Below are 502,959 nucleotides of genomic sequence, written 5' to 3' on the forward strand. Positions count from 1 at the left end.
AGCTATTCACGCTAACTGAAGTTGTCAATATTATTTGAAAAAATAATTATCTACATGATCATAGTTCTAGCAGCACTTTTATTACTGCCCTCTATGCACAATAATATAACTACTATAATACTGCCTCCAATGTACAAGAATATAACTACTATAATACTGCCTCCTATGTGCAAGATGTGGGGACTCGCTCTGGTAGACAGGGTTAGCGGACGAGGTATAGAGGCAACAACAAGTTCTTTGGATCAAATAGTTCAGTGTATTATTCACACTTTAGGGAAGTGACAAAACAAGCAGTCATATTCAAACAAAGTCACCTTGCGGTAGCCATAGTTAGTGTCCATTGGCTCAATCCGATGGGGTCAGTCAGCACTTACATGGCCAGGCTCCTGACACCGCTAGCAGACTATCAGAGCCAGGTCCACCGTAGGTACATCCCGGGCGGGTTTTATTGGCTCAAATCTCCGGGCCTGGGGTGGAGATTTCCAGGGTTTGCCAACCCCCCCCCCGAGAGAACCCTCGTTTAGATTCCTGGTAGCTTCATAGCGTTCCACCAGGTCCACCATCTCAAGGGCATTGCCAGGAGACACCTGACCGATCCAGTGCTGGAGAGGGTATGGCAAAGCCCTCCAGAACATATTGGCTAATAGTCTATCCAGCATAGCCGGGGGACTTAGCACATCAGGGTGTAGCCACTTTTGCAAGAGGTGGAGTAAGTCATAATACTGGGTCCTCGCAAGCTCTGCCAGCTTAAACACCCACTGATGTACTCGCTGGGCCCGGACCAACACATTCACCCCCAGTCTTGCCAAAATCTCACTTTTTGATAGTCGGCCGCTTGATTGTCCGGCAAATCGAAATACACCCGCTGGTAATTGGATGCCAGGAATGGAGTGACAGCCTCAGCCTTTTCCCAGATGGCCACTTTCTTGTACATCGCCAGGTAGGTTTTGATGTCTGCGGGCGTCATCTTAGGAATCGCAGCACGGACTGCTTTCCGGGCATCGTGGATGCTCGGGGTTGCTCCTGCTGTCTGCAAAGCCATCACGTGTTACAACAGCAACCGGTTAGTCTCCTGCTGCTGTTTATTAGCCTCGCGTTGCTGCAGGTTTGTCTCTCGCTGCTGCAGATTAGCCTCCATGAGCCTTCACAACAGCCTCCATTTTGTCATGGGGCACTGGTTGTAATACAGCTGGTTTAATGTACGACATACAACCGTGCCTGAAAAATGCAGGAACCAAAAATATCGGCGTTCACGCCAGCCTCACTGCTCTTGCCCACATCCTCCACCAATTGTGGGGACTCGCTCTGGTAGACAGGATTAGCGGACACAGTATAGAGACAACAACAAGTTCTTTGGATCAAACAGTTCAGTGTTTTATTCACACTTTAGGCAAGTTACAAAACAAGCAGTCATATTCAAACAGTCACCTTGCGGTGTTGGTGGTAATTCACACCATGCGGCAATTCTGCCTCAAAGAGTCCTTGGTGATAGCAGCACCAACCTGTTTTCACGCCAAACAGGTAGCAAGCCTTCATCCAGACACGGGGCTCCCAGATCCCAACACAGAGACATGGCTTCTGAGCACAGCTGCCTATTTAAGGACAGCCAGGTGCTGCCAAAACCCGGACCGGCATTTCAAATCCGGCCCGGTATTTGACCTCACCTGGCTGTAAATCAGCCCAGTACCACATGCTGGGAGGAAAATACCTGTTTTCCAAGACTAAACCTCTCACGGTGTCATAAAGAATATAACTACTATAATACTGCCTCCTATGTACAGGAATATAACTACTATAATACTGTTCCTACGTACAAGAATATATCTACTATAGTATTACTCCTATATACAAGAATATAACTACTATAATACTGCCTCCTATATACGATAATATAACTGCTATAATACTGCCTCCTATGTACAAGAATATAACTACTATAATACTGCCTCCTATGTACAAGAATATAACTACTATAATACTGCTCCTATGTACAAGAATATAACTACTATAATACTGCCTCCTATATACGATAATATAACTGCTATAATACTGCTCCTATGTACAAGAATGTGCATTTGAACACATAGGATACATTTTATATGTGAAGGAAAAGAGAAGTGTAATTATTCCTCCTTGCGGTACATACAGGACCTGTACAGGTAGATGCAGGGTAAATTTGCATTTGAATCTCAGTATGTATTTTCTTTCTGCATATGGATTACTGTAACTTCTAATTCTCTATGACAATTTCTTCTGATTTAGATTCTAATTGACTGTAAGTTCTGATTTCTTTTTCCTTTGGGAACCTTCTCTAGACGCTGTGTCAGCAGAACGATGGAGTGAAGATAACAACATTGTAGTTCACTTTATTCAAGACAATTAATGAAGACAAACGTTACCTGTGAGGCACAAATACATCTTTATTGAATAGCACAAAATACACATAGTAACAAGTAAAGCATCAATATACGCTGCTACCTACAAGACCATGAAGATAAAGTCAGTTTATTATTATGCACTAAGCCAGCAATTCTCAAACTTTCGGTGGCCTCCCATTGGAGATTTAATTTACATTTAATTGTATGAAATAATATGTTTATTAAAAGGGGTATTCCCATTAAACATTTATGGGATTTCCACGAGATGTGCCATACATACCTTATAATTGCAGGTTCTCTGGGAGAACATCAGGTCCCATGTCTTCAGGCAAGCAGTGCTTGCTCTTTTTGTATCTCCTATAGACTTTTCCTTGGATTCCATGAGGACAGACTAGACATTTATGACATATCCTGTGGATATGCCATAAAGGATCAGGTTGGGAGCATCCCTTTAAGAACTAGTGGTATGTCTGAGGTCAGGGAAAGCTACAGGTGTATGTGGCTCGAGTCCCATTTGACTCTCCACCCTTGGCTTGACAAGTGTAGAGCACATTTATGCAGATTGCCAGAGTGTTGCTGCCTCTGCCCTGAGGTAAGAGCCCTTTATGTCAATACCGCAACTAAAATCTTCATCAGGAGACAACATGGCTGCCTCTGCTATGACTAGGTGCAGTAAATGTAAGCATAAAATTACTAAAAAGTCATCATCATATTATGAGGTGCTAATATCAGTCACACCGATGTATGTAAACATTCTCAGAACTGGCGATACATGTGATAAAGGAGGGATAAATGGGGGAAGTCATCCCTTCAGTACCCCAGATGTAGAACAGTACAGTCAACCTCCCCCCACGTCAATGGGTCATGTGAATCATGGGGAACAAGTCACCACTGCAGCGGCACATGTGATTCCCGTCAAACAGGATGCTGACGAGTGAAACCAAAGTGTGGGAGCAACAGTGGAGGTCCGACGGGCAGCGAGGGGAAGGTAAGTAGGCTGGTGGTGGTGTGGGGTGTTGGCCAAATGGACAACTCCTTGATGTTGCTTGAAAACTGACTTTTCTGAGATTTTTACTGATGACTTATCAAGTCATCAGTATCTGATCGGTGAGGGTCTTACACCTGAGACCCCCGCCAATCAGCTGTTCAAGAAGGCAGCAGCGCTGGGAGTAGTGGCCTTCTCTCAGCTGTCCCTAGGCCGAGAGATGATACGTTCAATGGTCACGTGGCCCAGGAGCAGCTCAGCTCCTGGGCTGGGGCTGAGCAAGATACCAAGCACAGCCGCTATACAATGTACGGCACTGTGCTTGGTGATCAAGGAGAAGGCAGCGGCGCTCCTGTAAACTTCTCAAAACAGCTGATTGGCGGGGGTCCCGGATGTCGGCCCCAGAGGATAGGTCATCAACAGTAAAATCCTGGAAAACCCTTTCAACTGCATACTAAATTGAGAAAAGATAGACCTCATGGGTGGGGTCCCTTTAAAACTGCCATGGGACCACTTTATGTAAAGTACTAAGTGAAGATCTTATAAACCATCCGGCTCACTGAAAACACATTGACCGCTGATGTGCCGATGCTATAATCTAGTCTAACAGAGGGGTGAGCAATCTTTGGCTTCTCTGGAAATGAGACTCCTTTTTTTGGTATTTTGACAGAATTTACAAGTGCAAAAAAGTTTCTTACTCTTGGGTTATACAGGTGCCAGGTCTCCAGTTTGAGAATTGCTGGAATAAAGAAACAGACAAATTTAATATAAAATAGGCCCGATGTGCTGCCACCCATAGTAACCAGGCAGTCTGGTTCTCAAGGGCTAATCAGCACTGGTACTATTCTAATAAGTCTGTATTTTCTGTATATCAAAAACAAGTGCATTTTACGAAAAACTGTGAGAGGCTGCGTTCTCCCAATTCGACTGCAAATGCAAAGATACAATCTTTTAAGTGCATCAGTTCATGAACTATTCTGACCCTAATGTTGGGGTAGAACACTGATTAATAAAAGAATATAAGTATTTTGGGAGCACCAATAAGCACCCCCATCACCATCCCTGTGTTTTTTTTTTATGTTCGATAGACTTAAAAAATAAAAAACTTAAATACTTAAAATAAAAAAAAGGTTTTGATAACTGATCATGGTGCAACTAGAAAATAATGTGCGTAGCCTGGTCACAATTAGTTAAAAAGTTCTAGCAGTTCTGTGTCAGGTAGTTTAAAAAAAGTTATGCAGTTTCTATAAATTAACAACAACTCTTGATACAAAATCATCTCAGGTTTAGAAATGAGAGATCCTGCCGAATCGCCAACCCCCCTCCCCTCAAAAAATAAAATAAACTGAATACAATGGGCAAGCAGTTTCCTTGAGTTTTCACTTTGGATTCTGAACCAATTCATACCTAGGCAAATTGGCCAGATCATTCGACCCACTTCTAGTTGGGTTTAGGGGTATATATATATATATATATCCTGAAGCTATACTTACAATATCACAGTGATGAAGTACTGCAATAACCTATGTTTTTGTAAATATTCAGAAACCAATGTTCTCCCATCTCTGCCCTACTAATATGGCATTATATATGACCTTGGCCAGAAAAGTTAACTATTGCATGCTACAAATATTATTATTGCATATCTTTCGCCTTGAGTTCTTAACAATGTACATTGCTGTAAACCAACATTAAAATGGACAGGCCCACTTTAGAGCACCTGTACTATGTCCTATCTAAGTCGAAACAGTGGGTGCAATTATAGTTAATTCAATTGCCCCCCGATGTGCACAAGATAATTTTCCCACTAACTCGGTAGATATAGGACTCTTCCTGTTTCTTAGGAGTCAGGGCTGCATGGAAATGTCTCATATGAGCTCACAGAAGAGGAGAGAGGGTGCAAATGTGGCAAAGTATTTTCCACTAACAGTACCTATGATTCAATCTTTTCTGCATCTACCTGCTAAAGTTTAAATTGACAACATGGCCACCATATTCAGTGGTACAGTTGTGGGAAGAGTGCAAGACTCTTCTATAATAGGAGCCGTGCAGGAGAGGTTGGGATATCATAGAGGTCCCTCTACAAATTTACCACCTAATGCGCCAGCCGTGTCTTCTCCATCACTTAAAACTTTGGCTGACGGGTTCAGAAAAGATGAAATGATAGTCACCCTTTTAATAGGCACTGTGGTAGGCTGTCTGGGCAAAGTTGCACTGTAGATCAGCAAATATAGGAAATTAGCACTAAATTAACAGGGCTTGTCTTAGTGAGTGGGTTGATCTAATGAAACAATAAACTTGCAGTTGTAGCCCTTTTTTCAGTGCATTGATCACCCCAGAGGACAATTAACAAACCAAAGAGGTTCTCAGCCTAAGTTTATTTTCTCAAAAACAGAATTGTGCATATCAGTTCTGCCTTGAGATAGAGACCTGTGACATGACAAGTTACAACACCTGTGAAAAGACCACGGTTGCTAGCTTAGGTATCTGAAGCAACCAAACTGTCAGGCATGACTTACTTGTTAAGATCAAAGCTAAATTTGCTAGAAGTAGAGAAGGAGAAAATAACCCAAATCCCTTCAATTCCTGTAAGAGATTCCCATAATCTCCAAAGTGATCCTTCTTTGGAATCAAATTCCAGAATTTTTCAACCAGCCTCAAAGGGATTCGGACAAATTAACAAATGGCAGTGGTCTCTTCACTCTGACCATTGGTGGCAGGGTTGGACTGGCCCACCACAGTACCAGATGATCCTCCAGTGGGCTCACGCTCTGATATCACAGTGGGCCCCAAAAACCCAGGAGAAGAAAAATATTTGGAGCTAATCACATGCCACTAGGGTCTAAATGTATTAGACTGTACTGATGATATAGGTGTTGGGCCCAGAAAATAATTTCCTCTGGTGGGCCTAAGGAACCACTGTCCGATGAGGACTGGTGGGGTCTTGCCTCATAAAAACCACAAGTGCAAATATCTCACATGCACCAATGACATCTGGGGATGGGAATCCCCTTTAGAGTATGTAGGTCTTCAATAAACACTAAAGATGGTAATGAGCATCCACTTGCTATGACTTCAAAAAAATATGCAAGCTGGACTTACGACCTAGCAATTTATAATAAATAATAGAAAAAATTAAAAAAATATTCCACCCAGTGTCTTCTGTAGGGTCAACATGAAGCTGGCCCCAATGTTTAGTCCATTCTCCCTTCCCAATGGGCAATGAGAACATGTGAACCTGCTTTTCCTCTCCGCACCTACTGGGATGGGGGAGAGTGATGGAATGGACCAGCACCAGTAATGGGAACCATTTATTCTTGAATTTCTTCGATAAAATCTAAATATGGCTTTTTTTTATGTTTCTGTCAAAGTTGACAGCCTCACTTAACAGTCTCTAGCCACAACCTCCTAAACTGGCCATACCCCATAATCTTCTGTATAAGAGCTTAACTCATCTGCAGCCAAAGACCTAGCTCAAAAGTGGGACGTGGACAAAGCTTTAAAGCTGTCTGCTGCATTTCAAGAGCCAAGTTTAGTAATTCAATGTAATGAATGAAGAAAGAGCCTATACTTCCCAGCTTACACCGAAGAGATCCTGAAGATTTTGTAGGCTGTCCTTACATCCTATCATATTGGTACTGGAACAGCTCACTTAAGAAAGCCAAGCAATAGACATAATGCACATGGAGGTGTCAAGCAATCAGCATGGAACATGTACAAGACAGGAAACTGGAAGCTGCTTTGGTACAGTATGTGATCAGAAACTCTACACAATGCTAATTACCCCTTTTATTTATGACTCGAAAAAATAAGATCACCGTGGTAGATTTGCAGATGAATATAGAACTGACAAACTCTGCAACACACATTAAGGGATATTTCATATTAATTGCAACAAGTTGAAATTATATTCGGCCTCTAGTGGCCACTGCAGGAGAGATGCTGTATTACATGGTGTCCATTCAAATTAATTAGGTGACCATGGATGGCTTTGACGAGCTGAGGTCACCACAAGTAAAGGCACCTTTTCCAGTGGCTTCTCTACTCTGGCTAAGAAAGCAGGTTAGAGGGGGTTCAGAGTGGATTACTGCCTCCATAATTTCCATTTGGGATATGAATATTTAAAGGTGTAGTACGGTTTCAAAACCACAATTTTTAAAGTCTTTTTAGAAATTCTGAGTCAACAGAGAGGAAGAAACCTCCTTCGGGACCATCAACCCTTTCATTAAAATGGGCCAAATGCAATTTCTTATTTCTCCTGTAGTGGCACTGCATTAAAATGGCGTTGACATTGAACCTAGAGGCTCCGGTCTCTCTGCAACTGCTGAGCTCTCTCTACTTTGATTGATAGGACCAAGCAGTGAAAACATAATCACACCTGGACCTGTTAATCAAAGTGCAGAGAGTGCGGCAGTTGCAGAGAGAGTAGAATACAAGTGATGGCTAGGAATCCAATCTTAGTGGGACAACCAATGATCATCTTTATTATGAGGAGCATTTTTAACAAAACAGACTGTCCAAATTCTATTATCCCTTTAAAAAGTGATTTTTTTTGTCCTTAATTTATATTCCTAATTCTACTATGAAAGAAGTTTAATAGAGATTATGATAATATAATAATAATATTTAGACAGTGTTAGCTTAAACTACACAGTCTCAACATGTCTAGACGGTCTATAGACTAGTCAATATAAAGGTGGCACACTTTTAGACTTAGTCTTAATTTCTATGACCTATTAGTTGGCCTAGTTTAAAGGGCAGCAGATTTGTACCTATGAAATCGGCTGACCTGTTATATGTGCACTTGGCAGCTGAAGGCATCTGTGTTGGTCCCATGTTCCTATGTGCCCGCATTGCTGAGAAAAATGATGTTTTAATATGTGCAAATGAGCCTCTAGGTGCACTGGGGGTGTTGCTGTTACACCTAGAGGCTCTGGACTTTCTGCAACTGCCGGACCCTCTGCACCAAAATTCATGTGCATTTTGATAGTAAATCCCCCACAGAATATCTAAAATGCATAGTATCATTTATTTATTTTTTTATTCCAATTTTCATATAAAGGGAAAAAAACATTTGAACACTGCCCTCTGTCTAGAAAATGTAGCTGCTTCCTTCCCAACTAGTGTGTTATTGGCTGCATATAACTCAGTTTCTAGTTCAGATGGTGCTGGGATTTCCCGCTGTGTGTCAGACAGGCAGAGCTGCTTCAACTAGTGTTTGTAAATAAAGACATGTAAAAGTATGGAGACATACTGGTCAAATAAAAGAAACCTGAGGGCTAACAGTAGTTCCCATGCAGGGGATTTTTTTATTTTTTTAATATTCATGACTTTGGGTGCAGGGGGTTATTTTTTATGTTTCTAACATCTTTAAATATCTGTAAAAATGAAACACCAGAAGAAAATAGGAGAGTGAAAATACCATAAGAACGTTAAATACCAGGAAAAAATGGGCTGCAAACGGAGAAAATGTAATTTTTTGGTTAGCTTGGCCATAGCTACAAGACTGAAAAAACCCAACCCAACTCCTGCATTCCCATTCATATTCTCTATATATATACGTTTTATTCTAAAAAAAACATGAATACATTATTTCTATAATGTAGTAGTGAAGTACAAATGTCAGTGTTTTCTCATCCTTGCTTTGATGCTCAACAAAATATTGCTAATTGTAAGAAGAGGCCGCAATGCCCAATGACATTAAAGTCCTTCTATAGAAATGTATACTAAATGATCCAGTATGAACTTGCTTCAAACATTTATTGCAAATGATATTTTTGCTTTCTCTATGAAAAGTCTTGCAAACTGATAAATAGCGAAATTCAGCCTCGTAGAGCAAAAATCTGGAAGGTTTATAGATATATGAACATGTGTGGTCTGAAATTAAATAAAAAAATAAAAGAACATAAAAAATTATGCCATGTAGATATTACATTTTAATCTTCATATAAATCACAAGGTAGCAAATGGCGTGCAAGGCTCGAAGCAAATAAGTGGGTGGAACATTGTCTTGGGAGATCCTCAGCAGTGACCAGTCAGCGTGAGGTTGATGATCAACCACCAAAAGTTATCCATAAGGCAAATATTCTCATTCCATGATCTTCTTTCTTCAATGATTGACGTGTTCTCCTGCAGAAGAGGAAAGCATGAACTTAATATGGTGGAGAAAGAAGACAGTTTGAGCAAACAGCAACCGAAAGACCCAGCACAGCCGAAAACATTTTTAGTTTTAGTAAAGTTTTTCTAGTTTTAGGTGTGAAAGCTCATTAGTGGAAGCCCACGTGAAACTCTAAGAGGTCCTTGGACTCAGTATATGGTTGACCCATTTGGTTGAGTGTCGTAACTGTAATTTAGAAACATTGTTGTCAAAAGCTCACTGTCCTCTTCAACAACAGGAACATTCCCGTGCAAGTAGAAAAAATATAAGACCTGCCCATATGTGTACATATTGACAATTTACAAGGTACAGATTCTATATACACACCAGGACTACAAGATGTAGGTACCTTCACCTGCACCATGTCAAATATGGTCTACTTGATTACATGTACCAAATGTCCTACTAGGGCCATCCATGTTGGTAAAACCAGTCAAAAGCTAATAGAACACACAATAAAAGAAGAAAGGAAAGATATGCCTGTACCGAGACACTTTTGCAGCCATGACCACAACAAATCTAAGAAGGAAAGGATAGTCTAGGAGTACAAGGTCATTATGATACCCTCAGATCAGGAAATAATGTGTCACATGGGTTTATGTCCTCCTATATCTCCTAAGGAATGCACCTATCAGACCTCCCAGGTTCTTCTAATTCATGGACTGAACATATTTAAGGGAGCACAATACAGCACAATAAAACTTTCATGCTCCTTATCTGTAACTGCTGGAACAATATACTGCTACAACTGTTTGTTTAGTCCTCTGCTCATTCTGATATGCTTAACATCACTTGACACATCAACCTAACTATTCCTATGTACTGTTGTGTATAAATGTGAATCTTCAAATATTGTATTATAATATGCCTGAGGAAGAGACCTGAGTAGTCTTGAAAGCTTGAAAGCTTTTCAGTTAGCCATTAAACGGTATCAACCAATAAAGTATCTAATTTTATATCTTCATTTTAGTAGCTAACACGGTACAAAGATATTTTTTACTTGAACTGTAATTGTGTACTTCCCATTGACTTCATAGGTCTGTAGGTTCTCAGTCATCCAAGTGATGGTATATCAGTAGTAATAAGTCAGAGCAACTGGACTTGCTGTCTGCCACTTACAATGTTGCTCTAACACCTCTCCCGGGACAGTTTAATCACACCTAATAACTTCAGTCATTTAACAATTAACATCTTATCTCCATGACTGAAGCACAAGTCACTAGTATTTAATGCCTGGGATTTCTCATACAAGCCATTCTAATTGAGAAAACCAGTTGGATAACCAGCGAAACACCTTCAAGAACACAAAATACAAGCCCTGTTGCTCTGGTTTATTACTACTGATATCCCACTGACTTCTAAAGAGTCATAGCTATGAAAATTCAACCAGCAATCCCTATAAAACTCAATGTGGTTCAACTTCGGGACATTAAGATGTATGGAAATACCGGGATCATAACCAAAAGGGTCCTTCCACTTACCACTTAGAGCTGGATCTAACTCCTTCATGGGAGTTTTGGGGAAATGTTTTCCTGATTTCACAGGGCAGGATCAGTTCCCAGCCTGTCCTTGGCACTTTAGAAATGGTTCATGCCTAGAGACATACTCCAATTGTGTGCATGGACAATTAAGGCACCGTTAGTAAGTATTTTTTTGCATTGGCAGCTCTGTCTGACTGATACAAAAAAACTAATTCTAAAAATCCTAAGTGTGCAATCAAATAGAGAACAACAATAGCTGGACAGAAGAGGGTCTGAAGGTAGTGGATGCTTGGAATACGCATTGAGTAGTTGACCTATTGTGATATACCCTACTGGGGCTCTAAAGCTAACTATAGTAAATTGGGTTGTACTGCTGATAGCACTGGACAGTCATAATACTAATATTTTTTGGGGGGGGGTTAAATTTTTTTAATTCTATAAATATTTTCTGTTTAAAAAATATAAAACTATTACCCCAGTTCAGAAGGAGCTATATTTAAAAAAAGCTCGTTACATATCTAAAGCTCAAGAGAAAATGCTATAAAATGATTCAGCAATATTTTTTATTTTATAAAAAGAAGACAGATGGACCCTTAAATAAAGTTGTTTCTAGAGAAGGTCTGGTTTGTACCAGGAGACACCATTTCCCCCGTAAGTATAAGGTGCAACTGTTCACTCAGCCAAATATATTTCTGGACGTCAGAGGGACACACGAGGATAGAAGATACATTCGTTTTTGTAAGTGTGACTTTACTCTGGCCTTACTCCCAGTCCCTGAGCTCAGTTTGGCGACTGAATTGAACAGATGTTGAACAGAAGTCAATTTGGAAGGGATTCCCATACCTAGAATATTAAAGCATCAGCAGATCCACCTCCTCAGCCATAGTCTTGAGAAGTCTAAGATTCCTGACTTTATATCGGAGGTGTAGCTAGACTTTCATAAAGGTTCATTTTGCTCATCTAGCTTTGTATCTAAATATTCTGTATTCCAGTGCATTTAGCTTAGCAAATCTCCCCTGTAGTATATTCCAAAATAAATACAAACCGGATTCCAAAAAAGTTGGGACACTATACAAATCGTGAATAGAAACTGAATGCAATGATGTGGAGGTGCCAACTTCTAATATTTTATTCAGAATAGAACATAAATCACGGAACAAAAGTTTAAACTGGGAAAATGTAAAATTTTAAGGGAAAAATATGTTGAATCAGAATTTCATGGTGTCAACAAATGCCAAAAAGTTGGGACAAGGCCATTTTCACCACTGTGTGGCATCTCCCCTTCTTCTTACAACACTCAACAGACGTCTGGGGACCGAGGAGACCAGTTTCTCAAGTTTAGAAATAGGAATGCTCTCCCATTCTTGTCTAATACAGGCCTCTAACTGTTCAATCGTCTTGGGCCTTCTTTGTTGCACCTTCCTCTTTATGATGAGATGACGTCTGGATGGGAGCATATGTTGTTCTAGAACCTGAATATATTTTTCTGCATTGATGGTGCTTTTCCAGACATGCAAGCTGCCCATGCCACACGCACTCATGCAACCCCATACCATCAGAGATGCAGGCTTCTGAACTGAGCGTTGATAACAACTTTGGTTGTCCTTGTCCTCTTTGGTCCGGATGACATGGCGTCCCAGATTTCCAAAAATAACTTCGAATCAGGACTCGTCTGACCACAGAACAGTCTTCCATTTTGCCACACTCCATTTTAAATGATCCCTGGCCCAGTGAAAACGCCTGAGCTTGTGGATCTTGCTTAGAAATGGCTTCTTCTTTGCACTGTAGAGTTTCAGTTGGCAACGGCGGATGGCACGGTGGATTGTGTTCACTGACAATGGTTTCTGGAAGTATTCCTGAGCCCATTCTGTGATTTCCTTTACAGTAGCATTCCTGTTTGTGGTGCAGTGTCGTTTAAGGGCCCGGAGATCACGGGCATCCAGTATGGTTTTACGGCCTTGACCCTTACACACAGAGATTGTTCCAGATTCCCTGAATCTTCGGATGATGTTATGCACAGTTGATGATGATAGATGCAAAGTCTTTGCAATTTTTCACTGGGTAACACCTTTCTGATATTGCTCCACTATCTTTCTGCGCAACATTGTGGGAATTGGTGATCCTCTACCCATCTTGGCTTCTGAGAGACACTGCCACTCTGAGAAGCTCTTTTTATACCCAATCATGTTGCCATTTGACCTAATTAGTGTTAATTGGTCTTCCATCTCTTCGTTATGCTCAAATTTACTTTTTCCAGCCTCTTATTGCTACTTGTCCCAACTTTTTGGGGATTTGTTGACACCGTGAAAATTTGAATCAACGTATTTTTCCTTTAAAATGATACATTTACTCGGATTAAACGTTTGATCTGTCATCTACGTTCTATTACAAATAAAATATTGACATTTGCCATCTCCACATCATTGCATTCAGTTTTTATTCACAATTTGTTTAGTGTCCCAACTTTTTGGGAATCCGGTTTGTACCTGGAACAGACTATATAAATATATAATACACTGAGCCATCACATTAAAACCACCTGTCTAATATTGTGTAGGTCTCCCGTATGCCCCAAAAACAGCTCTGACCATCTGAGTTATGGACACCACAAGACCTCTGAATTTGTGATGTGGTATCTGGCACCACTACATTAGCAGCAGGTACTTTGTAATGAGCTTCTGGTACAGGGACGTTAGCCCACGATACGCGGGGGGAGGAAGGGGTTAAAATTCATTGCAGCTCAGTTCAACCTGTCGTACTTGAAAGTGGATTGTGAGCTACACAAGGTCGGGAACCATTGTCGTAGAAGATTTTATTGAAGGCTCCTTTGATGGCTTCACTGCATGAGTATATATATACTTTAAGGAGATCATGTCCTCATACAACTGAAGACCATCACACGCCAGACCATTAAGTGCAGACTTTCCATTGTAGTCTGAAGAACCAAGCTCTGCAATTTTTTGAGTTTTGTAAAACTTCACATTTCAGGTGATAAATGGATTTTCAGCACTTTTCGAAATAAAATTCCTGTAGAGCTGAACACAAGTTATTTAAATAAGATGGGAAACCATGGAAGACTTTTTTGAGGAGATTGTCAATCAAGCCTTCACTAGGTTCATCATTTTCTATAGATACATAAGACTCTTCCAAGGACAAACCCCATTGATGTCTAGGTAAATAATGCTATCTGCTTATTCTTACATTGTAACCTAATTTTACAGATCCCATAGGGAGGTATTGTTTAACCCAACCGTAAAATGGTCTATCTAGACTATTCCTGTTCAGCTTCAAAAGCTTCTTTCACTTGCTCCAACGTCTCACTAACTCCTTGGCTAGGTTTGTCACGATAAAGATGTGTCCACTCCTAACATTTGCTCGAATTCGGTTCTGGACAATTTCACACACCAAAAATTTGTTACAAAATTGTGACATGTTTGTAAAACTACTGGCAGGCTGCAATCCACACAGGATAGACATCTCGTGACAGAGTATCACAATTTTTTTAAATTTTATAAACAGCTGGCTATCCCGAGCCACGCATCTCAAGATACGTTGAACCAATAGGAAAGATATGAAAGGACACATCTGTAGATTACAATCGAAGACAGGCACTGGAAACTCATGGGACACAGTGGTCTTTCGATCACCTAGGACTATACCAGTACTATGAAGACATGTCATACCTGCTCTGTTTATACCATAATTAATTTCCTTCATTCCTCAGGAATAAGTGGGAGTTGGATGCTGGTTCTCTTATGGACATGAAGTTATTGGAGTTCATGGAACACCTGCCTGAATTGTCTCTGCCAGAGGCTCACAGGGTGTCGCAACTACATCATAGGGTATATAGAAGTCCCGTCTTTCTGCAAAAAATGTTCTTGCAGCCAGATCATAGCTGCCCTCATTGTGGACAAGACGGCGCACACTTACTACACATGATGTGTGATTGTTTAGAGCTTGGACAGTTTTGGAGAGGAGTTTTAGATGTTATTGTTCAGGTGTATGGCATTCAGATTCCCAGAACTCTGAAACAGTGTATTCTTGGCTTTTGGGTATGGCTAAAAGTGATGTTACTAGTGGGATACAGCGTATGCTGTACCAGGTTAGGAAGCTGAGCCAACTTCCAACCAACCCCCCCCCCCACCCACACACACCACCACCACCACTGCAATTTCTGAATATATCAATAGAATGAATACCATTATTATATTAGAATGGGGATCTATCACAAAAGAAATGCTTTGGGAAAATATGAAAGGTTGTGGAACCCCTGGTTGGAGGCCGCAGGTCTTCCATCTACATATCTACCGTAGTTATATCGCGTGTGAGAACTCTAGGTGCATACAGACAACCAAGAAGCCATATATTTATTTCCGCTCACTCATGGATGTCAGCTATGGGATTCTTTCTGTTACTGCTGCCGTCCAAGCTGTAAGAAATATTAGATCTTTATATCTTTATGTTGTTGTAGGACCATACAGTATATGTGATAATGTGAAATCCAAATGTCTATGGGATTGGGAGTGGGGTTTTGTAATATTTTCCATTCAAAAAGTTAATAAAAATGATCAGTGTTTTTTTTTAAACACACGTAATTGTTTGAAAGCCTTGGTACACTTAGACCCAGGAGCTTCAAGGTTGGCATCTATCCTTGGCACCTGAAGGAGCAGAATGAACTTTAGCTCAATGGTGGATAGATGGATTCTTCTTAAGACAAGAGCAGATCATCTAGTTTTTAGTAGGCACGATGTTACCCTATTAGATACTCAACCAAGGTCCATGATGTTGTCCACCAATGCCATACGTGTGTGGGACACATATGCGCCACTGCCACCTCCTTTTCCTCTTTGTAAATACCCTACCCTCTCTTTGACCCCTGTGGTTCGTACTAGACCAGAATAGCTATAGTTTTGTTCACCAGTGTGGCATCATTGCGTATTGCTTAATGTATGGTGTTTTGCCTGCGGGTGTCATCCTTTTTGGGGCAGCCATGATCAGAGAAGTAGGGTCTTCTGATAGGAACGGCTAATGGTCATACTCTCAAGCTGAGGGAGCTCCTTGGTGACCTTGTAAATTAGGAGCTATTTTATTTCAAACATAACCACATGGAAAATGTGTTTGCACCTTCTCTCCTCTTCTGATGTGAACTCACATATTATATATGATTGGCATATAGCTACAGTCGCTTGAGCCTAGAGATAATATAAAGAAGTAAAATGAAAAGCCCGAATGCCTCCACAGGACAAAACAGATATTTTGGGGATTCATGATTCCAAAAAAGCATCATGCTATAGAAAAAGAAAAAAAGATGAAAAAAGAAAACAAGGACTCGTGCTGTGCAGGTGAATGACCTGTGGGAGCAGACCTTGCCTGCCAGGATTTCTACACATTGCAAGCATCAGACACAGAGTAACTGATTAGATCATCTTCTACCTGCCACCGACTAGGCTCGGGAGACTAATTAGAGGAAGTACTGCCTGCACAGGCACCCCATTGACACCTAATTTGCTCAGCCAAAGCCCTTGGGGAGAATGTATTATCTGTGCAGCTGCGCTTTCTGCCTTGCTGAATTTAGACATAAGCAAACCAGCTCTACTAAGAACAATAAGGACCGCTCCAGCACAATGACATCCTGAGAAATGCACACAAATACATATAGAGAAATCCGGGGGCTTCCTTGCTCTTGTTCACAACATTTTCTCATGGAAAATAGTGAATAAAAAATATTTTAGATGATATTGATTTATTTGTAATTTTTTTTATATTATTATTTAATAGTTTTGTATTATTTTATTATTAATATAACATTTTATATTTTTGACTTTTTTAACATATTTTTCTTTTACAAATTTAAGCTACTAATGTACCTACACATGTTTAATGTTTTAAACATAGAATTTTTTCATGAAATCAAGGGGGGGGGGGGGGGGGAGGATAGGCCATCAATATACTGTATGATTGTGGGGTTCCAAACCACAGAACCCAGAGTGATCAGCAGAAGGGTAATGCAGCTCAACCCATTCAAGAGAACAGTACCAGCCTGGAGGATGGGGCCACAGTGCCCAGGGTTCCCATGGGTCATACGTTGAAAGGCCATTAATTGAAATAGCTGGAAAAACTCATTTTAAATCAAGAATCATGGAATAATAATGGGGCAAACAATTAACAAGTTCCATTGTCTTAAGGCTCATACACACGACTGTATGTATTTTGCGGTCCGCAAAAAATGCGGATGATGTCCGTGTGCATTCTGTATTTTGCAGAACAGAACAGCTGGCCCCTAATAGAACAGTCCTATCCTTGTCTGTAATGCAAACAATAATAGGACATGTTCTATGGTTTTGCGGAACGGACATATGGAAACCGAATGCACACGGAGTAACTTTCGTTTTTTGCCGGACCCATTGAAATGAATGGTTCAGCATACGGTCCGCCAAAAAAACAGAAAGGACACAGAAAGAAAATACGTTTGTGTGCATGAGCCCTTATATATAGGGGTGTGGAGGCTATCCAACCTTTCAAAAATTTTAAAGCAGCAGCAAATGATATAAAATAACACAAACAACACCACTCACCTCTCCAATCTTCTACCGATCCAGCACCTGCGCTATGGCAGTCGCTGGCAGACGCCAGTAGTATGGAATGAGGTCACTGATTGGCAGTCGCCATGTGTAAACAAACACTAGGGGACGGCCTTAGTGTGCTCGCTGGATCGGCAGGCGAGTGTAGAGCTGAGTTTGTGGTCTTTTGTTATTTTACAATACTTGCTGCTGTGATTTTTTTTTTTTCAACGGTTAGACAACCCTTTTCATGTACATAGAGGTTAATGAGCTCCCCCATAAGAGAGGTTTAAAGGGCCCCCCTCACCGCTAAGCACACACCTGACTGTACGGCACTAAATACACAATGTTATACAATGCAACTCTAAAGAATCTTTTAATTAAACGCATTCCTCTGGACTTCAGCTTCAGTCCTTCTCCATAGTTATTACTTATAATGAACTCAACTTCATCCATAACACAAAGACTAAAAGCCGTGTGATACAATGGGAGACATTGTAGGGGGATACTTTGATGCCCTATATACGGTATATAACCTCATATCACACAGCAAAAACATCAAACAACAAACTGTTATTCTGTATCTATCCAATGCCACCCCTTTGTTACAACATGAGGCTATTATCGGCCTCATAATGTTGGAGAACTGCTGGGGCTTATCTAGGTGCCTTTCTTGCAGACCTAGCAGGACCACTTCCTAAAACCCCTTTCCCTATTATGGGATTAGGCAGGTGGTGTGTCATCCGTCGCCTCCCCCCTTCCTTCCGTCTCTTTGTCCCTCTTCTTCTCCTTGTTCTTCTTCATATTGTGTTTTATAGTGATATCATTTAGGACAATGCTGTCATTCCGTTTGGTAGACCCCATCAGGTAGACCGACATGAATGACGACGCGTTCTCCTGTCGTATCTCCTTATCGTCCTCACCGATTTTACATTAAAATACAAAATAATAAAATAAAAATATATCAAGTGTAAAAAAAGAACACAAAAACCATTGCTGAGTCTAGACAGTCCATTAGAACGGCGCCAGACAATCCTAACAGAAACTTATTTGAAGATCTAGTACTCCTATGTTCTTAACACCAGGCCCACGTGGTATATTTGGAGGCAGAGTGCCTCATGTTCTGGATCTCCAACAGTACTCTGTCAGAGCCGAGGCATCATCTCATGCGTAAAATGAGGTCTCCCATGGATCCTGCCATCGGAGATGCCTCATAGACCAACTAGGTGAACTGCTGATGCTCCCAAGTTGTTGTATTATCAGAACTGTATTAGTTATTTGTATGTCTAATCTATTCCGGAATCACCAGACCCAACAGTTCACAGTCACTGCTCCACCAGGTACTGACTATTCTGGAATTAAGGCCCGAGTCTTGGGATGGAACCATGGCCAATTAGTGAGTTATACTCTCTGCAAGATGTAAATGGCAAGTGCCCACATACCCTTTAATGCTCAGAGGCCTACATCACTCTAATGCATGGTACAGAGTAGGGGAGCATACCATTATTTTTGTTGGTAAATTCAGGATTTTTAAGCCCCTGCCCAGAAATGGCCCAAATCTACTGTGAATGCCCACAAAGTAACCCCCACCCATTTCCAGCCTGGAACAAATCAAATTTGCTGAGATTGTCTTTGAAAATTAGGGAAAGTTCCTGCAAATTGAGGACTTTTGGCATCTATTGGGGAGCAACTCATTAGCAGCAAGGTCCTTCACATTATACATGGTTACGACCACCCTGTAATCCAGTATTGGTGGACATGCTTGGACACTATAGGAAAAAGCACTGTCCTACGCCTACCCCCATCGACCTGACCACAAGACAGGACGACGCTTTTTCCTATACTATGCAAGCACGACCACTACTGATGGATTGCACGGTGATTGTAACCCTGGAATTGAGCCGTGAATAGTGTGATGGAAAAATGAATCCAGCCAGCAATGGAGGCAATATGGACAATCACAATACATTAGTAAGTGCCTTGTATTCACTTTCTCTACATGATAAATTCCATTTGCTGAAGTGAGACAACCCCTTTAAATTGCTGCATAAGATCGACTGCAGTTGTGAAATACAATGGCAGAACTAAATGTCCTACAGCCAATGGATTTAAATCAATGCTGTAAAATAAATGCCATAAATATAAAGGGAATCTTTACCCGGCTTCTTCCAGAACTTTAAAAGCTCAGTATCATTTATCCATATTTAAACACCTTGGAGATTTGCAGTGTGCTGCCATTTTTGTTTCATAGTCCTTCTCTTCTCTCTAGAGAACGGTGTAATTTATTTTCTAAACTCTTTTTTTACTTTGACACTCCGGCAGAACCTCTCTCCTACCCCTACATTGTCTAAGGAGATTTGCTGTGCAAAGAACAAAGTCTCCCAAGCCTTTTGCAATTACCATTTGAATCAGCTTTCACAGCACAAAGAATGGAGAGATTTCCAATATGAATCTCTGGGAGAGGAGGAAGCGCCTTCCATTGGGCAGTGTGAGAAGCAGTTTGATATTTTAATATCAATGTTATTTTCTAAATAGGAAAACACAACTAATATTTGTATTTATTTATGTTTTACTTTTTTTCAGTTACAATTAAAATTTTAAATTTTATATTTCTAGACAAACCTAACACTATATTAATAAACCATGATATACTAGTTCATATGTGCAAACATATGCTTAAGTGCAAATACGCCAAATGAATACATAGGACGTATATTTCTCGTCTCTGAGGCTACTTTCACACTTGCGTTTGTGAGATCCGACAGACGATCTCAATACCAGAATTAAATGTATCCGTTTTGTTTTTGCACATCAGGACGCATCAGTTCCATTAGGATGCGGTTGTGTGTAATCAAAACGGGAAAAAAAAACCCGGATCCATCACTAAATACATTAAAAGTCAATAGGATCCGGTATTTTTAAGCTCCTAAAAACGGATTGTCACCATTGACTTACATTGTTTTCAGTGACGGATCCGTTTTTATGACCGGACTCAAGACTGCAACATTTTTTTGTTTCCAGTCACAAAACGGAATGCTGATGGAACGGAAGACGTCTTTCTATTCAGAATGCATGAGGACAAAGCAAGTGTGAAAGCAGCTTAAAACCTCATGCAGGTGGCAGAACCATGTGGACAGAGCCTGTATGGAGGCATACCGATTGCCTATGACTCCATGCTATGTAGCAATAGACATGTGCCGCCATATGGTGCTCTATGAGGTCCAGTATTATGAATACAGTCTCCTCTAGAATACCTCTGTAATAGGATGTCAGATAACAAATGCTTCTTTTCTGATTTGTACAGAATCGGACAGAAAAAGCTTGTGGCGCCCCCATATGAAATCGGATGGATGTGGAGGTACAGTGTGGTCCCCTAGACTACTATAGGTGCTTTATTACAGGTCTGTAAATCTTGGAGGCTGTACGGAGCCACAATACATTAGTGTAACACAGGAATACAGTAATGGCTTTGGCCTTAAGTTTAAAGGGATGTGTCACCAGAAAATAATCTATTGCCTAAATCAAGTTTTTAAGTTGAACTTTTTTTAAAGATCTTGTTATTTTTAATTTGTCATGTTGTTATTTATATTGTAAAAAAAAAAAACTCCTAAAATTCTTCAGTTTTCACTCTGAACCTCATATTAGGCTGACACTTTCTGTTCTGTAGAGATCATTTCTCAACAGTCATTTTATTATCATCACAGGCAGGATTACAATGCCATATAAAAAAACACCTCTATATAAATAACATGGGATTCACCATTCACAATAGGTGAAGGACACAGCTCACCTGCTCCCCCTCCCTGCTCAGTGATCTCTGCAAAGGTCGCAGAACATGCCTACAACATTCTCCCACAGAAGTCAATGAGCCATCTTCAGGTTCCTCTGTTTTATAGTGGCGGCTGCGAGTCACCGCTGCTCCTCTCCCCTCTCCTGGGGGCCTGGACCAGCCTTCTTCCCAGTAGGTCTGACCGCCGGGTCTGTTCTGGCTTTCCACAAAAGTATGGCGTTCTTGCTGGCAAGGCCTCGCCACTGTTGCATGTTGGGGTGCATGCCCTCCCTTTGGCTCTTAACGCCAAGCGCACATGCACCCTGATCGTCACCGACCAATGGCTGGCAACCCTAGGGTAGTAAGGAGTTAGGTTCTTTAGTTTGCTAAGTTCCTGCTAGTTGTGCTGTGGCCTGTTCTTTACCCGTGTACTGAGCGACACCTGTTTACTGTACTTTGACCCTCCGCTGCCTGACCTCCGTATTGATCCTACGCTGCCTGCCCTCGTACCAATTTCCATACTACAAGTACTCCACCAGTCCTAACCTCAGCCTGTCCCTGACTATGATTCTGCCTGACCTCTCTGTGCCGTGCATCGGTGTCTTTGATCTCCAAGGGCCAATGGTCAACCACACAAAGACTACTCCAGGAGGCAGCAGCCTGGTGGTTCCCCTGCAGCAAAGTCCAGATCAAGAAGTTAAAGGCTGAAAAACAGGAGATTGCCAGGATTGCTAACATTAGGGTTAACCCTAAGCCAAACACAGTGGTTCCACCCCCCCGACGTAACACTATCAGGAAGATGTTTCACTATCTGATTTTATTTATTAAAAAAATACAGATGATAAATTCCCTTCAAGTGATATTAATACAGCAAGCCAATCCAGTAAGCATTGCAGGCCCTTTGTTTTGTTGATCAGAGGGGCCTCAGAGGTCAAATCCCCACCATTTATGCACTGATGGCCTATCTTGGAAAACCCTTTTATAATGATAAAAAAAAGCTTTTCCTTTCTGGACACCAGGGCCTGAATTTTGCAATATTTTAATCTAATCGTCCTGCAGCAGATCTGTTACAGTACGTGCCGAAATACCAAAGAACACTCAATCATAGCAGTGACTACATTCATATCACTTTACTTCTGGCTGGGATCCTGGGGCTCTGGAGAAGTGGAATTTTAAAGCTCATCCATCTCTTCTCATCCAGTGTGGATATTGCGTATGATGGAAGAGATTTAATAAAAACATGTAACGCTGAGTCACCAAGAAAATTCACTTTTACTCGGGGCGTCCCCTGGGACACGTCCTCCGTCCACATTACCCTCACCTCAGCTGATCCCCTTTTCTGGAGACCTGATTTGCATTTGTGGTCTCTGAGCAGCAATTACCTGCAACCCAATCATATTGTGTTACGCTCCATCCTCTGCATACTGTAGAAGACTTTATGCATGTATATGGGGAAGGGTAGGGGGGGGGGGGTAGAAAAGTTAGCTGTCAACTTTGGAGGGTGTAAAATGCATTTTAAGATGGGCCCATAAAAAGTGGTGTCATGCAATGGGTAAGTTCATAATGTGATGGCATATCACTAGGACATGTGCCGGACCAATCCTGAGAATGAAGGGGCCTCAGCGCTGGTTCAGCACTGCGTTCCGTTCACTGTTTTACCCTGCACTACAGCACTCTCGGGCCACCTGGATTTTCAGCAAACTGTATAGACGTGTACTACAACTTCCCAGTCGGGCAGGTGGCTGGAGTGCTGAATCGATGCTGTGGCCCTTGTATTCTCAGAAGACCTCCTAGTGGTTGGACCCCCACTTATCACGCATTGATACCATCCTAAAGCCTAAAGATAAGCCATCACTTTATGAGATGGCCATGTCCCTTTAAAGTAAGCCCACCATGAGAAAATTTAAAGTGCCCTTTTGTATACCACCCTTTAAAACCAGCCATAATGCCTGGTAGGGTTGACCTTGCCGATTCAAAACATACTTTTCTGTTGCTGTGATTTTGAGAAATAAGTATTTTTTAAAATATGCAAATTAAGGCACCAAGGGTGGGCCCTGGCCATTCGATAAATCTTAATGTGATTAACAGGTCCATATGTCCAGGTGGAAAGTGAGTGCCCAGGGGTGGAGGAGCTAAGGTGCACCATGTGGCTAAGTTACAGCACTCGGTGCATTTAAAGGGGTTGTACACATTGGTGGCATATCGCTAGGATATGTCAATAATGTCAGATATTTGCGGGTCCAATGTTTAGAACGGAACCCCCAAAGCAGTAGAGTGCATAGAGAAGTAAGGGCCCAATAGCCATTTTTCCACTGCCTCATTTGCTAAAAGTTGTTCCTTTAGAGAGTAGAGTCCTGACCAAGTTTTCACCTCCAGTACAAGAAAAGATAATCCCAACTAAGACTTGGCCCCCTCTTGCCCCGGGCCCCATAGCAGTCGCCTGGTCTGCCACTATGGTAGTTACGCCCCTGCCCCAAAGCGAAGGAGAGCACACACAACATTGGCTCCAAAAGTGAACAGGGTTATTTCCGAAACTCCCATAGAGGTGAGGAAAGAGGTGGCCACGCTTGTGTGGTGTGCACTCTATTTACTTTTATAGGAGTTTCGAAAAGAGCCGAGCAAGAGCACTACACTTTTTCCAGAACTCCCATTAAAGTGAATAGAAAGCATCATCACGCAAGCGTGGGCACCTCTTCCTACACCTCTATGGGAATTCTGGAAATAGCCCCATTTGCTTTGGGAGCCTCGTTAGAGAAGTGCATGTTCTAGAGGTGGGACCTGCACATATCTGACATTAATGATACAGCGGATATAAAAAGTCTACACACCCCTGTTAAAATGTCAGGTTTCTGTGATGTAAAAAAATGAGACAAAGATAAATCATTTCAGAACTTTTTCCACCTTTAATGTGACCTATAAACTGTACAACTCAATTGAAAAACAAACTTAAATCTTTTAGGTGGAGGGAAGAAAAGGTTGCATAAGTGTGCACACCCTCTTATAACTGGGGGTGTAGCTGTGTTCAGAATTAAGCAATCACATTCACAATCCTGTTAAACAGGAGTCGGCATACACCGGCCATCATTCAAAGTGCCTCTGATTAACCCCAAATAAAGTTTAGCTGCTCTAGTTGGTCTTTCCTGAAATTTTCTTAGTCGCATCCCACAGCAAAAGCCATGGTCCACAGAGAGCTTCCAAAGCATCAGAGGGATCTCATTGTTAAAATGTATCACTCAGGAGAAGGGTACAAAAGAATTTCCAAGGCTTTAGATCTACCATGGAACACAGTGAAGACAAGAAGAAAACTGGTCTGGGAGGCGACCAAGAGGCCTACAGCAACATTAAAGGAGCTGCAGGAATATCTGGCAAGTACTGTCTGTGTGGTACATGTGACAACAATCTCCCATATTCTTCATATGTCTGGGCTATGGGGTAGAGTGGCAAGACGAAAGCCTTTTCTTACCAAGAAAAACATCCAAGCCAGGCTACATTCTGCAAAAACACATCTGAAGTCTCCCAAAAGCATGTGGGAAAAGGTGTTATGGTCTGATGAAACCAAGGTTGAACTTTTTGGCCATAATTCCAAAAGATATGTTTGGCGCAAAAACAACACTGAACATCACCAAAAGAACCCCATACCCACAGTGAAGCATGGTGGTGGCAGCATCATGCTTTGGGGCTATTTTTCTTCAGCTGGAACTGAGGCCTTAGTTAAGCTAGAGGGAATTATGGACAGTTCCAAATACCAGTCAATATTGTCACAAAACCTTCAGGCTTCTGCTAGAAAGCTGAACATGAAGAGGAACTTCTTCTTTCAGCATGACAACAACCCAAAGCATACATCCAAATCAACAAAGGAATGGCTTCACCAGAAGAAGATTAAAGTTTTGGAATGGCCCAGCCAGAGCCCAGACCTGAATCCGATTGAAAATCTGTGGGGTGATCTGAAGAGGGCTGTGCACAGGAGATGCCCTCACAATCTGACAGATTTGGAGTGTTTTTGCAAAGAAGAGTGGGAAAATCTTGCCAAGTCAAAATGTGCCATGCTGATAGACTCCTACCCAAAAAGACTGAGTGCTCTAATAAAATCAAAAGGTGCTTCAACAAAGTATTAGTTTAAGGGTGTGCACACTTATGCAACCATATTATTTTATTTTTATATTTTTTTCCCTCTACCTAAAAGATTTCAGTTTGTTTTTCAATTGAGTAGTACAGTTTATAGGTCACATTAAAGGTGGAAAAAGTTCTGAAATGATTTATCTTTGTCAAATTTTTTTTACATCACAGAAACCTGACATTTTAACAGGGGTGTGTAGACTTTTTATATCCACTGTATATCCACGCGATAGGCCACCAATTTGTGGGATGGTACAACCTCTTTAAGGGATCGTGGAAGAAACAGTATATTTTTTATTTGCAGGGTCAGCCCTACCAAGCATTATGATCTGGTTTAATAGGTTGGATCCGCTGACAGATGCCCTTTAAAATGTTACACAGTGTTTATAACTTTCCTACAATGCTCAGATATGATTGTTTGAATTTACAGGCATTTATCGTAACAAATTTCAAGTTCCACCGTTTCAATTGCGGTGCTAGTCAAAATGCCCCTAGGGACAGCACCGGTGCCGGCAGGAAGTGACAGGTAGAATCCTCTGACTTCCTGTTCCTGTGCTATTCTTAATTGATCTGTGATAGATGGCTTCTGACAAGGGATGTTGCATCCTGGGACATCAGGGCAGTGCTGGTAATCTGGTAATCCAGGTCTGCTCTGTGAAATATAGTGTATGGGAGACATAAAGAAAAAAAAATCACATGTTAAAAGAAGCTACTATGGCTCCTTGTCGCCACACTACTAGAATATGAGAACCTGGCCTTATATTTAATGAGTTACAAGATGTCTTTCCATATGAGTCAGTGTAATATGTAGTGAATGGTCTCTTGAGTTAATCCTATTTATCTTAAATTTTGCATAAATTCCACAGTCAGCTCTTCCCCAACATGAGAAGGTCCAATAATACTAATCTTAAGGAAAATATTCGTTACTAGTGAGGTTTGCAGCTGTAACACATGGAAGCAAAGCCGTATCTGACGTGAGACAGTCAATGGATCCCTCCAATAAAACTAGGTGCGCACAAGCCTGATTTACTTTTCCCATCCCACAAAACCACAGCAAACTCCAGTGGCCGTTTACTTTCCTATAGTAAAAAGTGTGAGTTTTATTATACAGCCTCTAATCCGTGCCTCCAGCCCGAGAGTGTCGCCCCAATAACTTCTAATGCCCCTGGGTCTCTTTTTCCTAAGGGGTTTATCCTACGACCAATGTAAAAATAAAAAATGAACATCATATAATACATAACAATCTCTAAGAAAGCTAGAGCCAGCCCTGTGCCTCACATGGATCCAGAGATGTCCTTGTTCATTACTCTGCTAGATCTTCTTGCAGCTCAGGTTTTTTTTTTTTTTGCTGCAGTTTTCTCCCTATCACAGCTCAGGGGGCACATCCTTTCTGCTGCAGTTTTCTCCCTATTACAGCTCAGGGGGTGGATCCTTTCTGCTGCAGCTCTCTCCCTATTTCCAAATTTATTCACGGCTAATCTTGTTAAAAAACGGCTATTTCCTGGCTGCTGAGAGCCTTTATAGTGGTGTAGAACACTGTGCCGTGAAATAATACTGTGAGTCAGTATGACATGCAGATGACAGGCGTCGCTCTTAGAATCACTGCACACTTCACTTATTTGGGCAGTCACGGGGCCAAAACTGAACAAATATCTCAAGTATGAACTCAGCCTTACAGGTCGATGTTAGCGCCAAGAAGAAGCGCACTCCTTTTACACCCTCATCAGCTGATTCCACATAGATGTCTACAGAACCTGTTCTATTAAAAGCTTATACAAGTAGAGCCCCCTGACAAAGTGGAGAGCAGTGGCGTACATACAGGGGTCGCAGTTGCGACCGGGCCCGGCACTGTGGCCCCTGCAGTCAGTGTTCCCTTACGTCTAAGTGGCGCGGGTGGGCGGCCGCGCAGCCATATCGCGCCGCTCAAGCTGCTTGTAAAATGTCCGTCATGCGCCTCCTGCCCCGTCTGTCTGCTCCTTCCACTTTATGAATGAAGCAGGCAGGCAGGGCATGACGGGGGGAGAGATGTCACGCTGCGCACAGGCAGCACAGCAGCAGAAGGGCGGGCAGCGGCGCTCTAGTTTGGCTGCCCACTGCTGGCCATGTGAGGAGTGGTGGAGTGGTAAAGCGGCCGCCGCTCAGGAGACTTGTGGAGCAAAATGTCCTGCAGCAGAATTAACTTCCAGAAGGTAGGAGCTGCCCCTGGTATGTGCACAGCGCCGGGCACTGCACCGGCCCCGCCGCAAGTGTCCCTGCCTCCTCCCTTCCCCCCACTAATACATTACTTTACTAGAAGGCACTTATGGGGGATATCTGTGGAGGGCTATATATGTGTCATCCACAGATATCCCCCATAAGTGCCCTCCACAGATATCCCCCATAAGTGCTCTCCACAGATATCCCCCATAAGTGCCCTCCACAGATATCCCCCATAAGTGCTCTCCACAGATATCCCCCATAAGTGCCCTCCACAGATATCCCCCATAAGTGCCCTCCACAGATATCCCCCATAAGTGCCCTCCACAGATATCCCCCATAAGTGCTCTCCACAGATATCCCCCATAAGTGCTCTCCACAGATATCCCCCATAAGTGCGTCATCCACAGATATCCCCCATAAGTGCGTCATCCACAGATATTCCCCATAAGTGCGTCATCCACAGATATCCCCCATAAGTGCGTCATCCACAGATATCCCCCATAAGTGCGTCATCCACAGATATCCCCCATAAGTGCGTCATCCACAGATATCCCCCATAAGTGCGTCATCCACAGATATCCCCCATAAGTGCGTCATCCACAGATATCCCCCATAAGTGCGTCATCCACAGATCCCCCCATAACAGTGCGTCATCCACAGATCGCAGTACAGAAGGATTGCCATCCAAAATCGGCCTGTCCCGCACAAAGCGGTACTGTTGGGAGGCATGTTGGGTGAATGGTAGGGGAGGTAGTGAGGGGGGGTGGAGGCAGGTTGTGTGGGGGGGGGGGGGGGCGGAGGGGGGCCCCATAGATCAGTTTTGCACCGGGGCCCCATGGAATGTGTGTTCGCCACTGGTGGAGAGGGTGTCAGCAGTAAGTTTATGTTGACGTCACTGATTATTTAGCCCTTCCTCTGTTCTGTCAGAACATTAACCCACAAAAACGGATCCTGTCTGTTGAGCATCCGCCTTTACTCGGTCAGCATTTTGTCAGTAATCTGCTGGTTCAGGTCCTGCTCCAGGTCTAGCTGCTGATGCTGGTGAGTACTTTCTTCACTAGATGGGTGAAGAAAGTTGCTCATCAGCGACTCTAGACTCAAGTTGCTGCTAATGGAGCTGGAACTGCTCCTACCCCCCCCCCCTGCCACAGCAGCCATGGCAGAGGAACGTAAGTGCAGAGGCCCCCCCCCCCGATCAGACCTGTTAGAGGATGGACAATGCCGCAGATAGGCAGCGGCTAACTGACTACATAAGATGTCTCTATAGTAGTTCAGTTTGTCCTCCATCTCAGCGAGTGTTAAAAAGGCCCCTATTTTGAACCGGTAGTGAGGGTCGCAAGCAAGTGGTCATGCATCAGGCCATTTGTGCAAGTGACTCGGAGGGACTCCCTGCCTCCATCTCCACTGCATACTGTCACAGTGTGTCTGGGTCCTCTGCCTCCTCTTCCTCATTACTCTTTAGCTCCTCTGGCTTCTCCTGCTCCTCCTCTCCTGTCACCTGTGTAGAAAAATCACCCATTTCGCTACACATTGCTTGTGCTCCAATGTCCTCCTTCTCCTCCAGATCAGCCCCCAAAGGGCTCATGTGGCCGTGAGATCTAGGCGCCACATCTCCAGTCCCCTGACCAGCCAGATTTATCAGCATCTGTTGCAGGACATGAAGCAGTTCATCCTGTAGTCCTGGCGACTGACAAATAACGTGGCCTCCTCAAAGGGCCTGAGCAAACCGCAGGTGTCACTGGCTGACATTGAAGTTACACAGGGGAGTACTCCTGTCCGCTTGGATCATCAAGAAATCGTTTATGGCCTTTCTCTATTCATATAATCGGTCCAACATATGGAGGGTGGAATTCCAACGGATGGAAACATCGCATATCAGCCTATGTTGGGGAATGCAGTTCTGCCGCTGCAGCTCAAAGAGGGTGTGCTTTGCGTTGTACGAGTGGCCGAAGTGCATGCAAAGTTTCATGGTCATTTGTAGGATGTCTTGCAGATGGGTGGAAGACTTCAGGAACCGCTTGAGAACCAGATTGAACACATGTGCCATGCAGGGCGGATGGCTCAGCACTCCTTCTTCCCGTTGTCGGTCACCATGGTTTCGATTTTGAGTTGTCGCGGATAAAGCCAGGATTTGATTTCTTGATGAAGTACACGGAGCTGTTTCTCCTCAGTGTGACTCAGTTCACCCAGGCAAACGAGGTGTAGAACAGCGTGACACCGCCGTGCCCTGCACATGTGGTATGCTGGAGGAGCACTGTGAATTTTCCCTGCAGTGGAGGCTAAGGACATGGTGGAGGATGAGGAGGAGGTAGAGGCGGACATTGTCGCAGGACCAACGGTATGAGAACGTAGAGGCGTAAGCGGCATCACCTGGCCAAGTTGCTGGTGTGGCTGGGCAGGAACCACATTTACCCAGTGGGCCGTAAAGGACATATATTGTGCTTGACCATAGTTACAGCTACCGACCAATTTTCCCAAAAAAGGCTGTATCACAAACAAATTTCATCACTGAATGGGTAATCTACGTAATTCGGTTCATACAGAAGAAAGTGTACAATCAGCCAATTTTCACGTATTCTTTTTCCTATTAATATACCCCAAAAAAATAAATATAACAATCACAATTCACCGAAGAACGGCTAATAGGACGTACGTATCTATCCTATTAATAGACCCTGTAAATAGCTGTAGTACAATGGAACTTCACCGCTGAACGGCAACAATTATTTTTTCTTACTAATGCACACCAAAAAGGGCTGTAATTTTTTCACTTCAACACACAATGGCTAATAAGCCCTTTTTCTTTTCCCCCACTAATACACACCAAAAAGGGCTTTAGAACATATCCACAGAACGGCAAATATATTTTTTTGCCACTAATACACGCCAAAAAGGGCTTTAGAACATATAACTGCACCGCTGAACTGCAAATATATTTTTCCTTTGCCACTAATACACAACAAAAAGGGCTTTAGAAACATATAACTGCACCGCTGAATGGCAAATAGGCCTTATTTTTTTCCACTTATACACTTCACAAAAGGCGTTAGAACATATAACTGCACCGCTAAACAGCAAATATATATTTCTTTTGCCACTAATACACGACAAAAAGGGCTTTAAAACATATAACTGCACTGCTGAACGGCAAATATATTATTATTTTTTCCACTTATACACTCTGCTTCCTTCTGGGATTGAACTTGATGGACGTTTGTCTTTTTTCAACCGTATTAACTCTGTAACATATAACTGCACCGCTGAACGGCACTAATACACGCTGTGCCACTAATACACGCCAACAAGGGCTGTAATTTTCGCACTTCACCGCAAAATGGCTAATAAGCCCTTTTTTCCCACTAATACAAGCCAAAAAATGCCGCACAAGGGCAAATAAGACGTGGAAATATTTCCTTGTAATACACCCTGTTAATGGCTGTATCAAACAGCACTTGCACCCCAAAAACAAGAACGGTTTTCTGGCATTACATAGCTGTATAATGGCAATTTGGATCCCCAGTCAGTGCAGCAAGGTGTAATAGGATTGTTCCTATTACCCAGGTTGTAACCTCCCGTACTGAACCCTGTTCTACATAAATGCTGTGGAATGATTCCTTCCTATCCTTTCTCTACACCTTGAATAATCTTTCCCTGAACTTGTAAATTGTTTTCTTAGCACAATGAAGTCTCTCCTACCACTGTCCCTAGCGCCTGTCATGTCTCTCCCTGCACTAAGTACACTGGAAAATGGCAGAATCCAAGAGGGGTGAGGCTATTTATAGGGCTGTGACATCACAGGGCTGGCTGCTGATTGGCTGCATGCATGGCAGTATGGGTGATTCCGTGTTCCCAGAGTTCCTTGCTCCATGTCCTCATACGTGCATACGTCCCATTTTAGGAAAAAATTTGATTCGTTACCATGAAGCGGGAGGAAATTCGGATTCGGTGCGAATCAAATTTTTCCTGAAATTCGGATTGAATTCCACTTCAACTTCGATTCACTCATCTCTAGATAGAAGCAGTAGTACATCCAACATCAAGGCACAGTTTGGAGCAGATTACAGTGCAGTTCCTTCCCAATAACAGTTTTTGGATAGCAGCAATGATAGGGGTTGTGGTACTTCTTATTTCTGTCTTTCGAAAGTCCCTCTAAAGAACCTTAGGCATGCAGTTGAGGTTCTGGGTATATGTTCTGTAATTCCCGTGTTGAGGGAAATAGATTTATGCTATGGCTGGCCAAGCTGTCTCAAAGTGTGGAAGGGTGTGTTAGCAATGCTCCCCCTCACAGCAGCAAAGTCTCTTTCTCTCTGCCATAAACAAGCATAGTACCTTGCTGACTCCAATGCATGGCCTAGCAGATTCTAGAACTTCTAATTCTCCTTTCTCTTTCTCTCTCTGCCACTTTTGTAGTAGAGTAGCTTGCTTGCTTAGCTGTAGATGTCTCAGAGATAATGGTTCTCTGAAACTCGGGCCAACTCTGAGCAGTAAGCACATGTAGATCCTCTCTCTTCCTCAGCTAAGCTCAGACTCTCAACTAACTGACTAACCAGGGGCGGACCAAGGTCCAGCTACTAGCAATCTAAAGGGGATGAGTCAAGGTGTTAACCCCGACATCCATACAATGTTGTTAGGTTTACATTTACAGTAAATTAGAACATTTCACTTAGCAATACATTACAACAATTACTCTTTTGCAGTGACCCTATTTTGGGGTGCTGGTTTGAAAAATAGAATATTTTGGGTGGAATAACCCCTTTAAGAAAATCATGTTATTTACCATACTTTTCGCTTTATATGATGCACTAGTTTTCTCCCAAATAGGAGGGGGAATGGCAGTACATCTTATAAAAAAATAATGCTAATGAGCGCTGACATTTTGGAAGTGGTCATTAGTATGCAGGAGGCACGGGGAGCGTTGACTGTAGCACTGCTAGAGCTGGAATTACTCACCACTCCCTGGTCTTCTCCCGGTATCCCGTTATACTGTGTCCTGACTGCATATATTGTTAGGACGTATGATCTGATGCTGTGTGACGTCAGGCCACAGCGCAGCATGGCACCAGCAGAAGACCAGGGACCATTATTTTAATGTCTGATCTGAGATCTGATAAAGATTGGGGGTCTGACCTGAGGTCTCATTAGGGGGTCGGATCTGAAGTCTGATAAAGATTGAGGTTCTGGTCTGATCTGAAGTCTGATAAAGATTGAGGGTCTGATTGGTAGGTCTGATCTCAGTTGTGATAAAGACTTGGGGTCTGATGAAGATTGGGGGTCTGATTTGGGGGCTTGATGAAGACTGGGGGTCTAATCTAAGGTCTGATGTAAAATATATATTTTTTTATTTTCCTCCTCTAAATTATAGGTGGGTCTTATGAAGCAAAAATATGTTATATTGCCAAGTAATTAATTTAAGTGAAAATAAAATAATTATTATGACCACCTAGTCGATCAATGAGCCATTATGGCTTGCATGGCTCCCTATCTCTCTGTGCATGTTGCAAATCAGGCAGGGCAGGCGCCATACCTGCAAACACCCTAGATAAAAGTTACCCAATTCCTTCTTAGAACATATATAAAAAGTTGCCAACCCCTTATATAATTGCCACTGAAATCAATGAGAGCATTCTACATATCTATGCACCTCCTGCTGGCAACAACGTTTGTAAGATAAGTCCCTGCAGGAGTCCAGGAGACCTCCTCTATCTTCAGTACAGTCAGTCAGTACAGTGCCTCTTAGAGGCACTAGGCCTATTAATCAATCTTAACCGTGTAGCAGACAGGTCAAGGACAACTAAACACGTACAGCAGGCATGCTCAACCTGCGTGCCTCCAGCTGTTATAAAACTACAACTCCCACAATGCCCTGGTGTAGGCTGATAGATGTAGGCTGTTCGGGCATGCTGGGAGTTGTAGTTTTGCAACAGCTGGAGGGTGGCAGGTTGAGCATGCCTGACGTACAGTATCTCTATGTAGTTCAGTAATGTAGTGCATGACCCCACAAGCCTAACCACTCGACATGGTGACACTCCTACTCAGCTGACGTCAAGCTCACAACAAACATCTTGGGGAGGATCAGCTCTGCTGCATGGAATAATAATTGTGTCAGATGGCAGTGACAGACCGAAAGTAGGTCAAAGGATTTTCTGCCATCAGGTGACAAGAAGTTATTGACTTGCACACGATCCCATGCACATATTTTCACCCAGTGTGTTGCTGACTTCGGTTACTTGCAATATTATTCCTATCAGAGCCTCACTGGTGATGTGTCCAATGGGAGGAAATTCTTGCCTGCTTCATCTCGGTGTCATGCATGGAACGCATGAATTAATTTATATTTTACCACGGAAAAACTTTTTGCTAGCGACAGATTCTTATAAAAAATTTCTTCCCCCGGCCAGAGAAGGCCAAGGCAGAGGATTCTGAATACTCCCCCACCCTCAGCCCCTTTCATTCGGTATGATCTCAGAGTGTTTGCGGCCTCCAGTGTGTAAGACGGGCCACCCCGGCGCTGCATGAGAGGTTGAACCAACATGGATATAGTGTTGGCAGGAGGTGTCTGACACAAGACCTTTCTGGACATTGTGCCCTCCAACAAGTTGGCGGTGATGGGTGTCTCTGAGTCGTGCCTGTTGATCATGTGCCAACGGGTCTCTATGACAGATTCGAAGTGCTAAGAAAACGTGAAGCCTTACTAACTAGAATCCCACAATGTCTATCTTCCCTATCCTCCTCCTTCTCCTCTCGCTTTCTAAAACTTAACATTTATAAAACAGAATTTATCATCTTTTCTCCATCTTGCTAAACCCCCCACCAACAGTCCTATACAGGTCCTTCTCAAAAAATTAGCATATTGTGATAAAGTTCATTATTTTCTGTAATGTACTGATAAACATTAGACTTTCATATATTTTAGATTCATTACACACAACTGAAGTAGTTCAAGCCTTTTCTTGTTTTAATATTGATGATTTTGGCACACAGCTCATGAAAACCCCAAATTCTTATCTCAAAAAATTAGCATATCATGAAAAGGTTCTCTAAACGAGCTATTAACCTAATCAACTAATTAACTCTAAACACCTGCAAAAGATTCCTGAGGCTTTTAAAAACTCCCAGCCTGGTTCATTACTCAAAACCGCAATCATGGGTAAGACTGCCGACCTGACTGCTGTCCAGAAGGCCATCATTGACACCCTCAAGCAAGAGGGTAAGACACAGAAAGAAATTTCTGAACGAATAGGCTGTTCCCAGAGTGCTGTATCAAGGCACCTCAGTGGGAAGTCTGTGGGAAGGAAAAAGTGTGGCAGAAAACGCTGCACAACGAGAAGAGGTGACCGGACCCTGAGGAAGATTGTGGAGAAGGACCGATTCCAGACCTTGGGGGACCTGCGGAAGCAGTGGACTGAGTCTGGAGTAGAAACATCCAGAGCCACCGTGTACAGGCGTGTCCAGGAAATGGGCTACAGGTGCCGCATTCCCCAGGTCAAGCCACTTTTGAACCAGAAACAGCGGCAGAAGCGCCTGACCTGGGCTACAGAGAAGCAGCACTGGACTGTTGCATGTCATTCGGAAATCAAGGTGCCAGAGTCTGGAGGAAGACTGGGGAGAGGGAAATGCCAAAATGGCTGAAGTCCAGTGTCAAGTACCCACAGTCAGTGATGGTCTGGGGTGCCATGTCAGCTGCTGGTGTTGGTCCACTGTGTTTTATCAAGGGCAGGGTCAATGCAGCTAGCTATGTTTCGTGACTCGGCGAAACATGTCGGGGGGCAGCGTGAGGCTCTAATTTTAAACAGAAATCACTGGAGCCCTAGTATATAAATGAACCCTAGATACAGTGCCGATATTAAAGACAGGCAAACGCGCAGCCTGCTATGGCAACAGTGTGTCTAGACACTAAGTGATGAACAAAGGCCAGTGATACTGGAAATTTTAAAACACATTTGTTATGTCGATATACTACAAAAAAAATTTTTTTAATTTTTTTTATTTAAGAAATATTAAAAGTTAAGTCTTAGACAATTGGTAGGTGCAGGGAAAAATAGGTGTAAAAAAGTCCTAAAGGACATTAGGAAGTAGATAGTTGTTAGTTCAACACACCTTATTCCAGCACTTAAAGGGAAAACGTAGAAGTTGATGTTCAATTGGCCTGCCAACTCTCCTGACCTGAACCCCATAGAGAATCTGTGGGATATTGGGAAGAGAAAGTTGAGAGACGCAAGACCCAACATTCTGGATGAGCTTAAGGCCGCTTTCGAAGCATCCTGGGCCTCCATAACACCTCAGCAGTGCCACAGGCTGATTACCTCCATGCCACGCCGCATTGAAGCAGTCATTTCTGCAAAAGGATTCCCGACCAAGTATTGAGTGCATAACTGAACATAATTATTTGAAGGTTGACTTTTTTTGTATTAAAAACACTTTTCTTTTATTGGTCGGATGAAATATGCTAATTTTTTTAGATAGGAAATTTGGGTTTTCATGAGCTGTATGCCAAAATCATCAATATTAAAACAATAAAAGGCTTGAACTACTTCAGTTGGTGTGTAATGAATCTAAAATATATGAAAGTCTAATGTTTATCAGTACATTACAGAAAATAATGAACTTTATCACAATATGCTAATGTTTTGAGAAGGACCTGTATATAACAATTAATGGCTGCATACTCTCCCCGGTCAACCAAGTCCGGTGTCTTGGAGTAACCTTGGATTCAGCCCTGTCCCTTAAACCGCCCACCAAGCCCTTTCCACCACCTGCCGCTTCCAACTAAAAAAAATCTCTAGTATCTGCACATTCCTGAACCAGGAGTCTGCAAAAACGCTTGTACATGACCTCATCATCTCCCACCTAAACTACCGTAACATCCTCCTCTGTGGCCTTCCATCTAGCACTCTGGCTCCCCTCCAATTCATCCTCAACTCTGCTGCCCGGCTAATCCACCTCTCCCCCCATTACTTCTCTGCCTCTCCCCTCTTCCAGTCCCTTCACTGGCTCCCCATTGCCCAGAAAATTCAGTTTAAAAAACTAACAACTGCATACAAGGCCGTCCACAACCTGTCCCCTCCCTACATCTCTGAGCTACTTTCCCAATACATCCCCACACGTAATCACCAATCCACACAAGACCTCCTTCTCTCCTCTCCTCTCCTCACCTCTTCCCATAACTGCCTCCAAGATTTCTCCCATGCATCCCCCATACTCTGGAACTGTCTACTCCAACATATCAAACCTCAATTACAGTGGAATCCTTCAAAGTAAACCTGAAAAACCACATTTTCAAACCATACAACCAGTGACCTTGCTGCTGCTGCTTTACCACCATGACCAGCTTTACCCTCTTCTAAAGTGTCCTTCCTCCATAGTTCGTAGATTGTAAGCCCTCATGAGCAGGGCCCTCTCTCCTTCTGTACCGGTCTGTAACTCGTCTTGTTCATGCTTAGTGCAATTGTCTGTATTATGTACAGTACAGACCAAAAGTTTGGACACACCTTCTCATTCAAAGAGTTTTCTTTATTTTCATGACTATGAAAATTGTAGATTCACACTGAAGGCATCAAAACTATGAATTAACACATGTGGAATTATATACATAACAAAAAGGTGTGAAACAACTGAAAATATGTCATATTCTAGGTTCTTCAAAGTAGCCACCTTTTGCTTTGATTACTGCTTTGCACACTCTTGGCATTCTCTTGATGAGCTTCAAGAGGTAGTCACCTGAAATGGTCTTCCAACAATCTTGAAGGAGTTCCCAGAGATGCTTAGCACTTGTTGGCCTTTTTGCCTTCACTCTGCTTGATTGGGTTCAGGTCCGGTGACTGTGGAGGCCAGGTCATCTGGCGCAGCACCCCATCACTCTCTTTCATGGTCAAATAGCCCTTACACAGCCTGGAGGTGTGTTTGGGGTCATTGTCCTGTTGAAAAATAAATGATGGTCCAACTAAACGCAATCCGAATGGAATAGCATGCCGCTGCAAGATGCTGTGGTAGCCATGCTGGTTCAGTATGCCTTCAATTTTGAATAAATCCCCAACAGTGTCACCAGCAAAGCACCCCCACACCATCACACCTCCTCCTCCATGCTTCACGGTGGGAACCAGGCATGTAGAGTCCATCCGTTAAGCTTTTCTGCGTCGCACAAAGACACGGTGGTTGGAACCAAAGATCTCAAATTTGGACTCATCAGACCAAAGCACAGATTTCCACTGGTCTAATGTCCATTCCTAGTGTTCTTTAGCCCTAACAAGTCTCTTCTGCTTGTTGCCTGTCCTTAGCAGTGGTTTCCTAGCAGATATTCTACCATGAAGGCCTGATTCACACAGTCTCCTCTTAACAGTTGTTCTAGAGATGTGTCTGCTGCTAGAACTCTGTGTGGCATTGACCTGGTCTCTAATCTGAGCTGCTGTTAACCTGCGATTTCTGAGGCTGGTGACTCGGATGAACTTATCCTCCGCAGCAGAGGTGACTCTTGGTCTTCCTTTCCTGGGGCGGTCCGCATGTGAGCCAGTTTCTTTGTAGTGCTTGATGGTTTTTGTGACTGCACTTGGGGACACTTTCAAAGTTTTCCCAATTTTTCGGACTGACTAACCTTCATTTCTTAAAGTAATGATGGCCACTCGTTTTTCTTTACTTAGCTGCTTTTTTCTTGCCATAATACAAATTCTAACAGTCTATTCAATAGGGCTATCAGCTGTGTATCCACCTGACTTCTCCACAACGCAACTGATGGTCCCAACCCCATTTATAAGGCAAGAAATCCCACTTATTAAACCTGACAGGGCACACCTGTGAAGTGAAAACCATTTCAGGTGACTACCTCTTGAAGCTCATCAAGAGAATGCCAAGAGTGTGCAAAGCAGTAATCAAACTTGTGAAACAACATATTTTCAGTTGTTTCACACTTTTTTGTTAGGTATATAATTCCACATGTGTTAATTCATAGTTTTGATGCCTTCAGTGTGAATCTACAAATTTCATAGTCATGAAAATAAAGAAAACTCTTTGAATGAGAAGGTGTGTCCAAACTTTTGGTCTGTACTGTATGTGCACCCCTTATCATATGTACAGCGCCATGTAATGAATGGCGCTTTAATAATAAACAATAAATAATAATTCATTTTATTGCCCCACGTATCAGGACATTTCTCCCGACTCCAGCTCTGACTCCATCTCCACAGCCCTTCTATACACAGTACCCATGACATCCCACATGCATATTAACCCCTTAAGGACACGGCCATATTTCACCTTAAGGACCAGGCCATTTTTTGCAAATCTGACCAGTGTCACTTTATGTGTGAATAACTTTAAAATGCTTTTACTTATCCAGGCCATTCTGAGATTTTTTTCATCACATATTGTACTTCATGACACTGGTAAAATGGAGTTAAAAAAATACCAAATTTACCAAAAATTTTGAAACATTTGCAAATTTCTAAGTTTCAATTTCTCTACTTCTATCATACATAGTAATACCTCCAAAAATAGTTATTACTTTACATTCCCCATATGTCTACTTCATGTTTGGATAATTTTGGGAATGCCATTTTATTTTTTGGGGATATTACAAGGCTTAGAAGTTTAGAAGCAAATCTTGAAATTTTTCAGAAATTTTCAAAAACCCACTTTTTAAGGACCAGTTCAGGTCTGAAGTCAATTTGTGAGGCTTACATAATAGAAACCACCCAAAAATGACCCCATTCTAGAAACTACACCCCTTAAGGTATTCAAAACTGATTTTACAAACTTTGTTGACCCTTTAGGTGTTCCACAAGAATTCATGGAAAATAGAGATAACATATAAAAATGTCACTTTTTTGGCAGATTTTCCATTTGAATCCATTTTTTCCAGTTACAAAGCAAGGGTTTACAGCCAAACAAAACTCAATATTTATGGCCCTGATCCTGTAGTTTACAGAAACACCCCATATGTGGTCGTAAACTGCTGTACGGGCACACGGCAGGGCGCAGAAGGAAAGGAATGCTTTATGGTTTTTGGATGGCAGATTTTGCTGGACTGGTTTTTTGACACCATGTCCTATTTGAAGCCCCCATGATGCACCCCCTAGAGTAGAACCTCCAAAAAGTGACCCCATTTTAGAAACTAAACCCCTGAAGGTATTCAAAACTGATGGTCCAATTCCCGACACCCCCACTGATGAGCCTCCCCAGGGCATTCAGGCACAGTACCATTCATTGTATAGTGGCTGTTCTTGGTATTGCAGCCCAGGTCCATTCACTTGAATGGGATAAAGCTGCACCTAGGCCATGTGACCAATAAACATGACGTCACTGGCCTAGGAAGAGGCAGCAGAGCTCCATGGTCTCTTCAAACAGCTGATCGGTGGGGTTTCCAGGAATTGGACCTCCATCGATTAGATATTGATGATCTATCCTGAGACTAGGACACCAAAATACTCTAAATTACTGCTGGAAATACTCTAAGGCCCCTTGCAGACGAGCGTGTCCAGATTAGGTCCGGATGCGTCCCGGTGCATTGCGGGAAGCCCGCGCGAGTAGGTACGCAATTGCAGTCAGTTTTGACTGCGATTGTGTTCCGTTGTTCAGTTTTTATCGCGCGGGTGCAATGCGTTTTGCACGCGCGTGATAAAAAACTGAATGTGGTACCCAGACTTGAACTTCTTCACTGAGGTTCAGGTTTGGGTTCGGTGTTGTGTAGATGTAATTATTTTTTTTATATTAGTACAAGGTCAATTGAGGGTTAAAAAAAATTAAAAAATTAACTCACCTCCTCCAATTGATCACGTAGCTGCCGGTCTCCTATTCTTTCTTCAGGACCTGTCAAAGGACCTGTGGTGACGTCACTGAGCTCATCACATGGTCCAATCACATGGTCCATCATCACGGTCATGGACCATGTGATTGGACCATGTGATGTGACGTCACCACAGGTCCTTTAGCCGGCACCTCATGATTAAAGAAGTAAGAAAAGACCGGCTGCTACGCGATCAAGAGGAGGAGGTGAGTTAAATTTTTTACCCTTAATTTACCTTCTACTAAGCATTCTGTATTAAATAATGCTACTATTTTCCCTTATAACAATGTTATAAGGGAAAATAATACAGTGAATAGACTAGTCATCTTAGCAACCATGCGTGAAAATCGCACCGGATCCGCACTTGCTTGCAGATGCTTGCGATTTTCACGCAGCCTCCCATTCACTTCTATGGGCCTGCATTGCGTGGAAAACGCACAATATAGAGCATGCTGTGATCCTCATGCAACGCACAAGTGATGTGTGAAAATCACCGCTCATGTGCACAGCCCCATAGAAATGAATGGTTCAGGATTCAGTGCTGGTGCAATGCATTCACCTCACACATTGCACCCGCGCGGAAAACTGGCCCGTGTGAAAGAGGCCTTAGAGATTTAAAGGGGGTTCTGCTATGACTAGTCTCCATTTTGAGCAGGGTCCCTGGATTATAATGTGATCATAAGATGTCCTCCTGCTGGGACCCCCAGCGATAAACTGTAATTTATAGTGGAACAAGTGTTCAGTTTCCCTACAGCATCACCGCAGGACAAATAAAGTATTACACAATGCTTATTCACATCAATAGCTTGTCTGTGTAATACAGGACAGGACAGGTCCTCCAGAGCGAAAGACGCTCTTTATAAACAGTCTTCTCTGGCCAAGAGATGAGGATCCTGAACAGAGAACCTCCCTATTAACTCAGAATGTCCTAATAATAATAATATGATATAATATACTGTATGACAATGGGTTTTAAATCTGTACAACCCCATTTAAACCGTGAAGAAAAGCAACAAGATCCCTTTAAAAGTCCGGTACATGGGACCTAGATTTAGTTCCCCTTCTGGGTATATATAATGACTGGTTATTGTTTGTTTGCAAAGCTTATAAACTGCTGCTTGTCACAATGAGCTAAAAGGATTTCAATATATTCCTCCTTCTAATCCACACGAATCCTCAAAGCATGGGCCAAGCATTCTGGACAGGCCCGAGCATGCTGCATGTGTGATGTACATGTGTGCGGGGCAGCAGCGTGAACCCGCTGAGCACACATTCCTCGCCATGGTATAATTTAACTGCATGCTACCAGAAACATGAGAACTTTCCAGTAATAATGTATTTATAGGGCGTGCTGGGGAAAGTCCATTATTTCCTAAGCATTAAAGTCATAGTACTCGGTAGAGAAGAGAAAGACGTGGAGTCCTCCTAGTAGATGAGGGTTTCTTCAGGAATTATGTTTTAAGCCTTTATCCCTGACATATAACTTGCATTTATTGATACATAGGCCTCTAGTCTAAGCCTGTGGACCAAGGCAAGACTGGGGTCCTTGGGTCTATCCGGCGGTATAATTTGGAGGGCCCATTGTTATCTATACAGAACAAGTCTACTTACTCTAATACCAAGAGACCCTAGTGGCAAGTGATTGGTTCCAAATAAGTCAGCTACAAATGTGGCTGCCTTCTGCTAGACCCAGATCCTCTGGTACTCTGGTGGGCCTGTCCAACCATGGCCAAGATCATAACGTCTGTCAATTGTACTACCACTGAAATTCCTAATGTGCGGGACGTAATGACATTGTCCAACCCTTTACACGAGATGGTTTATTCTCAACATAGGCCATCACTATTTGATTGGAGCTGCTTACTATAGTGCTGCTCCCATTGAAGTTAAAAGGGGTGTCCCACAAAAAATATTCCATAGTTTTTCAAAAAGCCCCGTATCCGAATACTTTTGTAATTGCACTTAGGATAGCCACTGAATTATTAGCTCCAACAACTGCCAAGGATATCATCTGAGCAGGGGCAAAGGGCACAGCTATAAAAGGCTGGTACATGGAGGTCCCTCTGCCACATAACAAGATACCATGGTAGATGGTGAGACCTGGGACTGAAAAGGTTTAAAGCAGTTGTCCCATCTGGACATCCATGACATATCCACAGCACATGCCATAAATATCCAACAAGGTCAAGTCCCACCCGTGGGACCTACACCTATCTCGAGAAACGGGCTGCATGTGCTGTCCTCTCCATTCACTTCTATGGGAATTCTGAAAATAGTCAAGAGAGTGTGCCTGGCTATTGTCGGAACAGCCGCATAGGTATGGCCACCTCTTCATTCACAGTGAGTGGTGTCCTGTTTTCAAGATAGGCGGGACCCAGTTATGGGACATTTATGGCATATCCCTTAAATAGGTCATAAACGTCCAGATGGGACAACCCCAAGTGATGCAGTAGCAGTCCCATCTCAGTTCATGGATGGAGTGGCTGAACAGAATTGGCATTGTAGAAACAAACCATGGTGCCCCCACAAAATGCTATACCTTGTTATTGGCCAATTTTATGCTTTCTCGACAGCTACATGTTCGGCCCTTTATAGTCATGGTTGACCAAGTGGCCTTTCCTCGCATCGCAGGCACTTGGTTCTCAAGTTCACCAGGGAGCACAGCAGTCAGACCTGATGGCACATCCTAGCAATGTTTTTGAGACACCTCCTGTAAGTCAGGCATTACACAAACCCAATTAGACGAGAGGCGACTGTACTGCATGATTACCTTCTCACGTGACCCGCAATGACCCTTCAGCAGTTACTCGCCACAGATCTCCGGTTTCTATTGGTTTCTGCACTTTTCTTTAGTAAGTAAGTGCCCCCCCCCCCCATACATAAGAAATATAAGTCTGACATTTCTCATTTTCTCTGTGCAGATAGATCCCGTATTACAGGAACGTTCCCATCCAGTCGTCCTTAATCTGTTGTTATTTTCCCATAGCTAACGAGCGCGCGTTTGTCACGAAGTGCGGGGCTAGTGCCAGATCGAGAGCGGATAGACGAGCCATGTCATCCTTATAAATAGACGTGTCAGTCGGCCACCTACCACACGTAATTACGGAGACCAAGATGTCGCGGAAAGGAAAGAAGTGACAACTCCCAGATGGAAAATCCCGGAGTAGCTTGTGCAGGTTCCCTCATTAAGGGCCACAAAATACAACTTACAAAGCCGGCAGCTTGTGGCAGAGTCGGCGAAAGGAAACCAGATGTAGATTTCCAAGAAATCCATCGTGCGCGGGTTATAGCTCGAGAAATAATGATTGCTTCAGACAAACAAGTGAATGTACCAAGGTAGGGGGGAGAGGGCGAGCTGGCGCTTAAAATATTAGCTGCTCCGATGCCGCCTTGTTAAGAAAGTAACGTTCGTGTGGGTTTTGTCGCTGGTAGGAAGGAACATATTAATGCGAAATATCCAATGCGTTTAACCGTTCAGGTGCCTTGCTGCATTCAAAATCAGAGTTTCAGTAGGTTTAGATATAGGACAGCTGTACGGCGGGGGCTCTATGCCATGATATCTGTGTTTTTCCATATGATTGTGGGTAAATCTGCTCATAAAGGAGATAAAGGCACCGGCGTATGTAATGAAAGCTGTTCCGGAGCAGTTGCAGTGGATATCAGAAGGCATAATGTACAGCCTTACTATAAATTATAAAAACAGTATCTGTTACTTCACATATTTTAGCTTTAGTCTTGCTTATTTACAGTACGGGAGACATTTTGCCTTATAATACAACACTTCAGCTGCTGCAGAACCTATAAAAAAAAAAAAGAAAGGTAGAGTTTCAGGTCAACGGCAGGCTGGAAGACAAGAAGTTTAAGAGAGGTGTAAGGTGGACTTATTCGATAGGCAGAGTAGGCCACCACCTGACCAAGAGTGGGTGCAAGGGCATTATAAAACTCCTGTCATGGGTGGGCAGCAAGATTCTTTTTTTTTTAAACCAATAAGTCCAAAAATAGTATGTGGTAGGACTACCGAAGAGTGCCATGATGAAGACTGGAATAAAGCACACTGGTTGACGTGTTTCAGGCCACTACATGGCTCTATAGTGGTCTATCATGGTAAAAGGCAATATATATATATATATATATATATACATACATACAGGTCCTAGTTAAATTCCCACACTTATCAGCGCTTCAATGTAACTTCAGGGCAAATATACTGTTTAAAAAAACACCAGAGTATATATGTAAATCTGTTAATACACATGAGAAATAGCAAACAGCAACACTGTCAATAACAATGTCAAATCTGAACGAAAATTCAAACCATATGGTTGAGTGGTGTTAAAAATAAATATCCCATAAGATTTCCTATTCAAAAAGGACCTCTTCTAATCCCCATCACCAACTGGCCGGTTAACTCTTTCAATCCCCCAGAACTGAAATACAAGTAGATTTCCTGAATTAATTTCAAAGAAGTGTTTTGAGACATTGGAGCATTTTATATTTTTTTGCATCTTTTTTCTTGGCATCTCTAATATGTTCCTTAAAGACATTGTCTCATCTCAGACAATGGGGTCATATCTCTAGGATATGCTCCCATTGTCTGATAGGTGCGGGTATATTGAGAACGGAGCCCCGAAAGTGGTGGTGGGGGGCGCACTGGTTTGGCTATTTCCATCGGGCCCATAGAACTGAATGGGAGCGGAGGCCGGTCATGCACGGTGCGCTCCCATTCACTTCTATGGGGAGAGTGTTTGGGGGTGGCCAGACTGGAGTCCTCCAGCTACCAGTTTGCGGGGCTCCGTACTCAATATAGGTGTGCGGGACATGCACCTATAAATCAATGAGGGCATATCCTAGCGATATTCCCCCATTGTCTGAGATGAGACAACCCCTTTAACTTTCTATGTAAGGCTAAATGCACACAATCAGGGTTGCGTGCGGATTTGCATGCGGAAAATCCGCAACGTAGGTCATGTACATTGTATTCTATGAGAATTCGAAATTCTCGATTTTTTTCCACACGGATTTTGACCTGCGGTGCGGATTTTAAAATTAATTTTATTTTTCCTGACTGGATTTCTCCGCACATGAATCCTGAACGTGTGCATGTACCCTTAGGCTTTATGCACACGACTGTATCTATTTTCCGGTCCGTAAACCGCATATCTGCAAAACACAGATACCAGACGTGTGCATCCTGCATGGATGTGGACAGCACACGGTGACCGTGAGGCTGTTTGCTATACTCATGTGTACTTATGTATTTACATACAGTTTATGCTGTTTTGGTGTTTTTAAAGAATATATTTGCTGTGCAGTTACACTGAAGCGCTGATGAGTGTGGGAATGAACCGATGACCCTTGTGCAAGCGCGTACTGTATATTTATTGCCTTTTACCATGATAAAACACTAGTAAGTAGTGGTCCTTAGTAGTAGTTGTGCGTAAGGACATTGTACGGTAGTGGTCTGAAAAACGCATCAACCAGTGAGAGGTGTTCCAGTCTTCATCATGGCGCTCTTCTCTAGCCCTACCACATACTATTATTGGTTTTAATGTTTGTTAAATAAATTGTGGATTTTATTAAGTTGTAGAATGAGTGCTGAATCTTTGCTGCCAGCGATAAGGCCTGTTTCACACGAGCAATACGGATTGTGTCAGGGTCTGTCCAGGAAAAAACGTATCTGCGATCGCGTTTAGCATGTGTGTTTTTTCCATCCGGATTGCATGCGTTTTAAAAAAAATAAATACATCTTCTAGCAGCCATCAGTGAAAAACACATTTCATCCGGATATCTTCCGTTTTTCACGTAGGTCCCATTCATATCTGTGGGGCCAGGACTGCAGGAAAGATTCACAATATAGAACATGCTGTGATTTTTCCTGAACGCACAGATGAGTGAAAAATGGCGCTCATGTGCATAGACCCATTGAACTGAATGGTCAGGATTCAGTGCGGGTGCTATGCGTTCACTACACGCATCGCATCTGGGCAGAGAAAGAGGCTATACTATACACTGGGTGCTCTCTTCAACCATGAGAGACAGAAGAGCTTCTCTGTTTTCTCCTCTGTTATAGGGTCAAATTCCAAAAGTTGGGATGTGTATGCTACAAAAAAAATAAACAAAAATAAATTAATATATATATATATACCCTCATATTTACTGACTGTGATATGTGACCCTTTCATGAAGTCAAGGACCAGACTTGAGGTACCAACAAGTGAGATTGGTCACCACTGGAATAAGTACTAAACAGGTAATAAAAACACAATGGTTATAAATCTGGACTTTATTCGAAGACAAAATGAACGAAGACATCTCAAATGATGCTGTATTTTTCGCCCTATAAGACGCACCTAGGTTTTAGAGGAGGACAATAAGAAGAAAATATTTTTCATTAGACCAGCAATAACACCCCCAAATGTTATTAAGACCCACAATCAGAACTCAGATCAGACTTCAGCTCAGACCCCAATGTGAATGACTCCCAATCATACCTCAGATAAGAGCCCAATATAAATAAGACCCCCCCCATTCAGATCTCAGATGAGACTCCTCAGATCACAAAATAAAAAATCCACTTACCTCTCCTGCTTTGGACGCCACCGATCCTCACCACCAGCGATTTGTCTTCTTCCTGCCGTCTGGTCTGCGCGAGGTCACAGAGCGCTGACATCCTCACTCTGTGCGCAGCCACAGCATAGCCAACAGCAGAGGACCAGGAAGCGGTGAGTACAGGGCCCAGGGAGCGCTGCATTCACCGCTTCCCGGTACTAATGAGCGCTTCCATATTGGAAGTACTCATTAGTATTCACCCCATAAGACACAGTGAAATTTCCCCCCGTCTTATGAGGCGAAAAATACGGTAAGTGTAAAATTATGTATATACAGACCATTGATCCTATTACAGATGTAAGATTTGTCTTCAGAAAACTTAAGATATTTTAAGGGGTTTTCCAAGACCCCTGGTGATCAGCTGTTTGAGAAGACACTGTCGCTTACAGCAGCTCTGCGGCCTTCTCTCCTATCACCAAGCACAGCACCGTCCTATGCATAGCGGCTGTGCCTTGTATCGCAGCTCAGCCCCAATAACTTCACTAGGAAATAGCTGGAGAAGGCCGTGGCGCTACTGCAAGCACCGGTGCCTTCTCAAACAGTTGATCGGCGGTGGTTTCGGGTGTCGGACCCCCACTGATCAGATACTGGTGACCTATCCAGAGGATAGGTCAGCAGTAGAAAAATCTCAGAAAACTCATTTAATGAATAGGCAATATACGACCATGTTTTTCTACAATACGATTAATATAAAATTAAGAAACAATGAAAGTGGGAAAAAAGTTAAACTTTGAAAACGGTCTTGATTAAAAATGTCCCCCAGTTTTGTGTATACAGCTCCAATACAGACCTATGTGACCAGTTGTTGCAAACCATTAAAAAAAAATCTTCTTGTGGGGTTATGGAGAAGAGCAAAGCTATATCACCTGTCAATCGAAGCCAGCTTACACATATGGGGAGGTGGTGATCAATACTTCCTCCTCTTCAGTGACAAGGCATTGTCTACACACAGCTAATTGGCTGATTGAAACTGAGCTCAACTCCTGATTGGTGCTTGGTAGCCTGCTGTGACTTCCTGCTGAGTTAGAGGAAGAGAGAGCAGCTTCATTCAATTCCTAAGCTCTGGGCTGTTTCTTCTGGTTGTAGAGACCACACATTGTTAAATACTAGGGATATAAAAAGTAGAACCTGATGTAGACATCACATGGAGGGGTATTTTCCCTAGGCGAGCATTTTTCTTGTGTGTGCCTAACCCCTTAAAAGACTATATAAGGATATCAGTCTTCACATTTTTGATATGCCCCACAGCACGCTCATCTTCTGCTAAAGCACAGGATTATATTGTGAAGAACAGGCTGGCGGAGGAAAGTTTCCCCGTTGTTCCTCTTTTATCACTATTTTTATTTCTGATAAGGAGTTTAGAATGTGGGTTCCTGTGGATTTCTGTGATTGTGCAAGAAACGAGCAATTTTGTCTTCCCTAATTCAGCCACATTGTATCTCAGAGGAAAGTCTTGTGCCACTGTCTAGCATAACGTGCAGGCAAAAACATTTATCTAGATGAAAGACCACAAGCAGTTAACCTACTCAGTGGAGGCAATGCAACCAGGCAACGGGGTAATGACCTCTACCCAAATGTGGAAGGCATCAATTTGATTCTATGACAGCCAGACAAAAGACTATGACAGCTCCACAGGAAAACTTTATCAATGATAACTCAAGTCTACAGTATGTGAACAGAATGAATTAGCATAAAGTACAATGAAGAGTGGCATATTGATCTCCAGCAGGAATTTATACAGCTTTATGTCTGTCTGCAGGTGCATGCTAAATATTTCCCTTTCCAAGTCGGCTTCCCGCACAATAAGACAACAGTGTTCTTGTGTACAAGCCTAAAAAATGGGGGTCTAATCATATAAATCTCAAAATCATACTGCATGGGAGCAAATTCAGCCTGAAGCATTAGGAAACATCTCAATGTAGTTGAGATGTTCCTATGCACACATAGATATCTACATGCACAAATGCAACACGTGTCTACGGGGCATGGTCTTTTTACCGGTAAAGCCAACTTCTGCCATGACCCAGGAGCAATTGCAAGTGGATGGGGTGATAGGGCAGTGTAGCGCTGCTGCCCTACATTTGCAGGCTGGATGGTACAATTACACAGAAGTGGTGGTTCTCTGGAAAGACCTGACTGGTGGATTGGCTCCCTTCGGAGGATGTGGTTCCTTCTGCTGTGCTCAGGCAATCCTCCTTACTTCATGTATCAATATCCTTCAGTTAGGGCAACTCCCTTCATTGTTACTTGGGGCATTTGATGTATATTAACTCATGGTGGGCCAACTAGCAGATTTTTTGGTCCTCCAATGGGCCAGGTTTACTGTGACTTCACCACTAATAATCAGATGTTACACGGGACTGATCCCTACTTATGGAAACCTGCATACGGTCCTGATTGAGACTGTTGAGGGCTTCTTATATCGTGATCGGTGTCAGATTTTATAGGCTTAATCCTATAGAATCAATTAACGGTTCAGATCATGACGCTGGTTTCTAGCAGCTTAAACAAAATCTAAACTGTTGATGATCTAAAACTATAGCACAGGTCTTCCCAAAATATCACAAAATTCCTCAGGGTTTTACTGAGAATCCATTAGTGGATAATAGACTCTAGTTATTTAATAGTAGTTGAATGGTGTCCAACTTAAATAGTCACTGTACTTTCAGACAACATTGCAGAAATCAATAATAGAGATGGATGTAAGAAGCTGCCATATATCTTATCTGAGCAAAATACCGCTTTCCAAGAGTTATCAGCTGCCCCCTCCACTTTTCTTAACTAACTTTCTCTCTAAACTTTGTGAAGAAAATTCATCTTATTAAAACCATGACAGACTCACCTACCTCCTACAAGTCCTTCTAATTGCTATACCTAGGTCATACTTTCGGTCCTTGAACACCCACATCCATCAGTTCATTTGGCAGGGAAGGAAGCCTAGAATATCCTTTTTGACCCTAACTAAACCCAAACATCTTGGCGGAATAGGTCTTCCTGACCCTGAATTGTACATGAAAGCTATACATTTTAGAGTGGTTGAATGGCTCAGATGCTCCCATCACAAACTGGAAAATATATATCTCCCTTTCACTTTCAGGGCACTTTTGCTGGCGGACCGACCATTCCCCACCCTCTTTTCTATCCCGAATCCTATATTACGTACTACTATAAAGGTGTGGGAGTGGTTCTCTTCCAGCCATCGAGCCCTGACCCTCATCGAGCCCTTACCCTCCCTTCAACTCTACTCCAGGTTAGAGACATAATCTTTCTTGCCCCAAGGGAACTGAGGGACTCCTGTCCACCGGGAATCAAATCATCTCCCATGCTGATAACTGATCTGCTAGATAAAAATGGTTGCATCCTCTCAGAATCTTCGCTTAAGAAGAGTCTTAATATCTCTCACACTTTATTTTTCAATTTCCTCAGGAAAGAAATTGCCCTCCGAGCTAAATCATTGAATACTCAGAAACCCCCGGAGAGGTTTGAAAATCTGTCGACCACCTCCAGATACCCTTCCAAACTGATCTCCACTTTATATAAAAAAAAGTAGCCTCCCCCCTACGGATGTCAAACCAGCTGTAATAGACTTATACGAGAGAGACTTGGGGAGACCATTTTCCCAGACGGAGATTACCAAACTCTCTAACACTCCCCACAAACTCTCACGTTGTGTCCGGGTGCAAGAAAATGGGTACAAGGTACTATCTAGATGGCACAGAACTCCGGACAAGATTTCCCTTTTTTATCCCAATATTAAAGATCAGTGCTGGAGATGTGGAACTAGTAGAGGCTCGTTCTTCCATATATGGTGGGAATGTGCCTTGATACTCACTTGGTGGAAAACCATTTTCCGACTAAGCAATACTGTTTGCAGATCCAACTTCCCTTGCACTCCTGAAATTGCTCTCCTATCCTTTGGCATCCGTGGAGAGGACGCTCACAAAGTTTCTCTCTTCTGCTTCCTGATTTCGGCAGCCTGCCTTCTGATCCCTACATTCTGACGCTCCCCTGAGACACCCAGTGTTGACCAATGGACTCATAAGGTTGACCAGTTTTATCGCTTGGAGGAACTCTCTCATTGGGAACTTAAAACCAGAAACACCTTCCTCTACAACTGGTCCTTATGGAAAGCTTATAGGCACTTTGCATAATACAATATACACATAATATCTACCCTTGTGTTCCCGAGTTTGACACTCTAGTTCTTTGTATTGCTGAAAATATTCTCTGTGCAATGTGTTCACAAAATACCCGTTCTCATTCAAACTACTGCTGTTACATATGTAATCTGTCCTTTTCTGTGATGTAGTATGTTTACATTTAATTTTGTATGGCTATATTAATACAATAAATTTAAAAAATACAAAAAAAACAAGACAGACTGCCTTCTCACCGGAAGATAAGTTTACATTATCCCATAGAAGTCTATGGAGAAGGGAGAGGGAGAAGGAAGTGCACTGTGAGAAGCAGAGAGATAAACAACACAGGAATGATTCAGCTGATTTAACATCTAATAGTAAGTCTTCTATCTCACCCCAACTGCTTTATTCACATCTGTACTGCTCAGTACGGTATGTCGCTGTATGCTGCTTCTGGGTGATTCTAGCTGACTATAAATAAGCAAGAGTTTGGGGGGCAGAATTTGTTGCCTCTGTGCGTAGACTGTGGACAGATAGCTGCTAGTCTCCCCTCACCAGCTCAGAGACAACTGCAAGTCATATTAAGGTCAGTTATAGTGCTATCACTGATATATGCACATATGCTATCAGAAACAATAGATATGCTTAAAATATACCTAAAATTCAGGTCAGAGGTCCTCAGTTGAGGCCATAGGGTGAATGGCTTTTAGACTGATACCACCCTCAGATGGGAAACGATCAGAAAACATTCTTTACTCTGTCAGTAAATCCTATCAAATCCAGCAAGTTCCTTGGACCCACCAGAGGAGATGATTTGGAGGGACTATCCACTATCTATACAGAACATGCACATATCTGTAATGTCCCAGAATGGCATTACCACTTCTGCACCCCGCTACTGTCTCCTATGGGCTAATACAATGTCATCTTGTGCATTTATTTCCGGTCCAAACAATGTGCATTTCCTATTTTGTAACTGTTATGTTCAAGTGTAATTTACCTGGTTCACCAGAAGGTGGCAGAACGCATGGCAGTGCTACATTTGCAGAGAATAGAACCCTTCTTTCTATTCTCTCACTCAAAGGAGGGGAGGGTCTTAGTTAGTTAGAAGTTAGTCTAGCTTACCCCCTGCTTGGGGAAGGAAGTAAGGGCTGGGCACGTCGCCGTTTGATGTGCCAACGCCAAGCCCTGTCTAAGGCTACTTTCACACTGGCGTTTTGGCTTTCCGTTTGTGAGATCCATCATGGGCTCTCACAAGTGGTCCAGAACGGAACAGTTTTGCCCTAATGCATTCTGAATGGAAAAGGATCCGCTCAGAATGCATCAGTTTGCCTCCGTTCCGTCTCCATTCCGCTCTGGAGTAGCAGAGCCAAATGGATCTGTCCTGGCACACAATGTAAGTCAATGGGGATGGATCCGTTTTCTCTGACACAATAGAAAACGTCATGGCTATAGAAGACATAATACAACCGGATCCGTTCATGACAGATGCATGCGGTTGTATTATTGTAACGGAAGCGTTTTTGCAGATCCATAACGGATCCGAAAAAAATGCTAGTGTGAAAGTAGCCAAAGCTAGCTCTTCTGGATATGGAGGCCACAGCTTGAAGCCTCTGAAGCCAGAAGGAGAACGTTTTCCCTGGATTAATCTAGAGTCAGACTACAGAGAGAAGTTGCAACATACAGCTAAAGCAAAGTTATTCAAACAGCCTGTCAGCACAGCAGACCAGAGATCAACTGATGCAGCAGAGTTGAGTTTGTTTGCCTGCTAGAGTTAATGCTAAAGCCTGCTGGAAACCAAGACAAAGCCTGAAACTGTTGGAGAAACATTTATTCAAGTAAAGCTGTTATTGAACTTCATCACAAGGTGTGGATTAAATTTATTTCTTGAAATCCCTCAATTATTCACTGTATTTGCTCTGCTTCGGATGTCAATGCCAGCGTATCCAGGTAGGACCCCCACTGATTAAAACTTTTGCTGTGTCTCTATGACATATCAAAAGTTTTACCAAAACTCAGTAACCTTTCAAATCACACGGTAATCTTTGTTGATTCACACAAGACACATAAATAATAAGGTCTAATAGTTTATATGTGAACCATCCCATGAGGAACAGACGCTAGCGGTGAGTGCTCCAAAGTCACCTTCAAATGGGGTTGTCTTCTGCTGGACCTTTGGGGCCCATTACGGTCTCAGAGCCTGAGCCTATCAGAGGACCACCCTCTGGTGCTTTGGTGGGCCAGTCCGACACCTGGTTGCATCTGATATGAACAATTTAAAGCTGGTAGGTGAGGCTTTAGCCTGCGCTGCTCTGTTCTTCATAGCAAATCTACTAGAATAAGCCACATACATAAAAAAAACGCTCTGTCATCATAATTGCAGTTTATTAGGCAGATTTTGATTTTTGAGACGTCTCCTTATATCCAGCGCCTAGGAGACGAACATTCCATTGTATTATTACTATTAGCGTTGAGCAAATCAATACGAATTTCAGGAAAAATTCGATTTGTTGCAAAGTCAAATTTCCTTGTGCTTCGCGGTAGCGAACCGATTTTCCCTGAATGGCGGTAAAAAACAAACTAAAAAAAATCATACTTACCTCATCCCTTTGGTGGTGACAGGTTGCACGCCGCTATCTTGATTGAAGATCTCGCACAAATATCCCGTGCACTGTGATATCAGACGACATCACGGGCCGCGCAAGATTTCGCGGCGGCCAGCCCATCACGAGCAAATTAATAAGGCAAGTATGATTTTTTATTTGTATTTTTTTACACTGTGTTATTACTGTCAGATGCAGCGATCATCTATGAACGCGGCATCTGAGGGGTACAATGACGGGGAGCGGCAGCGGTTCCCTGTTATTGTACCCACTACTTACAAAGAAATCCGCTTTGTGGCTAATAATTCGTCACAAAGCTATTTTTTGGGTAAAATTCGGAGAAACGGTCAAATCGAATTTTTGAATACTCTGCTCATCTCTAAACACTATACTGAAGTAATAGGTTAACACAAGGTATAAAACATGCAACACGACATATAGTATAGTACCTCGGAGCTCCAATGTCATAGAAATATAGTCTTAGATTATACATATTATATCATTTTTCTCAGTATAATGTATTTGATGTTTCTGCTGCAATTACTACTAAAAAAAATCAATATTAGGTCTATAACTGACGGGTATATGACATTTTCCGTTTCTTTGTGTGACTGCCCACCCACATTGGAGGCAGCTGGCAGCAAAGATGAACTGAACAGCTGTTCTCCGGAACAAAAGGATCCCCAACGAGGAAGAAAACTAATACAGGGGAATAATCTCAGGGCTTGTTAGACTGGCATTCATTATGTCTCTTTATGTACTGTATACATGTGTGTGCCCAAGAGAGAAAGAGTGAGAGACTGCGCTGCAATACCATGCACAGCCTGTGGACTGGGGTGGCGCTGTTTTAGAAAAAAGTTAGGATTTCTTTTTCTAATTCTGCACAAGCCTTTTAATTACAAAAATGATAATCCAGGCGTTGGAGTGAGATGAACACTTTCTTAGTGCACCGGTGACGGAATGGTCCCTGGAATAGACTCACTGTTGTCAACCCTAGCTGCCTTGTCGCAAAAAGTGGCAAGGGATCAAGAGACAGGTCATAAATATGAGGCGTGTTGAGTCTATATTGAGATCTGCACATGGGTGGAAGGGATGGGGAAAACTCGCAACATGTGGTAGAAGTATGTTGAATGAACACACTGACAAACCCTGCAAATTTGGGTTGTCCAAAAAATGTGTGACCACACGTAATTTGGGGGCATTTCGGGGGTCTACTTTTCCATAGTTTACCAACTGTAATGTTATTTAGTATGTAATGTTATTTAGTATGCTTTCTCTCATTCACAGCACATGCATGCTCAGCCAAGCCGAGTATGCGTGTGTATGTGAACATTGGGAGAGACAGCTGTAGGCTGAAGACTTGCATAGCAGGTGCCCATCCGGATTTAGTTTGCATCTTGCCAGACGCAAATCATTTCTCACACACTAAGGGCTCATTCAGACGGCCGTATGTGTTTTGCGGAACACACACGGCCAGTCCTTCTATAGAAATGCCTATTCTTGTCCACAACTGCGGACAAGAATAAGGGCCGCAGAACCGAAGCAGGGTGTGAAGCCCGCATCTTCCGCGCCCCATTGAATTGAATGGGTCCACATCAGTTCCACAAAATCAGGGAACGGATGCGGACCCAGAAATACGGCCGTCTGAATAAGCCCGAAGGAGGAACATTTATTGAGACTGCCGCTTTACACGCCGGTCTTAAAGAGGCACACGCCTCTTAATAATTTTCACGCATCTATGCAGGTTCATGGGCCAAAACTGAAATTCACACCAGCAAGGGAGCGGCTTAGATTTTTACTATAATGTGCGCCAGTTTCCTGGTGTCGATAATAATTAAAGAGCTGGGCTGACTATAGCTGCCCATGCACCACCCATTCCCCTCCTGGTACCACCTGCTTTTTGGAAAGTGGCGAGCATCACGCTACACCCCCAAGAGTTGCAAACTGTTTGCAAAACTATGCAGTTTGTTACAATGTATCAGGGCTGGTAAAGATGTATCAGCATGGCGTCCAGTCTATCTCTCACTGAGGATTGTCTAGACAGGATACTACTGCACTGAGAGGGAGGACTGCACAGGTTGCAGCCTCTAGAAATACCCAAAAACATTTTTATTCACTGACAGCAAACGGTAATCTTAAAAATAGCAAGGAATTGAAACGCAAAATGTATTAGAAATAACAGATTTCACAAGTGCCATACATTGATATAAGCCTCCAAGTGCCCTGGATGAAAACCATTTCCATAGCTTCCCAAGATGGGCTCTACTGTGCAGAGAACTACAATGCAACCCTCATTCACTTTTACAGAGTTGCGATTTATTTCCTTGCACAGGAACCCTCGATGTCCAAGTAATCAGCAATAGCCTCACCATCCCAGTGATAGCCCATAATAAGATGGAAATACCCCTTCATATGCAGCTTTGGATGTGACTAGAGAAGAGGACATAATGCAACTCAATGGATATACCTGCACAGCAATATTCTCCAGTCTCTACGTAACATTGTACATTAGAACAAAGGAGATTTACGAGAAGAGGCTCCATCCTGAAGAATCCAGTCCTTGGATCTGCCTTTTGTCATACTCTTACAATTCAAGCCAGCCATTCATGCAGAAACCAACAATACGGGATTAGAGGGGCACATCTGTGAAAGGGATGCAAGGCCTGCGCTTATTTTCCCCACTGTTTTGACTACAAAGCTGGAAGAACGAGGCCTTTTTTTTTTTTTATTCTAAAATTTCTTATGGAAAATAATAATCTCATTGGTGTAGAAGCAAAAAAAAAAAAAAAGGAGCAAATTCTTTCAAAAAGTAAATAAAAAAAATATGTTTTTTAAACAATCCTTGTAAAAATCGTCATAGCACTCAATCCCCAAATCGTTACACACTTGTAAGCCCCGCCCTAAAACCTCCAGAGACGCACCTTTAATAGACATAAAATTTGCCCCTTTTGAGGTCCAGTTCACAGGACAGCTCCGCGAAGAACACGACTGCTGGCAAATACGTCACGTGTGATCACATTCTCACTGCCTGAAAGTGCAGAGGGTGCGGCAGTTGCAGAGAGAGCAGAGCCTCTAAGTGTAATGGTAACGCCCCCGTTGCTCCTAGAAGCTCATTTGCATATATTAAAACATCTCAGCAATGCGGGCACATAGGAACACGGGACCAACACAGACGCCTTCAGCTGCCAAGTGCACATGTAACAGGTCAGCCGGTGTCATAGGGAAAAAACTGCTGACAGATGCCCTTTAAAACAGCAGTGGATTTCCATCTCAAGGCACAAATGGAGAGATTGATGAGTTTAGAGCTGGAGATGAAGTTGGTGAAAGTGGAGACTAAATTACAGAGCATTAAAAATGAGACGTTGTGCTGATCTGTGACATTTTGACAGCAATGATCCATGTGCTTTCCGCATCCGTATGTACGAGACAGAACACGTCCTATTCTTGTCTGCAAAATGCGGACCACGGACCTATTGAACTCAATGGGTCGGCAAAAAAAATAAAAACGCAAGCAACTTGGATGTCACACAGACGTCATCTGTATTTTGCAAACCATAAAACACATACTGCGGGTGCATGAGCCTTATGGAGTAAATACTACTGCGAGCATGTGATACATTTGGCGCAATCTAGTTTACATGTAATTTTGTTGCATGTTACATAACTTTTTTGGTTGATTGATAAATCTACCCCAAAGTGTTCTGCGGTGAGATCAAATGCTCCTTTGGCCGACAGATATTCCTCCTCTATACACAGGCATGTGCTTTCAGAGGGTAGAAGAGAATAAGCCACTGCCTGACTTCTACGGCGGCGCCATATACTGCACAGAGACAAAGAAGTGGACACGCTGAAATCCAACATATCCTAATTTTCTTTCCAATATATAACATTGGAGTTTGGTGACCTCCAAACCCACTAGATAGTCAGATAGCCCCACAACATGGGCAAATCTGGCCAGCATACATCCAAATGTATAAGGGCACCTTTAATCTTTTTATTTCAGTAGGTATCATACAGCATAAGGGCACGGGTGCAGGAGTGCACAGGAACTACTACACCAACTCTCACGTCTTGTGACCAATGGAAAATCCCGTTCTTCGTTAATACATACCAAATTACATCATACGATAGTTGGGACACCTATTGGTAGAATGGGGTCCCATGGCTGAGCTTCTTGTGGATTTGCCGTTAAACGCTTGTGATTGGATTATCCCTTTAAGGGATAAAGGGGCACAGAGAGGGCATAACTACTGTGAAGGGGCATACAATGTGGGCATAACTACTGTGAAGGGGCATACGATGTGGGCATAACTACTTTGAGGGAGCACAATGAGGGCATAACTACTGTGAGGGGGCACAATGTGGGCATAACTACTGTAAAGAGGGTATATATGGGCATAACTACTGTGAAGGGGTGCAGTGAGTGCATAACTCCTCTGCGGGGGCGCAATGTGGGCATAGCTACTGTGAGTGGGAAAAATGAAGGCATAACAACTGTGAAAAGGTTGCGGGGGGATGCCAGAGAATGGACCCGCCCCGGGTGCCAAACACCTCAAGCATGCCACTGCATCTGCAGCAGGGCGACCAGAGTGCGGCGCTTGAAGGAAAAGCTGAGAAAACAGGTGAGTATCCATGTATTTGTTATTTTAGGCCATTTACAGGGGTTGCCCAAGGTTTTATATAATGCGGACAACGTTGTGCCACAAAGGACGCTTATCCCCTGCCCATAAGAAAGGTGATAAATCTCTGATTGCTGGGACCCCCATAATGACTAGAATGGGGATCTTGAGCCCCCCAGTTCCTCTTCGCTGCAGGATTCTAATAAGGTACAGTTTGAATGGAGTGGAGGTCCATCATCTGCCCTGCTGCTCCGTCCAAAACCTATGTGACTGCTTGAGACAGAGGAGTACAGAGCTCGTGAGCCCATTAAATGGAGCGGCAGGGCACACGATTGGCCGCTGTTCCAATCAAACTGCTCCTTGTAAAGTGAGGAAGAATGGGAGCTCTGTAGATAAACGTCCACATACAGTGACATCCTTGTCCTGGAGGCTGCAGCTCAGCCCTATTCGTTTGAAGGTGGTGACATGGTCATGTCGGTTGGACCCTCACACACTGATGAATTATACTTCGCGTGCCCATACACCCTCAATAGCTGTCGGCCAAATTGTTGTTTTGCCAACAACTATCTCTCACAATTCCCTCAGACATATTGCTTGGCATCATTTGACAGGGGAGAGTCAGGAGCTCTCCATACAGATTAGTTTGGTGCGGATCCGTCATGGATCTGCACAGACGGATCCATTCAAATAATACAACCGTCTGCATCAGTTCAGAACGGATCCATTTGTATTATCTTTAACATAGCCAAGGCGGATCAGTCTTGAACACCACTGAAAGTCAATGGAGGACGGATCCGTTTTCTATTGTGGCAGATTGTGGCAGAGTTAAACGGATACGTCCCCATTGACTTACATTGGGGGTCATGACGGATCCGTATCCGCATCCCATGACGGAAGGAAAATTGCAGCTTGCCGCGGTTTGCTCTCTGGTATGAGAACGAAACCAAACGGATGAGAATGCATTTTGGAGCATTCCTTTCTGTTCAGTTACGTTTGGGGACAAAACGGAAGCATTTTTACCGGTATTGAGATGCAATGACGGATCTCAATACCGGAAAATAGAAACGCTAGTGTGAAAGTAGCCTAACATGTCCTTGCACGGTGGCACTTCAGTAGCCGAGGCCGTTTTTCATATATCCTTGCTCCTAATTGCTTTAAAGGTGACAATCTAATCTTTAAAACTAGACTAAGATTGCAGCTCGTTACAGCACTTAGAAATGGTTCCCAGTGAGAGCTTCACATACCTGCAGCTCTGACTCCTGATCCGGTATCTAAAGGCTGTAGCTCCCGCTGTAGGCCTCCTAGCTCTGCAATAGATTGTGAGCTTTAAAACAAGTCCAGGCCTACATGGTCATGGTCATGTGTGCCACTGCAGCTAGTGACCGGCCTCAGTGGTGACCTAATTCTAAGCGGCACAGGTCACGTCACCGCCGAGGCCAATCAATGCCTGCTTCTCTGCCATGCAGCAAGTTGACAGACGGTGACTGGAAGTCCAGCGACGACAGCCCAGGAGCCATGTAGCCAGAACCCAGTAGCGGAGAACAGGTGACTATAGGCTTCTCCATAGGTCCTGATATCTTGGCTTGGAGTTAAGATTATTTTTAAAAAGGAAAACCCCTTAAAGAATAGATCAATTAAAAATTCCAAAGCAAATAATGACGGAAACAAAACCACAATCTATTACAGCAGCTACAAAAATGATTTTGTAGATCAATGGCTCTGGTCGCGAGTAATAACAATTACATCAAAAACAGATCATTAAAAGCTGGAGCAGAGGGCCCCATGACACGACTGTCAACCGGAATTAATGTTGAAACACAAACAAGAGTTAATTAAAAAGATTTGTGTCTCATCGAGTTCCTTAAGAAAAAGCAAAATGCTGTAATGTGTAAAACGTACGAATGGCTTGGGCCAGTCAGCATATTGCACACAACAGAGAACGTCTCGATCCGGCCCTTACCTGCTGTGCAGAAACAATTGTCTTCTCACTCAGGGTGCTGAAAACCTTTAAGCTGCTTGCTCTGTAACCTTAGCTGCTTGGCCTAACACAATTCTTGATTTTTTTTTTTTCCTTGTTCTTCTGCGCAACTTGGGCTCACCAAATAATAACCGTGTTTCTTATTAACCAACTACTGAGCGTGAAATCATTACACTGCCATGCAACACTCTGAGAGTCAATCAACCAGGCCACAAACATCCAAAATAATATTCAAGGCCCAGTAGACCTTTCTAGGCCGTGGAAAAAAAAAATGCTAAAGGCATCAAATAAAATAAAGAAAAAACTGAGGAATAAATTCTAAATTAGAATAAAAAAAAGGTAAAATAAAAAATACTAAAATACAGAATATTTCACTTAAAAATCATAATCTAATGCAATCATACAACCAAGTACGTAACAAAATAAATTTTTTAAATAATAGAAAAATGTTAAAAAATAATTATTTTATGTAGGATGTGTGTCATGTTAATACTCTGAATGGATGTGAATTTTGATAAAGAGCAGATGATGGGTAGCACACACTGCAGTGGGAAAACTTTTGTTCTGCCCCATCAGGCATTAATGCATGTCTAATCAGGCCACATTGAGTTACATTTTGCATTGTCCATATTCTTTACACAACCAAACATGTGAACAGGACATTCATCTGTTCAAAAGATCTTCACAATACCTCAGTCACATTATTTACTTGGATTTAAAAAAGAAACGTATAAATAAAGTTCTAGTAATTGTGTTTACTCTGCAAAAAATTGGGGGAAAACTTTGATTTAAAGAAGTGGAAAATACTTTTAGGTTAAAAAGGGGCTTAATGGATTTAAATTATATATCCCTATGTACATCAATGTAACTAGGAAATTTGCCCATTTGAATACAAATATAACTATGATAATACTATCCCCTATGTACAAGAACATAACTACTATAATACTGCTCCTATATACAAGAATATAACTACTATAATACTGCTCCTATATACAAGAATATAACTACTATAATACTGCCCCCTATGTACAAGAACATAACTACTATAATACTGCTCCTATATACAAGAATATAACTACTATAATACTGCTAATATGTACAAAAATATAATTTCTATAATACTGCTACCTATGTACAAGAAAATAACTACTATAATACTGTCTCCTATGTACAAGAATATAACTACTATAATACTGTCTCCTATGTACAAAAATATAACTACTATAATACCACTCCTATGTACAAAAATATAACCACTATAATACTGCCTCTTATGTACAAAAATATAACTACTATAATACCACTCCTATGTACAAAAATATAACTTCTATATAACTGCCTCCTATGTACAAGAATATAACTACTATAATACTGCTCCTATGTACAAGAATATAACTACTATAATACTGCTCCTATGTACAAGAATATAACTACTATAATACTGCTCCTGTGTACAAGAATATAACTACTATAATACTGCTCCTTTAAACAAGATTATACCTACTACAATACTGCTCCTATGTAAAAGAATATAACTACTATAATACTGCTTCTGTGTACAAGAAAATAACTACTATAATACTGCCTTCTATGTAAAATAATATAACTACTATAATACTGCCCCTATGTAAAAGAATATAACTACTATAATACTGCCTCCTATGTACAAGAATATAACAACTATAATACTGCTCCTATGTACAAGAATATATCTGCTATAATACTGCCTCCTATGTACAAGAATATAACTACTATAATACTGCTCCTATGTACAAGGATATAACTGCTATAATACTGCTCCTATGTACAAGAATATAACTACTATAATACCGCTCCTATATACAAGAATATAACTACTATAATACTGCTCCTATGTACAAGAATATAACTACTATAATACAGCTCCTATGTACAGGAATATAACTACTATAATACTGCTCCTATGTACAAGAATATAACTACTATAATAACGCTCCTATGTACAAGAATATAACTACTATAATACTGCCTAATATGTACAAGAATATAACTACTATAATACTGCTCCTATATACAAGAATATAACTACTATAATACTGCTCCTATGTGCAAGAATATAACTATTATAATACTGCTCCTATGTACAAGAATATAACTACTATAATACTGCTCCTGTGTACAAGAATATAACTACTATAATACCGCTCCTATGTACAAGAATATAACTACTATAATACTGCTCCTATATACAATCATATAACTACTATAATACTGCTCCTATGTGCAAGAATATAACTATTATAATACTGCTTCTATGTACAAGAATATAACTACTATAATACTGCTCCTATGTACAAGAATATAACTATTATAATACTGCTCCTATGTACAAGAATATAACTACTATAATAGTGTTCCTATGTACAAGGGCTAAATCAATGCTGTACTAGAATGTAATATAGTCTTTATTAGGTTTAAGCCTCCTCGTTTTGAGCTGATAATCATGTTTAATGGTAGAACCGTATGAAAACTGCCTTATTAGCTAGAACTAAATGGTCACCGATACACAGAATAGTTTCGAACGATTCACATTAGCAGTGAAATTACATGAAAATAAAAATAACACAGAATGTTGGTAATTACGGTATATCTCACGAACAACAATACACCCCTAAACTTTTCAATGACTTTGATTACTCAACCATGGCTCAAGTGAATAATTTGTCTTTCACTGAAAAAAAACAAGCACATTCATTCTCACGACAATGCAGAGACAGTTTTAATTAAACCTTATCAAAAGATGAATACTAGGGGAAAAAGACCCAGCTTTCCTTCCCCATTCCTCCAAACGGTTTTCATCTGTGTGCTCTATAGCGGGCATGTCTATGCGGTAATTAACTACTGTCGAAGGAATGTTAGACTTGAGTTAATGTTGGTTAAGATTTAATTACTTTAATTATCTAGAGAGACAATTCTTAAAGTGCTCATTTTCTTCCCGGCTTTTCAGATACCTCAGGTTGCAAGTAGTGAAAAGGTCCATCTAAGTGGACCTCCACTCAAGCGATGAATGAATAAGGCTACTTTCACACTAGCGTTAATGTTTTCCGGTATTGAGATCCGTCATAGGGGCTCGATAGTGGAAAAAATGCTTCCGTCTTGTCCCCATTCATTGTCAATGGGGACAAAATGTAACTGAACAGAACGGAGCGCTCCAAAATCCATTATGTTCCCTTCTCATACCAGAGAGCAAACCACAGCATGCTGTGGTTTACTTTCCGTCCTCGAATGCGGAGCAAAACGGATCCGGCATGACCCACAATGCAAGTCAATGGGGACAGATCCGTTCAACTCTGACACAATAGAAAACGGATCTGTCCCCCACTGATTTTCAACAGAGTACATGACGGATCCGTCTGGGCTATGTTAAAGATAATACAACCCGATCCATTCATAATGGATGCTGATTGTTATACTATCAGTAACGGAAACGTTTTTGCTGAACCCTGCCGGATCCAGCAAAAACACTAGTGTGAAAGTAGCCTAAGCCGCAGTGAAGAGCAAACTCCCAATATCCTGCTTGTATCACAATGACATACCTGATGAAGTCACAAGATACAGTACTTAAAGGGGTAGATTCGTTTAGAAAAAAATCTTTTTGTAAATACTCTATTAGGAAATTATTAATAAATAGATGGGAGTTCCCTATTTTGGACCTTCATCTACCAGCTAGAGTGGATGCAAAAAATGTTTCTTTCTGGAAGACTAATTGATTAGTAGAATTGTGTAATACTCCGTTTCCCCTGCGGAGGTGCTACAGGAAAACTGAATACTTGATTTGAGGTTCTCTACAGATTATAACGGATGGCTGTGAGTCCCAACCTAATAGGGTACCCTGTGATCATCTTACCATCAGAGGAACTTTCTAACAATAATAGATGGTTTAGAGTGAAGAACGCCTTTAATTTGCCTTCTCATAGTGGTTATTAGAAATGAGCAAATCAATGCGTCCAGCCCTTTCATACTGCTTTCCATGGTGACACCAAATTGTTTACCTCTGCTAGCTGTCACCCTGTTCTCGCTGTGTCTGGCGCCATGGGCATCCCTACTGCATTCCAACTAGGGGCTGAATTACCCCCCTCCCCCATTTACAGAGACTGTCCCGCAAGGGTACATTTAATGTCAATATTCAGTTGACCCCAGCTTCTTAAGTGCCCTTCCCCCAGTTACCTGTACCTGAACAATAGATCAACTGTATTCCTGGCTTCTAATCTGGGTTGTCCTGTCTGCTGCCCATCCTGACCCTTTGCCTGGTTACCAGTGTGCCTGAACTCCACCTGTCCTGAGTGTTGCTCGCTCAACTAGTTTTCCTGCCCATCCATTTATAGTATGCCCCAGTTTCTATTGCTTGGTGTCACGTCAGTTGCTGACGAAGATTACTCCTGTGGGTATCATCTGGGGGTTCCCTGCAGAAAAGTCCATATCCTCCTAGAGGTGTTAATGTCTGAATACCAGGAAATACAAAGTTTTTAATTTGTACCTATAATATTAATAGAAATTGATAAATAAGAATCTATAAATATTACAAATTGAATTCTAATATTATTCATTAAATATACAGTTAGGTCCATATATATTTGGACAGAGACAAAATTTTTCTAATTTGTGTTCTGTACATTACCACAATGGATTTTGAACAAAACAATTCAGATGCAGTTGAAGTTCAGACTTTCAGCTTTAATTCAGTGGGTTGAACAAAATGATTGCATAAAAATGTGAGGAACTAAAGTGTTTTTTAAACTCAATCCCTTCATTTCAGGGGCTCAAAAGTAACTAGACAAATTAAATATTTGTAAATAAAATGTTAATTTCTAATACTTGGTTGAAAACCCTCTGTTGGCAATGACTGCCTGAGGTCTTGAACTCATGGACATCACCAGACGCTGTGTTTCCGCCGTTTTAATGCTCGGCCCGGCCTTTACTGCAGCAGTTTTTAGTTGCTGTTTGTTTGTGGCCTTTCTGTCTGAGGTTTAGTCTTTACCAAGTGAAATGCTCTATTGGGTTCATATCCGGAGACTGACTCGGCCATTCAGGAATATTCCACTTCTTTGCTTTAATAAACCCCTGGGTTGTTTTGACTTTATGTTTTGGGTCATTGTCCATCTGTATTATGAAACATCGACCAATCAGTTTGGCTGCATTTGGCTGGATTTGAGCATACGGTATGTCTCTAAAAACCCCTGAATTCATCCGGCTGCTTCTGTCCTGTGTCACATCATCAATAAACACTAGGGACCCGGGGCCACTGCAGCCATGCATGCCCAAGCATCACACTGCCTCCGCCGTGTTCTACAGATGATGTGGTATGCTTTGGATCATGAGCTGTACCATGCATTCGCCATACTTTTTTCTTTCCATCATTCTGGTAGAGGCTGATCTTGGTTTCATCTGTCCAAAAAATGTTCTTCCATAAGTGTGCTTTTTTAAGATGTTTTTAGCAAAGTCCAATCTTTACTTCTCAGCAAAATTTTCAAAATGCAAGCACCACATCTCAAACCAACTCCAGGCCTTTTATGTGCTTAATTGAGAATTAAATAATGAAGATATTGCCCACACCTGCCCATGAAACAGCCTTTGAGTCAATTGTCCAATTACTTTTGGTCCTGTTAAAAACAGGGTGCCACATGTAAAGGAGATGAAACTGAAACTCAAATGAAAGCTAAAAGTCTGGACTTTATGTCCATTATATAACTATAACTTGAATATGTTTTCGTAAACAGGTAATAAAAACAAAATTTGTGTCAGTGTTCAAATATATATATAGACCTAACTGTATTAACATAGTTAATAAAAATACAGTGCTATAATTTGTACCGTTAATATTAATATAAATCAATACAAAATAAAATATAAATTTAATGAATTGAATTCCAATATTCATTAATATAAATAATTCTGTATTTTTTATAAAAATACAATGTTATAAATCATTGTTAAAACTTTAATATTAGTCAATAATATATAAATACTATAAACTAAATTCTAATTACCCTTAATTAAATATACCGTAATATTAATAAAATATTTAATAAACACACTATGTTTTAATTTGTACTTTTAATATTAATGTAAATTAATACATAATAACAAATATTCTGAACATAATTATATCTTAAAGGGTCCATTCAGAAGTCCGTAGTGTTTTGCGGTCCGCAAAATTGCGGTGCCGCATAACACTGACACCGCACATCGCCCGGACTATATAGAGGATTAATATTCTTGTCCGCAGCTGCGGACAAGAATAGGACATGCTCTATTTTTTGGCGGAACAGCGGACCGGAAGTAAGGTTGCGGACCGCACACTGTGTGTTGTCCACATCTTTTCCGGCCCCATTGAAAATAAATGGGTCTACACCCGTTCCGCACATGTGAATGGACCCTAATTAATAATTAAGTGGATTTGTGGTTAAATACATTTAATAATATACTACAAATATTTTGATCTTTTTTAAATGTAATAATAATATAAAATTAAGAAATATGAACAACTTTTTTGTTCTATTGAAAATAAGACATCACGTTCAGTGACTGTAAATCATCAGTAAAAATGGCGCCAAAAGTACAAAGCTGCAGAAAGTTGCCAGAGAAGAAATAAATAAATTCTTTGTAAAGCTGCTGCTACTCCCCCCCTCCACTCAGCTCGATAAAGGCCAGCCAACTTTTATATCTCACCCCCATTGAGAGTCGCCATTATTCGCAAAGACATTAAAGCAATTTATTTAGTAAAGAAATGTGTTTTAGTTCAAAGGAAAGCTGTTCCAGATTCATTACAAGTTTACCGGAGTGGTCAGCTATTGTTATGAAAATGGCTCATAGCGCAAGTATACGTCTTGGAGTGAAAGGCGAGACCAAACAGCCACTGAGAACGCCTTGTGTGCGTGAAAAGATTCTTTCAGGGCCCAATGTTTGATGTTGATGTCGCCCATAAAAAAAAAAATATAATATCAAATATTTATGACATATGGGTCATCATAAGTTACAGAAATTATGTCAATACCACATACTGGGCCAATGAAGTGTTCTACCAGGGCAGAGCTAGTATTAGTAGACACGACAGAAAGTATGTAGAGTAGGCTGCCATACACTTTAAAGGGGGTGTCCATAAAAAAGAAAGAAAAAAAAAAAAAAGGTAAATGGCACAGAAACTGTTAAAATAATAAAATAAGCTATGCTCAGCAGTTCAGACCTCATCCGCACCTGTGCTGCCACTTCAATCCTGCAGCCTTAAAGTCATATTCTTGGCTTCAGCAGTGACATGCATTCTATGGCCACATCACTGCTGCAGCCCTAAAAACAAAACCAGGTCGGAAGGATCAGAGCAGCAGAGCTGGAACATAGGGGGTTTGAACTAGTTAATACCTTCACCTCTTCTTATGTTTTTTTAACTGGAACAATTCCTTAAAGCCCAACACATTACACTGATATTGGCTGAACCCACCGAGTTTGGAGGGAGCAGCCAAACATCTAATGTATATATGGATGTACTGATTTTCTCTTAAACTATAACTGTCATATATATATATATTTTTTTTGTATTGGATTGTGGTGATTAATATCTCCTTGGTGGCCCTATTTCAACTTTTCACTGTGTATTCAATTACCCCTTAATTCCACAGTTTTGTTCCCTCTACTGCCTACTTTTATCTGTGCTTAAAATCAGGTTGCTATGCAGGGTCCGTCTATTTGTTGAAGGGCGGAGGCAGAAGCCCGCAGTGTGCAAGGTCAGTTTACTGACAGCCAGGGACTGTAAGTAAATGATTAAAGCCAGGTCCTCCCCAGCAGCTGATTACAGTGCCTGGGCTGTGTGCACTTCTCCCTGTCCCTGCGCTTGGCAGACGCTCCCTCACTCAGCAGAGCTGGAGAATGCAGAGTTGAAGCAGCGCAGACCAGGGAAGGGAGATCTGCCATCTGCTCAGTGTATAAATGAAAGCAACATGTGGTAAGAGGACCCCTTTGTGCTGCAGGAGATTAACCCTTTAGGGGGGGAGGGCTCTGGTTACTGACACTTTTGGGGGGCTATTGTTACTGGCTAGTGAGGGCAGGCGGGATTAGCCTCAGGGTGAGGGCAGTGGCGGCCATCTTAACTGAATAGTGAGATTGCAGTTTTATGCAGACTGGTTGCTAAGGGCTGAATCTTATTAAATATGGGGTAAGTCTGTCTAATAGTAACTGATTCTGGAATATCATGTTATTAGTAACTACATATATGAAAATTAGTGTGACAGTTATCCTTTAACAGAAGACAATGGAAGAAAGAAGAATTGGGCAGTTGGATTCAACAACAACACATTTTTTTTCTCAGGGGAGAGATGCCACCAGGACACTACAGTTTACTCCTTGTCCCCCAGTCAGAAAACATTCACATTTAGAGAGATCTGATCTTCTGAATCAGTAAAGAATTTATAATATGAACATCATGTTCAGAAGCATTAAGGTCACCATCCGCCCATAGGCAGTGAAGCCAAGAACTGCTACCAGTCTCCCAAAACCACTCTGGAAAGTAAGAAGCTAAGGCTACCACTAGGTTCTTCACCAGAGCCCACTGTGAGGGCCAAAGGACTTTGCTGCTAAGGATACAGGTCCAGTAGGTATCCGGAAACTTCTGAGGGCACACTAGTTGTAGACCTACCAAAATAACCAGGGAGGTACAGAGAGGTCGGCAAGCCAAGTCAGAACCAGGAGAGACAGACATGGTCAATGCAGTGAACAAGGGATTAATCCACAGACGAGTGATGGTCATGTTCCCAAGAGATTCAATGTAAGCAGAGACAGTAATCACAGGGTTAATCAAGAGAGAAGGCAAAGTCAGTTCACCGGGAGTATTAATACAAGCAGGAACAGAAGACACAAGGGTTAATCCTGAGTCAAGCCAAGGTCAGTTTACCAAGAGAGTCCATATACAGAGAGTAAGCTATCTCATAGTATAGAGTCAGAATACAAACAAAATAGCTGACAAGTCAATCAGGAATCCCCCACCTAACTCTGGCATTGGGCACAGAGTCAGAAGCCTGATTGGCCCAGCTTGCGGTCACACAGAACCTGTCTGGTTGGCAAAGCCACCCTCCCAGCACAGCAATGCATAGTTGTTTGGCTGCATAAATTCCTGACAAGAAGAGGTGGGAATGGTGGAGACTTTTCTAAAAAGTCCTGAAAAATACATAGACATCTTAGAATCGAGATGCAAAACTATCAGGAATGACGGCAGATATCTCCGAACTTTAAGGTGAACACCTTCTTCTTTTAGGTCCAATGGCTTGTACTGATTTCTTAATAAACTGTATCCTTATGAAGGTCAGTACTCCATTTTTTCTTGACATAGAGCTCCAAATCTACTGCATAGAAACAGGGGAAGATTTATACAATTTGGTGAAATTGCACCATAGCGAACACCTGTGTGAAGTTGGCACCCCATGTTCTTAAATTTTAAAAATAAATACACCATTCGTTTGTGCTGCGTTTGTGCTGGTTTGTGCCGCAAAAATGAACGTTTGTGCCGGTTCGGTTCCTGAGATATTGCGCGTTAGATTTTTATGAAGCCCCGCCCATTTTCCACCCCATGTTCTTAAATTTCAAAAAAAAATACACCATTCGTTTGTGCTGCGTTTGTGCTGGTTTGTGCTGCAAAAATGAACGTTTGCGCCGCTTTGGTTTCCGAGATATTGCGCACTTGATTTGCTGAAACCCCGCCCACTTTCCACCCCATGTTTTTAAATTTCAAAAAGAAATACACCATTCGTTTGTGCTGCGTTTGTGCTGGTTTGTGCCACAAAAATGAACGTTTGTGCCGGTTCGGTTCCTGAGATATTGCGCGTTAGATTTTTATGAAGCCCCGCCCATTTTCCACCCCATGTTCTTAAATTTCAAAAAAAAATACACCATTCGTTTGTGCTGCGTTTGTGCTGGTTTGTGCTGCAAAAATGAACGTTTGCGCCGCTTTGGTTTCCGAGATATTGCGCTCGATTTGCTGAAACCCCGCCCACTTTCCACCCCATGTTCTTAAATTTCAAAAAGAAATACACCATTCTTTTGTGCTGCATTTGTGCTGCGTTTGTGCTGCAAAAATTAACGTTTGCGCCGCTTTCGTTTCCGAGATATTGCGCGCTTGATTTGCTGAAACCCCGCCCACTTTCCACCCCATGTTTTTAAATTTCAAAAAGAAATACACCATTCGTTTGTGCTGCGTTTGTGCTGGTTTGTGCCGCAAAAATGAACGTTTGTGCCGGTTCGGTTCCTGAGATATTGCGCGTTAGATTTTTATGAAGCCCCGCCCATTTTCCACCCCATGTTCTTAAATTTCAAAAAGAAATACACCGTTCGTTTGTGCTGCGTTTGTGCTGGTTTGTGCTGCAAAAATTAACGTTTGCGCCGCTTTGGTTTCCGAGATATTGCGCTTGATTTGCTGAAACCCCGCCCACTTTCCACCCCATGTTCTTAAATTTCAAAAAGAAATACACCGTTCGTTTGTGCTGCGTTTGTGCTGGTTTGTGCAGCAAAAATTAGCGTTTGCGCCGCTTTGGTTTCCGAGATATTGCGCTCGATTTGCTGAAACCCCGCCCACTTTCCACCCCATGTTTTAAAATTTCTAAAAGAAATACACCATTCTTTTGTGCTGCATTTGTGCTGGTTTGTGCTGCAAAAATGAACGTTTGCGCCGCTTTGGTTTCCGAGATATTGCGTGCTTGATTTGATAAAACCCCTCCCACTTTCCACCCCATGTTTTTAACCCTGACTCTAGACCCCCCAGGTGTGCTGCAGCTTGCCCCCCTCCCGCCCCCTTTCACAACTTTTTTTGGGGCACAAGCATATTATATATTTTTTTCTGCATACGCTGACTGTGGCCGGGACTCTTAGCGTCACTGTTAGCGCATCGCACGCCCCACCGCTGATCAACTTCGGATGGTTGATCAGCGAGCTTGAATTTAAAAAAAAATCAAATTTTTGGGCCTTTTTTATTTTTTTGTCTGTAAGGTTTAGGGTAAGTTCCCGAACACCCGTCCCCACACACACCAAATAAAGTTTATCACACACACACACTCCCCTATGGCCTGCCGGATGTTCTAGGCGGCATATGCCCAGCTTGCCTCCGAGTCCGAGAGCCCCAGTGAGGACGATGATAACCCCACTTTCCTTTTGTCATCCGCGTCCTCCTCATCATCTAGCAATGATGATGAGACCCCAAGGCGGCGGAGACGCCGCCAGGTGGAGCAAGGAGACCGCCATGCTAGGGACCCTGTGGCCCACACTAGTACGAGAAGGTCTGGGGCTCGTACTAGTTTTCCGGCCCACCAGTTAAGACCACCGGAGCCCCCTACCGGTGAACTTGTCTGGTATACCCCAGAGCGTTTTGAGCCCGTGATTCCTGATTTTGTAGGCCAACCAGGAATCCAGATTTCCACAGTGGGCTTCACTGAATGCGACTACTTTAGTCTTTTTTTCAGTGACCCCTTTGTGAATCTGATGTTGGAGCAGACGAACCTGCACGCCCCACAGTTCATTGCTCAACATCCGGGCTCCTTTTTGGCTAGGCCTGGTGGCTGGACTCCGGTCTGTGCAGCCAAGATGAGGACGTTTTGGGGCCTCGTGCTGCATATGGGCCTATTCAAGAAACCTAGTGTCAGGCATTACTGGAGTGGGGACATCCTCTACCAGACCCCACTTTACAATTATGCAGATAATGCAGCATGTCCCCCCCAAGGTGATCCTGCCTATGACCGCCTGTACCAAATCAGGTCGGTCATCGATCACTTTGGGGCCAAATTTGTGCAGGTTTATGTACCTGGAAGGGAAGTCGCGGTTGATGAGTCTCTCATTGCTTTCAAGGGGAGACTCATTATCCGCCAGTATGTTCCCTCTAAGCGGGCGAGGTATGGCGTGAAGCTGTACAAACTTTGTGAGAGTACCTCAGGGTGCACTTACAAGTTTCGTGTGTACGAGGGGCGAGATTCCCGTATTTAACCCCCAGAAGGTTCCCCCAATCTGGGTGTTAGCGGGAAACTTGTGTGGGACCTTATGCACCCACTGCTAGATAAGGGTTACCACCTTTGTGTGGATAACTTTTATACTAGTATCCCCTTGTTCCAGTCTCTCGCCGCCAGATCCACGTTCGCTGAAAAATCAACGCGGCCTCCCTGCCCACCCCCTCCAGGTACCTATCCCTAGGGGTGCGACCCGTGCACTTACCAGTGGAAACCTGTTGCTGGTCAGGTATAAGGACAAGAGGAATGTCCTTGTACTGTCCACAATTCACGGTAACGGCATCACCCCTGTCCCTGTGCGAGGTACCGCAGCAACGGTCCTCAAGCCTGATTGCATCGTCGACTACAATCGATATATGGGAGGAGTTGATCTCCCTGATCAAGTCCTCAAGCCATATAACGCCATGCGCAAAACCCGGGCATGGTATAAAAAAGTTGCGGTCTACTTGGTACAGGTTGCCTTGTACAACTCTTTTGTGCTGTCCCGGAGCGCTGGCAACACAGGGACATTCCTTCAGTTCTATGAGGCAGTCCTCAAGGACCTGATCTTTTCTGACCGGGAAAGAGCAGGCCAGAGTACCTCGGGAACTGGAGGCGCCCAGATCGTCCCTGGCCAACACTTTCCAGGTGTGGTCCCCCATACTGGAAAGAAGGGCGGACCCAAAAAAGGTGCAGAGTGTGTCACAAGAGGGGGATACGGAAGGACACCACTACTCAATGTGACACGTGACCCGATCATCCGGGCCTCTGCGTTATTGGTTGCTTCAAGGAGTACCACACTTCCATGGAGTACTAAATTTATGTTCCCCTTCCCCATTTTAGCCACTGACAATCGGATATAAAACTATGGGGATACTAGTATAAAAGTTATCCACGTACAGGTGGTAACCCTTATCTAGCAGTGGGTGCATAAGGTCCCACACAAGTTTCCCGCTAACACCCAGATTGGGGGAACCTTCTGGGGGTTAAATACGGGAATCTCGCCCCTCGTACACACGAAACTTGTAAGTGCACCCTGAGGTACTCTCACAAAGTTTGTACAGCTTCATGCCATACCTCGCCCGCTTAGAGGGAACATACTGGCGGATAATGAGTCTCCCCTTGAAAGCAATGAGAGACTCATCAACCGCGACTTCCCTTCCAGGTACATAAACCTGCACAAATTTGGCCCCAAAGTGATCGATGACCGACCTGATTTGGTACAGACGGTCATAGGCAGGATCACCTTGGGGGGGACATGCTGCATTATCTGCATAATTGTAAAGTGGGGTCTGGTAGAGGACGTCCCCACTCCAGTAATGCCTGACACTAGGTTTCTTGACTAGGCCCATATGCAGCACGAGGCCCCAAAACGTCCTCATCTTGGCTACACAGACCGGAGTTCAGCCACCGGGCCTAGCCAAAAAGGAGCCCGGATGTTGAGCAATGAACTGTGGGGCGTGCAGGTTCGTCTGCTCCAACATCAGATTCACAAAGGGGTCACTGAAAAAAAGACTAAAGTAGTCGCATTCAGTGAAGCCCACTGTGGAAATCTGGATTCCTGGTTGGCCTACAAAATCAGGAATCACGGGCTCAAAACGCTCTGGGGTATACCAGACAAGTTCACCGGTAGGGGGCTCCGGTGGTCTTAACTGGTGGGCCGGAAAACTAGTACGAGCCCCAGACCTTCTCGTACTAGTGTGGGCCACAGGGTCCCTAGCATGGCGGTCTCCTTGCTCCACCTGGCGGCGTCTCCGCCGCCTTGGGGTCTCATCATCAAAAGGAAAGATGCGGATGACAAAAGGAAAGTGGGGTTATCCTCGTCCTCACTGGGGCTCTCGGACTCGGAGGCAAGCTGGGCATATGCCGCCTAGAACATCCGGCAGGCCATAGGGGAGTGTGTGTGTGTGATAAACTTTATTTGGTGTGTGTGGGGACGGGTGTTCGGGAACTTACCCTAAACCTTACAGACAAAAAAATAAAAAAGGCCCAAAAATTTGATTTTTTTTTTAATTCAAACTCGCTGATCAACCATCCGAAGTTGATCAGCGGTGGGGCGTGCGATGCGCTAACAGTGACGCTAAGAGTCCCGGCCACAGTCAGCGTACGCAGAAAAAAAAATATAATATGCTTGTGCCCCAAAAAAAGTTGTGAAAGGGGGCGGGAGGGGGGCAAGCTGCAGCACACCTGGGGGGTCTAGAGTCAGGGTTAAAAACATGGGGTGGAAAGTGGGAGGGGTTTTATCAAATCAAGCACGCAATATCTCGGAAACCAAAGCGGTGCAAACGTTCATTTTTGCAGCACAAACCAGCACAAACGCAGCACAAACGAATGGTGTATTTATTTTAGAAATTTTAAAACATGGGGTGGAAAGTGGGCGGGGTTTCAGCAAATCAAGCGCGCAATATCTCGGAAACGAAAGCGGTGCAAACGTTAATTTTTGCAGCACAAACCAGCACAAATGCAGCACAAACGAACGGTGTATTTATTTTTGAAATTTAAAAATATGGGGTGGAAAGTGGGCGGGGCTTCAGCAAATCGAGCGCAATATCTCGGAAACCAAAGCGGCGCAAACGTTAATTTTTGCAGCACAAACCAGCACAAACGCAGCACAAACGAATGGTGTATTTCTTTTTGAAATTTAAAAACATGGGGTGGAAAGTGGGCGGGGTTTCAGCAAATCAAGCGCGCAATATCTCGGAAATCAAAGCGGCGCAAACGTTCATTTTTGCAGCACAAACCAGCACAAACGCAGCACAAACGAATGGTGTATTTCTTTTTGAAATTTAAGAACATGGGGTGGAAAGTGGGCGGGGTTTCAGCAAAACAAGTGCGCAATATCTCGGAAACCAAAGTGGCGCAAACGTTCATTTTTGCAGCACAAACCAGCACAAACGCAGCACAAACGAATGGTGTATTTATTTTTGAAATTTAAGAACATGGGGTGGAAAATGGGCGGGGTTTCAGAAAATCAAGCGCGCAATATCTCGGAAACGAAAGCGGCGCAAACGTTCATTTTTGCAGCACAAACGCAGCACAAACGAATGGTGTATTTTTTTTAGAAATTTAAGAACATGGGGTGGAAAATGGGCGGGGCTTCATAAAAATCTAACGCGCAATATCTCAGGAACCGAACCGGCACAAACGTTCATTTTTGCGGCACAAACCAGCATAAACGCAGCACAAACGAATGGTGTATTTATTTTTAAAATTTAAGAACATGGGGTGCCAACTTCACACAGGTATAGCGAACTTGTAGAGCAGAAGATGAAAGTTAAGACCAAATGTATCAAATGTCGTACAGAGCATAATAAACAAGATCTAGTGCAGATTTGCAACATTTCGACTCTAGTTTGTGGGAGAAGAGCAGGAATTACTGAATATGGCCAGCTCTGCAAAAGCCTGCAACTTTCTAAGAAGCCTGCGACTGACAAAAAGTCACAACTTCTCTTACTGCGTGCTACCATTCACGAGTTTACGCTTGACTGCGGTAGGCGGACATCGTGTATATTTGCGCCTTTTCTCAGTTAACACATTCCCAAATGTGAAGGTCCTACTGCCACTTTATTATTAACCACAACCACTTTTTTCTGCTGATTTTTATTTTGTAATGAATCCAAAGGAAGGATCCCCCTTCTCCGAGCTGCCATAGATATGCCACAAAACTGGCATAATCAAAGATAAATGTGTTGCCCAATGGTCCTGCCCACTTCACACCCTTGCTACACCCTCTTCTTGGAAACGACACTTGCAACAAAATTTAGTTGCGTTAGCATTTTAAAAAATTGCAAATACAACGTTTTTTTTTTTTCCAGAAAACTGTGGCAGGGAGATAATAAATCTCCTCCGTAGTTTTTTAAAGGGAACATGTCACATGGAACATGCAGGCAGTATGTTATAGAGCCGGGGGAGCCGAGCAGAGTGATGTACAGTTTTGTGGGAGAAGATTCAGTATAACACAATGTATTCATTTAAATTCCATTCGGGGCTTAGGAGTCCAGTGGGTGGACCTGCTCAGCGGGTGATAGCCTTAACCATATAAGTAGTATCATACCTACAATGGAGGCAGAGCAAGTGACTAATCTAGGGTCCACAGGTATGGGGGTCCTGACGCTAAACTCCTCCTGTTCCCGACACAGATTCACTGCATTTTTTGACAGTCACCACTATGGGGAGCTCAGTGCAAATAAATTTTGTACAGCTTCCATCGCATTCAATTGTAACTGTATAAATTCCTATGCACAGAATCCCCCCTAGTGGAGGCTGCAGGCAGACAATTTTATAATATACTATGTAAGGGAAAGCAGCAGACAGGTCTGTAAGGGGAGATTTATAAGTGCATGTATGCCAGTCACCTGTGGAAAATACATTTATGACGCACCTGTTCCATATTTTATGACATAGAAGGCTGGTGGGTGAGGCAAGGGGGATTTTTTTATTATAATTTAATTCTTTCCACTAAAAATAAAAATTAAATAATAATAATTTGTCAGACCCTATGAGATCGGTGTACGCCTCGGTGTATAAGTGTAAACACAATCATGTCGATCACTGTGAAGGACCACCCACTGGACTCCAAAGCAGAGAAAGAGCAGGGATTTACATGAATACATTTTACTTTCCTATACAGCTATACACCAATTTTCTCAGTAAACCCAGCCGTATCACACAGTGCCGACGCATTTTCAACATGACAGGTTCCCTTTAAAAATATCAGTATACGCAAAGCACAAATTAAATGTAATGTAGATAAGTCAGCAGTAACGGGCTGCGGATAGATAAAAAATGTTTTTTCTTTTTTTTCTTTTTTTTTTTTTTTACAAGATTGAAACGCACATTTTTCTACAATTAATTTCCTATGTAAATGTGGGCCGTCCTTGGCTTGTCAGGAGCAGCTGAGAACCAGCTAGCTATCACTTTAATGTCTATTGCCATCAAGTCGACCATCCCACCCGAATGACAGGAAAGCCAGCCCCCCAATTCACTCCTCTTCACGGCAGTGACACTTGAATCTCAGGGCTTTCCTCTCCCCTTAAAAGAACTCATTTAGTCATCATTACCCATTCTCTGCATATCCCCATAGGTATGGTAATCGTACTAAAAGCCAACAACTGAAGCATTCATTCGGGGGTTTCTTTTCCCCGCTCCCTCTCCCTTTTTTGCGGTGATGCTTTTTTTTTCTCTTCTGCTTGCCTCCTCCCTGGTAACGTTACGAGCTAAAGAATGGAATGGAAACCAAGATCAAGCGTTCCAACAAAAGAACAAATATGTCAAATGTTCAAAAGAACGCCGGCTAAATGGTTGTGTGTCCACGAGACGAGCGAAGTCAATCAAAATAAAATGTCCAACAGGCAAATTACGTGCGTGCTGCCAAATATATGGCAGAAAGGTGCATTGCCTTCTCTGCTGCAATCTGTCCTCCAAACCTTGCTGAGTGTGGACAGTATTTGCCCCTTAAATAAAACCACCTAGAACTATAATGAATCTTGAAGCTTTTGGACCCCAATGCGAAATCTGTAACTGCCCCCCATCATACTTATTTTATAGTACTGGTGTCTTCCATGGATGGAAGGGTCCATGGTCTGGTTGTAACCGCAAGTGCTGAACCCAAAAAGGAGAACATCCTAGGCCACACTTTTCTCCACTAAACCTTGCCCCCTCACGCGTTAATGGTGCTGGCAAGAGAAAAGAGGGTCAGAGTCACTACCACTCACTTGCTGCTTTTGTTTCCGGACTCCTGGATAAAACTGAGATGGCAGAAAGGACTCTTCAGGGTCCTGAAAGGTGGAAAAGGACCAACCACCCTCATGACTCATCCCGGCTGCTGAGCCCTTCCCTTACAGTAAGTGAGCTGCGCGCAAGATGCTTCTCTCGCGCTCAGTCAGTCACTAGAGTGACATTCCGGCCTTGTGCCAAAAAAAGTTACAATTTTTCCCCAAAATATTTCATTAACATAAGTATTCACTAGACGTGTAGGCCAGTTTTCTGGTGTTCAACAGTCCCCAAAATTTTGTGTAAATAGGATTTTGAACAAAATGTTTGACTTTTTGAACCTTAATGCCGCTCTTACTACGTTCTTTAAAAGTTGGTGAGGGGGGCGGGACCACTGTGGCCCAACACATTTATTATAATTTGCACCAAAATTATAATGTGAAATCTAAACTAACTCCTTGCTGCCTTAGGCTTTGGTTTCTGGCTCAAAGACATACATGCGCCACTTCACACATTGGTCGCATCTTATGCAGGGGTGCACCTAGCCTTTCTGCTGCCTGAGGAGAAAACTGAAATGGCGCCACCCTCCAATGCCAATTTCTTAAGCTAACCCCTTTGCCACAATGAAAGCACTCATTGCCCATGGCCCTTCCGCTGCCCCCCTCTTGCCCCTACCTGGTGCTGCCTGAGGCAATCACCTCACCTGGCCTCATTGGTGGTGCACCCCTGATCTTATGCCAGAGGGCTTTGTAAGATTAGTTTGTGAAGCGCCAGTCTTTAGTAAATGACCCCCATTGTGTTTGGGTATGAAATGGGGAAGGAGTTGGTCTGCGTGGTAGAAATTTTGCTTGTAGTTATGCCACTGATTATGGGCACGGGAAAAACAGGGTGACAACCCTTGAAAGCTATAATAGCATATTGCTAGGATATGCCATCAACTTTGGATAGGTGTGGGTCCCACTTCTTGGACCCACTCCTCTCTCCAAAACATGGCCCCCGAAGTAAATGGAGAGCAGCCGCACATGCTCTCCATTTATCACAACAGGAATTCCAAAATTAGCCGAGCAAGTGCGGGCCATCCTTCATTCACCGCTATGCGAATTCTGAAAATAGCCAAGTGCTGGTTTGGCTATTTCCCGTATTCCCATAGTGGTGAAAGGAGGGGTGGCCGCTCTTGCACAGTTCGTTCTTCATTACCACTGAGACTTGTGAAAATAGCTAAGCGCACACATTCGGCTATTTTTGGAACTCCCATTATGATGAATGGAGAGCACACCCTCAATGTATGGCTGCTCTCCTTCACTTTGGGAGTCCTATTCTAGAGATAGGAGAGGGTCCCTCACCTACCTGACGTTGATGGCATATCCTAGAAATATGCCATTAATGTATAAGATAAGACAACCCCTTTAACACGACATTCATCATTTTTATTTCTACCCCCTATCTTCACCTCATGTGACCCATTTCTTTTCTTTTTGTATCTTTAATACAAACATTTGATCATCCCGTAGCCAGTAAAAAAAAATATAAAAAAAAAAGTATATCTGAAAATTCCAGCTCTAGACTTCAGGCATCAACAGCCACCCCTTGAATTTGTGCATGGGAAAAAGTGAAAAATAAAAAAATCCCAGATGATTTTAGCAAAGTTTAATCTGCTGTATTCCAGCCTTTGGGCGATCGTGCTCTCTTAACTAACTCGAAAATTCTTCTGTAATGCGCAGCTCTGGTGGTTAATGTAAGTTTTCATTTCTAAAATGTTCTCTATGACCTGAGCCCCTAAGCATTTTTAGAAATTCTCAGGAACATTTAAAATGTTTCAAGTAAATGGTAAGTCAGGAATCTGGAACACAATACGTTTTCTGTACATATATACTGGGATAGGTACATGTATTATTAATTATAAAAAATTATTTAATACAATGTTAGAACACATCTCACTTGTGAACGCCAAACTGCTCATCTATAAACAATTATAATATGTAGAAGATAATGTCAACGCGTTTCGGCTATCCTTATCTAACTCCTGGCCACCAGCAGACAAGAACAGAGACTATATACAATAAACAGTATGTAGAAGGTGACCATTGTCCATCCTCAGGAAGATCTAAATGGGGTGACCCTCTGTGCGCTCACACTCCACTGCCATGACTGGGGGGGGGAGGCAGGAGCAGCACCAGCTTCATAAGCAGCAAACTGTCTGTAGCCTCTGATTTTCTTCAGCTGCCTTCTGAAGAAACCACCCAGCAGCAGCAGGACATGCAACAGAACCTCAACCAGCAGCTGGTGGCATACTTGGACTGCACCCTGTCACCCAGGGCCGGCTCTATCATAAAGCAGCCCAAGCGTCTGCTTGAGGGCGCAGAGGACCGGGGGCGGCAAACAATTAACTTGCTAACTTACACTTGCCCCGCAGCCACACAGCCCGGCCCTCAATGTCTCAGAGCGAGTGGCACGCAGCCACGAGACCCTGGTGTATTTAAATCTCATTTAACATGTCTTTCAGTAAAGTTTCTACTGGGATTCAAACTCACAACCTTTTACATCAGAGGCAAGGCACTTACCCACACAGCTATGAGAGCTGTATAGCCAGTTGCTTAAAAAAATAATATATAAGACTTCTACTGCAGGTAACTTTGATACCTAGTGTACATCCATACAAATGACAGCTGCCCCAACACACCCAGCCCTGCTACATCCATACACAGTGTACTGGGGCAGCTGTCATGTGTATGGATGTACACTAGGTATCAAAGTTATCTACAGTAGAAGTCTTATATATTTTTTATTAAGTAACTGGCTATAAAGCTCTCATAGCTGTGTGGGTAAGTGTCTTGCCTCTGATACAGAAGGTCATGAGTGCGAATCCCAGCATAAACTTTTCTGAAAGACAGGATAAATAAGAACACGAGCACCAAATCTTCAACACTAGAGGCTGGTGGGAACACAGGCCGGAAGAGGCCTGCATTGCATCGCTGACATGGAGGCAAGTATAATATTTTTTTTTTTAAATACCGGACAGGTTTTTTACTGCAAAGGGGGAGGGGGGCTATTGGCGCCATGATACTGGCACATGGAGGGGGGAGGAGAGAGGCACTTGATCCTGGCACATTAGGGGCAGGGGGAGACAATGGCAGTATGATATTAGCACATGGGGGGGGCAAGAAATGGACATGAATCATAAGGGGCAGAAATGTGAAATGATGGGGGGCGGGGCAAAATGTAGATTCGCTTGTGTTGACAAAAATCCTTGCACCGGCCCTGCTGTCACCCAAGATTCAATATCACCTGGACTATCAGGCATGGAAACTTGAAGTGTGGCTGTAACTGGCCGAGATTGCCATGGGCATGCTTTCCTGCCTGGCCAGTAGTGTGGCATCAGAGCGGCGGGGGGTATAGTTTCCCCTAAGAGAACTCGCTTTTCCTCCCAAAATGTTGAGAAGCTAACCTTTATAAAAATGAATCAGGCGTGGATCAGCCAGGATTTCCAGACACCGGTGCCTGATGCAACAGAATTGATCATTCTGCCACTAATGATCATACTGTAGTGTGCTGCCACACTGGAATATTCTGCAGAATGGGCCGTTACTGCTGGCCATGTGCTGCCACCATGCTGATGCTGCCACCCACCTGCTGCCTCTACTGCCATTCCTACAAAGGGGCTTCTTGACCTTATGATAATGATATGTACAGGTTACTTGCCACTGGTCCTTGCTAAAACACTGCTGTTGTTCGGTCCTGCTACTACTTTGACCTGCCGCCATATTGTGCTGTGCATCTGCTGCTGCTCCCCCTCCCCATTATGTCATGGGACCACTATTGTCACTGCTACTGCCACTGCTGCAGCCACCCTCCCCACTATGTTATGGGGCCACTACTGTAACTGCTACTGCATCACTGCTGCAGCTTCCACCATCCCCACTCCGTCATGGGGCCACTATTGTCACTGTTAAAGCCACTGCTACTGCTGACACCTTCCCCAGTATGTCATGGGGCCACTACTGTCACTGCTACTGCCACTGCTGCCACCCTCCCCACTCATGGGGCCACTATTTAAATATTGGTGAACTGCACAGTTATGTACACAGTGATAAATTATAGCAGAGTCTGTAGTTCAGCTCTCCCAGCAGTTTAACTTCCAAGCCTTCACACTGAGATTGGGCCACCAAGTGGGATAAATATGATTAGGCAGATTGGTCAGGGTATACCTCATTTATTGCAATTTGTGACAAATTAATTCAGAACAAATCTATTTATTTTCAAACTTCAGCAAAGGTGCCGAATACATTTTTCAAAACTTTGCGCATCTCTATACCACTAGCAGAGAAGAACAGAAACCATATACAATAACAATATGTAGACATGTTTCGACCATCCTTATCTAATTCGTGGCCACCAGCAGACAAGAACAGAGACTCTACACAATAACAATATAAAGAAAGTCACATCAACATGTTTTGACCATCCTTAATTAACTCAGACACCAGAAAACAAGAACAGAGACTATATATAATAATAATAATATTTAAAAAGTGACGTCAACCATCCTTGATAATTGGGAGAGGGTCTAGAGGAGGTGATCACTCCATGGTTGAGGTGATTTAGAGCACAGACTTGGCAGTAACCCTGTATATGTTTTTGATGTGTTGTCTGTCATGTGTGTTTTGTACAGTTGCAAGAAAAAGTATGTGAACCCTTTGGAATGATATGGATTTCTGCACAAATTGGTCATAAAATGTGATCTGATCTTCATCTAAGTCACAACAATAGACAATCACAGTCTGCTTAATCTAATAACACATGAAGAATTAAATGTTACCATGTTTTTATTGAACACACCATGTGAACATTCACAGTGCAGGTGGGAAAAGTATGTGAACCCCTAGACTAATGACATCTCCAAGAGCTAATTGGAGTGAGGTGTCAGCCAACTGGAGTCCAATCAATGAGATGAGATTGGAGGTGTGAATGATGCCTCCCACAAAAGAGCTCTCAGAAGACCTACGATTGAGAATTGTTGACTTGCATAAAGCTGGAAAGGGTTATAAAAGTATCTCCTAAAGCCTTGCTGTTCATCAGTCCACGGTAAGACAAATTGTCAATAAATGGAGAAAGTTCAGCACTGCTGCTACTCTCCCTAGGAGTGGCCGTCCTGTAAAGATGACTGCAAGAGCACAGCGCAGACTGCTCAATGAGGTGAAGAAGAATCCTAGAGTGTCAGCTAAAGACTTACAATGAGTGTATAATGAGTGTATATAATATGTTCAGTAACTCTGTAAATGCAATACCTTACTTATTCTTTACTGATCCCGAGTTACATTCTGTATTATACTCCAGAGCTGCACTCACTATTCTGCTGGTGGAGTCACTGTGTACATACATTACATTACTTAGCCTGAGTTACATTCTGTATTATACTCCAGAGCTGCACTCACTATTCTGCTGGTGGAGTCACTGTGTACATACATTACATTACTTATCCCGAGTTACATTCTGTATTATACTCCAGAGCTGCACTCACTATTCAACTTGTGTGAAAATGTGGTGTCGTTTTAGGTCAAATTTAAACAGAAATATAAAAAATTATGAAGGGCTTACAAACTTTCAAGCACCACTGTATATAAAATGAAGACCAAGGGATGTCCTGCTGGCTGATATAAAATGCTCAGTAGTGGTAGTCATGTGTAATATACCCCCCTCCCTCCATGATGAGTGGAGTTGTCAGTAGACGATGGAATACTCCTGGCTCATCCTCAGTATCATCATTACTACACTATTGAATATTTCAGCTCCATACAAGGTGACCTAGGAGGAAAGCAAACCTTAGAAGTAGAAGGATATGATAAAAGAGAATAATATTGTGTTCACAGGGGAGAAGGTTTATCTGTGGCCTTAGAGGAATGATGTTTTTTTATCATTAGAGATCTAGATTTAATGATTTTCTTCTTCTTTTTTTTTTTTATAACTGGTTATAAAATGTGATTAATGCAAATTCGCTGACTACCCGTATATCAACCTTCTAACAGTCGAATAATATTTTCCGAAAGACGGAATAATTAAATAAATCATACACTCAGCATCATTTAGTAACTCAGATTAATGTATCACCTAATTTATTTTCTTTACTAATTAAGAAGTTTCCTATATTCTTTTTTTTTACCTTTTTATTTTCTGGTTGCAATTTTTTTTATTCTATTTTCTATTCATGGTTATATGGGCAGCCATCTTGCCTGAGCTGCTGTTAGCATTTAGCCGCCTCTTCCTAGACCAGTGGCATCACATTAATACGTCACATGGCCTAGGTTCAGCTGCAGTTGTTGAAAAAACTACAGCTCCCAGCATGCCCTAATAGCTTGAGGCTGTCCAGGCATGCTGGGAGTTGTAGTTTTACAACAGCTAGAGGGCCGCAGGTTGGACATCCCTGTGCTAAGAGGAAAGCGTGACCAAGTCCCGGAGTATTCTGCTCACCAGCTATGGAGTAAACATAGGGTGTTGAAAAGAGATTATGGAGTCAGGGCACCTTCTAAAAAAAACAAGGACCCGATTGCTCATTGTTTTCTACGACCACCTTCTGTATTAGTGAAACACTCCCTGATAGAGAGTATGGCAAGAGACATTAATTGACACCTATAGACATCTATGGCCGTTGCACCTTATATTGCCTGGATCCTGAGCCTTAGCAGTAGGGAAAGAGAACATCACAAACGGATTATTAATTAATGAGGCCATGTGATGAAGGGGTTCTCTGAGACCAAGAACCGATTATCAGGGGGCCAGCAGGTCGTAAAAGTTTAAAAAAAGAAAAGTAAAAAAATACTCACCTGTCAGGAGTGCTTTAGGTCCTGTGCCAAGCTTCATCTCCACCATTTCCAGTCCACGCCAGACCAGAAGTGTAATGTGCCATGTACACGCACGTCATTACTGCTGGCCAATCATTGACCTCAGTGGTGACCGTTGCAGGAACCGCGTGTAACCAGAGTCACTGCTGAGGCCACTGATTGACCCAGCGGGGATCGGTAGTGGTGTAGATGGGAGTTTATAATTATAAGTTTTACTTTTGCACCCTGCAAGGCTCCCTGACCATGGGTTTCCTGTCCTGGAGAACCCCTTTAGCAAGAAAGCATTATCCATGGAATAGTGGCTTAAGGTGCCCATACCTATTAGATTAGTGTTGACTGGACCAGTCAATTTCGGTAGGATGTGTATAGAGCCAAATTCATTGATTTTGGCAGGACGTGTATTAAATGTTTGCTCTATGTTCATTTCAACATGAAATCTGAATCTTTGTTCTCCGGGGAAATACGTTTTAGCCATAAGTGTCTGACACAGTTCTATTCACCTCTACTCATTGAAAATACAGGCACAATTCGAGCACACGTGTGTAGGGGGAGTTCGGTAGGAATAGCTACGGCTGTAGGAGCATTTGGCCAATAGCTACTGACAGTGGCGTACATAGAGAAGTAAGGGCCCCATAGCAAGGATCAAACTGCCCCCCCTCCACCCCCCCACAGAACAGAAGGGTTTCCGCCTAAACCCCTTTCAATGACCCTTGGGCCATTTTTTCACTGCCTGATTTGCTAAAAAATTTCCTTTAGAGGGTAGAGTCTTGACCAAGTTTTCACCCCCAGTAGAAGAGGGGATGATCCCAATTGGCCCCCCTATTGCCCTGGGCCCCATAGCAGTCGCATGGTCTGCCGCTATGGTAGTTACGCCCCTGGCTACTGACAGTGTATAACCATGAGTTACCATCTTCTTTGGGGGGGATATAGTGCCACCTGTTCCTGAATAGTAGCTAAAGCGAATACAAGGTGGCAACCGTGTCGGACTAGGGTTCCTTGGGCTCACCAGGGGAAATTATTCTTGGGGCTCAACCCTTGTATCATCAATAAGGTTTTGCATCAAAGAGATGCACCCTAGAGGCAAGTGGATGGCTCAACATTCAGCTCCAAATGTTTTTTTTAATTCACCTGGACCTTTGGGGCCCACTGTGGTATCAGATCCTGGGTCTACTGGATGATCCTCTAGTTCTCGGGTGGGCTAGTCCAACTCTGGTGGCAACCACATAGACCTGATATAAGAGACGTCCCCCTGGGCTGTAGCATCACTTGCAGGCAGCTGATGGGGCATATGCCCCAAGTGCTAGATGTCAAGCCGCTTTGCACAGGCTAGGGCAACTAAATTAATCTTTGCCACAGGTTTAGGAAAGCCTAGCTATGCTTCTACCCTGGCAAGGGTTAGTTTCAAAAGCTAACAAAGTAGTGAAACGTTGCTGGAAAATGCATCAAATTCCTTGTTATATCTGAATTCTCCATCTCGATCGCTGCTTCTCAGCCACAAGATAAGCGGCAACTGAAAACTTCCAACCAATTATAAATTGTTACGCGGTGACTTCTTGCCAAAGAGGTGACCCGGCCTTCATCTCCTCTCAGTAGGGAGGCTGCCTGGATTCTTGGCTAAAAAAGAGCAACATTTCCAAACCAGATGCAAGAGCCAAGAACGCGGCTGCTTGATTTAAGAGCTGACAGGTTCTAGCCTGGTACAAAAAGATAAGAATGTCAAAACACAAGTCATGGCGCCTTTCAATTAAACATTAGTGAAGCACAGCAACAAAAATAATGAAGGATGTTGGCTCTTCCTGCTCACTGGTCCTTGTTATTTAAGTTCTTTGCATGCACATCGGATCATATATTCATGACAGGGTAGTGCGCTTATTGCACTTTATTTCACTGCAATTTTGTAGAGAACTATGTTGCTATAGGGGTTGCAGAGGTTAGGGCTGCAGGGCCTCGAAGTCTGAGGGGGGCCAAATGCCCCTCTGCCATAAGAGAAGAAAGTAGTACCATATATATGAAGTCTTGACCTCACTGCATATACAGTGAGGAACAGAAGTATTTGAACACCCTGCGATTTTGCAAGTTCTCCCACTTAGAAATCATGGAGGGGTCTGAAATTCACATTGTAGGTGCGTTCCCACTCTGAGAGACAGAATAAAAAAAAAAAAAAGGAAATCACATTGTATAATTTTTAAAGAATTGATTTGTCTTGCCCTGCTGAACATAAGTATTTGAACACCTGAGAAAATCTGTGTTAATATTTGGTACAGAAGCCTTTGTTTGCAATTACAGAGGTCAAACGTTTCCTGTAGTTCTTGACCAGGTTTGCACTGCAGCAGGGATTTTGGCCGACTCCTCCACACTGATCTCCTCTAGATCTGTCAGGTTTCGGGGCTGACGCTGAGCAACACAGAGTTTCAGCTCCTTCCAAAGATGTTCTATTGGATTTAGGTCTGGAGACTGGCTAGGCCACTCCAGGACCTTGATATGCTTCTTACGGAGCCACTCCTTGGTTATCTTGGCTGTGTGCTTCGGGTCCTTGTCATGTTGGAAGACCCAGCCACGACCCATCTTCAATGCTCTGCTGAGAGAAGGAGGTTGTTGCTTAAAATCTCACAATAAATGGCCCCATTCATCCTCTCCTTAATACAGTGCAGTCGTCCTGTCCCCTTTTCCCTGCAGAAAAGCACCCCCAAAGCATGATGTTACCTAACCATGCTTCACAGTAGGGATGGTGTTCTTGGGATGTAACTCATCCTTTTTCCTCCAAACACGATGAGTGAAGTTTAGACCAAAAAGTTCGACTTTGGTCTCATCTGACCACATTACTTTCTCCCATGCCTCCTCTGGATCATCCAGATGGCCATTGGCAAACTTCAGACGGGCTTGGACATGTGATGACTTGAGCAGGGGAACCTTCCGTGCAATGCATGATTTGAAACCATGACGGCGTAGTGTTCTACCGACAGTGACCTTTGAAACTGTGGTCCCAGCTCTCTTCATGTCATTGACTAGCTCTTCCCTTGTAGTTCTAGGCTGATTCCTCACCTTTCTTATCATCAGTGATACCCAGCGAGGTGAGATATTGCATGGAGCCCCAGTCCGAGGGAGACTGACAGTCGTCTTTTGCCTCTTCCATTTTCTAACAAATGCTCCAACATTTGATCTATTTTCACCAAGCTGCTTGGCAATTGCCCTGTAGCCCTTTCCAGCCTTGTGGAGGTCCACAATTTTGTCTCTGGTGTCTTTTGACAGTTCTTTGGTCTTTTCCATGGTAGTAGTTTGCGTCTGACTGACTGTGGGGTGGACAGGGGTCTTTAAAGAGCTCAGACAGGTGCTACTAAGTTAGATTAATGAGTGGAGTAGAGGTGGACTTTTTAAAGGCACAGTAACAGGTCTTTGAGAGCCAGAATTCTTGCTGTTTCTCAGGTGTTCAAATACTTCTGTTCAGCAGTGCAAGACAAATAAATTCTTTAAATTCTGTCTCTCAGAGTGGGAATGCACCTCCAAAGTGAATTTCAGACCCCTCCATGATTTCTAGAAAAGCTTGCAAAATTGCAGGGTGTTTAAATACTTCTGTTCCTCACTGTATTCTATACCATGTGAAGTCACTACATATATTCTATATTGGGGCTCTAGGTATAGATTTGACAATGTCTGATTTTGGAAAGTGGGCAACCCTTCAAGTAAATGCACAACCATAGTTACAATCAGTCCGAGCTATTTTTTGCAACATGCTTGCTGCTATGGCTTATGGAGAGGAGACCAACCCTCTATGACCTCTAATGGGCATATTAGGCAGTGGTCCAAGGACCAGGTGGTTGTAACCTGTGCCGATCATCCATTATCACTAGGGGAAGTTACCCATGTAAATGCTTCCTCTGCAGGAAATGTAGCAGTATGCTACTTTCACACTAGCGTTCGATCGGATCCGTTCTGAACGGATCCGATCATAATAATGCAGACGGAGGCTCCGTTCAGTACGGATCCGTCTGCATTATTTTAGCATATAACAGCTAAGTTTGAAAATAGCCTCGTACGGATCCGTCCAGACTTTCAATGTAAAGTCAATGGGGGACGGATCCGCCTGAAGATTGAGCCATGTTGTGGCATCTTCAAACGGATCCGTCCCCATTGACTTACATTGTAAGTCTGGACGGATCCGCACGCCTCCGCACGCCTCCGCACGGCCAGGCGGACACCCGAACGCTGCAAGCAGCGTTCAGCTGTCCGCCTGTCCGTGCGGAGGCGAGCGGAGGCTGAACGCCGCCAGACTGATGCAGTCTGAGCGGATCCGCTCCATTCAGACTGCATCAGGGCTGGACGGCTGCGTTCGGGTCCGCTCGTGAGCCCCTTCAAACGGAGCTCACGAGCGGACAGCCGAACGCTAGTGTGAAAGTAGCCTTACACAGTGCCCATTGAAGTCAAGTAGTGACTATACAATACATGGTAGCATGGAGTCCTCCAGCCTCTTTCTGCGCTGGCTAACACAGCGGATTGATAGATATTGCAGTTACGCGCTTATTACGGTGCCGGCTGGTTTTCTTTCCACACCCTCTTAAAACATCCATCTGGTGGTGAGAAGAAACAGCTTCTAGAGCGCTGATTGACATTGGCCGCCTGGCGCCCGAGTACAAGAAAATCCGGCTGATGGGACTGAGCTACTGAGCATGTGTGACTAGCGGCACTAGAATTAAAAGAACACCAGGGGGTGCCATAACAAGTATGTAACAAAGTATTAACACACAAAGATTGTTACATTTTGCAAGATCAAGGAAGCAAATAAATATTTATGTATGGGACAACCCCTTTAAAAATACATACACAAAGTACATGCAGGTTTATTGGTGCCATCTTCCGTCGACTCTAGGGAAACATAATGAATCAAAAATGTCAAAATGTTATTGTGTGGTACACAATTATATTATGCGCCACTAAATAGAGTTTTGCATTGAGTGATATATTGTAGAATAGTATGTTTTGTGATAACATGGCACTAAATGTATTTACCCATATTTCATGCACAGTTAAAGTGGTTGTCTGAGATTTGATATTGATGGCCTGTCATCGGGATAGGTCATCAATATCTGATCAGTGGGGGACCGACTCCTGGCACCACTGTCGATCAGCTGTTCGAAGAAGACATGGTGCTCCGGTGAGGGCTGCAGCCTCTTTAAAGGCCAGTGACTTCACATTCATCATTCACATGGCCTATGTGCAGATCAGTCCCATTCAAGTGAGCTGCAATACCAAGCACAGCCACTACACCATGTACGGCACTGTGCTTACTAAGCTTCACATTTTTTTGTTTGTTTACACAAAATAAATATTTTATTAGAAAATGCACAAATTTGCAGATGGTTTCCTATAGCGATAGAGGGTTAGGTTATGAGAATAAGCTCTTTTCCTTATCAAATAAGTGACTGGCTGATTAGCCACGCATAGAGCAGGCTTAGGTGTAAAGTTTGGGATCTAGATTCTCTCCAGTAACAAGCCTTGTTCGCTGCTATACCGGTCGCTACTACAAGCCATGGTCCAGTAAACCCATGGCAATAAAAACCTCCGGTCCACCCTAATATCATGTTTCTAGTCGCCAAGCTCTGGAAAGTAGCCATACTGTTATGGCTTAATGCACACGGTTGTTTGGGTCCGCATCCGAGCCTCCGTTTTGGCGGCTCAGGTGCGGACCCATTCACTTCAATGGGGATGCAAATGATACGGACAGCACTCTGTGTGCTGTCCACATCCGTTGCTGCGTTCCGTGGCTCTGCAAAAACAATAGAACATGTCCTATTCTTGTCCATTTTGCGGACAAGAATAGGCATTTCTACAATGGGCCGCCAGTTCCGTTCCCCAAATTGCGGAAGGCACACGGGCGGCTTCCGTTTTTTGTGGATCCGCGGTTTGTGGACCGCAAAAAACGGAACGGTCGTGTGCATGAGGCCTTACTGTACCAGTCCTATTACATTTTTCATTACATTAAAAGGATTGTCGTGAGGATAGGTCATCAGCATCCTGACACCGTGCATCCCCTTTAATATGGGGGAGTCCCCTATGAAGGATCCTCATCTCTTGGCCAGAGCGTACAGTGGTTACGAAGACCTCCTCTTGCTCTGGAGGACCTGCCCTTCCTTGTATTACAAAGACAACCCATTGATTTGAATGGACACTGTGTTATACTTAACTTCTCCAGTGGTGGCGCTGAAGGGAATTAAACACCTACTTCCAGGTTTCCTTACAGATGATGGCTGGCGGTCCTAGCAGGAGGACACTTTAGTGCCACGCGAGTCTTCTAACAAGTAGGAATTGTCCAAAGCAGAGAACCCACTAATGACACATTATTATATTTATGGGACTAAAATACAGGGAGTGCAGAATTATTAGGCAAATGAGTATTTTGACCACATCATCCTCTTTATGCATGTTGTCTTACTCCAAGCTGTATAGGCTCGAAAGCCTACTACCAATTAGGCATATTAGGTGATGTGCATCTCTGTAATGAGAAGGGGTGTGGTCTAATGACATCAACACCCTATATCAGGTGTGCATAATTATTAGGCAACTTCCTTTCCTTTGGCAAAATGGGTCAAAAGAAGGACTTGACAGGCTCAGAAAAGTCAAAAATAGTGAGATATCTTGCAGAGGGATGCAGCACTCTTAAAATTGCAAAGCTTCTGAAGCGTGATCATCGAACAATCAAGCGTTTCATTCAAAATAGTCAACAGGGTCGCAAGAAGCGTGTGGAAAAACCAAGGTGCTAAATAACTGCCCATGAACTGAGAAAAGTCAAGCGTGCAGCTGCCAAGATGCCACTTGCCACCAGTTTGGCCATATTTCAGAGCTGCAACATCACTGGAGTGCCCAAAAGCACAAGGTGTGCAATACTCAGAGACATGGCCAAGGTAAGAAAGGCTGAAAGACGACCACCACTGAACAAGACACACAAGCTGAAACGTCAAGACTGGGCCAAGAAATATCTCAAGACTGATTTTTCTAAGGTTTTATGGACTGATGAAATGAGAGTGAGTCTTGATGGGCCAGATGGATGGGCCCGTGGCTGGATTGGTAAAGGGCAGAGAGCTCCAGTCTGACTCAGACGCCAGCAAGGTGGAGGTGGAGTACTGGTTTGGGCTGGTATCATCAAAGATGAGCTTGTGGGGCCTTTTCGGGTTGAGGATGGAGTCAAGCTCAACTCCCAGTCCTACTGCCAGTTTCTGGAAGACACCTTCTTCAAGCAGTGGTACAGGAAGAAGTCTGCAAGGTAAGAAAAACATGATTTTCATGCATGACAATGCTCCATCACACGCGTCCAAGTTCTCCACAGCGTGGCTGGCAAGAAAGGGTATAAAAGAAGAAAATCTAAATGACATGGCCTCCTTGTTCACCTGATCTGAACCCCATTGAGAACCTGTGGTCCATCATCAAATGTGAGATTTACAAGGAGGGAAAACAGTACACCTCTCTGAACAGTGTCTGGGAGGCTGTGGTTGCTGCTGCACGCAATGTTGATGGTGAACAGATCAAAACACTGACAGAATCCATGGATGGCAGGCTTTTGAGTGTCATTGCAAAGAAAGGTGGCTATATTGGTCACTGATTTGTTTTGGTTTTGTTTTTGAATGTCAGAAATGTATATTTGTGAATGTTGAGATGTTATATTGGTTTCACTGGTAAAAATAAATAATTGAAATGGGTATATATTTGTTTTTTGTTAAGTTGCCTAATAATTATGCACAGTAATAGTCACCTGCACACACAGATATCCCCCTAAATTAGCTAAAACTAAAAACAAACTAAAAACTACTTCCAAAAATATTCAGCTTTGATATTAATGAGTTTTTTGGGTTCATTGAGAACATGGTTGTTGTTCAATAATAAAATTAATCCTCAAAAATACAACTTGCCTAATAATTCTGCACTCCCTGTAAAGTGATCTGAATTGTTTTATTTTAGTCTTAGAAATTGAAGTGATCCGGATCAAATAAAGTTGTGTTCACAAGGGGTTCGCTAAATTTGGAGTATTGGATGATGCAAAAAAGTGAACACGTGGTTGAACCACTGAGTCGCCGTGCTGAGTAATTGCAAAATGGAGAATGGACATGTCTTTAAAGGGTTTATCTAAGACTAAAGCCTCATTCACACGTCAGTGTTTTGGTCAGTGATTTCCATCAGTGATTGGGAGCCAAAGCTAGGTGCAGATGTTTCTCCTACAGATAGAGAAAGGTCTGCACCTAGCTTTGGCTCACAATCACTGATGGAAATCACTGACCAAAACACTGACGTGCGACCGAAACATAATACAGACCTCCCAAAGTGGCCGAGACGTGGTGGTGATCATACTTCCCTGGTCTCCACTGCTGGGTTCGGTCTCTGTGGTTCCCGGGCCGGCTCTTCCTCTACCTGCAGCATGGAAATCAACATCTGTCGAGGGGAGGACACGTGACCTCTGCAGCCAACCGCAGTGACCTGCTCCCTTTGCGTTATGTCAACTGATCACACAAGGGGAACGCGTCAGCGCTATGACCAGTGATTTGCTGCAAAGGTCACATGGCCCCACCTTCGACAGATGTTGATTTCAGCGCCGCAGGAAGAGCAACAGAGACCGAACCCAGCAGCAGGGACCGGGGAAGTAAGATAACCGCGGAGGTCGACCACTCTGGGGAGGTCTGTATGAGTCTTGGATAACCCCCTTCATAACATTCCTGATTGCTATGTAAGCCAACTTATAATACTGCCCTGGTTGTAATAACACATCCTTTGCCAGCACTGTCAGCCGGCGATGCTACATTCACTGCATCTCGTTGGACGTCTATTCAATTGTCCCGCATCCCTCCAGCACGGCCGCCTTCCCGGATAATACATTTGCATCAATGTCAACGCTAATTAGCACAACATGCGCCGATCATCGCTGCGGTTAAGACAAGAGGGGTCTGGCTTTTGCTGAATGTTAGCCCAACCTGGAGATTATGCTAAATTGCTTCATTCACAGTCCAGGCTCCTCCGCCCGTCAGGAGGACAGCGTTTGTTCCCTCCAGTGATAAACAAATTATACATGAAATCAATTCCACTTCACAATCATTTTCCCTATTGGGTATTATCTTTCCTCCCTTGCTCCCTGTAGTTAAGTTTGCATCCTGCAAGTTGCTAATGAGCTGGGGGCTTTCTGTTCCAGGTGGCACCCCCTGCCTGGAAGTCATGACATTTCCCATTTCGAATGCTGCTGGCATTTTTCGACAGCTCCTGCTAACTAGCCTTTTTGACCCGCACTAAGAACAACTCATCTGATCGAATCTTCTAACCTGCCAATCATCCCGGCAAATGATCTTCACAGTCACTCCCAAGGCAGAATAGAAAAGGAAAAAGCCAGTGAGAGAGGGAATATGAAGTAGGATAGCGAGCTTAGCTGCTTCTGCCTCTATCTAATGAGAATACTTTAGTCTCCGAGGCAGCTGATGCATTGAAAGGCTGGTGGGAAAATTAGGACAGGACTGAATGCCTGGCTCAGTAATTACAGATCTCTTCCCAAACACAGATTACCCTGCCACTAACACCTTAGAGATGTTTTATTTCTAATTTTATTTTTTGCATTTTTAATTCTTTTAATTTTCTTTTCATTTTTCCCTTTATTTATTTAGTGTTTTACTATAAACAAAAAAAAATTACAAAAATGCAATAAATGAATATCTTTTTTTTCTCTCCTGCCTTTTTGCATTTTTAATTCTTTTAATTTTCTTTTCATTTTTCCCTTTATTTATTTATTTATTTAGTGTTTTACTATAAACAGAAAAAAATTACAAAAACGCAATAAATAAATATATTTTTTTTCTCTCCTGCCTTTTTGCATTTTTAATTCTTTTAATTTTCTTTTTATTTTTCCCTTTATTTATCTTGTGTTTTACTATAAACAGAAAAAAATTACAAAAACGCAATAAATAAATAAATATCTTTTTTTTCTCTCCTGCCTTGAACACAGATTCCATTTATAATACAGTCTTGATCCTTTTGGGTAAATTCCCAAAGGAGACTCAGACGGTTTGATAATTAATTTTAACCATCTTATGCCGCAGATTTTTTTTAACAAAGATAATGATGTGTATTACAAAATGGTAGACAAAAATAAAAAAGGTCACCCCGGAAAAAACATCTGTCTTCCGTCATCCAGGGTGGGTTTAAAAAAAAAAAAAAAAAAAAAGGCCCTATTTTTGTGTTCATGGAATAGAGGAAGGAATCTGAGCTGTAAATAGGTTACAGGAGAACATTTTCTATCCCACACTCCTTGAAGGGGAACGGTTCTTTTTTAACGCCATGACAACAGAATATAGATGAACATCAAGGTCCTTGTCGAGAATTTCTAGTATATAAAAAGTAATAAATTCTGTAACATAAGGGAATATACAAATAACATACTTTATGCCTACCTTATTGGCCACTATCATATATTAGTACCTCAAATAGTTTAATAGAAATTAAATGACAACAAAAAGGGCTCCTGTCATTTTTTGTTACATTTTTTAAAAAAAATTCTAATGCTACAATTTACCACAGTTTAAAAAAGGAGAGGCCCCTGGATATAACCTGTTGCAATATACATTAGGCTTTGTTCACACTAGGGTTGTAGCTTCCATGACAGACTTTATTGACTCATAATGGGTCCGACAGGTTTACATATTTTTTTTTTTTATGTATAGAATAGAGTGGCATGTTCTAATCTGATTAAAAAAAATAACAGAAGTCTGAACAGACCCTTAAAGGTGTTGTTCACCCCTTTTATATTGGTGGCCTATCTTTAGGGTAGGCCATCAATATCTGATCGGTGAGGGTCTGACACCACTTACCCCTGCAGTTCCCCATAAGTTCTGCAGGCGATGGAAGTAGGCGTCAGAACGTCACAGCTTCGTCCATTGTATAGTGGACTCTGATCCCATGGAAGTCTGTGGGAGCGGTGACGTTGTCCATTACACAGTGGATATAGCGATGTAATTACAGAACCTACTTCTGGCAGTGGAGCTTCCGCAGAACAGCTGATTGGAGGGGTGCAGGGTGTCAGATATTGATGGCCTATCCCAATGATGGGTCAAAAATATAAAAGTGCCAGAAAACCCTTTAAAATGTTTGTTTTGTAAGGGATCGCCTCTTATTTGGGGGTCATTCTCACAGATACGCCTTTAGGACACCAGGTTTCAGGTCCAAACAGTGTATTTATTGTTCAACACCAGCAACAATAAATGACAAAATAATAAACACTCGCCCGTCCAGGCTCTAACTAAACATAAAGTTTCCTGACTCACCTAGGTCCCAGTTCACACCCTGTGAACTCGTGCGGCTTTGTCAGCCAATGTCCCACAGCCTCCTGGCTGTACAGAGCACAGTACGCCCACTGTCTCCAGTTCAGTATTTCTTGTGGGGGATTGGGGCTCAGTAGTCTGCCAGACTATGGCCCTGCGACCCTCCCAGGCGTCCATTCCAGGCTATCGCCCAGCTTTGTGGTCCCTCAGCCTTGCCCAGCTGAGACCACACAGACAGAGCCTCCAGGCCTCTGTCCACAGGTACCACACTCCCCCCTTTCTGACACTCTGGGAGGTGCTTTGTGCTAGGCTGATTACCTCCAGCTTCTCTCACCTGTGGTGGAACAGGGGTGTGGACCGAACTATCCACCCCTTCCTTGCCTCTAACCTGAGTGAGACCTGTCACTGTCTAACAGCTTCTATAGATGCGATAGGTCCATCAAGAATCTCTATATCATCCAGATGCACAACTTGCAGATTTAGTGAAAAATCTGTAATAGAGACCTCCACCTACACCATGTCATTTATAATACTAGAGCCTTTTTATTTGGCAGAGAGAACTTTGGATCCCCTCAGGCCCAAAGCAAGTGGGCAACTACTATCTGCCCACCTGCTCTATAACTAATCTGTTGGAATCCTCCTGTAACCTACAGATGTAAGAAGAAGCTGCCTGGGGACCTGTGGTCACATGACCAGGCTGTGCAGGTCCTCAAGTCATAGCAGCTAAGATGTAGAGGAGAGTAGATCTGTTCCTGTTCAGGCACGTGTGCACAGAGCAGTTCATGGGGGACACACATGCATGCAGTCTCTGTGAAAGAGCTACGGCCTGATACAAGACCTACTTTGCAGAGAGAGAAATACGTAGCTTGTGACAGAAGATGGACAGCCGAACTGATATCGGAGGCGCCAGAGGAGATTGCAATGAGCATCAGTAACGGAGGAAGATCTCCAAGCTGCCATGCAGGAACCAGACCCAAGAGAAAGGTAACCCAGAGTACAGCTACTAATATAGAGGGAAATATAGACATAAGCTATTACAGAATTTTCCATAGAATCCTTTGTCACAGAGATAGACTCTGCCGGGCTATAATCTGGTGCTGGTCTTGTGGCAAGTAACATAAAGACTGCCTAGACAGACATTTAAAAGTTACCTATATGCAAGCCATTACTGTTACACTGTAAAGAAAGAGTTAATGGCAATCACTAAGTCAATATGTTGCCCATCCACCTATACCTTACAGTCCCCTTCACTAGTACAGGTACATATTGTGTACTCATTGTGATCAGAATATATACTCAGTATATTACCACAAGGTAAACGTTTCCATTTGGCACACATGCACCAAATCCCCTGCATGGACAAGAAAGAAATGATAAAATTCCGGCTGCCAGCAGCCGCCACTAGGGGGCGCTCACTAGATTTATACATTGAACTCAATGATAAAACAGTATGCAGAAAGCTCCTAAGCTCCCCCTAGTGGTAACTACAGGGAAACAGAACTATATCATTTTACTCTTTGTCTATGTATGGTATTTCAAGCGTTATAGCAGACCACCCCCTGCACAAAAATAATAAAAAATAAAAAATCTGCATAGTTATAGATCAACATTTTTCAGATGATTTTTGTTTTCAGTAACAAAAAGAAAAACATCTATCAACCACATGGATGGACCCTCGTATTTCCTATGGACAGAAAGCAATAATGTAAAGCCACCGCAGCCATCTCTATAGTCATTGCCATTTTTTTGCATTGTCCGCTGTGAATTCAAATGTCATCCCAGGCTATCAGCCACTTCAACTCAAACACGCTTTTATGTTAAGACACTTCACCGAATGTTGGAAGAGCATAAAGGCGGTCTACTGGGACTTGGCTGCTGTCCTGGTATTAATAATGTAGCACAGTACGCATAGAACATGTTATAAAGCACCTTTCTAAAAAGAAAAAAAAAAATGAAATAAAAAATATAAAATACACAGACCAAACAAACATCAAAACAAACAAGAGCATCAACGTTAATAAATGGCCACAATGGGAAAAAGGTCAGCCGCAGTCGGCACAGGAGACATCAGAAGAGTCAGAGCTTTTCAAACTAAACTCTACAAAAATAAAGTTAAACTCTACAGAAAAAGTTTAACACTTTACTTCTTGAAAGGGGTTTTCCCAGGTTCTTATAAATTACAAAAAAAAATAAAAAAAAAACATTGATCGGCACCGCTAACAAGCAATATATCGAAGTATAAGATGTCAAAGCTGTGCACACCCAAAAAATAGCTGAACATATAGGGGCTCATTTAAGAACTATGGTACACCTGTTTCTGATCTAAAAAAAAAGTCGCAGATGGTGTTTTTGCAATTTGTTGTGACTTATAGCCGTTTTGCGACATTTTGGTCTTTACGTCAATTCTGCAAGAGTTCCATTTTCGAAACGAAAACTCCAAACCGCATTTGCGGATCCGCAATACACGGGCACCGTTCCGTGGCCATTCCGCATCACAGATGCGGACCCATTCATTTCAATAGGTCCGCAAATCCGGACATGCGGAACGGTGCAGAACGGAAGAACGGAACAAAACACTACGGAGAGCTTTCTGGGGTTCCGTTCCGTGTATCCACACCGCAAAAAGATAGAACTTGCTCTATCTTTTTGCGGAACAGAAGGATCGCGGACTCATTCATGTGAATGGGTCTGCGATCCCCATGCGCCTGCCCCACGGACGGTGCCCTAGCATTGCGGACCACAATTTGCGGTCCACAGCACGGGCAGGGGCTTCACATGTTCGTGTGAACGAGCCCTTAGGCTACATGCACACAACAATTGTTTTTTGCGTCCGCAAATTGTGCGTCCCCCCAAAAAAACGGATGCGGCATCCGTTTGTTTTGGGAGGAACCGTTTTTTTCCACAGATCCCTTGTAACAAATGCCGTTCCTTGTCCGCAAATGTGAAAAAAGTAGGACATGCACAATTTTTTTTGCATGAGGGAAACACGGACAACGGATGCGGAACACAAACGGAAGAACTATCAGCATTTTTTTGCTGACCCATTGAAATGAATGGGTCCCCATCCTACCTGCAAAAAAAACGGAACGGAGGCCGAGAAAAACAACGGTCGTGTGCATGAGGCCTTAGACTGTGATTATGGCACATTTGACTTTTCAAAATGTCACAAAAATGTTGCATCTCACACCTGGTAAACCCCTAGTCTACGGTTGCCCTAAAGGTGCAAACCACATTGCGCTCACGCCACGTATATTATTAAGGTGCATCAGTTCATAAATTTGGTGCACGCACACAAAGCAAAGTCAGACTCAAAATTGACATAAAAAAAACCTTAAACAATAAAAAAAAACTTAATCTTGATTAAATAGACCAAAAATGGGTAAAAAAAAAACAAACTTAGGCCTCTTTCACACTACAGTTTTTTGCGTTCCGTATACGGTCCGTTTTTTGCGTTCCGTATATGGTCCGTATACGGAACCATTCATTTCAATGGTTCCGCAAAAAAACTGAATGTGTTCCGTATGCATTCCGTTTCCGTATTTCCGTTTTTCCGTTCCGTTGAAAAGATAGAACATGTCCAATATTTGGCCGAGAATCACAGTCCGTGGCTCCATTCAAGTCAATGGGGCCGCAAAAAAACGGAACACATACGGAAATGCATCCGTATGTCTTCCGTATCCGTTCCGTTTTTTGCGGAACCATCAATTGAAAATGTTATGCCCAGCCCAATTTTTAATATGAAATTACTGTATACTGTATTTGCCATACGGAAAAACGGAACGGAACAACGGAACGGAAACGGAACCACAACGGAAGCAAAAAACGGAACAACGGATCCGTGAAAAACGGAACGCAAAACACTGAATGCAACATACTGTAGTGTGAAAGAGGCCTTAAGGGTACTTTTACACTAGCGTTATTCTTTTCCGGTATTGAAATCCGGAAAGCAATCCGTTCAGTATGCATCAGGATGTCTTCCGTTCCGTCCCTTGTATGGTATATAACCAGACAAAATAACGCAGCATGCTGCGGTATTTTTTCCGGACAAAATCTCGGAACAATATTGCACTTGCCGGATCCAGCATTAATTTCCATAGAGATGTATTAATGCTGGATCAGGTACTAAGTGTTCCGGAAATTATTGCATCGCCAGTTCCGGTTCTCCGCTCTGCACATGCGCAGGGACATAGGAGGAGCTATTTTCACATTTGATCTTTAAATACCAGATCCATTATTCCGGATGATACCGGATAAGACGGATCCGGTCCTTCCTTTGTACACGGCTTGCCAGATCCGGCAGGCAGTTCCGTTGCTGGAAAGGCCTCCCGGAATCAAAAAACGCTAGTGTGAAAGTACCTTAAAACACAAGCAAGAAACACCTCGGGGGCTTTTGTAAGTCAATACAGATCCCTCCACTGATAGCATACAATAATGCAAAAGGCAAAGTCAGCCAAAGAGTATATGGAGCACACATAAAATGAACAGATAAAACCAACTAATGGGTAATAAAACACGCCACATTGAAATATACAAAAAGACACAAAGAGCTTCTATTTCCTAAGAAACTATAAATACATAGATACTGTATGCTAAAGAAAAAGTGAATCAATCAGTAAAAGTCTAAGGTTAGACAGGTGCTAATAGTAGTAGTAAAGCATGTGAAGTAATACCAAATGTGGCTTCGTCAGGGGTAACATGTTGAACTTACCTATGTATAAGACTAATATACAAGTCCTAATATTCGTAAATATAGGTCATCAATATCAGATCAGTGGAGGTCCAACAGCCGGCACCCACACCAATCTGCTGTTTTCGGCACCGGTTGTTGTAGAAACTATACTGTGCATGGAGCACAGCTCTCTTCTCTGTGTAGTGGTCGTGTCAAGTGAATAGTAAGTCTGCACCAGACACTACACAGTGTATGGAGCCTTCTACTTCCAATCCGTACACATTATAGTCTCCAGAACCCTGGCTGCCCAAAACAGCTGATCGTGTGGGTGCCGGATTCCCACCGAACTGATACTAAGGACCTATTATTAAAATCGGTCATCAGTATGTGTAACTCAGAGAACCCATTTAATTATAGTATAATCAATTGCACGTGAATCAATATGGAGTTAGCCATGTTGAAGTTGAGCGTTAGAGAAATGTACACCGTGTATGTCCAAGTAGGTTCACAAAACCAAAAGCCCAAGTAGTTATTATCAGACATTCCCCTGTCACCAAATCTTGGAATTTTCTGATATCTTACGCTCCCGAGCACTTACGGTTCTACCTGTTTCTGCCCCTTCCTCAAACAGAGCCATTGCTTCCATACAGTATGCATTTCCTGCCCTATCACAGAGCCCCTACCATCCTTTAGCACCACAAAACTTATGCTACCTTGTACCTGCCGATTTATACAGACCTCATGCCTCATGCCATGTTTTTCCATCGCAATACCCATGCTACCTTGTACTTAACCATCCTTACAGTGCTCCTATCATCCTCTTCCACCACAAAACCCATGCTACCTTGTACCTGACCATCCATACAGAGCCCCTACCATCCTCTTCCACCACAAGAAAAACAATACTACCTTGTATCTGACCATCCCTACAGAGCCCCTACCATCCTCTTCCACCACAAAACCCATGCTGCCATGTATCCGACCATCCCTACAGCGCCTCTACCATCCTCTTCCTCCACAAAACCCCTGCTAGCATGTATCTGACCATCCCTACATAGCTCCTGCCATCCTCCTCCGCCACAATACCTATACTACCTTGTACCTGACCTTCCCTCCAGAGCCCTTGACATCATCTACCACCACATAACCCATGCTACCTTGTACCTGACCATCCTTACAGAGCTCCTGCCATCTTCTTCCACCACAAACCCAATGCTATCTTGTACCTGACCATCCTTACAGAGCTCCTGCCATCTTCTTCCACTACAAACCCAATGCTACTGTCACGGCCTATGGTATGTTGTGTGACACTTTCCTTCACTTGGTTGTCCGTGGCAGCGTGTGGTGTTGATTGCATGTGATGGCAGTGTCTCAGCCCTATGGCTGATCCCCAGGACATGATTGCCACACATGCCGTTGCCCGCGGCAACAGGTGAAGTGTGTTTGTTCATGATTGAAAGATATAAGCGTGTGGCGGATAAGAGACGTGTGCCTGGCCCGGACGTGAATGTTGGTGATCTGGTGTGGTTGTCTACTAAGAATATCAAATTGAATGTTCCCTCCTGGAAGTTGGGTCCTAAGTTTATTGGGCCTTACAAAATCTTGTCCGTCATCAATCCTGTTGCCTACCGTCTTGATCTTCCTCAGACTTGGAAGATCCATAATGTTTTTCGTAAGTCGGTTGAGGGTTTTGTGGCAGCCTGCGAGACCTGCGCTCATGCCAAAGTCCCTCATTCACGGCCATCAGATCCTCTCCTTCCGTTACCCATTCCTTCCCGTCCTTGGACACATGTGTCCATGGACTTCATTACGGACCTGCCTCGTTCCTCTGGGATTTTAGCAAAATGGTGCATTTCATTCCTTCCTGGAGTGTGTGCATGCTGATCCTACTACTGAGTCTTCTACAGATAAGTTTTGTTCGTTCATTTGTGTTTTCCTGTTTGCTGGATCCCAGGTGACCCTGACTCCTTCCGTATCTAGTGTAGGGAGCCGGTGGTCGTGTCCCCTCACTATTATAGGGTGTTCAGGTGTTATACAGTCGAGGTACGAGGATATGCGATCATCTACCATTGGGATTTTTGCATAGGCTGAGCAGTTAGGGAGAGAGCCAGGTCTGATGCAGGGCTCTCCCTTTTGTTCCTTAGTTTTGGATCCAGTCAGTCGGATCTTCATTTTGTGTCTTCTAGTTTTCTGTACACCTTCCATGACAGCTACCTTTTACTTGACCATCCCTACAGAGCTCCTGCAAACTTGTATCCTCCTAACTGACTCATCATGCTCCCCGGGGCCCTGGCTCTTTGGCAGTATGGAGCCCAGAACCGATGATAGCTTGTCTGAGATTAACCATACCCAAACTAAATCCAGGGGTTACAAAAGTTATGCAATGGTATTGTGCAGAGCTGCTTTCAGCCATAACATTTGGCTGCTGTCAACTTGTGGCCATAGATATATTTCATGTCCAAGAGGACCTATAGGAAATGATGTTGCCCACCTTTCAAAACACTCACTGAAAATTCACCACGGAGGCCGAGAAAAACAACGGTCGTGTGCATGAGGCCTTAGACTGTGATTATGGCACATTTGACTTTTCAAAATGTCACAAAAATGTTGCATCTCACACCTGGTAAACCCCTGGTCTACGGTTGCCCTAAAGGTGCAAACCACATTGCGCTCACGCCACGTATATTATTAAGGTGCATCAGTTCATAAATTTGGTGCACGCACACAAAGCAAAGTCAGACTCAAAATTGACATAAAAAAAACCTTAAACAATAAAAAAAACTTAATCTTGATTAAATAGACCAAAAATGGGTATAAAAAAAAAACAAACTTAAGGGTACTTTTACACTAGCGTTATTCTTTTCCGGTATTGAAATCCGGAAAGCAATCCGTTCAGTATGCATCAGGATGTCTTCCGTTCCGTCCCTTGTATGGTATATAACCAGACAAAATAACGCAGCATGCTGCGGTATTTTTTCTGGACAAAATCTCGGAACAATATTGCACTTGCCGGATCCAGCATTAATTTCCATAGAGATGTATTAATGCTGGATCAGGTACTAAGTGTTCCGGAAATTATTGCATCGCCAGTTCCGGTTCTCCGCTCTGCACATGCGCAGGGACATAGGAGGAGCTATTTTCACATTTGATCTTTAAATACCAGATCCATTATTCCGGATGATACCGGATAAGACGGATCCGGTCTTTCCTTTGTACACGGCTTGCCGGATCCAGCAGGCAGTTCCGTTGCTGGAAAGGCCTCCCGGAATCAAAAAACGCTAGTGTGAAAGTACCTTAAAACACAAGCAAGAAACACCTCGGGGGCTTTTGTAAGTCAATACAGATCCCTCCACTGATAGCATACAATAATGCAAAAGGCAAAGTCAGCCAAAGAGTATATGGAGCACACATAAAATGAACAGATAAAACCAACTAATGGGTAATAAAACACGTCACATTGAAATATACAAAAAGACACAAAGAGCTTATATTTCCTAAGAAACTATAAATACATAGATACTGTATGCTAAAGAAAAAGTGAATCAATCAGTAAAAGTCTAAGGTTAGACAGGTACTAATAGTAGTAGTAAAGCATGTGAAGTAATACCAAATGTGGCTTCGTCAGGGGTAACATGTTGAACTTACCTATGTATAAGACTAATATACAAGTCCTAATATTCGTAAATATAGGTCATCAATATCAGATCAGTGGAGGTCCAACACCCGGCACCCACACCAATCTGCTGTTTTCGGCACCGGTTGTTGTAGAAACTATACTGTGCATGGAGCACAGCTCTCTTCTCTGTGTAGTGGTCGTGTCAAGTGAATAGTAAGTCTTCTGCTTCCAATCCGTACACATTATAATCTCCAGAACCCTGGCTGCCCAAAACAGCTGATCGTGTGGGTGCCGGATTCCCACCGAACTGATACTAAGGACCTATTATTAAAATCGGTCATCAGTATGTGTAACTCAGAGAACCCATTTAATTATAGTATAATCAATTGCACGTGAATCAATATGGAGTTAGCCATGTTGAAGTTGAGCGTTAGAGAAATGTACACCGTGTATGTCCAAGTAGGTTCACAAAACCAAAAGCCCAAGTAGTTATTATCAGACATCCCCCTGTCACCAAATCTTGGAATTTTCTGATATCTTACGCTCCCGAGCACTTACGGTACTACCTGTTTCTGCCCCTTCCTCAAACAGAGCCATTGCTTCCATACAGTATGCATTTCCTGCCCTATCACAGAGCCCCTACCATCCTTTAGCACCACAAAACTTATGCTACCTTGTACCTGCCGATTTATACAGACCTCATGCCTCATGCCATGTTTTTCCATCGCAATACCCATGCTACCTTGTACTTAACCATCCTTACAGTGCTCCTATCATCCTCTTCCACCACAAAACCCATGCTACCTTGTACCTGACCATCCATACAGAGCCCCTACCATCCTCTTCCACCACAAGAAAAACAATACTACCTTGTATCTGACCATCCCTACAGAGCCCCTACCATCCTCTTCCACCACAAAACCCATGCTGCCATGTATCCGACCATCCCTACAGCACCTTTACCATCCTCTTCCTCCACAAAACCCCTGCTAGCATGTATCTGACCATCCCTACATAGCTCCTGCTATCCTCCTCCGCCACAATACCTATACTACCTTGTACCTGACCTTCCCTCCAGAGCCCTTGACATCATCTACCACCACATAACCCATGCTACCTTGTACCTGACCATCCTTACAGAGCTCCTGCCATCTTCTTCCACTACAAACCCAATGCTATCTTGTACCTGACCATCCTTACAGAGCTCCTGCCATCTTCTTCCACTACAAACCCAATGCTACTGTCACGGCCTATGGTATGTTGTGTGACACTTTCCTTCACTTGGTTGTCCGTGGCAGCGTGTGGTGTTGATTGCATGTGATGGCAGTGTCTCAGCCCTATGGCTGATCCCCAGGACATGATTGCCACACATGCCGTTGCCCGCGGCAACAGGTGAAGTGTGTTTGTTCATGATTGAAAGATATAAGCGTGTGGCGGATAAGAGACGTGTGCCTGGCCCGGACCTGAATGTTGGTGATCTGGTGTGGTTGTCTACTAAGAATATCAAATTGAATGTTCCCTCCTGGAAGTTGGGTCCTAAGTTTATTGGGCCTTACAAAATCTTGTCCGTCATCAATCCTGTTGCCTACCGTCTTGATCTTCCTCAGACTTGGAATATCCATAATGTTTTTCGTAAGTCGGTTGAGGGTTTTGTGGCAGCCTGCGAGACCTGCGCTCGTGCCAAAGTCCCTCATTCACGGCCATCAGATCCTCTCCTCCCGTTACCCATTCCTTCCCGTCCTTGGACACATGTGTCCATGGACTTCATTACGGACCTGCCTCGTTCCTCTGGGATTTTAGCAAAATGGTGCATTTCATTCCTTCCTGGAGTGTGTGCATGCTGATCCTACTACTGAGTCTTCTACAGATAAGTTTTGTTCGTTCATTTGTGTTTTCCTGTTTGCTGGATCCCAGGTGACTCTGACTCCTTCCGTATCTAGTGTAGGGAGCCGGTGGTCGTGTCCCCTCACTATTATAGGGTGTTCAGGTGTTATACAGTCGAGGTACGAGGATATGCGATCATCTACCATTGGGATTTTTGCATAGGCTGAGCAGTTAGGGAGAGAGCCAGGTCTGTTGCAGGGCTCTCCCTTTTGTTCCTTAGTTTTGGATCCAGTCAGTCGGATCTTCATTTTGTGTCTTCTAGTTTTCTGTACACCTTCCATGACAGCTACCTTTTACTTGACCATCCCTACAGAGCTCCTGCAAACTTGTATCCTCCTAACTGACTCATCATGCTCCCCGGGGCCCTGGCTCTTTGGCAGTATGGAGCCCAGAACCGATGATAGCTTGTCTGAGATTAACCATACCCAAACTAAATCCAGGGGTTACAAAAGTTATGCAATGGTATTGTGCAGAGCTGCTTTCAGCCATAACATTTGGCTGCTGTCAACTTGTGGCCATAGATATATTTCATGTCCAAGAGGACCTATAGGAAATGATGTTGCCCACCTTTCAAAACACTCACTGAAAATTCACCACTTAAAGGGATCTTCTGACATGTCATATAGAAACCAAGAACTTAGCCACCCATCAAAGTCCAAACAGACAAGCAGATCTACACACTGTCTGAACATCTTTGCCACCACTTGCGTAAGAGAGGGAAGAGAATGAAACAGGTATTCTCTCATTGGTGTTCTGTAAAGCCCTGTGTCATGCTCCACCTCCACACCTGCCACTAATCATAGCACAATGCAACAGTGTTGATATAATGTTTCCTTTAAAAGATGAGATACAAAGTATCAAATCCATTGGCCAAAAAAATTCGGATTTCCCTCCACTAAATGTGGATAAAACTTCCAGTATTTGGCAACAATTCACACTGAAATTTGCAAATGGTGTTGTTTGCAGTTGTAATTTGCTTCATTTTTAACTTAACACTAATTGAAATCAATTTTATGCAAATGTGATACTTAATATTTCAGTCACATTCGTGTATTTAAATTTCGCCCCGTTGGTGGAAAATGCCAAAAGCAAATATTTAAATTATTTTTTATCAGAATCATTTTGCCCCGAGGAGGTGAAATTTGTCTCGCCTATCAGCAAGTCATCTAAAAAAAAAAAGTGTTCATCCCCTTTGTACAAATGAGAGGCATTCATGCTTCATATTAGAAATTGATTTATAACATTTTGGGGCTAGTACAGGAGGAAAACACATTGGAAACGTAGATCTGATATCATGTCGGCTGAACCAAGTTGGAAATAATGAGAACTATTGTTTTTTTTTTTCCACATTAAAGGGGTTATCCCATGATTAATGCAAAAAATGATAATCAGACATCATATAGCACAGTACATAATCTCTTTTTAACAAAGCTAGAACCAGCCCTGTACCTCACATGGAACCAAAGATCTCCCCATTCATTCCTTCGACTGCTTTGTTAAATTTATTTCAATCTGGCAGCTTAGGGATGTGTCCTTTTTGCTGCAGCTCTCTCCCTATCACAGCTCAAGGGGCATTTCCTTTTTGCTGCAGCTCTCTTCCTATCACAGCTCAGGGTAGCGTGTTCTTTCTACTGCAACTCTCTCCTGGTAACTGTTAGAGCTTCTAAAAGAAGACTGGTGGCAGTCGAAGAATGAAACTGAGCATGTGCGACCACCTCAGTGAGATGGACAGAGAAATAAAGAAAACAACTAAACAGCAGATGGCGCTATACAGATACATTTTATTGAAAAACTCAGTGGCTATAATTAATTTTTAATTACATGCAATTATAAAAGTATTCAGATCCAGGTGCTGGTTTGAAAAATGTTGAATATTTTTCATGGGACAACCTCTTTACATATTAATGCTTTTTTATTTTCTTTAGGGTGGATACGGAAAGAGGTTTATTTTCTGTTGTTTCTGTCGCAAATGCACAATAAAATGTGCCTGCAATGCTGCAGATTTGTTGCAGACTTCACCGTTGACACTGTAAATTGTGAAATCGACTGTAAAAATCCATGACAATTTTTCAACTTAGAAAATTTGGAAATCTGTGTTGTTTAATTATGTTGGGGCTCTGAAAACCACAGAATTTCACCACTTCCAAAATAAGCAGGAAACATTTAGGACCTCAATTTATCAGGAGAATGGGGTTCCATATTATTATTTTTTGTGTCAAGCTAAATGATGATCCAGAAAATGAGGAGGAGAAGTAGACTGGGGGTCATGCACATGGCTGTACGAAGCTCTGCACAACCTGGTAATACTTCACTCAGTCTGTGGCCCCTTACTTTTCCTCTGTAGGCCTCAGATTTTATATACTCACATAACATAGATTTTCTTTTGGATTCTGTATAAATCCGATGTCCCTATAGATGAATGGAGGTATTCTGCCCTACTTCCGTCTTTCCATATACAGTACGGACCAAAAGTTTGGACACACCTTCTCATTCAAAGAGATTTCTTTATTTTCATGACTATGAAAATTGTAGATTCACACTGAAGGCATCAAAACTATGAATTAACACATGTGGAATTATATACATAACAAACAAGTGTGAAACAACTGAAAATATGTCATATTCTAGGTTCTTCAAAGTAGCCACCTTTTGCTTTGATTACTGCTTTGCACACTCTTGGCATTCTCTTGAGGAGCTTCAAGAGGTAGTCACCTGAAATGGTCTTCCAACAGTCTTGAAGGAGTTCCCAGAGATGCTTAGCACTTGTTGGCCGTTTTGCCTTCACTCTGCAGTCCAGCTCACCCCAAACCATCTCGATTGGGTTCAGGTCCGGTGACTGTGGAGGCCAGGTCATCTGGCGCAGCACCCCATCACTCTCCTTCATGGTCAAATAGCCCTTACTTTCAAAGTTTTCCCAATTTTTCGGCTGACTGACTGACCTTCATTTCTTAAAGTAATGATGGCCACTCGTTTTTCTTTACTTAGAATTTGCATTATGGCAAGAAAAAAGCAGCTAACAGTCTATTCAGTAGGACTATCAGCTGTGTATCCACCTGACTTCTCCACAACGCAACTGATGGTCCCAACCCCATTTATAAGGCAAGAAATCCCACTTATTACCTGTGAAGTGAAAACCATTTCAGGTGACTACCTCTTGAAGCTCATCAAGAGAATGCCAAGAGTGTGCAAAGCAGTAATCAAAGCAAAAGGTGGCTACTTTGAAGAACCTAGAATATGACATATTTTCAGTTGTTTCACACTTTTTTTTTATGTATATAATTCCACATGTGTTAATTCATAGTTTTGATGCCTTCAGTGTGAATCTACAATTTTCATAGTCATGAAAATAAAGAAAACTCTTTGAATGAGAAGGTGTGTCCAAACTTTTGGTCTGTACTGTACATAGCACCCAAAAGAGCCTGCACGGCAGAACACTAGTGGGCCATAAGGCCACTGCCGTATAGCCACTACGAGCCTTTAAAGTCTATAGAAGTAATCAAAATAACAGAACCACAGCCAAAAATGTCAATGATAGGAATACTACTTTAATTCCAAAAACATTTTTTATATAAGTGCCCAAATATATGGGGCTCTATTGCTCAACCAGGGCTCCAAAAACCATCTGAAAAGTAGGTACAGTACCCAGTTACATTATTATAGCTTGTAGGGCAAGCTCAGCTGAATGTAATGATACAGCTCAAGTAATTCTAATCCGTATGTAAATGGTTAGTTAAGTGCACAGAGGGTGGGCCCAAGTCACTCCGTGCACCCTTGCTCCTCCTGGTTCTTCTGCCAGTCCAATCCTCTCCAGGGTCAGGCAAGATGACTATGGGGGAACTTGTCCCTGTCAACCATGATGGAGAGGGATTGACGGGTGCTTGGACCCGTCTTCTGTGCACTTAAATGCTCATTTGCATATTGATTAATTGCAATTGTTCTCCAGAATGAAGCAACGAATCTCTAAGTGAAAGGTGTCATCACATTCAGATGAGCTAGCCCTACAAGACACGTGTCTGGTATGGCAGTGAATTTCCTGCTGACAGATTTTTTTTTCATTTCCCACCCATACACCATGTCTCACACCGAGTAACATGACCATAATAAACCGTATACAATTCATAAGCAAGAAAACCCTGTATGTTTCCACAGCACCCACCTAAATCCTGCCACGTGACATGACATCATCAGTGCTTGCTGTTTGAGAGGCTTTTACTGAAACTATGGTTTTTTCCGAACATCCGCATGCTGTCTCCAGCTTCTGGCTGTAACTTCACATTCGGCACAGTAAAAATGGAAGACACTGCAAGAAAGAGAAAAAGTACTGTCATTTTACAGCAGCTGGTAAAATAGGATTATGAAACGTGCAACCATGATGGGTGGAGGAGGTGCGAAACACGTGAAAATTAAACTTTTTGTAAATAGGAAAAAAAAACTGTCTCGGACAGGCCTGCAGAAGAACAGGTAAATTCCCCAGTGGGCCCCTGAGCAAGGTGAGCCCCTATTCCCACATCCTCTGCACAAGTGGCACACGGCACAGTAGAGTGACTACAATATATACATATAAGCAGCATACAGCAGCCCAACCAGCCTATGTCCATATGAAAAAAACTGGATAGATTATTTAGCTACCCAGTTTATTATTATAGATTCATCGGATGGCAGAGAAGGCTTCTCGGTAGAGGCAGACACATATCCTCTTTCCCCAGGAACCTGCTTTCTCGAAGTCACATCTTGAGGGTCTTGCTGCTGCCACTATGTGAGCAGTGCTATTTGCTTGTAGCTTCTGGGTCCCCAGAATTAATATTATTGGTGGGTCTTAGGCAATCTAGTCTGACACTGGAAAAAAAACAAAACTATTGTCATTTAGGACCACCATGAATTAATTAGAGGATGGATGCAGCGAGCATCCCTTTTTCTGGAAGACCAGCCCATCATTTGATTTCTATGGGCACTGTGTAATACCTAATTTCCTGTGTGTGCGCTGCAAGGAAATTAGACACTTGCTTCCAGGTTCTCCTGCACATCATAGATAACTGATGAGGATTTTAACACTGGGACACTATGTGATCAACTTATTTTTGATGGACCCATGCAGCTCAACTCCGCTAAAGTGAAAAGTGCCCAGGCCACATTACTACACAAAACCTGTGGACAAAAGGACAAGATCACAGAGCCAGATTTATATTAGGACTGGGTCTTTGCTAATGTGGTGGGGTTTAAAATTTTGGGACCTCTACAGCAGACAGAGCAGTAGGCCATCAGAGGTTTCTGGGAGCAGATTTTGCCAAGCTGAGCATGCATGTGTACACAGTAGGTGGTAGGGTTGGGTCGGGTCGGCTCATTTTTAGTGTAATGGCAGTCATGCTGGTTCTACCTTGACTTTCTCTTGTACACCTAAATAGATAGCCACATGATATGCCATAAATGTCCAATATAATTGGAACGGTCTCACGACACTGTGAATGTAAAAGTGACTTTTTATGCATAGCTCTCTCCATTCACTTCTGGGGGAGCTCCGAAAATAGCCGAGTAAGTGCATATGTAGATAAGCCAGAAATTTCAAGATTAAATTATGGATATTTTTTAGGTCGAATTTATTTATTTTTTTAACAGCCTACACCAGAGAGAATTGAGCCTTGTATTGTCTGTGCACAATTGCTAAATAAAGACGGAGAACTTGACACTTCAAAAAAGTGAGTGCTGGAGTCTGAATCTTTCCATTATTTCTCTAATGGTGTAATGCCAGTGGTTTGTGGCCACTGGCATCTTTCATCTCACAGAGATCATAGCCGCTGGTGTACTCACCTCACTTGCTAAGCTGAAGTCCATGTCCCTTGTGGCCACCCCGACCTCCTTCCTCCTGCACTCCCATAGGGCGCATATGCATGCTCTCCTTGGGTCTTAAAGGACCAGTCTGTGGCCTGGACTAATCTGTTCCTTGTCTATGACCGTGATCCCTGGTGTTTCCATGACACCTTCCGCTCTGGGAGAGTACCTGACCAATAAAGTTCCTAGCTTGTCTAGTTCCTGTGAAGGTTATTCCACTACTGGGTTTACTGACCTCCTGTGTCCTTCACAAATTCTGCCTGTCTTGACCCAGGTTTGCCCTCTCACAATATTTCTGCCTGTCCCCTTATTACCAAGCACTGGTGTCTCTTGGTCTTCCTGGGCCAACAGTTACTGAATAAAAACTATTACTAGAAGTAACGGCCTAGTGGCCTCCTACAAAGAAGTCTAGATCCCCATACCAGGGTATATCAAGGTGAAGACCAAGGGACCACTTAGACATCGCCCTCAGGAGTATCTCCAAACCAAATCCGTTCAGTGTTGCAGTGGGTCCACATCCGCTTTGTTACAAATATGTGGAATCTACTTGGAATTAAAGAAGGGTTCTCATGAATAATATTCCTTCCCACCGAATGCTTTAGGACTTGACTTTTCTTGATGTCAATGGTTCCTAGTGGGATGACCAGATGCACTCCCATTACTAGAACTTCAGCCCACCAACAACTTGCTCTTCTGTGTTGTGACAAGCAGGACAATGTATTCACAGACCCAGGATGGAAACGCTGCTGATGCTACATCCTTCCAAGCCTGGCATATCTTTGTTTCCAGAAGATATTCAAAGCCAAGCTCTCTGCCGACGTCACCGGACTCTCTCTTGCAACTGGATTTGTGTTTCATAATGATTATCTTCCCGACGCAGAAACCATATTTCTCTAACTTAAAAATTTCACTGGAGGCATTTAACGAAGAAAAAAAAAAACCTTGCTTTAAAATAGAACGATTTTTCATCTTTATTCCACTCCCCCCCCCCCCTTCAAAAGGTTTCACTGCCCCGATGTTTAACGTTATGCAAAGACGTGTTTCTGCCAGTGAATATCTCCTTATGGTTATGCTTCTGTAAATTACCTGCTGTGAGCTGATAAAAGGATTAATGCTGCCAAAATTCTTAATCTGTGAAATTACAAATTAAATTCTCATATTAAAAATACCACCCTGAGGTATTTTTTGTGGTTTTAATTCCCCTCTGGTGTTCTGCATACATTGTGCTTGTTAATGACTACGACAAGTCTTCTCTGCTGGCAGGCTGCTGCGGAGCGATAGTGTGTTGGCATTTACTTTGCTGATAGAGCCTGGATTTAACCACTGGCTGATAAACTAAGTGGCGACTGGGTAATAACTCGATATTAAGTGAAAAGACCTACTACAGAATGCAGAATTTAGAGCCTATCAAAACCCTAGCTGCGCTCTTAATCATTCATTCAGATCGGATTGAGATGTCATAAATGGGGAATGATCATAGACGAGAAGGTCGTGGGAGAAAAAAAAAAAATAAAGAATTAATTTTGCATGCAATTTCTTAGCCGGTTCCAATGACAGCTCTGATTTAGAAGTCACAGTAATTCTGGGTGCAAATGACCCCACAAATATCCATGTGCAGTAGGGGAGGTTGAAGGAATGGGGTGACCAAATCTCATGTACAAAAAAGTTATGCTTCTGGCCTATGCACTCAAGAAGTAATCTACCGTCACGCATCGATGGCTCTACCTCCTACAGCAAAAAATTTCGACATTAGGGTTTGGCTATTAGCACAATGTGGCAACTATTTGAAAATTGGCAAAAATTTGCTTAATAGGCGACTTCTAACGGGAAATCAGCAATAGAAGGTACTGCATAGGATGCCATACAACCCTTAAGGGGATGTGCAAGAATGGGGGAGGTTTTAGCAACCCCCTTCTCCCCCCCACCCCTAACTTGGCAAGACGTGTCAAGAGAAGATTACTTACCTATTTCTTAGCGCTGGATCCTGGCTTCTACCCCTCCAGGCCTGTGATGCTCCGCTTGGGCTCCCTCTCTGTAAACATCCAGTTTGACATCACTGCAACCAATCACTGGCCACAGCGGAGACTGGATGTTTAGAGCGAGGAAGTCCAGTGGAGCATCGCAGTCCTGGAGTAGAAGGAGCAGGGAGCCAGTCCCAGGAAGCAGGTAATTAATCTTCCCTTTACAGGTCCTGCCAACCCCCCTTCCCCCCAAATTTTTGCACAACCCCTTAAATTTTTTTCCCCCATCAATTACTCTAGCTCTCATTCTTTCTTGTTTCTTGCTTTTTAATTTTTTTTTTTACCTCATTTGCAGTTTTCTCTTATCCCCCATGCTTGAATCCTACTTCCTGATTTGTCATGTGACTGCTGTCCCATCAGGCAGAGAGATGTGTCCTGACATCAGCAGACCATAAACTACACCTCTTGTTCTTACCAATGCAATGACACTTACTACGTCCTAAATTTCGAAGCTCCCGTGCAGGACATAATCTACAGCAGCTGAAAATCGAAACTGATTTGCCACAGTGTGCAATGGTAGGCGAATAATATAATTAGGCAGTTTTGATAAATGGTGGTATTTGGACAAAGTGAAAAAACAGCAATATCTGTTGGGCGGGATACGTTTATATTAGTGGTACAATCACTTTAAGCTGGCCATGGGTAGCAACATATGAATAAAACACTGCTATGGAACCATCTAGGCCAGTGGTGGCGAACCTATGCCACGGGTGCCAAAGGCGGCACTCAGAGCCCTCTCTGTGGGCACCCGCACCCTGGAAAAAGTCTATGGTGTACCAATATGCCTTAGACTTTTCCTGCCATTCATCAGCGCAGGGCAGACTATTGGGTTGTATAGCCCAGTGGTTAAGATGCTTGCCTCTAATGCAGAAGGTTGTGAGTTCAAATCCCGTCATAAACTATGAACAGCACGGGCAGCGCTTTGAATGTAGGCAGGCTATTATAGATAAATGATAAAGCACATGGAAGATATGCTATACTGTACTGTAGTATTCAGGTTAAATTGCCGTGTTGGCATTTTGCGATAAATAAGTGGGTTGCAGTTTGGGCAGTCGGTCTCTAATAGGTTTGCCATCACTGATCTAGGTGGTCTTCTAGTTCCACTATGTCTGCTCTAAACTAAATTCCACCAAATCACAGTAAAAACATCATACCAATAGCTATATATGATGAAGACAATGGAGATCCTTAGGAATTGGACAACTATGACCAGACGTGACCTCATGCGACTGAAAGAGGCAGACAGGAGAACATCGTTTGGTAGAGAAGGAGGCATCAAAGAGAAATATGGCTGCAATTACTGTATGTAACATGGCTTGTGTCTGACCTTTGGCTTTTGCCATGATGTCTGGTCATCTATCTGTAAGCTGTAGTGTAATTAGGTTATGCAGCAACACAATTATCTAATATCCAAAAGCAACTTTCCCCATGAATGGTAGAGGAGAAACCAAAGTTGACCTTACACATAAAACAACTGACCAGGTGACAGTTTTTCTTCCAGCTCCCCAATAAACATGGAGATTTTTTTTAAAAAGAAGTGAAGCTTCTGCCAGAGACTTCAACATCTTTTGTCAGGGGAGAGTAGCCCCGATACTATTAGATCATTGGCGATTCTGGCAAAATTAGAGATTATGGCCCAGTTATGCCTATTATTTATGAGCACCTTATTTAAACGCTATGTGAATGGGTAGCTTAAAAAACTATCCCTAGCTTAATACCACACAACTTGTCTTAGAGTCACATTTTACATTGTACAAACAATGCAGTACTTTTTTTTTAAGAAGGATCCCCTGAAGATAAGCTTGGTATCTCCAAGCTGCAAAGGAATCTGGAAGCTAGTGCTCAATTCCCCTACAGCACCTCCGCAGTAGAAATGGAGTATTACAGGTGTGTGTATTGTATGGACACCCCAGATGGCATTTTTTGAGCTGCTCTCAGCTCCAGCTAATTGGTCCTCAACTAGAGATTTTAGGAATTGGCTTTCTAAAGAAGATAACTCTTTAACCCGTTGAAAGTGTTTTACCCTTTCATACCATGTTTTCTGGGAAGAAGGTATGCAAATGAGCTTTTAGCAAGCTCTGGTAAAGGCGCTCTCTGTAAGGAGAGATAGTATACCCCAAATACCATGGGGTTTTTTTTAACAAAGGAAAAAAAATGATGATAAAGGCTCAGTTCACACCAGCATTATGGAACTATAATTTAAAACAGATAAATGCAGGGTAAGCAGCACTAGAGATCCCAATCTGGGAAAAACAGATTAATAACAAGGGTAATGGTAATGGTGCTCGCGGGTAAAGATCCTGGCCTGGGGTCCCGTCATGTAACAAATATAGAGAAATCCGCAGCACTCACCACTCAAATGAAAAAAAAATCTGGTTACTTTATTAAAACCGGCCGCATAATAACAGCGACGTTTCGACCACCTCTGGTCTTTCTCAAGCAGAGGAAAGACGAGAGGTGGTCGAAACGTTGCTGCTATTATGCTGCCGGTTTTAATAAGGTAACCAGATTTTTTTCATTCGACTGGTGAGTGCTGCGGATTTCTATATATTTATAATTTAAAAGAGGAGACTTGATGCTGTGCTGGATACACTGTATGACAAATTCTAGCTGTGAACAATGGCCCTCCTTGACGTATACTGGGGTACATTAAGGCTCTGTTTTTAATAGCTGCATTCTGCTACATGCTTGCCATTCGAGGTGACTTAAAACAGTACTGTAAGCCACTTAGAGAGAGTTCACATGACCGTTAGTTTTCCGTTCTTCTGATCTGTCAGAAGAACATAAAAATATAGAAAAAAAGTATCCTGTAAAAAAAAGTATACTATGCATCAGTTGTGCACATTTGGCATCCGTTTGAGATCTATTTTTTTTTATGGAAAAAAAGTCCTGCATGCAGTACTTTTTTTTCCATATAAAAAAATGGATATCAGATGGAAATGGCCCAAACGGATGCCAAATGTGCACAACTGATGCATAGGATACTTTTTTTTACAGGATACCTTTTTTTCTATATTTTTATGTTCTTCTAACAGATCAGAAGAACGGAAAAATAACAGTGATGTGAACTCTCTCTAACTCATATGACATTAGAAGGGAATGCACCCCATTGTCTTCATATACTGTTTCAGTACAGTCTCTTCAATTAATTCACAGCGATCCTATCGAGAACATGGCAGCTGATGGAAGAGAAAATAACACTGGGAATGGCAGTAGAAACTAGCACATGAGCAGTGTCGTGCGTAGTGTTCTATGGAGGCTGCTGATGGACAGTCTGGTCATGTGTCCTTCCATCCGTGGCCATGTTCTGGATAGGACAGCCATACAGTCAGTGAGGAGATTGCACTGAAACAAAGGCGTACTGAGGAAATTGGGCAGATTCCCTTATAACTTTAATTGAATAAGTGTTTTATAGTACCGTTTACATCACAGTTCACTGGGGAAAATGTTATCTTTAGGTCTGATTGTAATGTACATCAGGTACTGAGTGTTTTATTAGCCTTTGAATTCCTATGACACTTACATTGAGATTCCCATAGGAATTCATAGAGAAACTGTTGTACAGTCCACACTCAAGACGCGGAGAGTGCGGGTGTTGCAGTAAAACAAAAGAATGGAACAGAGGCTAGTAAATCAGGAATAAAGTACTCCAAAACCATTGACCCTTCTATTTATCTGTTGTACATTAAAGTTGGACCAAAAGAAAACAAATATTCCTGGACTGTTTCTTTAAAACCTGACAGAGGCTGCTCAGTGATAGTGACCAGAGCCTAATGCAAGACATGGTCTTTTTTTGTCAACTGTGGCTTCATGGTGACATTTTTTTACCTTCCCAGAGCAGCCCAAACATTGCCAATTTTTGCCCCATATACCTTTTTTCACATCAGCACTTTCCTTCCTCTGTTCTCAGCATCCCTGCATCCTGGCAGGATGTTTACAAGCAGAATCTCAGCATCCCTGCATCCTGGCAGGATGTTCACAAGCAGGATCTCAGCATCCCTGCATCCTGGCAGGATGTTCACAAGCAGAATCTCAGCATCCCTGCATCCTGGCAGTATTTTTACAAGCAGAATCTCAGCATCCCTGCATCCTGGCAAGATGTTTACAAGCAGAATCTCAGCATCCCTGCATCCTGGCAGGATGTTCACAAGCAGAATCTCAGCATCCCTGCATCCTGGCAGGATGTTTACAAGCAGAACTTCCTATTTTCATCAGCTTTCTGCTTCATTTTCAACCTAAACCCAGCATACTATGCTCTGTAATGTTTCACAGGGCTTCCTCCACCTAGATAACATGGAGAGGGTATGACTACTGCATAGCAAACAATGTGGCTTGCGGAGCAAGTTAGAAAACCCACCAGGAAGCTGATGAAAACAGAAAGTTCTGCCTGTAAAAATTCTGCCAGAATGCTGAGAACAAGGGAAGGAAACTGCAGACATGGAAAACAGATATACAGGGCAAAAATATGCAAAATTTTTGGGGTACTATAGGCAGAAAAAAAATTATTTTAAAACTGGAAAACTCCTTTAAACAAAAGGACATAACATTATGGAAAACATGCAATCCATTTACCCTGTAAAATGTCATACATTTTCTCATCATTAATTTTTCATCATTCTGCGTTTTATTTGACTGGTTTAAGCAAGTCAGACCCACCAAGAAGCATTCTTCTCATATCACATCCAGGGAGTTGCTACAAACCCCTGTTTTTTTCTGTTTTGTTATATCCTGTTGCTAGGCATCTGTTTATTATAGAGATATGTTCCGAGAAGGGAGAAGATGTTGAAAATTCTAAAGAGCTAAAAAGGAACATTTGAAATATCTTTACATTTTCTGGATGTCACACTGTGTTAAATCAAGAGGGATATGATTCTTCATTGAAAATTCAAAGAATGTGAAATGCTTGATACTTCTTTCTATATTTGTGTTTTTCGTTGCTTCGGGGATGATGTACAAGACTTTCCATTTACTTCTGAATAATCACAGTTCTCGCTTTTTCTAAATTGTTTTTTTCGATGACATATTCATCATGCTAGAAATGGAAAAAGTTTTTTCCACGCATTATGAAGAACTTGGGTTTTCAAACAAGTCAAATCACTTGTCTCCTAGACAAAATGGTGGTAGTCACTGCACAGAATGAATTCCTTATCTGTGAAAATGTAGGCCAGTAAATCAGAAACCCTCTACACTAGGGGTGGTTATTGGACCTTTTCTGGTCCACGGGCCACATTGTCAGATTGTGCCACAATATTGCATAAAGGGGTATTCCAGTTTGAGACATTTATGGCATGTCCACATTATTGGAGGGTTCAACTTTTGGAACTACCTTTTTGCCCTAATTGTCCCTCCAGACCAGATGGCTACTTGAGTCTATCTCCATTGCAATCATACAGTTCTTCTGCTTCAACTATACAAGTGCTAGCCACACTGTTTCCCCCATAGCAGTGTCCTTCAGAATCATCAGGGCACAGAAAAGTATGATGATTGTACAGAACAGCTTTGTGAGCAGGAACCCCAACTCTAGACCAACCAACCTAAGACAGCAGAATACTGAAAGGATCAAGATATATAGAGGAGCATCTTGATGAAGTTGTCTTGGTTCCAGCAACCACAGGAGAAAATGTACCCAATTTTAGTTGGATGTATTGTGAATATTGTATTGGAAACAAGAGGGGGCTCAGAGTCCATGGACCCACTAAGGTCTTTTTCTGGTATGTGTTAATATCCTGGTGCTGTCCCTTATGTGGTATAAGAGCCAAGAATCTCTGGGTTTCCAACTTACAATCTGACAAGGCTCAAAGTTGTAACATAACCTGTGGCAAACATTCAGTTCACTGCCCTAACCCTATACCCAAAGCAGAGTGGCTAGTTAGCTCCCTCATTGGCACAGGACACCCACGGTATATACCCTACAAGAATCAAGCTATATATCTAATCAATCCAGTAGGGAGCACATGTAGGCCAACGCTTCCATGTTTCTAAAATTCCTGAGACAGGCACTAAGGGAACAAATCCTAAAGGCTGTGGACAGCATTGGGTATTTTTTTTTTTTACCGACATGCATGCATTTTTGGCTCAAAAGTAGGTTTTAAATTGGGTTTCTTTAAAAATCTTGCACCGTTTGACTTCTTCAGCTTCTATGTATGATAGTACATAGCAGCCTGCAGAATGCCATTTACTGTGAAGTTCATCAGTGACTGCGTGACTGCTCAGTCTTAAGCAACTTTCTCTACCATCCTAAACAATCTTCTAAGATAATTTATGGACACATCAAAGTTGAGCTTAAATTTGGTCATAAATCACCTTAGAAGATTGTTGAGTAGAGAGGACAGAGAGAGACCAGAGACTAAGCCGCCAGACGAGATCTCTAATAGATTTTAAGGCATTCTGCACCTTCTATGTACTGTGATACATGGAGGCTGCAGAAGCCAAATGGTGCAGTTTTTATTTATGAAACCCTATTGCAAAAATGCCTTTGAGCCAAAAATACATGCATTTAAATAAAACAAATGCACCCTAAGGTGTCCATAGCTCTTGCTGGATCATTACACCATTCAACTGTTATTTGATAGGGAAACAATAAGACAGGACCTAGGACCATACAGCAATGTTTGTCATAAAACCCTAACATCATAGAATTGTAGATACCTTTTCCTGAAGAGATTGGCCTCCTACTGATGAATAGAATTTACCGTCACCCTATGCTATGAAGGAGTTAGTATGACCCCCATAGTTTGCAATGCAATGCAAGGCTATACACAGTGCTCGTCCAACCTGATACTATGGCGCACAATAATGTAACCCATGGCCAATTCCAACAAGCCACATATTGTTTTTTTTTTTACATATGCAAGACTAGGTTTATCACATTTTCTGTCTCATTCTGTCCCCTGCAATACTCGGGTAGCCCAATGTCAACATCCATTTTGATGCCTCTGGAGCCAATGAGTGGCCACAGCGTCACGTGATCAATTGAAATGAAACAAGAGGGCAGGTCATTGGCTGCAGCATCATCAAACTGGTTGTTGACAGTAGGGGGCCCGAAAGCTGCAGCGGTAGCAGGGAAGTGAAGGATCCAGGACCCAGGTGCAAGGAGCAGATAAGTATGCTTCCATCCACGGGTCTGGCCACAAGGTCAAGTCTGCCAAAAGACCCCCAAGAAGATGAATACCCCCTTTAAGAAAGCCAAAACAACAGTACTCACTATCGCTCAACTCAAGGAGCCGTGGGGGAAGATCGCTGAAGTAGTCATGGTTCAAAGCAGCCTGGGCAGATAATCGGTTTTTGGGGAAACACTGGAGCAATTTGGAGGCGAGATCTTCAGCATGATTCATATAACTCAACCTAGAAGAGAACATTAAAAGAAAATTATCTAAAAACAATGACATTTAAAAAAAGGAACAAATATAAAAACATTAATGATTTAGGAGACTTAAAAAAACAAAAAAAAGTAATTTCATTGAGTATTGATTTCATTGCACTCAATTATTAAAATGAGTGTGACCTTAACTACTGCAGACAGACAGCTATATTCTATTAAATAACTGTAAAACAGAGCCTCCGTCTACTCTTAAGTAGCCACGTCTCCAAATTAAGAAAAAATAATCACATTTTTGTTTCTTTTTGCTAATGTCGGGTCAGCATTTGGTCAAGCAGAACTGAAAGTACAGACTAATGAGAGACTATAGACTACATAGCCCTGGCCCGGTATGGCCCTGCGCAGTGAACTTCTGAACTCTTCGAGCCCTGCTCCTCAGCAAGGCTTCATCTAATCATTAGTAAAGGAGCTCCTTAAGTAAACAGAGATTAGTCTTGTCTCTGCCCATGCGATTAGTCAATGGGGATTAACCAGGTAAATACAGCCCAGTGTATACATCTCGAATTCTATCATGTACCCCGGGATCCGATGTCAGCGTACAGGCGGCGTCTTGTGTACCTTGTCCATACTCCAACCCCAGAAATAAGTATCTGTATGGCAATTCTTCCAATAGTCACTAGTGTTTTTAAGGCCGGTATAAATTTCATTAAGAAAAAGGTATCGAATTCTATGATCTTATTATTCATGTGCTGAAAGGAATCATTAAAAGCCACGTAACCAATCCAGGAATACTGGGCAACATAATGTGCCTCTAACAGATCATAATCCAGGGCTAATGGATCAAATTCATGAAAGCTAGCTCCCATCGCTCACGCAGGCACTTAATGGAGCAATCTTTGGATTTAAAATTTTTTAAAGCGTTATGTAAAAATTTAGCGTTATGTAAAATGTGAGAGTGAAACTGGATCGCACATCCTCCATACTATGCTTTTATCTAATTATTGTTCGTCGTATGGTCGCCATCTATCCTATGGAGATGCGCAGATTCGTTCGCATTCGCATCTGCGCAGAGACTTTTGCACGATGGTCTGGTCGTCCCGACCTGTAGCTGATTTGTGCCCGGCCTGGTATTACTGCAGGATACCAGTGTCATGGTGCCGGCTGAGGAGGGAGGGATGGGGACCGTCGAGCAGGGGTTTCTTCATCCACGAGGATAAGCGCGGCAACGGAAAGGGCGCGAATATGTGTGTGAACGTGCGAACATAAGTTTGCGCGATCATTCACATCTTCGCCAGCCAATCACGTCATACCATAACCTGTCTCCTCATTGGTCATGATTGTAAGACCGCCTTCCAGCCAATCACTTCATATCATAACCTGTCTCCTCATTGGTCATGATTGTAAGACCGCCTCCCATCTTCTGGTATAAATAAACCACGCCTAGCTGCTGGGAGGCAGGCACATTATTGGAACCTACTTGAGAACGTCTCTGTGATGTTATTTTGGAGGAATTGCGCACACATCGACGCACACTACACCAGGGATTTCCCGATTGTACTTCTGGCGGTCTTTTTCGGTTGTGAGAAGGAGACAAAGGAGCACACGGCGACATCACTAATAATTGCTTCTCAGTGCAATTTATCGTATACCTACCCTTATGTTGCGTACTGTACATGAGGCATTAGTATACAATTTGATCAAAAAGTATAGGCCCACTCACCACGAGAAGGTTGCCTCCTTGAGTGGGAACCTACTCTAAATTTGGCGCTGCACTGCGAGGCGACCAACAGGCAGCAGGACCCAGCAGCCAAACAGTGCCCCCGCTGTCTGGCAAAGCCACCCTGGCACTGGGCCCCACCAACCCACCAGCACAGCACCAAAGCAACAACGGCCGCCGCACAGCACCATGTGAACAGTTGTCAAAGCTCACCTTATCATACCGTCTGCATAAGGCCTCATGCACACGACCGAAAGCCGCCCGTGTGCTTTCCACAATTTGCAGAACAGGCGGCCTATTGTAGAAATGCCTATTCTTGTCCGCAAAACGGACAAGAATAGGACATGTTAAATTTATTTTTGCTGGGCTACGGAACGGAACTCTCAGTTGGAGTTTCTAACAGTATGTGATAAGGTGAGCTTTACAACTGTTCACATGGTGCGGTGCCATTGTTGCTCTGGTGCTGTGCTGGTGGGGCCCAGTGCCAGGGTGGCTTTGCCAGACAGCGGGGGCGCCAAATTAACTGAAGTTCACAAAGAGGACTTCGATCTGAATTTCAGGAAAAATTTAATTTGCCTCGTTGTTCATGGTAACAAATCGATTTTCCCTGAAATGGTGTAAAAATAAAAAATAAAAATCTTACCTCGCCGTGGCCATCTTGCTTGAAGACGTCATCATGCACCGCACATGATTTCATGCTGGATCTTCAAGCAAGATGGCCGCGGCGGCCTCTTCAAGCTCAAATCGATGAGATAAGTATGATTTTTTATTTTTTTCATTTTTGTCGATCAACCCCTGTAAGGCCTTAATTTTCATCTCAGATGCCGCAATCAGTGATGAACGCAGCATCTAAGGGGTTCAATGACGGGGGCGGCGCAATCACTGTTCCCTGTCATTGCACTCGCTATTTACAAAGAAATGCGCTTTGTGGCGAAATAATTGGTCACAAAGCTAATTCTTTTGTAAAATCCTGCGAAGCAGCCAATTTGAGTTTTTGAGAACTTTACTCATCTCTAGTTCAGATATAACAGCCAAGTACCAAACTGCTCCTAGAAATTAATTTAAAAAAATTGGAAACTAAGGAATGACAATATAGCTATTAAATATAAAAAAACATATAACAATAATACTAATGAGAAACAGGTTAATATTTGGATATACTCTCATTGACAAAAAAATAACCCATGCAGATAGAAATATCACATTGCTTAAAAACTCGGCATGCATTTATGTCTCAGGCAGATGTGTAAATGATTACAGGGGTGGTCTGATCAGACACTGGGTCTTGCCACAAGAAGGTGTAAAAGTGCTTCCTCTGCTGCCCTATAAAAAGGCTCCCAGAGACTACTTTTGGGTTGTGTACCTCTTGGTGAGAGATCGATGACTGCTAGACATGCGCCTACGATGTACTCCAAGACAGTTTGCCCAGTTGACAGACATTGAGAGGGGGAGCATCAATGGACTGAGAGAAGCAGAATGGTTGTTTCAACAAAGTGCCCACCCACCATAGGCTGATAGAAAGTGTTGGGAGCAGAAGACTTGCACACATTGTGATCAGGCTCCGGATGGTCCAGACAGGTCACCAGTAGAAAGGATTATTTGATCCTCCAACAAGGAGGAGCAGCTACCACAGTTTCGTTGTCCACCGTCCAGACATAGGTGACTTCTTTATTACACACCTCTGTCTCTGCTCGGACTATTTCCAGGTGCCTAGAGGAAATAAACTTGGTGTCACAGTGCCCATTACGTGGCCTGCCATTGACAGTCAGCCACCATTGCTTCATTTGCAGTGGTGCCGTAAATCCGAAACCTGGACTGCTACAGACTGGAACTGTATTGTCTTTAAGGATGAATCCAGGTTCTATTTGGGATCCCATAAAAGTCATGTTCGAGTACAGAGGAGTGTGATGATCTGGGAGCCATCGCATACGACAGTCGGTCACCCCTAGTAGTGACACGAGGCACACTAACAGCTCAGCGATATGTGCAGGACGTCCTGACACCACATGTTCCTCTCATGGCAGGGCTGACAACTGGCATCTTTCAGCAGGATAATGCTCGTCCGCACACAGCGAGGGTTTCCTAGTAATGTCTCCTCCGGATTACACTTTCTTGGCCGCCTGATTACTAGTGATGAGCGGCATAGGCAATATTCTAATTTGCAATATTTCGCACATTTGTGGCCGAATATTCACCATAAATTTGCAAATTCGAGAATTCACGCTCTCCAGTCATTGTTTACTTGATTGCGAAAATCGGCAATGTAATATATTCGCGATAAAAATTTGCGATTAGAATATTTGCGATCAACACTATTAGCGAATACGAATATATAGCACTATATTCTAAATTGCAAACTCTTGAAGTGGCGATATTCGCGATTAAAATTCGCGTTTCGAATATTCGTGCTCAACACTACTGATTACCAGATTTATCGCCAATCCATCATTTATGGGACCAGCTGCGATGCTAGCTTCACCAGCTTACGAGTGTGCAGGATCTGCAGGCCCAGCCTTAAAATCTGTGGGCAAATGTGCTACAGGATACCAGGAACCTGTATGCCTCCATGCCCAGCCTTATCCCATCTTGTATCCAGGCTAGAGGCCGTATCCCATCTTGTATCCAGGCTAGAGGCCGTATCCCATCTTGTATCCAGGCTAGAGGCCGTATCTCATCTTGTATCTAGGCTAGAGACCGTATCTCATCTTGCATCTAGGCTAGAGACCGTATCTCATCTTGTATCCAGGCTAGAGGCCGTATCCCATCTTGTATCCAGGCTAGAGGCCGTATCCCATCTTGTATCCTGGCTAGAGGTCGTTTCTCATCTTGTATCCAGGCTAGAGGCCGTATCCCATCTTGTATCCTGGCTAGAGGTCGTTTCTCATCTTGTATCCAGGCTAGAGGCCGTATCTCATCTTGTATCCAGGCTAGAGGCCGTATCTCATCTTGCATCTAGGCTAGAGACCGTATTTCATCTTGCATCTAGGCTAGAGACCGTATCTCATCTTGTATCCAGGCTAGAGGCCGTATCTCATCTTGTATCCAGGCTAGAGGCCGTATCTCATCTGGTATCCAGGCTAGAGGCCGTATCTCATCTTGTATCCAGGCTAGAGGCCGTATCTCATCTTATATTCAGGCTAGAGGCCGTATCTCATTTTGTATCCAGGCTAGAGGCCATATCTCATCTTGTATCCAGGCTAGAAGCCGTATCTCATCTTGTGTCCAGGCTAGAGGCCGTATCCCATCTTGTATCCAGGCTAGAGGCCGTATCTCATCTTATATCCAGGCTAGAGGCCGTATCCCATCTTGTATCCAGGCTAGAGGCTGCATCTCATCTTGTATCCAGGCTAGAGGCCGTATCTCATCTTGCATCTAGGCTAGAGACCGTATCTTATTTTGTGTCCAGGCTAGAGGCCGTATCTCATCTTGTATCCAGGCTAGAAGCCGTATCTCATCTTGTGTCCAGGCTAGAGGCCGTATCCCATCTTGTATCCAGGCTAGAGGCCGTATCTCATCTTGTATCCAGGCTAGAGGCCGTATCTCATCTGGCATCTAGGCTAGAGACTGTATCTCATCTTGCATCTAGGCTAGAGACCGTATCTCATCTTGTATCCAGGCTAGAGGCCGTATCCCATCTTGTATCCAGGCTAGAGGCCGTATCCCATCTTGTATCCTGGCTAGAGGTCGTTTGTCATCTTGTATCCAGGCTAGAGGCCGTATCCCATCTTGTATCCAGGCTAGAGCCCGTATCCCATCTTGTATCCAGGCTAGAGGCCGTATCTCATCTTGTATCCAGGCTAGAGGCCGTATCTCATCTTGTATCCAGGCTAGAGGCCGTATCTCATCTTGCATCTAGGCTAGAGACCGTATTTCATCTTGCATCTAGGCTAGAGACCGTATCTCATCTTGTATCCAGGCTAGAGGCCGTATCTCATCTTGTATCCAGGCTAGAGGCCGTATCTCATCTGGTATCCAGGCTAGAGGCCGTATCTCATCTTGTATCCAGGCTAGAGGCCGTATCTCATCTTATATTCAGGCTAGAGGCCGTATCTCATTTTGTGTCCAGGCTAGAGGCCATATCTCATCTTGTATCCAGGCTAGAAGCCGTATCTCATCTTGTGTCCAGGCTAGAGGCCGTATCCCATCTTGTATCCAGGCTAGAGGCCGTATCTCATCTTATATCCAGGCTAGAGGCCGTATCCCATCTTGTATCCAGGCTAGAGGCCGTATCTCATCTTGTATCCAGGCTAGAGGCCGTATCTCATCTTGCATCTAGGCTAGAGACCGTATCTTATTTTGTGTCCAGGCTAGAGGCCGTATCTCATCTTGTATCCAGGCTAGAAGCCGTATCTCATCTTGTGTCCAGGCTAGAGGCCGTATCCCATCTTGTATCCAGGCTAGAGGCCGTATCTCATCTTGTATCCAGGCTAGAGGCCGTATCTCATCTGGCACCTAGGCTAGAGACTGTATCTCATCTTGCATCTAGGCTAGAGACCGTATCTTATTTTGTGTCCAGGCTAGAGGCCGTATCTCATCTTGTATCCAGGCTAGAAGCCGTATCTCATCTTGTATCCAGGCTAGAGGCCGTATCCCATCTTGTATCCAGGCTAGAGGTGGCCCAACAGGCTCCTAGAGCCTCCTTGCTCTAATATTGTAATCACTTCCATATACCATCATCACACTTACACATAGAAAGCTTCATTCCAACATCTCCTTCGTGGTGCATTATTTATTTTTGCCAATAAGTGTATTATCATGCTATCAGCACAAATTATACTGAAAATGTTTTAATTTGCACAAAAAAATTCTAGCCGGTCAGAGAAGTTTAATTGATGTATAGGTACAAGGGCTTCTTTATGGCCCTGACTATTTTTTTTTTTAGTTACGGTAAAACTTACCCATGTTTGCCAAGGCCAATATTTGCCAGTTCTGGGGAAAGCTAGTGTGACATTACAAGAGACACATGCTGTCTAGATTCGTTCTCTATCTATTTGCTTAATCAGCAACCATTTTTCGTAATTAGAGGTTTAATGTCCCCTTTAATTTACTTAATCAATTATCTTTTTGTGGTTTTTGTACAGCCGGCCTTTCAGCTAATTACACCACATAAATTAACCAAGTAAATACATAAACAAATGTAAAAGAAAATGGATATAAATATTTTTTGGTTTTTATATATTTTTAATAATTTAAATATTTAAAAAATTTATTCTATGAATTCTACAGATTCCATATCCCATAGAAGGCTCTGTTCACATCTTCTGTCACATGTATTGTTAGAAGTAATGCCTGAAGTATACATCCAATGGAAGGCTCTAATGTACGCATAGTCCTGTTGATGTTACATAACGAAAACCAGACGGATCCGTTATGCTTGCCCATAGACTTCTATGATGACGGATCAAAACGGAATGCCTCTTAAAGGCTTCCGGTTTGCATTCCGTCTATGAATTCCGTTTGATTACTTTATAAATGGAATACCCAAACGTAAGTGCAAACCCGGCCTAATTAAGCCTTCCTGGTGTATCCTTGTGTATACAGCCAATGTAGTGAACACACTAGAATTATACTTTGAACAATTTATCTATATTCTGCACCCTAAAATTTTAAGGTGGTTGTCCCATGAAAACATTTTTTACCTATACATAGTAAAGATGTGAAATGTATAATCATTAGGGGCAGTGGTCACACATGTGCTCTACCACCCTATGGGACTGAAAGAGCCACTAGGCACCGTTCCATTCACACTCCTCTAGAATGGGGGCTCAGGACCCCCTGTTCTAGTGACAACACCTATATAGATTACTCTATCGTTTACAAAAGGTTATGGTCACAGCTCACCTCCTCCCCCTCCCTTCACAATAACCTCTGTACAGGTCTCACAACAATCCAGTGGAAGTCAATAAATCATTTTCCATCGGTTCTATGGTCCATGTGGCTGCTGTAAAGCATACGTATGCAAACAAATAACAGGGCCTGCAATGTAAACCACAAGTGCCACATCTACAAACAGTAAAGCCACAAAAACGCATTAGACCAGAATATAAATAAAAACATTACTTTATTGAATAAATTCATAAAATGTACTTAAAGGAGTTTTCTGAGATATTTTATTTTATCCTGAGGATGTCATCAGTATCTGATCAGTGGGGTCCTATACTTAGGACACCTGCAAATCAGCTGAGAAGGCAGCACCACGGCCTTCTTGCACCTTTGACTAGGTTATGTGACATTTCGTTCATCGGTTACATGGCCTAGGCCAGTGATAGGCAAACTGCGGGTCTCCAGCTGTTGCAGAACTACAACTCCCAGCATGCAAAGCCTGCCTACAGCTTTCAGCCTACAGCAGGGCATTGTGGGAGTTGTAGTTTTGCAACAGCTGGAGAGGCTCAGTTTGCCTATCACTGGCCTAGGCGCACCCCAGCCCCATTGAAATGAATGAGGCCGAGTGTAATACCAAGTACAACCACTAACCAATGTACGGCGCTATGCTTGGCGAGCATGAAGAGGGCTGTGGAGCTAATGTGAGCACCGGTGATTTCTCAAAAAGCTGATGGGTGATGGTCCTGGGTGTCGGACCTCCATCAATCAGATACTGATGATCTATTTGGAGGATAGCTCATCAGTTAAAAAATGTTGGAAAACAACTTTAAAAAACATGACAGAGGGACATACCTACATAAATGCAATGATAAAAAGGTAACTATTGCAGATATGGTATCATACCAGCAATTCCCATTATGAATAAGGAAATAAAGTGCTTGAATTAATATTGGGACTAGCCAAACTGAATACCACCATGCTATTAGAGTAGCAATTACAAAATATACCAACCAAAGTGGAGCAATAGCCACTACAAGATTCATTTTGCACACAAGCTCCTTCCCCTCCCTGCACAATGACTTCTGTACAGGTCACAGAGCATGCTCAGAACACTCCCATAAAAGTCAGTGAGTCATCTTCTGTCTATTGGGTCTATCGTCCATGTGGTTGCTGTAAAGCATCTCTCTAACTTAACAGTAGCTCAGGCAAGATGGCCGCTCTATATTTATGTACAGAAAATAGCATTTAAAAAAAAATAATTGAAAAATTGAAAAAAAATAAAAAGAATGATTTGATATTAATTAGTAAAATAAAATCTAGGTGATAGATCCCTTTAAATTCAGTACGAGTGCTGCGTGAGCTTGGCCTACACTTCATCAAAAATTCTTAATAATCACATAATTCTGAGTTTGTACCAAGTGGAAAAAAAAAAAATCTGTAGGAACTTGGATAGAAATTCCAGATCCAGAAAATCAAATAAGTATTCAGTCCATCACGCTGAGCTGATTTAAAAGATGTCAAAGACAGGCAAGGCAAGACGGTAATACACCCTATATACTATACATTTTAATAATGCATAATCCGAGCACAAGCTCTTTAAGGTTTACGTCCTCGATAAACCTATCTGAAAGCTGAAAATATGCGATAGAGTGCAATATACTTTTTCTAACAAACCTATCAGATTTCTTCATGTAATGCTTTTCAAAGGCTTAAACTAAACTGAGTGTAGAGAAAATTACCTTTTACAGTATGACTCCTAAGTGAAAAAATAAATCTGTTTTTTATTTTTTTTATTTTTCTGAGGCGAGCTGCATGGTGAATTTATATCATCTCCGCTGTATCTTGGCAAATGATGAAAGAGAAGTAGAGGCACAAGTGCAGTTAACATTCCACGGCATTCTTCCTGCTCATATTTATTTCCTTACTTGCTGGAGCAAAACCAACATAAAAAGGAACAAGTAAAATAAAGACCAGTAGGAGAAAAAATATATAAAAAAAAACAGCCAACCAGGTTATGCCTTATATTTTTTGGGGGGGACAATGTTTGATGGTGCTTCTATAGTTAAAATGGCAACTAAAAATAAAATGAAAACTGAGAAAAAAAAATTACCTCGGACTGATGGACCGAAAAAATGTAGGAGGATTCAGGAATGTTCTGCTTTTGGCAGACATCTGTTTAATCAGTAGATTTGTAGATCATTTGTTAGCCGTACAGAAATAATACGCTATCCAGAGGTCTACACCGGAGGAATAAATTGAGGGTTAGTACTCCCAAGAAGATTCTTGAGCTATGAGCTACACAAAAAATATCATGTAGAAAAACCACAAAGCAATTGGGCAGCATGGAAACCTGAATTCTTACTAAACCTCCAATCTAAAATACACCTCAATATCCCAAGATTTCAATGATGTGGTAGCTGAAGAATTTGTCTGAAATTTCCAGTTATGATGGGTTAAATTAATCGACCGATTTGATTAGGAAATCTGTGAGGAACCAAGCTCATAAACCCCATCAAGGGAATTTCTCAACATCATCTCCACTAGGGACTTGGTGGGAAATCAATTATGACCACAGTTAAAATTGGTGCTCACGTTGGGCATCACTTTGCTCCTACTTTGTGGTATTAGCTGGTCCACAGTTATGAATTTCATGCATTTACGGGAATTTTTTGATTAGTGGTAGAACAAGTTGTCGAGGGTATTTCTTAACATCATCTCCAGTAGGGACTCATGGGAAATCAATTATGGCCACAGTTAAAATTGGTGCTCCCTTTTGGCATTACTTTGCTTCCACTTTGTGGTATAAGCTGGTCCACAGTAATGAATTTCCTAGCCATGAAATACATTTATGGAAATTTTTTGATCAGTGGTAGAACTCAATGCTGCAAGCAATGGCCTTTGTCTGGGCAAGCCTTGAATACTATGGAATAAATATACAGTACGTTGGGTGTGAGTTGTCAGGATCAGCCATAATATTCTGACCTGTGAGCGTTCATCCACTGGGACACCACCAATAACAAAAATGAATGGGACACATCCCAGCACTGTGGAGTGAATGGCATTGTGTTGTAGTTCTCTGCAGAGTGATTGGTCAGTGCTTCCCTTCATTTTTGAGGACTTTATCTTGAGGACCAATGGGATTCCTTGCAGTTGGATTTTAGCTATATGCTTTTGCTTCCGATAGTCGGAAAGTCTATTTAATTGACCCATGGTGCTATAACAAAACCTCACTGTTCTGACCTGGAAAGCTTCTAACTCCTCCCAAATTACTGGCATCTTCTATTTCACTGTATTTCATCAGAAATGGGAGGGGTGAACGGTCTTGATCTCCAAGGCAATGATTACCTTTCTCCTTCGTACTGTTCCTTACTTCTGATTTAAAAAAAAGGCAACAAAGTGGATCTTATAAACAGCTTTAGCTTTCAGCCCTCAAAGGAAGGCAAGGTAGAGAAGTTGGAGACAATAGGAGTGGTGGTGGTGGCAGTGAAGGTGGTTGTAATCTCACAAGGCTAATCCCTCTCTCCAGTGCTCCCTTGGCCGTGCGTGCAGCAGAGAATGGAGAATACTTTTGAAGGCCTCCTGCCTGGTAGAGGCTGGGGTGCCCTTGATGTCAGGTGAATAGACAGAAGGGTGTAAGGCAAGGGAGCAAGACTGATTGAGGCAATGACCAGGTCCGTTTGTTTATGATAAATAGAGTCTCTCTTTTCTGAGTATATCATAGGGGTTGCAGCACAAATACATGGCACATTTCTCAGGTATTGCACACAGTAGGCTTTCCTAGCAATTTTTCCAAACTGACCAAAGGTGTGCGATCACTATTAATTTACTTTTTCCAGTGCCCAGCTGTAGTCCCAGATCAGAAGGCCAGTCCACCTCAGAAGTGTAGTGGGCACCAGAAGCAAATAACCCTTTTCACATGCAGTAAAGTCTATTGCCAAATACATGCATTTACCTTATTGTCTCAGCCCAGCACAACATTTTTAATGGTCCTCAGCCTTCTATAAATATCACTGTAAGTTCCTTCCTTCACAGCATAATCATCAACAAAATTGCTTTCTGGCAGTTCTCCACTTCCAGGAATGGTGTTTTTCAGAATAAGAATTTCCTTCTTTTGCTTTAGCTTGCGTGGCTTTCACAGCAGCAGCACACATGTGTACACTCTTAGTTTGACTTCTAGGAACTCTCTGCTACTATAGTCAGGTGGAGTGCCAGCCTATATCCTGGCAACTACACTAAGAACTGCCAGTTAACTATTTCTTACCCATACATAGCCTTTTGGCATACGCTTTTAAAGTGCGAACCATAGCATTATGACGTTAATCCTATAGCAGTGAACCAGTGGGTCACTGCACACAAGGTCGTATTATAGTTCTATATTGTACAGAACCATATTATGGCCACCAGAAGTACATGGTTCCCTACTGTTCCTCTATATGCCTCTGATTTCATATTTACAAATAACTCGTTTGGCATAAAAATATACTATTGCATATAACACTGGATTTAGTATGCACAGAGTGCATGGAGGACTAGTAGCTGAATGGCATCGGTGAACTGCTATGTAGGATCTGTGCCCGTGTAAATGGTCCCTTACTGAACAAGTTAAATTTTCCCAAAGCGATTTGAAACTTTTTGTGGCCAACATTGAGCTGTAGTTTCTTAAGATTTTTTGATGAGTATCCATACATTTTTGTAAGGATCCTTTTACGAGCACAGGTTTTTGCCCATGTAAGGAGCGACGATCAACAGCATAGCAACCTGTTTAAGGGTTTTCACCTGAGCAGATGATTGCCCAAATGGCTACATGAAAAATTAGGTCAATAGTTCACATTATTTTATACTTTACATAGGCAATTTTCTGAAGAAAGTAATAATTTTTATGCTGGTTTAAAAGATCCACTCAACAGACAGAAGAACATTTGCTTGTTTGGTGGCTGATCAGCAGGCCTTTTACACCACAAGTGATCAGCAACAAATGTTCTTTTTGGTAGCTGATCGGTCTATGTAAAAGGCCCTTGAAGTATCCATCTGGTTCAAGAAAAAAAAATCACATTAAGGCCTGGTTCACACTTCAGTTATTTGATCAGTTATTTCCATCAGTTATTGCGAGCCAAAACCCGGTGGTGGTAAAAACATGGAACAGGTGCAAATCTTTCCTTTATACCTTATCTCTCAGTAGGCTTCACTCCTGGATTTGCCTCACAATAACTGATAAAACTGATCAATGGACCTGATATAACTGATGTGTGAACTGGGCTCTTACATGGAGTCCTTCTTTTCAGCTGCAGATCCACCAATTTCTTGGCTTCTCTACTGCCATGCAAGATGGACACACCACTTCTCTGACTACCTGATGCACATTGTTCATCGGTAGTCAAAGACACTTCCTTCTGGTCCAGCCATGCCCATGGACTGACCAACACTACTCATGTGAGCAGTGGTGGCCAATCCGAGGGCAGCAGGAAGGGTCTTGGACTACCATATATGTCAGGCAGTCTGACAAGCAGTGCGGCTATCTTCGATGGCAGGAGAGAAGAAGCCCAGGAACTGGCGGATCTGCAGCTGGAAAGACGAATTAGAGGGCACTAGGTAAGTGTGCAATGTCCGCACTGCAATTGTTAATGTGATTGTATTTTATGCACTGTATGTCTCATAGACTGCATATGGATGGGCAGGTAGGTTCCTGTGAAGCGGGTGGTCTACGCCAGGCACGTTTTGCTACCAACCTCCCACTGCTGCCACCCTGCTGACTCCCGGCCACGCTAGCGACTTGCTGGCCCTGCCGCTGCCTCACTGGCAAGCTTCCACCCTCTTCTCCCGATGATGATGAAACCCCTAATTCACCCGGCTCCCAAGTGTGATCAGCTACATCATCATCATAGAGTACTGTCTGCATATCACTGATGCCCTCCTCAACGGTCTCTGGGTCAGGAGCCTCAACGCTCGCAACACCAGCTCCCACGCCACTCTACTCATTACTACTTGCCCGCCTAGCGGAGGAAGCGGCGGATGTCTCCCCCACATCCTGGCTGGCCAGTAGCTGCTGAATGTCCTCTAGTAGTTTGCACCGCTGAATAGCAAATATATTTTTCTTTTTTCCACTTATACACTCCACAAAAGGCTTTAGAACATATAACTGCAACGCGGAACGGCAAATAGGCCCTTATTTATTTCCCACTTATACACACAAAAGGCTTTAGAACATACAGTATAACTGCACTGCTGAACGACAAATATGTATTTATTTTTTCCACTTATACCCTCCACAAAAGGCTATAGAACATATAACTGCACCACTGAACGGCAAATATATATTTATTTTTTCCACTTATACACTCCACAAATGGTTTTAGAATACTGCTATAGGGGTTGCAAAGGTTAGGGCTGCAGGGCCTCGAAGCCTGAGGGGGGCCAAATGCCCCTCTGCCATAAGAGAAGAAAGTAGTTCCATATATATGAAGTCTTGACCTCACTGCATATACAGTGAGGAACAGAAGTATTTGAACACCCTGTGATTTTGCAAGTTCTCCCACTTAGAAATCATGAAGGGGTCTGAAATTCACATTGTAGGTGCATTCCCACTCTGTGATTTCCTGATAAATTTTTTTAATTCTGTCTCTCATTGTATGATTTTTAAAGAATGTATTTGTCTTGCATTGCTGAACATAAGTATTTAAACACCTGAGAAAATCAGTGTTAATATTTGGTACAGAAGTCTTTGTTTGCAATTACAGAGGTCAAACGTTTCCTGTAGTTCTTGACCAGGTTTGCACACAATGGAACAGGGATTTTGGCCGACTCCTCCACACAGATCTCCTCTAGATCTGTCAGGTTTCGGGGCTGTCGCTGAGCAACACAGAGTTTCAGCTCCTTCCAAAGATGATCTATTGGATTTAGGTCTGGAGACTGGCTAGGCCACTCCAGGACCTTGATATTCTTCTTACGGAGCCACTCCTTGGTTATCCTGGCTGTCTGCTTTGGGTCGTTGTCATGTTGGAAGACCCAGCCACGACCCATCTTCACGGCTCTGACTGAGGGATGGAGGTTGTTGCTCAAAATCTCACAATAAATGGCCCCATTCATCCTCTCCTACAGTGCAGTCGTCCTGTCCCCTTTGCAGAAAAGCACCCCCAAAGCATGATGTTACCACCCCCATGCTTCACAGTAGGGATGGTGTTCTTGGGATGCAACTCATCCTTCTTTTTCCTCCAAACACAACGAGTGAAGTTAAGACCAAAAAGTTCTACTTTGGTCTCATCTGACCACATGACTTTCTCCCATGCCTCCTCTGGATCATCCAGATGGTCATTGACAAACTTCAGACTGGTCTGGACATGTGATGACTTGAACAGGGGAACTTTCCGTGCAATGCATGATTTAAAACCATGATGGCGTAGTGTTCTACGGACAGTGACCTTTGAAACAGTGGTCCCAGCTCTCTTCATGTCATTGACCAGCTCCTCCCTTGTAGTTCTGGGCTGATACCTCACCTTTCTTTATCATCAGTCATAGCCCACGAGGTGAGATTTTCCATGGAGCCCCAGTCCGAGGGAGACTGACGGTCGTCTTTAGCCTCTTCAATTTTCTAACAATTGCTCCAACAGTTGATCTATTTTCACCAAGCTGCTTGGCAATTGCCCTGTAGCCCTTTCCAGCCTTGTGGAGGTCCACAATTTTGTCTCTGGTGTCTTTTGACAGCATTGTGGTCTTGCCCACGGTAGTAGTTGGCGTCTGACTGACTGTGGGGTGGACAGGTGTCTTTAAAGAGCTCAGACAGGTGCTACTAAGTTAGATTAATGAGTGGAGTAAAGGTGGACTTTTTAAAGGCACAGTAACAGGTCTTTGAGAGACAGAATTCTTTCTGTTTCTCAGGTGTTCAAATACTTATGTTCAGCAATGCAAGACAAATTCTTTAAAAATCATACAATGTGATTTCCTGATTTATTTATTTTTATTCTGTCTCTCAGAGTGGGAATGCACCTACAATATGAATTTCAGACCCCTCCATGATTTCTAAGTGGGAGAACTTGCAAAATCATAGGGTGTTCAAATACTTCTGTTCCTCACTGTATGTAACGCCTTACTCTGCTGTGACCTGTGCCTGGCACTTCTCTGTCTGACATACTGTTCGATCAAATAAATAAATAAATGAAAAGGAAATTAAAACACCCCAAAAAAGTCTGTAATTTTCTCACTTCACTCCACAATGGCTAATAAGCCCTTTCCACTAATAAATGCCAAAAAGGGCTGTCATTTTTTCACTTCACCACAGAACGGCAAATACTTTATTTGTGCCACTAGTACATACAACAAAGGGTTTTAGAACATATAACTGCACCGCTGAATGGCAAATATATTTTTATTTTGCCACTAATACACGACAAAAAGGGCTGTAGAACATATAACTGCACCGCTGAACGGCAAATAAAAAAAAATTGTGCCACTAATACACGCCAAAAAGGGCCGTCATTTTCGCACTTCAGCACACAGCAGCTAATAAGCCCTTTTCTCACACTAATACAAGCCAAAAAATGCCTTAGAACATATAACTGCACCGCACAAGGGCAAATAAGACGTAGAAATATTTCCATGTAATAAACCCTGTTAATAGCTATATCACACAGCACTTGCATCCCAATAACAAGAACGGTTTGCTGACATTACAGAGCTGTATAATGGCAATTTGGGTCCCTAGTCAGTGCAGCAAGGTGTAATAGGATTGTTCCTATTACCCAGGTTGTAACCTCCCCTACTGAACCCTGTTCTACATAAATGCTGTGGAACGATTCCTCCCTATCCTTTCCCTACACCTTAAATAATCTTTCCCTGCACTTGTAAATCCTTTTTTTAGCACAATGAAGTCTTTCCTAGCACTGTCCCTAGCGCCTGCTGACGTCTCTCCCTGCACTAAGTACACTGGAAAATGGCAGAATCCAAGATGGCTGAGGCTATTTATAGGGCTGTGACGTCACAGGGCTGGCTGCTGATTGGCTGGATGCATGGCATTATGGGTGATCCCGCCTTCCCAGAGTCACTTGCTCCATGTCCTCACACATGCAGCAGCCATTTTTCTTTCCAGAAATTCGGATCGAATTCCACTTCGTCAACGTCGATTCGCTCATCTCTAATTATTTGAAAGAGATTTAACCCTCTGCCTCCTATACATAGTCTTGGGAAACTGCACATGGTGACGACCGTGAAGACTGCGCTTGACATATTCAGTGCCTGTGTGAACTATCTGCAAGACTGCCTCCTTACTGTACCACACCTGCATCACCAACACACTGCGGAAGGGGTGGTGCCAGCCCATGCTTCGCATCAGTAACCAGGGGTCCACTGCTCTCTCCATATACAGGCTGAGACATACAAGGCATAAAATACAATCACTGTTCCTTCCCCCAGTTAATATGAATGATTTTTTTTTTCTTGCACTGGGTGGGTCGCTTTCATGTATAATGAAAAACACGGGAGCCATTTAAAAATATATCAACTCCTTCTGCTACGAAGCAATATTGAATAACCGCGCTCGTATTTTACCTGTGAGAATCAAAAAGCAAACACAAAAAGTTGAGCTCGGGAATTTAGCACAAAAACACATCTTTGTTGTTGCTGTTTACATCTGGTGGAGCAGATGAAGAGCGGGAGATAAAAGACTCCCGGAACAGAAGGAACCTCTAACTTAGAAATATATTTTTTTGTTGTTTTTTTTTTTTTTTTCTTTAAACAACAAACACTTTCTGCCCGAGATTTTTCAAAAGCGCATTTTGTAAACATTTCCTATTTTTCCTGCTAGTTTCACAGTTTCCTCTAATCCAAACACTGACAAGGGAGCTAAAAGCAGAGCTCCCTGTAAACACTCAGGATTTTCTTGCATTCCATACTATAATGAATAGAGAATGTACAGACTGTGATAATAAGGCCTCATGCACAGCACTTTAGGTATTTTGCGGCCTGCAAAACTTGGAGGATGTCTGCGTGACGTCCGTGTTGCACTGCCCATTGACTTCACTGGATACACATTTCGCAGAGAAGTATAGGGCGCGTTCTATCTTTCTGCGGAACAGACATACGGATGCAGAAAGCACGCAGATGATCCGTGCGCTTTCCGCATTTGTATGTCCGTTCTGCAAAAAACTGAACCTGTCTTATTGCTGGCTGCAAAAGGCAGACCATGGGGCCCACAGAAGTCAATGGGTCTGCAAAAAACAAAAAAACGGGTGCAACACAGAGGTCACCCGTTTGCAGACAGCAAAATACATATGGTCATGTGCATGAGGCCTAACTCTGTACCAAGAGTAATGTACGGTAGGGAGAAATTGGTCTCCATGAATTAGGAATCGGTGATTTCCTAGTTGGATCTGTACTTTCTTTATTTCCTCATTGCTTATATAGTGCAAGCATATTCCGCAGCGCTGTACAGAAAACGCCCCTGTCCACAGCGGAGCTCTAATGAGCTTAATCCAATTTCCCTATATTAGGCTACTTTCACACTTGCGTTTAACTTTTCCGGTGTTGAGATCCGGCAGAGGTTCTCGATACCAGAGAAAAACCCTTCTGTTTTGTCTCCATTCATTGTCAATGGGGACAAAACTGAACGTTAAAGGGGTTCTGCACTTTGTTTTAACTGATGATCTATCCTCTGGATAGATCATCAGCATCTGATCGGCAGGGGTCCGACACCCGGGATCCCCGCCGATCACCTGTTTGAGAAGGCAGCGGCGCTCCAGCAGCACTGCGGCCTTCTCACTGTTTACCGCAGGCCCAGTGACGTCACGACTAGTATCACTGGCCTGGACGGGGCTAAGCTCCGTTCCCTTGAATAGAGCTTAGCCGCGCCCAGGCCAGTTGATACAAGTCGTTACCTCACTCGGCCATCGGTAAACAGTGAGAAGGCCACGGCGCTGCTGGAGCGCCGCTGCCTTCTCAAACAGGTGATCGGCGGGGATCCCGTGTGCCGAACCCCTGCCGATCAGATGCTGATGATCTATCCAGAGGATAGATCATCAGTTTAATCAAAGTGCAGAACCCCTTTAAGGGAACGGAGTTTCGGGCCCTAAAGCAGCCGCTTCCCTTATAGCTACGTCCCTGGTCTGGCGGATCCTCTACTTCACCACCAGATCCCTATTGATTGCAATGGGGTCCGGCGGTGAACCGGCCGATTTCCAGCATAAAACCATTGCATGCAACCTTTGCTGGGCCAAAACAGCCTGCCGGATCTACTAACGGAGATGTGAACGAGGCCTTATTCGGACTTGAACCTTGGACTGGAGATTGTATAGAAAAACATGGTTGCCATCATCCAGAAACAGCTCCACTCCTGTCTACAGGTCGTTTGTTGTGTGGCAGCTCAGCTCCATTCACTTCACTGCAATACCAGACACCACCTGTGAACAAATGCGGCGCTGTTTTTGGAAAAAAGCAGCATTTCTTTTCCCCTAATCCTGTACAACCCCTTTTATATTTGAGACCCTATCAGTTCCAGACTTCAACGGTATCTGAACGCTCTTCTGCAGTCAATATTTGGCCTCAAATCTTGTCTCCCACTTTGAAGCGTTTCTTTTTTGAACCTCGTGTTCCCAAACTGCCGTACTATGGGATCGATTTCCAAGTCTGGAAAATATTTGTGAAGCTCGGCTAAGTAAAAAAAAAAAAAAAAAATACATATTAGACGTTTTTGGAGGAAATTTCCCCGAATCGTTATTTATATATATTTTTTTCTATTTAGTCGCATGTTTTTGCTAGTTTATGAATATTATATGCGAAATCTGGACGCTAGTAATTAATGTTAGCGACATGTGAAATTCCTCGCCTTTCTTCTACCTCTACATTGACATAAACATAAAACAAACACAGCTGGTATCTTTTGTACGGGCGCGCGCGCGTCTGTTTGGTCGCTGAAGGATTTAGCTGGACAAACATCACAAAGAAGATAGCTGATTGCATTGAATTGCTAATCAAATATTCCGCAGCGCAAGGGCAGCCTAAGATCAATTATTGTGAGATTTGAATAATTTAATGGGGGAGCCTGTATTTGTCTATATGCTGCCTGTGAATTCAATCATTAGGGATTAGATTGAGTGGGGGGGGGGGGGGCTGATGCACTCTGCTCGCCCCTATTGACTTACTTACTTAAATATAGAGCGTTAAAAGTGCGAGACGGCGCCTGAAGGGGTTAAAGAAATCCGACGAACATCCAAAATCTCAGCTCTGCTGTTTACATATTGCTAATAAAGCCAATCTGGCGCTGGGATTATCTTTGGCAACGACTGAGCAAATATTTCATAGCAAATAAAATAAATTAAATAAAAAATGACTTGAATTTCCAACTTATTATTCCGACCGTAACTAAACCTTTTTTTTTTTTTTTTCGCAACTTGCAAAAATGGTACATTTCTCTCCATTTTTAAACATCTCAGTGCAGTGTTCTAGCACTTGTTATTTTTAATACCAAATGTATGCCTTAGGGCTCCGAAATGAATTTTTTAAAAGGTCAATTCGCCTTGTAACCACTTGTCGACATGCCCGCGAGCAACGGCTGGTGCACCAAAAAAATACCAAAAAACGGTTGATGCTCATTTTCACATCAACCGCTATCAATAATGACCCTTTATGTGAAATGTTTGAATACTGGAGATTTTAGGCTACCTGGACATGTTGCAGATTACGAACGTTTTTATTCCATGCGGATTCTCGTGCGTAAAAACTGCAGCGTAATATAGTACCAGTTATGAGAATGAGACTTCTCAGATCTTCTCTACCCTTTGCTTTTTTTCTGTGCAGAAATTGACCTGTTGTGCGAATTTTTAAATCTGCTGCGTGTCGATTTTTTTTGTAATGGAAGGGCGACAAAATTGCATCAAATCCGCAACAAAAAAAATGCAAGTAACACGTGTGGTTTTTGGTGCGGAAATGCACAGAAATCCTCATGGTAAACTGCGCGTATTTTCTGGATTGAAACCCGTAACTAGTATTGAGCCAATTGCAGTCCACGAAGTCGACTTCGATCCAGATTTCAGGGAAAATCTGATTAGCCACGAAGCTGAATTTCCTCGTGCTTCGTGGTAGCGAGTCAATTTTCCCTGAATAGTCGTAAAAAATTCAAAGAAATCATACTTATTTCCTCCGTTTGAGCGCGAAGAGCCAGACGCCATCTTGATTGAAGATCTTGCACGAATTCCCATGCACAGTGACGTATGACGTCACCACGCCGGCCAACGTTATGACATCATCATCGGCTGTGAGAAATTTTTAGCTAGATCTTCAATCAAGATGGCGGTGGCCGTCTCTTCTCGATCAAATGGTGGGGGTAAGTATGTTTTTTGGGGGTTTTTTTTACACCGTATTATTACTGTATTTGGCGAAGTAGCTCTACCCATAACCCCTGTGAAGGTAGCCTAAGCCAGACCTCTGACTATATCCATAACCTCGCCTTTCTAATAGGGACTCTGTCACCAAGAAATTCACAGATAAACCAGGCACAATGGGGGTCATTTACAAAGACTGGCCTTTTACGCCAGTCTTTGTTTGTTCCCCTCCGCTGCCAGAGGATTCGCCTAATTTATAGGCCTGCGTCTCATCATAAATTAGGTGCCCCTCCGGCAGTCCATGCACCTGGAGTAAAGACTGCTGAAGCCCGTGACTGGAGTAATTTTCACTCTGTTTTCAAGCGGAAATCTTAGTAAATTTGCCAGGACCGATATCCCGGCCCCTGCCAAGCTCCTGCCACTCCCAAGTGGTGAGGACGTTGTAAAATATAAAAATATTGCCACATAGGCATTAGAAAAGTCACAAAAAGGGATCTTGCGACTATTTTAACAGCACAAACTGGCATAAAAATGTATGTAAAGCTAGCTCAGCTGAATGTAATACCTTTAACTTAGCGATTATTTTTTTTGCTTCATTCTGCAGAAGTACTTTTAATCCATATACAAATGAGCAATTAAATGCACAAAGGGCGGGCTCAAGACTCCGCCGTGCACCCTTGCTCCTCCTGCTTCCTCTGCAGCTCCTCCCCTTTCTTCTTGATTGACAGGGCCAGGTTCCTGCATAGTCATCTCGCCTGGCCCTGTCAATTACGAAGGAGAGAGATGGGCTGGCAGAGGAAGCAGGAGGTGCAAGGGTGCACAGAGTTGATTAGGCCCGCCCTTGGTGCACTTAACTGCTCATTTGCATATTGTATTTAAAGTATTTTATCATTGGAATGAAGCAACAGAAAGGTATTATGACATTCAGCTGAGTAAGGGGTTCATGCACAGGACCATATGTATTTTACGGATCCATTGTAACAATGCCTGTCCTTGTCCGCAAAGCGGATAAGAATAGGACATGTTCTATTTTTTTTGTGGAACGGACATGCAGACATACGGATACAGAATGCACATTGGGTCATTTCGGGGGGTTTTCTAGCCCCATTGAAGTAAATGGTTCTGCATATGGACCTGTAAAAAAACGGATTGGAAATGGGAAAAAAAAGTACGTTCGTGTACATGAGCCCTTAGTCCAACCTGGGGTAACAGTAAATTTCCGGCTGACAGATTCCATTTAAAATAAGGCAATCAGGGTTTTTGCCTTCCCCTGGATGGTTGAAGGTCCCTTGTATTTTTTAAGGTTATGTCGAACACGCCCTCACCCCATGTGGGATTCCCCATTATGGCAGCCCCGGCGCTCTTTTGCTATAGCAACCAATTCCGCTGACAGTGGGGCTGGTTGACCTATCAGAGACTAGGGACAACAAACCAATCAGGCTCAGCGTCGGACTGGCTAGCTACTGGCCACAGTTGCCTGTGATTATTATTCCTGCCTCACTAGCTAGTTTGTGTTTGTTACTCTGGATCACTGACCTTTTGCCTGGTTCCCCGATTTTGCCTCTGATGTGACCTCCTGGTATCGGACTCTGCTTGTTATTTGACCTTTCTTGATACTAGACACTGTTCGGTATTTAAAGGGTTTCTCCGGGCTTTTAATATTGATGACCTATCTTCGGGATAGGTCATCAATATCAGATTGGTGGGGGTCCAACACCCGGCACTCCCGCCGATCATCTATATGAAGGGATGGCAAGCGCAGTGCGCATGTGCAGTCTCCTGTCTCTCTTCCTGTTAGCTGCTGCTTTGCCATAGACATAGCAGCAAAAAGAGAGATGGGAGACAGCACGTGCCACCATCCCTTCATATAGCTGATCGGCGGGAGTGCCGGGTGTCGGACCCCCGCTGATCTGAGGATAGGTCATCAATATAAAAAACCTGGAGAACCCCTTTATTTCTGCTAGTTTGTGACCTTGCCTTCTGGCTTTCTCTCTGATGTTATCTTCTGGTTTCACTCTGCTGTGTCTTTGAATTAGCATTTCTGATCGGGTCCTGGCTTTGACCTCTTTTACTCCTTTAGGTTTAGGCCCCTGCACTTAGTCAAGACAGAGACCATTGCCAAGTTGCGCGCCGCCATTTAGGGCAGATTGTGCAAGTACTACCTACTTGCACAATCTGCCCTAAATGGCGGCGCGCAACTTGGCAATGGTTTCTGTCTTGACTAAGTGCAGGGGCCTAAACCTAAAGGAGTAAAAGAGGTCAAAGCCAGGACCCGATCAGAATCCAAATGCTAATTCAAAGACACAGCAGAGTGAAACCAGTGGTGCGACTAAAGTACAGGTCTGCACTGTTCCCCACTTTTCATGACTACCAACAATGTACATATGCAACAAACAGACCCTCGTGGTAAGTGACTGGTTCCAAAGTCATCTCCAAATGGGGTTGTCTTCTCTGGCCCATTATTGTGTAAAAGTAGGGGAATACTCAGTTGGGCCAATCCAACCACACACATAAAACTAAGTAGAAGCTTCAGATAATACATCTATATACAAGTCCATGACCAAGTAGCGCAGCTCAAACCCTCCCTAGATCACCGACCTAAATCCCAACACACATTCTAGACCCATCTGTACATTGGATTTACAGTTGGATGGTTTTCCCCAGACATCACAGAAATTTCTTAGTCGCCTAATTATTTTCCATCTGAATATATTTCATTGGTCCTAGTGGTGAACATGGGGTGGCATCACAATACAGGACCAGTACCGCTCCCCACGTTTACATAATGGACCCCCCTCCCTTCTTTTATACAAACAGACTATGTCGGCAATGTTCCTCATTTGCACTTGCTCCATATAAGTTTTTAAGATGTTTGTCTCTAAATTGATAAAGTAGAAGCAAGCCGTTAATACACAGTCCCAAGACACCTGACTGATTAAAGCAGTTCCCTATGTAAAAGCAAAAAGCATCTTAATTATCTGAAGAAAACTCGCCGATCGTGCAGCTCGAGCTAATGAAGTGATACATTATGAAGCTTTGTTATGCAATATTCATGATGGATATGCCAAGTTTATACCAAACGCAACACAGAACATCTCCCCGAATTCAGAAATATTTTATTACTACCAACACCTTAGGGTGCTGGGGGATCTCCAGTGCACTGCCCCTAGCGCTAGAAGAGTTATTTCAACTCAAAGTCAAGAACATTAAAGAGGAACGCCAATCAAAATACTGTACCTTCAAAGAGGTTTTCTGAGACTTTTTATCTAATGAACTATCCTTCGTTGGGGGTCTGACACCCTGCCGGTACCCCCGCCGATCAGCTGTTTCAGAAGACACCAGCACCTTCTGTAAGCACTGCAGCCTTCTGTCACCTTACCAAGCACAGCACCGTACATTGTATGGCGGCTGTACTTGGTATCACACTCAGTCCTATTCACTTCTATAGGGCTGAGCCGCACCTACGCTATGTGACCGATGAATGTGACATCACATGGCCTAGGAAAAGCTGAGAAAAGGTTGCGGTGCCATACCTTCTCAAACAGCTGATCGGCAGGGGGTCTCCGGGGGTCGGACTAGCACCAGATACTGATGACCTATCCAGAGGATAAGTCATCAGCATTGAAGTTTCGGAAAAAAACCCTTTAAGGTAAGCCAGTCAGCTTTATAAAAGGGATGTTCATCCCGCTTCTCCTCCCAGATTTATCATTCATTTGTACCAACCAGTCATCCATATGTTGAGTGCTTAAAATCTCATACAGTCAGATATCACTAACCTGATCAATCACTGTTTTTGGTAGAAATAATATTTCTACATGGCAAATAATTTACTAGCAGATGTAGTAGAGTAATAGAAACCCAACAGTCATGACATGCATGCTGCTGATTCTCTGTAATTTAATCACTTATTGAAAGGGGCATGTTCAAAATAATAGCAGTGTGGAGTCCAATGAGTGAGGTCTTTGAAAAATTTATTTATTAACCTTATTTAAGGAAGGAAGGCAGAAAATGTTGTAAATGCTGGTTACTGTGCATTTCTTTCTGAAATTCCGAGGAACATGGGTCGGTCCAGACATTGTTCAGAAGAACAGTGTACCTTGATTGAAAAGTTGATTGGAGAAGGGAAAACATGCAGAAAATGATAGGCTGCTCAGCTAAAAATGATCGCAAATGCTTTAAAATGGCAACCAAAACCTGAAGGGCATGGAAGAAAGCGAAAAACTACCATTCGCATGGATGAAAGAATAGCCCAAATGGCAAGGATTCAGCCAACAATCAGCTCCAGGAAGATCAGAGAAGGTCCAAAGTTACCTGTGAGTCCTGTTACAATTAGAAGACGCCTATGTGAAGCCAAGCTATCTGCAAGAAGCCCCCGCAAAGTCCCACTGTTGGAAAAAAGACATGTGCTGAAGAGGTTACAATTTGCCAAAAAGCACATTGACCGGCCTAAAGAGACATTTTGTGGACTGATGAAAGTAAGATTGTTCTTTTTGGGTCTAGTGGCCGGAGACAGTTTGTCAGAGACCCTCAAACACTGAATTCAAGCCACAGTACATACTGAAGACAGTGAATCATGGTGGAGCAAGCATCATGATATGGGGAAGTGTATCATACTACGGTGTTGGGCCTATTTATCGCAGACCAGGGATCTTGGATCAGTTTGAATACATCAGAATACTCAAAGTGGTCATGCTGCCTTATGCTGAAGAGGAAATGCCCTTGAACTGGGTGTTCCAACAAGACAACGACCCCAAACACACCAGTAAACGTGCAACATCTTGGTTCCAGACCAACAAGATTGACGTTATGGAGCGGCCCGCCCAATCCCCGGATCTTAATCCAATAGAAAACTTGTGGGGTGACATCAAAAATAACATCAAATAAATAGAGAAGAACTGTGAAATGTCGTCCAATCCTCCTGGGCTGGAATACCTGTTCACAGGGGCCAGAAGGTGGTGACTCCGAGCAGCACAGACGTCCAGCAGTTCTCAGAAACAGCGGTTAACTAAATATTAGTGAAGTGATTCAAAGGAAAGCAAAATCTTCAAACATTCTTCAGATTATATAGTGAATGTTTGAGTTTGTAAAGAAGAGGGTTTTTTTAACAGTCTAATATTCACGTCTCTTCAGTTTTTTAGAGGAACAACACAAATTTTATATATTTTTCTTCATGTTTTGATTTGGAATAGAATGTGTCGTGTTCCCAATGCATTTGTGTGTATGGAAATAAAAACTATTAGATGGATTTTGAGCTTTATTCACTTTTTAAACACACTGCTGTTATTTTGAATACAACTGTATCTATGGCCAGCTATAGGCCCACCAAGTTGTTGGACCCTGAGCAGTTAAGTAACTAGAGCAAAGAGTAGAGGGTCCCATAGCAAAGATCACACTTGGGCCCCCAAAATAGTGCCAGGTTTGCCACCCATCACCCGTTCTCCTCAGCCTTTCCATGACCAACCATTTTCCAGGACTCTCAGGCCACTTCCATACCCCTTCACTTGCTAACAATGCCATTCCCCCGTAGAAGGGAGTCCTGCATAGATTTTTGCCACCCAGTAGCAAAGGAGGTGGAACCAATCAAGGCTGGGCCCCTTCTCTCAAAGGATCCCATAGCAGCCACAGGGTATGAGTCTATGGTATGGACACATTTGGTTTTGAGCTACTGCAACAGAAAACCAGCAGGATTTGGAGGACTTAGGATCAGTCATTAATATCAGATCCAAGGAGGGAACAACTATTGGGTATTTGAAAATGTATTTTATACCCCCCTCCCCACACCCAATGACAATTTCTTAACCTAACCCCTTTGCCACAATGAAAGCACTCATTGCCCATGGCCCTTCCGCTGCCCCCCATCTTGCCCCTACCTGGTGCTGCCTAGGGTGATCGCCTCACTTGGCCTCATTGGTGGTGCACCCCTGAGAATAGGACATCATCGCTTCCAGTCCAGCGGGAACCGAAAACAGGAAAACCGGGGGCAGGAGCTCCAGCACAAGAACGGCGGGGTTTTCACAAGGTGAGTGACTCTTTTTCTTTAAACACTCTTCTGCCTCACTACTGTTTGGCCAGACAACCCCTTTAAAGTGCACCTGTCACCTCTCCTGACACGGAGAGTAACTACTTCCCCATGTAATACCAATTCTGGGGCACCTATTTTCATGACTCTATGTTGTACCATTCCTCTATTAATCCTGCTAGGAGTTAAACTCTGGAGCATCTATTCCTATGTCTCTATGTTGTGCCATTCCTCTATTATTCCTACTAGAGGTTATGAATGAACTAATAGCAGTTTGCATTGCAATAATGGTCCACCTAGGTGTCCCTGCACACTCTGACGCTATCCAATCAGTGCTGTCAGTGTCAGAGCGTGCAGGCACACACTCCCTCGACTGGTAACACCCAGCTGGACCTTTATTGCAAACTGCTAGTAATTCATTTATAACTTCTAGCAGGAATAATAGACTAGAATACGTATAGTTTAATAGCTATTACAATGGGGATGCAAGTAGTTTCGAAAACACACAGGTTAGGAGAGGAGACCGGTCCTCTTTGAATAATCTAGTCGGCAGTGACTTATGGGGTGCGCAGAAGTAGCAGCTGCACCAGGTCCTAAATAAAACTCAAAGGCCACTGTGCCATGTAAGATGACACCAGTATTAAAAATGGCATGTGTGCAGCGAGCCCCTGAGGAGCCGGTGCAGAGGATAGGAGTGGTAGTGGCTTTGATGAGGGGTTGTGTCACAGTGTACTCTCTCAGGCCATCTCTCCCTGTGGATCAGTGCAGCATAAAGGTGGTTTGAAGAAGAGTCTCTCTTTACTTAGTGCAAAATATAACTAGTGGCACATCCAGCGGCATTAAGTACAAAGTGCAGATTCTGACACCAGATGAGGAGGTATGGTGGCTCGTTATGTTAAAATTAAATAGCACTTGCAGACACTTATGGATAAAGGTGTCCACTGTGTGATTCAGGCTTTAATGTACGTCTGGCCTGGTAGTGGTTTAGGTGATGGGTGTCTGGAGCTGTGGTCCCTCGCCTGCAGCAGGGTCTGTAAACCCATAATTTCACTGATCACTCTGCTGTCTTGACACACTGATGCTTTCTTGAAGCAGTGTTCTGGATTCGCAGATCTCTCTGGAGTGTTGGTCTCACAGGAGAATCAGATTGGGTTCCTAGGAGTAGGAACTCTGACATGTGCTTCCTCTCTCTAGCGTAACTGGAAGGAGAGGAAGAGAACTCCTACCAAGAGGAGAGGAACAGGGTGGTCAACCCTGTACCTGCCAACCATACCTTCCCTAGCTGAAATAAACAACCAAAACATGAAATACATAACATTACAAATTACAATACATAATAAACATTTGCAGGCTACTATTAGGTCTGGGGTACTGCACATGTTAAAGGCCCAGGACCTTCGAGTTATTCCTCAGCATCCAGAGCACTTAACCACTGAACCTTTCCTTGTCCCATAGGACGGAGAACGACGCATGGAGGGCAATAAATGGTTATTGTCTTCTAACAACCAGGATGGAGGCAGCGGAGTTGTGCCGCAAACGTCTAATTACGTCCTCGAGAGCGCACTTTAAACAGAGACGTCGGCAGAATTAGATCTTTCGCCTCACACTGACAATGACACGCATCATTTGTAGCCGGGCCGCGTGGTCCGATGCAAAATCTGTGATAACCAGCTGGAGGAGGCTTTGAAACCTAGTGGAACCCATCTATCGCTGTACACACAGCCGGATCCACCGCGCAGTTGTCAATTGCCGGTAATGAGCACAAAACCCGTTAAGGAGGACGCGGCAGGCGAAAGGATTCTGCGATTCTGGATGTGTTACATCTGTATTTTGCTCTTGTTTGAAGAACATGAGAAACCGATTCCTGTTGCCTAAACTCAAAGTCATTATGATGCGACTGCCATGCTGCGGCTTCCATCCCGGCGCTCGCTTCAGCAGTCAGCCGCGTCAATTACCGGTCATTTTCCATTCTGTTACCGGCAGTGACTAATCTTACTACGGGGGCTACAAGGAGAAGCATTGTTTTTGACATCGTTGAATGGCATAATTAAGACAACAAGTGAGAGGTGCCCAGGGAGAGACTCTCTTATAAATGGCTCCTGACAACATTGCGGGGGCCGATCATCCTGCGCCAGTGTGATATCTGTCAGACAATAATTCTGTCATCTCAACTTCATAAACTAACATTTGTGCTGCTGCAAAGAAAAAAACAGCACAGGAGGATTGGATGGCTGGGCAGGGACGCACGGCGGTGCACCGGGACCACGGATGACTTCTAATTAGTCTCTTGTACAGTACAACAATCCATAGTCCTGACATGAAATAACAATTCAGGAGCATCTTAGAACATTGTAATGTGCTGTCCCTCAGTTATCCCTCCTGGAAATTTATCATTACACTAAAAACTGGCTGTTATCAGTCTACTCCCCTTTTCCATGGGGGGTCTGTATACAGTAAGCCAATGTGGCACATCCTTATATATGATTTTAATATGCAGCGTATTTGGAGGTACAGTTTTAATTAGATTTGGTGTGAAATATTTAAGATGCTCCAGAAATATGAGCATCATGGGAAACACTGATAGAAAGGCAGTCACTGTTAGGATGGACCGTGGCAGTCGCTGTTAGGATGGACCGTGGCAGTCACTGTTAGGATGGACCGTGGCAGTCACTGCTAGGGTGGACCGTGGCAGTCGTTGTTAGGATAGACCGTGGCAGTCGCTGTTGGGATGGACCTTGGCTGTCGCGGTCGGGATGGACCGTGGCTGTCGTTGTCTGGATGGACCGTGGCAGTCGCTGTCAGGATGGACCGTGGCAGTCGCTGTCAGGATCGACCGTGGCAGTCGCTGTCAGGATCGACCGTGGCAGTCGCTGTCAGGATCGACCGTGGCAGTCGCTGTCAGGATCGACCGTGGCAGTCGCTCTTAGGAACGACCGTGGCAGTCGCTCTTAGGAACGACCGTGGCAGTCGCTCTTAGGACCGACCGTGGCAGTCGCTCTTAGGACCGACCGTGGCAGTCGCTCTTAGGACAGACCGTGGCAGTCGCTCTTAGGACAGACAGTGGCAGTCGCTCTTAGGACAGACCGTGGCAGTCCCTCTTAGGACAGACTGTGGCAGTCACTCTTAGGACAGACTGTGGCAGTCACTCTTAGGACAGACTGTGGCAGTCACTCTTAGGACAGACTGTAGCAGTCACTCTTAGGACAGACTGTGGCAGTCACTCTTAGGACAGACTGTGGCAGTCACTCTTAGGACAGACTGTAGCAGTCACTCTTAGGACAGACTGTGGCAGTCACTCTTAGGACAGACTGTGGCAGTCACTCTTACGATTGACTGTTATAAGGTAACAAGCCATCAAATCTGACAATCACGCTTACACCCTGCATGTCTTTTAGATGGTGCTATTTTCTGCTGTCCAACTACTCGTACACGTGAACAGGCACTAAGGACAAATGAGGCCCAGTTTTATTTAGAAACCATCATTGATATTTGACAATCTGTGACCATAATAGACACGATGAGAAGAATGAACAGTGCAGCACATAAAGATGAGGGCAATGGGTTAAACAAGGGCTTACGTTTGCCCCACTTCATTCTGAGCAGATTCTAGAACGACACTTACTTGTTCCAAGCCTGTCGCAGATTCTTAGGGCCGTACTGTGTAAATCGGTCTGTAAAACACAAAGAGATGATTGAGGTTATCCTAAAGCTCAGGCTCAGCATCATCTCAACAGCTGCAAAATATATAATAAATATCTATATATTCACATTTTTAAAATACTTTCTTAAGATTTTGATCATCATAAATCATTCCACATAAAATCATACTCATCCCTTTGTGGATCCTGAATATACAGTAGTTAGAAGTTTTTCTGCCCGATTCTGAGTAGCTGACCGGTCACCAATGGTGGGTCATTCGATACCGTCAGGACCCAAGTGATCTAGCAATAGTGGGCACAGTGTGTCTTATGTCATGTGGATTGCTTAAAAAGTGGTTCAAGTTAACTGGTCTTGTCAGTCCGGTAACCTGAAGACATGTATCTAATGGAGCTTCAGACTAAACGACCAGCCTGCTCTTATAGCGGGCGCTCCAGACTATACATCCAGACTGCTGTTATAGGGGGCGCTCCAGACTACACATCCAGCCTGCTGTTATAGGGGGCGCTCCAGACTACACATCCAGCCTGCTGTTATAGGGGGCGCTCCAGACTACACATCCAGCCTGCTGTTATAGGGGGCGCTCCAGACTTCACAGCCAGACTGCTGTTATAGGGGGTGGTCCAGACTACACATCCAGACTGCTGTTATAGGGGGTGGTCCAGACTACACATCCAGCCTGCTGTTATAGGGGGCGCTCCAGACTAGACAGCCAGACTGCTGTCATAGGGGGTGGTCCAGACTACACAGCCAGCCTGCTGTTATAGGGGGCGCTCCAGACTACACATCCAGCCTGCTGTTATAGGGGGCGCTCCACGATGCTTCACAGCCAGACTGCTGTTATAGGGGGTGGTCCAGACTACACATCCAGACTGCTGTTATAGGGGGTGCTCCAGACTACACTTCCAGACTGCTGTTATAGGGGGCGGTCCAAACTACACATCTAGACTGCTGTTATAGGGGGCGGTCCAGACTACACATCCAGACTGCTGTTATAGGGGGCGCTCCAAACTATACAACCAGACTGCTGTTATAGTGGGCGCTCCAGACTACACATCCAGACTGCTGTTATAGGGGGTGCTCCAGACTACACAGCCAGACTGCTGTTATAGGGGACGGTCCAGACTACACATCCAGACTGCTGTTATAAAGAAAGCTCCAGACTACACATCCAGACTGCTGTTATAGGGGGCGCTCCAGACTACACATCCAGCCTGCTGTTATAGGGGGCGCTCCAGACTACACATCCAGCCTGCTGTTATAGGGGGCGCTCCAGACTTCACAGCCAGACTGCTGTTATAGGGGGTGGTCCAGACTACACATCCAGACTGCTGTTATAGGGGGTGGTCCAGACTACACATCCAGCCTGCTGTTATAGGGGGCGCTCCAGACTAGACAGCCAGACTGCTGTCATAGGGGGTGGTCCAGACTACACAGCCAGCCTGCTGTTATAGGGGGCGCTCCAGACTACACATCCAGCCTGCTGTTATAGGGGGCGCTCCACGATGCTTCACAGCCAGACTGCTGTTATAGGGGGTGGTCCAGACTACACATCCAGACTGCTGTTATAGGGGGTGCTCCAGACTACACTTCCAGACTGCTGTTATAGGGGGCGGTCCAAACTACACATCTAGACTGCTGTTATAGGGGGCGGTCCAGACTACACATCCAGACTGCTGTTATAGGGGGCGCTCCAAACTATACAACCAGACTGCTGTTATAGTGGGCGCTCCAGACTACACATCCAGACTGCTGTTATAGGGGGTGCTCCAGACTACACAGCCAGACTGCTGTTATAGGGGACGGTCCAGACTACACATCCAGACTGCTGTTATAAAGAAAGCTCCAGACTACACATCCAGACTGCTGTTATAGGGGGTGCTCCAGACTACACATCCAGATTGCTGTTATAGGGGACGGTCCAGACTACACATCCAGACTGCTGTTATAGGGGGCGCTCCAGACTTCACAGCCAGACTGCTGTTATAGGGGGTGGTCCAGACTACACATCCAGACTGCTGTTATAGGGGGTGGTCCAGACTACACATCCAGCCTGCTGTTATAGGGGGCGCTCCAGACTAGACAGCCAGACTGCTGTCATAGGGGGTGGTCTAGACTACACAGCCAGCCTGCTGTTATAGGGGGCGCTCCAGACTACACATCCAGCCTGCTGTTATAGGGGGCGCTCCACGCTTCACAGCCAGACTGCTGTTATAGGGGGTGGTCCAGACTACACATCCAGACTGCTGTTATAGGGGGCGCTCCAGACTACACATCCAGACTGCTGTTATAGGGGACGGTCCAGACTACACATCCAGCCTGCTGTTATAGGGGGCGCTCCAGACTACACATCCAGACTGCTGTTATAGGGGGCGCTCCAGACTACACATCCAGACTGCTGTTATAGGGGGCGCTCCAGACTACACATCCAGTCTGCTTTTATAAGGGCGCTCTAAACTACACAACCAGACAGCTGGGGGCTCTCCGGACTATACAGTTGTAAAGCCAATGAAATATTCCGAATGTATATTTTTTAGGTATACCAAATAAGTTAGACCTGAATTTTAAGGTTACATTATTCAATAAATATATCGGTAATTGCAAAGTACAGCAGAGAATCTGTCCACACCACATGACTGACTCCCGAATGAACTTTCGTTGGGTAAACTTTGCAGCTTTTCCATTAGCTGCTTTTGCAATGTCAGGACATCAGTTCAAAATGGCCCAATTAATTTAAACCTCCAGGTGCAGAACAAGTCAAACAGCAGGAGATGAAGACGCGGCAGAAAACACAGACATTAACAATAATAACAGCCACGTCCTTCCCTTCATTCATTATCGGACAAGGTTTGCAAACATTCAATTAAAAGGAAAGTGTCTGTTCCTGTGTGTTCTACAAGGACATGTCCATTTCACCGTCCAAATAAAAATGCTGGCAGCGCTTTATTTTCATGAAGTTTTTGAGTGTTTTTTCATCCTATTTTGGATGTTAAAGGGAATGTGTCACCTATATTTTTATGCCAATTAATAATTAAAAAAATATATATATTAATTATATTTTCTGTACATGATGATTTGATTTTCTATGCATAGCCACAATACACTGGATGGGACTCATTGATGTTTTTGCAATAGTTTTCTAAGCGTGCTTTGTGACCTGAGCAGATATTATTCTTCAGGGAGGGGGAGTAGATAAATTGTGACCATCACCTATTGTAAAAGTTATATCCTGTATTATCTATGTAAGTGATACTTGACATTGTAATCCTGTCTGTGATGATAATAAGATGCTTACAATAAAAATGACCTCTACAGAACAGGAAGTCTCGATATATAGGTTTAGTGGTCAGTTGTTTTTTTTCTAAATACAGATGGAAGAAAAAATGTAATAAAAAAAAAGTTTCTTATGAAACACACGTTTCGAGAGTTGAAACTTTCTCATTTGTCCATGTAATTTGGAAAGGAAAAAAGAGTCATAATAAAATACCTAACAGTTCTGAAGCCCCTAAGACATTTCATCCTTTAGGGTGGGTTTACATCTGCGTTCTCAATTCCGTTATGGTTTTCCATCAGTAACGGAATCCATAAGACGGACGTCAAAACGGTAGCCTTTAAGAGGCATTCCGTTTTGATCCGTCTTCATAGAAGTCTATGGGAATAATAACGGCAGGACTTTTTTCTCCGTCTTGCATAACGGAAACGGGACGGATCCGTTATGATTCCCATAGACTTATTTAAAAACGGAATGCCCTTTAAAGGCTTCTATTTGCATTCCGTAATAATACAAGGCTATGGGCAGCAGAACGGATCCGTCCTTCCGTCTTATGGATTTCCTTATTTTCCATTATAACCATGTTATAACGCAAAGCCATAACGGAATCCAGAACGCAGATGCGAACCCACCCTTATGGCTTTTTCAGGAGTAAGACACTGATGGCCTATCTTTAGGATAGATCCTCAAAATCTGATTGGTGGCGGTCCAACCCCCAACACCCTACCGATCAGATGTTTGAATAGGCCACGGCAAACCGGTCAGCACCACTACTTCTTCCTCGGCCAGTGACGTCACGTTCATTGGTCACATGGCCTAGGCGCAGCTCAGGCCCAATTTAAGTGAATGGACCTGGGCTGCAATACCAAGCACAATCTCTATCTAATGGATGGCGCTGTGCTTGGTAATCTGTCAGGAGATCGCAGCGCTTACTGTAACACTGCAGCCTCTTCAAACAGCTGATCGGTGGAGGTGCTGGGAGTTGGACTGGTCATCAATATTCTATTCCCAGAAAACCCCTTTAATATTGCATCGCCATACACTTTGATACATGACCAAAGCAACAACCAACAACTCCCCAGGAAATATCTAGACTACTAGGCATCCCTGAAAATGGCCGTACTTACTGATTCAAGGGCATATAACAACAGTTGTAAATTCGATCCCTTTTTTAGTGGTGTGCTGCGTAGAGACACTTGACGTGGGCTACAAACTAGCATATTTTGGTCAAAAATATCAACTATTATAATTTCTGTAGAAGGCAACCTGACCTTGTAATATTAGAGGAAAACAGAGTCTGGCAGTGGCGTACCTCCCATGGAAGCAGACCACAGGGCTGCTATGGGGCCTAGGGGGAGGAATGGCCTGGGATTAAACTTCTTGAGTCCCCGACATGAAAATCATATAGCCGCCACTAGGGGAAGCTCAGCGTAAAGAAATTATTACAGCTTCCATTGTAGACAATGGTAACTATATAAATTTCTATGCACTGAGCTCCCCCTAGTGGTGGCAACAGGCAGCATGTTTTGTAATACAGTATTTAAAGGGAAGCAGTGATTTAGAGCTGTAAGGGGAGTTTTACCAGTTGTAAAAAAAATTAAAGGGGTTTTCCAATTTTTTTTTTACCAATGACCTATCCTCTGGTTAGGTCATCAGTATCTAATTGGTGGGGGTCCAACATCCAGGACCCCCACCGATCAGCTGTTTAGGAGGCAGCGGCGCTCACAGTAGCGTTGTGGCCTTCTCCAGCTTTTCCTAGGCCAGTGACGTCACGTTCATCGATCACATGGCCTAGGCACAGCTCAGCCCTAGTGAAGTGAATGAGGCTGAACTGCAATATCAAGCACGGCCACTATACAATGTACGGCGCTGTGCTTGGTAAGCGGAGAGAAGGCTGCAGCACTACTGTGAGCACCGCTGCCTTCTCAAATAGCCGAACAGTGGGGGTCACGGGTGTCAAACCCACACCGATCAGATACTAATGACCTATGTGAAACACTTGGAAAACCCCTTTAAGATATATAGTGGTCAGAATGAGCGCCATATTTACGAAACACCTGTTCCATTTTTTCCGACACAGAAGTTGAATAAACTGGGTGAGGCCGAGAGCAACATTTTTATATTACATTTTTTTAAGTTATTTTTGTTTGATTTCATTTAAATATATAAATTCTCCCGAAATTTGTGGTGTCGCAGATAGCATTCCACGTTGTCTGGGAGTGTTTGATGCATGTGTACTGCATAACTGGGTGGGGCAGGGGGCTCATAGTAAGTTCTTCTATGAGATCTGTGCACTCCCCTTTGTTTGGTGCACTTATGGAAGGGGAAGGGTTAGATAAACTCCACCCATTTTTGGCTCGGTACAGCCCAAATTTTCTGGGACTGTTGACAATTATGCAGACCCTTACCCCATTACTTTCCATTTCCCACTTCTTACTCCCTAAATGACCCTAATGTTGTTCATTTTTTTTAACTTTATAAAGCTAAGGTTAAATATATAAATATATAAAACACACAGTTGCGGCGCTGCCTTGTAGGGTCACGGACAGTCCACAGACATCTTAATACATCATGCCTTGTGTGCATTTGGAAAGCGCTAGCGTAATGTACCCCCCTTCAGCCGGATGCGGCACATCATACCCCTGTTGTGTTTTTATTACTGCATTAACATAATTACAGACAGATAGTCACATTGCTTATAATTGATGCTCTGCTCAGCACGACATCTACAAAAATGTCAGAGCTCGTTCTCTGCAGGCAGCTGCCTGAGGCTAGCCAACTCTGAACACCAAAACGTAATCTGGTCCCGGGATGAACAACAAGCCCGGCAACAAGTTCATCTTTGTGCTCTGCTGACCTAGTGATGGCATTTAAAGACAAAAACAGCATACATCGCGCCTGAGCAAAACATCTGGCAACAAGAATAATTGCAGGCACGTCAATGTTTCCGAACGTTCTCTGGTGGGTTATCCCACAAAAAGAATTTATCATCTATCCACAGGACAGGTGATAAATATTGGATCGCAGGAGATCCGATCACTGGGATCCCTGCAATCCCAAAAAGAAGCGGCCCCCAAGTGCCCTCTCTCTAGTGGTAGTTCACTTCGGTCACTGCTCTAATCACTTCTATGGGACTGGTGCAACCAGCGCTCCATCTGTCCTAAAGAAATGAATGAAGTGGTGGACCGGCATGCGCACTACTACTCCACTCAGAGTGGGGACTCAGGGACCCCTCAATCTTGGGAATGATGGGGGTCCCAGCTGTCGAGCCGCTCGTAATATGCTATTTATATTAAATCCTGGATTGACTTACTTTTAAATTCTGACCTCACCCCACCAGACCTGTAAGTGGAGGCGTACCTACCTGTTCCTTGCCACTCCTGCTCCTTGGTCATTGGCTATTTTCACTGCATGTAAACTTCTGAAACGGACAGGGTCACATGCACCACTGCAGCCAATGACTGGTCCCGGCAGTGGTACGTCCACAAGCGGCATGTCACTGCTGGGTCATGTACCACTTGGAGACACGTCACTGCTGAGGCCAGTGGTGGATGTGACCTCGTCCTAGCTATAAATTTAAAGGGGTTATCTGCGATTTTATTACCGATGACCTAACCTGTGGATAGGCCTCTGATCAGTGGAGGTCCGACATTCAGGACCCCCGCCCAATCAGTTGTTTGAGAAGGCACCGGGGCTCGCAGTAGCGCAGCAGTCTTCTCTCAGCTTTTGCTAGGCCAGTGACGACCACCATCGGTCACATGGCCTAGGCGCAGCTCAGTCCCACAGAAATGAATGGGGTTCAGCTGCGATACCAAGTACGGTCGATATACAATGTACTGCGCTGTGCTTGGTGAGCAGAGAGAAGGCCACGGTGCTCAGAGGAGCAATGATGCCTTCTCAAACAGCTGATCGGTGGCGGTCCTGGGCGTCTGACCCTCACCAATTAGATATTGATGACCTATTCTAAGGATAGGTCATCAGTAGTAAAATCTCGGTGCAGTGAAGACAGCCAATGACCCACAAGGATACAGCCGAGCGGTGGGGACCAGGTAAGTATGCTTCCCTCCACAGATCCAGCGGGGTAGGGTGTAATTTAAGTCAAATCCTGGAAGAACCCTTTAAGGTGCCCATACACCTTCATTAGCTGTTAGCGATCTCTCTGGACTCTACATACACATACATTCTCAGCCGAATGCATTAGCATGTTCAATGAAGGGAGAAGTGAAAGCAGATGCCAGACATCTCTAGTGGCTTATCTCCGGGGAGAAGAAAGGATCGGGCACTGAAATTCAAAGCACCCGACATCATCTGTCAGTGGAGAGTCAGAAGCACCCTATACACATTAGACTGTTGGCCGGTCCATAAAACAGCAGGTTCGGTTGACAATAGTCTAATTATGGGGGCTTTTAGGAGTCCAGTGGGAGGTCCTAGTCAGTGATTGACATCTACCTTTGTATGCACACTCGCCAAATGAGGCCGCCCACTGGACTCCTAAACCGAAAAATGTTTTAGATGAAGTTTTACTGACTCTTGTCCCGCAAACTGTATGTCAACCTGCTCAGCTCCTCCTGCTCTATAACACGCGGCCTGCAGATTCCCGATAAGACAGGCCGGATAATATGGATGCACTCTAATAGTGGCAACATTGAAGGCGACCTGTCACCTCTCCTGACATATATGTTTTAGCATTCCCTGTGTAATAACAATTCTGGAGCATCTTTACAAGCAGGGGCGTAGCTATAGGGGGTGCAGAGGTAGCAGTCGCTACCGGGCCCAGGAGCCTGAGGGGGCCCAAATACCCTTGTGCTGCATAAGAAGACACACAAAGCACTGAGGGAAGGGGGGCCCAAGTCTAACTCTTGCACCAGGGCCCATGAGCCTTTAGCTACGCCCCTGTTTACAAGTAAATCTACGTTGTACCGATCCTCAGTCATTGCTACTAGAGGTTTATGAATGAATTAACTGGATGTCAACACTGAGTAGATAGTCTCAAACTGTGCAGGGACACACCCCTAACTGGTAACACCCAGTTAGCAATTCATTCATAAACTTCTAGCAGCAATAACTGAGGACGGCACAACCTGAAATATACTGTACATGTCAGGAGAGGTGACAGACAGGTGCTCTTTAAATGCCTTTATCAGGTAGGTGTCAGGTAGGATGTCCCTAACCACCAGAAGGCTGGGTGTAGAGGGTTTAAAAAAAGACCGGTGTCAGGTTACTTTTTTGTTTTGTTTGTTTTTATAGCCCTGCACCCTGCATGGCCGTACGAAATGGGGTTCCTGGTCTTGGAAAACCCCTTTAAGCTCAAAGCTATGTCACCAGTTGGTCTACTGAAACTAAAGGTCCTGCCCCAAAACACCTCCCGACTCATTCTGCTCTTTCCCCAGCCATTGGTACAGAGCAAGAAGAAAAGTGGGGCTGCTGAATTAGGAAGCTGTTCACACAGTCACCTCACTTCTGGCTGTTTTTGACAGTTCCAGCATTTTCCACGGAGCATAGTTTCCAACTGTCCTGAATTTGCAGGGACTGTCCCGGAAGATTTGGGCTATCCTTGGCTGAAAATGGGCAGCGCTAACAATAACCCCGCCCATAAGTGGGTGTTTGGAGTTGGGGACGTTCCCATGGGTGGGGTTTAGCTGCCCCAAGGACTTGTGGGGGTCCCTATCCTCAGTACTGGGGGGAGTCAAGTATCTTTTCCAAATTTTTAAGTTGAATTAAATATATATTTTAACATTCACACTTTTCCTTGATTTCTGCGTTAACCACACCAGTGGTTGTCGCTCAGCTCCTGTCAGATACATAACTCTCCATCCACTTCCAGTATTGTAGGTTCTCCTATTACTATGGCTCTGGCAAATTTATTAGAACTATCAAAAGGAAGAACTGTCTATCTATATGCCACAGCAACCAATCACAGCGTAGCTTTCATTTTACCAGAGCAGTTTAAGAAATTAAAGCTGGGCTGTGATTGGTTGCTAGGGGCAACAAAGAAAGCTTTTCTTTCTGGCAGTTTGAGGCCTAGAAGTGTTCCTAATCAGTGATGGCCAGTTCGCAGTGTTCGCCAGCGAACACATGCGGGCTGCCATCTTGACTCGGTGATGTACAGGTAAGTCCTTACCTGTGCCTGTGCAGCGAGTCGGTCTGAAACAAATGCGGTCACCGGGAGCAGGCAGTTCCGAGAACAGCCGCCGGGGGCCTTTATCAGGTTGTTTTCGGAACTGCCTGCTCTCGGTCACCGCATTTGATTTCAGACCGGCTCGCGGCACAGGTAAGGGCTTACCTCTGCATCGCCGGACTTGTGAGTCAAGATGGCAGCCCGCATGTGTTTGCTGACGAACCCTGCGAACTGGCCATCACTGTCCCTAATCAAATTTTGAGCGAAATAAGTTCCGCCCTGACAGGAGAGTGTCTTATACTATGCTGTAACGCGTGGAACGGTGAGTAGACCTATGAAAAAGAGGAAATTTTGTGAATTTACAACCAATACTCTGAAATAAAACTGCCATCAGTAAGTAACGCTGCACCCACTGCTGTGATCTATGGGGACTCCTGGAGTGGTCCATTCACACGTCCGTAATTTGGGTCCGCATTCGTTCCGCAATTTGTGGACCCATTCACTTTCAATGGGGCTGGAACGGATGTGAATCCGCATTTTCGGGATCCGCATCCTCATTTTCGGGATACATTTTTGGAGGATCCGCAATCCCGTTCCTGAAAAAAATAGAACATATCCTATTCTCGTCCGCAATTGCGGACCAGAAAAGGCATTTTCTATTATAGTGTCTGTGATGTGCAGTCCGCAAATTGCAGATCTCACATTTCAGGTGTCTGTGTTTAGTTGATCCGCAAAATAATTACGGACGTGTGAATGGACCCTAAAGGAAAATGTGTCACCAAAATTTGTATCTGCCAGTTAAAACCAGATAGTAACACATCTCCCTTTTTCCTAATCTCTTTTTATTTTCTGATTGCAGATTTTTTTAATTCTATTTCCTTATGATTATGGGGGCGGCCATCTTGCCTGAGCTGTACTTAACAGCATTTAGAAAGCATTAAGAAAATTGCTTTACGGCATCCACATGGGCCATAGACACAATGGACAGGAGGGGACCTGATTGACTTTTATGGGAGTGTTTTCTGTGGCCTGTGCGGGGGGGGGGGGGGGGGGGGGGGTCAATGTACAAGGAAGGAATAGATAAGATTTGACCATTACCTATTGTGAATGGTGGATCCTGTCTTATCTACACACTGAGGTGATATCATTACAGGCAGGATTAGAATAACAGATAAGCAGATAACATCAGTAAAGTGATCTGTACAGAGCAAGAAGTGGTGCCAATTATTAGACTAGTGGTCAGACCGAGAACTGCAGGAATTTATGGTTTTTGTTTCATCATAGAAATTGAGTTGGAAAATTAAAAATAACATCAAAAATATGTTAAACATAAAAACATGATTTAAATAATAGGTAATATTCTGATGACACATTCCCTTCAAGACAAATCTAACTGTGCTACAGGGGCTCTTCCAATCAGGAAATGTGTACTCTTCGTGACACCCACGGTCAATTTGGCAGAGAATCAAGGATACATAAATTGGAGAGCACGCAATTATCTGGTGTTCTATAGAATAGTCAGATACATATTTATAAAAATATAGATAAGGTATATTTTTATTACGAAGAAAATGTAAAAAATATATAAAAATATATTAAAAAAAGATCCAAAGGATAAATTAAAAACCTTCAAAAAGAAAATAAATCCCCATATATCATAATGAGCTGTACATTAGCCTTAAACCGTGGTGATTCGCAGCCTCGCAGTTAGTAACTGTGTAAATCTACGTACATTCAATAGTCGGCAAACAGATAAAGAGAAGCAACACTTATGATGGCAAAGAATAAATAGCTTCTTGATCCTCCTCCAGCTTCAATATAGTGACAATAATATGGTCACAAAAAATGTATAGGTATTAGGCTACTTTCACACTGGCGTTTCTGGGTCCGCTTGTGAGATCCGTTTCAGGGCTCTCACGAGCGGTCCAAAACGGATCAGTTCAGCACCAATGCATTCTGAATAGATAAGGATCCGTTCAGAATGCATCAGTTTGGCTGCGTTTGGTCTCTGTTGCGCTTTTGAGGCGGACACTAAAACGCAGCTTGCAGCGTTTTGATGTCCGCCTGACAATGCGGAGCCAAACGGATCGGTCCTGACTTACAATGTAAGTCAATGGGGACTTATCCGTTTTCACTGACACAATATGGTGCAATTGAAAACAAATCCGTCCCCCATTGACTTTCAATGTAAGGCCTCACGCACACGGCCGTTGTTTGGGTCCGCATCCGAGCTGCCGTTTTGGCGGCTCGGATGCGGACCCATTCGTTTCAATGGAGCCGCAAAAGATGCGGACAGCACTCCGTGTGCTGTCCGCATCCGTGGCTCCATTCCGCGGCCCAGCAAAAAAAAATATAACATGTCCTATTCTTGTCTGCGATTTGCAAACAAGAATAGGCATTTACTGTATATTGCCGGATCCCGTTCCGTTCTGCAAATTGCGGAAGGCAATACGAGGCGCCTTCCGTTTTTTGCAGATCCCCATCTTATCCGCAAAAAAAACTGAATGGAGGCCGAGAAAAACAACTGTCGTGTGCATGAGGCCTTAACTGTGAGGCTGCGAATCACCACTGTTTAAGGCCTTATGCACACGACCGTTGTTTTATTCCGTGTCCGTTGTGCCATTTTTCGTGATTTTCTGCGGAGCCATTGACTTTCAATGGGTCCGTTGAAAACTCGGCTAATGCACCGTTTGCCATCCGCGTCCGTGGTTCCAGTCTGTCAAAAAAATATAACCTGTCCTATTATTTTTGCAGAAAACGGTTCGCGGACCCATTCAAGTCAATGGGACCGCTAAAAAACGCGGAGGCACACAAGATTGTCATCCGCGCGTCCGGGTCCGTTTTTTTTTCTATCATTTGCATGGCAAACATGACTTAGACTTTTTTTTACTTTCCTTTATGTCTGGTGATCCTCCAAAAATAAAGGAAGACACACGGAAACAAAATATAAACGACCCATCGTCCCACCATTGGCATGATGGCTCATCTAACTCCTGCTTCTGGACCCGTGACTAGGGAAGATCGTCAATCGGATCTGATGGATTCTGTGTGAGGATTAGACTAAGGCCTCCTGCACACGAACGTTTTTTTACACGGTCCGCAAAAACGGGGTCCGTGGGTCCGTGATCCGTGACCGTTTTTTCGTCCGTGGGTCTTCCTTGATTTTTGGAGGATCCACGGACATGAAAAAAAAGTCGTTTTGGTGTCCGCCTGGCCGTGCGGAGCCAAACGGATCCGTCCTGAATTACAATGCAAGTCAATGGGGACGGATCCGTTTGATGTTGACACAATATGGTGCCATTTCAAACGGATCCGTCTCCATTGACTTTCAATGTAAAGTCTGGAGTTCTTTTATACCATCGGATTGGAGTTTTCTCCAATCCGATGGTATATTTTAACTTGAAGTGTCCCCATCACCATGGGAACGCCTCTATGTTAGAATATACTGTCGGATATGAGCTACTTCGTGAACCTCAGATCCGACAGTATATTCTAATACAGAGGCGTTCCCATGGTGATGGGGACGCTTCAGGTTAGAATACACTGCAAACTTGGTACAAGACTGCCCCCTGCTGCCTGGCACCACCCGATCTCTTACAGGGGGATATGATAGCACAATTAACCTCTTCAGGTGTGGCACCTCAAGGGGTTAATTGTACTATCATATTCTCCTGTAAGAGATCAGGGCTGCCAGGCAGCAGGGGGCAGACCCCCCCCTCCCCAGTTTGAATATCGTTGGTGGCACAGTGTGTGCCCATCGCCCCCCCCCCTTCCTCCCTCTATAGTTAAAAATCGTTGGTGGCACAGTGTGTGCCCATCGCCCCCCCCCCTTCCTCCCTCTATAGTTAAAAATCGTTGGTGGCACAGTGTGTGCCCATCGCCCCCCCCTTCCTCCCTCTATAGTTAAAAATCGTTGGTGGCACAGTGTGTGCCCATCGCCCTCCCCCCTTCCTCCCTCTATAGTTAAAAATCGTTGGTGGCACAGTGTGTGCCCATCGCCCCCCCCTTCCTCCCTCTATAGTTAAAAATCGTTGGTGGCACAGTGTGTGCCCATCGCCCCCCCCCCCCTTCCTCCCTCTATAGTTAAAAATCGTTGGTGGCACAGTCTTGTACCAAGTTTGCAGTGTATTCTAACTAGAAGCGTCCCCATCACCATGGGAACGCTTCTGTGTTAGAATATACTGTCGGAAATGAGTTTTCACGAAGTGAAAACTTAGATCAGAAAAAGCTTTTATGCAGACGGATCTTTGGATCCGTCTGTATGAAAGCAACCTACGGCCACGGATCACGGACACGGATGCCAATCTTGTGTGCATCCGTGTTCTTTCACGGACCCATTGACTTGAATGGGTCCGTGAACCGTTGTCCGTCAAAAAAATAGGACAGGTCATATTTTTTTGACGGACAGGATACACGGATCACGGCCTCGGCTGCAAAACGGTGCATTTTCCGATTTTTCCACGGACCCATTGAAAGTCAATGGGTCCGCGAAAAAAAACGGAAAACGGCACAACGGCCACACACAACGGTCGTGTGCAGGAGGCCTAAATGAGATCTCTCCCAAACATCATTATCTGCCTAATAAATAGGCTATCTTTTTTTTTTTTTACAGCCTTGTGTCAAGGACAGGTTCAAAAAGAAGAGAATTTCGGCTGAAATCACAAGTGAGCTTATTAGCGGAGCGCGGAAGGAGCTGCTGCTCTGCTGTGAGAATTGGAAAAAGAAGTGCTTGCATTTTAAGTAACACTAAATAAGAGATTTTCTTTCTTTCATCAGCCTCAGGAGCTGCTGTTCCCGTGCAGTGGATTTCAACGGCTCCTCCCGGCCGCGGAAGGTGGGCGGCGAGAGACACCTAATGTACAGCCGGGTATTGCAGAGTCGGGTCACTGTGCTGTCGTTTTATGCCTCTGCTCAACAAAAACAGTAAAGCTCTGTACCCCCGTAGCCCAAAAATGTAACCGCGCCACTAAGGGCTTGTTAAAAAAGAGCCGTGCCCTCTCCTGAGACATGTCTGTCTTAGTACCTACTTGGACCACCCATATAATAACAATTCTGCAGCATCCATTCCTATGTCTCTATGGGGTGTAATAACTCTATTATTCCCACTAGAAGTCTATGAATTAATTGCCAGCAATCTGCAACAAAGATCGCTTTTCTGTCTGTTAACAGTTGGGGGGGGGGGGGGGGGGTGATCCCTCACAGTCACAGCTCCATTCACACGTCCGCAATTTCCTTTGCGCATTTTGCGGAACGGAATTGCGGACCCATTCATTCCTATGGGGCAGGACGATGTGCTGTCCGGACACGGAATTGCGGATCCGCACTTCCATTCCGCAAAAAAATAGAACATGTCCTATTTGCGGATAAGAACAGGCATATTCTATTAGTGCCGGCAATGTGCGGTCCGCAAAATGCGGAACGCACATTGCCGCTTTCTGTGTTTTGCGAATACGCAGCTCCGTTGCGGACGTGTGAATGGAGCCTTAAGGCCTTTTTCAGACTACCGTTTTTTTTCCGTTTTGCGAGCCGTTTTTTGCGTTCCGTATACGGTCCGTATACGGAACCATTCATTTCAATGGTTCCGCAAAAAAAAAAACAATATGTACTCCGTATGCATTCCGTTTCCGTATTTCCGTTTTTCCGTTCCGTTAAAAGATAGAACATGTCCTATTATTGCCCGCAAATCACGTTCCGTGGCTTCATTCAAGTCAATGGGTCCGCAAAAAAAAAACAGAACACATACGGAAATGCATCCGTATGTCTTCCGTATCCGTTCCGTTTTTGCGTAACCATCTATGCCCAGCCCAATTTTTTCTATGTAATTACTGTATACTGTATATGCCATACGGAAAAATGGAACGGACAAACGGAACGGAAACTCAACGGAAACAAAAAAAACGAACGGATCCGTGAAAAACGGACCGCAAAACACTGAAATAGCCATACGGTCGTGTCGAAGAGGCCTAACAATGGCAGCACAGATTGGATAGTATCAGAGTGCGCAGGTACAATGCCTTATAGGACTAGCTCAGCTGAATGTAATGATACCTTTCACTTAGAGAAAAAAATTACCAATATGCAAATGAGTAGTTAAGTGCATCAAGGGCGGGCCCAAGCCACTCTGTGCACCCCTGTTCCTTTTCCCTCTCCTTCCTGATTCCCAAGGTGAGGTTCCTACATAGTCATCTTGCCTGGCCCTGTTAATCAAGAAGGATTGGGAGGAGCTGGCAAAGGAAGCAGGAGGAGCAAGGGTGCACAGAGTGGCTTAGACCCTCCCTCAGTGCACTTAACTGCTCATTTGCATATGAGGAAATATCTAGGGCTGTGATGGCTAACCTCCGGCACTTCAGCTGTGGTAAAACTACGGCTCCCAAGATGCACACTTGCTTGGCTGTTCTCAGAACTCCATGCTGGGAGTCGTAGTTTCACCACAGCTGGAGTGCCGGAGGTTAGTCATCACTGGGGTATTCGTTTTGATATTTCGCTGTGGGAAATTTACTATTAAACTGATTTCAGCCGTTGACACTGTATTTCAGTGTGTGTTGCGATGTGTGGTCTGCCCAGATGCCAGTTGACATTTTTGTTGGCACTGCCTATGAGACACAGAACAAAGAGGTCTGTCTTCCCAATGGTGGTTGAGCGGCTTCGTCCACGTCTGCCGTCACGTGAGGTTCGCTCTCATCATAAGGAGCTGCTGACATTCACTGGAGATTCCCAGACGCTATTAAAAAGGATTGTGGAGTCAGATGGAGATTTTCTGGAGGCTCCTACTCGGCATCCAACTAATTTCATTTAGTAATCAGTGAAAGTGTCTGTACAAGTCAGGAGGACGACGGGGCTGGGGAGATGGCTTCTTCATTCATTGACTCATATGAGTCACGTAGTGTTAAAGGGGCTTCCCATATAGAGGAGGGCACATTATGCATTTACCCTATAATACATTATTTATTATCCGGGGGGAGGGGCTACAGATTATATACAATATGTTCAAGTGATATTATTATAACGAAGTGGATGTGAATCCGCTGGGCAGGCTGGTTTGGGGCTAGTATTAAGGGCGTTGCCTAATTGGCCACTGTGATCTTCACCATTGAACCCCTGAACAGGGATCTAAACTCATCTGTAGAGGAACCAACAGACTGTTACCTCTTGGAGCAATCTCTGTTGAAGTGATAGCTGACCCACAGGAGTTGAGAGACACCAGTGCAGAGCACTGAGGTGGGCAGCTCAGGGTCAGAACAGAGATCAGTTAGCGAAAGGTCAATTCCAGAAGCCAGGCAGAAGTCGGTACATGGAACAGGCAAACAACCTAACAGCACACTTTTGCTGGAAACCAATGTTCAGTACTAGAACCTATTGCTTAGGCACCCTCCCATAGGTGAAGGTGCTGGGAAGAGTAGTGTGCATGTTGGCCCTTTAAGAGATGGAGAAAGCACGCAAGCGCACCCTATGGTCAGTGAGAAGCAGGCATTAGTCTGCATGAGAGGTTAGTATTGCTCCGTCAGCTGGGACTCCTGTGTAGTTATAGAGCAATACCAGCCGGAACATTACCAGAGCCTTGGAGCGGGTACGAAAGGCTACGGCTATGCCTACCAGCAGGAGAAGAGCAGTCATGGGCATGGACCATCACCACAACATCTGCATAGAGATCAGTGGTTGGACACTGTAATATTGTAGCACTGGGTCCTGGGTTGCCTTAAAGGGGTTGTCCTGGATTCCCTGGCTTTTTACTTAGCCCTTACAAAAAACATACTCACCTGGTCCCTGTGACTTCGGTCCTGCACCCTGGCTGCATTCGGCAATCTTCCAATCCCAGGCTTATTCACCTTTGGCCGGGCTGAAGATTGGGTCACGTGCATTTTCGAAGTGTCCCCAAGTGACGTGTGACCCAGCAGTGACACATCATCACAGAGGCCAGGCATTGGCTACAGAAGCGCACATAACCCCATCTAAACAAGCTAGGAACCAGGAGATCGCTAAATGCAGCCACTGTGCAAAACTGGAGCAACAGGCACCAAGTGAGTATGATTGTTGTGTTAGGTCAAAAGTACTAGGGGAGCTAAGTAAAAACCCAGGGGATCCTGGACAACCCCTTAAAAAGGTTATTATGGTTATCCCTTAGCCCTAGGATAGGAGAAAACTATTATTTTGGTGGGGGGTGACCGCTGGAACTCCCACTGATCACAAGAACGGGGGGCTGGACCCAGAAATGAATGAAGCGGCTAGCTGAGCATGAGCCGTGCCACTCCATTCACTCTCTACAGCAGAGTACAGCGCTCAGCTATTTCCAGCAGTTCCATAGAGATGAGGGCAGCAGACTGGGCCAATGACGAGGCAGGGGGTGTGTCTCTGACTACTTCAGACTCCCTGTACCCAAGCTGTAGTCACAGATCACAACTCTACCCTAATGCAACTGAGCTCAAAAGCAACAAAGGCAAAAGAGCAGAGGGAAATAAATAGCAGGTGGACATCATGTATCCTGTAGGGTCAAATATATCATTTTTGAGGAAAGTGAAGTTAACTGGATCTACTCTTCCCCACCAAATGGTCCAATGACAACCATATAATAATCCTAATGTGACCTTAAAGGGGTTGCCCACTATAGCCTCAGGATAGATCATCAATATCTGATCGGCAGTGGTCCATCACCCTGCACCTCACTGCTCAGCCTTTCCCAAGAAGCTCCACCGCGCCATCCATTGTGTAGTGGATGCAGGTGGAGAGCCAACGATCAGATACTGATGGCCTAGCTTGAGGATAGTAAAATCCTGGCCATGCCCTTTAATTACCAGCAGACACTAGAGTTGGGGCACAACTCCCAAAAAACACCATTTGTCACTGAGATAAGCATCAATGGATACCTCACAGATCTGCATCACGTGGTGCCCGGATTAATGTGCCCCTGGCATTGCCCACCAAGGGCTTCAATAGTGGTGACTGTTACACATACGCTATTGACTCTGCAGTTAGCACTGATGACTTTGCTCTGCAAATGAATACATTCTCTATCAGAGGAGATACTTTTGGCTCTGACAAACTAAATCTGGATTTCTGGGAGGGCTTGTCCATCGTGTATCTGTGCCCCCCCAAATCAGTAAACACTGAAGAAGAAGGTTCCCTGCCAAAGGCTCTCCTCACTGCTGTATTTCTTTACAAATTCAACTTCTTCCATAATTCAGAAGGCCAGGTACAAACCACGGCTTGTCCTCCTGGTGGAGGGTCTTTACAGACCTACCCGTATTTAAGACGTCTTGTGGCAAAAAAATAAAAAAAATTGTGAATTCAGCTTATTCCTTAGGGTTTTTTTTTCTAACCATTCCTTTGGCTTCCTTTTGGCAAGAAGATCTAGAATGCAATTTCCTCCTTCGCTACATTTTCTCATATAGCCCTAGGGAGCTGCGTGTACGTACAATGGCCGGCTTTGACTAACGTCCTAGCCGCAAAACCATCTACTGCCCACCATGCTCTTAGGGTTTGCCTATTCCTTAAATACTTCTCAGCCGCTGACGGCTGGAGGTTCAGCGCTGCGTTTGCTCGTTGAGGACTGCAATTACATAGAAGTGTGAAATTGCTCCAAACAATCGTAAAGTAGGACAGCTTAGCAGCCGCCGAGCCCGTCTGGTTGCTTGTTTGTTTGCTCCTCTAACCACAAAAACATTCACAATGGAAGTAGTTGTAGATCTTCAGCTCATGACAGCCCCGTGGGCTACTAGACGTTAAAGGGGTTCTCCAGCCTACAGATATTATTGACCTATCTTCAGCATATGTCTGAGTATCAGATCAGTGGGGGTCCGACACCCAGGGATCACCCAACACCCAACAGTCGCCAATGATCATCTGTTTTGTAGCTGGAGGCAGACAGTGGCCATGCCGAGGTACTGCAACTCAGCTTCCGTTCAAGGGAGTTTCAGAAGGTCAGCAAGAAGCCAGAGCCTTCTGCTTCCACTTTGTCCACTGTCAGGTACCGGCCCGGCGGTCCAATAGCTAATCACTTGGGGGGGGGCAGGTGTTGGACTCAACCGATCTGATATTGATGACATATCCAAAGGGCAGCAAGAAGTGTCTTAGATTACCAAATGCCCATCGGGTAGTCTGAGAAACGGTGCGACCATCTTGGAATGAGGATAGGCAAATCTGCAGCTAGAAAAATTAAAACAAGGATACCAGGTAAGTGTTCTGTCCGCTCCCCAGGTAACATGATTTTTTTCCCTGAACCGGAGGCGCGCTTTAACTTTCTCAGATAGTTATGGGTTTATAACCAATATCCTTGTGAGTCGAGGTTTAGTTAGGGCATGGCATTCCCCTCCCCATCTTTTTCAATGGGAAATCCGCACCATGGAAAATAAAAGATATATGCCCCTTCTTCACGTGGCTCTGCGTTGACATGCAGGGTAGCACCACCGAATGGGTCTAATCCACAGCATCACAAACTACAAATCCACGGCTGACATTTAAGGGGTCAGCTTCAGATTTCTCCATTGGATTTCTCAGAAAATATGTGTTGGATTTTTCTAACATGCACTTTAACATGTGCATATACCCTTGTAGGATAAATGGGTTGTCCAAGATTAAAAGAAGAATCTTTTGCTTTTTTTGCTTTAGTTGTTTTTTTTTTTTTTTACTTTTTTAAGAAACAGCTCCACTCTTGTTCATAGGCTTTGTCTAGTATTGCAGCTCATCCTCATTTAAGCAGATAATGGATCTCCTGCTTCCTTTTATATGATCAGAGAGAGTAACATGATAAAATGTAAGCTGTCTGAAGTCACCACAAGGGGGAGCTCACTGTGTACTGATTTATACAGTTACTCAGAATCTCTTCTAATAGACATTTGACCAAGAAATTAATGGACCCCTTTGTGGTATTTATTTTCAACGTAAATGCATATATTTTTCGGCTATTTTTTTTTTCTGCAATCTGATCTGCACCACTTTGACTTCTGCATATTTTATGTATCAAAATACATACATTGCAGGCTACACCATAATAACAAAGAACTTTACCAGTTCAAGAAAGTTTTTAATATACTTAAAGGGGTTATCCAAGATCCATAATGTCCCCCCCCCCCCCCCCGCCCCATATGCCTGGGCGCCTCACACAAATAGTACTTACCTCGCTCCTCGACACCTGCATCGCTTCTCATACCGGCATCCGGCGTGTGTGTGTGTGTATGTGTGTGTGTATGTGTGTGTGTATGTGTGTGTGTGGGGGGGGGGCAAGCAGCCAATAAAAGGCTGCAACGGGAACGAGCCTCCCTAGCATCGTTTTCATCCGGGAAGCGACACGATTGCTGGGGAGCGAGGCAAGTACAACCTCTGTTTGTGGCCCAGGCATATGGGGGGGGCATTATGTATCTTGGATAACCCCTTTAATATCCTGAAGTTGTGCGGTCAGCCTGACGCTCCTCTTCTGAAAAACCAGCTTCCATTGGCATCATGTCCTTTACCAGGTGGCCTGGGCTATGGACAGGACTTCACTTCTGCTGTAGACCATGCCAGAACTATACCTATCCCTGGCGCATGCACACATGAGGTAGATTCAGGAGTTTGCGCATGCGCCAGGGAAAGGACTAGTTCTGGCCTCCTCATCCACAGAGGAAGTGACACCCTGTCCATAGCCCAGGCCAAAAACTTGGTAAAGGTAGTGATGTCAGAAGAAGCAGGATTTACAGAAGAAGAGACCGGGCTATCAGGAGGCCAACCCACACAACTCTGGAACAGTAAGTATATTACTAACTTTCTCCTACAGGTAAGTTATGTGTAATTACGCTGGATTTGTGGGGCTTGCTGGGTGCCGGAAAACCCCTTTAACTGGGACATATCAAACAGGTGAGGGTCACAGCTCAGCTTCTCCTCCCCCTCCCTGCACAATATGGCACAGGTCATTGTCTTGTGCTCGGAGAATGCAGGGCAATTTTTTTTTTTGCCAAATTCTGTAGAGACTCTCTACAGAATTTAGCAAAAAAAAATTGCCCTGCATTCTCCGAGCACAGGACAATGACCTGTGCCATATTGTGCAGGGAGGGGGAGGAGAAGCTGAGCTGTGACCCTCACCTGTTGTCTATTGGCTTTATGATAGAGGTGTTACCTGTTCTTGTCATCTGGCCAGTGTTGATAGTGAGATGATTGCTGCCCTGAAAACCTACTGAAGTGACATCAGTGCAAGCAGGATTTTCAGACGAGGAGGGCGAAGTGGTTGGGTTTCCGAGAAGCCGATCAACCCAAGTTCGGAACGGTAAGTATAATACAATCTTTCTCCTACAATTTATGTGTAGTTGGCTTTCTGGAACCCACAGCTTCCCATGAAGCCCCTTTATATGTGCTTTCTGTAGTTGTAGACACACAATGCATTCCGGGACTGACGATTCTGTACTTTATATACATATATTCCTTCAAGGCACAGCCGATCCAGCACCTACATTTTAGGGATGGGGCGCTCTTTAAACAGCTGCCATATTGTGCAGTTCGGACGGCTTATACCCTTCCTATTGGAATGGAAAAGGCAGAGGATTTGAACATATTCATTACCGAGAATCTGAAAAATGTCTTCCTCCCAGTGTGAAGTCATTAGATCTGAAATATGAAGTGTCACGGATGTCACAGAGGACGGCCATTGACTCTGCTGTCTGAGATGTCTCTAAACTTCTGACAGCATTACCAAACACACATTTGGCACATGCAAAAGGATTTAAATACGCTGAGATATCTTCGAAGCAAAAGATTAGTTCTCATAAATGGGACATTGAGATTCACGGACATTGAAGGTTAGAGAAGGGTGACGGCTCCTTCACAGGACAAGTGCACTGAAGTCTTAAAGGGGTTTTCCGGTTTTATGTAAATAAACCTTAATCACTGCACGGAAGAAAATTTCTATAACTTTCTCATACCTTGCTAGAATTTTTACCATTTTCAAGATCTCTGCAAAATAAAATAAAAGCCTGGGAGTCAGGAGGGCACCCGTCTAGCAGCCGTTCAAAACCCGTGCACTAGGATATGGATGGCAGACTCCAGTTTAATGGGGTCCGCGATCTGATACCTTTTAATGGCTTACAAAAATAAAAATAATGATGCTTTCAAGACAGCTTAGGTCAGGTTTACATCAGCATTTTGTTTTCTGTTCTTCTGATCCATCTGAGATCCGTTATTTTGGACGCAGGAGTGCACTTAGCCTTTCTGCTGTCTGAGGCGAAAACTGAAACGACGCCCCAACCCCCCATTGCCAGTTTCTAAACCTAATCCCTTCCCTCCAGCCCTACTGTTAAAGACATACTTGAATAACATTACATACAGCGCTACAAATCATATGCAGCGGACCGGACCTCAGGGGCAACACGTGAGGCTACGGTGGGCCGATGGGGGTAGTAGTAGTCTGAACTCACGGTTAGCAGAGCCTCCCTGGGCCGGCCTGCAGTGGAGAGGAAGACAGCACTAAATCCTCCGGGGCACTCTCTATTGCAGGGAACACCAGCCAGATGGTGGTTGAGGTGATGGGTATTTAAGATGCTTTGGTGGCTGGGCCCCTGTGTTTGTGACACCAGCACCGTAAGGTGCAAATGTTGAGGGTTGTAGAAAGGATGAGGAGTCTGTTGTAATAAACAGTTGAACATTTACTTAAATCAAATGTCTCAAGACCGTTGGTACAGTTCATTAGTACAGTGCACTTGCATGGCATAAAGGAGGATTCAGAAATTAGTTTAGCTGTAATCTTTACAACAGGTCTGGCAATTGTCAGTTGAGGAGTTTTCCTAATGTTGTTACTTTACAGGCAAGAAAAAAGTTTTCTTCTTACATAGTTCTACTTTAAGTCCAATCTCTAGCACTCAGGTACTGAATATAATGGTTTCCTTACTTTATATTGAGCAATCCAATAAGGGCGTTCTCCCTCGTGGCAGGCAAACTCTCTGCTACATTATTTTATGCAGGATTCTCTCCTGTAATATTCAGGTTCACTATGTCCCGGAAGGCATTTAGTGAAAAAGGGTAATTATGGCCTTTAATCATCCAGTTGTGTCCAGGTACCTTTAAGTTCCCCCGGGTCACTGGTGCTTGTGGAGTCTCTTGGCTAGACTCAGCTCTTATCTTCACTAGACTTGCTTTATATTTATACATAGACTCACTTGTCTGTGCTGGGCTGCTGTGACTACTTGGTCTGTCCTCTCCAGGCTTGACCAAGGAAAGAAAAGGCAGCTACATCTTGGACTGAGCCTGCTCTGCTCCTCCATACACTGCCTTCCTTCTCCTCCTCCAACTTGAACTTGAACTAACTTTATTAGCAAACCAACCCCAAGCTATATATAATATGTAGCGCCAGCACCACATAGGGGCGAATAGATGTAACGACAATGCCAGCATGAATTTAGGAATTACAATACATTAAATACATATACAGAAATTTAAGGGGACCACTTATACACACATAAGTGGGACACTGCACATACAGGGTAATACAGCGCCACATACTGTGCCCACTGTGCTTCCCAATACTATACTGCAGAAACAGATAATTCACCTTCTGCTGCCCCTCTTTGCCCCGACCTGGTGTTGCCTCACCTCGCCTCATTGGTGGTGCACCCCTGTTTGGACAGTAGACAAAGTCCTGCCCAAAGTACTTTTTCTTCCATCTAAAAAAACGGATCTCAGACAGAAATTGCTAAAATGGATACTTCTGATGAAGGGATCAGTAACCTTCAGCACGGAAAAACTACAATTCCCAGAATGCAAACATACTTGGCTGTTCTAACTATCATAGAAGTGCATGGAGCATTCTGGGATTTGTAGTTTCAAAACAGCGGATGGGCTGAAGGTTGCTGATCCCTGTTCTGATGGATTAGAAGAACGGAAAATGAAACTGTGATGTGAACCTAGTCTTACTGGTAGGTCTCTTCATCAGGGCTTATTTTTTGTGGGAGTGGGACAAATTGTAGTTTTAATGGCTCCATTTAATTTACCATGTCTTGTATTTGAAAACGAGAAAAAAAAAATCTTTGTGGGGTGAAACTGAACCCCCCCCAATTCTGAAGTTTTATTTCAGTTTTGTTATTACAGTGTTGAATATGCGCTAAAAATGACATGATTACGGTGATACCGAATTTCTATTGTTTTTTTTTTGTTTTACTACTGTAAAAAAAATAAAAGACTACAGAGCTTGTTTTCTGCAGGGTGAACTGTAGTTTTCCGTGGTACCAATTTTGGGGTACGGACGACCGCTTGATCACTGTTATGCAATATTTTGAGTGGGACAAGGTGACCAAAAACTGGCAAATTGCGTGTTTTTATATTTATATTTTTACCATTACAGCATACACTGCGCTAGAAAAATATTAATATTTCATTAGTTCAGGCATTTTCAGGTGATACCTGTTATGTTTATTTTTACTATTATTCATTTGTTTTTATATATAAAATTAGGAAAGAGGGATGATTTGAACTTTTTATATTTTTAGTAGTTTTTTTTTTAAACAATGCCCTATGGCCTTTTAGAACATGCAATCTTCGGATTGTTCTTCCCATAGACCACAATAGAATACTATTGTTGTCTATGTCATACTGATACACTGCCTGCTGAGCTGTGCCTCGTGCACGGCTTTACAGGCAGTTAACTATGACAGCCCTGAAAACCGATCAGAAGGGAGAGGGGGCCCCGTCCCTCTGCCTAACCTCACAAATATCACGATTGCTATTGACCGTGGCATCTGAGGGGTTAAATGTCCAGGTTCGGAGTCATTGATGATCCCAGTCATTGCAGCCGGGTCCCTGCTATTTTATAACGTCAGCACCTGCCATGTATGAAGCGGCTCAGCGCAGCAGCCCACTCCATACAACTCCTTACGAAACATGTAAGTGATCATGTGTTAAGGGGTTAAAGAGTACCTCTAACCTGTCCTGACATATCTGTTTTTGTAACTACACCTTGTAATAACAATTTTTGAGCATCTATTCTCATGACTCTATTATTCTTGCTAAAACTTATGAATAACTAGTGCAACAGGCGCCTCCACCTAGGGCCCTGTATGTAATGCGACCCAGGCGTAGGAATGCTGAGTTGTATAGTGTGGCCTAAAATGTCCCTAATATGTGTCATGGTGCTCCTACCTGGATACAGCTGGACCCCAGGCTTTGGCTCTGAAGCAATAAATAGGGGGAATAATTGAGGGATTTGAAGGAAATAATTTGAGTCCAGACTTTGTATGAAGTTGAATGGCAGCTTTACTTTGTATAAATGTTCATCAGAAACAATCTTCAGGCTTTATCTTGATCCCAACAGGCTTTAGCATTAAAACTGGCAGGAAAACTTGTCTCTACTACATCTGTTTCTCTCTGGCTCTGCTGTACTGACAGGCTGGCTATATGACTTTGCTTCTTCTGTATGCTGCACTACTTTCTGTAGTCTGGTCTGTCTCTAGATTAGGCCAGGGAACTATCCTCCTGGCTCCTGAGGCTTTAAGCTTTGGCCTCCATGACTAGCAGAGCTGAGGGTGCTCTGGCTGGCTTGGCTTGGGCACGTCCAGCAGAGACGTGCGCTGCACACCTTCCCTTTTAGGAGGGGGTAAGCTAGACTAACTCTCACTGGTCACCACCCCTCCGCCAGGAAGTGAGACTAGCCCACTTCTCCACAGAGGGGGTTAGAAAGGAATGGAATGTAAAGCTAACAAGAACTTTATACCCTCTTGGTTCGACACTCTTGTGGCCTCGTCCAAACCGGCGAGAAAGACTATCTCGCTAATTTACAATAAGCTTCATTAGTAGGTGGGAGCAGGATTTGGGTATATCCTTGTCGGATGAGACTGTCTCTTCATTACTGAGGAATTCTCACGGGTTCTCCAGATGCATTAGAATCCAGGAGAATTCCTTTAAACTGCTGACGAGATGGTACCGTTCTCCGGAGGTGTTGCATAGGTTGGACCCTCTCACTTCCCCAGCCTGCTGGAGATGTCACGAAGAGGTCGGTACACTCTCACACATATGGTGGTCGTGCAGGGGGGTCTCCCAGTTCTGGACTGCGCTTAGTAAGATATTGCAACAAATTTGTCCCTCGGCCCCTCCTCTCTCTCCGACTTTGGTATTACTCAATGCGCCTTCAAAAGACTTCCCCATGCACAAATACTCTCTATTAGCACACATGTTGTCGGCTGCCAAACTTTTGATCCCTCTACATTGGCTCTCGACACAAGTGCCTTCAATTGAAGAATGGACCCAAAAGGTTCATGAGATCTGCAGGTTCGAGGAATTAACCAGTTGGGAGACCCTCTCGCACGACAAATTTATTGGCCTCTGGGGACCGTGGCTAAAATGGCTGGAGACGGAGATGCAGAACACGTGTCGTCCCCTATGTGATTCGGCAACTACATCTCCTCTTCATTAGCTAACCCCTTTGAGTTGCACACTCCTCTAATGAATACTATACTTATCTAGTCATATTAGTGGTTATGTCTCAACCGACAAAGTTTCTGATATTTTGTTGTACTCGCTTGCTCTCCTCCTGTCTCTTTTTGACTCATGCTGGTCATACCCTCACATGAACCTGTTTTTTTTTCTTGTATGCCATACAAGCCTAACAAGTCATGTTCTGCCTAACAAGCCTATCTTATCATATAATTTGTATCTTTACGCTGCTGTACCTACATTTCACATCATTGTATCGTATATGTCTTCCTCGATTGTTGGGCTGTCGCCCGCATATTGTTCTTGTCTTTTTTATCATGCTTATTGTGATAAATAAAGATTTGTTAAAAAAAAAAAAAAAAAAGGAATGGAAGGTTCCATTGTATCTAAATATAGCTCTGCCGTGTTTGCTGCCACCTGCTGGTGAACCAGGCACATTACATGAACATAACAGTTGCAAACAGATTGGGAATGCACAGTGTGGAGCACCTGGAATAAATACGCAAAATGACATTATATTAGCCCATTAGAGATAGTAGCGGGCTGCAGTAGTGGTACACTAGTAGTTTGCAATAAAGGTCCAGCTGGGTTTTACCAGTTGGGGGTGTGTCCCTGCACAATATCCAAGTAGTGCTGCCAGTGTTGGCCTGTGCAGCAAAAAAAAACACCTCGCCCCTGACTGGTAACACCCATCTGGACCTTCATTGCAAACTGCTAGTAATTCATTCATAACTTCTAGCAGGAATAATAAAGGAATGGCACAACAAAGAGCCATAAGAATAGATTATTACATGGGGAATGCAAGTATTTACTAACACAGACATGTCAGGAGAGGGGAGAGGTCCTCTTTAATCTTTAAAGGAGTATCCAAACCTAAAACATTGGATAGGAGATAAATGTATGGTTACAACCCCTTTAAATGTACCACTATGCATTATTTCTCTTGATCCAGTTGACTTTCTATTTAAGACGTTTTGTAGGTCTTACTAGAAATCCCATTGGTGGTGCACCAGGATCACTGGTATAGACTTGAATGAAGGGGGGGGGGGGGGGTATGGCGAATAGGCCGTGGATCAAGGTAAGCGCAACTCTCCAGGAGCCTCTATTAAAATGACACAATACTTTTTGGCCACACAAAGGAGGCTCCAGGCACCAGCCATTATTGAAGCACAATAAAGAACAGGATGAGGCTTTACATAAAATAATGTTATCTGAATGATTGCATTACATTGGAATGTATATTCTCCTTTGATTACCTGATTATAATGGTATTCTGCTCGACACTGCAACAAATCCAACTGTAATGTACTTTCTTTAACCGTTTGAAATGAAAAACTCAATAAAAAAAATAACTATTGAAACAGAAAATAATAATAATAATAATAAAACCCTATGTGCATGGAGGCTGAAACATGACATTTCTCAAATCCTGAGAATAATGTTGTGTTAAAAACTCCCAGATGAGGGCGAATTCTGGAAGAAATAAGAGCTCGTGAATCAGCCTATTCTGTGCAGGGAAGTAAAGTGCACCACGGGGACCCCGCTGCCCGCTGCCACCCCCTCTAACCACTTACAGTTAATGGTAACCGAGCGTGAAACCTTAAGTGAACGCACAATTAACGCCCTGGAAGTACAGGAGTCGCTTCCGAGAATAAGAAAATAAAAGTTGAATCTTAAGAAAAGACTCGAAAACGGGGCGGGAAACTGGAGCACGACATATATTAACCCCTTCCCTGCACATACTGTACAGTGGAAAGGGTTAATATATTAGTCTATGGAGCTGTGTTATATAACTGACCCCCGCCAGCCGATTATGATGCTGGCTATAACCGCGGCCTTTGAGCAGTGAGACAGAAGAAGGGGCCTTCCTCTGTCCCCCAATTACCCCACTACCTTGTCATAGCGGCCCACAAGCCTGCCATCTTAGGTTCCCATGACATCCTGCGTATATAAGGATGACGATTAAAGGACCATAAATTGCAATACAGTACTGAAATGTGTACTTATCACAGGTTTAAGTCCCCAAAGGGGACTAAAACAAAAGTTTAAAAAAGTTTTAAAAAGTTATGAAAGTATAAAAATAAAAAATAAATCACAAAGTAAAAAAAAAAATCAATTTATCATTTAAAGGCCATAGCTGTTATTTTGTTCTCCAGCATATTTCCATTTTTGCAATTTTCGTTTTTCACTCCCTGCCATGACTTTTTTATTTTTCCATTCACCTAGCAGTAGAAGCGCTTTTTGTTTTGCAGGATAAGTTGTTGTTTGTAATGGCACCATTTACTATTGCATACAATGTAGTGGGAAGCTGGAAAAAAATTCCAAATGGGGTGAAATTGGATTTAAAAAAAAAACACAGTTTCATGGGTTTTATTTTTATGGTGTTTCCGATGTGATAAAGATGACCTGTTACCTTCATTATCCAGGTGAGTACGATTGCGGTGATATCACATTTGTATAGAATTTTTTTCTTCTTTTTATCATCATATTCTGACCCCCAGAACTTGTTTTATAATTATGTTCTGTGAGTGGTTATTTTTTGCAGGACAATCTGTAGTTTTTATTGATACCATACGATTTTTAGATCACTTTTTATTCCATTTTTTGGGAGGTGAAGTGAGAAAAAATGGCGAATTAGCAATTTTTATTTCCCGTTATGTCGTTCGTCGTGTGGGATAAATATTATTATATTTTACTCGCGGCAATACCCATGCTGGTTATTTTTTTTTTTATCCTTTATGTATTCATTTTTTTATTCTAGGGAATTTTTTTTATTTTTTTTATTTTTTGAAAACTTTAAAAACATTTTTAACTTTTTTTTAAGTCACCCTAGGTGACTGTAACATGCAATCATTAGATTGCATCTTGTATTCTACAATTTTATAGAATACTGAATTCAGTATATTCCAATACAGTGCTGCCACCTACAGGCCTGCATTGGAATATACTAGGAATCGGCCTGAAAGCCTAGTACAGGCTTAGGGCTCGTTCGTGTGAAGCCCAAGCACGTGCTGTGGACCACAAATTGCGGTCCGCAATGCATGGGCACCGATAATGGCCCAGCAGCATGGGGATCGTGGGCCTATTCACTTGAATCGGTCCGCGATTCTTCCGTTTCGCAAAAAGATAGAGCATGTTCTATCTTTTTGCGGTGCAAAGGCACAGAACGGAACCCCAGGAAGCACTCCGTAGTGTTCCGTTCCGTGCTTCCGTTCCGCATCTCCTGATTTGCGGACCCATTGAAGTGAATGGGTCCGCCTCCGTGGATGCGGGATGCACACGGAACGGTGCCCGTGTATTGCGGATCCGCAAATGCGGTCCGGAAAATACGGCAACGGGCAGCACGCGTTCGTGTGAACGAGCCCTTAGACCAATTACTACGGGCGACCTTCCCCAATATCAGCCAGGAAAAGCAGCCCAGGACGGGAAGTGAGAGGCTCCCAGTTTGAGTGCTCCCAGATGTCATGGTCACATTTGACCGTGGCATCTGAGGGGTTAAATGTCTACGATCAGCATTACCTCTGATTGCAGACATTACCCTCGGGCCTCTACTATGTAACACAGCAGAAACCCAGCCATCTTTAAAGACCAAACTTCTGCCATACATATACAGCGGAGGTCCGGAAAGGGTCAAAGGTTGTGCCATAAAAAAAAAAATTACATTTTTCAAATTAGCACCTGGATCTGAAAACTTTTGTAATTACGTGTAATTAAAAATTTAGTATAGCCTCCGAGTTATTCAATAAAATGTATCTGTACAGCGCCACCTGCTGTTTGTTCTTTTCCTTATTTCTTGTCCACCTCACTGAAGTGGTCACACATGCTCAGTTTACTGTCACCAGTCATATCTACCGTTAGACGTTGGGGCAGTTACAGGGAAAAAGCTACAGCAGAAAGGGCACAACCCTGAGAAAGGACACAACCCCGGACCTGCCAGCCTGAAATAAATCTAGCAGAGCAATGAGTGGAGATCTCTGGACCCATGTGAGGTACAGGGCTGGTTCTAGCTTTGTTAGAAAGAGATTGTCATGTACTATATGATGTCTGAATTTAATTTTTTACACCAGTCACAGGAAAACCCCTTTAAGATAAATAGTTCCATCATTCTCAGCTGATTAATGTCATACTCTTTATAGGAATCTGATACTGAACTAAAAATAATCCTGCTTCCCTTTCCAGATTGTAATCTAACATTATTAAATCTGCCTGCAGCCAACACTAGGGGGAGCCTGTTGGATGCTTCTGCATACAGCTTGCCTTAAAGGGATTTTCAAGGACTTTGATAATGATGACCTGTCCATAGGTTAGGTCATCAATATCTTATCGGTAGGGGTTTGACATCCTACAACCACCCCGACCAGCTGCTGGCAGGAGCTGTGGCCACTCCAATTAACTAAGTGACCGCCATCAGTCAGATATTAATGCGCTATCCTGAGGATAGGTTAGAAGATTCCTCCTACCTGCTCCACGCCGCTCCGGTCCACCTTGCTGCTTCGCGCCGCTCCGGTCCACCTTGCTGCTCCGCGCCGCTCAGGTCCACCTTGCTGCTCCGCACCGCTCCGGTCCACCTTGCTGCTCCCCGCCGCTCCGGTCCTCCTTGCTGCTCAACGCCGCTCCGTTCCACCTTGCTGCTACACTCCGCTCCGGTCCACCGTGCTGCTACACACCGCTCCGGTCCTCCTTGCTGCTACACGCCGCTCCAGTCCACAGTGCTGCTACACGCCGCTCCGGTCCACCTTGCTGCTCCGCGCCACTCCGGTCCACCGTGCTGCTCCGCGCCGCTCCGGTCCACCTTGCTGCTCCACACATTTTACTGCATTGCCTAGAAGTGGCCACTTCGCTCAGCAAGTCAATAGTTTTGCCGACAGTGATGATTGCCTCCCCGTACAATGCTTCCAGCTTTCTTTGCCCTGGGCATCCAGCTCTTGTTGAGCCTCCGAAGGCCTCCAGCAAAACCTGGTTCTCAAATCCCTTTATGGTTATAAGTACATCCCACTCTAAACACAGATGTAGCAGAGCTGAAATTGTTACTTATTTGTTTCATTTATGCCCAATAACTCACTGGATGGATGGTCCCATTTCCTATGTTAAAGGGGTTATCCCATGATTGACGTAAAAAAAAAAGAAGAAAAGCTAGAACCAGCCCTGTACCTCACATGGATCCAGAGATCTCCACATTCATTGCCCTAATTGCTGTGCTAGATTTTCTTCAGGCAGCTCTCTCCCTATGACACCTCAGGGGTGTTTCCCCTCTAGGCCAGTTCAGGGGACGTGTCCTCTCTGCTGCTGTTTCCCCTCTAGCCCAGTTCACTGGGTGTGTCCTCTCTGCTGCTGTTTCCCCTCCAGTCCAGTTCATGGGGTGTATCCTCTCTGCTGCTGTTTCCCCTCTAGCCCAGTTCACGGGCGTGTCCTCTATGCTGCTGTTTCCCCTCTAGTCCAGCTCAGGGGGCGTGTCCTCTATGCTGCTGTTTCCCCTCCAGCCCAGTTCACGGGCGTGCCCTCTCTGCTGATGTTTCCCCTGTAGCCCAGTTTGCGGGGCGTGTCCTCTCTGCTGCTGTTTCCACGCTAGCCTAGTTCACGGGGCGTGTCCTCTCTGCGGCTGTTTCCCCTCTAGCCCAGTTCACAGGGCGTGTCCTCTGTGCTGCTGTTCTGTCCCTGTAACTGTCAGAACTTGTAACAAAAAATATGGCTGGTTGAACTGAGAATGTGGAACCATGAACATCCATCTCAGTAGGGGGACTTACATTATTATACAGATCAAACAGGGGGAGAAGGGGGGTCATTATAAGTAAGTAATGAGAATATCTCATAACTTGAGTATTTTTGTAACAGAAAGTAAATTAGAACAGTAATTCACTGTTCATGCTGAATTACAGTACCATAGAGTAAAGTGTAAGGCCTCATGCACACGACCGTTGTGTGCATCCGTGGCCGTTGTGCCGTTTTCCGTTTTTTTTTTGCGGACCCATTAACTTTCAATGGGTCCGTGGAAAAATCGGAAACTGCACCGTTTGGCAGCCGCATCCGTGATCCGTTTTTCCTGGCCGTGAAAAAAATATGACCTGTCCACGGCCAACGGTTCACGGACCCATTCAAGTCAATGGGTCCGTGAAAATCACGGATGCACACAAGATTGTCATCCGTGTCCGTGATCCGTGTCCGTTTTTTCCTAACATTTCAATGGCAAACTTGACTTAGATTTTTTTTCATTTTTCATGTCCGTGGATCCTCCAAAAAACAAGGAAGACCCACGGACGAAAAAACGGTCACGGATCACGGACCTACGGACCCCATTTTTGCGGACCTTAAAAAAAAACGGTCGTGTGCATGAGGCCTAATGGTGACACAACTCCTTAAGGGTCCATTCACACGTCCGTAATTTGGGTCCGCCATTTGCGGACCCATTCACTTTCAATGGGGCTGGAACGGATGCAAATCTGCATTTCCAGGATCCGCATCCGCATTTTCAGGATTCGCTTTTTCGGGATCCGCAATTCCGTTCCTGAAAAAAATAGAACATGTCGTATTCTTGGCCACAATTGCGGACCAGAAAAGGCATTTTCTATTATAGTGTCTGTGGTGTGGGATCCGCAATTTGCGAATCCGCGAAACACTTACGGACGTGTGAATGGACCCTAAGAGTGACTAGGAAGTGGAGGCTGGTGACAAACTTGGGAAGAATTGGAACAAGAGCAGTGAGGAATTAGTAAAGAAGGGGCATGCTTTTTTAAAGATTTTCAAGGTATTCTGATCTCTTAAAATAAAAAAAATGTTACCCACTAGACAGACCTACAAAGTATATATATATATAAATCTATTAGGAAACTGAGTAGTTGTACATACTGTACATTAACTTTATACTTTTAATTTATCTTTTGCTGATCCTGCATTATACTCCAGAGCTGCACTCACTATTCTGCTGGTGCAGTCACTGTGTACATACATTACATTACTTATCCTGTACTGATCCTGAGTTACATCCTGTATTATACTCCAGAGCTGAACTCACTATTCTGCTGGTGCAGTCACTGTGTACATACATTACTTATCCTGTACTGATCCTGAGTTACATCCTGTATTATACTCCACAGCTGCACTCACTATTCTGCTGGTGCAGTCACTGTGTACATACATTACATTACTTATCCTGTACTGATCCTGAGTTACATCCTGTATTATACTCCAGAGCTGAACTCACTATTCTGCTGGTGCAGTCACTGTGTACATACATTACATTACTTATCCTGTACTGATCCTGAGTTATATCCTGTATTATACTCCAGAGCTGCACTCACTATTCTGCTGGTGCAGTCACTGTGCACATACATTACATTACTTATCCTGTACTGATCCTGAGTTACATCCTGTATTATACTCCAGAGCTGCACTCACTATTCTGCTGGTGCAGTCACTGTGTACATACATTACTTATCCTGTACTGATCCTGAGTTACATCCTGTATTATACTCCAGAGCTGCGCTCTCGTGGCTGGCTTGTTATCTTTATAGCATGGCTATTTTCATTCTTTCCTTTTGACACCAGGCACAGTTCAGCAATCTGATGATGGGAGAACTACCTGTCCTTTCTGAGCGCTTTATAGGGGTGTGCGTGTGAGAGACAACAAACTCATTGACTGTTTCATCGAGCAAGCGGCAGACGTGTGAATGCAGCTCTGGAATATAATACCTGCTTAAGGGTCCATTCACACGTCCGTAGTTCATTTGCGGACCCGCAATACGCCCGGCCGGCACCCCCATAGAACTGCCTATTCTTGTCCGGACAAGAATAGGACATGCTCTATTTTTTTCCGGAGCTGCGGACCGGAAGATCGCGGGCGCGCTTCGGAAATGCCGATGCGGAGAGCACATAGCGTGCTCTCCGCATCTCTTCCGGCCCTATAGAGAATGAATAGGTCCGCACCCGTTCCGGATAATTGCGGAAAGGATGCGGACCCATTCTACGGACGTCTGAATGGAGCCTAACTCAATACAAAATATAAACGTTGTCATGGTAAGAGCTCTGCTCCGGTGACACCATATGGTACTTCTGTAGGGCACCATGATCTAAGATTCACATGGCATCCAATGCCTCCTGTCCCAGTCTATACCTCCAGAGGTCCCAGAATGATCCCATAGATTTCTATAGGTTCTGTAGTATGGGTCCATACAGCTTGGGCTATCAGGCACAGGAACACCTGGGATATTCACGAACTGCGGAGGAATTTATCACACCAGGCCCTCTAGAATTCTGGTTCCAAAAAATGGCATAATAGGAGCTTTGCAATTCTTTGCAATCACTTGCTCACAAAATTTTACTTTTTGCATTTTTACAGCAAAAATGGGCATGGTCAGCTACAGTATGTTAATGAGCGTCAATCACTGACACTTCTTAAAAAGTTGCAAACTGGTTCCAGTAGCAAAGTGGGGTGGGAAAACTGGAATAGCGTTTTGAGACAAAAAAGTGTCCCGTTTAAAGATGCAGCAGATTTAACAAACAATGAGCAATAATTGCTAAATCTGATGCAAAGTCCTCCAATGAAGTCTCAAGGAAAACTGACTTCAAACCTTACCCCTTAGGATAAATTCCCCCCATTGTTTCCTACTCCCACACTTGTTATCTTACTGCCTAATGATGCATTTTACTCTCTTGATCTGTATAATTTACAGTACAAGATATTAGCACTTTCATTACTAGAAGCTCAAAACTACAGCTCTGCTGCCACCTAGTGGTAGAATCGGAGCACTGCCACACCGCGTCTGCGTTTTTATACAGAGAACCCACATTTCCATGTAGCAATACGGGCTCTGCGTATAAAAACGTACACACAGCTAAATGTTCTCATAAGCAAATCAAGAAATTATTTCAATGGGTCCGCAAAGAAAACTGAAGTTACCCCGTGTGCATTCCGTTTCCGTATGTCCGTCCCGCAAAAAAATACGCATTAAGGTCAAGGATAGGACTATACTATAAGGGGCCAGCTGTTCCGTTCTGCAAAATACAGAATGCACACGGATGTCATCCATATTTTTTGCGGATCTGTTTTTTACGGACTGCATGAGCATGAGCCCTAAATTTGTCAGGGCTGAGGCCCCGGCCCCATTCCCTGTCACGCCCCTGCCACCCTCTCACAGTGTACAAACACCTGCGCAGCAAAATATTGTTGCACAGGGTCTTGCGTCTTTTTTTTTTGTGCCTTTTTTTGGCCTTCAATATCTTTCAAGGGGTTCTCCGAGGTTTTGATATTGATGGCCTATGCTCAGGAAAGGTCATCAATATCTGATCCAGCGTCGGACTGGGGTGCTGGAGGGCCCACCTGAAAAAAATGTATTTTGGGGGCCCACTGTAAAGCTAAATGCAAACACTACCTTAAGTGAATGGACTTGGGCTGCAATACCAAGCACAGCCACTATCCAATGTACGGCGCTGTACTTGGTGAGCTTCGAGGAGGCCGCAGCGCTGATTGTCGGGTGTCGAACCCCCGTGGATCAGATACTATTAACCTATCCTGAGGATGTCACCATGCTGTGACTTTAGCCAACAAACGCAGCTACAAATCGCTAGCATTGAAAATGATGATGTTGCGACAACACTGAATATTTTATTCTGTAAAATAGTAAAATAAATAAATAACATAATAACAAATAACAAGATGTTGCTACAATGTTACCAGTGTCACTGTCCTGAATCTAGTGGGGATACTGTATGGGGGGGACTTTTATCATTTACGGTGGTCTTGGTGTCAGTTTTAGGTCTCTCTGATATGCGAGGTTGTGGCGAGGTTTATGAAATGGCGCACAGTAATAATATATTTGGCACAAGTGCAATGCAGTATACGCCTATGTCTGTAAAAGGACACCAGGGCGTTGCCTAGGGTGGAGATGCAACTTTTTGACAACTTTTTCAAAAAGTAAATGCGCCTTCAAACTGTTTCACTTCTAAATATGTTGGCTTCGAATATGGCGTAAGTGGGTAAATGCTGCAGAGTTTTGTGCAAAATAAATAAATAAAAAAAGACGTGCGACAAATCATGCGACAAACATTCGCCCAAAACCCACCTAGAATGATGAATGTCCCCTCATCATGTGTGTGAATAGGTTTGTTTGTGTGGCTTTGCTGACCCCTAGTGGAACCACACAGCATTACAGACCTGGTGAAAATGCACAAATGTATAATTTTTGAAGAAAAATGGCCGTGCGTCCGATATTTATCTATCCCTATGGCTCTATTCATCCATGTATGTATCTTCCTACTACTGCACAAAAATGCTCAAAAAACACTTCCAAATCAGTGTGGATTGGTCACTGATTTTGGAGGTGGATTTTCAAAATCCGTTGTGTGAGCGTACCCTCGGTCTACACGTTGCAGATTACATGCAGTTTTATGCGCCATTTTTACACTCATTTTTCTTCTCTGTTGGAATGTAGCCATAGTGAAAAATGTCCGTCACGCGGCCACTTTTAGAGCTAAACTGAGTTCAATGGGGCTATTTATCTGGCCATTTTTATAGCAGGTGTAAAAAAAATACGATATTTCATTTTCACGGCGTTCCCTATGTGTTAGACGGACTCGTGCCCTTAAGTCACTGGTTCAGTGAGATTACATCAATAGCACAGATTTATATACCGTATTTATAGCTTTATAAGACATACTTTTTTTCTGCCAAAAGTGGGGGTAAGGCCCCTTTCACACGGGCGAGTTTTCCGTGCGGGTGCGATGCGTGCGGTGAACGCATTGCACCCGCACTGAATCCTGACCCATTCATTTCTATGAGACTGTGCACACGAGCGGTGATTTTCACGCATCACTTGTGCGTTGCGTGAAAATCGCAGCATGCTCCTCTTTGTGCGTTTTTCACGTAACGCAGGCCCTATAGAAATGAATGGGGTTGCGTGAAAATCGCATGCATCCGCAAGCAAGTGCGGATGCGGTGCGATTTTCACGCATGGGTTCTAGGTGACAGTCTATTCACTGTATTATTTTCCCTTCTAACATGGTTATAAGGGAAAATAATAGCATTCTGAATACAGAATGCTTTGTATAATAGTGCTGGAGGGGTTAAAAATAATAAAAAAGTTAACTCACCTTCTCCTCTTGTTAGCGCAGATGCCGGTCTGTTCTTTATCTGTGGGCTAAAGGACCTTTGATGACGTCAGATCACATGCTCCATCACCATGGTGATGGACCATGTGATTGGAGCATGTGATCTGACGTCACCTCAGGTCATTCAGTCCACAGCTAAAGAACAGACCGGCATCTGCGCGAACAAGAGGAGAAGGTGAGTTAACTTTTTTATTATTTTTAACCCCTCCAGCACTATTATACAAAGCATTCTGTAGTCAGAATGCTATTATTTTCCCTTATAACCATGTTATAAGGGAAAATAATACAATCTTCAGAACATCAATCCCAAGCCCGAACTTCTGTGAAGAAGTTCGGGTCTGGGTACCAAACATGCGCGATTTTTCTCACGCAAGTGCAAAACGCATGACAATGTTTTGCACTCGCACGGAAAAATCGCGCATTTTCCCGCAACGCACCCGCCTCTTATCCGGGCAAAAAACATGACGCCCGTGTGAAAGAGGCCTAAAATAGCGAATACTAGTGAGCACTTTCACTACACATTCACTCAGTAGTGTGCAGGAGGTGCAGGGAGCGGTGGCTGTAGCGCTGCTGGCACCTGCTGGCACCTGCCAGCAGGTGCCAGGAGTGCAGGACAATAGTCCAGCGGGCAGCCCGATGCGCAAAGTATCATAGTAACCTATGATGCTGTGCGCTCCCGTTCGCACGATGAATGCAGCTCCGGGACATATGGCCCGCTCACAGACCGTATGTCTCGGAGGGCATACGGTCGTGTGCATGAGCCGTAACACTGGGGGTTCTGATCTGAGGTCTGATTAACACTGGGGGTTCTGATCTGAGGTCTGATTAACACTGGGGGGTTCTGATGTGAGGTCTGAGACACACTGGGGGTTCTGATCTGAGGTCTGATTAACACTGGGGGGTTCTGATGTGAGGTCTGAGACACACTGGGGGGTCTGATCTGAGGTCTTATGAAAAACCTTTTTTTATTTACTTGTGATTTAATACTTAAAAAAATAACTTCACCATATTCTGACCCTCATAACTTACGTCTATTAAACTGTGGGGGCTCTTTTTTTTTGCGGGACGATCTGTAGTTTTTATTGATACCGTTTCGGAGTATGTATGCTTTTTTGATCACTTTTTATAAAAAAATTTCACAGGTGAAGAGAACGAAAAAACTAATGGAGAATTGGCCAGTTAGATTGTTTCCATTACACCATTTACTGCCGATGAGTGGAGGTCCTGGGGGTCTGACCCCAGAGATCACACAGGGCAGACCATCATAGTATATTACTCTGTTTCCAACCTACCTGGTTTAAAGTGTGGTAAGGAATGGACCCCCGGCCATGTCTCTTCATTAGGTGTTCCCAGAATCTACAATGAACAAGAGGAAAGTCAATCATTGCCCCCGAAATTTACAGACCTGACAGAAAGACCAAGAGAAGACAACATGGCAGAGGAGACAATCACCCAGGGGCAAAAACAAAACCACAGCGAGCCCAGCACATTACATAAAGTCACAGGTGTTCTCAGCACCTACTGCTGACATCAAACAGGGTCGGCAGCTGATACAGGGATCAGAATTTTTATATATTTTTTACTTTTAAAAACTTATTTTTTGCTTTTTTTTTTTTTAAACCTGGGACCATCTGATGTTTTCTCCCATAGACTGCAGTGAATTACCATTGCAGTCTATGGGAGATTCGCTATGTTCATATGGAGTCCTGCCACAGTAACCAAACGGCTCCTTCAATCTCGGTATGTGGGAGCCGATTTTACTCGGGGGAATGTTTCCTTACATAGTGGGCAGTAAGATGAATGGCCGCCCTTGTAATGAAAGGACAGCTCAAGTGCTCCAGAACGGGACCACTCATGCAGAGCAGCTCTCCATTCTGGCTCGTAGAGGTGGATCCTGGGCTGAGAGCCCCCACTCTACGGTGTCCAAAGACCCTCATAGGGCATATTTAAAGTACACCAAACAGAACAGGTCACGCTCATCCCCTTCAGGTATAACTCAATCTGAAGTGCTCTTCAATGTTTCCAGATAGTAGAAAAGTGAAAACTTTACATAAAATCTATTGCTTTTTTGGATAAGGTAAAATATATGATCTCCGTCTCTGGTTTTTAGACTCTAGAGACCTAATTAACTGGTTGAATAGTTGTGGCACTAGGACCAGTGTCTTACAGATGTGTTCTCCCTTACCCTTGTCTCAACATATCTGGAGATGTGTGTCACGAGATGGCCAACTTTTTTACAAAAAAAAACAAAAACATGATTCCGATACTCTATCATGGGATGTCTATGTTATATGGATCCAGGTGAGCCACCAAGTGGTTGTGATGAGAATTGCAGCCTGTCCAGAATTTTATTGTATTGAATTGTTTTCATGAGAAATTGAAGTCCTTAAAAGGATTGTGCAAGAATGGGGTGGTTTTTGGCAAACCCCACCACTGTACCTGTAAAGGGACACTTACGTACTAGCTTTCTGGTGATGACTCCCCGATCCTTCTTCTCCTCCACACCCGGGGTGCTCCCTCATTGAAAACATCCAGGTTGACATCACCGCAGCCAATTACTGGCCGCTGCAGAGACCGGATGCGTCATGTGACCATTAGTCATGACGTAAGGGAAGCCAGTCAGCGCCGTGGCCAGTGACTGCCTGCAGCTATGTCAAACCAGATGTTTACAGTGATGGAGCCGACTGGAGCATCACAGGCTGGGAGAAGAAGAAGCGGGGAGCCAGCGCTCGGAGCAGGTAAGTTTCCCTTTACAGGTCTGGCCAAGCGGGAGAATTTGCCCCCCAAAAAAATAAAAAAACATTTCCTTTTACATTTCCTTCAGTTACAAGTTATAACCTATTATACCTACAGAAGACATTTTTGACACTTGACCAGTAAGATCCTGTCCCATACAACCATGCAGTGTGCAATACCCTTGAGTTACCACAAGAGGACAGCAAAGGACAAATAATAACTGATACAGAAAAAAAACCACAAAACTATTCAAAATACTATTAAATCTTAATAAATGTATTAGATCAATGCTTACAAAAAAATTTTTTTTTTTGCCCTAGTATAATCATTTCCATGTAAAATCCAGCCCCAATTTCTCTAAAGGGCTTCTTGCTAAATGCTCTATTACAGGGATGGCCAACCTGTGGCTCTCCAGCTGTTGTAAAACTACAACTCCCACCATGCCCTGCTGTAGGCTGGTAGCTGTGGGCATGCTGGGAGTTGTAGTCTTGCAACAGCTGGAGAGCCTCAGGTTGGCCATCCCTGCTCTATTAGGTCCTCTGCAGGTCAGCACCATCCATTGGAATCAATTGACGTGCATCGATCCACAGCATTTATCGCGGAGACGCTCAGTAGCAGACCGACCCGAGCCCCCCCCCCCCGGTGGTTTCGTCCAGGGTTCTGACAGTCCAGATAACCGCGCGCTGTCTCCTACCAATGCTTTTTTTTGTACTTTAGATCACATATTAAATAAAATCAGAAGTTCATCTGCATACAGGGAGAGGGCAGAGGGGGGTTACTCCACTGGCCAGCAGGGAAGTAGTTAATGAACTATCAGAACGTATTATTTAGTGCGGCCTCTATTAAGGACAAGCGGCTGCCGGTGGCAGGACTCCAGACCCCACAGAGAACTGGGAGGATAACCAATTCCCAAATTCCTTTGTTCTGTATGGGAATCTTTCAGCTCAAGGAATTCTCTATCACAGCGACTCGGTCGTCACCGCGTGCCATCATAATAGAGTCACCAGCACTGTACAATAAGGCGGTGGTATCATGGGAGGCATTCTGCAGTTTTCTGATGTAGCAGAGCTGCAATTACTACGGGGCACTATTGTTTCAGTGTCACAAGAACTTGAGTTTAAAAGATTCTCTAAACGTAGCAGGAACTGTATGAAATGACAAACTCGTTTCTACTAAAAGTATATAGTGGAAAAACCGGCACTCTACATCTATCAATAATGCTAGGGAGGCAGTATGTGGAATAGTAAAATATGTATTTATTTTTGTAAGGGTACGTTTTTTAGAAATGGGAAATAAAGAGGTAAAGGTTCTAAAAATGTCGAGGTCCAAAGGATGAGGTTCTCATAAATAAAAATAGCAATAAGAATGATGTTTTGCCATATGCAGCGTTTGCAGATGCACAATACCAGAGATATGTCAAAAAATATACCAAAAAATAACAGGAGTAACAAAAAATAGCAGATATATGCAGAGTGGAGGTGTGGCACTGCAGTAATTATCTAATAGCGGTTTTCACCTTCCGTGGGTACAGTGAATGGTTGTGTCCATTTATTTGTAGTCCATAAAAATTGTCTATCTGTACCTACGGTCTTGGTCACATAGGGGGTATATAATATATGGATAGAGCGGTGAGAAAAATAGAGAGGATAAAAATATATAAAAAAATGAAAAATGTAAAAATATAAAAATATGTAGTAGGTCAGTCGGGTGCTGTACTTAGTGTGGCGTCCCACACATTAAGGGAACTGCACCCTGACTGTTTACCTTTCTTTGCGAGGTGTCCTGGTTGTTGGAGCAGCCTTGCTGCGCTCTGCGGTGTTTGTTTTTCCCGGTCTTCTCGGCGTGCCACGTGGATATGACGTCACTTCTTCAGTGTCTCACGTGTCTTAGCCGGACTTGGTTTTAAGTTTTTTCGTTGGTGGTCTTTTCAATCCGGAGGATTCAGATGGGATTCGTTGCTCGGAAGCGCTTCCAAGGTGAGGTTATTGGCAGGTTTTCAGAGGGAGGTCACCAGACGCGTTTCGAAGGACTACGCTGCCTTCTTCATCAGTGGATGAAGAAGGCAGCGTAGTCCTTCGAAACGCGTCTGGTGACCTCCCTCTGAAAACCTGCCAATAACCTCACCTTGGAAGCGCTTCCGAGCAACGAATCCCATCTGAATCCTCCGGATTGAAAAGACCACCAACGAAAAAACTTAAAACCAAGTCCGGCTAAGACACGTGAGACACCGAAGAAGTGACGTCATATCCACGTGGCACGCCGAGAAGACCGGGAAAAACAAACACCGCAGAGCGCAGCAAGGCTGCTCCAACAACCAGGACACCTCGCAAAGAAAGGTAAACAGTCAGGGTGCAGTTCCCTTAATGTGTGGGACGCCACACTAAGTACAGCACCCGACTGACCTACTACATATTTTTATATTTTTTACATTTTTCATTTTTTATATATTTTTATCCTCTCTATTTTTCTCACCGCTCTATCCATATATTATATACCTCCTATGTGACCAAGACCGTAGGTACAGATAGACAATTTTTATGGACTACAAATAAATGGACACAACCATTCACTGTACCCACGGAAGGTGAAAACCGCTATTAGATAATTACTGCAGTGCCACACCTCCACTCTGCATATATCTGCTATTTTTTGTTACTCCTGTTATTTTTTGGTATATTTTTTGACATATCTCTGGTATTGTGCATCTGCAAACGCTGCATATGGCAAAACATCATTCTTATTGCTATTTTTATTTATGAGAACCTCATCCTTTGGACCTCGACATTTTTAGAACCTTTACCTCTTTATTTCCCATTTCTAAAAAACGTACCCTTACAAAAATAAATACATATTTTACTATTCCACATACTGCCTCCCTAGCATTATTGATAGATGTAGAGTGCCGGTTTTTCCACTATATACTTTTATTGTTATAAACCGCCTCCTGATTGGGTGAATCAGTCCAGAACCAGAGCACCTACACATTGTACTGACCAGGTGAGCCACCAATAACCTACCTTCTCTCGTTTCTACTAAACCTGCAACTGAGTACTCAACTCTACTACACTTGAACTAAGAACTACGCTCTGCTACATCTACAACTGAGCTCACCTATTGAGCGTTCAGCTATATTACATATGCATCTGAGAATTCAGTCGTACTACATCTGTAACTGACAACTCTGCACTGCTACGTCTGCAATTGAGACCTCTGCTACACCTGCACATATGATCTCAGCAATGCTACATCCACAACTGAGAGCTCAGCTCTGCTACACCTGAAACTGAGAGCTCAGCCCTGCTACATCTGCACCTCGAAGCTCTGCTAGTGAGAAAGCAGCTCTGCTACCTATAAACTAGGAAATAAGCTCTGCTACATCTGCAGCGGAGAGCTCAGCTCTGCTACATCTGCGACTTGAAGCTCTGCTACTGAGAAAGCAGCTCTACTACCTATCAACTGAGAACTAAGCTCTGCTACATCTGCAACTTGAAGCTCTGCTACTGAGAAAGCAGCTCTGCTACCTATCAACTGGGAACTAAGCTCTGCTACATCTGCAGCGGAGAGCTCAGCTCTGCTACATCTGCGACTTGAAGCTCTGCTACTGAGAAAGCAGCTCTGCTACCTATCAACTGGGAACTAAGCTCTGCTACATCTGCACCGGAGAGCTCAGCCCTGCTACATCTGCGACTTGAAGCTCTGCTACTGAGAAAGCAGCTCTGCTACCTATCAACTGAGAACTAAGCTCTGCTACATCTGCACTGGAGAGCTCAGCCTGCTACATCTGCAACTTGAAGCTCTAGTACTGAGAAAGCAGCTCTGCTATCTATCAACTGAGAACTAAGCTCTGCTACATCTACACTGGAGAGCTCAGCTCTGCTACATCTGCGACTTGAATCTCTGCTACTGAGAAAGCAGCTCTGCTACCTATCAACTGAGAACTAAGCTCTGCTACATCTGCACCAGAGAGCTCAGCTCTGCTACATCTGCAACTTGAAGCTCTGCTACTGAGAAAGCAGCTCTGCTACCTATAAACTTAGAACTAAGCTCTGCTACATCTGCACTGGAGAGCTCAGCTCTGCTACATCTGTGACTTGAGGCTCTGCTACTGAGAAAGCAGCTCTGATACCTATCAACTGAGAACTAAGCTCTGCTACATCTGCACCGGAGAGCTCAGCTCTGCTACATCTGCAACTTGAAGCTCTGCTACTAAGAAAGCAGCTCTGCTACCTATCAACTGAGAACTAAGCTCTGCTACATCTGCACCGGAGAGCTCAGCTCTGCTACATCTGTGACTTGAGGCTCTGCTACTGAGAAAGCAGCTCTGATACCTATCAACTGAGAACTAAGCTCTGCTACATCTGCACCGGAGAGCTCAGCTCTGCTACATCTGCAACTTGAAGCTCTGCTACTAAGAAAGCAGCTCTGCTACCTATCAACTGAGAACTAAGCTCTGCTACATCTGCACCGGAGAGCTCAGCTCTGCTACATCTGCGACTTGAAGCTCTGCTACTGAGAAAGCAGCTCTGCTACCTATCAACTGAGAACTAAGCTCTGCTACATCTGCACCGGAGAGCTCAGCTCTGCTACATCTGCGACTTGAAGCTCTGCTACTAAGAAAGCAGCTCTGCTACCTATCAACTGAGAACTAAGCTCTGCTACATCTGCAACTTGAAGCTCTGCTACTGAGAAAGCAGCTCTGCTACCTATTAACTGAGAACTCAGCACTGCTACTGAGAAAGAAGCTTTGACACATATGAACCTGGGAACTCAGCTCTGCTACATCTGTAATTGAGAGATGTGCTACATCTAAAACGAAGAACTCAATAACGTAGGCATATGGAATATGCATGGAGTTTGTATGTTCTCCCCGTGTTTGCATGGGTTTCCTCAGGGTTCTCCGGTTTCTTCCCACACTCCATAGACATCCTGATAGGGGCCTTAGATCGTGAGCCCCATTGGGGACAGTGTGATGCTAATGCTGCATCAGAAAACTCAGCTCTACTACATCTGCAACTAAGAACTCGGCTCTGCTGCAACTTAATGCACTCACAACTGGGAACATCTGAAAATCAGATTTTCAATTTTTAAATGAGAATTCAGCTATTCTACAGTTAAGAGATCAGCTCTGCTATCCCTACAATTACACAGCTTTACTACTGATTGCCAGCGATCTCACTGCAAACCCCAGCAGAGGTGATGTTAAAGGAATAGTCCGTGCAGAACTGGTGTGTTAAGGCTCGTTCACACAACCGTGAAGTTTTTTGCGGTCCGCAATTTGCAAAATGGAACAGGAGGTCCATTATAGAAATGCCTATACTAGTCCGCAAAACAGACAAGAATAGGACAGGAATAATTTTTGCGGGACCACGGAACAGAGCAAAGGATGCGGACAGCACACAGAGTGCTGTGCGCATCTTTAGCGGACCCATTGACATGAATGGTTCCGTATACGGACCTTTAGCGGAACGCAGAAAACGGCCCGTATACGGAACGCAAAATACGTTCGTGTGAACGAGCCCTTATTTGAAGGTCGGCTCCGGAGGGGGCGGAGAATGACATAGGATTTAAAGAACATTAACCCCCTCAACAAGTGTTCTGTTTGTAAATAACCTGACACGTTTAGCAATTTTGCACATTCTAAAGAAATGTTTGCACCGCTGTTCTTTGTGACACACGGCACCGTTTTCTTTTTTATAAAATAATTTATTTTTTATTTTTCGTTAGAGGTAATTTTTTTCTTTCATTTTTAGTCCTTTGTTCTTTAAATTAGCAATTTCACACACCATAAAGTATTAGAACGGTTTCAGTATTTCGTTTCAGTCATCTTGACGACTTGCGTTTGTGCAAGAGATGTGGACCTTCGTGGTCGTGGTCGTGGCTTTAAACCTCTGACCCTAGAACTGCAGCGCTGCCTCCCATTCAAAACAACGAGAGGCAGACACCATGCGGTTGTGGAAAACTCTGGGGCCCTTAAAGTATCTTCTGACATTACTGGGATGCGTCGGCGAGGTCCTCTGTGACAATTTCCAGAATTTAAGGAGCCTGGTATTCCCGTCTCCTCTCCTGACAAGTCTGTTTTAGTATCTACTTCCATTCCGGAGTCTCTATATTGTCCGGTTACTCTGTTATTCCTGCTAGAAGTTATGAATTAATTGCCAGCTGTTTGCAATGATGGTCCAGCTGGGTGTTACCGGTTGGGGGTGTGACCCTGCACGGTCTGACCTAACTGGATAATGGTAGAGTGTACAGAGACACGCCCCCAACTGGTAACACCCATCTGGACCTCCATTGCAAGTTGCTAGAAATTTGTTCAATCTGTAACTGGGTCCCCAACTACCATGTGAAATATATATATAACATTGGTGAGAGGCATTTGGGTGCAGCTGCTACCTCTGTACCCCCTATAGCTGCACCCCTGCCTTTCTATAGCACAGCCTGAGCTATTCCACCATGAGTAGACCAGATCATCATGCTCATAGTCGGCGACTAATCACCTGAAGCTGCTAGTAGAGGCCGAGTCTTCATTTTAACCTGCTAGAACCAAAAAATAACAGAATGCCAATCTCACTGCCATGCCCCAACCCAGATATTAATAGATATGACAGTGCGGAGGAGAGAAAAGGTCACAGCGGCTGTGTGTCACCTCGTCCTGAGCGAAACATTAATCAAAGGAAAAGGAGAATTGGCTGCCGACCTGCAGACCACTGGCTCTGTGCGAACGCCAGGACGGCCGCTAACCCTGAAGAAGTGATACCCCAAAGAAAAGGCTTCCGGATATCACGGCCGCGAGACGACTCTCCTCCTGCTGGTCATACACAATACATGAGAGGAGAATAATTCATGTAGAGGGCAGACAGAAGGTTAAAGCAGAACTCCGCTCATTACATTACCTTGGCGATACCCTTGGAAGATGACAGTGACAGTATGGTGAGGAAACTGCAGAACGGACACGGATCTAAGGATGCGCCAGTCCCAACTATTGGATTTATATCTTCCCTCCTGTCTGGAGCAATACCCAACCTTGAAGGGCATCTGTCAGCAGTTTTGTACCTATGACACTGGCTGACCTGATACATGTGCACTTGGCAGCTGAAGGCGCCTGTGTTGGTCCCATGTTCTTATGTGCCCGCACTGCTGAGAAAAAAATTATGCCTCTGGGAGCAAAGGGGGCGTTACCATTACACCTAAAGGCTCTGCTCTCTCTGCTCTAGGGCATCTTAGCTCCAATGATTTGATATTATTAGGTCATTGATATCTAAGTTCTGGAAAAGCCGTTTTATGTTCAACATTTTTGCAGAATAACTTCCTAATGTATCTTTATATTGGTTGCCAGCTTTGTCTTTCTGATGCATAGATCTGAATCCCCTTGTGTAGACATAGATTTAAAAGATAAAATTCTGGCTACCCACGTCCAGCACTAGGGGGAGCTCAGGAGCTTGCTGCATACTGTTTATACATTGAGCTCAATATCAATTGAGACAGTAGGAAGTAAGCTCCACAGCCCTCTAGTGGTGGCTGCAGGTCGCATGCTCATAGTTTTTTTAAGTCTAGGCAGAAAATTTGAAGTTGAGTTTCAGAAAGATGTTTTGACAGCTATAAATATATATTTAGAAAGGAATCAGCACTGAAATTTGAGACAAAATCAACTAAATGGGGTGGTGGTGCCCAGGGAAAAGTGACTGTAAAGAGAGTCTGTTGTGCTGGAGGACCTGGCAAGTCTGTGAATTACACGCACTGCTCATTGATCCCAAAAGGAACCATGTAATTCTTAATTTCACCTGTGGTGGTGCTATGGGTAAAATGAACACTTGTTCTAGGTTCCCTCATGGCAAGTGACCTGATCACTGATGGTTGCAGTAGCGGGACACTCTATGATTAATTTACTGTATGGTAGGGATAACTGTCCAGTGCAGGAAACCCCTTCAGGGTCATTCAGTAAGATCCTGGTCACACAATCTCTAAAATGACTTCCCTGAGGTCCTGAGTTGTCTTCATTTGGATGCTACATAAAACCATCATGATCCATGGACACCTCTATGAAGACATGATCTGCTGCTGGATCTTACATCCACTTACTGTTAGCACCAATGGACCGTCCACATATTGCGAGGACAGTAGGTGGTCAGCCAGTGGTTTGAGAACAATGGTACGTGTTATCCGTCTTCATACAATAAGAACGACAACTCCTAGACCTTTCAGAATATTTTACCAGGGGTCTTGTGGAGTAAGAGCACCAACACTTGGTGTCATGGACAATTTGATCCATGTAGGTCTTTTGCCGGGAATTACACTGATAGTACGGCATCCAGGGAATATTTTTTGACACCGTGATGTCACCTTCACGGCCTGCTATTGGCGGCACCCCCCTCCGTCGCTGTATGTTTTGATCCGCGTGATGATGGGATGCAGTGGTAGCCGTGCAAGGATCCAGAGTGACATGGATGCTGGGGAGCAGGTTAAGTATGATTGGTGAGAGGGGCACAGGCATTGTGGGGGGCATTTTTAGAATTGGATAACCCCTTTAGGCTTGATTTGCATACAACTGGAAAACCCCTAAATATATAAATATATATATCAGGGGTGTTGCTAGGTTAAAACATTCGGGGCCTGGGCCCCTGATGTTTTGTCCCAGGCCCTGAATGTCCTGCTTGCCAGCTAGATACAACTGTAAGTCTTCAGGACAGCAATACAATTGAATCTAATGCACTGGAACATCTCAAGAACCTGTAATGACATCACAGGTCATGTGACCAGTAAAACAGGCAGTGGTTGAGAAGGACCTGCAATGATGTCACCATCATGTGACCAGTGCAGGAGAGGAAGGCAGTGAAGAGGAGAAGAAGCTGTGGTGAGGTCTGTGTTAGGGCTGAAGGGAGGGATGTTATTTACATGGAACTGTGTGTTGGAGGTGGCTGGGGAGGGGGTGATGTTATTTACATAGGACTGTATGATGGAGGGGGCTGGGGGAAGGAGTGATGTTATTTACATGGGACTTTATGTTGATGGTGGCTGTAGGAGGGAGTGATGTTATTTACACGGGACTTTATGTTGATGGTGGCTGTAGGAGGGAGTGATGTTATTTACATGGGACTGTATGTTAGAGGGGGCTGGGGGAAGAAGTGATGTTATTTACATGGAACTGTGTGTTGAGGTGACTGGGGAGGGGGTGATATTATTTACATAGGACTGTATGATGGAGGGGGCTGGGGAGGGAGTGATGTTATTTACATGGGACTGTATGTTGATGGCGGCTGTGGGAGGGGGTGATGTTATTTACATGAGACTGTATGTTAAAGGTGGCTGGTGGGGGAATGATATTTACATGGGACTGAATGTCGAGGGGGTAATGTTTACATGGGATTGCATGTTGGAGGCAGCTGGGGAGGGGTGATATTATTTACTTGGGACCGTATGTTGAAGGCGGCTGGGGAGGAGGTGATGTTATTTACATGGGACTTTATTTTGGAGGGGGCTGTAGATAGAGAGGGCTGTTATTTACATGGGACTGTATATTGGAGGGGGCAGGAGAGATGGTGTGATGTTATTTACATGGGACTCTATGGCGGAGGGAGGAATATAACTGCAGGGGGCATTATAACAGTACAGGACAGTATAAATACTGGGGGCACTGTAGGGGTATTATAAATCCAGGGGACATTATAGGCATTCTAATTACTACTGGGGGCTCTATAGAAGGGACTTATAGATCCGCCATATTTCTACTAAGCGCACTATGGGGGCCTTATTACTACTGAGGGGTCTGTAGAGAGCTTTATTACCATTGGAGGAACAATAGGGGGCCTTATTTCTACTGGGGGCTCTGTGAGGCTATTATTAATACTGCAGGGTTCTTCAACTAATGCAGGAACTCTTGGGGAGCGTTATAACGGTTGGGGGCACTGTAGGGGGCAGTATTACTAATCAGGGCATTCTAGAAGGGAATTACTATTGGTGGGACTATGAGGAGCACTATTACAATGGGGGGCACTAATACTTCTTCAGGATAGTATTTGGGAGTATTGGGGAGCACAGCGAGCAGCAGGATAACACTGTGGGGACTGATAGAAATGTGATGAAGCCAAGATGTCCGTGTGTCACACTCTGCAGAGACGAGGCGGCTGAGAAAAGCTGTACGGACCGAATGGAGAAGATGATGACAGAGAAGATCTACATCGGAGGAGACGTCACCTGGAGGCCCTGGATGTGACAGGTATGTGCTGCTGTATAGCGAGCACAGCACAATGCAGTGTGTGGGGGAAGGGGGGATGGGAGTTAGAGAACTGGGTCATATTCATTGGGGCTTGGGCTCCGGATCTTTTGAGACCCTAGCAACGCCTCTGATATATATATATATTATTTTTTTCCATGTAAAAATGTAATTTTTCCCATAGACTGCAGCTCCAGAATGTTATCTGCTAAGGAAACACTGTGCTAAGGGTTAAGAGCTGCCGATACAGCAGATGTGCTCTCGCGGATGGTGGAAGTATATCTTCCCATAGATGACTAAATGGCTCATGCCACCAAATGCTGAAAGTGTCATGAAGCCCCCAGACCACACATCTACGCAGACCAGGTTTACATAAGCAGTCTCTGCAGGCAGCGCGTCATAGAGCAGGAGGAGCTGAGCAGAACTTGGGAAATGATTCAGCAAAACTTGCAATGTATTCACTGAAATCTCTGCTTCCTATACTTAGGAGTCCAGTGGGTGGTCCTACTAGGTGACTGACAGCTACCTTTGTGCGCAGTTATACAGGGAAGGCTGTCCATCACTGATAGAGCCGCCCACTGGACTCCTAAGCAAAATAAATGCAGGGATTTAGATCAATAAATAACAATTTATACAGATTTTTCCCCCCCATAAAACTATATATCAATCTGCTCAGCATCTCTAGCGCTACAACCTACAGCCCGCGGATCAGATTGCATGTACAAGGCGAGGCTCACATCCCAATCTGGTAAATGGTAGTCTGTTCTGGCAGAGGAGCAGATTTACTGTATCCGCCATAGCAGGGTACAGCGGGCACCGGTGGTTTCCCCTTCCCCACAATGGGACCTGGCAGGTTTCCAGCATAAATGCTGGCCGAATTCCGTTATAAGCGACTTTCACACTTGCGTTGGTAATTCCAGCAGAGGATCTCAATGCAAAGGCATTAAACTGATCCATTTTGATTTTGATTTTGCACATCAGGATGCTGTTGTGTGAAATCAAAACGGAAAAAAACGGATCCGTCACTAAATACTTTGAAAGTTAATGGGTGAAAGATCCGTTTTTGTAAGCTCCTAGAAAAACAGATCCGTTACAACTGACTTATGGCTCATGCACACAAAAGCATTTTGTGGACCGTATGTGGAACCATTCATTTCAGTCGGTCCGCAAAAAAAAAAATGGAAATTACTCCGTGTGCATTCCATATGTCAGTTCCTCAAATAAAATGTCCTATTATTGTCCTCATTACAGACAAGGATTGGACTGTTCTGTTAGGGGCCGGTGGTTCCGTTCTGCAAAATACGGAATGCACATGGACGTCATCCGTATTTTATGAGGATCTGTTTTTTGCTGACCGCAAAATATATACGGTCGTGCGCATGAGGCCTTAGTGTGAGTTCACATCACCATTTAGCTTTTCGTTCTTCTGATCCATCAGTAGAGAGAGAAGAAAAAAAAACTGGATCCTGTAAAAAACAAACAAAAAAAAACGGATCCTGTTGCATCAGTTGTCATCCATCTAAAAAAAAACGGATCTCAGAAGGAAATGGCTCAAACGGTTGACAACTGATGCAACAGGATCAGTTTTTTTACAGGATCCTGTCTTTTTTCTCTCTCTCTCTTCTTCTGACGGATCAGAAGAACGGAAAGTTAAATGGTGATGTGAACTCAGCCTTTTGTTTTCAGTGATGGATCCCTTGTTTTCGTTTTTTATGACCGGACACAAAACCGCAGCTTGTAGCGGTTTAGTGTCCGGGCGCAAAACATAATGCTGCCGGAACGGAGGAAGACATCCTAATGCATCCTGATCTCCCGGATCTCTTTCCATTCAGAATGCATGAGGACTAAACAGAAACGTTTTTTTCCTGATATTGAGATCTTCTGCCAGATCTTAATACCGGAAAACAAAACAACGCAAGTGTGAAAGTAGTCTAAGGCTACTTTCACACTAGCGTTTTTCTGGATCCGGCAGGGTTCAGCAAAAACGCTTCCGTTACTGATAATACAACCGTCTGCATCCGTCATGAACGGATGCGGTTGTATTATCTATAACATAGTCATGAACGCCATTGAAAGTCAATGGGGGACTGATCCGTTTTCTATTGTGGCAGATTGACGGAAAGCAAACTACAACATGTTGCGGTAAAGTGTAGAGAGTACGGTCGGCACTGCTGTAGGTGTGGAATTTAATTTGGTGCTGCACTGGTCAAATGTGAGTAACGGTGGTGCTCAGCATGTGGTATTTGCAAAAAGAAAGACTAATAGAATGCGGCTCTCACCAGGAATACTCTTTGTATACAGCTTTATTCACATAAAAAGATCAGCGTCATGCGGGTAAAGCACAGCTAGAGGGCAACAGCCGTTTCGCGCTTGTTGCGCTTTTTCAAGCCAACAAGCACAAAACGACTGTTGCCCTCTAGCTGTGCTTTACCCGCATGGCGCTGATCTTTTTATGTGAATAAAGCTGCAAAGAGTATTCCTGGTGAGTGCCGCATTCTATTAGTCTTTCTTTTTGCAAATACAACATGTTGCGGTTTGCTCTCCGGTATGGGAACGCAACTAAACGGAATGTATTTTGGAGCACTCCGTTCTGTTCAGTTAAGTTTTGTCCCCATTGACAATGAATGGGGATAAAACGGAAGCGTTTTTCTCCAGTATTGAGCCCCCATGACGGATCTCAATACCGGAAAACTAAAACGCTAGTGTGGAAGTAGCCTTAGTAAATGGCAATCCGGCGGTGCCCAGCTATGCCGGATATGATAATTCTCTGGCAGAACAGACTACCTAACGGTGATGTGAACCTACCCTGATATGATGGGTTCCCCTTAATGTGAGGGGGGGGGCAGACAATCGATGTATGGTTATAAGAAGGCGTCTCAATGGGGTTCATGTTCTTGCTGCCTAAGACAACTAGACAAAAGCTGCCGACCTACAACAGAGCGCCAGAGCCGAAACAGTTACACAGAGGCACGCATGACATTATCTACAAAAATCTTGACAACCCGACTCCCTTCATCTCGCGTTTCCATCCAAAATTCTGCATTAGTAAAGACAATTCAGACGCCACCGCGCATCTCCGCGTCCATCAGATTGGAGACAAATAGGAGAGGTCAACGGCTCACGGAGGTTCATCACCTGGAAATAAAAGAGCTGCCTGAATATAATAATATGGAGCAATTGTGACTCCATCACAGTATATTTCCCTTGCAATAATAAACTCAAATCCTCCCAATACTTCTCGTCGCTCATCTCTCGGCCCTTTATCCCGGCCTCGGGCTTATCAGTCTTTATTGGGAGAAAATGACACAGAATTGGATAGATGGATGCGTCTCATCGCCGAATGCATCTGAAAGGAGGAGATACATTAAAGATTGGGTCAAGACGGCCTCGTCCACCGAGAAAGACCCATTCAGCTGCCAAATGTTGTATATTATCTACAAATTGCACCTTTCTTCTCAACGATTGCCGGGCGGATGGCTATTATTTCCCCCAGTTTTCAGATGTGAATGTATTTGATTCAGTTCAGGATTTTCAAAAGGTGCATAATATCCTCTGCTCAGTACTCGCTGGACGTATACTTGCCAATGTTTTTGCTGTTAAATATATTTTTTTTTTTTTGAAATTGCACCAATAAAAATACAAAAATATATAGTAACATCTTGGAGTAAAATGATGTCATCGGTGGGAGGTGATTTCAATATAAGTGGTGGTCGCACGTAGCTGGTTGGAAAGTGGCTATAAGTGGCAGCACCGCTCCATTGCTAAAGTCCAGGATTGAAAAACACGCCGATCAGCACAATTTAACCATTTAATTGACACGTTCAGTACTGATCATGGTATTAATAAAAGAAGAAGCCCTCCTTAGTCATATGGCCCCTAGGGCTGGCCAGTATTACATTCCTGTGTCACGAACGTTCCCGCGACAGGTGGCAGGAGATCGGTGAGACTGGCAACACGTGGTTTGATTAGACAGGTTTTCCCTGTGGATCTATAGGTGTCTGTGTTGTTTCTGGTAATGTCCACACCCCTTCCCTCAGGTGTTGCTGATGTGGTCATTTAACCTTCCTTATTTATAGTTGCTTCTCCCACAATGCTGTGCGGTTTATAGCTTCAGTTTAAGTTGTGGATTGCTGGTGTGTGGATCTCGGCGGAGTTCCTGGTGCTTCCATAGCTCCTTTGAAGTTAAGTCTTTCCTTTCCCTTTTGTATTTTGTTTGGGTTCTGTGTGTTGCATTTCCCTATTGTTTTTATTAGGCCTAAAGAAGACTCATGTTCGGCCTTTCATTTGTAGGAAGAGTTAGTCTTGTCCCTGCCATTAGTACCAGGGATCTATAGGGCTAGATAGTACTCTAGGTATTCCTGTGTATGAACACACTTACCTCTGGGGTCTGTTCATACTGGTAGTTAGTCAGGATTTTGGTTAGGGTTTCACTAGGAGGTATCCATCTTCCTTCCCTAGTTCTCAGGCCCGATTCCCTGTTCCCCCCCTTACTTCTTATGCTCTGTGTGGTGTATTCCCACCCACACCGAAGTGTGACATCCTGTTAGGGAATGGTCCTTTGTAAACGCTCAGCTAATTTGGCCAAAAGATGAGGATACTGAGCAGAGAAACCCCCTCTATTAACTCAGAACTTCCTTTTCTTAAAGGAAATGTATCAGCAATTATTTTTTCTGCCAGTTAAAACCAGATAGATAGTCTTTTTTTCCTAATCTGTTGCAGATTTTTTTAATTCAATTTCTAAACATGATTATGGGGCGGCCATCTTGCCTGAGCTGTTCTTAGCAGCATTTAGAGATATGCTTTACAGCACTCACATCGGCCATAGACACAATGGACAGGAGAGGACTTCATTGACTTCTATGGGAGACTTTTCTAGGCATGCTCTGTGACCTGTGCAGAGATCAGGAGGGAGTAGATAACCTTGACAATCACCTTTGTGAATGGTCGATCCTTATCTAAACATAGGTGATATCTGTCATTGTAATGCCTGAAATGATCAGGAGATGACTGCAGTAAAGTGATCTGTAGAGAACAGGAAGTGGCACCTATTATTCGGCTTAGTGGCCAGTGCAAAAACTGCAGGATTTTATGTTTTTTGTTTAAATATAGATAATGACCTGGGAAATTAGAAATAAAATCAAAACAATTATCAAAAAATATGTCTACACTAAAAACATGATTTAAAGGGCATCTGTTAGCAATCTTGTACCTATGACACTGGCTGACCTGTTACACGTGAGCTTGGCAGCTGAAGGCATCTGTGTTGGTCCCATGTTCCTATGTGCCCGCATTGCTGAGAAAAATTATGTTTTAATATATGCAAATGAGCCTCTAGGAGCAATGGGGGCGTTGCTGTTACACCTAGAGGCTCTGCTCTGTCTGCTACTGCCGAGCCCCCTCTGCACTTTGACTGGGGCTGACAGGGCCAGAGATAATGATGTTTTCACTGCCTGGTCCTGTAAATCAAAGTGCAGAGGGGTCGATAGTTGCAGAGAGAGCAGAGCCTCTAGGTGTAATGGTAACGCCCCCGTTGCTCCAGAGGCTCATTTGCATATATAAAAAATATTTTTTCTCATTAATGCAGACACATATGAACATGGGACCAACGCAGATGCCTTCAGCTGCCAAGTGCACATGTAACAGATCAGCCAGTGTCATAGGGACAAAACTGCTGACAGATGCCCTGTAAACAATATTTAATTTTCTGATGACACATCCTATTATCCTAGATTTTCTGACCAATCATTGGTCACATGGCCAATTACACATACATATCTTTTGTTATACACACCAACTATTGGTCTGATTGGACAGATATTGGTCAGATAATCTGTTCTACCTGTACACCACCAGACATCAGATAATAGCCGCCTGATCAATCTGCTATTATACAGTCCTGGGTGTCAGAAATTCAAAAACCTCTCTACGTATTAGTTGTGCTCTGAGTTCCATTCATTTTCCGGAGATGGACGCGGCCATTGTCGGACGCGCAGCTTGTTGCTCAGTCAGCAGCTGAAGTTTATATTTGCTAATCCTTTGTGTCTAGACCAACGCTGCGGCTCCATGAACTCACTTTCACGTAGGTCTGGGAAAATATACATTTGATTTTGTTCTTGTGAAAAGATACGGAATATCCCATAGGTACGTTCCTCCACGCAGGCGGACATTTGTAATCAACTGTATTGGGAGGGGCTGAAGTTATTACTTTATAATATAAACTTTCTACCTGAAAACTATTCCAGGTGACTTCAAGACTGGGAAATGTGTGGGAGAGAAACCTTCTATCTTGCCTTGGTCTCCTTCTCAGCTTACAAACCATGTTCCCCGGGTACTCGGCTTCTCCTTCTGCTCTCTATTAGATGCTGCAAAACCTACAGAGAGAGGGACGCAGGGAATAGAGATGACCTCTGATGACAATGTCTTGTAGAGCTAACTCAACTGAAAATAATGATACGTTTCACTTAGCGATCCGTTGCTTTATTCTGGAGGAAAACTAATTTTAATCCATATGCAAATGAGTAGTTAAGTGCACAGAGGGCGGGGCTATGCTCCTCCTGCTTCCTCTGCCAGCACCTCCCTCTCCTTGATTGAAGTTTCTGCATAGTTATCTTGCCTGACCCAGTCAATAAAGAGGGAGAGGGAGGGGCTGATAGAAAAAGCAGGAGGAGCTATAGTGCACAGAGTAGCTTTGGGCCCACCCTCAGTGCACTTAACTGCTCATTTGCATATGGATTAAAATAAAGCACCTTTTCTCCAGAATGAAGCAACGGATCGCTAAGTGAGGGGTATCATTACATTGAGATGAGCTAGCCCTACGAGGTACGGTGCCCGGGTTACTGGTGACAGACGCCCTTTAATCACGAAGGCCCAAGCATGGCCGTACTTAGATATTAGCAGATATCAGCAATATAGTCTAGACCAGGGATCAGCAACCTCCGGCACTCCAGCTTTTGTGAAACTACAACTCCCAGCATGATCCTTTCACTACTGTGGGGGTTCAGAGAACAGCCAATGATGGGAGATGTAGTTTCACAACACCTGGAGTGCCGTAGGTTGCTGATCCCTGGACTAGACAAAGGATTTTCGTTCTAATAGATAAAAGGGGGCACGTACTGCGGGGCTCACATTGGCATGAAGAGAGTCCCCACTCTTTGTATTGTAAGTGGTCCTTGTGAATATGGTGTTTTAGAGGTCAAACCTCGGATATTCCTCAAGTTTGGTCATTTTTGCAAAAATTTCTCTCCTATGGGTGAATCCAGGACCCCACCCCCTGCTTGTGACACACATGTATCGTACATTACAAATACCGCCTGTAAACGGCACTTCTGTACGGCTCCCGCGTGACTCTTGTACGACTATCGCTCCTTGGACAGAACCCAAGTTGTCATCTAGCATCCGCCTCATCTTACACTTTTGGGAGCTAATTTTCAGAAATTTTTGATGATGCATATGAAATAATAATAATAATAAAAAAAAAGAATTTTAATTAGACTGTACATGAAGGAAGACTCGCAAGCTAACAACCCGGAAGAAGTGCTTCACAAGCCACACGAGTGAGGTGCTGCGAGGAGATGAGAGGATTGAGATTTCATTAACGTTTTTAGAAAGTAAGCACTAATACTCAATTGAGTTAAACCATCTGGAGAGTCAGCGCTTCCCCGCAGTATCCACAGATCAGCCACATAGCCGCACTGCCCAAAAGTCCTTTCTTCTTCTCCAGGAACGGAAAGGAACCCTCAGAGTGAGAAATTGTATTTCCTGTAGTTAGAAATTGATTTGTTACAAATTACTTTGTTACGAATCGCATTCCTTTGTAAGAAGCGAGTGCAATGACGGGGTACGGCGATTGCGCTGCCTCGTGTCATTGAACCTCTGAGATGTCACATTCAACACTGATCGAGGCATCTGATGGTAAAATGGAAGCCTTTCAGGGGTTGATCAGGAAAAAAAATAAAAATCACCTTAGCTATTTGCTCGTGTAGAGGCCGTAAAATCTAACGTGGTAATGTCACATGTCACCCCGCACAGGATTTCCTGCAGTTTCTTCAATCAAGATGGCCGCGACGGCCTCTCCGTGAGCAAATGGCATTTCAGCAAAAATAGTTTTGTTACCACAAAGCACAAAGAAATTCGGCTTCCCAGTGAATCTAATTCTTCCCGAAATTCGGATCTAAGTCAATTCATTTGGATTTGATTCACTCAACACCACCTGTAATGTCTGATGACTTCGAGGCTTTGTGCTTCCAGTATTTACGGTGACAGTAGGGTTCCTACATTGTAGCAACATGTGGCCATTTTCATAAAATGTTGTTTTCCAACAAAGGAAAAGGGTACAGTCACCCAGGTGACAGATAAGTGTATTAAAGGGAGTTTTCCAGGGCCTAGATATTGATTGTCTATCCCCAGGATACTCAGGAAGTCATGGATATCAGATTGATAGGGGTCAGACACAGATAAGCTGTTTTAGGCAGCAGTGGAGACTACAGTATATACTAGATGGAACTGGATGCAGAAGGCTTCATATACAGTGTGGTGGCCATGACCTAGTACTGCAGCTCAGCTCCTATTCAAATGAACAGGAACTGAGCTGCACTACGCCGGCGCTGGAAGCCACAAAGTAGACAGAGCCTTCTGCTTCCAGCTCCATTATTTACTTTCCAAAGCTGGTGGCTGCCCCCATCGGCTGATTGATGAACCCCCCACCGATCCGATATTGATGGTCTGTGCTTAGAATAGACCATCAATGTCTACACCCCTTTAAAAATGGCAGCTGGCAAAGATATATGATGTGACCACACCAAAAAAGGTGGGATTAGTGAGGGGCAATGAGGTCAGACCTCAACTGATTCTCAAAAGCGACAGCTAAAAATAAGTGATACAACCTGCGGATGGGGAACCAATATGAGCCAGACTGATGGAGGACCTGAGCCAGAGCTGCTGGAGGACCTGAACGAGAGCTGCTGGAGGACCTGAACGAGAGCTGCTGGAGGACCAGAGCCAGAGCTGCTGGAGGACCTGAGCCAGAGCTGCTGGAGGACCTGAGCCAGAGCTGCTGGAGGACCTGAGCCAGAGCTGCTGGAGGACCTGAGCCAGAGCTGCTGGAGGACCTGAGCCAGAGCTGCTGGAGGACCTGAGCCAGAGCTGCTGGAGGACCTGAGCCAGAGCTGCTGGAGGACCTGAGCCAGAGCTGCTGGAGGACCTGAGCCAGAGATGCTGGAGGACCTGAGCCAGAGATGCTGGAGGACCTGAACATGGTTTGCCATTCATTTGAATGGCTGGCGTGCAATATTAGATTTTATCCTTCAGCCACAATTGATATCAGCTGATCGTAGCGGTTTCAGAAGTTTGACCCATGGCAAGTGGCTAACCACTGGGCCATCCTCAGTTGTCTACATACAGTAAGACACCCTCTTTAATAGTTCTATGAAGTTTCATTTTGACCCCCTGCTTTGACCCCCATCTCAGATGATTCATTGTTGAATCTATGATTTAAGTCAACATTTATCCTTTGCGCGAAAAAATCCATGACCCAGGAGACATATGGTCACGATTACCCATGTAGCTATCGTGCAGCAGATGTTAAGGCCCCTTTGTACAGTACATTCGAGCACGGTTAATGAATAGTCGGAATAGTAAGTGCGTCAGGAGCCGAAGGCAAACAATGCACTACACGGTATAATAGTACAAAGACATCATTAAACTGAAATAAGGGCGCAAATCGTGTCACATGATTGGTTCCCGTCCAATAAAGTGGCAAGGTCTGTGACTCGGAAACTGACTTTGTGATCATGGTCCAACTCCTGTAAAGTGTTTTTGCCATCTACAAGTATCAATAAAGCAAACATAATATGCTGAGCTCTAACCGGACTGATCCCATCGGACAAGTAATATTTAAAGAGAAAGTCCAGTCCTCCAACCAGTTCCTATGCCTACAATATCCACGGGGGGCAGTATTACAATTGTGAGCGCTGCTAAACAGAAGATATTTTACTTGCTTTGTTAGGACAACTACTAAATAGCCTTAAAAACAAAGTGATTTGTATTTAGGGATTTTTTTCACATCTCTTCCTTATTCAGCAAAGCAACCTGGGGTATGATGGGAAAGATATTCAAAAATGAAAAAAAAATAATTAGCAAAGACTTTTTTGTTATTGGCCCCCTTAACAATGCCAAATACTGTATAGGATGCAGTGGAGGGGATCCTAAGAGAGGACTGGTCCAAATTCCAAAATAGTCATGTTTCCCCAGATTACTGCCCCACCCAAAAAGTTTTTAAACGGATCCTTGCCCATTCAAATCAATCCCAGATTTTCCCCTTTGCACCTTAACTCCACCACCCTCTACTCCCGATGTCATCAGGTGACCACTGGAAATCCTGCGCAGGCGCACATCTTGTCTCTGTCTGCGCCTGAGCCGTTTACGTCCTGCTGTGGGCAGTGGCTGAATGCACATGCACAGGAAGGATGCGCAGTTCAGTCTGCTCAGAAGTGTAGATCGATTGGCAGGAAGACCCGGGGGCGGATGGACATAGAGTAGAGAAACTGCACTAGAAAGCTGCCTCTTAACACTATGTCGTCCATACATAACCATTATGGATGCAATGCACAAGTGAAATGAGCACATTTGACGTAAGAGAGCTTAGGCAATAAATCACATTTAACTCTTTAGCAGTGACTCCCTGGGTCACTGCACAGCCCCTTGGGCTTTTTTATACAAATTTGCATGGGTAAAAATCCGGGGAAACAGCACATAAAGGTATGTTTGGGATTGGGAGTATGAGAACTACAGTGTGCTGAGAACTGTTTAAAGCGCGCCACGTTGGTGGCGGACTACCTTTTATGGATACGGTAATGGTTTAAAGGGATAATTCCGTCTGGTTAGAAGTGTCCTTTTATAATAATCAAATTAAAGGAATCCCAAGTGATCACCTGTAATCTGTGGGGACACCTGGCAGTAAGTGTTCAGCGCCACCACAGGAGAAATGAAGTATTACACAGTGTCCATTCACATTGACAAGTTGTCTGTATAATGAAGGATGGGTCCTCCTGAGACGGAAACACTGCCCTGAGGATCCTGCATTGGGGAACCCCTTAAATTAAATTTCCCAATGGGGTGGATGAAAATGTTTTTTTTTTATTTTTATTTTTTTTCAGCTGCTCCTTGGATAGTGTAAATGCAGCTTAAAGGGGTATTCTCATCTCAGATCCAGGGGCTGGTTTGTAAACTGTAGAATATTTTTGGTCGGACAACCCCTTTAACTTCCATCAGGAAGTGTGTCCTTCTACCTGTCAGCCCCTCCAGACCAAGCAGTGATTAAACAGTCACGCCCGCCTTCCCGCAGCCGCCGCGTGCTTAGTCAGTATGAAGCCGCCTGCTGGATGTTCCTCTCTCGTGGCTGTTGTTGGATAGTAAATGGTGCGTAAGACATAAAGAGCCAACACAACCCAATCCTCCGAGGTCAGGACGCCGAGCAAGTGAAGGATGAGAAGCGGCAGGAGAGTCAGCAGAAAATAAATCATTTCAGCATGAAGGTGTCGCAAACAACCACGCCGCCAAACGCCGGGGACAACTCCCATTAGATATTACCGGGTGGCCGCAGCATTGCACCCCAAATACAGGCTTATCATTTATTGTAGGTTTTCCAAAACTAAAAATAATAGAAATTAATATTTTTTCATTCACTGGAAAAGACTGAGCTGCGCCTAGGCCACGTGCCCAGTGAACAAGACGTCACTGGCCTAGGAAGAGGCCGCAGCGCTGAAGCACCATGTCGTCCAACCGATTGGACCACCACCGATCAGATATTAATGACCTCTTCTAAAGATAGACCACCAAAACCTTGGACAACCCCTTTAAGACAATAAAATACCTGTGAAAAAAAGTAAATGGTGTTGAAGGGTAGACATCTTAAAGGTTATTATTTGAGGTGTCCTCCATGGAATGGCCAAAGAATAGCCGAGTGAATAAAATACGTTATCAATATCTTTCATTTCCTAAAGGAGGATAGTGAGCGATAAACAAGTACTTCCTCACAGAAAGGAAGATTCTCCTGTTCAGATCGATCATTGCACGTTTTTGTCCATAGGGGGCAGTAGTATAGACGATGCCAGGTATTATGTAATTTATCCAGATTAAAAAAAAAAAGAATAAAATATAAAAAACAAACAAGAAGGTCAACCATGACATCTGGAGGATAGAAGGTTTCACCATCATAGAAGAGGGTTCTTCACTGTAAGCAGGGGCGTCGCTAGGTCAAAACATTCGGGGCTTGAGCCCCTGATGTTTTGTCTAGGGCCCCGAATGTTACGGCTTGTAGTTATACAACTGCCTGGCCGACCCTAAGAACGGCGATACAGTTGAATTACTGTGGCCGCTTGCTTGTAGAACGGTCGCCAAGAAACTGCCTGTGCCGGTGACTTCAACATCCCCGTCTGAATCCAGAAGCCTGCAACTTGGCCCTCCGGCGGTGGGAAGTCAGGTGAGTATTTTTTTATATCTTGTCCACAGGGGGACAAGATATAACCATGTTCAGGTCCTCCAGCAGCTCTGGCTCTGGTCCTCCAGCAGCTCTGGCTCTGGTCCTCCAGCAGCTCTGGCTCTGGTCCTCCAGCAGCTCTGGCTCTGGTCCTCCAGCAGCTCTGGCTCAGGTCCTCCATCAGTCTGGCTCATATTGGTTCCCCATCCGCAGGTTGTATCACTTATTTTTAGCTGTCGCTTTGTTGAGGTCTGACCTCATTGCCCCTCGCTAATCCCACCTTTTTTTGGTGTGGTCACATCATATATCTTTGCCAGCTAAATGTTGGCATTATACCTGCTGGAGCCACTGGGAGATTGGTTATAACTACAGGGGCCTTTGCAAGTACTGGGGACATTTTACATGGGGGCACTATGTGGGGGCTATTATAACTGTTGGGAGGCACTATAAGTATTGCTGGAACTACAGAGGGCATTATACCTTCTGGGGCACTATAGGAGGGTATTAAAACTATAGGGGGAACCACAGGAGGGACCTATTACTACTAGAGCACTATAAGAGGGCATTATACCTTCTGGTGCACTACAGGAGGGCATTATACCTATACGGGGCACCACAGAAAAGCCTTATTACTACTGGGGCACTACAGGAGGCTATTATACCTATTTGGGACACCACAAGAGGGACTTACTACTACTAGGGCACTACAGGGGGCATTATACATTCTGGGGCACTACAGGAGAGCATTATACCTATACGGGGCACCACAGGAGGGTATTATACCTATTGGCGGCACTACAGGAGGGTATTATACCTATTGGGGGCACCACAGGAGGGCCTTCTTACTGCTAGGGCAGTACAGGAGGGTATTATACCTATTGGCGGCACCACAGGAGGGCATTAAACTACTGGGGCACTACAGGGGAGCACTATAACTACTTGGGCACTATAGGGGGCATTAGACAGTAACCACTGGGGTCTTATAGGGGACATTATATGTTCTGCCCAGCAGACATGCAATCTCATGTACGGGCAGCCTTTTTACCATGTGCTTCAGTGCTCATGTAATGTCATAGTACATGCTACGCTATGCTTAATACTTATACATGTTATTTGTATTCTTGTAGTTTTACCGCACACTTGTACAATCTCTCACTCACGCGCATCGCGCAGAGATGCCCTCCTGTGGTGCCCCCAACATTATAACTAGTGGGGACGCTATAATGGTGGATAAGTACTATAGGGGGGCCTTATTCATATTATAGAGAGCCTTATTACTGCTGGGTGCACTATGGTGGCCATTATTATTGGGCACAATATGGAAGGCACTATCACAGGGGCACTCTTGGGGAGTAGTATCATTATTGGGGGCATTGTAGGGGTTAGTATTACTAAGAAGGGCACTCTGGGAGGGAATTATTGCTATAAGTAGGACTTTTATATTACTATAGGTGAACTAATCTGTATAACAGTGTAATCTATGTGGTATAGTATTTAGGGGCATTGGGGAGAACAGTATTCTGGGCAGCACCAGGATAATACTGTTGGGGTAGCAGGGTGGAGAGGATGATGATATTAGAAAAGAATCTCACTAGAGTATAGAGGGGGAAGTACACCGCCACCAATAGCATCCTAAAGTAGAATATGGAGCAGTCAACACATATAAACCGTCCCTCACTATCAATACAGGTATCTCTAGCAGCAAAGGGAAGAGTTCTATGTACCAGGTTACTAACTCCTCACGCATGTGTGGAATAGGTCAAGTGGAACTCATGCGCCATCCATGCCTTATGAATCAGATGGGTTTTATCGGGATTCGGGAGTAAGATGTGTTTCAGAAAGACAGAGGATTGCTGGTTGGTGTGTTTGCAAAACGTTAAAGACAGCATGTCATTTAGAATTCTGGCCTAGTCCCTGCACATTCCAAGCAATAATTTTAAGGGTACCCATCATAGGGGAGTGTTAGGACCCGAGGTACTTGAGAAACCTTGGCGCGGTGCTTGGGTTCAGAAATGTCCTCCACAGTAGGACATGTTGGCTAATCTTTCAATTTTAACATCAGTTTGAGGGTTTAGTAAGACCGCAGAGTGCACCTGTCTTTCCTATTATTATATTGTTATATTGGTTATCACATCCACGTAATGCTATCTTGTGTAGGATGTTTATTGTAGTACTTGTGGTCCGCTGCGGGCATCCTCCACTGACGCATTTTTGCTGGGGATCGTCATTAGCAACGGGCCACAAGTGCAGGATTTGCTCCCCTGTGTATATATGCACGACTGCATGTGGGTTTGAGCACTTCTGTTTTCCATCCAAAGGCTACATTTAGGTGCACCTGCGAGGCCTGGGCCATATCAGCCAGTCTTGAGTGGGACTCGCAGACTGCTCCCTCCTCCCATTGCTAGTATGGTTACATGCTGGAGGTAACTGGTGAGTTGTCTGTGAGTCGGACCTCACGCTCCTGTAATTCACCCACTGGTCCCTGGTATTGCCCATACGGCTCAGGTAGGTGAGTGTTAGGACCCGAGCTACTTGAGAAACCTTGGCGTGGTGCTCTGGCTCAGACATGTCCTACACAGTAGGACATGTTGGCTAATCTCTCAATTTTAACATCAGTTTGAGGGTTTAGGAAGACCGCAGAGTGCACCTGTCTTTGCTATTAATATATTACCCATCATCAAACCATCTCCAGAGGGAGCCATCGCACAGCACAATGAAACATATACATAATGTCTCGGCTACCCCCCAAACCCACCCACCCCAGCAAAACAAATCCCACTAACAAAACAGATATTTCTCCCTGCAGTGGAGAAGCTGGAGTAAAAGAAATTCCTGATCGCCCAATGTAGATACAGACTAACAGAACTAGGGATGAGCGAATCGACATAAAACTTTGTTTCGATACTGTACGGGCGAGCGCTCCATACAGTATTAGAATGTATTGGCTCAGATGAGCCGAAGTTATTACTTTGCAAAGTCTCGCAAAACTTTGCATAATAACTTCAGAAATCGATTTATACTGTAAAAAAACAATTCCCGAACTTGGGTTCGGTTCCAAGGTACCACTTGGAACCAAACCAGAGTTCGGGAAATGTTTTTTTAGTCGATTTGCTCATCCCTAAACAGAGCTAGCATCGAATCTGCCTCAGTAGTGCTGCTTCGGCGCTGGGACCTGGCACATCTCAATATGGTAACCTGCCACAGTACAGAACAACAAAAAACAGCTGAAACTAAAGGCTGAAAGGGAGGTAATAAAGAAACCCCCCCTGCCCAGTGCAACATTTATCCAACAGAGAGTCTTGTTAGGAACTCGTATGTAACCAGCTAACCCACAAAGTATTGGATGCAGGTCAAATACCACGTAGAGTCCACAGTGTCCTCAAGTGTTGCCACGCAGATCTTTATCATGAGCGTCTAGCCACTGGCACGCTGCTGCTGGATTATCAAACCTATGCATCGTATCTCCTGCCACCACACACAATCTGGCGGGGTAGATCATTGAATAGGGTAGCTGTAGAGCTCTCAGTCGTTTTTTGACATTCAGGAAGTGAGCTCCGCAGAAAAATCAGGAAACAAGGATACACGATTGCCATTGATCGTAAGATCTGCACAGTCTCGTGCGCCTCTCAAAATCGCATCCCGATCTATAAAATGCTAAATTTTGATCAGTGCCCCTGGTGGTGGATGGCGACATGGTACACGGTGAGCCCGCTCAATAGCGAATAGGGGAGACAGTCTCTCTGTTCCAATTTTATCAGCAAGCCATTTCTCCATAAACGTAACAGCTTTAGCTCCCTCAGCGTGTTCAGGCACACCAATTATTCGGACATTATTACGTCTCAGTCTGTTCTCAAGATCATCAGATTTAGATATAAGCAGTGAGACATTGTGTATTACACGCTGAAGGTCTCTGTTTACAGGCGGTACCTGATCCTCCATTGTACTTAGTCGGCCCTCCATCTCACCAATCCGCTCCTTCGCCTGCCTCATGTCTTGTCTGATAAGTAAAATGCCCTCCTTGAGACCCCCCCCAAATGCGTATTCAACGAGGTAAGCGCCCTATTGCATTGCGCCACCGCTGCAAAAACATCCTTGAGGGTGGGTCTATCTCAGGAGCAGCCCCCATGTCCAATACTGTACTGACCTCCGTCTCTGTGAGTGGTATAGGGCAGGGGCCGGCATTCCCAGTGGCGACTAAAAGCTCGGGTGCCTTGTCTACCTCCAGATCTGGGGTGTTTGCGGAGAGTGTCGAGGAGCGGGCAAACTTTTCTAGCCGCGCAGCCACTTCTCGCAGATTGCACAACGCCATGTTGTTTGGACTTTTGGCGCGTTAGGTTGTCGCTGGAAGGTGTTGAGTCGCAGTTCTACACAGGCTAGTGGTAAGTTGTCCAGCAAAACAGCAGGTAAATGGAGAATATACAGGAGACTTAGCTAGGAACTTAACCACCATGCTTCTGCTTACATGCCCCCCAGGTCAAACCCTTGACTGGGACTGAGCTGTGCCTAGGCCATGTGACTGATGAACATGAAAGTGGCTGCGGTGCTTCCTGGAGCAGTCGGACCCCAACCAATCACATATTGAGGACTTATCCTGAGGATGGGCCATCAATGTGAAAATCTCAGAACACCCCTTTAAACCATATGTGCTTTGTGATGTACTGCTGGCAGCTCATACAAAATGAATGGCTCAGCAGGGGGCGCCAATGGACACGGGAGTAAAGAGAATATGAAATGTGTGCTCTATCCTCAGGCAAGATGAGAGAGACATCAAATATAAGGCAAAATGTGTTTTTCCTAATGACGGAGACGACCTTCTAATATGATGGTGGTTGTGATAGTTCCAAAAATTCCTTCTGAAATAACTTAATTAAAATCATATGAATTCTCTGTCTTCTCAACGTACTAGAATACACAGACATGAGACTGTAAAGACTGCACATCACATTAATATGACGGTGACGAGGAGGAAGACATCTCCCGGATCCCGCACGCAATGCAGCTACATGAAAAAATTCATCATTTTAGAAAAATGTCCATCGTGTATATTATGAATAGTAAGTAACATGAGCGCATGACAGGATAAAAAATAAAAAAAACTCACCAGAAATATTCGCTCCAGTTGGTCCTGTATGTCTTTCATTCCTGGAAAGGCAGCGACGCCCTGGATCATTTCTATGAATATACATCCTACACCCCTGCCATTGAAAAAATAAAATAAAATAAATAAATTATGTAGGGAATTGCCAATTACAGGTAATACATACCGGTAGTTACTTACATATTAACTGCTTTGAAGAGTGACTGTCAGCACTTAAACTAGGCATACTAGTTGACAGGGTTGATCCTGCCTATTAAAATGATACCCATCTTGTAAAAATCGGTTGTGGCGTTCCCAAGAAAAAAGACTTTTATTATTTATGCAAATAAGGACTGAGGGGAGGGGCCTGACCAAAGCTTTCCAGTGATGACCACACCCCTCGGTGCACTGAAGTCCACATTTACATAAAGAACAAAAGTTGTTTTTCTCAGAAATGCCGCAACGGATTTTCACAAGACAGGTATCATTTTAATCAGCAGGATCAACCTTTTTAGGCATAAGGCTACTTTCACACTAGCGTTTTTTGCTGGATCAGCAAAAACGCTTCTGTTACTGATAATACAACCATTTGCATCCATTATGAACGGATCTGGTGCTATTATCTTTAACATAGCAGTGGCGGATCCGTCATGAACTCCATTGAAAGTCAATGGAGGACGGATCCGTTTTCTATTGAGTCAGATTGTGGCAGAGAAAACGGATCCGTCCCCATTGACTTGACTTGCTCCGCATCCCAGGATGGAAAGCAAACTACAACATGTTGCGGTTTGCTCTCCGGTCTGGGAACGCAACTAAACGGAACGGAATGCATTTTGGAGAATCCCATTCTGTTCAGTCCAGTTTTGTCCCCATTGACAATGAATGGGGACAAAGCTGAAGAGTTTTTTTTTCCAGTATTGAGCCCCTATGATGGATCTAAATACCGGAAAACTAAAACGCTAGTGTGAAAGTAGCCTTAATAGGGTTAATCCTGATAAAAGGTGCTCTTTAAGAAATAACCAATAAAATACAATAAGGCAGTGGTATATGAAATATGGCTAAAAGTAAAACAACACCTTGCCTCTTGGTTCAGCACAGACAGGGGGGATACATAGGTAGGTAGGCAACTGTCTGTGTACTATTAGCAGACTGGCTAATGTACTGCATACAGATCTGATTTATACCAGTACATAAAAAAAAGAATGCTAGCAATAAAAAAGAAATTAAAGTATAAGTCCCAAGACATAAAATAATATACACATTTCTGATTTGGTATTGTCACGACTGTAAAAACCTGTCCATTAAATTTATAGTATCATTTATATCGATTTAGTTATATTATTAGTTGTAAAAAAAGAATAAAAACTGCAGCTGAATTGCCTTTTTCTGCATTTATGCAAAATAAAAATATATATACCGGAAAACTAAAAGTTATTATATAACAACCAAAACAAAGCACCTACATAAAATAAACTTGTCCAATAAAAAAAACACTATAATGTAATGCGGTATAATAAAAAAAAATCATTAGTGTCCTCAAGGCCAAAATTTGCTTGGTCCTCAATGCGTTAAACCATCCTTCAACGGTGCCTTAAGAGGTCAATCACTCTACCTCCCCCTTATCCTGGCTCCACCATAACCGATCAAAGCAATTATTTTTCGATGCCTCCATGGCTCATTAGAAACCCCAATTGCCCTTACATATGCACCAACATTTGAATCCAAAATCGTGGAACCCAGCCCATTTCTGCAGGAGCACCCCCATAACATTGGCAACACCCATTTTGATGCAAGTTGCTCTTTTAAGAGACTGTTTCACATACTTACCAACACTACAGTCCAGAACAAGTAGGCTCACCCCTTGAACACCCTAAACCATATGGTACCTCCCACTGGGACGTGCTTACATAATCCCCACCCATTTTGGCCCACGAGAGCCTGAATTTGCAGGGACAGAACCTACAAATTCAGGACTGTTGGAAAATGTAACCCAGATTTACTAAACCCAAAGACAGTGTAACATCAGACAGGCTGTTGCAATGGTGGCCTATGCCTGCCATCGTCCCGCTCCTCTGGGTGGGCACCATCTCACTCACCCCTCTTCTACTGTCCCAACAGCCTAGACATGCTTACCCTCCACTGCCCACCCAGCAGAGGGTCCGGTCGCCGGCGTTCCACATGGCTTCTGCAGGTTGCAGCATGCGCTCCCCTGTGAAGGCCTCCCGGTCTGTCTCTAGGACATGTGCACTTCCTGGCTTTTAAAGGTCCAGTGTGCATGCCCTAATTTTCTTGGTCATATAAGGATATTTAAAGGCACCTTGCCCTATGGGAGGGTGCCTGAGCTTCAGGTCTTCTATTTTACTTGTGACTAGTGAAGGTTTGCTTTTCCGTTTGTCTGGCTGTGTACCGCCTCTGCCTGTTTATCGACTCTGACCCCCCCCATTGCTTGTCCTGACCTTGACCTGTTTCCTAACTCTAAGTATGGCCTGACCTCTCAGTGCTTTACATCAGAAACTCTCAGCTGGCAATCACATTATCCAAAGAGGTCGGGGGCTAATGGTTCCCCTGCAGCAAAGCCCAGATCCCTGTATAGTAAGGGGTGAATACTAGGGGACTGCCAGTATAATGCCCGCAGGTCTAGCCCAAAGTCAAACTGGTTGATTGGCGCAGTGATTTCACACCTACTGCCCTAAAATGGTCTAGACCTGCACCAGATTTATCACAGGGGCATAGGCAACGACATACACATATTTCTGACACTATACCAACTATTGATTGGCTTACTTTAAGTCAGATTTTATGCCAGAATTGTGGAGCATATTTTGGCGCAAAATGGCAAATTTTAGAGACTAGCCCTTTGCAATGAAGTCCTTCCCTTTTTCTTCTAAACCGCGACCCCGTGAGGAGCATGTGGGAAGAAAGTATAGAAACCTTAGATGCACCGAACCGCACCAATGTGCCACAAATTTGCACCACATTTTTTTTGGGGCACAGAAATATTAGTAAATCTGGGCAATGTGTTTCATGGGATCAGCCTGAAGCTGTTGGTAGCTAGGTCCTTATATGATCACACTGAAATGTTTTGGTTTTGTTTGTTTGTTTTTTGCAAGATTTTTTCCCAAAACTTGGAACTAAACATTTATTTCTCTCCAAATATTTTGATAGATGTTAGGCTAAAACATAAGGTTTACTAATCAATTCCTATGACTAAAGTAAATTGGAAAAGTAGGTGATTATATCTAATGTTCCATCTGTCCGGGCTGATTACTGGGGAAGCTGCATTGATTAAACTGCCAGTCATAATTTAGCCTCCTCAGAGGTCTATTACCAGCAAGAGCCACAATAAATCTTCGTCAAGTGCTTATATAATCAAGAGCGAAAACAAGTTCAGTAAAAAAAATGAAGTTCTAGAACTTTCATTACCAGATGGAATTGTAATTTACCACAGAGACTTTCTGCAGTCACATCCTCCAAACCTAACGGTAGAAAAATGTTGTCACAGACACTATAAATACCGCAATACCAGGCCAGGATTAAAGGGGACACCGCAGCTAAAGTCCGTCTTCTAAAAATCAGATGTCCAGTTGGATGCGGTGTAATCATTTACATGTTTCTAGTCCTATTCCTGGAGCAGGGGAAGACCCGGAGAGGATAGCCATACTGCGTCTTTTATATATCGCATTAATGTAATGTGTGAATCTACTTTAAAAAGTTGAATGTAGATAGATAGATAGATAATTATAGGGTGGATGGATGGATGGATTGATATATAAGTAGATAGATAGATCAATAAATATCCAAAGACTATTGATGAGGCAGCACTCCAAAATCAGTGAAGGCCGTTAGACCCGTTTAATACCCAGCATTCCAAGAGGGATTGCATCCTTTTCCACCATTGACTGTGCTGCTGCTATTCTTTGTATTGATCATGTATCAATAGATAGATAGATAATAGATAGATATATAGATGGACAGATAGATATGAGATAGACATATGAGGATAGATAGATAGATAGATAGATAGATAGATAGATAGATAGATAGATAGATATGAGATAGATAGATAATAGATAGATAGATAGATAGATATGAGATAGATAATTATGAGATAGATAGATAGATAGATAGATAGATATGAGATAGATAGATAATAGATAGATAGATAGATAGATATGAGATAGATAGATATGAGATAGATAGATAGATAGATAGATAGACAGACATATGAGGATAGATAGATAGATAATTATTAGATGGATAGATAGATAGATAGATATGAGATAGACATATGAGGATAGATAGATAGATAGATAGATAGATAGATAGATAGATAGATAGATAGATATGAGATAGATAGATAATAGATAGATAGATAGATAGATATGAGATAGATAGATAATAGATAGATAGATAGATATGAGATAGATAGATATGAGATAGATAGATAATAGATAGATAGATAGATAGATAGATAGATATGAGATAGATAATTATGAGATAGATAGATAGATAGATAGACAGACATATGAGGATAGATAGATAGATAGATATGAGATAGATAGATAAAAATAAATACACCGCAGCATTTCCAATAGGTGAAAATAGTGGGATCCTTTATTCACCCATGCAATGTTTCGATCCACTTGCTGGGACCATTTGCTTGAAAATGGTCCCAGCAAGTGGATCGAAACGTTGCATGGGTGAATAAAGGATCCCACTATTTTCACCTATTGGAAATGCTGCGGTGTATTTATTTTTATTAATTTTCCCTTTGGTAAGTGCCATACCGCTGGCACCCATTGTTACAAGTTTTTTTTACAAGGTGTGCTGCCCTGAACTTCGAATAGATAGATAGATAGATAGATAGATAGATATGAGATAGATAGATAGATAGATATGAGATAGATAGATATGAGATAGATAGATAGATAGATAGATATGAGATAGATAGATAGATAGATATGAGATAGATAGATAGATAGATAGATAGATAGATATGAGATAGATAGATAGATAGATAGATAGAGCACCCCGCAACAAGTCACCCAAACCCAGCCTGCCCAATCCACCAACCAATATAGCCTGACAAAGGGCGGAATCCAGAGGACGATACACAAGTTCAAAGAGGAGTATATTAGCGTCTGGAAAAACGACATAAGAACATCCCAGAACAGTATACCAGAGCCTGCAGAGGGAGTACAAACTGGCCCCATATCTGGAGAAACTCCCCAATCCAAAAGACCGACAGATCCTGAGCCGATACAGGCTGAGCGCCCACAGCCTGCTCATTGAATCCGGGCGTCACCGACAGAGGTACAAGCCCAGGGAGAGCAGACTGTGCCAGCAGTGCGACCAGGAGGCCGTGGAGGACGAGGCTCATTTCCTGCTGCAGTGCCCCAAATACTCAGCAGTGAGAGAGACTCACTTCAGGAGACTGTCTGATCTCTGCCCAGACTTCACCTCCATGGAGGAGGAAGAGAGACTCTCCATACTGCTGGGGGAAGAGGAGAACACAACGGCCATAGCAGCACAATATATTACTGCCTGCCATGGACTGAGAGGAGCCTGATATACTATGGACTCCTATACCCCCACCCTGGACCTGTCCCCACCCCCAACCCTACCCAATTATTTACCACTTGCTTTGGCAATGCTAAAATGTATTTAGTCCTGCCAATAAAGCTGATTTGATTTGATTTGATAGATAGATAGATATGAGATAGATAGATAGATAGATAGATAGATAGATATGAGATAGATAGATAGATAGATAGATAGATAGATATGAGATAGATAGATATGAGATAGATAGATATATAGATAGATAGATAGATATGAGATTGATAGATAGATAGATAGTTAGATAGATATGAGATAGATAGATAGGAGATAGATAATAGATAGATAATAGATAGATAATAGATAGATAGATAGATATTAGATAGATAGATATTAGATAGATAATAGATAGATAGATATTAGATAGATAGATAGATAGATAGATAGATAGATATGAGATAGATAGATAGATAGATAGATAGATGATAGATAGATAGATAGATAGATAGATAGATATGAGATAGATAGATAGATATTAGATAGATAGATAGATAGATAGATATGAGATAGATAGATAGATAGATAGATAGATAGATAGATGATAGATAGATAGATAGATAGATAGATATGAGATAGATAGATAGATGATAGATATGAGATAGAGAGATAGATGATAGATATGAGATAGATAGATAGATATGAGATAGATAGATAGATAGATAGATATGAGATAGATAGATAGATATGAGATAGATAGATAGATATGAGATAGATAGATAGATAGATAGGAGATAAATAGATAGATAGATAGATATGAGATAGATAGATAGGAGATAAATAGATAGATATGAGATAGATAGATAGATAGATAGATAGATATGAGATAGAGAGATAGATGATAGATATGAGATAGATAGATAGATAGATAGATAGATAGATAGAATGCACCCGCGCACAGTTTCTTCTCCTCTGCTCTCAGGAGATGACTTCAGGTAATGTCTCCGATTCTCCATCAGATCAGATATGGAGCGTCTTAGTGAAAACAAAGCAGATAATGGAACGCACAGAGATGGAGGTGACTGTCTGCACTGGGCAAGGAGAGGAGCTGGAAAACATTATTTCTGAAATGTAAATCATCACTTCTAGCGGATGGACACAATCTTACATGTTAGATGGGATCAGAAATGGACCCTCCATGTCATAAAGGAGAAAAAGAAAAAAATACAAAAATGAGAAAAAAGGTGAAAATGAGTGTTTAGTATGCCTCAGCAAATTTCCTGATATTTTATTCTGCCAAAGTCACTCTCCCTGAATACACCGGACAGTCCTCTAATACCAGCTGTAGTATATAGATAATAATTCACTGATCTAACAGTACTTTATTCATACAAGCCATAACACAGTGCATAGGCACAGCAATAATATCAGGCCTAAAATATGTCATAATGCCCAGATAGAGTACTAAAAGGTCAAACACTTATCTACACCACATTCTTATCAGTAAGATAAGAACTGAGCTATAAGGAGTGTTTATAAGGTCAGAGATAAGGAGCCGTCAGCTGAGCTGCCTGACAGAACAGACTAGATAAACTCAAGGATGCACAGAGAAAGGTGTTCAAAAATTTTAATAAAGACCAATTGGAAAAAAAAAAATATCTCAAAATTAGCACAATGCAATAATAATAATAAAAAATATCTCCCCAAAGGTGTACATAGCCTTTAACTATATACAGCATATAGTGTACAGTGTGAATATCTTGTCAAAGAGGAGTCAAAATGACACTCCATGAAAAGTAGGTCACTTCTCTGTAAGCTATAGTTGTATAGTTACCTCTGAGACTTTTTTGGGGGCGAGTTCACTTTAAGAAGTTGTACTTTCTTATAATCTCAGTCTCCTGATGTTCGGTAAATATTTATACAGCAAATTTATCCTGATAAAAGTATTGGAATTCAGCCTCGAATTCCCAATAAAGCGTTGCTCTCATTTAGCAGGCGGCGTCTCCCGTACACAGAATCGCGCTTCGTCTTCTCTCTCTGAAAGTGACATTAATTAAAACCTGACTTGCATTCTTCATATGTTTTGTTCTACCCGCACTGATAAACATCCTAATAATTTAAGTCCATCTCTTGGGAAGACAAATATAATTACCAGAGATGTCGGCCATTGATCGGCAAAATTACACTGCCGAAAAATATGAAATATAAAAAAATTACAACTCTCAAATCAGGTTATGTTAGTGTTCAGACCTTATGCTGGGATGGTTAACCCTTCCTTCTGGGCATGCTATTATGAGTATGAATACATTTCAGGGTACATTTTTATTGTATCTGGGCAGTAAAATTTTTTAGATAATGGACCAGAATGCTTAAGAAACATCTTAACGATTTACCACTGCTCCTGGAGCTTCCCAGTTCCCCCGCTGGTCTCTGTACATCCTTGCCCCCTTCCAAATAGAAACGTGACCACTCAGTGACCCAATACCACCAGAGACTAGCAGGAAGTACAGAAACTGGCAGTGGACCTGGCAAGCTCTGGAATGGGAACAGCGGGGGATCTGAGAGGTGAGGGAGAGGTTAGGAATGCTGTGGTGTCAAGCAGTTGCTGAAAGGGGCCAGATTTTCATCATTGTTATGGAGCACCCAATCTTCTATGGACCACAGCTCTGAATCAGAATGGGTCCCTGATCTGGGCTTATTTCTTGATCTATCACCCAAAAAATGACCCTCATTGCACTATGCTGGATATTCTCTTCTTGTAAACAATACCCACATACAAAATTTCACATATGAAACAGTATGGAGGACTGCTACCAATATCTCCCTCAATGCATTTTGAAATCTGGCATCACTACTTTGGATAGAGGTTGGAGCTGGATCCACAGCATTGAGGTGACCCACCTCCATGGAATGCTTCCAATATGCATTTTTTATGGTCTTGGCTTCTGTCCCAAGTTCAGTTTGGGCAAAAATACCTCCGTAGTTGTCCATAGCCATGGAGCTCTTTGCCAAAATGAAGAATAATGGGGTTGGCCTGCTGGTTTCTTTTGAGCTATACTTGTGAAACACAAAGACAAGAGCTCGTGCTCATCTTCAGATATGCCAAAAGCTTCTGTCTATGGGGTCCTCACTAATCACTAAAATGGGGTCCCGACCATTTTTCATGGTCTTGGCTTGGGTCCCAGTTTGGGGCAAGTTTTCTGTTTGGGCAAAAATATCTCCATAGCATTACATCAAGTCATGGAGCTCTTGGCCAGCAAGCAGGGTTATTGGGCTAGCCTGTTGGTTTCTTAGGAGCTATATTTGCTAGAAAACAAAGCAATTATGCTCATCTGAGAGTAAGTGATGAGGGTCTGATTGGTGGGGGCCCGACTGCTGGGTTCTCCACCAATCATTAGAACTCTAGGTGACTGCCAGAGATAGCTTAGCACCATAATCAGGTACTCTTCGGCAGACCTACAGAGTGGCAATGTGCATGATTAACTCCTTCTCCATACAAATGGGGGGCCTGGGACCCCCTTCTCTTGACTGGTGGAGATACTAGGGTTGGACCCCCACCGATCAGACACCTGTCATCTATTCTGCATATGAGTGATAAGTTGTTATGCTGGGACAACTGCTTTAACAAAAAGATCCTGAGATGTATTAAAAGGCCATTACCAGTTATATATTTTTTGAATTGATGATTGAAACTTAAACGGCTAGTCAAAATTTCTCTTTCCCAAGCAAAGACCTGAACAGGAAAATACTAATTTATACGGTGTATTCCCTTTCCAAAGTGGAGTCGTGAACAGGAGACTACCATTTGATATGATGTATTCCCTTTCCCAAGTAGAGTCATGAGCATGAAAATACCAGTGTATACGGTGTATTCCCTTTCCCAAGTGGAGTCATGAGCAGGAGAATACCAGTTTATACAGTGTATTCTCTTTCTCAAGCGATTCATGAGCAGGAAAAATACCAGTTTGTATGGTGTATTGCCTTTCCAAAGTGGAGTCATGAGCAGGAGAATGCCAGTTTATATGGTGTATTCCCTTTCCCAAGTGGACGCATGAGCAGGAGAATACATTTGATACAATGTATTCCCTTTCCCAAGTGGACGCATGAGCAGAGCAGGAAAATACCAGTTTGTATGGTGTCTTACCCCTTTCCAAAGTGGTCATGAGCAGAGCAGGAAAATACCAGTTTATACAGTGTATTCCCTTTCCCAAGGGGAGTCATGAGCAGGAGAATACTTTTTGATATGGTGGATTCTCTTTCCCAAGTGGAGGCATGAGCAGGAGAATACATTTGATACAATGTATTCCCTTTCCCAAGTGGACGCATGAGCAGGAGAATACATTTGATACAATGTATTCCCTTTCCCAAGTGGACGCATGAGCAGGAGAATACATTTGATACAATGTATTCCCTTTCTCAAGTGGAGTCATGAGCATTAAAATACCAGTTTATACGGTGTATTCCCTTTCTCAAGTGGAGTCATGAGCAGAGCAGGAAAATACCAGTTTGTATGGTGTCTTACCCCTTTCCAAAGTGGTCATGAGCAGAGCAGGAAAATACCAGTTTATACGGTGTATTCCCTTTCCCAAGGGGAGTCATGAGCAGGAGAATACTTTTTGATATGGTGGATTCTCTTTCCCAAGTGGAGGCATGAGCAGGAGAATACCATTTGATACAGTGTATTAAGGTGAAAGTCGCTGAGATATAAGCAGACATTTTCTTCTCTAGATCTGAAATCGTGCTCAAATAAATTGGTTTGACACATAACACTTGTAGCCCAGTGGACAATCTTAAAAGGTCAAGCTTGGACTACTTTGCAATTAATGGGTTTGTTCTGTCATTCAGCCCTACAGCACATAAGATCCTCTACTAGAGTTTAGATGTATATCCAACTCTGCTGGGGCCCTGGAAACCTATGGATTACAAGAGTGCTGAGAAGGCGTCGCTATGGAAACAGAACATCTTTACCCTGGAGATCTTTGTTTAAAAACAAAACATGAAACATAAGTTTCTCATGGGAGCGGCTGTCAATCAAAAACTCTCCAGTTGTGATTTCCTCAGCAGCTGAAAAGGCTAAATGTTATAGAGCCTGGATCACATCTGACATCTTCTCACTCAGATTTCAAGGACAATTCGGTCATCAGACATTCAGAAATTTGCTATCCAATTTACAAATGTTCCTATTTTCTTTTAAACAAAAATTGGGAATTTCTAATGCAGATTTTGAACCATTTCACTAAAGTATGAGCCAACTGTGTTTTCCTCACTAAATTATTCAATGAAAAAAATGAAATTAAAAAAGTAATATTTTTACACTGGACCACTCTATCATAGAAGCAGAAAAAGTGAATTCAAGCGATGCAGCCATACGACAGACACCGGTGGCACCCAACAGACTCCACTGACTTATATGTATTCGTCCTTTTACTAAAAAACTTTTTTTCCATTGCTAGGACAGTTTAACACCCAATGTTGAGACCTTTTAGCAGTACTTTCTGTGTGGTCCATATGAGCCATGATATCATCTAGCCCAGTATGACATAGAATAATAAGCTCATCAGCTCATCTTTCAATAGGATATTTTTGCTTGCAATGTACTATTATGTTGCAGGGCAGAACGGGTTAATAGATAGACCATTATTTAATTGACAAGCCATTATTATTATTAGGGTTTTCAAATTTTCAGCAGTTTTTCCTCTATACCTTTCAGTTTCACAGCATCTGCTGGCTGTTCCTTCTTCTCACTGAATCCATCAGGGAGCTGTACTGATGGCTCGATCTGTAGCTCCATCTTCATTTTCTTAACAGCGCATTTAAGCCATATTCTTATTGAACTGATTACATTTTAGCTTAAAGGAGTGTTTATGAGCTATCGGGAAACTAGAGATAAGGGCTACAGATGGAGCCATCACAGCAGCTCTCTGACAGATTCACTGAGAAGGAGAAGGAACAGTTTACACATGCAGTGAGAATGAAAGCTGTAGAGGACAAGCTGTTGAAGAATTTTAATAAAGACCAACTGGGAAAAAAAATTTTTAGCCCAAAATAGGTACAATTTAATAGTTTCCAAGTGGAGTCATGAGCAGGAAAATGCCAGTTTATACAGTGTATTTATATTCCCAAGTGGAGTAATGAGGAGGAAAATACTAGTTTGTACTGTGTATTCCCTTTGCCAAATGGAGGCAGGAGAATACCAGTTTATACAGTGTATTCTCTTTCCCAAGTGTTTATCAGCCATCAGGGAACTAGAGATAGGGGCAACATATGGAGCCATCACAGCAGAAGGAACATCCCGAAGATGCAGTGAAAATGAACTGTTGAAAAACTTTTATAAAATATTTTTAGCCCAAAATAAGTACAATTCAATAGTTAAAAAATCCGCTCACCGCCGCTTTTCTTTAAGCATTTATAGTGAAAGTTCTGTTCTAGAGATGACTGGGGTAAGTTTTTAGATGTCACATCTTGACTTTTTTTCCAGAGCATTTGAAACTATGCTGCATAAAAGGTTAGTATACAAACTGAGATGCTTGGACTGAGGGAAAATGTAAAATTGTAAGTAACTAGTTATTAATGTAACAGCTCGAGATTGAGACACTTTACTAGTAGGCAGGAGGCAGTGCAGGAGAAGTCAAAGTTACCTGTTGTGTACAACAAGGGTTAGAAACACAGAAGGGGGGGGGGGGGGGGTCAGCACGGTTACTAGTGGGTTACCACACTGGTCAGTATTGGGGGGTTCAACATTACTAGTGGGGTACAACATGGGTAAGTACTGGAGGGGGTCACCATTACTTGTAGGATACCATAGGGATCAGTACAGGAGGTGTCATCATCACAAATGCGGTACCATAAGAGCCTGTATTGTAGGGGTCACTGACTGTTACTAGTGGGGTACCACAGGTGTCAGTATTGCAGGGGTCACAATTACTTGTGGGGTACCACAGGTGTCAGTATTGAAGGGGTTCAGTATTGGAGGGGTCACCATCACTATCACTAGTTGGGTTCCACAGGGGTCAGTAATGGAGGTGTCATAATCAGTAGTAGGGTACCACAGGGGTCAGTACTGGAGGGGTCACTGTCACTAGTAGTGTACCACAGGGGTCAGTATTGGGCCCTAATCTTCAATATATTTATAAATGATCTTGTAGAAGGCTTGCATAGTAAAATATAAATTTTTGCAGATGAAGCTAAACTGTGTAAAGTAATTAACATGAAAGAGGACAGAATACTGTATATATACTACAGAGGACAGAATACTGTATATATACTACAGAGGACAGAATACTGTATATATACACACTACAGTGGACAGAATACTGTATATATACTACAGAGGACAGAATACTGTATATATACACACTACAGAGGACAGTATACTGTATATATACTACAGAGGACAGTGTACTGCATATATGTACTACAGAGGACAGCATACTGTATATATACTACAGAGGACAGTGTACTGTATATATACTACAGAGGACAGAATACTGTATATATACACACTACAGAGGACAGTATACTGTATATATACTACAGAGGACAGTGTACTGCATATATGTACTACAGAGGACAGTATACTGTATATATACTACAGATGACAGTATACTGTATATATACTACAGAGGACAGTGTACTGCATATATGTACTACGGAGGACAGCATACTGTATATATACTACAGAGGACAGTGTACTGTATATATACTACAGAGTACAGTATACTGCATATATGCACTATAGAGGACACTATAATGTATGTATATACTACAGAGGACAGTATACTGTATATATACAGATGAAAGTATACTGTATATATACTACAGACAGTATACTGTATATATACTACAGAGGACAGTATACTGCATATATGTACACTATAGAGGACAGTATAATGTATATATATTTATATATATATATTACAAAGGACAGTATACTGTAAATATATATACTACAGCGGACAGTACACTGTGTATATATATACTACAGAGGACAATATACTGTATATATAGACTACAGAGGACAGTACACTGTGTATATATATATACTACAGAGGACAGTATACTGTATATATAGACTACAGAGGACAGTACACTGTGTATATACTACAGAGGACAGTATGCTGTATATATACTACAGAGGACAGTATAATATATATATATATATTGGATATACTACAGAGGACAGTATACTGTGTATTTATACTACAGAGGACAGTATACTGTGTGTGTGTATATATATATATATATATATATATATATATATATATATACACACACACATATACACATACATACTACAGATGACAGTATACAGCTTCAGATGGATCTGGATAGATTGGAGGCTAAGGCAGAGAAGTGGCAGATGAGGTTTAACACTGGCAGATGTACGGTTATGCACGTGGGAAGGAATAATGCAAGTCACCAGTACATACTAAACGGTAAAACACTGGGTAACACTGACATGGAAAACGACTTAGGAATTTTAGTTGACAGGTAAATGGTTGAGGGGTGACCTAACAAGTATGTACACAATATTTTTGGATGATTATTTTAGGTGGAAATGTTCCTTAACAATAAAGGTTTAGGGTCATTTTTATTTTCATTTTCTTCTGCTTTTAGCCTATGCATATACGAGCAATATATTCATATCACCATAGGATAACATAAGTGATGTCGCATGGCCAGGCAGCTAGTAATTTAGGATGTAGTCACCCACAATTCTTAGGAACAGCCGCCGCCATGAACAAAGGCCCGATGTGGGACTGCAATTGAGTCATTAGTTTTTAGTTACATCCCTAACGTTCTACACTAGCAAATGAAGTGTAAAAATAGTCTGCGGATAGCAGCACCTGCTTCTCCGAGCACTCCAGAATGACAATATTTGTGCAGCCATTTAAGTGCAGCTGGTCCCCTCAATTGTAGGGCCGTTTCCTTCCTCGGCTCCGGCAGAAGCCTCGCTAAACCTCATTCATTACAACATCAGGCCATTGACTCTCATCATCTGTTTTTACTGGGTGATACTTGGGGAAACATAAGAGGCTTGTTTGATCTGGCAATCAGTTCAAGATCCTTTCCAAGCAGAAAAAAACCTTCTCCGGAACAGATGGACCATGGCGTACAGTATAATACATTCTGTTCTATCCCATCAGCAAGTAGGTAAAAGAATAAAAGACAATACTAATAGTGTCATTTGTCACTTGTTTTCACCTCACGAGGAGCCAACATGTATTTGTGAGGCTTCACTACCGGAGCCACTAAAGGTCTGGGGTGTAACATTCATCATACAGACATTGGTAATAGCTGTCTTCATTTTTCTAAGTGAAAAAAATGGGGGCCTATTAAGAAATGGGATGTGATTGGAATTCCTGACAGAAGTAGCAAGGGGGCCAAAAGCAGATTCCTGCTATGGTAATGACAACATAGGGTACTTTTTATTGTTACTTACTTATGTGAGTAAAAATGGGCAATTACCGGTAGCACAGAATAAAAAATTGTCATAAAATTAAAAAAAATTATATACATAATATCAAAAAGAATACAAAAATAAACAAATGTTATGTTCCCACATACTATATTATAAAATGGGGGTAACAAAAAATCCACAAAAGAAATTTCAGATTTTTTTTTTCTTCTTAAATAGTACCCGATACTTCAACAGTAAGGGGAGAAGTGTAAGGGGGCTAAAGATGTTCCATTGTTAATGGCCACAAAGTAACCTGAGAGCGCAAGGGATAATAGTTCAATCGGCCAGACGGCAGACACAGGAGCCCCATGGATCATGAGAACAGGGGTCCCATGTCAAGCATTTGAACTGAGCGTTGGTTGGGCATGTGCCTTACTGAAAGTCTCTGGGACTGACGGACATAGCTGAACACTGTGTCACGGCTGAGGATGGGGGAAACCCTCAGCCGTGTGATGCCAGATGATGTAGTGGCTACTCGGCCATGAGAACAGGATAGGGAGCAGGTCACCTCCTACAGCGTCCCTACCCTGACCCTAACTCCTAACCTGCATGAGCCGACCTTGATGGTAGGAGGACCCATGCGCAGGAACCTCGGAGCCCTGACTTACCCTCCGCAGGTCCCTGAGCTAGGAGCTGGGTAAGACGACCTACTCCTCCTAGGCACGGAGGAGCAGGAGTCTCAATGGCCAAGCTGTTGGGAAAAGGGGGACATAAACAGCCTTACGGGAATGGCAGGCGAACACCAAGTTCCACCAACCTGCCACAGCCTTGCTGACTGGATCCCTGAGCAGACAGGAATCCAGAACCGTAAGCTGCACCAAATAACATAGGAAGGTCCCAACAGAACAACATACAACATCACACACATAAAGACATCAACAACACGACAATACTTTTTGACCACAGGGGGTGGCTCTCACTGGCAGGTCATATGCACAGGAGGCTGCTCCAGCCAAGCATGACTGAAGCAACCTACTGAGCCATGCCAAACACTCAGGCTATATAGGCCAAGAAGCCACACCCCACAGTCGGACACACCCAGTGACATCACACACACACTGGGAAGGGAGTTAACCCTTCCAGCACCACAGAAGGGAAAACTCACATAAAGGGGAAGTGTCCAACAGTAGCAACACACTGTGGTTGTTGCCGCTGGCAACGACATGGGTGGCAACCGTGTCCTGGGAGATAGCCCGGAGGCCGGGACACTGCCACCACATGTACAGACAGCCAGACGTTGCCACGGGCAACCACAGTGCAGGAAGAGTGTCAGTGCACACCACACATACTACACAGAGTGCACACAGACATACAACACAGTGCACACAATACACACACACCTAACATAAAGGAAGTCAGGTGCGACCGCATGCCAGGGCAGCAAGCTGCCTAGCGACGCTCAGGCTGCTCTGCTGCACACACACTTACACAACTAGTTGCCCGCGGCAACCACAAGTGAGGCCACAACCAGCGACCCACACCTGTGGTTGAAACCCAAAATAAACCGCAGGCAACCGCATGCGGTAAAGGAGTCACGGTCATAGCCATGGCCGTGACACACTGTCCTCAGTTATCTCCGACAGCCCCCATAGAGATACAGCAGTGCTTGAAAGTTTGTGAACCCTTCAGTATTGTTTATATTTCTGCAAAAATAAGACCTAAAACTACATCAGGTTTTCACACAAGTCTTAAAAATAAATAAAGATAACCAAATCGAACCAATGGGTCAAAAATATTAGATTTGGTCATTTATCTATCGAGGATAATGATCCAATATCATGAGTGGCAAAAAGTATGTGAACCTTTAGGATTAGCAGATAACTTGAAGGTGAAATTAGAGTCAGATGTATTCAGTCAATGGGACCTGTTTTATTTAAACTGGGATCTATGAAAGTCTACACATGTGTATGATGGCATGAACAAAGGAGCTTTTTGCGGACCTTAGAAGAAGAGTTGCTGATGCTCATCCGGCTGGAAAAGGTTAAAAAACATCTCTAAAGAGTTTGGACTCTACCAATCAACCGTCAGATTGTGTACAAATGGAGGAAGTTCAAGAGCATTTTTACCCTCCCAGAAGTGGTCAACCAACAAAGATCATGCCAAGACCAAGGCGTGTAATAGTCCATGAAGTGAGTCCATGAGGTCTCACTTCAGCAAATATCACTTATTATGTAGAGAAAGTTAATACAAGGTATTTACTAATATATTGTGATCATCCATATTGCTTCTTTTGCTGGCTGGATTCAATTCATTTTTCTATTGCATTATACACCGCTCATTTCCATGGTTACAACCACCCTGCAATCCATCAGCGGTGGCCGTGTTTGCATATTATGGGAAAATGCACCACCAGAGAGGCCGGCGCTTTATCCTATAGTCTGCAAGCACGGCCACTGAGGTTGACCTCATATATAGAGGATTCTGGAGGCTATTCTATATTGCACAGTATAAAAGTTTTTTTTTTAAATGATGACCTATCAGAATCTGATCGGTGGGGATCCGACACCCAGGACCACCAGGATCATCTATTTGAGAAGGTATTGGCGCTCCTGTGAACTCATAGCTTACCCTAGGCCAATGACATTCCAGGAAGGTTAGTACAGCCCCTTGGACACATACAACACTAATTTACATATCTATAAAATCCTTTTTTAATTAAATTAAAACCACACAGCCCTATAGGACAGATATATTGCGGACATGCTAGCGGCGATCTAGCCGTGCATGTCCGCAGCTCTATAGCCCAAAACTTTGTGACAGAATCCCTTTAAGCTGCCTATGAAAAATCACCGGGACTTAAAGCAATACTTACCACATGTCGAGACAGGTGGAATATTCTGTGGAGCCAAAAAGGACATCAGGGGGTCTATACCAAAGTGTTACTACTTCATTAGAGTATGTGTGGCTTGGGACTGACTTGGCTCGTGCAAGACCTAAAAGACATAAAACATAATTTATGTAGAAGATACTACAGAGCACAAAGTGGCACCACAAGATGAAAAAATCGAAACGTGTGAAACAAAACAATTATCACAAGGCAAACAGTGTGCAAACGGTTTATTGAAAGCTGATTATTGGTTACAATGAGAAACAGCTCAGCCGTCTCTGAATACCCAGTGCTGAGGTCTGAGACTCCATGCGCGTCGCAGCTTCCTCAGGGGTTTGTTTGCACACTTGCACTTTTAGAGGGGATCTTTTCTTTTTGATACCACAATATTATTCTATGTACTGTTTTCACTACAGTGAATGTTTGCTCAATGCATTTGCACTTTATTTATGATCTTGTATATAATTAGTTATTCATTGATGTTGTGTCATACTGTGGAAGGTTATACTGTGCCCATTGTCTCATTGTTATCAGGGGGTTGTGCGGTGTAGGGAGGGAGTAGAGCCTCATCGTTATCCATCATTATTTTGTTGCACTGCTCCTCCCTTATTGCTGTTTTTAAAATTGTTATTTTTATTTTATTTATTTTTTCAGATGGATCTGCATGTACAGTATCAGATATTTGATATTTGAGATGTGCTCTACTGTTTTGTCATAGCAATGTGGGCTAGGTGAGCATTCACCCATTAAAAGGGCACCAGATGGGGTTGGGGCACATAAGGGCTACTATATTGTGTTGTGGGCACATAAGGAGGCACCATATTGTGTTTGGGGCACCATACTGTGTTGTGGGCACAAAAGGGGGTACTATATTGTGCTGGGGGCATATAAGGGGCACTATATTGTGTTGTGGGCACATAAGGGGGCACCATATTGTTTTGGGGGCACCATATTGTGTTGTGGACACATAAGGGGCACCATATTGTGTTGTGGGCACATAAGGGGGCAGCATATTGTGTTGTGGGCACATAAGTGAGACCATATTTTGTTAGGTGGCACATAAGTAGGCATTATTCTATATTGAGGAGGTCATAAGGAGCACCATATTGTTTTGGACACTTAAGTATGCACTATATTCTATTGGAGGGAACATAAAGGGTACAATATAGTGTTGGGAGCCACATAAGGAGGCCTTATTTAATGTTTTGGAGCACATACAGGGCACCATATTGTGTTGGGATGAACAAAGGAGGCATTATCCTGTGTTTGGGGGCACATAAGAGGCCACCATATATTACCGGTGTAATACGGCAGCAGTGCTATGGGGTGGAGATTAGCTGTGTGTTAGGGGCCCCCTGAAATAACTTTGCTCGGGTCCCCAGAAATGCCAAATCCACCCCTGGGCCCTGTAAATAATGAACTGTATTAAGGCTTGCCTCACATCTGTGGTGTGTATTCCGGCAGGCTGTTCCGGCAGAAAACAGCCTGCTGGAATTCTCCGGATCCGTCACTGTCAGATGCAACTGGATTGCCCGCCTGCCCCATTAAGTATAATGGGGTCCGGAGGAAATCCATCCGCATTCTGGCAAAAATGCAGAGAATCGGCCGGACCCAAACACTGCACTCTGCGCAGTTTGTTTCCTGCTGATTTCCGGCATTCTCTGCCAGAACATGCATCTGGATCGCTGTGCAGCAGATGTGAAAGAAGCCTTAGGCTACTTTCACACTAGCGTTCGTCTGTCCGCTCGTGAGCTCCGTTTGAAGGGGCTCACGAGCGGACCCGAACGCTTCCGTCCAGCCCTGATGCAGTCTGAATGGATGCGGATCCGCTCAGACTGCATCAGTCTGGCGGCGTTCAGCCTCCGCTCCGCTCGCCTCCGCACGGACAGGCGGACAGCTGAACGCTGCTTGCAGCGTTCGGGTGTCCGCCTGGCCGTGCGGAGGCGTGCGGATCCGTCCAGACTTACAATGTAAGTCAATGGGGACGGATCCGTTTGAAGATGCCACAATATGGCTCAATCTTCAAGCGGATCCGTCCCCCATTGACTTTACATTGAAAGTCTGGACGGATCCGTCCGAGGCTATTTTCACACTTAGCTTTTATATGCCAAAATAATGCAGACGGATCCGTTCTGAACGGAGCCTCCGTCTGCATTATTATGATCGGATCCGTTCAGAACGGATCCGATCGAACGCTAGTGTGAAAGTAGCCTAATACATCATAAAAAGAGCAACAACAAAACTAAAACCCACATCTCATATTCTCATAAGGCACTTGCATAAATATTTTGGACAATAAAGTTTTGTGGAAATTTAACCCACGGTTCATAAAAAGCTCCCAAACTAAATAAATAACCTTCTATTCTAGTTTTAAGGAAGGAACATTCACAGTAATTGATGTAATAATAGGTAATAAAACGTGAACATGATAGCAAACCGTAAAACCGGAGGAAAAGAATACATACAGTATATATTTGTTCTATGGGAAAAGTTTATTTTGTTTGAGCCTTTCCACTCCAGGCGGCAGACAATATAATAACCCGTCACTCATCATACACATGCTAGACTTCTCCCATCTCCCCGGCCTGCCAAGAATCTGAGATGAACAATGAGCGACCAGACCAATTATCCAATCTTTTTATACCCCTGCAACCTTTACATTAAGGGAAGTAAGAGTTTTGCATGAAATGGCCTTCCTGATGATATATATTCTGGCCAATTACACCACACTACAATAGGCACACACACAAAAAAAAACTGATGCAACAGAAAACCCCAATTCTGGCTGTCAGTTCTCACTGGAAGACAACAATTCTGAAGAGGACTGCAGCCAAAAAACTTAAAGCAGTCAAGGAAATTCTTTAAATGTGACATTAATTAAAGTTTATTTAAATGATCTATTGTCAGTCAAACCAGAGACTCCTCCAAAAGGAAGAGCACCCCTTTAGTAGACAGCAATTTTTTTTTTTCTCCTCATCAGTACAGACCAGGGTGCTGTTTGATTGGATCAGATGTCTTAGATGCTGGACGGTCGTTGTTATAGCAGTCGGGGCCCTAAGGAAAGCCCACAGACCTGCCATCTTAGTACTCCTATAATACCCCGTAATAAGATAACACTAAAAGCACAATACACTGCAATACAGAAGTATTGCAGTGTACTGTAAAATGAGTAAGTGAATTTTTTATTTTTTAATATATATATATAGGGTTTTCCATGATTTTTAACTGTTAGGTCATCAGTAGCTGATCGGTGGGGGTCCGGGACCTCTGTCCATGAGCTGTTTGAGAAGACACCAGTTCTCCTGTGACCACCGCTGCCTTCTTGCAGCTTACCAAGCACAGCGCCAAACCTTGTATAGTGGCTGTGCTTGGTATCACGCTCAATAAAAAATAAAAAATCTTTACTGGCTATGTAAAAAACCATAAACACAATTATATAAAAATAAAAAAAATACACAGTGCCAGAATTGCTATTTTTTGCTCACCTTGCCTCCCCAAAAATGTAAGAAATAGTAATCAAAAAGTTACATTTACCCCAAAATGGTACTTATAAAAATTATTAGAATAATTATAGAATAATATTAGTGATTAACAAATTTCTTAAAATTCAATTAGTGTCCAAATCTGCTGTCCGATTCGATTCAGGTCCAAATAAATTTGACCCAAATCAAAAGTGTCTCAGTTGACTGGAAAAGTGACACTGCCCCTCTTCCCCTTCTCTCTCCGACTCCTCTTTCTCTCTCTAATCTCTCTCTATTCTTCCGAATCAAATCACACAAAATCCAGGTTCTGTACAATCAGAACTTTTTGAAAAATTCAGGTCGAATTTTTAAACTTTACAATCCATTTCTCTCTAAATAATATACTTAAGTAATAAAAAATAATAACTATTATGAATTTTATATACAGTTAGAAAATCCCAGCTAAATGGATTGAAAAAAAGGAAAAGGGAATGAATGTAAAAAACTACAGCTCCCCCCTAAATCAAAACTGACCTGCAGAAGAAATGTATTACGTCATTTAAAGCGCACTGCAAACGTATTAAAAACTAGACCGCCCCAAAAATGTTGGATTAGATTTTTTTTCCTCATTCCACCCCATGCAAATTATATTTTTTTTTATATATCTTTTAAATACATAATATGGTACATTAAATAAGCAAAAGACAATCCCTCATATATCTATGGAAAAATAAAAAAGTTTCAGAAGGCAGGAATGAATAAATGAGAGCGGAAAAATAGCTATGGCAGGAGAGGGTGATTTCAGAATGTGAATAAGCTGTTTTATTACTAAACACCCAAAAATTTGAAAAGAAAAAAAAAGTTAAATGTCAATTGTGAAAAAAATTTGAAAAGTTTAAAAAAATTTGCACAATTTGTAAAAAAATAAAAATAAATTAATATTGCCTCTAGACTGAAAATAAAACATCTCTACTACAGCAATATATCAACCAAACACACAGAGAATTAAAAAAAAAAGGTCATTCATTCTGATAAGTGTGACATGACTAGCAGACACCGCGTGCCGTATCCTTGAGAGGAGCGGGTAAATTAGAGAGGCGTTAAATAATAAATTTAACCTTTGTGTGATATTGAGAGGCCATCATTAGCAGAGCACTGCTGCTCCCTCTGTGGCCCTGCACATTCTACAATCTGTCACTATCTGATATATGACCTCTTATTTAAGGAGATCGCCGAGTAGATTTCCTTGTCAGTACATGTCTCTGTCAAAACTTCTGTGTGTAAAAAGTGTAAAATGATTTTTATGGTCGTTTGAAATGTTCACAAATACAATGTATGTTTCTAAGAATTAAACAAAAGAAGATATAAAATGAATGAATGAATAAAAACAGCATAAAAATTAAAAAAAAATTCCCCCAAACCAGCATGAAATCCTAAAAAAAGTTAATAAAACTGTAAGTAAAACTAAAAGTAATATAATAATGATACTACTACTACTACCAATAATAATAATCATAACAGTGATGAGCGAGTTTCTTAAAATTCAGTTAGGGTCCAAATCTGCCATCCAAGTCAATTCGGGTTCAAAGAATTTGCCCCAAATCAAAATTGCCTCAGTTGCCTGAAAAACGGACACCCTCTGCTCCTCCCCGTCTCTTTCTCCCAACCCTCTTTCTCCATCTAATCTCTCTTTATTCTCCCAAATCAAATCACATAAAATTCGGGTTCTTTACAATCAGAACGTTTTGAAAAATTTAGGTCACATTTTTTTAGTTTTGCAATAAATTTTTCTCTAAATAATATACTTAAGCAATAAAAATATAACTAATAATAATTAATATATTATAAACAGTTAGAAAACCCCAGCTTTTATGGACCGAAAAAGGGGGATGAAAGGTAAGGTTTTTATTAAAATTTGCAATAGGAATTTATTAAAACCGTTTTATACTATAAAAAAAATTTTTATTTACAAAGAGGGGGATTTATTTTAAAGCTTAAAGGGGTTGTCTCATTTCAGCAGATAGCATTTATTATGTAGAGGAAGTTAATACAAGGCACTTACTAAATGTATTGTAATTGTCCATATTGCCTCCTTTGCTGGCTGGATTCATTTTTACATCACATTATACGCGTCTCGTTTCCATGGTTACGTCCACCATGGAATCCATCAGTGGTGGTCGTGCTTGCACACTACAGGAAAAGCACCAGCCTATGCGCTCTCCCACGTTCTTAGACACCAAATAGGCCGTCACTTTTTCCTATAGTGTGCAAGCACGACCACCACTGATGGCTTACAGGGTGGTCATAACCGCTGGAAACGAGCAGTGTACAATGTAATGGTTAAATGAATCCACCCAGCAAAGGAAGCAATATGGACAATACATTAGTAAGTGCCTTGTATTAACTTCCTCTACATAATAAATGCTATTTGCTGAAGAGAGACAACCCCTTAAATGTTTTTGCCAGTAGCCCAGACCCCGGATTGGAGAGGTACATACAGTATATTGCTAGACACTAGACTTTAATGTGATGTGATATTTTTTTAAATAAAAATACAAAAAAGAATGTTCAAAAATCACATACACAACATGTCCAAAAATATGGCCGCCCCTTCTAATTAGCAGGTCATACTAAAGAGCTCAATGACTTTTAAGGGGGTTCTCCACGATCAGATAAAGTTTGCTGCCATCGTCCAAGAACAGCGCCACACCTGACCATGTATCGTGTCTGGTATTGCAGCTCTGCTCCATTGAAGCAAATAGGGCTGAGCTGCAATACCACACACAACCAATGGACAGGAGTGGTGCTGTTTTTAAAAAACGCCATGTTTCTCTAATCCTGGACATCCCCTTTAATGTGGTACTGTCATGGAAGTGACAAGTTTCTGCTCTGCTTGAAGCGTCTTGTTTAATTCAAGTGTAGTTATTAGGTAGGACAGACAAAATCTCAGGACCACTGGGCTTTGAAAATGTATACAAATGGAGATGAGAAAGTACTTGAATGGACTGTTTAGGTACTTTAAATGTCCTTATAATTAAAGGGGGTTGTGCAGGTTATCAAAAACTTGCTTGATTTTTTCCATAAATGGCGCCACCCCTGTCCACAGGCTGTATGTGGTATTGCGTATGAACCCCATTCCATTCAATGGCATGCTACAAGGCTGGTGCCATGTACAAGGACAGCGGCCATGTTGTTCTAATCCTTTCCACCTCCCTTTAAGGCAGGTAGATAATTAGTCTACCTTCACACACACATTCTAATGTGATTTCATGCAAGGCTGAAAAATCTATTTGCTCATCCACAGACATTTTTCAACCTAGCAGACGTTAAATAATGGTCTGGTCGGGGAGTCCTATGGGGCTTGGAGAGAAGGGCAGGGCCCTCACACAATATGCTCTGAGGAGTCTGCTCGTCAGATAGATTGGCCTGTTATGCATGTTTGGAAGGTAATCATTGCACATAGACTATTCTATAATCCCACTAGACCTGAACGCGGCGCGTGACCTTTAAATATATGCTGTCAATACAGGGCCATTAAGCCGGTCCCAGGTCACTATATCTGACACAGCTGTGCAATGTACACACGGCAAAACAAAAGCCATAAGACAAACGCCAGATATGACTTTCATAATGCAAAATTCATATACATATTAAATATCAGGCTGAAACAGGAAAATTATAACGGGTGCAAAGGAACAATTTTTGGCTAAAATAAATAAGTCTAAGAAATAACGTAAAGAATGAATTTATTGCTGTCTATTTAGTGGAGGTATGGAGACAGCACGTCCTTCATGTGAAGTTTATTCCACATGAAGGTTGCGCTGTCTCCATAACTCAATTTTTGGATGCATGGATTTCCGGTTTATTAAGGGAAGCTCACCACTTCCCTTGGAGCCGCGCACCCACTGCCCATTTCAAACAGGAGTGCTATCTATTCTTCTTTTTGTACCAGGGGTGTAACTATAGGGGAAGCGGTTGCTTTGGGGCCCTGATCCAGAAGGGGCCCATCCAGGAGGAGGACTAAAATATTTTGTCAGGGCCCCCTCAACAGTATTACACAATGAAATGATATACAGTGACAGTATAGACAGTGTGGGAAACGGATGGAACAGCTGCCAGGCCTGGTCTGAGAGAACGATCTTTACTAGCCACAGGAATGGGGGCGGCATGAAAGGAAGGGATTGCGAAAAAATTACTGAGGGAGGGGGGGGGCCCCATTCAAAAATTTGCTGTGGGGCCCAGTCATTTCTAGCTACGCCACTGTTTTGGAACTAAGGCAGTGATGGCTAACCTCCGGCACTCCAGAAGTGGAGAAACTACGACTCTCAGCATGCTCCATTCATTTTTATGGAATTCTGAGAAGAGCCAAGCAAGTGTGCATGTTGGCAGTTGTAGTTTTACCACAGCTGGAGTGCCGGAGGTTAGCCATCACAGGTCTAGGATATCTACTCTGTGACTGTGAATCCTCTTCTGAAAAATTCTTCCCATGTAATAATGGAGTCGTCACATCAGGACAACCCATGTCCATATGCCCTGCTCAGGACCCCCCTTAATGAGCCAGAGAAGAGAGTCGCTATCAAACAGCAGGTCTCATTCAGGTGCGCTCGTGTCATCCATCTTAACAGGAGCCATGTAATACTACAGTTCCCCTGTAGTGGCCGCTGCAGGGGAAATGAGCAGCTGGGGGGGAAGGAAGAACCAGAATCACGACGATCATCAGACTGCTGGGCAGTGCTCATAGTAAAGGGGGTTTGTGGGATTACTACATTGCGGTTCTATGGTTAGGCTTGAATGGGGCTGAGGAGTAGTGAGCTGTAATACAAGACACAGCCATTACTAAAAGGGCCACGGCCCCTTCAATCAGCTCATCAGCAGGAGCTGGGGGTGTCGTCTATACTAAGAATACGCCATCTATTTGGGAGCCCCGGAAAGCCAGAATTAGCATTTTTTTTTTCTTCGCTCCTGTTTGGTGACAATTTATGGAATATTCATTTCCACTTACAGCCTCAGGGGGTCCGGTACACTCTTTCTTATAAAAGCAAACATAAAGAAAAGCTCCATTCTGTGCTGTAATTATAGCAAAACAACAAATTCATCAAGAATCAAGAAGCTCGTTATCACATCACAGAGTTAGAAAAAAGCCAAACTTTAAAATCATACATAGATTTATGTGTGAAGGTTCATAGACTATTACTTGACTCAAACCCAAAAACAATAGTCAGTCCCTGTGGTCAAAATAACTGAAGCAAAAAATGAGCAATGTCAAGTATAGCTAAATGGAAAGATCCAAAAAAGTGGAAATGAACATGAAACATATACAAATAATGACTGTGATGGATGGATAGATAGGAGATAGTTAGATAGATAGATAGATAGATATGCAAAGGACCAAGTAGCTGAAGAGATAACCAGACTGAAGTGTGAACAGGCCTCAGCCCTGCAGGAAATAAGAGGTAAATTACAAGAACTGCAGCAAGAAAACACAGAGCTGAGACGAGAGATAGAAATACTGAAATCCCAGACTTATCCCCTAATCAAGGAGAGGAACCCAGGGAAAGAAGGGGGTGAGAACCAAATGAAAGCCAGCAGCCATGACACCAATACATCAATGAACTGCCAAATGGAATTAACAGAAGATGAGAGCAAAGCAAAGAACAGCAGAGTAATACAAGAGGGGCCAGAGCTGACAACCCCCAAAACACAACCACAACAGACCCCAACAACAGAGCATACCATTACCAGAATCCTAACACAGCAGCTTCCTACAAGAAGCCCGAGCAGCAGGCCGGACACGGACATGAGCAGTAAGCCACAGTGCCCTGATACTGTTCTGATTATAGACTCCAATGGTAAATACTTGAACACAAAGTGACTTTTCCCAGGAAAAAGAGTCCGTAAAATTCGCTGCTATACTATCGAACAAGCAGCAGCCATCATCAATAATCCATATTTCATCAAACCCAACCACATTATCATACACACGGGCACCAATAACCTCCAGGACCAGCACCAGCAAATAGCAGGACAACTGAGCCAGCTAGCAGGGACCGCACAGCAGAAGTTCCCCAGCTGTAAAATCATCTTGTCATCTCTGCTCCCAAGAAAGGACATCCCTGAACACATCATCTAGAGCATCAACACAGAGCTGGCAGCTAAAATCAGCGCCATGCCAGACATCACCCTGGCACAACACCCATCCATAAACCATCATCACCTATATGACAATAAACACCTCAATAACCAAGGAGTCAGCCTTCTAGCCAAAGAATTCAAAGACCTAGTGCTTAACAGAGACCCCCGGCCCAGACTCCACACAAGACAAAAGCCTATGGAAAAGTCACCAACAACAAATAGACCTGAAACCTCATACCCTCCTCAACAAACTGGAAATGGTGACCTTTACCCAAAATATGGCCATCAGAGGCACAAACCATGGAGGAATCCACCTGCCTCACATAAAGTAATGCAGAGCAAAGACATTGAGGAGATAAAGACCCTGCTCAGCACTCTGTGCAGAACACTGACTGGACCAAACTGCTAGAATATGGCCACCAGTCTATAATCCAGCTTGTCCTACACAGGGCAGCTCATTACAAGGTATACAGACAAAAAAATGACATCTCTTATTATCAGCAGCTGGAACATTCAGGGCCTGAACGCTTCAGCCTTCGGATGTAAGACACACGATCCAGACTTTACCCAAAGACTAAAAAACATTGACATACAGATCCTCCTAGAAACGTGGACTAAAACAGAGACTAATTCCATGGTGCCCACCGGATACAGGGAGATCTCTGTCCCTGCTCTAAAAAACAAAAATGTCAAGCTGGGCCGGAGCTCAGGAGGAATATTAATCTGGTATAAAGAGGAGCTCCATGAGCAGATCAGACCAGTAAAGAGAGGAGACAGCCACATCTGGGTAAGGATAGCCCGCTCCATCCTCACCTCTCCGGCTGACATCTACCTCTGTGCAGCATACATAGCTCCACCAGAGTCTCCATACTTCAATCCCGACAGCTTTGAGATCCTACAGAGGGAAGCCGCCCATTTCCAGGCCCTGGGCAATGTTCTGATCTTTGGAGACCTCAATGCAAGAACAGGGAGGGAGAGAGACTACCTGACAACTGACGGAAATGTCTATATATTCGGAGCAGACACTGACTGTGACAGCTCAGTACACACCGAGAGGAACAGCTATGACAGCACAGTAAACAAAAGTGGCAGAACATTGCTGAACTTATGTCGAAGCCTCGGACTTCATATTCTCAATGGCCGCACCAAGGGAGACTCTCTTGGTAGATATACCCTAAACTCCTATGTAGGCAACAGTGTGGTAGACTATGCCATCACAGATATGGACCCCAAAAATGTTAGTAGCTTCATAGTCACCCCACAGACACACCTGTCAGACCACAACCAACTGCTCCTATACATAAAATCCACAAGTAAACTACCTGGCACAAACATCATCAGCAGACCGGCCTCTTCAGCCTACCTCCATCTTTTAAATGGTCCAAGATGTCAGCCCCAAAGTATATGGAGACCATAAACAGCACAGAGATCCAGGAGATGCTCCATAACTTCCATAGGAAAGTGTATGAGCTGAATCCAGAAGGAGTAAATCTCGCGGTAAGGGACTTTAATAATATACTTTGCACCATGGCGGAAATGTCTGACCTCAAAAGATGCAACAGAAGGCCAAAAAAGCAACAACCCAACAGCTGGTTTGACCGGGAGTGTAAAGATATAAGGAAGGCGCTAAGAATGGCCTCAAATAGGAAACACCAAGATCCGAACAACCCCAGCCTGAGGGAAGCCTACAACAACATACAAAGGCAATACAAAAATACCCTCAGAAAGAAAAAGCAAGGCAACATCTCAACCAAGCTCCTCCAACTCCAAGACGCTCTCCAGGACAACTGCTTCTGGGAACTATGGAAGCAGATGGACAAAACCAGCAAGAACACCAACCTCCACATCCAAAACGGCAACATCTGGCTCCAGTACTTCAAGGACCTGTACAAAGCCATTTCGAGGGAGGATCAAAGCCCAGAACAAAAAGAAATCATGAAAAAGCTAAAGGATATGGAGGAAAAAAATCAAAGATTTCCAAAACCCTCTAGACACACCGATCACGCTGCAGGAGATAACAGAGAGGATCTCAATGATAAAGAGTAAAAAAGCCAGCGGCCCAGATGGGATTCTTCCAGAAATGATCAAATACAGCCCGCCAGGTATCCAGCCCGCATTAGTAAAACTCTACAATGTTGTGCTGAGTGCCGGCTACTTCCCCCAGAGCTGGAACCAGGGCATCATCACCCCCATACACAAGGGCGGAGACAGGTATGACCCAGCCAACTATAGAGGGATATGTGTCAGCAGCAACCTGGGAAAACTCCTCAGCAGTATCCTGAATAAGAGGATCCTCAGCTTCCTCACCCAGCACAACATCCTCAGCAGAAGCCAAGCAGGCTTCATACCAAACCACCGCACCACGGACCACATCTACACCCTGCAGAGCCTCATCAAGAGCCATGTCCACAATACAAAGCAGGGAAAGATCTATGCCTGCTTTGTGGACTTTAAGAAGGCCTTTGACTCAGTGTGGCATCCGGGCCTATTCCTGAAACTTCTTGAAAGCGGAATAGGAGGAAAAACATATGATGTCATCAGAAGCTCCTACACTGAGAACAGATGCAGCGTGAAGGTAAATGGGAGGAGAACGGCTTATTTCCAGCAGAACCGAGGAGTCAGACAGGGCTGCAGCCTCAGTCCAACCCTGTTTAACATCTACATCAATGAGCTGGCGGCGGCTCTGGAGTCCTCCACAGCACCTGGTCTCACCCTCCATGACACTGAGGTGAAATTTCTCCTTTATGCAGATGATCTTCTGCTACTATCGCCAACTGAGAAAGGTCTCCAAGATAACCTGAAAATCCTGGAGAAGTTCAGTAACACATGGGCACTGCCCATCAATCCAAAGAAAACCAACATCATGGTGTTCCAGAAAAGAAATCGAAAAGCAGCCGGGCGTCCTCCCTTCCTGCTAAACAACTGTCCAATTTCAGAAACAGACAGCTACACCTACCTGGGCCTAGAAATCAGCCAATCAGGGAATTTTAAGAAAGCCATGGAAATACTGAAAGACAAGGCGAGCAAAACCTTCTATGCCATCAGAAGGCGTCTGTATCACCTTAAAGCACCAGTGACCGTCTGGCTTAAAATCCTTGACACCATCATCGCCCCAATCCTCCTGTATGGCAGCGAAGTCTGGGGCCCAGACACATACCCAGACCGGGCAAAGTGGGACTCTGGGCCAACTAGAACTATTCCACCTAGAACTCTGCAAACACTTTCTCCAGGTCCACAGGGGCACCTCAAACAGCGCCTGTCGAGCAGAACTGGGCAGATTCCCACTCTACTTTGCTGTACAGAAGAGGGCGCTATCATTCAGAGCCCATCTACATAGCAGCAGTCCCAGCTCCTACCATCACAAAGCCTTGCTACACCAAGAAGCCCCAGAAAAACAAAGCACCCCGCAACAAGTCACCCAAACCCAGCCTGCCCAATCCACCAACCAATATAGCCTGACAAAGGGCGGAATCCAGAGGACGATACACAAGTACAAAGAGGAGTATATTAGCGTCTGGAAAAACGACATAAGAACATCCCAGAAGCTGACAGTATACCAGAGCCTGCAGAGGGAGTACAAACTGGCCCCATATCTGGAGAAACTCCCCAATCCAAAAGACAGACAGATCCTGAGCCGGTACAGACTGAGCGCCCACAGCCTGCTCATTGAATCCGGGCGTCATCGACAGAGGTACATGCCCAGGGAGAGCAGACTGTGCCAGCAGTGCGACCAGGAGGCCGTGGAGGATGAGGCTCATTTCCTGCTGCGGTGCCCCAAATACTCAGCAGTGAGAGAGACTCACTTCAGGAGACTGTCTGATCTCTGCCCAGACTTCACCTCCATGGAGGAGGAAGAGAGACTCTCCATACTGCTGGGGGAAGAGGAGAACACAGCGGCCATAGCAGCACAATATATTACTGCCTGCCATGGACTGAGAGGAGCCTGATATACTATGGACTCCTATACCCCCACCCTACCCAATACCCCCAACCCTACCCAATTATTTACCACTTGCTTTGGCAATGCTAAAATGTATTTAGTCCTGCCAATAAAGCTGATTTGATTTGATTTGATTTGATTTGATTTGATAGAAGATAGATAGATAGATAAATAGAATATAGATAGATATGAGATAGATAGATAAATAGAATATAGATAGATAGATAGAATATAGATAGGAGATAGATAGATAGATAGATAGATAGATAGATAGATAGAAGATAGATAGGAGATAGATAGATAGATAAATAGATAGATAGGAGATAGATAGATAGATAGATAGATAGATAGATAGATAGATAGATAGAATATAGATAGATAGATAGATAGATAGGAGATAGATAGATAGATAGATAGATAGATAAATAGATAGATAGGAGATAGATAGATAGATAGATAGATAGAATATAGATAGGAGATAGATAGATCGATAGATAGATAGATAGATAGATAGAATATAGATAGATGGATAGATAATAGATAGATATGACTTAGATAAAATATACAGTAGATAGATATGAGATAGATAGATAGATAGATAGATAGATAGAATATAGATAGAATATAGATAGATATGACGTAGATACATATGAGAAATAGTTACCAAATGAATAGATATGACAGGGATAGAATGTAATATAAATGAGTCTACAACAAACACAGTTTTAAAGTAAAATAATTAATATGTTATTATAACTAGCGAGAAGGAAATCGAAGACAAATTGACTTTGATCCGAATTTCAGAAAAATTCCTATTCGCCACAAAGCGGAATTTCCTCGCACTTCGTGGTAACGAATAAATTTTTCTAGAAATGGCGGTAAAAAAACAAAAACAAAAAAAAAAACATACTGTATCCATTTGCTCGCAGGCCATACTGATTGAAGAAACAGCGCAAAATCTTGCACGCGGTGACCTTAATCAAGATGGCTGCGGTGGCCTCTCCGCGAGCAAATGGATAAGGTGAGTATGGTATTCTTACCCCGATTAACACCTAAAAGGCCTCAATCTTTTAATGTCAGATGCCGCAATCAGCGATGAGTGCAGCATCTAAGGGGGTTCAATGACAGGGCAGTGGGGGCAGCGCAGTCGCCGTTCCCTGTCATTGCGCCCGCTACATACAATGGAATGTGCTTTGTGACAAAGTCATTCATAACGACTCGAATTTCTTTGTGAAATTCGGCGAAGGAGCCGAATCTGATTTTTGATAACTTTGCTCATCTCTAATTATAAACAACCTGAAATAAAAAATACAATGTCTTACATTTTCAGCCATTAGCAAATAAAAACAGAAAAGATATTAACTGAAGAACATAGAAAAATCAATAATGCCCTCTGGCTTCTGTGTAAAGAAGAGAAGTAATCATCTTCTTACCGAAGTCGGCCAGCTTCAGCTCCCCCGTATCTCCGATGAGAAGGTTCTGCGGTTTCAGGTCTCTGTGCAGGATGTGGCCCTGGTGAATGTAGGCCAGTCCTCGCAGCAACTGGAACAGAAATAGCTGCAAGAGAAGGAAAGTTACACAAACTCTAAATCTTCTGAAGTTACAAGAAGACATCAGAGGCTGCCTGAGTGTATATTACATAACGTCTTAAGATACAATGTGAATTTACAAGTATAAACATAATAACTTTACCCAAAAAGTCAATCTTTTTAGGTCCAACATTCTGTGCCGATATTTTTTTTACCTTGCCTTCCTAGCCTATGGCCTTGTGTCTAATTATCCCTAGTATCCATGCTCAGAATTAAAGGGGTTGTTCATTTTCTTTCCGCAGAATCCCCCCCCCCCCTTTCCCCATTGCCAGACCTGCAGAGGGAAGCCTACTTACCTGCTCCTTATAGCTGGGTCCTGGCTTCTTCACTCCATCACCACCTCTGCAGACAATGGCTGGCCGAAACAGTGACCTGCCCCCCTTGCATCATGTCAATTGGTGACACAAGGGGGTAAGTCACTGCTGCTGCCAGTTATTGGCTGCAGTGGCATCAAACACGAATGTTGACAATGGGGGACACGAGCGCTGCAACAGCATCTGGGGGGTGAAAGAGCCAGGACCCGGTGGCCTAGGACTCATATTTCATACTTTTTCATTCTTTTTTTCCTTTCTGTTTCCCCTCTCCTCTAAATAATTCACCCGATTCAGATGCAACTCGAATTTTTACAAAATTCGGATTGAATCAGATTTGTTTGGCATCGATTGGCTCATCGCTAGCTTCCTACAATGTATCAGTCTGGACGCTGTTCAGCATTGTCTAGACCGAATACAATTGTATCCACTTCTTAGCGGAGGACCAGCTATGGACAGGATTACCGTCTCTGAATTGAAACTAGACTGCTTTCATTTGTTGACAGGAAACCAATATCTTGAATAGGGCGAGTGACTGAAACACAAATCATATTAGAAACCTGTAGAAATGTTTATTTCCACAGTGAGGAAGGTTCATTTACATAAAAGTAGAAAACCATTTAAATGAAAATGAGAGAGAAAAAAAAGCCCAAAATTATACAAATAAAAAATACATTTAAATGAACTATTCCTACATTGCAATATGAGTAGGGATGAGCGGACCGGTGGATGTTCGGGTTCAACCAAACTTTGTTTCAAAGTTCGGTTCGAGTTGGGAACTTGACCCCGAACCCCATTGAAGTAAAAGGGGACTTGAACTTTGGGGCTGAGAAATGGCTGTAGAAAAGTCAAAGAAAGGGCTGCAAAAGGGGGGTAAGAGCAGTACAATTGTCCTGCAAACAAATGTCGGTAGGGAAAGGACTTAAAATAACATAAAAATAAAAAATAATAATCTTGAACCAGGAGGCGGAGGTCCAAGTGGAGTAGGAGATTGAGGAGGCTATGGACGTGATGGTGTACGGTAGTTGTTGGAGGAGGTGGAGGAAGAAGCCAACAATCTTTCAGTTTTTTTTTTTTTTTCTTTTTTTTTCTTTAAATGTGTCTGTTAATTCTGTGTGTGACCTTTAGCCATTTTTGGGAGTGCGTCCGGGATATTTCTCTACTCTGACAATATAAGACATAACAACCTTGAGCCAGGAGGTGGAGGTCCGAGTGTAGGAGGAGGGGGACGTGAAGGTGTAGGTGGAAGAGGCGGGGGAGGAAGCCAACATTATTTTTTTTAGGTCCAACATTCGGTGCTAATATTTTTTTACCTTGTCCTCATAGCCTATGGCCTTGTGTCCAATTATCCCTAGTATCCATGCTCCTAATTAAAGGGGTTGTTCATTTTCTTTCAGCAAAATCCCCCCTTTCCCCCATTGCCAGACCTGCAGAGGGATGCCTACTTACCTGCTCCTTACAGCTGGGTCCTGGCTTCTTCACTCCATCACCACCTCTGCAGACAATGGCTGGCCGCAACAGTGACCTGCCCCCCTTGCATCATGTCAATTGGTGACACAAGGAAACAAGTCTCTGCTGCTGCCAGTTAATGGCCGCAGTGGCATCAAACCGAATGTTGACAATGGGGGACACGAGCGCTGCAGCAGCAGTGGCGGGGAGCAGGTAAGTATGCTTTCTACTATCCAAGGACTCATATTTCATATTTTTTAAATATGTTTTTTCTTCTCTCTCCCCTCTCACCCGATTTGAAATTGCCAAATATACGAATTCGGATGCAACTCAAATTTTTACAAAATTCGTATTGAATCAGATTTGCTTAGCATCGACTCGCTCATCGCTAGTTTGCTACAATGTATCAGTCTGGACTCTAAGCTGTTCAGCATTGTCTAGACCGGATACAACTTGTATCCACTTCTGAGTGCAGGACCAGCTATGGACAGGATTACTGTCTCTGAATGCAAACACTGAGTGTTTTCATTCATTGACAGGAAACAAATATCTTGAAAAGGGCGAGTGACTGAAACACAAATCATGTTAGAAAACTGTAGAAATATTTATTCCTACAGTAAAGAACCATTTATACACCAAAATTATACAAATAAAAAAAAAATTAAAATGAAGGGTTCCTACACTGCATCATTTTCCTTGAGTGCTGAGATGGGGATGGAGCCCAATGACTCTCCAACAAGATGTAGAAGAACAGACGATGGACGGTTTACGAAGTGTCCATCTTCTCCCCCTCCCTCCACCTCGTGCCTTTACATTGGGCTGCTGTAATATTGGTGCCCAACTACATCCTTGGCTCTCCGGGGTTTTAAAATAACAGGAAATATTCAGCTTTTCATTCAATTCCGTTTGCATTGTAGTAAGCATTCATTTCACAGCCGCTTAAATTACAGGAAGAGGAAAGCTTCGTAACAAATGTTCTCCCACCCATTCATGACCAATGTAGATGGGAACAGCAGATCAGCCCAAGTCAACGTTTCTGTGACCACGGGAAGTATATGGGTCATGCAGAACAGAAAACTATGGCTGCTTTCTTCGAAGAACAGCACCACACCTTGTCACAGGTTGTGTGCGGTATTGCAGCTCAGCCCAATTGACTTCAATGGAGCAAAGCTGCAATACCAGACATAAGCTATGGAGAGATGTACGGTTGCGCTTCACTTCCGCTGTGCAGGGGACGAACTGTAAAGGGGAAGCGGTGGTTGCTCATGATCAGTGGGAGTCACAGAGATCTGAGTGCACCTAATATAAAGGGATAGCATATCCTTTAAAGAGGACCTCTCCCCTCTCCTGACAGGTCTGTTTAGTAACTACTTGCATTCCCCATGTAATAATTCTGGAGCATCTGTTCTTAGTACTTTATGATGTGCCATTCCTTTATTATTCCTGCTAGAAGTTAAGAATAAATGACTAGTAGTTTGCAGTGAAGGTCCAGATGGGTGTTACCAGTTGAGGGTGTGTCCCTGGACAGTTTAGCTCCATAAGAATCAGGTGACTTCAAGACTGGGCTACAAGAATAGGAAATACAGTAAACATATTGTATGTGCTCAGTGGAAACCTTACAGGGGTCGTCTCACTTCAAGAAATAGCATTTGTCATGTAGAGAAAGTGAATACAAGGCACTTACTAATGTATTGTGATTGTCCATATTACCTCCTTTGCTGGGTGGATTCATTTTTTCATCACGTTATACACTGCCCATTTCCAGGGGTTATGGCCACCCTGTAATCCAGCATGTAAGGCTACTTTCACACTGGCGTTTTGGCTTTCCGTTAGCGAGATCCGTTCAGGGCTCTCACAAGCGGTCCAAAATGGATCAGTTTTGCCCTAATGCATTCTGAATGGAAAAGGATCACAGCGTTTGCAGCGTTTTGCTGTCCACACGAAACTGAGCCAAACGGACACGTCCTGGCACACAATGTAAGTCAATGGGGACAAATCCGTTTTCTATGACACAATAGAAAACTGATCCGTCCCCATTGACTTTCAATGGTGTTCAAGACGGATCCGTCTTGGCTATAAAAGACATAATACACCCGGATCTGTTCATGACGGATGCATGCGGTTGTATTATTGTAACGGAAGTGTTTTTGCAGATCCATGACAGATGCGCAAAAACCGCTAGTGTGAAAGTAGCCTAACACGTTCCTTGGATAAGACGCATTCACACCGGCATAGGCGAGTTTCTGTAGACTTTACGTTGTTGTCACAGTAAGGATAAGGCTGGGGACGTTTAGTTTAGGACCTCTGCACAGTCTCTTGATTTGGCTTCACTGCTGTAAATATTTAGGAGAAGGAAGCAGTGAAGAGACACAATGTATTTTGTGTAATGATACATTGTATCGAGTCTCACCTTCACTGTAATATATTTGGTCACTATGGGCGCAGCTGTATTACAGCTTTGCAGAAGCTACGAGCTGTATGGAAATACATATAATTCTGTAGCGCCAGACTGCACCTCCACATTTAAAAGGGGTTTTCCTGGACCCCTCCCACCCAAAAAAAAATTGTGGGGACACGCGGTCCTGGCGACAAGTGGCAGTTCAGCACTTGTTCCATTGTGGAAGCTCTCATCTCTACAGGGAGTGCAGAATTATTAGGCAAGTTGTATTTTTGAGGATTTATTTTATTATTGAACAACAACCATGTTCTCAATGAACCCAAAAAACTCATTAATATCAAAGCTGAATATTTTTGGAAGTAGTTTTTAGTTTGTTTTTAGTTTTAGCTATTTTAGGGGGATATCTGTGTGTGCAGGTGACTATTACTGTGCATAATTATTAGGCAACTTAACAAAAAACAAATATATACCCATTTCAATTATTTATTTTTACCAGTGAAACCAATATAACATCTCAACATTCACAAATATACATTTCTGACATTCAAAAACAAAACAAAAACAAATCAGTGACCAATATGGCCACCTTTCTTTGCAAGGACACTCACAAGCCTGCCATCCATGGATTCTGTCAGTGTTTTGATCTGTTCACCATCAACATTGCGTGCAGCAGCAACCACAGCCTCCCAGACACTGTTCAGAGAGGTGTACTGTTTTCCCTCCTTGTAAATCTCACATTTGATGATGGACCACAGGTTCTCAATGGGGTTCAGATCAGGTGAACAAGGAGGCCATGTCATTAGATTTTCTTCTTTTATACCCTTTCTTGCCAGCCACGTTGTGGAGTACTTGGACGCGTGTGATGGAGCATTGTCATGCATGAAAATCATGTTTTTCTTACCTTGCATACTTCTTCCTGTACCACTGCTTGAAGAAGGTGTCTTCCAGAAACTGGCAGTAGGACTGGGAGTTGAGCTTGACTCCATCCTCAACCCGAAAAGGCCCCACAAGCTCATCTTTGATGATACCAGCCCAAACCAGTACTCCACCTCCACCTTGCTGGCGTCTGAGTCGGACTGGAGCTCTCTGCCCTTTACCAATCCAGCCATCTGGCCCATCAAGACTCACTCTCATTTCATCAGTCCATAAAACCTTAGAAAAATCAGTCTTGAGATATTTCTTGGCCCAGTCTTGACGTTTCAGCTTGTGTGTCTTGTTCAGTGGTGGTCGTCTTTCAGCCTTTCTTACCTGGGCCATGTCTCTGAGTATTGCACACCTTGTGCTTTTGGGCACTCCAGTGATGTTGCAGCTCTGAAATATGGCCAAACTGGTGGCAAATGGCATCTTGGCAGCTGCACGCTTGACTTTTCTCAGTTCATGGGCAGTTATTTTGCGCCTTGGTTTTTCCACACGCTTCTTGCGACCCTGTTGACTATTTTGAATGAAACGCTTGATTGTTCGATGATCACGCTTCAGAAGCTTTGCAATTTTAAGAGTGCTGCATCCCTCTGCAAGATATCTCACTATTTTTGACTTTTCTGAGCCTTTCAAGTCCTTCTTTTGACCCATTTTGCCAAAGGAAAGGAAGTTGCCTAATAATTATGCACACCTGATATAGGGTGTTGATGTCATTAGACCACACCCCTTCTCATTACAGAGATGCACATCACCTAATATGCTTAATTGGTAGTAGGCTTTCGAGCCTATACAGCTTGGAGTAAGACAACATGCATAAAGAGGATGATGTGGTCAAAATACTCATTTGCCTAATAATTCTGCACTCCCTGTATATTCATCTGTATCGGCGTCCTTAGGACAGTTATATCGATGAATGGTGTGGCGGAGAGATTCGTTTCCCTTCCCCGTTCCTCTGATAGACTGCAGGCCTAGTGCCTTCAGCCTATCAGAAGCCGGTACAGCGCGGGACACAGGCCGGAAGAGGCCTGCATCGCATCACTGCCAGCCTCTTGGAGGTAAGTATATGTGTTTATTTTTTTTTATCTGGCGCACCATGCAGGAGAGGAGCGCTATGGGGGCACTTCTTACTGGCACATTATTGGGGGCATATATGGGGACACTTACTGGCATATTATTGGGGGCATATATGGGGACACTTACTGGCACATTATTGGGGGGCACTATGGGGGCACTTACTTGCACATTATTGGGGACATCTATGGGGACACTTTTTACAGGCACATTATTGTGGGGCAGTATGGGGGCATCTATGAGGGCACTTCTTACTGGCACATTATTGGCAGCATCTATGGGGGCACTTATTACTGGCACATTATTGGGGGACTTTTTTTTGTCAAACTGCAGAGATGAAAGATTGCTGAAAAATCATCATGGCGGTCTGGTCTAAAAGGAGAAGATGAGGAAAGAGAACGTGTACATCAGAGGAGACGTCACTGGAGGTAGGAGGTATGGGCGCTGTATTACCCTGTATGTTTTGTAGTGATATAAGTAGGAGTTAGGAGGGAAGGGGTTAGGTTGGCTCTGTTTTAATTTTTGCCTCAGGCAGCAGAAAGGCTAGGTGCACCCCTGCGTGACCACTGCAGCCACATGTGGTAGTCAGACTGCAGCTTTCATGTGCCTGACCACCCAAGGTGAGGCCAGTGATTGACTGCAGCTGTAATGTGGAGTGGTGGATTGGCCATCTCTGCAGAGAGGCGGTGCTGGAATGGCAGGAGGATTGAGCAGCAGAGTAAGGTTTCTTTTTTATTTTATAAAATTTGCAGCCTTCCCTCTTTAAACTTTGGCATATCCAATCAGATGGAATTACATAGGAATGGCCACCTTTTAGGGGAGAATATCACTGCATTGCAGTGCTTTACAGATGCACCATGTGGCAGCAAACAGAGTGTATAGAGCCATAGGGACCTGGTGTCATAGGGACCTCCAGAGTTATAGGGGTCCTGTGTCATAGGGACCTCCAAAGTCATAGGGACCCTGTGTCATAGGGACCTCCAGAGTCATAGGGACCCTGTGTCATAGGGACCTCCAGAGTCATAGGGACCCTGTGTCATAGGGACCTCCAGAGTCATAGGGACCCTGTGTCATAGGGACCTCCAGAGTCATAGGGACCCTGTGTCATAGGGACCTCCAGAGTCATAGGGATCCTGTGTCATAGGGACCTCCAGAGTCATAGGGATCCTGTGTCATAGGGACCTCCAAAGTCATAGGGACCCTGTGTCATAGGGACCTCCAGAGTCATAGGGATCCTGTGTCATAGGGACCTCCAAAGTCATAGGGACCCTGTGTCATAGGGACCTCCAGAGTCATAGGGATCCTGTGTCATAGGGACCTCCAGAGTAATAGGGATCCTGTGTCATAGGGACCTCCAGAGTCATAGGGATCCTGTGTCATAGGGACCTCCAAAGTCATAGGGACCCTGTGTCATAGGGACCTCCAGAGTTATAGGGGTCCTGTCTCATAGGGACCTCCAGAGTTATAGGGGTCCTGTGTCATAGGAACCTCCAGAGTTATAGGGGTCCTGTGTCATAGGGACCTCCAGAGTTATAGGGGTCCTGTGTCATAGGGACCCCCAGAGTTATAGGGGTCCTGTGTCATAGGGACCTCCAGAGTCATAGGGATCCTGTGTAAAAGGGGTCTTCATAATCATAGGGGCCCTATATCACAGGAACCTCCAAAGCCAGACTTTCAGAGTCATAGGGGCCCTGTCATAGGGGCATTCAAAATCATAGGGACCCTGCGTCACAGGGATATCCAGAGCTACATGGGCCTTCAGAGTCACAGGGGCCCTGTTTCATAGGGACCATCAGGGTCATATGGACCTCCAGAGTCATAGCGACTTCCAGAGTCATAGGGGCCCTGTGTCATAGGGACCTTCAGAGTCATAGGGTGTGGGTATGGTGTTCTGCCATACAGGCTCTTAGCACACATACAGTATATGCACACAATGCCCAAGCAAATGCAATAATACATCAGTGCATGTCTAGTGTGACACTCCATGGGACATGCAGAGGAAAACTTACATAAATTTGGCTCATGCATCTTATATAGTTTGCCAAGTGAATGGGGTCGTGCTGCAGCCACCTTCATAATCAGGATCGGTGGTGTCCCAGAAGTCCGACCCCACCAATAATAAAGTAACGTATAATCTACCGATAAAGAACCACGTTATAAAATGGGAATACCTCTAAAATGTCAAATTTTTCATTTGGTCAACAAAGATACCCCCCAAGCAGGCAATTCCACAAACTTCATACATGGAAACCTTCCGGTTTATTTATTTTGCAGTTTTATTACTTTATTTCCCTTCTGGGGAAAAAAAAATAAAATCATCTTCTATAACGGTAAACTGATACTGGTTTCTGGGATTAGTTACAGAAAAAAGGTGCATAACGGAAGGTCCGGGCCTTAGATCATCATGGGATATCAGTCATATCCAGCAGTGTGTTCCCCTCAATGAGTCTGTACACTGCCGGATATAACAATGATGTGAAGTACAGACGTTTGACCCAATAATCTAAGATCAGGGAATAAATGAGTAAGTGACCACAACACACCTGCTCGCTTGTGGCATTCCCCATTGATCATCATTAAAGGGCATCTGTCAGCAGTTTTGTACCTATGACACTGGCTGACCTGTTCCATGTGCACTTGGCAGCTGAAGGCATCTGCGCTGGTGCCATGTTCATATGTGCCCGCATTGCTGAGAAATATGATGTATTAGTATATGCAAATGAGCCTCTAGGAGCAATGGAGGTGCTGCTTTTGCACCTAGAGGCTCTGCTTTCTGTGCAACTGCCGCGCCCTCTGCCAGCTGGGTCCTGCTGAAATTTTTGTATTCGGTCAACTGTCATCTAATCCGTGCGCCAGCTTTACAGTATGGTTTCTACATTGCAGCAGTCGTTGTGATTTCACACCAGGAACTCAATCCCCTACAGACTAAAGTATCAAGCTGCCCCCTGTCAATGGGAATCATACTACAGGCGGCCATCATTCATTCTCTGGTTGCAGTTGGGGGACAGCACTTTGGATCAGCAGCAGTTTGGGATCTTTCAGGCCCGTAATGGAAACATGTCCTCTGATAACAGTACATTATCACACTGCTAGTGGGTATGGGTATAGGTCCAGTGGCTCCAAAAATAGAAGAAAAAAAAGAACCAAAATGGTTGATGCACTGTTAAAGGGGTTGTCCCATTATGACAGCTTATGGCCTATCCACGGGATAAGTGTCTGATTGGTGGGAGTCTGACCACGGGGGCCCTGCCATTCACAAGAATGTGGGCCCACTTTACGCACGCTGCCCCTCCATTCAGCATTATGGGGCTGTCGGAGATAGCGGAGCACTTCTATACCTGGCTATAAAGTGAAGCTGAATGGAGCAACAGACACACATTCTAGTGAGGCGTACGGGCCTCTGTTCACATGATTGACGGGGGCCCCAGCAGTTGGATCCCTGTGGATAGGGTATAAAATGTCGTAATGGGACAACCCCTTTATGAATGTATTTAGGTATGAGCTAATATTTGGTATTTTGTGACGCCTGCTCAGCAGCAGGGAAGTAGATTGGTACATGACAAAAAGTTCATGTTAAAGGAATAAGGACTGCAAAAGGTACACCAAAAAGAAAGAAATCCCAGAAATTCCTCTTTTAATCTTCTCCTTTTATTCTATCTTATAGTGCAGGGGTAGGCAACCTCCAGCACTCCAGCTGTTGTGAAACTACAACTCCCAGCATGCATAATGTCTCTGCTCTTCTAAAAACTCTCAGAAATGAATGGAGCATGCTGGGAATTGTAGTTTCACAATAGCTGGAGTGCCGAAGGTTGTTGACCTCTGCTATAGTGTCTGACATTCCAATAAAAAAATGTGGAATTCTTCTTTTAGTACTCTACGAGATCAACCATTTTCTCCTCTCCTTCTGTAACACCCCACAGTTGTGTTACCACACGCCTCTACCCCTCTACTATCTCCTAAGAGCCTTTATACGGTCATCAGATATGATTTTGCTCATGTCTTCCACAAATGTGCATATAAAACCATGTTAAATGCAATTGTTCATGTAATTTGCCTGGTTACTAGTAGGTGGCAGCAACACATTGGCAGGTCCAAGCTACAGTTCAGTGTATCTGAGCTGGAATGGATTATTCCAGCTTAGCTCCCCCTCTGTGGAGAGGTGGGCTTGTACCACATCCAGCAGCATGGGTGGAGAACGGAAGTTAGAGGTCAGTGTAGCCCACCCCCTGCTAGAGGTAGGGTGGGTGTGTGCGTGTGTAGCTCCCCTGCATAAGGAAGACAGCAAGGACCTAGTCTCGGCTGAGACCTGGCCATATTCCCAGTCTGAGCGCCATCAGCTCAGCTGGATGAGAAAAGCAGAAACTACAGACAACCTCCAGAGTTCCAGGAAGAAAGCATCCCCTGAGAATCCATCTGTGAGATAAGTTCAGGAAAAGCCAATTCCTCCTCAGCTAGTCTGTACCCACACAGCAGAAGGTAACAGATAAGTGCAGAAGCTAACCCTGCCTTAGTTAGAGCTACCAAGCAGACGTTTTTTCCTGCAAGCTCCACATTTAAAGCAGAAGTATTCATTCCTGCCAATCATTGCTAAAACCTGCTGGGACCAGAGACCAAAGCTGTATACTGCTCTGATGCAAGTTATTTCAAGTAAAGAAATGTTTGAATTTCATCTAAAGGTCTGGATATCATTTATTCTGCAAAATCCCTCTATTGCTCCCACTATCACTACACTCAAATTGATTGCAAGTGAGCCAGGAGTCCGGCCGTACCCAGGTAGGAGACACTGTGACACAACTACCACCAAGCTATAGAGACTTTATAGGCCATTACACCACTCTGGCATTCCTAATCTGGGACGTGCGTTATAACACCTTGGAAGGGCCCTGGGATAGTACCCTGCGCACGCTGCGATTGGCGTCACAACAAATACAGGATATATTATCCATCTGACCCGGCCACTGTACTAGAAAAGGCGTCAGCGAACCCGTTCCTGGTCACTGCACTTCTGACAAACCTTAGATCAGATCTATGTCTGGCTGTAAGGCAACTGGCTGCAGCAGGAGCTCTCCCCCACTGCTGTTTGCCGGAAGCCACCAGGCACATCAAGGCCCATTGCCCTGTTGGTTGCCCGCCAGCTTGAAACAGAGAACAGGAGAAAATAAAAGCTGTGCTATCTGCAGGATCCCTACAGGGCTTTTTGTTATTTAGAGAAGCCTCAGAAACGTCTGTAGACTACGAAATACTTTGGGTAAGTTTTTCTTCTGGTTACTTGCATCATTACATTTTTATTTGTACACTACTTTATGGAGAAGCAGGAAAATGTAGTCCTCATTCACACATGCGGGTCCACGATGACCTCCATGACATGATGGCCAGTGGTTCATCCGTGAAGGATCAGTGTTTGGTCCTTACATTTTTGCTCTCCGCGTGTCATCCATATTCCATGTACACACCTAGGCTGAAAATGAGTTTCTAGAGCATCTCTTACCAATGGTCTGTGAAAACCACATTGATGGAATTTGTGTTGTGTCGGTGGTTTTCACAGATTCATAGACTACAATGTGTTTGAGGGATCAGTAATCACGGGAAAACCAGGGCATGCTTCCGTGGTGTCACCACCGATCCACTACCCATGGAAAACGACCGATGTGTTAAGGCTACTTTCACACTGGCGTTTTGGTTTTACATTTGTGAGATCCGTTCAGGGCTCTCACAAGCGGTCCAAAACGGATCAGTTTTGCCCTAATACACTCTGAGTGGAAAAGGATCCGCTCAGAATGCATCAGTTTGCCTCCGTTCAGTCTCCATTCCGCTCTGGAGGCTGCCTGCAGCGTTTTCCTGTCCGCAATGTGGTGCGGAGCAAGACGGATCCGTCCTGGCACACAATGTAAGTCAATGAGGACGGATCCGTTTTCTCTGACACAATAGAAAACGGATCCATTCCCCATTGATTTTCAATGGTGTTCTTGACGGATCCGTCATGGCTATAGAAGACATAATACAACCGGATCCGTTCATGATGGATGCATGCGGTTGTATTATGGTAACGGAAGCCTTTTTGCAGATCCATGACGGAGCCGCAAAAAACGCTAATGTGAAAGTAGCCTAATACGCACATACATTAAAGTCTTCGGTACATGCACTGTCCGTGGAGAAAACAGACACCACACGTCCGCAATTCACTGACACGTGAAATAGGCCTTACACCCCCGTTAGATTCTCGTGCATTTCCCACCTACTACTCCTACTTTCTTCCATAGGATTAGTTTACAACAACCGGAAGATGGAGCCTTGAGAAATGTGTTATCAGAAAATTATCTTTTTTTTTTCTAACAAGTTTTTAAGTTAAATATGTTTTTTTTAAAGATTTTTTGTTTTATTTTCCATGGCATTATCTATATGTTAAAAAAAATCCTGAAAAAGCCTTCAGTTTTCACCACTGACCAATTTCTGTTCTGTAGAAATCACTCCTCAGCAGTCATCTCATTGCCTTCACAGGTAGGATGACAATGGAAGGCTACAACTATGTATAGATAGCACAGGATCCATCATTCACAATAGGTGATATTCACAGCTTATCTACTCCCCCTCCCTGCACAATAACATTCTACTCAGGTCACAGAGCATGCCCACAACACTCTCCCTTAAAAGTCAATGATCGGTGAGTGCCCAACTCCGGGCGGGTTGCCGATGAACATCACGTCACTGGCCTAAGAGGAGGCCACAGTGCTCAAAGCAGTGCCGCAACCTCCTTAAACAGCTGATCGGCAGGGGTGCTGGGAATCGGACCACCCACTGACCAGAATTTCAGCAACAGGAGAAACAGCAGAGGGCGCTACCAGAGAGGAAATGTAAAGTCACATAAAAACCTAACAATATTTTTATGGTGTGTATATTGCCATAATGCATCATTTGAAATGTTCTATTCATACTAGGAATACTTTTCGTGGGATAAATCCTTTAACCATCGATGGGCAGTGTACAATGTCCCAATGTAGAAGTGGAAAACCATTCACAAACTCTTGAATTAGCTCTTTTGTGGGGCCCGGGGCTCCCAGCAGCGGGAGGCAGGAGCACATCTTAGGTGCTGTATTCAGCCGCAAGCCTCTTTTCATAAGCGCCGAGGGCTTAGTCTTCTCTAACGTGGTGAAGTGCTCTTGGATACAGGAAGAATTTTAAAAAGATTCCAATGCAATGCAAGCAACAAGCTCAAGGGTTGGGCAGCATTCAGGAGGTTTTCGACACATGTCATCTGCTGACATCATCGCTGGCATTCTCAAAGACTGAAGTGTGGATGACGGACAATATCTTTTATGCTTTTCTATGTCAAGGACTACTCTGCCGCATAGGAAGAGAAGAATTATTGGTATATTAAGACCCAAAAGCTTTATGTTAGCCCTCTCTGATGGTCCTCTCCTCGCAGGGGAAATGTGAGACATGTTCCATCACTTTGAAAGGAGAATAGAATGACTCAATGAGGCACAATACAGGGAGGCACAGGTCTGTAATTTGCATGGACCCTACGAGATATAAAGGGTTTGCTCAGAATTTCTGTGCTCCCCCAGTCCCCCGATTCTGGTAGCTTAATGTTACCCCTCTGTGACCATCGTCTCTTCGCAGGGGAAATGTGTGACATGCTCCATCAGTTCTACAGGAGAATACATTGGCTCAAAGAGGCACAATACAGGGGGCACAGGTGTGTAATTTGCATGGACCCTATGAGATATAAACGGGTTTGCTCAGAATCTCTGTGCTCCCCCAGTCCCCCGATTCTGGTAGCTTAAGGTTACCCCTCTGTGACCATCGTCTCTTCGCAGGGGAAATGTGTGACATGCTCCATCAGTTCTACAGGAGAATACATTGGCTCAAAGAGGCACAATACAGGGAGGCACAGGTCTGTAATTTGCATGGACCCTATGAGATATAAAGGACTTGCTCAGAATTTCTGTGCTCCGCTAGTCCCCCAGCTTCTGATAGCTTAATGTTACCCCTCTGTGACCGTCGTCTCTTTGCAGGGGAAACATGTGACATGCTCCATCAGTTCTACAGGAGAATACAATGGCGCAAAAGAGGCACAGATCTGTAATTTGGATGAATCCTATGAGATATGAAGGGTTTGCTCAGAATTCCTGTGCTCCCCTAGTCCCCAGCTTCTGATTGCTTAATGTTACCCCTCTGTGACCGTTGTCTATTCGCAGGGGAAATGTGTGACATGCTCCATCAGTTCTACAGGAGAATACAATGGCTCAAAGAGGCACAATACAGAGGGCACAGGTCTGTAATTTGCATGGACCCTACAAGATATAAAGGGTTTGCTCAGAATTTCTGTGCTCTCCCAGCTCCCTGCTTCTGGTAGCTTAATGTTACCCCTCTGTAACCATTGTCTCTTTGCAGGGGAAACACGTGACATGCTCCATCAGTTCTACAGGAGAATACTATGGCTCAATGAAGCACAATACGGGGGGCACAGGTCGGTAATCTGCACGGAGCCTAAGAGAGATAAAGAGATACCGCTTGCAAAATGTAAACGTTTGGAGTTGCTCAGAATTTCTGTGCTCTCCCAATCCCCCCGGTTTTGGTAGCTTAATGTTACCCCTCTGTGACGGTCTCCTCAAAGGGGAAACATGCAACATGCTCCATCAAATCTACAGGAGAATACAGTGGCTCAAAGAGGCACAATACAGAGGGGGCACAGGTCTGTAATTGACATGGACCATAACAGAAATAAAGGGTTACCCCTTGGAAAACATTTATATTTGCTCAGAATTTCTGTGCTCTCCCAATCCCTCCCGTTTTTTGCGGAACAGATCTGGACCAGTTCTGTACCCATTCAATTTTAATGGGTCCTGAAAAAAATGAATGAATGAATTGAAAATGAATGGGTACAGAACTGGTCCAGATCTGTTCTGCAAAAAACGGAACAGATCAGGAAAGAAACAACGGACGTGTGAATGGACCCTTAGCGCTCCATGGTAGCGCTCCCACACTGCCCACCATCAAAATCTAATAGGTGACGCAACTAAGCATTATATTTGTATTATACACAGCACAGGGCAAGAGGAAGCAGAACATGACTAAAGGGATCGGTTCAGCCTGCCCATTATAGAGAAAGTCAGTAGCTTCTTCGTGATGAACATACTCATCTTCCTTATGGTGCATATTTGCTAATAGCCCCGACTTTGCCAGGACAATCCTGGGCCGTGGGTGGGGTTAGGCAAACACTGCCCCAAAGTGGATGGTATCGGTTTTTGTAGTGGGGGCGTTCCTGGGTTGTTCAGGAGGTGGGGCCATAGTAATCCTGCCAGGGATGCTAATGAGATGACTGCTGAGGAGTGAGGTGTACAAAACAGAAATCTCCCAAACTTTACTTTTTTTAAATGTTGGGTAGTATGATGGTGCGGACACCGCTACAGTGCCCCCGTGAACAGGAACAAACCTACAAAACACACTGTTCAATTGTTCAATACTTTGTATGCTTCACAGCATGCATAGGGAGGACCCCAGGGGTGTCTTACCGTACTCCCTGTTGTCAGGCCATACTTAGACATATCTTAACCCCTGCCTGTGTACTACAACTACACAGGCCTATGGACTTTTATAGATAAAAAAATTATAATTAAAAATCCCCATATGGGATAAAATAAAAGTAAAATAAATAAAATAGTAACTTCGAAAAAAAAAAAAAAAATACAAAAACACATTTACTATGCCATGAAATAAAATGAAAACTGACAGATTAAATTTTTCTCATTTTTGACAAAAAAAATAAATATAAATTAAACACTAATGTAGATAGGTATCAAAATATAGCCCCACTAAAGTACAACTTGTCCCACAAAAAAACACAACCTCTGTCTCTCTGGAGGACCCAGGATTTACATATGTGATGGCCTTTTGTATTCGGTAGGGCACCACGTACAGCAATTCATGGTGACACTGCATAAAAAATGTGAGCACTCGCTACCAGGCTCCTCCGTAACCGATTGCTGGGGCTTCCTGGGATCAGCTTAATTTTGGGGGAGTCATCTATTAAAACATTGATTGCCTAAAGTGAATAACGACTTTAATAGGGTGGTATTGCAGATCATCCCTATCATGCAAGTGACTGAAGCTTAAATGCAGTACCAAAAACAGCCTATGGACTGATATGGTGCTGGTTTTTTTTTGTTAGTTTTTTTTAAAGGATTGTCCGAGAGTTTAATACTGATGGCCTATCTTTAGGATAGGTCATCAATATCTGATCGGTGGGTGTCCGACTCCCAGCACCCCACCGATCAACTGTTTGAAGGGACCATGGTGCTTTTCCTAGGCCAGTGACGTCACGTTCATCGGTCACATGGTACCATTTGAATGGGACTGAGCTGCAATACCAAGCACAGCTCATATCTAATAAAGGGCACTGTGCTTGGCAGGCTGCGAGCAGACCGTGGCGCTCAGCCTCTTCAAAAACAGCTGATCGTCGAGGGTGCTGAGAGTCAGATCCCCGACGATCACATACTGATGACCTATCCCAGGAATCAGCAAGCTTCAGCACTCCAGCAGCTGTGAAACTACAACTCCCAGCATGCAAACATGCCCGGCTGTTCTCACAGCTCCCATAGAAGTGAATGTAGCATTCTGGGAGTTGTAGTTAGTTTCAAAACATCTGGAGTCCCGGAGGTTGGTGATCCCTGACCTGTCCGGAGGAAGGGTCACCACCAGTATAAAACAATGTATCACTTAGGACATAGGAGGAAACAATTAGGGCCCCTTTCACACGGGTGAATGCGATGCGCGAGTTGAACGCACCGAATCCTGACCCATTCATTTCTATGGGGCTGTGCACACGAGCGGTAATTTTCACGCATCACTTGTGCGTTGCGTGAAAATCGCAGCATGCTCCTCTTTGTGCGTTTTTCAGGTAACGCAGGCCCCATAGAAATTAATAGGGCTGCGTGAAAATCGCAAGCATCTGCAAGCAAGTGCGGATGCGGTGCGATTTTCACGCACGGTTGCTAGGAGACGATCGGGATGGAGACCCGATCATTATTACTTTCCCTTATAACACGGTTATAAGGGAAAATAATAGCATTCTGAATACAGAATGCATAGTACAATAGCGCTGGAGGGGTTAAAAAAAATAATAATAATAAAACTCACCTTAATCCACTTGCTCGCGAAACCCGGCTTCTCTTCTGTCTTCTTTTTTGCTGTGTGCAGGAAAAGGACCTTTGGTGATGTCACCTCGGTCATCACATGGTCCGTCACATGATCTTTTACCATGGTGATGGATCATGTGATGGCCCATGTGATGACCGGAGTGACGTCACCACAGGTCCTTTTCCTGCACACAGCAAAAAGGAAGACAGAAGAGAAGCCGGGCTTCGCGAGCAAGTCGATTAAGGTGAGTTTAATTATTTTTTTTAAAAAATTAACCCCTCCAGCCCTATTGTACTATGCATTCTGTATTCAGAACCATGTTATAAGGGAAAATAATACAATCTACAGAACACCAATCCCAAGCCCGAACTTCTGTGAAGAAGTTCGGGTTTGGGTACCAAACATGCCGATTTTTCTCACGCGAGTGCAAAACGTATTACAATGTTTTGCACTCGCGCGGAAAAATCACGCATGTTCCCGCAATGCATTGCCGGACTTGTGATTTAAGACGGCAGCCCGCATGTGTTCGCGAGCGAACACAGCAAACTGGCCATCACTGTTGTAGACTCGATATGAAAATTACACAAAGGGATAAAAATCCAATTTTCCCGGCAGCTGCATGTCACTCATCCGAATATGATCATACAGAAGCTGGGGACAGCACATACATGACAGTGTAAACTGGGGGGAATACAAAATGAACAAATGTCAACCTGGATAATGGATTCTCTATGGCGTCTGTGACAGGCGGCCTTAATTTGGTGTAATATTACTTGGACCCGTGCACACCTGCCTGCTCTGTGGACTGTGAACGGCAAAATAGCACCTTCTTCTCAGCTCCATCAACTTCACCGTCTCCTGATGCGCACATTTATCAAACTTAATAACACTGCAGTTACTACACGGTGACAAATTCAACAAAATTTCAATATAAAATATTTAGAATGGATCAATGGAATAAAGCAGAAAACCAAAAACCAAAAAAACTAGGCCTTTCTCTAGCAATGTTACATGTGCTCATACTCTGTATACACACAAGTGCCATCATTATTTACAGATTTTATTAGTTCATAATTCAATAAAGTGCTGCAATAAAGTGTCATTATATAATTACACTCAATATCACGTAATTCATCGTCCTCTGTATATAACCTTTCATGCCGCAGATTCAAATAATTGTGCCTAGCGCTCTATGTGATTGTGCAGATCTAAAAACATAATCATCAATAACAGCGACTGCACCGCGCCAGAGGGTGAGAAATACAGAGCAATGGAGAACGTGCCCGGGCTTCACTTCAATTAGAGTGCTGCCTCCTTTTCTATTTTTATCTATCTATTATCTTTCTCTATCTATCTATCTACAATCTACTATCTATCTACTATCTATCTACAATCTACTATCTATCTACAATCTACTATCTATCTACAATCTACTATCTATCTACTGTCTACAATCTACCATTTATCTACTATCTATCTACAATCTACTATCTATCTACAATCTACCATCTACTATCTATCTACAATCTACCATCTATCTACAATCTATCAATCTACTATCTATCTACTATCTACAATCTACCATTTATCTACTATCTATCTACTATCTACTATCTATCTACTATCTATCTATCTACTATCTATCTACAATCTACTATCTATCTACAATCTACTATCTATCTACTATCTATCTACTATCTACAATCTACTATCTATCTACAATCTACTATCTACCTACAATCTACTATCTATCTACTATCTACAATCTACTATCTATCTACAATCTACTATCTATCTACTATCTACTATCTATCTACTATCTACAATCTACTATCTATCTACTATCTACAATCTACTATCTATCTACAATCTACTATCTATCTACAATCTACTATCTATCTACAATCTACTATCTATCTACAATATACTATCTACTATCTACAATCTACTATCTATAATCTACTATCTATCTACTATCTATAATCTACTATCTATAATCTACTATCTATCTACTATCTACTATCTATCTACTATCTATAATCTACTATCTATCTACTATCTATCTACAATCTACTATCTATCTACAATCTATCTACTATCTACAATCTACTATCTATCTACTATCTACTATCTATCTACTATCTATCTACTATCTATCTACTATCTACTATCTATCTACTATCTACCTACTATCTATCTACTATCTACTATCTATCTACTATCTATCTGCAATCTACTATCTATCTACTATATACTATTTAACTACTATCTATCTACAATCTACTATCTATCTACTATCTACTATCTATCTACAATCTACTATCTATCTACTATCTATCTGCAATCTATCATCTATCTACAATCTACTATCTACTATCTATCTACTATCTATCTATCTACTATCTATCTACTATCTATCTACTATCTATCTACTATCTATCTATCTACTATCTATCTACTATCTATCATCCATCTACAATCTACTATCTATCTACTATCTACTATCTATCTATCTACAATCTACTATCTATCTACAATCTACTATCTATCTACTATATACTATTTATCTACTATATACTATTTATCTACTATCTACTATCTATCTACAATCTATCTACAATCTACTATCTATCTACAATCTACTATCTACTATTTATCTACTATCTATCTAGTATCTATAATCTACTATCGACTATCTATCTACTATCTATCTCTGTCTATCTATATAAAGCAAAAATCTGGCAGCACTACGTCCAACTTAAACAAAAAAGGGTGCACGCCAGAAGGGACTAGACTATTGCCCAATACACAAAGTAGCAAAAAGGCAGCACTCCAAAATCAGTACAAAATGAAGAAAATGCTTTTATTCACTCATGTGGATACGCGACATTTCGGCTCAACACTAGAGTCTTTCTCAAGCGCTTGAGAAGCGCTTTTTACTAATTTTGGAGCGCTGCCTTTTTGCTACTTTGACTATCTATCTAATATGTATCGATCTATCCATCCCATTTTCTTTCTAATATAAATTATACTGTATATATGTCTATCTATCTATCTACAACCCCACCTTTTGGATGCAGCCCCTGTGCTAGAATACCCCTTTAAATATTAGGGCAAAAATCATATATAGATATTTTAAGTTCCAAATTGGCTCAAATAATGAAATATATAAGTTGAGGTGTATTGTACAGGTAGAAACCGGATAGTTTCTGTTTCTATTATCTATCTATCTACACTACTCACAAAAAGTTAGGGATATTTGGCTTGTGGATGAAATTTCAGGATGAGACTAAAATGCAGTCTAACCTTTACAGGTGACCTTAATGTGACCTTCTCTAAACTTCTGAATGCACATGTCCAGCTCGTCAATGTTTCAGCACTTTTTGGACAACTTGCTGTTCTCTTACAAGGAGCTTAACGGCAAAATTCACAAACAGGTGTATGATCCATGAATCGCCCAATAGATTACCTGGTTCAATTAGAATTGGTATTTAAACAGTCCTCCTCATCATGCTATTCACATTTTGACATCATGAGACCAAGACGACACCTAACAATGTATCAACAGTACCTCGCCATTGTGAGGCTTCAAGCAGGATGTTCTGAGACAGAAGTGGCCACTGAACTTAGGGTGTCACAGAGTGTCATTATCAGGTTGTAACAGAGATAGAGACACCGGAAGAGTCACCGAAAGGCAGAGAAGTGGACGTCCTTTGGCCACATCCCACACTGATGAACACTTCATTGTGAACAATGCCCTGCAGAACCGGATGATGAATGCCACACAACTCCAGGCACATTTGAAAGAGGTGAGAGGCACCGAAGTGTCACGTCAGACCATTCAAAAACGTTTACATCAGTGTGGTCTGCGTGCTGGATGACCTGGAATGGTACCTGACCACACCACCAGGCACAGGGTCATTGTCTTGCATTGGCCAGTGGGCCTCAGTGCTGTTCACTGATGAAAGTCTATTCACGCTGAGCAGAAATGATGGCCGCCAACGATGTTGGAGACGTCAAGGAGAGCGCTATGCATCAGCCACTGTTGTCACCAGACGAGCCTTTGGTGGTGGTGTTACAGTGTGAGCAGGTGTGTCTAGTCAATAGAGTACTGCCCTACACTGTGAATGGTCCAGTGACAAGCCCATACCACGTGAAGAACCTCATTAATCCACTTATTGTGCCTCTGCATGAACAACACAGGCCTGATTTAATCTCCATGGACTACAATGCGCCAGCTCATCGAGGTCTCATCATTAGAGAACGGCTGCTGGAGACCGGGGGAACCTGAAATGGAGTGGCCTGCACTTTCTCCAGACCTGAATCCCATTGAAAACCTATGGGATCAGCTAAGTCGCCGTGTAGAGGCTCGTAACTCTGTACCCAGAACCTCAATGACCTGAGGGCCGCCCTTCAAGAAGAGTGGGATGCCATGCCTCAGCAGAGAATAAGGCGACTTGTGGACAGCAGGAGACGTCGTTGTCAAGCTGTAATTGATACTCAAGGCCACACGACAAGTTTTTGAGACATTGACATTTTGTGGTGGTATACCCAGCACTGGGGTCGGCTTTTGTTTCAATAAATTGTTTGAGATGAGGAAATCACCATTGCTGCTTCTGCTTAAATGTCCTACTTTCCTTAAATAATATCACTGGAGCGGGAACTTTTTACATTTTCCATAAATTTCACTCCAAAGCCAAATATCCCTAACTTTTTGTGAGTAGTGTGTGTATATATATATATATATATTTTTTTTTTTTTTTTACAATTGTGATAAATGTCCCTCACATCAAGACAACAGCCAGCACGAACCTCTGCATGCAAAAATGTATTCAAATAATGCAATTTATCCTGACACAAGACCTTCTGAATGACAGGATAAAGCCCCCAAAGCAAATGGAAACAATTCAGATAAGTAACTCGTCGACATCTCATCTAATTTAAATAGATGGTTAGAAGAGAGAGCGCTGGACTGAATTGTATCCTACGAGACACCAGCTATTGAGACAGACAGCTTTATTAAAGGGCATGCCGGATTCACCCATTCAGTGTGAAAGAGAGACGTTGTGCCGACTGCATAATTAATACAGCCCCCTCCCCACTTTCTGGACACACGCCAGTATTGTCTCCGCTATGTTAATATCAAACCAATGCGTCCCATTCATCATCTGCTGCCACCACCGGAAAGCTTCATACAGAACTGCTAATCTTAACAATAAAAAAGGGATAAACTCAAAAAATAAAATAAAAAACGTACAGAAAAATGAATTGAGAACGAGAGGGTCAATTATAGTCTGTTAGAAAATAGAAGCGTAAAATATAATAATAATAATAATAATAATAATAATAATAATTAAGGGTAAAATGTAATATATTATTATATTAAAAGAGGTTGTCGGCCAGTAAAAAGTAATACTACGCCGATCGTCCACCGCTCCCGTCTGACGCTTCCCAAGTTCCCCACTAGGCTCTACTTCCAGGTCAATTCTTGATATGGACACGTGATGCTGCAGCCAATCACTGACCACGGAGTAACTGCTGCAGCCAATGATTGGCTCAAGGCCCCCGGCGGCTGTTCTCGGAACTGCCTGCGCCCAGTGACCGCATTGGTTTCAGACCGGCTCGCGCACAGGCACAGGTAAGGACTTACCTGTGCATCGCCGGACTTGTGATTTAAGATGGCAGCCCGCATGTGTTTGCGGGCGAACACGGCGAACTGGCCATTACTACTCCTTACAGCATCCCAAGCACAGCGCCACACATTGTATAGTGGTTGTGCTTGGTATTGCTGCCTAGACCCATGCACTTGAATCCATTCAGTCAAATCTAGCTTTTCTGGCCTGTGCTATGGATGGGATAGAGCTATTTATCTCCCTGTTGCATGCACAGATGAGGTGGATTCAGGAGCTTGCGCAGGAAGAGGAATAGTTTTTAGTAGTGTTGAGTGAATCAAAGTCAATTTGCAGCAAATTTGGCTTCATGCTAACAAACTGATTCATACTTTCATACGCGCTTCATACTTACCTCATCTGTTAGCGTGCGAAGATCTTGCACGAAATCCTGTGCACAGCGACCCGACGTGGTGATGACATCATGGGCCGTGCAAGATTTCGCTCTGGATCTTTAATCAAGTTGGCGGCGACCGACTCTTCGCAATCAAGTGGATGAGGCAAGTATGAGATTGTTTATTTATTTTTTATTTCACACTTTAATGTTAATGTCAGATGCCGCGATCAGCTATGAAGGTGGCATCTGAGGAGTACATGGACAGGGAGTGGCGCAATCATGGTAATTCGTAACAATGCAAATATTTCCACAGACGGCCCCGGCCAGAATCCTGATAAAGGAAATGTGTGCGGCGTCCCATTACTATGGTAGTGGTGCACTGCAAGAAGGTTGTAAAGCTGGGCTTTTGATGTAACATGTGCATTTCATGTATTTGTGCTGACCAAGGCGTTAAAGGCGTTGTGCCATAAACTACATTTCACTCTAAGGTTTACTTTCATCAATTACTCTAGCTCCCATTCCTCCTTGGATATATATTTTTTTCTTTCTCAAATTTACCTCGTTTGCAGTTTTCTCTTACCCCCCATGCTTGAATCCTACTCCCTGGTTTGTCATGCGTCTGCTGTCCCATCACGCCTCAGGGCAGTGAGCTGTGTCCGGACATCAGCAGAACACGTGACATTAACTACACCCTTTGTTGTTACCAATGACACTACCTACATCCTACATTACAAGGTTTCAGGGGTGCACCACCAATGAGGCCAGGTGAGGCAGCAGCAGGTAGGGGCAAGGGACGGGGCAGCCGAAGGACCATGGACTGAAGGGAAGGGGTTAGGTTAAGAAATTGTCATTGGGGTTTTGCTGTTTCAGTTTTCGCCTGAGGCAGCAGAAAGGCTAGTTGCACCCCTGCAAGGTTCCAATGCAGGACGTAACCAACAGCAACTGAATATCGAAACAGATTTGCCACAGGGCACAATGGCAGGCTAATAACGTTAAAATAAGGTAGTCTTGATCAATGGTGGTGTTTAGAGAAAAAAAGCCGCGATATCTGTATATTTACATTAGTAGCACAACCCCTTTAAATAGACTGTATCTTCATGCACCAATAGCTGCGGCTGTTGTCACCCTCTCTATATTGTGAGAAGTGGATAGACAGAATATAGAGTTAGCTCATGGAGAGGCACCATGCTATGTGTCACAGCAGCTAGTAAAGCCAGCCCTGGATTAGGTATCAGTCAGAGCAAGGCAAATTACATTTTTTTAAATTTTACATACAGAAAGGTATTCCAGAGTTAAGGAGAGGTGCGAGTAGAAGCTCTGTGGAGATAAGCTGTCTGAAAGGACCTTATTATATCTACAGCAACATTGTCCAGAAGTGTAAAGGCTACCAGCCCTGGACAAGGCTAAACAAGGCAGAATCCAAATATGCCCATCATACTACATCCCACTGAGGAAACCTGTAGTAACATTAACCGAGTATGGCAACCTGTAAAAGGGTACAGAGCATAGTCTGACGTTGGGGTCTGCCCTGTGGTTGCATCGTACATGTTGCACCTCTATTTCTGGATGGTTATGCAAAAGTCAGCTAGAGAAGTTCAGTGTGAGGAAAATTTCTATAAAGAGATATCTTGGCCTATTAACTATTTTTGCAGCCGAGTGACCTGTGAAGTCTGGAAAATTGCATCTTGTGTTAAAACTGCAGGCCCGCAAAATACGGACCCTGGCCTTTTGCTCCGCATCACGGATGCGGACCCATTCATTTTAATAGGTGCGCAATCCGGAAGGTGCGGTGCAGAACTGAGGCACCGAACCCCACGGAAGCACTACAGAGTACCTCCTCGGGTTTTATCTCCGTGCTTCGACACCGAGAAAAAGTAGTGCATGCACTACTTTTTTGCGGTGCGAAACCCTGGATGCGGTTCACAGACCTCATTCAAGTGAATGGGTCCACGTCCGCATGCTGCGGCCCTACGGTTGGTGCTTGGGCATTGCGGACAGGAATTTGCAGTCCGCAGCTAAACCTTAAGGGCACCTCAAACCACCATCAGGCAGAAGTAAACCAAGACCAGAGTGTGTCCCGAAAGGGAAAAAAAACGTGTATCTTTCCCATCACTGCATGGCCCAAGGAAGCCTCAGACTGAGTACTAATCACAACCACCATTCTTGCTACTATCACTCCTATCCTCTCCTCGGCTTGCGGCGAGTGATGTCGGCAGAAGCTGGATTTTCAGAAGAGAAGTGTTGCGTGACTGGGATCAGGAGAGGCCGATCCAAGCAATATCAGAATAGTAAGTATATTACAAATATTCTCCGATAGGTGAGTGAAGTGTAATAAAAGTGGCTTTGCAGGACACATACGGTGCCATTTTAATACTGCATAAAAGATATGATGCCCCTGTCTGTCGGGTGACTGGCAGGATGTTTAGATGGGGCAACAACTGGGTGAAGGAATGTCCATACAAATATTCATTCTCCACCATCACGTTAAAGGCCTCTAAGAAGGACAGATGGATCCGTAGGCCATTTCATCCCTCCTTTGTGAATTATGGTCAACAAAGGCACGCTATCGGGGGACGGTTTTTCACAAGCTCCATAAGAAGTGGGGGCTACATCTACAGTATACAGTATATAACCATGAGTGAGATCTGACCCATCCTGATCGCCTTGATGGCATCATTCTTTAAATGTGACTCTCTACAACAACAGTCCCACCCCCTGACCACATATGGAGCCCACTACTAATCTGCATTGTGTAGGATAAGGCACTTACCTTCACATTGTCAGGATTCAGACCCCCGGGGTATTTGTCCATGTACTGACACAGATCGGTATGCTGAAACACAGAGACAGAGACCAGAATTACCTTCTCAGAAAATCATGTGGGAAGACCAACATACAGATTCACAGAGCAAACAACCAATGTGCTACCATTAAATAATAGACTGTATAAATAATGTAGCCGGCGCAGACAGGGAACTTATAGTTGTCCTGGAAAAAAAACTAAAAGGGACCCTATGTTGTAGGTGGATCTCAAGTGACAGAAGGTGGGGCAACTGTCACGATCAGTGGGGGGACTCCACACTGAACACAGGAGGGAATGGGAACAGTAACTGGGCCTGGAAACTAGGGAAGAAACAGGTCACCTCCTAGACAACCCTAATCCGGACCCTGACTACCTATCAATATGAATAGACCTTGAAGGTAGGAATATTCATATGCAGGATACCTAGGCCCTGATTTCCCTATAAGGCCCTGGAATAAGTTTAGGACCAGAGACAACCCATTCCTCCCCAGATGGACGAATGGAAGTCTCTGTCTCAAACAAACGAGACACTTAAATTCTGTAGAGAAGAGATGGAAGAACAGGAACACCAGAGATGATCTCACACCAGTTCAGCCGAACCCAAATTAAGCGATCTACCGAATAGTCAGAAGGGTGGGGTGAGACTATAAAGGGTAGAAGTGATGACCACTGAGCAACAGCTGAGAAAGGGGAAGTGGTCATTAACCCTATCAACACTGAATAAAGAGATATCAAGGAGGCTGTTAGATTTCTCCACGCTCAGCCAGTCTCTCTGATCTCCTGACACCAGTCACCTGAGGGAGCGTGACAGCAACACAAGTAGGCAGTAACAACAGAAGTAGGCGGGGCCAGCAATACTGTAGTGCAGAACATAATACCGCCCCAGCAGAACCAAATACCACAGTGCAGCACAAAATACTGCCGTTCGTGCCACAGTATGAAAAAGTCTACCAAAGGAAGTAGTTGTCATCAATATACCCCATTAGGCCCTAAAAAAGGGGTCGTCTTTATGATATACAAAACATAATAAATGTTTTCTTAAAGGGCATTTCAAGGATCAGAAAAACATGGCTTCTTTCTTCCAGCAACGGCCCCACACTTGTCCACCGGTTGTAAGTGATATTACAGCGCAGTCCCAGTGAAGTGATCGAGGCTGAGCTGCAATACCACACATACAAACTGTGGATGGAGATGGCTGTGTTTCTGGAAGAAAGCAGCCAAGTTTTTCTAATCCTGTGCAACCCCTTTAAAGGCATTACATTGCATTTTACTCATTTTGGGCTAAAAATAATTTTTTCAATTGTTCTTTATTGAAAAAGGTTCATCCATTTCTGAGATACAGGGTTTAAAAAATCAGTCTATCACTTTTTCTGTTTTCTTTGAATCCTGTTATCTGATGGCTCATGTTTATGAGGTCAGGACAGGGTGGGACTGACCAGAGTACCAGAGGATCCTGTGGTGAGCCTCGTGTATGAAGCCATAATGGGCCCAAAAGGTCCATGAGAAAAACTGTATTTAGAGCTGCCTTTTGAACTAATCCCTGTCTACTAGGGTCTCTGTCTTAGGTTTGGGCTCTGAGAGTAATTTCCTCAGGTGAGCCCAAGGAACTCCAGTACGACGCTGGTTCTGAAGATCAGAGATAACTGCTACACATGAGATGTCAGTTGACAGGATTCTAAGAAAACATGACAGATTGCAAACAGACTGATTTTTAACTACAGTATCTCAGCAATGGCGGAACATTTTTTAATGAAGACCAAATGAAAAAGTGATTTTTAGCCCCAAATAAGTAGAATGCAATCATTAAAATGCCCCCAAAGGTGTCCATAGCCTTTAAATTTAGCTGGTAAACATTACTACCTTTTTAGAGCGTAAACATCACAAGTCCTGCTTGAGCTTTTTTGAGTATTTACCTTTTTTTTTTTCACATATCTGAAAAACAATTTCTCTCTAAAAACCAAACTGTGCAATCTTCGCTTTGATATCAGTAATTCCATCTCTGCTAAATGGATGCCTCCTACAAGGAGTAATTTAATAGAAATTCATGACACGGTTTTCTGCCGATACCTCACTCATATACTTATCTCCAGTGCCCGAAGCAGAATTTCAGTGCAAGCAGAATGCATAGACCCTAATATAGGAGGGAAATGTCCTCTTCTGGACGGAGAATCAGACTGCAGTGAGTACAGGTGCAGAACCCTGCCCTGGTGCTACAGACACATGTAGCAGACCTGAGTTAGTGAATGCAGCAGAGCTGAAAGTGTCATCTGCTGTGATGCAGACTGTACAACCAATCGTAACCTAAAGGAGGACTTAAAGGGGTTGTCCAGAATTAGGGGAACATGGAGGCTCTTTTCCATGAACACCACCACACCTGTCCATGGATGGTGTCTGGTTTTGCAAGGCACCTTCATTGAAATGAAAGGGGCTGAGCTGCAATACTACACAATACTAAACTAGTGATACAGCCATAGACTAGTGATACAGCCATATACTAGTGATTCAGCCATAGACTAGCGATACAGCCATATACTAGCGATACAGCCATATACTAGTGATACAGCCATATACTAGTGATTCAGCCATAGACTAGCGATACAGCCATATACTAGCGATACAGCCATATACTAGTGATACAGCCATAGACTAGCGATACAGCCATACACTAGCGATACAGCCATATACTAGCGATACAGCCATATACTAGCGATACAGCCATATACCAGTGATACAGCCATATACCAGTGATACAGCCATATACCAGTGATACAGCCATATACCAGTGATACAGCCATATACCAGTGATACAGCCATAGACTAGCGATACAGCCATATACTAGCGATACAGCCATATACTAGCGATACAGTGATTGGAATCATATACTAGTCATAGCGCCATATACCAGTGATACAGTGTCATATACTAGTGATACAGCCATATACTAGTGATACAGTGATTGGAATCATATACTAGTCATAGCGCCATATACCAGTGATACAGTGTCATATACTAGTGATATAGCTTTATACTAGTGATACAGCCATACACTAGTGATACAGCCATATACTAGCGATACAGCCATATACTAGTGATTGGAATCATATACTAGTCATAGCACCATATACCAGTGATACAGTGTCATATACTAGTGATACAGTCATATACTAGTGATACAGTGTCATATACTAGTGATACAGTGTCATATACTAGTGATACAGCCATATACTAGTGATACAGCCATATACTAGTGATACAGTGTCATATACTAGTGATACAGCCATATACTAGTGATACAGCCATATACTAGTGATACAACCATATACTAGTGATACAGCCATATACTAGTGGTAGGGGCTGTATACTAGGAATATTAACCATATACTAGAGATAGAGCTTATACTAGTTGTAGGGGCTAGTAATATTAACCATATACTAGTGATATTAGCCATATAAACTTCTAGTAATACAAGTCATATAATAGTCATAAAGTGAGCAGGTATCAGACAACCCAGAATGGAGAAATAGTGAGGCAATGGGCCGCAGACCCCTGAGTGCACACACCGACCGCAGGCTCCTCTGTGGATTTCTTGGCCCGTTTTTCCCCTTTAACCCTTTCAAGACCAGGCGATTTTCCTATACGGTAAAACTGATTACAGTAAAAACTCATTCTCCAGGTCGGTACGAATCTGGCAATACCACATATCTATATTATTTTAACGTATTTTTACATTCACTTCAATGGGACAACTCATTCCAATACATTTGAATGGGACGGCTTCTTGTAATTACACTGCTCACCGCTGCGACGCCGACCGCGAGCAGGTAAAGAATGAAGGGAAGGCTGCACTTGCATGCGGCACGTCTTCTCTTCAACCAGCTGATCGCCGTGGGTGCAGGGTGTGTTGGACCACCACCAATCGGATATTGATTACCTATCCTGAGGATAGGTCATCATTATTAAAATCCCGGAAAACCCCTTTAATGTTTCCATTCACTGCAGTTTTGGACTCCCGGACTGTGCAGAATAAATAATCAAACCATTATCCTAAGTTCAGAATCTGCAGCGATGACAACTATTCACCGAGCTCCAAGAATGTCAGGTGAAGCAGATGTGCACACAAAGCCTGGTATTCATGTACAGCAAAGGTATCCTCAGTGGAGCTCCGCATCCAGACGAGCACTGAGGTGGAGGAGCGCTGCTTCCATGAATGCAGGCGCCAGGATTGTTGTATCTTGTAGACAAAAAAAAACGGGACAGAACAAGTCCTCCGGAGAGGGAGAGAGAGACGTTCTTCGTAACTACTCTCCACTGTGGCCAAGAGATGAGGATCCTCCTGACCACAGGACTCTCTAAAAGGGTCTAAGAAAACAGTTTCATAAACAGGGCACCCCTTTAATACTGCAGTATGAGATCTGGCAATGGTATGGCAGCACCGCACCAATCCATAGTCCTGAGACACCAGTCTATCTCAAACATTCAGCTTCAAGAAGAACTGATAGGGCAGATATTTTTAAAACATAAATTTAGATGAAAAATCTTTTGAAGGGGTATTCTAGCCAAAGATACGCATGTATAAGAAGCAGACGAGCATGCCCACTCTGCTGTCCGTCTCTGTACCCCCCAGCAGCATGCCCACTCTGCTGTCCGTCTCTGTACCCCCCAGCAGCATGCCCCTGCCAATTTTTCAGGACTGCCCTAAGAGTCAGTTGTCCATAAAGGTGGAGCTCCCAGAAAATTGGATAGAATTTCCATTTCAGGGGCGTTCCTTGGCAAATAGGGAGTAGACTTTAAAATGTTCCTCAATTTGGGATTCAAATAACGGAATATAATGGAGACAGCTAAGCACAACTCCCTCATTATCCCTTTCTTTTAGAGGCCATTACCAGCAAACCAGATCTTAGGAGACCCCAGTCCACCGGTGAACCCCACAGATGACACAAATGTCAAATGACTTATGACTATTTTGTATTAACTAGGACATGCTTTAGAATAAAAGAAGGTCCAGTCTTTGCATGGAGACCATGTAACCTCTATCTCCAATTCTCCAGCCTGGTGACCCAAACTCCCATAACGACACAATTTTCTATCATTTCCATTCTCATTTGTGTGCGAAATGTAAAGTTTCTCCTATTTTCTACCGTTAGTCAAAGTGAAAATCAAATGGTCCTCCGGGGAGCTGGAATCACGAGTCAGGTTTTCCATAAGGGAGTCATTTCCTCGGCTGCACAAGAGATGAAAGTGACCTAATCTGGAAGTGTGAATGAGACGCTTTCACCGATTCACGCGGCGAAATTACAAGACAAGACATTCCAGCGACTCTTGTGTGACGAGAGGAGGATCAGCGAAGCGGGATAGAAAAGACATTCTGGAAATCATCTCAGAGCCACACCCGTCTCTCCCGTGGGTGATCACTACATCAGGAGCCATAATGCACCAGTGACCAGACCACCACGGGGCCCAGCACTGAACTGGGGCGAGTCATTAAGTCTAAAGCCTCATTCACACGTCAGTGTTTTGGTCAGTGACTAGAGAAGAGCGAAGTACTGACAAATTTGATTCAGCTGCTTTGACGAATTTTACAAAAAAATTTGCTTTGTGCCGAATTACTTCTTTGTAAGTAGTGGGTGAAATGACAGGGAGCGTCGCCCCCCCCCCCCCCCCCCCCCCGTCATTGTATCTATCAGATGGCGCGTAACAGTGTAAAAAAAATAAATCTAATATCTAAAGCTGTATGTGTGTGTGTGTGTGTCCGCTAAAGGAATCCGCACCGTCGCACTTACAATCACAAAATTTGGCACAGCCGCCTCCTGTGACTCGGGAACATCATAGTCTATGTGTAGAGTGGAAATTTTCACCCTGCGCTTTCCAATTATTTGCCAAAAATACGCTTATTAATCTAAGTAAGTCCATTCACATGTCCGCAGTGTTTTGCGGATCCGCAAATTACGGATCTGCAAAACACCGACCCGGCACCCCAATAGAAATACCTATTCTTGTCCGCAGCTGCGGACAAGAATAGGACATGTTCTATTTTTGTTCGGAAGTTTGGGGCCGCGCTCCGGAAATGCGGATGCGGACAGCACGCTATGTGCTGTCTGCATCTTTTCCATCCCCATTGAAAATGAATGGATCCGGACCCAAAGTGCGGATGCGTGAATGGACCCTAAGGCCCCTTTCACACGGGCGAGTATTCCGCACGGGTGCAATGCGTGATGTGAACGCATTGCACCCGCACTGAATCCGGACCCATTCATTTCTATGGGGCTGTGCACATGTGCTGTGATTTTCACGCATCACTTGTGCGTTGCGTGAAAATCGCAGCATGCTCTATATTCTGCGTTTTTAACGCAACGCAGGCACCTTAGAAGCGAATGGGGCCGCGTGAAAATCGCAAGCATCCGCAAGCAAGTGCCGTTGCGGTGCGATTTTCACGCATGGTTGCTAGGTGACGATCGGGCTGGGGACCCGATCTGTATTGTTATAAGGAAAAATAACATGGTTATAAGGAAAAATAATAGCATTCTTAATACAGAATGCAAAGTAAAATAGTGATGGAGGGGTTAAAAAAAAAAATAATTACTCACCAAGTCCACTTGATCGCGTAGTTGCGGATCTCTGTCTTCTTCTGTAATGTTGAGCTGCCGGCTAAGGACCTGTGGTGACGTCACATCACATGGTCCAATCACATGGTCCCTCACCATGGTGATGAACCATGTGATTGGACCATGTGATGAGCACAGTGACGTCACCACAGGTCTTTTGCCAGGTCCTGAAGATAGAACAGAGACCGGCAGCTATGGAGCAGGTAAGTTAACTTTATTTTTTTATTTTTTAACCCCTCCATTCCTAATTTACTTTGCATTCTGTATTAAGAATGCTATTATTTTCCCTTATAACCTTGTTATAAGGGAAAATAATAAAATCTACACAAGTCCGGGTTTGGGTCTGGGTACCAAACGTGACAATTTTTCTCACGCTCGTGCAAAATGCATTAAAACGCTTTGCATTAAAACGAAAAAATCACGCATTTTACCTCAACGCACCCGCATCTTATCGGGCCCTCACACGCCACGCTCGTGTGAAAGAGGCCTAAGTCTGGATATTCATCAGTTTGCAGATAGCAACCAATCACAGCTCAGCTTTTATTTTGCTACAGGTCATTAATATGAGCTTTGATTGGTTGCTATAGGCAACAAAGCACATTCTTAGTAGAAGACAGCTTATGTGTGTGTTAGGCCTCTTGCACACGGCCGTTCCGTGCAATGGGTCCGTGATCCATCCGCACCTTAAAAAAAAAAATAGAACAAGCTCTATGTTTTTGTGGTGTGGAGACACGGAGAGGAATCCCACGGAGGCAGTTCGTAGGGCTTCCGTGGGGTTCTGTGCCTCCGTACCGCACCGTGGCTCTCAGACTGTGGATGCATTCAAGTAAATGCGTCCGCATCTGTGATGTGGGGAGCACACGGCCGGTGCCCGCATATTGCGGACCCGCTGTTTGGGGGCCACAATAAGGGCCACGGCCGTGTGCATGAGGCCTTAATATGATTTCGATTGCGACTCTTAGCCAATGTTGTTGTAGAGGCGGATGTAACTCACATGACCTTAAGTGTATACTAATTCTGTGGGGTTTTATGTACTGTCAATTAAAGACAATAATGCCCTGGGGGGGGGGGTGGAGGTCACTGTTAAAGGAGTGGGCTGCTGTGAAGGTCAAAGTTAAGGGGGTGGGCTGCTGTGGAGGTCACATTTTAAGGAGGTGGGGACTATGGGGGGTTTAGTGTTAAGGGTTGGGGGGTTTAGTGTTAAGGGGTGGGGGGCTGTGGAGGTCACTGTTATGGGGGATACTGTCGATATCTTTTAACGACACTCACAAACATTAAATGAAACAGGTCCTTCTGCTAGTAAATAAATGAAATCATACTTACCTCATCCATACTTACCTAATCGCGATGAGCTGGTTGCCACCATCTTGATGGAAGATCTAGTGCAAAATTTTGCGCGCCCCGTAATGACATCATACGTCACAGAGCACGGGAATTATTTGTGCGAGATCTTCAATCAAGATGGCGGCAGATGGAAGAATTATAATATAGAAGTTATCAGTCATACATGTAATAGGGCACAAGACAGAACATCCTAAAGAGTCATGGGAGGAGGGGGGGGGGGTTGACTCTTTATAAGCAAGTTCTTAGATGTACACTCTGTATCTTAAAGAGTTTATCCCATGAATAATGTAAAAACAAAAAATCAGACATCATATAGTCCATGACAATCTCTTTCTAACAAAGCTAGGACCAGCCCTGTACCTCACATGGGTCCAGAGATCTCCCCATTCATTGCTCCAGGGACATGTCCTTTTTGCTGCAGCTGGTGGCAGTTGAAGGATGGATCTGAGCATGTGCGGCCATCTCAGTGAGGTGGACACAGAAATTAGGAAAAAGAACAAACAGCAGGTGGCGCTAAACAGATTTCATTGAATAACTTAGTAACTAAACTACATTTTTAATTACATGCAATCACAAAAGTATTCAGATCCAGGGGCTGGTTTGAAAACTAGAATATTTTTGTGGGGCAATCCCTTTAAATCACTAAAAACAAATGTCTAGGCTTTCCCATTACTGACCTTTTTACAGTAAATGTGACCATACACACCTGCCCATTTCATCCATTTTGCATTACCAGTAACCATCAAATGTGAAGGGGCATGTCTGGACTTTACCTTGACAGCAGAAGTTGAGGGAGATAACTAAGGACTGGGCAGCTGGATTTCAACATGCCCAATCCTTTTGTTCTCAGTGGACATAGGACATTGCTAGAGGTGTCTGTCTGCAGCTTATTCCACCCTCTCTATGGAGAACACATGCCTGTGTGGCCGAGCCAAGCGTGCACGTGTAAGGGGGTTCGGAAGGAATAGCTGTTGGAGAGAGGGCCCTTGGCTGACAGCTATGTAAGGTGCAGGGCCACCTCAAGACTCATTGGGTGGAATCTGACCAATACAGATCTAATATTGATGCTTTAACTGGACGTGGTGGCTGTTAAACAGCCCTCCACCTACTGACTTCCTAGTAAGCAATGCGCTGGGCTCATGCATGTACTTAGCAGCCAAACCGAACAAGCCGAGCTGCAGTATCAAGCATGGGAGCGTAACAGGGCAGCCTCCGATATAATAGAAAAGGGATTTCAGCCACAACTTGACCTTGATCCTGATCATAGACATATAGCAATTTTTTTTTTAACAGAATGGAGCGGCAGCGGTAATCAGCTGATCGTCACCGGCTCTTGGCACACCCCCTGGGAAACAGCTGATTCCTCGGGGGAGGTACTTCCAGGCATTTCACCAACAGTAGCTACAAAATGATACAGAAAAGCCCTCGATTCTGGTTCACAGAGTGTAGTCTCAAGCTGGGGACCCCCCATTCCATATATCCTAATATGACACATGGCTACGTTCTCCCCGAAAGCCTAAAATCATTACATTATAACATTGACGCCGTTACAAGAAGAGCCGGACCGGGCTCTATCAATCTTATTTATGACAGCCACCGCTGTAACGCAGGACGTGAAACATTTCAATTTAAAAAATGCCATTAAATAGGATTCTCGCCCCCGCAGCCCCCGCAGCCTGGGGCGAGAATTGTATCAAATACATCGAGAGACCCTTTGGAAGAACATGTTTCATATTAGGAAATCTTATAATGAACCAGCTGAGGTGGCACAGAAAAAAAAAACTAACAGACTGGAACTGACGAGGCAAAATAATTTATAGGGTTCAGATAAAGTGCATCCCATGGCGGCATGCATAATCCCCAAAAAAAAAGAAAAACTGCACGACACTCCCCTGTTACATGGTGCTCGGCACTAATGAAGGCAGAAGCAAGCGATCTGGATGGACAATGCTTAGGCACCGTGCTAAAAACTGATTATTGCAGGCGAGACATCGGCTATTCTGAAATAGGATTTTGCAAAATTTGAGGATTAAATTAACCTTCGTGACAATAGTTGTTGTTTTTATGGCGGTTAAATTGGGGGGGGGGGGGTAAATTTCATTAAGATGCAATCTCTGGAAACAAAAGGCAATGATCTTTGCAGATCATCTCCCAGTTCATCAGCCGGGGACACAGGAGCTTGTTGAGGAAGAAGAAATACAAGAGTTCATTCTAAAGTTAATTCAATGAACAAAAAAAAAGTTGGGACAGATCAAATTATGTCCTTAAAGCCTCATGCACATGGCCGTTGATCGGCCGTTCCGTCCATTGGGGATCGAAATTTGTGGTCCCCAATGCACGGGCAACATCCGTGTGGATTCCACAGATGGATCCAGACCCATTCTACTTGAATGCCAGTGTGGAGGCACGGACAGTACGGAGTGCTTCCGTGGGGTTTCTGTCTGTGCCTCTGTTTTGCGGCGGACCTTCCGGATTGCGGACCCATTCAAGTGAATTCTCGCCCCCGCAGCGGCCGTGTTCAGGAAGCCTTATTCTAACTCCAGTTCTAATCCTCCGACTGCTCCTATTGTGGTGGAAGTGATGGTGAGAAGTTATAAGACTATGTCCACCTCTGCAACTGGTTTTATTATCTCAATTTATCTAAAATAAAAAAGATACATTGTAAATAGGTTTACTTAAAAACTGTCCCGCCGCTTTAGGTCTACAGCTTCTAAGCAGACCCATGTGTCTCCATGGAATCCCAAGGCACTTCCGGAAAGCACTAGATAAGACTACGTCCACCCTTCTATTTCTCAAATTCATTTACGATGAAGCAACTTTGTAAGTAGAATAAGTGAAGAGTAAGGGGGTCATTTAATATTCGTAGTACGACATTTTTTGGCGTCACTTTGCCGCAGATTTGGTCGCAAAGGGGTTTTGCGGCTAAATCTGTTACTTTTCCCTGCTCACATCACTTTTCCGAGGTGGCAGGGAAAGAAGGCGTGGTGGGGCAGAGGGTCGGCCCGTCTTACTCATCATTTTTCATGGCAGTTTATGACGTGGAAAATGGTCCTAAACTACGCCAGCAAGGGAGCTGGTAAATCATGTTGCACAGCCGGCTGCACCTCGCGCCAAAGTTATGTAGAGGCCGGCGGCTCTACATAAATTTGGCGCATCCGACACCAGCGCAGGGGGGTTAAGACCGGTGTCTAAATCGCTGATCTTAATAAATGACCCCCTAAGGCCTCTTTCACACGGGCGTCCCAGACATGCTCCGTATGCGTCACGTGTGTAATGCGGGAAACCCACGCGAGTGCGCACGCAATTTCAGTCAGTTTTGACTGCTATTGCGTTGCATTGTTCAGTTTTTATCGTGCGGGTGCAATGCGTTTTGCACATGCGTGATAAAAAACTGAATGTGGTACCCAGACCCGAACCCGGACTTCTTCACTGAAGTTCGGGTTTGGGTTAGGTGTTGTGTAGATGTTATTATTTTCCCTATAACGTGGTTATAAGGGAAAATAATAGCATTCTTAATACAAAATGATTAGTAAAATGTTGCTTGAGGGGTTAAAAAATATAAAAAATTAACTCACCTCATCCACTTGATCGCGCAGCCGGCATCGTCTTCTTTCTTCTTCTTTGAGGACCTGCAAAAGGACCTTTGATGACGTAATAGCGCTCACCACGTGGATCCTTCTATCTTCATTCAGCAGGACCTGCGCTGACATCACCAATTACATTATCAAAGGTCCTTTTGCAGGTCTTTAAAGAAGAAGAAAGAAGACGATGTTGGCTGCGCGATCAAGTGGATGAGGTGTTTTGTGTTTACAGCTCCTATGCACAGGCTGGGACTGGCCCATAGGGGCACAGGGGAATCCCCCGGTGGGCCCATGAGCAAGGTGGGCCCCTAGTCTACTATCTCCTGCACAAGTGGCTCATAACACAGTAGACTTACTGTACTACATACATATATTCAATGTACAGCACCTCAACCAGCCTATGTTCATAATAAAAACTTGTTAGATTATTTATTATATTTGAATTTATCCGTAAAATAAATTTTACTGGTGGGCCCTAGGTACCCCAGTCCGACACTGCCTATGCAGACCTATGTGTCTCCATGGAAGCCCAAAGCACTTACAGAAAATTCTGGTTAAATACTCCACCTATTTTTTTTTATCATTGCTCAAACCAATCTAAAATGGAAATGCAATAGCTTCCTTAAAAATCTCTTATCATTGTATATGCAACCAAGTGTCTCTATGGTAACAGACTACAAAGAAACCCTGCGTAGTCTGAGTCTCTCATACACCTTTCCTTTACTTCTTACTAATGTACTGAATGTATGGGACAGGTGGATGGCAACGTGACCGCAGAATGAGACTACTCAATGTTCGTTTGTAGTCTGGTACCATAAAAACTCATAGCTCTGCATAGGAGCTGTAGACATAAAATGGTACAAGAGTTTTAATAAAACACTATTTGCAAAGTTTTCATTTTTCATTTCATTTACACATGTGAACATAGGCAACGCATGAAAACTACAACTAAGGACTATGTTTTAATATTTAGTAATAAAGAAGTCATTTTATGGACTTCATGTGCAGGGTAGAAAAAGGAGGCTCCTGCTGCAGCCAGCTGTCTTACAGCCAGGCACAGCATAGTGAGGGGGGGTAGACATGGCTGATCTCTTGGGACACACACAAGATTTCATCAGATATTTCTCGGTTTTAATTGTAATATGTAAGTAGGATCAAAGGAAGGGAGGAAGTGCTTGACTTTTAGTATTTCTCCTAATTCAATGTTTAAAGAGGACCTATATCACCTCTCACCTCTCATATGTCTGTTTAGTAAATTATTATATTCCTCATACTATAAGATTTCTGTTGTTGTTTTTTTTTTGTTTTTTTTTTAGAATTCTGTTCCTCTGTTATTCCTCCTAGTATGAATAAATTGACAACTGGTGTGTCAATAGTTGGGGGCATGCCTCGGCAAGTTCTCACATTGTCCAATTTGTGTCTCTACTAGGTAAAGACACACTCCTTTAACAAGGGGCATAGTAACACCCAGTTGTTGATACATTTCTAGTAGGAGTAACAAAGTAACATCAGAAAACTGTGTGTGGGAATTACAGTTAAATATTAAAAAAGTGTTAAAAGAGGTTCTATCCTTGGGTGCAAAGAGGAACACTGAGGCCTCTTTCACACGGGCGTTGCGGATTGAGGCCGGATGCGTTCAGGGTAAATGGTGCGATTTTGACACTAAAACAAGTCAGTTTTCACTGCGATTGCGTTCCATGTTTGCGTTTTTTCCGTGCGGGTGCAAAACATTGTAATGAGTTTTGCACTCGCGTGAGAAAAATCGGCATGTTTGGTACCCAGACCCGAACCCGGAATTCTTCACAGAAGTTCGGGTTTGGGTTAGGTGTTGTGTAGATTTTATCATTTTCCCTTATAACATGGTTATAAGGGAAAATAATAGAATTCTGAATACAGAATGCATAGTACAATAGCGCTGGAGGGGTTAAAAAAAATAAAAAAGAATTTAACTCACCTTAATCCACTTGCTCGCGCAGCCCGGCTTCTCTTCTGTCTTCATTTGTGAGCAATAGGACCTTTGATAATGTCACTGCGTTCCTCACATGGTCCATCACATGATCGCTTACCATGGTGATGGATCATGTGACGGACCATGTGATGAGCACAGTGACGTCATCAAAGGTCCTTTTCCTGTGCACAGCAAAGAAGAAGACAGAAGAGAAGACGGGCTGCGCGATCAAGTGGATTAAGGTGAGTTATATATATTTTTTTTTTTAACCCCTTCAGTGCTATTGTACTACGCATTCTGTATTAGGAATGCTATTATTTTCCCTTATAACCATGTTATAAGGGAAAATAATAATGATCGGGTCCCCATCCCGATAGTCTCCTAGCAACCGTGCGTGAAAATCGCACCGCATCCGCACTTGCTTGCGGATGCTTGCGATTTTCACGCAGCCCCATTTCACTTCTATTGGGCCTGCGTTGCGTGAAAAACGCTGAATATAGGACATGCTGCGATTTTCACGCAACGCAGAACTGATGCATGAAAAAAAACGCTCATGTACACAGACCTATTGAAATGAATGGGTCAGGATTCAGTGCGGGTGCTATGCGTTCACGTCACGCATTGCACCCGCGTGGAAAACTTGCTCGTGTGAAAGAGGCCTAACAAGTCACTCAAGTTTGGCCAGGGGATTTAGAAACATGGCTTGCATAGCCAAGCTAAACTTTTACGTGTCCGATACCGTGGCGTGGCCCTACTGGTACTGGTTGAGAGTATATGGTATATGGGTCTACTCCATCATGCAGGCTACTACTTGGCTCAGACGTGGACACCCCGTTGCAATAATTATCCATAGTTGGTTGAGGTCATTTTTCCGAACCGTTAAAGGGACGGAAGGCCTCAGGCCTCTCGAGATGTTGCACGAAGCCGACAAATTCCCATGATGCTACAAAACAACCTAAAGCCGCTCTTGAATTAAAACAAAAAGTGTGTTATTTGGCTGCTGGAGATGACATCATGCGGCAGACACCCGGCATTGTGTGCCTGTGGCATGGCTGTGAGCGGGCCATTCTTCTGCTGGAGAGGAGAGAGCGGACATTTGGTATGCATCAGTAGTTTTACTGACTAAGATAACTTCTCTTTTCACGGCAGCAAGCGCTTTGAAATCCGTCTGTAATGGAAAATGCTCACTTTTAGAAGACCAACTGAAAAGCTCACAGTCAGATTTCAATGAGGTTTCAGCCCGGTTACGTGCACAGGCACACAATCGCGTGAGAGACTTCCGACACCGGGTCCAGGGGCTCTGCATTAAGATATTACAGCACTGTCAATTTTTCCTTAGGTTCTTCATTTTTGAAAAACAAACAAACAAACAAAAAATGTAAGGGTAATTCCGCTGAAAATATAATTTCCCTTGTTAGGCTTCCTGCACACGAGTGCAAATTGCGGTCTGCAATGCACGGGCACTGACCGTGGGCCAGCCGCATGCAGATCGCAACCCTATTCACTTGAATGGGGTCCGCGATCCGTCCGTTCCGCAAAAAGATAGGACAAGTTCTATCTTTTTGTTGAACGGAAGCTCCGCAGTGCTTCCGTTCCGCATCGCATCTCCTGATTTGCGGACCCATTCAAGTGAATCTGTCCGCACCCGTGATGCGGAATGCACGCGGCCGGTGTCCCGCCTACGGCTGGTCCGCAATACGGCCACGGGGGACACACGGTCGTGTTGCAAGAGGCCTTACAGTCAGATAATCCAGGAGAGAACAGCAATGGACTAGATTAACAGTGTTTCCCAACCAGTGTGCCTCCAGCTGTTGCAAAACTACAACTCTCAGCATGCCCGGACAGCCTTTGGTTGTGCGGGCATGCTGGGAGTTGTAGTTTTGCAACAGCTGGAGGCACACTGGTTGGGAAACACTGGACTAGAAGCAGAGAGCGAGCAGCTAGGAAATTCATTTCACAATGAAATAAAGTTATAGTAGTATATTGTGTTATCTGATATGTTTTTGTATCCAGGTCCTCGATTCTTCAAAGTAAGCTTTCAAATATTTTCTACTATTTGATCGTATGGAATATTAGGTCTAATTAAAGCTGGATTATTGACGACGTTTTAAATACTTGTAAAAAAACTAACTAAAAAAAACTAAAACGTAGTTATGGAAAATGTCGGCCTGGGTGCAGTGGCATGATCCGGCCACCAGATAGTGCTATTTCACCACACATTAGGCTCTGCACTGCTTTATGGCCTGGAGCAGCAAGTGCTTCTGGCTCTCTTTATACTGTGAGCGGTGACTTGCGGACCAGCAACACCACTCTGAGGATAGAAAAGAGGGGCCCTGATATAAAGCCTGGCCCGGCAGCTATTAGGGCAGAGTGTGTGGCGCATGCTATATGTGGTGCTTTCATACCCCAGCTGGGGGTGAGAGTAAAGTGGACCCTGCTGCAGGAGCTGTTCCAGCAGGAATCCGACAGGGATGTATGTGCCTCCATCTGCCATTTATTTCATGCCATTCCACACCTGCATAATCTGCACCTTAGACATTTGTTCTAAACTATTATAATTTTTTTACACGTTATTCATTTCCTTACTCATTTTACAGTAAATAAAAATTGAGAGGCGCCACAACCACAGGAGACAAAATCCACGCTTATTTAAAAAATAATCACTAGCCAGTCAAAACTGCCCCCAGGAGCCATTACGTTGTACTTTTTATTATTTACTGCATAGATTATGCTATTTTTGAAGCTTTCTTTTATTTATTTATTTTTATATTTTATTTTGTTGCCTCTCTTTTTTTTTTTCTTTGGTGCTTTATTTCTGAGCTGTATTATGAAGTGGATCGGTTCAACGTATGTTGCCTGACTACATCATTAAATCTACCAATGAAGAAGTCTTCAGATAAAAGCTTACATAAAAATGATGCATGTTGATTCAAAGTTATAGTGGACTATATATGTATTCAACGGGGGGGGGGGGGGGGGGGGGATTCTGAAATTCTGGAAGTCTAAACACTGAATCCATGTTAATACACACAGGCGTCTATGGCTGCAGGCCACAGCGAGCGCTCACACAGCCTTTTATGAGCTGGATGATGAAAACCTGATATGGCTGGAATGTTGGAAAGATAGTTCCACCGCTAAAGACTTCTGTCCTGACTGTGGTTTCACAGAAACCCTTTATGAAGAGCGTAAAACAAACACAAAGTTGCTCTTGTTACAGGAAGAACACAATAGTACTAGAGGCTATACATATAGTTCATATATTTTATTCATAAACCAGCAGAAGGACCCGGCTTCACCGGGAATATTCCATCTATTTCATTTAATGTTTGTGTGTGTCGTTAAAAGATATTGACAGTATCCCCCATAACAGTGACCTATACAGCACCCCGCCCCCTTAACACTGACCCCCCACAGTGCCCTGCCTCCTTAACAGTTAACTTCACAGCCCCACCCCCCTTAACACTGACCCCCCACAGTGCCCCGCCTCCTTAAAATGGGAACTCCACAGCAGCCCACCCCCTTAGCTTTGACCTTCACAACAGCCCGCCCCTTTAACAGTGAGTTTCACAGCACCCAACTCCCTTGACAGTGACCTCCTCAGGGGTCCGCCCCCCTAACAGTGACCTCCGCAGTGCCCGCCCCCTTAACAGTAACAGCCACAGTGAATGCCCCTTTAACAGTGAGCTCCACACCAGCTGCCCTTTTAATACTGGCCCCTGCCCCCTTAACAGTGACCTCCTCAGGGGTCCGCCCCCATAACAGTGACCTCCTCAGGGGTCCGCCCCCCTAACAGTGACCTCCGCAGTGCCCGCCACCTTAACAGTAACATCCACAGTGAACACCCCCTTAACAGTGACCTCCACAGCAGCTGCCCCTTTAACAGTGAGTTTCACAGCACCCAACTCCCTTGACAGTGACCTCCTCAGGGGTCCGCCCCCCTAACAGTGACCTCCGCAGTGCCCGCCCCCTTAACAGTAACATCCACAGTGAATGCCCCTTTAACAGTGAGCTCCACACCAGCTGCCCTTTTAATACTGGCCCCTGCCCCCTTAACAGTGACCTCCTCAGGGGTCCGCCCCCCTAACAGTGACCTCCGCAGTGCCCGCCCCCTTAACAGTAACATCCACAGTGAATGCCCCTTTAACAGTGAGCTCCACACCAGATGCCCTTTTAATACTGGCCCCTGCCCCCTTAACAGTGACCTCCTCAGGGGTCCGCCCCCATAACAGTGACCTCCTCAGGGGTCCGCCCCCCTAACAGTGACCTCCACAGTGAACGCCCCCTTAACAGTGACCTCCACAGCAGCTGCCCCTTTAATAGTGGCCCCTGAAACCTTAACAGTGACCTCCGCAGTGCCTGCCCCCTTAAGGCTAGGGCTACACGACGACATGTGTCGTGCAACATTTTGTCGCACCAATGTCACGCAACAATTTGTAACGATAGGCCATGGTGTCGCACTGCGACATGCTGCGACTTCGACACGACAGTCGCAAAAATTCCATCCAAGATGGACCTTTCTGTGACTGTCGTGTCGCAGTCGCAGTGTGTCGCATGTCGCAGTGCAACACCATAGACTATCATTATAAAAATTGTCTTGCAACATCAATGTCGCAGTGTAACTGTGCCCTATGTGTCGTGTGACTTATTGTCGTCGTGCAGCCCTAGCCTAAAGCTGACCTACAGCAGTGAAAAAAAATGGCTGGGTTGTTATGGAAACCTGGAGTAAAACTGTGTATATGTGGAGACTAAGGGCCTGCGAGCTTCTATTGGCTGATAAGGGTCATGTGACAGTGTGTATGGCAGCTGGGATATGAAGAGAAAGACTTGCAGGCTTGTATTGGCAATATCTCAGGATCGGTACGTCCTAGAGAGCCGAGACCCCCATAAGATTTCTTTATAGCAAGGAATGTGTATACCAAGTTTAGTTGAAATCGATGGTTGCGTTTTTGAGTGATCGCGGAACATACATACACACATATATATGTCCTTTATATATATAGATTTATAAATTTTTATATTTTTTATATATATATATATATTTTTTATATTTTTTTTTACCTAGCTTTTGTTTTATACGTTTTTGTATATACTTTTTATTACTATGTTATTATTATTACTATTGACTGGTTAAAGGGGGTATCAATGAGATACTTATTATTTAAATTTCCCTCCCCCCAGTCGAACCTGTGAAGAGGACTATACTTACCTGCTCCTCACCGCTCAGTTCTATTTATTGCACTCCCGTTCCCTGCATGTAAACTTCCTGCTTGGATGGGGTCATGGGTCACTTGGGGATACGTCACCACTGAGGCCATCCATTGGCAGCAGTGGTGCATATGACCCCAACCATGCATGAAGTTTACACGCAGGGACTGGAAGTGCAAGGAAGGCAATTCGGGACCCACCAAGGTGGAACTGAGCATCGAGGAGCAGGTAAGTACAGTTCCCCTCATAGGTCCCACTGGTTGGGCGGAAGAATGTAACAAAAGTTAAAACAAATTGTGGACAACCCCTTTAAAGACTGACCATCATATTTACAATAGGGGTCCAGGTTTTTAAAGCCTGTACTATATATATATATATATATAAATTGTTGAGGCTTTAGCAGCCTGCTGTCAAAGGCTACAAGGGTCCTAAGGGAGAAGGCAGAGGAGTATTTTCCCGATACGGCACAGTCCACAGCAATGTCCCTGCCTCTGTTCTTCTTGGTGATCATATGACTTGTGCGGTTCTAGGAGGCTGCTGCTGGGCAAACTAGACCCAGCGCAGCCCTAACAGTGACAAATGTCCCTTGTACAGAGCCGATTTCCCCTGTAACAAACGCTCATGTGCATTCCCAGTTAAACTTGAAAAGTACACTGTAAAAATAATAATAATAATAGAATACCCCAATGTTTTTTTCAGGGAGAGACCATAAAAAGAAAAAAAGTAAAAAAAAAAAAAACATGCAACATAAAAAAGGCAAAAAATTAACCAACCCTCAAAAAACATTCCTGGGACAAATCCTTTTCCTGCTGCTAGCTAAGACCCAATTTACCTAAAATGGACATGCAATACCGTATTTTTCACCCCATAAGACTCACCCAAGGTGGGGTAAAAATGTCAATGCATTTTAATGGGTAAATACTAATAAGCGCTTTCATTATGGAAGTGCTCATTAGTACCGGAGGACCAGGAAGCGGTGAATGCATCGCTCTTCAAGCTCTGTACTCACCGCTTCCTGGTCCTCTGCAGTCGACTGTGCTGTGGCTGCACACAGTGTTGTGAGGGTGCTCTGTGACCTCACGCTGTGCACGTCGGGTCACAGCACTGCAGAAAGTAGAAGTGAGAGTGCTGGAGGTGAGGAGCGGTGGCGTCCGGAGCAGGAGAGGTAAGTGGATTTTATGTGATATGAGGCTGGGGGCTGATGATATGAGGCATGAGGGCTGATGATATGAGGCATGGGGGCTGATGATATGAGGCATGGGGGCTGATCTGAGGTCTGAATGGGGGGTCTTATTTATTTTGGGGCTCTTATCTGAGGTGTGATTGGGGGTCATTCACATTGGGGTCTAATCTGAGGTCTAATTGTGGGTCTGATCTGAGGTCTTATTGGGGCTTTTTTAACATTGGGGGTCTGATCTGAGATCTGATTGAGGGTCTTATTAATATTGGGGGTCTGACTGGGGCTGTGAGCCGAGGTCTAAAGAAAAATATTTTTTTCTTATTGCCCGCCTCTAAAACCTATAGGGTATATAAATATTTACAGCAGACAAGGATGAAAATAAATAAACGTTCCATAATAAGGTAATATTAAAAAGAAAAAAAGCTAAAATGTAAAAAAGTACATTTCACTATTTTTTTCCAATTTATAAGCCTAAAAATTCTTTAAAATGCATACATTTGTTGTACAAAAATGTCATTTGCAAGCATAGAATTTAACGGTTATTTAAGGTATATGTTATTTTTTTTGCCATTATTTGATTTTCATTATAATTTTTGTTAGTACTGTTTACTAGTTACAGGCAGCCCTAGGGGCAGATTGGCCATAGACCTTACAGGGGAATTTCTTGGTGGGCAGATGCCCATGGGGCCACCTGATAATCAGCTCTTAGCGGTAATTAAAGCTGTGAGAATCAGGTACTCATGTAACCGGCCAGTAACCGCACATGTCCTCCTGAATTCAACTGTGGCCCACAAATGGAGGAGGAGGACAGAAAATGGCAGCATATGATGACTACCACAGAGGTGCACTGTGGTATATGGTTCTGCTGGGATGGTATTTTGTGCTATGGTATTGCTTACCTACTTGTGTTGCCCCACCTTCTGTCAATTTGGACCCGCCTACAACATGGACCTACTTTTATTTTTTATTTTTCCAGGGCCACTTTAAATTCCCAGTCAGTCCCTAGCTTTTGTTGCATCACTGGTGGCGTCCCACGTGTGATGGAATTCTTTACAGGCAGCGATATGAAGATTTGATTTCAACAGAGTTCAATGCGAATTCGGGATCCTCGGTGATCATATGCAGCCGTACTGTATTGGGAGTCGATCGGTAATATATTCCTTCTGCGCCTTTAGTAGATATCTCGCACGGATAGATTTTACCAAAAGAATTGACTCTCCAGGGAGGCAGATATCCGGCTGGTCTTTGCTTTTATAAGCCAGAATTCCCCGATCCTTCGCGTCTTTCTTTCCTTTTAAGCGCTTTTTAGTCCTCCGGTATTGTGCTTCATTTCATGGGGTAGTTACCATACGCGTTTCGGAGTGACTACGACTCCTTCTTCAGTGGCTCAGTGTATCCAAATATCAAGTTCATCTTTACTTTTGCGACCTTACCTATTGGGGTATTGATCGGGTTAAATAACCCGTTTGGAAAGACACTTTTGTACCATACAACAAACTTTGGTCAAAGTACAGTATTGATACTATTGTATTTAACATTTTATTAATTTTAGTTTGTGTATTTTAAGTATGTCTATTTAATAGTGTATATTACTAATAAATATTGTTTATATTAATTATCCGTGTGGAACCGACTAGTGGTGTGCCCTACTACTTTTCTCCTTGTTTTCCAATATTTTTAGAGGATCGGGTGAATCCTCTCTGTAGGAGCACCCATACCATTTTTGATTATACAGGTGAGCCCTCTCTAAATATTTGTATTTTGACTATCTCTGGAAATAGGTTATCCCATTGGGCATGTTCTCTCTCTTAAAATCTGCCATTGGGGAGAGTCAGGACACAACCATCAGACATGGTGGAATTGTCACCGATTGTTGGCGCACCGAATATGCACGATTCGTAACCTGTTTCAACCTTCCTCAATATGTTGTGAAATAAACTTGTGCAGAATTTTGAAATCCAGAGCCCCTTCGTGATGCATAGGGTAAAATCTGTGACAAAATCCCCACTTAACAAATCAAACTTGGACACAATTTTTTTCAAACGGAAAATCACTTCTGCCTCTGCCACTAAACACTGTCCGAACTCAAGCCAACACACAGCGTTTAATATTTTATCATTTGCGAATGAATGATGACTTTCCATGGAGTTCTAGGATGTTCCCTTCAAGTGAGATTGAAAATACAAAAATGACAAATTGTAATAACACAGTGCCATCAATATTCATAAAACCATTACGCACTGGTAGCCCCTAGCACTCATTTGCGGACTTTCCCCTCCAGGAACAGTTCATCATTTATTTAAGGAACATTGTCTTTGGAAAGACTTTATGAATATTTGCTTTACTCATTGGGATTGCATGCAGCATTAAACAGAAAGAAGGTAAAACAGCAACAAAAAAAAGAAAAAAATGTATTACTAAAGGTGCGCTGTTGTCAAGTCATAAAAGACCCTATTCCCATAGCAGATCAACCAGGAATATTAACTGATGACACAAGCTCGTAGCCTTAGGACATGAGATAAGGGATGTGATAATATTAATATTTAAAGGGTCTTATTAATATGTGATGAAATAACGATCACACAATTAGCCATTTTCCAGATACATCATAGAATTTATGTAGAAATACATGGATGAGCAGCAATATATACTATATTAGGAAATTACTGGATGACCTCTAAATGGCTAAAACGTCTGTGCTTTTCTATTTTTACTTTTTTTTCTTTTTTTTTTGGAGGGCCATCTATATTTTTCAATAACATTTTTGGGTACCTAGAACTCACAAATTTATATTAGTCTTATAATAAGTATAGTATATTTATAAATTCTATTTACACATTTTCGTATAATATTTATATATTACATATTACTATAATAATATTTTAGATAGATAGATACACTCCTCAACATTGAAACTGCAGCACCAAAAAGGACAAGCTGGAAGGTTACGCAAATCGAAGAAGTAGCAGGTGTCGCTAAGATCTGCAGATGATCTAATTTTCAAGCACCTAGCTCCAATTTGTGTGTGGGAGGGGTTATAAAATCCAGATTGAAAGCAAAGTTTTTTAGCCACATGAAACCTCAATAATCGGATCATGTCGTGTGAGATGGTTGTGTGATGCCTTCCGTTTGTCGACGTGCCAGTTATTCTATGTCCCAATGGTTAAGAGAAAAATTTACGGACTGGAATAATGGCAAGAAGTGCACAGAGGAGTACCTCTGCATGGACAGATTGTTTGATTAGAAGAATGGCGCGTAGTGATCAATTTTGTACTGAAAGTGAAATTGGACATCACATCCCAAGCCTAGGGCGGCTAACAGAATGTACACAAGAAGGCATCTGCACAACATTGGGCAACGAGCCAGATGTCCAGCTACATTGACCTGACACCACTGCACTTAAAGGCTATCATGGTGCACAGGAGGCAATCAGGTCTGGGAAGGAGGTCTGTCCTCTTCAGGGATGAGTTCAGATGCAATCAGTGTCAGAGATTAGTTCGGAGACCACGTGGGCAACGCCATGAAGAGACCTGCACAAGGGAACGTCACACTGGTCCTATTACCTGGATTATATTGTGTGATGGCAAAAGCTATAGTAGTCGGACCTCTCTAGTCTTCATAATAGATACACTAACAGCTCGGCATGATGTTGATTTGGTTGTGAAACCAGTGGTACTGCACATCTGGGACGTCAATGGTCGGGAGTTGCAAAAGAAGCTGCCAGCAGCAGATCTTGATGATTTGTAAGCCCAACTGTATTCAGAGTGTCAAAACCTCAACCATTAATAACCTCAATGACAGCATTTTTGCCAAGGCTTGTAAGTGCATGTATTGCTGCACATCGGGCTCATATTCGGCATCTAAATCAAATCAAAATGTTTTTAATATTTTGTTCCCATTTTTTTATGATTTGCATATCATTAACATGTCTATCAATCCTGTGATCTCCATATTTCTATGACTTTTTGGTGTTGCAGTTTCAATGTTAAGTAGTATATAATAAAAAAAAATAAAAAATAAAAAAATAGGTAATTCCATTTTAATTTTATTTTACATTATTAACTATAAGGTCATTTTATTTTGTTGTACAGATCAATGCGTTTATGCCAGTACTAGATGTGTATATTTTGATTATATTTGACTGTTTTAGCTCAATAATTTTTATAGCAAATTATTTTTTTCCATCTCCACATATAGAGAGTCATAACTTTTTTTTTTTCTTTTAAGATATATTTCGGGGAACATATATGTTATTAATTGGCTTTTATTAGTTTTTTTTTGGCTCGTTATATGTTATTGATTGGCTTTTATTCAAGAGGAGCTGACAAGTTACAATGTTCATCAGGGGCCTAACATAAGCCCTAAAGTCTGCTATAGTCACATATTTTTTTAATATATATATATATTCATAGACACCTACTCCCGATTTCTCTTCATGCTGCATATTTTTACTAAAATGTGTTTTGCATAGGATATGATAATCAGCATGTAGTTTGTTTTCTCAACTGCAGTGAGTCAGAAATATATGCTGAGACATCCTGCTGAGCGAGGGAGTGAGCTGCTTCATTTACAGTCTGGACACAGAGTTGTTCCTACACAAAGTCAGTTGACATTTTCTTCCTTCCATTCTTTACTTAACGCGTTAGCCATCAAGTTTAGCTCAACTACATCTGTATGGATGCGGTAAAAGATTACACTTTTATTTTTTCTTGGGACACCCAGCTCTTTTAAGGCCCCTTTCACACTAGCGGCAAGAAACTAGTCGCACTTTTATTTCGGCCACCTCTCGGCATGCGCTGCCGGAACTCCGCCCCCATCATAGTCAATGGGGCCAGAGCGGTAGTCCGGTGGCACACGTGCACGGATCCGACAGGCTGTTCACCCGCCGGAACAGCCTTCCGGAGTTCCTGGTCGCTAGTGTGAAACTAGCCCTATTCACAACTCAGTCCTACAGTAGGTAGTTTTTGGGGGTGAAGGCATTTTTCCACATTTAGCACCCCTTTAAATCAATTCTGGCAAACTAGCTGGCAATGTGAAGGAATTTAGTATAATCCAAGTGCAAACTTTGCTTTCTAACACATGACTGCCCATGTGGGATTAATATAGCAGAAAATGTACTCTACCCAAGGTAATTTTCTCTCTGTATCAATTCCACCTCCTTCAATCCATCTGGTACGTTCAAGAGTTTAATTATTATGCGAACGTCCCAGGATTTTTACAGCTGAAAGCCGAGGTATTTTTGTAGAAATACCATATGTTTTCTCGAGGAGTTTCAGAGAGATTAATTATGTGTTCCAAGCTTTACGTCCTATTACAATTACAGCTGGATAAAGTGAAAATTATTGCATCGTCTATACAAGCCAGTGAGGCTTTAATTATTAGCTAAAGTGCTAAATCACAGCAAACCTAGGTAACACGGATGCCTAAATTATATGCATGAGATCCGTGTTGCCAGCACTCCATGCTGGGCAATGTCTTCACACCAGGGAATTATCCACACTTCCAGCAGCTTTATCTGTCACATCCTAGTTTATCTCTTGGAAAAACAAACCTCTAATCTTGTGTTTCATAACCAATTCCTGCTCCTAGACATCGAGAAGGTTTTCAGTATTGAGCCCCCAGTAAACAGAGACACACTATATGGAGACAAGTATTGGAACACGACTCTTAATCTTTGACTTCGAGTGTTTCATTCAGCCCCATTGCCACAGGTGCATAAAATCCAACCCCTGGCCATGCAGTGTGCCCTTATCACAGGTGTATAAAATCCAACCCCTAACCATGCAGTGTGCCCTTATCACAGGTGTATAAAATCCAGCTCCTAGCCATGCAGTGTGCCCTTATCACAGGTGTATAAAATCCAACCCCTAGCCATGCAGTGTGCCCTTATCACAGGTGTATAAAATCCAACCCCTAGCCATGCAGTGTGCCCTTATCACAGGTGTATAAAATCCAACCCCTAGCCATGCAGTGTGCCCTTATCACAGGTGTATAAATCCAACCCCTAGCCATGCAGTGTGCCCTTATCACAGGTGTATAAAATGCAACCCCTAACCATGCAGTGTGCCCTTATCACAGGTGTATAAAATGCAACCCCTAACCATGCAGTGTGCCCTCATCACAGGTGTATAAAATCCAACCCCTAACCATGCAGTGTGCCCTTATCACAGGTGTATAAAATCCAACCCCTAGCCATGCAGTGTGCCCTTATCACAGGTGTATAAAATCCAACCCCTAGCCATGCAGTGTGCCCTTATCACAGGTGTATAAAATCCAACCCCTAGCCATGCAGTGTGCCCTTATCACAGGTGTATAAAATCCAACCCCTAGCCATGCAGTGTGCCCTTATCACAGGTGTATAAAATCCAACCCCTAGCCATGCAGTGTGCCCTTATCACAGGTGTATAAAATCCAACCCCTAGCCATGCAGTGTGCCCTTATCACAGGTGTATAAAATCCAACCCCTAGCCATGCAGTGTGCCCTTATCACAGGTGTATAAATCCAACCCCTAGCCATGCAGTGTGCCCTTATCACAGGTGTATAAAATGCAACCCCTAACCATGCAGTGTGCCCTGATCACAGGTGTATAAAATGCAACCCCTAACCATGCAGTGTGCCCTCATCACAGGTGTATAAAATCCAACCCCTAACCATGCAGTGTGCCCTTATCACAGGTGTATAAAATGCAACCCCTAACCATGCAGTGTGCCCTCATCACAGGTGTATAAAATCCAACCCCTAACCATGCAGTGTGCCCTCATCACAGGTGTATAAAATCCAACCCCTAACCATGCAGTGTGCCCTTATCACAGGTGTATAAAATCCAACCCCTAACCATGCAGTGTGCCCTTATCACAGGTGTATAAAATCCAACCCCTAACCATGCAGTGTGCCCTTATCACAGGTGTATAAAATCCAACCCCTAGCCATGCAGTGTGCCCTTATCACAGGTGTATAAAATCCAGCCCCTGGCCATGCATTCTGCTTTTACAGACATTTGTGGAACAATGGCTCCTTCCAAGGAGCTTCCTGAATTCAAGCATGGTACTGTAATATAATGCTACCACTGACAAGTCATTTCCTAAAATGTCTATCCTCCTAGATATTACATTGTTACACCTGTGATCGGTATTATCGTAACGTGGGAGGAACCAATGCAACTCAGCTATGAACTGGAGGCCATCTAAAGTGGTTACAGAGCAGGGTCAAAAAGTGCTGAGGAGCATAGGACATAAAAGTCACCAACGCTCTGCTGACTCCATAACTTCAGAATCCAAACCTCCCCTGGACTAACATCGGCCCAAAAACTGTGCTGTTCCGAGAGCTTCATGGCATGGATTTCCATGGCCAAGCAGTCGCATGCAAGGCTCACATCTCCAAGTAAAAGGCCAAGCGTCAGATGAAGTAGTGTAAAGCACTCGGCCTCTGGATTCTGAAACAGTAGAAATGCATTCTGTGGAGTAATGAGTCACACTTCTCTATCTGGACATGACTTTGGTAGAAGCTGGATTTTCAGAAGAGGAGCGTCATGTGAACAAGTTCCCAAAAAGCTGATTCACACAATTTTGTAACAGTAGGTATATTATAAACTTTCTATTACTGGTGTTTTCAGTGTAATCAAGGTGGGTTATGCAGGACCCACTGGGTCCCAGGAAACCCTTTTAATTATAACTACAACACTTCAGTTCAATTACACATAAATATACAACACTTACAATGCATTTGGAAAGTCTTCAGACCTTTTAATTTTTTTTCACATTTTGTTATGTTGTGGCCCCCATCAATCTGCACTCGGTACCCCATAATGAGAAAGTGAATACAGAATTTTAGAAAAATTAGCAAATTTATTAAAAAGGAAAAAACAAAATGTCACACAGCCATAAGTATTCACACCCTTTTTTTATGACACTTGAAATTTAGGTCTGGGGGCCACCGCTTTCTCTTGATCATTTTTGAGATGTTTCTACACCTTGATTTGAGTCACCTGTGGTAAATTCACTTGACTGGACATGATTTGGAAAGGCACAGCCCTGTCTATATAAGGTCTCGCAGCTGACAATGCATGTCAGAGGAAAAACCAAGCCATGAGGAGAAAAGAACTGCCTGTAGAGCTCAGAGACAGGATTGTGTGGAACCACACATTTGGAGAAGGGGACAAAAAATGTCTGCTGCACTGAAAGTTCCCAAGAGCCTCCATAATTCTTAAATGGAAGAAGTTTGGAACAAACAAGAACTCTTCCTAGAGCTGGCTGACCCACCAAACGAAGTAATCGAGGGAGATGGGCCTTGGTAAGAGAGGTGACCAGGAACCCAATGGTGACTATGGCTGAGCTCCAAAGATCCCAAAGATGGGAAAAGCTTTCAGAAGGTCAACCATAACTGCAGTATTCCACCAATTTGGACTTTATGGTAGAGTGGCCAAAAAGAAGCTTCTCCTCAATAACAGACACATACAGGTCCTTCTAAAAAAAATTGCATATTGTGATAAAGTTCATTATTTTCTGTAATGTACTGATAAACATTAGACTTTCATATATTTTAGATTCATTACACACCAACTGAAGTAGTTCAAGCCTTTTATTGTTTTAATATTGATGATTTTGGCATACAGCTCATGAAAACCCAAAATTCCTATCTAAAAAAAATAAGCATATCATGAAAAGGTTCTCTAAACGAGCTATTAACCTAATCATCTGAATCAACTAATTAACTCTAAACACCTGCAAATGATTCCTGAGGCTTTTAAAAACTCCCAGCCTGGTTCATTACTCAAAACCGCAATCATGGGTAAGACTGCCGACCTGACTGCTGTCCAGAAGGCCATCATTGACACCCTCAAGCAAGAGGGTAAGACACAGAAAGACATTTCTGAACGAATAGGCTGTTCCCAGAGTGCTGTATCAAGGCACCTCAGTGGGAAGTCTGTGGGAAGGAAAAAGTGTGGCAGAAAACGCTGCACAACGAGAAGAGGTGACCGGACCCTGAGGAAGATTGTGGAGAAGGACCGATTCCAGACCTTGGGGGAGCTGCGGAAGCAGTGGACTGAGTCTGGAGTAGAAACATCCAGAGCCACCGTGTACAGGCGTGTGCAGGAAATGGGCTACCGGTGCCGCATTCCCCAGGTCAAGCCACTTTTGAACCAGAAACAGCGGCAGAAGCGCCTGACCTGGGCTACAGAGAAGCAGCACTGGACTGTTGCATGTCATTCGGAAATCAAGGTGCCAGAGTCTGGAGGAAGACTGGGGAGAGGGAAATGCCAAAATGCCTGAAGTCCAGTGTCAAGTACCCACAGTCAGTGATGGTCTGGGGTGCCATGTCAGCTGCTGGTGTTGGTCCACTGTGTTTTATCAAGGGCAGGGTCAATGCAGCTAGCTATCAGGAGGTTTTGGAGCACTTCATGCTTCCATCTGCTGAAAAGCTTTATGGAGATGAAGATTTCATTTTTCAGCACGACCTGGCACCTGCTCACAGCGCCAAAACCACTGGTAAATGGTTTACTGACCATGGTATTACTGTGCTCAATTGGCCTGCCAACTCTCCTGACCTGAACCCCATAGAGAATCTGTGGGATATTGGGAAGAGAAAGTTGAGAGACGCAAGACCCAACACTCTGGATGAGCTTAAGGCCGCTATCGAAGCATCCTGGGCCTCCATAACACCTCAGCAGTGCCACAGGCTGATTGCCTCCATGCCACGCCGCATTGAAGCAGTCATTTCTGCAAAAGGATTCCCGACCAAGTATTGAGTGCAGAACTGAACATAATTATTTGAAGGTTGACTTTTTTTGTATTAAAAACACTTTTCTTTTATTGATCGGATGAAATATGCTAATTTTTTTAGATAGGAAATTTGGGTTTTCATGAGCTGTAAGCCAAAATCATCAATATTAAAACAATAAAAGGCTTGAACTACTTCAGTTGTGTGTAATGAATCTAAAATATATGAAAGTCTAATGTTTATCAGTACATTACAGAAAATAATGAACTTTATTATATGCTAATTTTTTTAGAAGGACCTGTAAAAACCCACTTTTAGTTTGCTAAAAAGCAGTTAAAGGACCCTGAGACTGCAACAAACAACATTCTCTGGTCTGAAGAAACCAAGATTGAACTTTTTGGCCTCAATTCTAAGCATCACCTCCCCAAACCCATCCCTACATTGAAGCACAGAGATATAGAATTCTTAATGAAAACCTGATCCAGAGTGTTCTGGACCTCAGACTGAGCCGAAGGTTCATCTTCCAACAGGACAATGACCCTAAGCACACAGCCAAGACAACACAGGAGCGGCTTAGGGACAACTCTGCGAATGTCCTTGAGTGGCACAGTCAGTGCCCTGACTAAAATCCAATTGTACATCTCTGGAGTGACCTGAAAATGGCTGTCCACTGATGGTCCCCATCCAACCTGACAGAGCCTAAGAGGATCTGCAAAGAAGAATAGCAAAAGATTCCCATATCTACAGTAGATGTGCAAACCTTGTGGCATCATACCCAAGAAGGCTGGAGGCTATAATCACTGCTAAAGGGGCTTCAACTAAGTCCAGAGTAAATGTCTGAATACTTATCTCAATACAAAATTTTAGTTTTACCTTTTTAATAAATTATCAAAGATTTCTAACATTATGTTTTCAGTTTATCATTATGGGGGAGTGAGTACAAGAACGATGGGCGAAAACCTTATCTTCTTTTTATTTTAACACAAGGCCGCAACATAACAAAACGTGAAAAAAATGTAAGGGTCAGAAGACGTATTCAAGGCAACGGGCACTGAGCTGCGTACAGTGCATTTGCAGTCTGCAATCCGCAACATACAAGCAAAGATAGAACTCCACCTATCTTTTGCAAAATATCTTCTATTTTTTGTGGTGTTGACCGTCTCTTGCAGATCACAGACCCATTCAAGTGAATGGGTCCGCATCCGCAAATGGATTGCACTTGGTCGGTACCTGTGCATTGTGGACACACGCTTGTGTACATGAGCCCTTAGTTCTGTATGGAAGCCAGGGCTATTCCATGTAACTATTGTAATTATCTCATCTTAAAGAAGGCTGAGACACACGAACGTATTTTCTTTCTGTTTCCGTTCCGTTTTTTTTTTGAGGCCCATATGCGGAACCATTCACTTCAATGGGTCCGCAAAAACAATGGAAGGTTCTCAGTGTGCATTCCGTTTCCGTATTTCCATTCCCCAAAAAAGTAGTGCATGTCCTATTATTGTCTGCAAATCACGGTCCGAGGCCCCATTCAAGTCAATGGATCCGCAAAAAATACGGAACGCACACAGAACACATCTGTATTTCATCCGTATTTTGCAGATCCATACTCTAGTAATGCTATTCCCAGCCCATATTGTGTTTGGTGAATAATAAGCTACTGTTTCAGTTTCCGATCCGCAAAAAATGGATAACATACGGAAACCATATGGATATGTTTTGTGGAATAACAGAACGGAGGAGGACTTAAAGCAGAGAAAAAAAACTCTGATACGGAACAACGGATCCGTGAAAAACGAACCACAAAACAACAACGGTCGTGTGCGTGAGGCCTAACAGTCATAGGATATGCAACTAAGACTCACTTACCACATATTCAAAGACCAGGGTGAGGGTCTCCTTGGTGTGGATGATATCATGGAGAAGAACGATGTTCGCATGCTTCAGCCCCTTCAACAGTGATGCTGCAAAGAAGAAAAAGAAGATCAATAATAAATGTGGTCCTGACTCCTGGGTCTCTGTTCTCAGAGTTTCTAGTTCTGAAGGTAATGTTAACTTTTAGGGACTGCCTAGTTTAGAATACCCCTTGACCAGGTAAAGCGCGATTACAAAGAGTGTCCCTCGCTCTGGAGGACCTGTCCTCTTGTAAGTGGTGCGTGGTCGTAAGGGGTCTTACAGAAAGGATCTTTTAGCTCCTAAGTGGTATGTGTGGCTCCTGTCTCTGGGGTGGCAGAAGATGATAGATAGATAGATAGATAGATAGATAGATAGATAGATAATAGATAGATAGATAGATAGATAGATAGATAGATAGATAGATAATAGATAGATAGTAGTAATGAAAGTGGCATCCAATAAAATAAAAATAAAAAATTCCACGGCACTCCCACAGATGTGATTCAAAGGTAGTGATTAAGGCTACTTTCACACTAGCGTTCTGCTGTCCGCTCGTGAGCTCCGTTTGAAGGAGCTCACGAGCGGACCCAAACGCCTCCGTCCAGCCCTGATGCAGTCTGAATGGATGCGGATCCGCTCAGACTGCATCAGTCTGGCGGCGTTCAGCCTCCGCTCCGTTCGCCTCCGCACGGACAGGCGGACAGCTGAACGCTGCTTGCAGCGTTCGGGTGTCCGCCTGGCCGTGCGGAGGCGAGCGGATCCGTTCAGACTTACAATGTAAGTCAATGGGAACGGATCCGCTTGAAGATGTCACCATATGGCTCAATCTTCAAGCGGATCCGTCCCCCATTGACTTTACATTGAAAGTCTGAACGGATCCGCTCAGGCTGCTTTCACGCTTAGAATTTTTTCTAAGTTATTAATGCAGACAGATCCGTACTGAACGGAGCCTCCGTCTGCATTAATATGATCGGATCCGTTCAGAACGGATCCGATCAAGCGCAAGTGTGAAAGTAGCCTTAAGAACACTCACTGCCTTTGATTCACATCTGTGGGAGTGCCGTGGAATTTTTTAAAATTTTGGATAGATAGACAGTTAGATAGATACAGATGAGGCTGAGCTAAAATTGACTCTGATAACACATGGTGCGGTGTTATCCTGGTTATCTCGTGACAAAAGACATTGAAAAAGTCAATCAATTAACATTTTCTTGCCATTGTTTACTTAAGCCGTTAACCATCAAGTTTAGCGCCGCTACATCTGTAGACAGATATGAGATAGATAGATAGATAGATAGATAGATATGAGATAGATAGATAGATAGATAGATAGATAGATAGATAGATAGATAGATAGATATGAGATAGATATGAGATAGATAGATATGAGATAGATAGATAGATATGAGATAGATATGAGATAGATAGATAGACATGAGATAGATATGAGATAGATAGACATGAGATAGATATGAGATAGATAGATATGAGATAGATATGAGATAGATAGATAGATATGAGATAGATAGATAGATAATAGATAGATAGATAGATAGATAGATATGAGATAGATAGATAGATAAATAGATAGATAGATTTTTATAAATCCCAGACCTCGTCATACACATACAGTTTTTGATTAGTGCATATAAACTTGTATATCAAAAATGACTTCCAGCTCACAAGTGGGAAATACCTAAACATTTGGAACCTTGCACAGTCCTATCCTGTGGTAATGTGCACTGACACCATATGCTGACAATTATAATAATTACATAATACGGCCATTACTTACAGTTATCGCAGTTTTAATTGCTGATATTTGTATATTTTATGGTGAATGAGGACGCCTAATTATATCATTACCCACATGCTCTATGCCTGACGAAATCAGAGTTCTAAAATTCTAAAATTCACAAAAAGTGAGGCAGTTTCACAGGTTCGAAGGCTTGTTAATGTCTATTTTGTTGAAAGCCAAATTGCTGCATACCAACCATGCAGACATCACCAACCATGCAGACATCACCAGGCTGAGATGAGGACCGAGCAGTTCTTTTTCTTATTTTTTCATCCAACAGTTATGACTTTTTTTTTCTCTTTTCCCCTTTTTTCCAGGAATATTTGCAGGTTTTATTGACCCCATTTTACATACATATATTTATTTGATTAAAGTGGTTTTCCAATGACATTTTGTCAATAAGAATGACTCGTACAAAGAATCTCTAGCATAAAATGTTGGAGATTCCTGGATTTACCTGAATTTTTGTATAACATGTTAAGCGTTTAATGTGTATTTTCTCCTTCTCTCCCTACAGAACATGGACACTGGCTATGTCTGAATCGATAAGTTGACATGTTGTGTATTTGAATGGTACTTTTTCTTTTCTTAAAGTGGATTCATTGGAGAGAAAAAGGTAGACATCCAGCTGCCATGTTTGCGCTGTCCCTCCACTCAGGCTCCGGCCTGCTTGCCGTCAATGCCCCACCTCTTCTGCCCATATAGCCAACTCATGCCCTAATCCTCACAAGCCAATGGCTGGCAACCTTGGGGTACTTTTGGCACTCTCACTTGAGCAGTAGGTTTCCTACCTTGGTCCGTTTCTGCTGTCTTCCTGTGTACTGACTTTCTGCCCGTTTCCTGGATTGTGACTTTCCGCTGCCTGACCTGTGACCGACCTCCATACTGACCCTTCGTTGCCCACCCTGACCTCAGACTGTTTTTCACTATTATTTGTACTATGCCTATCCTGACCTCGGCCTATCCTAGACTATGATTTTGTGTGACTCCTTCAGTGCTCTGCACCAGTGTCAACCATACAGAGACTACTCCAGGAGGTAGCAGCATGGTGGTTCCTCTGCAGAGAAGTTCAGATCCCTGTACAGGGGATAAAGGGTGAAAACCAGGGGACTGCCAGGATAATGCCCTTAGGAGTAGCCCAAAGTAAAATCTGCTGGTTGACACAGTGGTTCCCCACCCACTACCATTACAGTTATTTGTGTAACATTTCACCAAGAATTGGCCGTGTGTAGGTCTATATGTGTGCATTCTACATCTGCTGCGAACGCTGGGTGGGGGGGGGGAGGGCAATTTCCACTTGAGTTTAAGAATACTTGATATGTCCTTAATTTTGGCCGGGATAACAAGCGTCCTTTGAGATGTGGAAAGCAATAACGTTTCGATGATCAGCTCTGCCCCAACAACGGGATGGACAGCTAATGAAATAATTATCATGACACACAATGGCGGGCAGCTGTGATTAGGAGAAAATGAAAAGGTAATTTTAATAGCAATTTATAATGCTGCTCACCACAATTTGAATGATGGAACTTTATTAAAATCAAGTTAAGGCGACTCTGAATGCCCTCAGTAATTTTTCGTGCTAATGTATATTTAATGTTCTGTCATAAGGCCCCGTGATTTATTATATTATAATCTTGCGCCACAACATTTTATCTTATCTGTACTCTAATATTTTGCAATCTAATAGATCATTTCTGTTGACACAGGCTAGGGCCTAATGTGCAATTACACTATGTACAGATTTAGCAGTTGCTAACTTGACACCAAAAAGTTAGTGGCATACACAGAGCAAAACCTATCCTATATGCCTCTATGTCTGAGGCTGTCATCATACAGTGTATTATAAAACTGTCTGGCAGAAGCCACCACTAGGTGGAGCTCAGCGAATAGTAGCAATTTAAATTTATACAGTTACCACTCACTGCAATGGAAGCTGTAAATATCTCTTTTCTCTGAGCTCCCCCTGGTGGCAGCTGCATGTTTTGAAATAATAGAAAGGCCCCAATAGCAGTCGCATAATCAGCCTTCTTGAAAGGTATTCCACTGCTTGGAGGGGCTTTCCAGTACTTAAATATTGATAGCATATCCTCAGGATAGGTCATCAGTATCAGAAATGTGGGGGTTCGACACACGGCACCCACACCGACCAGTTGTTTCGTGCAGCCGCCAGAGTCTGCAGCTATAAAGTGGATAACACTGGAAGCACAAGGAATCCCGTCTACAGTGTAGTGGACTTTTTGGGGGTACTCCAGCTCAGCTCCCACTTAAGTGAATTGGATCTGAGGTCCAGCATGCCGATGCCAGAAAGTGCACAGTGGACAAAGCCTTGTATCCACTGTATAGTTTCTGTCATGGGTGGCTGCCTGAAACAGTGGCTCGGTGGGTGTCGAACGCCCACCAATCTGATATTAATAATCTATCATTAACATATAGCCAAGATTTGCAAGTTCGGCGTTCTGGTTCGGGTTATCTTAGAATTCCGTAATGGATTCCGTTACCACGGACCATAACGGAATTCTATGATGGCATGCACCACAGAAGCCTATAAGAGGCACTCCGTATTGCATTCCATCCCCGGGAGATGGGGAACGGGGCACAGAGGAGACCTGAGGGCTGCTGAGCCTTGTTGGAGAAGGGTGTATGCTCACAGTAGTGGCAGTGCCCTGCATATATGACAAGCTGGAGCAACCAGTTAATTACTGCAGCAGTGACAGTGATGGTGCATAGTTTGGTACGATGGGGACTTAGTCTGGAATCCAGATGCCATAGACATCTATCATGGATATTAACCTTATGGCGGCTGCAAGTGGAGAGTAAGCTGGCACCATGGCGTACTGGTGTCACGGACGGTGTACAGGAAACAAGGCAAAGCAACATGCATAAATGACTCGCTGGATCCAACAGCTAAGGAACCAAAGGGAGACCCCTGCAGAAGACCTGGCACTTTCCCTGGCTGCTCAGCCTATGCAAAGATCCGAATGGTGGAGGTTTGCATATCCACGTACCTTGACTATATAACCCCTGAGCACCCTACAATAGTGAGGGGACACGACCACCGGCCCCCTACACAAGACACGGAGGGAGTCAGGGTCACCTGGGATCCAGCAAACAGAAAATAACAGATAAATGTTCAACACTTAACTTTGTAGCAGACAGGAGAACAAGATCAGCATGCACACACACTCCAGGAAGAAGTATAAGCCGCCCAGAAAAGCATTCTGGGGAGGAATTTAAAGGGAAGCAATTAGTCCAACACATGACAGCTGAGAGAGGCTAATGAGATGAGGAACTGAATACCACAACAAAGAAACTCAAGGAGGAGGTTCTGAAAGGCCTCTGTCAGAGCTTCTCAGCTGTCTGGTTGTGACAGTACCCCTCCCTCTACGAGTGGACTCCGGACACTCAGAACCCACCTTCTCAGGATGGGACCTATGGAAAGCCCTGATGAGACGAGAGGCCTTAATGTCCGTCACTGGGACCCACATCCTCTCCTCAGGACCATACCCCTCCCAATGAACAAGGTACTGAAGAGAACCGCGGACAAGACGAGAATCCACAATCCTAGAGACCTGAAATTCAAGATTCCCATCAACCATAATCGGAGGAGGAGGCAAAGGCGAGGGTACAATGGGTTGAACATAAGGTTTCAATAAGGACTTATGAAAAACATTATGGATCTTCCAAGTCTGAGGAAGATCAAGACGGTATGCAACAGGATTGATGACAGACAGGATTTTGTAAGGCCCAATAAACCTAGGACCCAACTTCCAGGAGGGAACCTTCAATTTGATATTCTTGGTAGACAACCACACCAGATCACCAACATTCAGGTCCGGACCAAGCACACGTCTCTTATCTGCCACACGCTTATATCTCTCACTCATGCTCTTTAGATTATCCTGAATCTTTTGCCAAATAGATGACAAAGACGAGGAGAATCTGTCCTCATCAGGTAAACCAGAAGACCCCTCTCCCGAGAAAGTCCCAAACTGCGGATGAAACCCATATGCACCAAAAAATGGTGACTTATCAGAGGACTCCTGACGACGGTTATTTAAAGCAAACTCAGCAAGGGACAAAAAAGAACACCAATCCTCTTGATTCTCCGCCACAAAACAGCGCAGATATGTCTCCAGATTCTGATTGACGCGCTCTGTCTGGCCATTCGACTGCGGGTGGAAAGCAGAAGAGAATGACAACCGAACCCCCAAGCGAGAACAGAAAGCCTTCCAGAATCTGGAAACAAACTGCGTGCCCCTATCAGAGACTATGTCTGAAGGAATACCGTGCAATTTGACAATGTGATCAATAAATGCCTGCGCCAGCGTCTTAGCATTGGGCAAACCAGGAAAAGGGATGAAATGCACCATTTTGCTAAAACGGTCCACCACCACCAGAATCACAGTCTTCCCCGAGGAACGAGGCAGGTCCGTTATGAAGTCCATGGACAGATGTGTCCAAGGACGGGAAGGAATGGGTAAGGGAAGGAGAGGACCTGATGGCCGTGAATGAGGGACTTTGGCACGAGCGCAAGTCTCGCAGGCTGCCACAAAACCCTCAACCGACTTACGAAGCGCAGGCCACCAGAATCTCCGAGCGATGAGATCCAGTGTGGCTCTTACCCCCGGGTGCCCAGCAAGGACCGTATCGTGGTGTTCTTTAAAAATCTTGTGTCTTAAAGCGAGAGGCACAAACAACCTCCCAGGAGGACAAAGATCAGGAGCCTCTGACTGGGCTGCCTGCACCTCTGCCTCCAATTCAGGAAAAAGAGCAGAGACCACCACACCTTCAGCCAAAATGGGACCCGGGTCTTCAAAATTCCCGCCTCCCGGAAAACAACGTGACAGGGCATCTGCCTTCACATTCTTAACTCCAGGGCGGAACGTGACAACAAAATTAAACCTAGAAAAGAACAAAGACCATCTGGCCTGTCTCGGGTTCAGACGCTTGGCTGACTCCAAGTAGGCCAGATTTTTATGGTCAGTAAATACGGTAATAGGGTGTCTGGCTCCCTCTAGCCAATGGCGCCATTCCTCAAAAGCCAACTTGATGGCCAACAATTCCCTATCTCCCACATCGTAATTTCTCTCTGCGGAGGAGAGTTTTCTTGAGAAAAAGGCACACGGTCGCCAATTGGCAGGAGAGGAACCCTGAGACAAGACCGCCCCCACACCCACCTCAGAAGCATCAACCTCAACTATGAAGGGTAAAGAAACATCAGGTTGCACCAAGATGGGAGCGGAAGCAAAACTCTCCTTGATATCAGAAAAAGCCTTACGCGCCTCTACTGACCAAGAAGAAAAATCTACCCCCTTTCTGGTCATATCAGTGAGTGGTTTAACAATAGAAGAATAATTCAAAATGAACTTCCTGTAATAATTGGCAAAGCCCAAAAAACGCATCAGCGCCTTCTGAATCTCAGGAAGCTCCCACTCAAGCACAGCGCGGACCTTCTCGGGGTCCATGCGAAAACCAGAAGCGGAGAGAAGAAACCCCAGAAATTGAATTTCTGGAACCGCAAACACACATTTTTCCAGTTTCGCATATAATTTATTCTCCCGCAGGATGAGCAAGACCTGACGTAAATGTTCCTTATGAGTTTTGAAATCGGGAGAAAAAATCAAAATGTCATCCAAATACACCAATACAAATTTTCCCATCAAATGATAATAAATGCTGTTCACGAAATGCTGAAAAACGGCTGGGGCATTCATCAAACCAAAAGGCATAACCAAATTTTCAAAATGGCCCTCAGGGGTATTGAAGGCCGTCTTCCATTCGTCCCCTTCTCTGACCCTGACCAGGTTGTATGCCCCTCTTAGATCTAATTTGGAAAAGACTTTAGCCCCAACAACCTGGTTAAACAGGTCCGGGATCAGAGGAAGCGGATAAGGGTCACGAATTGTGATACTGTTCAGCTCCCTGAAATCCAGACAAGGTCTTAAAGAACCATCTTTTTTCTTAACAAAGAAAAAACCAGCGGCAACAGGTGACTTCGAGGGTCGTATGTGTCCTTTTCTCAGACTCTCAGAGATATAAGCACGCATAGCGATCCTCTCAGGTTGGGAAAGATTGTATAAACGAGATTTAGGCAGCTTGGCGTCTGGGATGAGATTAATAGGGCAATCGTACTCCCTGTGCGGGGGCAAATCCTGAACTCCACTCTCAGAGAAGACATCCGAAAATTCAGAGAGAAAAGATGGTACAGTCTTAGTAGCAACCTCAGAAACAGATGTCATGAGGCAATTCTCTCTGCAAAAGTCACTCCAACCATTTATTTGCCTCGCTTGCCAATCAATGGTGGGGTTATGTTTAGTGAGCCAGGGTAGCCCCAACACTAGAGGGGTAGGCAAACCGCTAAGGACAAAACATGACACATCCTCAACATGAGCATCACTCACAATTAAACGGATATTGTGAACTATGCCCTTTAATGATTTCTGAGAAAGTGGAGCGGAATCAATCGCAAAAACCGGAATATCCTTTCCCAAAGTGCACACCTGGAAACCATGAGCTATTGCGAATTGACTATCAATGAGATTGACCGCTGCTCCACTATCCACAAAAATCTCACAAAAAATGCTCTTGATCTCTAGCGCCACCCTAGCAGGCAGGACAAAACGGGAACTACAAGCAAACGGAAAACCTTCAATTTCCGCCTCAACCCTGCCAATAGCAACAGACGGAACATTTTTAAAAGATTTTTTCCTCTTTGTTTCTTTATTATTCCCAGAGAACTGCCTGAATCTCCTAGAGGGACAAATATTTGCCAAATGATTAATACCTCCACAACAAAAACAAACCCTCCCATGCGAGCTGAATCTTCTATTGTCAGAAGCAATCAACCACAGCTGCATATGCTCCTGCTCAGAAGGAGCTGACAGCGACTGAGACCCCTGCGCACAGAATGGGACTGCTGCACAGTCCTGGGACCGAGTATGACAGGAAGGAGAGATCTCTCCTCTCTCTTTAAGACGCCTGTCAATACGAACGGCCTGAGACATAGCAGAGTCCAAAGAAATAGGCCTTTCATGAAAGGCAAATGCATCTTTCAATCCCTCTGAAAGACCATGGCAAAATTGACTTCGGAGTGCAGCATCATTCCAACCAGTATCAGCTGCCCATCTCCGAAATTCTGAGCAGTATATCTCTGCGGATTGTTTACCCTGGCATAAGAGACGTAGTCTAGACTCCGCCAGAGCAATACGATCCGGATCATCATATATCTGACCCAGGGCTAAAAAGAAATCATCCACTGAACGGAGGGGCCGTGCCCCCTCCGGCAGCGAAAAGGCCCAGGACTGAGCGTTACCCCTGAGCAGCGATATAATGATCCCTACCCTCCGTTCCTCATCACCAGAGGAATGGGGAAGAAGGCGAAAATGGAGTTTGCAAGCCTCTCTAAAACGCACAAAATTCTCACTACCCCCGGAAAACTTATCCGGGAGCGAGATCTTGGGCTCAGAACAAACTCCATGAACGCCAGCTGAACCGGTCACTTGAAGCTGAGAAAAAGTCCTGCGGAGATCAGCTACCTCCAATGAAAGACCCTGAAGGCGTTCAGCCAAAAGTGAAACCGGATCCATGCTTGAGACGGTTATGGCGGCTTATAATGTCACGGACGGTGTACAGGAAACAAGGCAAAGCAACATGCATAAATGACTCGCTGGATCCAACAGCTAAGGAACCAAAGGGAGACCCCTGCAGAAGACCTGGCACTTTCCCTGGCTGCTCAGCCTATGCAAAGATCCGAATGGTGGAGGTTTGCATATCCACGTACCTTGACTATATAACCCCTGAGCACCCTACAATAGTGAGGGGACACGACCACCAGCCCCCTACACAAGACACGGAGGGAGTCAGGGTCACCTGGGATCCAGCAAACAGAAAATAACAGATAAATGTTCAACACTTAACTTTGTAGCAGACAGGAGAACAAGATCAGCATGCACACACACTCCAGGAAGAAGTATAAGCCGCCCAGAAAAGCATTCTGGGGAGGAATTTAAAGGGAAGCAATTAGTCCAACACATGACAGCTGAGAGAGGCTAATGAGATGAGGAACTGAATACCACAACAAAGAAACTCAAGGAGGAGGTTCTGAAAGGCCTCTGTCAGAGCTTCTCAGCTGTCTGGTTGTGACAACTGGAGCACATGCCCTGCCTTGTGTACTTCCCCCTCTTGAAGGCTGTGAGGTAGACCCTGGATTTACAATTAAGAAGGCCTAAAGGAAGGCCTTAACCAAGAGCCACAAATACCCCTGCATCAGGAAAGAGACGGACAGACTCTTCCCACTGATTAGTATATAGAGAATGTTAATAGTTACTGCTTTAACCACCAAGCATGTGTGCCTCTAGTGAGTGAAACCATTAGGTTTATCTATCTGAATTGCAACCACTAAGCATGTGCCCTCTTCTGAGAGTTCATAACCATCAAGATTTGTGCCTCTGAGGAAGTTGTATTTGAACTTTTATCTACTGCATAGATTGTTTTCTGCTGTGTTATCCTTTTGCAGGACGATGTCTCGGGCCTGCCACCCCTTGTCCGGTCAGAGTACAGACTGACTTTAGAGAAGAGCAGAGGAGCACCAGTTTGCCATGCCATTTTATTACATACCCTGCCTTATTAATCAGATTTTTTTTAAGTATACATTTATAAGGACCCTTATTTATTTTAATTCTGGCTGCCACACTGCTAAATCTATACAGCTAATTTCTGTACCCGCTATAGTAAATTCACCTCTCCCGACCTTTTGTTCTGTACAGCTCAGGTATTTTACAAATGGTGCGCACTTTGTTTAACCCGATTGTAATTGGTAGTGGACTTTTCAGAGCCAAGCGGGGATAATAGCATATATATATGGCTGCCTACGGTACAGAGCCTTAAATTAGAATCACTGACTCATGTATTAAGCCGCTATATTACCTTACTGACATTTCGGCTGCTCAGACCACCATGAAGCCTCATTCGCTTCTTAACGTGGGTGATTAACCTCCATGGAGTTAATGCTACTGTAGATACTGAGATAATGGGAGTCACAGAGAACGAAACATGAAAGTCAGCTAGGAGGAGTTCATTAAAGGGTAGCAAACGCAAAAAGTCTTCTACTCTACCACTACTTCTACTATAAAGCTATGAGCTGTGTCGTGGTAGGTAGGACCACCGATGTCCACTCAACACAACCATCACTCTTGCATTTCAATGGTCCTTACAGTAAGGGATGTTAACACAGCAGCTCGGCACCTTTAAGAGGCGGTACACACTTATGTAAAGGAGGCTTAAAGGATTATTGTTACAGTGCATCTACAATAAAAAATTAAGGGTGGACACCCATCAGAAAGGGGTATTTTTTTTTTATTCAATATATTCAATATTCCTAGAATACAATTTTTTATATAATTTTTTACATGAAAATAAAATACAAAATGTCCTTCTGTAGCAGTCAGCATTAGGCCTCTTTCACACGACCGTACGGCTTTTTCAGTGTTTTGTGGGCCGATTTTTCCGGATCCGTTGTTCCGTTTTTTGTTTCCGTTGTCTTTCCGTTTCGGTTCCGTTTTCCAGTTCCGTTTTTCCGTATGGCATATACAGTATACAGTAATTACATCATAAAAATTGGGCTTGGCATAACATTTTCAATAGATGGTTCCGCAAAAAACGGAAAGGATACGGAAGACATACGGATGTATTTCCGTATGTGTTTTGTTTTTTTTGCGGACCCATTGACTTGAATGGGAATGGAGCCACCGAACGTGATTTGCGGGCAATAATAGGACATGTTCTATCTTTCAATGGAACAAAAAAACGGAAATACGAAAACGGAATGCATACAGAGTACATTCCGTTTTTCTTTTGCGGAACTATTAAAATGAATGGTTCTGTATACTGAACGCAAAAAACGGCCCGTAAGCGGAAAAAAAAAACACAGTTGTGTGAAAGAGGCCTTAGTGATGAGCGTCATAGGCAATATTCGTTTTCGCGATATTTTGCGAATTTTCCACATAATATTCGCAATAAATTCACGAATTCTAGAATTTGTGATCTCCAGTCATTATTTTCGCGATTGCGCAATTCGGCACTAATGATGCGCAATACGTGCAACTTCACATTTTATCAGGTCTGAGTAGATATTACTGATTGGTGCACTAAGGGTAGTTTCACACTTGCGGCAGGACGGATCCGACATGCTGCTGACTATAATGGGGACGGGGGCGGAGCTCCGGCGCAGCACAGCGGTGCACGGAGAAAGGCCGCCGGACTAAAATTACTGCATGTCAGGCTTTTTAGTCCGGCGGCTTTCTCCGTGCACCGCCGTGCTGCGCCGGAGCTCCGCCCCCGTCCCCATTATAGTCAATGGGGACGGAGCGGCGGTCTGCGGGGACGGCGAAATAGCCGCAGGATGGATCCGACAGGATGAACAGCCTGTCGGATCCGTCCTGCCGCAAGTGTGAAACTACCCTTAGTATTGTTGTGACATTTACAGCACTATGTCTGTAGCATGTGTGTATGGATAGCAGAGAAACAGTAATCCCTATCACACTACCTAACACCCTGCAGCTACACTATATCAGGATATAACCTACACTGACTATCTGTATTATATATAGGAGCTAACTAACTAACTATCTAATGTAATTGGATAAGGAATAGGATCCAGATGAAAGCACAGAGCACAGCAATGTCACTGCTCTCTCTCTCAGAAACTGCAAAAAAAATTGCACAAAATGACTGCTTATATAGTAAGGGGTCGGCAACTTTCCTATTGGTTGCTAGGGATGTTGCTAAGCTCTGACAGATACATTGCAGCCTTCTCATTGGCCCACAAGCAAGAAGGGAGGTTATAAAAAATCTAGAATATTCGCGTGTCTCTCAGTAAACCAATCTGATTGGCTGGCAGGAATCTGCTCGCTATAGCAAGTGTGTATGGGAAGTGAGGGAAAGCAGTTTTGGCCTCAGAGAACTGGCAGAGGAGACATCTTGAGAAGGTCCTCATATTGTAAAATGTTTAAACAGCTGTAATGAAAAGCAAAACTCAAGGAAAACTGTGGTATGTGAAGAAACTAAAGATTGCCTTATGCATAATGCTGCTGTAGCAGTAACATATGCTAAAATTGATTTTTTATGAAAACATGACTGTTACCCTTTAAGTTATTCACTGAAATGTGTGGAGCGCCACCTGCAGTTTGCCCTTTTTCTAAATTCTTTTGCACAGCTCACTGAATTGGACGCACATGCTCAGTTCCATCCTTCAACTGCTTGCATTTGTCTAAATCTAGGAGGGCAATTGCAGTAATTAATGTGGAGATGTCTGGTTCCATGTGAGCTACAGGGCTGGTTCCATGTGAGCTACAGGGCTGGTTCCATGTGAGCTACAGGGCTGGTTCTAAGTTTGTTACAAAGAGATTGTCATGTGCTGTATGATGTCTGATTTTCATGTTTTACATTACTCATAGGATAACCCCTTTAAAGGACTTAGTAAATAATGTTAATTAAAGATTTCCTATTATTTTGAGCATACGAGACCATAAGTTTCCATAGTACCACAACATGCAAACCCTGTGTGGTCCGATCTTGCAGTCATATAGCTTTCATCGGCCCTTTCATTCTTGCTAACATTTATTAGTTAAACGGAGTCTGTCAGCAGTTTTGACTGAGCACAGCACTAGGTAGGAGCTGGAGACAGCCGGACAAATATACCTTTTGTGGAACTGATATCATCAGGGGTAGTGTGAATATGAAGTTTCATTCTGCCATATTCTGCTTCCTGTGACGTGCTCTCTGCATTGACCTACTTCAGCTCCTCCCCTCTGCTCTGAGTGACAGCTGTAGTGGTCTCCTGATTGGATGCTACAGCTGTCAGTCGCACCAGAGAGGAGGGGCTGTCAGACCACCGTCGGCTGAGGGCAAGTATGGATTTTTAAAATGATTTTTAACTCCTTATAAGACATATAAAAAATGTATACCAATGGAAACCTCTTTGGAGGACGTCAACAGAAAACCTACAATAAGACTCTGCTTATCCAGCCTGTACAGACACTTCCCTGATTGAAATAGTTTATTTTTTTCCTTTTTTTTTTTTTGTGTTTTACTTAGTTACTTTCTTGTAGTTTTAGTTTGGACATTTATCTCGATTAGATTTAGTGACCAAACTGCTGGGCTTCCTAGAAATGACAGCTTCTTCCTGCACAGAATCAGCCAGGGCCATTGTTCCTGTCCTCTTCCTCCATGTGCCTGAAATGTATCACAGGGCAATAATACCCCTCGCCCCCTGGCACATTGTCTGCCGCCGTCACTGACCTCATCGGGGGCTGGACCTGGATCCCATTTTCTTTTCCCACTATTTCTAATCGGGACCAGTACTTACAAGAAAAGCTCCTTATTCTATTGGCTTCTGTGTAGGTACATGTTTATGGAGGGTCGCAGAATGGAGAGATGTGGCCCCAAAATGGTTGAGAACAGGGAACACTGGATTGCATGCAACTGTCCAGCTCAAGCAAATACGAGAATTTCCTATTAGGGTCTCTAACAATTTTGTTCTGCTGTTTCTCAGTTGTATTTCTTAAAGTGGACTTCTAACCTCTCCCGACGTGTCTGTTTTAGTAACCACTTGCATTTCCCAGGTAATACCAGCATCTATTCTTGCACCTATGTTGCAGCATTCCTTTATTATTCCTGCTAGAAGTTAGGAATGAATATTAGTCAGTTTGCTATTAAGGTCCAGCTGGGTGTTACTGGCGGTCCTGGAATTGGACACCCTGTGATAAGCTTATCTGAGGAGGACCCTTCTGACAAAAGGGACTGATCAAGGTTTATTACCCCTTTAAAGGGGTTGTTCAGGATAAAAAAAAAAAAACATGGCTGCTTTCTTCCAAAAACAGCCCCACCCCTGTCTATGGGTTGTATATGGTATTGCAGTTTGGTTCCCATGGAGTCAATGACACAGAGCTGCAATACCACACAAAACCTATGTACAGGGGTGGTGCTGTTTTGGGAAGAAAGCAGCCCTGTTTTTTCAAATCCTGGACAACCCCTTTAAATCTATATAAGGTATGCTATACCTTGTACTACTAGATATTGCTCCTTATTAGTACCTAAAATGATAAAAAGCCAGGGAAACCATTGTGATCTAATACCACAAAACGGTCCCAAAAATTCCAGGACAGGTATATTGAATTAAAATTAAGTCTGAAAATAGACACCAAGATATAAATATATGCAGCGATTTTTATCATGGTGTTTGCACAGCAGGCACTTTCACACCCTTCTATTGCACTTTTGCTGGGAAACCAAACCTATAGCACGCGCTTTCTAGCGTTTACAGTACATCTACGTGTAATGCTCTCTGTAAAAAGCAGGGGGCGCATGAACAGAAGCGCGCAACGATATGAGAGTAATGGTCACAGGTATTGCTCTCATGTCATGGAAAATCCGAAATAGTTTAAAAAGTAATTAATGCCTCAAGTAATCAGATTTAACCATTTCTTAAAACAAAGGTAAACACCTGAGCAACATTTTGTCTTCTGATTCTATTTTAAAAAAAAAATAATCTGTTTTATAATATAAATCTTGAAACGCTTTGCAAAGTCCTGAACTACATTATGCAAATCTGGCCATCTGCAGCCACCACTAGAGGGAGCCAAGTTCGGAACTTAATGCTTATCCTTAGGATTGGGTCTAAACATCTGATCAGTGGGAGTCTGACCAATGGGATCCCCACCTATCACAAAAATGATTGTCCCGTGTGCTGTATAATGGAGCAACAGCTCAGGCTCCTTTCAGATTTGTGGTACATCCTTACGGCAGACTGTTCCGGTATAGAATGATGGGAATCGGTCGGATAGAAACAGCGTTCTTTTCTGGGCGAATCCTGACATATTTGCCGGGTAGTAGCCAGATCTCCACCGGATGCAGTTATAGTTACTGTGCATTCCCGTAACATCCAGCAATGCCAGATCCGGAGAACTTCAGCAGGCTATTCTCTGCCGCAACAACCTGCCGGACGCAACACAACCTGCCAATTCATTCATAAGGGATGTATGAATATTGGGGTTTGAGCAGTTGGACCTCCACTTATAAAATGCTTATCTCATGTCCTTTGAATAAAATGCCTCCCGAAATGCCCGGGCCCCTCTTACAGATTGTACTTACCCTGCTCTCCGGCACCCATGTCACTTCTGACACGCGCATGGCCGCCGCTGCATCTCCCTGTTTCGCGGATGAGAACAATAAGAAAACAGTATACGGTAAACTCCTAAGCTCCCCCTAGTGGTGGCTGCAGACCATCCAAATTAAATATATCCTAGGTAATTTGGAGCTTTAAATCACAAAGACAGATCTCTGACTGTTCTACAGATATACTGTATTAAATAATTAATCGACATAAAAGGTAAAAGGCAAAAATCATATGTCATTATAGAATCTGTTTTTACTTTTGTCCAGAAACAGCACCACCCAAGGGTATAGGCTGAGTCTGGTATTGCAGCTCAGCCTCGAAGCAGGCCCTTACGTTCATGAATTCAATCATAGAACCGCTGAAGGCCCATTGACGTAAGCAACCAGAAACCCAGATCCGAGCAGGGGTTCCCGAATTCCATGGAAGTCACATTTGGCCGCAAGCATGGCTTTCCTGCCCAAAACAGTTCCACAGATTTAAGCTGTGCAGCCTGTCTGTCTTCTCCTTCAAAGTTAGTATGGGCCATAATCCTGGGACAAGAGGCTGGCAACCAGGCCCCTCCAAAACCCAGTGCCGAGGTTGGTTTCGCCACAGTATTGTAGACTCCATTTTGGAATATTACGATGTCCCTGCATTTTTATTTCTGAATGTGCATTGAGAATGGATTCTAAAAAGCAGGAAGAGGATCTCAGCCGGTTGCTGTCATGTCTCCCCTGTACAACCTCTTTGACTTCAGGGGTCTGATGCACGAACTTCTGTTTATATTATCACTAGAGTTGAGCGAACACCTGGATGTTCGGGTTCGAGAAGTTCGGCCGAACTTCCCGGAAATGTTTGGGTTCGGGATCCGAACCCGACCCGAACTTCGTCCCGAACCCCATTGAAGTCAATGGGGACCCGAACTTTTCGGCACTAAAAAGGCTGTAAAACAGCCCAGGAAAGAGCTAGAGCTAGGTTAATCCCCTGCAAACAAATGTGGATAGGGAAATGAATAAAAATAAAAATAAAATAAATAAAAATTAACCAATATCAATTGGAGAGAGGTCCCATAGCAGAGAATCTGGCTTCACGTCACCCACCACTGGAACAGTCCATTGTCATATATTTAGGCCCAGGCACCCAGGCAGAGGAGAGAGGTCCTGTAACAGAGAATCTGGCTTCATGTCAGCAGAGAATCAGTCTGCATGTCATAGCAGAGAATCAGGCTTCACGTCAGCCACCACTGTAACAGTCCATTGTCATATATTTAGGCCCAGGCACCCAGGCAGAGGAGAGAGGTCCTGTAACAGAGAATCTGGCTTCATGTCAGCAGAGAATCAGTCTGCATGTCATAGCAGAGAATGAGGCTTCACGTCACCCACCACTGCAACAGTCCATTGTCATATATTTAGGCCCAGGCACCCAGGCAGAGGAGAGAGGTCCTGTAACAGAGAATCTGGCTTCATGTCAGCAGAGAATCAGTCTGCATGTCATAGCAGAGAATCAGGCTTCACGTCAGCCACCACTGTAACAGTCCATTGTCATATATTTAGGCCCAGGCAGAGGAGAGAGGTCCCGTAACAGAGAATCTGGCTTCATGTCAGCAGAGAATCAGTCTGCATGTCATAGCAGAGAATGAGGCTTCACGTCACCCAACATTGGAACAGTCCATTGGCATATATTTAGGCCCAGCACCCAGGCAGAGGAGAGAGGTCCCGTAACAGAGAATCTGGCTTCATGTCAGCAGAGAATCAGTCTGCATGTCATAGCAGAGAATGAGGCTTCACGTCAGCCACCACTGCAACAGTCCATTGGCATATATTTAGGCCCAGCACACACACAGGCAGAGGAGAGAGGTCCCGTAACAGAGGATCTGGCTTCATGTCAGCAGAGAATTAGTCTGCATGTCATAGCAGAGAATCAGGCTTCACGTCACCCACCACTGCAACAGTCCATTGGCATATATTTAGGCCCAGCACCCAGGCAGAGGAGGGAGGTCCCGTAACAGAGAATCTGTCTTCATGTCAGCAGAGAATCAGTCTGCATGTCATAGCAGAGAATCAGGCTTCATGTCAGCCACCACTGCAACAGTCCATTGGCATATATTTAGGCCTAGCACACAGGCAGAGGAGAGGTTCATTCAACTTTGGGTAGCCTCGCAATATAATGGTAAAATGAAAATAAAAATAGGATTGAATGAGGAAGTGCCCTGGAGTCCAATAATATATGGTTATGGGGAGGTAGTTAATGTCTAATCTGGACAAGGGACGGACAGGTCCTGTGGGATCCATGCCTGGTTCATTTTTATGAACGTCAGCTTGTCCACATTGGCTGTAGACAGGCGGCTGCGTTTGGCTGTAATGACGCCCCCTGCCGTGCTGAATACACGTTCAGACAAAACGCTGGCCGCCGGGCAGGCCAGCACCTCCAAGGCATAAAAGGCTAGCTCTGGCCACGTGGACAATTTAGAGACCCAGAAGTTGAATAGGGTCGAACCATCAGTCAGTACGTGGAGGCGTGTGCACACGTACTGTTCCACCATGTTAGTGAAATGTTGCCTCCTGCTAACACGTTGCGTATCAGGTGGTGGTGCAGTTAGCTGTGGCGTGTTGACAAAACTTTTCCACATCTCTGCCATGCTAACCCTGCCCTCAGAGGAGCTGGCCGTGACACAGCTGCCTTGGCGACCTCTTGCTCCTTCTCTGCCTTGGCCTTGGGCTTCCACTTGTTCCCCTGTGACATTTGGGAATGCTCTCAGTAGCGCGTCTACCAACGTGCGCTTGTACTCGCACATCTTCCTATCACGCTCCAGTGCAGGAAGTAAGGTGGGCACATTGTCTTTGTACCGTGGATCCAGCAGGATGGCAACCCAGTAGTCCGCACACGTTAAAATGTGGGCAACTCTGCTGTCGTTGCGCAGGCACTGCAGCATGTAGTCGCTCATGTGTGCCAGGCTGCCCAGGGGTAAGGACAAGCTGTCTTCTGTGGGAGGGGTATCGTCATCGTCCTGCGTTTCCCCCCAGCCACGCACCAGTGATGGGCCCGAGCTGCGTTGGGTGCCACCCCGCTGTGACCATGCTTCATCCTCATCCTCCTCCACCTCCTCCTCCTCATCCTCGTCCTCCAGTAGTGGGCCCTGGCTGGCCACATTTGTACCTGGCCTCTGCTGTTGCAAAAAACCTCCCTCTGAGTCACTTCGAAGAGACTGGCCTGAAAGTGCTAAAAATGACCCCTCTTCCTCCTCCTCCTCCTCCTCCTGGGCCACCTCCTCTTCCATCATCGCCCTAAGTGTTTTCTCAAGGAGACATAGAAGTGGTATTGTAACGCTGATAACGGCGTCATCGCCACTGGCCATGTTGGTGGAGTACTCGAAACAGCGCAACAGGGCACACAGGTCTCGCATGGAGGCCCAGTCATTGGTGGTCAAGTGGTGCTGTTCCGCAGTGCGACTGACCCGTGCGTGCTGCAGCTGAAACTCCACTATGGCCTGCTGCTGCTCGCACAGTCTGTCCAGCATGTGCAAGGTGGAGTTCCACCTGGTGGGCACGTCGCATATGAGGCGGTGAGCGGGAAGGCCGAAGTTACGCTGTAGCGCAGACAGGCGAGCAGCGGCAGGATGTGAACGCCGGAAGCGCGAACAGACGGCCCGCACTTTATGCAGCAGCTCTGACATGTCGGGGTAGTTGTGAATGAACTTCTGCACCACCAAATTCAGCACATGCGCCAAGCAAGGGATGTGCGTCAAACCGGCTAGTCCCAGAGCTGCAACGAGATTTCGCCCATTATCGCACACCACCAGGCCGGGCTTGAGGCTCACCGGCAGCAACCACTCGTCGGTCTGTTCTATACCCCGCCACAACTCCTGTGCGGTGTGGGGCCTGTCCCCCGAACATATGAGTTTCAGAATGGCCTGCTGACGTTTACCACGGGCTGTGCTGAAGTTGGTGGTGAAGGTGTGTGGCTGACTGGATGAGCAGGTGGAAGAAGAGGAGGAGGAAGCTGAGTAGGAGGAGGTGGCAACAGGAGGCAAAGAATGTTGCCCTGCGATCCTTGGCGGCGGAAGGACGTGCGCCAAACAGCTCTCCGCCTGGGGCCCATCTGCCACTACATTTACCCAGTGTGCAGTTAGGGAGATATAGCGTCCCTGGCCGTGCTTACTGGTCCACGTATCTGTGGTTAGGTGGACCTTGCCACAGATGGCGTTGCGCAGTGCACACTTGATTTTATCGGATACTTGGTTGTGCAGGGAAGGCACGGCTCTCTTGGAGAAGTAGTGCCGGCTGGGAACAACATACTGTGGGACAGCAAGCGACATGAGCTGTTTGAAGCTGTCTGTGTCCACCAGCCTAAATGACAGCATTTCATAGGCCAGTAGTTTAGAAATGCTGGCATTCAGGGCCAGGTATCGAGGGTGGCTAGGTGGGAATTTACGCTTTCTCTCAAATGTTTGTGAGATGGAGAGCTGAACGCTGCCGTGTGACATGGTTGAGATGCTTGGTGACGGAGGTGGTGGTGTTGGTGGTACATCCCCTGTTTGCTGGGCGGCAGGTGCCAATGTTCCTCCAGAGGCGGAGGAAGAGGCCGAGGCGGCAGCAGCAGAAGAGGCCGAGGCGGCAGCAGCAGAAGAGGTAGCAGGGGGAGCCTAAGTGACTTCCTTGTTTTTAAGGTGTTTACTCCACTGCAGTTCATGCTTTGCATGCAGGTGCCTGGTCATGCAGGTTGTGCTAAGGTTCAGAACGTTAATGCCTCGCTTCAGGCTCTGATGGCACAGCGTGCAAACCACTCGGGTCTTGTCGTCAGCACATTGTTTGAAGACGTGCCATGCCAGGGAACTCCTTGAAGCTGCCTTTGGGGTGCTCGGTCCCAGATGGCGGCGGTCAGTAGCAGGCGGAGTCTCTTGGCGGCGGGTGTTCTGCTTTTGCCCACTGCTCCCTCTTTTGCTACGCTGTTGGCTCGGTCTCACCACTGCCTCTTCCTCCGAACTGTGAAAGTCAGTGGCACGACCTTCATTCCATGTGGGGTCTAGGACCTCATCGTCCCCTGCATCGTCTTCCACCCAGTCTTGATCCCTGACCTCCTGTTCAGTCTGCACACTGCAGAAAGACGCAGCAGTTGGCACCTGTGTTTCGTCATCATCAGAGACATGCTGAGGTGGTATTCCCATGTCCTCATCATCAGGAAACATAAGTGGTTGTGCGTCAGTGCATTCTATGTCTTTCACCGCTGGGGAAGGGCGAGGTGGATGCCCTTGGGAAACCCTGCCAGCGGAGTCTTCAAACAGCATAAGAGACTGCTGCATAACTTGAGGCTGAGACAGTTTCCCTGGTATGCATGGGGGTGATGTGACAGACTGATGGGGTTGGTTTTCAGGCGCCATCTGTGCGCTTTCTGCAGAAGACTGGGTGGGAGATAATGTGAACGTGCTGAATCCACTGTCGGCCACCCAATTGACTAATGCCTGTACCTGCTCAGGCCTTACCATCCTTAGAATGGCATTGGGCCCCACCAAATATCGCTGTAAATTATGGCGGCTACTGGGACCTGAGGTAGTTGGTACACTAGGACGTGTGGCTGTGGCAGAACGGCCACGTCCTCTCCCAGCACCAGAGGGTCCACTAACACCACCACGACCATGTCCGCGTCCTTTACTAGATGTTTTCCTCATTGTTATCGTTCACCACAAGAACAAAAATATTATTTGGCCCAATGTATTGAATTCAAATTCAGGCCTTTTTTTACAGACACCTAACACTATCTGGCTATCTATTTAGGTACCGTATTACAATAATACAGGCACAGCAGTAACCACAGATTTAGCTGACTATAAATTTGAGGCCTATTATTTAGGCGCTGGGTGACAGGTATACGTTTACAGTCAGAATTAGACTGGGATATGGCCAAAAAATAACCACACTATTGATGGTTAAATGCACTTGGTGTGACAGCTTGACCCTGATGTAGGATATAGCCAAAAAACAACCACACTATTGAGGGTTAAATGCACTTGGTGGCAGCTTGTGCTGGCGAACCACAAGACACAAAATGGCCGCCGATCACCCCAGAAAAAAGTGACTGAAAAACGCTCTGGGCAGCCTAAAAACAGTGAGCAATTCAATAGCAGCAGTTTAATCATCCACAGCTGCAGATCGATCTCTGAATGAAGTCTTTTGGAGGAGTTAATCACTGCCTAATCTCGCCCTAACGTCGCAGCTGCAACCTCTCCCTATGCTGATCAGAGCAGAGTGACGTGCGGCGCTATGTGACTCCAGCTTAAATAGAGGCTGGGTCACATGCTGCACTGGCCAATCACAGCCATGCCAATAGTAGGCATGGCTGTGATGGCCTCCTGGGGCAAGTAGTATGACGCTTGTTGATTGGCTGCTTTGCAGCCTTTCAAAAAGCGCCAAGAAAGCGACGAACACTGAACCCGGACTTTTACGAAAATGTCCGGGTTCGGGTCCGTGTCACGGACACCCCAAAATTCGGTACGAATTCGCTCATCCCTAATTATCACCCCTCTTACCAATCAGAGTGGATATGTATGTGCTCTCTGATATTTAAGGGGATAGTTCAACATACAATCAACCAAAGCATGAGAACACTTGATGACTCCATAACTCGGATGTCTACCAGCATTGGGATCATGGAGATTTTTGTTTTGGTCTCTGATGCAAAGTTGTATGAAGGTGTCCATGAGTGTAAAGTGCTGGGTGACATCTTCACAATTTGCCAGATATCTACAGTATAGGTATAGGAGTATGATATAACTTTTACAGTATGTCATGGTATAGGGATAATGCTCATAGTGGTGTCTCATAGTGTTCAATCACGTGGGATGAGACAGCAATAGACAATCAGATGAAATCCGTAAAGGGGTATTTCCATCTGGACATATCGCTAAGACCCACTCCTATCTCAAGAATGGGGCCCAAATGCAAATGACGAGCAAGCCATGCATGCGTGATTTTCTCCATTCACTGTTATAGGACTTCTGAAAATAGACGAGAGCGGTGTGCTCATCTTTTATGCCAGGACTTCTATGGTATATCCTATTGATGCCATAAATGTCCAGATCGGACAACTTCTCGAATACTCCTAATTTATAAATCCACGAAAGGAAAATCTATTTTCTTTGGAGAATGCACACAGTGATGTCACAGTACAGGGATAATAAACACAATGATGTCACAGTACAGAGATAATACACACAGTGATGTCACAGTACAGGGATAATAAACACAGTGATGTCACAGTACAGGGATAATAAACACAGTGATGTCACAGTACAGGGATAATACACACAGTGATGTCACAGTACAGGGATAATACACACAGTGATGTCACAGTACAGGGATAATAAACACAGTGATGTCACAGTACAGGGATAATAAACACAGTGATGTCACAGTACAGAGAAAATAAACTGTGGTGTCACAGTACAGGGATAATAAACACAGTGATGTCACAGTACAGGGATAATACACACAGTGATGTCACAGTACAGGGATAATAAACACAGTGATGTCACAGTACAGGGATAATAAAACACAATGATGTCACAGTACAGGGATAATAAACACAGTGATGTCACAGTACAGGGATAATAAACACAGTGATGTCACAGTACAGAGAAAATAAACTGTGGTGTCACAGTACAGGGATAATAAACACAGTGATGTCACAGTACAGAGATAAACACAGTGATGTCACAGTACAGGGATAATAAACACAGTGATGTCACAGTACAGAGATAATACACACAGTGATGTCACAGTACAGGGATAATAAAACACAATGATGTCACAGTACAGGGATAATAAACACAGTGATGTCACAGTACAGGGATAATAAACACACTGATGTCAGAGTACAGGGATAATAAACACAGTGATGTCACAGTACAGAGATAATACACACACTGATGTCAGAGTACAGGAACAAAACACACAGTGATGTCACAGTACATAGATGTTTATACACTAATCATAGTACAGAGATAATACAGTGATGTCACAGTACAGAGATAATACACACAGTGATGTCACAGTACAGGGATAATAAACACAGTGATGTCACAGTACAGGGATAATAAACACAGTGATGTCACAGTACAGGGATAATAAACACAGTGATGTCACAGTACAGGGATAATAAAACACAATGATGTCACAGTACAGGGATAATAAACACAGTGATGTCACAGTACAGAGAAAATAAACAGTGATGTCACAGTACAGAGATAAACACAGTGATGTCACAGTACAGGGATAATAAAACACACTGATGTCAGAGTACAGGGATAATAAACACAGTGATGTCACAGTACAGAGATAATACACACACTGATGTCAGAGTACAGGAACAAAACACACAGTGATGTCACAGTACATAGATGTTTATACACTAATCATAGTACAGAGATAATACAGTGATGTCACAGTACAGAGATAATAAACACAGTGATGTCACAGTAGAGATGGTCTTGCGGTTCGCCCGGCAGTCGTTTCGCAGTGAACTTTGCGCATTTGCGATTCACCGAACATGCGAACAAATGGCGATGTCCGCCAGCGCCATATTGTTTTGCATTGCGCCGAACTTTGACCCATGACACATCCATCAGGTGGGACGGGACAGCCAATTGAGACGTTTCAGCACATGGACACACACCCACCCTATAACAGAACCCGATCTGGCAGCCATTTTACATTCTGTGTCTGGCCAGTGTAGGGAGAGGTTGCTGTGTGGAGCAGGGATAGGCTGTCAGGGACACCAAACGCTAGCTAAAAGGGCCACAAATGTCCTTTTAAGGACTGGTATAGGTGTGCTATCTATAGGTGTGATACATTGAGGGGTGTGATATACTTATAATATACTTTCTAACATAGAAAGTATATTATAGTGCATTTGTATTGTGCAGCAGTTGTGTGCGGTTCTGCCGCGATACTGCAGCTAGATAGAGGGACAAATGCTATTGGAAGAACTAATTGCAACTGGTGTGATATATCTGTTGCCCCCCCAAAAAAAATGATTGAGTGGTGTGATATACCTATAATATACTTTCTAACATAGAAAGTATACAGGTGAAACTCGAAAAATTAGAATATCGTGCAAAGTTCATTTATTTCAGTAATGCAGGTTAAAAGGTGAAACTAACATATGAGACAGACTCATTACATGCAAAGCGAGATATTTCAAGCCTTTATTTGTTATAATTTGGATGATTATGGCTTATAGCTTATGAAACCCCAAAGTCACAATTTTGAGGTACCCTTTGCTCAGGGGGTATGGATTAAATAGATGACTAGAGTGTGACACTTTGAGCCTAGAATATTGAACTTTTTCACAAAATTCTAATTTTAAGCTGCATTATTGTAATTCCTTTTAATTTGCTTTACTGAAATACATGGACTTTTGCACGATATTAAAATTTTTCGAGTTTCACCTTTATAGTACATTTTTATTGTGCAGCAGTTGTGTGCGGTTCTGCTGCGATACCGCAAGTATATAGAGGGAAAAGCGCTATTGGAAAAAATATTTGCAACGGGTGTGATATACCTGTTTCCCCCTAAAAAATTGATTGAGGGGTGCAATATACCTGCTTCCACAAAATACTGATTAAGGGGTTTGATATACCTGCTTCCACAAAATACTTATTGAGGGGCGCAATATACCTGCTTCCACCAAATATTGATTGAGGCCTGCAATATACCTGTTTCCACAAAATACTGTTTGAGGGGTGTGATATACCTGCTTCCACAAAATACTTATTGAGGCCTGCAATATACCTGCTTCCACAAAATACTGTTTGAGGGGTGTGATATACCTGCTTCCACAAAATATTGATTAAGGAGTTCTATATGCCTTTTTCCACAAAATACTGATTAAGGGGTTTGATATACCTGCTTCCACAAAATACAGATAGAGGGTTGCGATATACCTGCTTCCACCAAATATTAATAAAGGGGTTCTATATACCTGCTTCCAAAAAATACTTATTGAGGGGTGCGATATACCTGCTTCCACAAAATACAGATTGAGGAGTGTGATAAACCTGCTTCCACAAAATATTGATTAAGGGGTTCTATATACCTGCTTCCACAAAATACAGATTGAGGGGTGCGATATACCTGCTTCTACAAAATACTGATTAAGGGTTTTTTATATACCTGCTTCCACAAAATACCGATTGAGGGGTGCAATATACCTGCTTCCACAAAATAAAAATTAAGGGGTTTGATATACCTGCTTCCACAAAATACTGATTGAGGGGTGCGATACACCTGCTTCCACAAAATACAGATTGAGAAGTGCAATATATCTGTTTCCACAAAATATTAAATAAGCGGTTTGATATACCTGCTTCCACAAAATACTGATTGAGGGGTGCGATACACCTGCTTCCACAAAATACAGATTGAGAAGTGCAATATATCTGCTTCCACAAAATATTAAATAAGAGGTTTGATATACCTGCTTCCACAAAATACAGATTGAGGGGTGCGATATACCTGCTTCCACAAAATACTGAATAAGGGGTTTGATATACCTGCTTCCACAAAATACAGATTGAGTGGTGCGATATACCTGCTTCCACCAAATATTGATTAAGGGGTTCTATATACCAGCTTCCACAAAATACTGATTAAGGGGATTGGTATACCTGCTTCCACCAAATATTTATTGAGGCCTGCGATACACATGCTTCCACAAAATACTGATTAAGGGGTTTGATATACCTGATTCCACCAAATATTGATTGAGGCCTGCAATATACCTGCTTCCAGAAAATACTGTTTGAGGGGTGTGATATACCTGCTTCCACAAAATATTGATTAAGGGGTTCTATATGCCTGTTTCTGCAAAATACTGATTAAGGGGTTTTGATATACCTGCTTCCACAAAATAATGATTGAGGGGTACGGTATAACTGCTTCCACAAAATACAGATTGAGGGTTGCGATATACCTGCTTCCACCAAATATTGATAAAGGGATTCTATATACCTGCTTCCACAAAATACTGATTGAGGAGTGTGATAAACCTGCTTCCACAAAATATTGAAAAAGGGGTTCTATATACCTGCTTCCACAAAATACAGATCGAGGGGTGCGCTATACCTGCTTCTACAAAATACTGATTAAGGGGTTTTTATATACCTACTTCCACAAAATACCGATTGAGGGGTGCAATATACCTTCTTCCACAAAATACAAATTAAGGGGTTTGATATACCGACTTCCACAAAATATTGATTATGGGGTTCTATATACCTGCTTCCATAAAATGCAGATTGAGGGGTGCTATATACCTGCTTCCACCAAATATTGATTAAAGGGTTCTATATACCTGCTTCCACAAAATACTGATTGAGGGGTGCGATACACCTGCTTCCACAAAATACAGATTGAGAAGTGCAATATACCTGCTTCCACAAAATATTAAATAAGAGGTTTAATATACCTGCTTCCATAAAATACAGATTGAGGGGTGTGATATATCTGTGTTACGGTTACTCCCCGGCTAGCTGGGAGCTGGACCGCTTGGATAGTCTGGATCTCTGCTTAGGGAGAGAGAGAGGAGCCGCTTCGTCTCGGTATCCAGAAGGATCCTGTAAATGTAGAACAATCCCGGTAATGATCTTTCAGCTAGGATAATCCTTCCCCCCTCCACAAACGAGTCGAGGCTGCGATTTGAAGGTTAAGCAAGACTGATGTTTATTGACCCGGGGCCTTCTTTTATGCAATCCTGCCCTGGGAAGGGCTACATTTACATGATTACCACAATACACAATTACATGTCTGGGACAGCCCCCACGTCTCCTCCCCTCAGATAAGCCTTTAACATAATCAACCCACACACAATGTTACCCAAGTTCTGGATGTACCCCAAAACCAGGGGGTACATCTTTACATTCGGTATCCTCAGACAGTCCTGGTGTAGGGGAACAACATATCCAAAATCCGGCTCCGTCGGTCCAAGGGTTCGGGAGTTACGGGTCCCTGAAGTCCTGACCGACCGCACACAGTGTAATTAACAGTTTTGTAACAATCTGCTTCCACAAAATACTGATTAAGGGGTTTGATATACCTGCTTCCACAAAATACAGATTGAGCGGTGCGATATACCTGATTCCACCAAATATTGATTAAGGGGTTCTATATACTGGCTTCCACAAAATACTGATTAAGGGGATTGGTATACCTGCTTCCACCAAATATTTATTGAGGCCTGCGATACACATGCTTCCACAAAATACTGATTAAGGGGTTTGATATATCTGATTCCACCAAATATTGATTGAGGCCTGCAATATACCTGCTTCCACAAATACTGCTCTTCCCTAGGGATTTTGGCACAGGGTCATTTTGAGGAAGAGGCAGGCCGTTCTGCAGGGGTGGTAGGGGTCGGGCAGGTGCACCAGGCCGGAGCCTAAGTGGAAGGTTGGAGAAGGTGCGTGCGATTACGTCAAAGGATGCACCTGAGTAGGTTGAGTGGCTCACTTAGCCTTCCGCTTCTGCCCCCTCCTCATCCTCTGTATCTGCACCCTCCTCGCTCTCTGCTGTGTGCACCCTCAAAGACACCACCACCATAGCCCCTCCAATAGAGTCAGAGGAATTATTTTCCCATCCATGCCCAGACCTTCCCGATGCGCAGCTATTCTTGGCATCAGATGAGGAAGAGGAGGTAGCAACGGCCGCCACCCAGCGGTCTGATGACAGTACCCAGATCAGCCTAAGGAGGGTGGTCCCCGCAGTTTCTGCCTACTCCGAGATCTCTAATGTCAGTGGTAGTGAAGGGGCCGATGATGACGTGTTTATGGACGTCACGTGGGTGCCCACTAAAGAGAGGAAGAGGAGGGGAGTTCAGAGGGAGAGAGGGAGCAGCAGATAGGGTGGAGGAGGAGGAGAAGCAGGCAGAACTCGCAGTGCACAGGAGCCATCCACCATGCTCGGTCACATCTGGTGATCCCAGGACGCTGGCACATGGCTCCGCAGTGTGGGCTTTTTTTTAACGTGTCCGCTGCTGACAACAGTGTTGCAATCTGCAGCCTGTGCTGTCAACGCATAAGTCGCGGTAAGCCCAACACTCACCTAGGGACGACCGCCTTAAGAAGGCACCTGGCCTCCCATCACCGAGCCCAGTTGGAGCAACGCAGTCAGAACCCACAAAGCCACACTCCCAGCACTCCACGTCCTGCCTCTTCTCCTTCTCCTCTCTCCTCCCATTTGTCCTCCACTCTACCTTCCACGGTGCCGTCGTTGCGTTCATCTGGCAGAAGGCAGGCTTCCGTGGCCCAAATGTTAGAGTGTAAATAGTTGATGACGCGGGATAACCCTCTTGCCCAATGGCTGACCGCTGGCTTGTCAGAACTACTAGCCCGCCAACTACTGCCATATAAACTGGTGGACTCTGAGGTCTTTAGAAAATTTGTGGCCATTGGCACACTGCAATGGAAAGTCCCCGGAAGGAAATATTTCTCCCAGAAGGGCATCCCAGAGCTATATGGCCACGTTCAGCGGCAAGTGAATATATCTCTGGCACACAGTGTTGGTGCCAAGATACATCTGACCACTCCTGCACACCTTTCAGCTCTGCGGTCACAGGCCGATCAATGGCTAACCTCGCTCAATTTTACAGTTGGTAAAGTGGTGTGCGACAACGGTGCCAATCTGCTGAGCGCGCTGAAACAGGGCAAAATGACACACGTGCCTCTTACATGATCTTACATGGCCATAGCTCGCCTTGCTGACGTTCAGCGGCATCAGTGACATCGTACTTCACCCCTTCTTTCTGGAGCATCCATTGCATTGTCATTGATCAAGCCGTCGAGGAGCAGGAGCTGGAAGATGAGGAAGTCACAATGCTGAATGAATTCCCAGGGGGGGCTACTCCATCTGAGACAGGTCAGCAGAAGTCTGAAGAGGAGTCATAGGAGGATGGAGCCTGGGAAGAGGAGGAGAAGCAAAAATAGCAGGCTTTAAGGGGGACTTTAAACTTTTTGGGGATCCCTGGTGTTGTCCGTGGCTGGCGGGAAGAGACCGAGGGCAACATTCTCCTGAGCGATGAGCAGGAGCCTGGGCGCTCCACCGCTTCCAATTTTGTGCAAATGGGGGACTTCATGCTCCAGTGTTTGAAGAGGGACCCCCGTATAAAAAGCGTAAAGGGCAAGGACCAGTACTAGGTGGCAAAGTACTTAGACCCCCAGTACAAACACAAAATGGCAGACATGTTACCAGCATCACAGAGGGCTGTCAGAATGCAGCATTTTCAGGCCTTTCTGCGAGAGATTCTGCATTCTGCTGTTGCAGGCGCTGGCAGAGGAATTTCCACCCACAGCGAAACAGGTGCTAGTACTAATCCTACAGCGCCTGCAAAAAGAGGGCGGTTGGAAGATGTGTTGGTCACTTCGGATATGAGCTCATTCTTGCAGCCAACCCATCGAGAGCCGCCCTCCAGATCTAGCCTCAGGGAACGCCTAGACCGACAGGTGTCCGACTACATCGGGTTAACGGCCGATGTGGACGCTCTGAGAAGCGAGGAACCCCTGGACTACTGGGTGTGCAGGCTTGACCTGTGGCCAGAGCTAGCACAATTTGCCATGGAACTCTTGGCTTGCCCCTCGTCGAGTGTTCTGCCCGAAAGGACGTTCAGCCCAGCAGGGGGGGATCGTGACTGATAAGCACTCGCCTAGCTCACGACAGTGTGGACTACCTCACATTTCTAAAAATGAATGAGGCATAGATTTCGGAGGAATTGAACACATGTGACGACCACGTTTAATTGAATTTCCTTATGTCAGCCCACACATATCCGCCACCACACAGAACAAAGAATGGTCCTTATGTATATACAGCGGCATAAAAGGCCTTTTTTGTCAGGTGAATGCCTAATTTTTGGGGCCTCTACTCCAGTGGCCTACAGTAAAATTGTTATCCAGTGACCGTCTTATATACCGGTACCTCCAGCCACATAATCACTTGTTCTTTTCTGTCAGTTAAATGCCTAATTTTTGGAGCCTGTACTGGCCTACAGTAAAATGGTTATTCAGTGACCGCCTAATATACCTCCAGCCACATAATCTCTTGTTCTTATCTGTCACGCGAATGCCTAATTTTTGGGGCCTCTACTCCAGTGGCCTACAGTAAAATTGTTATCCAGTGACCGTCTTATAAACCGGTACCTCCAGCCAGGGGCGTAGCTAGAAATGCATGGGCCCCATAGCAAAAAAAATTTATGGGCCCCCCCACAGCCCCCACATATCTATCGGGCCTCCCACCACCCCTTCCAGAGCTCCCACCCAAACACCCATCCTATATCTCCCACCGCCATGAGCAGTTTCACACTTGCGGCAGGACGGATCCGACAGGCTGTTCAGCCTGTTGGATCCGTCCTGCCGCTATTTCGCCTTGCCGCCACTCCATCCCCATTGACTATAATGGGAACGGGGACGGAGCTCCGGTGCAGCGCGGCAGTGTGCGGTGAAAGGCTGGCGGCCGAAAAGTACTGCAAGTCCGACTTTTTCGTCCGGTGGCCTCTCACCGCGCAGTGCCGTGCTGCGCAGGAGCTCCGCCCCCATCCCTATTATAGTCAATGGGGACGGAGCAGCGGTCCAGCGAAATAGCAGCCGGACGGATGCTACAGGCTGAACAGCCTGCCGGATCCGTCCTGCCGCAAGTGTAAAAGTACCTTTATATCTGTCATATAAGAGTGTGCCCCCCAAAAGAAGGAAGGGGCGCCCTCCTTATCACAGCTGGCATCTCTTTTTAACATCAGATCATCAGACTCTCACTTACTAATTACAGCACACACCCCTGTAGTGTCCACCATCAGACAGGGGAGGGAAGAAAAGAAACCCCAGAAATAGTGTCAGTGTGCCCCCCAATGTGTTGGGGGCCACACTCTAGTTCAGGGGTTTCTTCCCTCCCCTGTCTGATGGTGTACACTACAGGCCAGGGCGCAGGGTGTGTGCTGTAATTAGTGGGAGTCTGATGATCTGAATTCTGAAGTTAAAAAGAGCTGCCTGCAGACCTGCAAGGATAAGGAGGGCGCCCCTTGCTTCTCTTGGGCCCCAACTTGAATCCTGAGGACTTGGGGGCCCCACTCTGAGTCTGCAGGCAGCTCTTTTTCACTTAAGAATTTAGATTATCTCAGACATCATAAATGCCATCTCAATAATCTAATTTCAAGTGAATCACATCACTTACTTTTACAGTCACTGTAGTCACACAGACAGCAGGCACAGACTGGAGTGGCACTGGCACGGCAGGACTGTCACTGGACTGGACGGAGACTGGAGTGATGTCTCTTCTGAACTCTGGAGACCACTGACTGAGGACTGGTCTGGACTCCTGGACTAGTGACTGTCTGTGACTCGGTAAGGTTCCTCCTCTCTCTCACTCTGAGTCTGAGCTGCGCCTGCTCTGCCTCAGACTGGTTTTAGATAGAGATGGCGCTAATCTGACTGGCGCCAGTGCAGCAGGCAGCACTCCCTCTCCCTCCCTAGTCCCTCCACAACAGCCAACAGGTAACCTAACCCCCCCCCCTCCATGGCCTGGCCCGGCCCCGCCCCCTCCACGGCCCGGCCCCGCCCCTTCACCGCCTGAGTCCGCCTCCTCCTCCTCCCTCTAGGTACAATACCTACCTCTTCTTCTGCTCGTGCGGCAGTGCGCCCCGGCCGGGCCCGCCTGCTTCAGCCTCCAGGCCCTCCACCACTCCAGTCCTGACCTGACTAGTACTACTCCTCCTCCTTGCCTTCCCCCCAGCTAGGCCCGAGCCTCGGACCGCCCACGCCCCGCCCACTACACTGGGCGGGCGGTCGGGCCTGGCTGCCTGTGTCTTTTTACTGTGACTGTGTTAATAAAATTAAAAAAATAAATAAATAAATGAATGCGGTCCGGACGGTCCCCCAGTGGCGTAGGGCCCCATAGCCACTGCTATGGTTGCTATGGCGATCCCTACGCCACTGCCTCCAGCCACATAATCACTTGTTCCTTTCTTTCAGGTGAATGCCTAATTTTTGGGGCCTATACTCCACTGGCCTACAGTAAAATTGTTATTCACTGACCGCCTAATATTCCTCCAGCCACATAATCACTTATTCTTTTCTGTCAGGTGAATGCCTAATTTTTGGGGCCTGTACTCCCGTGGCCTAAAATAAAACATTTCTAGGCTCCAGCAGGGCACATTTTTGAGAGTTTCCCTTTAAGATGCATAAAAATGGCCCCTGAGTAAAATACATATTTTTTGTGGGAATTTTTGCCATTGATCCCCCTCTGGTATATTACTGTCCATGTTGTTGGACTATTTGTGCACTTCTAGTAAGTATTTGGTGGTTGCAAATATGACCTGAAGGTTTTTCAGGTTCGCCTGTTATTAAAGTTAATGGGGCCCGCCGCGAACGCGCGGTTCGCGAACATTTGAAATGTCTCGGCCGACGTTCGTCCATCACTATATCATAGTACAGTGATAATAAACACAGTGATGTCACAGTTTGGGGATAATAAACACAGTGATGTCACAGTTTGGGGATAATAAACACAGTGATGTCACAGTTTGGGGATAATAAACACAGTAGAGATGAGCTAAGCGATTCTACTAATTAGGAATTCATCCCTAATTTCGCAAAAAAATTTGATTCAATTTCCAACTAATAGAGGGAAGAAGGGAGAAACATACATACAAATTTTAGTATCTTACATCTGCTGGCATCTAGTGGGCTTAGAATTCTTTTCTTTTTGGAAAGAATGCTAATTTGCATAACTATGGGTTTCCAGATACTCATATTCGCTTTCCTTCCAAAATGAAAAGAACACTAGGCCTGTCTGATGCCAGCAGATGCTTTCGATATTAAAATTTGCATATATGCTTCCCAAAAAGGCAGAGCAGTGTTGGTTGGACTATAATAATCCTCATGCATATTTTTTGGTCTCCCTAATGAGTAAGAGCACCCCCAAGGCCACTCAGCTAACAAGAGCAATTATTTCTTCACGCAGTACTTTTTTTTTCTTTTGGAAGAAGAACCAGCTCCCATGTCTCATTTTGAGAAGTGTTATAAATGGACTTCCAGTACTCTTGTCCTTTTGGAAGAAGAACTGGCTTGCAGGTCTCATTTGTAATGGAGTATTCTCTCTGTCTGTCTATCTGTCTCTCTGTCTCTTGTAGTCTCAGATGCATATTTATTCTCTGAATCTTTTCAGGAAAAATATTAGTCCTAGAATCGATTCAAACCCGAACGGATTTTTTTTTTAAATTGCTAAACTGGAAATAAAACAAATTTAAAAAAAATCTACTCCTCTCTAAAACGCAGTGAAGTCACAGTACAGGGATAATAAATAGAGTGATGTCACAGTACAGGGATAGTATACATAGGGCAAAAACATATGATTATTTGACATGCTGGCATAATTTACACACGATTTCACACTAAAGGGATAATGCAGTAATGTGACAGTACAAGTAATGCCACATAAAGTAGTACACAAGGCTATATTCAGGTTAACACATCCCCTTCCACAGCCATCACTAATGGCCCCCTTAGTTGTTGGCCCCACAGTCAACCGATGTGTTCTCATCTTGAGTTGGTGACTCCCCCTAAAGATCATCTTATGTGAAGAAGTCCAGCAATGTGAATTGGGGCTGTCTTAAATATTCAGAGCTAAAGGCTCATGGGCCCTGGTGCAAAAGTTCAGCTTGGGCCCCCCTTCCCTCAGTGCTTAGTGGGCAGGGGCAGGGAAGCACATAGCCTTGGTGCTGATTGAGGCAAAAATTTAAATGCGCCCCCCCTCTTGGTGTCTTCTTATGTGGTAGAAGGGTCTTTTGACCCACTCAGGCTCATGGGCCCAGTAGCGACTGCTACTTCTGCACCTCCTATAGCTACACCCCTGTATTCAACTTGATCATTGTCTACCCTGATCCCCACCCCATTGATAACTAAGTAGATGAAATAATTTTTTTCCTTTTACAACAAAAAAACATGTAGTAAATAACTCCAGATGCAATCCATCACACAAAGCCTTCAAACTAAGCGCCAAAACATCTCTTAATTTTTCTGATTTCACTGACCTCCGACAGATGAAACATTATGTGCTCAGCTTACTCGCTTCTGGCGTGGCTCCATAAATACAGGAGAATTTTTTTTTATTAGCGAGTTATTTTCTTTTTTCTTCTTCTTTGCTTCTAAGGGACACCCCAGGGAGTGCAGGTTTTATCATACAGACCTGAATAAGTAAATCTCAGACAAGAATAGGGTTCTGACATCCTTTATGCCTCTACAGAGGCATTTTAAAGCTTTCTTCTCTAGTTTTGTTGCGTTCTAACTTTAATTGCCATCTAACAAAGAGCGCCATAGGTTGACTCTGCAGGTTTCCCGATTTAAACCAGAAAGTCTACCACCGGGGGGATTCATGTTTTTTTTTTTTTTTAATTAAAACAATGCAACACTGACAAAAGACGGGAGCACAATAGCAGTGGTGATTTCTGAGGTTTGCATAGACACAGATACAAGGTAACAAAAATATAACAAGACAAAGAAGATACCCTACAGCTCTGCCGTTGTGCAACAAAGGACTACAAAGGTTCGGCTTTTACGTGGAAGGCGGCAACGACATATAGGCCTGCTTCTATACACCGCGTGCTGCTACCTTGTAGACATAGACATAGCACTATAGGCTACAAAGTGTTTTCTACAGAGTAAGATTCTCATTAAAAGCAACGTGTCATCAGAAAATAACATTATTTAGGTTGGGCTTTTATTATGAACTTTCTATTCTATTTGTGGTGATTTTTATGGTTTATGTGAATAAAAAAATATATGAGATAGTTCAGATTTCATACTTTCCCGTAAATCACATACAATAAGCTTTTCAGCTTTATTGTGTAGACCGGACAGAGCCAGTAGAGTCATCTCATGACATATTGAAAAAAAAATATAAAAAATAAAAAGACCCAGATAGGTGAGGGTTTAACAAAAAAATTTGCTAAAAGCAACAAAAGTTACCCCTATTTCACTCTATCAACAGTATACACCTACATAAAATATAACCTTTAATGAAATTCCCTAAACACTCTCCAAGGGTTAAAGGAGTTATGCCATGATTGAAGCAAAAAATAAGACATCATGTAGTACATGACAACCTCTTTCTAATAAAGCTAGAACCAGACCTGTACCACATATGGGTCCCTATTCATCGCTCCAATTGTTCTGCTAGATTCTCTTCAGCCTGACAGCTCAGGGAGCATGTCCTTTTGTCACCACCAGACATCTGAGAAGCTCTGACAGATGCCTTTCAGAACCTCCTCCTTGAGCTTCCTTTGTTTTGCTTTCAGTTCCTCATCTCGTTAGCCTCTCTCAGCTGTCATGTAGTTGGACTGATTGCATCCCTTTAAATTCCTCCCCATAGTGCATTAGTGTGCGGTTTATACAACTTCCTGGAGTGTGTGTGCATGCTGATCCTATTTCCCAGTCTTCTACAAGATAAGTGTTGTGCATTCATTTGTGATTTTCTGTTTGCTGGATCCCAGGTGACCCTGACTCCCTCAGTGTCTAGTGTAGGGAGCCAGTGGTCATGTCCCCTCACTATTATAGGGTGTTCAGGTGTTATACAGTCGAGGTACGAGGATATGCGATCATCTACCATTGGGATTTTCGCATAGGCTGAGCAGTCAGGGAGAGTGCCAGGTCTGATGCAGGGGTCTCCCTTTTTGTTCCTTAGTTTTGGATCCAGTGAGTCATATATTCATTTTGTGTTGTCTTGTTTCCTGTACACCTTCCGTGCCACCTTTTTTGCTGCAGCTCTCTCCCTATCACAGCGGTTATCTGAGATGTGCCGCAATCCCATGCGGCTACCACTTCCTGGATCACGTGCCTTACGAGAATCAGACTCACGCATGCGGTGAGGGTTTTAACCCAGGCTGGGATCACGTGCCCAATGTACAACATGTAACCGCAGAATTGGGGACCCGCACAGGATCGCTGCACATCTCAAATAGCCCCTTACATAAATAAGGCTTACAGTAGATGACAGTAGTAAAAAAACAACCAGCACCTTTATAGTTAAAGAGACCAAAAAACATACAGACAGCCATCAGCAATGTAAACAACTAAAGATAATACATTGCTGTTAATGTGTGTATGCAGGTCATACTGTATGTACAGAGCACAGAAAGAAAGCTGTGTTTAAAACAGCAGTCTATGTCCCACACCCACACGTTTCACTGTATACACAGCTTTTTCAAGGGATCACAGGACAGCTTTGCTGTGTAGACCTGACAGAGCCCACAGAGTCATCTCATGACATAAAACCTCTACTGTACTGCTGGGGGCCTGGATAGGGCAGGATATGAACATTTTACATACACATATGCCACACCTTGGTCTTTAGTCGAGGGTAATTACTGTCGCTGTTCCTGGTGAGGGTTTTAGCCTTAGGATATTTTGACTATAACCTTCCAGTCATTAGAAGCACTTCCCTCTATCAGAAGTCAGGGTATTTTCCTTTTTTAACTACACATCATGATGTCAAATTCTTCCCATAATCTCTCTCCCCATCTTATATATTTCTATCCAAAGCAGATGATTTCTTTTATATTTTTATATTTATTTTTTATATTTTCTTCTTCTTTTTGAGGTCCCAGAACCATCCTGTGCAAAGTCTAACGACTGTTTATTCCGTGGCAGACAGTACTTCCTGTAAACATAGCCACTTCTGTGCCACCTATACTGAGATGGTGGTCACCCGGAGAGGAAGTACTAGTGGTTGCTAGACAACATAAACTACTATAGATTGTAGAATGCATAAAGGAAGAAATATGGACACAAGAGATACATTTGTGTCACCACTTTGTTCCACTGTGGTTACTTTACGATTTTTATAATATTCTACAGTATGAAAAGACTTACCTTCCCTGATGGCAGTAAATGGAGTCCCCTCCTCCTCTTGCAGTCTAATCACCTTTAGTGCCACTAACTTTCCATTTACTCTGAAACAGATCCAGAGAAGTGATTAGTACAGAGATAAGTCGTATAATCTATGAAATTTTTAGCATCAACGTTTATGGTATTATTAGGTACAAATAACAATAATGAACTGTATAAAAATCTGATTAATAGTGCAGCGGTGGAATGGGGATAGCACTTCATGACGACTGTGGCAAAGCTGCTCTTCCCCTTCTACAGTTGGAAAAAGTACATTACCTAAAAACCGGGGCACACTTACCAATGTTTGAAAGACAACTTGTAGGACATTTGTAAGGCCCGCCTCTGCTCTGGCCAGAAAACTGATAAAACTGGCCCTTTTTTATCCAACATTTGTGTAATCCCTGCCCCTTTCAGGTTCAGTTTATGGTATAAACCTGTGAAGATGGGCAAGTTGGCGAGTATACAACAGTTTTGTTGTGGAGTTGTCCCCAAAAAATTGTAGTGATTATTTTTGAAAAAGAGATAGTTTAGGGGGGACCTAACGTTCATTCAGGGATCCCTCCCATGAGCTATTCAGAGGCAGCCCCTACATCTACCAGGCCACTACACAGTGGACAGAGCCTTCTGCTTCTGGCTTCTTCCACTGTTATGGTTCCGCTGTCGGTAGCTACCACAAATGACTGATCAATGGGAGCACAGCGTGTCGCGCCCCACCAAAGGATAACTTATTCGGAGAAAAGGTATTTAATATTCAAAAGATGGACAAGTCCTTTAAGGAATAATATTACATGGCAGCCCATTACGTTAGTTTTTATTGTAGGTGAGTAATGGGTCCAGGGGGATAGTCCTATTGCTTTATTTGGAAGGAACTTTTTTCATCTCCCAGGAGGAGAATTGATGGCATGCCGTCTTTTGTACCAACTCTACAGGATCATAGGTTAAACTAAATGGACTCTGTGGACTTCTCATGCTGTTCCCACCCTCCCCACTCCATGTCTGGGCCACTATTTTGCCTTTTGGCCAGGCTGACATCATCATTTATTTGACCCTTCTTCTGATCTGTCATAAGGAAAAAAAAATGAGACGCACAACGGATCCTGTCTGTTTAGCAGCTGTAAGGCCTGTATGGTCCTATCAAAATTGGCTTGTGATTTGGTAGCCAAAAGCAGGAGTGAGTACAAAACACAGAAGACATGCAAATATTCCATTCACGTGTCATCTCCGTTTTAGATCCACTCTTTTTTTTTTTTAGCAATACTGATAGATTACTGACCAAATGCTGACCGAGTGAAGGTGGATGCTCCACAGACAGGATCCGTTTTTTGGGGGTTATTGTTCTGATGGATCAGAGGAAGGACAAAATAATCAGTGACGTCCACACATATTTAGTGCTGACACCCTCTACACTCTGTCGGGGGGACTTTACTTGTATAAGCGTTTAATAGAACAGGTTCTGTAGACATCTATGTGGAATCAGCTGATGAAGGTGTAAAAGGAGTGCGCTTCTTCTTGGCGCTAACATTGACCTGTAAGGCTGAGTTCAGACGTGAGTTTTTTGCTCTGTTTTGGCACCGTGACTGCCCAAATAAGTGAAGTGCGCAGTGATTCTAAGAGCGACCCCTGTCATCTGCATGTCATACGGACTCACAGTATTATTTCATTACCACAGCAGACTCCCTATGCGTGTTACTGCAAGGCACAGTGTTCTACAGTTCTCTGCAGCCAGGAAATAGCCGTTTTTTAACTAAATTCGCCACAAACATATTCGGATCGAACCGAATTTTATCGAAAAAATTCGGCGAGGCAGCTAAACGAATTTTAGAAAAATTCGCTCATCTCTAAACGTGACGTCACTGACCTATGAAGAGGCCGCAATGCTCACTGGAGCCCTGAGGCCTCTTCAAACTGTTGATCGGCGGGGTTGCTGGGAGTCAGGCCCCCATTTATCAGATATTGATGAACTATCCTGAGGATAGGCCATCAATATTCTAGTACCAGACAACCCCTTTAAAGGCAAGATTGGAATTTTAATCCTAATGGCAATAAAAAAAAAAATCTTTCTCGTACTGGAGAAGGCAACATAAAAAGGCTTGTCTTGTAAGGCAACTGTCTTTCCCCGAATTCTTATGAAATATTCAGTAGAGAGAGTTACTGAATCACAGCCACAGAAACCAACTAACGGTAACCTTAAATAACTTCCCCTACAAACAAGGAATACGTGTTAATAAAGGATATCTGCAGTCCACAAGGACCACAGCGGAGAAGTCTACCGGGGTGTCATGTCCCATATAAGAGCACTTCGCCCACAGAGAGGAGAGCCATTCGTTATCTCTAATTGGTCTCAGACTGTTTATCAGCAGTGCCAGGAGATACACCAGGAGACTGGTCTAATACATGACGTCAAACACATCCGATGTGGCTTTCTCATCTCTTCAGGATTACATTTCCCAGTTGGAAAGATATCAGATGTGACCTAACTTGAGACTCAACGGTGAAGACCATAACAGGAGCTATATGGGCCAGAAGCGAAGCTAAACTTTTCTATACCCTAGGCAAAAATTCAGCTTGGGCTACATACAAGTCTCTAAATACTGGGACCACAACAACCTTTGAAGATCACAACAACCTGGGACCACAACAACCTTTTAAAAAATTACATTTGGCAGCTTCGCCAAACTTCCGCAAGAAATTAGGTTCGTTACCAATTAGTTAATCACAAATCTCTGGTGGGGAACATTGCGGCATCTAAGACTCACAGTCAGGTGCTCAGGGGTAAAAAAAAAAAAATTATTATACTCCTCTCATTTACTTTCTTGCGGAGAGGATGTCCACATCCATCTTGATTGAAAAAAAACCACCAAAGGACTTGCAGCGAGCATGATGGCGTCACCATATGATGGCGCTGGCCACAAGTGTCATCACGGATGACGTCATCGCGTGCGGCCAGGGTAATCACGTGGTGTCGTCTTCACACTCAAGATGGAGTGGACTTCCTCTCTGCGATCAAGCGGATGAGGGAAGTATAATTTTTTTATTTTCAGCCACCATTTTAGGAAAAATCAACTTGTTACCATGAAGCGTGAGGAAATTCGACTTCATGGCAAATCTAATTTTTTCTAAACTTCAGATCGAATTCCACTTCGTATACTTCGGTTCGCTCAACGCTAATTACAATACTGCTTCTACTGCTAATTTTGCACAATTATCTTTTTTTTACAAAAACTGAAACAAAAATTTCCAGCCATTTAATACTTTGCAAAAAACATTCTGGTTGCGGTCCCCAATGCACGGAACGGACGCACAACGAGGCCTGCATGAGGCCTTATTCTGTAGGTCAGTACGAATACAGCCATACCAAATTTATATAGTTTTTTATTAGATACTACTACTTAACAAAAACCTTTGAAAACTATTTTCTGGCAGCCATAACATTTTTACATTTCTGTCTGCATAGCTGTGTGAGGGCTTGTTTTTATTGGTACCATTTTGGGGTACATACAACTTTTTGATCACTTTTTATTGCATTTTTTCAGGGGGACAAGTCGACAAAAAACAGCCAGTTTTATTTCATAGTGTATTGACGCTCACTGTGCATAATAAATATTTGTCTATTTTAATAGTTCAGACATTTTAGGACACTGCGATACCAATTACAGTATGTTTATTTAAATTATTTATTTTTATATGTAATATATGGAAAGGGGGCAATTAAAATTTTTTATATTTTGCGCTTTTATATTTACTTAAAACCTTTTTTTATTTTATTTAATTTTCAGTCCCTCTTAGGGGACTTGACCATGTGATACTTTGATCACTTATGCCATAGACTGCAATAGTATACTATTGTAGTGCAGGTTTAACAGGCAGTTTCTATGGCCCGGCCTAGGAGCCTTAAAGAGGTTGGACAGTTTCCAATATTGATGGCGTATCCTCAGGATTGGTCATGAGTATCAGATCGGCGGGGGTCCGACTCCTGGTGATCAGCTATAATTACATCTCAGCCGCCCTCATTCATCTGCTGTAATTACACCTGCTCACCGCTGCGATGTCAACAGGAAGCAGGTAAACAGAGAAGGGAACACAGAGTTATCTCTGATCCCAGTCGTTGCGGTCAGGTTTCAGCTGTATTACACAACTGGCATCTGCCATGCATGGAGTGGGCTCAGCTTGTAAGCCCCATCCATACACCACCTTGGACGTACATTTATGTTAGGTTAAAGGGGTATTCACATTTCACCCCCCCTCCGAAGGGAAGGAAAGTTCATTCAATTCTAAGGGAGTTCCAAAAACAGCCAAACACTGGCTCAGCTATTTCTGGCAGTTCCATACTGATGAATGGAGCAGAGGCCGTGTATGCATGGTGTGCTCTCCATTCACTGCTACAGGACTTTCCAAAAATAGAGCTTGTACCGCTATTTTCGGAACTCCTATAGAAATGAATGAAGAGCATGCTTTGCATTCGTGGTGTGCTTTCCTTCACTTAGGGGGGTCCGTTCTGTAGATAGGAGTGAGTCCCACAGGTGGGACTCACACCTATCTGACACTGATGACATATCGTAGCGATATCCTATCAATGTCTGGGATGGGTATAACCCTGTAGGTAACGTATTTAGGGACATAGCTATGGGGGGATGCAGAGGTAGGAGTCACACCCGGGCCCTTGTGCCTGAGGGGACCTAAAGTCACAGACAAATAGACACCAGTATTATAAATGGCACATGGTAGATGAGGGTCCTGTTACATTTTGAACTGGGGCCCAGAAGCTTTTGCCAGCACTGTTGCTGTTCCTCTTGCTCAGCCACTTGATCTAATGAGGTCACTTGGAGACCAACGGTGAGGACGCGGCTGTAGGTGGTAGGGTTCAGTATGTTGTCCATACTATGGCTATTATTGGATAGAAGATATCCATAGAACATCTCTCCTTGGCAATGTGGGTGGTGAGACATCAGGTGGACACAGTGGATGGCACAAGCTCTAACTGCTGGTCCTGATCAGTTAGGCCAATGGAGATGAAAGCAAAAGGGCCTCTACAAAGTCTTGGTCCACTGCCCATTGCATACGTCTGTCGTCCAATAAACAACTTGTCACCATTAAGGCTCAGTTAATTATTTGCATATCACAGTTAAAGGGGTTTTCTGGACATTTAATATTGATGACCTATCCTCAGGATAGGTCATCGACATCTGATAGGTGGGGGTCTGACACCCAGTAACCCTGCTGATGGGCTGTTTGAAAAGACCATGGTGCTCCAGTGACTGTTGTGGCTTCCTCACAGCTTGCCAAGCTTAGCACCATCCATTGTACAGTGGCAGCCTGGTACTGCAGCTCAGGCGCATTCAGGCTAATCCTGTGATGGCTAACCTCCGGCACTCCAGCTGTGGTAAAAATACAACTCCCAAGATGCACACTTGCTTGGCTGTTCTCAGAACTCCATAGAAATGAATGGAGCATGCTGGGAGTCGTAGTTTCACCACAGCTGGAGTACCGGAGGTTAGCCATCACTCTATGTTACCAATGAACGTGATGTCATTGACCTAGGAAGAGACCTCTTCAAACAGCTGATCGGTGGGGGTGCCAGGAGTTAGACCCCAACAATCTGATAATGATGACCTATCATGGGTATAGGTCATCAATATTAAACATCCAGACAAGTCTATGGAGGGCACGCTACACAAATAGAGCAGGAGCAGCTGTACTCTGCCCAGATGGTACCACTGTAGAGAACTTATACCATGCGTTACCTGTTTTTGTACAGGATTTACTTATTTGTTATATTCACTTATATAGCGCTGACATGTTTTGCAGCGCTTTACAGACATTAGCATCAAGCTGTCCCTAATATAGTCAGCTACATTGTACCATACAAAAAGGTAATCTGATTCATACCAGGCTGGCAGATGCCAATAAGCAATTATGGTGAATGGGGGCACTATGGGTATTGTGGTAATGTGAACAGGAAAGTATATGGTAAAGTCCTGGAAGGGGTGTATATCTCACCCAGGTTCCTCAACTGGGTGAGGTAAGTAAGATCCAGAATAGTTGCTGAAGCTATTTTCTTTAGTTGTTTATGGGCTGGATTTTATTGGACTGGGAAAGGTAGGCTTGGTTGATGCCCTGTGTGACCTGTGTTTTATAGGTGAGGCAGATACTATCTGTATTAGTTAGTGCTCAGACGAGCAGGATTTGTTTTATGTTTTTTTTGTTGCCGAAAGTGTAAAGGCTATTTATTTCTGCTGTTTGTGCCCCAATAAAGTGGAACCTGATTTGAACTTTATCCGGTTGTCTGCACCAGAATCTGTCACCACCACCCTGCTTCAGAGAGCAATCCCTGACAATTGGTGGAGGATGCGCGCAATAGCAAGTTGCTAAGGGCAACAGCGTGGCAGTTTGGTGCTTTATGTCTTGGGTGAAAGCTGCTGCAGCTGTGCAAAGTCCCTCGAAAACAATGGAGGAAGTGATAAAGAAGCTGGTGCAGGCTAACATAAGGCATGAACAGGCCATGGCACAGCAACTGAAGAGGCCTTATATGCCCAACAGCAGGCTCAGGCAGAGGCCCAGGCTCGGCAGCAGGAAACAAATAGTTTGCTGATTGAGCATTTTGCTGCAATAAGAGAGACTGCTGTAACTCCAGCCCCACAAGTGGGGGTAAGCCCCCAGAGACTTTTAATGTGAGGAGGGCTGTGCAGCGGGGCTTGCAAAAAGTGATGCCCGATGACGACATCGAGGCCTACCTGACCATGTTTGAGTGAGTTGCAGAGAGAGAGAGAGAGAGAGACTGCCGGTAGCAGAGTGGGCAGAGGTCCTGGCGCCCTTTTTGTCCGGTATACCACAAAAGGTCTACTATGACATCAGGGAGCAGGATGTTCGGAACTATGCAAAATTAAAAATGAAGGTCCTTGCTCGCCTAGGCGTTACACCGGCTGTTCACATGGAGCTACACCGTGTACAAGCTAGCCCGCTCTTAGATGTTTGACCTCCTCTATCTCGTGCGGAAGTGGCTGGAACCTGAGGCTTCTACGCCGGCCCAGATCTTGGAGAAAGTAATGGTGGACCACTACTTCAGAGCCCTCCCTGCAGAGCTACAATGGTGGGTCAGACATGGAGACTCCAGAACTGTGGATGACCTTGTCAATCTGGTGGAAAGGATCCTGGCGACTGAAGACTACCTCCGTGATGTCACTGCCGCACCAACACCTCCCCGGAGTACCAGACCCGTGTCATCTGTGGGTAAGAGAGTTCCATCTGTTGGGGGTTTGTGGAAGGGTGCAAGAGGGAACAAGGCTCTAGAGGTTGGGCGTGGGCCTAAGACTGAGTCCCACGGGCAGTATGGTCCCGGAGAGGTTTCTCCACACAAGAGACCTGGGATGCTCCAGTGCTGGAGGTGCCATGAGTGGGGACACATTGCTGTCCATTGCCCTCTTACCTTAGAGCCCATTGAGTGTGCAGGTAGCCGTAGACAGTCGCTGTATGCGGTGCCAGTGTGTGCGGCCTCACCAGGAATAGAGACTGAGCCGCAGATATGTACCCTGGTGATAAATGACTGCTCAGTCAAGGCTCTGTTGGACTCCGGCAGTCTGGTCACCTTGGTGCATGCCAGCTTCGTGGCTGGGAATTATGCGCCGGACAAAATCATAAATGTGCTTTGCATCCATGGGGATTCAAAATAATACCCGGTGGCTCGGGTTAAGCTGGGTACTCCGGCTGGGACTGTAACCTATGAAGTCGGGGTAGTCAAAAGACTAATGCATGATGTAATACTGGGCCGGGACTTCCCATTATTTTGGAAGTTGTGGGGGAAGAAAAACTCTTCTGCAGCCAGTGAAGAAGCTGTGTCTTCCCCTTTAAAGCGAACCTTTCACCTGCATTTCACTTAATAAACTATCAAAAGTACCTTATAGATCATCCTCATTGTGTTATCATACAGTCTTGTCCCGCTTTTCTGCCATGTATATGCATGAAAAAAATTACCTTATAAAGTACTCTTCTCCAGCTCCACAAGTCACGATAGAAGTCAAGGGGGTAGCCCTTCCCTCACTCCAGGCTGTAACTCCCCTGCCCTAACCCCGCCTCTATGCAGTCTAATTGACACCCGGCTCAGTCGCCGGGACCGCACTTGTACAGGCGGCGCATGCCCTGTCGGCCTCAGTAGCAGCGCGATCCCGTCTATCGCGCGGACTCAAGCGCGATCCTGTAATTCAGTTACAGGATCGCGCTTGAGTCCGCGCGATAGACGGGATCGCGCTGCTACTGAGGCCGACGGCGCATGCGCCGCCTGTACAAGCGCGGTCCCGGCGACTGAGCCGGGTGTCAATTAGACTGCATAGAGGCGGGGTTAGGGCAGGGGAGTTACAGCCTGGAGTGAGGGAAGGGCTACCCCCTTGACTTCTATTGTGACTTGTGGAGCTGGATAAAAGTACTTTATAAGGCGATTTTTTTTCATGCATATACATGGCAGAAAAGCGGGACAAGACTGTATGATAACACAATGAGGATGATCTATAAGGTACTTTTGATAGTTTATTAAGTGAAATGCAGGTGAAAGGTTCGCTTTAAATGATCATTGCTGTGAGTTGCCCATTGAACACAATGGTTTAAAGGAAGTGACCATTGAAAACAATGGTGTCGATAAGGTGAAAAATAAACAAACCATGTTAACTGAAATGTCTAATAAAAATGTGGGGCCATGTGATGATGATGGTGATGACACCCCCTTTCCCTTGCAGGTGTTAGCAGGGGAAGAGGAACCTTCCCCATCTGAGCAAAATGTATTGGACTTAGACGTGTCTCGAGGTAACTTTGGTACGGAGCAAATGAGAGACCCCAATCTTGTGAATGCTCGAGCGAATGTTACCGCAATAGATGGTGTACCACAGGAACCAGAAGCTGACCAGAAATTTTCGCATTTTGCCATGAATAAAAACGTAGTGTTTCATGTTATCAAATGCAACAACGAAATTGTGGAGCAGCTCCTGGTACCAAAACCCTATAGACGTATGGTATTAGACCTAGAAAATGGCCACAGGAGAGGGTACTACAAAGGGTTTACTGGCCTGGAGTGTATGAGGAAGTAAAATCGTACTGCAGTTCGTACCCCACCTGTCAGATAAGTGCCCCAGTGTCCCACTTCCGGAGTTCCTTGGTGCCTCTTCCCATCATTGAGGTACCTTTTGAAATAATTGCCATGGATTTGGTGGGTCCCATTGTTAAGTCAGCTAGGGGACACCAGTATATTTTGGTTGTGTTGGACTATGCCACTCGGTACCCGGAAGCGGTGCCCCTGCGAAACATGGCGTCCAGAAATATTGCCCGGGAGTTATTTTACATGTTCTCCCACACAGGAATCCCTAAGGAAATTCTCACAGACTAAAGTACCCCCTTTATGTCGAAGGTCATGAAAGAGTTATGCAAATTGTTTAAAATCACCTAAATACGTACATCGGTATACCACCCCCAAACGGATGGCTTAGTGGACAGATTCAACAAAACTCTGACGCAGATGTTAAGGAAAGTGGTAGAAAAAGATGGACGTGACTGGGACTGCCTCCTACCCTACCTTATGTTTTTCGATCAGAGAGGTACCCCAGGCTTCTACCGGGTTTTCACCCTTTGAGTTGGTATATGGCCGTCACCCAAGGGGTTTATTAGATGTGGCCAAGGAAACCTGGGAGACCGAGGCTACGCCCTATTAAAGCGTCATCGAACATGTCGCTCAAATGCAAGACCGGATAGCGACCATGATGCCCATCGTTAAAGAGCATCTGCAAAGAGCTCAGGAGGCTCAAAGAGTCTATAACAGATCGGCCAAGGTAAGGGGCTTTAATCCCAGGGACAGGGTCCTGATTTTAGTTCACACCGTGGAGAGTAAGTTTCTGGCAAAGTGGCAGGGTCCCTACGAGATTGTGGAAAAAGTAGGCGAGGTGCACTATAAGGTTCCCCCATGAAGAAGGAGAAAACCCTTCCAGATTTACCACGTAAATCTGATCAAGCCATGAAAAGATCAGAAGTCATTAGTGGCCATACAGGCCGTAGTTAAGGAGGGGTCGCAACCAATTCCCCCGGTAAAAATTTGAGGCCCTATGAGTACACCAGAAACAAGAAGTTAAGGAGTTTCTGCAGAAAAGTAGAAGGTTTTCTGACCTACCAGGCCGTACCCACCTGAGAAAACATTACGTGAGAACTGAGCCCCACAGTAAGGTGAATCTAAAGCCCTATAGGATACCAGAAGCGCGCAGAAAAGCGATATCCTCTGAGGTCAGACGCATGCTTGAATTAGGGGTCATTGAGGAATCTTCCAGTGAGTGGTTGAGCTCTATTGTATTAATCCTGAAAACGGGACTTGGAGGTTCTGCAATGAATTCCGGAAGTTAAATGAGGTGTCAAAATTCGATGCGTACCCCATGCCCAGAGTAGATGAACTGATTGAGAGGCTTGGGAAAGCAAGGTACATCACGACCCTTGACCTTACAGGGTTATTGGCAGATACCATTGTTAGATGAGGCTAAAGAAAAGACGGCATTCTCCACTCCAGAGGGGCTGTTCCAGTACACAGTAATGCCGTTCGGGTTACATGAAGCCCCTGCTACATTTCAGAAGTTAATGGACCTAATCTTGAGGCCTCATCATGACTACCAAGGCCTACATTGATGATGTCGTCATTTTTTCATCTGATTGCAAAAGTCACCTCTGGAAAGTACAGGCCGTGATGGACTCCATTAGTGATGCTGGCCTAACCATAAACCCTGAGAAGTGTGCGGTAGGTCTAGAGGAAGCAAAATACCTGGGCTACCTTATTGGTAAAGGGCTGGTTAAAACCTAGGTCAATAAAGTAGAGGCGATACAAGACTGGCCTAGGCCCTTAAAGAAACAATCCAGGGCCTTCCTTGGCATAACTGGGTACTACCGCTGGTTCGTACCGAATTTTGCATCAATTGCAGCACCGTTGACTGACTTAACGAAAGGCCCTAGGTCAGTAATGGTGAAGTGGACCCCAGAGGCGGAAAAGGCCTTTCAGAGCCTAAAGTCTGCCCTCTGTCAACAACCAGTGCTCATTTCCCTGGATTTCGGAAAAGAGTTTCTGGTCCAGACTGATGCATCTGAGACAGGCTTGGGAGCGGTTCTGTCACAAGTGGTAAATGGGGAGGAGCACCCAGTGATGTACCTAAGCAGAAAACTGACCCTAGCAGAAAAAAATTACGCCATAGTGGAATGAGAGTGTCTGGCCATTAAATGGGCTCTGGAGGCACTTGAATATTATCTGCTGGGTAGGAAATTTGTGTTGGTGACAGATCATGCTCCGTTAACCTGGATGAAACAAAACGGGGAGAAAAATGTGACCAGGTGGTTTCTCTCCCTGCAAAATTTTAATTTCAAGGTTGAGCATAGGCCGGGGAAATTGCAGGGAAACGCAGATGCGTTGTCCAGGATACACTGTTTGTTGGCTGAAAATACCCAGACCTCCAGTCTGGAGAAAAGAGGAGGGATATGTGGTAATGTGAACAGAAAAGTATTTGGTAAAGTCCTGGAAGGGGTGTATATCTTATCCAGGTTCCTCAACTGGGTGAGGTACCGTAAGTAAGATCCAGAATGGTGCTGGCTTCAGCAAATATAGTTGCTGAAGCTATTTTCTTTAGTAGTTTATGGGCTGTATTTTATTGGACTGGGGAAGGTAGGCTTGGTAGAGGGACCTCCCCAGTCCACCCCATTCCAGGGCATATTTTCCCCTAGCCTGAGGGATCTCCAGGTGTAGCCATCTGCGATCATTAAGGGGATATAAAACCTGTCCCAGGCTGTCAGTCTGGGGGAAGTGATGTCTGGAGATAGGTCCAGGAGGCTGCTGTCCTGCCTAAAGAAAAACCCTGATGCCCTGTGTGACCTGTGTGTTATAGGTGAGGCAGATACTATCTGTATTAGTTAGTGCTCAGACGAGAAGGATTTGTTTTACGTTTTTTTTTTTGTTGCCGAAAGTGTAAAGGCTATTTATTTCTGCTGTTTGTGCCCCAATAAAGTGGAACCTGATTTGAACTTTATCCTGTTGTCTGCACCAAAATCTGTCACCACCACCCTGCTTCAGAGAGCAATCCCTGACAGTATGTTCAGCATTTGTGACAGGAGTTTCCCAGGTGCATACGCCACAGGTAGTGTTTAAACAGAATGTGAACAGAGCCTGAAAATTCTTTATGGGGATGACACTTTCTGCAGTTATATGAAGAGAAATCAATTGGACTCATATTAAATGCAAAAACATAATTAACTGGAACCTTCTGATTAACCTTTATTGTGTAGATGAAATATTACCCTGAGAAACCATGCATGCTGCTTAACGACTTATTGTAACTACGTTTAAAAAAAAGTGTATACCTGTATGATCAGTCGTTAAAGGGGTTTGATGGCCTTTTGGTCCATCCTCCCTCAAAACTTAAAATGCCAAACAAAATATTTAGTAGATGCACCTATGCAAATTATAATAAACTAAAGCAAAAGTCTTGAGTAATAAATAAATAAAACCATCGGCCCTGTTGATTGAAATCCCGATTGCTATTTATTGGATCGCCCAACTAAGGCTACTTTCACACTAGCGTTCGTCGGTCCGCTCGTGAGTTCCGTTTGAAGGAGCTCACGAGCGGACCCGAACGCAGCCGTCCAGCCCTGATGCAGTCTGAATGGAGGCGGATCCGCTCAGACTGCATCAGTCTGGCGGCGTTCAGCCTCCGCTCCGCTCGCCTCCGCACGGACAGGCGGACAGCTGAACGCTGCTTGCAGCGTTCGGGTGTCCGCCTGGCCGTTCGGAGGCGTGCGGATCCGTGCGGATCCGTCCAGACTTTCAATGTAAGTCAATGGGGACGGATCCGTTTGAAGATGCCACAATGTGGCTCAATCTTCAAGCGGATCCGTCCCCCATTGACTTTACATTGAAAGTCTGAACGGATCCGCGCAGGCTACTTTCGCACTTGCGCACTTGCGAATTTTTTTAAAGTTATTAATGCAGACGGATCCGTACTGAACGGAGCCTCCGTCTGCATTAATATGAGCGGATCCGTTCAGAACGGATCCGCCCGAACGCTAGTGTGAAAGTAGCCTAACCATTACCAATTACTAAAGCTGTCCATACACATTAGAAGAAAGTTGCCCAAACACGCTGATCTTGAGGGTAGTGGTTGACCATCTAATGTGGTCATCTCTCCACCAATGGAAGATGTTGGAGCAGAAAAGGGTCCAGCACTTTGGATTTCAACATGCCCTATACTTTTGCCATCGTTGAGTTAATGGGGTCGTCCCACAAATAATATTCTACATTTTTCAAAAGCACCTGGAGCTGAATACTTTTGTAACTGCCTGTAATAAAAAAATTCTTATAGCTACTAGTTATTCACTGAAATCTATCTGTACAGCGCCACCTGGTATTTCTCTTTTTTTCTAATTTCCCTGTCCTGCTCATGGAGATGGAAGCACATGCTCAGTTCTATCCTTCAACTGCCACCAGCTGCAGCAGACAGGGCACAACTAGATTATGTATCATTTTAATTTTTTACATCAATCATGGGAAAACCCCTTTAAGCTGCTAGGCCAGGTGCCTGAAAGAGATTTTCTCCCCTATCCTATTCACTACACATGCATGAGCTGAGCATGCATGTGGACTCAGTGATAGAGGGTGGTCAATCAAGGATACATATACATATATTATTAAGTTGTTCTTCGTATGAGAATAGTAATATTTGGAAATATGGCTGTCCTGCAAGTTTCCTGCTCTGGCAGTCCGTGACATCTCCTGCGCGGCCGCCGAAGTGCTGGTGGCTCTTCCCACTTCACACTACCTCTCTGCAGCCTCTCAGCCATACAGGTCAGTATTTCTATGTAATGTCCTCCATGATCCTGGGGCTGCTACTCAGTCAGTAAGAAAAGGTTAGGAAGCAGATTCTCCTCTACTTTTTGTGTGCAGTGGATGACAACTAGTCTCTACCCACTGTCTGTGGGAGAACTACAAACTAGACATTCATCATGCACAGAGGAAAACTGCTAAATGCCAGATACAAGTCATACAGTGGCCTGAAATAGTGTTATTTCACATGTACACATTGTACTATTGATTAATGCAAAGCTTGTCGAAAGGTTAGATATGCTTTAAGGCCCCTTCCCCACTGGGAGAATGCCTGAGCAATAGGTTCTCTAGCTTGCTAGTCCCTGCGAAGGTGCACTATTATTCCATGTTAGTTTCCCGTGCTCGCCTTCTGCCTGTTTACTGGATTTGACCCTCTGCTACCTGACCTGACTTTTGTCTGACTCCCATGTTGACCCATGCACTGCCTGCCCCAACCTTCGGACTGTTTAATGCATTGAAAATTCTCTGCCTGCCCTGCACTCTGCTCACCCACTGACTATGATTTCTGCCTGTCCCCTTTGGTGCCACACAACGAACACACTACTCCAAGAGACAGCTGCCTGGTGGTTCTCCTGCAGAGGAATCAAGATCCCTGTACAGGAGTTAAAGGATGAAGACCAGAAAGGCCACTTAGATAAGGCACTAAGAAGTAGTGCCAAGCCAAATCTGTGCAGTGATGCAGTGGGTCCACGTCCTCTCCATGATAACAGTATTAAAATGCATGCAGCCTGGGAGCTCATCATACAACAAGGGTTTTGAAAATGAAAAAAAAAAAAAACTATTGAAATTTTTCCCTTACACAATTGACACAGAAGAGCTGGCCTATTTACAAAGAACCCTCATTTGAGAACACTTACTTGCTTTTGCCTTTGTAAACTGTAGCGTACGAGCCTTCTCCTAGTTTTTCCAGTTTTTCATAAGAGTCGGCCTTACCAAATTTAGGACTTGTTGGCTAGAAGAAAAAATAACAAATCACCAAAACAGTTCAATAGAAGTCAATAATACCATTAACGGCACTGGAATGAATGTTAAGGTTAATGTACAAAACCAAAGGTAAAATAGAGATGATGGCGATTCACATGCGGCATGACTCAAATCAGTGATGTGATGTGTTTTCGTTAGTTTTTTGTACCCAAGACAAAGATGGAGGGACCCTATCATCAATACCATAATGGAATATGGTGTAGTCAGAGGGTTGGCAACCATCCAGAAATTTCTGGACAGTCAGTAAAATAAATATTATTTTGCAATTACCCCAGTGGGTCACTGCAAAGGGTTAACTAATGCTAAAGAGTTAACACAGTGTTCTCCAGATGGATGCTACTTCATTTTCTAATTTCTCCAACACAAAGGTGAATGGGAGAACTGTTGAAGAGGTGGTGTTTCAAATGAATTGTTATATTTGCAGTACCCCAGTGGGGAACTGCAAAGGGTTAACTAATACAAAACAGTTCAGTGATCTCAAGTTAAATATTTGTTGAATTTTGTGTAAACTCAATAGCATTCTATGATGGTGGCCTCTTTAGGTTTTTAGGTGATGGACTAGGTCCACCTCCTGGTTGGTTAGTGGAGAGTCTTGACGAAAGCTACAGGAAGGACGTGTGTGTATGGAAAGCGCCTTCAGAAGCTGGGCCCAAGCTCAGAGAACTCCTGTCTCTGTGAATACAGCTGCCATTATAGATACTCCTGCTACCAAACTACTCCTAAAAGAAAAGAGAACAGACATTGTGGAAGGTCCAGAATTCACAACACCATGCACAGGACTCAGATAAGGTATTGTGCTTGTTTATGGCAGAAAGACTTTGTTGCTGTGAGAGGGAACTATTCCTAAAGCAACCCCCGGCCTTTGAGATGGATTGGCCACCCGTTATGTTCACCCCTCAGTGGGGGAACTGCAGAAGACACTAACATGAGCCTCATTACATGCCTGGGGTTCTGCGGAGAGACTGTAAAGTATCCTATAGAGAGAGAGCTAAAAAGTATACGACCATTATCATTGCTGGTGCATACAAGCTGCTATTGAGGCAAGTTTGTACTTTGTAATACCTTGGAACTATGGGGGTCATTTTGCGGATCCGCAAAACCGGCCATGTGTATTCCGCATCCTACCGAACGGAACATGCATTCCCTAATAGTGCTATCCTTGTCCATAATGTGGACAAGAATAGGACATGTTTTATAATTTGGTGGACAATATGGAACGGACGTGCGGATGCGGACAGCACACAGAGTGCTGTCTGTGTGTTTTACTGCCCTATTGAAGTGAATGGATCCACATCCGACCCACAAAAAAATGACGATCTGATATGGACCCAAACCATGGTCGTGTGTACGAGCTCTGATTCAGCATGAAAAACTAATTACTTTAGTAATTTACTTTCTGTTCCAAAAAAGCTCCAGTTGTGAGATATTCTCCTTACTTTATTATAATGGCACCCCCTGGAGTTCAATCTGTAGAGTCGCATGCATGTCCACCTACTGAGGTGGTCACACATGCTCAGTTCCAGCCTTCAACTGCCACCAGTTATATGTATTGCTAGAAGCTGTGACAGTTACAGGGAGACAGCTGCAGAAGAGAAGTTCTGCTCCCTAAGCTGTGATGGGGACAAAGCTACACAAGAAAGGCCAAACCTCCTGACCTATGATAGAGAAAAGCTGACGTAGAAAAGGTACAAGCTTTGAGTAAGGACACTCCCCCAGAAACGTGATGGGAAGAAATCTGTAGCAGAAAGGACACACCCCTAAATTGTAACAGGGATGAAGCTAAAGTAGACAGGACATGCCCCCTAAACTAGGACAGGGAGAAAGCTGCAGCAGAAAGGACACACGTCCTGAGAAAGGGTATGCCCCATGAGCTGCCAGACGGAGGAGAATTTAGAAGCGCAATTGGAGCAGTGATTGGGGAGATCTCTGAATCCAGATGAAGTACAGGGTTGTTTCTAGCTTTGTTAAAACATGCTAGTAAAACCTTTCAATAGGCCTGGGCTGTATCAAGCACAGCCACTATACAATGTGAGGAGGCCACAGAAACCTCTTTAAAGAGGACCTTTCACCGCTCCTGACATGCCTGTTTTGATAGCTTCATGCATTCCCCATGTAATAACAATTCTAGAAAATCTATTCTTATGGCTCTATGTTGTGCCGTTCCTTTATTATTACTACTAGAAGTTATGAATGAATTGCTAGCAGTCTGCAGTAAGGGTACAGAGGGGAGGTAACCAGTTGGGGGCGTGTCCCTGCACAGACTGACTCTATCCAATCAGTGCTGCCATTGTCAGACTGTGCAGGTACACGCCCCCAACTGGTTACCTCCCCTCTGTACCCTTACTGCAGACTGCTAGCAATTTATTCATAACTTCTAGTAGTAATAATAAAGGAACGGCACAACATGCAGACATGAGAATAGATGCTCCATAATTGTTATTAAATGGGGAATACATGAAGCTATTAAAACAGGCAGGTCAGGAGCAAGGACAGGTCCTCTTTAAAGGACACCAATTTCTCATGAAACCCATTCAATACAATATTGCAACCTGCTAGCAAAACCCTTGACTGGCTGTAACACACAACAACCACTGGGTGACCGCTCATAAATAGACATCTCATGACAGAGTATCACAAAATCATGTTTGTTTTTTTTGTTTTTTTGCAAAGCTGGCACCATGCATCTTGGGATATGCTGAGCCAAGAGTTAAGGAGAACACTGTAGCATTTGATGTTAATCACTCTTAAAATGAGTCCTTGTAATTGTCCTATTTTTTTTTTATTTTTTTTTACAAAAAATAAGCCAAGTTTTCCTCCAAAATGTAATGCTATGAAGTACCTAACCAGAAAATACTCAGGACAGTCATCTAGAGTAGTCACATCAAGAAAAGGACGTGCTGTGAGAGAGTTACATTAGTGTTGATTTAATTGGGGAAATCCCTTGTGGTAAGTGTTCTATTGGGAACGCTTTCATGTTTAATTCATGAAAAATAAAAGAAATTCCTTGTGTATAATGAAGCTGAACAAAAATAAGTGAGGCTCATCTAAAGCAAAAGTCATAATAAAAACAAAATAAAAATAATAATAATAAAAACTATACCCATAAAAAAGGTATAAAATACAAGCATAGCATTAGTATGTTTACATACAGATATTTTATTAATTTTTTTTATATAAAAAAGATCGCGTTCCGTCCCCGCAGTGTCATTCATCGTCACCAAGTATCATAACAACACCTGCTACTTTTTCAGGAAACTCCAGGGAGACAATAAAATGGAGCCTTAATGGAAGATTAAATCCAAAACTACCTGACGCCTCTTACACAAACGGTGGGGATTATGTGTCTCATGCATCTTTTATGGCAGAAAACAGCTTGAGAATGTCACTCTTCATCACTGCAACGCAGGTATTAGGGGTATTTTTTATTTTTACGGAAAGAACCGTATCCAGCGGGGGGCACTTACTGTTAATTATGGGAAGTGTAAATATTAATTTAATAGCAATTATTCTCCTTTTGCGGAGTCTTAAAGTGAAACGCCACCTTTTTAGCTGCTTTAAAGTGAATCTCCACCGATTATCAGGTCCAAAATTCAATGCTTATAAAATATCTTTACAAAGGCCAGAGTTGCATTTTTTGATGGCGAGTTCCAAATCGCCTGCACAGAGACAGAGTTACAGTAAAGAGATTGTCCCATCCCATTTGGAGATGTATCGCTAAAATATGGTACCAATGTCAGATAAGAGCTCACTGTATACTGCTAATACATCTCAATACTAAACTGTATACAGTGAACTCCCCCTAGTGGTGGCTGCAGGTAGGCAGAGTTTTCACATCTAAAGGGGTTGGCCCATCTTAAACTTCACTAGGATATGCCACCAATGTCCAATAGGTACGGGACCCACCTCTTAGACCCACACCTATCTCTAGAACGGTGACCCGAAAGGGAACTAGGGCCCACTGTGCCTGGAAATGTAAACTCCGCTTAGGTTGGTTCAATTACTTCCATGGTTAGGCCTGGAGGGTAAAGTGTTCGAGAAAATAGCTATAAGTATCCACTGGAATGGTCATAAGTAGAGATGAGCGAAGTTTTGAAAAATTTGATCCGGCAGCTTCGCCGAACTTGGACAAGAAATTTGATTTGTTACAAATAAATTCATCACGAATCGCTATGTTAAAACCCTATTAAGCCTATGAATCAATGGGACTGTTTTTAACAGCCGCTTAGGCAGAAGTGCAACCATCTAACGGCCGGTCAAAATGGTAATACGCAAGGGAAATGGGTTTAAAAAACAAACAAAAAACACTCACCTCATCCACTTGCTTGCGCAGAGACAGTTCGGTCCTCTCGAGCGGAATATACCCGCCGAAGGACCTGCGCTGAGCGTGATGACGGCACCGCAAGCTCCCCGCATTATCACTTGGTGATGTCATCACTGATCATCACGCCCAGCGCAGGTCCTTCAGCAGGTCTTTGCCATTCAAGAGAGGAGCGGACTGTCTCTAGGCGAGCAAGTGGATGAGGTGTTTTTTTTCATCCGTTCTAAGACAACTCTAGTTGCCACTTTAGGAAAAATTATTTGTTACCACGAAGCGGAAGGAAATACGGCTTTGCGACAAATTTTTCCTAAACTTCGGATCGAATTCAGCTTCAGATGCTTCGATTCACTCAACACTAGTCATAAGTGTTAGATCGGTCCAACTTATGGGCCCCCACTTGCTAGAATAGGGTTCCTGTGCTTTGCTTCACCTGTGCTCTGCATGCACCCTCTCGTTTAATTTAAAGTCGCCAAACACCTGCGAAATGATTATCAGCAAGACCCTAATGGCTAGAGAAGCATGGCGTCTTTGGTAGTCACAAGTAGCGGTAAAATTGTGGCTTTTTGTGGTGCTTGCACCCCGGTTATGCCGCAATTTAAGCGCGATTTGCTGGATGACTCTAGCCTTATATTGCACACAGCATAACGTTCTTCTACGCAGGGTCCATAAATATGTGTTAATGCCTGCACAACCGACTTCTTATTTACAGGACGTTCCCAGAATCCCGAGACATCACATAAAGCATTTCTACAGCAGTAAAATAAAAATGTGCAGCGTTCGGAAAATGTGTGTTCTCAGAGAGTGTGATATCTTTATCCGTACACCCCGAGGCTGCCTGCACTTTCATCCCTGAGAAACAGATTTACCGAAGGAAGGATTTTTTTTTTTCATATAAAGTTCTTCATTAGCATAAGAAAACTTCTAGGGAAGGATTTTTTTTTTTTTGGGGGGGGGGGGGGAATAAGAAGGGAGTTGACAAGTTCCCTTTAAAGGGAGTATGTCAGCAGTTTTGATCATGCTAAAATGCTGACAGCAGGACAAACAATTTGTGAAGCTTTTATTAACAGGAGTAGTGCGACTATGAACTTTTAGTCTGCAAGATTCTGCTCCTACAAGTGTCCTGCAGAGCTTCAGTGTGAAGTGTTCTCTGCTTTGAGTTGCTTCACAGCCTGCGGATGACAGCTGTAGCATTCAACCAGGAGACCAGTACAGATGTCATTCAGAGTAGAGGGGAAGGGATACGAAGCAGCTCAACTCAAACAGCACAGTGAAGCCCCACCTCCTGGACACTTGCAAGATCAGAATCTGGCAGAATAAAACTCCATATTCATACTACTCTTGACAAGAAAAGCTCCTGCTCTACCCAGTCCTACCTAGCACTGTCAGCAGTTTAACATGGTCAAAAATGCTGACAGATGCCTTTTAATGTACAGTGGGATGCAAAAGTTTGGGCAACCTTGTTAATAGTCATAATTTTCCTGTAAAAATCGTTGGTTGTTACGATAAAAAAATGTCAGTTAAATATATCATATAGGAGACACACGCAGTGATATTTGAGAAGTGAAATGAAGTTTATTGGAGTTACAGAAAGTGTGCTATAATTGTTTAAACAAAATTAGGCAGGTTCATACATTTGGGCACCACAAAAAATAAATGAAATCAATATTTAGTAGATCCTCCTTGTGCAGAAATTACAGCCTCTAAACACTTCCTGTAGGTTCCAATGAGAGTCTGGATTCTGGTTGAAGGTATTTTGGACCATTCCTCTTTACAATACATCTTTAGTTCATTCAGGTTTGATGGCTTCCGAGCATGGACAGCTCTCTAAGTCACACCACAGATTTTCAATTATATCCAGGTCTGGGGACTGAGATGGCCATTCCAGAACGTTGTACTTGTTCCTCTGCATAAATGCCTTAGTGGATTTTGAGCACTGTTTAGGGTCGTTGTCTTGTTGAAAGATCCAGCCCCGACGCAGCTTCAGCTTTGTCACAGATTCCTGGACATTGGTCTCCAGAATCTGCTGATACCGAGTGGAATCCATGCGTCCCTCAACTTTGACAAGATTTCCAGTCCCTGCACTGGCCACACAGCCCCACAGCATGATGGAACCACCACCATATTTTACTGTAGGTAGCAGGTGTTTTTCTTGGAATGCAGTGTTCTTTTTCCTCCATGCATAACGCCCCTTGTTATGGCCAAATAACTCAATTTTAGTTTCATCAGTCCACAGCACCTTATTCCAAAATGAAGCTGGCTTGTCCAAATGTGCTTTAGCCCACCTCAAGCGGGACTTTTTGTGCTGTGGGCGGATTAAAGGCTTCCTCTGCATCCCTCTCGCATACAGCATCTCCTTGTGTAAAGTGCGCCGAATGGTTGAACGATGCACAGTGACTCCATCTGCAGCAAGATGATGCTGTAGGTCTTTGGTGCTGGTCTGTGGGTTGACTGACTGTTCTCACCATTCGTCGCTTCTGTCTATCCGAGATTTTTCTTGGTCGGCCACTTCGAGCCTTAACTTGACCTGAGCCTGTGGTCTTCCATTTCCTCAAAATGTTCCTAACTGTGGAAACAGACGGCGGAAATCTCTGAGACAGCTTTCTGTATCCATCCCCTAAACCATGATGGTGAACAATCTGTGTCTTCAGGTCATTTGAGAGTTGTTTTGAGACCCCCATGTTGCTACTCTTCAGAGAAAATTAAAAGGGGAGGGAAACTTACAATTGACCCCCTTAAATACTCTCTCATACTTGGACTTACCTGTGTATGTAGGTCAGGGGTCACTGAGCTTACCAAGCCAATTTGAGTTCCAATAATTAGTTCTAAAGGTTTTGGAATCAATAAAATAACAACAACCGTGCCCAAATTTATGCATCTGCCTAATTTTGTTTAAACAATTATAGCACACTTTCTGTAAATCCAATAAACTTCATTTCACTTCTCAAATATCACTGTGTGTGTCTCCTATATGATATATTTAACTGACATTTTTTTATCGTAACAACCAACGATTTATAAAGGAAAATAATGACGATTAACAAGGTTGCCCAAACTTTCGCATCCCACTGTATGTCCCTCTGATGATTCTGCACAACCTCTTCTCTGTGATTGGTAAGAACCAGGACGAAATCTTGTGTGTGTGTGTATATATACAGTTGCAAGAAAAAGCATGGATTTCTGCACAAAATGGTCATAAAATGTGATCTGATCTTCATCTAAGTCACAACCATAGACAATCACAGTCTGCTTAAACTAATAACACACAAAGAATTAAATGTTACCATGTTTTTATTTAACACACCATGTAAACATTCACAGTGCAGGTGGAAAAAGTATGTGAACCCCTAGACTAATGACATCTCCAAGAGCTAATTGGAGTGAGGTATCAGCCAACTGGAGTCCAATCAATGAGATGAGATTGGAGGTGTTGGTTACAGCTGCCCTGCCCTATAAAAAACACACACCAGTTCTGGGTTTGCTTTTCACAAGAAGCATTGCCTGATGTGAATGATGCCTCGCACAAAAGATCTCTCAGAAGACCTACGAGTAAGAATTGTTGACTTGCATAAAGCTGGAAAGGGTTATAAAAGTTTCTCCAAAAGCCTTGCTGTTCATCAGTCCACGGTAAGACAAATTGTCTATAAATGGAGAAAGTTCAGCACTGCTGCTACTCTCCCTAGGAGTGGCTGTCCTGTAAAGATGACTGCAAGAGCACAGCGCAGACTGCACAATGAGGTGAAGAAGAATCCTAGAGTGTCAGCTAAAGACTTACAAAACTCTTTGGCATATGCTAACATCCCTGTTAGCGAATCTACGATATGTAAAACATTAAACAAGAATGGGAGGATACCACAGAGGAAGCCACTGCTGTCCAAAAAAAAACATTGCTGCAAGTTTACAGTTTGCACAAGAGCACCTGGATGTTCCACAGCAGTACTGGCAAAATATTCTGTGGACAGATGAAACCAAAGTTCAGTTGTTTGGAAGAAACACACAACACTATGTGTGGAGACAAAGAGGCACAGCACACCAACATCAATACCTCATCCCAACTGTGAAGTATGGTGGTGGGGGCATCATGGTTTGGGGCGGCTTCGCTGCGTCAGGGTCTGGACGGATTGCCATCATCGAAGGAAAAATCACTTCCCAAGCTTATCAAGACATTTTGCAGGAGAACTTAAAGAGGACCTTTTACCTGGAAAAACATTGTGAACTAAGTATCCTGACATATACAGCGGCGCCCAGGGATCTCACTGCACTTACTATTATCCCTGGGCGCCGCTCCGATCTCTCGTTATGTCCTCCGGTATCTTCGCTCAGTAGGCGAAGACTTAGGACTCTTGGTTATAGTAGGCGGAGACTGCCCTTGTTCTGCTGGGCATCTCCTCCTCCTAGGCTGTAGCGCTGGCCAATCGCAACGCACAGCTCACAGCCTGGGAGTTTTTTTTTCTCCCAGGTTGTGAGCTGTGCGCTGCGATTGGCCAGCGCTACAGCCTAGGAGGAGGAGACACCCAGCAGAACAAGGGCAGTCTTCGCCTACTATAACTTACTGAGCGAAGATACCGGAGGACAAAACGGGAGAACGGAGCGGCGCCCAGGGATAATAGTAAGTGCAGTGAGATCCCTGGGCGCCGCTGTATATGTCAGGATACTTAGTTCACAATGTTTTTCCAGGTGAAAGGTCCTCTTTAAGGCCATCTGTCCACCAACTGAAAGCTCAACAGAAGATGGGTGTTGCAACAGGACAACGACCCAAAGCATAGAAGTAAATCAACAACAGAATGGCTTAAACAGAAGAAAATACGCCTTCTGGAGCGACCCAGTCAGAGTCCTGACCTCAACCCGATTGAGATGCTGTGGCATGACCTCAAGAAAGCGATTCACACCAGACATCCCAAGAATATTGCTGAACTGAAACAGTTCTATAAAGAGGAACGGTCAAGAATTACTCCTGACCATTGTGCACGTCTGATCTGCAACTACAGGAAACGTTTGGTTGAAGTTATTGCTGCCAAAGGAGGTTCAACCAGTTATTAAATCCAAGGGTTCACATACTTTTTCCACCTGCACTGTGAATGTTTACATGGTGCGTTCAATAAAAACATGGTAACACTTAATTCTTTGTGTGTTATTAGTTTAAGCAGACGGTGATTGTCTATTGTTGTGACTTACATGAAGATCAGATCACATTTTAGGACCAATTTATGCAGAAATCCATATCATTCCAAAAGGGTTCACATACTTTTTCTTGCAACTGTATATATATAAGAAAGTCTAATCCTGCCCACTAGGAGGCCAGTGCGTGCATCCAAATTCTTCCTCAGCCAATGTCTGACAGTTCCTGAGTATTTAAGACACCTTTCCCAGTGGGAGAATGCCTAAGCTTTAGGTTTACTAGTCTCTAGTGACCAGGAAACATGTATTCCTTGTTTGACTATCCATGTACCTTACTCTACCTGGACTACCGATGCTGACCTCTAGCCTCCTGCCCAGACCTTAGCCAGTTTTTTTGCATTGCCCTACTGTCACCTGCCCTGACCTCAGACTTTCTTACCAATATGTTAGTACACTGCATGCCCTGACCTTGGCCTGCCTCCTGACTATGTGACTAACCCCTGGGGCCTTGCACTGGTGTCAGCTGCCAACTACACTGGGACTACTCCTGGAGGTAGCTGCCTGGTTGGTTTCCTTGCAGCGAAGTTCAGATACCTATATAGGGCTTAAAGGGCGAAATCCAGGGGACAGACCCTTAGGTCTAGCCCAAAGCCAAACCGGTTAGCTGGCACAGTGGGTCGACACCCATTGGCGCTAACTTTCCCCCCATTTGCCATGTGCAATATGAAAAAAGTTGCCTTTGATGGCAACTCCTTTAAGAACCCATACTACTACGCTATGAAGGATCAACATAGCAAGGAATGCACAGAAGCTTATGGAGGAACATGAATACATGGAGCGGCCGCGGCATTGTGGATTATTATTGTAAGGGCTATGATCTCCATTGATGGCAAGTAATTTCAAAGCGAAAATCGCACAGTTAAATCATAGATTTTTCCTCCTAGGGTTTCCATAAATGTTCCAGATTTTCTATTGTATGAAAAATGTTCTGAAATTGGCCAATTTTCAAGAATGAGCATTAAATAGAGTAAAATTTCCTGTAGGATGTTACACTAGCCGCCGTCCTCATCCCCGGTGAATTCATCAGTATAACTTACACAAGGTGTGCCTGTCCTACCTCACAATGCCATCATTCAACCTTGGAAAAGCAGACTTTAATCAGTCAGTGCGACAAATTCTGCGAGAGCGCCGTTCACCGCAATGCTGTATATAATGTGGCAAAGTCTGTGAGGTGATGAAAGCGCAGATGTCCCTTTGTTATACAGTTCTAAAATCCCTATACTAATATGATCTAGTGAAACTTCTTTAGTTCGTCATCCGGTAATCCAAAAATGATCAAATGACAGAATAAATCCAGCAATTATGATCGTCCTGGAAGAGTGTGAGACCAAACCACAGGGGGGTGCTGCTGAGTCAGGCGTCCTGGGTGCGGAGAGCCAGAGGGCACAACACTGCCTTGGTCAGGGTATTTAGATACAGGGCTAAGGGTCCTACTACGTATCTGTCCATAACGAATGCTGATCGCCAATGTAGCAAATCGCTTGTTTATAAATTTCATGTTGCAACTATTGGAAGAGATCTGAATGATCGTCCTTGTGATCATTCGTTCCCTTACACCTCTCATATTGTTGCATTAGTGTTGGCTGCACATCCCTTTTACATGAGGTGATGCAGTGAAGACGATTGTTTATATGCCCACATAAGAGGTTCAATTGACAGATTCCCTTTAAGGGCAGACTTACACTGCAGAATGATCAGGAATGAACAATCGTATGAACGATCATTCAGCTGATCATTGCATCATATAATGGGCCCTTAGGCCCCTTTCACACGTGCGGATGCGATGCGTGAGTTGAACGCATTGCACCCGCACTGAATCCCGACCTATTAATTTCTATGGGGCTGTTCACATGAGCGGTGATTTTCACGCATCACTTGTGCGTTGCGTGAAAATCGCAGCATGCTCTATTTTGTGCGTTTTTCACGTAACGCAGGCCCCATAGAAATGAATGGGGTTGCGTGAAAATCGCAAGCATCCGCAAGCAAGTGCAGATGCGGTGCGGTTTTCACGCACGATTGCTAGGAGACGATCGGGATGGAGACCCGATCATTATTATTTTCCCTTATAACATGGTTATAAGGGAAAATAATAGCATTCTGAATACAGAATGCATAGTAAAATAGCGCTGGAGGGGTTAAAAAAATAATAATAATAATTTAACTCTCCTTAGTCCACTTGATCGCGAAGCCGACATCTCCTTCTGTCTTGATCTTATCTGTGTGGAGGAACAGGACCTGTGGTGACGTCACTCCGGTCATCACATGATCCATCACCATGGTAAAAGATCATGTGATGACTGGAGTGACGTCACCACAGGTCCTGTTCCTCCACACAGCACAGAAGACAGACAGAAGGAGATGCCGGGTGCGCGATCAAGTGGATTAAGGTGAGTTAAATTATTTTTTATTTTTTTAACGCCTCCAGCGCTATTTTACTATGCATTCTGTATTCAGAATGATATTATTTTCCCTTATAACCATGTTATAAGGGAAAACACGGGCGTTGCGGGAAAATGTGCAGGTGCGTTGCGGGAACACGCGCGATTTTTCTGCGCGAGTGCAAAACATTGCAATGCGTTTTGCACTCTCGTGAGAAAAATCACGCATGTTTGGTACCCAAACCCGAACTTCTTCACAGAAGTTCGGGCTTGGGATCGGTGTTCCGTAGATTGTATTATTTTCCCTTATAACATGGTTATAAGGGAAAATAATAGCATTCTGAATACAGAACGCATAGTAAAATAGCGCTGGAGGTAGGGGTGGGCGATATGGCCTAAAATCTATATTGCGATATAATTTTAAGCATGTGCGATATGCGATATGCGATATATATTGCGATATATTGTTTTCTATATTGGGGGGGGGTTTAAATATTTTTTTTTTTTACTTTTTATTTATTAACTATTGGCCTCATTAAGGGCTAGAACCCTTGTCATATTCACCCTAATAGAGCTCTATTAGGGTGAATAGGACTTTACACTCTCCCTGCTGCCCTGTGCATAGTACACACAACAGCAGGGAGCTGACCATGGCGCCAGCCTCTTATCTGCCCCCCCCCAGCCTCTTATCTGCCCCCCCCCCCCAGCCTCTGATCTGCCCCCCCCCCCCAGCCTCTGATCTGCCCCCCCCCCCCAGCCTCTGATCTGCCCCCCCCAGCCTCTGATCTGCCCCCCCAGCCTCTGATCTGCCCCCCTTCCCCAGCCTCTGATCTGCCCCCCTTCCCCAGCCTCTGATCTGCCCCCCTTCCCCAGCCTCTGATCTGCCCCCCTTCCCCAGCCTCTGATCTGCCCCCCTTCCCCAGCCTCTGATCTGCCCCCCTTCCCCAGCCTCTGATCTTCTCCCCAGCCTCTGATCTGCCTCCCCCAGCCTCTGATCTTCTCCCCAGCCTCTGATCTGCCCCCCTTCCCCAGCCTCTGATCTTCTCCCCAGCCTCTGATCTGCCCCCCTTCCCCAGCCTCTGATCTGCCCCCCTTCCCCAGCCTCTGATCTGCCCCCCTTCCCCAGCCTCTGATATGTCACCCTTCCCCAGCCTCTGATATGTCACCCTTCCCCAGCCTCTGATCTTCTCCCCCTGCCTCTGATATGTCCCCTCTGGTAACGCAACGCAACGTATTGGTGGCAGTGGCCACAGGGTCCCCCTCCTCCCCCCATCATTGGTGGCAGTTTGCAGTTCCGATCGGAGCCCCAGCAGTGTAATGCTGGGGCTCCGATCGGTTACCATGGCAGCCAGGAGTCACGCTGCTGAAGTCCTGGCTGCCATGGTATGTTAGTGAGCAGAGAGCAGCGCATTATACTCACGTGCGCTGTGGCCGCCGGTCGCTCCTTCTCATAGGTCTGTAAGCATTAGCAATCCGCCGCACAGACAGAAGAAGCAGCGACCGCCGGCCACAGCGCACGTGAGTATAATGCGCTGCTCTCTGCTCACTAACATACCATGGCAGCCAGGACTTCAGCAGCGTGACTCCTGGCTGCCATGGTAACCGATCGGAGCCCCAGCATTACACTGCTGGGGCTCCGATCGGAACTGCAAACTGCCACCAATGATGGGGGGGGAGGAGGGGGACCCTGTGGGATATGGCCGGCACATTCATTGGTAGCGCAGTGGCCACAGTCCCTCCCCTCCTCCTCCTACTCTGTCCTCATTGGTGTTCAGCGGCAGCCGCGCACAGTGGGGAGGGAGGGACTCCCTCCTCCTCCCTCCTCCCCCCTCCGCTGTGCCGGCCGGCTCAGGAGAAAATGATCATATCGCGGTCCGGCGATATAGGCGATATGGCGAAAATCCATATCGTGGCCCAAATTCATATCGCATATCGCCTATATCGCCTATACCGCCCACCCCTAGCTGGAGGGGTTAAAAAAAAAAAATATTTAACTCACCTTAATCCACTTGCTCGCGTAGCCCGGCTTCTCTTCTGTCTTTCTTCTGTGCTGTGTGGAGGAACAGGACCTGTGGTGACATCACTCCGATCATCACATGATCCATCACATGATCTTTTCCCATGGTGATGGATCATGTGATGACCGGAGTGACGTCACCACAGGTCCTCTTTCTCCACACAGCACAGAAGACAGAGAGAAGAGAAGCCGGGCTGCGCGGGCAAGTGGATTAAGGTGAGTGAAATTATTATTTCTTTATTTTTTTAACCCCTCCAGCCCTATTGTACTATGCAGTCTGTATTCAGAATGCTATTATTTTCCCTTATAACCATGTTATAAGGGAAAATAATAATGATCGGGTCTCCATCCCGATCGTCCCCTAGCAACCGTGCGTGAAAATCGCACCGCATTCGCACTTGCTTGCGGATGCTTGCGATTTTCACACAACCCCATTCACTTCTATGGGGCCTGCGTTACGTGAAAAACACACAAAATAGAGCATGCTGCGATTTTCACGCAACGCATAAGTGATGCATGAAAATCACCGCTCATGTGCACAGCCCCATAGAAATGAATGGGTCGGGATTCAGTGCGGGTGCAATGCGTTCAACTCACGCATCGCATCCGCGCGGAATACTCGCCCGTGTGAAAGGGCCCTAAAGGGAATCTGTCAGCAGTTTTATGCTGCCCAAATTAAGGACAGGATAAACTGGGGACAGATTCCCTGTGTAAAATGCTGGATCACTTAGGGACAGGTCACATCACCGATTATTCTTCAGTTCTTCTGAAGAACAGAAAAATAAAGAGAAAAAAAACGGATCCTGTAAAAAAAAAAAATTAAAAAAAGGATCCTGTACAGAAAAAATTTAAAAAAAAAAGGGATCCTGAGCATCAGTTATGGACATTTGGCATCTGTTTTAGCCATTGAATGCAGGACTTTTTTTTTCCATCAAAAAAAATGGATCTCAGACAGAAATGGTTAAACCGGATGCCAAAAGTGCAGAACTGATGCAAAGAATCAGTTTTTTTCGTTATTTTTCTGTTCTTCAGAAAAACTGAAAAATAAACGGTGATGTGAACTCAACCTTATGTGAATTGACTATTATACTGACTTCCAGGAGGACTCCAGAGCTGGAGCTGCTCAATTTCAGCATAATAGCTGGGACAATTGAAGCAAGCGACCCAATGTTTTTCTAAGGAAATTTTTCACTAGTTTACTTTATACTGCCCTTAGATTCGGGACCATAAAACTGGTAATAGATTCCCTTTAAATGGTTCCTTCCATCAAAAAAGGGGATTTTTAACAAATTGGAGGCCCACATTTGCAAAAATTAGATCTCCTACATTTTGGCATAAATTGTGACATAATGTGGTAAAATTTGTCCCATCTAGGTTTACAGAAATGTTCCGCAGTGTGGCTTAGTGAAAAAGGGGTGTGGCTTTGCTGAAAAGGGCGTGGTTTACGAGTGCATCACAATTCGGGAGCCACATTCTGCTGCAAAGTAAACTAAACAATAGTTGGTATAAAATTGTACAAGTGTCTATCCCTGCATCACATATATCATCCAGCCTGAGCCCCTGTGACAAATCTGGTGCAGGTCTAAGCTTAAGCCATCTACACTTTTTTAGTACATCTGCCCCATTCATAGAAAACACATTAAAAAAAAATTTGGGCAATTTCCATTCATGATTTTAGATTCATATATATTACATCGTGAATATGGCAATTGTGAACTCATTATATTTAATGTAACCACAAAAATATTCGGATTAGTCCAAAACAGGACGAATCCGAATCTATTATCACTAATAGTAGGTGTAGAATTAGGATAACAGTTCGACAGCTCTATTGTTCTCTTGGTCCACTTAGATATACGGTAGATGTCCACAGAAGATCCCTCCATTGATCAGTGTAATGTGTGATGCTCTACAGTCACTACAGAAGGACTCTCTGTGGTCACAGTGATGGTCTGACTGAGAGAGTTAAAGGGAACCTGTCACCAGTTTTATGGTGTCCTAACTAAGGGCAACATAAATAAGTGACTGATTCACCGGGTCACTTTCTTTAATTGACCCAGTCAATCTGCCAACATCTTGTATTGAAAAGCTCCAGCTGATAATGGTGAGTCATGAATATTCATGAGCTCCTGACTCTCCCCGCCCACCTGCTGCTGATTGACAGTTTCATTCCATATGAATCAGCAGCAGGTGGGCAGGGGAGTGGCTATAGCTCTGAATTAAATAAACGCTGGACTCAATGACATCATGCTGGACTCAAATCAGCTCATTAGCATGCGGCATCTTTGTGTGTATATTATGAGGTAACCATCTGTCACACCAGTAAGTGAATACATCTAAGGTACTTTTTAGTAGTTAATGATTGTATATAATTAGTTAGATTATAATCAAATATCCACATGACAGGTTCCCTTTAAGCAAGATTGTCTGTTGTGCTAAAAGTCCAAACACAGTTACTGAGCCAGGACAGGACGTAGAATACATGGAGTGACTTCCAATACTATCCAGAAAACCTCCCGCCCTATGGAATTTTTCTGTCAATTGACCCATTACTAGCAGCTGCCATAATAACCCACCCTACTGAACTCCGGGGCGGGTTTGGTATTTCTGGGGTCTCTTGTTGCACCACTAAGCTCTGTCAGAACTAACTGAATTCATCAGAGAGCCGATCTGACAGCTCCATCTATAACCCTTATCTCTGGCTCCATAGCAGCTCATAAACACTCAGTAAAGCTAAATTATGATCAAATAATTAGAATATGGTTAAATAAGTGTTAATGAGCTGTCAGGAGTGAAGAAATAATGGCTATGGATCGCGCCGTCAGAGCAGCTTTTTGATAGATTCACCGAGAAGAAGGAACAGTCTGCAGATTCAGTGAAACTGAAAGGTGTAAGAAACAAACTGTTAAATTTTTTTTTTATAAAATCCAACTGGAAAAATGATGTTTAGTAGAATGCAATAATAAAAAATATGCCCTAAAGGGTGTAAAAGACCAAACATATTACTGCTATCTTACAGACATACAACTAATGAATAACACCAAAAATACATCCAGGAGACATTCCCTTTGATGCCGCCGCACATCACTTTAAATCTTAAATAAGAGATCAGCGGCCAATTTTAAGGGCTGTTTACTTTTACATCTTGCGTGTTACCTGCAGTAGAACCTGCGAGTCTGCACCATTAGGCATTGTGATCTAGGCATTAATCTAAGCTCCATAGAAATACATGTGGGCAGCGGATTCATTCCAGTTTACCGCTTTCATCTGGATTTAAGAAACTGTTATGATACATTTATAGTGTAACCTTTATTACATTTAAAGGGGGTTTTCTGGGTATTCAATATTGAGGACATATCCTAAGGATAGGTCATCAATATCAGATCAGTGAGGGGTCTGACTCCTGGCACCCATGTGGATCAGCTGTTGTAGGGGCCATAGTGCTGAAACGAGCAATGCAGCCTCTTTCTGCAGCTCTGCCCCTTTCAAGTGTATGGGATAGAGCTGCAATACCAAGACCAGCCACTATGCAATAGACTGCGCTGTGCTTGATTTACAATGAGGAGGCCTCAAGGCTTGGATGCAGATTCGGACCCCCACCGATCAGAGGCATTGCAATTCATCATATACAGAGATCCCTAACAATATATTCGGCATGATTTACATAGACGTAGACCATATATATTCTGGGCTGGATTCAACATAAAGCACATGGGACAGCTGTCCTGGTGCTACCACCACCTTGGTCACCTAGGAGATGTTCACCACCCACCCTTACTGATACGAGTTAGCTGATTCTATCCAGTTAAGAAGTGGGGGAACATTGCTACCACCTGGTCCCAGAGCTAAGATGTGGCCCCCACCCCCATATTAAGAATATGTGATTAACATCTGTGTGAACATGGCCTAAAAGGGTTGCCCCACGATAATACAAGATAGGTGGTAAGTATCTGGTCTGAGGACCTGTGTTATGGTGGGACATCCCCTTTTTCCTCTTCCAATCCATATCCCTTGTCAACGGTGAGCCCCCTTTACTACTAGTCAGTTGGGGGCGCTCTTCTCACTCAGCTATGTATAATATGGCTTCCCAGGGATCTTCTGCAATATGTGGTGTTGGTGGCCAATTGCTGGGGCTTCCAGAGGCCAGTTCTATATATATATACACATGTCTAAGGTCTAATGACCAAAATAAGTGGTACTAGTCGATATGTACGGTAGCAAAGTATTGGTGCGCGTTATATAATACCACCCCCCAACACCGTATAGTCTTATACCAAATTAAACCAGTCTTCCCGATCACACTAGGCTTCAACACAGTGCCTTACCGAGCTAGGGCTTGAATGACGTCTGACTTTGGGAGACTCCTTCCCCACGGAGGCACTCTTAAAGTTAATGCATGCATTGTTTTCAGAGTGCACTCTCTTCACCTGGTTTGCAGACTTTTCGAACGGGTCAAAACTGCTCTGAGTCCTCTGAACCCGGACTTTCTTGTCTTCAGGAATGGTGTCCAGTGGTTTGATCACAGAGTCCATTCCCTGGTAGTTGCGTGTGGACATCTTGGTGACACATATCTAGAGGGGAGAGAAGGAAAGAGCTTAATGTAGACAACCGGCCAATTTAGACTATCGCTCAAGCCATGAGTAGACGTACATCGTGTCCCTGAGGTCTGAAAGAGAGAGGAATAGTTTTTTGCTTGATAGTGGGAACCCGCTCCTTTTGAAGGGGGGGGGGGCATTGTTTGTGGAGGACTCGACAATGACTTGAGTAATCAATCCCTAAGTAACAGAAACGTGAGACCTGTCATCTGCCTGGTGTAACCCAAACAGAACCAGTGACCGTCACATAATACAAGCAGCAGCTGTCCGTACTGCAGACCTGCAAAGAAAGGCTTCCAGCTAAGCCAAGCCTATGTAATGCCATCTAACCGTTCAGGTCCACCTATGCTCATCTTATACCAATACGTTACAAATTAAAAAAACAATTCCCTAAAATAGTGATAACCAATCCTACCTCATATGGCAATGAGAGGGCTGCAAAAACATGGCTGATTTCTTCAGCTCCACACCTGTTCACAGGTTGCGTGTGGTATTGCAGCATCTATTGACTTCAATGACACTGGACTGCCCTACCAGATACAATCCAAGGGTGGCGCGGTTTCTAAAACACAGCAGCACTATGATTATATATTTCTTACTGGCCAGACAACCCTCTTTAACGGATGAGAATAACAGCATACTTGATAATCGCTATAAATTCCCCAATGACTTAGGCCCCTTTCACACGGGCGAGAATTCCGCACGGGTGAAATGCGTGAGTTGAACGCATTGCACCCGCACTGAATCCGGACCCATTCACTTCAATGGGGCTGTGCACATGAGCGGTGATTTTCATGCATCACTTGTGCGTTGCGTGAAAATCGCAGCATGCTCTATAACATGGTTATAATGGAAAATAATAGCATTCTTAAATTCAGAATGCTAAGTAAAAAGTCCATTGTGGGGTTAAAAAAAATAAAAATGTAACTCACCTCATCCACTTGATCGCGCAGCCGGCATCGTCTTCTTTCTTCTTCTTCTTGCAGGACCTGGCTGGAAAAGGACCTTCGGTGACATCATCGCGCTCACCACGTGGTGAGCGCGATGCGTGGTGAGCGCGATGACGTCAGGGTAGGTTCTGCTGAATGAAGATGGAAGATTTCTATCTTCATTCAGCAGGACCTGCGCTGACGTCACCGCGCTCACCACGTTGTGAGCGTGGTTACGTCATCAAAGGTCCTTTTGCAGGTCCTGAAAGAAGAAGAAACAAGAAGAGGATGCCGGCTGCGCGATCAATTGGAACAGGTAAGTAAAAAATTTTTATTTTTTAACACCTTAATCTACAGTTTACTAAGCATTCTGTATTAAGAATTCTATTATTTTCCTTTATAACCATGTTATAAGGGAAAATAATAAAATCTACAGAACACCTAACCCAAACCCGAACTTGAGTGAAGAAGTTCGGGTTCGGGTCTGGGTACCACAGTCAGTTTTTTATCACGCGCGTGCAAAATGCATTGCACCCGCACGATAAAAACTGAACATCGGAACGCAATCGCAGTCAAAATGCCTATTCGCACAATTTTCTCGCGACGCACCCACATCCTATCCGCCCCCTACACGCCCGTGTGAAAGAGGCCTTAGGTTTCTTTTCTGATATGATGCTTCATCAGGGAGTTTTCCAGACATCCTAATGAACTGAATTGAGTTTGCATTGCTCAAATAAATTTGGGCAGCCGCCTGGCCCCTCTGGTCTCTGCCCATTACAAGTTGGTCACCACCAGCTTTGAAGCATGCCAGTCATTGTTCTAGTGGTTCCTTTAACACCTTGCTTTGGTGTGCACATGCTTAGATGTTGGCATTGTAGTTCTGAATTTCTGGCACCATGCTGGTGATTATTTTCAAATGCGCTAAATCCACTGGCTGAAGTGACTAATCTAAGAAAGAAACCAAGATGGCGCCTATGTAAGTCAGTGTCAGACCACAGACATGAGCACTGTCTTTCAGACGCCAAGGTACTATTCTCATTACTGTAAGAAGGTATTTTGGGGACTGTTACAGAACATCTCTGGCACCGTATTGGGCATCTTTAGCACTGTATAGCCCTTTTGGCACTATATGGAGCATCTTTGACAGTATGGAGAACTTTTGGCACTATATTGGGCATCTTTGGCAATGTACAGGGCATCTCTGGCACCGTATTGGGCATCTTTAGCACTGTATAGTCCTTTTAGCACTATATGGGGCATCTCTGGCACTGTATAGGGCATCTTTGGCACTGTATGGGGCACTTTTTTGCACTGTATGGGGCACCTTTGGCACTGTATGGGGCACCTTTGGCACTGTATGGGGCACCTTTGGCACTGTATGGAAATTTCTACATTGTACATTTTAGGTATTCTGGGGGCACCAGTGGAAGGAATAGTGGAAACTATGCATGCCAATAGGAGTACAGTGGAAATTAGATCCACGCCGTGTTTAAAATGTTGGGGGTTATAGTTTGCACTTGCCAGTGTTCAGTGTTATCAGGATTTAACAATCATCCAGGATGAAGCAACAACCCTGAGCAGAGGTGTATACAGATCTCATAGGGACCCACAGCGAAACGTATTATGGGCCCTCCTGCACCACTCAGTTTCCCATATTCATGGGTCAAGTAATGAGAAACGTAAAGCATGATTCCTTAGATTTATCACAAATATACATATTTTTTACTTGAGGAGTACATTTTCAATAAAAAAATGTATTTACACCTGACAACTGATATAATACATGGATAATGCTATGTTCACATCTGCGGTAGAAGTAATCCGGTTGTCTGTCCCAACCGGGAAACAGACTACCGGAGTTATTGTTTCCAGCATGGCCAGGCACCACCAGTCTCCGTTGACTTTCCAGCATAAATGTCGGCTTTTGGTCAGGATTTATGCTGGAAAGAAACTGGTCTCACCACTGGATCCCACTATAGTCAACGGGGATCCGGTGGTATGTGGTAGTATCCGGCTATGCCAGATATGGTAACTCCGGTAGCCTGTTTCTCTGCTGGAACAGACTACCGGATTACCTTTACCTCCTATGTGAACCTTCAAATAGCATATTATAAAACTGGCTGCCTGCAGCCACCACTAGGGGGAGCTCAGTGTACAGGAATTTATACAGTTACTAGAAGCATTAGAATCTCTATGCACTGAGCTTCTTTTAGAGGCAGATGATGGTAAATGATGATAAATCTAAATGTGGTACAGGAGAAGCAGTTCAATGCCGGGCCCCACAGCACTCATGTGATCTGCTTCTATGGCAGGTATGCCACTGACCCTGGGAGCTGATATTTTGCTTTGTTTGCAGCCGTTACCTGAAGGTTTGAATGCTTCAGTCTATCATGTGTAGCATCTTAAAAAAAATTCTTGGCAATTATCGGGAGGGGTTTCAGTGAACGATCGGTTGATTCAAATCCCTCCTTTGATAAACTCACATTGCCTGTCTACACAAAAAATTTTTATTTCTATGTCTACATAAAAGATGCCATCTCCAACTAAAAAGCATTTTCTTGTTCGACCTTTGTGTTTACATTGTACAATCATCAAGAATTGCAAATGTCCATTGGGCTGCTCATCTGCCTATGTAAAAGTGTCTTGAAAGGGTTGGCCAGCGGAGGACATAATTGTCAGGAAAAGGCTCAGAGTTGGCTGAAAACAGTAAAAAATACTACCTTCTGGACAACACCTTTAAGAAACAGACCCTGGTAACAAGTGATTGTCTTTGGGTGGACACTATTCTGCAAGAGCCGGGGCCTACTGGAGGTTGCTCAGGTAGGCTAGTGTGACCCTGCCTGTCCTTAATCTGATACAGCAAGCACCCCAAATAGGCTTTGACTATTGCTTTATTAATGTATCCGTGATTATATAGTGCTTGGACTACTGTTTCACAAACAGGCCTATGGAGAAATTATAATGATCATTTTGTAAGGGAGCTGATGGATTGTACATCTTAATTATATATTATATTATTTAGTTCAGTGTGCGCTATGTCCTTTATTTTGGAACCACCCCTTTAATGTTTACTGGCAGAAGGAGAGTAAAGTTAATGACCTCTGTAATGAAAGTCAGAGAGGTGTCGGGCTAGGGCTGGGCTACCAATTCTGAGAATAAGGTGTAGAAATGATGCAAAGCCACCAGAGGATCAATGACAGTAAAAACACCTCTCCATTTCTGAAATGGACTGGTTGTGGACCCCATAGCAGGACCCTCTGTAATCTGTCAGTCCTGATGAACAGGTCCTAAAAGTCTAAAAGCTCTACAAATGTGAGTTAAACACACTGGTTTTATGAAACATTTAGGCCTTCACAAAGGGTATTTTTTGGCAAATCCAGAATCAGAATTAAAAAGAGAAGATTCCTCTGCTTAGGGTCCACTCATGTATTTCTTAGGGAGGACCTGGGACACTATCTGTTTTAGTAAATACATTACATTTTGGAGCATTTCTTCTTAGAACTCTGTGTTGTCCGTTCCTCTGCGACTTCTCCCGGAATTGTAGGAATAAATTGACAACTGGCTGTTACCATTCTCCTTACCTACATCATCATCACTGATTGGACTGTGTAAAGACATGGCCCAGGAGAATGGGAACACCCAATTGTCAATGTATAAATACACCTCCACGAGAAAGAACAGAGGATCCGTAATTGTTATTTTATGGGAACTACATGTACTTCCTAAAACAGACATATCAGGAGAGGTTACAGAAAGTGCTCCGAAATGTCTCGGTGTAGCCGAGGCCTGAAGTTTATCAGGTTTACAGGGAGCACAGCTCCTCGTCTTTCATCCTAAGAAGGGATTGTGTTTCAATAGCAATATACAGTAGCTAGAAGTAAGGGGAGATAATTAATGGTGAAGTTTCAGAATATCGCAGTTAATCCGTTTAGTCATCTTCTAAATAGACATTTCTGAAACAGATGGCTGCATTGGTAAATGGATTTAGTGGCAGGCAAACATTTGAACAAAATTAGAATATATTAATAAAATGCATGCACTCAGCCTTATGTAATAATCATCTCTGACAGCATAAAAATGAAATATTAAGGACGCTACCTAGAACTTATCAGCATACGAAGGCGAGCTCTGACCTGCTGGGGCACAAAGGCCTCCACTATCTGCCGCAAAAATTGGGCAATTTCCTAGTGTTAACTGACTTTAAACATTTTACTGATCTTCAGCGTCTTCATGTCTTATACTCTAGTCTGCAGACTATATATATATATATATATATATATATTGTATATTGTGACGATCAGCTCAAATGGTGACTTATATAATATATATATATAAATGTATATATAAAATGTGCAGACATATATACACCCTACCAATCACGAAAGCTAACCATACACATAAAAAAGCCATTGGCCAAATGCTGTCTCAGTCGACAGCTCTCTCTCCCGATTGCCCTATACAGGAAGCAAGGAGAAAGCCATCTGCAGACGCCTCCTATCTCCCCAAGGAGAAAATGATTGGGCATGTTCACAACCGACATGCTCGATCCTTTTTTCTGCTGTTGGGAGGATCTGCTTACACATTAGATGTTGAAATCGTCAGCCCATATTTCTCTAATGTGCATGAACAGCTTAGACGACTTTCACACTTGCGGTAGCCTTTTCCGGTAGGCTGTTCCGGTGGGGGAACAGCCTACCGTGTCCGTGCTACCTCTTAGTGAAACTATAGGGTAATACCTACTATATTGCGGAACAAATGGGGCTGTGTGGGATTGGGCATGTATCGATAGGCACTGGACAGAGTTAGCGGTGTGACTTGGTATGTGCAACTCCGACATTGTCCCTCTTTGGGCTTTACAAAATTTGGGAGGTATGCTTGTTAGACCCATGTTTGCTTTATGGATATGCACCTGTGACTATGAATATAAATGTGCTAAATTTCTTGTGGTATATATAGAGGGTAGCACCTCTTTTAGACTGAACACGCCCATCTGCCTGGGATTTCTGAGCAGAGTACGTTTGTAGCTGGTTCCTACACTGCCCTAAAAAGGTAGGCTTCGATAAGTCCAAGAGAGGCGGTAAATTTGTGTTAGGGACCCGTCTGCGGAAGCCACCTTGACGCCTGGTAGATGGGCCCGACACACGTTTGATCAAAATGTGCGCTAAGAGCTTCCATTTTTCCATTTACAGTAGGTATAACACCACTTGAATTTAGAATGATCCCCATTTCTCAGCTCTATTGTTTGTATGTGTAAAATTGTGCAGCCATTTTTTTATCGGACCAGGATGACAGGTAGAGAGGTGGCAGTCTACCTTCTGTTTAGGCTAATAACTACTATAAAACTGCAACAGTAATAACAGCAGCAACTCTAATAATACATTGGGAAATATGATAACATTATGTAACAGGAATATTAACGGGCTTTACCAGCACATGCTACAAATATGTGTAAGGAGGTGCTAAAAAGAAGATAATATGGGAACTAATGATACCAGACTGCCCAGTTTTGGCGATTTACCATTAACTTACCATTCAAATTACCAGTACATAAAAACTGCCAGTGGCCGGCCGTGAGGATGGTGGCCCCCTGGGCATCAGTTTCCCTTTAGGGTCTATGGCCAGTCTGCCCCTGCACACAATTGGAGAAGTCACTTGGCTATCGGAATATATGTGGGTCACCTGTGATGTGACATCCCTATAGACGCCTATGCCACATGATATGGCGTTACATGTTTATGTACAGAGTTTATGTTTTTTTTATATATATATATATATATCTGCAGCACTTTTTCTATGGCAGTGGAATATTTCATTACACATTTTGCTGGATGTTTCTATTTACAAAAAAATGGAGCATCCATGGTTTCACATTTTTCCCCATCTTTTGCCATTGTTTATATGGCGTGCTGGGAATACAGATTTATTTTTTCCTCTAAATGTACACCATTTTAAGGGAAAGGGTTAACCTTTCAAGGTAACACTGATGGACCACGGTGACAGGTAGAGAGGTGGCAGTCTACCTTCTGTTTAGGCCAATAACTGCAATAAATCTGCAACAGTAAAGCTACTTTCACATTAGCGTTTTTGCGGATCAGTCATGGATCTGCAAAAACGCTTCCGTTACCATAATACAACCGCATGCATCCGTCATGAGCTGATCCGGTTGTATTATGTCTTATATAGCCAAGACGGATCCGTCATGAACACCATTGAAAGTCAATGGGGGACGGATCCGTTGTCTCTTGTGTCAGAGAAAACGGATCCGCCCCCATTGACTTACATTGTGTGTCAGGACGGATCCGTCTTGCTCCGCACCACATCGCGGACAGAAAAACGCTGCTTGCAACCAAACGAAACGGAAGGCATTTTGGAGCATTCCGTTTAGTTCAGTTCAGTTTTGTCCCTATTGACAATAAATGGGGACAAAATGGATGCATTTTCTCACGCTATTGAGATCCTATGATGGACCTCAATAGCGGAATTGAAAACGCTAATGTGAAAGTAGCCTAATAACGAGAGCGACACTAATAATACATTGGGAAATATGATAACATTATGTGACACATCGATATTGCCAGACTTTACCGGCACATGCTGACATTGATAATTACAGTCCAGATAATTACTATTATCACTCGTTATGTACAGCACCGGAGATAAAGAGCCGCTGTCACGCTTCTGTGTGGGAGGGAAACACCACACCGAGCATAAGAGGGAAGGGGGGAACAGGGAATCGGGCCCGAGAACTAAGAAAGGAAGATGGACACCTCCTAGTAAAACCCTAACCAAAATCCAGACTGACTACCAGTATGAACAGACCCCAGAGGTAGGTGAGTTCATACACAGGAATACCTAGAGTCCTATCTAGCCCGATAGGACCCTGGTACTAATGGCAGGGACAAGACTAACTGTTCCTCCAAAGAGAAGTACAAACAGGAATCTCCCACAGGCCTAATACAAACAATATGGAAATGTAACACACAGAGCCCATACAAAATACAAAAGGGAAAGGAAAGACTTAACTTCAAAGGGGCTATGGATGCACCAGGAACTCAGCCGAGATCCACACACCAACTATCCACAACTGAAACTATAAACTGCACAGCATTGTGGGAGAAGCAACTATAAATAAGGAAGGTTAAATGGCCACAGTAGCAACACCTGAGACAAGGGGTGGTGCCATTACCAGAAACAACACAGATGCCTATTGATCCACAAGGAAAACCTGTCAGATCAAACCACGTGCTGCCAGTCTCACCGATCTCCTGCCACCTGTCGTGGGAACATCTGTGACAGCTGCAGGCTGTGGACAAAAAATAAAAAAATAAACTCTTTCAGATCATAAAAAAGGACCACGGCGAACTCTACTTCTCTGACCTCTGGTTTTTGGGTCAACCAGCTGAAAGCCGCATCAGTCTGATAGGGAACGGACAACGTCAACCAGAATTGTTAAGCCAGGCCCACCTCGTACATCAGACTTTATTCTATTAATGGGTAGGGGATGGCCACAACTTTTATTTTATATACTGACAGTTTACCAAATTAGAACTGACCCAGACATGGTACATGGGGCTGCAGGGTCATGTAAAGACCCCGGTGGCCCACATAGTCTAATCCCAGTGATAAACTGTGACTAAACAGCACGAGCAAGGGTGAAAATGAAAAATAGGTTAAAAAAAAAATACAGTGGTAATAATTTGCAAAAAATTATCAGGTACTGGAGGAAGCTCTTCTTAGGTGGAGCTCAAATGAGAAAGGACAGCCTAGGAGGAGGTTCACTACTGGAGCAAGGGAGGGGTCACCTTACACCACCTAACCAATAATGAGTAGATCCCCACTGGATGAAACCCTAATTACTGTTCCTGCAGCCAGAGGGCACCTCTTGTATCCAGCATGGCCGCAATTAAAAAGTTTTTATAGGATCTTATCAGTGGATTGTCTTTGGTATCCCTTTCAGGAACTATGCTTTAGCCAACAGGCCAATATGAAGATTAGTGGAGGCCTCTGGGGAAAATATGAACGGAAAGGCTGAACGGTGATGTGAACAAAGCCTAACAAGAAAGCTGTGTCAACTTAAAGGCATCTCTGGATTAGGCCTCCTGCACACAAACGTTTTTTTTTCTCGTTTACGTTCCGTTTTTTGCTTTCCGTATACGGACCGTATATGGAACCATTCATTTCAATAGATCAGCAGAAAGACCGGAAGATACTCTGTATGCCTTCTGTTTACGTATTTCCGTTCAAAGATAGAACATGTCCCATTATTGCCCACAAATCACGTTCTGTGTCTCCATTCGAGTCAATGGGTCCCCAAAAAAACGGAATCCATACGGAATGCATCCGTATGTCTTCCATATCCGTTCTGTTTTTGTGGAACCAGCTATTGAAAATGTTATGCCCAGCCGATCCGCAAAAAACGGATCACAAACGGAAACCAAACGGCAAAACAGAACGTGAACGGAAACACTACTGAAACAAAAAAAACGGATCAGTTTAAAACGGACCGCAAAACCATACGGTCATGTGCAGGAGGCCTTAGTGTGGAGTACACTGGCAGGTAATTTATGGAAATAATCATCAACAGGATGAAAAGAACTGCTAGGTTCTAACAAAAAAATACAATGTAACCCCCCCCCCCCACCACCACCACCACCACCATAAACCTCCACCCGTAAAAAAAAAAGGGGGTAGATGTCCATTATTGTGCAGCAACCCTCAAAGGGAGGATTGGGAGTTGTGGATGTGGCACTGGTAGTTGTGGCTGTCCTCACTTTGGGCCATGCGGAGAATGGAGGACACACCTTTTCTTTCCACTGGGCACACCCTGAGCTTTTGGGAGGTTCTGCCTGGTGATAGTTGGGTAGTTGGGTGCCCTTGGTGTTGGGTGATTGGCAGGGTGCAAGGCAGGATAGCAGGATGATGACAGCCAGCGGATGATGGAGGCAATGATCAGGCCGGTTTGGTTACAATAAATAAGGTCTCTCTTTACTGAGTAAACGATGGGAGTTGCAGTACATATAGCAGCAGTAGGCTCAGATCTGAAGGATATTACAGAGTAGGCTCTTCCCAATAGCTGTGTATAGGGCAGCTCCCTATGATGGTAGGAATCCTCCGTGAGTCTCTCTCTAAATACACTTTATAAGCTTCCCAAATAATCTGTTCTCATTAACACTTTCTGCAATCCCCAGTCTGCGGGGAGCAGATCTTAGATCGGATGGTCAGTCCGTCTCAAAGTGTGGCAGATGCCGAAACAATTTGCCCACACCACAGCAGTAAAGACTTTTGCCATAAACGTGCCGTATCTTCCTGTCTTGCACGGCCTTGAATTTCAGACTCAATTTTCTCAGGAGTATCGTCTTCATTCAGTTGCTTTTCCTAGCAACTTCCAGTCTCAGGGATGAAAATTCTCTGACCAGACTTCTTTGCACACGAACATTGTTTGTTTCCGTGTCCGTTCCGTTTTTTTTTGCACTGTGTGCTGTCTGCATCAGTATGTCCGTTCTGCAGCCCCGCAAAAAAAAAATAATAGAACACATCCTATTCTTGTCCGTTTTAGGCATTGTTACAATGGATCCGTATAAAAAAAAAAACGGATGGCATACGGATAGTTTCCTTTTTTTATTTTTTATTTGCGCACCGCAAAACACATACGGTCGTGTTCATGTAGTCTTAGGCCTACCTCTAAGGAGCTCACACATACAGTACATGTGTTGCCTCTGGCCCTGGTGACTACACATTATCAAACCAGCCCATCACCCAGGTAACTGCACGAGAAAGCTGCCTCTTAACCCTATCTTGCCCATTAGGAATAATAAAATGCGCAAATGCAAAAGAGTACATTTTGGCATAAGAATAAATCATAACATTTAACTCTTTATCAGTAATCTGCTGGGTCACTGCAATTGGATATGCAGCCATGTTTCTGTAAAACTATAAAAGCACAAGACCCGCACTAAGGATTAAATGAGTTGGCCCATCTCAGACATTGATGGCATATCACTAGGATATGCCAACAATGTCAGATAGGTGTGGGTCCAACCTCTGGGAGCCACTCCCATCTCCAGAACAGGGCCCCTGAAGTGAAGGACGGCGCACTGAACATGCACGTCCACCTCTTCTTTCATTTCTATAGGACCGTTGGAAATAGCCAATTCAGTGCTCAGCTATTTTCAGAACTATCGTAGCAGTGAAAGGAGGGCAGCTGCGCTTGCGTGGTGTACTCTTCTTCACTTTGGGGGACCCGTTCTGGAGATAAGAGCGAGTCAAAGTGGTATTACCCGAACCTTTTGGCATGTCCTAGCGATATGCCATCAATTTCTGAGATGGGAATACCCCTTTAACTCTCTGCTCTGCACTGATGAGGGGCAATCATCCTGAAACAGCTGTCAGAAGATGAGATACTGGCTTGGCTATAATCCTAAAATATGTCTCAAGGCCTGTATAAAGGTTTGAACACTGAATTATAGGATAGCTGTCTTCCAACTGTCATCACTTCTTGGAAAGAAAGATAATTTGCGTATCTTATGCTAAGTATTGCACGGTTTGGTGGAAGTCCATCCCAAGTCAAGCACGGAGCAAGTGGAGTGTTTTTTGGCAATCATCCAGTCCACTGTATGGACAATGGAGAGGTCTACCTCCACACCCTGGTGCTGATACTTTAAAGGCTATAGACACCTTAGGGAGCATTTTTTTTATGAATGCATTTTACTCATTTTGGGCTAAAAATAATTTTCTTATTGGTCTTTATTAAAAATGTCCAGCCATTTCTGAGGTACATGGGTTAAAATCAGTCTGTTTGCAAGCTGTCATCTGCTGGCTCATGTGAAGCCTTATCTCAGATCTCCTGATCTCATAAATACTTATACAAGCCATATTCTTATTAGTTTGATAAGAATTGAGGTATAATGAGTGTTTATGAGGTCAGGAGATCAGAAATAAGAGCTACACATGAGGGGATGCAAAGAAAACAGACTGTGACAACTTGAAAACAGACTGATTTTTAACCCTTGTAACTCAGAAATGTCTGGACATTTACTAAAATTATTTTAGCCCAAAATTAGTAAAATGCAATTATAAAAAAAACTGCCCGAAGGTGTATATAGCCTTTACCTTTGATCTATTCTACTGACACAATGGATCAACGTTGGTTCTGAGAGCTGGATCCACACCAGTTTGAAATTGACAGCCTATCCTAAGCAAAGCCATGGACATCCTGATCCTGGAAAACCCCTTTAGCGTTCGCCCTTGTATGGGTATATTGGCAGCGACTGTTTTCTTTTACTTTTACAACCTATTTACACCTGACATTGACGTCCCGCACATTCAACATAGGAACCTGCTGCAGTCAGATAAGAACATTACAGGCCCATTACATCCTCACCATTACCCAGCGAGACCATAAAAACATCATTCTCCCCACTTGGAAAGTGAAGAGTATAAAGCATCTCCTCACGACAGGAATCATGTTAGGGAGTAATGCTGCCTAAACACCGCCAAGTCTGAAAATGCACTTAATCTAATACATTGCACTTATTGAATGATTTCATTTCTGCATCATCACTGAGAGCTTTCCAAAGAACCATGGATCAGAGCGGCCAGGAGGAGCTTCACTCTTATCTGGGAGATGTAATACAGTTTGGACAGAGATCCAGACATTGCAGTCTTTGCTCAGCACATCCGCTGAATACCAAATCTGAAAATGGAGTTTTACAGAACATCAGTGCAAATTCAATTCGAATAACATCCATAAAAAAAAGGCCAAAAACATAAGAAATAACAGCAGTGCAAATACCGGGACACAAAATATATGCCTCTCATACTTGCATCTGCTATCTATCTATCTATCTATCTATCTGTGTGTGTGTCTACTATCTCATATCTCTCTAGCAATCTCATATCTATCTATCTGATATCTATCCATCCATCCACTTTCCATTATGTCTCCGCAGAGCACACGTACATACTGTGCTGCAGATAAATCTTAGGGCAGATGGATGCACATACAATATGCAGGGTAAGGCCATCTGGGACCGCACATTATTTCTGCACAACCTGTAGGTGCGGAGCGTGATGTATGGCCGGCAGAAAGCAGAAACCCTGAACACTGAGGCTGATGGCGGATCAGCCTGGACATGTCATATGTAATAGAGACAATTGATTAGTCCCTGGCTCCTGCTCTGGGACACTCCTGTCCTTCCTCATTAGTATTCCATGCACTGGAATTATTAATTAAACCATTGGCTTCAGTGCATTTATCAGCGTCAGAGACAGGGGATGAGAAGCCGAGCAGCCTTATTTACTGGGTCTCCTTGACGGTGAAGAGCGATTGCTGCAGCCAAATCATCACAGGTCTTATCTGCCCAGATCGAGAGAATAACCGGCAGCTGTAGGTTTCATTTTATTGGACCTAAGATATAATAGATTATTGCATACATAGCAATACCCTAATTTATGCCAATTTTGGAAATTATTGCCAAAAATCCCCAAATTTCTGCTGATGGCGGGGTGTAACCTGGACATAGGGGTCCCCGTTGTGAAGATTGAAATAAGCTTGGACCAATGAAGTCCCACTGTAGCAGGGAGTTCTGGAAAGGTTCTAACCACCCAGTATCATATGGGTCAGGACCAACCAGAGCTGGGCCCCCTCTCTCCAAGGGCCCACATAATCAGCACAGTCTTGGGGTATAAAAAAATCTAAGAAAGTTCAATTGTATGTAAAATCGCTGGATTACTCCTACTTGTCAAGGGAGTGATACCACTAATAGGCACAGAGCAGGGAATTGCTATTCATGCGATTGCCTTACATAAGAATGGACATTGGCAGGGATAAAGTCTTCACCCGCCTGCAGTTTCAGGTCGCAAAAAAATCTGACATCCCTAATGACCGGGAACACACTGCTGTCCTGCGTGTACTCTGTGATTGGGTCATAAAGAGGGGATACACCTTTAAATAAATGAGGGGGTTAGAGCAATAATAATCAATGATATAAATATGTTTTCTGTGATTACTTGGGCCCTAACGTGGTCAACCCAGAGAGCATTGAGTAAGATACATGTAGTACCTCAGACCTGGGGGTATTGCAATTTTGTAAATAGCTGTGGAATATAGTAGCGTTATATAAGTGCGTAAAATAAATAAATCAAATAGTTTGGTAATGTTTTATATTGTTATGTATTTTATATGTTTCTGGACGTTACTTCCAATAAGGAGTAGATGGCAAGGGTTAAGAAGGAGCGGGGCTAACCATCTTGTTCCTCCCTACTTGGTAGGAGTGGGCTGGTGCTGCTTCCTGCCAGGAGGGGGAGTTCCTGTCTGGATAGGGAGGAGGAAGGAAGCGCACTTCAGAGCTCCCGCTTCTGAAGACGTTCTCCATTGAAAATTAATTTGATCCAGTCCTCAAGCGAGGAGAAAACAGCAAAGTGAGCCACTACATCACCATTTACGGACACTGCTGCATGGTGAGGGACTATGGATAAGACACCCATCACCAGATTACCACTAGGCCAGTACTACATAGTGCTAAACTGCAGCCATCCAACCTGCCTCCATATTTCTCACTGGTGTCTCACTCAAATTCTGCTGCTATTGAAAGTATTTAATGTTTTTTTCTACGTCACACTTTAATTCTGACCTCATCCTTCAGTACTACATATCTGCTGCACCGATCCCCAGGAATCAACAGCCTGAGGGAGTACCCTATGACACAACACTTCATCAGGGCCACTACCACTCCTATCCTCTGCACCGGCTCCTCCAGGGATCGCTACATACACACACAATTGCAGGGGGCAAATACTTTTCAACAAGCACTATATGCAATTTACAAAAAACAGGAGATAACCGGAACGCCAGAACCTCGGACGTCTGTCAGGCTCTGTATATACGGTAAATTCCTGCAGGGGACTGGAAATTACACTGAGGAACCGGCTCATATCTATTAGGGCTCATGCACATGACCGTATGTATTTTGTGGTCCGCAAAAAAACGGATCCGCAAAAAACACAAATGGCGTCCGTGTGCATTCTGTATTTTGCGTAACAGAACAGCTGGCCCCTAATAGAACAGTACTATCCTTGTCCGTAATGTGGATGATAATAATAGGACATGTTCTATTCTTTTGCGGTGAATGGTTCCGCATATGCACGGCAAAAAAAACACGTAACGGACACACACATTCCCATGGCGCCTTTTCATACTTACCTGCTTCCAGCGCGCCGTTAGCTTCCTGGATTCTGGCTGGGGGTGGGCTTCATCTTGATTGACGTCTTCTCCCGGCCGCGCTGGACTGAACGCGCACGCCGCCACGCCATGGTGACTTATTGCTGGCCAGTATAGTACAGAGCCGGTGTGCGCGTTCGCGGCTCTGTACTATTCTGGCCGGGAAGAAGTCACCATGGCGCATGCGCGGCGGCGGGCGCGTTCAGAACAGCGAGAGGCCCGGCCGGGAGAAAAGAAGGAGTCTTCTGCGAAAGTGCGGCCACAGGGATTCTGGAGAAGAGCGGTGGCCATAACCAGGGGAGACGGAATGACAACAATGAGGTAAGTGGGGATGAATTTTCTCCTAAACAGTGGGAATTGGTTAATCAAATATATTTATAAAAATGATCACTGTCAAATCATTAACAGATTTACCGTAACAGTGATCATTATGATGGGAATACCTCTTTAAGTGATTTCAGGGCTTTAAATAAAAAATCTAATAAATCTTATTATTTATAAGAAATCTCATCTTAATTTGGACCCACTTAGACCACACTGCCCTGTGGAGGGAAATGAGAACCACTCTGTGTACATCTCATTATCACGTTGCCTAGCAACGAGCACTTCAGTCGGCAGGTGACTACCCAGGATCCCCGGATGACAACCACAGGCAAATCTGTCTGCAGGATTTAACTTGATGGTTACTAGGCATAAAGGGGAATGGAAGCAAAGCATCTTTCATTGGATTTTTAAAGGGATGTCCAGAACTGAGGGGGTGGGGGGGTTCGCTAAAAAAGAACCACCAGTGTCTGTTGGTTGTGTCTGGTTCTGTAGCTCAGCTCTATTCACTGGCATTTTACATTAGATTTTAATAGGGATGTCCAGAACTGAGAATATTTTCCCCGCTAAAAACAGCGCCACTAGTGTCTATAGGTCAAGTTTGGTACTGCAGCTCAGGCCCATTCACTTGCATTTTACATTGGATTTTTAAAAGGAAGTCCAGAGCTGAGATTTATTCTTACGAAATTTAAAAAATGGTTGACGTCCTGCAGAAACAGCGCCACTCTTGTCGATGGGCTATGTCTGGTATTACAAGTCAGCTCCATTCTCTTGAAAGGGGATAAGCTGCAATACCACACATGGCTGATGGAGCAGAGTGGCTCTCGTGCAACCCCTTTAAGATCGTTACTCCTTTGCTCTACCGTTTACAGATTCCATAGCCGGAAAACAAGTGGAGGTTTATTTTGAGCGTTTTTAATTCAATGCGCAGTTCACACATAGGGCAACCCCCCCCCCAACCAGGCAAATGCATGTAAATGAGGAGACGATCGGCCAAAATAGCAGCGATTCACATGTACTGGCGGAACTTTGCTTCGAATAAATGAGTCTTGGTGATGTTCTGCGCGATATGAAAAACTGCCCTGTTCATTTTACCCCAGCATTTAAAGGGTTTGTGTGGTGGGTTGACTCCGGACAGGTCATCAATATCAGATCGGCAGGGGACGAATTACACTGCTCCGCCTCAACAGGGGTGTCGGACCCCCGCCAATCTGATATTGATGATCTATAGATAGATCTTAAATATTAAACCACAGCACAATCCCTTTAATTATCCGGGGTCAGAGAAAAAGACGCCAGATATTCCTTGTCCCCTCCATCTTCAGGTGACTTGGCTTGAAGAGGACCTTTCACCTCTCCTGACGTGTCTTAGAACCTACTTGCATTCCCCACGTAATAACGATTCTGGAGTGTCTTTTGTTAGGACTATGTTGAGCCATTCCTCTATTATTCATACTAGAAGTTTATGAATGAATTGAATGAAAGTCCAGCTGGGTGTTATCAGTTTGGGGGGGGGTGTCCCTGCACAGTCTATAGCCTCATTCACACGTCAGTGTTCGGTCAGTGATTTCCATCAGTGACTTTGAGCCAAAACCAGGTGCGGCTCTAAACACAGAACAGAAGAAGATCTTTCCCTTAGGCCTTTTTCCCACGGGCGTCGCGTGTGAGGGCCGGATAGGATGCGGGTGCGTTGCGGGAAAATGCACGATTTTTCAGCACGAGTGCAAAACGTTTTCATGCGTTTTGCACGCGCGTGATAAAAATCGGCATGTTTGGTACCCAGACCCAAACCCGTACTTCTTCACAGGAGTTTGGGTTTGGGATTGGTGTGGTGTAAATTTTATTATTTTCCCTTGTAACATGGTTGTAAGGGAAAATAATAGCATTCTTAATACAGAATGCTAAGTAAATTAGGGATGGAGGGGTTAAAAAAAATATTTAACTCACCACATCCACTTGTCCGGCTTCTCTTCTTTCTTCTTCTTTGATGACCTGGGAGGAAAAGGACCTTTGGTGACGTCACTGCGCTAATCACATGGTCTATCACCATGGTGATGGATCATGTGATGGACCATGTGATGAGCACAGTGATGTCACCAAAGGTCCTTTTCCTCCCAGGTCATCAAAGAAGTAGAAAGAAGGCATGCTGGGCTGCGCAAACAAGTGGATGAGGGGAGTTTAAATTTTTTTTTTTTAACCCCGTGTGAAAGAGGCCTAAGGGAAAGATCTGCACCTGGTTTCTGGGTCCCCATCCCGAGAGTCTCCTAGCAAACATGCGTGAAAATCGCACCGCATCCGCCCTTGCTTGCGGATGCTTTCGATTTTCACGCAGCCCTATTCGCTTCTATGGGGCCTGCGTTGCGTGAAAAAAGCACAATATAGAGCATGCTGCGATTTTGACACAACGCACAAGTGAAGCGTGAAAATCACCGCTCATGTGCACAGCCCCATAGAACTGAATGCGTTCACCTCACACATTGCACCTGCGCGGAAAACTCGCCCGTGCGAAAGAAGCCTTATACCTAATCTCTGTGGAGGCTCCACTCCTGGTTTTGGTTCACAATCACTGATGGAAATCAAGGACCAAAACACTGACGTGTGAATGACACTTAACACTGGCAGCACTGATTGGATAGGCTCAGATTGTGTAGGGACAACCCCCCCCCCCCCCCCCCCCCCCAACTGGTAACACCCTGCTGGAACTTCATTACCGACTGCTGGCATAACATAGAGGAACAGCACAGCCTAGTCATATGAAATGAGGAATTGGAGAATGCCAGCAGAGGCGACATCCCCTTTTTAGGGCTCATGCAGACGACCGTATGTATTTTGCGGTCCGCAAAACACTCATGACATCCGTGTGCATTCCGTATTTTGCAGAACGGAACAGCTGGCCCCTAATAGGATAGTTCTATCCTTGTCCGTAACGCGGACAATAATAGGAAATGTGCTATTTTTTTGCGTAACGGACATACCGAAACGGAATGCACACAGAGTAACTTCCTTTTTTTTTTGTGGACCCATTGAAATCAATGGTTCCGTATACGGTCCGGAAAAAAAAAAAAAAAAGAATGGACACGGAAAGAAAATAAGTTTGTGTGCATGAGCCCTTAAAGGGGTTGTCCGCATGGAAATGTTGTACTCAGAAGGGTGTAAAAGATCTAAGAATCGATACTCATCTTATTGATCCCCTGCTGCTGCCATTTCGACATTTACATGGCCCCCACTAGCCTCCTCTTCCTGGTCCAGACTCGACACACAGGAAATGGCAGAAGATGACCCACCTCTGCCTGTGACCAGAGACCACCGAGGACCTGGTGAACCCGGGAATCACACTTTCACAGAATTTAGCAGTGGAAAGATGAGTTTTGGTAAAGGCAACTCCTGGTTGTCAATTTATTCCAGGAGGAATTACAGAGGATGCATGCAAAAAAAAAAAAAAAAAAAAAAAACTCAGACAGAAATGGCTAAAACGGGTGAAAACTGTTCATAACAGGTGCCTAAAATACAGGATCCGTTTTTTTTTTCTTCTGCTCTTCTGACTGATCAGAAGAATGGAAAATAAAACGTTGAAATGTGACCCTAACCATGCTTAAACAGAGATGAGCTGCAATACCACGCGCAACCTACAGAGAAGTGTGGCGCTCTTTCTGGAGAAAAACAGTACAACCCCTTTAAAAATGTCTGTAGGATGAAATATGCTGTAGACTAAAAGGCAAGAGCCGCTATCATAAATTATTGGTTAATCTGTCTGGTGGCTTAAATTGAAAAACTTAATATTAGCCTTCTGAAGCCATGCCGTTCCTCAGTTGAGATTGTCCTATTTTCATGCTGTTGCTTAGCAATGAGCACACAGAGTATCTGCACCAGACGAAACGGGGGGGACGCGCCTCTTCTTATGTTCTCCCTTTACATCAGTTTTCAAAGTCTTCTCATTATGAACGGTTACAGGAATTCATAGTGTTGTCTGGGACTATAAAAAAAAATTGGCTGCTTTTTTTCAGAAACAGCGCCACTCTTGTCTACAGGCTATGTTTGGTATTGCAGCGCAGCTCCATTGACCTCAGCGCAATACCAGATACAGCCTATGGAACAGAGTGGTGCTTCTTCTGGGGGGGGGGGTAGGGAATTAGACCCTCTTTTCTGTTCATTTAGAACGCCATCTATTGAGTGCACCATGAAGATTTTACAATGGATAATATTCTTGGGATTCTGAGGTTAACTCCTGGTTGTCAATTTATTCCAGGAGGAATAACAGAGGATGCATGCAGGACTTTTTTATCTGATCTAAGACAGAAATGGCTAAAATGAATTTAAAAAAGTACATAACGGATGCCTAAAATAGAGGACACGTTTTTGTTTAGTTTTTTTCTTCTGCTCTTCTGACTGATCAGAAGAATGGAAAATGAAACGGTAATGTCAACCTAGCCTTACTTGAACAAAGATGAGCTGCAATACCACACGCAACAGCTACAACAATGAGTAGCAGGCGATATATAGAATATTTGCTACTAGTACCATTTATTCCCAATAGGCAGAAGGGAGCTCATTTCCTCCCAACTAATTAGAAGCAGAACTCCTCTGGGGCTGAACTGGTGTCATGTGACCCATTTCAGCACTGGTAATTGGCTGTTTAGGTAGACAAGGGGAGGGGTATATTTGTTTCTCTGTTTTCAGGCAGACAAATACACTTTTCCGTTCTACGTTATTATACAGTTCCATTTCCATTTATTAAAAAGGAATATTCCATGAATCAAGTCCTTAAAGGCAATCATCTTTTTAAAGGGGTATTCCCAACTAGGAGATTGAGACATCACTAGTAGGTCAGACAGATGCATGTCCCACCTCTGGGACAAGCTCCTATCTCCAGAATGGGACCCCTGAAATGAACAGAGAGCAGCCACCCTCTGTTCACCGCTAATGGGAGATCCGACAATTAGCAGATCCGACAATTATTTCCGACAGTCCCATAAATGGAGAGATGGTCGTGCTTGAACAGTGCGTTCTCCATTCCCCGCTATGGGAGTTTCGAAAAAAGCCCAACGCACTCCCATAATTATAAACAGAGAGAACACCGTGTGTGCCATCATGTGGATTTTTTGTATTTATCTAAATATGTAAATCAAATGCAAAAAATTCTACCAAGAACCCACATCTAAAATAAGCAATTCCATCAAAAACTGTGGGCATTATTTTTGTTTTGTCTTAAAGGGATCCCAGAAATAGCATGTAAATAGTATCCTTCTAGAGGTGGATAGACATGCTCAGTGGCTTCCCTGCTCTCTTCCTCCCCAGTGGTGTACCTCCAATAGAGACAGACCACGCAGTTACTATAGGGCCCCTGGAGGAATGGGGCCCACTGTGCAGAAAAGGCCCTGCCCACTAATTACGCTTACAGTTTTGAGAAGAACGATGTTTAGAATGACCTGTGATGATGTCATCATCATGTGACCAGTGCAGGAACACGAGTAACACCCCAGAGTGGTGTTACCACTCCTGCACCCTCCTACTGTCTTTATTGGTCTAACCTCATGTCATCTTGTGCATTTTATTCCAGGTCCTCCACACTGTGAATTCTAATGTTTTGTAACTGTTCGTGTAATGTGTCTGGTTCACCAGCAGGTGGCAGCTAACCCAGCAGAGCTATACTTAGATATAATAGAACCTTCCATTTCATTCTACCCCCTTCCCCTTTGGAGAGAGGTGGGCGAGGCCTACTTCCTGCAGGAAGGGTGGGGCAGAAGTTCTAGTCAGTCTAGTTTACCCCCAGCTAGGGGAAGGGTGGGGCAGAGCATGTCTTGGCTGGACGTGCCTACGCCAGCCAGAGCACCTTAAGCTCTGCTGGCCATGGAGGCCAAAACTTGAAGCCTCAGGAGCCAGGAGGAAAGTTCCCTGGTATAACCTAGAGGCAGACTACAAAGTGAAGTGCAGCATACAGAAGAAGCTGAGTTATACAGCCAGGCTGTCAGTACAGCAGAGTCAGAGATAAACAGATATAGCAGAGTGGAGTTTGCCTGCCAGTTTCATGCTAAAGCCTGCTGTAACCAAGACAAAACCTGTAAACCATTTTGGAGAATGTTTATGCAAAGTAAAGCTGCCATTGAACTTCATCTCAAGGTCTGGACTCAAGTTATTCTTTTATCCCTCAATTATTGCCCCTATTTATTGCTTCGGAGCCAAAGCCTGGGGTCGCACGTAAAGAGACATTTTAGGCCGCACTATACCACTCAGCATTCCTACACCTAGGTCGCGTTATAGAGGGCTCTGGGGGGGGGGGGGGGGGCGCCCGTTGCACACGAAGCTCAGCTGTGGAGAGGAACAAATGGTGAATAAGCTGTGGGATGTGAGGGGTAGGAACTTCTGTGCTGAGCCTGGAGTAGAGGTTAGTGTTGACTTAAGGATACTGGGAGTTTTAGTTTTGTCCTACTGTATCCCCCTCTATTTAATGCTCACTGATTCTCTACAATAACAATCTGGACATGCTGGGAGTTGTAGTTCTCTCCTTTTATAATATCCACTGATGCTGTATAATAACAGCAAAAACAAACACAATGAGGAGGTAGTATTTGGTGTAGGTTCGTGTCCCAGAGAGATCGCCTTGTGGTTGGCGGACGGGCACAAATAGGTTTGTACAAAATGTATTTGCCAGGAATCTCACATTTATAACGGTAGCATTAGCAGTAGTACATTTTCTATAGTGAATATGGCCCAATTGTACTTACTGGATTATTATGTTTGCAGAGCGCTGTTACATTGTGTTTGTTGTTACTTTTGTGCTTTCAGCCATGGCGATGTGCACCTGCCCATTGGGATGTGCTGACTAACCCCATTTTTTTATTTATTTTTTGCTGTATAATAACAGCCTGGACATGATGGGAGTTGTAGTTCTCTCCTCTTTTACCCCTCCATGTATTGCACACTCATTTTCAGCAATAAGGCCTGTTTTACACTGCAGTAGTTCCAGCAGAGACCCGGTGGTTACCAGAATGCCCGCTAGACCCGATGCACCCAGAGAGCTCCGGCAGGCTGTTCTCTGCCGGAACTACTGCCGGCACTGTATAACAGGCCTAAACTGGTCATGATGAGACTTGTAGTTCTCCTATCACTATCATGATGTTCTGCAGCAGCTGAGGTATATATTAGACTTTGTTCACATCTGCGCTAGTGACGTTCACTGTTCTGCTCTGCCATAGGAGCACAACAACGAAAATCACGATAGTGCTGCATCTAGCGCATCCGGACACGGGGGCCCAATTCAGACTCTTGCTATGGGGCCCAATGATTTTTATGTACGCCCCTGGTGCTGGCGTACTGATTTCACAATTAAAGCAGGTGAAGTGCCCCAGACACCGCGTTCATTCATTGATCCTCACATTTAAATTCATAGACGTATGAAGCTATATCTCTCTCTAGACAGTATAGTAGGAACATTAAACACCATATATCTCTGAGGCTGTATATGAAGAACTATTTTTTATACCATGGAGGAAGGGATTAACAATTGCAATGGTTCCTGGGATAACTGGTGTTTGACTGTCTCATGTGAGCTGCTGCCCACCCACAGAAAAGGAAAAATGAGTAAAAAAAAAAAAAAGGTTTCGAGGGACAACCCCTTTAATTTGGTAGTTGGGAATTCTAAATATGCAAATATTGCATCATGTAAGGAAACATACGTGTTCTCATGTCCCTAGTCTCAAGGTCTCGTAAAACAGAATATCAAAAACATACGGTCCTGCTGTGGTCAGCTCACGTCACTACTGCTGGCTGCAAGCAGCAATAGGGACTGGTTCTACTCCATGCTGCCACAAGCTTTCTCGGACCACTGTATGGGTAAGAGGGCAGTGTAACTCTTAAGTCCCCTTCTTTTTAAGCTTGCATTATGTCCATCAGGGCCGGCGACACAGCCATACAAGTGGTACCGCTTTAAAGGCCCCTCGGAATGGAGTCCAAAAAGTAGTCCACCCTGACCTGTTAGCTCTCGCCTGCCTCCTAGTGGTCATTTTGATCGCTCTCAGTACCACAGAACTAATGACTACTGTGAATCACCTTCTTGTCACCTTGTTTGCAAAACATTTAGCTTTATCAGAAGCCGCAAATGCCTTGTTTTATTTGCACACAAGTCACTGATTTAATCAGGCAGACAGATTTGTTTGTTCTCACTGCGTTCGGGCGAAAGCACAGACTTGTAATATCCAGGGGCATAAAAAAGCAGATCGTCCTGGTAACAGTAATGCAGGCCCAGAAAACAAGTCTAAGTAAGGAATGCAATTTGCTAAAGCTACAGGTTGGTGGTGGTATTGCAGCTCAGCCCCATTCCCTTTAATAGAGCCAAGCTATAATACCAGGTACAACCCATGGACAGGAGTGGCGCTATTACTGGAAGAAAGCAGCCATGTTTTTCTAATTCTGGACAACCTCTTTAAAGTTGCAGGAAGGTGCTGATAGTTAAAGTATAAGTGCAGCAAATTCGAATTCCTCCTCCCATCCCAAAGTCAAGCTCACTGGGGGTGTATTTCAGTGCGCGCACCCCTATATAGCTCTGATTCATTTATGAAATGATGAGGTTTAGGCCCGGCCGTATTGCATCGCTTGAATGGGTCCGCAATCCGGAGCTGCGGTGCGGAACGGAGGCACGGAACCCCACTGGAGCATTACAGAGTGCTTCCGTGGTGTTTATGTCCGTGCCTCCGCACCGCAAAAAAATAGAACATGTTCTATTTTTGTGCAGTGCGGACGGATCACGGGCCCATTCAAGTTGAATGGGTCTCGATCTGTCCCAGCCACTGCATGGTCGCTGCCCGTGCATTGGGGACAGCAATTTGCTGTCCCCAATGCACGGAACGGCTGCACAACGGCCGTGTGCATGAGGTCTTAGATGAGAGTACATCCCTATAAACTGACATGGCAGAAAAACCATTTTGACAAGACACAAGTTCATATAAAAGGTGACGGGGAATGATTGCCATGATGTCAGGCTTCGTCCAGATCAAGACAGCAATTCTTTCCATTGTTCAGAGACCGCGTCGGAAGCTCAGAACGTCTGGATGTGATTCATGGAGACATCGCTTCCACCCAGACCCTGCCGACAACCTCCATAGAAGTCTCAGGGGAGGTTCTGGTTCTCCTTGAGCAGACCACTTAGTGACAATGCCGCACAGGAAAATAATATGCAAAGAGGAATCGCTCAGAGAAAGAGAGAAAACGGCCAAAGTCAATGTCCGATTTTTTTTTTTAACAAGCCTCGGAAGAGGACAAGGTAAAATAGCCAAGAGGATGGATATATCGGCATGGCCCTTGTGGTCTTATTAAAAAGCCGGATATTGACTCACAGGGAGCTACTTCCAGAAGAGGGCGCTAGCGAGACTGTTCTCTTTCTCTAGGACAGGGTTGCCTGGACAGCCTACAGCTATTAGGGCATGCTGGGAGTTATAGTTTTGCGACAGCTGGAGGGCCACAGGTTGAGCATCCCTACTCTAGGAGATACCATTTTGTAAAGAAAAATGTCAAAAACCCTCAGAGAATTTTGATTTTACAGATTGGAGGGGGGATCTACCATTTAGGACCCTCATCTATTTACACTACATGGACAGGCCACCGATTTGTTTATGTGTAATGCTGTATATAACCTGTGGTGGCGCTGCAGGGAAATGGAACACCTGCAGCAAAGTGTAGAATACAGCTGATCTATGGAGGCCAGTGGTGGACACTCTGAACAGCTGATCATCACAGGGCTCTTCTAACTGATCTTATGGCCGGGGCAATTCTGGAAAGCAAGAGAAAGTGGGGTACTTAAAGGGGTTGTCCAGTTACAAGAGAAAACCAGACAACCTGACCTGTAATAAAGAATAGATGATTAGTAACCTGACAGATCAAACGCCACCGCCACGGTTCTCCTGGTAGGGCTCTGTTTTCCTGTCTGCAGAGGTGACATCACGTTGACAACATCATGTGACTGCTCCAGCCAATCACTAGCCTCAGAGGTGCACTGAAGAGGCCAGATCCCATGTCACCTGGGCCACCGGCACGGTTCTCCCGGAAGGGCTCTGTTTTCCTATCCGCAGAGGTGACATCACGTTGACAACATGAGCCGCCAACCACTAGCCTCAGAGGCCAATGATTGGCTGTAGCAATCACATGTTGTCGACATGATGTCACTGCTGCAGCCAAGAAAGCAGAGCCCTGCCAGAAGAACCTGAGCGATGACGCGGGAGCTGTAAGGCAAGTCATCGCTCTTGAAACTGGATAACCCCTTTTAAAGGAGAATGTGTCATGCTATTTGTGTTACCAAATAAAATATACACATTTTATTTTCTCCTTGTATAGATTTTATTATGCTTTCTTGACCTGAATATAGGGCCGCCATCTTGCCAGCAGCTGCAGAGATTTGTTTTGCAGCAGGCAACAGTAAGGAATGTAATGAGCATGTGCAGGGAGGAGGAGCTATGGATGGATACAGGGTTTATAACTGAAGTGTTACCTTTCATTGTAATCTGCCTTTGCTGACAATGAAATGACTGCTGAACCTGACTCGAGTGTACACAGCACGTGCTGAAAAGTGACAGGAAGAAAATTCTAAGTACACACTGCCCCCCTACCCACCAGATATTATATTGTAATGCTTGTACCATATTAGAGCGTCAGTGAACATGGTGACAAATGTAACAACAAAGAGTTACTTAGGCTGTTAGGGCTCATGCACACGACCGTATATGTGTATTTTGCGGTCCGCAAAAAACGGATCTGCAAAAAATACAGATGATATCTGTGCGCATTCCGTATTTTGTGGGAAGGAACAGCTGGCCTTTCATAGAACTGTACTATCCTTGTCCTATAATAGGACATGTTCTATTTTTTTGCGGAACGGAAATACGGACATACGGAAACGTAACGCACATGGAGTAAATTCCATTTTTTGTGGACCCATTGAAGTAAATAGTTCCGCATATGGTTTCCCAAAAAAAAAACGGAACGGACACGGAAAGAAAATATGTTCATGTGCATGAGCCCTTAGGAGGACGTGTAACCAGAGATTGTAGCTGTAGGTTTGTTACAATGTATCATTCCATGACAATGCAACCTATCCTTTTCCTTTCAGAGCTAACACACACAACACAGAGACAGGCGCCGCACGTCCCGATCGTTTCGGTCACTGTCCCTGAAGGAAATTCATGAGCGTAATTAAATTCCATCTTTACTTATGATGAATTCCTAATTATTTCTTATAGCTTGAGGTCGCCGCCAGCGCACATGGAGCCCTTGTTTAGCACACATTTACTAATGAGCGACATCCTCTTAAAATTTCTCATTTAGTAAAGGCATTGGATTCGAAGGACATGGAATGCACTATGCCGACAGATGGGTGGCACTTACCCACCGATTTAAAGGGGTTGTGCCTGGTATTACAGCTCAGCTCTGCTAAAATAAATGGGGATAAGCTGCAGTACCAGACATGACCTATGGAAAGGTGTGGCGCTGTTTGTGGAAGAAAGGATCCATGTTTTTCCTTCTGACCCTTTTACCGGTGCTGCCTATTAATTGCAAACAACATAATAGAAATACTAATGAAAGCAGGAAGGTGGATCTATAGATAGGAAAGGGCTTGGGCCAGGTTTTAAAGTTATCCATAACTTACTGACTGGTCTGACACCCTCACTACTACTTGCTTTCACAGAATACAGGCTGACAGTATTCTGCTGGTGAGAAAAGGAGAAGTCTGTTTTTCCATTGCCCTATGACACAAAATACTCTCAAATTCTAGTATATCATTATTTTTGATGGCTAAACTAAAACACCTCAAACAATACAATTATTACCACTAAAAAGCAACAAAATGGGAAAAAACACCAATGTGAACACAGCCTGATTTCAGAAGACCATAAAACAACCATATCTGGGCGTATATAATACAGTCCAACTACCCAAAGCTCTAATGAATTGAACTTAGATCATCACAAGGTCCTATAGTCACTAAGATATCTATAGTGTCCTATTGTAAATACCATAATCATAAGGCCCTAAGATCACCATGGGGTTCTGTGGAAACTGGGTTTACCGTAAGGTGGATCACCATGGGGTTGTATGGTTATTAAGATCACTATAGGGTTATAAGGATTCCAAGATAACCATAGGGTTGTATGGTACTAAGATAGCAATAGGGTTCTGTAGTCATTAGGATCATCATAGGGTAGTATGGTTACTGCAATCACCACAGGGTTGTATGGATACTAAGGTTAGAACAGGGTTGTTTGGTTACTTAGATCAGAATAGGGTTGTTTGGTTACTTAGATCAGAATAGGGTTGTTTGGTTACTAAGACCACCACAGGGTTGTATGGCAACTAGGATTACCCTAGGATTGTATGGTTACCATAATCATAAGGCCCTAAGATCACCATGGGGTTCTGTGGAAACTGGGTTTACCATAAGGTGGATCACCATAGGGTTATAAGGATTCCAAGATAATCATAGGGTTGTATGGTACTAAGATAGCAATAGGGTTGTGTTGAAATTAGGATCATCATAGGGTAGAATGGTTACTACAATCACCCCAGGGTTGTTTGGTTACTTAGACCACCACAGGGTTGTTTGGTTACTTAGACCACCCCAGGGTTGTTTGGTCACTTAGACCACCCCAGGGTTGTTTGGTCACTTAGACCACCCCAGGGTTGTTTGGTCACTTAGACCACCCCAGGGTTGTTTGGTCACTTAGACCACCCCAGGGTTGTTTGGTCACTTAGACCACCCCAGGGTTGTTTGGTCACTTAGACCACCCCAGGGTTGTTTGGTCACTTAGACCACCCCAGGGTTGTTTGGTTACTTAGACCACCCAGGGTTGTTTGGTTACTTAGACCACCCCAGGGTTGTTTGGTTACTTAGACCACCACAAGGTTGTTTGGTTACTTAGACCACCCCAGGGTTGTTTGGTTACTTAGACCACCCCAGGGTTGTTTGGTTACTTAGACCACCCCAGGGTTGTTTGGTTACTTAGACCACCACAGGGTTGTATGGTAACTAGGATTACCATAGGATTGTATGGTTACTAGTGTTGGGGGTGTTTTGACAGCAATAATAGTCCTTTACTGTTCTTGCTGTCTAAAATACCGCAAACCTTGATAAACTGGTAACAGTACCAATGTGAACAGAGCCCTACTGGAAAAAAATATATGACCTCAGCCAAAATGGGCAAAGTGATATTCTCTACCTTATAAGGTTAAATTATTTTACAGAAGGAAAATAAATATTCTTATTCACACCCCATTCATTTATCCCCCACTGGGGGCTCGGACAATTATAATCTATAGTACAATGGATATAGAACCTGTACTACCATTCATAGAAACTGACCTTTCTCAGATATTCATTTTTAGTGATTAGTAGCTAAGAGCAGCTCCAAAGGGGTTTGGGTGCTCCATAGTACTGAAAATCAGGTCTGAGACCATGTACTCATCTAATGTGGTTTTCTGACATCTATGATAAGCCAAAAAATCACTTTAAAAAGGGACACTTTCATCAGTTTTAATTATCATGAGTTGATGGTTTTCTGTCGCTTCATGAATTCTACTTCCTCTACTGTCTCTTTAACTTCCTCTTTGTTTGGACATTTAGCATGGCAGACTTAAAGGGGTTGTCCGAGTTATGAATTATAATTTTTTAGCACTGTAAATCTGATGGGCAGCAATATATAACTGAGCTAAGCAACTTTTAGGTCAAATAAAAAATTATATTTCCTCATTTCCCTGGTTCTCTTCTGGCTCTTTGTTTACCTGCAATAACAACAATCTCTGCCCCTCCCCCTGCTCTGCTAAGGGAGTGAATACAAGAGCTGCCCTGAGTGACCTGTCTGCCTGCTGGGAGACTCAGCAGCATGTGGTATGTGTAGGACTACAGGTCCCAGCTGTACAATGACACTGCTGATACACAGGACCTCCCCCCTACCTGTCCTTGTGCAGAACTCCTCTAGACTGTGAGCTCCTGTGCCCAGCATTTGTCTCCTCACTGCTACTCAGCTACTCAGTAAAGCCTTCAGCCCTGAGTCTGTGCTGCTGAAGGGGTTTAGAATCCAGGGAGAGAGCAATAAGCAGCAGCCAGTGCAGGGGGGCGTGGCCAGCACAGTGACCTCTGGTGTACAGACACAGATCTGCTCTCTCAGGCTTGTGCACCAATAATCATCAGAGCAGGGAGAGAAGCTGACATCCCAGGTCATGTGACCCTCAGTGAAATCTGAGAAAGGATCAACTACAGATGCAGTAAGTGCATGGCAAAGCTGTTACATTTGATTAGTAAAACATACAAAAAACAAAAAAATAACTCGGACAACCCCTTTTAACTCTCTCAGTCGGACCATCACTTTGACCTGAGAGAGCCCCCTTGTAGGGAGTCCATTACAGCATCACACACTACACTGGTAGGTACAAGACTCTTCTGTGGGCATTTTTATCTAGGCCTAACGAAGAACAGAGCTGTCATATATCCCAATTCTACACCTACTATTGTCATGAGGATGCTGATAACAATTCCCCCTCACAGGAGCAGTCAACTGACAAAGCATTACCTATCTTTAGAAGCGCTCTGTTGGTACAGAAGGACAATATTTGTTATTTAATTTCAAAAATTTTGCCAAGATGAAAAAATTTGAAAAAAATAAGGTGTTTTCTGATGAAAGTTTCCCTTTAACAGTGTTTTGCCATCTCCGGCAGTCCCATAGAGTTTGAAAAAGGCAATCGTGTGTGTGCTCAACCACCACTCCATTCAAACAGTGAACATGGGACCGGTTGGGGTTCCAGTGGTTGGACCACCAGCCATCAGGCCCTTGTTACCTATACTGTGTATTGTCTAATGCAAGGCATATCCTATGTATAGGTGATACATTGTCATTCGAGAACAACCATCTTAGGGGCAAGTTCCTCCTTTAAGAAGTTAAACAATGAAGTCCTGGTTTACAATTAGCGCTCATTGAAAGCGGTTTTACGGTAGTTACCCTTAATAACCACCTTTTCCTCTGTATTCATACATCTCCCTATATTACAGCTTACTCGAGCCGCAACCATATGCAATTAGCTCACATTATAATATCGGCTTCACATGGACCCTTCAAATATAATGATTTCTTCATATTCATTGCTCAAATTATGCAATATCAAGGGCGGGCATCCTTATCCATTCTTTAAATATAAGTTCTCCTCCTCCAGACTTGGGAATTGCTCCAATTCATACTAGTCCTGAACTCTGGATAGGCAAATAACCAACAATCCGGTTATTCCTTTGCTCCTGTCCTGTAACTAACCCCTTCCACAGAAGACTGACATTTTGCATCTCTCTATGACCGAACCTCTGGACCCAGAATAAGCTGCAGCACCGAGAGTTCCCAAGTCGTAGGGTTGTGGTTCATACTTCATTGATGCCAGGAGAGGTACCTCTATGACCGAACCTCTTTAAACTAGTCATCCCCAACTTTTTCTGTGCTACAACCTAACACAGGTATGCTCAACCTGTGGCCCTCCAGCTGTTGCAAAACTACAACTCCCAGCATGCCCGAACAGCCTACAGCTATCAGCCTACAGCAGGGCATTGTGGGAGTTGTAGTTTTACAACAGCTGGAGGGCCGCAGGTTGAGCATGCCTGACCTAACACATTGAGGAGCCCATGCCCGATTGTCCCTCAACGAGCCATTATTCCAAGCTCCCCAAAAAGCTTAGGGGTGATGACTCAAAAAAAAGATCCTTAGATCCCAGTTTTTGTGCACTTGCCCGTAGGTCACAAATCTCAGCCCTAAAGATACTTTCTTCCTATCAAGCACCAAGACAGGGGACACTCAGACATTTTGCATATCTCTATGTCCAAACCTCTGGACCCAGTATGAGCTGCAGCACTGGGAGTTGGCAAGTCTTAGGGTGGTGGTACATCCTTCACTGATGCCAGAAATGGGGCCTCTATGACCAAATCTCTAACACATTGAGGAGCCCATGCCTGATTGTTCCTCAATGAGCCATTATTCCAAGCTCCCGAAAAAGCTGAGGGGTGATGACTCAAAAAAAGATCCTTAGATCCCAGTTTTTGTGCACTTGCCCCTAGGTCACAAATCTTAGCCCTAAAGATACTTTCTTCCTATCAAGCACCATGACAGGGTGCATTCAAAGACCCCATTAATATAGGTTTAACCCTTTGTAAGCCCATTTAGCTTTATTATGAGTAATACAAGTTCACATGGATAACCTCCCCCACCCTTCCTTGACCTACCGTTTATGATTCCAGCACCACAGGTGTTAGATCAACACTGATTCCCCAAACGTTCCTTCCCCCCAAGTCCTTATATAATTCCGACATGGAACTGCAGCTGAAATCTAGAAGGAAACATCAATGTAGGCACAAGACCCATCCTGGTAGTAATTCCCATCATCTCCTGCATCCGATCCCAGCTAGCAGCTTGGGTCACGGAGATGAATGTGGTCTATTACGTCCACTTACTTTTTCCACAGGGCAATCATTCACTGGGTGAGACTATGGCCAGATGTACGCGAGAAGGAGAAGAAATGGTTGTTATCTTCTCGTCTTCTTGCAGATTCTATGCAAGGAGGTTTCCGTGAGGTGTAGTCCTATGGGACCCACCGAGCTTGGAAATGTCTCACGTTCACTCTTCTGCTTTGAATAATTTACAGTTACAGTAAGGCTTGCGCGGCGGTGGCGGCTTCATGATATATTTAAGATGTACGATATCTTGCACCGTAAAGAGGGCTGCGTGCGCCTACTATCAGGTGGGGAGGTAAGATTCGCGCCTTAATAAATTCTGACTCACCGTTGCTGCTTCATCTACAACTCCTTGATGTGCTCTCTCTCCGGTCGCCACACCGATGGCGGTCAGGCCGGTGTCATTCAGCAAATGAATTCACAACATGTTACTGCTGGAGCGAGCTGGAAATGGGAAGGACGTACTACAGAGCGCAGGGAGAGAGGGGGAATCGCAGGCAGCAAGGATGGAAATCTCAACAGGCAGAGTCTGTTCTCTCAGGATTCCCCGGCATCACGCCTAGATGAGCACAGACAACATAATAGCCCGAGACTTCCCCGCCATGCCACCTTACAGGACAGCCAGGCTTCTGCAAAAAGAGGAAAGGATGGACCTGCCTATGGAGCAGCGTGAATCAGCCAGCGCTCTGCCTGCGGTAGTAAGGCAGTCGGCAGTGTGACAGTGTACTAGGATTTTACATGAATGGTGGGGGGATACAGCCACTTCACACAGGGATCCTGTACCTGCAGGATCCGTCATGGGGGTCTGGGAAAGTAGGAGGATTACACATAGGAACTGCAAAGGCAGACATATTGGTTGCCACCCAGCTTTTCTGGCTATGGATACAATGCTATGCATGCACGTTTTCTGGTGTAAATAAAATAGCAGCTTTTTCATTTTTATGCCATTTTCAGTCAATTTTTAAAAAGGGGTGATCTCGTGAGTAATGTAAAAAAAAAACTATGAAAATCAAACATCATATAGTAACATTTAGGGTGCCTTCACACCGACCGCGCCGCGTTTTGCAGTCCGCAAAGACAGGGATGCCGCCCATTTGCGGAACCGAACGGGCGGCCCATTATAGAAATGCCTATTCTTGTCCGGACAGGAATGGAACATGCTCTATATCTTTTGCGGGACTGCGGAACGGAACGGTGTGCTGTCCGCATCTTTTGCGGCCCCGTTGAAATGAATGGGTCCACACCCCTGCCGCAAAATTGCGTAACGGATGCGGACTCATTCATATGGTTGTGTGAATGAGCCCTTAAAGGAGTTTTCCATGATTTTAACATTGATAGCCTATCCTCAGGTGAGATCGGAAGGGGGGGCCAGTTGATCAGGTGGTTGAAGAGAAGGCCGTGCTCAGTGCGAGCGCTGCCTTCCCTTCGTCGTTTACCTGTTCGCCGTCGACATCGCAGCGGCGAGCAGTGTAATTGCAAGAAGCCGCCCCATTCACCTCTATGGGACGGCGCTGCAGTATACACTTGAATAAGATCCCATTCACTTCAATGTGCTTCTTGTAATTATACTGCTCGCCGCAACAAAGGGACCCCCGCCCATCTGATACTGATTGATTAGGTCATCAATATTAAAATCCCGGAAAACCCCTTTAAATATCTTTCCAACAAAGCTAGGACCAGCCCTGTACCTCATATAGATCCAGAGATCTCCACATTCATTGCTCCATTGGCTCTGCTAGATTTATTTCAAGCTGGCAGCTCAGGGGTGTGTCCTTTTTTGAGGGACGTGTCCTTTCTGCTGCAGCTCTCTCACTATGAGCTCAGGGGTTATGTTCTTTCTGCTGCAGCTCAGGGAGTGCCTCTTTTCTGATGTAGCTCTGTCCCTACCCCAGGGGGGTATCCTTTCTGCAACGGCTCTTTTCCTATCACAGCAGAAGGGGTATGTCCATTCTGCTGCAGGTCTCTCACTATCACAGCTCAGTAGGCGTGTCCTTTCTGCTGCAGCTCTCTCCATGTAACTGTTACCGCTTCTAAGAGAAGATCCAGCTGCTGAGCATTCTACAACTACCTCTGTTAGATGGGCAGAGAAATAAGACAAAGACCAAACAGCAGGTGGCGCTATACAGATTCATTTTATTGAATAACTCAGTGGCTATGCTAAATTTTTAATTACATGCAATTACAAAAGTATTCAGATCCAGGTGCTGGATTGAATAATGTAGACTATTTTTTTTTGGGACAAAAAGTGTCAGGGACAGGCGTGGCCTCATGTGGCTTACATATAGAACCTGATGGAAATTATAGCGCCTCATAGCGGGCATAGATTTTCTTGGACTGCCAGAAGATGCAGCAAAGAGACCTGCGACTACTTCCGGTGCTACAACAATCTGAGGATAAGTCCCGGACAACCCCTCTACTGATGGCGATCACGGGGCGGAGGTCCTAAGGGCGAGATGTAGAAATCTAAATGAATGATCCGTTTAATCAGGAGGCTGCAGCTCATCGGGATCCGTTCTGGTTTTTCTTCCCATGCTCAGCAGGAAAGCAATTAAGTTAGATAACAATCTGGGGGCTCTGGGCGTTCCAGTCCGAGCGCCATGGAACAATATACTGTATAGTCTGCTGATGGCCCCACAGCAGAAAAGCGAGAGCCGTCACCAGGGGGCAAAGGACAGGGCAAAATCCAAGCGGTGGAGGGGGTAACGGCCCAGATTTACTAAGACTGGCGCATCTTGTGATGTTCTTGCAGAATACAGAGAAGTTATTTTTTTGTCTTTGTGATATTTTGGGGGCGTCACACGGCATGTACATCCGCAACGCCATAGGAATACAGGATACATCACATGGAGCATCTGGAGTCATCTGTGCCACGTTTATTAAAAGTTTATCAATATATTCGGCATATTTTGAAGTGTTTGACAGAAAATCAAAGTTGGCTATAGTTATAATTTGCAACATTTGACCTAATTTTTTTTTAAATAAGGCCTTTTTCACACGGGCGTCATATTTTTGGCCCGGATAAGATGCGGGTGCGTTGCGGGAAAATGCGTGATTTTTCAGCGCGAGTGCAAAACATTGCAATGCGTTTTGCACACGCGTGAGAAAAATCGGCATGTTTGGTACCCAAACCCAAACTTCTTCACAGAAGTTCAGGCTTGGGATCGGTGTTCTGTAGATCGCATTATTTTCCCTTAGAACATGGTTATAAGGGAAAATAATAGCATTCTGAATACAGACTGCATAGTACAATAGCGCTGGAGGGGTTAAAAAAAATAAAAAAATTTAACTCACCTTAATCCACTTGTTCGCGCAGCCCGGCTTCTCTTCTGTCTTCTTTCTTCAGGACCTAGGTAAAGGACCTGTGGTGACGTCACTGCGCTCATCACATGGTCCATCACATGATCTTTTACCATGGTGATGGATCATGTGACGGACCATGTGATGAGCGCAGATTCTGGAGCATCTGTTCTTAAGGCTCTCTGTTGTGCTGTTCCTCTATTATGCCTACTAGAAGTTTATTACCAAGTTGCTACCAGTTGGGCGTGTATACCGGCACAGTCTGACACTGGCAGCCCTGATTGGATTGTGCAGGGACTCCCCCAACTGGTAACATCCAGATGGACCCTTATTGCAGACTGCTGGCAAATCATTCGTAAACTTTAGTAGGAATAATATAGGAATGGCAGAACAGAGGGTCATAAAAACAGAGAGGCGACTGCTCCTCTTTAAAGGGACTGTAAACAATCTATGTCCGTATGGCAGTCTAAGGGATATGGACGTCATGGAGGTGGGCTCCACCACTTAGGTAGGTTCTCCAGGATTTTGATATTGATAGCTTATCCTCAGGACTGGTCATCAATATGAGATTGGGGGGGTTGACTCCCGGTACCCCCACCGATCAGCTGTATGAGTGAGAACTGTGGCCTTCTCACAACTTACCAAGCCAGGGGTGTCCATTGGATAGTGGCTGCTCTTAGACCACGTGACCAATGAACGTGAAGTCACATGGCCTAAGGAGAAGCCTAAGCGCAGGGCACCATGGCCTCTTCATACAATGGATTGGTGGGGGTGTCAGGTGTCGGACCCCCACAAATCTTATATTGATGACCTATCCTTAGAATAAGGACCCCTTTAATCAAGACTATTTAAAAAGTTCCTTTATTAGTTTTTTCATCTTGGATACATTGGACATATCCTATAAAGCTATTTGTGAAAGGATCTCTGCTCTGGCTAAGGGCTTATGCACATGACCGTGGGGCCGCCGCAAGCGGATCACGGACCCATTCACTTGAATGGGATCCGTGATCCGAATCCGACAGTCCGCACCGCATGCATGCTTTTTTGCGATGCGGAGGCACGGCCAGAAACACCACGGAAGCAATCCGTAGTGCTTCCGTGGGGTCCCGATCCGTGCTTCCGCACCGCACCGCATCATCCGTGATGCGGGGGGCAGCGGCCGTGTGCATGAGCCCTAACAGAAGGGGGCCCACAAATTGCGGTCTGCAATGCACAGGCACCGACCGTGGGGCCGCCGAATGCACCGCAAATCTGCACCGCAAATAAGTATTGCATGCACTACTTTTTTGTGGTGCGGAGACACGGACAGAAAACCCACTGAAGCACTCCGTAGTGCTTCCGATCTGTGAGTCCTTTCCGCACCGCATCTCCCGGATTGTGGACCCCTTTAAAGTGAAAGGGTCCGCATCCGTGATGCGGGGTGCATATGGCCTGTGCCCGTGTATTGCGGACCCACTGTTTGCGGGCCGGGCAACGGCCATGTGCATGAGCCCTTAGGCTACTTTCAAATGCGCGTTTTGGATTCAGGTTTCGAGATGCGGCAGAGGATCTCAAAACTTGACCAAAACGGATCACACATCAGGATGCATGCGTTCCGTTAGGATGCAGTTGTGTGAAAACAGAACAAACCGGATCCGTCGCTAAATACAATTAAAGTCAATGTGTTTTTTTTAGGATCCTAAAAAACGGATCAGTCAACATCGATGTACATTGTTTTTAGTGACGGATCCGGTTTGTTTTCGTTTCAATGAACCGGACACACAACCTCAGCTTGCAGCGGTTTTGTGTCCGGTCACAAAATGGAATGCTGACGGAACGGAAGACGCCCTGATGCGTCCTGTACGGATCTCTTTCCATTCAGAATGCATGAGGACTAAACGGAAACGTTTTTTCCGGTATTGAGACCCTCTGAGAATCTCAAAACCGGAAAACAACAACGCAAGTGTGAAAGTAGCCTAGAGGTGGTTACACACTACATCCTTTTTTTGCAAAAATGTGGCTTTTTTTTTTTTCTTTTTAGCATGTGTATTAATGTGTATTATATAGTGGTATTTTCAAACTGTTTCTTTGTGCTTTTTGCTCTCTCCCTTTTTTTAATTGCAGCATGTTTTTTGTTTGGTGTTTTTTTTTGGGTGTATTTTCTAAAGGAAAAAAAATCTGAATTAAAAAAAAAAAAAAAATGTGTCACCTGAAAAAATCTTTTCAAAAAATGTATGACTTTTTTGCAAGCCAAAAAACGCCACGGTGTGTCAGCACTCTAATGATGCTCATGGAAAGGGGAGGTCTTTATCCGTTCTAAGAGTAAAAAAGAAACAATAATACAAATAAATCCATCCATCATCAGTGGCTGCCCTACTTACTGATTGTTTCCGGTAGTAAACACAAGCTAAAAATATACCCAAAAACAGCAAGCAATGTGATGAAAGTAGATCACAAAGATGCTATATTTGTAGTGCACCGTCTGTGCCAGGACCCTGTCCATTCACACGTCAGTATGTTTGTTTTCCAGATTTCGTTCCAGTTTTTTTCAGATCCGTGTTTCTGCAAAAACCTTCAGTTTTTACCAATTGTAAATCCACATCCATTCCGTTTTTCCACAAAAAAAAAACGAAGGAGGAATATATGTTGCTAGGGTACTAAAATAAAATTTCTTTCTATTTCCTGGAAACTGATCCGCAATTGCAGATGACATATTGATGCATTCCATATGTCATCCACATTTTTGCAGACCCATTGACTACAATGGGACCATGGACCGTATTTTGTGGACAATAGTAGAATAAGATCTATTTTTTTTGCGGATCCGCATAACGGAACGGGTCCGCATTCCATTCCGCAAATTGGCAGAACGGATGCGGATTACAAAATACTGACGTGTGAAAGGACCCTAATTATGCAGGCAAAGTATATTGTAAAGTCAGCTCTGGAGTATAATACAGGATGTAACTCAGGATCAGTACAGGATAAGTAATGTAATGTATGTACACAGTGACTGCCCCAGCAGAATAGTGAGTGCAGCTCTGGAGTGTAATACAGGATGTAACTCAGGATCAGTACAGGATACGTAATGTAATGTATGTACACAGTGACTGCACCAGCAGAATAGTGAGTGCAGCTCTGGAGTATAATACAGGATGTAACTCAGGATCAGTACAGGATAAGTAATGTAATGTATGTGCACAGTGACTGCACCAGTAGAATAGTGAGTGCAGCTCTGGAGTATCATACAGGATGTAACTCAGGATCAGTACAGGATAAGTAATGTAATGTATGTGCACAGTGACTGCACCAGCAGAATAGTGAGTGCAGCTCTGGAGTATAATACAGGATGTAACTCAGGATCATTGTAGTGTAAGTAATGTAATGTATGTACACAGTGACTGCACCAGCAGAATAGTGAGTGCAGCTCTGGAGTATAATACAGGATGTAACTCAGGATCAGTACAGGATAAGTAATGTAATGTATGTACACAGTGACTCCACCACCAGAATAGTGAGTGCAGCTCTGGAGTATAATACAGGATGTAACTCAGGATCAGTACAGGATAAGGCTACTTTCACACTAGCGTTCGATCGGATCCGTTCTGAACGGATCCGATCATAATAATGCAGACGGAGGCTCCGTTCAGAACGGATCCGTCTGCATTATTTTAGCATATAACAGCTAAGTGTGAAAATAGCCTCGTACGGATCCGTCCAGACTTTCAATGTAAAGTCAATGGGGGACGGATCCGCCTGAAGATTGAGCCATATTGTGGCATCTTCAAACGGATCCGTCCCCATTGACTTACATTGTAAGTCTGGACGGATCCGCACGCCTCCGCACGCCTCCGCACGGCCAGGCGGACACCCCAACGCTGCAAGCAGCGTTCAGCTGTCCGCCTGTCCGTGCGGAGGCGAGCGGAGCGGAGGCTGAACGCCGCCAGACTGATGCAGTCTGAGCGGATCCGCTCCATTCAGACTGCATCAGGGCTGGACGGCTGCGTTCGGGTCCGCTCGTGAGCCCCTTCAAACGGAGCTCACGAGCGGACCGACGAACGCTAGTGTGAAAGTAGCCTAAGTAATGTATGTACACAGTGACTGCACCAGCAGAATAGTGAGTGCAGCTCTGGGGTATAATACAGGATGTAACTCAGGATCAGTACATGATAAGTAATGTAATGTATGTACACAGTGACTGCACCAGCAGAATAGTGAGTGCAGCTCTGGAGTATAATACAGGATGTAACTCAGGATCAGTACAGGATAAGTAATGTATGTACACAGTGACTGCACCAGCAGAATAGTGAGTGCAGCTCTGGAGTATAATACAGGATGTAACTCAGGATCAGTACAGGATAAGTAATGTATGTACACAGTGACTGCCCCAGCAGAATAGTGAGTGCAGCTCTGGAGTATAATACAGGATATAACTCGGGATCAGTACAGAATAAGTAATATAATGTATGTACACAGTGACTGCCCCAGCAGAATAGTGAGTGCAGCTCTGGAGTATAATACAGGATCTAACTCAGGATCAGTACAGAATAAGTAATATAATGTATGTACACAGTGACTGCACCAGCAGAACACTGAGTGCAGCTCTGGAGTATAATACAGGATGTAATTCAGGATCAGTATAGGATAAGTAATGTATGTACACAGTGACTGCACCAGCAGAATAGTGAGTGCAGCTCTGGAGTATAATACAGGATGTAACTCAGGATCAGTGCAGGATAAGTAATATAATGTATGTACACAGTGACTGCACCAGCAGAACACTGAGTGCAGCTCTGGAGTATAATACAGGATGTAATTCAGGATCAGTATAGGATAAGTAATGTATGTACACAGTGACTGCCCCAGCAGAATAGTGAGTGCAGATCTGGAGTATAATACAGGATGTAACTCGGGATCAGTACAGAATAAGTAATATAATGTATGTACACATTGACTGCCCCAGCAGAATAGTGAGTGCAGCTCTGGAGTATAATACAGGATCTAACTCAGGATCAGTACAGAATAAGTAATATCATGTATGTACACAGTGACTGCACCAGCAGAATAGTGAGTGCAGCTCTGGAGTATAATACAGGATAGGTAATGTAATGTATGTACACAGTGACTCATTTATACATAAACTGTGTAAAGATGTAAAGATGGACCCTCTAAATGAACCTTAAGGAATCTATTCATTCATTTTAGCTCTGCTTGAAAAATATTGATCTAGAACATTTCTGTATTTGGAATGAAATCATTTTAATCCTGCAAATAAAAGCAGAACATCTTTCATCTGTTTGCCCGCGTCAGACACGGGATCCTTTTATCTTCCCAACCATCGGATTTCCCACAGTTGGCCGACATTACACAGCAAATCCTAAGGAAGACTGATGACCATGAAGCCATTCCTAGCACAGGCCTCTCCAGTAAATATATCTGAAGTAGTGCGGGGATTATTCATCTCAGTTGAGCATCTCCTCTGTTTTCCATGCTGCAGAGATGTCTATCAGCACATAAATCCTATTAATACACTTCACATAGGGGAACGGCAGCTGCGACAGGTGTGGGATTATCCCTACAGTTTACTTTAATTGAGCGCAACCCTATCTGACCAGACGACTGGACTACGATGTTAATTAATGACGGCTCGCTTTGGAGAAGAAACTTTAATGGCTCCTGCAGAGATAAACGAAAAGAAGTGCGTTCCTCTATAATGTCTGTATGATGTGATCCCTATAACCACGAGGGGTGCATTATAACCCTGCCTAATCTAGCCTAAAGTCCAGCCACCGGCTCAAACACCATCTAAGGGCTCATGCGCACGACCGTTGTTTTGCGGTCCGTTTTTCACGGATTCCGTTGTTCCGTATCTGAGTTTTTTTTCCTCTGATTTAAGTCCTCTTCCGTTCCTGCACAAAACATATCCGTATGGTTTCCTTATGCGATCCGTTTTTTGCGGATCGTATACAGAAACAGTAACTTATTAATCACCAAACACATGAGCAATATGGGCTGGGCATAGCATTTCTACAGTATGGATACGCAAAATACGGATGTGTTCCGTGTGCGTTCCGTATTTTTTGCGGACCCATTGACTTGAATGGGGCCTCGGACCGTGATTTGCGGACAATAATAGGACATGCACTACTTTTTTACTGAACGGAAATACGGAAACGGAATGCACACGGAGTACCTTCCGTTGTTTTTGCGGACCCATTGAAGTGAATGGTTCCGCATACGGTCCACAAAAAAAAAAAAACGGAACGGAAGCGGAAAGAAAATATGTTTGTGTGCATGAGCCCTAAGGACTCATGGACACGATGGTATTTTTCATCCGTGTGCTATCGGTCATTCCTCTGGGGCATACGCACACCAGTGCTTTTTGCGGATCAGTTTTTTTGTTTCATATATTATAAAATGTCCTATTCCGGCCCGTTTTGTGGATGAAACATCCCCGTCTATGATGAAAGTTAAAATACACAGAAAGCACACGGAGGGTATCTGTATTTTGTGGATCGTTGTTTGTAGACGGAAATATGGACCCGGTCCTGTATGAGAGGTCTTAGGTCAGGATCGGTGCGCTTTCTGTACATGGGAATTTTTACTGTCATTTTGCAATTATATAACAGCATTTTTGGTATTGTAAGAAATGTATGAAAGTGTTTGTGTATATGTGTGCATAGGTGTATATATGTGTGTGTCTGTATATGTGTGCATAGGTGTATATATGTGTGCATAGGTGTATATATGTGTGTGCATCTGTATATGTGTGCATAGGTGTATATATGTGTGTGTCTGTATATGTGTGCATAGGTTTATATATGTGTGTGTCTGTATATGTGTGCATAGGTTTATATATGGGTGCGTCTGTATATGTGTTTATATACATGTGTATACGCATGCACATATTTATCCAAGTATGTGTGTTTATGCATGTGTGTGTGTGTGTGTGTATGCGTTAATATACGTGTATGGCTACATGCACATGACAGTAGGTGTTTTGCGGTCCACCCCAAAAAAACGGATGACATCCTTTTTTTTTTTTTTTGTGGATCCATTGTAACAATGCCTAAAATGAACCAGAATAGGACATGTTCAATTTTTTTTTTTTTTTTTGCAGGGCTACGGAACGGACATACTGATGCGGACAGCACACAGTATGCTGTCCACATTTTTGGGGGACCTATTGAAATTAATGGGTCCGCATCCTAACCGCAAAAAAATGGAACGGACACGGAAACAAACAACGTTCGTGTGCATGTAGCCTATATTGCAAGCACATATTTATCTATATGTGTGAGCGCGTGTGCATGTGTGTGTTTGTGGGAAGGGATTGTGATTTATCCCCTCGGATCTCTGGAATTCAGTACATAGAAGGTGTTGACCCGCTGTGCAGGAATATGTGGAGAGCTTGCACAACTCCTCTGCATCCCGTTACATTATTACAAGGGAGGTTCTGCTCAACGTTATTACAACAAGGCCTCAAGGAGAATGTAAGGAGGCACCAGAGGTCCCTGCGGCTCCGTACTACAGGGCTGTAGGCACTATGGAGCCGCCGTTATGGAAGCATGGTACGATGACACTATGGGCACAGTCTCACAGCTCCCTACAACTCAGAGATCATATAGCGATATAATGTACTCCTACGGCACCATGGGCAAGTGATGCTTTTTGCCACCGTTCTGGTTGCAGTACGGTGTGCATCTTTTATCTGCTGGTTTTGGACATTTACATGGCAAGGTCTGGACTGGAGCAATGTTTTTGGAAAGAAACAAACCCAGTATAAAATGAAGTCACTAATCCCATGTAATACAGTATCCATATTACAATGCCACATAAAACCTCCATATAGTGCCCAGAAGCTATGATTTACCACTCTTGGCAATGGGTAGGGTGCACCCATTCTGCAGGATTCCCTATAGTCAATGGCCTCTTCTTTAGCAGTGACCAGAGCACGAACAAACCAACTCAAAAATCCAAGCCGCCCTTCTCTAATATACCGAACCATAAGAGGGGATTTATCACACGCTACCCTCCAGAATTATGACTTGAAGAAAGTCACAAAACAAAGATTAGGGGCTTTTTGGACATACTCAAGCAGATATCTTGCAAAATGTTGCATTTACACCCCTCCACTTTTGATAAATGGGATGGATAGTGGATGTGGTTAGCGGATTTTAGCCAAAATTTATCAACTGCAACGCTTTAAAAAGTTGCAAAAATTGTCACCATCTCACTCCTGGAAAGTGATGGAGTAACATCTCAAGGGAGAAGTGTTAGACTTAAAGGGGGTGTTCACCCCTGGGGACCTTTTTATCTGATGACCCACAGTGGTAATCATACCCACCTGATCCCCACCACTGGGTTCTAAATCCATCGCTGCCCCACCGGGTCTGCTGGTCGCAAGGTCTCCCCGCGTCAACATCCAATCTGACACAGGTCACATGACTTGCCGGCGCAATGATGTGTCATCCATGCATCATGTGGCCCAGTGACATGATACATGGGAGACATGTCACCACTGTAGCCAGTCGTTGGTTACAGCAGTCACATGAACCAGATCAAACCGGATGTTGGGGCGTGGAGACCCAGGACTGGCGGGGGAACTATGGAACCTGAATCCAGCAGTATGATTACCACTGTGGGTCCCGCCACACTGTGGGGCCTGTAAAACCCCTTTAAGGGTCCATTCACACGTCCGTATGAATGGTCAAGATCCATTCCGCAATTATGCGGAACGGGCGCGGACCAATTCATTTTCAATGGGGACGGAAAAGATGCGGACAGTGTGCTGTCTGCACCTGCATTTCCGGTCCGCGGCCCCGCAAAAAAATAGAACATGTCCTATTCTTGTCTGCAGCTGCATGTCCTCCCAGCATGCCCTTTCTATAATACTGGTGTCTTCTTATTTGGCACAAGGGTATTTGGGCCCCCTTAGGCTCCTGGACCCGATAGCGACTGCTACTTCTGCACCCCTATAGCTAAGCACCTGGCTTTGTACATACCTCTTGGTGAGTAACCTTTAAGAGTGACCGTCCCATTGTGGATGTTTACAACCGTTATGAGTGTGTGAAGAAAAGTAAACATTTTCCACTTCTCAAAGGTATTTCTGTCAAAAATCCTAGACCTCCTAGACATCTAGTTCAGCCTAATATACTGCAATGTTGATATGGAGGGAGGCAGAAGCCAAATTTCCAAATAGGGGTAAAAAGAGTAAGAAAAAGAATCATTACTCACCCCCTGCCACTGCTGCAGAAATGCTTAATAGGTCCCCACAAGTCTTCAGTTATTGGCCCCGAATAACTGGCTGAGATGGGTAACTGGCTGAGCAGTCATCTCCTGCTCAGACCAGAAAGAGGAGACAATTGGGAACCCAAAGCGCTGGAACTGCAGTGGTGGGGAATCAGTGAGGTGAGCAATGCTTCTTTTTTTTCTTTTGGAGATGAATTAAGTAGCAGTGTGCATGCTCGAGCTACTGCGTCATTCATTTTGAGGGTCCCCAAGGGGGACAGGGCCCCGTTCTTGTGATCTTGAGAGTCCCAGCAGTCAGACCCCAAATGATCTAATAGTTATCCCCTGTCTTGTAGCTGGGGGATAACTTGCTTTAATCGGAATACCCTTTTAAGACCAAAGTATATCCTACATTTTGGCTTTTTAGGCATCAACCCATAACCTTCAGATGTCACCGTTATCACAACTGAGAAAGGAGTATGTAACATACCATGTACTACAAGAGGATCACTCTCTTAAAAGGGATAGAGGGATACAGGATTATAAAAAAAAAAAAAAAACACTGCCACATCTATCCATGGGTTGTGTTGTATTGCAGGTCACCTCCACTGAAGTGAATGGGACTGAGTTGCAATACCACCCGCAACCTGTGAAAAGGTGCAGCGCTGTTTTAAGAAGAAAACAGACATGATTTTTTTCCCTATCCCTGTACAGCCCCTTTACCATGTAATATCCTATATGTCATATATGATTAAGGACCAAGTTGCCACTAGACTGTCCCTGATCCCCAATTCTTAGAGAGATGATAACATCAGATTTTATTTGAGGTTTACATTTACGGTGAAATTACAGACTTCTTCATCCGTCAGTCAACAATGCCAAGTGTGTCTCTGCCGTCAGCTGTTTCTTACTTGCACAGCTGGGCCGGCATGGCACACGTCCCACAGGAATGAGCCCCTTGTGTGTTTGCATTTATAGCACAGAAGACATTTACGCAAGACTGTAATACTGCAGGAACAGGGTTCTTTTTTTTTTTTTTTTTTTTTGCAGCAAGTTTAGAATATGGCTGTGTTCACATCTGCGTCTCTAAGTCACAGATTTCAACACATTTTGTGGAAAAAATAGTGCTGCATGTAGTGCTGTTTTTTTCGAACACATTCACAACCTACAAAACGTATGAGCCACTACATATCAAAGTATTTCAGAAGTATTAAATAAATCATATATTAATAAATCTCAATACAAAAAAAAGAATGAGCAACAGAAAAAGGCGTCATCCTGGTGAACATACATCCATGGGAATAGTAACAATAATCTTGGCATCCATATGTGCCAGTGATATGAAGACCGTTGCAGTCCATCTTGTGGTTACACACACTTGGTGTTCATTGTGTGGTCAGGTGCTGTTGATGTCAGTCACGTGGTTAGGCACCGTTGATGTCAGTCACGTGGTTAGGCACCGTTGATGTCAGTCACGTGGTTAGGCACCGTTGATGTCAGTCACGTGGTTAGGCACCGTTGATGTCAGTCACGTGGTTAGGCACCGTTGATGTCAGTCACGTGGTTAGGCACCGTTGATGTCAGTCACGTGGTTAGGCACCGTTGATGTCAGTCACGTGGTTAGGCACCGTTGATGTCAGTCACGTGGTTAGGCACCGTTGATGTCAGTCACGTGGTTAGGCACCGTTGATGTCAGTCACGTGGTTAGGCACCGTTGATGTCAGTCACGTGGTGTCATGCCCTGCTCGGGCTACGTGTGGAGGTCTGCTAGATTAGCAGAACGTGTCTAGTCTTTTGTTTTGTTTTGGAGTCGAGCTAGATCCGCCTCCCGTCAGATGCACTGCGTGGGGTCGTTGGTTTAAATTATTATGATCTCTGTCTCTACAATTTGTGGCAATGCTCCATCACCACACTTTGTATGGATTTGAATATATTAAAAGAATTTATTGACTATTTTCGTAGCATCCAGGATCTGATACAATTCTATACAACTATACTGATATATGTTTTACAATTGCTGTATTATTTTAGGCCGTGAACAAGGTCTCGGGATGTGTCCGAAACGTTGGCCTTAACCTATTTCTGGGTGGAAAAAATAAATAAATACTAATATTTACTAAAATCGAGTGCCGCGGTCATATATATTATTGATGATCATTACCGCTGACCAGCGGAACCTAGTCACGGAGTGCAGTCCAAACAACCTGTAAGTTGGTTTAAATTACACCCACTCCCAGTGTTCCGTGCGGGTTATAGCTTCTGTCTGGCTCTGTGAAGGGAAGGAAGGAAGGATTGGCTTTTCCTGCTCAGAAAAGATAAGTTGGTTGTTGTTTTCAGTCTAGGCTGTTAGAGAGACGCCTGTCCCCTCCAGGTTCTGAGGGAGCAGGCTGGCTCTATTCCCCTTCACCATCTTAGGGATTTTAGGGTATTTTCAGCCCAGGCACGAGGACAGGTTATTCCCACCTTAAGGGTCTGAACGTGGGCATAGCAGTACAGGGAGAGCTGGTAGGGATGTGTCAGGAGGTGACCCTGATCCCCAGCTTCTTGCCTAGATACTTGTTTGTTTATTTTTCTGTGTATCTGATATCCTGTCTGCCATGTCACGTGGTAAGGGACCGTTGATGTCAGTCACGTGGTAAGGGACCGTTGATGTCAGTCACGTGGTAAGGGACCGTTGATGTCAGTCACGTGGTAAGGGACCGTTGATGTCAGTCACGTGGTAAGGGACCGTTGAGGTCAGTCACGTGGTAAGGGACCGTTGAGGTCAGTCACGTGGTAAGGGACCGTTGAGGTCAGTCACGTGGTAAGGGACCGTTGAGGTCAGTCACGTGGTAAGGGACCGTTGAGGTCAGTCACGTGGTAAGGGACCGTTGAGGTCAGTCACGTGGTTAGGGACCGTTGAGGTCAGTCACGTGGTTAGGCACCGTTGAGGTCAGTCACGTGGTTAGGCACCGTTGATGTCAGTCATGTGGTTAGGCACCGTTGATGTCAGTCACGTGGTTAGGCTGTTGGTGTACATCGCGTTGTCAGGTGCCATTAATGTTCAGCATTTTGACGGGCAGAGCGTATGCTGTGCTACTCTTCTCCTCAAATATGGACCTCCAAACCTGGACCTTTGCTCATAATACTGCGACATGTGGTTTTGAGTTAAAATGTTCACTGGTTAGATTTAATATTAATTCAGGGTTGAACTGGCCCACCAGAGGCTCTTTTAACAGACCCAGATTCAGGCCCTATGATAAGGCACATGAGGGGCACCAGCCTAGGGCGGCAGGAAGGGGAGGGCGGCACTATAAGCTCATTCATATTTTTAATAGCAAATGTAAATGGATGCTGCTGCCAGATAACTTTACGTAAGCCTTTCAGGATCAGGGGGAGAAGCTGGGACCTGGCAGGCGGGACAGGAGAGCACATGTAAAGTGGACTGTTATGTGGCCATTTCCTTCATTTTGGGCTGCTGATCTGTAAAGCATCTGGCTAGGGTCCCCGTTCTACATGGAGCTTTAAATACAACCCCGTCCATTCTCTGATACAATGATGAGCCCCAAAGGATCAGCAGAACCCCATTTTGAGGGACAATCACTTGCCACTATTGTTTATGGGGTGATTCCAAACGAATTTATTATATCAGATGATATGACCTGTACGTACATCTCCTCTGGTGGTTCCAAAGAGCCCCAGCCCAATACTGACCAAATTGCGTCACCCTCGCACCCGAATCCCCTGTTGGTAATGTAGCCAAACATCCAAACATTATCTGATACAAATTATAGATCAGATCCATAGCAAAGGCGTAAGTCGTGCAATAAACCATGATTAAATAAGCAGAAATAACAGAACCACCCAGTCCAGCGAGACACTTACATCATCCACATTACCCAAGCCTTTCTGTGCAGCGAGTAACCAGGGAGACCGATATTAAAATAAATGGAATTCTCAGAAAAAGGTTTGGAATATCTGCCCTCAAAATTACAGGGCAAATAAATGTTATGTTATAAAATGATATTTGAAACTAATATTCAGTATAAAAAATAATTTGTAATGGTGAGAAGAAAAAAAAAAATCGACTTTCCTTGTACTATCCTTGTCTGTAATGCGGAATGGAAATACGGACATACGGAAACGGAATGCACTTGGAGTAACTTCTGTTTTTTTTTGTGGACCCATTGAAATGAATGGTTCCGTATACGGTTTGCAAAAAAAAAACGGACACGGACACAGAAAGAAAATACATTAGTGTGCATGAGGCCTAAGGGTGCATTTACACGTCCGTAGCATGTTTTGCGGATCCACGGATCTGCAAAACACGGACACCGGCAATGTGTGTTCCGCATTTTGCGGACCGCACATCGCCGGCACTAATAGAATATGCCTATGGACATGTTCTATTTTTTTGGGGAACGGAATTGTGGACCCGGAAGTGCGGGTTCGCAATTCCGTATCCGGGCAGCACATTGTGCGGCCCCATAGAAATGAATGGGTCCGCGATTCCGTTCCACAAAATGCAGAACCAAATTGCGGACGTGTAAATGGGGCCTAAGGCGGAGGCGAGTTCATTTCACCGTTTAGCTTTCCGTTCTTCTGATCCGTCAGAAGAAGAGGGAAAAAAAGCGGATCCCGTTGCATCAGTTGTCATCTATCTGAGCCATTTCCGTCTGAGATTCGTTTTTTAGATGGGAAAATAAAATGACTGCACGCAGGACTTTTTTTTCCGTCTAAATAAACGGATCTCAGACGGAAATGGCTCAAACGGATGACAACTGATGCAACAGGATCCCTTTTTCTTTTTTTTTTTTTTTACAGGATCCTGTTTTTTTTCTAAACGGTGATATGAACTCAGCCTAAGTATGCCTTGGATCTCCTGAACATAATGATGAAGGGGCCAAACTTATCATTCCATTCTGTATATTTCCTTTGCAAAAAAAACAAAAAAACACTGACCCGTGAATAGCCGAAGGGGATCTACTTCCAAAAACCAGTAAATGCTGACCACACGGGTGGAGTCTCATACTGGGACCACTGACATAAGCTTTACCATACAGGGTGTGTATCTGGCCCCAGTAAATCTCACCTACCCAGCTATTCATCACTTTTGAATAACACTGACTTTATCCAGCCAATGTAAAATACAGGCTACTTTCACACTTGCGGTAGCCTTTTCCGGCAGGGGAACAGCCTTCCAGATCCGTGCTACCGCTAGTCTACCGTGCCGCCGGAAGTCCGCTCTGGCCCCGTTCACTATAATGGGGGCAGGCCGGAGGTCCGGCCGCAGCACGGCAAATATGCAGAGAGGCAAACGAACAAAAACTACAACATGCTGCGTTTTTTTGTCCGGCCGCTTGTCGCCATGTTTGGAGTGCTACAGCCGGGCCTCCGATGCGCCCGCATTATAGTGAATGGGGCTGGAGCAGACTTCCGTGCTACCGCTAGTCCACCGTGCCACCGGATCCGGCAGGCTGTTCCCACGCCGGAACAGCCTGCTGGAAAAGGCTACCCAAGTGTGAAAGTAGAGTAATACCAACAAGTCGGCTTACAATGCATCTCCATTTAGTACTTTCAGGGTACTTTTGTGTAGCGCTCTATATTAACGGTGGGTATAGCGGGATGTATACACAGTTGGGTCACATCTCCAGCGTGTAGCCCATGAAGGAAGTCACGTGTGGTGAGCTGGCTCGGTGGGTATATAAGAAGTGCGATCGGCTGTCTGCACCCATATCCCTCTATGCTGTATGGGTATGAATCCATCCTTGCAGATCACATACACCCGTACAGGCTGATGGTCTTCCCTGGGGTGGATGGGATCTTCCAGGAACACAATGTGACATGTCACACGGTTAGAAATATCCAAAATTTGTTGGAAGAGCATGACCAAGACTTCCAAGTGCAACCCTGGTCCCCTAATTCCCCAGACTTGAACCCAATTGAGCATCTGTGGGACCACCTGAATCAGGCATCCTCAAACTGCGGCCCTCCAGCTGTTGTAAAACTACAACTCCCACAATGCCCTGCTTTAGGCTGATACCTGTAGGCTGTTCGGGCATGCTGGGAGTTGTAGTTTTGCAACAGCTGGAGGGCCGCAGTTTGAGGATGCCTGACCTACCGTAAATCATAGTGCTCGCTCTATCAATCCCGCAAAAAATACGGATAACGTCCGTGTGCATTCCATATTTAGCAGAACGGAACAGCTGGCCACCAATAGAACAGTCCTATCCTTGTCCGTAATGTGGACATTAATAGGACATTAATAGGACGGAAATGGAATTCACAGAGTAACTTTCATTTTTTTTTTGCAGACCGTTGAAATGAATGGTTCCGCAAAAAAATAAAAAATAAAATATGGAACGGACATGGAAAGAAAATATGCTGGTGTGCCTGAGCCCTTACTGAGCAGAGCTGACTTGGCTATACCGTACCTAAAGAGTAAGAATCGAAGCATAAAATATATTCGAAGGCGCAGAGCTTTATACATTATGCAACAAAATGTAAACCCTTTTAAGAAGTTCCGTAGTCGCTCGCTCCATTGTATGGAAACAGCTGCACTCTCAATAGCATTGGGCTCGGCAAGCGCAGAATTAGCAGCGATCCAGCTGATTAACCGGTGCCAAATTCCAACGATAAAACTGTAATTGAAAGAATAAGTGCAAGAACTTAGCAGGCAGCGCGGGCTAATATGCCAAGTAAGTGAGACGTCTCTACAGCCGATCTCAAGTTACTGTAATTTGGGAGTTAGAAGGAAACCTCTGAAGGCCCTTAATATGGCCTGGAGGAAATCCAAAGTCTTCATTTCTCAAATATCAGCTCCAGTGGCAGAGGCTCATGGTGCCGCCACCAACCATGGTATCTGCTTATGTGGTAGAACAGGCCTTAGCCCCCTGCAGTCACCAGGGCCTAGATGTGGCTGCCACCCATGCACCCCCTATACCTATGCTCAGCTCTTAGACCAGCACAGCAGAAGGCTCCATCCACTTTGTAGTGGCCGTGCTGGGGTACTGCAGCTCAGCTCCCATTCAAGTGAATAGAAACTGAGCTGCAGGGTCCAGGCTCTGGAGGTTGGGTGGTACCTACCTCCTAGCTGCTAATGGACTGAATCATTGTTTAATGAAAAGGTAAATAACTTCTTAATATACTTTGTTACAAATCCTCATAATTATCACAATTTCTGCTTGTTGTCAGTGAATTAAATCTTTCTTCAGAAGTTTGAAACCCACAGATCTAATGCTTCTCACCACTGTGGGTTTACAACAATTACATCCACCCCTGGCAATCTCCTGTGAGCAAAATCCATCAACAGCACAAATTCAACAGTGTACAGGCCTGACGTCCAACCATGAAATGCCTTCACAGCAAGCAGAGATCTTGAAAATGGTGATGAACCAGTCACACACTGGACACATGTCACACACACACACGCCACACACACAGACCAGTCACACACTGGACACATGCCACACACACACACACCAGTCAAACACTGGACACATGCCACACACACACACACCAGTCACACACTGGACACATGCCACACACACACACACACACACACACACCAGTCACACACTGGACACATGCCACACACACACACACACCAGTCACACACTGGACACATGCCACACACACACACACACCAGTCACACACTGGACACATGCCACACACACACACACACACACCAGTCACACACTGGACACATGCCACACACAGACCCGTCACACACAGACCCGTCACACACTGGACACATGCCACACACACACACACCAATCACACACTGGACACATGCCACACACACACACACACACACACACCAGTCACACACTGGACACATGCCACACACAGACCCGTCACACACAGACCCGTCACACACTGGACACATGCCACACACACACCAGTCACACACTGGACACATGCCACACACAACGGATCCCACTACCTAATGCGCACTTTTCGGAAGATCCCTTTAAGAACATACACATTTTTCCAAACCTCAGCAGCCGTGACGAGGGCAGCAAGTTGTGGGTGGTGCCATCTTGGCAGCTAACTAAATCCTTGTCAAAGTCCCTGGCCTGATGCCAGCCCTGCTCTTAATTACTGGGAGGCAAACACTAACCAGCTGCCTACTGTTTGTCCGTATACGGTTATTACACATCCTGCAAGCACCAGGCCTCTTTATAAGACGCGTTCACTGTATGAACCCTATACCCCGCACGCTGGCACAGGGCTGACCTGCAGTAGCCGGTAATACCAGCCTCTCGTTAGGGGAATGCACAGAAGGGAAGTGATAATTATTACACGCCAAACTATAAAATCAGGAAAGAGAAGTAAAAAAAAAATATATATAAAAAAAAATCTACAAAATAAAAAAACACCAGGAGATGACGAACGGATTACATGCATGGAGACGGCCTCACTAAACAGAAGAAATTGCTGTAAAGTATTCCTGGTGTGAACCCCTGATCGCCCGGCCTCCGTGCCTAGAAATACTTACAGCAATGAGGGGACGACAATCAGCATCTTGTAGAAATACAGCAGGAGCTTAAAGGGGGACTCCACATTTATTTAATGCAGGGCTCATGCACACGACCACTGAATGTTTTGGGGTCCGTAAATTGCGGATCCGCAAAACAAGGATATTGCCCGTGTGCATTCCGCCCCCTAATAGAACAGTTCCATCTTTGTCTATAATGCTGACCATAATAAGACATTTGCGGAAAGGCCATGTGGAGATACAGATACGGAATGCATACGGAGTCATTTACATTTTTTGCGGCCCTGTTGAAGTGATGGCTCTGTCTAAGGGTCGAAAAAAATAAAAAACGGAACTGACACACAAAAAAAATACCTTTGTGTGCATGAACAATCCAATCAGCGTCCTGTACAAATACAGCAGGAGCTTAAAGGGCTGCTCTAGATTTATCCAACCTAGGGTACTTTCACACTAGCGGCAGGACGTATCTGACAGGCTGTTCACCCTGCCGGATCCGTCCTGCCGCTATTTCACCGTGCCGCCGTCCTGCCGCTTCGCCCCCATTGCCGGCCGGCGTGATGACGTAATCTCGTGCCGCGCGGGATTTCGGCCAAGATCTTCAAGCAAGATGGAGGCTGGCGGTCCTTCGCGAGCAAATGGAGGAGGCAAGTTTGAATTTTTTTGTTTTTTAATACTATTTCAGGTTAAATCGATTCGCTGACACGGAGCACGAGGAAATTCGGCTTCTAGGCGAATCGAATTTATTCTGAAATTCGGATCGAATTCCACTTTGTGGGATTCGATTCACTCATCTCTACATGTGACCAATAATAGTGACGTCACAGGGCCCAAGAAAAGCTGCCAAAGGCCGTGGTGTTAGTGCGAGCACAGCTGCCTTCTCGAACAGCTGATCGGCGAGGGTCCTGGGAGTCGGACCCCAACTGATCAGATACTGATGACTTATCTAGAGAATAAGTCATCAGTTAAAATATCTCGGAAAACCTTTTTAAGCTTTCGTTACATAAATCCATTAAAGGGCTTTTCTCACTTCAGCCAATGGCATTTATCACGTAGATAAAAGGTAATACAAGGCACTTACTAATGTATTGTGATTGTCCATATTGCTTCCTTTGCTGACTGGATTCATTTTTCCATCCCATTATACACTGCTCGTTTACGTGGTTACGACCACCCTGTAATCCTGCAGTGATGGTCGAGCTTGCACACTATAGGAAAAGATGCCGGCCTCTCTGGTGGCTGAGACCGTGGGAGCGCACACAGGCTGGTGCTTTTCCTATAGTGTGCAAGCACGACCACCACTGCTGGATTACAGGGTAGTCGTAACCATGGAAAGGAGCAGTGTATAATGTGAAGGAAAAATGAATCCAGCCAGCAAAGGAGGCAATATGTACAATCACAATACATTAGTAAGTGCTTTGTATTAACTTTCTCTACATGATAAATGCCATTTGCTGAAGTGAGACAACCCCTTTAATCCCTTTTAATTTAGACGTGTGTACTCTGCCACTGCCTCAGGGCGCATGCACAAGAACCACAAACGCTGTGTGCGGTCCGTATCACGGATGTGGACCCATTCATTTCAAGATACGGAGCGGTGTGGAGTGGAGGCACAGAGCAGAAGGCCACAGAAGCACTACAGAGCGCTTCCGTGAGATTCCGGTCTGTGCCTCCGCACCACAAAAAAAATAAAAAATAAATAGAACATGTCAAGTGAATGGGTCTGCATCCGCAAACGGCTGGCACACAGCCGGTGCCCGTGCATTGCAGACTGCCATTTGTGGTCTGCAGCATGGGGCGCACACATTCGTGTGCATGAGCCCTAAAGGTCCCTTTACAACGGACAATTTTGCAGGCGATTGTTGGATAGTTATGATGACATTGCCTTTATCAGTGTCATGCCCTGCTCTGACTATGTGCAGAGGTCTGCCAGATTAGCAGCACGTGTTTAGTTTTTTGTTTTGTTTTGGAGTCGTGCTAGATTCGCCTCCCTTCAGGTGCACTGGGTGGGGTCGTTGGTTTAAATTACACCCACTCCCAGTGTTCCGTGCGGGTTATAGCTTCTGTCTGGCTTTGGAAGCAAGGAAGGAAGGATTGGCTGTTCCTGCTCAGATAATAAGATAAGTTGGTTTCTGATTTTGTGTTGTTTGCTGTCTAGGCTGTTTGAGTTACGTCTGTCCCCTCCAGGTTTGAGGGAGCAGGCTGCCCCTATTCCCCTTTCACCATCTCAGGGATTCTAGGGTATTTTCAGCCCAGGCACGAGGACACATTATTCCTACCTTAAGGGTCTGAATGTGGGCATCCCTGTTAGGGATTTGCTAGGAGGTGACCTTATCCCCAGCTTCTCGCCTAGAAACTTGTTTGTGTATCTGATATCCTGTCCACCGTGACAAATCAGTCACTGCAGGAGCCGAAGGTATATTCCCCAATATTCACGGGTTGCAGCTTTCCCTTGCCTATTGCCACAGATTGACAGTTTTCTCCCTATGTGCAGTATAGGGAGAAGCTGTCAATCAGTGGTGGGTGGAGCCTCACGTCATGATTAACTATGGCTGGTATTGGCGATTTTTTATCAAAATCGACATCCAGCAAGTTATACATGGATGGAATCGGGGTCTCTGTCACCAGATTAGATTGAGCAACACACTCCCTTTAAGAGCACACAATCCTGAAAGCAAATTTGAGGACTGAGGATCTGTCTGCCATATAATACAAATGAAACTGTATTATTATTATCCGCTGCCGAGGCTGATTCTAGTCAATGGCGGTCAGAGGAGAAACCACAAGTCACACACTTCTCAGCAGGTTAGAAACCATGAAATGAGCTCCAGTCAATACAAGGAATGCAACATAGCTGACGATGGAGGGAAAGGTCAATAATGTAATAAATCCATAATCAGGAAAAACGCACATTTCTGATGCTTCAGCAATACAAGCCGTCCATAGGACACAGTGCACGTATCATCCACCCCCCCCCCCCCCCCCCCGAATGTCAGCAATGGCAAGACATTTCTAATTCTACTCAAGCACCGTCTCCCATCATCCACATCTGGGTCGTCTACTGCCGGGATTTAGTGGGAACTGGAGGGGAAATCTAATTTCCCTATCAGAGAGGTACAAATACACAGTATGGCCAATTTCATAGGAATTCAAATAATGGGGTGTTCCTGGAATGAACGGGGTAGGGCCAGAAATAGCTACCTACTAGATAGGTGATCAATGTCTAATTGTTGGGGGTCTGACCACTGGGGCCCCCGCAATCATAAAAAAGGAGACTCGTGTCCCCCATTCGAATGGAGGGCTGGCCACACTTGTGTTATCACTCTATGGCTGCAGATACCATCTTCATCCACTACACACTAGATGGCGCTGTGTAGTTCTGGCGCCAACTGCCAGCACCGGAGCCACTCAGGAACAGTGATCATCAGGGGTGAGAGGTTTCAGACCTCCACCAATCCTGAGGATAGGCCATCAAAATGAAAAACATGGAACACCCCTTTAAGTCCAGAGACAGAGTAGTCCTTTTATACATCAAAATAAGGGAAGCCACCTGCCAATACAGTCGCAGAACATCAGTATCTATGGGGTCTCAATTCCATTCTATGGTTCCCATAGACTTCTATAGGTCTAGGCTGTACCTCCGCATGTCTCAGATTACATGGCACATGGTATAAATTCATCCCAAAAATTTGTATCATGCTCCATTGCAGGTGATATAAGCATAAGGTATTAGTAGTATCACATATATGGGAGACACTATACAGCAATACATAGTGCCCATAGATCCGGAATATAAAAACTAATAAGAACCCCGTGGGCCATCATGCAAGGTCCTAACACTAAGCCTTAAAGGCTATGGACACCTTCGTGCCAATTTTTTCATGATTGCATTTTACTCATTTTGGGCTAACAGTCTTTTTTTTTCAGTTGGTCTTTATTAAACATGTTCAGCCTTTTCTGAGATACAGGGGATAAAAAAAAAATCACTTACAAGCTGTCACATTCTGTTTTCTATTAACCCATCATCTGATGGCTCATGTGTAGCTCTTATCTCTCTGATGTCCTGACTAATACATTTATTTAATTTAAGCCATATTCTTATCGGTTTGATAAGAGTTGACAGCTTGCAAACAGACTGATTTTTAACCCATGTGTCTCAGAAATGGCTGAACATTTTTAAGAAAGACTAACTGAAAAAATGTTTTTTAGCCCAAAATGAGTAAAGTAAAATCATAAAAAAAAAACTAAGGTGTACAACTACATAACCTGTGATGCTGATGCAGAATCCAAGCTTTTTCTTTTTCTTTTCCCCCCTGAAATCATATTTTTTCATGACTGAGAGAAGCTTCCGCAGCCAGAGCTGGCGGGAGGACATCAGATATACTTTATAGGAATGCATTAGCATTTTTATGTATTCTGAGAAATACATAAAATAACAGGGAGACAAAATGTCATTTTACTAAGAGGAAGGCATTATGGATATTTCATATTTCACTGTCAGGCAGAGATGGCCGCTTTGCTTCATGGACGGCGGCCAAGATGCTCTCACTTGATTGCAAACTGCTTTGGTCTTTAAATAGATGAAAAGTCCGAGATCCATGACGGGTAATAATTCTCAAGACAACATAAGAACTTCTGTCTTCTTCATCTTCCACGGGGGCAAAAAAAATGCCCCTTTGCCATCATGTTTGCTCCGTGTGGTGAATAGAGATCGATGAGAAATAGATGGAATCCTACCCAAATTTTGCACAAATTTGAGTTGCATCCAAAGCCGAATTTTGGGAGGGAGAAAGAAATTTTTAGGCCAGTTGGAAAACTTTTGATTCGGGTAGAATCGATTTGGCCTCGGATTGAATTGGTCGACCGGTTTGGCCAAATTCTCTCATCTCTAGCGGTATAATAGTTTAGTTTGCTTTTCATGATAATTGGGGGAATGGTTGCCATTGGTCAACGTTCCCTGACTGTCACCTAATATCTTGACAATGAGGGATCAGCAAGGCCGGTTTTAGACAAAATGTGGCCCTGGGCAAAATCTAAAGTGGGGCCCCAAATCTTGTAATAATGGGCTAACAACACAGTCACATTCCGTCGATTCTGTAAATAAAAACAAATATGTAAACATGTGTGTTCCCTCCATTCTCCAGGTCAGTACGATTACAGTGATACCACATTTATATACGGTAGTATTTCTTGTGTTTTAAAAACTTTGGAAAACATTTTTCTTTTTATTGCCATCTTCTGACCCCCCCCCCCAATTTTTTATTTATTTTTTTTTTTTTTTTTTTTTTAGTTATGCCTACAAAGCTGTGAGAGGGTTCATTATTTGTGAATCGATCTGTAGTTTTTATTTATACCATTTTGGGGTGTGTATGACCTTTTGATCAGTTTTTTAAAAAAATAATTGGAGGAGGTGAAGTAACCAATAAATGGTGAATTGGCCATTTTGATATTTTTTTCATTATTTTCATTCACTATATGGGTTAAAGAGGACCTTTCATGGGTCCAGACATTGTGAAATAACTAGCAGGTTATGTAGGACCGCGCTACAGCCAGGGAGAAGGAGACGCCCAATGAGAAACAGGGCCTTCTCCTCCTCCCTGTACCGATGCTATTCATTAGCATACAAGGCGGGAAAAGTGAACGGGGGGCACAGAACGGAGCGGCGCCCATACAAACTAGTAAGCCATATTACATCCCTGCACTATGCCCTACATAACCTGCTAGTTATTTCATAATGTCTGGACCCATGAAAGGTCCTCTTTAAATACATTCATATTTTAACCTTACGGGTGTTTTGCGTCTTTATGCCTATGATGTTTATTTTTTGTTTGTTTTTAATATGTAGATAGGGAGTGATTTGAATTTTTATATAATTTTATTAAACTTTTATACACATATTAAGTTTTCTTAGAGGACTTGAACATGTGATCATTTGATCGCTTCTCCCCCATACTGCAATGAATTACCACTGCAGTCTATGGGGGTGCAGTACTCTTATGGTTAACCCCTCAGATGCTGTGGTCAACTGCAACCATGGCATCTGAGTGGTTAAATGTCTAGGTGTCTGCAGTGTGAAACAACAGAAATCCAGAAGCTATGGCGCCTACTCAGCTTCTGACCGAGCACCATGGGTTAAATGGGCCTGAAAGTACTGCTTACTGGGAAGCAAAATATGGAGTATATAGATATACAGTATACAATATATAGATAGATATGAGATAGATAGATACTGTATTTTTCGCTTTCTAAGACGCACCTGATGATAAGACGCATCTAGGTTGGAGGGGGGGGGGGTCTGTGGATGACACTGTTATGGGGGGTCTGTGGATGACACACTGTTATGGGGGTCTGTGGATGACACACTGTTATGGGGGGATCTGTGGAGGACACACTGTTATGGGCGATCTGTGGAGGACACACTGTTATGGGGGATCTGTGGAGGACGTGGAACACGCCAGTCCTGCAGGGTATAGCGAAGTGAGGTCACGGTTATGGGCAATCGAGGGTTACTCACTGTACTGGAGAACCCTGGGCAGGCGCGTGGCAGTGAAGGAAAGGTAGACACGGTTCCTCTGGGGCACACTCTGAATATAGGGACCAGGCCTGATGGTAGTTGAGGTGCCCTGGATGTTACAGGTATTTTGAGTGCCTGGGGCAAGGTCCCTGTTGGATTCGTGACGCCAGTGCCTTTGGACGGTGGCACGCCGGTTAGTAGTTGGAATGATGTAGGTACACAGGTAGAATAGTGAACCAAACGTACTTTTACTGAACAGTTCAACTTTGTACAGCAGGTGTAGCACAGTCTTTCAATCACAGTTCCACAAGTAGGCTTATTCACAATATGGCAGGCAATAGTCATGCAAGATACGCAGAGGGTAAACTTCACAAGCACTCAGAAGCAGGTGGTACCTTTCCTCAGAAACAATGTACACTGCCCTTTCTAGAACTCCTGCTCTGGCTTTATATCCCAAGGCCCTGATGCCTAAAGGGTCGCTTAAATCCTTGGTTACTCTATCTTCCTCTGGTATTAATTAAATCCTTGCTTTACTTTCTATTTGCATCTGCCCATCAGGGTTACTTAGCTTACCCTGGAGTTTCCTCACTTGGCTGTTGATTGACTGTGGGTTTCTCCCAGGAGGTTGGGTCCTGCAACTGGGGTGTCTTCAGAGCTAACTAAGGCTCTCTTGTTCTCAGGCAGGCTGGAGCTTCTCACTAGCCTCCTGGACATCACTAGCAGCCAGGACTATCAAGCTGCATGTCAGGAGCAGGCTTTCTAACCTCTGTCTTCTCAGACTCCTGACTCTGCACACACTGCTCTGCACTAACTCTCCCTGTCTGGGCCTGGACATTTATACTAGGGGCTCCCTATCTCCCTCTAGTGTCTGGGATGTCTAACTACACCCAACTAGGCCTGCTATTGCATCATACAGGGGTACATTGCATATAACAATACATTAGAACATACATTAAATGCAGAATTTAATATAACATTTTTGTCCCTTGTGAGTAGGAGTAACGCGCACACCAATTGACCCTTGTGTAGTGCCCACCCCTACCTAGTGGGACACTACAGACGCAATGTTATGGGGGATCTGTGGAGGACGCACAGTTATGGGGGATCTGTGGAGGACGCACTGTTATGGGGGATCTGTGGATGACGCACTGTTATGGGGGATCTGTGGATGACGCACTGTTATGGGGGATCTGTGGATGACGCACTGTTATGGGGGATCTGTGGATGACGCACTGTTATGGGGGATCTGTGGATGACGCACTGTTATGGGGGATCTGTGGATGACGCACTGTTATGGGGGATCTGTGGATGACGCACTGTTATGGGGGATCTGTGGATGACGCACTGTTATGGGGGATCTGTGGATGACGCACTGTTATGGGGGATCTGTGGATGACGCACTGTTATGGGGGATCTGTGGATGACGCACTGTTATGGGGGATCTGTGGATGACGCACTGTTATGGGGGATCTGTGGATGACACACTGTTATGGGGATCTGTGGATGACGCACTGTTATGGGGATCTGTGGATGACGCACTGTTATGGGGGATCTGTGGATGACGCACTGTTATGGGGGCTCTGTGGATGACACACTGTTATGGGGGCTCTGTGGATGACACACTGTTATAGGGGATCTGTGGAGGATACACTCTTATGGGGATCTTCTTGTATTCTTAAGGATGAGGGGGGTTATTGTCAAATTCTATATAAACACCAACCAATAAATACTAATTACGGTTCAGTCCCTCAACAGTGTCTATATTAAATATAACCCCCCCTTATCCCTAAGAATACATGTACTGCAGTACATTCCTATGGATGAGAGGGGTTATAGTTATATTTAATACATATTTAATGTCCAGGTCTGCCCATGAGCGCCCCTTCATATCCTGGCTGTCACTCACATAGGAACTTGAGGTGGAGACTGTCCAGGGGATAGCACAGCATTCAGGGGCAACAGAAGGCCTCCCTTCTTCCTTCCTAATAGCAGCAGTGCACGAGGCTGGCCGGGAGTAAGCTGATTGGTGGAGACTGCCGGCGGGAACTGCTGCTCCACCGCATCCACCAGTCGGCAGTGCAGAGGAGAAGGAGAATGGCTCTCCTCCTCTAGAATGGACCCACTTCCACCGCTGAATGCTTTACTTCCGCCGCCGCCCGCCATGGCCCGCACTACAACATACCTCACTGCCGCCGCCCACCCTGCCTCATACTACAGCATGCGCCGCCTGTACAAGCGGGTGTCAGTTACACTACTTAGAGGCGGGGTTAGGGCAGGGGCGTTACAGCCCGGAGTGAGGGAAGGGCTACCCCCTTGACTGCTAGCGTGACTTCAGTAGCTGGAGACGAGGACTTTATAAGTCGTTTTTTTCATGAATATCCATCCCAGGAAAGCGGCACAAGAATGCATTGAAACACAATGAGGATAATCTATAAGGTACTGGTAATAGTTTATTAAGTGAAATCCTGGTGAAAGGTTCCCTTTAAGGCCCACCATCCGCACTGCAGCATCAATGACAGAGAGCAGTAGAGAAGAAATGAAGCTCAAGAGAGCTGGTAAGCAGACAGCGCCCCCTACACTTTGCAAGTACCATGCGCCCTGTACCACCTCACAGTATAGCAGCGCAGCGGCCGGCTTAAAAGACAGGAGGAGCTGCTGAGTCCGGGCTACCTTGCTTCTGCATGGTTAAAGGGCTTCTGTCACCCCCCAAACAGCAATTTTCAGTATTGGACTTAATATAATTGCTAATGTACGCAGAGTCCATATATACCCCTCTTACCTCTGTCTGTGCTTTAAATTCTTTAAAAATAGTACTTTTGTGTTATTTCTTCACTACCAGCAAGTTGGGCAGTTACTTGCTGGTAGCCGCCGCATCCTCGGTCTTAAAAAACGCCCCCTCCTCCACTTGATTGACAGGGCCAGCGAGCGCTCTCCTCCTCTCGCTGGCCCTCTCTGCCCATAACATTCTGCACCTGCGCCGTACCGGTCCTCATTCGGTGCAGGCGCTCTGAGAGAAGGACGCTCGCTTGCCTGCTCCTTCCTTAGTGCGCCTGCGCCGATGACTTTAGCCTATACCCGGAAAAGAAGCATCGGTGTTGAGTTATTGGCAACTGTGTCTCATCATCATCCACCTCATTAAACAGTAATTGCCGTTCCCCACCGTCATCTTCTTGTGACTGTGGATGCCCAAGAGTTTGGGAATCAGGGCACAAGATCAGTCCCTCTTCAAGTGTGCTTGGCGAGAGGGCCAAATCAAGGAATGGCACTGAAAAGAGCTCCTCGGAATATCCAGGTGTGGCATCACTTGTTTGGCCAGACTCTCCATGGTGGGAGGAAGGAGTATCAAGACTGGACTTGGTGGAAGACAGGGCGGTGCTTAACTAACTGGACGCATTATCTGCTGCAATCCAACCGACCACCTGGTCGCACTGGTCTGACTTCAAGAGTTTCGTCCTGCGCCGCCCTGCAAACTGGGACATGAAGCTAGGTATCGTGGATCAGTGTGCTTCCTATGCTCTGGCAGCAGGCACAGTTTCAACGCGCCCAGGACCACAGCCCCTGCATGCACCATCAGCAGCACGGCCACTTCCCCATCCTTTACTGCTCGCCTTCTTCATATTAAATGTGATATATGCTTGAAAGTATGTCACACGTACAGTAGCGTAGGATTTGGAAGTGTATGCGCAAAAAAACGTTATACAGGAGAGGTACCACCGGTAAGGTCACTGTACGCAGCGTCTATGTAAAAAGTACACTGTATGTCATAGATAAAATATTTAGGAGCACACATTACACTGGAGATGTGTTACTGGTAATGTCACTGTCCGCAGGGGACACCGTCTACGGAAAAAGTACTCTGGATGTCACTGATATTTTAGGGATGTGCACACGTTACACAGCACGGATAATTTAACTGTCCGCAGCGGCCTATTAGATGCTATTTAGCGCAGGATGCGCTAAGAATATATATTGCTGCTGTCACACACAATAATCCTTAAAAGGACTTTTGGGTCTCTGAAAAGTTTTTCTAGTAAAAATCTTCCAATAACACTGTCTTTCCCTTCCTATGCTCAGCTCTCCCTGAGCCGAACACGTGTCATTGGGGGCTTTCTGTAATGCCAGTACGTGCGGGAAGGAGACTCGAGCATTGCGCTCGAGCACATGCGGAACTCGGCCGAGCTCGATCATCACTAATAAGCAACCATCAAAATGTTTCCAGCAGCCAATTATCCCCCTCTCCCTAGTGAAATTAAGATACATGCATAGACGGGCAATTCATATACTTTTAAAGTGGAATCGGGAGACATGAGCTGTTGGCCAAAAGATAGGTTATCCTTACTGTATGGACAGCTATAGAGGTAAACAATAGTGTAAAGCGGTTTATAACAATAAAAGTATATAGTGGAAAAACCGGCACTCTACATCTATCAATAATGCTAGGGAGGCAGTATGTGGGATAGTAAAATATGTATTTATTTTTGTAAGGGTACGTTTTTTAGGAATGGGAAATAAAGAGGTAGAGGTTCTAAAAATGTGGAGGTCCAAAGGATGAGGTTCTCATAAATAAAAATAGCAATAAGAATGATGTTTTGCCATATACAGCGTTTGCAGATGCACAATACCAGAGATATGTCAAAAAATATACCAAAAAATAACAGGAGTAGCAAAAATAGCAGATATATGCAGAGTGGAGGTGTGGCACTGCAGTAATTGCAGGTATATTTTTTGACATATCTCTGGTATTGTGCATCTGCAAACGCTGTATATGGCAAAACATCATTCTTATTGCTATTTTTATTTATGAGAACCTCATCCTTTGGACCTCCACATTTTTAGAACCTCTACCTCTTTATTTCCCATTCCTAAAAAACGTACCCTTACAAAAATAAATACATATTTTACTATCCCACATACTGCCTCCCTAGCATTATTGATAGATGTAGAGTGCCGGTTTTTCCACTATATACTTTTATTGTTATAAACCGCCTCCTGATTGGGTGAATCAGTCCAGAACCAGAGCACCTACACATTGTACTGACCAGGTGAGCCACCAATAACCTACCTTCTCTCCTTAAATTTACAATAGTGTAAAGCGGCATCCAGTCAACACAAGGCTTAGGCTAGGTCTACACGACGACATTTGTCGCGCGACAAAAAGTCGCGCGACAGATAGGGCGCAACAGTTGTCGCGCGACATTTTGTTGCACTAATGTCGCGCGACAATTTTTATAATGGCAGTCTATGGTGTCGCAATGCAACATGCGACATGTTGCGACTGCGACGCGACAGTCGCAGAAAAATCCATCTTGAATGGATTTTCTGCGACTGTCGCGTCGCAGTCGCAGCATGTCGCATGTTGCATTGCGACACCATAGACTGCCATTATAAAAATTGTCGCGCGACATTGGTGCAACAAAATGTCGCGCGACAAATGTCGTCGTGTAGACCTAGCCTTAGTGTTCTTTTATGCGGCCTGTTAACCATTGCCGATCAGCATTTAAAGGGCACCTGTCAGCAGATTTGTCAATGGGGAAGGATCTCAACATTCATAAGTACAATCATTCATCCCCAATACTTTTACATTACGTCGTCAGCATATCCCCTATTGACATATGGACATGTGCTGCCGACCAGCAAGCAACATATGTAAAGGTGGGCGGTCATGTATATACACAGTCAACCATTTATATGTAGACCAGCCTGTAAAACTGCCCGTTGCAGGGGAAATGTGCTGGAAAATCTCTCCTCCGTCCTGTTTGCTGTAATGTATCTGGTCAGGAGTCGATTGTCTGGACTGGAATCCACTGTAACAAACCTTCAGTTGTGAGAAGTAATAGAACAAGAATATTTGCATTCATTGACATGAAGCAGGGATCTTGAATAGGCTAAGAAACTGAAAAGCAAAAAATTAAACAGAAATTATAGAACGGCTCATTGTCAAAACTTTTTTTAGGCCGAAGAGTCTAGATACCAAGTTCACATATGAAAAGTGCAATGATCAAAAGAGTCAAGCTCCGCGTTTCTTCAGAGAGGTCATGAAACCCGGTGACAGCAACGTCTTCAAAATAAGGCAGCGGAATAGTAATATACTATAGGGAATCGCTTACATAGCAATCGCACAATATGCCATAAATAGCAAACATGCAGCAGGGTCATGGCGCTACGTATTCGAGGTGTCCGTGTCAGCTGCAGGTAGGTGCTCCAATAGCCGAACATTCATTGTATGCAGAGTACATTATGGAATTGCTTTTTGAGCAATTCCCTAATACATTTACCTGGTCACAGAATTGCTTTTGTCGGGAGAGAATGCAATCTGAAAATAAGTGCCACTCACAGCTGTGAATGGTCTATGACCTGCCGACTACTATGGGTACTATGATTTAAAGGGGTTGTCAGGTTTAGAAAACCCAATGTTAAGCACCCTATTATTTTCTGAATAGATAGAGGCAGGGGTATAACATGAAGCTCCTAGACCCTCCACCCTCCGCACCTCGGCAGAACACAGCGCAGTATTATCAGGGGATGTTTCATACAGCCATGCATTGCTTCTGCTGCAGCGGCCACTACAGGTGAAATGTAGTATTGCACGGAAGTCATTCATATGACTGGCATGGCATGAAACAAATGGACAGGTCAGGTCAACAAGGGTGGGAGTCACTCCACTCTGGCTCATGGAGGGGGTCCCCGCTACACATTAAACATGATATTTATACAAATCGGGATGACCAGCTTCATATGGAAAATTTTATTAGATAATGGAATTGCTATTTGAGCAGGAACTATACAAGATATATGATTACTTCTTAAAGGGATTTTCCAGATTTTTTACACTGATGACCTATGCATGGGCCACAGCACTGTTGCCCTGCAGCGCTGGGGTCCTGGGTTCGAATCTGACTAAGGGCAACATCTGCAAGGAGTTTGTATGTTCTCCCCATTTTTGTGTGGGTCTCCTCTGGGTACTCCGGTTTCCTCCCATACTTAAAAAAAAAATATAAAAAATACATGGATAGGTAAATTTTGAATTGTGAGCCCATATGGGGACAGTGAACAATATCAATCGTTGTACAGCGCTGCAGAATATGTTAGTGCTATATAAATGATGGCTGCAGGTCCCAAAAATCTGCAGAATGAGGGGACAGGGGCCCCTTCAATACTGTGCCTGCCACAGAACAAATCATCAATGTAAGAACCCCTTACATTACTGTATATAGAGTTTGCAGGAAAGTTCTCTCTGCGCTGACACCTATTGGTCATAAGGGGTACTACACGTTTGAAAATACAATTAAACACAAGGATAAATTTAAAAGTTTATACAATTATCAAATCATTTTCAGTTTATCGAGGGTTAAATGTAGCATCCTTTTCGACAGACCTGTAATGATATTTCCTGCTGATAACTCCCAACATAAATCGCTACCACTTGTGTAACCTCCAGGATAGCCATGATTAAAGGGGTTCTCTGAGAATTAAGAAAATTAAAATACTTAAATATGACTTCATTATAAATATATTCCCAAATACCTTTCATTAGGTATAATGACTCATTTTGCCTGGGGAGCAATCATCAGGGGAAACAAAATGGCCGCCGTCCTATTAGTACACACAAAACCTGTCCTAAATCACACAGGAGGACAAGTTACTTCACAACACTGAGCTAAAGAGCTGCCTCATCCTCCGCTCTGCTTGTCAGGAATCATGATCCTGAATACAGATGATAAGAACTTTAGCGGAATCTCTGTAGAAATGTAGTTCATGAGCAGATGTGGCTAATGTATAGCTAATGTATGCAGTCTCCATTACTGCAGCCCCACATTACCACAGTCTTTACTTCCCGTCCTCTCTGTATTTCACGTCTCCTCATGGACTCTACTCCCACACAGATTCAGCTGAAGCTCTAATCCGCCGTATATAGGATCATAATCCCTGACAAGTAGAGCAGAGAGGAGGATGAGGCGGCTCATTAGCTCAGTGTCCTTAGGTAACTTGTCCTCCTGTGTGATTAGGACAGGTTCTGTGTGCACTAATAGGACGGCAGCCATTTTGTTTCTCCAAATCATTGCTCCCTAGACAAAATGAGCCGTTATAACTAATGAAATGTATTTGAGAAGATATTTATAATAAAGTAAGATTTACGGATTTTCATTTTCTTAATTCCTGGAGAACCCCTTTAAGGAGGTCTGTACCAAGGCTGGAGGCCATGTCCTGCCTGACAACATAATTAGGCGTTGGTGCTCAGGAATGCTGATACTTCCTCGGGGGACTTGCCCTTCATTAGCTTCCTTATCTGCTGATACATTCCTTATTTGTTTTTCGTCAAATAGGTGAAGAATGCTGGAGGCCCGTTGTTACCTACTGAAAGGTTAGACGTCCAAATACTTCCTCACCTCTACTGTCTCCTTTGGTGACATGGAGAAAGAATGTTGGGCGGTTCCCGACTGACTGGAATCAAACGGCCGCAGACTGAATTTACAGAGGGCAATGAGCCAGAGCATGAAGGACAATGTCCTGGAAGGCACTTCAAAGGTTAGATTACCTGCAGTAACCAGTGACTAACCATTTGCCTGAACCTACTGTTCGTTCATGTGCCTAAGGGCTGAATTGCACTGACCGATTTTCCGGCCGATAACGAGCGTTCGTTAGTGATCATCTTGAAGTGTAAGGCCCCTGCACACGAACGTGTGCGCCCCGTGGCCGTATTGTGGATCGATTCACTTCAATGGGTCCGCAAATCCAGAGATGCGGAATGGTGCGGAACAGAAGCACGGAACGGAAACTACAAAGTGCTTCTGTGGGGTTTCGTCACGTACTTCCGTTCCGCAAAAAGATAGAACATGTCCTATCTTTTTGAGGAACGGGCGGATTGATTAAAGTGAATGGGTCCGCAATCCGCTGCGGCTGCCCCACGGTCGGTGTTTGTGCATTGCGGCCCTCAATTTGCAGGAGGCGTGCCTGGGCTTCTTTACTGCAAGAGTGATGCCCCAATACCGATTATCCTGGTGACAGATTTCCTTTAAAAAAAAAAAATCTCTTTGCACAGAGCTCCCTCTAGTGTTGGCTGCAAGAAAATGGTGTAGATACATGCCAGGAAGCAGAAGTTCTCATAGCAGCGGCACGGCCTGCCTCCATGGTAAGTACACCACTGGATCCAATTCATCAGTACAGCAGAAATCAATTGATTTGCGTGAATATTACATTGCTGATTTTTCGCAATCAAGAAAATAATCTCAAATTTGCGAATATATGACGAATATTCGCCCAAATATTCGTGAAATATTGCGATCTCGAATATAGCCCCTGCCGCTCATCACTACTGATTGTGCCACAAATGAGGGAACTGCTTGTTTGTCAGATGACTGCATCATTGTTATTGGCTAGTAATATATAAAGTGAATGGAGGATGAATGATCGTAACGGTCATTCTTCCCCCATTGAAAGGCCCTACAAACGAGCACTGACTGACTAGTAAATTATCAATCGGCGCTCATTATTGGCCCCACACGGGCTGTGAAAGAGGATTCCTTGGAGACTAAGGCTCTTTTACACGGGCGTTGCGGGAAAACGCGAGATTTTTCCACGCGAGTGCAAAACATTGTAATGCGTTTTGCAAATCGCACATGTTTGGTACCCAAACCCGAACTTCTTCACAGAAGTTCGGGCTTGGGATCGGTGTTCTGTAGATTGTATTATTTTCCCTTATAACATGGCTATAAGGGAAAATAATTGCATTCAAAATACAGAATGCATAGTAAAATAGCGCTGGAGGGGTTAAAAAAATAAATAAATAATTAAACTCACCTTAATCCACTTGATCGCGCAGCCGGCATCGCTTCTGTCTTCTTTCTTGGCCGATTGCAGTAACAGGACCTGTGGTGACGTCACTCCGGTCATCACATGATCTTTTACCATGGTGATGGATCATGTGATGACCGGAGTGACGTCACCACAGGTCCTGTTACTGCAATCAGCAAAGAAAGAAGACAGAAGCGATGCCGGCTGCGCGATCAATTAAGGTGAGTTTAATTATTTATTTATTTTTTTAACCCCTTCAGTGCTATTGTACTATGCATTCTGTATTCAGAATGCTATTATTTTCCCTTTATAACCATGTTATAAGTGAAAATTATAATGATCGGGTCTCCATCCCGATAGTCTCCTAGCAACCGTGCGTGAAAAATCGCACCGCATCCGCACTTGCTTGCGGATGCTTGCGATTTTCACGCAACCCTATTCATTTCTATGGGGCCTGTGTTACGTGAAAAACGCACAAAATAGAGCATGCTGCGATTTTCACGCAACGCACAAGTGATGAGTGAAATCACAGCTCATGTGAACAGCCCCATAGAAATGAATGGGTCGGGATTCAGTGCGGGTGCAATGCGTTCAACTCACGCATCGCATCCGCGCGGAATACTCGCCCATGTAAAAGGGGCCTAAATGACACAACCTATTGGAAGACTTTTCATCATTTATTTCTCATTTTTATTGATACGCTCCCTTGGACCACCCTGACTGTTAAAGGGGTTTTCCAGGATTTACATATTGATAACCTATCCTCAGGATAGGTCCCCATATGACATTGATGGGGGTCCGGCTCCCAGGACCACTGCTGATCAGCTGTTTGAGAAAGCCAAAGCTCTCCCGTGAGCAGAGTGGCCTCCTCTCAGCTTACCAATTACAGCGCCATCCATTGTATTGTGGCTGTTTTTGGTATTGCAACTCAGGCCCATTTAATTGAAGGGGCTGAGCTGCACCTAGGCCATGTGAACGATGAATGTGATGTCACACGGCCTAGAAAGAGGCCTAAGTGCTTAAAGAGCACTGCGGCCTCTTTATACAGCTGATCGGTGAGGGTTCTGAGAGCCAGAACCCCACTGACCTCATATTCATGACCTATCCTGAGGATAGGCCTCCAAATGTAAATCCTGGAGAACCCCTTTAACTTTGGACAATCATTATTTCAGACAGTGGCTCATTAAGAAATGAATATCAAAGACCCCCAGATATACCCGTTCTCAGAATTGGTGTGGTGATCATACCTAGTTGATATACCATATGAAAGGGTTTATGGGAAATTCCCTATAATAAATATATATTTGACCACTTTTAAAATTTTTATTTATTTTAGAAGGATGCCGCAAAGACAGCATGAATAAAGATTATCCACGGCACTCCAATATTTCTTTTTCTTTTGCAAATTTATTATAGGTACAAAAAAATATTTTTCAAAATGTCAATATATGACTATTAGCGCCAAAATCATAGTATAAACATTATTCATAAGCCATAGTATGGGCCTGCGATGACCTCCAGTGATCAGCTGTGATCTGGGGGGTGAACAGGGCTGAAAGTGTTTACTTTCCCTACAGCACCACCCCAGGAGAATTGAAGCATTACATGGTGATTATTCAAATCTATGGGCTGGATAGGCTGGGTCCTCCAAAGCCAGAAAAGTATTACGAAGCGTCCTTCGTTCTGTCTTACAGAGCTGATCCTGGGTTTTATAGGAAGGACCAGACATTTATTAAAGAGGTTAGAAAAACATGGCAGCTTTCTTCCATTATAGCACCACAGGTTTCGATGGAGCTGAGATTCAATACCAGACAAAACCCATGAAGAATTGAGAAGCTGTTCCTGGCAGAAAGCAGGCATGTTTTTCAATTTTGAGCCCTGTCAACCTTATATATTGCCCTGTCTTCTGTTTGGGTCTTCAGACCTCATTGCATCCTCCTGTTTGGTGGCCAACCTCTTCTTGCCTTCCAAGAAACAAGGTGTCTTCCGTCTGGTCATTTGAGCCTCAAGTAGACAGCAGGGTATAAGGCCCTATGTTGACATCCAGTGGTCGGTGTCTCTGTGGGGTTGAGGGCGTGCGGAGAGGTTAACCACTTCCTGAATTAGTAAATCCTTGTTGAAGAAGTTCCGCTCCTGCAAACAATTTAGGTTCGCTCCCGCATCCCTTGCCCTGACAGCCTAAGAAATGGTTCGCTTTCAAGCGGTATCATCACGTCCCACAAATAGGCTGTAATGGTGGGGAATGCGCGTCCATGGGAATGTGTTTTCAGCCGTCCCCTGCCTGCTGCTTGTGGATTACTGACAGGATATGAGAGGATGAGGTTACAATGTCAGCGCTGTAGGCCCAGCCGGGTGATGTAACGCATCTGTTGCAGGGCGAGCAAACTAATCTGTGACACTTCACGGGACTAAGCTTACGTTGGCTTCTTATTCGGGGCTGAAGGTGGTTTCTAACTCATCAAAATCTTCTTAACATTATTTGTATTTTTTGTGTTTTGTTAATAAATTTAGAGGAGAACTAATAATAATAAGTAATACAATTATTAAAGTTGCACTGAGAGGTTGTAAGGTAAAATCAGTTAAAATCAGCATAAAAATAGAAATGACTGGCACTCAAGTGAGCATCACAGGTGGGCACAAAAGAGTGTGATATAAAGGGTTAAATACATTCGGGCCACTGATCCCACACTGCCAAAATACAGAGGGCGATACTACCTATCTTCAGTTCAGCTCAGCCCTGGCTAAACAGGTACCTGGCACAATTACTGACATCAAAGTGGACACACAGACACTTTTTACTCATTTGAATAAGTAACTGGTATTTTTAAAGGGTTAAAGGCTATGTACACCTTCGGGGGCAATTGTTTTTTATTATTGCATTGTACTCATTTAGAACAAAAAATATTTTAATTGGTCTTTATTAAAAAAAATATATGGAGCCCCTCTTTCTGTACAGAGCTGAGATGCTCTAGTAGCAGCCTTTGGATTTTCTGTCTTTTCCGTCAGTTGGCTAGCTGACGGGCTCCTTATCTCTGCTCTCTGACATTAGAAACACTTATTATAGCTCAGATCTTATCTTACTGATAAGAATGTGGCTTAAACAAGTGTTTATGAGCTCTTAATAAATTAGAGATTAGGGTTATTAGATGACGGGCACAAAGTGAAAATTAAAGTACCAGTCACACAGCTAGAAAAACAGTTAACTCTGACAGAACAGCTCAATATTTGTAATAAAGGACAATGGAAAAAATTATTTTTAGCCAAAAATTAGTAAAACGCAATTGCAAGAATAAAATAAAAAATGGTCTCCGAAGCTGTACATAGCCTTTAAGTGAATTAAGGCTGGCAACATACAGGGGGCGATACCCTGCATCATATGCAAATGAGTTCAGCCTGGCCCAAACAGGTTATTGGCATAAGAACTGGCACCAAAGTGGGCAGACGCACACATTTTACTGATCTGAATAGGGAACTGGTGTTTTTAAGGGGTTAAATGAACAGACTGGCTCTGCCTGAATCCATCTTCCCTCAGTAAAGCACCTACTGTACAACAACTATCACTCCCACTAATTGGCAGAACGAAGGGGCAGCCACAGTAGCATTTTAACCCCTTCACTGAAAAACAGTCCGCACGCGCCAGCCCTATGTGTGGTCCTGCAGCTCGTCCTCTGCACAGTTACTTGTGTTTGGATGTTACTTTAGGTCCCACCACCATACTCCAATGACCAACGCTGTTGCAGTCCATCAATGTTCATGCATTTCCTAATATTACAAAGCAAATGCCAACTATTCCCCAGCTCCGGGGAAGAAGTGTAAATCACGGACCACCAGAGGGATCAATAAAAGAATAGTACATGAACTTTAACTTAAAGCAATATATCAGTACCTCATCAATGGTGTTCTCATCCTTCTTCAATGCTGCAAATTAAAAGAAAAGAACATATTAGAGACAAAACATGAAAAACATATATAGTTCTAGGTGCTGACAACATTTATCATCTATTCACCACTCTCACTTCAATGGAAGCAGAGCTGCAGTTCCCAGCTCTGGCCACTACACAATGGACGGAGCTGTAGAGTGCTGAGCTGATCGGAAGAGCTGTGGGGTACCGGACCCTCGCCAATCTGATACTGATGACCTCTCCTCAACACAGGCCATCAATAGCAAAATCCTTCACAACCCTTAATAGGCACTTACCACCAGTTTACCCCTTTCCCTATTAGGTTATAAGGGGAGGGGGTTTCTCTGCCAAATACCCCCTCTATAAAAGGTAGAAAAGAGAGCTGACGGAAAGTGCAACACCAGGACCAGAGGACTCGGCGCGACCATCAGCTACATGTATGGTTGATCATTGGGGGGGATGACTTTCTTAGGAGGGGTTGTCCCTTCTACCGACCCAGAATGTAAATCTTCCTATTTATGCAGTAACGTGCACCCTGTTGACCCCTCTATCTATGACCCCTCCATAGGGGTCCAAGACTTCAAGGGGCATGTCTATCAAAATCTTTAGCTCAATATCACTCAAATTTTAAAAGGGGTATTCCCATCACAGACAATGGGGGCATATCGCTAGGATAGGTATGAGCCCTGCCTCTGGGACTCGCACCTACACTGAGAACGGAGTCCTGAAAGTGGTGGAGGGCGCACTGCGCATGCGCAGCCGCCCTCCATTCATTTCTATGAGGCCACCGAAAATAGCCAAGCGCTGGCTCGGCTATTTCCGTCCAGAACAGCTGATCGGTGTGGGTGCGGGGTGTCGGGCCCCAGCTGATCAGATATTGATGGCCTATCCTGAGGTCCTCAATATAAAAATCTTGGAGAACCCCTTTAAGCAATCAGAAAATCCTGCCAAGTAAAGTTGTCTTCAGCTGCTCATACTCCCAACAGCACCCACTACAGGAGAAATGTAGTATTACGTGTTCACATTCAAATGAATGGCTGTCAGTGCTATACATCTACAGACCAGGTCGGCCATTTTGTAGGGATGGGGGGGGCAGGGGGGGGGTTCCATGCAGCTGACTGCGCCCTACGACATCTATATGCCCCAAAAAGAACATACGGGAACAGGAAAGGTTTGTCATAGTCCCCCTTAAAAGTTAACTATATATAGTTTTCTTCCAGCCTCCAATAATCCAGAATATCTAATAATCCGGCATCTATTAAATCCCAGTTATGGCGTTAAGGTAATATGCTACAAACTGACCAGGATATGATCGTATAAAATACCACGCTTCAGACCGGACGATTTAAAATGGTGATTATGGAGTTATCCGCATGTCACGTGACAAAATGCAGACGAATTGATGGATGCATTAGCGTCACAGAAAGCGGCCGAGATTGTCATGGCATTGAGGCCATAGGGTCACATGACCTGACTGCGGGAGATTTTTAGAAGTGTATTCCTACTGTGAACCAGCCCTGACCATTACAGATCTGTGGATGGCTTTTAAAGTGCACCGATCAATATCTGCATTAACTTTCAATTAGGGATGCTGGAGTTTACTGCTCGGCGCGCCCGATGAATAAATGATACATCGCACATCACTCCGGACCAGCCGAGCACTGTTTGATCGGTGACGGTAAAGAGCGGGTTTATTTATTCAGGAGAGCACAGCCCCTGTTTACAAGGTTTGTATTGGAGACTAGACATATTCTAATGGGAATCCTTATGTTATAGGGCGCGATTTTGAATTATGAAGTGTTAAAGAGTATTTTCCTTTAAGGCCATAAAGTGTCATCTTCCGTGAAGTTGGTCAAAATTCTGTTCAGCAGTTTCTTGCAAGTCTGGGAAAGGGGAATGACAACCTTAAGTCAGGTTCACATCGCCATTTTGTTTTCCGTTCTTCTGATCCGTCCGAAGAGCAGAAAAAAAAACAAAAAGGATCCTGTATTTTAGGTATCAATTATGCACATTTTGCATCCGTTTTAGCCATTTCCTTCTGAAATCCTGCATAGCTGATGTTTGGGGTCATACAGGTGCATTACTTATCACCATTGAAGGAGGCTCCACAGGCTCTTGGCACTGAAGCCTTGCACCTACTTTTGGTGGTCAAACCTTTGGAAACTCAACAGCAGCAGAAGCAGCGACGTTCCCTAGACTATGGATTGGGTAGTGTTTTGGGCACTGTATGGTATGGTTATTTGGGCACTATATCACTTTTGCGCTGTATGGTGCAAATAAGTTAGGAGGGACATCAACTGGACGTCATGTAATCTAAAGACGGCCCTGGATTTACCGGGTGAAAACCCAAGATATGTCATTATTTTATGATCCATGGGAATAAAGGTGGCACAGACTTACAGTAGAACTTCACTGCATAGCGGCACTTTGGCCATCTGCTGTACTGGGAGCTTCAAGTGAATGGGGCCGGCTACAGTTCCCTGCTGGGTAGCGAAGAGCTTCATTGTGCAGGGGAATACTTAGAAGGCAGTGTATCCCCTTCACTCTTAGGATTGGTGAATGGCCCAAAGGTCAGAATACCCCTTTAGGGCTCACGCACACGGCTGTTGCCCTGCCGTGGCCCGCATACGGTGGGTCCGCAATACACGGGGCACGACCATGTGCACCCTGCATCACGGATGCGGACCCATTCAAACCCGGAGATGCGGTGCGGAAGCACGGATCGGAACCCCTGCGGACTGTCGGATGCGGATCGCGGACCCCATTCAAGTGAATGGGTCGGCGATCCGCATGCGGCTGCCCCGCGGTCGGTGCCCGTGCACTGCGGACCACAATTTACGGTCCGCAGCACGGGCCCGGCCAGCACACGCCAGTCGTGAGCCCTTAAATTGTATTTTCAGCCCCACCGAGGGGATTTTCTGCAACAGAATTGTCATTACTTTTGTTAAGATGTCACCCACTGAGCCAGTACTGTAAAATGCTAGTGATCTGCCACATGAAAATCCACATATCCATCCTATTTGGACATATCCTTGCATGTTATTTTACTAACAGATATATATTATATACACACACACATACACGCTGTATATAAACCTATTTTTCTATATGCTGCTTAGTGTAAAGTCAACACTTCACAGAATGCACATCACCAACATTGGAATAGCAGTGAATTCAGCTCTGAAGCCTGCTGAACTGTGAACACAGCTCTGGAATATAATAGTATTATTAGAACACTCCGAATATCACAGTGTGTGACCAAAGTTAGATGACTACCAGTACCTGGCCCTCCTACATTGAAACTCAGGCCTTAAAGGGGTTGGCCCATCTCATACATTGGGGGCATAGTGCTAGGGTATGCCCCCAATGGCTGATAGGTGCGGGACCCAGAGGCGAGACTTGTACCTATCTCTAGAACGGAGCCTTAAAAGTTAAGGAGAGCGGCCTGCGCATGTGCAGCCGCCCTCCATTCATTTCAATGGGAGATTCACGAAAATAGCCGAGCAACATACTAAGGTTTTTTCAGAAGTCACATAAAAATGAATGAGAAATGAACGGAGCGGTGGCTGCGTATGCCACGTCGCACTTCGATGGGGCTGACAGAAATAGCAGATCCCATGCTTGGCTATTTTCGGCAGTCCCATACAAAATAATGGAGGGCAATCGCGCATTTGCTGTCTGCTCTACTTCACTTTGCAGATTCCGTTCTGGGACCCGCACCTATCAGACATTACTGGCACATCCTAGTGATATGCCCCGATGTACAAGAACCCCTTTAAAGGCAGTGTCCAGCCTTTCACACGTGATAGCCTGCCCTCAGCATAGGTCATCAATATCTGATCAGTGGGGGCCCGATACCCTGCTGATCTGCAGTAGCTCCATCTCAGAAAGTCGCCGCTGGAACCACACAGCCATCTCCATCCGCTGTGTAGAGGACAAACATGGTTACTGCAGTGATCAGAATGGCAGGAGCTGCGTAGTTCCTGCACAACCCTACGGAGGTGCGAAGTCTTGGACCCCGGCTGATCAGATGGTAATGACCTATATTGAAGAGTTGTACAAAGATAGAAAATTATCCCTTATCTATGATCATGGGGGTCCTGGTGGTCCAGAGAATTGAGGTCCCATGCCCCATATAAATGGAAATGGCAAGTTTAGTATTCAAGCTGCTGCTCCATTTATTTTTTATGGGACTGCCTGAAATAGTCAAGCACTGTAGGGTGGGTTCATATCATGTTTTCGCCATCTGTTTAACGTATTGTGGGGATTCGCTCTGGTAGTTAGGACTAGTGGATGCAGTATAGAGGCAAAATACACAATTCTTGAATCAAACAGCGGTATTTATTCACACATTGGTGCATCACAAAACGCAGATGGCTTGGTGTTTGTTCACACACAAGGAAAGTCCATAAACAATAAAAGTCACCTTTTCTCCCGGGTGTTAATTCACACCCTGTTAGCAGTTCAGCCTCATCAAGTCCATAGGTGGCCTGTTCGCCTTTAGAGGGGCCTGAGTCCTCCAGCCCGGCTCAAACCTCAAATCCCAGCACAGCCCTCAGTTCACAGCACACAGACTCCTGAGCTCCACTGTCAGAGGGAGATAAATCCACCACACCTGGCAATGCTGGCCATTTATTTTGCCTGGCAAAACCCAGCCTGGAACATGGGGAGTAGTCACCCACCCAGCACTTTGACTACTCCCAGTGAGAGCCGTCCCGGATCACCTATGACAGTCATGCTTAATCTCATGGTGTCAATTAGCAATAGCTGCTGCTGACACATAAAATACCGGCTCCTACTTCACCGAGGCCAAGAACCTTGGTGACACATACCTTCCATCCACGATGATTCCAGGTACCTTCTTACATCATACAAAAAAAGGATACGTTAAACAGATGCATCAGACTGATGCTATACAGTGGCATTCGTTCACCATAGAGTTCCACTGGGAAAAAAACAAATATGATAACATATACTTTAGTTTTTTTTACCAGACACTGCAAGATAGAAAACCGTGGTGTTGTTGAGATGTTTATGTCCATCTCACGGGTCAATATAGATATACCCGACAGTGTGCTGCGCTTTTGTATCCTTTTTTTCCCAACATATACGTTAAATGGATGCCACCCTCAGACAGCCATCGGCCAACAGTTATACCGACCGACCCCCATACACATGAACGCTCTGCCAAGAACCAAGGTTCGGGAATGTTTAAGTCAAATATACCTGTCTTCCCCTTGACATCTGCAGTAGGGGGAGAGACAGGACAGCCCCCATACATTACAGACTGTTGACCGGTTCCTCTAATATAGGTGGGCTCAGATCATATCGATCTAATATGTATTTCCAATCCCCATTACAAGGGGCCAGTCAGTTAAGTTAGTTAAGCTTGATACAAAACGTTCTTAAAGGGAGTCTGTCACCAGATTTTGACCTTATAGACCGCTGACATAGCGCTCTAGCATAGCAGTCTATGATTCTAATGGTACCTTTAATGTTTTCTTGTGATGTTTCCCTCAAGGCAAAAACAGACTTTTATTCATATGTAAATTAGGGCTCGCAAGTGCCCAGGGGCGGCATTCACCTCGTTGGTGCCCAGGCTGTTCTGCCTCTTTTCGTCATATCCCCGCCCCAGCCTCTTCCTGCCCCGCTCTTCCTTTGCGTCCTTCTCTGCAGCGAGATCCCACACCTGCGCTATCCATTGCTTGGCCGGGGCATGCGCACTGCGATGCCCATTGTGGGCACGGCATCGCAGTAGCTACTACGCATGCGCCGGCCAACGGCGAGAAACAGCGGCGAGGAGGCGGACCAGAGACACCCACAATGGGCATCGCAGTGCGCATGCCCCGGCCAAGCAATGGATAGCGCAGGTGCGGGATCTCGCTGCAGAGAAGGAGGACGCAAAGGAAGAGCGGGGCAGGCAGAGGAAGAGGCTGGGGATATGACGAAAAGAGGCAGAACAGCCTGGGCACCAACGAGGTGAACGCTGCCCCTGGGCACTTGCGAGCCCTAATTTACATATGAATAAAAGTCTGTTTTTGCCTTGGGGGAACTTCACAAGAAAACATCAAAGGTACCATTAGAATCATAGACTGCTATGCTAGAGCGCTATGTAAGCGGTCTATAAGCTCAAAATCTGGTGACAGACTCCCTTTAATGTAATTTGCACACTCCGTAAATTATAAGAACGTTTTTAGTCTACATAACAACTACATAACAATTGACGCCTTCACTCACAACCGCGTCATCGCATTGTTCATGGTCTCACTGAGACTGTTCCAAATAATGAACGTGTGGTCCCGCTGAGACCGTGAAAGATGTCACATTACATACTTACATATTCAGTGTCAAATGAGGCAGAAACCAAATGTTTCCCTTATATCCCACTGACCAACCATTGAGGCCTTGCAGGAATCTCCCCCCCCCCCCCCCCAAGACTTAAATTTTTAATTTATACTATGTGCCATGTCTGTGAATATCTGAGGTGAAGGTTTAAGCTTGCTGGTAGTGGTATACCAAGCGCCGACCTAAACTGTACATCAATGAAAGGCATAGCAAGAATGCCATATTCTAAATCTCATTTACCACATTATAAGGCCTGGCCTACAGCATTGCTAAAGACCTGCCACTAAATTGCTCTCCATGATAAAATTCCATATACCCATAGCCACCACTAGGGGGAGCTCACCGCATACAGATTTATAAAGCTCCAGATTGAAGCTGTAAAAAGAGGATTTGTGTGCGGGTCCATTCAGAATTTTGCTTGCTATGGGGCACCTATAGGTTCTGTATATGTCCCTCCACCAGCCAGCACACTGTGGGTGGACCCTGGTCATTACCAGCCCCCGGTGAACTGAAATACAGAATTTCGGTACAACCCCAAAAATGGCTGCAGAGACTAAATAACTAGAGCATGAGTAACGTCCTCACAGAGAGGCCAGGCCCCGGCCCTTCTAAACATAGTGTAGCTGTCACATCCCAGGCCCAGGAATATATTTATAGCAGCAGAGTTATATACACAAGAGCATCGCTCACATCAGGCCCACCACTTCAATTAACTCCTCCGGGACACTTCGCACTGAATGGGACACGTGGTAGGATTCAGCTAGATTTCATCTTCTGTATCACACTTTGGCCTGACTGAGGAGGCCATATTTTTCATCATGGGGCTGTCCATGTGGGCAGTGGCCTGCACCACACAGATCCAAGTAGTATACGGCTATTCACACCTCGGTTTTTCCGCATGGACCCTCAGAGACACCCACGGCATGCACTACTCTGGTCTGTGTCTCATGGACCTGTAGACTAATGGAGACAAATATCTTCAGGAGGTCATCGAATATGTGTCCTACACAGACATATGGCCCTCAGAGCAGATAAGAAAATGCGCTGCGGCCGTAACATGCACAATTTTTTTTATACGGCAGACTTAATAAGGCCTCATATACATTAAATACATATTAAATATTTATGACCAACTCCTGCCACCCCCGTCGATCAGTTGTTTGAGGAGGCCATGGCGCTTGGACGAGCACTGCGGCCTCACAGTAGAGCTTATTAACCACAGCACCGTACATTGTATAGTGGCTGAACTTGGTATTGCAGCTCAGCCGCGTTCACTTGAATGGGACTGAGATGCACGTAGACATGATGTCACACCCGTGGAGGTGGCTGCAGGGAGTCAAAGCCTCATCAATCAGATATTGATGACTTATCCTTATCCTTATATTTAAAGGGGTTGTCTCACTTGAAAATATAGCATTTATCATGTAGAGAAAGTAAATACAAGCCACTTACTAATGTATTGTGATTGTTCATGTTGCCTCATTTGCTGTCTGGATTCATTTTTCCATCACATTATACACTGCTCGTTTCCATGTTTACGACCACCCTGTAATCCATCAGTGGTGGTTGTGCTTGCACAATATAGGAAAAAGCACCAGCCCAAGTATGGTCCCGGCTACCATAGAGGCTGGTGCGTTTTCTTATAGTTTGCAAGCACGGCCACCGCTGCTGGATTACAGGGTGGTCATAACCATGGAAAGGAGAAGTTTATAATGTGATGGAAAAATGAATCCAGCCAGCAAAGGAAGCAATATGGACAATCACTATACATTAGTACGTGCCTTGTATTAAATTACTCTACATGATAAATGCCACTTGCTTAAGTGAGACAACCCTTTTAAGTCTTGGAAACCCCTTTAATGCTACTATAACAGTATCCACACTTTTAGAAATGCTTCCTTGCAGATTATTTTATTATTATGCCCCCTAGAAGCCATTATGGGCCACAAGTGTATTTTACTATAATGTGCAACCTTTTTATAGAGCTTACGATATACGGTATATGGTCAACTATGTCCATTACTATGCTGCCACCTAGTGTTCAAACTGTGTTATGATATGGTATTGTGTACATGCAGTAGGACCTTTTGGTCAGATGACCAGGTGAAGGTCCTTGAGATAGGTCACATGATCCTGTGAAGGTCCTTAAATCGGAAATAGAGAAGGTCCAGTGTAGAGTGTGCTGGGAAGGTGGAGGCCTTTAGATAACACCTGCCATGCACAGGTCTCCCCCCACTGCACGCACACTCACACAGGGCCATGACTACAAATACCTTGCAGAGGTCCCATCCAGGTGGGTCAAGTGGCATCTCGCCCCTCTATTTCCATGCTGGCATTCCTTACAAGATCATGGCAATTAAGGACCCCCCTTAACCCACTGCTCCCACAGCCTCCACTGCAGAATGCAACCACTACACTAGTACAAAATAATACCACCAGCAGGTGGCGACACATATACATAGCACAACTCTGTAACTCTGTAACATAACAAGAAAGATGGGGCAATGATCAGGAATGAATGCTCCTAAAATTATTAGCACCATCATTGCTCTGTGTAAATTGGCTTTGGTTGCCCTGAAGTGACCCTCGCACAGGTAATGTGTTTGAGGTCATTGCGAGGTGACACCTGGAGTAAAATCTGGGACAGAGGCATGACTTCATTACCCGCACTCATAAACTCAGCGCTATCGGATTTATGAGACTCAGTTTTGTGTGGCTCAAGGGTCCCTGGCCGATCTTCCAAAGTAACGTCTGTGACACATAAGTCCCCACAGTGGTAACAAAACCTCCAGGCCAAAACAACAAGCACAGAAACCCAGCACGACTGCACGTTCTAATTAAAGGCTAAAATTGAATATTTAAATAAAAATCATGGAATATGTGCCCCGACATCAACATTTATAAACACCAAGTACCCCAAATATATTAACGCCCTTAAAGAGAACCTGTCTCCTCCATGTCTGTTAGAGTAAATCAGCAGACACCTGATTTTGCTGAGGGATCAAGGTCACTGGAGGGGAAATGCAGTACAACTCCCAATATCTTAATCCCTTCTGGGGACCATTGTCTACCCCTAGCAATGATCCACCCACAAAACATTCCCAAAAACTCTCACATTTGGATAGATTTCCATAAGACCGTGTTACTCATGTCCAGAATCCAGCACAGGGCTGTTGATCTTTTTCACTCCAGCATGCTGATACAACACTGCTACATCAATCACCTACACCGGTCTACAGTACGCTGCTATACCTCTGCAATATCAATGTCCAGTGCGCTGTTACAACACTGCTACATCAATCACCTACACTGGTCTACAGTACGCTGCTATACCTCTGCAATATCAATGTCCAGTGCGCTGTTACAACACCGCTACATCACTATGGCAAAATAGTCTCAAGGATGCTGCTACAACTGCCAGATTACTCTGCAATTACAACTCTGTTTTAATCACTCTTCTATACCGGTCTCCAGTATGCTTCTACAACTCTGCTACTTCAATCTGCCATACACCTCTTCAGCACAGTGCTACAACACCAATCAGCTATACTGGTCTCCAGTATGCTGTTACAAATCTGATATACCAGTGTCCAGTCCACTGTTACACCCCTGCTATAATGGTCTCCAGTATGCTTCTGCAACTCTGCTACTTCAATCTGCAATACTGCTCTCCAGTACGCTGCTACAACACAGCTGCATCACTCTTCTATGCCTGCCTCCAGTACGCTGCTACAACTGTACATCAACTCCTCTACATCAGTCTTCTGGTCTACTCTGATGTAGTGGGTCTACAGCTTTCCTACACTGGCTCCCTAGCTCTGCTGCACCAGTGCTACCTTTGTTGCTCAAGATCTGCTATTCCGGACAAGCAGCCTAGCAGATCCACCTCATTAGGTGAGAACGTCCCAGACATGCCTTCTTTCAGGTCCATTTAACACTGAAAAAAAAAAAAGTTTATTATTATCTGGACCACAATGAGCAAAAGCTGTTGTGTCTCTTGGTCAAAAATGGGGAGCGCCCCTCTATAACTCCTCCTAACAGACTAATTAAACAGGATACCGAGATACTAATAAATATCAAATACGAAGAATGAAGTGAATTTCAGTGAGATAAACCATTTCACATGTTCAGTAGGCTCTCATGTCACAGGAGGACACCGCGCCAGCGCCTTGGATGCAGCAGCCTGCAGGGTCGAACATTTTGGCAGTCAGCATCTGGCACCTGATCCTCCTCACATTTTCCACATGTAAATGGAGAAAAGCGATGTTTGCATCACTCGGTTACATTTGGGAAAACTCCTTTCAGCCTTAAAGGACCTGGAGGGCCTCCTCCTCTTCTCCTTACAAGGCAATTTTAGGCATCAGATACTTAACATTTGCATTGCTGAGAATACTGTTCTGTTTCATTGATGACGCCGCTGGAATTTCCTCCCTCAATACAGTGAATTTTCCAGAGAGAGAAAAAAAAAAAAAATAAATGCCTTGGAACAGGGACAGCAGTAACTGGGCCTAGTTAGCATATGATGAAGAGCCAAGCTAAATAATAACAGAATAGTGTCCATGCAGAGAAGGGAACGAGTGAAGAACCTGGATAAAGGGTCAGGCAGCCATCAGAAGTGGCTCCGAGATCACTACCACCCATAGGACACTTTGGAATGTGGCAGCCACTTAACCTTCTCACCCCCATCTTCCCAATGCCGCTGGGGCTCTGCATTAGGTAAGGGAGACATCTGTTCTGCACACAGCTCCACTATAGCTGAGCTGCAAATAATAATCAGCCATTGCTCCCTCCATATAAACAATCACAGAGGCCCAAATTCACTAAATTCAAAGTACTAGGAGTAATAAGCATCTATGTATATGTAATGTATGGCTTCCTGATATTGTTTGTTTAAAAATTTTTTGGAGGGGGGATACTTTTTTCTATATATTTGTAACCAATTTTTGCATGCAACTTTGCAAAAAATATTTATTAAAAGATTGACTATTATGTTTATACTGCTCCTAGGCAAGCCTATGCATCTCTATGGTTACAGACTACAAATAACCCCTGTGTAGTCAGATCCTGCAGTCATACTCCTTTCTAACTGTGCCCTCAGTTCCGTACCGCACTTTCCCGGATTGAGGACCCATTCAAATTTGACTGGGTCCACATCTGTGATGTGCTGTGCACACGCCCAGTGCCCACATATTGCGGACCTGCTGTTTGCGGGACTCAATACGGGCACGGCCAGGCAACGGCCGTGTGCACGAGGTCAAAGAGAGAGGTACTGTAGGGGAAAGATGGAAAGGAGTATGACTGCAGGATCTGACTACACAGGGGTTATTTGTAGTCTGTAACCATAGAGATGCATAGGCTTGCCTAGGAGCAGTATAAACATAATAGTCAATCTTTTAGTCAATATTTAGTCAAGTTGGATGCAAAAATTGGTTACAAACATATAAAAAAACAAAAAAAAATTGTGGTCCCCAATGTACAGAACGGCCGAGCAACGGCCGTGTGCATGAGGCCCTACTAGGATACATTTGGATCTACAGCAAACACATGGAAGCCACTTGCGACCCACCCAAAAATGACCGATGGTATGGAGCAATAGGATGTACATCATCCACAAATTTAAGATTAAGGCCTCATGCACACGACTGTTGTTGTGTTCCGTTCCGCAAAATGGGGTTCCGTTGTTCCGTGATCAGTTTCCGTTTTTGTTTACGTGTGTCTTCCTTTGTTTTTGGAGGATCACCAGACATGAAGGAAAGTAAAAAAAAATCTAAGACAGGTTTGCCATGCAAAACATAGGAAAAAAAACGAACGCGGATGACAATCTTGTGTGCCTCCGTGTTTTTTAGCGGTCCCATTGACTTGAATGGGTCCGCGAACCATTTTCCATGAAAATAATAGGATAGGTTATATTTTTTTTACGGACTGGAATCACAGATGCCGGTGACAAACGGTGCATTAGCCGAGTTATCAACGGACCCATTGAAAGTCAATGGGTCCGCCGAAAATCACAAAAAACGGCACAACGGACACGGAATAAAACAACGGTCGTGTGCATGAGGCCTAACAGTAACATAAAATATACTGAAGCTAATGTAGACGAAAATTTCAGACGATTTGGGGATTTAGACCCTGTGCTGTATCCGGTGTTGCCTACTCTCCCGGACTGCTGTATCCACTGTTGTCTAGTCTCCTGAAATGTCCAGGAGACTCCTGGAAAAAGGCAAGACCTCCTAGACTCGTGGAGGAGTAGACTTCCCCAGCAAAGTGCCATCCTCTGATGACTGCCTGTGCTACAGACTTCTCCATGCCAACTCTACACTATAGAAAACTCTTGCACAAGCAGTAATACATGTAGGAGACAAAAGGGGTGGACTAGCCATAGATCCTCAGGAAAATTTCCTGGGGAGCCGATGCCCAAGGGGCCACTCGAGCCCTCTTCACGGCCGCTGGCTGGGCACATAATGATCTGATGCTCTCAGCCCTCCTGAATTCAACTTCATCACTGTCCTCAGAAGGGTGATAGGGCAGTAATTTATGCTGCACTGTGGTATTTGGTTCTGCTGGGGCGGTATTTTGTGCTGCACTACGGTATTGCTGGTACTGCTTACTTCTGGCTTCTGTTGGCCCTACCTACTTGTGTTGCCTTGCCTCCTGTCAATTTGGACTTGCCTACAACATGTGTAGTGTACGGGAGAGTAATACCCCGTCACTACAGAAGGGTCACTTGGGTACTGTCGTTCCCCCTGTATTTATGGGGAGGTTGGTATAAAATATCTTGTTAATGTCATGCTATGTACTTCCTGTTACTGTGAAACGTGCATGTGCAGGCCGGCTAGGGTGTCATTCCAGCTCTGAGTCACTAGAGGGAGCTAGGGAGCCCTAGTTTATATAAGGCCCAGTCAGGAAGGAGTAAGCAGGCAGACAGTGGGAAAAGGAGTCAGAGATGATCCTGTGTCTGAGTCAAGGCCAGGCCATGGGCCTGTGAGAGAAGAGCAGGCCTGGAGCCTGTCGACTAGGAGAGGGTAGTAAGCCCTGTAACCGGGTTCCGGATCCAAGGAAAAGGTTCCCCTCCTGAGTCATCATCCATTGTAGCTGAAACATCATAAGCAACCAGCCGGGACACGGAATACAACAGAGGCCAATCTGACAAAGCAAGAGGTACTCAAGATAACAGAGGAGGTACTAGATAAAGACAGCATCAAGGATACGCCAGCTATAGGGCATTAGACCTTGGAGAATAAGTCACATGTTTCAGGACCAGTCAGGAATAGTGTGCAAGCCGCCTGTACTGCATCTCCTGTAATCAACACTCTGTAAAGAACATTGCTATAACCGGCCAGTCTGTACTTCTAAGAACCACCTGTATTCATATGTAAAACCAACTGTCTTTCATGGAACGACGCTTCTAACTGCGTCCATGTATGATTATCACTGATATTCAGTAAAGTTCCAGTTTGTGGTTGGCTATCCTGTGCTTGCTTCATTCTTCTACAATACCATACACGGCGTGTCACCGTTTAATTGACACTGGCGTCACGAACTTTTAAATACCTGCCTGTTCCAGTATTTGCCCCGATTTGAAGACGACAGTGGATCCCAGGTTAGTGGGTAATCTGCACTACAAAGCCCAGCATACACTACTGACCCCCTGGGACACTGCATCGCTCTTTTTGGCGTCACGAACAGGATACGCATACTTCTGAAGTGCAGAGAAGTGTGAACTGTGTGCTTTAACTATTCCACCACCGTATTGCAAAGACTGTAACCTTTATTTCCAAGCCGGTGGATTAAAATTGTGCCTGGGAGGAATCAGAGACGCTGTACTGTGTTGCGCTACCCCCAGAGAGAAAATCGTATTTATGGACTGTGATTTATTGGACTTTTCATCAACCTGCTTGCTGTCATTGAATTGTAGCATCAGGACATCTAAAATGGCCGCCGACGCCATGAGGCTTTTTACTGCGCCATCAGGATGTACAGAGGCGCGAATATTTGGCGCCAGGACCCTCCAAGAAGGAGGAGGAGATTGTCCTGGAGCGAGAAGTGATGATGCGGCTGACTTCCCTGAAGAGTTACGCCTGGGAGGCGGGCCTCAGATGGAGGTAGACCGGCCCAGTGTGTGGGAGGAGCCAGTGTCGTCGCTGCACCCAGTGAGAGAAGAGATGGCTATGGGGTGCGCTGGAGAGCCAGAGTTCGATGCCACGTGTGAGTGGGGCGCCACTCCACCGGACTATCCCGAGTTGGAGGCATGGGACCCTCTAGCCTGGACGGCCACCTCTTGGGAACAAGCCATGGATTTGAGCATAACCCGTCGCCGGCACGCGCAATGGCCGACCATCATGGCCGAATTGAAAGCCGCGGTGGCTAAGAAAAATACCAGCCGGAAGAAGAGGTTCGAGGAAATGGCCAAGTCCATCCAAGGGGACTCCTTCCCGGGTAAGCCCCAGCTAGAAAGGCGCCGCGGGATCGTGGTGGCCTTTGATAAGGAGAGGGGATACGGGTTCATCCAGGAGTTGGGAACTGGCCGGGACTTTTATGTTAACCGGCGGTCGGTGAAGCGTCACTACCTCCCGGAGCATCTTCACAACTTGACCATGGGAGAGATAGTGGAATATACACCAGCCGAAAGCTTACGGGGCCCCTACGCTACCGCCGTCACTCGCCCGAAGGCGCCAGCTGAAACTTGGGACCCAGAGAAAGAGGAAATAGACCCGAGTGAGACAGAAGAGGCGAGAACTGGGCCGGCCCGAACCACTCACCTGCACAGTCAGATATATCTAAGCAGCAATGTCTTTTGGGAGCCTATCATCTTGCAGGGGCCAGAAAAACAATACCCCCCTCCCGATGCGGTGAGGAGAGAAGAGGAGAGAGAGCGGCTAGATAGCTGCCAGCGGGCGGAAGAATGCGCTGAGGCCCGACGTCTAGCAGCGGCTGCCACAGTTACCCAAGCGGCTACTATTACCGGACCTCCGGTAGCACCACTGACCTGCACAAAGGCTGACAGAGAGGCTCTACGCAAGAGAGTTTACTGGGTGGAGGACCTCGGGTACGCCGGATGCCAGTGGATCCCGTTTCCCAGAACTGATGCAGAGATGGAGGCAATGAAAGACAAGCCTCCCCCTTTAAAGATTATCAGAGGGGACGGATTCCAGATGTGGCCTGCCTTACCAGAACAGTTGCTGCAAGATCCGTTTATTGAGTCGTCATCGGATGAGGAGTATGACACTCGTTTGTGAGTAAGCCTTACTATAAGTTCTCCTCCCTAATGGCCGAGTTGTCCCTCCGTTTGGCAAAGCTGGTGAAGCTCGCTGCCAGTTATACACGGCCGGTGGCATTCTAACCGAATGATAGTGTCACTGTATACCACTGCTTCCAGCTGCCCATGTTGTATTTGGGACGCCCGGTCTGCTGCTAAAAATATCCCGGTTGTGCCTTTAGTTTTGCACCATTTTACCCCTTTTTACCCCCATTTCAGGTTGAAAAGACATTTTTATGTCAGCACTATTTTAAAGGGTAAGCAGGACTTGCCAGGATAACATGGCCCTGGTATTGTCAGAGTCCTGTATTGTCATTTTATGTATGTGCTGCTGACAGTATTTAATAACCGGTTTTTATTCACGTCTATGTGCCCAGAGATGGACTTCCTATGTGCAAGCCTCTGAGATGTTGATATTACTATGGACTTATTTATTGTCATGGACTTTCCTGGTTCTTTAAACATCTCGCTGTGCCAGGTCAGCGCCCCCGTTCCACTCACTATCCTGAGAAGAAGAGAACGACGCCCCTTGTCACCGCACTTCACCTTTGCCAATTGGGTCTGATAAGAGTGTAAATGACATATATGTATGCATGCATGTGTCTTTCTCTATTTCAGGTCATGATTCCAGTTGGGCGGGCCCTGATGGAGTACGAGGTCGTACTCAGCTTAAAGCAGCAGGGTATGTAGTGTACGGGAGAGTAATACCCCGTCACTACAGAAGGGTCACTTGGGTACTGTCGTTCCCCCTGTATTTATGGGGAGGTTGGTATAAAATATCTTGTTAATGTCATGCTATGTACTTCCTGTTACTGTGAAACGTGCATGTGCAGGCCGGCTAGGGTGTCATTCCAGCTCTGAGTCACTAGAGGGAGCTAGGGAGCCCTAGTTTATATAAGGCCCAGTCAGGGAAGAGTGAGCAGGCAGACAGTGGGAAAAGGAGTCAGAGATGATCCTGTGTCTGAGTCAAGGCCAGGCCATGGGCCTGTGAGAGAAGAGCAGGCCTGGAGGTTGTCGACTAGGAGAGGGTGTTATAGGCCCTGTAACCGGGTTCCGGATCCAAGGAAAAGGTTCCCCTCCTGAGTCATCATCCATTGTAGCTGAAACATCATAAGCAACCAGCCGGGACACGGAATACAACAGAGGCCAATCTGACAAAGCAAGAGGTACTCAAGATAACAGAGGAGGTACTAGATAAAGACAGCTTCAAGGATACGCCAGCTATAGGGCATTGGACCTTGGAGGATAAGTCACATGTTTCAGGACCAGTCAGGAATAGTGTGCAAGCCGCCTGTACTGCATCTCCTGTAATCAACACTCTGTAAAGAACATTGCTATAACCGGCCAGTCTGTACTTCTAAGAACCACCTGTATTCATATGTAAAACCAACTGTCTTTCATGGAACGACGCTTCTAACTGCGTCCATGTATAATTATCACTGATATTCAGTAAAGTTCCAGTTTGTGGTTGGCTATCCTGTGCTTGCTTCATTCTTCTACAATACCATACACGGCGTGTCACCGTTTAATTGACACTGGCGTCACAAACTTTTAAATACCTGCCTGTTCCAGTATTTGCCCCGATTTGAAGACGACAGTGGATCCCAGGTTAGTGGGTAATCTGCACTACAAAGCCCAGCATACACTACTGACCCCCTGGGACACTTTTAGGGTTTATTTTCAGGTCCACTTTAAGTTTCCAGTCCGTTCCTTCAAGGCACTCACCGTGAGAGCTTGCGGCACTACGTGGCAACGTGTGTCCAGTTGGGTGCTGGGGTCTAGTATCTCAATGTTTTGTACCATGCATAAAGATATAACTGTCTATATCTTTTGGGACAGTGCAAGCTCACTTAGATTCAAGGACACTTGGTCAGACTTTTGGGGTTGTGGGTTAAATATAAAAGGGCTGGGCATAAATCTAAAAAGTTGGCATGGTGCCAACAATTTTCCTTTGAAAAAAAAATTGTTCAAAAATAGCCAAGTATGGCAATATCCAGAACGACCCCCAACACTGTGGTAGATTTCAAGATTGTGCAGAGGAAAAGTGAAGTAGTTGCTCACAGTAGCGTACTCGCATTACGTTGTGCATGCTGTTGGGAACTGAAAACATTGTACAACCAGTGGCCAGATATGTCGACAACACTGTGTGTCCATATAGTCCGGTTGACAAACTGAAAGTAGTCGAGTCACATTCTTTCTATGTTTCTCATGTTTGTTGCTCAAACAAGCAGGTGTGGAACACCCATGTCTATGACCCGAGACATACACTGCGTGGAGTAAACAGCAAATCTCCAAGGAAAGGCAAAATAATGTTACGTATCAGGATGATATTGTGGTATATAAAAAACCCCAACAAAAAAAATTATGGATTCCCACTCACACAATGCATTCGTTTAAAGCAGAGCTTCTCTGTAGACACCCTTGGTGCGCAACTGGGGAGGTATTTTTGACAAAAGTAAGGGGACGCTGTACAATTTTACTGCAAAATTGCATGGCCATTGCGGGTACCGTACTTATAGTTAAGATGGCATACATTGGAGGAAACTCTCCTGTACACTGCAAACCATGGGAGAACAGCCAAAATATGGCTAAAAAAATATCACAATGTAAGGTTCCATCATGTAACTTATATGCAAACGAAAGGCGTAGACATAACAAATGAAACAAAAGCAGAAAAAAAATCATGTTTTTAAATGTTATAAACTCTAAGCACAAATATTGTACAGCATAAAAGAATAAAAAAAAATGAAATATTGAAAACACTTTTTCTTAGATTTAGTCACTGAGACATAAATGAATAATAGATCAGCTATAGCCACAAGAATGTCACACAGGTGCTGTCCGATGTGATGTGGAGACAGCTCTGGTGTGAGGTGTTGGCCGACTGCACATGATTGACTAGTTCTTCCCGAGGATACAGGAAAAAGTGCGGCTGACAGAATTTAAAAAAATATTTTCTTACAATTTTTCATCTCTATTTATCATACACACATGCACATGAAATATAATATAAAGTCTAAATATAATAAAAAGTCTTTTACATTTTATATTTTACATTTATTTTATATCTTGAATTAGTCTTAGACTCCACGCGCATGACCGAATGGCGTATCTGTAAAATGTGGATGTGGTCCATGTCTTCTGCTGTCCCACTGACTTCAATGGCTCCCTGGCCCGCATTTTGTGGACATAGTGTGTCTTTTTGCAGAAGGGACATACGGATGTGGAATGCACAAGGATAATCGTGTGCTTTCCGCCTCCGTATGTCTGTTCTACAAAAAGATAGAACGTGTGCTATACTTGTCTGTGATATGTGGAACATGGTCCCATTGAAGTCAAGGGGTCCGCAAAAAACGTGGAGGCAACACAGACCACATTCGTATTTTGCGGATTCATGATTTGCGGATACGGTCGTGTGCATGGGGCCTTATTTTTATTTTATTACATTATATTGTCATTTTATATTTTTAGATTTTACTAAATTCTTTATTTATGAGTTTTATAATAAAGGGGAGCCAAAGTAACAGTTTCTTTAGCCCGTTGTCACGGAGTGGTGTGGGAGGGGAACTCCACACCAAACACAAACACACCTAATAAATCCCAACCCGAGCCCTGACTGCTAACAGAATGAACAGACCCCGATGGTAGGACTGTTCATCCGCAGGCACCTAAGCCTGGCTCACCCTAGAAGGCCCTGAAGATAGTGATTGGGCCACAGACAACCTGGTCCTTCCAGCTGAAGGAACAAGAGTTTGCCTGAAGTCTGGTACCAAGAGACAGGGAAATAGACACAATACAAAAAGGAAAGACTCTTAACTCCGGGTAAATGAAAAGCAGGAACTCAGCCGAGATCCAGACACCAAACGATCCACAACCAGAATGAGCTATCAACCGCAAGGAGTGATGGGTAAAGCCAGACTAAGAAGGGAGTAGTAATGGTCACATGATCTACACCTGAAAAGGAGGACATTCCCAGCAACACATAGACAAAGTGAAACCAAAAGAAGCTGTCAGATCACAGACGTTCAGCCAGTCTTTCAGATCTTCTACCACCTGTCACGGGTGTGACACACGTAGGCCAAAATATAGATTTAGCTTTTATTTTAATTTTACATTTAAAAATATATAATAAAAATAGAATATAAAATGCTAATAAAATTAGGTCAGATCTGTATGTGGCGAGCCAGATGGATGAGGGGTAGACGACCAGTAGTGGGGGGGCTCAGCTGTCGGCTGGTAGAGCCCAACAGGATTTTAATGTTCTGTAATGGCTGGTGGTATAGTCTCCATTGTGAACTGATGTATATAGATCACCATTCAGCAATTACTGTAGCAGATGTAAAGCTGAAATTCAATATAAATATTATATTATCTATAGACGCAGCATAGCCCAATGAAGTATCACCCCTAGAGGCCAAAGGCAAGAAAAAAAAAAAACATCTATAGAAAAATGATAGTGTATTCTGAAATCATAGGGGAATTTATCAAACCTGTACGTCAGTTTTCTGCTATAGAAATGTTGACATTTTTGTGAAAATGGCAACTTGCACAAAATTTTGTGACCTTTTTGAGATTTTCCACCAATCAAGGCATGTTTTAAAAAAGTAGGCAGGCATTAGCAGAAGTGGATGGGTTTGTGTACATACCTCTAGGACTGCATTACACCTCCAGTATAAATATTGTATGTAGGAGGCACATTAAAAGGGCTTTCTGAGACTTCTATACTGATGATCTATATGCTGGATAGGTCATCAGTATCTGATCGATACCCACGCCGAAAAGCTGTTTGAGAAGACAGTGGTGCTCGCAGTAGAGTCTGGGCCTTCTCTAGGCTTTCCTTAGGCCAAGTGATGTTTACCGGTCATAAAACTCTAGGTAAACTCCTTTAACATATTAAATATATAATTGAAATTACATGCAGATTAGTTTCATAAAATATCTACACATGGGGTAGAAGCTCTCTTCTGTTCATACAGAGCTTCAAATCACCTGCTTCCATTTATACACTGACATTTCGGGCAGCTTGCAGTCACTACTAAGGGGAGCTCACTCCATGTTGACAGCTAAATGTTTTTGTATGCACTAAGCTCCCTCTGCTGGTGGCTGCAGGTAACGAGATTCAGATCATTTAAAGGGAAGCTTTCTGTTCCCTCAAGCTCCTCACTGACGAAAGCATAGAGTTCGGCCCCACAGGTGCAGAACACTACGGGGGTAAATGTACAGTATTATGGCTTTTATGCCATTTTTGTGATGTCACAAATTATAGTGTTCACTATAATTTGCGACTTTTTACATGTCTCAAAGCTTTTCAACATGAGGCTTAGCAGGGGACCTCTAATGCTTGTGAAAGCCATACAGTGGTAGATACCAGTTATTCACAAGTGCTCCTCACTGTGAATACAGTACAGTTAAGGGGGGTTTCCAGCCCCCAAATATGCCCAGGATATCAGATCAGAGGGGGTGTAACACTCTGAACCCTCCACCAATCATCTTCTGGTGATGGATTTACCACTTTGAATGGAGAGAGAAGCACAGCTCCCTTTAAAGTGCAGTGGCAGTGGCTGTGCCGGGTTACTGCAGCTCAGCTCCCATTCACTTCAATGGGACCACTATGAAGACTTCCTCCAGTGCCCCAAAACACAATGGGGGGCATTTATCAAGTTTTTTTCTGTCACTTTTGTCTACCTTTGTTTTTTTGTGCTGCACCAGATTTATGAGATAGCAGCGCACATGTAATGTGGTTTCGCCTTTTTAAGCAAATGTATGCCAGGGGGTTACTTGACATTCTTTGCGACTGGCTGTGACATTTTGTGCGTCATTTACCGGTTTCGCACATCATAAATGCGTACCAGCCTGCCTAAGTGCCCCCCAATAACATAATCCACCTTTGTGTACGAGAAATAAAAAGATAAAAAAAATTAAGAAGAGGACTCTTCTGGCCTGCAACATGCGATCTGTAGGCTGCAGTCCTAAAGAGCTCCCTTACCTGTCCGGCTGACAGCTATCTCTCCTGACATCCCCATACACATATTATGTGCTTGGCTGAGTGTGTATGTGTCGTCAGTGTAGTTCTCTGGAGCAGGGGTATTTTGGACTATGGATGTTTGTGGACATTTGTTACTATGCAAATCCATCAACTGACTAGTGCACTAGGAAGGGTTAACTTGCACTGTGATTTATGCAGCCGTTTACACTTATACTGTTTTATATTGTTGAACTCCATTTTATATGTTTATTGTAATATAGCCTGTTCATTTGCACTGATATTACACAATAGTCAGCTAATACTGAGAGACTTTGGGACTTTCTATCTAAAAAAGTTAGAAATATTCCACAGTTACTAAATGAGACTATCCAAAGTTTTCGGAGGAAAAAACAGACACACCGACTATCTGGTTTAGCTGTGTTTATGTCTGAAGACTTGTTTTTATCTGTAAAAACCTAGTCATTCCCATAGACTTGTATTAAAACTCAATACATGTCTATGGCAGAGGGAAATTTCAACATTGTTTCTGTTTAGGCTGAGTTTCTCCACTCCATCCCTCCCAATAGATACAGGGATGCTCAATCTGGGGCCCTCCAGCTGTTACAAAACTACAACTCCCAGCATGCCCTAATAGCTGTAGGCTGTCCAGGCATACTGGGAGTTGTAGTTTTACAACAGCTGGAGGGACGCAGGCTGGGAATCCCTGCAATAGAAGGTTCTAGTTCAGTTAAAAACTATATATAAGGAGAGCAGTCAGAGCCCCTGCAGATTTGGAACAGCGTTTAGTAGAAGAAACTCCGCCAGACTGCACGAGTGACCAGACGAAGAGGCTGAGATGGGGATACTCTGCTACAGACCCTGGGCCACCAGCCCTTTGGCCAGGGAGCCAGCCTTCTGAGATCGAGGGAAGGGTAGCTCAGGCCCTTTTCTCAGCACAGAACCTTCCTCTGCCAGGGAGGAGACCGGAGACGCCAGATCAGACTGCTTTTCCTTTATTGTTTTCCACCTGAATTCCTCCAGTAAAGAAGCACCCTGGTTTACTGCAGACCCTGACTCTCTGGACTTTTTTCCCCATTGAGGTGCATCACGCCTTACCATCCACTCCAGGGAGCAGCAACACGTGGTGACACCTCAACAGTGTCCGGGGGACTCAGCGTAGCGCTGGAATCACCCCAAACCTGGCCACTGCATCAATGGAGAGTTAGAAAGAAAGAAACCCGCTGCTAGACATCTACCCCGTTCCTTCTCTCCCACAACATCACCTGTCTAGGGGGAGAAGGAAATCTCCCAATCCATGTTAGGCCTCTTTTACACCAGCGTCATTTATTTCCATGTGGTATTGCAGGTGCCGGGCGGCCATTAACAGTGCAGACCTACTAAACAGTGAGGTCCCGTTTGCTTAACAGCTTTGGCCTGTCCGGCGTAGTACTCTACCACTGCGTGGGAAGGTCGAAACTGCAACACGACCACATCGTGTGGTCGTACCCTATGAATTTTTTTTGTTTGGATCATTATCACCAGACCAACAGCTGGGCTGGAATTTATGGCCATTTTCCCCTCAACTGCAATCTTCAGGTTGTGCTCTCTACCCACAAACAAACATGGATGCCTGACGGAGACGAGACATTGTGACCCTCATTTAGTGTTTAATTGTAGGTCTGTCTTTGTTGCCCATAGCAACCAGAGCATAGCTTTTATTTCTTAAATAGCTCTGGAGAAATTAAAGCTGAGCTCGGATTAGTTGCTAAATGAAAGCAGCGGCTCAAAGCAACCAATCAGACTCTACCTTGAATTTTTTAGAGGCCTTTTTTTTAAATGAAAGCTACAACCTGATTGGTTGCTATGGGCAACAAAGTAAATGATGAAAGAACCGTTAGCCAGGTGCCAGTAGAAACCATTCAGATACTACCTCTCATTTTTCAGAGGCCTTATTAAAAATGAAAGCTACAAGGTGTAGTTAGTTGTTATGGGCAACAAAGAGTCATGTAAGGCATTTGCCCATAGCAACTAATCAGAGTATCTCTCTCATTTTTCAGAGGCCTTATTTCAAATGAAAGCTACAGCCTGATTGGCTGATAAGCACTTTATAAGATTCCAGCTTTTTTATTCTAAGGCTGGGTTCACACCTGAGCGTTTTACAGCGCGTTCCTACGCGCTGTAAAACGTTCAACAGGCAAATACCAATGATTCCCTATGGGAATGGTTCTCACCTGAGCGTTTTACAGCGCGTACGATCGCGCTGTAAAACGCCCGACGCCCCAAGAAGTACAGGAGCTTCTTTGGGGCGTCTTGTCGCGCGTTCCCGTATATAGACTTCCGGGAACGCGCGACAATGGGCGTTCACTTGTTCCGGAGCCGCGATTGTAAACGTGCATACAATCGCGCATACAGAGCTCTCCATCCCGTATGCTCAAGGGGGGAACGCAGCGTAAAAAGTAAGCAAAAAAAAAAGCTGAATTCTGATCTGGTCGCTTTGCCACTTTTTGCCTCCATCATTTACTATACATGAGGCCCGTTGGGGGAGATTTATCAAAAATGGTGAAACTGGCTTAGTTGCCCATAGCAACCATTCAGATTCCACCTTTCATTTTTCAGAGCTCCTTTGGAAAATGAAGGTGGAATCTGATTGGTTGCCATGGTCAACTATGGCAGTTTTCCTTTGCGCCGTTTTTGATAAATATCCCACAGAGTGTGTAAAGAGAGGCTGAAATTAATAAAAAAAGACTAATAAAAACTTATTGAAACAAATTAATAAAAAGAACTTTCGCCATCTGCCATGTAATCTGTAGAGAGAATGAAACAGCAGACAGTGGGCCAGTGAAGGGTTAACGCAAGCTGTATCATCTTACAAATGGACGTCCCTGGCCGCCCGCCGCACCAGCTGCTGTTTAATGCCCCCCCCCCCCTTTTTATATCAGAATCGATCCAGCGCTGCCCATTTGTGAGGACGACCACTCTGCCGCGCTTCATTACCATGATGCGGATTATCAATACGTGAGGGGAATCATTTTGTTTGCATGAGACTGTACCTCTCCTATCGTGGCAACGAAATCTGCGGGGTCGTTAAAGGTATAAGGGCTGTGGTGTATAAAACGTGTCTGTGTGTGCATTGTGAGCTTGATACCTTTTTTATGTTACGTCCCTTTAAGGAACTTCTTAAAGGGGCTGTCCAGGTTGAAAAAAAATCAAGATCTGCTACAGCACCACTTTTGTCCGTAGGATGTGTCTGGTATTGCAGTTCAGCCCCCATGGAAAGGAGCTGCAGTACCTTCCTGTGGACAAGTGTGGCGCTGCTTGTAGAGAAAGAAAACTGGACAACCCCTTTAAGACACGTTGGCCTTTGGCAATAAAACGGGCATTTTGAGTCCGTGCCCTGTTCTGACAAATTTCCACCACTTTTCCCGTTACAGTATTTGAGGTGGAAAAGACACCCAAACCCCATGTGCACCTTTCCCATATATTTCCACATCTCTGCTTGCTGTCAGTCAATGATTCTTCTTTGCATCCAGGGGGCTGCACTGACATTTTCCTATGCATGTGAACAGGTTTGCAGAAAGCCTAGGCCTGGGATGCAGGTTTTACACGGAATCTGCACCGAAATCCGCGTGCAATTCAACATGTGTGAACATACGGCCTCAACGGACTACCTCTGATGTCATGCTGGGTCCATGCACAGGGATTTTACCTAAACCGACACACTGTAGCAAACCACCTGGACAGGACAGATATCACCATGTCGTTACAGTCTATAGATGTAAACAAGAATGTATACACTCACTGACAGCAAGCAGAGATGGCGAGAAATTGTAGCGCAACATATTAGAAATTCACATAATAAGGGCGCTGACATATCCTGCAGTGTAAGCCCTAATCATACAAAGCAAGAACTGAGGATGGTGAACAACATGGAAGAGGCGAGCATCCTGGACATCAGAGCTTGCAATCTAGAGGGGACAAGCTTTTGTATAGTGGAGCATCCAGTCACCCTGGCGTGATCCATGCAGCAGTCACAAACAAGCAAGGCAATTTATTTCCAGTACTAACCATGTAGCAGAGCAGAGTTTGTTATTATTATTTATTTTTGTTATTATTAGTTATTATTTGCATTTTTTTCTGCTTGTTGACGGCAGGCAGTTCGTCAGCAGTCCTACGTAAGGTCATATCACGGCAAATAAAGTCAGTGGCTAATTAGGACGAGGGCTGAATAGGCTACGACTGACCCCCTGCCCGCTGCCCCTCCATTTGGTTGTAGTTTAACGGTACGCAAGGATGTCAGATATGGACACCGCCTGCAGCACTGCCATGTAACAACCACATCCAGGGCGAACACAAACAATGGCGGCTTACTTTGTTACCCTGACAACCTGATAAGGTTCATTTACTTATAACCCAGCTGTAGATGTAGCAGAGCTGAACTGGTCATTGAACAGTTTCTTCTCTACACTGCGGCATCGACCTAAAGTGGGTCAGTCCCATGTAAATTACTGATAACATAAGTAGTAAATGACATACTCAGCTCTGCTACCTCAGCCCATAGCAAATCTGCTGAGTAGCTGCTGCAGAATCTCATGACAAGTCACAAACCCCATTCTAATGACTTGGGATCCAAGTTGTTCCATTACAATGCTAGTGCCCAGCTATACCCACACAGACTTGTCGGCTGGGGGGGGTCACAAAGCTCGGACCACCTTCACTTTACAAAATGAATGGTCGTGGTGCTTTGTTAAACCTCTTAGGCCCAAGATGGAGATCTATCAAAGCGGTTGCAAAGGAAACGGGGAGTCGTTGTCCATAGTAACCAATCAGGCCAAAGCAAAAGCTGACTGGTTGCTATGGGCAACTACTCCATTTTGTTTCCCTTTGCACCCTTTTTGGTACATCATCTCCCCCCCCCCCATGACCGTAGCATCCTGTCAGCTCAGTATTGGTACCACAGACATCACAGTCGCATGGTAAATTATTGTCGTTATATCTACTGCTCGCTAAAGCCATAGTGGGGGACATTTATCAGTTGGTTGCTGGGGCTTCAATATGGGTGACTGAAAACTACATCAAGGCTGGCTTCATACAACCTAAAGACTTTGTTGCCCGCAGCAACCAATCAGAGCACAGCTTTCATTTTACCAGAGCCGTTTATGGGATGAAAGCTGAGCTCTGATTGGTTGCTATGGGCAAAGGGGCAGGATTTCAGTTTTGAGAAATGAGGCCTACAGGGTCTTTCTGAAAAACATGACGTTTTTGTGGCCTTCCGCCACCCCCCCAAAAAAATAATAATAATAATTGTGACCAGATGTAACATTAAAAGCATACAATGAAATACAAAACATACTACTTAAAAAGCATTTTTGTTTGTGGGATTTTTTGAATGTGTTCACATATCTTGGACTAGGATGTGCGCTTACTATATGCCAAAATATGTATGAAATACGCATGAAATACACCCACAAACCATGGCCCATTGATTTTAATGGGAAATGCACGTTGTAATGTGTATAGTGTATATTTTATTGTACAAATAAAGTTTTCATTGTACAAAAAAAGTAACATGCTGCTTGTTTAGGCTAGTTTCACACTAGCGGCAGGACGGATCCGACAGGCTGTTCACCATGTCGGATCCGTCCTGCGGCTATTTCGCCGTGCCCGCGGACCGCCGCTCCGTCCCCATTGACTACAATGGGGACGGGGGCGGAGCTCCGGCGCAGCACGGCGGTGCACGGAGAAAGCCGCCGGACTAAAAAGCCTGACATGCAGTAATTTTAGTCCGGCGGCCTTTCTCCGTGCAGCGCCGTGCTGCGCCGGAGCTCCGCCCCCGTCCCCATTGTAGTCAATGGGGACGGAGCGGCGGTCCGCAGGCACGGCGAAATAGCCGCAGGACGGATCCGACATGGTGAACAGCCTGTCGGATCCGTCCTGCCGCAAGTGTGAAAGTACCCTAAGGTGTATTCCGCGCCGAACACTCCCAGTCTATGGAAGACAGAAATAACAAGTACAAAATTAAAAAATATGTTGGAAGTTCGCTATTAAAATGTGGGAATTTGTCATACTGATTTTTCTTTAAATCAGTGTTGTATTTTCAGCCTGTAAGTAGCATTTGTGTGAACATACCCTTTGGGTCAGTGTCATTTTTTTTTTAAAACGCAGTACGCTCTGTGTATGGCTTTTTTTCTGGCGTTTTTCTTGGACTCAAGAAAGACCAGGAAAACTGCTTGTAATACCTCTTGCACACGACCGTATGTATTTTGTGGTCCGCGAAAAAACGGATCTGCAAAAAATACGGATGACATCCGTGTGCATTCCATATTTTGCGGAACGGAACAGCTGGCCCCTAATAGAACAGTACTATTGTTGCCCGTACAAGAATAGGACATGTTCTATTTTTTTGCGGAACAGAGATACGGAAACGGAATGCACACGGAGTACCTTCCGTTTTTTGGCGGACCCATTGAAATGAATGGTTCTGTATACGGACCGCAAAAAAACAAACAAACACGTTTGCGGACTGTACATGGAAAGAAAATCCGTTCGTGTGCAAGAGGCCTAAGGCTGATAGCGCTCAAATATTATTATTTTTTTGTGGCGTTTTATGTTTTTTTTTAATGGTGTTTTTGCTCCTTTAGCCATTTTTTTGTAGTGTTTATTCTTGTACTCATGAAAAACAAGGCAAACTGCTTGTTATGCTGGTATCACTCACAGTTTTTTGGCGTTTTTGTGGCATTTTGCATTTTTTTGGGGCTTGTTTATGGCATTTTTGCTACCTTTTAGGCGTTTTTACTACAGTTTTTCTTGGACTCGGCTGGTGTTTTTTTTCTAGTGTTTCTCTTTGACTCGAGAAAAGACAGGAAAACCGCTCGTTACGCCTCATTCACATGTCAGTGTTCGGTCAGTGATTTCCATCAGTGATTGTGAGCCAAAACCAGGTGCGGCTCTTAACACAGAACAGGTGCAGATCTTTTCCTTAGGCCTCATGCACACGGCCGTTGCCGTATTGCAGCCCACAAACAGCGCGTCCGCAATATGCCACTCGTGTGCTCCCTGCATCATGGATGCGGACCCATTAACTTGAATGGGTCCGCAATCCGGAGCTGCAGTGCGGAACGGAGACACGGAACCCCATGGAAGCAATACGGAGTGCTTCCGTGGTGTTTCTGTCCGTGCCTCCGCACCGCAAAAATATAGAACATGTTCTATTTTTTTGCGGTGCGGACGGATCACGGGCCTTTTCAAGTTGAATGAGTCTCGATCCATCCCAGCCGCCACACTGATGTTGCCCGTGCATTGGGGACCGCAAATTGTGGTTCCCCAATGCACGGAACGGCCGCACAACGACCGCGTGCACGAGGCCTCATACCTTATGTCCGTGGAGGCTCCAATCCTGGTTTTGTCTCACAATCACTGATGTGTGAACGAGGCTTTAGGGTGGTATCTCATATTTTTTTGGGGTGACGTTTTGCAGATTATTTTTTGGGGTGACGTTTTGAAGATTATTTTTTTAGCAAATTTTTTAGGCCTCTTGCACATGACGCAAAAAACGGATCCGCAAAAAATACGGATGACGTCCGTGTGCATTCCGTATTTTGCGGAAAGGAACAGCCGGCCACTAATAGAACAGTACTATCCTTGTCTGTTATGCGGACAATAATAGGACAAGTCTATCTTTTAGCGGAACGGATATACGGAAACAGAATGCACACGGAGTACCTTCCGTTTTCTTTGTGGAACAATTGAAATTAATGGTTCCGCATACGGACCGCAAACGGAAGCCGCAAAAACGGAAATAAAATACGTTCGTGTGCAAGAGGCCTTAGGCAAAGGATGTCAGATCCAAATCTTTAGGAAATATGAAAATGCAGGACAAATGTTTTTTTTCGGAGTGGCGTTTTTTTTCGCCTTTCAAATCGCAGTAGGCTCTGGGTCTGACTTTTTTCCCCTCACTGCCTGGTGTTTTTCTCCCATAGACCTCTACAGTTACAGTTTTTTTTTTTTGTGCATTGGTGTTTTTGCGTGGCGTTTTTCTACCACTGCTTTTTTTTCTCATACAGCTTTGGGGCTCATGCACACGACTGTGGTTTTGGTCCACAATTTTTGCGGTTTGGATGCAAAACCGTTCACTTCAATGGGCCACAAAAGATGCGGACAGCACACAGAGTATATCCGTTCCGCGGTCCCGCAAAAAAAAAAAAAAATAGAACATGTCCTATTTTTGTTGTTTTGTGAACAAGCATAGGACATTTCTGCAGGTGAAAAAAAAATGGCGGCATGCACTCACCCGGTATCTGTGTTCTGCAGATCGACGATTTGCGGACCGCAAAAACGGCAATGACCATGTACATGAGCTCTTACAGAAACATTAGAAACGCCAGGTGCATTTTTAGGTGCTTTTTTGGCCCTCCCCCCCAAAAAAAAACAAAAAACTGCCAGGACCAAAACCGTGTGTGAACGAGCCCATAAAAAAAAAAAAAAACGTATTAAAAAGCGCTATATCCATGTTTTTTGTTTTTTTGTTTTTTTAAAGCATTTCAAATTGCTGGAATTTTAGGAAGGAGGCCTTCGGTCACTGAGTAGAAGAGGAACTGAAAACTTTCCAGGCTCTGGGTTATTCTAGCATGTACCAGTTCACACAGGAAGTGGTAAAACAAGGAATTTCTTGAGATATGAAGTCAACAGAGAGATATCCCATTGTACACAATGCAGAAAAAGAACAAGAAGCGCCAAATCCTACTGCAGTAATAATTTAAGTACTGAAGCAGCAGAGCTGAGTTTGTAAAAAAAAAAAAAAAGCAGCAGAGCGGAGTTTGTAAAAAAGCAGCAGTGAATAGCTTGTCATTTGATGTTAACATGCAGATGAAGCAGAAATGAGCTTGTCATTTGTGAACTTTGTGCAGATGTAGCAGAGCTGGGATCTCAAAGTCGCCATGCCGATGAGACAAAGCCAAGCCCGTCCTGTGATCAAAACTCAAACGGCTGAATTTATCATAAGAAGCAGAGCTGAGCTTGTGGTCAAGGGGCCGATGAATCAGGGTGCAGCCTCTGCTATGTGAGCTATTTGCAGACGAAGTAGAGTTAAATTTGTCATGTGCACTCAATATGCAGATGCAGCGATGAGGAGTTTGTTATCTGTACAGATAAAGCACAGCTAAGGTTGACTATATGCAGGAGCGGCAATAAGCTTGTCACATGTGAAGAAGCAGAGCTAAGAGCGTTGTATGTAGTCACTATACAGGTGAAGCAGAGCTAAGCCTGTCCTATGTGATCAATATGAAGATGCAGTAGAGATGAATTTGTCATAGATGAGTGGCTTGTGGTCTAAATGCAGAAGCAGCAGAGAGGAACGTGTATGATGTATGGGCTCCGTCCTTTTTCTGTACCACAATGGAGATGTGTACAATCAAAAACTATTGAATCAGAGAGGAACATTTATACAGATATATTCAGATAAAGCAGAGCTGAACTGGTCATAGGTGATCACTATGCATACGAAGCAGAGCTAAGGGGAGTACATGCAGGAGCAGCAAATAGGAGTTTGTCATATGTGGTCTAAAGCAGAGCCAAACTGTTCAAAATGCAGAAGTAGCAGCCATGAGCTTGTCATATGTGGACTATGTGCAGATGAAGCAGAGCTAGGATCATGGTATTTGGTGACTAGGTGGATTAAACAGCGCCAAATCTGTCATCTGTGATCAATATGACGATGCAGCAGAGCCTAACTTGTCATAGGAAGCAAAGACGAGCTTGTTATCTGTGGTCAATATGCAGATGAGGCAGGGCTAGGTTGTCAAAATGCAGAAGCAGCAGAGAGGAGCTTGTCGCGTATGCAGAAAGAGCAGAATAAAGTTGGTCATATAAGATCAACATGAATATGAAGCAGAGCTGATCTGGTTATATATGGATTATAAGCATGGATTACTTATTGGTCAAAATGCAGCAGCAGCAATGAGCTTGTCATAAGTGGGCTGTATGCAGATGCCACATTCAGCTCTGCTACATCTGTAGCTATACCCCGTCCTGACTGACCAGATGCAGCATTGTGTATGTCTCCAGAGCTGCATACCAAAGAGCCCAATGCACACCATCAAGTTCTGCTTCCTCCCCCCTGAGAAGCTGCAGCATGTCCCCCCAGAGCAGCACTCACCTATCCTGCTGAAACTCTCAGACAAAGTTCTTCTCAACTTTTTCATCTTGCTCAGCTTCTGAGGGGGCTGGGGTTCAATCATGTCACACATTTAGATTGCAAGCTTCTTGTCCCAAAAGAAAAGGCAGCAGGAAGTGATGAATAATAATCCCAGAGACGATGCAGATGCTGTGTCTTCTCCTACCACCTTGGATCTTCAGCCAGCGAGGAGCAGCAGGGACTTCAGGTCTGTGCCCAGAGGATCTGACTCATTTTGGGGGGGGGATCTCTTCTGATTTTGTAATTGCAAAAAACAAACAAAAAAAAAAAAAAAGCACCAATAAAAAAAAAAAAAAAGATAACGAATCCAAACTATTGCAGATTTTTTTTGACACCTAATGTAAAAGACAAATCCAGGGAAGTGCAAGAGGGGGGAATGATCAGGATGCAGGGAAGCCCTGGTGGACATGCAGCAGCTTTGGTTGGTCCTTCTGCAGCTTCTTAGACAGCCCAGTCCTGTGTGTGAGCTCTGCTCTGTCCCTCCCCTTCCCTGGCTTCGTCATTGTACTGTTTATATTCTTAGCAGGCTGATGAAGCACATCCAGGATGGGGCTTTTTAACTACAGAGGAGAAGGCTACTTGCTCTGTGGTCTCAGCAGCAGCAGCAGCAGCTGTAGAATGGGGATTGGCATAGCTCTAGGGCGCCATCTAGTGGCGGTTGTGGATAAGTGCGGCTCCTGACTTGTGCATTAAATCCCCATTATTGGAGCTCAGCTGTGAGGACAGGACTGGGTCTATCAGGAATTTTGATGAGCCTTCATTATGGAGATGTGGTCGCCTGACATTTAATTGAGTTAGGAGATGATCAATATAATGCAAGAGGCGTGGAGTGGAAATAAATAAACCCTGAGTCTTCTCTATGGGCTTTCCACATGGGTCCAATTTAAGATGTTTGATCTAACCCACAGGTCAGCAGATACCCATCCATTCTTATACAAGGCGTGACTACAATGAATCTATGGGGCCTCATGCACACGACCGTATGTATTTTGCGGTCCACAAAAACGGATCTGCCAAAAAATACGGATTATGTCATGTTCTCATTTTTTTGCGGAATGGAAATACGGACATACAAAAACGAAATGCACACGGCGTAACTTCTTTTTTTTTTTTTGCAGACCCATTGAAATGAATGGTTCCGTGTACAGTCCGCAAAAAAAACTGAACGAACGCAGAAAGAAAATACGTTCATGTGCATGAGGCCTCATGCACACGACTGTTGTGTGTTTTGCGGTCTGCAATTTGGACAGCCATTGATATAACTGCCTATTCTTGTCCACAAAACGGACAAGAATAGGACAGGTTATATTTTGCGGACCACGGAACGGAGCAATGGAGTGCTGTCCGCATCTTTTGCAGCCCCATTGAAGTGAATGGGTCCACATCCAAGCCGCAAAAACTGCGCATGAGGTCGTGTGCATGAGGCCTTAGGCTTCAGTTTCTGAGCTTTTCGGGCTAGAGAGATGGGAGCAGATTGCAAAATCGGCTCCTGATATCCATTTTTGTTAAAAAACGGAATTTACTCCCTGTGCATTCCGTTTACATATGTCCGCATGGCCGTTCCACAAACATTGCCCACATTATGGACAAGGACAGGACAATTCTATTATGGGCCGGATGTTCCGTTCCTCAAAATGCGGAATGCAAACGGCTGGTATCCGTGTTTTGGGGACCGCAAAACAGGCAACATTCATTTACATGAGCCCTTAGGCCTCATGCACACGACTGTATGTATTTTGCGGTCCACAAAAAAGGATCTGCAAAAAATACGGATGATGTCCGTGTGCATTCCGTATTTTGCGGAACGGAACAGCTGGCCCCTAATAGAACAGTCCTATCCTTGTCCGTAATGCGGACAATAACAGTTCATGTTCTATTTTTTTTCAGAACCGAAATACGGACATAGGGAAACGGAATGCACACGGAGTCACTTCCGTTTTTTTGCGAACCCATTGACATGAATGGTTCTGCATCCGGTCCGCAAAAAAAAACGTAGCAGACATAGAAAGAAAATACGCTCGTGTGCATGAGCCCCTTATTGGAATGGTAAGCATTCTGCATTACCTATAATGCCGTTCCCGCCTGATTCATTTTTCCGTAGATAAAAGGAGCAAATAATGGATCAGTGAACTGGTAGCATCTGGAGAGAAATCCATTATTATAGGGCTCATGCACACGGCATATGGTCGCCCGCTCCGTGCATTGGGGACCGCAATTTGCTGTCCCACATGAACGGGCAACATCTGTGGGGATTCCACAGACGGATACAGACTCATTCAACTTGAATGGGTCCGTGATCCGTTCGCACCGCAGAACTTGCCCAGCCGTGTGCATGAGCCCTAAGGCTGGGTTCACACCTGAGCGTTTTACAGCGCGTTCCTACGCGCTGTAAAACGCTCAACAGGCAAGAACCAATGATTCCCTATGGGAATGGTTCTCACCTGAGCGTTTTACAGCGCGTACGATCGCGCTGTAAAACGCCCGACGCCACAAGAAGTACAGGAGCTTCTTTGGGGCGTCTTGTCGCGCGTTCCCGTACATAGACTTCCGGGAACGCGCAACAACGGGTGTTCGCATACTACCGGAGCCGTGTATGTGAGACGCCGGAGAATCGCGCATACACAGCGCTCAGGTCAGTACGCTCAGGTCTGAACCCAGTCTAAGGCCGACAATTACTGGCTGCGGATAGCCATAACTTATGGTATTTGCACTGTTTCCTGGGGTAAAAATGTTGCAAATTATGGCCCCATTTTTGCTCAATAATTAGCAATTTTGTCGCCACTCACCAGTTTAGAATAGTGTTGAGAACAGTAGGGCGGGTTTGGCGGAAGTGGACGTGGTCTGCAGCAGAATGACAAATTTACTATAATCTACAGCAGAAAGTGGTGCCAATTATAAAGACAGACCAAAATGTATTCAATGTATTAAGGGGCGTGCGTCTACATCCATTTGGCGCATTTTGCTCCAACGCACTTGACTTTATTACATCTCCTGCTTTTATTTAATAACTGCCATCCAATGTGTTGGCTGCATGGGCCCCTCCCCTTTGCTACAGGTGTCGGGAACCTGTGCAGGTCTCCCCTCTATTAGCAAAATAGGAGATGGAGAATTGGCCCAGGGGTCCCGGGTAGGGGGCGTGGAAGGAACAAACGTCAGCATCCTGATAGGGGCCCATATAGATCTTTGCTAGGGGGCCCCTTCTTTTCTGAGTGCCAAAACTCAGCATCCTGATAGGGGCCCATATAGATCTTTGCTAGGGGGTCCCTTCTTTTCTATGTATACCACTGGAGTCCAGTATGGCTGACACCACCAGCTATGGTGGTATTGGCGGTTTTCTACATCTGTTGTATGGGAAAATGCCGGTGTGCACGACTTCCGCTGCTTCATCTCCGCTCAGCTATTCCGCAAGTACATGGAACGATAAAAAAATAATAATAATCTGCACGTCACGATGGAGCGGAACGCACTTTATAAGTAAAATATTTTCCACCAAGTTCGAAAAGAGAAAGCAATAAAAATCCATAAAGAGCTGCAGCTGCTCAGCCGACGCGATGTGCTGCAAATTCCCTGCGTGAAACCTTCCATCATAGCTGGTAACCGTTAACACAACGCGCGATTTCAGGATGGAACTCTGGCTTTCAGCACATGGACACAACGCCAGTAGGGTTGAGTGCGAATATTCGAATCGCGAATATTGCTACTTCGAGAATTCGTGAATATTTAGAATATAGCGATATATATTCGTATTTGAGAATAGTGTTGATCGCGAATATTCTAATCGCGAATTTATCACGAATATTGGCACATAGCAACATCCCTAGCAACCAATAGGAAAGTTGCCTACCCCTTAGTGTTGATCGCAAATTTTCTCATCGCGAATATATTACATTGCCGATTTTCGCAATCAAGTAAATAATGACTAGTGTTGAGCGAACTTGTGTTTTAAGTTCGGCGTCTAAAGTTCGGGTCCGGGTTATCGAAGTATCCAGTTATGGATTCTAAATTCATAACGCAATTCTTCGATAACCCGAACCCAAACTTTAGACGCCGAACTTAAAACTCAAGTTCGCTCAACACTAATAATGACTGAAGATTACAAATTCTCGAATTTGCGAATTTATGGCGAATATTCGGCCAAAAATTTGCAAAATATCGCAAATTCGAGTATTGCCTATGCCGCTCATCACTAAACGCCAGTAGTGTGCCTGACATAGCGGTGGGGAAGCAGGTGTCACCCCCGAAACAGGAGCCAATACCCAAATCTGGATTGGACACGTAAATGGTAACTGAGCTTCAGTACCCAGGTAGGGCAGCTACACAACGGACGTAGCTTTCTGCTTCTGGTCCCACAGTTGCCAACAGTCACGAATTTGCAGGGACTGTCCTTAAATTTCAGAGACAGTCCCTGCAAATTTTGGCTGTCCATGGTCAAAAATAGGCAGAGCTTATGTCAACACAGCGCATTCGGTCTCACAAGATTTGGGGTTGTTGCTGAATTTACCAACTGCAAAGTTGAATAAAAAACTGTTGCACGCAATGGTTGCTGTCCGGCTGGAAAACCCTGATCTATGCCGGAAATTAGCCGGATCATCGCCGTACCTCACTGCAGTCAATGGGAATCCAGGGGTGAAGTAGAGGATGCGGCAATGCCGGATCTATGAGATCAAACAACCTGAGGAGGCGATCATATGGAGTATGTAAAGCCTAAAACGTAACTTTTAATACATATTACTAATATAAGTTATCCCTAAAATATCCCTAAAGTCAGCTCAAAAAAGGCAAGATAGGGGCGGTGTTGTGGCATATGATAATAGCCACAATCCACCCTGACTAGGGGCCTAGTATACGCAGGCGATGAAAAGCCTTGACTTCATATCCAGACTCGGCTCTAACATTACTTGGGAACCGACGGTTTGGGGCCAGCTCATTACGGCCCATACCATGGCTCCGGTTTGGGGCCAGCTCATTACGGCCCATACCATGGCTCCGGTTTGGGGCCAGCTCATTACGGCCCATACCACGGCTCCGGTTTGGGGCCAGCTCATTACGGCCCATAGCACGGCTCCCGGATTCCAACTATACTTGTGCTCAGCTCCCCATGTTTCCCCTGATGAGTCCTTCTTCTGAAGGTGAAACGTGCATGTAGGGATAGATAGGAGCAGGGCGTACTAGGGCTATTTATTTCGGGGTAAGGTTCCTGACAGGGTCGCCCTTATCAGGGCGGGTGCTCTGCTCTTAGGCTGCTATATACATTTAGCTATCAGGGCCAGAGCAGTACCCCCCACTTAGGGCGTAATTAGGGATATCTCCTTTTCCCTGTCATTTGGTCATTACCACGTCACTGTACCCAGGGATAGCTTTTATTTCCCATTCAGCTTCCTTCCTGGGATCGTGGAGCATCGGAACCTTCCGGGTTGTGGTAGGACAACTGGTTATCCATAGGTGCCGCCGTGCACCAACTTTTTTCCTACTACATTTTCTATGTATTGTGTCATATCATATATATTTTAGGGATAACTTATATTAGTAATATGTATTAAAAGTTACGTTTTAGGCTTTACATACTCCATATGATCGCCTCCTCAGGTTGTTTGGTTAAATAATAGGTGATCCAACACGATTTTCATTAATATTCCTTAAAATTTCGGGACTATGAGATCTCCAAATGGAGATGTGAAGGAGGCCTGAGCATGTGGCCCCGTCCACTGTGTTAGTTCCAAGAGCTGATTGGTGAAGGTGCTGGGTGTCATATCCCCCCCATCGATATCATATTCATAACCTAAGAATATGACATAAATATCTAGAACCCAGATGACCCCTTTAACCCTCCACCATGTATAGTTGAATCGTGGTGTTAGATGGGGCACAGAAGCTGCTTCACGACAGGAGGCCGACATTGACGGACAGCAGGGCTCCCGCTGCGAGGATCAGGAATGGAGATAACGTTAGTCATAACCACTGACTAGTTAGAGAAATATGGGGCGCCCTCTGTCCTCAATTGTTCCCTGTGAACTGCAATGGCAGTTGAGGGTCCTAACAAAGCCCCCCAGGCTCACCATGGCCGTACCCCTTTTATGCCCCCTGGCTCACCATGGCCGTAAGCCTTTTATGCCCCCAGGCTCACCATGGCCGTACGCCTTTTATGCCCCCTGGCTCACCATGGCCGTAAGCCTTTTATGCCCCCAGGCTCACCATGGCCGTACGCCTTTTATGCCCCTAGGCTCACCATGGCCGTAAGACTTTTATGCCCCCAGGCTCACCAGGGCCGTAAGCCTTTTATGCCCCCCTTCTCACCATGGCCGTACGCCTTTTATGCCCCCGTCTCACCAGGGCCGTACGCCTTTTATGCCCCCAGGCTCACCGTGGCCGTAAGCCTTTTATGCCCCCGGGCTCACCGTGGCCGTAAGCCTTTTATGCCCCCGGGCTCACCATGGCCGTACGCCTTTTATGCCCCTGGGCTCACCATGGCCGTACGCCTTTTATGCCCCCCGTCTCACCATGGCCGTACGCCTTTTATGCCCACCGTCTCACCATGGCCATACGCCTTTTATGCCCCCCGGCTCACCATGGCCGTACGCCTTTTATGCCCCTAGGCTAACCATGGCCATACGCCTTTTATGCCCCCAGGCTCACCATGGCCGCACGCCTTTTATGCCCCCCAGGCTCACTATGGCCGTACGCCTTTTATGCCCCCAGACTCACCATGGCCGTAAGCATTTTATGCCCCCAGGCTCACCATGGCCGTACGCCTTTTATGCCCTCAGGCTCACCATGGCCGTACGCCTTATATGCCCCCAGGCTCACCATGGCCGTACGCCTTATATGCCCCCAGGCTCACCATGGCCGTACGCCTTTTATGCCGTACTGAGGGCACAGCCGAACAGATATCCTGTCAGTTTCAGGACACCTGCACACGTTGCAGAATACATGCAGTTTTTCCACACAAATTTCTGTGTGGAAAAATCACACTAATCTCACGTACACTTTGCGCTTTTTTCTGTGCGGAAATTGACATGCCGTGTGGATTTCCAGATCCGCAGCATGTCAATTATGTTGGTGGTTTTCGCTGAGGATTTCACCCTTTTCCAATGAAGGGTGAGATCTGCAGCAAAAGCGCATCAAATGCGCACAAAAAACTGCTGATAGAAGTTGCGGATTTAGGTACAACTATGGTGCAGAAACGCACAGAAATTCACAGAAATGTGTGCAGACCTTCTGCGCGTTGGCCTGCACCCGTGTGCATGTACCCCTGACTTTTGACAGACAACTGCTTTCACATACTCAATATATCAGAACATTATAAACAAGATCAAAATATTGCACTGTAAAAATAATCCCACACAATATATTGAAGATTTTGAGTAAGGCCTCTTTCACATGGCTGCATGCTGGCCGGGCACATGCTGCGGACCACAAATTGCAGTCCGCAATGCACGGGCACCGACCGCGGGGAAGCTGCATCACTTGAATGGGGTCTGCGATCCGTCTGTTCAGTTAAAATATAGAACAAGTTCTATATTTTTGCGGAACGGAACACCACGTAGTGCTTTCGTGGGGTTCCGTTCCGTGCTTCCGTTCCGGAACGGAAGCACGGAACGGAACCCCATGAAAGCACTACGTGGTGTTCCGTTCCGCAAAAATATAGAACTTGTTCAAGCAAGTGCGGGTGCGATGCGTTTTTCACTGATGGTTGCTAAGAGATGTTGTTTGTAAACCTTCAGTTTTTTATCACGGGCGTGAAAAACGCATCAAAACACATTGCACCCGCGCGGAAAAAACTTAACAACTAAACACAATCGCAGACAAAACTGACTGAACTTGCTTGCAAAATAGTGCGAGTTACTCTGAACGCATCCGGCCCCAATCCGCAACGCCTGTGTGAAACCAGCCTAAAACTGCTGACAGTAGTAGGTAGGGGAAGAGCAGTACATACTGTCCACAGTTTTCGTATTGCAGCTCAGTCCCATTCACTTTAAGGCCCCTTTCACACGAGCGAGTTTTCCGCGCGGGTGCAATGCGTGACATGAACGCATAGCACCCGCACTGAATCCTGACCCATTCATTTCAATGGGGCTGTGTACATGAACGTTGTTTTTCACGCATCAGTTCTGCGTTGCGTGAAAATCGCAGCACGTTCTTTATTCAGTGTTTTTCACGCAGCCCTGGCTCCATAGAAGTGAATGGGGCTGCGTGAAAAACGCATTGCATCTGCAAGCATGATGGTTGCTAAGAGATGTTGTTTGTAAACCTTCAGTTTTTTATCACGCGCGTGAAAAACGCATCAAAACGCATTGCACCCGCGCGGAAAAAACTGAACAACTGAACGCAATCGCAGACAAAACTGACTGAACTTGCTTGCAAAATGGTGCGAGTTTTACTGAACGCACCCGGACCTAATCCGTCACGCTCGTGTGAAAGAGGCCTAAGGCTCCATTCACACGTCCGTGGTGTGTTGCGGACCCGCAACACACCCGCCCAGCACCCCTATAGAAATGCCTATTCTTGTCCATAGCTGCGGACAAGAATAGGACATGTTCTATCTTTTGCGGAGCTGCGGACCGGAAGATCGGGGCCGCGCTCCGCATATGCGGATGCGGACAGCACACTGTGTGCTGTCCGCATACATTCCGTCCCCATAGAAAATGAATGGGTCCGCACCTGTTCCGCAAAATTGCGGAACGGATGCAGACCCATTTGTGGACGTGTGAATGGAGCCTAAGGGTATATTCACATGACCGTATGCGTTTTGCAATAGGTGTGCGTTTTGCCTTTTCCGGAATGCACACAGCCAGCCCCATGATAGAAATGCCTATTCTGGTCCGCAACTGGGTACAAGAATAGGACATGTTCTATATTTTTTGTGCCATTGAAAAGAACAGGTCCACATCCGTTCTGCAAAATTGCGCAACGGATGCGGACCTATGAATACAGTCGTGTGAATGAGCCCTATTAAGAGAATCAGCGACCTCCCTATTCAGCTGCTTGCACAGACACAAAGGCTGTGGTTCCCCTGATTAAAACAACGTTTTTTTTTTTTCTTGTTGATCCGAGGTTCCGTTCCAGAATTATGATACTGAAATTAGGACTTTGGTGCAATGAGGGCGTCACCATTGCTCTTGTTACATGCAAGCTCCACTCCTTTCTGTGGCCAGCCCCTACATGGCTGCTTTGATGGACAGGACCAGGCAGTGGCAAAGCAGAGAGGGAGGGGCTGGCTACAGAAAGGAACGGAGCTTGGGTGCAACAAGAGCAATGGTGACGCCCTTGTTGCACCAAAATCCTAATACCAGATACAACCTATAGACAGGTGTGGCGCTGTTTCTGGAAGAAAGCAGCCATGTTTTGCTAATCCGCCTTATGTCTGCATTCACCTCCAACGCGTCGTCTTCTTCATTCTTCCTGCATTTTCTCATATTTTACCCCGACTCGTGAATATAATTCAAGATGTTAAAGCGTGGCTTTTATAGAACAATTCAAGAAATCTTGCAAAATAAATAAAAACAAATGGCGACAATAGCGCGGCGGCGGCGTCTCCTCGAGACGTTTAGTGCCTTTACATCACGCTGACAGCTGCTAGGATTTCATATCCAGTCCTTGACACCTTTTATATAAGCCGGCTGCCAAAAAATGACAAATGTTTTCCTATTAAGTTGTCAGTGTCACCGCGGAGATCTTCCATCCCCTGACGAGGATACTTCCATCATCTTTACGAATGTGCAGTTAGCCCCTCTCTCACCAGTATCGCCGGCAGTAATACTTCAAGGGCAGTCTCGTCGGTGGAGTCCCATACCGCACGACGCCTCTAATAACACCGAGAGATTTTACTGCAGCCGTTATGGATTCTTCATCCCCCCCCCCCGCCTTCCGGGCCCAGAAAGTTCTCCATTAGTTGTCTTAAGAAAAGGCTTTAACACAGAATTTCTTTACAAAGAAAAATCTCTGCTGTGAATTAACCTGAAGGAATTTAGCCTACTGACTTATTGTTACTGAAGCCTCCCACACCCGCATCGTCCGACCCCAGGAATTATTATGTGTAAAAGCAAATTAAACGGCTTCTCACTTTAACGCCTACGCATAAAATTTCTATTCTGTATTTTAATAGTTCTGACATGAAGGAATGGTATCAAAGAAAAACGGAGAACAAACTGGTTTGTAGGAAGAGATGCCAAAAAGTGGATGGATGATAGATAGATAGGAGATAGGGGATAGATAATAGATAGATACATAGGAGACAGATGGACACCCTCCTAGTGCTTTGCAATATGAGACAGATAGGTATGAAATAGACAGTTAGATACATGGAAGATAGATATGATAGACAGATATGAAATAGTTAAGATAGGTAGATACATGATAGATATGAAAAGATATAAGATAGATACATTGAAACAGATATTAGATAGATGACAGACATGAAATAGATAAGATAGATACATACATAGTAAATAGATGATAGACAGACATGAGATCGAAAGATAGATATATGATAGAAAAAGTGGTGCAAATTGAAGTAATTGGGCACAACTTTGCCCAATTTTTTCTATCTCATAAGAAAAGGGGTGGGGATTGGCATAAGGCGTGTGGTATAAAACGGGAAATTTTTAATCAAAATTGCACCATAAAGCACTCTGCAAACTTTTTATATATATATAGACTGTGAATTTTACTAATGCCATTTTCACTATATAAATGAACATGAGGCACTTAGCAAATAGATTTTCAAGGAAATAATTTGTGCCCATCCACAACGGTAAGGTTTCCTCTTTTAGATGGGACCCTACGCTACTCTTTCGCACCACAAATCACAACCAATAGTTGGTATAAAGTTGGCCAGAAGTGTCTATCCCGGCACCACATTTATCATCCAGCCTGAGCTCTTGTGATGGATCTGGTGCAGGTCTAGACGGACGGTTTAAGTTTAGACCACCGGTAGAAAATCTGCCCTATGTATTTTAGTAGGTAGCGTTCTCCAGTAATACACCAAACTTAGATTCATCCATCAGACTGTGAGATAGTGAGAGGCGATTCGTCACTCCACAGAACACGTATCCCCTTCTCCAGAGTCCAGTGACGACGTGCTTTACATTACTCTAGGTGACGCTTGGCATTGAGCATAGTGACCTTAGGCTTTTGTGCAGCTACTCGGCCATGGAAACCAATTTTCTGAAGCTCTTGCACTTCTTGTGCAGATGTCCCCTTCTGGGAGAGTTTGGAGCTCTGCAGTAAGTGATGCAGAATAGGCCATTTTTACACACCACGTTCCAGCACTCGTTGGCTCCACGCTGTGGGTTTGTGTCTTCACTTTGTGGCTGAGCTGTTGCTGCTCCAAGATGCTTCAGATTCATAATAATTGCACTTAAAGGTGGCCGGGGCAGACCATAAAGGTTACCAAAACGGCTTGCAGCTCAGGTGGCTTTCTATGCCAGGTGTAAAGTCACTGGCGTCTTCAGTACGACCCACACTCCTACCAGTGTTTGTCTATGGAGACCGCATGGCTGTGTGCTTGATTTGAAATTGCAATGGGCATGGATTTATAATCTGTACCACCACAGCGCCTGTGTTTTTTTTTGCCTTAAAGGGACCCTAATCGCAGCTAATTCTTTCTTATCTGTGCGGAAAATGAAGTATAAAAATCCATTACATATAAAAGCAGAGAAAAAAAAACAGAAGGAGGGGTTGAGGAGTCTGAAGCACCTCGGGCAAGGTCGTTCCGCGCCGCTCTAATCCCCTCTAAAGTCTCATCTGATACGGTAAAGAGCAGTTCTGTACAAACCTGTGGGCAGGAAGTAAATTAAATGAAAATTAAAGTAGTAGGTGAGGTGTGACTGCACGCTGGTCAAAAATGTGTTTTTTGCATGTTTATGCCATTTAGTTGAGACTTTTTGACATTTCTTTCTAGTCCCTTTAGTGGACTTTTTTTAAGTCTGCCACCAGGAAATACAAGGAGTAGGAGGGGCTAGCAGAGGAAGCAGGAGGAGCAAGGGTACAGAGTGTGTTGGATCCGCCCCCTCGGTGCACTTAACTGCTCATTTACATATAGATTCAAAATACTTTCCCTCCAGATTGAGGCCTTGGATCACAGCTGAGCTAGCCCTCGAAGACGCTGTGCTTGGTTTCAGTGAATGTCCAGGTGACAGGATCCCTTTCAGGCCTCATTCACCCGAACATGTATGTATTTTGGGGTCAACAAAATTGCACATCTACAAAATCTGGATACCGTCCGTGTTGCATCCCATTTTTGGTGGACCTTTTCACTTCATTGGGTCCGTGGTCCACATTTTGCAGTCAACTGTAGGACATGTTTTTGCTGAACGGACATACGGATGCAGAAAGCACACGATAATCTGTGTGCTTTTCACATCCGTATGTCCGTTCCACAAAAATATAGACTATGTCCAGATTGGGGACCCAATGAAGTCAATGGGTCAGCAAAAAAAGAGAAAAAAAATGCGGACTGTACACTGACTGCATCCGTATTTTGCGGACCGCAAATGGGACATGGTCGTGGTGCATGAGACCTAAAGCTTACGTCTATGTGACATTACACAGGCATCTGTTAGGTGTACGGGACAGCTCTAGGGACCAGGCTGGTTATATAAAGCGGTCAGCCTCCATGATGGCATTGCTGGGGCTGCAGTGAGATGACAGACGGAAGCTTCTCCCTTTGTCAGGACCATGGTCTGCATTGATCGCTGTACAGAAGACGATTAAAGTTATTCATATAGCAGGACAATCGACACAGCCCCTCCATTGTGGTGATAGATGGGGGTCTCACTGCCTGGTCCCTTCTTCAGACGTAGCTCGTCTCCTTCTGTTGCTGGGAGTGTTAAGGAAGATTAAGGCCTCTTTCACGCGGGCGTCGCGTGTGAGGGCCGGACAAAATGCGTGATTTTCCCGCGAGAGTGCAAAGCGATTTAATGCGTTTTGCACGCGCGTGAGAAAAATCTGCATGTTTGGTACCCAGACCCGAACTTCTTCACAGATGTTTGGATTTGGGATCGGTGATGTGTAGATTTTATTATTTTCCCTTACACCATGGTTATAATGGAAAATTATAGCATTCTGAATACAGAATGCTTAGTAAAATGTCCATTGAGGGGTTAAAAATAATAAACAAATTTAACTCCCCCCATCCACTTGATCGCGTAGCGGATCTCCTCTTCTTTCTACAGGACCTGGCTAAAGGACCTTTGATGACGTCACTGTGCTCATCACATGGTCAATCACAATGGTGATGGACCGTGTGATGAGCGCAGTGACGTCATCAAAGGTCCCTTAGCCAGGTCCTGAAGTAAGAAGAGGAGATCCGCTACGCGATCAAGTGGATGGGGGGAGTTAAATTTGTTTATTATTTTTAACCCCTCAATAGACATTTTACTAAGCATTCTGTATTTTGAATGCTATTATTTCCCTTCTAACCATGTAATAAAGATCGGGTTCCCATCCTGATAGTCTCCTAGCAATCAAGCGTGAAAATCGCACCGCATCTGCACTTGCTTGCGATTTTTATGCAGTCCATTCACTTCTATGGGGCCTGCGTTGCTTGAAAAAACGCACAATATAGAGCTTGCTGCGTTTTTCATACAACGCACAAGTGATGCGTGAAAATCACCGCTCATGTACATAGCCCAATTGAAGTGAATGGGTCCGGATTCAGTGCGGGTGCAATGCGTGAGGTGAATGCATTGCACCCGCGCGGAATTCTCGCCCGCGTGAAAGGGGCCTAAGGGTACATTCACACGTCTGCAAAACACAGACACCGGCAAAAATGCATACAGTGGAGGATACCCGCAGCAGACCACAAGTGCCACAGAGACATCCTACACCAGATGGTAAAATGTGTGGAGGTGGAATGATATATGGAATAAATAGTTACAATATCAGGAACGAATGTTAGTACAAAAGCTCGTTCCCGATAATCTGCCCTTGTGAAGGTGCCGCAGATCACCCGATCAACCAGCAAATTGATGAAATGGCCTCAATCATCACCAGCTGGTAACACCCTTTTGTCAGTTATTCAGAAATTTCTATTATGTTGGAATGCAATAAGGAATGTCTCTTATAGGCTTCCGTGGTGCATGCCGTCATAGAATTCCGTTATGTTCCGTGGTAACGGAATCAATTACGGAGTTCTTAGATAACCTGAACTTCTTGCAAATTGCAAGTTCGCTCAACACTAAGGCCCCTTTCACACGAGCGAGTTTTCTGCGCGGGTGCAATGCGTGACGTGAACGCATAGCACCTGCACTGAATCCTAACCCATTCATTTCAATGGGTCTGTGTACATGAGCGTTGTTTTTCACGCATCAGTTCTGCCTTGCATGAAAATCGCAGCATGTTCTATATTCTGCGTTATATGTGAATGGGGCTGCGTGAAAAAACGCATTGCATCCGCAAGCAAGTGCGGGTGAGATGTGTTTTTCACTGATGGTTGCTAAGAGATGTTGTTTGTAAACCTTCAGTTTTTTATCACGCGCGTGAAAAACGCATCAAAACGCATTGCACCCGCGCGGAAAAAACTGAACAACTAAAATCGATCGCAGACAAAACTGACTAAACTTGCTTGCAAAATAGTGCAAGTTTCACTGAACGCACTCTGAACGCATCTGGACCTAATCCGTCACGCTCGTGTGAAAGAGGCCTAAGGGTCCATTCAGACGTCGGTTGTTCAGGGTCCGCATTCGTTCTGCAATTGGGGGTGGAACCATTCATTTCAACGGGGCGGCAAAAGATGTGGACGGCCTGTAGTTCCATTTCGCAGCCCCGAACAAAGATAGAGCATGCCGTATTCTTGCCCGCAATAACGGACAAGAATAGGCATTTCTATCACAGGGCCGGCCATGTGCGGTCCGCAAAACACTTGCAGACATCTGAATGGACCCTTATCCTGATGCATCCTCAATGGATCTCTTTCCATTCAGAATGCATGAGGACCGAACGGAAACATTTTTTTCCGGTACCAAGATCCAGGTGTGAAAGTAGCCTTAGCTGCACAAAGCCCACTGATCAGTGGACGTGACGTCCGAGAATGAGCCAGCAGCGCTCATCTAAGCACTGTGGCCCCTTCCAACAGCTGATAGGCAGGGGTGACAGGAGTCAGACCCCCACCTATCAGACATGGATGACCTATCCTAAGTATAGGTCATGGACAACCCCTTTAACATGAAAAAAATACAAAAAAAACCTGACATATATGCAAAACGTACCCCTCAGCTCTCCACCTGTTGGAGCCTCATGTGATCAGTAATTGAGGTCAAGGACACAAAGATTGCGGACTGGGGCACTGCGGAGGACGGGGTCACTTTTTTTTATTTTATAGAATTACACTATTCAAGAAAATACCCAACGAAACAATAAAATGTACAAAGTGAGAGAATCAAGTGCAATATCGGATAATACAAGGTCTCAGCTCATAAAAGTGGTTGACAAGTATCAGTAGATATTTTCTATATGACATGTGCAGGAACCCATAGCAGATGTACAGATGTAGCAGAGCTGAAGCTGTCAGTGAACTGTATCTTTTAACTTGTTGAGCTACTGTCAGGTTGCATACACAGGCGACAGAACTTTCTTTCTGCGATTGAACATCACGTCCATACAACTGTATGGGATGTTTCTGCAACATGTGCGCCGATATCTACAACCCCCATTCAGATGAATGCAAAATTTCTGCAACAAATCTGTCCCATGTGAATAGTCTCCAACACATTAGGTCTACCTGCACTAATCCCAGAAGCACACATTTCAAGGGGTATTCCCATCACTGACAATGGGGGCTTATAGCTAGGAGAACAAAGCGGGGAAGGCGCTGGAGGGCGCACTGCGCATGCACAGACGCCCTATAATTATTTTCTATGGGGCTGCCAAAAATAGCTCGGCTATTTCCGTCGGCCCCGTAGAAATCAATGGTAGTGCGCACCACTCTCTCTGCT

At 44.1% G+C, this 502,959-nt stretch overlaps 1 protein-coding gene across 3 annotated transcripts; it reads right to left on the bottom strand.

Moving 5' to 3' along the window:
• Positions 1–6,256: 6,256 nt before the first annotated feature.
• Positions 6,257–487,273, bottom strand: CDK14 (cyclin dependent kinase 14). Of its 3 annotated transcripts, none has more exons than XM_044293158.1 (15): positions 486,989–487,273; positions 455,257–455,288; positions 381,983–382,126; positions 363,541–363,635; positions 348,790–348,869; positions 310,912–311,006; positions 279,433–279,495; positions 253,215–253,338; positions 238,234–238,354; positions 220,430–220,523; positions 191,203–191,266; positions 152,008–152,056; positions 121,409–121,548; positions 110,514–110,657; positions 6,257–9,492 (listed from the first exon to the last, which is right to left on the bottom strand). In XM_044293158.1, exons 1-14 carry the CDS (start codon positions 487,077–487,079, stop codon positions 110,542–110,544), a joined length of 1,308 nt encoding a protein of 435 aa, XP_044149093.1. In that variant the 5' UTR covers positions 487,080–487,273; the 3' UTR covers positions 6,257–9,492; positions 110,514–110,541. The 3 variants fall into 3 exon arrangements, with proteins under 3 accessions (XP_044149093.1, XP_044149092.1, XP_044149094.1); XM_044293157.1 differs by having other exon boundaries at positions 381,881–382,126; XM_044293159.1 differs by lacking the exons at positions 455,257–455,288; positions 486,989–487,273 and adding an exon at positions 414,409–414,522 and having other exon boundaries at positions 381,881–382,126.
• Between the last annotated feature and the right edge of the window lie 15,686 nt (positions 487,274–502,959).

This window comes from Bufo gargarizans, chromosome 5 (genome assembly GCF_014858855.1).
Source record: "Bufo gargarizans isolate SCDJY-AF-19 chromosome 5, ASM1485885v1, whole genome shotgun sequence".
Lineage (NCBI taxonomy): Eukaryota > Metazoa > Chordata > Amphibia > Anura > Bufonidae > Bufo > Bufo gargarizans.

Coding starts and splice junctions, on each gene's coding strand:
- CDK14 (XM_044293157.1), bottom strand. CDS start 487,079: ATGTGTGACATGATTGAACCCCAGCCCCCTCAGAAGCTGAGCAAGATG. Junction 311,007..348,789: donor ATTTACTGCCATCAGGGAAG/GTAAGTCTTTTC, acceptor TCTTCTTTGCAG/CATCACTGTTGAAGGGGCTG. Junction 191,267..220,429: donor AACTGGAGCGAATATTTCTG/GTGAGTTTTTTT, acceptor TGTTCATTGTAG/ATTCTGGGAACACCTAATGA.